Genomic DNA, 469,170 nt, shown 5'->3' on the forward strand with positions numbered 1-469,170 from the left:
GCCGAGACTGGTAACAGGAGGCCTCAGGCAGGGAAAGCGTTTTCCCACCATCTGCTAGCTACCTGATCCTTCTAACCAGGCTGGGACATTCTGCATGCCAAGCACCTGCTTTGCCACAGAGCCACGACTTGCCCTTCCTTGGAGGGCAACGGGGGGGGGGCGTAGCCCAGTATAAGAACCCAGGGTTTTTAATTGTTTTAAATAGGTTTTTCATAGAATCATCGAATTGTAGTTACCCCAACCCTCTTGAAATGCAGGAAATCTTTTGCCCCATGTGGGGCTTGAACCCACAACCCCGAGATTAAGAGTCTCATGCTCTATCAACTAAGCAGCTATCCCGTACATCTGCTTTGAGTGCAGAAGGCCCCAAGTTCAATCCCCAAGGGCATCTCTAGTTATAGCGGGGGAAAGAACCCTGCCTGAAACTCGGAGAGGTGCTGCCAGTCAGTGCTGGCAATGGTAAGTTAGATGGACCAAGGGTTGGAGTCTGCATAAGGCCGTTTCCCATATTTCTACAAATATGTCCCCACTTTCCCCCTGATGTCTGAGACCTCTTGCCACCAAAGGGGGGGGGGATAATGCCCCGAGTAGACCAAGAAGCCATTCCTTCTCAGCACCCCAACCATCTCTTTGGAGACTTGCGGGGGGGGGGGCGTCTGTCTGTGCAGCCTTGAGGACTAGCAACGTGATGTTTTGCTTAAATGAGCTGGCGTGTGCATTTCAGGATGCCAAATTCTGCAAGTGCCGGGAAGGGATGGGGGAACAAGCATGTCCCTGCCCATAGCAGCAACTGCACACACACACACACTTTTCTCTCTCTCCTTCATCCAGCCAAGCAATATTAAGAGTTCAAGGATCCATTCCCAGATAGGCAAATGCACAAGGTGTTAAACAAGGGCCAGTGAGGAGTGCGGTCTGGGGGGAGTTCCCAGGGCCAGTTGGGACAGATAAAAAACCCAATCTAGCCTCGTTATCTAATTCGGGGCCCTAGTAGCTTTCACCCAAAAGTAAGTACCGACTGAGCGCAATAGAGTTCGCTAAGTGCGCTTACTTGAGAGTAAGCGCCACTGAAATTAAGCTATATATAGGAGCTAGTCCTCATGGAACTGATTCTGGTTAAGTTCCAGTAGCCTGAACTTGCGCAGCCGGGAAAAGGCCCCACTTCATGGCATTTGCTCAGGAGTAAGCATGCATGGGAACGCAGCCGTCCAGAGACGCAAATTTTCCTTGGATCGGAATCAGCTCCATTGAACGCACCCGAGAACTTGTCTAGGAGCCAGCCCTGCCGCTGCAAAACCCCACCCGCATTCACCGCCGCCTACTCGCGAGCAAGCATGCGTGTGCGAGGTGCAGATCTCAGGAAGTCCACGGGGTATGTAATGAGCGTGTGATTCTGTGCGTGGTGCACGTTTACTCGGGAATAAGCCCCGTTTGGACTTCGGGTTGTTATTTTCATTCCGGACTTAAGACGGGCTTGCAACGGGGAGGAGAGCACGTTGCAAGCAGAACACCACGTACTCGCGAATAAACCGGCAGCCTCCCCGGGACTGTCCCACCGCGAGCGAATAACTTGCAAGCAAGTCTTCCCAAACTGCAATCAAGTAGCGCTTCACTCCCCAAAGCGGGGGTCCTTAGGGCGCCAGTGGATCCCCCTCGAGGCTTGCTCACGAGGAAACCCTTTGCCCGGCTCCCAGTGGCCGCCCTGCGCCTTTAAGACCTCTCCCCGTCTTCCCCCCCTCCGTTTTCCCTCCGCCGGGGGTGGCACCGCCTCCCCGCCCCTCATTAGCGCTGACATCAGCCTTAAAAGTCCCAGCTTTGGGCGTGGAGGCGCAACGCAAGACGCGGCTTGATCGACCCGGTGTCTCGCTCGCAACAGCGCCTGCGACGCCCCGGTGGGAAGGTAAGGAGACGCTGCGGCGGAGAGGGGCCGGGGCTCAGCCTTAATAAGCTGCGCTCGCTCCGTCGGGGAGCTGTGGTCCGAGCCGCCGCGCTCTGCACATGTGCTGGTGAACTCTTTTCTCTCTCTCAGCGTGGTCTGTTCCGTGCCTGAGTTTCCAAGAGAGGCCTCGGTCCTGGTTTAAGAGGGCAGAGCCAGAGGACTGGAGGGGGATATATGCTATGCGGTGCAGATAATTGTGGTTCATAAACCGCGACACCCAAATAGTTCCCACCCAGGTTTAAAGCGTGGGACGGGTCAGGGGTGGGTGCTTTGGGAGAACCAAAAAAATAAAAAAGGGGGAATTGGAGCCCCCTTTTCGTGTGGGGAGAAAGAGGGTTGATGTCGAGCTATTTTCCCTAATTATGTGCGGTCTTTTCAAATCGATCGCCACCCTTTCTGCTACGGGGGAGGTCTGGTCTGAAAGTAAAGAGTCTGGGTGCGTTTTCCGAAGTTTTAGAGTAAACGGCGCTCCGGTTTAAGGGGATCCTGTGTAAACGATGTATTTTTTCCCCTCCCCGCCCAGGCGCCCTGTTCTGTTTGGGGAACGTCCAAAGCTCCGTGGCTGAATATTTGCTTTGCTTTCAGAAAGTTCTATTTCCCCGATAAGAGTGGCTCCTGCCTCTAGTCCTAGAGCGCTGCTGCCAGTCAGTGTAGACAATATTGAGCTAGATGGACAGCATCTAAGGCATCTTTCAAGGCCCTTTGATTTGCCTTGCCCCGCATCTAAACGCCGGCCTGTGCGAACATGTGCGTTGCGGGATGATGTCACCTCCGCTTGGCTCCTTTGCTTCATCAACCGGATTATAGGTATTCACTGCCATAACACCGGAAACTAGGTGGCTGTGACCCTTAGTCTACTTGCTTGAAAGTGATGTCATAGAATTGTAGAGTTGGAAGGAACCCCGTGGGTCATCTAGTCCAGCCCCCCTGCAATGCAAATATTTTGCCCAAAGCAGTACTCGAACCCAGAACCCTGAGATTGAGAGCCTCGTGCTCTACCAACTGAACTACTACAGCTGTATGCATCTTTCGCTTACTCCTACACACACGCGTGTGTGTGTGTACACTTGACAAAATTTAATCCAAAGGAAATATGTTTAGGACAAGAGCGTTCATCCAGACTAAGCTACACTTAAATCCTAGGCACACTTAAACTGCAGCCTTAACTCTTCTTTCCTGGGAGCAAGCCCATTTGAGTTCAATGGGACTTAACTTGTGAGTAGGCATGGCTGGGATCGGTGCCCGCACTTGGGAGCCAGCCCCACTGAAAGCAACAGGGCTTGCTACTGACTGTATTAAGGACTGCGTGTACAATTTTATTTTGGAGTTTTAACTTGTTGGATAAAGTTTCTCCTGAGCGTACTTTCACCCCTCTTTGGCGCTTCTTTGCAACTGCTCCCCCCCCCCGCCAGCCCAATTTGCTACATCTCCCTTCCAATTTTGGGTATCTCTCTCTACTGGGTTTTTCAGTGGGGCCTGCCTCACCCCGCGCCAAAATCTGTTATCAATGGGATAGAGCAGGCGGAGGGGGAATGTGGTTTCCTAACGCTGTGCAACTGCTTTTGAGTAATGAGGTCTGAATGAGTAATTGTCTCTATTTATGCAGGGGGAAAAGGAGGAGGGGGGGAGAGAGGAATTTGAACCGCATCACTGAGCAGACCCCTCTCCTGGAAATGAGACAATTTGGCAATGTCTCCTTGCAGACTGTCTTTTGCTTCTTTCAACTGAGGCACGTCCTCGACTGATCTCTGACGGAGGTCGGAATGTAGGGATGACGAAACTGGTGTGGCGGGGGGGGGGGCAGAGAAGTTTTCTTCTGAGCCTGCTTCCAGTCTACGCAAGAAAGGACTGAGTTGCCCTGATGATGACTCCTTAGGGAATGATTTCAGCTGCCCCAGGGCTGTGGTCACAAAACGGAAGAAGTCTAGTTACTTTTCTAGTGGGAGATAACAAGGTGGGCAGAAAGGCATGTGTGGGTTCCGTTGTTACCTTGTGGAACTCCTTGCCACAGGAGGAAGCGGCGGCAGCGGAAGCTGCTCAGTTATGGCATTGGTATAGCACTGTGGCTGAGGATGAGCTTGAGATCAGGGGACCTTGCCTTTTCAAAACTCTCTCTCTCTTTGTCTCATGCTCACTAGGTGGTTTTAGGTGTGCCTCATGTCCACATACGGAGATGATATTTGCCTAGGCCACAAGGCACTTGTAAGGGTTTCAGTTTTATACAGGAGAGTGAAGTATCTTTCGTACGATTTAAGCCCAGCCTTGTCCATGAATATTGTTTTCATAGGTTTTGACCCACGATAGAGCCTCCATAGCAAGGCCCAGTGTATCCTGGATTTCTAGGTACTGGCATAGGCCCTAACTCATGAGCTTCTCATATCATGGGGAGGCTGTGCCCCTCTGGAAGTTGTTTAATTTCAACTCTCATCAGCCCCAGCTAGCAGGACCAATGGTCAGGGCTAAGAGGAACCACAGAGTCCAGTAACGGCTACATGTTGGCTACTGTCATGGATGCTTTAGGTGAGATTCCTGCATAGCAGGGGGTTGGACTAGATGACCCTAGGGGTCCCTCCCAACTCTGATTCTGTGACCCTCCCAAATACAGGGTAAGCAGGATGGGGGTGTAGCCCAAAGGTGGCTCTCCTGTTTAGCATGTGGATGACCCCAGTTTTGAATTCTGACATGTCCTTTTCACAGATCAGCAGCAGATAATAAGGGAGAAGAAGTCGTTTGGCCCTGTGGCCTTGGAGAGTGACTGCTGCGTAGCCAGCAGTGAGTTAGGTGGAACCTTGATCTGATTAACAATATTTCAAAAAGTGTTCAGGGCTTGCCTCTGCCTTAAAAACTTGCAAGGCCCTTGGCACGCTTTCAGATGTTGAAAGGCAAAAGTAATGTGTGGATGCAGCAGACGCGTGTAGAACTCCCCTGATATGTTTTCAGCTCTGTGTCTCACCTGGGAAGCAAACCTGGTTTTATGTCTGTAAAGTGGATACTGCTGACAACCTGATAAGACAGGTCAGAATTGCTTTGGGTGCTGCAAGAGAGTTATAAAACTCCAGATGCATATTGAATGTTCTAGGTGCCCTGACTTTTGTAGTCTTTGATATGCTGACATTGAGGCTGAAGTGGGCTCCTTGTTTTGTGCAGCCCGAATAAGGAACTGGAGTTGGCACACCCCTGCACCCCAAAATAAGCTCTGGGCTAACTTACACCATAAACCTCCATGACCTGGAAGCTGCCTGCTTTCAGCTACACCCCCATTGTCTCCCAAAGCTATGCAAGCAATTGGCACACATATAGAGCTGGTAATTGATCCTGCATTGTTTGAAATGGGTGTGGAACACCCTGATAATAAGGGATAGGACCCGTTTTAATTTTAAGCAAAAGGAAACCGCCTTCTTTCTTGCCTGCCTTCTCTCCTCCAGTACACACACAGCTTCCTTTGTTAGACTTGGGCCAATTCTGCAATGGGAGCCTTGGGCCCAGGAAGTCCTAAACCAGGGGTGGGGAGCCTTGGGCCAAGGGGCCAATGGTGGCCCTTGAAGCCTCTCTATCCAGCCCTTGGCATTCACCCCTGGCCATGCCCCTCACAAGGCCCTGGATATTTTTGCTGGCTGGAATGTGCCTGATAATGCTTCTTTCTTCAAGGCTGGGTTGCGGCTTTCCTTCAGGTGTTTTCCTTCAGGTTCTGGAGCCTGAGCTTCATCTAAAATCACTTGCAGTCATGCAGATCAAGGCTGGCTTTGGGTCTGAAGAGGCCTTTGGCAAAGCGTCTCAGGTAGGCAGAGGGCTCTTTCCTAGGTGGGCTTCCCTGTTATGGGTCTTGGTGGCTGGCAGTGAGCTTGGATACCCACAATGCCCTGCTAGGGAGCAGTGCTATTCCCAGGGCATTGTGGGGAATCTTGAAATGGCAGGTGGCTCTCAAGCCCAGCTGTCCAGTGATCCGTACAGGTGACCATGAGGATGGAAACGGATGATTGACACAGCTGGGTGCGTGTGTGATTTATTAACTCGCCTTTTAACATGGGTGCGTATGTCTGTGTCTTGCACATTGGCCTATGTTGCTGTGGTTAGCAGTTGCCTGGTTGAGGTTTGTGTTTTGGGGGCGGGCGGGTGTTGAACACAGCCTAAATAAGCACAGCCCTTGACAGGGTAAGTTGCTGCTGTTGTTGATGGCATAAATCAAGCGGTAAATCTCAGCCTGGGCTGTAGCACCTGCAGCCGCATTGCAGCCTTCACAGATGGAGGCAGCACTTCCTGTGTGGTGGAGAGGATGTGAGGCTGAACTTTATCTCTGGTGTTAGATTTCTACATAGCAGGCAACTCCCCGTTTACATGGGGGCTGGTTTCCAAGGAAGTGCATGTTTTTAATGAAATCGCATATATTGGGAACGCTATTGGAAAAGCCTGCAGACATCCTCTAAACCTCTGGAAACCCTCAAAAAACAATTTAAAAACAAAAAATCTACCAAACCCCACCACGGTCGCTCCCTCCAAGTCCCCTTGCTCAAACTCCCAACTCTCCACAGGACTCAAAGGTTGGTGCAAAGGCTTCTGGGATTGCAAGGTGCAATTTTTGCCATTTCATGCTATTTTTAAGGCCGTTTTTGCCCCCTTTTGTGCTATTTCTTGGTTTCTCAGTGATATGTGCATGCGCTTGTCTGTACACAGGGACTACTTCTCCCTAACACCATCACCTGCGGAATGATGGGGCAGTGAAGCATTTAATACTGCCGCCATACTGCCTGGTATACCAGAGCCAGCAAATGTGGGGGGGGGGCATGCATGTGGTGGGTGGGCAACAGGTGTGAGCTTTACTTTGCCTGCATTCCAGGTGCATGAAAATTGGAGGCTTGAGGTTTCCTTGCCTCTGCCTTGGAATGTACAACCTGAGCCTCTGCTTATCGCTTCTGGAGAGTGAGGAAGGGAATTAGCTAACTTGATTGCTACTTCCTGGAATTGGTGGAGTGGCTGAGTCCACCTCCAGAAATGGAGACGGGAGGGGTGGCTGAGAGCAGGCCTTGCGAGGCCTTGTTGTGAAATGGCAGAGGCCTGAACTCCGGGATCCCATGTTTATTAGGCACCTCTCCTTATTACCTTCAATGCAAATGGGGAAGCTCCCTTTCCCATGTCACTAGCAGGTCAGCATTTTTTTTTAATTCTACTAAATTAAAATATGACTAGAGCTTGATTAAAATAATTAAAGTTGGCTGCAGCAGAGGAAGCCAGGAGCCGCAAGCTCTGCGTGTGTTATCTGTCCTCTTTCCAGGATCAGCGGTTTGGTTTGGTTTGTTTTGGAAAAAGGTGTGGCTCAGACACAAATCCTGGCTTTCTTTTCTTAAATAAACGTTTAACTGACTTTGCTGCCTTGGAGGGTGTGTAGGTCCTAGACAATCTCAATTCCACCCCCCAACCCTGTCCGCACTCCATTATTGTTGCCAAGGTGGGATTTTAATCTGGTGCCTTTTAGATTTTAACAGCGACCAAACAGGTGGAAATGACCTCTGCAGAGCCCTTACTCCAGGTGTTGGCAAGTGGAACAAATTCCCTGCCTCCTAGGCACACGTGTGTGCAAAGTATGGGCAAAGTAAACTTTTCTAAACCCAGGCAGTGCTCCTGAGCATGTGCAAAGAACTGGGTTGCTTCCAGGTGACCTGTTTGCTGAGCATTCCTTCTGATTTGTTTGCGCAAATTTTGTGGGGAGGTTAGTAAATATCGGCTATATATTGAGCATTCATTATGGTTTGTTCTTGGCGAGCTTTCAGTTGTGTCAATTTGCTCGTTCGTGTCCCATTTTCCAGTGTGTTTCCCTGTCTCCTTTATTGAAAAAAAGCCTGTTGTTTTTAAAAGTTGGGTTAAGCAGTTTTGTTGTGCCAAATCAATTACTTGCCACAACCTGAATTTGCTGGTGTGTGATTTGAACCCCGCCTGAAAATAGAGACAGTCTGGAAGCACCCTGGATCTCTAGTGTGAAGAACATGCTTGCACATCTACCCAGCACATGCTCCGGACGATTTTGTGCATACTGAACTTGGGGGGCTTGCAGCGACTCAAGACAGACCTGCAGATGGCTGTGCTGCTATGGGGTTTGAATTTTGAGTTACTGCTAAGAGGCGTCTGTCACAAAATAGTTGGCGATGGTGGCGGGGAGGGGGAGCATGAAATAGCGCAGATTAAAAGAGAGAGCTGCTTCTGACAGCCTTGTGCTTTTACCACGGGGTGCAAGCTGTGTCCTGCTGGTCCTGACTGTGGAGAACTCACAGTATTGATTTTACAGACATGCATACACAACAGCCAGCATCCTCGTTACCAGGAAAAACATGTACAAGATACCGTATTTTTTGCTCTATAGGACGCACTTTTTCTCCTCCAAAAATTAAGGGGAAATGTGTGTGCGTCCTGTGGAGCAAATGCAGGCTCCTTGGCTTCAGCGATAGCAACGCGAAGCCTCCGAAGTGCAGAGGGAGCGCTCCCTCCGCGCTCTGGAGGCTTCGCGCTGCTTTCACTGAAGCCTGGAGAGCGAGAGGGGTCGGTGCGCACCAGCCCCTCTCACTCTCTAGGCTTCAGGGATAGCCGTCTGAAGCCTTCGGAGCGCAGCATGAGTTCCCACTGCGCTCCGCAGGCTTCGGGTTCCTTTCGCTGAAGCAAGACTCTCCTGGCTTCAGCAGAGAGGGAGAGCTGAGCAGCGCCCCCTCAGCCAAGCAGGAGGAGAAATGAAAGGGGCTCCGTTTCTCCTGCCGCTTTGCTGAAGGGGCGCTGAGCAGAGAGGGGGAGAATTTTTTTTCTTGTTCTCCCCCTCTAAAACTATAGAGCGAAAAATACGGTACTTGTACCACTCTCTCTCATTTCAGAAACCGCTTGGAAAGTACCTGAACATTTTACCCCATGACTTCCTTTCTAGGAGGGTTAAGGACGATTTGTAAAAAAAGAAAACGAAAGCTTGAAAACTACAGCACCAGTGGAAGCCTTCCCTGTGTGGCAGATCCCCGATCAAGGGGATCGCAAGGCTGGATTTGCATGATGATCCCAGGTGGATCAAACTAAGGAGCGTTCTTGGTAGCTGATCTCATCAATAGCTAATCTGTGTCCCCTCTGGATAGATGTTCCTCCACTACAACTCCCATCAACCCATTTAGCAATTAGCTTACCTATCTGAGTTTCTGACACTGCAACCCTGACTGCTGCCCATGATGGCTAGAATTGGCGTTCAACATCTGGGGGGTGGGGGCAGGTTAAGATGCCCCTGATTAGACCTGTCGGCAGCTGAGCCTCTGTATTCAGGAGCAGTCTACCCCTGAATGCCAGGGAGCAGCTGCAGGGGAAGGCCACTGCTTTCTTGCTGCCCTGCTTGTGAACTTCCCACAGACACCTGGCTGGTTGCCTGTGGCCTGGCAGGGGTCGTTGGGGGGGTGGCACGAAGACACTGGCGGAACAGGCCTGTATGAGTCTGGCTGAGCCTGTCTGTGGCCTCTTCCACCCAAATTAGGCCTTATGGGACCAAGAGTGCAAGGAAAAGTTTGTATAAATATGAGGAAAGTGTTTGTTTGTTTTCACACACACACACCCGGGACCCCATAAGCTGCAGCTCCTGCCTTTGGCCATCTTCCACTGCCCTCCCTGCTTTTGCAGAGAGAAAAAATGTGCCTTTTTTGGCAAGGGCTACTGTGGCTTCAGAAAAAAGCTGTACTGGAAGAGGAGGCAAGAGATGGGGTGAGCTGGGGTGTTGGCTGCGGTGCTTAATCACGCTTTTGAGAACTGCCACTTCCCTCGCCTCTTGCACATAAAAGGGAAAAGTAGCTGTTACTTGGAATGCGGGCGAAAAGAGATCTTCTTACTCCTCCGGCATCTGGGGCTAGGCCAGGTTCATGAAGGGGGAAAAGAAAGAGGAGGAAACACAGGCTAATAAAATGTTCAAATACCCCTGACTCCCTAGGCTATCTCCTCTCTTCATCCTTCGGGAAGCTTGCGCTGTTAAGCGGCAATGGAGGAATGAAACACAATCCTGCACCTTAAAAAATAATAATTGCAGAATTTTATTTATCATTCTTATACGTGCTGGAAGCTGCCCAGAGTGGCTGGGGTGTAAAAATAATAATTAATGGATTTACACCATGCCTTTTTCTACAAGGACCTCAAGGTGGCAGACATCATTCTTCCCCTTCCTCAGTGAAATTGGTCCAAGGTCACCCAGTGAGTTTCATGGCAGCTTGGGAATTCGAACCCTAGTCTCCCAGGTCCTAGTCTGGCGCTCTAACCACTACACCACCCTGGCTCTGTGATTCTCCAATGTGCCCTTGCCTGACGATTCCCCATGGGTTTTCTCCACCCTGCATTCCTTAGAATGCCTAGGCGCCATTTATTTTGTTCCAGTGAGATTTGCTATTATTTTAATTCTTCATTTCATTTCTATACTGCTTTATACGTTAAAGAAATAAAATCACAAAAGTGGAGCCTGGTATCCAGAGATCTCTACATGGTCGCAGATTAGACCTGTACCAGTAGCAAAATGCACCTGGCTAATTTCTGACACTGCTTCCGAGGGCCGCATGACAGTCGTGAGCAGGGCCAGAGGCAAAAGCAGGTGGGACGCTGAATGCAGATTTTACATTTCCTCAGTAGGCCTGTTCTGAGCCTTTCACACACGTTTGTGTCTCTTTCCTCAGCTCAAGCCAGCAAGAGGCATTGTCAGAGTTCAGGGACAGATTTCCAACCAGGCCCAAAACTTTGAGGAATGTATTTAGGTGGGGCAGGGAGGGGTCTGTCCTGGGGAAACCACATGTGAGCTGGGGAGAGCCTCGGGGGCCAGATGGAGAGGCATGGAGGGCCACATAGGGCCCTTGGGCCTGAGGCTCCCCACCCCTGCCTTAGCCTCTCAGGTGGCGTAACCAGGGGCAACCATGGCCTCTACATCCTTTTAAGGACCCATGAAATGGGTTTTGTGTCAGCAGCCTTTGCAGGATGTTTGAGAGCCTTTGAGTACGTAATGAGGCGTGGGCGAGGCTGGAAGAAGATGGTCTCTTCTTACCTCGGCGAGAAAAACCCAAACTGGCAGAGCCGGGAACATAAGACAGTGTGCCAGGAGACATTTGTGGATGGAAAAGGAATGCTAGTGTGCAGATTAAAATTAAGGCCGTCATTCTCAGAAACCTGTCTGCTGCGTTGGTGTGATAAATTGTGCTGGCTTTAGGAACATGGGGATCTGCCTGGCACTGAGTCAGGCCAAGGACTGACATTGCCCACACGGACTGGCAGCGTCTCTTCAGGGTCTCCTGCAGGAAGTCTTTCCCAACCCAAAGTGGAGATGCCAAGGATTGAACCCAAGGCCTTCTGCAAGCAAAGGCAGATGTTCCAACACTGGACCCTTCCTCCTGGGTAACCCAGAGGATGGGTAAAATAACTTTTTCCACTCTCTACTCTAAATACATGCCAAGCTTCTTCTGGTTTTATAAGATATTTTAATTCAGAGAAAGTCTCTCCCATCAGATGTTTAACTGTCCTGGCTGGGAAGTATCCATATTGGAAAGGAAAAGTTATTATAGACTTCCATCAAATCCTCTTTTTCTTTCAGAAGCCTGTTATTCAGTGACTTCAGTGTAAAAGTGGGACGTTTGTTTTGAAAGCACATCATGGCAGGATTGGTCGGCATCACCTGCCTTGGTTAGAGTTCCTTTGCGGTGTCTCTGCTCTGTCAGTTAAACTGGCCCCAGTTTTTCACCCATTTTACAGCTGAGAAAACAGAGACTGGCAAATGCCTTGTCAAAGGGTTCACACCTTTTGAGTACAGGCACACTCAGAAGTCAACAGTTGCCTAATATAGGACTCTGTAAGCTGGACCTGACCAGAGCACAACAGGAACTCTCCCCCACCTTGCTGTTCACAGGGCTGTGTTTACCTTAAAAATAAGCTGCTTTTCAGTGTAACTTGAAGCCCTTAGGGTGGCTATATATTAACCAAAGGTGTTTTTTTTTTAACCCCTCGCCAGTTCATTGGTTAAAAACCTGGACTAGTGTCACCACAAAGAATCCTGCCACAGTTGTGAGTCTCAGTCGGGAGCCTTAAAAGACTCTTGCACTTATTTCCCTGTTGCCACAATCTCCCTTACCTGGCACAATCCGCCCCCAAAACCCAGCTCCTTTCCCTTCAGAGCTGGCACTGCCAGATAATAAGGAACAATCTGTGAGACTAGGAGGCCCCTGGCATCATCCAGATTTAGCATGTCCAGGCTTGCTTGGTGTCTGTCGGGCTGACAGGTAAAGGACGGCTTAGTGTGGTCAGCAAATTCCAAACAAGGCTGAAGGCCCGTTGCTTGGTGTTGCTAGCCTGTGCTTGGTGCTCAGAAGGTTCCAGGTTCAAGTCCCAGCATCTTGGAGTGGGCTGAGAAAGACCCCGTCCTTATTATTCAAATGGATGAATGGAATAAACAGCTGGGGCAGAGACTGGCTGTTGGCTTCAAAATCTGAAATGGAGTGGTGATTTGCCAGGGTGTTTACAGTGGGCTCTTTCACCTGGAAGAGGCGCTGCCTGCATGATGCATCCATCCCTGCCTCTCTCATATCAGGGCAGGGAAAGCTGGGGTTGCAATATTATACTGCGGTTGCAGGGGGGGCAGCTTGTGGCTGCTGAAGGACACCCCATCTGGAGCCAGAGCAGGGACAAACCTTTCCTTCCTCAGCTGCTTCTGGGGCCTATATATATATATATATATATATATATATATATATATATATATATATATATTTGCTTTCGTAGATTTTCACGGGTACAGGAATGCAGGTTTTGGTGTCTTCGGGTGTCTTCCCGTGTAAGAGTTGGGGTGTCTAGGCGACGTTTCGACGAGGTCTCACTCGTCATCTTCAGGCTGGTGCTTTCGGCTTCTTGTTACTGGAACAGAGCAGGATCTCAGTGTTTGAGTTCCTATAAATACTGTTGAGGGGGTGTGGTGTATAGCCTCCAACGTTCTGGGCAGAGAGGAAGTTCCCAGGTTAGTGTGCCTTTTCTTCTTTTGTTCCTTAATTACTTGAGGGAGGCTATACACCACACCCCCTCAACAGTATTTATAGGAACTCAAACACTGAGATCCTGCTCTGTTCCAGTAACAAGAAGCCGAAAGCACCAGCCTGAAGATGACGAGTGAGACCTCGTCGAAACGTCGCCTAGACACCCCAACTCTTACACGGGAAGACACCCGAAGACACCAAAACCTGCATATATATATATATATATATATATATATATATATATATATATATATATATATATATATATATAAAATCTTGGACTGTTCCTCTAAAATGGAGCAGGCTTGAACCAAACTGTAGCTTTACTGGCTTGGAACATCTATTTGAAAAGGAAGGAAGGCCTTGCAGCAACCTATTTACGAGCCATAATGACAGGCAGAGATCGGAGGCTGGGAGAGTTTTATAGGCAGCCGCAATTGAGACTGAATGGTGGATCTACATAAGTGTAACTGCCCAATAAAACATCAGCAGCTGCAGCCTTTGTGCTTCATCCAGATGCCCCAAAGGATTTGAGGAGGAGGTTCTCTCTCTCTCTCTCTCTCTCTTTCTCTCTCTCTCTCTCTCTCTCTCTCTCTCTCTCTCTCTCTCTCGTAATAGACTCTTCTTGGCTGACCTACCCTGGATTAGACTTTTCAACATCTAAATCCATGCATTTGAACATGAACCTGGCAGGGGGTTCTGATAGCTTGCTTTTTTCTACTTATATTCCATGTTTCCTCCAAGGAGCGCAAGTTGGTCCAGCACACCGTTCTCCCCTCACAACAACCCTGCGAGGTAGCTTAGGCTGAGAGACCGTGAGGGGCACAAAGTCACCCAGGGAGTTTCCGGGTCGTGTGGGGATTTGAAACCTAGACCTGCCTGGTCCTTGTCTGGCGCTCTAAGCACTAGACTAGCTCTTTCACTATTACCAGCATACAGTTAACCCCCTGTATTTCAGAAAATGAGAGGTGTGTTCCAAATGAGCCAGTGCAGGGCAGTGTGGCCTGGCAGGAGAGTGGCGGGGGGGGGGGGGGGTAAAGAGGCGGGTAGTCTGGAGAAAGTCCCAAGAGATACCTAGGGGCTGCATTTGGCCCCTAGAATCAAGATCACCCGCCCTCTGCTCTAGAGCAAAACTCTTCCCCTTGGCTCACTGTTGTTGGTATCCATCTGTCTCAAGAGACAATGGAGTGTGCCTCTAGGGGTGAAGTCAAACCGCTGGAGAATCACGGCGCCTGCTGTGGCTGCAGAGACTGGTAACTTGTAACGGCTGCCTCCTCCATTGTTTTTGCTGCCTTGGCAGCACCAAAGTGACCTTTCCAGGCGCAAGCTTGGGCAGTGTGTATGGAGGTCGTGGGCTGGCATCTACAGAGGTTGGCTGGCGGGGTGGAAGGCAGGAGGGAGACCAAGGATAGGAGAATCCAGAGCCAATGACACACAGAGGCAGCTCCTGATTGGTTGTAAGATAGAAGGCAGACCAGTTGGTGGGTCAGCACATTGTTTGCCCTTGTGGACCAGCCTCCATGGGGCAGCTGCCTTCATGGCTTGCAGGCTGCCTGCAGAAGCAAACAGTAGCTTTATAGCAGGTTTGTGGATGAGTCTCTGAAAGTACTGGCGCATGCAACTCCTTGTCTACCTAGCACAGCCTGGTTGGTCACTCAAGTGGTCCAGATATCTACAGCGTTTCTCTAGCACCATCATCTCATTAACAAAGAACAGGAATAAATTAAAACCAGTGCTTTTTTTCTTTAAAAAAATGTTTGTTTTGGCTGAAGAAAATCACCACTTTATAGTTCAAATTGAGAAAAATAAATACAGTAAATGGACAAAAGGCCACCATCATGGGTATGCGTACCCCTGAATCCCCTCAGAAAAAAACACTAACTAAAACCTTTAAAGTACTGTACAGTGGTACCTCGGGTTAAGAACTTAATCTGTTCTGGAGGTCTGTTCTTAACCTGAAACTGTTCTTAACCTGAAGCACTACTTTAGCTAATGGGGCCTCCTGCTGCCGCCGCACTGCCAGAGCACGATTTCTGTTCTCATCCTGAAGCAAAGTTCTTAACCTGAAGCACTATTTCTGGGTTAGCGGTGTCTGTAACCTGAAGCGTATGTAACCTGAGGTACCACTGTATGGTGATGTTAAACCAGCAATAGAAAGTGGTAGCAATTTTTTATTTTAAGCCTGGGCAACTAAAACATTTTCACCTTTTGCAAAAGAGCTGGAGCACAGGCCGTGAAATGTGACCTTCCAAGCGCTAGACAGAGTGGCCTGGGGGGCTGCATTGGACCCCCGGCCTGAGGTTCCCCACCTCTGAATTAGGCACCTAGGCTTTTTAAAAAAATAAAAATCTACAATTGCGTGGGGAGCCTCTGGCCCTACACATGTTGCTGAACTACAATTCCCATTGGCCATGCTCACTAGAGCTGATGGGAGTTATAGTACAGCAGCATTTGGGAGCCACAGGTTCTGCACTCCTGAGCTATGGGCAGTATAATGGCTAGAGCAACACAGCCTGCTTGGCATACAGACCTGTCCCCAGGTGACCCCCCCCTTTCCTCCTTTCCCCTTCTTAATGGCTGGGATGGGGAAAGGGTTTCCTGTTTCTTTCCTAAACGTTGTTCTTGCTAGCACACTTGATCTGGCTCCAGAGTGGTCTCTGCTGGAGGTTAACTGCAGGAAAAGCCTTGAGAGTCCCCTCTCCCTCCCCACAAAGCCTTGCCGGTTCTAGGAATTGTCCCTATCTGAAACCTCCTTTGCTTCCTGATTGCTAACTTGGCCCTGTGCCTGCCTCTTCTAGGGTGGCTTCCGCTCTGAAATCCGGTGGGGCCTCTCTGCGCTCTCTAGATGATTGAGTCTGATCTTTGAGCATTCTGGCACTCTTTTTCCTCCGCTGCATGACCCCGCATTGCCCTCTGCTTGGCAAATGGTTGCTGCAAAAGGGCAGGCAAACCTGGCACTTGGTAAAGGTAAAGGGACCCCTGACCATTAGGTCCAGTCGCAGACAACTCTGGGGTTGCAGCACTCATCTCGCTTTATTGGCCGAGGGAGCCGGCGTACAGCTTCCAGGTCATGTGGCCAGCATGACTAAGCCGCTTCTGGCGAACCAGAGCAGCGCACGGAAACGCCGTTTACCTTCCCGCCGGAGCAGTACCTATTTATCTACTTGAACGTTTGTGCTTTCAAACTGCTAGGCTGGTAGGAGCAGGGACCGAGCAATGGGAGCTCACCGTGTTGTGGGGATTCGAACCGCTGACCTTCTGATCGGCAAGCCCTAGGCTCTGTGGTTTAACCCTTTTTTCCTGATCGCTTGGGGTGAAGGGAAATTGCCTGCAGGTGATGATCAGATGGGGAGCTTTCGCGCGCGCGCTCTCTCTCTCTCTCTCTCTTGCACAGCTTTGTTTCCCTTGCCTTCTAGGCTGGGGCTGGGAACTTCTTCAGTGGAAAGCCTCCATGGGCTGCCTTAATAGAAGCACCAAACAGACACACATCACATGCCCTGAACACAGATGCGCACCAAGGACTGAGATGAGCTTTAGACAATGTATGCCAGGGGTAAATTGAGCTGGGCAGCAGCATACATGGAATCTTTCTGTGAAGAGGGCCTTGGACCAGTGTGCATTTCTTAACACCTCTTGCACACTCCAACCATTATGCATCTACTCTTTTTGGCAATGCAGATTGCAGGCGTAGGCTGGGGGGGGGGGCTACAGGGCTGCAGTGGAGGGCAAAGGGTTAAGCCCCCTTCTAATGGGCTCGCAGGGTCCAATTGCCTATTGAAACCCCTTTAAGTAGGCAGCAAGCAGCATTTAACCTAGTGAATTTTGGTTAGAGGGTAGACTTGTTGCAACCATGCACAGAGATGCTGTTGTTTGTGGTAGGATCTGCATTAGTTGGATAGAAAAAAGGTTTCTAGTACTAGTCTGGAGAAGAACAGGGCAGCCATGCTTATTCTCTCATAGTTAAAGATAACCTCTAATTTTGAGGTCCAGGATAGAAGTGGGAGGAGGAGGAGGTTGTAAAAAGAAAAAAGGATGCAACCTGAGCGTATCAGTCTAAACCACGACAGGTCAGCTGAAGTTAAAGATTCGAGGACAGCCTGGGAGTCTTTAACTCTGTCTAACACCATGCAAAGCCCTCTTCTGCAAGCTGAGTTGCACCCCTCTATCCTCTCCATTCCAGGGACTGCATGGTGTGAAGGGTGGGCAACAAATCGAAGAATAATCCAGACTGTCCACAACACCTGTGATTTGCCGCTTTCTCCCTCCCTCTTGACTTCAACATAAAGCCTTATTTGGCTACGGACCACCTCTCTCCATATGTGCCTCTTCACAGGGTGGCAACATGAGAACGGGCCTTTTCTGTGGTGGCTCCCTGTTTGTGGAATGCTCTCCCCAGGGAAGCTTCCCTGGCACCTTCACTACATATCCTTTAGGAGCCAGGCAAAAAGGTTTCTATATAACCTTTGGCTGCTGAACATTCTATGGCGGGGTGCCCAAACTTTTTTCAAAAAGGGCCAGATTTAATGAAGTGAACATGCGTGAGGGCCGACCAAAGTTGTTGAGCTTTTTTACAATTTTACCCTAAAGTCCTTGAGCTTTTTTTAGGGTTTTATTCCAGGACATATACTGCCATGGAGGACAGATTAAATCGTGGGCCGGATTAGGTCCCTGAAACGGACTTTGGACGTGCCTGTTCTGTGGCCTTTAAAATGTTGGAAGGGGGTTTATAGGTTTGTTCTTGTTTTTATTTTATTACGTGTTTTGTGTTCTCATTTTAGAATTTTTATGTTGTGAGCCGCCCTGTTATTTTCGGATGAAGGGCGGTGTGTTGTGACGACACACTTTGCGGGCCCAGTCACCTAATGTGGTGGGCATAATGTTGGGCAAAATGAATTTGAACACCTGAATTCAGATTTGATCTGAACAAAGCAGTGTGTACTTATTTAATTGGTTTGAACAGACTTCAAGGGGTTGTTGATGAGGCCCCAGTGTGCCTGATTGTAGCACTAGTGAAAAGGCTCAAAGAATAAACGGAGAGGTTTTTTCTCTATCCCTGAATCTTTAAGTGCAGTCCACCAACACACACATCTAATATGGGAAGACAAGAATACCGGCCCACCTTGCAAGGGTGTTGTACCTGTCCCACTTTGATCCTAACTCTCAGTGCATCTATCCATGGTGCAAAACCCTGATGGATTATGGGTAAATTCTAGCAGAGTCTTAATTCCAGGAATGGGGAAGCCTCAGCCCGGGGGCCAAAGGTGGCCTGTGTAGCTGGCCCTCAGGACTCCTCCCAAACTTCACACCTCACCAACTCTGCTTTGCACCTCTTTTGAGTGTTTTGCCTGGCTGGAATATGTCTTTGCAAGCTAATAATGCCTCTTCCTTGTTGGAAGAAAGGATGGATAGGGCTGTGTGAATGTGTGCAAAATCTGGCCTGTCATGCAAAGGCAAATTATATATTTTTCTCTGCCCTTTGCTTTTGCCTCTGAGAAAATGAGAGAATCCAGTGATTTAAGATGTTGCACATAACTTTCGTTGTGATACTACTCAACCTCTCCCTGTTTTTCTTTACTTTTTTATATAACTGTTTTTAAAAATAGAAATCAGTTCAGGTCTCAGACTTCCCCAACAAGCATTCAAAAGTGGGGGAGAGTTGTTTTATTTCCTAGAAGACTTTGGGGGGCCATTAGAAGGTGCCAGGAACAGAGATTCACATCAGTATGGAAAGCCTGGCTTCAGTCTTGAGTGGAGGAGGAATCTGTGACCTTTTGGTTTAATCCTGTTTCATAACTCCCCCCCCCCTTTTTCTGAATTGATGGGTCCCTGAACGCTGCCTCCTGGTGGAGTTTGGGGGCTCGAGGCAAATTTGCTTAAAACTTCCTTAATATTATTGTGCTTCTGGAAGCAAGTCTGGCTGAGTGTGTTGAGGCTTCCTCCTACCTAAGTATGCATAGAATTGCAGCCTGCTCTGTGTTTTTTCATCGTGGAACCGCATTGTTGGAAGGGCACCCCCAAAGGTCCTCTAGTCCAACCCCCTGCAGTACAGGAGTCACAACTAAAGAATCCCTGACAGACAGGCACCCGACCTCTATTTAAAACTCTCCACTGTCTCCAACTCCCACCACTTCAGGCTTTCTGTGAAACGGGTTTGGGGGAACCGTATTTTGTTGCAGTATCCCATAGCCATTAGCTTCACCTGGCTTCACCTGCCTGCTGTTCCATGAGAGTCTTACCTCTTTGCAGAGTAGACTAGGACTGTAGACCCAGGCTCCTGTCCACTCTCCATTTACTCCATTCCTAGTGCTGAGGTTTTAATCCTGCCTTCACACAACCGTTATCTGAAATGCCTGTGTACCCTGTGTAAAATGCTACTGTTTAAGATACTGTTTTTCAAACCATCTTCCCTCCAGTTCGAGTCCTTAAGCCATTTCTAGTTCAACTCTATTTTTTTTTAAAATAATTTTTATTGGGGTTTTTTTTAACACATATTTAAGACAAACAATACACAATACAATAACAAACAAACACATAAACATGTAAAATTTCAAAACCTTCTTTTCTTGAACCCTGTTTCTCCGGCTTCCCCATACCTTCCCTTTCTGCATCCCTATTTTCAAATTTCTTCCAGCAAATCCTCACTTTAAAATTTAACTAATTAACCTTTTGCTCCTCCTGTCTTTTACCAACTCAGTACAACTGTAACCTCTTAATTTCCCTAACCTTGGCATTTTAGCATTCATTTATTTTATAATAGTTCTTAAGATAGACTTTAAATTTCTTCCAATCTTCCTCCACCGTCTCTTTTCCTTGGTCTCGGATTCTGCCGGTCATCTCAGCCAGTCCCATGTAGTCAATCACCTTCATCTGCCATTCTTCCAGTGTGGGTAGTTCTTGTGTCTTCCAATACTTTGCTATAAGGACTCTTGCTGCTGTTGTGGCGTACATAAAAAAAGTTCTGTCTTTCTTTGACACCAATTGGTCGACCACGCCCAGGAGGAAAGCCTCTGGTTTCTTAAGAAAGGTATACTTAAATACCTTTTTCATTTCATTATAAATCATCTCCCAGAAGGCCTTAATCCTTGGGCAAGTCCACCAAAGGTGAAAGAATGTACCTTCAGTTTCCTTACATTTCCAACATTTATTATCAGGCAGATGATAGATCTTTGCAAGCTTGACTGGTGTCATGTACCACCCATTTCTAGTTCAACTCTAGCTCAGGTGTGGACACCTCTGCATATAGGGGTAAAGGCGCCCCAGCGCTTGCTGGTGTGGACACGAGCAGAAGCGAATCTGACACTACTGAAGCTATGCTGATCTGAACAGCTTGGGCTGGGGAGGGGGAGCCCTGTGAAACACACTAAGAAAACAGCAGCTTCACAGCACTCTTAAGGCAGTGATGTGAACATGCCCATGGATCCCACCCCACAGAAATCAAGAGGATTCTGCACACACGGAACACATGCTTCTCAATTCTCCAATCTGGCAAGCAAGAGGCCCTATCACAACTCCAAAGACAAAGCACTCAAAGGCTGCATTACTTGGGGGTTGGACTAGATGACCCTTGGTGCCCCATTCCAACCTGACAATACTGAGAGGCCTGGCTTTGGGAGCAGGTCTGTCTGGGTCAGATAGAGAAGCCCTGGAGATCATGTCCCATCCTTGGGCCTGAGGCAGACCGTGCCAAGCAAGATGGCCTGACTTGGTGTTCAGACTGCCTCCAATACAAAAACATGTATGCACTGTAGAGGGTTGGGCTAGATGACCCCGTCCAACTCCACAATTCTGCGTATCTCAGAACCACAGTAGCAAAGTGGTTTGAGTTGGGGGTTGGAGCTTGACCCCTTCCTCACAGGGCTGTTGCAAGGATGAAATGCAACGGGGTGATAGCATGGGATGAGCCATATACAGTGGTACCTCGGGTTACATACGCTTCAGGTTACAGACTCCGCTAACCCAGAAATAGTGCTTCAGGTTAAGAACTTTGCTTCAGGATGAGAACAGAAATCGTGCTCCGGTGGCGCTGCAGCAGCAGGAGGCCCCATTAGCTAAAGTGGCGCTTCAGGTTAAGAACAGTTTCAGGTTAAGTACGGACCTCCAGAACGAATTAAGTACTTAACCAGAGGTACCACTGTGCAGCGGTACCTTGGTTTTCAAATGTCTCAGAAGTTGAACCTTTTGGTTTTCAAACGCCCAAAACCCAGAAGTAAATCCTTCTGTTTTTGAACGCTCCTCAGAAGTTGAACGGCTTCCACTGAGTGTTTCTCAATTTTCTCAATTAAATTTGCAGACTGCCCTTTGCACCTCAGTTTTTGAACGTTTCGGAAGTCAAACGGTCTTCTGGAACGGATTATGTTCGAAAACCGAGTTGCCACTGTATATGCTCTTATTTTGAGGGAGGATGCTTTTTTAAAAATAAAATCAGCACTGAGAGTGACCTTGCCACTCCTTTTTTAAAAATGAGGGTTTGGGGGGGAGGCACACTGCACATGCTCAGAGGCCTGAGGTTCCACGTGTTTAAAAACTTGGCAGCCCCAAAGATGTACTGTCAGCCCAGTGTGGTTTGAGAAGGCCCCAGGCGCTCCTCCTTGGCCAGCTGGCTCCAAATTTCAGGCCTCCTGCGGAGCAGCTGGGGGAAACCTTCTCTTCCTTTCTCTCCTCCCCCACCCCCATTTCCCAGACTGTGGCGGGTGGGGGGCACGGAGGCTCTGGAGAGAGCAAGAGACAATGGCTGGCAGTGTTGTCTGGAGAGGGTCGGACAATGGGCTACGGTGGGTGGTTCTGTCAGCTTTTGAGAATTGCTGGGGGATTTGAGGCAGGGAGGCCTGTGAGAATCTGCTGGAGTGTAAAACTGGCTCCTTGGCAGAACAGCCGTTCCCATTTTCAGGGCGCTGTTCCTGGATGGAGGCTTCTGTTCTGACTACCACCTCCCCAGTCGATCTTAGGTTTTCCTGCAAAATGCAGCTTCTGGCCCAGAGTTCTTTTCAAAGTGTCCTTGCTCTTTCCTGAATCGAGACTTGCAGGCTCAGTTACCGTATACTCAAAAAGGCCTGCACTCGCTCTCTCTTTTTAAAAAAATTGTTGGGATAGCTGACTGCAGAATGAACGGGAATCCGCCGCCTCTCAAGGGAGTCCGTTCCACAGTCAAACAGCTCTTACTGTCAGAAAGTTCTTGCTGATATTTCCCATACAGTGGTACCTCTGAATGCAAACGGGATCCGTTCTGGAGCCCTGTTCGCATCCTGAAACGAATGCGACCCGCATCTGCGGGTTGCAATTTGCCGCTTCCGCGCATGCGCTTGACGTCATTTTGAGCGTCTGCGCATGCGCGAGCGGCGAAACCTGGAAGTAACGCACTCTGTTACTTCTGGGTCGCTGTGGAGTGCAACCCGAAAATGCTTCAACCCGAGGTATGACTGTAATTGGAATCCCCTTTCTTATAACCTGATTCGTTGGTTTGGGTCCTCCCCTCTGGAGCAGCAGAAAACAAGCTTGCTCCCATCTTCTGTGTGGCAGCACTTCAGATCACTTGAATATGGGGAAGAAGATGCTGTAGCTCAGGGACAGAGCATTTGCTTTGCATGCAGAAGGTTCTGGGTTCGATCCCCACTGCTAGTCACTGCAGACCATAATACGCTAGATGGACCAATAGCTTGACTTTCTCTCAGACCGTTTCCCTTGTTCCTAGTTTGGATAGTGCATGTAAAAAAACGGTGAGACATGGGAATTTGTGACCCAATAGGAGGCAGGGGGAGTTGCAGCTTGGGGTTTTGGTGTGTGTTTTCTTTTAACATGTTCTCTCCGATCACTTGAAAGCAACTTCTGATCACCCCAGGCGAGTTGTCTGTTTACAAGCCTGATCTAACCACTCAAGCCTTGCCCTTGCTTTGCATCTTGGCACAGATCCTGCCCTGCAGGCAAAGGCAAACTGGGGTGTGCCTGGCCTCTGAGCAAGCAGAGATTCCCCACCTACTTGTAAAACAGCATCCCTTGAAAGGGAACTCTCCGAAGCCCCAGGAGAAGGGATTTAATCGCCCCCGCCCCCACACAACTGCCATTCTCCCCCTCCTCTTGCAAAACAATATAGCCTTTGGGCTGGGTGCTGTAATGGTTTATAAAGGGTCTGTGTGTGCTCTCCAGGGATTTATTGAGGTATGCAGTAGTTGGCATTGCTAATCCACAATGGTGGGCTCTAGAGTATCTGCCATGCGTACCAAAAATCCCAGGTTCAGCTGGGAGAGACTCATGTCTGAAATCCTGGAGAGGTGCTGCCAGTCAGTGTGGACAATACTGAACTAGATGGACCAATGATCTGGCTTGGCATCAGTGTTCAAAATTTGCCAGGCGCATTTTGCACCAGGCTATCGACCAAGTGAAGATGCCTGGGTGCCAGGGTGGTGCCTGACGTCTCCACCATCTGGAGGTGCATGCCTGAGGATCCTTGGATTGGGACTGTTTTCACACACTAACAGCGCATCCTGTAGAATTCTACCAGTTATACTTCTATCTGCACAATCAGAATGAATGTTGGGAACCAAAATGCTTCGCCTGGGCAGCCTGAGCAGGAGCAGGAGCCATTAAGAAAAAGAGGTCGGATTAGGCCAATTTATATGTGGACTGGTCCTGGATCAATGGACTCTTATTCTTTAAGTTATCTTAACCTAGGCTCATGGCTGTCATCTGAACTAGCCAGATGTTTAACTGAGAAACCCATCATTTGAAAAAGAAGACTTTAGAAAAAGGGCAACTAGACATTCCGCTTTGGCAACCGCAACCTTTGTCCAAGGAGCCTAACACTGCTTGGTTTAAAATAGACTCCTGTGTTCCTATTTAAAGCCGGCCTTTATTTAAAGCCATGAGGACTAGAATCTTTTATTTTTAAGGGAAGGGCCGTAGCTCAGCTGTAGAGTGCCTGCTTTGCATGCATAAGGTTCCATCTCTGGCGTCCACAGGTAGGGCTAAGGACATCCTCTGTCTGAAATCCTGGGAGGCTGCTGCAAATCTCAGTGGGCATTTCTGAGCTCAATAGGCCCAGGGGTATAAGGCAGGCTCCTTTGCCCTTCCTATGGAAACGCTTCTCCGTTCTGCAGTTACTTGGGTCATCCGCTGCCTCCTTCCTTCCTGCCGGTGCCAGTTTGCTTGCTGAGCTTCCTGTTTTGAGCATGATGGCTCTGTGCTCTGCCTGCACAGTCGCAATGCTTCTGAATGCTCGTTGCTGGAAACCGCAAGAGGGGAGAGAGGGCTCTTGGGCTCAGAGGTCCTGCTTTTGGGTCCCGTCCTCCCGTCCCCCCGGGCATCTGGTGGGCCACTGCGAGAACAGGATGCCACATGTCTGATCCAGCAGGCAGCTCTTTATGTCATTATGGTTTTTCCCCCCCAATAAATAAAAGACCGTAGCGGCAAGACCCAATTTCTGCGGAGCTACTCCCTCAAGACTAGAGGGAATCCGCCATTGCCGATGGCGCCGCCTCCGGAAGTCTTTATGTCATTATGTTTTGCGGGTGGTTTTCATGGTCTGGCATACTTAAAAGCTTTTCTGGCTTTTCTAGCAAACCAGCTACCTATGGTTGCCAGGGCTGTTGCAGTCTTCTGCCCCACACCTGCAATCCCTTGTAAAGCCACATTCTTCTTCTTGTTGTTTTTTTAAAAAGCCAACCTACCTGATTTGCCTTACCAGAATGATAAGAGTCAACCAGGGTGGTAGAAGACTTAGCTGGCTTGTGTCAGTGTTAAAAAACTCTGCTGGAACAGGAGCTGCGCTAGGATGCATTTGGGAAGGGCCATCACTCTTTTGTCTCCACCTAACCATATCTTGGCCAAGGAACATGGCCTGAAAATTCCCGTGTAGTTTGCTAAAGGCTCATCGCCGCCTGCTCTGCTTGTTCTGCAGCAGCCCATCCTACTTGCTCCTCAGCTGGTGCAGCGTGTTCCTGGCAAGGGCGATTTCTAAAAACCACCTATAATGGGTAATTAGCACAGGCCGTACACCACAGAGTGTGTCCAGGGTTCATTGCAGGCAAGCATTTACATGCAAGCGTTCTGGAAGTGAAAAGCAGCACACACACACCCCCACTCCTATTTATTGCGTGGGGCTGCAGCTCAGATACAGATATGAGATCATGGTCTTCTCCAACTGAAAGCAGGTCCTTGGCTGAGACACTAGAGGGTTAATGCCAGTTTCATAAGAGAAAGATTCTCCCCTGACTTCTTGTCTGTTGGGTTTATATTATTTCAGAAAAGTCTATTTTTCTGGTTATGATAGGATTATATTGCCTTGACGTTTAATAAAATAGTTTTGATTTTTTTCTTTTTAAAGAAACAATTTTTATTTCAAGCTTTCACTTTTGTCTTTATATTTTTTTTCTAAAAACCTCTTAAAGTCTAGGGGAAAAAATGAGTACTATAAGTTGTACCGTGGTGTTAATCTTACTCAGAGTAAACCCACTGAAATTAATCAACGTGACCAACCTGGGCTCATTAATTTCAGTGGGTCTACTCTTAAGTAGAACTTAGCTGTCTGCCAAAAAAAGCACTTCAAACAAACCGAGTTATTTGTAAGAACCTTCAGCATATGCATTTCTCTGTAACGTTAAAATTCCCACAGAAAAGGAGGTGGCAGCATGGAACCCGTGGTATTTTGGGGAGTTCAAATTTGGCACGTGCTCCTGAGGTTCCCTGGAGAGCCAGGCTGATGCTCCTCCCTCGTGTTCCCTTCCAGCACTACAGATCTGTGATTCTATCATTCTCTTTCTTTAGGTTTGTGTGTCTTTGCTCTATCTAGCCTTCCGAGGTACACAAAACCCCCACACAGCCGCCATGGCAAACAGAGGCCCCGCTTACGGACTCAGCAGGGAGGTTCAGAACAAGATCGACAAGCAGTATGACGACGAACTGGAGCAGATTTTAATCCAGTGGATCGTTGCCCAGTGTGGGCCGGAAGTCGGGCAGCCCCAGCCAGGCAAGAAGAACTTCCAAGAGTGGCTGAAAGATGGGACGGTAAGGAGTTCGGTGTGGCTTCGTTCAGCCTAGAAGGTTTGGGGTCCCTCTGGCGTTACAAAAAGGCAATCTAAGTCGTGCAGTGCCTTTAAGGAGTGGGTACAGGTATTCATTAGTGTGAGCTCCCGTGGGCTAGATCAGGCAAGCTTCAGGTTTGCCTGATTTATTCCATTCCGTACAAAACCACCCAAGGTCTACTAACTGGAGCCTAGTGCTGCCGCTCAGAGCAGTGTTTGAAATTCAGCAGGCGCATTTTGCATCTAACTATTGGCCACTTGCGGCCAAGTGGCGCCAGGATGGCGTCTGGCGGCTCCACCATCTGGAGATGCATGCCTGGGGATTCTTGGATCTTGACTGTTTTCATGACACTCGCAACACGTTCGTTTATATTTTATCTGCACACAATCGGAACGAATTTCAGGAACCAAAAGGTCGTATTGAAAAATACAACTTCCGAGCTTCCTGGCCCCAAAACGACAGCTGAACATTTCGTTTTGGCATCAGTAACCCCGGTTTAAGGAACCATTTGGTGCCTAGCTTATTTATCCGAGTTTCTAACACTGACTCAGAGTGTTAGACCTTTGAAGCCCTAAACAGCCTCGGCCCAGTATACCTGAAGGAGTGTCTCCACCCTCATTGTTCAGCCCGAACACTGAGGTCCAGCTCTGGGGGCCTTCTGGTGGTTCCCTCACTGCGAGAAGTGAGGTTACAGGGAACCAGGCAGAGGGCCTTCTCGGTGGTGGCACCCGCCCTGTGGAACGCCCTCCAATCAGATGTCAAGGAAATAAACTACGATCTGACTTTTAGAAGACATCTGAAGGCAGCCCTGTTTAGGGAAGTTTTAAATGTTTGATGTTTTATCGTGTTCCTAATATTCTGTTGGGAGCTGCCAGATGGGCAGGGTATAAATAAATTATTATTATTATTATTATTATTATTATTACAACAGACTCCATTTTTTTCCCTGGCCCCTGACTAGGTGTTATGCCACCTCATCAACAGCCTTTGCCCCAAGGGACAGAAGCTGGTGGCCAAGATCCAGAGTTCTAGTATGGCTTTCAAGCAGATGGAGCAGATTTCTCAGTTCCTGCGTGCAGCTGAGCAGTATGGCATCCAGGCCACAGACATATTCCAGACGGTGGACCTCTGGGAAGGTACAAAGTATTTGCGGTGGAGGGCGGGGAGAAGGAAGGAGGGCAGAGGGAGAATCTCTGAGGGGTAACCACGTGTGATCTAAGGCAGGTGTGGGGAGCCCATAGGCCCCCTCGCCTGGCTCCCAGCCTCCCCAGGCATTGCCCTGCCCAACTCCTCCCTGACTACAGTTAGGGTTGAAGGCTGTCCCTCAAAGCCTGCCTGCTATGGGGCAGCAGTCTTCCAAAAGAGCACATCAGGGCTCTGCAGTGTTAATGCTCCCTCCCTCAGCTGCAGTCTCCAGAAAAATCTCCCCATTCCCTCTTGGCAATGAGGGATGGAAAGGAAAAGAAACCTAGATTGCTTTTTTCAGCAAGTAAAAGGCAGGCATGAAGTCGCCTCACCACTTTGACTTGGGGGGCTGGCATTCTGCTTGGAAATGACATTTCTGATTTGAGCGGGTATCTGGATCACTGAATTCTCCATTTCTAAAGGGTCGAGGGCAGAAAAACAGGAGTGAGGCCAAGGAAGTGTCTCTTTTGGCACAACTTTTTAAAATAATGCAGATCTCTGCCAAATCGGTCCACTTTACAAAATAAGCTCCTGGCCGTTTGGAGAAGTTAAGATCAGAGCTTCCATTTTTGCCTAACCTGCAGTGTAGGATGAGGGTGGATTCTTAATGGCCTGTATACAGTGGTGCCCCACAAGACGAATGCCTCGCAAGACGAAAAACTCGCTGGATGAAAGGGTTTTGCGGTTTTTGAGCTGCTTCGCAAGACGAATTTCCCTATGGGCTTGCTTCGCAAGATGAAAACGTCTTGCGTTTTTTGCAAGTTTGTTTCCTTTTTCTTAACACCATTAATACAGTTGCGACTTGACTTCGAAGAGCAACTCATAGAACGCGGTGTGGTAGCCTTTTTTGAGGTTTTTGGTGATTTTTGAAGCTTTTCCAAAACTTTTCCGACACCGTGCTTCGCAAGACGAAAAATTCGCTAGACGAAAAAACCCGCGGAACGAATTAATTTCGTCTTGCGAGGCACCACTGTAGTTGTTTGGTAGAGTGCTTTTACTTAGTAAAATGTCTATCTCACCTTTCCGCCAAGGAGCTCAAGGTTGTGTAGATTGTCCCCCCCCCTCCATTTTATCCTCACAATAACCCTGTGAGGTAGGCTGTGAGACTAAGAGGTCTCCCAGTGAACTTCTTTGCTAAGTGGGGATTTGAACCCAGATCTACCTAGTCCAAAACTCTAACCACTACATTACACTGCCTCTTGCTTTACCCAGCATTAATTCCCAGCCATCTCCAATTAAAAGGGTCTTGGGTAGAAAGCAATGTGATAAAACTAGCTTGTAAAGGAGACGGTCCCTTCTCCCTTGCTTTCTACATGCAAGAAATGTGTATTTATTTACACATTGCTGCCAGTCTGTGCTGAGCAGACTGCCCTGGACTCGGTGGTTTCACCCTTTTGGCAAAGCAGCTTTTCGTGTAACTGTTGCTGCTTCCTGGTGATGGTGAGCCGAAACAGGAAAAAAATATGGGGAAACGATGCAAGATCGCCTTGCCTAACTTGTAAAAGGGAGTGGCCTTTTGCAGTCCTTGGCTTCAGCACTTTGGGGTCTCTGACAGACTGTAAAAGAGCACAGTGCTCCTACTTGATCTAGAGAATTGTGTTAAGGTTGGACGTGGTGCATATATTTGATCGACTTCTGAATTCTTCCAACCCACAGCTAAACACATGGCCAGCGTGCAGAGAACCTTGATGAACCTGGGAGGCTTGGCGGTCTCTAAAGGAGACGGCCTCTTCGTTGGGGACCCCAACTGGTTTCCTAAGTAAGTGCTGTGGCAAGAGGGGGTGTGGGTGTGGACTAACTCCATATTGGGCTCAAATTTGTAAGGTATGGAATAAGGGAATAAAATCACTGTTCACTGTAGGGTTCTTCTGTAGCCATTTCAATCCCAGTAGTAGTTGCATTATATTGCTTCCAAAAAGCACTCTGTAACATTCCAGTGGTACCTTGGTTGTCAAAGTTAATCCATTCCGGGAGTCCGTTTGACTCCCGAAATGGTTCGAAAACCAAGGCATGGCCTCCGATTGGCTGCAGGAGCTTCCTGCACTCAATCAGAAGCCGTATCGGACGTTCGGCTTCCGAAAAACGTTCACAAACCGGAACACTCACTTCCAGGTTTGGGAGCCAATTTGTTTGGGAGCCAAGCCGTTCGACAACCAAGGTACCAGTGTATTCCGACATCACTGGGACAACCTTGTTGGGTAAGCCAGTATTATCCCCAATTAGCTACTGTGGTAAGAGGAAGGTTGAGTGACAATGGCAGGAGATGAGAGGCTGCTGCTGCGCATTAAAAACATTTTAAAACTTCCCAATACACAGCTGCATAACATCATTTATCCATTGCACTTCAGCTGGTGGCTCGGAGTCTGCTGCTGCACAGGTGATGAACTTGTGGTCCTCTAGACCACAGCGTATCTGGCCCTGTGCCTTCCAGATTTAACTCCTAGTTTCCAGCCTCTGTAGCAAATGATTAGGTATGATGGGATTTGTAGTCCCCAACATGCAGAGAGCACCACATTGGCCATCCCTGCTCTGGATATTGTTGGACTCAGCCAGCATGGCCAGTGGTAGGGGATGCTGGGAGGTACAGACCAGAAACATCGGGGGGGGGCGGTCTGGCAGGTCAGATTTTCCCCCTCCCCAGGCACACACTTGCAATGCTGGATCACAACCGAACTTGGAAGACGGGGGATTACAGGGGGGTGTTTTAACTATTATCAATTTTCATATGCTATTGAATAACCATAAAACGCCTCTGAATCTGTATCTGAAGAAGTGTGCATGCACACGAAAGCTCATACCAAGAACTAACTTAGTTGGTCTTTAAGGTGCTACTGGAAGGAATTTTTTTATTTTGACTATGGCAGACCAACACGGCTACCTATCTGTAACATAAAACACCTGATAGCCAAGAATGAAATTGCTCCATAATGAAAGTCTCAGGCAAAACCACCATTTTACAAGAAAATTAGGTCCTATGATACAGCCTTTTGTCTTCCTTGAGGACCTAGTGAGGAGAGGAATGTAGATATTACTGTAATGTCACCTTTTCAGTTTCTGTAAGCTTGGCTTACAGAAAAATTACAAATAAACAATTCAGGGTAAAAGCAGCATTAAAAAAAAAAAAGTTGGAATGGACTTTCCAAATGGTCATAAAACTGTGTTAAGTTTCTTCAGCGGAAAGCTTTGGAGAAAACAGTTGCATGTTTTTGAAATCTGCTGCCCAAAAAATTGTTGCTGGAAGAAAGCCCACTGGGGTTCAGTCCTCAGGATCTGCAGGGAGGGAGAGTTGAGAGAGACTCCTGTATCCAACTCCAGAGAGACTAGTGGTCTGATTCAGCGTAAAGAAGGTTCATATGTGATCCGGTGGTGCTTTAGCTATCTAGATCCTCTAAGCCAGTGTTTCCCAAACGTTTTTGGGCAACGGCACACCTGTTTACTGAAAAAAAATCTCGCGGCACACCACCATTAAAGCCCCGCCCCGTGACGTCAGCGCGCAGCGTCACGCCGGGAGGGACGCACAAAAGTGAAAGTTTTTTCCCTCGGCAGCTCCTCTCAGCTGCGCTCAATCTGCCTCGGAGCGCAGGAGCGATGCCTCTCTCTGGCTCTCCCTCCGCGCAGGCTGAGGGAGGGAGGGGCGCGTGTGACCCGTCTCTGCTGGGAGACCAAACCCAGCGAGGCAGAGTCGCGCGGAGGCGCCCAGGCAGCGCTGCCGGCTGCGAGGAGGAGCGCCAGGCAGCAGCAGGAGGCGCGGCCTCTCCTCGCCGCCGCCGCCCCGCCTCTCGCCGCCCGACTCGCCCGCCTCCCTCCAGGCATCTCGCGGCACACCAGCCGATGTCTCACGGCACACTCGTGTGCCGCGGAACACCGGTTGGGAAACACTGCTCTAAGCCACTGTTTCCCAAACTTGGGTTTCCTACTGTTTCTGGACTACAATTCCCATCAATCCATGAACACTTGTCCTGCTAACTAAGAATGACGGGAGTTGTAGTCCCAAAGCGGCTGGAGACCCAAATTTGGGAAACCCTGTTCTAAGCTGAATGAAGACAAGCAATACGAATGGACTGAGTTATAATCTTTTAGAATATCCTTTTTAAAATAAACCTCCTAGGCTGTGTCCTCTGCAATGATGTGTGTGCTTGTTTCTACCCCTCACTTCCTGCCTTCCCCCTTTCCCCCCCCCCCCTGACAGGAAGTCCCAGGAGAACCGCCGTGCCTTCCCGGAGGACAAGCTCAAGGAAGGGCAGAGCGTCATCGGGCTGCAGATGGGCACCAACCGGGGAGCCTCACAAGCGGGGATGACGGGCTACGGCATGCCACGCCAGATCCTTTGAGCCGGGCTGCCCCACCAAGCGATGGCTCCTTGCTTCCCGACACCTCATATCCCCAAGAATCTCTCTCTCTCTGTCTCTCTCCAAATTGTGCTACCACGAGAAGCCTTAAAGGCAGACCAGGAGGAGATGGGCCTTCTGGTGCCCATTTTCCCCCTGTGCCAGCCCTGGTCGGTAACCTCCTCTCTTTTTTACTGCCCCCCTTTTTTTACCCATATTTTTCCTCTTAAGCACACACGACTGGAGTGAGTACACTTTATTTCCTTCTCCCTGCCTCCTCTTGATCTCATTTCTCAAGAGCGCTTTAACCCCCCTCCCCTGGGGGGGGGGGTCCTCCATACAACACCCCCCCCCAAATATAATGCTGGGGCCAACCAACCACTCATCTGAAGAATACAGGGACCAAAAATAAAAAAGGCGTGTGTCTCCTTTTTCTCCCCACCACCCTTCATAATGCCAATGTGGTTTTACTAGTGGCCAAATGCCCCTTCTACTGCAACATTTTATTATTATTATTATTATTAAATTCACTATTCACATTCCAGAATCTGGCCCCTTAAACCCTGCTTTCCTTTTACACTTATCGGGACCAAAACAAAAGTAAATAAATGCCCGTTTCTTTTTTTGGACACTGTTTTTGGCAGTCTTAACTCAGCAACTTGCCAGCAGAGCAGTCCTGGATAATATCTAGAATCTCAGCACTCTGCACTGCAATGTCTTTTTTTTTTTTTTTGCGCGCGTGTGAGGGGAGCAGGGCAGCTAACTCTTCCTGTGGTGTCTACCTGGCAACACTCACACCCACAGGGTAGGAGGATCTCTTTGGCTGACACAACCTCCAGAGATCACAAGGTGATCCTTCCTGGTGCTGGGTTCAGATTCTCTACAACTACATTCCTGGGTAGCTGTTTCATTTGGGGTGCTTTTAAGGGGGCAAAGGGGGGATTTTTAACTTTTCAGCCAGTCTCTCCCCACCCTGGAAATCCTCTGATTTTTGTCTTGCAGTGGTAAACCTCATTCTCTGCTGCTAATTCCTACCCATTTGGGTGTTCCTGCTTGCCTGCCAGGCTTTCTTTCTTTCTTTTTTTACTTCGGGTTGGGGGGGGGGCTGGTCAGAGCTGTCTTGCCATTCCAAATTTGCCTCTTCTCCAGGGCAAGAAGGCACAGGGCTGAGTCTGAACTCTTAAAACTGTGTGGCATTCTTAACTGTGGAATGTACTCTGCCTCATGATCACTGATAAGGAATAAACATTGCTCAGTCCTTTGTTTATAACCCCTGTGTATTTCTTATCTGGGTTGGGATGGGTGGAAAAGGGCTGGGCGTTTTGTTTTGTTTCTTGAGGGGGTAGAGCTTTTTAGCAAGCACAACTAGATCAGGAAGACCCGGCTGTCACAAAGCCTCTCTACCTGCACTGCAGCCCGACAGCTGTTTGCCGGGGCTTTGAAGCGCCACACACACTTCTCTGCAAGCCCCAATGATCCCATGATGTGCTAGGTCTTGCAAAAGAGCCGCACATGGACCTTTGCAGCTGTCCATTTCCAGGTTCTGCTGATGGGCCACTTGGCAGTGCCTGAAAACTTGTTTTGTAGCCCAGCCGTGTCTCCACCTTCCCCACACCTAAGTTCTTGTACACAGGTGAGCAGGTGGCTGCTTGACCAAAGCAGTTTCAGGGGTCAAAATGGGGATGCCTGACAGGACTGATTAGGCTTGTGGGGCCACAGGCTCCCCACAGCTGCTTTTGTCCATCTCTAGGGCCTTTTGTCCTGTTCCCCACCTGGTTATAAAACGGGAGCAGAACATGAAAAGCGCTGCAGGGGAGATCTTCAGGTTCAAAGACATGATGTGTTTTTGGAGGGGCTGTGGGTACCAGGTTGGACAATGCCATTGATTTTTAAACTAGGCTGTGTAGAAAAGAAGTATTCATAGTCTGCCCCTCCCCACTCCTGCCCACCCCCAGCGGATCTTGAGAAATTCTGCCCGAGTGGACTCAAGCAGCAGCCAGGGCAGGATTCCAGCTTCTGGGCTGTTCCAAGAAACTCTGTCCTCCTCAAGCAGGAACCAGAGGTTAATTTCTGTTAGCATAACTCCGGCCGCTGTTTCCTTGGCAACAGAGATCTTTTGTTGTCAAGTGGGCTCTCCTCTCTGCCAAAAGTCCAAGGAGAAATCGCTGCTTGTTTCATGCCAAACTTTTTGCCCACAGGGCAAACCTTTTCCACCCAAGTGTGTCTTTATCATGGAAACTTGCCTGCCCCACCAAAGAGGGTTCTGGGTAATGTTCTGAGGTGCACACCTCTGGTTCTCGTGAAGCCCAAACTGGGACTGTTTTGCCAGTCATCCAGGGAGTGTACACCGCAAGGGCGCACAGAGGTTTCCTACATTACGTGGGAATCCTGTTTCTTCCCAAGGAAGCTTATCTGCCACTTATTAGCCTTATCGTTGAGAAAGCGACGCCTAGGGTGCCTCGCTAAAGTTAGAAGCAGGACCTGCCGCAGCATTGCGAGGTGTAGCCTTCCTGTTTACTGTCTGAGTCAGCCATGCATTTCTCCATAACAGCCCACGCCGACTCCTTCCTAATTTTCCATTCTCCCCACCCAAAAGCCAGCAAGCATTTTGTTGCCTCCACGGTGCATACTCAGCCCTCGTTAAATGCAGGTAACATTAAGTTCAGGTAACAAGTCAACAGCTTTTGTCCCAGACACAGGAGCCAACTCCTAAACTGAGGTCTATTTGCCACCTGCCCAATAAAATATTTGAGGGCAGCAGGGGATCCCCAAAGTCAATGGCCATTGCTATTCAAATGGTGTGCTTCGAGGGTGGGGCTTACCTGTCCCCCGTCCCCCATATTTTATTCAAGTTGGCACCCCTGGTCCCCGAAGATCAGGTTGAAAATGCCTTTTTTGTGGGAGTTCACACAATGTAAATCTACTTTTGAGTATAACTTGCTTGGATGCAACCAAGAGTGGTTTTAGCAGTCAGTCTCTCTTACCAGGGAATTCTGGGAATTGTAGCTTGGTGCTGAGAATAGGGGGTCTCCTAACATCACTCGGCGCCTTTACAAACCACAGTTCCCAGGCTTCTTTGCGGAGAAGCCATGACTAAGTGACACAATACTGCTTTAAATGCAAGGTGCTTATCGGGCCAAAAATTTGGCTGCCACTATGCCTTCTCTGGGACGCGGGTGGCGCTGTGGGTTAAACCACAGAGCCTAGGACTTGCTGATCAGAAGGTTGGCGGTTCGAATCCCCATGACGGAGTGAGCTCCCACTGCTCAGTCCCTGCTCCTGTCAACCTAGCAGTTTGAAAGCATGTCAAAGTGCAAGTAGATACATAGGTACCACTCCAGCGGGAAGGTAAACGGCATTTCCGTGCACTGCTCTGGTTCGCCAGAAGCAGCTTACTCATGCTGGCCACGTGACCCGGAAGCTGTATGCCGGCTCCCTTGGCCAATAAAGCGAGATGAGCGCCGCAACCCCAGAGTCGGCCACGACTGGACCTAATGGTCAGGGGTCCCTTTACCTTTACCTTTATGCCTTCTCTACATGAAATGGGGGGGGGGGCACCACCTTGTCCTTTGCCAAATTGTTTAGAGACAGTCCTGAAGGGGAGAAAAAGAAAGAACTGTTTCGAGGGGGGTGGAAGCAGCTCCTAGCAATTCCAAGTGGAGCGTTAACGCTTACGCCCGCCTGACACTTGTGCTACTTCCACGTTGTCGTGTGTGTGTGTGTGTGTCTGTCCCCAAAGGGTGTGTCAGTATTTGCTCTTTGTGTATATGTGTGTGTGTCAGCTGGGCTGGGCCTCTGTACTTGCAGCGAGACCCAGGTTCCCTATGTTTAAATGTGGGGCGTACACACTTATTTCTGTCGTCTTCCATGCATTCCAAAGAGACTGTTGCATCCTGGGCCCTAGTCCTCAGCCAAAGTTTCAGCCGTTGAACCAATGGCACAGTCAGGTAATTTTTAGGCTTGGGGACTGGAGGTGGAGGAGAAAATCGAGTCCATCTGTATTTAAAGAGCTTGGCTTCGTGTATAGGGGCGAGCTGTGGTTTTGTGCCCTGTGCCAGCCAGATCTGTGTAGGGAAATCACTCAAGATATCCCTCAAGTAATTAAGGAACAAAAGAAGAAAAGGCACACTAACCTGGGAACTTCCTCTCTGCCCAGAACGTTGGAGGCTATACACCACACCCCCTCAACAGTATTTATAGGAACTCAAACACTGAGATCCTGCTCTGTTCCAGTAACAAGAAGCCGAAAGCACCAGCCTGAAGATGACGAGTGAGACCTCGTCGAAACGTCGCCTAGACACCCCAACTCTTACACGGGAAGACACCCGAAGACACCAAAACCTGCATATATATATATATATATATATATATATATATATATATATATATACCAAGCATGTAAAGCTGAATGTGCACAAGTTTAACGCACATGTAAGTTGTGGGATTGCTGTATATGCATATTAGGATAAATTATTATAATTCCGTTTATTACCCTCTCTTCACCAGCAGGTCCCAGGGCAGGTTATAGCAATTCAAGTATTAAAACCAGATAAAATAAAGTTGCAGTCACAGGAATAGGGTGGGTCCTGAAAATTAACACCGAGGGCCATATTTCCTTCTGGGCCACATTCCAGTGGCAGGCAGGGCCAGAGGCAAAAGTGGGCAAAAGAAAATGAATGTAAATTTTACAAGCGAACTTGAAAGCCTTGTTATTGCCTCATCCGCTTGCTGGAGCAAAGGCGAGGTCTGTCATTTCTCCTGCTGCCCTGGCACATGACGTCATTTTTCCTGCCCTGGGGCAGGGGAGTGCTGTACCCATACTCTTCCGCTGCCCCAAGGTGTTGGGTAGCTGAAGAAAAACCTTTCGCATAATCTGATACTTCTAGCTCATGGTTAGAGAACATCTGGGCCTCTAGATCAGGGTTTCCCAAACTCAGGTCTCCAGCTGTTTTAGGACTACAACTCCCATCATCCCTGGCTAGCAGGACAAGTGGTCAGGGATAATGGGAATTGTAGTCCCCCCCCCAAAAAAAAATATCAACAGCTGGTTTGGGAAACCCTACTCTAGATGTTGCTGGATCAGTGGCGTAGTGTGGGGGGTGCAGGGGGGGGCGGCCGCACCGCACGCAACATCGGGGGGGGGCGCGCTCGCACTCGCAGCTCTCTGCCCCCTGCTAAAATCCACCGGTTAGGGGGCGCAAATTACTTGCCTTGCCCCGGGTGCTGACAACCCACGCTACGCCACTGTGCTGGATTTCTTCTGCCTCCTATCAGCCCCAGCCAGCATGGCAAATGGTCAGTGGGGATGATAGGAGTTGTAGTCCAACAACTATACCTGAAGGGTCACACATCCCTTGTTCCTAACCTAGGAGTACAGGAGTTGTAATGTGCCAGGTGTTTCTATTTTGACTGACTTGAGCTCTCCAGGGTCTCATGCAGAAAAAGGGTCTTTCCCACAACTTGCTTCCTGGTCCTTTTAACTGGAGATGCCAGGAATTGAAGCTGGAACCTTCTGCTTTCCCACTGAGCTGTAGTCTCTGCCCAGCTTCTCATTCCTGCAGCGCTTGGCACCGAAGGCAGTTAAGAGTTTGTGGGTGCTTTGACTCTCCTGAATTCCCGGGTCTGGTGAGTGTTGGAGTTAAATCAGTCCTTGGAGTATTGGAATAGGGCTGCCAAACGCTGGATTTAGCAAAGTGCTGAAATACAGGCCAGACCAGTTCTTCTGTGATCAGGAAATCATCTGGGAGAAGACCATTAAAAGAGGAGAAAAGCCATTAAGAAGGTATAGGCTGTTCCAAACAGCAGGCAGGTGGCGCCCCTCCTTCCACTGAGAGATAGTTAGCAAAGAAAAATCAGTTTTGAGTTTAGGATTGCAATGGGGATGATATGACCTGGGGGAAAGGAGGTTGCAGTTTGTTAAATGCGGCAAGCTGGCGAGGGGGCATCAGAGCACAATGTGGGCTGACAGTTGGAATCAGAGGCTGCAGGAATGGGATAAACGGAACCCTCTTGGAGCGTAATGCTGGGAGCCCATCCATCGTAAGCTGAGGTTGTACATAAGTCTAAAGAAATCATATGTCATAAAGACACCACAGTCTCCGCTGTGCCTCAATGTCCAAAGATAAATACAGGCCCTGGATAAGTGCCTGGAACTTCCTGGAATCTCACAATCTGCTTTTGGGGTGTAAGCTGCCTTACACTGAGTCCGACTGCCATTCTTCCGTCTTGCTCTGTACTGCTTGTACACCAGGTTTGCTCAAACCTGTTGACCCCAATTCAAATTCTTAGGAATGCAAATGAAATATGAATATGTCATCAACATTCGATCCATTATTAGGAAGCATAAAATATATAAAAAAAATAAGGAAGGCTTACAAGTGAAAATAATTATATCATGCAGAGGTTCTGCAGTGGCAAGGGAGGTGCACTCTGTACATGCCCATGATCTTTATTTTTGAGGATCATAGTTCCAAATAAAAAATTTCACACTATACCTCATAAATCTATTTTCCACCCCTAGGCCCTTTTTGACCCCCAGGTTTTTATTCAGCCCCACCCCCAGTCCCACTGACACCAGGGGGTTGATATAAACCACTTCCTCCATTCAGCCGGGGACCATCTAATTCAGTACTGTCTACACAGGCTGGCAGTGGCGCTCCAGGCTGAGGCTTTTTTCCAGCCCTATCTAGGGACGTTGCCAGGGATTGAGCCCGGAACCTTCTGCATATAAAGCAGATGCTTTGTTGTTGAGCCAAAGGAAGGGTGAGAGTACCACTGAGCATGTGGGGTGAGCTTTTTCCTCACCTCACCCCACACTCCTGGCATTCAGTGAGGGCGGGGGGGGGCAGTGTTGTCATCCTGCCGGAGGATGTTGCTTTAGCCTCTGTGTTTTCCCCTCTCTCTGTCAAGTACATCAAAGGAAACGCTCGTTAGCTTAATGGAGAATCCAGCAGCCCGGTGGCTGGAGGCCAAGATGGCTGTCACACACCACCAGAAAAGGAGATTGGCAGGGGAGCCAGTGCAGAGCCTCTAAATGAGTCACTTCCCGCCATTTGTATAGTGGAAAATCACAAGGCGGCGGGGAGGGGGGGATATCATGGGGGGTGGGATGAGAAAGGGGGGCTGCTTTGCTGAGAAAATGCTGCATTGCTGGAAAAGTGTGAGAAATTGGACATGCTGGCTAAATTTCACTTGCTTGTGGCATTCTCAGGGCAAGTGGAAGGAAGGGGGAATATGAGATGGACTTTTTAGAAATTGCCCAGTCAGAACCTCAGAGCATTTTCCTCCCAGTTTCTCACTAGGCTAGAACCCAGTCTGGATTTCTTAGAAGTCTTTATTTAACCCAAGTTTTGTTTTGTTTTTAGAAGAGAGGTTATGAAAAGTTTTGTTGGTTTTTTTTGGGTGGGGAAACCCAAGGGCCACATTCCTTTCTGAGTGATCTTCTGGGAGCCACATGGTAGGCGGGGCCAGAGGCTAAAATGGGCGGAGCAATGGATGCAGATTTTATACTTGTGCATAGACAAATTTCTACAGACACTCAAGCACCCCTCTCTACCATCCAACTTAGCAAGCACAAGACATTAATCAGCATTCAAGTCCACATTCAGGACAGGCAAAAAAAATTAAGGTGCAAAACAGGGCTGAAGGGGCGGTCTGGGGAGAGTTTTGAGGGCCAAAATTGGACTGGAGGTTCCATATTCGGCCCCCAGGCCTGAGGTTCCCTACCTCTGGTTTGTATCTCTTAACTGTACTGCAATCTCATACTTCCTCAAGTGGCAGGAGGTTCCAGTGGCAAGATACGGAGCAGTTTCCTTTGAAAGGAGAGTCTGTCCACTGGTTCCTTGTGATTTGGTTTCTTCATGCAAAACCTGCCTCTTTGTTTTAGGCCTGCTGACCAGTTCAAAGGGTGTGCTTGTTCACACAGCTGATCACCTGCGTTTGGAGCATTTGACTGGCAGCTCCTTCTTATCCCTGTTGACCTGGCAACTTTCCCTTTTCTGTTCCAGTGCCAAAAGAACGCCCTTCAGCCCAGAAAGAAAACAAGAAGCTGAGCTTTCAGCCACCCTCGAAGCAGGCAATTGAGCTGGACTTGGCTTGCTGTCCCAAGCAGCTGTAAAATATCTGGCAAAACTGTGACAAGTTGACATGAAAGTTGTTTTTCCACTTCTTATTTGGGATCTCCATTGCGGATATGAAAGAGCAAATTTAACCCACCCAAGAGTTCAGTTGCTAAAGCAGCCTAAATCCTGGTGCCCTCCGGATGTTCAGGACTAAAACTCCCATCAGCCCCAGCCAGCATGATGGGAGTTGTAGTCTGAAACGGTTAGTGAAGGCTGTGCCAACGAGAAAGAACTGGCACTTCAACCTTTCTAGATAACTCCCTCTGATGCAATGACGTGTCCCTCTTAAGGCTAGCACTGCAAAAGAAGGATTGCAACGACTTGGTGACAAAAAGCACTCTGCACATGTTCTATGATGCTCTTTTGTCTTGTGGGTGCATGCTCCCACAGACTGAGCCTTGGAACTCTGGACAAAGATTCTAGGGTTCAAGTTAATCCACCCCGCCCAACCCCCCCCCAACCCCTGCATGACTTTTATTCTCCCTCATCCCCCACCCCCGAGGGGGAAATGGTTTCCTTGGTGGGGAGGAATTTGCCTCGGATGCCTCCTTCAGCTCCTGGGGAACGGCAGCTGTGAGCCACTGCTGTGAGAACCCAAGAGGAATGTGGCAGGCAGCTGTGCCAGACAAGGCTGCTATGGTTTCATAATCTCTCAACTATCCTTTGCGCTCAATTGTGTTGTTGCCGTAGCTAGAGAGTTGCAACCCCCCCCCTCACTTCTGATTTCTTTTCTAACCGCTCCTTGCAGCTTCACAATGGAGAGGCCTGACCCTAGGAGGGCGGGAAGCAGGGAAGCGGGTGGTGGCATAACTGATTTGTTTGGCAGGGCTCCCAAAAACAGTGTTCAGTAGTAGCAGGCCAGGGGGGCTACCTCTGTCTAGCTTTTGTGGCGGATTCGGCCGGCAGCCTCTCCCTCTCCTGGCTAGCTGGGCACTGTGCCATGTGCATAGCAATGGTCAGGACTGTGGCAAGAACAAGCTGGGCTGTACGTTTTTTTAAAAAAATGATGTAAAAAATAAACTTTCTGTGACCTCATTGAACTCTCAATTGAAGTCGCTTAAGAAACAAATATCCCTGCTTTCTTTTTCAGCTTTCAGGCCTACCCTGCAGTTTTCTAACCAGTTTGGTGTTGCTGTTCTCGTCGTTCCGATTCCATTTCAGCTGCCAGGGTTTGCCAACCCGCCACCCATGGGCGCCAGGGGGCTCTCCAGCTACCCACACTGCCTTCAGAAACTGCTGAACATGTCAGGAAAGGGTCCAGACTGTTGCAGTGGGGATGGAGGAGATTACCATTGCTCCTCACCCCCCAGCAGCTGTTCACCAAACCCTCATCCAGCAGTTTCATGCATTCCAACTTCCTGGCAATGGACACGCTAAGGAAAACTTAGTAAGGCTACCTCGGTGATTTGACAGCGCTGGTCTACATGGTGAGCGGGGGTTGGAATATTTTGACAGGTAGAGGAAGAGTTTGACCAAACTGCGGGAGGCAGTGGAAGACAGAAGTGCCTGGCGTGCTCTGGTCCATGGGGTCACGAAGAGTCGGACACGACTAAACGACTAAACAACAACAGAGGAAGAATAATATCCTTCATACACACACCTTTTCCCCTCCCCAAAAGTTTTCAGTATGTGCTCTTCATTAAAAAGTACTGCACAGTGGTACCTCGGGTTAAGCACTTAATTCGTTCCAGAGGTCCGTTCTTAACCTGAAACTGTTCTTAACCTGAAGCACCACTTTAGCTAATGGGGCCTCCTGCTGCTGCCGTGCCGCCGGAGCACGATTTCTGTTCTCATCCTGAAGCAAAGTGCTTAACCTGAAGCACTATTTCTGGGTTAGCGGAGTCTGTAACCTGAAGCGTATGTAACTTGAGGTACCACTGTACTGCAAAGATATTTGTGTCAGGTTGTGGTGTCCATGTGCCACCTTGTGGCCGCTGCATATGGGAGCAGGAGAATAATAATTGGTATAGCGTTTTTAGAGTTCGAAAGCCCGTCACATGCATTGACTAGTTATCCTGTAAGGTAGGGAAACCTTTTTGGGGCTGGGGGCCATGCTACCCTGGTGGAAAACTGTCAGGGGCCACATTCCATATGTGAATGAGGCCACACGCACAGACTGAAAACACAGAGACTTAGCGTAGCCTGCATACACACCATGCATTTAAAGCACTACCACCCCAGCAAGAATAATGGGAAACGTAATTTACCCCTCAAACAGACTGTATTATTAATGGATTAATGTATTATTATTGCTATTTTAATTTTCTGTTATTTTATTTTATTGAATTTATAAACCACCCTGTACCCGGTATTATTAGCACAATAAGTAAGCATTCGGCATTGTCAGTGTATTTTTATTATTTCATATTTATTTCCTGTATAGGTATAGACAGTGTTTTTTTCTGGGGGGTACACAGGGGTACGCATACCCCTAAACATTTTGTGAATCTAAGTTTGGCCTCATTGAGAGGCCTTATTTCAATGTGAGTAGGAAAATGAGAGTACCCCTAAACATTTTTTTTTAGAAAAGTACTGAGTATAGTTATAGATATCATGCCATCCCAAAGGCTCTGCACAACACACAAGGCCCACTACATATGGCATGGGCATCTCTAACTGGCCTCTAGGCGTCGCTGGACTCCCATCATATCTGGCAAATGGCCTTGCTTGCTTGGGTATGATGGGAATTGGAGTCCCGCAATTCCCTTCCTACTCCACAGCATATTTCTGCTGACTCTTCTTTAGGAAAAGCCGAAGCTCAAGCACACCACCAGCAGGCAGCGTCCGCAAGCGCCACCTCCGCAGTGCCACAGGGCCAGGGCCCGCTTTGCAGGCAGAAGGTCCCGGGTTCAAATCCCCGATGGGGCAGCTCCGGGCAGGACAGGGAATGTGACCCTGCAGAGCAGCTGCCAGTCCGTGCGGACAATGCTGAGCTAAGTGATGGGTCTGATTCAGGGGTAAGTCGTTTTCCTGCGTTCCTCGTGAAGTAGGTACATTGCATTAAGTAAAACGACCCCTGGGAAAAGCCCCCTCCCCCCCCCGCTCAGCCGGGGCTGACTTCTGAGCAGGCGCTCGTGACGTCACTTCCCCGCCCCGGGGAACCCCGCGCTCCTCCCTTGACTACGTTCCCGTTGCCAAGGTGAGACGTGGCGGGCAGGGGAAGGAGGAGGGTTCGGCTGTTTCCATGGCGACGGGTAAACAGGAGGCGGAGCTTCCCGGAGCCGGCAGCGGAGGGCGAGATGGTGAGCGCGGGGCTGAATCTGACCCAAAAAGGGTGCCGGGGCACACGGAAGCCCTTAAGCCCCCTAAGGTTATGTCAGCGTGGCCACTTCATCGGGAGGCGGAGGGGGGAGATGCCTGTTGCTCTAGAGAGACCTCGTTGGAGGGGTTTTAAAATACTTTTATTAAAACTAGTTTAGTCACACAGCAAATAATGCAACAGCAGTGTCCTGGCTGATTAAGCAAGTTTAACTGGGTTTTTAAAAAAATAAAAAACCCCAGTTGAAATGGTTTTTATGAATATAGAAATATATCTCACGTTTAAGCAAACTAATATATTTGTTTAGGTGTCTGCAGAGGGTATATCCTTTTACTGTTTTTCCAAGACATTTGCTTTTATTTTCCATGCTGTTTTTAACTGGTTTGATTGTGTTGTGTACATCACCTTGAGACACATAGGTGGAAGGCAATACAATAATCATCATGATCATCAAGTAATAAATAAATAAATTTAAAAATATAAGTGACTAGCCAGACGGGCTGTGGCTCTGCCCTCCACAGTTGGAGGCAATTATCATCATCATCATTATCATCATCATCATTAGTAGTAGTAGTAGTAGTATACTGCCCTTCATCAAAAGATCAGAGAGCAGTTCACAACATAAAAAATATAACATGAGAAGACAAAATCAAGTACATGATAAAAAAAAAACAAAAAATTCCCCCCTTCCACAACACATTTAAAAGGGCATCGGATGTCCATCAGCCAGAGGCCTGGTTGAAGAGTGCCTAAAAGTATGTTATGAAGATGCCAGGCGAGCCTCCCTGGGGAGAGTATTCCACAATGGGGAGCCACCACAGAAAAGGCCTGTTCTTGTGTTGCCGCCCTCTGGATCTCTTGTGGAAGAGGCGCATGAAAAAGGGCCTCAGATTACGTCTGTGGGCCTGGGTCGATTCATATGGGGAGAGTCGATCCTTGAGGCATTGTGGTCCTGAGCTGTTTAAGGTCAAAACCAGCACTTTGAATTGGGCTCAGAAACTAACTGGCCGCCAATGCAGTCAGGCCAGGCTCAGTGTAATATGCTTGAACCATCTTACCCCCGTGAGCAACCCGGCTGCCGAATTCTGCACCAGCTGAAGTTTCCGAACCATCTACAGAGGCAGCCCTGCGTTTTTGGCCAGCTAAATTCAGTTTAGGATCTCGCAGCTTGTTTCTTAAGAATGATCTTTCTGAATGGGAAAGGCCTGCAAATCATCACACACAAATCCCTTGCATCTTTCCTTTCAGCTCCCCATCACGTATAACTCCAAAATTCTGCCTCTCTTTCCTTCCTGCAGCCGGGCAGTGTATGCTCCTTGGGTGCTACCTCCACCAGCTCCTCGGGCCGGTCCCGCTCACGCTCCCACACCCGCTACAGAACCAAGGCTGCCAGCTCAGAAGTGGATGAGAGCCTCTTTGGGCTTGCCAAGGTGAGGACAGAGGGGAGCAGTGGCTGCTTTGGGCTAAGAGCATCGGCCTGGCATGCAGAAAGTTCCAGACCTTCAATCCCTGACACCTTCATTTAGGGCTGGGAATACCCCAGCCTGAAACACTGGAAAGCTGCTGCCACTATACTGAACTAATGGTCTGACTCAGTAGAAGGCAGATTCCGATGTTCCTCTTTAAATCAGATCTGTGTTTAGAACCAGAAGGACTGAAATAACACTTTATTTTTAGAGGAAAACAATAAAGCACCTGTTTAGCCTGCAGATGCTCTAGGTTTAATCTCCAGAATCTCTGGAGCTGCTTCCAATCTGTGTAGACCAGGTGTTATGTACTGAGTTGAATAGGATCCAAATTGCAGCAGTCTGATTGGTCCTAGGACAATGCAACAGTATGATTGGTCTGCAGGAGGCACCCAATCCAGCTCCAGATAGAAGTGAATCCACAACCTGATTGGCCTACAGGAGAATTCCGGAATTAGCCAATCACGTGCAGCCCATTGTGTAAATAATGTATATAAAGAAGATACTTTGAGGGGACCTCCATTCCTCCTCACCACTATGAGCTGAATAAAGAGCATGAAATCCACTCTCGACTCTGAGTATATTTCACCAGGGATAGCCAATGTGTTGCTCCTCAGAGGTTGCTGGACAACAGCTTCCATCATCCCTCACTACTGGCCATGTTGGCTGGGGCTGGTGGGAATTGTAGGCCAAGACGTACAGAAGGCACCGTGTTGTTTACTGCTGATGTAGATAATTCTGAGCTAGATAGACCAATGGTCTGACTTGTTAAAAGGCAGCTTCTTTTTTCTCTGCAAAATCTCTCCTTTTTAAAATCCCGAATGATGCTCTTCTTGCTCTGAAATCTCCCCTAGCAGCTTAAGCAAAACAACCTTGTATAAAACAGTAGCATTCAGCCATAGAAAAGGGAGCCGTGCCAACACAAAATGGGAACAGTAGCATACAAAACATCACAATGGTTCATATCCAGTGTTGGCACTACTCAGAGTAGCATTGAAATTAATGGGCAACACTAGCTTAGTACCATCAATTTCAGTAGGTCTACTCTGAGTGGAATGAACAGTGAGTTGTATTCAATTGAATCCTACTCAAAGTAGACCCACTGAAATTAATGATATGTCCCTTAACTCCAGCAAGTCTACTCTGAGGAGAACAAACACTTGAATGTACCTGTATCCAATATTTACTGGAGGATTTTGAGAAATATGATCTAGCTATTGGGGTTTTCTGTATTTTCATGTGTGGAATCTGCCTTCTGGTTACCCTGAAGGTGGCTTATAAATATTTTAAATAAAATCAAATAAAGGAAGACTTGATGGTTGGTTTGCTCACGATGGAAGGAACTCAGTGGCTGCTAAAAGGTTCATCCATATCTCGGCTTTTAAGATGGATTACGATTGTCCAAGCGCTGCCAGAAGAGGGAAGCCAAAGCGGGAGGGGGAGGGAGAGGGAGGCTGGTAGCATTCCTGCCAAGCATCCGTGAACATTTCTGATGCCACCTTCCTTCTTGCAGAATGTTAACCTGTCCCGCACTGGCAGCCCCATCGTGGTGCTTCGAGATGTGGACTCGGCCAGGAAGTCCCTGGGCTGGGGCCACAAGCCGGAGACAATCCGTCTCATCACTCGGGACCTCATCCGGGACCTCATGTAAGCTCTCTAGAACAAGGGCTAGGCACTCCCCTCCACAGTTGAAGGCACTGCCCCTCTGAACGGCGGTTGCCAGGAATTCACTAAATATCACATGGGGTGCCATCTCTACTGTCTTTCCAGTACCTGCTGAAGACCTTCCTCTTCCAATAAGCCTTTGATGTTGAGTTCTTCCCCAGCCTGCATCTGTATTGGAATCATTTTAACAATCTTTTTTTGAAAGACGTTTTATCACCTGTTCTTTGCTGCCCTGGGATCCTTTGGGAGGAAGGGTGGGATATACCTCGTATAAACAAATACACTGGAAGGGTGGAAGGCAGGGAGATCAGCAGCGGGTGGAGCCAGAGTTAATAATAGGCAGAGCCGCTCCCTGATTGGTTGTAAGTCAGACAGGTAGGGACCGGCTGAGAGCAGATAGGTTGGTGGGGCAGTGCCCTTTGGCCCTAACGGACCAGCCTTCAGCGGCACAAAGCAGGGCCCGTGAGGGTTGTGTCACAGAGGGTGGCTCTTCTCTGTCCCCCGGGACCTGAGGTTCTTTGTTAGGAAATGTTTGGGTAGGTTTCCAGGCGTACCTGAAGGAGTGTCTCCACCCCCATCGTTCAGCCAGGACACTGAGGTCCAGCTCCGAGGGCCTTCTGGCTTTTCCCTCCCTGCGAGAAGTGAAGTTACAGGGAATCAGGCAGAGGGTCTTCTTGGTGGTGGCACCCTCCTGTGGAACACCCATCAGATGTCAAGGAAATAAAGAATTATATGACCTTCAATAGACATCTGAAGGCACTCCTGTATCAGGAAGTTTTTAACGTCTGGTGTTCTATTGTGTCTTTGTATATTCTGTTGGAATCTGCCTGGAGTGGCTGGGGCAGCCCAGTCAGATATTATTATTATTATTATTAACCAAAGGGTGCTTGGGGTGAGGCTAAGAGCTCCTCCCCCTTTTCCTTTTTTAAAATGAAAGATGAAATTATTCTCCCGGTATCAGATTTGGCAGTTCTGTGGAATCCTGGCCTAGTCCAGCTTGCGATCCCCCTTCCAAATGGAGAGATGAAATCACCATCTTCTTCCTCTCTCTCACATGCCCAGTGTGCCCAAACTCGACCCGTCTGGAGAGTCCCTGATCATAAGCCCCGAGGACTTCCAGCGCATCAAAGACTCGTCCCGTGTCTTCACCAAGGAGGAGCGCGAAGCTCAGAAAGCAGCCCTCAAAGCAGAGCGAGAAGCCACCATCGTACGTAAGGCTGTCCTTGTCATGGCAGAGAATGTTGTTGTTTTTAAATGGCATTTATCTCCTGCCTTTCTTCTAGGGAGCTCAGGACAGGACACGTTAAGCTCCCCGTTTTATTCTCACAACACTGCTTAGAGGTTTCGTTGCAATCAAGCGGTATATAAATTTTGTTAAATAAATAAATTGAAAGTCCTGCGAAGCAGATAAGGCTATGTGTGTTAGAGAGCGACTGACCCAAGTGCACTCTGTAAAGCTTCCCGGCTGAGTTAAGATTTGAACCTGGATCTCCTCAGCGCTCTGAACCATTTTACCACGCTGCTTCTGCCCCCAGAGCAAAGACATCTGCCCCCTTAACGCAGCTGTTCCAGTCCTGGCCTCAGATAATCATCCGACAGTCTTCTGTAACAAATCAGCAGCGACATTCTATGCTCCCTCAAGGTTCTGAACAGTCTCTGGGGGGCAGTCCCACAAAGGTTTGCTGCAGTAGTCTAATTAGGAAGTCACCGGTGCACGGGGGTCACTGGTCAGGTCTCTTGGTTGTCTCCACTGTTGGTCCTACTTAGAGTAGGCCCGCTGAAATTCATCAGCAGGAGTACCTTGGGTCCATCAATATCAATGGATCCACTCTTAAGTGGAATGTAGGTAGATACTGCAGATGTAACTGAGATACCAGCCAAAGTAGATTTGACTTATTTGTTAATTAAAAACATTCATCGCTTTTTACAAAAGGGACTCAGAGCACCTTACAAAGGTTTAAAATACAAAAATGTCATGCATATAAACAGAGGAGGTCTACATCACAGGAAAAGCCTTTTCCCAGCCGGAAATCTCAGGTAGGCACCATTGCCATTATAAGAGAACAAGGGAGGCATTCATGGTGAATTCTGGCACCTCTTTTTCTTGGAAAAACAGCATCGCTAAAAGTCTTCATCCACTGAAAGCATAGCAAAGAAATACACATATCCTTCCCCCACCATACTAAAGGATGGATACCGGGATAGGATAATAAATAAATAAATGAATAAATCTCTATTTGAAAACCAAAAGCCCGGAAGAGCAAAAAAAATGTCTTGGCCCGGTATTGAAGAGCTAAAACGTTGCTGATTCCTCTTTTTATTTGTGGCATAAAACAAAGACATGAGAAATGACTATGTTTGCGATTACTTTGTAAGCCACCCTGGAAAGATTTTATTGACAGGCAGTATATAAATCTTTAAGCCATGCGGGTGGAACCTCCAGGCTGTGGTCCAGTCTTGGCCTTCCAGGGGGTCCAGTTTGGCCCGCAAGGCTGTTTCTCTCAAACCATGCCCATCTGTCGATCACCTGACATCACTGGTGATGTCAGTTGATTGACAGGTGGGCCTGGGGGTTCAGTACTTCCAGGCGCTGTCTTGCTAGCACATTCCCGGTGGAACCATGATGATAGCAGAGGATTGGTGAGTGGGTGGCCCCTCCCACCTGTCAAAGTTGGGTGGGAGGAGATATAGTCCTGGCCCACGCAGCCACCCCCCCCGTGTTAACCTAAGTAAGTAAGTAAATCAATAAAGAGAGAACCATTTACAGTGGTGCCTCGCAAGATGAAATTAATTCGTTCTGCGAGTTTTTTTGTCTAGCGAATTTTTCGTCTTGCGAAGCACGGTGTCGGAAAAGTTTTGGAAAAGCTTCAAAAATCACCAAAAACCTCAAAAAAAACGGTGTTAAGAAAAAGGAAACAAACTTGCAAGACGTTTTGGTCTTGCGAAGCAAGCCCATAGGGAAATTCGTCTTGCGAAGCAGCTCAAAAACGGCAAAACCCTTTCGTCTAGCGAGTTTTTCGTCTTGCGGGGCACCACTGTACAGCCCCAGAGTGGCCTGCCCAACCCTGGTGGCAAGATGCACCCCGTCTGCTTCTCCCTCTCATCTTCCCTTCCCCCAGGTTGCCGTGAACGAGCGGAAGAAATCCATGAAGCTAAAGGAGATCTTGCGGAAGAAGAATGAAAAGCTGAACGACCTGGAAGAGGAGGCCAGGGAGAGGGCCCAGTACCTGCTGCAGCGAGCCGCCAACATGCGCATGGAGCAGGAAGATGAGATCAAATCTCTTGGCGAGGTGAGGGAGCGAGAAGTGGCGGTTCCCCTTGGGGCAGCCTCATATTTATTTTGTTTTATTTTAAAATTTTTATTTATACTTTTCAGGTTTATACATTTCATTAATTTACAATCATTTTAACATTTCAAAGCTTGACTACCTTCCCCCTCTTTCTGCGGTTCCTTAAATTTATTTTCAAATATCTTCTGCATATCCAAATTCATTCAATTTGCTCATTTAATTATCTACTTTAAAAATATACTCTTATCAAACTGCAGGTTGTTACAATAATCCTGCCAATGTTTTTATCCGTTTGCAATTTATCTGTAAATATTCAATAAACCATTTCCATTCTTTTATAAAAAAGTTTGTTATTGCCATTTCTGCATATTCCATAAGTTTTTGTATCCATTTTGGGGGCGAGTAGCATTCTTGCTGCTGCTGCTGCTGTAGTAAGGTAAAGGTAAAAAGGGACCCCTGACCATTAGGTCCAACCGTGGCCGACTCTGGGGTTGTGGCACTCATCTCGCTTTATTGGCCGAGGGAGCCGGCGTACAGCTTCCGGGTCATGTGGCCAGCATGACTAAGCTGCTTCTGGCGAACCAGAGCAGCGCACGGAAACGCTGTTTACCTTCCCGCTGAAGCGGTACCTATTTATCTACTTGCACTTTTGAGGTGCTTTCGAACTGCTAGATTGGCAGGAGCAGGGACCGAGCAACGGGCGCTCACCCCGTCGCGGGGATTCAAACCACTGACCTTCTGATCAGCAAGTCCTAGGCTCTGTGGTTTAACCCACAGCGCCACCCTGTCCCTGCTGCTGTAGTAGCATACATAAATGAATTTCTATACAATTTAGGTAGCTTTGTCCCTATAATTCCCAAAAGAAAAGCAGCCTCCTATTTCACATCTCTCCCTGTTGGCACAGGGGGACAGGAATTCCATGTAGGGGAGTGAAGCAGAGGCATATGGGGCCCCTCTGCCCCTCCTTCATGGAAGAAAGCGCTGCCAGTGTCTAGCAGCCATGATGACTATGTTCTACTTCCCACAGGAAGTAGTGCTTGTCTGCCACTGGGTGCAGTGATGGCCACCAACTAGGATGGCTTCAACTTGGACGGAGGACTGGGCAAATTCATGGAGGCTGTCAATAGCTACTAGCCAGAACAGCTATTCTGCCTCTGCTGCCTGCAGCTGCATATTGGTTGCTGATAACTGTTGCGCTCAGGTTCTCTTCCAAGAGTGGATTTATTTAACCGCTGGCTTCTGCACCTTCCAAGGTGGAACTGCTGGGATCTGGGCAAAAAGAGGGCTGGAGCTCAGCTCCAGATGAAGCCCCGCGTGTTCATTTCGGCCCACGGCAGCAGCTCCCTTCCGCTCTTTGCAGATCATCCTGGAGGCCAAATGCCATGCCATCCGCGATGCCCAGATCCTGGAGAAGAGGCAGATTGAGAAGGAGATGAACGAGGAGGAGATGCGGCTGGCCAAGATGATGGAGGCGGAGAGGCAGAAGGTCGGCATGATGCAGGATGAGCTGGAACGGAAGAGGAAGGAGGAGAAGTACAGGTGAGAGCCTTCTGTGCGGCTTCTGGCCAAGGGGTTTCGTTGTAGCTCAGTGGTGGAGCATCAATGCAGCGTTGCCTTCCCTGCACCGCAGGTACAATATGCAGCAGCGTGAGTTAAAAGGGGCACACCCCTGGAGAATCAGAGCCTCCCTCTCAAACTGTATAAGAGGCCACTGAGCTGTGAGTCAGGAAGTCCCTGGTTTGGGTCTCCCCTCTGCTGTGAAGTTGCTACGTGGCCTTAGGCACAAGCGACGCTGACACAAAACCCCACACATACATTAAGTAAAATAGAAACATTGCCACCTGACCCCCACCCCCAACTCACGATTTCTCCCTCCACTTCTTTCCCCCTTTTTCTTCCTAATGTAAGACTAATGTCTCAACAAATGAAACTGATCCGTAGAAAATGTAACTTGAAAAAAGAGACATTGCACATACTTTTGTAAACCAAGAAATCTTTAACAAAAGTAATAAGTAAATAAATAAAGGAGACCTGCTTCTCTAAAGACACTGGTCTGAAAGTTGTCTGCAGTGTCACCATATATGGAAGAAGGTTCCTTTAAGCCTGCAATCCCTCTAACAATTAGAATCAGAGTCAATTGAGATGTGGGGCAATCTCACTGGCATGAAATGCCCCCTAAGAAGAAATTTAGTGAGGTCTCTCTTATCCTGGCAGAGACAGATTTCAAAGGTTTCTTTGTGCACAAACAGTTCCATTGCAGGTTGATAATGTCATATCCAAGGTCAGAGGGTCTTACCACTCAAAATATTGCCACCCTCAGCTTCTATCCGTGACCTACACAATAAGGAAACAAAATCGAAGGAACAAAATAAGGAAACAATTGAAAGAACTTTAACAAAGGTTCCTTCAGTTGTGGCCAAATTTTTGCATACCTGGGAAATCGTATCTGGCTTCAACAAGAAATACGTCAACAGATTAACGTGATACCACAACTACCTAAGATTGGGAACCTTGGCCACAATTGGTTCCCTGCACAGAGGAATACCATTCCTTAGGCCTCTCTGTGCCGTCAGAACCCATTTGCTCCAAAGGAAAATTCCTCCTTCACCTGATTCTCAGGGGGAAGCGTCTCCTCCTCGAGCAGATACAGAAGAACGAAGAGATGCGTTCCGTGAAGTCCGAGCAGCGAGACCAAGAGGCACAGGAGATGCTGGAGTACCTGGAGAGGCTGCAGTTTGAAGACGAGAGGGTAAGGGGGCAGGGCTGTAGCTGAGGGGCAGAGCACCTGCACCGAATGCAGAAGACCCGCAGTTCGGTCCCCAGCAGCACCTCCAGTTTGCCAAAAGGATCAGTCAGCACAGAAGCGTGAGGTTATTTCTGCCTGAGATCCTGGAAAGCTGCTGCGAGTCTGAGCAGACAAAGTTGAGCTGGTTGGACAAAGAGCTTGGGACGGGGCAGCAGTCCTTCTGGTAAGAATTGGGGAGTTACACATTTGGAGGAGGCCATAGGTCAGTGGTAGAGCACCTGCTTTGCATGCAGAAGGTCCCAGCTCTCCAGGTAGGGATGGGAATGCCCTCTGCCCCAAACCCTGGAGAAGAGAAGTGCCAGCTTCTCCATACGACTGAGGGGGCCCCACATGCACAATGTTTCCCAGTAGGTTTCCTAGCACAATTCAAAGTGTTGGTGCTGACCATTAGAGCCCGAAACGGCCTCAGCCTAGTATACCTGAAGGAGCATCTCAACCCCAATAATTCTGCCCGGACACTGAGGTCCAGCGGCAAGGGCTTTCTGGTGGTTTCATCACTGCGAGATATGAGGCTACAGGGAACCAGGCAGAGGGTCTTCTCGGCAGTGGTGCCGGCCCTGTGGAATGCCCTCCCATCAGATGTCAAGGAAATAAAAACTGACTTTTAGAAGACATCTGAAGGTAGCCCTGTTCAGGGAAGTTGTTAATGGTTGATGTTTTATTATTCTGTTGGGAGCCACCCAGAGTGGGTGGGGAAACCCAGCCAGATGGGTGAGGTATAAATAAATTATTATTATTATTATTATTATTATTATTATTATTATTATTATTATCCTGACATTGTGTGCTGGGCCCTCTGAATATTGAGGGCCTATATTGCCTCAGCCCCCAGGAGCAGGTGCCTTTGCAGAAGAGCAACAGTGTAGACCAGTCTTTCTCTACCTTGGGTCCCCAGATATTCTTGAACTACAACTCCCATCATCCCTGGCCACCCTGGTTAGGAGTGATGGGAGTTGTAGTCCAACGGCATCTCAGAACCCAAGGCTGAGAAAGGCAGACCTCAGAAGCATGGGGAAACCACCAAAAGTGCCTCAGTCAGAAGATCTCTGTGACTGAGGAGACCAGAAGGAACCGGCGGTATTTCAGGCCCACGTTTTGTCCAAGTAGACCCCTCAGGAATCACGGACGTGGCCTGACGTAGCTGGACCCAACCCACGGTTAACAAGGATGCTTAGCGACTCTTCCGGCTCTCCTCCAGGAAATGGAGCGCAGGAGGAGGGAGCAGCTGCGTTTGCAGGCCGAGATCAGGCGCGTCAACGATGAGAACGAGAAGCGCAAACAGGAAATGTTGGAGCAGGAGAAGATGGCCGACCGGCGGGTGCTGGAGTACCAGAGGAAGAAGATGGTATGTGGTGGTGGCAGGGCATGTGGGCAGGGAGAGGGCACCGCTGGGGAAGAAAAAGCGCCTGGGCAAATTTCAGGTACAGCGGAAAACATTCCCAGAGCCAACTCCCTCCTGCCTCGGCCTCCTCTTGGCTAGGGATGGGCTAGTCAGGCTGGGCCAGTTTCGCGTATGTTCATAAGTCTGCTTGCACCAACCTGTGACTTTGTTTAAATATATATTTTTAAAACTTTGTGAAAATTTACATATATATATATTTTGTACCCCGCCAGGAACGGGAGGCCGAGTTTGAGGCTGAGCAGGAGAAAATCCGCCGGGAAAAGGAGATGGAGACTGCCCGGCTAAGGGCGCTGCAGGAGAAAGCCCAGGATCACCAAGCAGAGCAGGTGTGGCTCAGGGGTGCATTCTTAAAGCACGAAACGGGGCCGGGAGTGCAGGTCATAAAATTGTAGCGTTAGAAGGAACCCCCAAGGGTCATCCAATCTAACCCTCTGCGATGCAGAAATCTCAGCTTAAGCATCCGTGACAGATGGCCACCCAACCTCTGCTTAAAAACCTCCAAGGAAGGAGAGTCCACAACCTACCGAGGGAGTCTTTCCCACTGTTGAACAGCTCTTCCTGTCAGAAAGGTTTTCCGTATGTTTAGTCGGAATCTCCTTTGTTGTAACTTGAAGCCACTAGTTCGAGTCCTACCTTCCAGAGTAGGAGAAAACAAACTTGCTCCCTCTTCCACGTGACAGCACTTTAGAGATTTAAAGATGGCTATCGTATCTCCTCTTAGTCTCCTCCTCTCCAGGCTAAACTTCCCTAGCTCTTTCGACCAGTGAATGGATAAAGTGGACAGCCCACAGTTAGACAATGCTGTTCATTTATTCACCTGTTTATTCTGAAGTATCGATACCAGTGGCAGCATGGTGGTTAGAGCAGAGGAGGGAATTCCGTTTGGCTGTTTGACAGCGGACTGCCTTGGAAGGCGGCAAACTCTCCTTCGCTGGAGCTTTTCAAACAGAGGTTGGGTGGCCATCTGTCAGGGATTCTTTAGCTGTGATTCCTGCATTGCAGGGGGTTGGAATGGATGACCCTTGATTCTAACGATAACAATAATAAATAGTAATGTATTACCAGGGAAGCACAGTGCTCCTCTCCCTGTCTCTCTTCTGAAATATGATAAGAGTCTCTCCCAGGCATCGCCACACACAGCACCTCACGGCCCAACCAACTCCCCCTGCTTCCCTTCCTTTTCCCTCCAGGATGCCCTGAGGGCCAAGCGTAACCAGGAGGCCACCGAACGGGAGTGGCGCCGGAAGGAGAAGGACGCGGCGCACAAGAAGGCCCAGACGGAAGCCATGCTGAAACAGAGCCGCTTGGAGCAGGTGGCCCACAAGGAGCACACCTTGGCTGTCCAGGTGCAGCGGGACCGGGCCGAGTTCGAGAGGATCGTCAGGTAGGGAAGCGGGCTGCTTGGCAATGCGTGGAGGGGCTGTGGCGCAGGGGTAGAGGCCCTGCTGTGATAGGATGCGTACAAAACAGACGCCTTTTGGAATAATAATTTTCCAAACCCATGAATACAATTCAAAGCTTTACTAACCAGAACTTCTTCAAAACAGGTGCAAAGACAATCAATGATACACCCAGAAAGTTGTATAAAGCATATGCATATCCAAGCATGGGTTTATTCTTCTTCAAAATAGAACATAATTGCAATCAGAACAAAAACCAAAGCTCTGTTTCCCTCATAGCCTGCATTAGCCTGTATCCAGCTTAAGGCTATTTGGTCCTGGAGAGGCATCATTAGCACATCCTTTGTTCTCTGTGGCTTCCAGAGAATAACTAACAGGCAACAAACACCCATCAAGATGGAGATTTTCAAGTAAATACGTTACTCACATGATCTAAGGTTAAACACTCGCGTGAAAGAGCAGAGAACGCCAGCAGCTAATTATCAACCTGTTAGAGCTCAGAGAGCTTCAATGGAATTTTTCAATATTAAACTCTTGGCAATATACATACAGGTATTTCTCTTTTTCAGTGTGCAATTAAACAATTATACTTTACAGGGTCTTTCTTGCTATAAGGCAGCTTCCTATATTCCTATTTGCAAGATTATCTTGTATATAATCATTGTGGACTGCCACAAGGCAGTGCTTGCATCACAAGCTTCCCCATCCCTGCTCTGGCCTTCTGCAGATGGTTGCACTGCAACACAGCCGGGGTCAGGATAGCAGCTCCCTCTTCCCGCAAGGTGCCTGAATCCTGCTGCCAGAATTCCCAGTTTTAAGACAGAGCTGGGGAATAGGATCCAGCCAGCAGGCAGGATCCTGACTTCCCTGCCCTCCTGAGGATCATTTTGGCAGGTGGATGCAGCCTCCCACCTGCCAGTCACCTGACATCACAACGATGTCAGGTGAGCCAAAACACAACAAAATTTACTGGTGGGCATGGTGGGGTACAAATAATAAAACTATCCCTATTATTATGGCTCACACTGAACCTACAAAGATACATCCTTTGTGCTGCCTCCTTCAATTCAGGCTTAAGATGGCAGGTATTGGACCGTAGCAATATCTGATTTTAAGATAAAATCACACACACTCAACACACATTCTCGAAATTTGCCCACCTCTGGAAATCAATGCAATCTTTGTCTCTCTTTTTTTGATGGGGGTGTTTGCCACATACTAACCCCTGCAATTGGTCGGGTTAAATGCTTCCAGACTTAGTCAAGCACACTCACTAACTCATTTTGTTGCCTCCCCTGCCCCAGAATCCAACAGGAGCAGATTGAGAAGGAGCGGAAAGAGCACGAGAAGCGTGTGGCTCTTCAGCAGACCCACGCGGACGAGATCCGGCGCCAGGTGCGCGAGCACCAGCAGAAGCAGGTCCAGGAGCGCATCGCCATCTTCGAGGAGGGCAAGAGGCTCAAGGAAGAAGCCCGCCGGCGCAGCGAGCGCCTCAACGAGATCAAGCGCAAGAAGCTCGACGAGCTCCGGTGAGGCTGCGCGACGACCCCTGACTCCCCCGTGACCCATTGTCCACGTTTGCCAGGGATCTGAATCCGTTGCACTTTGCAAAGTCTGGTTTCCTCAGCTCACCCTCCCCACCCCTGCTATGATTGCATCATGCACGAGGTGCAATTTCAACTGTACGTGGTTGCAGGCAGGCTGGTTGAAATTGCTCAAGTTAAATCCTAAGCAAAGTTTACTATGAATCAGCAGCTTTTTGCACCTGGTCTGCCTGGGGTTACCTAAATAGCTTTTAAATCATGGGTAGGCAAGCTAAGGGACGCGGGTGGTGCTGTGGGTTAAACCACAGAACCTAGGACTTGCCGATCAGAAGGTCGGCGGTTCGAATCCCCGTGACGGGGTGAGCTCCCGTTGTCCAGTCCCAGCTCCTGCCAACCTAGCAGTTTGAAAGCCCGTCAAAGTGCAAGTAGATAAATAGGTACCACTCTGGCGGAAAGGTAAACGGCGTTTCCATGTGCTGCTCTGATTCACCAGAAGCGGCTTAGTCATGCTGGCTACATGACCCGGAAGCTGCCTGCGGGCAAACGCCGGCTCCCTCAGTCTATAGAGCGAGATGAGCGCGCAACCTCAGAGTCGGTCACGACTGGACCTAACGGTCAGGGGACCCTTTACCTTTACCTAGGCAAACTAAGGCCCGGGGGCCGGATGCGGCCCAATCGCCTTCTCAGTCCAGCCCGCGGACGGTCCAGGAATCAGCATGTTTTTACATGAGTAGAATGTGTCCTGTTATTTAAAATGCATCTCTGGGTTATTTGTGGGGGATAGGAATTTGTTCATTTATTTATTTTTTTCAAAATATAGTCCGGCCTCCCACAAGGTGAGAGGGACAGTGGACCAGCCTCCTGCTGAAAAAGTTTGCTGACCCCTGTTAAACTGTGTGCTTTGCTTGGTGGTCAGCTCCTGGGCTCTGGGAGTACAGGGACATCTCTGTCTCTCTATTTCTCTCCCCCCCCCCCCCCCGCCAAGCACATGAGCGGACCCAAGGGTTTGGGTATACACGATTTTCATGTATACATGGAACACTTGGAACTGAACCTCCACGTAAGATTCAAATGTGCTACACAGGCAGCGACCGATTTACACTCATCTGGTTGGCGTTCTTGCACAGCACTGACGCGAGGATGGACTGCGTGCCCTCTAGTGACCAGCGTTTCCTTCTTCTCTTTCTTCTTTGCAGTGCTGCTGGCCTCCCTGAGAAGTACTGTGCCCAGGTGGAGCGCAAGGCCTATGTCCAGTCAGTGCACTGAGTGGGGGAAGAGCCTCCATCACCCACAACACCTTGTAGACTGTCTACGTGTAGCCTAGATTTTCTATTTTCTTACTTTCCAAGAGCATTTTATGAATAGACCTATTTCTGGATACATCTGTGTGGATTTGTGTTTTGCTTTGTTTTATTTCCTCTCTTCCCTTTCAGGGCATGACCAGAAGTTCACGGAGCCATTGGCCCCTTAATTAGGAAGGGTCAAATCTGTCATTGTCAGTTTCTAATCCCCCCACCCCAACCATGTAAGCGTATTTCTCCACATTTCCACCTCTGTTTGTGATTTATTTATTTTGTAGGGTGTTAGAATCATAGAATCATAGAATCATAGAGTTGGAAGAGACCACAAGGGCCATCGAGTCCAACCCCCTGCCAAGCAGGAAACACCATCAGAGCACTCCTGACATATGGTTGTCAAGCCTCTGCTTAAAGACCTCCAAAGTAGGAGACTCCACCACACTCCTTGGCAGCAAATTCCACTGTCGAACAGCTCTTACTGTCAGGAAGTTCTTCCTAATGTTTAGGTGGAATCTTCTTTCTTGTAGTTTGGAGCCATTGCTCCGTGTCCACTTCTCTGGAGCAGCAGAAAACAACCTTTCTCCCTCCTCTATGTGACATCCTTTTATATATTTGAACATGGCTATCATATCACCCCTTAACCTCCTCTTCGCCAGGCTAAACATGCCCAGCTCCCTTAGCCGTTCCTCATAAGGCATCGTTTCCAGGCCTTTGACCATTTTGGTTGCCCTCCTCTGGACACGTTCCAGTTTGTCAGTGTCCTTCTTGAACTGTGGTGCCCAGAACTGGACACAGTACTCCAGGTGAGGTCTGACCAGAGCAGAATACAGTGGCACTATTACTTCCCTTGATCTAGATGCTATACTCCTATTGAGTTATCCAACTGAACCTAAGTTAGTCATGTTTATTAACTGCAATGGTTCTACTCTTAGTAGGACTAACATTGGATACAGCCCAGGAAGTCCTCGTGAAAATTCATTGGCATTTTAATGCACTTTTCTCTTTTTGCATGCAATTTTGCCAAATACAGTGGTACCTTGGGTTAAGTACTTAATTCGTTCCGGAGGTCCGTTCTTAACCTGAAACTGTTCTTAACCTGAAGCACCACTTTAGCTAATGGGGCCTCCTGCTGCCGTCGGGCCGCCGGAGCACGATTTCTGTTCTCATCCTGAAGCAAAGTTCTTAACCCGAGGCACTATTTCTAGGCTAGCAGAGTCTGTAACCTGAAGTGTATGTAACCCGAGGTACCACTGTAAACACATTTTTTTGCAAAGTGATTTCCCCATATATAATGCATTTCTGCATATTATTTTTGCTAATATATGCACACTTTACCCTGGTATGTACATTTATCTGACATTATTCGGCTGGAGACGTGTGAGAAGTGTGAATTCGGAAAGTATTTCAGTTTCTGTATTGTAAATCTGGTTGGCTTTCCTTTAAATGCAAACTGCATCTGATTTCTCCCTCATTGCCATTCTTTATCCAGAGCTTGAATAAGAAACCCATAAAAGTTTATCACCCCTGCCCCAAAATTCCAGCCGCCTCCTCTACAGCCTGCATAGAAACACTGGCTAAGAGCATTTTAGCAGGTTGTTTAAAAATAGGTTCTACTACCGTAAGTAGGGAGCCTTTGTGGGATGACTTCCCTTCCTCTGTGCCAGGCACAGAAGCCAAGTGTGTTGGCTGAAGCAGAGAATGGATGGAGAGATCCACCCTCCTCACTCACCTCTTTACTTTGGCTTCCAAGCAACCATTGGAATCGGGGTTGGGGGGGGGATTTTCTCACCTGAGAACCACATTTCCTCTTAGGGAACTTTCTAGGGGCCACATTTCTGGAGGGTGGGTCCGGAAGAAAAAATGGGTGGAGCATCATCTGTGACTAGCAGACAGTTGCATTTTTACACAGAAGTAAACCTACTGGCACCCCCCCCCCAACTACAAGTTTTCTGCTTGCATGTGGCTTTGTATATGTGTTGTGCTGGGTAATTAATTCGATTCGTACCCAGAAATGGCAGGAGAGAGCTTGAGAGTTCTTGTGGCTCACAAGGAGACCCTCCCCTGAGCCCAAAAATGACGTCAGGCCAGAGGAAGCCCCCAAAAAACCAGAGGGCTTTGTTTAAGCTGCTCCCCCTCCCCGCCTAACAGCTGGTTTGCGGGGCAGCGCATCCTCCTGCCTCCTGCCAGCCCCAGAGCATCAATTCTAGTTGTGGATATTTTTGGATACAGTATTTTTGGTATGGATCAAGGAGGGCATTTAGAGGGTGCTCCCCACTTTTCACAATTTCAATTAAGTGTGCAGGGCTCCGGATCGTAACCCGGAGTGCCTGTAATGCATCTCTCTATCCTGTCAAGAGGGAGAGCAAAAGACAGCTTTTATAACCTCTAACCTACTTCTCACTGCCGTCATAACAATGGGTATTTTACTAGCTGGGGATAAATGCCGGGAAAAATATTTGCAAATATTTGTCAAATAAGGCAGCTGGTTTTAAGGACTTGAGATGATGGATGGGGTTGTGTTGCTGCTGACTTTTTCCTTCTTCTTGTTGTTGCTTTAATTGTTTTTATATGTGGTAACATGCGCTGAGCCCTTCTAGTGAAGGGCGGGTCAGAAACACAATAAATAATAATTAGACAATAACGATGATCTCGGCTGGTGCCGAAAAGCCTTGGCTACAAACCAGGAAGTCCCCACTTAACATTCCAGCTCAGCCACGAACTCGCTGGTCAACCCAAAAGCCAAACCAGATATTATGCTGCTGATGTCTCCCAAGGCTTCCCCGCGTACAAAAATATGAAAAGCAGCCACAGAGGCCATGAGTTTCAAGGGAGGAATGGCAGAGCCAAGGGGAAATATCAGGCACCTCAATCGTCCTCTCCCTTGTCAGTGGGAAACAGTGGGAAACAGCACAGGAAGTTGCCTTATACAGAATCAGACAATTAGTCCATCTAGCTCAGTATTGTTTACACAGACAGGCAGCGACTTGCCAGGGTTTGAGGCAGCAGTGGGTAGAGAGGGGAGCCTATGGCTATGGATGGTTTTATTTTATTTACCTCTGTATAAGCTGCACTCTTATATGCAGGTGGCGCTGTGGGTTAAACCACAGAGCCTAGGATTTGCCAATCAGGTCGGCAGTTCGAATCCCCATGACGGGGTGAGCTCCCGTTGCTCGGTCCCTGCTCCTGCCAACCTAGCAGTTCAAAAGCACGTCAAAGTGCAAGTAGATAAATAGGTACCGCTCCGATGGGAAGGTAAACGGCGTTTCCGTGTGCTGCTCTGGTTCACCAGAAGAGGCTTAGTCATGCTGGCCACATGACCCAGAAGCTGTATGCCGGCTCCCTCAGCCAGTAAAACGAGATGAGCGGCCGCAACCCCAGAGTCGGTCACAACTGGACCTACTGGTCAGGGGTCTCTTTACCTTTACTTAAGCTGCACTCTCACCGGAAATATAACAAGGAATGTAGCTGGGGGAAATATGCAATATTGAAAACTTCAGTAATGCACCAGTAAAAACCGGCAGGCAAAGCAAAATTCATATGCCAAAGGACTGCCTGAAAAATAGTTTTAAAAGATGTCTGAAAGAAGCCAGACACAGCAGCTGCCAGGTTCTGGTAGCAAGGAGTTCCACAGGGCTGGGCCTGCTACACTCTGATAAAGGCCTGCCAGATCTCGGGGGATGGAGGGAGCAGCATCCGACAATCTGGATAGTGAGGAATTAGGCAACCCATAAAGTCCCCTGGTCCCAAGTTGTTTTGGGCTTTGTGAATTAGCACCCGAATTTTGTTGTTGTATCTGGTGCTAGTCCTACTCAGATGAGACCTGTTGAAGTTTACACACACGATTTATGCAGGGGGTAGAGAAACTGGATAGAGAGAAATGCTTTCCCCTATTTAGTAATATTAGTCCTTAGTGCTGCCCGCTGGAATTGATGGACAGTCAGTTCAGGATAGAAAAGAGAGAGGGCTTCACATGATGCACAGTTAATGTATGGAACTCACTGCCACAGGATGCCTTTGAACCAATGGATTCACATTACCCGGAAGGAGATTCTGACTAAAAACTAGGAGGAGTTTTCAGATGGTAAGAGGTGTTCAGCCGTGGGATGGACTGCCTCAGAAGGCGGTGAACTCTCCTTCGTTGGAAGTTTCTAAATGGAGCTTGGATGGCTGGGATTCCTGCATTACAGGGGGGTGGACTAGATGTCCCTTGATGTCCCTTCCAGCCCTATGATTCTATGAAATCCGTAGTTTATATAGATGCATGGAAGTAGGGTTGTGAAGGAATGGGTTTCCCAAACCCAAAAACTGACTGTGCAGTCAGTCTGAAACGGGCCCCCCAAATCCCCATTTTTCCTCCTCCAAGGGAGCATTTCTAAAATGCATTAACTTGAGCTTTTCAAGCTCAGGAAGCTTGAGCTTGAGTCAATGTATAAACAGAAAGCCAGCTGTATAAACAAGTGCTCAAAGCCCTATCCTTTATCAGTCCGTGACGGCAATGGATGGTCTTGTCCATTCCAAAAAAAAGAGCAGGGATGGCACGCCTGGGTCTTATCTTACGTTCTGACCACACTGACGTACAGACCTTGTCAGCCACCCAGAAACGGCGCCAGGAGAGCTCTTAGAGTTGGTGACCTCTTGCTCCAAGATAAGAGTAGGAATAGGAACAGGAACAACCTTTTATGGTCAAGAGTGTCGGAACAGGAACAACTGTTTATGGTCATGGATGTCAACTTACGTGTATAAGCTGACATGATTAGATTCCGGGGGAAGGGGGGAGAGGGTGCCTGGAGGATATATATACTGCATGAAATTTCTCTTTTCTTTGGACTTGCTGTGGACTGACCACGCAAGTGCCTTCTGCTATCCGGAGAGCAGAATAAACTCTTTCTCTGAACCAAACCTCGGTGTCATTTGACTTTCTTTCTCCCTCCTGGGAGCAACGCAGACCCCACCAGTCGGTATAGTCTAATAAGGCTACAGTTGACATATTTACAAAAAGTAAAAACCAGGTTGTTGAGTTGTTGTTGTTGTTGTTGTTTTTTGGAAGAACCCAAAATTGTTGAGAAATTGTTGAAAAATAATGGATAAATTTGTTGCCTTTAGGTTGCATATAGTGGGTAGTCCTTCTCAGAGTAATAATAATAATATTTTTTAATTTATACCCTGCCCTTTCCAGTTCAGAAAACTGGGCTCAGGGTGGCTAACAACAAATTTTAAACACAATTGTAAAAGCAGCATAAAATACAGTATAAAAACATGAATAACAATAAAATTCAAAATAAAAAAATTCCTTCCAGTAGCACCTTAAAGACCAACTAAGTTAGTTCTTGGTATGAGCTTTCGTGTGCATGCACACTTCTTATCTGAAGAAGTGTGCTTGCACACGAAAGCTCATACCAAGAACTAACTTAGTTGGTCTTTAAGGTGCTATTGGAAGGAATTTTTTCATTTTGACTATGGCAGACCAACACGGCTACCTATCTGTAAATAAAATTCAAAGTTCAGAAATCAATTTAGGGGAAATCCATCTAATAAGCATTAGATAATCACCAGGGCTAGCTGGCTGAATTAGTCCTACTTGGGCCAGCGAGAAGGCCAGGGGAGAATTAGCTGTGGGGTCTCAGAGTGGGTAATCTTCATAAAAGGGGAGGTGGAGGGAAAAGAAGGGAAATAGACTATCAGGCTGAATTCAAATTAAAGCCAGGTGGAATAGCTCTGTCTTACAGGCCCAACGGAAGGAGGTTAAATCCTAAAGGGCCCTAGTCTCATGGGACAGAGCATTCCACCAGGTCAGAGCCATCACTGAAAAGGCCCTGGCTCTGGTGGAGGATAGTCTGACTTCCTTAGGGCCCAGGACCTCTAGACCAGTGTTTCCCAACCTTTTTTGGGCAAAGGCACACTTGTTTCATGAAAAAAATCTCGAGGCACACCACCATTACAGCCCCGTGACGTCAGCGCGCAGCGTCACGCCGGGAGGGACGCATGAAAGTGTAAGTTTCAATTTTTTCCCTCCCCCTTGCCTTCCTTCTGTGCCAACCGCCAAAAAGCCAAGAATCGCGGGACCACCGGCGGAGGGGGGGAGGGCGAGCGGAGGCAGCGGCGAGCCCCGTTCCTCCCCATCCGCCCCATTCTGTGCAAGGAGCGCGAACAGGTGTGAGAAGGGGGTCAAACCTGCGGGTCGGCGCCGGGAAACCTCCAAGCTTTGGGGTGGGGGGGGAGGAGGCAGCAAAGCGAGGCAGGAAGGAGAGCGCGGCTTGGTTGGGTGAGCTTTGGCAGGGGCAGGGAATGAGAGCCGCGAGGCGGGCGCTGCGGACGGAGGCGCTGCCCGCCGAGCTCGCAGGCAGCCAGGCAGGCAGACGGCGAGAGCCCCGCGCTGGGCGGCCTCTCCTCGCCGCCGCCGCCCCGCCTCTCGCCGCCCGACTCGCCCGCCTCCCTCCAGGCAACATCTCGCGGCACACCAGGCAACATCTCGCGGCACACTAGTGTGCCGCGGAACAGTGGTTGAAAAACACTGCTCTAGACTATGGTTATTTGTGGACCTTAAGGTCCTCTGCGGGGCATACCAGGAGAGGCAGTCCCGTAAATACGAGTAGACCCATTGAAATAAACAGGTTCATTACCGGTACTTTCATTGGGTTTACTCTAAGTAGGACGTAGTTGGCTACAGCCGTTGGAATGTGATCTAAGCACAAGTCAGCCTCCAGTGCAGCTCTCCCTCTCACCCAGCTGGAAGTGATTCATATGGACTCACCTGGCAAAGGTATCAATCACTCTGCTGCATGGGAATCTCTTCAAAGCTTGCCGAAAGGACTACTATTATAAGTTACCAAAATCAGCATGATGCCACAGAGGGCAAGGCATGTTTTTCTATTAAAAGAGCTGGGAGTAGCTGGACAGAGAGGAAGAGGAATACGAGGCACACGTGCAGCAGTTTGTGGTTTCTAGTTAAGACATCAGGTGAATGTTTTGAAGCGTCAAGAGTGGTATCCAGCTAGGTTCTACACAGAGTAGACACTTTGAAATCACTGAATCCACATTAGTCATGTCTACTTTGAGAAGGACTAAAACTGTATGCAACCCTCGGTTTGGGGAGCTTGGCAAATCTTAAATATCAGGAGATACAAACACTGAAACTGGATGCGTGTACATGAGAGGGGTCAGGTTGTGACAAGACAAGGGATCTGGTGTGCGGAGGTGCTTTGGTGATAACAGAATGCTTGGCATTAACAGACATAGCAGGGGTGGGCAACTTCTAGCCCACGGGCCAAGATTGGACAGTAGGCCCATTTTCTTCAAACCATCAGTGATGTCAGTCGATGGCTGGCATGGCAGGGTTCAACCCTGCATTGGCTGCTTGCCTTCTTCCCAGCAGGGTACGTGATTGTGCAGCCGGGGCAGCAGGGTGTAATCCCCACTCTTCGGCTGCTGAGTGGGGGTTAAAGCGCTTTGCAAAAGCACTCTCGGAAGCAGCTCTACATGTCTTCTTTAAAGGGGTAAGGTTGTGGGCAGCTCACTTAAAAAAGTTCTGGGCTGCTTCAAATATCACTTTTGCAAAGGGCTTTAAGGCAGCCCCCATGCTCCTGTCTGAGCCTCCAAAGCCTCAAATGGGAGTGCAGAGGGTGTTTTGAAGCCCTTTGCAAAAGCGCTCTTTGATGCAGTTGTCCCCTTTCTCTTTAAACACCACAGAGAGCAGGCAGTAGGCAGTGGGGGAGAGGTGAGATGAGCATCATCTTCCCCTTTCCGCCTTTGGCTTTGGCCACAGAAAGGAGAAGCATAGGGAAGCCCATGCAAAGGATTTTGAAATGGGCGTGACAACCCACCTATCTACCTCTGGTGCCATAATAATGCTGTGTGATTGACAAGCGCCTGCCCATTTATCAAAGTTATCCCACAGGTTGGGGCCTGATATAGATCCGGTTCCTGGAGCCATAAAAATTCCCCACATGATGCATGAATGATAGCTTTGGGGTCTGAAAGTGACTAAAAGGAGGAATCTGAGCTTCTCTCTCCAATCATTGCTGACTGGGAACAGGCACTTTGACGTGACACTCAGCTGAAATCACATTCTTTGTTTATACTGTTATTCTTGAATTGCAGCAGGATTACTTTTCAGCTTTCATAATGTATTGTTACAAAAGTCATGTGCCAACCCCACTCTCTGCTGAGCAGTGGCAAGAGCCCATGGGGTTCCAAGCACTCACCCAGGGTCTGTGTTCCTTGGGAGAATTGAGATACGACGGAGACTGTCGTAGCTTTAAGAAATATGGTTTGTTCACCTATTTGCACCTTCAGTCTGCATGGAGGGAGTCCAGATCTTAAAGCTTGGTCATTTCCAGAGAGGCTTGTCCCCCACAGCAGGGCAGCCCTGGAGTCCAAGGCATCTCTCCCAGCCAGCCTTCGGCCATCCTGCCCAAGATGGATCCCAGTCTTTCTTCTCTCCCCTTCTTCTTCCCAGCACACCTTGCTAAAACCTCTCCTTTCCTGTCACCTCACTTCCAGTTACTCTAGCAACCTTCCAAGCCCCCAGTCTCTGTTCACAACCTCAGCGCAAGCGGTGGGGAGGATAGGGTTGCCATATTTTGAAGAGCAAAAAAAGAGGACGCTGTGACGACTCTCATTTTAAATACCTCTACTACATGTAGGCTATAGAAGCTGTGATATATTGCTGAGGGGGGCAGGAGAAGAGGAAGGCAAGTCTTCAACCATCAGTTATGTCTATGTCTCATCCAGAAAGTATAGCCAGAGACATTTTGGCAAATATTAAAAATCCACACGGAGAGAAAATTTACTCCTGAAAAAAAGGACACGTCCTGGAAAACAGACACATGGCAACCCTGGGGAGGACAGTTCTCTTGTATTGCCAAAGGATCTCTATAGCCCTGTATTGTTTCTCAGTGGTCCTAGCTTAGCCAGGTCATTTGGCATAAGCTAGCCCAGGAATTCCACTGCAGCTTGTATTCTCCCTTCATATCCCAAATAAAATCCTACCATTTATTAATTTCTAGGGTTTAGGCGGTGTGTGCCCCCCCCCCATCTATATCCCCACAAACCTTGTTGGCACTATTCATACTGGAATGGTCAATTCCATCTCCCTACCTATCTAGACTAAATGCTTGGTGGGTCGAGGGAACCACCATTGTAGGATCAATCTGACCCAATCAGCCACACTGAGTAAAAATGACAGGAGGCCCTGAATTATTTTCTTCCTAAAGAGAGTAACATATGGCCAGCAACTTGCTCTTATGAGCACCGTGGCTGCTGTGTTCTGCACCAGCTGAAGTTCCCGGACCACCGACAAGGGCAGCCCCACACAACACAATTTTCCTGTAGGCTAGAAGTCCCAGCTTCAATCTTAGGGATGGGAAAGATGCCTTTGTGAAAACCCTGCTGCTGCCAATCAGTGTAGACAATACTGAGCTGGGTGGTCCCTTTCGCTCCAAGGCACTTGCTTTGGAGAGGCCCATTTTGGCTGGGAAAACAGATGAGAATAGGTTAGGCCTTCTCCTCCTCCACATAGTGCCTTAACAGCAGGCTGTCAACAGATTCCTCTCATTAAAAACAAGATGGCGAAACTCTCTGCTGTGATGATTGCAAAATGCCAAGATCAGCCCTGAGGACACCACTATCTAGCCACTTGCCGTATTGGAATAAGGCTGCCATGACATCCCTACAATTTATCAATTTGTCAAAAGGATTAGCTGGGATTAGTTGGGATTACGTCCAAAAGGCTTTGAGTGTTTAAGGCAAGGATGGGGAACCTTAGGCAAAGGGGCAAATGTGGCCCTCCAAACTGCTATAAGTGGCCCCTGGGGCTCTCTGGATGCCCCCTGCCCCCCCACTGGCCCTTCTTTGCACCCTCTTTGAGGCTCCATTTCTCCCGGCTGGAGTGCCTCCTGAAGCTCTGAGAACAATGCTTCTTTCTTGTCTGGGTGGGAAAATGGAGAAAGGTAACATTTGCATCTGTTGCTCTACCCGCTTTTACCTCTGGCCTACCCTGTGGCCCCTGGAAGGTTGACTAGAAGGGAATGTGGCCCTCAGGAAGAAAAAGCTTCCCCATCTCTGAACTGAGGAATCATACCCTCCAACATTTCTCCGATGAAAATAGGGACGTCCCATTCCCTAATGATAATTTTACTATGTATATCACACACATCTTATTGGGCTACCCCCACCACTCTGAGTGGCTTCCAACATATATAAAAACATAATACAGTCGTACCTTAGTTTTCAAATTTAATCTGTTCCAGGAGTCTGTTCAACTCCCAGAACAGTTTGAAAACCAAGGAACGGCTTCTGATTGGCTGCAAGAGCATCTGATTGGCTGCAGGAGTGCTGGACGTTCGGCTTCCGAAAATCATTCAAAAACCGGAACAATCACTTCCAGTTTTCGATTGTTCGGAAGCCGAAACATTCGAGTTCAAAAGTGTTCAGCTTCCAAGGTTCCACTGTAAAACATTAAACGTTTTTTAAACAATACATTATTATTATTATTTTTTAAATCCCTATACAGAATTGCCTTCTGGAGAGCCAGTGTGGTGTAGTGGTTAAGAGCGGTGGACTCGTAATATGGTGAACTGGGTTCGCTTCCCCGCTCCTCCACATGCAGCTGCTGGGTGACCTTGGGCCAGTCACACTTCTCTGAAGTCTCTCAGCCTCACTCACCTCACAGAGTGTTTGTTGTGGGGGAGGAAGGGAAAGGAGTATGTTAGCCACTTTGAGACTCCTTCGGGTAGTGGTAAAGCGGGATATCAAATCCAAACTCCTCCTCCTCCTCCTCTTCTTCTTCTTCTTCTTCTTCTTCTTCTTCTTCTTCAGATGGCTCAGGGGTCGGATAACTCCATACCTTCCAACATTTCTCCATTGGAAATAAAGGTAAAGGTACCCCTGCCCGTACGGGCCAGTCTTGACAGACTCTAGGGTTGTGCGCTTATCTCACTCTAGAGGCCAGGAGCCAGTGCTGTCAGCAGACACTTCCGGGTTACGTGGCCAACGTGACAAGCTGCATCTGGCAAGCCAGCGCAGCACACAGAACGCTGTTTACCTTCCTGCTGGTAAGCGGTCCCTATTTATCTACTTGCACCCAAGGGGTGCTTTTGAACTGCTAGGTTGGCAGGCGCTGGGACCGAACGACGGGAGCGCACCCCGCCGCGGGGATTCGAACCGCCGACCATGCGATCGGCAAGTCCTAGGTGCTGAGGTTTTACCCACAGCGCCACCCGCGTCCCGCCATTGGAAATAGGGACATCCTAAAGAAAAGTGGGACATTCCGGAATCAAATCAGAAACCGGGACAGCTTCTGTAAATGAGGGATGTCCCTGGAAAATAGGGGCACTTGGAGGATGTGAGGGATGTGTACAGAAGATTCTGGAAGCCCAGAATGTCCCTATTGAGTCTGAATGTTGATGACATTGAAATGAAATGCTGGGGTTCTAGCAATAAGGTAAAATTTAAGATTAAACCAACAACAGATGAATTAATGGGCTATGAATTTGCTCTACCAACTTTTAAAAGGGATACAAGAACGGGGGACGCGAGGAAGTCAGGAAAAGATGTGAATTTAAGATATAAAACTAAGAAAGAGGGAATTTTTGTGTTTTTCTTATATGTGCTTTTTCTTTTCATTATTAGTTTTTAATGTATGTATTTTTGTGCTTAATGTTTGTATTGTTGTATTTTGTAGTATGTATTTGGTGTTTATATATTTTTCTTGTCTTTGTCCCTGTATTTTTTCTTGCACACCTTGCATTTGTTAAAACTTAATAAAAAACTTTTATTAAAAAAAAAGAATGTCCCTATTGAAATCCTGGTGTTTGTCTGAGCAGCTAAGGAAAGGGGAACTGCCCAGTGACCAAAGTTGTGTGGAAAGGAGGAAGGAAAAGGGAAGTGTTGAGACTCACGGGCGATTAAGAGAGCTGTCACGGAGAGGAAGGGCCACGCCTTGAGCATGAGGCACAGACTTCCATGACTGAGGAGAAGGGTGTGAGTGATGAGGAGAGTAGGAGGGAAAGGAAGAAGCTGGAAGTGCTTGTGGATGAGGCAGAATTGATCAAATGGTATAACTTGAAAAATCGGTTGAGCAGAGAATGTGGAGCCACTTTGAGGAGAGGCCTGGTTTGCTGTTTCTGTTTGCTTGCACAAAGCTTAGAGACAGAGGCAGGGATGGGAGGACCTGTCAATTTCAATCCTCTCCGTTTCTTTTTTTAATTTGATTTGCTTTGTTTTTCTTTAAGTACAAAAAGTAAACAAAGAATTAAAACTGTCAGCCGTGAAGCGTCACAGCCTAGTAGGAGAAAAGTACAAAGACACGGTGCAGAGGGATAATAATATGTTAACTCATATAAAGATTCGCTTTACAGCTAATAAAAAAGATGTGTAAAAAGAAAAGCATTCTCTACCTGCGAGTTCCATCTTTATTGAGAATAAGGGTTCTGGGGAGTCTTAGATGAGCTGGACATTTGCACAGACCGTGTGCCAATATTTGTATTAGAAATAAAATCAAGCCATATAACCACCAAGGAGGGATGCGGGTGGCGCTGTGGGTTAAATCACAGAGCCTAGGACTTGCCGATCAGAAGGTGAGCTCCCGTTGCTCGGTCCCTGCTCCTGCTAACCTAGCAGTTCAAAAGCACGTCAAAGTGCAAGTAGATAAATAGGTACCGCTCCGGCGGGAAGGTAAACGGCGTTTCCGTGCGCTGCTCTGGTTTCCCTGAAGCGGCTTAGTCATGCTGGCCACGTGACCCGGAAGCTGTACGCTGGCTCCCTCGGCCAATAAAGCGAGATGAGCGCCGCAACCCCAGAGTTGGCCACGACTGGACCTAATGGTCAGGGGTCCCTTTATCTTTATATAACCACCAAATATTGTCATTTGTACCCTTGAGGTACAGTACTTTTAGTTTATGAGAGATCTTTACAAGAAGGGCAATTTGCCAAACCCTGGAGTATCAGCAATCAGGTGCTGAAGGTTTTCAAGGATTTGGCAACATTGCCCCAAGCTGCTGATAAGAGGTGAGAGATAAGCTCTTTGCTTTTCAAGTCCTGTTCTGCTTCCATTTACAGGAAGAATTGCATCAGTCAATTCAGGAAGGTGCGTAATTCAAACAGTGGCTCTGTTTTGGTTCTCACATTGTTTTGGAATGTGCAGATTTAATCAATCCGTTTTTCAATGCAAACTGAATCGAATTCCTCCCTCATTCTTATGCGGAGGCAAATCTGGTCTATTTTATATATATATAATGATCACTCATCGTGCATTGATGCTGATTTGCTCTCAGGCTATACATCTTCCAGTAAATCATTGGTTCACCTCCACAGTTTTCCAGCGCATTTCCCCATCACCTTTCTGAGACTTGTTGAGCTATGGTGCTTTTATCCACTCTAATCGCCCGAAGCTACATTTTGCCAGGGGCAGAGAAGGGGTGTGTGGTGGGTGCAGTCCGCCCTGGGTGTCACCACTGGGGGGTGACAAAATGCCAGGCGGTACTCACCACGGGGCCTGCAGCGTGCTCAAGCCACGCGTCTCTCCTAGGAGAGACATGGTGGCTTGGATGCGCATAGGTTCTGCGTTCCCCAAATGGTCCGCCTGCTGCCTCCCCTGAACTGTAGGGCGGCTGAGTGGGAGGAGGCAGGCAGACAGTCTGTAGGCTTCCTGAATCGTGATATCGCCAGTGACATTTTGGTTGTCTCATCGTGGAGACCCAGGTCCTGGAGCCTGAGTTTCCACAGCCGCCACCTGCTATGAACCACTATGGGCAGGATTGGCAGATACGTTCTACACTCAAGATAATGTTTTGTTCTCTTGTTAATTATGCTCTTTTAAATGTCCATTTTATATCTGAATTCCTTTAGTGATGCTTTCTTTTGAAATGTTTAAGATACCTTTTTTGGTTAACTTTGCTGCGTTAAATATGCATTCTGAAGTTGACCTCCTTTTTAAGGCTTTAGTTTGAAATCTTTTAAGGTAACATTTTAGTTTCCTGTTAACCATGTTGCACTGAATGCATACTTCATATCTGACTTTATTCAGTGATGCTTCATTCTGAATTGTTTTATCTGATATTTTAATGTAGGTCATAAACAGCTTTGAGGTGTTTTCTCTGAAATATAAAGCAGTATAGAAATGAAAATCGTCATCATCAGTGCTTTTTTTATTTATTTAGAAAAAAAGGTGCTGGTACTCGCCATGAATTGTTACATTAAGTGCCGCATTTTTAACATTTGGGGGCGAAGATGCTGGTACTCTGTACCCTTGAATACCTTAAGGGAAAAAACCACTTGTATAACAACAACAACAACAACAACAACAACAACACCGTGACAGATTCTGACTGTTGCTCGTTTCAGAAATGATATTGTAGATTTGGGTGTCCAGAATGCTCAAGCGACTGCTTGACTCCTTGGCAAGAAACAATTGCAACATGTGGAGTTTTTAATTTAAGGGGGAAAGCATGACTGCAGGAGAGGTTTGTGAAATGGTGCATGCTGTGAGCATCGCGTGGACACCCGGACATTGCTCACCTGACTCTCAGAACTCCAAGTCATCCCAATTAATTGATATGGCATTAGGTTCAGGAATGATGAAAGGAAGTGCCTTACTGATGCAATGCATCACTAATACGCTGGGAATTATCTTACCCAAGGTGGATTACAGTCAATTGGCTTAGATCAGGGATGGGGAACCTTTTTTTCCTATTGAGGGCCACATTCCCTGTGGGGCAACCTTTTGGGGACCACATGTCAGCACCAGGCAAGGCTGAAAGCCAAAGTAGGCGGAGCAGCAAATGTACATATTCTTCTTCTTCTCCTCCTCCAGCAGGCCAGTTTCTGCGCACACCCATTTCCGTCCTCCAGCCAGTGAAGCAAGAGGCATTGCTATAGAGTCATAGAGTCGCTGAGCTGGAAGAGACCCCAAAGGCCATCTAGCTCAACCCTCCACAATGCAGGAATCACAGCTACGAGTTCAAGGGCAAATGCCAGCCAGGCAGAAACCCTCAGGGTACGCTGCAGGGCCAGTGAGGGGTGTAGCCTGTGGAGGGAGCGCATTGCTGGGGCAGGGGGGAGTCCCACATGCCATTGAGGTCTGGAGGGGCACGTTTGACTCTTGGGTTCAAGTCTCTCCACCCCTGTTCTCAGGGAAACTGGGAGCCAGGATGCCCCAGTTCAAGCTCTTGATTTCTCAGTAAAGGCTCCAGGTCCAGGGTCAGTCAACTTCCGCATTGTGGCCAACTTCTGCTGTTGTGCTTGCAGGAGGCATGCATGCACGCGCCTGGCAGGCTGCTGTTTGCAATGCTGTACATCAATGAAACTTGGCCGGATCCAGCAAGGCCTTAATTAAGTTCTTATGACCTCAGTGTACCAAGCGGAGTTACCAATTCCTGCCACCCATTTGTGGATGCCACTCCCAGGGAAATACAAAACCCACAAGATGAGGCATGTTGATTTTCTTGGAGAGTTTTTTTTTATATTTTAAAAAACCCTGCTGAGTTGTTTTGACTTGTGATTAATGCACTCTTAGGCTCCTGGGCTAATGTTAAATGTCTCTCTCTCTCTCTCTCTCTCTCTCTCTCTCTCTCTCTCTCTCTCTCTCTCTCTCCTTCCTTTCCAAGATTGACAACACAGAACCCTCTTTCCACAAATAGCGTCTCCCTGTTGCTTCACTGCCAAAATGCTGGATTCTTTCCTGGGAAGTGAGATCAGTTAGCAACTTGACTAGCTTTCCGACCGGCTTGCTTCCAGTCCCTAATTAGAGCTAGAGTTAATTAAAAGTAACCAAAGTGCATTACAACCAGCGCCACAATTGGCCGGGGCCAGCCCCACCCAGAGACACTGGAATGTTGACTTCCAGGAATGCCGAGCAGTTCAGTTGCACCAGATTATCTGCTGGAGTTTTAACGTCTTGCGTCCAACAGCCCCGGAATTGGGCAATTCCAATTCCTCCATCCAAAATTAAGAGCTGTGCTTGCCAGAGGGTGAGGGAAGTACATAGCAGAGGATGCTGTGTTGATGCCAGCAGCGGCTCAAGCAGCAGCTCAGAATGTCTTGTTTTGATCCTTAAGATGGAGAACCAAGGTGGTTAATAGATCAGAATCATACAGTTGTAGAGTTGGAAGGGTCCAACCCCCTGCAATTTAGGAATCAAAGCTAACATAAAAGTCAACTTTATGGGGATGAGGGCAACTGAGTCTGCCCCCCCCCCCCAAGTATGCGGGGATGGGGCTGAGCCCCCCAATCTTGAGTGTCCAAGCCTCGCTGGGCCTGCCTGTGGTGGTGGAGGGCCTCACCGGGCCTTGCAGACAGAAAGGGGTGTGATGTCATGCACATGTGACGAGCCCCCCTAATGTCAGGTGGAACTTTAGTACCTCTAACAGCCAAATGCCTATATAATTAGTGGCAATCACATATAAAAATGCATTATTGTGGGGAAAATTCATTGCAAAAATGTGCATCTTTGGCAAAATTGAACACACGAAAATGTGTCTAGCAGAAGAAATGCATATCAAAATTCTGAAAAATTTCCATGAGGACTTTTTGTTTTAAAATTATTATTACTATTATGTACAATAAAAATGTTTCAGATTGACTGCAATTGACCTATATGAAAGACTCTACAATTTGAAAATAGAGACACTGAATGTACTTTTGTTACTTATGGAAAATATTAATTAAAAACATATTTTTAAAACTATTGTATTGTTATTATTATTTATTAGTCATTTTATTCAACAAGTTATGAACACAATAGCAATACAGTGGTACCTTGGTTCCCAAACGGCTTAGTTGACGAACAAATTGGCTCACGAACCCTGCAAACCTGGAAGTAAGTGTTCTGGTTTGTGAACGTTTTTCGGAAGCCGAATGTCCGTTTCAGCTGTCGGTATTGTTTCCAGGGCCAATCAGCCAATCAGAAGCCGTGCCTTGGTTTTTGAACATTTCGGAAGTCGAACAGACTTCCAGAATGGATTGAGTTAGAGAACCACGGTACTACTGTACTAAATTTAATTACAATAAACACAAATCAAAGAACAGAGAAACACACCTGCACAAATAAAAGACAGGCCTAGCAGGTCCTCACCTCAGGAGGCCACAAATATTTAAGAACCCTTCAGATTAAGGGACAAAAACCCAGATAAAAAGGAAAGATTTTGCTACTAGTCAAGATTTTGCTAAAACTAGACAGAGACAAAACCACAAACTGGTGAGGAAATGTAGCAAACTGAATTTAAGACTGAGAAACTGAGAAAATTAAGAGAAAACAAAATGGACAGGTGAACATTCCCCACTGTGTGAGCTCAAGGGCACCAGCTGGATTCCGCTCATAATAAACCGTGGTTAAATCCAGAAAGGAATTTCCTCCCAAAGCAAATTATTTGCTTGTTCATTGCTTGATTCCGTTTATGAATAACTTCCCATAAAATAGAATCAATCAACAATCAGTAAGAAAAACAGCAAGAGAAACAATTAAAAACAATTCCGTAGAAGAAACAATGAAAAACAATTATATATGTAAAGACAAATCCAGCCGTGGGTTCATACTGACTGTTAGCACCCAGAGGGGAATTCCTTGCAAGGCCAATACTGACATCAAAGAAGGATTTTTCGCTCCACCTCACCAACTGATGCAATTTGCGTTTAGAAACCTGCGTGTTTATGGCGGTGACACATCTAGTTTGGCCCTGAGTAAAAGGGAGTTGAATAAATCCATGTTCATCAACAGCTATTAGCCACAATAGTTACAGAGAACTTCCATGGACAGAGGCAGTATACCTTTACATACCAAACGTTATTGCCTTCTAGCTCTGCTTGTGGGTTTCCCATCAGGGCCACCTGGGCTGGTACCTGATGAAAACAGGATGTTGGGCTTAGATGGGCCTCTGGCCTGATCCAGCACAGCTCACATGCTCTTACATTTCCATCCACGCTCTAGAGACACTTGACTATCAACTTTGAGAAGCGTTGTCACAGCTCCACATAGCAGAAAAATCGGCATGAATTTATTTTAATGCTCAAATTTCTAGTCCTTTTAAAGGAACATTTTTTCCTCCCTCTCTCATAGCCCAGGGTCGTCCAACGAAGCTGAATGTTGGAAGATTCAGGGCAGACAAAATGAAGTATTTTTTCCATGCAGTTAAACTATGGAATTTGATCCCATGTGATGGAGTAATGGTTGCCAACTTGGACAACTTTAAATGGGGGTTAGACAAATTCAAGGAGGGTGAAATAAATCTATCGATGGCTACTAGTCAAGATAGTCATGAAGGAGAATCTGCCACCGAGAGGATAGCTTACTGGACTAGACAAGCCTCTGATCTGAACCAGTGGGACTCTTACTGTGCTCAGAGACTATAAGTCTGACCAGTGCTTGGGGGGCAGGATGTGGTTCATCTTATATTGATAAAAGTGCTGTGGGTGACAGCACAAAATGGCTGCCATGGGCATCAAAAAAGCAAGCCCTGGGCATCAAATTTCAGAGGGGCAACTATGTGAGCCTGTTGCCACAAGAGCAATATCCTGCCACCTTAGAGATCAACAGATGTATTGTGGCATCATCAGCCTTCGTAGACTAGAGTAGAGCTTTCCAAACTGTGTGTTGCGGCACACTAGTGTGTCGGCTGCAGTGTGCAGTTGTGCCACACACCTCCCAGGGCTGGAAAAGGGGTTAGTTTAACCTCCGGTTCGCTAGGAAAACTGAATGACTATGTCACGAAATGATACACGTCTAAAAAGTGTGTCACCAATTTGAAAAGTATGGAAAGCTGGACTCTCTCATAACCTGCAAGTGTCCTGGAAAAAAATGGGACATCCTGTTTGCTTGCTTGAGAGCATGGCGGCCATTTTGGATGCCATGATCTCGCGTGATTTGAACACCCCTCTAAAAAAACATTATTATTTTTTAACCATGATTTCACACAGCTCTCCAAAACACGCATTTGAAGGTGCTGTGCAAGCACGGCTCCAAAAAAAGCGCATATTTTGGGCTCTGTAATCTCATGTGGGTTGGAGGGTGTGCCTCTGATTAAGTGGATTCTGCATAATGTCTCAGGCCCCAAATAACAGAAAGACCACCTCTTCCCCTACAAAACCATTTCGGATGTTGAGATCAGCACCTGGATAGTTCCTCTATCCTCAGAGGCTCAAAGGGTTGGCAGCTCAGGAGAGGGCCTTCTCTAGTGATGGCCCCAAAGCTGTGAAAGCCCCTCCCCACAAAGGTGCTTCTGGCCCCTTAATTAAGCGGTTTCTGGAAAATGTGGAAGACACATACTTTTACCCTGGTTTTTGACACTTGAGCTGCATATTTTTAGGACCCACCTTATTTTTATACTTGCAAGTTGTTTTAAACTGCTTTTAATATTGCGTTTTAGTGTTGCAAACAAACAAAGAGCCAAATAAAGATATATATGTCTAATGATACCACCAGCACTCTCAACTCCTCTGACCTGTGGAAATGGCACTGTTGCAGGTCATTCTGCAGTTGTAAGAAATCAGGAACTGCCCCTTGGAACTCCCTGCCTATTGACATGAGGAAGGCGCCTTTGCTATACCCTTTTCAGAGTCTGATTAAAAACATGCCTGTTTAGCCAAGAGTGTGCAAGCCTATAGAAGTTACATGTGTTTTATTTCTTTTCAGCTACTGATGGTTTTAAACATCTTCTGAATATTTTTAAAGAGCAGTTTTAACTGTTTTTCTTGATAATTCTAATGTTTTATGTTATATTTTTATAAATCACGTAGAGGTGGTTTTCTTGGTGTCTGCTTAGAACAGTTTTGTTCCGGTAAGCCTTTCTAGACACGTAGATGCTACTGTGTTTTAATCTTTTTTTTTTGCAATTGATTTTAATCAACAGGTTGTTTTTTTTGATGATTTTTTAAATTTCTTGTAACGTGCTTAGAAGTTTTACTACAATCAAGCAGTGTATCTTGGGACTCATTCAGGTGTCCTACATGCCAGGCAGTGGTGTAGCGTGGGTTGTCAGCACCCGGGGCAAGGCAAGTAATTTGCGCCCCCTAACCCGTGGATTTGCGCCCCCTAACCCTAACCCCCAGATGTTGCGCCCGGTGCGGCCGGCCCCCCCTGCACCCCCCGCGCTACGCCACTGATACCAGGAAAGGGAATTCCTGCTGATCTGTTGTCCAAAGTTGTTGACAGCGAACAACTTCAGGCGCATGTACAGCGGTTGCAGTTAGGCTGAAATACTGCAGCAGCGGGTTACATGAAATGGGGGAGGATGTTGAGAATTCCATTCCTCCTGAGCTGCAGTTGTGTGGGATTGTCACATGTCTATTTACATTCCAGCCCTGATTGTTGGAGTCTAGTGAGGGGAAATGGAGATACGCTGTTCCGTTTTTGCTTTTGCTGCTCTCTCTCTGAGGAAGAAAGACAGAGAGAGAAGCCATGTTTTCTTTGTTCTGTTACGTTTGATTTAATTTGCAATAAATTAGGCTTAGATGTTACTCCTCAAGGCTGAGCTTCTGTTTTGAACTCTTCTAATCGTGTGCTCATGTCCCTTGATACGGGCCACATCAGCGTGCTGGGAGATTGGAGTGATGAATCCCGGGCGACGCTGCTTTGGAGGGCAGGCACCAGGCCTTGGCATTATCACCCAACAATATACACACATTGTAAATTAATTAATTAACTGTAAAAAGCCCAGGGGGGTTGTGCAAACTCCACATGCAATCTGCTCTGGCCTATCTTTCTGAGCTGTTGTGGGGAGCACTGAGACCAAAGACCTTATGATGACATACGCCGAAGCGCAATATACATGTGAATAGTGATTAGTACGAGTCCTTTCCCCACGAAAACTTTTGAAACCAAGGGAGGCACCTGAACCTCGTAAACTTTATAGACACATTCGCCACACGCTCGCCAGATCTGGTTTTGCCGTTTGGTGAAAATGAGGGATGTCCCACAAAATGCCTAGTGGCTTAGCAAGGCACCCTGCCCTGCGATGAATCCAAACATTTGTTTCCTTTGCTTGCTCTCATAAATTACATCTGAGTTTAGTTTGGAGGACGAGTCACCGCCAATTAGCTCCGGGCTGTCAAACTCTAATTGAAAGGTGCAGGGCGTTGTCTGTGCCCAGGCTGCCTTCCTTCCCTTCCTGATGCAGGATGATAGAAAGCGGAGAGGCTGGGCCCGGATGCACGGTCGAAGAGGCGTGGAGCAAGGTACCGTTTGGGAGGGAGCCTGATCTGGCCTGGGCTGGGCTGGCATGTGGGCGCTAGAGACCTTCCAGGTATCTTGGAAATCTGACTCCCATCAGCCCCAACCAGCACTGCCCAATAGTGAGGGAGGATGGGAGTCAGCAACATCTGCAGCTGTGGTTCTCAAAGTGGTTGGTACCGCTCCTTATTCTGGGATGCGGGTGGCTCTGTGGTCTAAACCACTGAGCCTTTGGGTTTGTCAATCAGAAGGTCGGTGGTTCGAATCCCCGCGATGGGGTGAGCTCCCGTTGCTCAGTCCCAGCTCCTGCCAACCTAGCAGTTCGAAAGCACGTCAAAGTGCAAGTAGATAAATAGGTACCACTCCGGCGGGAAGGAAAACAATGTTTTCATGCGCTGCTCTGGTGTCAGTGTTCTGTTGCGCCAGAAGCAGCTTAGTCATGCTGGCCACATGACCTGGACAAACTGTCTGAGGAGCAGACAAACGCTGGCTTCCTCGGCCTGTAAAGCGAGATGAGCCTACAACCCCAGAGTCGTTTGCAACTGGACTTAACTGTCGGGGTCCCTTTACCTTTACCACCCCTTGTAGGGGGACTGAGAGTACCTAGAGGGGCAGTAAGAAGCAAGGAGATGGCAGTGGGGTGCTGGAGTTGGGCCCCTCCCAGAATGTTTATTCCTTGTTTACGATGGACCAGGCTAGAGCCTAGAGCAGTGTTTCCCAAACCTGGGTCTGCAGCTGTTGTTGGACTGCAGCTCCCATCATCCCTGACCACAGGTCCTGCTAGCTAGGGATGATGGGAGTTGTAGTCCAGCCGGAGACCCAAGTTTAGGAAGCCCTGGCCCAGAGAGAAACACCTTCCTCACCTCTTATTTAAGGCTTTATTGCTCTTAACGCTTTCAAAGCTATTTCCTTTGGTCACGTTTGTATGTATTTACAACTCTGAGTTGTCACTAATCACAATTATCGGGAATAGCTATTGGTTTTCTTAGTAGTTACCGCACGTCTGTAGTAGGTGAAGGGCTGTGCATGTTTGGGAAGCCACTCATGTATAAAGATTACATGCTGTCAATTTCCTTCACCCTCGCATCTTAATTCGTGGGAGTGCTGAATTTTACTGTGTTGTTATCTTCTTTAGCTGGCCATGCAAACCACTGTTCTGCACAATGCCTTTTATAGGGCAGAGTAGTGGGCACTGTGGGTGGAATCAAGGGGGCAGAGGTTCGAAAACATTTGGAAACCACTGACCTGGAGGCTGACAGGCTCCCCAGCCTTGTGCAAGCAGATGGATACTAAGAGTCTGGGACAACCTGTATTGCAGCTTCAGATTGCAGATTGCTCTTTCATTCCACCACCAAATAATTCACTGGACATCGTACCTTCAGTAACACACTTTATTGCACAGCCTTCTGCCTTTTGTTAGCTCTCCACAAGCAAGGATTTTGGCCCCATCCTGTTCTACACATTTAAAGCAGTATCATGCCACATTCAACAGCCATGGCTCCCCACAAAGAATCCTGGGAGTTGTAGTTTGTTAAGGATGCTGGGAGTTGTTGAGAGAGCCCTATTCCCCTCATAGAGCTACAACTGGTTGTTAAACCACTCTGAGAAATTGTAGCTCTGTGAGGGGAATGGGGAGAGGTCTTCCAATGACTCTCATCACCCTGAATGAACTGTAATTCCCAGAAGACTTTGGGGAAAGCCATGACTGTTTATGGGGAAAGCCATACTGCTTTAAATGTATAGTTCAAATGGAACCTCCCCCAACAAAGGAATATTTTGGTTACCCCATTTATTGGGGAGTAGGGATTAAGCAGAAATTTGATTCAGTTCACATTTGAAGGCAAGCTTGCCTAATTTGCAATTTCCAAAGCAAATGTGCCAGGCAAAATACAGCCATCCTTCAAAATCTGCACTTCTCTGAATTTTGCAATGCAGTTCTCCAGGCAGATAATGTGTTCAAAAAGGCATATATTTGGGTAATGGTTGCATGTAACAGTATACGTTCATAAAATTAACACACAAACTTTCTGTACATCCCCTGCACAGACAACACTGCGACACACATCCAGTGGAGCTGTGTGCACACTTAGCAGAGTTCTGCAAGTAGCTAAAACGCTGGTGAATTTCATGAATGTACCACCTCAGTGAGTTCCTATGTCTAGCTCTAAACAGTTTCGGGTGGTGATACTTTGGTTTTCCTAATAACAGGCAGTGGTGGGTGGTTTAGATTTAAGGCAGCCTGATCCTATCTCTTTGCCGCCTCAGAAGTTTGTCCCAACTGGGTTGTAGCTTTCCTCGCTTAATTATTCTGTGGTCTGATCTTATTCAATGATACAAGGTGTTAAGGGCGTGACAGTTTTCTTCTTGCATCTATATCGGTTTCAGTGTGTTGCTGTCACAACGAACCAAAAACATTAAAAAGGTGGCCAGCCATATCATAGAATCATCGTTGGAAGGGACCCTGAGGGTCATCTAGTCCAACCCCCTGAAATGCAGGGATCCTACCCACAACTGTCCCTGGGTGGGCTCAAACCATCAACCTTCTGGTTAACAAGCCAGTGGACTGACCCACTGACTGGGCCTTCTTACTTCTCCAGTACTAAAAAAATTGCTGATGAACTCATCAGTTTAAAAAATAGGGTTGATTAATATTTGGGTGATTAATCACTTAGCTTAATTTACTCAAGCCAGGCCCCACCTGCCTTACACTGGACGCCATATATGACATTGTGTGTGGGGTAGGCAAAGACTTGCCTGGGCCATGGCAGGGGACTGCAGAGTCCTCTGCCCAGTGCTCTTGTAAGCATCAACCATCAACTGGATCCCTGAGGCTTGCAATAGAGCTGTGCATGGCAGCCCCAATGACCAGCACAATGCCATGCAATGAAATAAACAGCCTTATTCCTGCACTGCCGGGGGTTCGACTAGATGAGCCTTGGTGGTCCCTTCCAACTCTACAATTCTATGATACCCACCTGTCAAGCTGGACCTGTGGGGGGTGGAGGTTTAATTGTTGTTGTTTAAATGTGCGCTGCCCCTTTGGTGAAAGTGTCAGCGAAACTGTTTGGGGTAGCTGCCACCTAGCAGCCACCGTTCTGGCCTGCTCTCCTTCCCTACAAGGATGTCCCACCGTGACACCAGGGCATTACGGAAGTGTTACTTGGATGGTTTTACAAAAGGATTTGACAAATTAATGGAAGACCTGTGGGTGTGGAGGACTCCCTGGTCCTGAATGGGATAACTGTGCCCCTGAAGGACCAGGTGCGCAGCCTGGGAGTCATTTTGGACCAGAGATGCTTGAATGGACATTTTGTAAGCAAACTGACTTTATTTTCACTTCCTGGACTACTTCACAGGTCAAAATACAATCCTCTTCTCCGAAGGTTGCCGTTTATGCAGCTCAAAAACATACTAAAATGTGTCTTTTAGATTAAAAAGTGCTCATCTCTTAGGTAAAAATGTGTGAAGAAAAATTTGGAATTCCGTGCTTAAAAAATAATAATCAAACAAATTGCAGAATGGAGGGGAAATGTTCTACAAGCGTGCTTGGATCACAGGGCAGCAAGCTCATTGTATATTAATTGCACAATACATCAAAATAAAGGAAAAGCTCCCTTCCTCAAGTGCTCTATGCCACATCCTGGATCCAAAGCCCAGCAGCAAATAGCTCTGTGGTTTTCTTTGCAACGTATTATTTTAGGATAATTTCAAAAATAAATAAATAAAAGACCTGAGGAAACTGAACGGACTTGCCCTAAAGTTTAGGCGTGTGGATCCCAGCAAGGGACCTGACTTGCACACATCTTTGGTTGTGTGTGTGTGTGTGTGTGTTTGGCAACCTCTCAGATGAAAGTGTGACCTAATTGTTAAGTGTGCATTGCAATTACTTCAAAGGAAACTGGGATGGGTCACTGGCTCCTTTTACAGAGTTTGGAGGCCCTCAGTCACCTGCTGCAAGTCAACCCAAAGGAATCCTGACAGCGCAGACTAAGTGAGCCCAGGAGAAGATTTGACACCCGTCTCCAGATCATCAGTTGACAGACTCTGCTTGCCTTGGAGCCTGCAACAAGCCTCTTCAGCACCCGCTCTTCACAGAAGTCCAGCTTCATTTTTTTTGCAATGCCAGGGAACAAGGATTTTCGATCCCTCGTCTTCTGCGTGATGCTAGGTAAGGCTACATTTCTTTCTTTCTTTCTTTCTTTCTTTCTTTCTTTCTTTCTTTCTTTCTTTCTGCATGCATGCATGCATTTAATTTCTGTGTTGTAAAAGCGACAAAGAAGAGGTGAGCACAAACTAAAGGGCAATAGCCCATGAGAGAACCCAATATTTTATATTGTTTTACGATGAAGAAAAAGAGTGTTGCCTTTGATGAGAGGCAGTGTGGTGTAGTGGCTGGGGTGTCAGTGGCTAGAGGATCCAAATCCCCATTCTGGTGGCCCAGCCTAACCTACCTCACAGGGTTGTTGTGAGGATAAATGTACACTACCAGGAGAATCTTTAAGCTGAGCGGGGAGGGAATATTTTTTAAAAAGCACAATTTAGTATACACGCATGCTGTCATTAATTTTTTTACAATGCCATCATTTTTAATTGAAAGGATTGTATTCAATTTATTCTGTTTTATCATCATAATAAAAATGCAGGCAAGCAGATTTAAATAAATTTAAATAAATAAATAAATAAATGCAGAGAAAAGCAGCAATACTAATCATTAAAAGCCTTGGAGAAGAAAAAGCGCCAAAGGACATCTGTAATGTGGTCATCTAGAGCAGTGTTTCCCAACCTTGGGTCTCCAGCTGTTTTTGGACTACAGTTCCCATCATTCTTGCCCGCTGGTCTTGCTAGCTAGGGAGGATGGGAGTTGTAGTCCAAAATCAGCTGGCAACCCAAGGTTGGGAAACACTGATCTAGAGTAGCCTGGTAACCACATCCTGGGACAGCGGTGCCGCCACTGAAAATAATTTTTTTTAATGAAAATGCCTGCTCCAAAGGTCTTATCTTACTACACTAGGGATTATATAGCTATATCTGAAATTTCATGCATATCAGTTAATATCTTGACCCTGCTCCACTTAATTGAAATTTCAGCCTTCACAACATAGGAAAAGTTGTACCTAAATTCTACTCAGAGTAGACCTGTTGAAAGTAATGAACCTGTTAGTTGTGCTTATTAACTTCAGTGGGTTTACTCTGGGTAGGACCAGCATTGGCGACAACCTAATAGCAATGTTACATTATTTTTATTATTATTATTATTTAGTAGTTGTTGTTATGTTCCTCCGGTTGTATGGCTAGTGGGTGGGAAAAAATCCCAACCAGCTGTCTGAAAACAAACTGGTAGACTTCTATATTGTTTGTGTGTGCTATGGTCAGAAGGGACTTTGTTTTCCAGAACAGCAGCTGTGTTGTAATAAACTATTATTATTATTATTACTACTACTATTATTATTAACTTTATATTCTACCCTTCCCAACAAAGGAGCCCTGGTGGGTAGGTGGTATCCATGATATCCCTGTTTGAAAGCAAACCCAATGAGACTTCCTGCAGAGCAGCTCTGCATAAGATTGGGAACTCCCCTTCTGAGATTGTCTTCCTTCATTTTTCATCATGGCATTCCAGATTAGTTAAACAAGAACATCTGTCCCTGGCTCTGCCCATTATTGGCTTTGCTCTTGCCATCCTCAGTTTCCCTGCAAAATGCCCCGCACCCCAATTTGCCTCCTCTTCTAAGCAAATGGAATTGTATATCCTCTAATGTTTCTTGCAGCTGGGTACTAAGCAGTAAGTGGTTTAAGTCATGGGGAAAATGTGAGTTTCTTGAGGAAGGAAAGCAGGAGAAAGAGGTGTTTGGGGAAGATTGGCAAGGATGCTGCCTGCTTGAGATTGACCCCAATTTCGCACCCCTTAATTTGGTCAAACAAGTGGAGGATGTCCACGACTTGCTGCTAATTATAATAGTGTTGCAGGCCACCCCAATCTCAAAGTGGCATGAGATTCCAGGGCTTCCAGGCACTTACCAAGGGTTCATGTCTCCTTTTGGAATGACGCACAGCGGAGACTGTGGTGTCTTTATGATATATGGTTTATTTACACATATAGACAACCTGAGCCTACAATGGAGGGCTTCATAGCATTAACATCTCAAAAGGGTCTTGTTTCTCCCATAGCCGCAACCTTGGATTCAAACAAGCCCCCCCCCCCATTTGCTATCTCACACCGAGCCCCTTAATCCCTCTTAATGGCTCTTCACCAGGAGGCTAGTTTATCTAGTCCAAGATTTAGAAGCCTTGATTAAGTTCTAACACTTTCTGGATCCAGGGATTAGAGGAATCAGTTTAATGCTCCTAACTCATAACACTACCCCCTCCCCAAGAACATCTGTTCCTAGATGTACAAACAAACAGCAAAGTACAGCTTCCCTGAGGAAAAATAACAGGCAAGTTAGCAACACACATCATCAAGAACTAATAATATAACACAATTACACTATTAATCCAACACCAGGAGAGTAACAGTTTATTTCTTTCATGCAAGTTCCAGTCCATCAGGATCTCTTAAGGCCTCCCTCTTTCTCCTTGGCGCACACTCCCAGTCAATTCTGCATCCCAAAGCAGCTTACCCAGTCTCCCACATTTGGCAGCCCCAAAATAATGGGTTTCCAACATGTTTAAGACAGAATGCAAGCCTTAGTACTAGAGCTTCGTTACCCTTGCTCATCCTTATCCTGGTGCTACTACAATTCCTAAAAACCATTAAACAGTTTCCAGCATGCAAAAATAACAGCATTTAAAAAATAATAATAATAAATGCTAAAATTTGCAGGAAGAATCCATGCAGCGAATAAGCAGTCCCAATACACACCATGCAGTTGCCTACATTACTCTTTTCCTTGGGATTTCACAAAGGTCCCAGTAGATCAACAGCTACTTTGAGGCTCAAATCACAGCACCAGACTTCAGTTTCACTTCGGCTCACCTCAGGTTGTGGATCAGGGGCTCCAGACTCACACTTGAGTCCCAAAACAGTTTCTGTAGCTGCAAGCAGGGCTGCAAGACCCAACTCTAGGAGCACATCTGCTTCCTCACAGGCACACTGGGAGTCTCCTTCTCTTTCTTCCTCTGGCTGCCCCTGGGCCCATCCACTTCAACCCCTGCCCCAAAGTGCAAATCCAAAGTCCTGGCACAAGTCCTTATACTCAAGATCAGGTGGCTCAGTCCACCCAAAATGGCAGCCAGGAATCCCACCACCTCTGCTTACTTAAATGCTTCACGGGCCCAAACAAAGGAAAATAACCCTCACAGTGACTCTTGCCCCCAAAACTCATGGGACCCTGGATGACCCTGGCTGCCCAGACTACTTAAGGGCTGCACCCAATATAGGGACTGGTTCCCACCCCACAATGCCATATTGGGGCACCCAAGGGCCAAAATCATTGAGGGGTTTATCTCTCCCAATTCAGCAGGAGCCAGCTGCATGCACATAGGTCTCGAGCTTTTCCTCCACCAAAGAAAACACCATCATTTCCTCAGGTACTGGCTGCTCCTCCTGCACGTTCACACTCACCTCCAATTCCTCCTGCACCCCGTTCCCCACAGCGTGCTCTCAAGGAACGGAGAAATCAAGCAGCAGCAGCTCCTCAGCTCTAGCCTGCTCACCTTTCTCTGAGGCACCATCTTCCCTCTTGCCTTCAGCTACTGACTGCATCTGTTTGCTGCCCAAGCCCTTCAGCTGCCCACCCACACTCTGGAAACTCCACTTCTGACACCACAGTGTTGCACACCACCCCAAACTCTGAGTGGCGTGAGATTCCAGGGGTTCCAGGCACTTAGCCAGGGTTCATGTTTTCCACAGAGGAGACTGTGGTGTCTTTGGGATATACGGTTTATTTGTGCATATGTGCAACCTGAGCATACGGTGGAGGGGTTCTCAGCATTAATACCCCAAAAGGGGTCTTGTTTCTCCCATAGCTACAGCTTTGGATTCAAACAGAGATCAAACACTAGTCTCAATTGTTGCTTTGACTCTCTCTCCAGCTTGCTGCTTTACCTCTAGGTCACATCACTGCTACCTCTGCTCCAAACTCTGGCCTTTTCCATTGAGGGAGGGGCCCCCACCCATTTGCCGTCTCACACTGAACCCCTGAATTCCCCTTAATGGCTCATCACCCAGGCGATCGCCTCAGCAGGCGGCTAGCCTGGCTATTCCAAGCCTTAGAAATCTGTATTAAATTCTAACACTTGCTAGATTAGGGGGGTCTGACACCCATCTTAAAACCCAAACTCTTAACAATAGTTAGAAGCAAAGGCTCCTGGTGCAGAACGGAGTCTGAGTCATAAGGGGCAGAGAAAGCGCAGAGCCATTTCCCCCTCGTCCTTGCAGAGATCTCACTGATCTCTACCAGCAAAGGAGTTTCAAAATGGCTGCAATATTACCCACTGGCGGGATGTGCTGTAGCCACTGACGCCACCAGCTCAGTGACCTTTGCTGTTGCTTCCTCATACTTCAGTAGGAACGGAGGAAGCTACATCCTACTGAGTCAGTCCACGCTAGGCCACATACTCCAGTATTCTCCACACTGATGGGCAGAGGCCTGTCCAGGATTTCTCTCCCCGGCCCAACCTGCCACGGATTCACCTTCTGCATTCAAAGTAGATGCTCTGCCACAGAGCTATGTCAGTGCAAGCACAGGGAGATGGGTGGGGATAGTGGACAAGCCGGAGGGTGACTGAGCCAAACCGTGGCTGAGCAGGTGGTCTGGTTGAGGGATACCAGTCTGCTGCTCTTTGTGAACTGCCGCCTGAGGCAAGAGATTCAACCCGTCTAATGGGAGGGCCGGCCCAGCCCACAAGGCTAGCCCTCTGCATGGATTTCACTCCCACCAGCTGTATGTGAGGGCCACGAACATGAAGAGGTATAAAAGAGGATTGGACAAATTCATAGGAGATTGGGCTATCAGACCCCACAATGCCTGCGTTCTGCCTTCACTGTCGGAGGCGATATACCCTCTGAATACTAGAAGTTGGGAGCTGCATGTGGGGAGAGGGCTGTTGCAGTTATTATGGCCCACTTGTGGGCTTCTCAGAGACATCTCATTGACCACTGTGGCCAACAGGATGCTAGATTAGATTGGCCTTTTGGCCTGATCTAGCAGGGCTGATCTTGAGTACTTGAACCTCCCTCCCATCAATGGTTTATCATTATAATGAACATTTTAGGTGTTGACAATGCTTTTGAGTGGAGCTCCTCATGCAGAGCTCCGATTCCTAAACTGGATTCCCATTTGGGGAAACGCACAAGCTTACGCCCTTTTCTTTACTCAATTCCTCAATCTACGGGAACCGTGATTTCCTGGAGACAAGGGCGAGAAAATCAGGGTTGTTCCAAGTAAACAAGGACTGTTGGAGGGTATCCCATAATTTTAATTAGATAGAGTTGGGGAACAGGTTTCTGAATGTTTCTAAACTATTATCATACCCGTTTATTATCTTAATCCTAGACAACGATCTCAGTTTTCACAGCAGGTATGACTAAGCACAACAAGCACCAGAGACTCGCTGTGTTTTCAACGAAAGGGTAGGAAATAATCCTAATATCAGGTTAGGGCCATACTGGACTGACAAGGACTGTTCCACAGCCGTTGAAATTGCCTGTTTTGTTTCAGCTATGTTTTGAGCGGTGATTATGATTATGATTATTGTTTTGTATGTGGGGAAGAGAATCAGAGCAGCCACTGCTTTGTTTCCCTTCAGAATGCCCTCTTCTGAGGTGCTTGTTGAACTCTGGATAATTCAAAATGGCTGCCACTTACTGGGTGCTACAATGGGCAGCAGATGATATATAAACGGGCACCCACACTTTTTTTCCTGAGGAGGAATATTGTTACTGCAGCAGCTGTGTTGACTGCCTCTCTAAAGAAAGGGCAGCAACTGAAGGAAGCTTGCTAATAAATTAAATCCCAGCGCACCATTCTATGCAACCTCATTTTTAAACCTGAGTGAGGAGAAAGATTATGACTCCCAGTTTGGATAGCGTTCTCAGTATGGGTCAGTATGGCTCGAAAAGGACCCAAGAAGAGCAAAGGGGCTTACTGTGCCGTGCGAACTAGGGCAAGGTGGCTTAGGGAAATCGAAAAACACAATAAAAGCAGCCATGCATTAAAAGGAAGAAACAGCATTAAAAGCCAGCAGTAAAACAGTTTAAAAGCAGCTGCATTGAGAAGCATAATAAAACATCATAATAATCAGTGTGGAAAAGCAAAGTAAAAAATAATTATGGTAGGCAAGTAATAAAAATCCAGTCTCTAAAACAGGGGGTGGGAAACTTGTTGTTGGACTAAAGCGCCCATCATCCCTGACCCCAGTAAATGTGTTTTAGACCAGCTGAGGTTTCTGAGGGCTGCCCTTGACGTTCCAAGGGTAGCCCCACAAATTGTTGTTTGTACTTTGTGGTATTTTAATTGTATGGTGCTTTGGTGAGGTTTCTCTCCCCCCCCCCCCGGCTGCCCCACTTTAAAGGTGGCACAAGCATATTTTTAAATTTTATTTATAATTTAATTTAATATATTATTAATTGCAGCCCCCTGTAAGTCGCCTTGAGGATCATTCAGTTGAAAAGCAGAATATAGATCAAATATAAATGAATATAGCAGAAGGCAGGTCCATCAGATATCCTGATGCTAAATCGTGCATGGCTTGGAATATCCTAAGGAGTACTTTGAACTGGATTGAGGAAACAAAGAGGGAGTCGGTGGTGCAGTTCAGAACATAAGGAACTTTGCTGCTGTTGTGGTGGGGGTGGTTCCTAAATTTATTACCCACCGTTCACCAGCAGATTCCCAAGGAAAGTTAAAACTCTTTAAAACCATATGTTGAAAACTTGTCGGCATCCATCTCTGGAGACAATGGAAGGCTGTGCCTTCGGGGGCAATGTCAAAGCGTTGGTGAGTTACACCTTTATGGACTGATACGGGAGAAACATGTTTTATTGCAGGTGGGGCAGATGAAAGTTAAAACCAATTACAGTCACGGGACATTATTATTATTATTAGAAGAGCGCTGCTGGATCAGGCCAAAGACCCACTCAAGTCCAGCATTCTGTTCTCACGGTGGCCAGCCAGTTGCTTCTGGGGGGAAAACCCCAAGCATGACATGAGCAATACAGCTCTCTTCCATCTTATGGTTTCCAGCAACTGGTTCTCAGATGTATATAGGCGTCCATTCCCCCCCACTTAGGCGGGGGTTAAGTTCCAGGCCCCCGCACTCATAAGCGAAAATCGCGTAAGTGGAGCACACCCTCTAAAAAGCCTCTAAATGCCCGTTTTCCCCTGCTCTCCAGCTCTTTTTTCTGCTTGCTCTCCACACAACTCTCTCTTCAACTAGAGCTGAAGCTCTGGGGTTGGCTGGAGGCCGGATGATGCGTAGAAAAGCCGCTGTGGCAGTGGCTGCGCTACCAAGGACCTCAGCTGCTAGGCAAGGAGGCTGAGCGGTGTAAACAAAGCCCCACTTCACCTCCAGTCTCTTTGGGGCTTCCTTCGCCCTCAACGGCATCCTCTTTGGGCTGCAGGGAGGGTCTCCTGGTGAGCCATGGGGGCTCTCCAGCTCTCTCCCACCATTTCCTGGTTTGAATCTCTTTATTTATATCCCGGAGCCGTGCATATACACAGACGTGCGTAAGTTTATCGCACATAAGTGTGGGAATGTCTGTATTGCCTCGGAAGGAGGGCAGTAGCCTTATTCTCTGTGATCCGTCTAATGGAGCAGGTGGTTGCTGAACAACTCCAGGCAAGCCTGGAGGATGCGGACCATTTGGATCCCTTCCCATTGGGATTCAGACCTCATCATAGGACTGAAACTGCCTTGGTTGCACTGGTTGATGATCTCCGGTGTGCTAGGGACAAAAGTGAGAGCTGTTTCCTGGTTCTGCTGGATCTCTCAGTGGCCTTTGACACCATCAACCATAACAACCTTCTGGACTGTCTAGAGGAGCTGGGAGCTGGGGGCACTGTTATACAGTGGTTCCGCTCCTTCCTCCTAGGCCATGTCCAGAAAGTGGTGGTGGGGGATGAGTGTTCACACCCCTGGGCCCTCACTTGTGGGGAGCCTCAGGGTTCTGTCCTCTCCCCCATGCTTTTTAACATATGCGTGAAGCCACTGAGAGAGATCATCAGGGGGTTTGGGCTGGGTGTCCATCAATATGCGGATGATACCCAGCTCTACCTCTCTTTTAAATCGGAACCAGTAAAGGCAGTGAAGGTCCTGTGTGAGTGCCTGGAGGCGGTTGGAGGATGGATGGTGGCTAATGGATTGAGGCTGAATCCTGACAAGACAGAAGTACTGTTCTTGGGGGACAGGGGGTGGGCTGCTGTGCAGCGCTCCCTGGTCCTGAATGGGGTAACTGTGCCCCTGAAGGACCAGGTGTGCAGCCTGGGAGTCATTTTGGACTCACAGCTGTCCATGGAGGCACAGGTAAGTTCTGTATCCAGGGCAGCTGTCTACCAGCTCCATCTGGTACGCCAGCTGAGACCCTACCTGCCTGCGGACTGTCTTGCCAGAGTGGTGCATGCTCTAGTAATCTCCCGCTTGGACTACTGCAATGCGCTCTACGTGGTGCTACTTTTGAAGGTGACTTGAAACTACAACTAATCCAGAATGCGGCAGATAGACTGGTGACTGGGAGCAGCCGCTGAGACCACATAAAACCAGTCCTGAAAGACCTACATTGGCTCCCAGTATGTTTCCAAGCACAATTCAAAGTGTTGGTGCTGACCTTTAAAGCCCTAAACGGCCTCGGTCCAGTATACCTGAAGGAGCGTCTCTACCCCCATCATTCTGCCCGGACGCTGAGGTCCAACGCCGAAGGCCTTCTGGCAGTTTTTTCACTGTGAGAAGCAGAGCTACAGGGAACCAAGCAGAGGGCCTTCTTGGTAGTGGCGCCTGCCTTGTGGAACGCCCTCCCATCAGATGTCAAAGAGATAAACAACTACCTGACATTTAGAAGACATCTGAAGGCAGCCCTGTTTAGGGAAGATTTTAATGTGTGACATTTTAATGTATTTTTAATCTTTGTTGGAAGCCGCCCAGAGTGGCTGGGGAAACCCAGCCAGATGGGCGGGGTAATATATATATATATATATATATATATATATATATATATATATATAATTATTATTATTATTATCCTCTTGCAAAGTTGTTCAAGCTAGTGGCCATCATCAGCACCTCTTTTCAGTGTTTCACTGGCATACACTTTGTTAAAAAGCTGCAACCATATGTGCAGCTGCCTTGATCCAGCAGGGCTCTTGTGTTCTTAATAGCCATCTTCAAATGTCTTTTGCATAGATAATGCAGCATTCTGCTGCTTCAGAGAGGTTGCACACTAGTGGGTTCAAATTGCAAGGAAGTGGATTTTGACAAACGTTGGGACGAACTTCCCGACAATACCTTCAGCAGTGGAACAGAGTCTTGCTCAGAGGTTGGTGGGTCTTCATTACAGGTTCTTTAGCACAGACTGGATGGCCTGTCAGGAATTCTGTGGTAGTGGACTTCTGCCGCATTCTTATGAAAGGCACCACACTTTGCAAAACCTTTTCTGGTAGAAAAAAACCTGGTTTTAGTCTGGGAGAATATTATCTGGGATACAGCAAGGTCTCACTAGACACAGGAGGGCAATTAAGAGCCTAATGAATAGAGACACCTTCCAAGAAACGGGACCCCTTCTTTGACTATGTTAATGACCAAAAATTAAAATCTTCTGACACCAGCTGCTCAATATTCTCAGCAGAGAGCGTATGTTAAGTAATATGTTTGAATGTTGAATGAGCAAGTGTTATGTCTAGAAACAATGGATAAAACAAACACTATTAGTTGTACTGTACTGCTGGATAAGTGTTTAATGGTTATTGTATTTGCTTAAAAACCAATAAAAAATTGTTTGTTTGTTTGTTTAATTTAAAAAAGACCTGGTTTAATTGCTATGTGGCTCTTTGTTTTTAGTTTCCTGTTTTGCTGTGAGGATCAAGGAAAAGGGGCAGGATGTCATCTACCTTCCCAAAGGGGAGTCGGTCAAGCTGGGGTGCCCATTTGCATCAGACCCGGAAGACGACACTCCGGACAATGGCTGGGACATTGAATGGAAGCAAGTGAGGCCAGGTCCACATCCCCAGGATTACCCGGTGAGTTTGTGGTTTTCAAACCCTGTGTCCCCGTCTCCCTGGCAGAGATGGGCATCTAGTGATTGCTGAGACTGCTGGTAGGGTGATCGTGGGTTCTGCTTCAGGGAGGACAGCCCTCTTATTGGAAGGTATCTGCTACTTCAGGGGTCACCAATTTTTTTGGGGGGGTGGGGGCCTGTCGGCACACTTAGAATCCCCATCCAGAGTGTCTGGGGCAACTCGGTCAGATGGGTGGAGTATAATAATTATTATTATTATAGTTATTATTTTGAGGAAGTGTTGTGGGCGTCAGTCACAAAATGGCTGACTGAGCAGGAAGAGCACTGTGGATTTTTGAGGGGATATTTATTCAGCCTTTCTGTGGGTGCCATGTTGGAGTCTCCTGCTCTTCTTGAAGAGTTGCCTGGTCCAAGCCCAGTATAAACATAAAAAAGGGAGAACAGGGGCACTGAAGATGCTTATTGACAGTGAGCATCTGGGCGGCAGACTGAGCAGGCAAACCATTCACCTGGTCACAGTCTTCCCCGCTGGTGTGAGATGGATTGTGTTTCTGTTTACAGTTTAGTAATTTAGTTGCATCTGTAAGTCGCTGGGTTTAGTCTCCCAGCTCGAGAAAGAGAGGAACGCCTTAGCGTTGAGATCCCTGCATTGCTAGGAGAGTGTTGCAGGCCAAGCCAACATGGCAAGTCAGAAGTAAACCCCACAGAGTTCCATGAGTCCTGCACCCAAGAAATGTGCACACAAGTAGAACCTGAGACTGGTTTGGTTGTCTCCAAAGAGCTGTTTTCTGCGATTCATGGAGTAGAAGAGAGCCTCTGCCCCCAGTTAAATAACAATAATACTAAATAATTAAGCAAAATCCTGTGTCCCTAAGGAATTGTTCTCTCCCACCTGCACAAAATATGCAAATGATGGACATTTGCATGACTTACTTTAGTTTGCCATTTTTACTAGTTTGAATAAAAGATTCTGGTTGAGCTAGGCTAGGTCAGCTGCTAAAACTATTACTCAGCACATTCCTCTGGCTTCAGAGATTTCTGTGGGCACTGCTGATGTCAAAACATAACTTTTCCGTCATAAGGACTAGCATCATAAAATGCACAAAGCTCCACTCTCCTCTGTCCAATGTGTTTTCCATCAACCTCTCCTTGTCTGATTCCTCACAAGCTCCTGAGTTACCATGATAACCGTGTCATCTACCCTGGACCTCCTGATCTCCAGCAGAGGGTGGGTTTCATCTCTCCAGATCCCAGCCTGTATGATGCCTCCATGCAACTACGTGATGTGCAGATCACTGACTCAGCCACATACGAATGCACGGTGAAGAAGACCACAGAAGCCAGCCACAAAGTGACCATCACTGTACAAGGTGGACCTCATCTCTTGTGCCATTCTTGGGGTGATGGTGGTGTTGCCTAACAGGAGGGGTTAAGACTGTAGCCTTAAGCATGTTTCAGAGGGCAGATCCTCATCTTTTAATGCAGGGGTGGGAAAAGGCCTGAGGGTGACATTCCTTCCAGGACAGCCTTCCAAGGGCCACTACCAGGGGTGTGGGGGGCCAGAGGCAATAGTGGGTGGAGCAATGCATGCAATTTTTATCTAGCTTCCAAACACACACCTCTCTCTCCTCAGCCCAGGCAGGCATTGGCTTGTATCCAATGCTAGTCTTGCTCAGAAAAGACCCACTGAAATCAATGGACCCAAGTTGAATGCCTGCATAGTTCAGTTGGTTGCAGCATGGTGCTGATAACGTCAAGGTTTCAGGTTCGATCCCCGTACGTGACAGCTTCGTGTTGGGTCCCTTCCAACTCTACAATTCTATTATTCTAAATGGGTCATGTTTATTGATTTCAGTGGGTCTACTCTGAGTAGGACTAGCACGGGACGCAACCCTAAATCAGAGTTCAAGAACACATTCCTGCTCTGCAAAAGCCCTTGGTGTGCAAAGTAGGGCCAGGGAGGGAGAAAGCTGAGAGTGAGCTAGCAAAGCCTGAGAGGGCACAGTTGGCCCCTGGACTTGAGGTTCCCCTTCTTTGAATGAATAGGTAGCATCCAACCAGGTGTGGAGTGCAAATTATATTGCAGGAGGGATGGGGGGAGAGAAGTGACTAGAAAGGGTGGTACCCACAGCACTCATAAAAAAATCCATATATGCCCACTGTTACAGAAAAATTGGGGGGGTTGATTTTGCTGCCCAACTCTCCAAGGGACTGATTCCCCAAGTCGGTCAGAGGTGAATGGATGGAGGCAGGATGCAGTGAAAGCAAGGCAAAACTTTATTTTTCTGTTGCAACAGAGTTCCCTCACCTCCTTGTAAGGAGGTAAGAGAGACCAGTGTGCAGGAACCTTTAAAGACCTTTGAAATTGCCCAACCCCTTAGCCAAAGACCATCCTAAAAGCATCTTACATACATCACAGGAGGTGGTCTACAACATAAATCCTGTCTGCCAGGGTCCTGATAATGGTCACTGATGGCATTTCCTGGGGAGCCTGACCATCCCATTGAGATTGTAAATACTTTAGTTCCTGAATCTCTTATTTACAAACTTACACCTATTGACAGTTTGCTCAGTTTAACAGAAACTTGGATTTGCGGCAAGTAGGTAAGCCCCCTAGATTCCAGGCAGTTTTGTTGACGGGATTTGCAAGTGAAAAGACAATTGGAAAGCTTTCCCCCATTTTCTTCCTTCTACTGCAGAGGAATATTTGAGGTCATTTCGGGAGAGTCAAAATGGCTTTTGGGGATTGTTCTGTTTGCCAAAATGTGAGGTTTTTCTCAAGGAATATTTCCTAATATTTTGAAGGGTGAGAGATGGGTTTCCGTGGAGTGTATTTTGTCTACTATATGTGTGCACCCTTAAAAGCTTATGACGCTCGCTGATCTAGAAAGGTTGGTGGCTCCCTGCCGTAGTAGGAAACTGACATCTTCTCTCTGCCAATCTAGAAAGACCCTTACTCCCGCAATGCTCGATAATCGGTGAAATAGCCTATGGGGCTGATGTCACACTGCGCTGCTTCACTTCCACGGGCTCACCGCCCCTCACCTACCAGTGGTCCATGACGCATGGACATCAGTTCAGGGACTGGATGCCCCCCGGAGGATCAATGGGTGAGTGATGACAACAGTGGGGCCAGGGGGAGGAAAACTATAGGGCAGGCATGTTCAAAGTTCGTTTCAGGGGCCTAATCCAGGCCGCTGGTCGGTTTAATCTGGCCCCTGTGGCAGTTTATTTCCTGGGGTAAAATCCTTAAAAAAACCCTCAACAACTTCAATCCTAAAAGAAGCTCAAAAACTTCAATCCTAAAAAAAGGTCAATAACTTTGGTTGGCCCCCACAGCCCTTCACTTCATCAAATCGGGCCCTCTTTGAAAAAAGTTTGGACGCCACTCCGGACCAGGATTGGGAGAGGATCAGGCTCTCTGGACTTTCTCAGAAGCATTCCAATTAACCAGGCCTTCACACTCTTGTTTCTGCAGGCTCTGTCCCTGGAGACCTCCACATCAGGGATTTGTGCGAAGACCATGTGGGTACCTACCAGTGCAGTGTGCGGAATAACGTTGGCGTAGCCTATTGCTCCGTGGACATCTACTTTGGCGGAGGTAAGCGAAGGCGGGGTTTGTCACTAAGGCAACTTACCCAGACAAAACTGGCACAGGTATGTGGGAGAGTGAATGCGGGGGGGGGGGGGGCATTTTTGTTCAGCACTACTTTCCCTGTTTTTTGGGAGGAGTGTCCATTTAAAAACAGGGCTGCACGCGCCCAATCCCACATCCCACCAGCTTCATAGCTGCCCAAACATGTTGTTTTATTACATTTTTATTGCAATTTATTAAAATTTATTACATGTTTTGTTTTTAAAGTTGGGCTTTTGGGGTGTTTGTTTTAATGAACATTTATGTAAACCATTTCGAGGGGTGTTTGTTTGTTTGTTTGTTTGTTTGTTTGTTTGTTTGTTTGTTTAGCAGTATATAAATCCTGCTAAATAAATCATAAACATGAAAGGGGTCCCAGGAGAGGCGGCAGATATTTTATTTACTTTTGTAGAATATTGATTCATGGGAATGTTAGGTGATGATAAGATAGCCTCCCAGAGGAGCTGTCCAAAATCTCACAATATCTCTTTTGAGATCTCAGAGGGCCTCACAATATGTTGTAGGAGCCCCACAGAGTTCTTTGCGCAACCTTCCCAGAGTGGGTAAGCAAGGCGGATGGCTTACAGCCTCTTTCTGCAGCAACAAAACCTGGGAAGGTCATGCAAGATCTCGTAGGGTCTTCGTGAGATCTCGGACAACACCTTTCAACTGTTTCCTCTCCCCTTTGCTCTTCATTCATTCATTCCCCCCCCACCACCACCACACAAAACTGTAATCACGCAAGAAAATCAGGCTTAAATAGCGCATCTACTGTAATACAGTGGTACTGTAATACAGTGGTTCTCGAACTTAATCCATTCCAGAAGCCCGTTCGACTCCCGAAACTGTTCAAAAACCAAGGTGCTCCTTCCGATTGGCTGCAGGGGCTTCCTGCACTCAAGCAGAAGTCGCGTCGGACGTTTGGCTTCCGAAAAACTTTTGCAGACTGGAACACTCGCTTCTGGGTTTGCAGCGTTCGGGAGTCAATCTGTTCGGCAACTAAGCTGTCCGAGAATCAAGGTCCCACTGTACTAGGGAGCGAGAGAAAGAGTAACTGAAGAGCCCTTTCATTGCAGGTTACCAAAGAGGTTTGATCATTGCGGGATCCATCATCATCCCCCTCCTGGCCCTGGCCCTGATCATTGGGGGGATCATCTGGTGCTGTTCATGCTGCTGCGGGAAAAACTGGTGTAGCGGTTGCCCAGGTTGCTACTGCGGGAAGGATTATTGCTGGGACTGCTGCTGTTCCGGCTGCACTCAGGAGCCGAACCAGGAGACCAAAGCCAGCGAGATCTGGTGAGCATTGTAGCCCAAGGCAGGGGCAAGACTAGGCTTTATTTCACCTGGGTCAAAGACCCCATTTGGCAACCCCCCCATGCACATTTGCATACATACGCACAGGCTGAGAGCCTCAAGGGCACCTCCCAGAGGCTTCTCCCGGGGCAAAAAACCTGGCTAGCTCCCCCCACCCGCCCCCGTAGTTAGGGCTCTGCAAACTCCAGAGAATTGCAGACATCACAGGATGGCTGTGATTTGGTTCATGAATTGTTTTGGGAAGTGCAAAGTGGGCCAGTTCACTCTTTAAAGGCAAACAGAATCAAATTTCATCTCCATTCTCACATCTCAAAAGGAAGGGTTGGAATAAGTGGGGGCGTCGGAGAAGAATTACACACTATAATTTCTAAAAGCAAGCCAGGGCAGTAGAAGAAAAGGGGGAGGGACTTCCGAGGTTAATCAGAGCAAAAGAATGAATAAGAAACACCCCCCCAAAAAACCCAAGCAGGGAATTCAGGAGTAAACAAATGAATTTTATGAGTAATTGTTAATGGACTGCTCTGAGCATGGGAAGAGCAGGCTATGAGTTCCTAAATCAACTGTAATGGTTTTGTGCTCCTCCCTTCTCCAAGCAGTTAGAGGAAATAATTAAGAGGCTCAATTTCCTTGTGCAGAGAAAGAAATGGGCACTTGTAATGGCTTCATAATGCACGGATATTACAGATTATTCACAAATATACAGGTCCGGTAGGCAGGTCCCTTCCCAGGACAGGCAGTGCTGGTATTCAAAGCAACACCAGCCCCTAGGACTCATATTCAGGGTAACAAAACAATAACCTAGTTAACTTATGGAACTCCCTGCCACAAGATGTGGTTTGCAGAAGTGTGTGTTAGAGGCAAGGAGCGGAGCCTCAATGGCAGAGCATCTGCTCTGCATACAGAAGGTGCCTGCTCAATCCCCAGCATCTATAGGTAAGGCTGGGAATGTCCCCTGCCTGAAACCCCAGACAGCTACTGCCAGTCAGTGTAGACAATATTGCACTAGATGGGCCAATGGTCTCGTTCAGTATATATTTATTAATACAATATTTATTACTATTGATTTCACAACATTGTATATACTGCTTGATTGTAAGAAGCACATTACAAAAAGAGCAAAATATTCAAATTACTGCAAAGAAACAGGCATTTAAATAAATTTTATTAAATTTCCACAAATTTCACATAAACCTTTCTTTTTTTTAAAAAAAAATATTTATTAATTTTCCAACAAGTTCAACACAACACTACAAAAAACCATAAAGAAAAAAAAACATACAATACAAAATAAAAGAAACAAAGCAAAACAAAACAAAACAAAAACCATTTAAAACACAATCCAATTTCAGCATCTTGTCTTTCTTTCCCTTATTTCCTCGACCTCCTCACGCCTCCCTTTTTGTATTCCACTTCCATTAATTGTTTCAGCAATTCCTTCCCATCTTTCTCTGTTTTCTATCCTATAATTGTCTTAACACATTCTAACCATATTCTTCCCTTTAAAGCTCTATTAATCTATTTATAAAATTTCACATAAACCTTTCAATGCATAAAAATTTTCCTTTTGTTTTATCGGGTTCCCATCCCATTTTCTGTGGTGTTTTTTATTCCACCCCTTTGCTGCACTCTGTTGTTGCTCTTGTATACCAGAACCTTAATTACAATAACCTCCAGTTCTTTCTGTTGCTCATGGTTCAAATCCTGCTCGCGAACTCATCATGTTACAGTATTTCTTTAAGTAATCCGAAAAAGGCTTCCATTTTTCCATAAGACAGCCGTCGTTAAGTTCTCTTATTTTTAGCTGTTAAATTTGCTGATTCAGCATAGTCCATCGCTTTACTGTGAGGCAAGCGCTTAAAACATTCAGAAGGAAGAACTGAGATAAACAATAAGCTAAAACAGGGGTAGGCAACCTAAGACCCGGGGGCTGGATGCAGCCCAATTGCCTTCTCAATCCTTCCCGCAGACGGTCCGGGAATCAGCGTGTTTTTACAAGAGTAGAATGTGTGCTTTTATTTAAAATGCATCTCTGGGGCAGGGACGCGGACTTATAAAAAATATTGGGGGGGCCCGGGAAAGCTCATGAATAATAAATAAGCTCATGAATATGCAAATAAAGTGGCGCCGCCTCCTCGTGAGCGAATAGGGGAGAGCGTGCTGCGCCTATTAATCAGCTCCGGAACAGCTGATATGCGGGAAACGTGGGGCTAGCCGGAGAAGAGAGGGCGAGCCCCCTCCGCTCCGGCCCTAAATAGGCTGGCTGGCTGGCTGGGAGGTGTGGCCGGTTGGGATTCCCCTGTTCTCGCGGGGGCTGAAACCGCCAGGAGGAAGGAAATTCCCCCCGGCAGTGCCTTGGCAGTGGCGGTGGTGCTGCGAAGCAGCAAGGCAGGAGCCCCTGCCCCTGGGGATTCCCTAATCTCGCGGGGGATGGCCGGGGCTCTCCGACTAGGGCGCACGGCTGGCTGGCTGGCTGGCGAGGGAGCAGATGGGGAGGAGGCGGGGGACGGCGGCGGCGCTCTGCTGGAAGGGCGCCCGAGATTATTGGGGGGGCTGAGCCCCCCCAAAAAATTTTTGAGGCGGCTCGAGCCCCCTCAGGCCCCATGGAGTCGGCGCCTATGCTCTGGGGTATTTGTGGGGCATAGGAATTTGTTAATTCCCCCCCCAAAAAAATATATATAGTCCAGCCCACCACATGGTCTGAGGGATGGTGGACTGACCCACAGCTGAAAAAGGTTGCTGACCCCTGAGGTAAAACCAGATTCTTTAAAGCAACTTCCTTTGTGCCCACGCTCATGAAATGAAACATTGCTGGCTGATTGGAACGCTTGTCAGGATGAAAGCCTCTGTGCTGCAACATTTTGTTGCAGGAGACACACGTTTCACCTAACCCTGAGCTGATTTGTGGTTTCCCCCTGCCTTTCCCGCCCCCTGCCCTGTTTCTTGCAGTGTGGATGCCGATGCTCCTCCAAGCAGACCGTGCAGCCAGGCGTTCAGTCGCGCAAGCAGCCTCCATTCCCTGCTTGGCGGCTACCAGACACGGACTGGCCAGTACACGCAGTGCCGCAAGTACGCCTCCCCCATCGTTCAGGTGAAGATGACGTCTCCCCCCGACAGCGACGTGAGCGTCGTCCTGGCCCCCGAAATCCCGTCTCCCCCCAGCTCGGAGCAAGGAGATGTTTCTGAGCACTACTACCCTGCTAAAGGGAAGGATGCTTATCCCGCAGCAATCGACTCCGTTCCTGGATACGTCAAGGGGGAGAACTACAAAGGCTCCAGTCCGAGGCATCAGATCTACTCCGAGCCGCAGAAGTTCTCCACGCCCGCCTCGGATCCCGGCTGCATCCGCTGGCAGGATGGAAACACCAGGCCCTACAAGGGCACCGTAGTCATGATGCGATCTGCAAGCAAAGAAGGGCTTTTGATATGAGGCGAATGCCGGGCGGAGGGGAGGGGGGTGGGACAGGGAATGTTGATGCACCACGGGTGCTGGGGATAGATGTTGCCGACTTCTCATTCAGAGGTGGAGATCAAACTCATCAGCCGGCCTCCCATCTTCATGTATGTCTACAAGTACCAGCCGCTGTTGGGATCTGTCTGTGTGCCGCCGTCCCGTGTGGTGAATCACAGAACTGCAGGTCGTGGGGTTCACCATCAAGAACCTTCTGGTACTGCTCTGACTCTGCCCACCCAGGCTAGCTATTGGATCCTTCAGGGCAGGAAGCAGTGCAAAGATGCTTCCTGTCCCAGCTAAGCCTTGAACAATGAGGGCCTCCTGAGCATCCTTGGCTATTCTTTGGTCTTGACGTCTGACTTCCTCCTCCATTCCCTGATTTGACCTTTGGCCCTGACCTCTGGCTTTCTCCTTGACCCCCATCTCCTGATTCGACCTTTGGTCCTCACCTCTGGCCTTCTCCTTGACCTCTTCTCCTGATATGACCTTTGGCCCTGAAGTTTGGCTTGCTCCTTGACCCCCGTCTCCTGATTTGACCTTTGGCCTTGACCTTTGGCTTGCTCCTTGTCCCCGTTTCCTCATTTCCCGTTCTTTGGTCTTGACTACTGGCTTGTCCTATGACTTCTGGTTCCTGGTTCACCTTAAACACTTGCCTACAACACAGCCCTGACAATGTATGGACCTCCACTCTGGCTGAATAGGAATGGGAAGGAGTAGTGGCTCCCCATGAGAATAAACCTTCTCTCACTGAGAGGGAGGGAGAGGGAGGCCAATGCACTTTTTTTTAAAGCCTTCAAAGTTTGCCCCTCTGCCTCAGCCCCATTATTGGCACCATTGGAATTACCCTAATATATTGGCCTCCTTTCCATAGGAAGGTATGCATCCTGAAGTTCAACCCAAAAAGGGTTTTGCCTCCACCATTGTCACCTTCCCCTCCCTTAGACACAACCCCAAACCAAATTTGGGAGCAGGGAAGGCCGTGGCAGAGGGTTCCCCACAGTGCCACCAGAGCGTTTTCTCTTGGAGGGTTTTTTTCTTGTTGGAAACGATGCAAATTGCCCCATTTTCTTGCTGGGGGTGATGGGCATGTGAATGGCAGAGGTGGGGAATCTCTGACCCACAAGGCCATTTCCTCCCCCCACAAACTACACCCACGGACCCACTCCCGACATCACTTTGAAATCTGTCTGCAAGCATTTTGTATTGAAGTCCCCTGTGAAGGGATTTCAAAGCGATGTCTCTTGGTGCCCATCAGCTGATAAGCACTGAAAGGTCTCACTTTCTGAAGTCCAGTTCCAAGCTGTTTTTATCCAGTGCAAATGGACTCCAAAGGTGAGCCTTTTTCAAATTGTCAGCCGGCATCATCATTATTTCAGGTGATTGGCAGGTCGCCAGCCCTTCCTAACTGTCAAAGTTGGCCCGCAAGGGTAGGGGAAGGGAAGATCTGGCCTGCGGGCCACATCTGGTACTCTTTCCCTGTTCTGGTACTGATACTAGTCTCCTTACCCCAAACTAAGTCTCTGGACCTCTGGGGCAAGGGCAGGTTGGAGGCAACCCTGCTTGCCTGAGTTCCAGTAGCGAGTCTTCAAATGAGGGCGCTCGCTTTTGCAAGCACCCCCAATTTAAGTGCTCAAAACATTATTACAGTGGATGCACGGGTTGCAAACGTGATCCGTACGGGATGCACCTTCACAACCTGCAACGTTCACAACCTATGTCTGCGCATTTGTGCACGCGCGGGTTGCGATTTGGCGCTTCCGTGCATGCGCAACCGCCTAAACCTGGAAGTAACCCGTTCCGGTACTTCCAGGTTTCGGCGGTCCAAATCCTGAAAAAACGCAACCTGAAGCGTCTGTAACCCGAGGTATGACTGTAGTTGTAAGTATTATGACAAGACAATGTGTGAGGAATGCTTTCATCCTGCAAAAGCGCCATACAAATGCTGAGTATTATTAGAGTTAGGCTTGTTATTTTAGCAGCTTTTTTTGTTTTTGTTTTTATGAATGAATGCTTCTCAGAAAACAAGAGCACAATATGAAACGATAACAGTATTAGTTAAACGACAGAATGGCATTTGTAACAGTCCTGTTTTCCTAAGCACACTTTCTACAGCAGTGGAATACAAACGCTTCGAATAGCCTGATCCTTTTGCAAATTTACTCAAAAGCAAGTCCCACTCAATTCAGCGGAGCTCGCTTTTGGGTAAATGTTCATAGAACAGTATCCCAGCTGTGCATATGCCATTCTAAATCAGGGGCAAGGAATCAATTTTTCAGTCTAAGGGCCGCATTTCCTCCCAGACAACCTTCCAAGGGCCATGTGACCATGGTGGGTGGAGCCAGAGGCAACTGTGGGGGTTTGGGAGAGGGTAGGGACAAATGTAAAGCAGTAGGCTACTTTTTACACACACTAAGCTCACTCACTTCTCCCTCCATGCAAGTAAGAGGTATTATCAGGGTTCAAAGTCACATTCCGCCCTGGCAAAATCACTCAGGGAATGGTGTGACCTGGGGAGAGTTTTGAGGGCTAGGCAGAGAGGCCTTGAGGGCCACATCTGACCTCTGGGTCTGTGGTTTCCCATCCCTTCTTTTCCAAAGAATGGAGGTGGTTTCGCACGCAGAAATAGAGAGGGTCAATTACAGCGGCAGGTGAAAAATAATAAATAGCTCCACGGTTAAATGTTGCTCTTAAATTTACTGCTGCAGCTGTCTTTTTTTGTCTTTGGAGTTCCATTCACCAGGAACGGGTGACCTTCATCCATAGGTCCACTTGCAGTCCTCAGTCTAATTTTATGTGACCATCAGTCTAATTTGAAAAGTCCTATGCAAGGAATAGCTTGAGACTTCTGGTAAGGAACAATGTGCTCATCCCCTGATGGCCTGGGGAGGGGGTAGGAGAGAGAGAGAGAGAGAGGGAGGGAGAGAGGGAGAGAGAGAGAGAAGGGGATGTCAAAGGGAGAGAAAAAATGGAGAAGGGAGAGAGGAGTTGATCCTGCCCACTGTTGGCTTTGGCTGCACCCACAGGAAAAAAACAGCCCCATTAAATTACTCGCAAGGGAATGTGGTTCTTGACAAAAAAGTGTTGTCCTCTCTTGCCATACAAGGATTCCAAAGAGATCACACCCTCTCCTTCGCAAGACAGAGCACATGAACAAATGTTTCTGTTTGTAAATTGTCATGTTTGGAAACCATTTCGCCATTTTAAAATGCTTTTGAGAATGAATGTTCTTTTTTATTTTAAGAAGCCCTTTTCAGTTCAAGATGCAGGATTTTTGTAACTGTATACTTGAGTATCATCATAATCCTTCTGTGTGTATGTGTGTGCGTGTTTTTAAAAATGTGTATATGGTTAGTTCCCTTCAATTAAATGTAATAAGGATTGTTAATTGCTTCTGAGATATTTCCCTGAAGGAGGGCTGTATAGCCTAAAAAATGCACTAGGCTCTTGAATATTTTTGTGGTTCAATAAATCATCTGCCTTTAATTATCACTTCAATAGTAGCCATGTTGTTGTGTTGCGCCGAAACCAAGGTTTCATTCATACACAAGTTTGCTGTGGATTTGCTGTTACCTAAGCATGCAAGTGTCACTTCATCAAAATCACAGAACTGTAGAGTTGGAAAGGACCCCCAAAAGTAATCTAGTCCAACCCCTTGCAATGAAGAAAAACTCCAACCTATGCATTCCCGCTCCATTTAATCCACATTTCCCCATTCTTTGGATAATCAGATATGAAAAGTAAATCAAGTTTCAATGTGTGTGTTGTGGGGTGGGGTTATACAAAGTGTTCTATTCAATTTAAGTGCTACTCAGAGGAGCCCCAGTGACATTAAATGAACATGACTAGCATATGATAGGTCTTCTCTGAGTAGAGCTTAAGTAGATACAACTCAAAGTACATATTGTTCGTTGCAACCCAGTCTCTGAGCAGTAAGAGCTGTCAGGGATGTTTGCCCCTCTCTAGAGTTTGGTTTCCTTGGGATAAAGATCAATGGCTGTGGCGCCTTCAGGAATTACACAAATATACTACCTAAGCAGGGACGTGGGTGGCGCTGTGGGTTAAACTACAGAGCCTAGGACTTGCCGATCAGAAGGTTGGTGGTTCGAATCCCTGCGATGGGATGAGCTCCCTTTGCTTGGTCCCTGCTCCTGCCAACCTAGCAGTTCGAAAGCATGTCAAAGTGCAAGTAGATAAATAGGTACCACTCCAGCGGGAAGGTAAACGGCGCTTCCGTGCGCTGCTCTGGCTTGCTGGCCACATGACCCGGAAGCTGTACGCCGGCACCCTCAGCCAATAAAGCGAGATGAGCGCCGCAACCCCAGAGCCACGACTGAACCTAATGGTCAGGGGTCCCTTTACCTTTTTACTACCTAAGCAAAGGATGGAGGGTCTCACAGAATTAATACGCCAACAGATATTACCTTCCCATTAGGTTCCCAGGGAGATCCTTAAGCCAAAGCTTTGGGTGCGGCCCAGAACATGACCAGCCTTTGTGTATCCAGCTTCCAGCACAGCCCCTTTGCCTATTGTTCTCTGTCCCTACAAAGTGATGCTGCTTACAGCTAGGTGGGGAGGGGGAGGATTAATCTCATTTGTCTCTTTGGCAACAGAGCAACCTTTTTGGACATGTAAATGGTGATACTTAGCTAGGAAGCTACGGCCATTCTCTTATAAAAAAACTGGCCTGGCCAGTTCAGTAGCCTCTTCTACTAGATTCTAAGCCTCCTTGGTAGAGAATCAGAGGCCTGGAAAGGACCCACAGATATAATCGAGACCAAGACATACACTGCAAACCTATAACACTGTTAGGGAAAAGTGTGTACAATGTAAACACAATTTTTGCATGCACTTTGTGGGGGGCGGGGCCGATCCACAGACAAGAAGAGGATGGAGTGGGCTTCTGACCGACAAAACTGATTGTGAAACTGAAAACACACATTCACCTGTGACCTGTGCTGCAACAGGCAAATAATAATACTGCCCTCTCAACAAGCGGATTGGTGGTGCTTTTTTCTTCACACACCTAACGCTATGCTTCAAAACCTAAGGTGGCAATTGCCAGGTCATTTCTGAAAGAAAAAGAATGTCAGATGAAGCATACGTTGAGTCTGACCTTTTAAATGACTGCCTTAGTGTTTGAAACATAGTATTAAAACAACACTAACAGTTTGTTTTAAGCAAGTAAAGTCACGTCCTGCTAACCTGTTTGTGGGACACAAATGCTGATTTGTTTGCACAGCATTTGCAAGGAGGCCCAGCGATCTCAGCTCTTTATCGAGCATTCATTCATTCTGGTTTTGTTGGCCTGGAGAGAATCCTACACAGGCCAGTGTAACTCCTAATCATTTTGCAGATTGCAAGGAAGTCCAGTTTGTGGGGGCGTGGATTTAGAATGCAAGGCCTCCAAATCAAGATTGATTATGCCACCTGAATTTGCCAATATGCGATTGAACTGAACCGCACCCCACAGTGGCGGCAGTCTGGAAGCGCCCCAAGAGTCTGGTGACACTTGATAGATTATCAGATCTGAAGATGCAAAGGATATGCAAAGGATATCCACTTGCTGGAGCTCAGTGGATCTGAATCAGGTCACAACTAGGGATGGGACTGTTTGGGTTTCTCTCAGTTTCTCATTTTTCTCTAGGGTTTCAGACAGGGAATCTTTCCCAGCCCCACCGAGAGATGCTGGAAACTGAACCTGGGACTTCTTGTATGCAAGGAAGGAGCTCTACCACTGAGCTACACTCCTTCCCTAATATTATAGCCCTGCATTGCCATTCCTGCAGTCAGAATAAATGACCTCCAGGAGCATTCCTGCTCTAAAATTCTATGTTTCCAAGAAATGATTTAGTTATACTAGATCTAGGTTTCAAATGGAAGTGATTGAAGGGAAAGTGAAACTACTGAAAGCCGCATACAGCATACTATTAGAATGGGAGACGAAAGATGAAGAGGTAAAATCAGTTATGATTAAATGGGCACAAGATGTAGGTCCAGTGGCGTAGCGTGGGGGGTGCAGGGGGGGCCGGCCGCACCGGGCGCAACATCTGGGGGTTAGGGTTAGGGGGCGCAAATCCACGGGTTAGGGGGCGCAAATTACTTGCCCCGGGTGCTGACAACCCACGCTACGCCACTGTGTAGGTCACAACATTATGATGGAAGATTGGGTTAAATTATGGAAAACTGACTTAAAATTTACAGATTGTTCCCTATTGAAGGAGAATTACATGAAGATGATGTACAGATAGTACACAACACCAGTGCAGTTAGGGAAACATTCACAAACTTTTTATTGATAATAATCAGCTAAATAGTTTGAGGATCTATACAACTTTGTAACATGCAGAAAACAGCATTCTTAGAGAAACCAAAGACTGGAACTGAGGGAAGTCAGGGGGTGGGGTGGGGGTGGTTGGGTTTTGTCGGGGGGAGGGAGGAAAAATGGGGGGGACAAGGATGATATGTTTTTGGATAATATGTCTTGTTATAATTTTGAATAAATTTTTTAAAAAAAAAATATTCTATGTTTCTATTGCATCCCTGAGCAACAGGGAAGCATCTCACCTTAATCTTAGACCGATCCTCAAGCAAGATTTAAAGGGGCTCCTGTGACTGTTATTCAGTTTTAAACACATACGCACATGCCCATATGGAGTGCATGTAGAAGATAAATGCACCCCACACCAAGCTCATAATGCTCTCACAGCCAGAAAACTATACAGAGCAAAAAACGAGGCCACATTTAGCCCTTAGCTGACCTCAGCAACCCCTCTTGTCACATTACAGGAAATTCTGTGGAACTGGTTTAACAAGTGTCAGTAAATATCCAAGCAGACGCCGAAATGGTATCTTATGTACGTGAATGGGGACAGGTCTGTGTCAATGGATTCTGGAGTCAAGGTATTCATCATTTCAAAAGGAAGTCTCAGACAGGAAGGGCAATTAATATCAAGTATTTGACAGGCGTCTTGATGGATGGACTTGCAAATGTGTTGGAGAAACATGACAGTCTGAGCATGATCTAATTCACATGCACAAGCACAACCCATTTTGTGATGTATCTGAGACATTTTTGGGGTGGTCCTTCTGTCAAGGGGCAGGTGGATAATTTCTGAGGTTTAAAAAGATGTCACACACCTTTGTTCGCGGCACCTCATTGCAAGGGAGCAAGGAGATTTTGTTGCAACAGACCAATAAAGATCAACAGCTTGCCTTGCTAAGGTAGACTCCATTTGTATCTCTGACTTGATGGGGACTTGGGCTGTAAAAACCAACCGTGTGTGTGTGTGTGTGTGTGTGTGTGTGTGTGTGCAGAACTGTGACCACAGCTGTTGCCTCAGACATGGCATAAGTGAGCAGCAGAAGTGAGAGTCCCCACAGGCCATAGTTGCCATCCCTTGGCCTAGCTCCCCACATACACATGTGGTAAGTGGGTCAGGATGTCTGTGCATTTAGGCTTACACAAACATCCACCCACATGTGCAAACAAATGAGGATCTTGCAGAAAAGGAAGAGTAGCCACTGTTTGCTTTGCAAAAGAGTAAGCTGGTAATAATATATGGGCCAATCCCAGAGGGTGGCAACACTCTGGTTTGGAAGGAGCAACATATGAATCAGGCAAATAATAAACAAAGGTTGCTTGCCAAGATCTGGCGGGGTTTCACCGTTGACAGAGATTCTGATGTTAAACTAAGAGGCATAAACTGACTCACTGCCAGCCCTAAGAATAGACATGATATATATTTTTAATGTTTGATGATTTATTGTGTTTTTAATATTCTGTTGGGAGCCACCCAGAGCGGCTGGGGAAACCCAGTCAGATGGGCAACATATACCAAAATATTGGGGGGGGGGGGACTGACTTTGCCTTCTCGGTAGTGGCGCCCACCCTGTGGAACACCCTGCCTTCAGATGTGAAGGAAATAAGCAGCTATCCTATCTTTAAAAGACATCTGAAGGCAGCCCTGTTCAGGGAAGTTTTTAATATTTAATGTTGTACTGTTTTTAACATTTGATTGGGAGCCACTCAGAGTGGCTGGGGAAACTCAGCCAGATGGGCGGGGTATAAATAAATTATTATTATTATTATTATTATTATTATTATTATTATTATTATTATACATTTGCCAATTGCTTCCTCAAGGCTGCCAAAAAAAAAAGAGAGGTTATGATTTGGTGAATATATTGGCAGTAAAACCATTCAACATTAAACCAGATCCACACACCTTTGATAGAAGGAGTCTGCCTTGATATGAGGCAGACCATTGGTAGAAGAAGAAGAAGAAGAAGAAGAGGAGTTTGGATTTGATATCCCGCTTTATCACTACCCAAAGGAGTCTCAAAGCAGCTAACATTCTCCTTTCCCTTCCTCCCCCATAACAAACACTCTGTGAGGTGAGTGGGGCTGAGAGTGTGTGACTAGCCCAAGTTACAGATAGGTAGCTGTGTTGGTCTGCCATAGTCAAAATAAAAAAATTCCTTCCAGATACCTGAAGAAGTGTGCATGCACACGAAAGCTCATACCAAGAACTAACTTAGTTGGTCTTTAAGGTGCTACTGGAAGGATTTTTTTTATTTTGACTAGCCCAAGGTCACCCAGCAGCTGCATGTGCAGGAGCGGAGACGCGAACCCGGTGCCCCAGATTACGAATCTACCGCTCTTAACCACTACACCACACTGGCTCTCATTGGTTCAGCATAAATGCTGTTTCCGGCCACGCCAATCTTTGGATGGCAAGAAACTTCAAGGCTTCCAGTGCTTGCACAGGCCTCAGTTTCCTTGGAATGAAGATTAACGGAGACTGTGGCATCTTTAGGAGATATGGTTTTATTTACACATAAATATAACCAGAGCGTAGGATGGAGGGGCTCAGAGAATTAACACCTCCAAAGAGCTTGATTCTTCTGCAGCCTCTTGACCCAGCTTCAGCCTCAGAGTCTGAACTGCTCCCTGTCACAGGCTCTTCCTGCTCACTAAACCCTGTTGCCCCTTCAGCATCCCTCCTCCCTATATCCTTCCTCTGGCCTCTCCTCTGTGTCCCACCATGAATCCCTGGCTCTGAGTCTTCCTCCTCTGGGGTTTCCCTGGCTGTTGCCTCCCACTACCACACCTCATCCAGCCGGTCCCTGACACATGGAAACATTAAGCAATTCTGTCGATGCATTAATGCATTGGTTTGCTGCTTGCTGCTTCTCACCGTTCTCACCTGTCGATTGGAAAAGAAGCTCTTCGGTCATTTCTTTTAATCATTTATTTGTTAAATTAAGGGAAGCCCTCGTTTCTTCCAAACGTGGGCTGCAGCAAATAATTACATTCAGTCACATTTAAATACATAAAAGCATACAATGTACAATCAGTCCAAATAATCTGGAGCAGAAACAACGTCAAAGGTTGCAACCAGCCTGTCGCAAATGTATGGTAGAATGAAAAGGTCTTTCGTGATTTTTCAAAAATTCAGAGAGGGTTTTAACTTGATGAACTTCTGTGAGCATCGAACCACTTGGAGGGCTTGTCTGGCCCAGGTCTTTGAGGACAGCAATGGGGAATGGCAGAAGTAGGGCAGAAGTTATAACTTCCTTCCCAAAAGGGCAGGAGGGAGGAACCCTTCTGAGCCCGAGGTCTGCTTTCCTTTTGTAGACCTTTCTAGGGCCGTACGCCAGTGGGGGCTGAGGCCAGAGGCAAACGTGGACCGAGCAACTAGTGTAAATTTCACCTTGGTACAGTAGGCTAGTTTCTACACACAACCACAAACAACCCACCCTCCATCTTGGAAAGAGTTCAAGGAGACATTCCGAATAGGCAAAGACACTCAGAGTGCTAAGCAGAGTCAGAATGGAGAGGATTTGGAGGGCTAGAGAGGCCTCATGGCCCCCAGGCCTAAAGCTCCCCATCCCAGCATGAAAAGACCTGACCACTTCGAGGTTTTATTACAATCTAGCGGTACAGGGATTTTGTGAAATAAATAAAATCATTGTGTCATTTGCCTCTGGTGGCTGCGCTTGAAATCCATTCACGGCGCACAAATGCGTCCAGCACACAATTCAGGAATGTTCTGTTGAACCATCAGGTGCGGCAGTCTATACTAAGAGGCCATCTCTGCTCTTGGCTGGCACCATCACAGCAATGCCTCCATATTGCGCAGGATGGCCTTTCCTGCCCTTCTCGGACGTGGTAGAGCAGCTTCCTCCATTATCTGAGCCAGCAGCTGATGGTGAAGACGTCGCCTGGGGCGAGGAAGGCACAGAAGGAGCGTAGTGAACCCTGGCCTTTGTCGTGACGGTGGTCGAGCAGCCGCCACGGTGGGGCTCGCTTTTCACGCCGCTGCAATCCACGGGCTGCGCCTCTTGGGCCGGGGAGATCATCTCGGTGCCTTCCTGCTCCTTGGGAGGGCCGTACTTGCGGCGCTGCATGAAGCTGATATTGTGGGGCACGAAGTCCAGGACGGATCGTATGCTGCTGTTTCGGCTTCCGCCTCTGGCCCGTGGGGGCGCCGTGTCAACCCTGCGAAGGGAAAGAGTTCTCTGTTTCACTATTTAATTTCTTTATATAGTTATCATTTCTAACAACAACAACAATTGCAGCTCAGGCCAGCTTACAAAGGAAACAAATGATTTTTTAAATAAGATGAAACATAATACAGTCATGCCTTTGTTTTCAAACAGCTTAGTTCTTGAACGTTTTGGCTCCTGAACGCCGCAAACCTGGAAGTGACTGTTCTGGTTTGCAAACTATTTCTGAAATCTGAACATCTGATGGGGCTTCTGCAGCTTCTGATTGGCTGCAGGAGCTTCCTGCAGCCAATCAGAAGCCGTGCTTTGGTTTCCAAACGTTTTGGAAGTTGAACGGACTTCCGGAATGGATGCAGTTTGACTTCCAAGGTACGACTGTACAATAAACTGTGATGTGAGCATTAAAGCATTACAAGTCAGCATGGATGGACTCCAGGAAAATACAGTACAGTATAGCACTTTCTAATGGTCCATTTCCCTGGCTAATTTTGGATGCCTGTTCTAATGGGAAGGGCCACCTGCAGCTTCTGAGTGCCCTTTTCGGTTGGAAAATCTGCCTTCCAACCCTCCCCATTTTGCAGAGCGGGGGGTGGAATCTAAAAAATGATGAGTGAAATACTGTTTAAAGCACTTTCCCTACCCTCATGTGTTTCTCTGGCCCATCATGCTAACAACAGTACAGCCCGGGCAATCGACTAGTCCTGCGCACAGTGCACAGTATCTATTGTTAACTGTGGGGGCTGCATTTGGAAATCAACTGTGCGCGAGTGAGCACAATATTAGGATTCTGTCTAGAGTTGCGGTTCCCAGTCAGTGGTCCGTGGACCCCAGGGGTTCTGCATAACCCACCCAGGGGGGGTCCGTGGCACCATTCACATAACAAAAACTACCATGGAGATACTAAAAATCTCCAAAGGTGGCTTGGCTTTTGAAAAACTGGGAGTCAGCAGCACTTAGCTAATCAGGAATCACGAGTCCGGAGCAACTGTCCTGCATGCTTAGATGAAGTCACCAGAGTCCCAAAGATCTGAGATTGAACCCCCAAACTCAAGTCCCAGAGCCAAAGGTTGAGAGTAGTGGGTAGTGTCTACATGCACACCCTGCTCTCTCCTTCATCTAGGCAAACCAGAAGAATTATCAGAATTTAAGGACACCTTCCAACTAGGCAAAAGCACTCAAAGAGGATGCCAAGCAGGGCTGTTGAAACAGGATGTGGCTGGGTAAGGGAGCTTGGCCTTGGGAGAGTCTTGAGGGCCAGAAAGAGAACCCTGGAGGGCCACATTTGGCCCCTGGACCTAAGGTTTCCTCCATGGAATGAGGACCCCCCCCCCTTCAATGTTCTGCAGCAGGAAGCGGCTTAATGACAGGAGGCTTACGACGCAGACCTCCCACCCCCACAAACCCCTTCCTCTCATATATTCCTCCTGCTTCTAGTCACCTGATCTGGTTGGCCTCTTCCTTGTAACGCCTCTTCCTGCAGCAGCAGATCAGCCCCACGATGAGACACACCAGGAGGGTCAGAAAGAGCAGAGAGCCAAGGACTACTCCCACGACGATGCTCACTCGGTTGGACTCTGCAAGGGAGGAGAAGACCATGGAGACACTGAGCTGAGACGGAATGGCTAGGAGGTGCTAAGCTTGATGGCTTTTGATTGACTGGCAGCTACTAGGTGTCATCTACCCAGATTACATTCCCCAAATTTGTCTGAGATTTCAAAAATTTAAAATAAAGGCAGGGGGATATGGAGAATGAGTCCAGAAGCCAAGATGGAGGATAGTTCCTTATGCTAAGATTTAATTCCCCTGGAGTTCTCTGCAAGACCCTGAAGATGATTATTTCTGAAGACCAGTTTCTGGAAACTGCAGGGGAAGAGAATTACTGGTCCTGCTTGTGGGCTTTCTGTGCATACAACTTGCTTTTTGGACTCTGCCAGACAAGCATGAGATTTTGTATTTGGACAAAATGAAAAATGCTACTCTCTTACCCTTTGAGAAGGAGATCTCCACAGCACACCTGGCTGATCCGACTTTGTTGGCCACACTGCACTGGTAAACACCAGCGTGGTCATTGGATAGGTTCTGAATGATCAGGTCACCGGGATTTGGGCCTTGAGAGAGAGAAAATCCAGGAAAAAAACAGTTACTATAAGGTCACATTGATCTGGGTTACGCTCCTCCACAATGACCTCAAGATGAGCCAGGCAAGCTTTGCACAAGACCAAATACAGTCGTACCTCGGTTTTCGAACAGCTTAGTTCCTGAACGTTTTGGCTCCCGAACGCTGCAAACCCAGAAGTGACTGTTCTGGTTTGTGAACTATTTTTGGAAGCCAAATGTCCGACAGGGCTTCCGCAGCTTCCGATTGGCTGCAGGAGCTTCCTGCAGCCAATCAGAAGCTGCAATTTGGTGTTCAAACATTTTGGAAGTTGAATGGACTTCTGGAACGGATTCCGTTCAACTTCCAACCTATGGCTATATGACTTTACCTTTTGTTGATTATGGCACATGTGTTTGTGGAGTGGAGTCCACTGTACCAGATGCATGAAATGTAATCTGAAGTGTGTGTACACATGTATCTATCTACTGGTAACTAAATTGGGGGAGGGGAGAGAGGTGTAGGACATATGGAAATAGGATTGGCCAAAAAGTTAAGCCTGTGACCAACTCACCCCTGTAATGAAATATGTAGCTGTTGCATTTGTTCAGGCCCAAATGCGTGACAAGTTCAGCAGTTTTAGTTTGCAGTCTTTATCCCTAATTTGCTTTCATTGCTTCCCTTAACCCAAGGATTTTGTAAATTGATTTTTCACCTTGCAATTTCTCCTCTGCTTCCTTTCCTGTACAAGCATCTTTCCTCTCCTCCAGAGGTGGGGGACCATTTCCACCTGGAAGGCTGCATTCCTTCCAGAGGTGGGTGGGTGGGAGGAGCCAGAAGCAAAAGTGGGCGGAGCAATGGATGCAAATTCACCTAGGCTAGTTTCTACACACACTCATGCGCCCGTCTCTTTTTTCCATCCACACAAGCGAAAGACAAGAAGCCCAAGGGCCAGGTAGACAGGCCTGGAGGGCCGCAGTCAGTACCCAGGGCTTGAGGTTCCTCGTTCACAGTGCTGACCTGCCACTCCAGAGCAGCAAGCAAAATGCTGGGCATCCCAGCATCTCTCTCCATTAGTTCCTGGTTCTTACCTTTAGTGGTGGTAGCGGAGAGCCAGTTCGCAAAAGGGCGATCTGTGACTTTGGCCCACTGGTACATGAGTGGGGAAGTGCCAGAGTTTGAGGAGCAGCTCAGGGTGACTTTCTGGCCCAAGGCTACCTTGCCTACGACTGAGCATTGTGGGTTGGATGGTCTCGCTGATGGAAGAGAGAGAAAACGTGCCCAGTTAGTAAGTCTGAAGAAAAGGAGGTGGGGGGAAGGAATGAAGAGTGTGGGATGGCTCCCGGAGACTCTGGCACTGCCAGTATGTGAGCCATAGGAGCCAAGGCCCACCAACATGTGGGATGTAACACAAGCAGTCAAGTACAACTCTTCCTGTTTGCCCAGAGTAGACACACAGGGGGATGTTAATCCAGACAGGAGGACTTCCTGTCACACCTGGCTTGGAGCATCCTCCCTCTGCGTGTGACCAGGTAGATGGGCGTGACCCTGTGAGACCCTGTAAAAGGGCCAGTCACACAGCCATCTTTCTCTTTTGACTCTCTTGATCTCTTGATGTATTTTGCTGTCTGCTGGCTCTCAGCCAGCAGCATATGAGCTCAATCCCCACAGGGGATGAACTCAAACTCTCTTCTGTAACTCCAAGCTAAAGGCTGCCTTCAGGGAACCTGCTGTGAACTGAATGTAAGTAAACTCATCTCGCTTTATTGGCTCACCTCGCTTTATTGGCCAAGGGAGCTGGCGTACAGCTTCCAAGTCATGTGGCCAGCATGACTAAGCCGCTTCTGGCGAACCAGAGCAGCGCATGGAAACGCCGTTTACCTTCCTGCTGGAGCCGGAACCTATTTATCTACTTGTACTTTGACGTGCTTTCGAACTGCTAGGTGGGCAGGAGCAGGGACCGAGCAACGGGAGCTCACCCCGTCACGGGGATTTGAACCGCCGATCAGCAAGTCCTAGGCTCTGTGGTTTAACCCACAGCGCCACCGCTACCTGCTATATACTCACTAGCGTGAGTGGGGAAGGATAATATTTAATCAATACATGCTCCCCTACTATCCACAACATTTCCACAAAACATACAAAGAGGCGGGGCATCTATTCCAGCATCCTACAGTCCCAGCCATATGACTCTACTAAGCAAGGCAAGTCCCTCAAAACCAGAGCAGTCCTGGCCCTCCTGCTCTGCCATTGGGCCACAGTCCCTTTTTCTGCATCAGTAGGACTCACCTAGCACCATGACGGTCACCTTGCGGGTAGCCACTGTGGTTTTCTTCACCTTGCATTCGTAAGTTGCCGAGTCGGAAATCTGAACATCCTGCAGGTTGATGGAGGCATCGTACTGGCTGGGGTCTTGGATTGCAAAGGTCACCCGCTGCTGCAGGCCAGAGCAGCAGTTGTGGCCAGAGCCCCCCATCACCATGTTCTGCTGCAGGCCAGAGTTGCCAAAATGTCGTGAGTCGTGGGCTGCGGAACCCCCTCTCGACTGCAGGAAATGGTAGCCGGGGTGGATTACCTGGTGGTTGTTGTAGCTCAGGATCTGGTGGGCAGGAACCAGAGAACAACACCACTAAATCAACAGAATAAGATTTCCAAATTGCTTATGTGGTCACAGATCTTGCACCAGATCATTCGCAGGCAAAACAACACCCTCCTCCTCCTTCACAAAACTATATTTGCTTCTCCCCTGGCATTCCACAGATTATTTTGCCTGAGGAGGTGGGAAAGTGATGGATCCTCTCGTGTCAGGCTGTAACAGTTTTGCCAACTGTATAGACTTAAACTCAGTGGGGTTACAGATGGGCAAACCTATCAATTTCATTTTCTCTCCATTTCTCATTTTGATCTGTTGTTTACTTCATAAAATTTATACACCTCTTGATTGCAAAAAAAACAGTTTACAAAGAGGAAAAAACAATAAGATGATCAGAAATTCCAATCTTAAATTCAGTTCTCCATGTTTCTGTATTGATTTGCATTTTTTTTTTTAAAAAAAGTCTTCATGGAAATTCGTTAGCTCTTTCATGAAGATTTCTCAATATTTACACAGGGTGGTTTTTTTTTGCAATTTCTATTCATACAATGCATTTTTTGGCATGTTATTCCCATCATTGTATACATTTTCAGGCACGCTTCACCTGAGTATACGTGTATGTTTGTACACGTGTGTCTGGGCTGGAGAACAGCACTGCAAAATTCAGAGAAGTGTGAATTTCAAAGGAAGGCTGTGCTTCGGTTCACGTATGGCTCCAGAAAGTGTCACCTTTAAACGTGAACTGAATCAAATTTCTCTCCCTTCTCTGGTGCTGTGGTTAGGTAATTTTAGATTCTATGGGGACTGCCCCTCTAATGAAGTAATAAACATTGCCATCTATTCAAATAATGTCATAAGATAACTTATTTAGATAGCTTTTGGTTTCGCTTCTCTTTCTTCAAAATATGGCAAGCTGCCAGCCCCACTGCTCATTCTGCTGTGCTGAGTGGAGCCCAGGACATCTGCCCCAAAGTCCTATCCTGATGGCACCCCTACTATTTTAAATACACTAGCTCAGGAAGCTCAGATCTGGGAGCTTAACGTCATGGCCTCTGTTTAGCCCTCATAATTCTCCCCAGACACACACACACCCATTCCCTGGTACTGCTCCCCACCCTCTTCAAGTGTTTTTTACTAGCTTGAATGTGTCCTTGACCTCCGATCAAACTAGTCTATTGTGCAAAAGAAAAATGTGCATTTGTTGCCCCATCCACCTTGGACTCTGGCCCCATGGCCCTCAGAAATTTACCCAGGATGCAAAGCAGCCCCTCGGGCTGAAAAATGTTCCCCAGCCCCTTTTCTAGTGGTCTCTTGAGTTTCCTGTTTGATAGGGAACAAAGAGGCCGGGGTCCACTACAGTTGTGACAGGTTCCTGTCCTGAACAGGCTATAGTTGGGTTCATCCTGGTTCAGTTCACTTCCGGAGCACACAAGAGGCCAGATGTTTTGAAACCAACAGCTGAGCTTGACCCACGTACTCACCACATTGTCCAAGTTTGTGGGGTCAGAGTTCATCTGTGTCCATTCAATGTCCAGGTCATTTGAGCCATGATCTTGCGGTTCCAACTCGTAGGGGCAGCCGAGCTTGGCCGACTCGCCTTCTGCCAGGTAGACCACCTCCCGGCCCTTGGCATTGATCTTCACGGCAGGTAAAAGAGCTGGTGGACAAAAGAAAAGAGGTATATACAGCAGCCTGAGTGTCTGGAAATGGCTAAGCTCACCCCACAAAGGAAGCCTTTATATATGGCACCCAAGTGTGGAGAACGATTCAGGCAAAGCCTGTGGCTCAGCTCTTTAATCCCTGTAGCCCAATGGAGAAGTTCTGACATACAGGTAACCCATTGGTAGTCCACACATTCCATGGAAAAGTCATAAATATGCACACACTTAGAATCATGGAATTGTAGAATTGGAAGGGATCCCTGGGGTCATCTAGTCCAACCCCTTGCAATGCACGAATGATTATGAATAGTCATAATTACTGCTACTAAATATGTTTTTATTTGGCCCTTTCTCCTGAATGAGCCCAAAGTGGCAAATACATAAATAATAAACCTTTTTAAAAAAAGAATTCTAAAAGCAATTAAAAGAATTCTTTCTACCAGTGATCTCAGGGTTGCCAGGAACAGTGTCTTTCAGCCATCAAATGCCTAAGTGAACAGGAATGCTCTTAAAGTCTACCAAAAAGTGAGAGAGACAGACATGCCTGACCAGGAAGGACATTCCATAAATAGGGAGCTGCCACTGAAAAGGCCCTGTCATGGGTGAATGGAACTGGGCACCACCAACAAGGCATCACCTGCTAATTGTAAGGTTCAGGGTCACTGATGGTGCTAACAACAACAACAACAACAACAACAACATACTGTAAAAACCACCAAGCACTGATAGAAGATTTAAGGACTGTATATAATCCAGACAAATTCAAAGCACATACAGTGAGATTTTGAAGGAAGGTGACAGCTGAAGCTCTACATTTTATATTAGAATCATAGAATTGTAGAGTTGGAAAGGGACCACAAGAGTAATCTAGTCTTTTACGCAACAGGGGGTTGAGATCAAGAATCTCATGTTCTATATTTTTCGTTTGCTTGTTTTAAAAGAATTCTTTGCACAACGAAAACCTGTAGATATAAGGGAGAAGGATCCCGGTCTAACTTTCTCCCTGACATGCTACAATCCTAAATTCTGGGGTTCCCATCCCCATGAACAAGCTTCAAAACTCTTGACCCTCCACCTGCCTCCCACAGTCTCACTTCGATTTTACTGCATTTCCACTTCTGTCCATGTCCCCCCGGAAGACACCTGAAACTGGGAATGGGGGTGGGGGGGGGGCTGTATGGAAGAAACAAGTTTTCACAAAACGATCCTCTCCCTATTTTCTTTTTAGCTCAATACTAATCCCATTGCACTCATTGCTTCTTATATTTCACTATACGCGCCTGTCACTCACACACATGTTTGCAGCAAAAAGGACTAGAAACTTGGTATGTGTTTTTTAAAGCTATGCTTTGTGGCAGAACCGGGACAGTTTACACCATTACTCCAGCCAGCCTCAGAAAATAAAACTATGAGGACTGTCACTTTCTTGCAGGAGAGATTCAATCCCATAGCAGCAAATTCAGGCTGTTCAATGAAAGTTGCTTTGGTGCCCTCAGGCAACGAAAAACCAGCTTCCCCCACAAAAAAAGCAGACTTTTTCCAATATGGAAAGCAAGGGAGAGATGCACTGGAAAGTGCTGGATAACCATTGCTTGGAGGCAAGTCTAACCTCTCTGCAAACAAATCAGAAGGAATGCTCAACAAATGCTCAAATGTCGTCTGATCTCGCAAATAAACGGGTTGCCTGGAAGTAAGCTGTGTGTGCCTGAATGCTAGCATCCATGCTGTCAAACCACACATAGCACTCTTTAAAAAGAAGAAGAAGAAGAAGAAGCCTCCATCATTATCCTCTGGCGCTACCCAAAGGCTCTTACCTGGCGTTAGACACAAAAGGAAGATCCGCAGGCCCCATGCCCCAGCCATGATTCTGCAATGTATTCCGGATCAGCAAATGTTTCTCGAGAGCTGGGCAGGTCTCAGGCAAGGTGAGCTTTGAGTAGAAATCCTGGGGAGCCGAGGGTTTTTGATCTCCATGGCCTGGCCCCTCCCCTCCAGGTGCAAATGCCTTTGGGGTGAATTGAAGGCACAACGTGCAACTCCCAAAAGATGAGTGCTGCCTCTCCCCACCCGGTTTCCCTTCCAGAGATGCTCTTACTCAGTCGTTAAATGACAGCTGTGCATCCTTTCGCCTGAAGTGCCAGCACAGCCTTATTCATACCAGTGAAATCATGTCTCTGGGGCTGTTTGGCTGGGCATTTGGAAGGACAGCAATGGAGGGTGACGTCCAGATAAGGGATTTGGGGGGAAGACCTCCAGAAGACCCATTTTTTGAGCAGGCATCCAGATTTCCTTGCACAAAGTTTACATAATGGCTATACAATGGCTGGACTTCATGCCACATTTGTTCCAATTTATTATATTTTGTTTCATTTGCACCCTGCTGCCCTTCCTCCCAGAAGAGCCCAAGGAGAAAAACATCAGAATCTTAAAACAACAGTGTTTTAAATGAAATAAAAAAGTATTTAAAACAGCATTTTCAAAACATTTGGAACATCTAGAAACATATAAAAGCAATCACACGCCTTCACAGTTACTAATTTCAAAGTTGCCAGGGCCAGTAAAAAGTAAAGGACCCCTGGACAGTTAAGTCCAGTCAAAGGTGACTATGGGGTTACAGCGCTTATCTCGCTTTCAGGCCGAGGGGGCCGGTGTTTGTCCTCAGACAACTTTCTGGGTCATGTGGCTAGCATGACTAAACCTCTTCTGGCGCAGCAGAACACCGTGACGGAAAGCAGGGCACATGGAAACGCCGTTTACCTTCCCACCACAGCGGTGCCTATTTATCTACTTGCACTGGTGTGCTCTCGAACTGCTAGGTTGGGAGGAGCTGGGACAGAGCAATGGGAGCTCATCCCGTCACCATCAAATGCCTGGGTAAAGAAGAAATGCATTTATGTTTCTGCTGAAAGTCAATAATGAGGGAGACAGGCACAGCCCATCAGGGAGCACTTTCCACAAATGGGGAGCCACCACCAAGAAGGTCTCCTCCTTGGTCAACACCAACTGGACCACAGCCAGACGCAGCAGCACCAAAGGGGGTCTTCTTTGCTGATTGTAGGGCCCATGAGGGTTGATTAGGGGTGAGTCACTAATTCGTCTGCAGAGTGGCTCTACAACCATAACTATTCATCCTGATTTGCTTCTGGGGTGTTTATCCGACTTCTCACTCATCATTCATTCACCCCACGCTTTCCAGTGCGTTTCCCTGTCACTTTCCTAATCAAGCAAGTCATGGGTCATCTAGTTCGACTCTGATGTTTACATTGGGGATGGGGAAGCCCAGACCTGGGGGCGAATGTGGCCCTCCAGTCCTTGCCATCAGGCCCTGGAAACTCCCCCCAGGCCTGCTCTTGTACTCTCCTGGAGTGTTTGTGCCTGGCTGGAATATGCCCTTGAATGCTTCTTGCTTGTCTACATAGAACACAGAGCAGAGAGTGTGTAGAAGTGTCTGGCTGGCCACCATGAGAGGAAGAGGTTTGGCTAGGTGGGTCACTGGCTCTGAATAGCAGTTGCTGTAAAGGGTGGGGAGCGCTGTGGCAGTCCGCTTCTATTAACAGGCTTCCCAAAGGCATCTGGTTGTCAGAAGATAAATTAATAGAGAGCAAGGCTGCCCACTGCTGCAAGCCACAATGACAATGTTTTCTCTATCAGCAGCAATAAGCCTCTGATAATAATAATAATAATAATAATAATAATAATAATAATAATAATAATAATAATAATAATAATAGTAAATTTATTTCCCCAGCCACTCTGGGCAGCTCACAACAGAATATTAAAAACAATAAAATATCAAAGATTAAAAGCTTCCCTAAAGAGGGCTGCCTTCAGATGTCTTCTAAAAGTCAGGTAGATGTTGACATCTGGTTGAAGGGAATTCCACCGGGCAGGTGCCACTACCAAGAAGGCCCTCTGCCTGGTTCCCTGTAACCTCACTTCTCGCAGTGAGGGAACCACCAGAAGGCCCTTGGAGCTGGACCTCAGTGTCTGGGATGAGCGATGTGGGTGGGAGATGCTACTTCAGGTATGCTTGCTGGGAGTCACAAGTGGGGAGAGCTGCTTTTGCACCCAGGCCCTGTTTGTGGGCTTTCAGAGGTCATTGTGGTTGTCCACTGTTTGAACAGGATGGACTAGATGGGCCTCTGGCCTCCCCTAGTTGGGCTTTCCTGATGTCCTTACCTTTTGCCTGCCAGAGAGGATGTGACTCTCTCTTCTCAAGAAAAAGGCAGGAAGTGAATACAAGAGTCAGCGGTATACCTGGCTGTTACTCATCCGTATAAGGCAACTCCCTCAGAGTGTGATTTGGGTTGAGACGTGAGGGGAAAGGGTGGAATGTTCCACGTGCTGCTCCAAATCCAGCCATTTCCTTTCTTTGCATGTGGATGATAGTTCCTGGGTACAATGCTACAGACATAAAACAGGTTCGTTTTGTCATTGAAGTTCCTTTGTCACCGTTTTGTCACTGAAAATGAAAGCTCCTGGGGAACTCTGAGAACTGTAGTTTTTCAAGACAGGATGGTTAAATTTGTCAGTAAGCAACGACAGCTAAAAACAAAGCAAACTTTGATCTAAGAATGCCAACTCTGTAGCAGCACTGATATATATTTTTTTCTCTTTACGAACTTACTGAATTTTTCAAAAATACATTTACCAAAGTGTCTTCTTCCTAGACAAATACATATACAGATGTTGAGTCTTGCATGCAGTCAACCGCACGGCATCAAAACAAACTTGGAAAATATTTTACATTACGAATTCAGCTCACATCCATGGGGTGCATATCAATCTGAAGTGTTAAGATATTTTCTCCATGGTGGCTGCTGCAGCTGAGATGGAAGGGAATTATTGTACTATTGTTAATAAATGATACAAATCGAGACCATATGGAGTCAAACTCACTTTTCGGTTTTGTTGAATGCAAGGGGTGAGAGACTCTGTCTTGGACACCCAGGAGTGTAGGGCTGCCTCCTGTCCTGTATTAATACATTATAGTCCCGTATTTCAATGTAAAATGCTACGTCCTGTATTGATACAGTTTTGTCCTGTATTTCAAGTCCCAGTGGCGTAGCGTGGGTTGTCAGCACCCGGGGCAAGGCAAGTAATTTGCGCCCCCTAACCCATGGATTTTAGCACTCGGGCAGAGAGCTGCGAGTGCAAGCACGCCCCCCCCCCCAGATGTTGCGCCCGGTGCGGCCGGCCCCCCCTGCACCCCCCACGCTATGCCACTGTCAAGTCCTCTCTCCCTCCCTCTCTCCCAAGTTAGGGCCATCTTATTAGGCTGCAATAGATTGCAACAGATTGCTTTGAAGTCACTTCAGCACCAGATGAAAAACAAAATTGTCCCCAAACCGCCCGCTCTGCCGTCTCCTGTATTTTGCCAGAACAAAGGTGGCAGCCCTACAAGGGGGGCTTTTTTCTATCTGCCATGCCCCTTACTGCCTTGGGAGCCTCCAGAAGTGTGCTGCTTGCCAGAACAGCAGTCTCTTAATTGGATATTTTGACTTGGATCTATTAGCAAGCTGTGTGTTTAGTGAAATGTTTATATACATCAAATGGATTGCTAATTGTTGGCTTTTTTTGTATTATTCTGCAACAATAATACATGGCTAATTATGTATTGGTATTGTATTATTGTATTTAGGACTTGATTTTTTGTGAACTTCTTTTTGAGCATATTTACCTGTGAAAAATGCAGTGTGTAAATAAAATGACAATGAAAACATCTTTTGCCCATCTACCTGTCAGGCTTCGAGGAACGCTGTCCCTTCCCCGGTGTCAGCAAGAAGCAGAGAAAACAATGAAGATTCTTACTAATGAGTTTATTCCATCACCACAGCAAGAGACAAATGAATGTAGTCTGCAGTCTGTATTGAGAACTGCACACTCTCGATACAGTGGTACCTCGGTTTAAGAACAGTCCTGTTTACGAACGATTCGTTTAACAAACTCCGCAAAACCGGAGGTAGTGTCCCATTTTGAGAACTTTACCTTGGTCTAAGAACAGAATCCGAATGGTGGAAGGGCACCGGCGGCAGAAGGCCTCATTAGGGAAAGCGCACCTCAGTTTAGGAACGGTTTCGGTTTAATAGCGGACTTCCGGAACACATTAAGTTCGTAAACCAAGGTACCACTGTAATGGCATTGCTCCAGCTGAGCTCCACCTCCCTCCCTTCCTAGCCACAGCACTTCCCCTTACGGCGGCTGCCAGGAGCTAATTGTCTCTGAGTCCTTTGCTCTCCCACTTTCAATGCATGCTGGATTCTGGGAGAAGGGGGGGTCAGAAATGCTCTCCAGTGATGTGTCAGCTGGCTGCTCTGTCTGTCTCCCCCTTCTCTTCTCCCAACACCTCCTAACCATAGCTGTCAACTTTCAGATTTGGAAATAAGGGATCAGCAGCCTCACCTGTCCCGGGGACAGTCTACGGGATATCTAACAATCCGAAATAGCAGTGGGAAGCAGCAGGAAACGGCGCTGGAATAAGGGAATTTCCCTCAAAAAAAGGAAAGGCTGACAGCTATGCTCCCAACTCTTCTGTTCACCTGTCTCTGAGCTGTGAGCTTCCTCAAACCACTGCTGTAATTCAATATTGCCTTCCTCTTCTCGGGAAGCTTCAGGAGAAGGGAGGGGGGTGACACCCGGGGCAGCCTGCATCCATCACATACCCCTTCCTCCACCCCTGATCTCCACCATTCCTCCTCCTCAATCTCATCCCCTTCAGTTTACTACCCAGCTCTCTCTAGCTGAAGACCATTCTGAAATTTATTATATGATCCCCTGAAGCCATGTTGCTGTCCTGGCCTCCCTATCTGTCCTTCTGGCCTCTTCCCCAGGAGACACCTCTCTCACTTGTCCTGCTTTGCACCTTCCTTGAGAGTTTCCCGCTGCTTGTAATGTGGTCTTGAACTCTGATAATGCCCCTTGCCTGTTTGCAAGGAGTTTGTGTTGGGCGTGAGTGTGTAAAAACAAGCCTTGTGTACAAAGGCAAATTTTTACGTTGTTTAGTCCACTTTTGCCTCTGCACTGCCATGTGACCCCCCCAGCCCCCCAGTCCCAAAAGCTGTCCAGAAGGAAATGTTGCCCTTGAGCTTAAGGAAGTTCCCCGCTGCTGCTCTTGCCGTCTCTCCTGGATTTATGGCTGGGGTGACACCGGCAGTTAAGCCATATTCACAGGAAGGATGACTGTAAAGTATACATTTCCAGAGGTGTGACTACTATGATGTGCAACTCTGCACCAGGCAGCATCTTCTACATCATAGGGTGAAAGACAGAATTTGAGAGTCTGGAAGTGTCCTGCGGTGGAAAGGTTTAAATCAGGAAATTGCGTGAGTGTCGAAGGCTTGGCATTCAAATAGTAGCTGCTTTCTGACTTTTCTTTAGACATGACTGAGTCACAAAGCAGGCCTTGAAAAGCCTGCCACTTATTGCTGTTGTTAACAAGCTCTGTTATTAAAAATGTTACCCAGTGTCATTTTTTGGGGCAACAATGAAGATCAGCTTAAATGAAAACGATTTCTTTCCACTAAGGAATATTGCTGTGGCTGTAGAAACCAATACAGGAGCTGGAGCAGATGATGGCAAAGGAATAATTAGGCATGTTTTCAAGACAGAACATGAAGACATCCAGGCACTAGCTTTCTCCAAAAGCTTAGTAAGGGCAGCGTATCAAGTAGAGTAGGGCTATTGTATCTTTTCCTTTTCTTGAGTGGGTGGATCCTGACCAAATGTAAGGTTATAAACAGTAAACAAAATCGGAAAGTAACCTGAGAGAAGAAGAGCACATTAAAACTGTAGATAATCAGGTAAAATCTTTCACTTTTCATTTAGATCACGGCAAAATATACTTATATTCCTTAGAAGCATGAATTTCAGTGAGCAGTTACCCAGGTTTAAACAAGTGTTTGAGGAATAAGGAAAACAATTTTTTAGCAAACTGAAATTTAAGCAAGCAACCACTAGGGGGAGGTCTTATTTGAAGGTGGTGCCCTGATTGAGAAATGTCCATCCCAGGGAGGCCACCTTGCAATATTTACTGCCAGGTCTTTTCCTTCTAGTTAATTTTTTTTGTGCATTTTGGATCAGAGCCCTTGTTCTCCTTCACTAGCCTCTAAGGTGCTTTTATACAATTCTGTTTTCTGCTGGGGTTCTGAATTTTTTTCTAAAGCCAGCACTCTGATCCTATGCTTTATTGAATTGTAAGTGTTTTATGGTTTTTTGCAAGCTTCCCAGAGCTCAATGGGCAGTACTGAAATTTAAGTAGTACTGAATATGACAGGAACAAGGAATCTCCTAAACCAGCCTTCCCCAATGTGGTGCTCTCCAAATGTTGGGCCTTTTGGGTTGTTGAATGCAAGGCTGGGGAAGGCAGCCCTAAAACCTTTCACCCTCTTTTCCTACTGGTGCTTTTCAATGGCCCTTTTTTTCCACATTTCCAACTCCCCCAGCCCTCTTTAATATTCCTCCTCCTCCTAAATCCAAATACAGTGGTACCTCCAGCTGTGAACGAGATCCGTTCCGGAGGTCCATCCCAAGGAATTTGCAACCAGAGGTGCCAGTTCTGCACAAGCACACGGCATGTAGAGCGCTTCTGCACATGCGGCAAAACCCGGAAAAATACTTCCAGTTTGCCGTGTTCGCATCCTGAAAGATATGCAACCAGAGGTGTGCGTATCTAGAGGTACCACTGTACAGATTATTACAGTCTAACAGCACATGACAAAATAGAACCAAAACACCATAAAACAAACTATTTTCAAAGCCCAATGTGTGTGTGGGGGGGGGGGTTAAAGGCTTTGCTCCATTGTCAGACAGCTCATCCCCTCAGGGTTACCTGAAATCCCCATACTAGTAATCAGGGCCAGATTTTGGTTTGATGAGGCCCTAAGCTACTGAAGGTAATGGGCCCTTTATATGTCCAGCTGTCCTTTGTCAACAACAAATCGTCACTGTTTTTGTTGTTGAATATATGCTATATGGTAATTTATGGACCTAATAGGTATCTGAAGCCATTTGCACATTAAAAAATACGTATTTTATCAAAGTAATTGTTGAACTGAAATACAAGTAAGAAGTACCATATATGGGAGGGGGCAAGAGAGTGGGACCCTAAGCTATAGCTTGCTTAGCTTATATATAAATCTGGCTCTGCTCGTAATTCAAACCCTCTGGTGCAACAGAAAACAAATTTGCAGCAGCATCTGTGTGGCGGCTTTTCAAATATTTCATTCTAGGTATCGCATCACCTCTCAGTCTCGTCCTGCAACCTTTTCCCTTGTTGGACCTGGGTCTCCCTAAGGCCCTTCGCCGTCTTTGCTACCCTTCTTGGGGAAATTTCACTTGGTCCATCTCGCTCTGCCACTTTGACTGGGGACTTTCAGAGAACGCAAGTCATTGCAGGAGCTTTAAATGCGGATCTTGGAGCTTCTGGCTTGGGTCATGAGTCAATGGCGGTCGCCCTTTGCTGCCCTCCGTGGGCATCGGGGAGGTTCAGGCAGGGCAAAAATCCTGGCAATGTTCCCCAGTGGGGTCTGGGGAGTTCAATGCACTCTGCTGTTCTGCTCAAGCCCATGTCTGCCAACTTGAAAGGCAGAATGGGTGCGACCTGGAAGTGTGTCCCTGCCATGGACGAGCCTCCATCTCTTGCATGATTTGTGGTCAGTTCCTTCTTAATCTGGAATATTGGCATTAATCAAGAGATGCTACTGGATCCCAATGGGCTGCGATCAATCAGCTGCCAAAAGTACTGAGCTTGGTTCTTTGAAGGTATCTGAATGGTGTTTTTTTGTGTGTTTTTTTAAGCTGGAGAATCCTTACAACAGATGGGAAAGGAAGGGGGAGGACAAGGTGCTTTGTGCTTTCATATGGTTTTCAAATGGCCTTATTTTGTCCTCCCCTGCAAAATGAAAGAGACATATGTAGCCATTGTTGTGTTATTTTGTTTGTTACTGCAGAAAAGAGGGGGGAGGCTTTTGATTTATGCCCAACAAGGAATTCAACATGGTTTTATTATGCCCTCCCCCACTTGCTTGAGGTTGAATGGATTTTATTTATAATTATTTTTGGATCGGACCAGGAGTCTGATGGAGCAACGCAGAGCAAGAAGAATGAGCAAGAGTAATAATTTGGAAAATTTGTTAAGTTGTGGGTGAACATATCAGACAACATAGCAATTCTTCAAACAGCTCTTGTTTATTCACAGGCCAGAACAGAACTGAACTGAAGGGTTCAGCCAGCCTGCTAATATACAGCTCCACTACACCGCAACTGTAACAACTTTCTGTAACTATCCAATCACTGAACGTCACTTTCAATCCCTTATTTGCATATGTGGACCTGAGTGAAAACTATCTACAGTACCCCCTTGCTGGCCCAGGGTGAGAACTTTAGTACATAACAAAATTAATAAAGAATAATTGGGAAAAAGGAGTTTTAAATGTGGATCTTGAAGCCTTCTCTGAAACCATCCAGCTTTTTCAGATCTTTTTCCATCGCTGGACTGATATCACTTAAGTTTAACCTAGAAAAAACACAACAAATGTAGCTATGACTATTATCACTCAGGTAGACTGCCAATAATTGCAGTTTTCAGGAAAGGAAAAAAGTAAGTAGAACATGGCAAAGGGGAACGTTAGGTTTGCACATTTAAAGAGGACTGAAGAACTCTGTTGCTCTAGAAAAACATACATGCTCTTTTTAATGACTGCAGGTTGGAAATTGATGGGGAAATGCACTCAAAGTGCCGCATGAATGAATAAAGGGAAGACATGTAAATATATGATGAAACCTCATAGTCATATAAAAAAGGTAAAGAGACCCCTGACCATTAGGTCCAGTCGTGACCGACTCTGGGGTTGTGGCGCTCATCTCGCTTTACTGGCCTAGGGAGCCGGCATACAGCTTCTGGGTCATGTAGCCAGCATGACGAAGCCGCTTCTGGCGAACCAGAGCAGCACACGTAAACTCCGTTTACCTTCCCGCCAGAGCGGTACCTATTTATCTACTTGCACTTTGATGTGCTTTCGAACTGCTAGGTTGGCAGGAGCAGGGACCGAGCAACGGGAGCTCACCCCGTCGCGGGGATTCGAACCGCTGACCTTCTGATCGGCAGGCCCTAGGCTCTGTGGTTTAACCCACAGCGCCACCTGCATCATATAACCACCCCCAAACAAATCAGTACATATGCTCAATAAAGGCAAGAGAAAGGGCACTTTCCTGACAACCTGCTTTTTGAGGATTCATCACAATTCATTTTGCAGGGAGGTTGCATGATGTTGCCTCAAATCACACATCACAGTGATTTTTCCTATCATTTCCCCTATCGCAAAATGCCCAATCTTTTTGGGAAGGCAGGCAGTCGTTTTTATCGTTATCACCATTATTATTTGACTGTTTGTTACCCGCCCTTCAGCCTAAGGTCCCAGGGCAGGTCACAACAATTTAAAACAAATTACAGCCACAAGAATATGGCGGGTTATCAAAATATGTATCTGTAGTGTTGGAGGTCAAGTTATACAGCTGCATCTTCAGAAAACAACAAACAATGCACAAATGAAAGGGACCACCACCACAGAAAGGCCCTCCCTCAGGCTGGCCACCCCTCCAAACTTCCAAGGTGTAGAAGTTTAAATTCCCTTAGGAGTGAATACACTTAGGAAGAGTGAGGCCTGATGGTACCTGATTTCTGTAAGAGCAGGACAGGTCAAAATGAGAGTGTGCACATCTTCAGCACACATATCCGTGAAAGGGTTGCCGCTCACGTCCAGATACCTGAGGCTAGTGTTGTCGGCTAGAGCAGAGCAAAGTGCCTCAAAGGACATATCCGACAAGGCGTTTTCCTGGATTCTGCAGCAGAGGAAGCAAAGACGTCAAAAGGTGCTCCAACCTCTTCAGAGCCTCGCACTCAGGTATAACATGACCCCTATTTTGGGGGACTCAAAATAAAGAAAATGGGGGGAGATTACCCAGAGTTGTTGAGCTTTTTTGGGGGGGGGGATTGCCACGAGTAGCTGAGCTTTCTGTTTGGGGGAGGGGAGGGGGTTGCCAAAAATTGCTCACCCGCCTGACCAACGCTGAAAATCTCGCACGGCGCTGAAGCCACCAATTGTATGCAGGCTCACCGCCAGCAACCACCAATCACCACCCAATTGCTGCAGCAGCTGCCAATCAGCCGCAGCCACCAATCCCCCGCCCAATCGCCGCTGACAACTCTTGCTTGCAAAAGCAACCAATTGCCAGTCCCCCCGTATGCACTATCTGTGTATAATGATGACCCCCAATTTAAAAACTTGAAAAAATGGGGGGGGGAATACATGGTCTGATCTATGCTGACTCTTACACACTCATCAACATGTTATCAACTTGGATTTGTATTTTGTTTTGTATTTTCCAGTTGCTAGCTACTCTGATTGACTGTTTTTTAAAATCCTGTACAGTATTCTCTATTTTAAAATGTATTTTCATTTTAAAAATCAACTTGAGACTCAGCTACACAGCTGCAAATAAAACGTTTTAAATGTGTAGTAAAGTGCAATGTACAATTGTGACACTAGATGGCGAAAGTGAGCTGTGCAAAATTCAATGTATATATTTTTTTTAATTTAAAGCATTTCCACAGTGTTTTTTTATATGTGTGCAGATTCCAGCTTGGTAATTCAGTGGGGCTTTTTATTGTTTGGCTTAGGAGTTAGGAACATCACCTTCAGTACCTGACAGAAAGGCTGCTCATATATTTTCTTAATAAACATCTTAGAAAAGTTGAACCAAAGCCTCTGGAAATGTACACGTGACCTGCAAATCTTTTACAATACTCTGCATACCTTGAGGTGGCTGCTTTGACACTTACATTAGTTTCTGTATCCTGCTCTGCGGACTTCTGAACACCTTCAGTAAGTCAGAGAGGCCCTGATCCTGCAGCTTGTTCTTGGACAGGTCAAGATTTAAAAGGGTCCGATTCTCCAAGAGCGCCAAACTCAGGTCTTGACAGCACTGTCCAGTAAGCGCATTCTTTGCCAAGCTGGGAAGAGCAAAGGGAGGAAAGGAAGAAGAGAAGATGGAAAATATGTACACACATGGAGTTTGTGTCTCTGAACTGCTCAATTCTTCTTCTGTTTTAAAGGCTGGACTCCTAAACTCATTTACTAGGGACCAAATACCTCTGGATTCTGCAAGGCTGGATCCTGAACTCCCCCACCCCACCCCACCCTGGTGGGCAGTTCAGACAGCTAGGTAGAAGTGACCTATTCCCCCCCCCCCATACAGCTGTATCTATACCTGCCCCTTATGTTATCAGGTGTGGGGCAGGAGGTTGTGGCTTGTGGGAAAGAGTTCAGTGCCTGCCCAACGTTGCTGTTGCTTCTTTCTGCTTGCCTCCTATCACTGTGCCATTGAGAGCGTGCTCACTTATGGCTTATGTGTGTGGTACGGAAGCTGTACTGCCCAGGACAGGATGGGGTTGTGCAGGGTTGTTAAGGCAGCAGAGAGCATTGTTGGCTGCCCACTCTCCACCTTAGAGCAGATTTATGCCACAAGGTGCCATAGGAAGGCACTGGACATAGTAAAAGATCCATCGCATCCTGGTCACTGTCTCTTCGAGCTCCTGCCGTCGGGACGGAGATACAGGACGATGAAGACAAGAATGAGCCGTCTTAAGAACAGCTTTTTCTCCAGAGCGATCTCGGCCCTGAATGGGAAGCCCGGACTTTGAAAGTCATCTAATCTCCCTTGCTGTATTATACTGTATTGTTTAATTAGTGTTTTTATGGAGCAGTCAAGTAATTTCGTGGTCCCCGAAGGGGGCATTGACAATAAAGATATTCTTATTCTCTCTCTTATTCTTTCTCTCTTTCATGCCTCCAGAAGTACCTGATCGCCTATACTTTTCTGTTTCATGAAAATGTATTATTAAATAAGTAGTGAAGCGTTGAGTGCCAAGTGGCAAGTCTTGATAACAAATAAATAAATGTGGAATACTGCTGGGCTTTGACAAAGGTCGTTGTAATGACGACTGCCAATCTGAACTTTTTCTATGGTTTATTCTTGTAGATCGTGACATCGATCCAGTTGGCATAACTTGCTATAAAGAACTTTCTATAAAATCAAGTCTTACTGACTAGTGATTTAAATCGTGATTTAAATCAATTTGATTTAAATAAAATCCACCCTGTGAGAAACTAAGAGAAACCGAAGCTTACACATTCACCCACCTCTGTTATCTAACAAAACCGCCCACAACTCACAACAGAACAGATTGTGAAAGGAATCAGAATTCAAAGGGCATGAGAGCAAAATGTTTCCAATTTAGTTTTGAGTGAGGAACATTTGCTAAAGGATAAAGGTAAAGGGACCCCTGACCATTAGGTTCAGTCGTGGCTCTGGGGTTGCGGCGCTCATCTCGTTTTATTGGCCGAGGGAGCAGGCGTACAGCTTCTGGGTCATGTGGCCAGCATGACTAAGCCGCTTCTGGCGAACCAGAGCAGCGCACGGAAACACCGTTTACCTTCCCGCCAGAGCGGTACCTATTTATCTACTTGCACTTTGATGTGCTTTTGAACTGCTAGGTTGGCAAGAGCAGGGATTCGAACCGCCGACCTTCTGATCGGCAAGTCCTAGGCTCTGTGGTTTAACCCACAGCGCCACCCACGTTGCTAAAGGATGCCTTTCCCCAAATACCTTCTGGCTCTTCCAGTGCAGACCCAGTGAGGATTTGGTAAGGAATAGCCCATTAGCTGCAACAAACATACCTCAGGATTTCCAGTCGACTCTCTTTATGTTTCAAGATAGAAACAAGCTCCTTTGTGGATGGATTGCTCAGATCATTATTGCAAAGCCTGTGAAAGGAGAAAGAATTTGTAGGAATGCAAAAAGCATTTAGTAGTCACTCTAGACCTTGCCCCCCTCCTTGTGTCACATCATTTATATTGTGGGACTGAAGGAAGGGACTGTCCTCTCACTGATAATTTGGAAGCTGCTTTGGGAGGCTTTTTCATCAAAATTGGGACCTGCTGTAGTTGGATGGTTTCCACCCCCGCTCCTTCCCCTGCCCCCAAGCTAACAGACATCATCTGCCTCGATGGGGAAAGGACAGAGAGGGAGGTAGGCAAGGGCCACATCCACACCATACATTTGCATAACTATTAGTCCACTTTAAGAGTCATAGCTTCCCCTAACCACCTTCAACCTTCGCAACTGGCAGACTGTATGAAGCTTCTGAACTGGCAAGGCCTAATATGTGAGCCAGTGTGGTGTAGTGGTTAAGAGCGGTAGTCTCGTAATCTGGGGAACCGGGTTCGCGTCTCCGCTCCTCCACATGCAGCTGCTGGGTGACCTTGGGCCAGTCACACTTCTCTGAAGTCTCTCAGCCCCACTCACCTCACAGAGTGTTTGTTGTGGGGGAAGAAGGGGAAGGAGAATGTTAGCCGCTTTGAGAGGGGAAGGGGAGTGAAAGGCGGGATATCAAATCCAAACTCTTCTTCTTCTTCTAATATGAACACTTGGAGCCTGCCTGTCTCTGCATCTGCTGCCTCGTAGAAAAGGCAGAAACTTTTGCCGATTTTGATCCCAACACAGCCATACCTTGGGTTACAGCCGCTTCAGGTTGTGTTTTTTCGGGTTGCGGACTGCCAAAACCTGGAAGTACCGGCATGGGTTACTTCCAGGTTTTGGCAGTTGCTCATGCGCAGAAGCGCTATATCGCGCTTTGAGCATGAGCAGAAGCGCCAAATCGCAACCCGTGCATGCGCAGGCGCGGGTTGCGAATGCTGCAGGTTGCGAACATGCATTCCGCACGGATCACATTGGCAACCTGAGCACCCGCTGTACTGGCTTCAGTCTCCCACTCCTGTGCCAGCCCTCGGCTCTAGTCACTGACCGCAGGGACCTTTGGACAGGAAGACTCTTTGTCAGGTCTCAAGTACATTCAGATGCCCAAGGCCTAGCCTGGCTCTGTGGCAGATGCCTGAATACTAAATAACACTCGCCGTGAAGTCTGCAACATACCCATTTAAAGTAGTTGGAACCATGGGCCCCAATCCTTCTGCAGGTGCTGTTTCAGTTCGTGGGGGGGGGGGTGTTGGGCTGGGCAGATTTAGAAAGGTCCAAAGAATAAATTCAATATGAACGCTGCTCCATCAATTGTTTGGAATGTTTTATTAAACCTTGAAGGTACAGTCATACCTCGGAATTCGAACAGAATCCGTTCCGGAAGTCCGTTTGACTTCCGAAATGTTCGACTTCCAAAATGCAGCTTCTGATTGGTTGCAGGAAGCTCCTGCAGCCAATCAAAAGCCGCAGAAGCCCCGTCGGATGTTCGGCTTCCAAAAGAATGTTCAAAAACTGAGTTACAGATAGGTAGCCGTGTTGGTCTGCCATAGTCAAAATAAAAAAATTCCTTCCAGTAGCACCTTAAAGACCAACTAAGTTAGTTCTTGGTATGAGAAGTGTGCATGCACACGAAAGCTCATACCAAGAACTAACTTAGTTGGTCTTTAAGGTGCTACTGGAAGGATTTTTTTTATTCAAAAACTGAAACACTCACTTCCAGTTTTTGATTGTTTAGGAGCTGAAACGTTCATCTCCCAAGGTGTTTGGGATCTGAGGCACAACTGTACTTGTAATCTGACATCAGCTGTGAATTGCCTTTCAGCTGCTTACCTCAGTTCTCTGATTCTGTGAAGCTCCAGGCTGAGCCTCTGCAGTCCCTCGTTCTGAATGAAGCACGTATCAAGATTCAGGAGGTCAATCTTCTCGCAGCAACTCAGCACATAAGCAAGGATGACACAGTCGACAGGCATCAGATACAGTTCCGAAAAGTCCATGGAGGCATCACCATCACCCCCCAATGCCTGAGACACAAGGAGCTTGTTGTGTGCCTCGAAAAGCAAATTGAAGAAATTCAAGGTCCTCTTTTTCCCATCAAGATGCCTTTCCATTTGGAGGAACTCACTGCAGTCCGTCTTCAGGATCCAGTCAATGACTTGCCTAGTGGTCACTGGTGAGAACGTCCCCAGAAGAGACTCCAACGGTGCCCTGGTTGCAAACTGAGACAAGCCAGAGAGGAAGCGAAGAAAAATTTCGTACTCACCACCTTGGGCTTCTTGGACTGCTGCCATTCTGTATCTAAACTTGTCCTCCTTGAAGTCTAAATAGTGGACGAGGGCAGCAAAAAACTCTTGGACAGTGAGGTGGGCAAAAGAATAGGTGAAGACAGGAGGTGAAGTGGCACTTTGCATGTTTTCCACCAGGAAAGTTTTGACGAGGGGAGATGAATCCACATTAAACGCTTCCAGCTGCGCCTGATCAAACAGAAGAGTGCGATGCCGGAGGCCATACTCAGCCAGCCAGCCAAGTTGTATCATCATCTTCCGGGCCCTTTCACGCTCAGGGAGCTCCTTGGTGTGATTGACCATCATATGCCTGATGTAGCTCACGAAGAGCTGAGTTACCGTTTTGGGAAGGGGGTGTGGCTGTCCGGCCTCAGAGGTGAAGCAAGGCTGCAAGGCTGTGCAAGTAATCCAGCAGTAAGAAGGATTGTAACAGAGGGTGTAGAGAACCTGGCTCTCCCTGACATGGGCCAAAGCCTCCTTGGCCACCGCAGCTTCTCCAAAGAAGTCGTGGAAGTACTTTTCTCTTTCCTGGGAGAGGAAGCCTACAATACTGGCCACTCTGTGGAGGACCCCTCTCTCCAAACGGGCAAGATTGCTTGGGCGGCTGGTCAGGAGGACGGAACAGCCCTTCAGAATCTTCTCTTTCAGCAGGCTGGCCACAATCACCCCCACCGGTTTCACATCTCCTGGTTGGGCACAAAATTCTGCGTTCCTGCCCAAGTCAAGGTTACTATTGCTCTCGTCCAAACCGTCAAATATGAACAGCAACTTTTGGGGTTCTTGTAGAATTGTGTCAAGTTTAGTGTGTAAATAGGGGTACTCCCGTTGGATCAGGCTTTCTAGGCTGGTCTTTTCCCCCACCACGTTGAGGTCTCGGAATTTGAAGAAGAAAACAAAAGTGAATTTCTGGTAGTGTCTTCCGGTGGCCCAGTCAAAGACAAACTTCTGCGCTAGGGTACTCTTGCCAACGCCAGCTACACCGCTCACCATCACAAAGTGGGGCGTGCGGCCTGATCGATAGCACCAACGGAAAAGCCGGCCCGGGGTGATTCGCTCCAGCTCCACCTGCATCTTGTGGCGGAGGCGATATTCGTTCAGCTCTCCAGCAGCAGCCAGTGCCTCATGTTCTTGAAACGTTTGTCTCCTGAAGTAGACATCCGCGACTATTTTTATATCCACATAGCGGTTGAGGATGGGGAAACTTTGCCCCTCGGACCGTGTTCTTTGGCCGGTTTCGTTCAGCAAATTGGTCTGTTCACGCAGAATACGTCTGTGTTCATCCTGACAAGCTGGACAGAAGAAAAAGATTGCAGGGTTCACTGAATTAGGCCCAGCCTTGCAGAACAGGAGATCAAATAGGCAAAGACTTCCTGGATTGTAGCATCTCCAGCTATTGGTAGATGATCCTTACAAGAAACGCTGAGAGCAAGTGAGCTGGTTTGAAAATCGCCATAACCCTTCGTTCTGCTCCCTCAGCTTGCTCTTTCGCCACATCCAAGAAACTGTGGTTAATCTTAACTATGGTTTGAAAAGCATGGGTTGTTATGGAACTGGGCTATTTGCCACAAACACTAGTAACGATTAAACACAGCTCAGGGTACAGACAAAATGTTAATCAAAAACATAAGCAAAACTGAGATCCTTGGAAAGAGGGGAAGGGGGAAAGAGGCATGTAAACGCATGGCTTTCGGTAGGTCACTCCTGTTACAATAAGCCATTGTTCATCATTATGTCCAAATTGGCCCAGTAAAGCAGAACCAACAGAACCTTGCATTTAGACCAGGGAGAGCCAGGTTCAAATCCCTACTTATCCATGTAGCTTCCTTCCATATGAATACAGATCAATTAAATGACTATTAAGAGGTAAATAACCTCCCCTTCTATGTGTGGACAGGTTTAACTGCCAGTTACCATCTCACACAGAGAAAGAAAAAAGCCAAGAGTTGCACATCCCATTACAATGTTCCCTTATACAGTCGTACCTTCGTTTTTGAACAGCTTACTTCACGAACAACGCGGAACTTGAACGTCGCAGACCCGGAAGTAGGTGTTCCGGTTTGCAAACTTTGCCTCGGAAGCTGAATGTCTGGCATGGATTCCGATTGGCTGCAGGACACTCCTGCAGCCAATCGGAAGCCGCGCCTTGGTTTCCAAGTATTTCGGAAGTCGAACGGACTTCCAGAATGCATTCTGTCTGAAAACCTGTCTGTATAAAGTAGGACCACAATGCAGAAAGGAATAATTGCTCCACCCTCAGATCTCCATGGTGCTTTGCGGTGCTGGCTCCAAGGTAAGCAAGGCCCACCACTCTGCCCAGAACACCCAAGATCAGATGCAGCTTAAGAAAACACTGAGTTGGCATGTCCTACTTCTTTCAGGCTGCAGGGGGAGCTGCTCACTGAGTGCCCCATGCCTGACCAAAATCTGATTCCCTTGCATTGGTTCAATGGAAAACAGGAAGTGTGGGTGAACTATTTTTATTTGCTATCAGGTACCTTTCATTTCCGGGGCAAGGTTGTGTCCGGTTTCATTTAGGAGAATCTCCTTGAGTAGTGCTTGATCTTCAAAAAAAGGAGAAAAAGCAAAACAGTTGGAAATGGAATTTGGCATCGTCTAAGCCACCTGGCATATACAACGCTGACTGGACTGACAGCTGAATAATAATTGACACTGGTGATGGGACAGCAAGCTGACTTTGGGGACACTGGTCAGGCCTCAGGGCGCAAGCACAGCTCTGTCCTCCAGAACCTCACTAGTAAGCATTTGTTTAGCCCAATTAAAGTGCATTCAAAAACTCTGGCACAACAAATCCGCTTTTGTATTGATAATAGTAATAAACTGTTTGCAATTACTTATTTTTATATTTAATAAAATTTAGACGCTGCTTGATTGTAAAAAACAACAACATCTCAAAGTTGTTTACAAAAAACAACAGTGAAATGCAAGGGGGTGGGAAAGACAACGCTACTTTAAAAATGCCAAAGTTAAAATACTAAAACAGATTAAAATTACCTCAACTTTCTAAGCAACTAGGTAGGCTTGTCTCGACATTCATGTTTTCGGCAGATGCTGAAAAGAATACAGTGAAGGATCTCCTTGGTCTCAATAGGCAGGGAGTTCCCAAGTGCAGGTGCTGCCACACTCTTACAAATGCAAAACATGCATTTGCACTGTGACCATATTCCGTTCCGGAGGTCCGTCCGGAGGTCGAAATGGGTCACTGGGAGAGGTGCCGTTGTGTGCAGGCAGCAATTGCCTACTCCTGCGCAAACGGCGGCGAACCCGTCATTTACTTCTGGGTTTGCCGTGGACATTGGGCAAAACGGACACAAGTGGAGGCAGATGTGAGAAGAGGTTTGACTGTAAACAGCAGCTGTTAACGCTGCCAATTCCACTGACTGAAGCAGCTGAGTGAGCGTATGTGGGGAAAGGCGAGCTCAGGCAAACTGGCCCCGAGTTGTTAAACACTTTATATATCAATAGTAAAGGTAAAGGGACCCCTGACCATTAGGTCCAGTCGTGGCCGACTCTGGGGTTGCGGCGCTCATCTCGCTTTATTGGCCAAGGGAGGTGGCGTACAGCTTCCAAGTCATGTGGCCAGCATGACTAAGCTGCTTTTGGCAAACCAGAGCAGCCCACGGAAACGCCCTTTACCTTCCTGCCGGAGCGGAACCTATTAATCTACTTGCACTTTGACGTGCTTTCAAACTGCTAGGTTGGCAGGAGCAGGGACCGAGCAACGGGAACTCACCCCATCGCGGGGATTCGAACCGCCAACCTTCTGATCAGCAAGTCCTAGGCTCTGTGGTTTAACCCACAACGCCACCCGTGTCCCATTACAGTAACACCTTAATAACACCTTAAAAACAAAACGAAAATTCTCACTACTCAGGGAGCAGGGGACAATATATTACCTTTACGGGTGATTTCCCCCACCATCACCTCAAGGTTGGGATGAGACCAGTGGCGCCTCAGAGCGCAGAGACTCTTCCAAAGCCCTATTGCCAAAGCCATGTTACTGGCAAGGTCAGCAACTAGCTTCTCTGCTGCTGTGGTTGAATCCTGGTGCTTCTCTATTTTTTCATAGATCTAAACAAAACACAGAAGACAGGAGTTTAGCTAGCTAGCAGGGGGGGAAATACAGCAATCTTCTCACTCAGATCAAGGGCCCAGCTACGCCGGCGTCCTGTTCACCTTAGGGCCAAGCCAAATGCTTCAGGTAAGCCTGCAGTTAGTTTATGAAGCTGGCAGCCCTTCTCCTCTGCTGTTTGTTCCTATCAACTGATATTCAGGTATACTGCCATTGAAATGGAAGTTCTATTAAGCTTCCATGGCCAATGGCTGCCGACAGTTCTCCATCTCCATGAATTTGTCTGAACTTTAAAAGAAAAAAATGGAATGCAACACTAACCCCAGCCTCCAGCCTCCCTAGCCGTTTGCAGAATGTGTCTTTCTCAATACGATGGTCTTCTATGGCCGACTGCCATTTAAAGGCTTCTGGGTAAGTGTGGCTGTTCTGCCCCACAGCTCTCTCCTTAGGCCAGAGCAGGATGGGGGTTGCATTGGCCAAAATCACCCCCCCCCCCAACACTCCTTGCATTTGGGATTTTGTCCTTGAGGGTCCACCGTTCCCTTAGAAATGCAGCCACCGCCATACCATACATTTTTTTAAGGACCTGCAAAGCATTGTTACCTGGGCTTGCTCAGGTGTAATGACCTTGCTGCTCCTCAGTTCCTGAACCACCAGGGCGATGTCATTCTCGATGACGTAGATCAAGTCCGGGTGGAAATACTCTGTGACTCTCCTTAGCTGGCCTTCTGCAAAAGCCTCTAAGTGTTTGACGAAGCGTTGCAGATCCCCTGAGAAGAGACAGCACAGCAGCCATGAACGCAGCCAGGATTCAGAAGTTGCTTTCGTGGGGTTGGAATCCTCAGAGAAACACTCCTGGAAGCCTAGAAATGTGGTGGTTTAGCCACATAGATACCAGTACATTTTATATACAGTGGTACCTCGGTTCTCAAACGTAATAAGTTCCGGAAGACCGTTCAACTTCCGAAACGTTTGAAAACCGAGGCGCAAAGGGCTGGCTTGCAGGTTCAACTGGAAAAACTGAAAAACACGCAGTGGAAGCCGTTTGACTTCTGAGGAGCGTTCAAAAACAGAAGCAATTACTTCTAGGTTTTTGGCGTTCAAAAACTGAAACGTTCCGAGACGCTCAAAAAAGGAGGTACCACTGTGTACACACACACACACACACACACACACACACGGTTTTCCCCTCCTCCATATCCTAAAATATCAAGGCAGTGAACAACAAGCAAACTTTTCTGCAACTTTTCAAGGGCTTTTTCACTCAAGTGCCCTTTCTTGAACAGATTAATCAGAACTATCTAGTCTCAAATAGTGGAACTGGTACTAGATTTCTACATAATTAAAATAATGCCTTTTTCAACTCATACGTTAGGTTGCTGAACCATGTATATAATATCAGGGGGAAAGCCACAGCTCAACAGTACAGCATCTGCTTTGCATGCAAAAGGTCTCAGGTCTCTCTGGCAATCTCCAGGTTAGGGCTAGGACTGTCCCCTATCTGCCAGCCAGTGTACTGAGCTACATGGACCGGCTGTGGGCAGGATCGCTGCGTTGCAGGGGGCTGAGCTAGATGACCCTCGTGGTCCCTTCCAGCTCTACGGTGCTACGGTCTGACGGTGTGATTCCTTAATCCCAATTGCCAGTCTGCTGCTGATGACAGCAGTCCACCTGTCACTCACTCACAGACACAAGCTTACCTTCGGTTATTACAACACCTCTGCAGTTTGCAGCCATTTTGGATTCCACCTTGCTATGATGCCACTGGCTAAAGACTGAAAGGGAGACAATGAAAAGGGGGGGGGAATCAATGTTGGAATACAGTGATACCTCGGGTTACATACACTTCAGGTTACAGACTCCGCTAACCCAGAAATAGTACCTCGGGTTAAGAACTTTGCTTCAGGATGAGAACAGAAATTGTGCTCTGTGGGCGCGGCAGCAGCAGTAGGCCCCATTAGCTAAAGTGGTGCTTCAGGTTAAGAACAGTTTCAGGTTAAGAACGGACCTCCAGAACGAATTAAGTACTTAACCTGAGGTACCACTGTAGTACTAATTGGGGCTCCTTCTTCCTTTTCACGTTGCAAGCACATGGCGCTCAGCTTTTCACAGGTGAAAATGTGGGTCTTGTTTGTTAACACTCCCGGTTTTTAAAACCAAGAATGACTGGCCAAGCATCTCACTGCATAACATAGGAGCCAATTCCTAGGTCCCTTTGCCTCCACCACCCCCATAAAATATTTGAGGGGTCTGGGCTGTCCAAAGTGAATGGGCATTGCCATTCAAATGGTGGGACTGTGCACTGGCCTTATCTGGCCCCCCCCCCTATATTTTATTCACGTTGGCATGACTGCTGCCAAGGCACTGTACTAGTGATTCTCACAGGGTGTGGGACGGCGCACTGGTGTGGCAAGAGAGAACGGCAAGTGCGGAGGGAATTGAGGATAATGGGGAAAACATTTCATTCTTTCCCACAGCACTTTCTTTGCAGCAAGGAGTTTAACAACTCAGCTTTCCTTCAGCTAATTACATACCGGTACATCTACTGTGGGAAATATAACTTCCTCAAGTCGCTGATCTTAGAGGCTCTAAATGCGTGTGTTATTTCTTTTATATTTTCCACTCCCCCCCCATGTGCCTCTCAAATTATTTATACTCGTCCCCAGTGTTGTTGTTTTTTCTTCAGGGGGTACTCAAGGGCACATAGTACCAGCACATCTTTTTGTTGTTAAAAAGTGTGGCACTTGTTGTAGCAACTTCATGGTGAGTGCCGGGACCTATTTTTCTAGAAAAAAACCACTGCTCATCGTCTGTAATTTCTTCTCCCATTCTCCTTTCATACACAACTTGAACTTTATACCCCAGCCCCCCAAAACCAATTTCTTTCATCCTGCCTGCATGGTTCTTTTACACTCACTTCTTCCTCCTATATGAATATTTTCCTCTCTAATCCTTTTTAATTCCACTTTATGCAGCAGCAGTAATTATTATAGCAATAAATATTAATCTTTTAGCTCACAGTTTCCTTAATACCTCCCCAGGCCCTTCCCCCTCAAAGGAGGGAGACCTTCCTCCCCCGAAATCTTTCTGTGTCCCTGCCATCTGTGGGGAGGATGTGAGGAGCTTCTGGAGCCATGGGGCAACTGCCCCCCATATCAAGTAAATAAATAAAAATACTTAATACTTAATCTGTGATTGCTCAGTTCTGCCCCACCCCAAAATAAATCCTGGCTACACCCGTGTCTGGAACTGTACTGGACCAACCAAAAGGCTATGGCACAGCAAGGGGGCAAGGCAGGCATGCAAGAAAGATCTGGGTGCAGCCTGTGGCGCTCAGACCCACCTGGAAGTGAGTTGCACCCCACTGTTTGAAATGCTGAAATGGCGAAAATGACCGGGAAGATCAGAGATCAAGAAGATAAAGAATGGGGGAAATCTGTAAGTTACTTAAAAGAACACTGTAAACAATTAAAAACTTTGGCAGGATTCTAAGAAACACTTGCAATGTAGCGAGAACTATGGTGAGAACCAAGTATTAAGAAAATATGGAGAACATTACAAGATGCAGTTGGAAAAAAATAACAATGGAAACCAATGGAGGGGTGGAGGGAAGCCCGGGGATTCAGAGAATCCTATCTGTATAGGAGTATGTTTTATTTGTGATGATAATTGTTAAAGATAAAAATATTTAAAAAGAAAGAAAAAAACACTGCTCTAAGCTGTAACAAAAGCAAGAAAACAGCGTCATGATAACAGTAAAAAACGCTTTATAAAAAGAGAGAAAAACAGAGAAATGGGGTCTGATCTGATGGGTCAGGTGGGAAAGCCGGATCAAAAACATGACTTCTGAAGCAACAGGTGGAGGTTGCTTTTTTTCACATGTGGCATGTTCCACAGAGCATCGGGACCCAGCACTGTGATATTCTGTAGGGTCCAGTCCCATGAGCAAAATATACCCCTAGATGATCTAAGCCAGGTATGGGTCACCTTTGGCCTGCCAGATACTGCAGAACTACAACTCCCATCAGCCCCAGCAAGCATAGCCAGCAGTCAGAATTGATGCGAATTGCAGTTCAGTAACACTATGCGGGGACAGGCAAGGGCATAGGGGGGGGGAGCTCCAACCGCCCCCCTTAAATCAAGCAAAACATTATAAATACTTGACTAATGGTCCAATCACGTGGGTTCTGCTCCCTCTAACAAAAGTCCTCCAACCCCCCACAATCAAAATCCTGGCTACACCATTGGGGACAGGCTGTCTCTCAAAGCACCTGGTCCAGGCTGCTGATACTGTACATTTTTGTGGGGCGGAAGAGAAGATTGAAGAAGGGACTAACGACGACGACAACAACAACAACCCTAGACAATAAACGCTCTGTGTTGGAGGGAGAATGCACTCTGTGTATGCTCGGTGACCCTCATCTTTTAATTGCCGGCCAGATTCCAAATGTCAGGAAGTCCCCCAGAGTCCTCAGCTGGGACCATGAACTTCAGCTCACCGGGCGGAGAGAACTCACCTGCCCGATTACAGTGATGTTCAGCCTTGCTGGTCTTCTGGAAGCTGACTTTGATGGAGGGCCAGAGAGAGCCGAGGCAAGTGGGGATCTGTGCATGCTCAGATCACCGCGGCCTGGGTCGCTGCTGCTGCTCCGTCTTCATTGCTGGCAGGAAAAAACAGGCGCCATTTCACGCGAGAAACTTCTCGTTCTGGTTTCACTTTCAGTAGAAAGTTCACCTCCTCAATTTCAGCTGGGAGGTGGCTTTCAGACAGCAAACACAGACAGCTGTCGAGTAGTTCCTGGCTTCACGTTTCCTCTTATTTCAGGCTGCAAATAGCAGTCCTAGATTTCAGGGGGAGGGGGGTTTAGGGCTGCAAACCTGTGCAAAAGTGAAGTGGATAATTGCTTCCAAGTAATCGTCGCGCGGTAAGTCAGTGGGGTGGATTCCTCAGGCCCTGGCGGCATAATGAGACCCGCCCCCCCCTCCAAAGCCTCTTTATCTTGCCCTTGCAAAGTTACCCAGGGCGCACCCTCTCACTGAACCCACTGCAATATGCACTTCATCATCATCATAAACTTTATTGCACTAGCCAAAGGCCATGGCATCATTCACAAAGGGAACAAAATGAGCAGCAGCAATAACCATAAAAACATCAGGCACTGCAAATACAATAAACCACGGTCACGTCTCCGAGAAGTTATTTGTTGCAGAGGGTTCTCAGGTAGGGTGGGAGAGTCTTTAGAAGCAAGCTTCCTGTACAAGAATAAACAAATCTACTTTTGGCCCACCCGTGATATGTGGCCCTTGGGTGTTTGCCCAGATGGGAATGTGGCCCTCAGACTTAAAATCATGGTTCTACACCCACAAGTGTTTTGGGCAACTGCCCATTTAAATTACTGACTTAAGTAGAAGTAACATAAAAAATAACCATGGTTTTTTTTAAAAAAAAAAAAGCTGCCAGAGGTGCTTTGATTGCAACCTTTTATGAGGTTGTTGTTTTAACTATTTGTGCTTATTTTGTATTTTTTATCTTGTGAACCATCCCAAGATCTTTTGATGAAGGGTGGCGTATAAATCAAATAAAGAAAATAAAAATAAACCTGGATCAGGCGAAAGGCAGACTGGTTGGTTCTCACCATCAGACTGCAGGGAGGTCTTCTCCTACCTGGGTAGTTATCTTTCCACAAGGGCCGACATTGATGCCGAAATCCAGCATCGCCTAAGCTATGCGAGTGCAGCTTTCTCCCAATTGAAGTGCAGTGTGTTTGACATTCGCAGTAAATACTTGTTTACAAAGCTATTGTACTACCAAGCTTACTGTATGCTTGTGAAACGTTGACCACTTATAAACACCATCTCCAACTCCTCAAAAGATTCCATCAACGGCGTCTCTGAAAAAAGTTACACATCACTTGGGAAGACAGGCGAACTAATGCCTGTGTACTGGAAGAAGCAAAGATCACCACTTTGAAGCAATGATTCTTCAACATCAGCTTTGTTGGACTGGTCATGTGTGGATGACTGATTATCGTCTTCCAAAGCAACTACTCTATTCCAAACTTAAAAATGGAAAGTGTAATGCTGGTGGTCAACAAAAGATGTTCAAAGACTCTCTCAAGGGAAATCTTTAAAAATGCAGTATAAACACCGATAATTGGGAAACACTGGCTACGAGTGATCGCCAAGGAAAAAAAAGCCTGTCCACAGGGAACCTTATCCTTCATGAATTTGCCTAATGCTGTTTCAAAACCATGCAAGCCATGGGTTGATTTCCTTTTGTCTATCCCAAGTCTTCCAACCTTCAGCTCTTAGTATCGGGAGGTAGAGAAAAACCCTTTCTCTGCACAACAGAATTACAGATAGCACACCATTTTTAATGCAAGTTTTTATTTGACGTATATACACGGTTCAAGCTATTAAAAATTATACAATATTTACAAAAAAATTAAATAATTATCCAAACCTCCTTCACCTCCATGTTAACACACAGCGTTCATATCAACTCCTAAAGGAGCCAAGTTTGACAAAAATAGTAATTATTATTTGCGGCATTCAAAAGGACCCTGAGCCAACTGAACACCACTGATGTTAAAAATAAGAAATGAGAACAGAGGTATAGATTCTTCCCAAAGCAATTCCCTTCTCCCAGGTGACACAATTTGAAAACAGATTTTTCTTCTTCTTAAATGACGTATTACAGGTTTAATCCAGGTCATACTCGGGCTGATCCATTCAGAGCCATGATGGGCATTGGATAAAACCCAATGAATATGACAGGTAAACAACAACAAAATGGCAATCGTTTTTACAAAATACCATTTCCCGCTCCCCCTCCCACTATTTATGTAAAGGGGGAATCCAGCAGCTGTAGGATTTCTGCTATCACTTTGACTAGCCATCTCATTTGGTTAAGACCCGGAATGCAGAAGTCAAACCTGGGAGGCTGCTTTGTCAAAATGCATGTAATTATCTGTTCCAAAACCCATGAAATGTTGCAGGAGAGGCTGTGAGGAAGGTAACACAATCTGGCCACTTTCAAATGTGTTTTTGGAGGTGTGGAAAAAAAGGCCACTCGGCTCTCGAGAGAGAAAGTGTACACAAAATCAAAAGCTCTTTTTTAAAAAGGGAGGGGAGGGAATCATATGGGTAATAATATGCTGAGCAGCTGCAAACAGGCCACAAAAACTCAAAGCCTCCTTGTAAGTCAGGGATAGGGGAGCCTGCGGTCCTCTGGGTGTTGCTGGGCTCCACCTCCCATTGATCAGAGAGATGGGGAGTTGGAGTCCAGCGACATCACAGGTTCTGCATGCCTGTTGGTCTTCAGGGGGTCACTTGTGTGGAAACAAATCCTCCATTTCAAATCACAGCCTCCATGACGGGCTGTGTGCAGTGCCTGGAGCAAGGAAAGTCCACTGGCAAGACACAGCAATCGCAAGCACACCTCTCTCCTCTACTTCTGCCCTTTTTGCCAACTTTCCTTCTGTTTACAGCAGGTGTTGGAGAATTTTGGCCTTCCAGATGTTGCTGAGTAAGAGTTTCCATCCTCTCAGTCACCACCTGCTTGCAGGGACTGATGGGACATCAGCAACATCTAGATCGGCGTTTTCCAAACTTGGGTTCTCCAGCTGTTTTTGAACTAGTGTTCCCATCATCCCTGACCACTGGTCTTTGCAAGCTAGGGATGATGGGTGTTGCAGTCCAAAAACAGCTGGAGACCCAAGTTTGGGAAACACTGATCTTGAGAGCGAAAGGTTCCCCACACCTGAATGACAGGTGCTGTCACTCGTGTGTGTGTCTTGGTTTTTTGCTCCTCTAAATTTTCCCTTTCCTGCTGCAGAAGGGAACACATCCATTGCACACCTGAGCGATGGCATTCACTCACTGAAAAAGCAGGTGGCCGAGCTTGCTTCAAAGTGCTATACAAGGGCATTATTTGATCTCAGGTTCATTCCTAGGCCTAGGCAAAACCCGCATAGCAAATGGAAGTGAGAGCCACCAACTGCACCCCCTGGCAGAATCCAAACTGATGGGGTCAGACCATCAATCCTGCCTGCCACCTTAAGAAAAGAGGCTCTAGTAATTATACCCCAGCGAGGAACCGGCAATCCTCCAAAAGTTGCTGTATTACAACTCACATCATCCCTGACTGCCGGCTTTGGCTGATGGGAGTTGGAAGTCCAACAAGACATGGAAAGTTGGCAGGTTCCCCATCTCTGGGCTTACATGTAACACACCTCCAAAGCATTGTAATATGGGTTCCTTCAAAAGTAAAAGTATCAGGAAGGGTACTGGCAGAAAGGCCACAGCACAATGTGGGAAATTGGGGGGGGGGGTATGAATAACAGAGCCCTGGGTTAGTGGGACACAGCATAGAAAGGGCAGGAAGGAATTTGAAGGGTGAGATTTCAACCCGGCTGCCTTGTGCTACCCACAGCAAGCTCTCCCACCCAAAAAAAACCTCTCGCCAGCATTAAGACAAGGTCACTGAACATTTTCCAAGATGGTGATATGTACTTGATTCAGGATTATTATTATTATTTGCACATGTAGAGCTTCCTGAAACAGAAAGGCTGTTCGAGGGTCCATGTGCAAAACTGCTCTACTACAGATAGTCTTTCAATGCTATAATTAGAGCATAACATTCTACCTCCTGGGGGATGTATGCCAACTTTCTTAACATTAGCCACATACTGCCAATGCACATTCCAAAAGGAGACGGGAGCCATGTTCTCCTCCCAATGTTACAAAATTGGATTCGCAGGGGAGGTGTGGACAGGAGAAAGTCACTTGTCAGTCATTGCTTCTTGCCTTCCTCAAAGGGGCAGGTGGTTTGCAGAGATGTGCCCACTGTGTCAGATTTAGGACACCTTATTACAAAGCGTGGCACGTGCTAACTTTCTCCTATCTGCCAATTCTGTAAATCCACCTTAGTTTTACTGAGCAGAGAGGACAAAGGGAGAACCACCCTCAGAAGCCTTTTCCAAAATTTGGAAAGATGAAGCTAACAGGAGCCGTGATCAAAGTCTTTTATTGAAATCAATACTTTAAGCCACCCTTCCCATGTGCCTCTTCCCACAACCGCCACCTCAAATCTAAACTGACTGGTTTCTTCCTCTTCTGCCGAGTAACAAACGTGAATACTGCATGTCACAATGCCCTAACCCGTCTCAAAGCGGGACAACTTAGACCCCAAAACAACTTGGAAGTTACAGGGAGATGGCCCAGTTTCTCTGAAAAAAGAAATACAAGGCGCTCTAGCATCAAATATAGATGGTCCTACAGGTGGTGTCCCAGGAATGAAAACAGAATAAAGCAGGCATCTTGCCGGGGGTGGGATTTCATATTCCATGAGCAGAACAATTCAGCATTTTGTGGGAGCATGGGGTGTTTCAGTGAGAAGGGGCAGAGAGACCCTTGGCACCATCTCAGGGACAGGGCAGTGTTTTCCACTCTGCAGGGGAGCAGGGACCCCAGAGGGAGCCCGACAACTTCAGACTGTTTACAGCTTGGGGGTCCCAAGTGCAGGGAACAAGCACACACTGCTGGATCCACCGGCTGGGGAATGTGTCCCTGTTAGTTTCTGAAAACTGCCTGTTTTTTTAAAGCAAGGGAGAAAACATCACACTCAAGAGTCTTGTCCCCATCAACCCCACTGCAAAGCTGGAGATGAGTGCACTGAGATGAGATGCAAAATCCCCCTAACCCCACTCTCAGAATAGCTGCTCAGGTAACATGGGGGCCCTGCCTTTGGGAAGGGAAGCCCCATCACAGGCTCCGCTCCTCTCCCTGCTGCCTTTCAGACAGCTTGATTAGGCGTAGCTGGGATCTACAAGCTGATGGACATTATTGTGAAGACGCCAGAAAGGAGGCGTTGTTATTCCCAGAAATGAAGCCAGACAGACACAGGCATGAACGTCTCAAAAGGCCTGTTCCCCAATGCCGGCAGCTTCAGGAGCTGAGGAAGGGGAGGGCCTGTTGCCTGTGGCGACTCTCAAATAAGCATTTGCTGGGTCTGAGCATTTGGAAAAGAGAGAGTGAACAGGGGCTACAAAGAAGAGCAGGCAAACCTGGAATTAATGGAAGCAGAGGAAGAGGGTGCCAGAACTGGAAACACAAACCACCACTGGGAGGACTCGGTGGCTGACGTTCTATTTAACCAACGTGCTTTCAGATGCTCTCAGATGTCCTGTGGCGCTTACATTTGAACTAACTTTCTCAGGATTACACCCACAGCCTGCCACATATTGTGCGTGCTCAGAACTTGGGACTCTGGATTAGGCATTGCAAGGCCCACACAGGCTGCAGCCGAAAGTCAACTAACACCTGGTTCTAGCCCTTTGAAGCAGCAGAGGGGCAAGGTAGACGGGTGGCCACCTCGGAGGGCACATCCCATCTTCCCCTGTAACCCTCTCACAGCAGGACCCCAGGACCTCCTCTCCATCTACTGCTGCTTGGAGGAATCCTTGTTTAAAAGTCAGGTAAGGGAGTACGAAATAGTTTTAAAATCGCAAGCCGTATGCCCACAGAGAGAGGGGAGAGCAATCGCTACAGACTCACACTCTCTGCTGCCAAGAATATGCCTCCTCTCAACCTGAGCTCAGAGAGAGCCAGCAAAAGTAAGCATTGAGGTGACCTGCCGTTTCCCCAGGGTGTGTGTGTGTGTGTGTTTGTTTGGGAGGGTAAAAAAGACCTTGTGGTGGGAAGCTGTGGCCTTAAAACAGCTACTGTGAAAAAGCATCTACAAAAATGTCAAGCATATGTTCCATTCAGTTGGCCTCCACGCTCCCACCCCAAAATTGAAAAGGCTGCTTTGCTCAGAAATATCCAGCGAAGAACCCACCTAAAAATCCCGCCGCAGAGTCAGAAAGGGAGAACTAAACAAACAAAAACAAACTGCCCGCAGGAGAAGCCACCCTCCAAAACTGTTGATGGGGAAACCCTTTCAGCCAGGTGTGCAAAAGGTGTGCAAAAGGGAAGGAGGGCCTTCCTCAGGCTGCTCCCGTGGTGTAAAAGTCCGTCTGGCTGAGACGAGACAGACTTGGGAACTAGAGGCATTGCTGTCCTTCTGTGAGGGGGTCAGAATAAGACTAGTCTATGTTGCAAGATGGACAGTTGCTTTCTTTTAAGAGTTAGAAATCAAGGCAGAGTCAAGTTTTGGAGGCGCTTCCCCTCCCACCCTCTCTGGTCCTGCAGAAAAGTGTGGACCCCTCCCCAGAGGCGGCCGTGTATCGCATCAGCACTCAGTAGCGCAAGTAAAAGGCATCCAGGTCTCCTTTCTCTCACCGCATGTTGCTTTTCTTCGTCTTTTTTCTTTTTTTTTTGGAAAAGGGAAAGAAATAGCACAGGCTGGGAGGGGGCAGCAGGGACATCAATGGGAGGAAGAAGAAGGAAATTCCAGTTTTTGAAGTCGGCGCCTGCGCAGCTCTGCAGTGTCTGGTTCCTCTGGGGAAGATTGAGCTCCATCCTGCTCCTGGCCAGATGGCTCTGTGTAGCCCTTGGCACCGGCTGCTGCTGGGGACAGATCTGGGGAGGGAGAAACACCACAATTTTGGGGGTCTGTGCCAAAACTGGCACAAACACACAAGGAGGTAGCGTTCCTCAACATCAAGTTTCTAGTCCTTTTAGTTCAAAGTGTGTTGTGTGTGTGTCTTACAAAATTTATATACTGCTTGAATGCAAAAAACAAACCCTCAAAGCCGTTTACACAAAAAATTAAGTAACTCAAATACTTGTCGTTTCAACTCAGCTGGAAATTGTTTCAGTAAAATTTGTTTTAGGGGTTGTCTATTTCCATTCTCCTCCTAACTTCGTTGCTGTTTTTGTTGTCTTATTTTATAGTCTTATTCTTATTTATGGCAGGGCTGTAACATTTATTATTTGTTATGTTCCCTGGACTCTGTTGGAGGAATAGCAGGATACAAATGTTTTAAACAAGCAAATATTATTCCATTTTAAAATAAAAACCATTCATTCTACACCCATACCTGAATCTGAAACAGGCTCCCCTGTCCACTGATCAGGGCAATTCTTTCCATCCTTACCCCCCTGGCCAAATCTTTTCTAAGTCACCCTTGGTGCACTTGAACTCAGTAAACACCGCATTCCCCAAGGCTGACCAAGTCCTGACTGTCAGAATGCAGAATGCGGGGGCTATGTTAATTCTGTGATACCCCACCTAAACATTTCATTAGCATCAGCAGCATGCTAAGGAGACCAGTAGCCAGGAATCCAAAACCCAGCAGCTTCAAAGAAGTAAACTGTGTTAGAATCATAGAATCACAGATTGTAGAGTTGGAAGGGACCTTAGGGTCATCTAGTCCAACCCCCTGCAATGCGGAAATCTTTTGCCCAACGTGGGGCTCGAACACATGATTAAGAGTCTCATGCTCTGCTGATTTTAAGCTAATAAAGCTGGGGATCCTGGCATGCTGCCCGCAACCGTATCCCACTTTCAAAAGCAACATCTCAGCACCAATTGACTCTGGCTACCTGCTTGATCTGCCGCGCCTGTCTCTTCTGCAGGTGAAGAGGTGCTGTCTGCAGACTGGAAAGTGGTAGTGGCGGGTTCATTTGTGCCAGGTACAGGGCTGGGGGTCTCCGAAGGGGGTGCTGAAGCAGCTGGGGCACTTGGTGGCTGGGCAGTTCGGGGCGTCCTGTGAGAGACAGAGAGGTAAGAGATCCAGCAGGCAAAATGCAAGAACTGCGTCAAGATCACACACACACACACAGGCAATCTGTGACTTACTAGCTGGGCTTGGACATGATACCGCTTTCCCATTTCAATTCTCATTTTAGAGATGTAGAAAACCAAATGGTGTACCCTTAACAAAAAATCAACTGAGAACAACAGATTGCCATCAGATGCACACAACAGAGTCTGCACATCAGTGGCTGAAGAAAAGACTAATAGGAAACTAACAGTTTACATACTACCATAACCTGTGGGGAGAGCTAAAAAATGCAAGTTTATGCAACAAGAGAAGTCAAAAGTTGAGGCCTGTATAAATAATCTGGTTCTTCATAATAATACCGGAATACACATTATACTTCTATTACCAGCCATGTTTATACCCTGCCCTCTTAGTCAAAAAGGCTCTCAGATCGGAAAACAGAAATCGTCCCTGCCTTCAGGCTCACCATCTAAAAGACATGCTGCAAGAGGAAAAAGGAACGGAAGGGAGGAGGGAAAAGCAAGCTCAAGCACAAATTATTCAGATCATAGCCAAAGTCAGTGGTGGTTCCACTTCTACTTAAGTTGCACAATCTAGTCTGCTATTGCTACTCATGGAGAAGGGGCAACATCCCCAATCCTTGGCTCTCATTTAGTCAGCCTTCTAGCTTTGTAGGAAGCTGAACTCTTGAAGCTAATCCAACACTCTTAAGACTTTCCCTTTCCTGTGGAATTCAAGCAGTCTCACCCTTGCGGGCAGACTTTAGAAGACATCTGAAGGCAGCCCTGTTTAAGGAAGTTTTTTATATTTGATGTTTTATTCTGTTTTTAATCTGTTGGCAGCCGCCAAGAGTGGCTGGGGAAACCCAGCTGGATGGGAGGGGTGTAAATAAATAAATTATTATTATTATTATTATTATTATTATTAGAGGAAATGAAGTTAGCGTAGTTCAGGGGCAGATGAGTGGAACCTCTGGCCTTCGAGATGTTTCTGAACTACAATCCCCATCACCCCAGTCCATATGCCCATGCTTGTTGGGATGATGGGAATTGTAGTTCAGCAACATCTGCAGGGCCAAGCTAGGCTTGTTCTAGTTTGTGACCACCAAAAGCCACCCACGCACCAGGACACACAACCAGCCTGTTGACCTCTAAATACAGTAACTGCTCCAATTCAATGCAACGCCCGCCTACTTTAAGGAAACGAAGGCTTGTCTCAAGGCAGTTCAGTTGCAGAATCAAGACCTGCTGCAGCAAAACGTTGTTGGGGAGCAGGGAGAGAACCAGGGAGATTACCCGATCGTTGCCAACACAGTGAGATACTGGTTGATCTGCAGCATGGCAGCGTCAAGGAGTGTGTGGATGTTCTGCAGGCACTGGAGACGGGCTTCCAAATGCTGCCGCTCATGGCCTTCCATGGCCCGCAGCTCTTCCTCTGTCAGCCCAGCAAACCCAGATGGTGGTACCGGCATCGGAGGGAAACCTTTAGGAGAAGAAAGAACACTGTGCGTATGAGACAAGACGCAGAGGGAGGGAAAGAGAGAGAGATTGGCAGGACAAGGAGTTAGACCCTAGAGCACACGGACTGCTAATACCATTCAGATCATCTGTGAAAATGATGGTCAGTGTCCAATATTTTGCCCATTCATTTCAATTGGTCTTCTCTGAGTGGGACTAATGTTGGATACAACCAGGACTTTTCTATTTTTCCAGCCGGAACTCAATTCCGGCACCATTCCCATTGTAAGAGAAAAGGGAGGTGTTTGTGTTGAGTTCCAGCACCTCTTTTTCTAGAAAAATAGCATAGGACTCAACCCTTATTCATGGCACCACACCGTACACAGGATCACAGGTTAATGACCAGAAAACAGACATTTTTTGCCATTGGCCCAGCACCACGGAATGCACTTCCCTCTGCCACAATGGAATCAGAATCAGGACAGACCAAACGAGGTATTTCTTCCTGTGAAAAACCCTTCCCTCTGCCATACATGAAGCGGCTGCCTCCATCAAGTGCTTCAGACACCTTATGGAGACATTTATTTTTGCGCAGACTTTCCCTGACCCAAAAGATAGATAGATTAGATAGATATAGATATCACATAGGTTTTTATTCATTTTCATCTTTAAACTGTTTAACATGGTGGTACTAAGACACAGTGTATCTTTGTTTCCATTAGAGCATACAACGTGCAACAACTACATAAATATATATAAATAAAAACAAAACTACAAACAGATAAACGTTTCTGAATATAGTAACAAAATTGTGTCAAAATGTATATACCAAAATTATTACAATTAGTTACAGCTCGGATCCTGTTATTACTAGATTTTCTGTCCTCATGCTTTTCTACTGGTTTTTATTCTGCATTTCTGTACAGCACGTAACAAGCGTTTTAAATTAAATTCAAATTTAACAATTACCCAAAATCCCACTGATATAAGCAAAAAGTGAGGCTAATGTTGTGGTGCACAGAAGCAGCCACTGGTATGGCTTGCCTTCTCTGCCCAGCCAGGCTGCCATCCACAGAGATGCACACACACGAGGAGGGTCTGTGTTTAGGTTTCTGAGACTCACCAAAGAGAGGTGGGAACGGCATCCCCATCCAAGGCGGAGGGAAGGCAAAACCAGGCACCGTCCCTGCAGGGGCCGCAGTGTCCGATCCGGATGCTGAATCGCCACTGGGCCTCGGGGCGCCTGCTGGGGAAGACAGCAACGTAAACCTCATGGTTGCCCCACAACCTTAAAGCAAGTTCACACAAGTCTGTTCCTCTTCCTGGGCTGCACTCAGTGGGAGCCAACATACTTGACTCAGGGAGCCCAAGGAGCACAGTTCAAGGGATGCTCCCTATAGCAGGGACAAGGAATTTGTGGTCTTTCAGGGGACGCCTCACCTGACGTTTGTGTTCCTGAGGTGGAAGGAGTGGCTGCTGAAGCGCTGTCTGCATTGTTGGGGGGCTGGACGCCAGGCACTGGAGGGAAGGGGCCCATGGGCGGCCACAGAGGGAACATCCCTGGAGGGAAAGGGGGCAGGATGCCTTGGGGAACTGCAGGAAATAATAATAAGAGAGAGATAAACTCAGAAAGATTAGCAGCCACCATGCAAAAGGAACACGAAGGGTCTTTCACAACCCCGGTTGTGGGAGCTACAGTGCTGAGCTCCCCACATTACAGCGGCGCCTGTGGGAACCCCAGAGCACCACCTGTTCTCTGGTGTTCCTCAGGGGTCACTTGGTGCCAGGAGTATACTGGGGTTAATTCCTGGGAACCAGCTTGAGATGATTCGCTCAGCAGCTCAGACTTACAGTTTGGCGGCTGAGGGATCAGTGGAGTCTGATGCTGCTGCGGCGGCTGCTGCCCTCCCTCCTGTTGCTCAGGGGGCGTCTGTGACTGAGTGGGGAGGGAGGCTCGGAGGACGTCCATCCGGCACGTGGGACAGGTCTGCTGGCGCTGGAACCAGGACCGCAGGCAGCTGTGGAAAGGGAGAGGCAAGCTGGTTGGAGCGAGCGGCTGGGCCACAACTACTGGCTTAGCACTCTACCTGCTGAAAGCTCTCCTTTGGGCAGGCCCAAGCTGCACCCTCCAATCAAGAGGCAGCAGGGGAGGGGGAAAGCATCAAATAACACAAAGAGTCTAACAGTGCAATTTTTAAAGAGAGGTCCCAGCTACAAGGACCACAAGCTGCTTTCTGTGCCCCTGATCAGGGGTGGAGGGTTCATTCACCAGGCCTGGTCGCTCCATTACCCTAAGATACAGCACACAATGAATGGAGCAGGCAGACATCAGCCACTGACTTATTCAGGGTTTGCAAATGTACTCCCCAGAATACCATTGGCAAGCATTCCCCCATCCTCCTCCAGCAGAACGGCAAGGGTTCCCCCGCTGATGCTATCCTGTGCCCTCAAGGCTCAGCACCAACAAGGTCAGGCCCTCCTCGCTTGTCTACCTTCTGTGCTCGGGACCCTGGACAGTGACCACCAGTCCTAGGCTTAACAGTACTGGCTTAACTGTCTCAGCTGCATAAAACCCATCTCATACATTCAAGCTTCTTAAGTACAGTATCAGCCAGGCTCCTACCTGGTGTGGAATATGTGGTTGCAAGGCAGGCGTTTTGCACCCATTACCATCTCCTCCCGGCAGATAATGCACACATTGTCCATGGCCTGCAGTTCTTCTGGAGTGGCATCGGGGTACCTGGGGAGGAGGAAAAGGATTGCAGAAGATCATGGACCTTCTTCCCTGCCTTTCGCAAGGTCCAGTTTATGGAGTTTTATTTAAGGCTCCGGCAAACCATGAAAGCTCTGCCCTCCCCCCTCACCTCAGCAACCCAAACTTGGAAAGGAGAACCACTTTCTACAGCCCTCACCCCCTTCCCAGTGAATACTCACAGGGTGTTCATGTTGCGAATAGCTCGGCGGGACATGATTGCATCTGTCACAGCTTTCTTGAACTGCCTGGATGGACATACACGAGAATCAAGTCTACCGCTGATTTGAAAAGTCTTACCAAAACATCTTAAGAGAATACTGGGCAGTACACCCTTGGGTTAACATCTTGCCTAGTTACTGAAAACCTGTGTGTCTGACTCCTAATTCTGTCCAAGACAGCTGCTCTGAATGTTATGGCTCTAAATCCTTTCCCCTGGGCTTCCCTTCTCCTGCTTCATTTGCTGATGCTGCTCCCTCATCCCCCTAGTCCCTATTATTTAATGTAATTAAGCCAAAACACATGCAGACTGAAATCACTGCGTGTTCTTTCCCTACCTGCCTCCATCTCCCCCCCCCTTAACTGTTTCCCTGTATCAGTTTCAGCCACATGGGGCACAGGTCTGTCAAACCTGCTCAATATAAAATGCCACGTACATAGACTGCACTATAAAAATCATAACCTAGCAGTAATAAACTACAGGTGGTTTGGGAACACACCAGCAAACAAGTGCTTTTGTTTTAATAAAATGCAGCCTTGCTTTAGCTGTTCCAGGCGCATACGATGCTGTACTCAAGAGAAACAAGCATTTTCCCCGGCTGATGAGAAAGGTGAGTTTCTTGATGTTGGTTTATTCTCTAAATATTTTTTTAAAAAATTGTAAAATGGTGCTTTCATAAGCCAGTGTGGTGTAGTTAGAGTGTGGGACTAGGACCTGGGAAATCAGGGCTCAAACCATCTTCTTGGTTATGAAGCTCGCTGAGTGACCTTGGGCCAGTCGTTGCCTCCGAGGTCTAACCCCATGTGAAATGGGGAGTGGGGGGGATTGATGTCTGCTACCTTGAGCTCCTTGGAGAAAAGGTGGGTTATGAAAGAGGCAAAAAGCACTAGCAGGAGATCTAAGGGCACCATCCTCATTGCTTCCACAGATGCGACAGATAGTAAGCATGAACGTTAGGTAAAGTAAAAGTAAAGGTACCCCTGCCTGTACGGACCAGTCTTGACAGACTCTAGGGTTGCGCGCTCATCTCACTCTAGAGGCCGGGAGCCAGCGCTGTCCGCAGACACTTCCGGGTCACGTGGCCAGCGTGACGAAGCTGCTCTGGCGAGCCAGAGCCACACACGGAAACGCCGTTTACCTTCCCGCTAGAAAGCGGTCCCTATTTATCTACTTGCACCCGGGGGTGCTTTCGAACTGCTAGGTTGGCAGGCACTGGGACCGAGCAACGGGAGCGCACCCCGCCGCGGGGATTCAAATGCGATCGGCAAGTCCTAGGCGCTGAGGTTTTACCCACAGCGCCACCCACTGACAGATAGTAAGCATGAACATTATCTCTCTTCAAATGGCATTGGCCCAAAGTGCCTCCCCTCTCCCAAGACTCTGGCTATTTTCAAGCCAGAGGACTTATTTCCTACACATGTGGGTCCCTACAAGCAGACGGATGCATGCATTCGCAAGCCCGCACATACGACGATGCCAACCACATCTCACCTCATAGCCAGGTACATGGGTCGGATGGCAAACAGCGGGAAGGTGTGCACTTTGATCATGATGGTCATGAAGGCCATGTACAAGAGGACCTTGATGAATCCTGCAGAAGAAGAGGCGGAGGAAGAAAGCGGGGGTCAAGCCAGCACGTAAACCTTCACGTTGCCAAGAGGCAAATCCTTCCCGGCAACCAAACCACAGATGCTCCATGTTCTCTTCTCACCAGGGAATTGGCTCAGCTGTCACAAATCAAACCGCCCCCCCCCCCAAAAAAAATATTGCCTTGATTTCTCCATGAGGAGTTGCCACTAGGCCCAGGAGAAGGCAGATCTTTAAAGCCCTACATGGCCTCGGCCCTAAAGGAGCGTCTCCACTCAGCATTGCTCAGCCAGGACACTGAGGTCCAGTTCTGAGGGCCTTCTGGAAGTTCCTTCACTGCGAGAAGTGAAGCTACAGGGAACAAGAAGAGGGCCTTCTTGGTAGTGGCGCCCACCCTGTGGAACACCCTCCCATGAGATGTCAAACAGATAACGAATTATATGACCTTCTGTAGACATCGGAAGGCAGGCCTGAAAGCAGTTTTTAATGTTTGATATTTGATTGTGTTTTTATATTTTACTGGAAGCCAACCAGAGTGGCTACAGCATACAAATAAGAGAATTATTACTACTACTTTTATGGCTGGCATATGTGCAGGGAGGCTGCTTTGTGCCCACCCGGCCAAGCCCCACCAAGGATCGCCACAGGGCAGAAAAGTAACTCTAAGGCAGGAGCCCATTGTCTGCTTTCTTTGGCCAGGATGCCCGTTCTCTAGGAAGCCGCTTTATATTTGATCGTTCATTCATTCATTTATCATTTTATTTGTATGTCACCTTTCCATAGTTAAAACAGTGCTCAAGGCGGCTTACAACATGACAAGATTTACATAATCAGACCCTGGGATCATCTAGCTCAGTATTACAACAATTGGCAGAGGCTCTCCGGGGTCTCAGGCAGGGGCCATTCCCATCCCTGTCTGGGGCCTCCTACATGAAAAGCAGGTGTTCTGCCACAGACCCACAGGCCTTCCCCCATCACCTGTGAAGAGCTCTGTATACAGCATGTAGACGGCCTTGTTGTCCCAAGGGTTCTCGCTCTGGAGGTCGATGGAGTGCAGGATGTATTTGATGAAGATGGTGAGCACCATCGTCATGAGGATAGCATACTGTGGGAAAGGAGCAGCAAGAGAGAGAGGACCAAGTCAACTGACAGAACCAGGCATTGGTTGGCAAACATCTCCCTAATCCTGCCGTCGCTTCCCAGAGAAAACCAAAGCAGCTCGTGGATCAGGAGTCCTCTTTCCTGCTCCCACCAGACATCAATGCTTCAAGGTTCAATCCGCCCTGAGGGCAACATGGGGGCAGCCATGTCAAGCCAGGCACACCATATCCAAAGCTGGCAGTGCCAAGGAACTCACATCAAGCCATTAAGTTAAACCAACAAGCAATGCAATTCCAATTTACGACACATACCTCACCCTTCCTGCAGTTCTTTGTTTCTGGCTATGGGGATTAACTGGGATGCATTCATGAAGCAACAGCCTTCCATGAGACTTCGGTGAAGCAATAAAATTGCTAGCACATTTGCAAACCTAAGCAGGGTCCAGTGTGGTTTCAAATTGGATGGGGGACCACGTGTTGAGTTTCCTGCATTGCAAGGGGTTGGACTAGATGGCCCTCGGGGTCCCTTCCAACTCTATAGTTCTATGATTGTATGATTCTCTCTGAAAGGATGGGCAGCGTCAGGGGTGGCAAATACCTTCCTATGCTTTCAGCATAATAAAAGACGCTCAACACAGCAGGCAACAGCCGAAGTATCAGCATGAAGAGGATCTACAATGCATCCCCTCCAGTAGTGGCTGATGTCCCTTGGGACTGGCAGGGAGCCCAAGAGGAGCTGGAGTCAGAGTTGCTGACAGGTTGGGGCAACTCATTCTACCTTTCTCCCAATCCTCCTCATCCCCACCTGAGTTCTGCAAGGGCAACCCTGGGACTAAGGAGGAGGAATCCAACAGGCAGGGCCACACCCTGGACTGGCTGTAAGCAGGAAAGCAAGCAGGTGGGTGGTGGCTTAGGTTCGTAGGACACTGCCCTATGGGAACTAATGGACCAGCCTCCACAGATCCCCCTCAAACTCTGACAGTTCTATGTGGAACCCAGCAAAGTTCCTTGCTTTGAATTTTAAATCCCTACTGCTTTAGAAATTACCTCCTTAAAAGCAATCTAAATCACTGTCCGTTTTCTTGTTTTTAATCTAAATTAAGTCTGTCTTTACTCCAACTCTAAAAACACTCCTTAGCTCAGAATGTATACGGTGGCAGCTGGTGTATGGCAAGTGTGTCCCACCCATGAACATACACATCTCCATGACTGTAGATTCTTTCGTCTTCTTAAACTCACAGAACTGAGTTGGAAGGGACCACGAGGGTCATCTAGTCCAACGCCCTGCAATGCAATAATCTTTTGTGCAAGGTGGGGCTCAAACCCACAACTCTGAGATTAAAAGTCTCATGCTCTACTAACTGAGCTATCCCAGCTTAGTTCTTCACACTAGGCTATTGAACAAGAGCTGCTCTATTGACTTGCATTGAGAAAAGGAGTTTCTGAATTGCTGAAACCTATGGCTACATCTCCCCACCACACCCAGTGCTCTGCTTCCCAGGGTCATTCACAGCTGCTGGTCTGCTCTCCTCTTTGCAATCTGTGGTCTGTGTCATCAAAGGCTGTCAGAAACCTCTGCTAGCTACTGTGAGCAATGACTTCCACGCAAAGCGCAACGCATACTCCATTCACCTCAAAGCCAAAGACCAGCTGGACGGAGGCTCCCCGTGTGAGGATGCTGTGGTAGGCATGGCTGACAAACAGGAAATCCAGAATGCCCAGGAGCAGCATCAGAGCTAAAAAGAGGAAGAGAGAGAAAGAGTGATTTGCCATTTCTAGAAGGCTAGCCAGATTAGCCTGTTGCATCAAAAACCCCACACAGTCTTGTGACACCTAAAGGAAAGGACTAGCAAATGTACTACGGCATAAGCTTTCTGAAATGGTGATATTCAGAAGCCAGTAGGAGAACATTCAACCTGCTAGAACACGCTGATATTGACCTCATGGTGGCCCACCCTTGAAAACAAACTTTGAAGAGAAAATCTGGTGTCAAGCAGCTGAAATGTAGTTTACCAAAAAGTTTGGTTCATCAGATGCTGAATAGAGAAATGGTTTGCTGACCCACTGTGGGTGTTGATTTACTCAGCTGTGCTAAGCCCCTGCTCGTTTCAGCACCAATTACTGTGCTTGCAAATGGTCACTGTCTTTTATTTTATTTTATTTTATTTTATTTTTTGGCAGGCACCTCAGCTTTAATTGAAGCACCACAGACTGTACTTCTTGTACTTTGCTGCCATTTATCTCCAACATTTACAAAAGCCTGCCAAAGGGGGATTACACTTCACAGCATCCTAAGAGAAAACCCTAAGGCATTCCCAACAGAAGAGCAGTTACAGCAGAAGTCAGCCCAGAACTCCAGGAATCCCACCACAGCAATAACCAGCTGTGCACCAACGACTCCAGCACAGGCATGGGGACACGTGTGACCTTCTAGACAGTGTTGGACTACAATTTCCATCATCCCTGGTCCCTGACCATGCTGGCTGTGGCTGAAGGGAGATGGCAGGCCCTCAACATCTGGAAGGCTTCAGGTTCCCCAAGCCCTTCTCCAAGCAGCTCAAGCGTTCTTCCTTGGCTCCCTTGTTCTTCACTTATTTGCTTAAGGCATTTATATATACCGCTTAATCATTTGCATTTCAGCTTGAGCAGGTTGAGACAATGGGAAGTCCCACAGATAGTGGCCACGTAGGGCTTTGTGTCAGAGCACCCAAGTGAGCTATATGCAAATGCCAGTATGAAATAACATTTCCTGCAGTCCCTGCATGCAAATGTCATCTGGAGTTGTCCTCCTTACCCAACTACTTCCTTTGCAGAGCCCCCCAAAGGAAGTGCTTAAAGCTGTGCCGAATGCCAATCCGCCCTCACCCTCCACACCCCAAAGCGTCTGACGGGGAAGCTCCTTTTACTCAGGCTCCCCTTCCGCCATCCTCCCTACTAATTATTCCACCCTTGCGCAAAGCCACAAAAGCCTTACAAGCTGACCAGCTGCTGCTCTGCCAGCAGAAGTGGTGTGAAGCATTTTCAGCAAAGCCTTCACCAGGGCTAAGTTTTAGCTGAGGCTCAGCTGTGGAAGAGGGCCCATGCCAGCAGCTCAACCCTATTCTCATCAGGCCTAAGGGTCTAACAGTTGGAAAATGCTCATTCCGCCAAACTCTTGGCAGTGCACATGAATGAGGAGTTTTCTTAGGCAAGAACTCCTGTTTCAGCTCAGCAAATCAGCTATCAAACCTCCACATCCTGCTGCCGCCTTAAGGTACTTCGCCTTAAGAATTTAGATTCTTTCTTCTTAAACATACCTATTTGACTGCCTGGACCTGTCTAATTTGCATGTTAACTGTTTTGGGTGTTTTTAGTGCAAACTGCCCTGTTTATTGAACATTTTAAAAGCATCTAAAAAGAAAACCAAATAGATGAATAAAACACCAGGGATGACTTCCCATTTCTGAATGCAAGCCCTGAACTACGCTGTCTGGTTTGTACAAATTTGCCTGTTTGGAAGTCCTGGAGATATCCGCAGCTGGTCAGCCTTAAATCCCTATGCCTGCTTCCCACCGATTCCCAGATCCAGCACAAACTTTTTGCCCTTCTCTCCCAGAGCTCGTTATGGCCTCACTCCTCGCCAGTTATTTCCCTCCTCTTCTATTCCAATATATTGCCGCCAACTTCCCCCTCCAAAGGCCTGTTGCTCCCTGAAACAACGCTGCCCTCTCTTGTTGCCCCTCCTGCCTGGCATGGCCTCCCAAAACACCTCAGGGCAATATGCTCCCCTCTTTAATGGAAGAAACCCACATCTTTTCCCAGGGCGCTTTTGGAATGCACCCCACCCCACCCCAAAACAAATTGGAACTAAGCCAAATCACACGCAATGGAAATAATTGCCATATTCTTCCTGTGAAGTAATTGCATATTCATTCCTCTCTCTCTGCCTCAGGAAGCTGGATCGTTAACCAATCCTACACTTGCACTCAGCACAGGTGGGTGGGCAACAACCTTTGTCGTAAGCGAGAAAATGGGCTAGATTTGGGGCAACTGCAGGTATGTCCGTCTTTCATTGAGAAAGGACTGGAAGCAGCCGGGCAGTGGAAGAGGAAAGCCTTGAAAGGAAGGCAGGTACTTACAGACAATGCGAAAATGGAAGAGCCAGGAAATGTTTGGGCTCCTCTCCATCTAGAGAGACAGGGGAGAAAGGAGCAAGATTAAGTGGTCTTATCACCCAAGATAAGCAGCAACTTTTATTGACTGGCCAAACTCATGTAGGCCTCGATTTCGAACATGTGCTCTGCCGACACATCTTGGCACTCAGGTTGGAGCATGGCTGTTCTGCATTCTGGGCAAATGTCCAGAATTCACAAGGATCCCTGTAGAAAAGAAATGTCTGAAGGTGGAAGCACTTAAAGTAGAAATGGGGAACTTGTGGCCCTCCAGATCTTGTTGGGACTGCACCTGTCATCAACCGCACCTCACATAGCCAACAGTCAGGGATGTTGAGACTAACAGCATCTGGAGGGCCAAAGGTTCCCCATCCCTGACTTAAAACTAGTGTTGGAATCTTACAAATCCCCCCCTCCAATCCCTGCTCCAGACTGGCTGTTAACAAGAGATTCTAGTGCCAAGAATCCAATGCATTGGAATAACCCTGCTATTAACATAGCTTGGCCTGGGTTGGTGTGTGAGGCTGATGGGAAGAGCCACCATTTTGCCCAACTTCAGAAACCTCTGTGCAGAGTTACTTTGATAGGCGTCACACATTTGCAACATCCGCTCTTCCTTTCACCCTTACTGTGTCACATGCCATGCTAAGCCATGATTCACAAGCTTTGCCAACCTGGTGACCTCCAGAAGTTTTGGACTACAACTCCCATCAACCCAGCCGGCATACATCCAAATCACCTGGAAAGCACCAGGTGGACTTAGGCTGACTTAGTGTGAGGCATGCACCAGCAGGAACAAGGTACAGCAAGCCTTGGGTTGACATCCTCCTCTCTTCCCTTCTCCTCCTCGGATGCAGAGATAATGCAAGCCTTTTGGCCTCCACCATTGCCTTGCATGAACTGAGAAGTGGTTCACCAACCCTCTGGTGCCATTGGAAGAAAACTAGTGGTAGGTAAGCTGAGAAGCTTCTCAGAAATCCTAGTCCAGAGGGTGGGGACAAGAGACTGGGGCCTTCTTCGCAGTAGCCCCATTTTTAAAGGAATGCTCTCCCCAAGGAGGCCCCCCTGGCACCCAATTTTGTCACTGTTTTGGCACCAGGCAAATAGGTGATCCGCCCCCACTCCTAGGCATTTTGAGCAGCTCCAATGATATGATTGTACTATTAAATTTGTTTTGAAATAATGTTTATGTGATTTTATTATTGTATTTTTACTTTGATCGAAAAATGCTTTAAGATATACAAGCGTAATATACCTAAAACCTGAAAGCCCCAGGTGTTCCTAGGAATGCACATCAGCCTTGCTTTTGAGCCACCATACAAGAACCGCCAAACTGGGCTGCTGCTTGAACTGTTCAGGAAACCCTTTTATTTCTCCCACTGCCACCGTGCGTCTCAGTGGCAAGAACCGTTTCAGCCCACCCTACCCCTTCCTCCAGGTGGTGCACCTTGGGGCCACCATACTCACAAAGTCCACACGGTCCTCAGCCAGCCAGTGGAAGCACTTGAGGAAGAGGAGGAGAGTGAAGAGGGCCACAAAACGGGGGCTGAAGTCATCCCTGAAGACTGTGAAGGCAAGGCAGGTCTCGGTCACTGCATACCATGACCGCTCAAGCAGATGCTGTGTGAGAGAGATTGATTTAAGGAGCTCTCTCTAATCCTGGGCCCATCTGTCCCCCACAAATGCAGTCGTCTCCAGAAGAGGCACCCTCCTTGCTATGCTTCCAAAGTAAGGGTGGGAACCCTCAGGCCCAGAAACATCCCTCTGGGGCCTCTCTTCCAACTGTCCACAGATCACACCCTTCAGCAGCCTGCTCTATGCCCTCCTCAAGTGTTTTTGCCTCACTGAAAATTGCTCTTGAATTGTGATAACATATCTTGCTAGACTGGATTCCTAGCCAACACTGCTGCCATTTGGGGGTGCATGTGTTAGAAATCCCATCACTGCTGCAACTGTGGAATTGAGATTGTCTCTCTCTGACCATTTATTTTATCTGCTTTTACAAATTGGTTTTTATTTTAGTGTAGTAATAATAATATAATAATTTATTATTTGTACCCCGCCCATCTGGCTGGGTTTCCCCAGCCACTCTGGGCGGCTTCCACAGAAACCAAAATACAGTAAAATCACACATTAAAAACTTCCCTGGGATTGCATGATGATGGGTGGGCTAAAAATTCCCTTATAAAAAGGGCTTTTTACCTTTGGTCCTTCCTTCTACTAGTATGTGGCCCCCAGAAGGCTGCTAATGAGGGGAGGCAGCCCTTGGGCTGCGAAAGGTTCCCCAGCTAGGCTTACTGACAGTGTTGATACCTGTGGGTCCGTAGTTAAACAACACAGGTAGAAATCTAGCCAGCTGGCAGGGAAGCCAGGGGCCTGGGCACAGATGTGAAATTCTCCAGTTCCATGTGAACAAAATTGTGTTTCTAGGCCTTCCGGCTACCAAAATGTACAAAGGCTCAGGAATTAAAGATCTATCATTCAGAACGTTTGATTGCAATGTAACTGAACATCTCGTCTCTCTCCTCATTGTACTCAAAAATCCTCTCTGCTGTGCCACTACAGCCAAAACTTAAAGAACTCAGGACACATTAGCTGTTAAAGAAATGCAAGTTATTTACAACTTAACTCTAGGAAATGATGCCAAAATCCTTCCCCGCAAGCTTGCAGCACCCTTTAGAGATGATTGATACAGATCCCCCATTGTAAGCCAAACCTATTTTCTCCTCTGTGATCACAGGATGATGCCGATTGAGCAAAGGGGTCTGCGGAGTTTCTGGCTCTTAGTTTAAGCATTTCATGTGTGCCTTCCCACAAGGCCCACAACAACCATGCACCCAACAAGGCTCACCTCCATTTCCGCTGCTCGGAGCTGTCCAAAAAACACTTTGCCCATGAATTTGCCTAACAGGAACACCAGGACGAAAGCTTGAATGTACAGCACCTGACATAGCAAGGAGGAGAGAAAAAATGGCAGAGTGGGAAATCATTTTTAGGAACATCCCTGTGCAGGCCAGACAAAACTTAAAGGTGTCATTCATTGCTGCCCACAATCCTCCCCTCAGAAGCTAACAGGATAGACTGTGTTGCTGAGCTCTGTGGTGGGGGAATATCTTTTGATTTCTTTCTGGTTCCTCAGCATCTCCTCCTAATCTCCCAAACCAAATTATTCTTTTATGCATGTATGTAACAGGAAACCCCAATGAAGAAACCTACAAGGGCAGATGGAAGCATTCCAGGCTCCTGGTTGGCAAAGGACACATGAATTTGATCTGGGGCACAAGCCCGGGATTCAAAACTGCTTAATTTTACTATGTGATGCAGAAATATTTTGTGAGCTCTATATTTCAGATGCCCTACGCCTGGATCTCAGAAAACCTCTATTATATGCAGATTGTTTGGGTTCTTCTATTCCTTACACATGTAGGTCTAAATAAGGCTTTACATTGAAGGCTTCCCTTGAAATGCAGACGGCAGCTTTGATGAGACCATTTTTGAGGGGACCCTGGCAGGAGAAGAAGAACACCTGGAATCAACGTGTCACTTTGGTGCAAACTTAACAGTAAAAGGGTTTGAACTGCCATTGTTACTTTCACACCACAGTTCCATTGCCACAAGCTTAGTCTGCAGATTTTACTCTGCCAAACTCCACCGAGGGCTGGGATGGGGCCAACAGTGCAGTAATTGCATTTAGAAAACTTTGTTGTGAACTCAGTCACCACAGAATACCACCACAGAAAGAGAAAGCAGCCTTCTCATTCCCAGTTCCTGTACTGGGTGTTGCTTTAGCCTGGGTCATATAACCTGAGTCAGTCTTGGCCAGGGGGGCAGAACCTCTAGCCCGGGGTCCCATTTTCCCTGCCAGGCCTCTCCATTTGGTTCCCTGGGCCATTCGCCCAAACCACACTCATCTGCTCCATACCCAGTGTCATATGTGACATCGGAAAGCAGGAACAAACTCCCAACATGTCAGCTGATGAGCAAGGAGTTCAATCCTGCTCAGTATCTCTCCAATCCCAACCCCCCAAACACACCTGTGAGCAAACTTTTGACAGGTGGGTGGGAGCAACCACCTGACTATATTATGACATCAAATGACTGACAGGTGGGTGGGACAAAGCTGGGTCACAGGGGGCAGGGCAGAGGGTAAGAAAGATCTGGTCTACTGAACCAAATGGGTTCCCTGCACCTGACCTAAGCAGCCAAGGTAGACAGTCCTGGACAGCAGGAGTTCCAGAGTCTCAGGCAGAAGGCTACAGAGCCCTGAAGTTGAGGAAGGAACTCTTGTGAGGTCATCTGGATCAACACTTTGCTTGATGCCAGAAGTTCAAAAACCTACTACATCCTCAATTGTCCTAAGTGCCATCTAGCCTCTGCTTGAATACGTCCAGCAAAGGAGAAGCCCTTGACGTAACTTATTTATTCAGAGAATCTGCTTCTTGCTCTTCTGCCGAAGAGATTCCAAGAGCTGCTTGCATACAATCAAATCAAGACAGTCCCTACCCACAAGCTTACAATCTAAATAAAAATAAAAACTGCACACAATGGAAAAGGGACAAACTGCATATCAAACTGCTCTCCTCACCACAAAGTTTCTCCTAATGTTCAACCGTAATCTACCCCTTTATAGCTTAAGCCCCTTTGAGCTAGTCCTGCATTTATTGAGCAGCAGAGAACAAGGCAGCATTCACATGGCGCAATAACCTTGGGCTGTTGTGCACTGCCTCAACTGCTGGCACAAAGAAAGAAAAACAAACAGAGGCCACTCCTAAGCTTGGCTTCCCGTGCCACGCAAACTCAGGACTGTTGCTTGTGGCTCCTTAAAGATCCAGGATTGCTAGCTAGACTTGAACTATGGTTCATGTTATTTAGGTATTTTTGAAATTATTTTCTGGGTTCTGGTGCACTGCACAGAGGGAGCAAGTTCACATATTATATGAACCAAAGTTTGGTTTCAGAAAGCCACGATGATCAGGGTTTGAAGAGATGCTGGCTAAGCATCCTTGAATGCACTGATTATTCCTCCCACTGTACAAACTTCAAAGATTAAACTCAGCAATGGTATCTGGAGTGTGCTTTTATGTCTTCTCTGCCTTTTCTCCAGTTCATTCCACTTTTGCTCAAAGGACCTTTCATTTTTTAAAATGGAGACCCTTTAAAGCCACAGCCATGTGATCAAACCTGATATTATGCCCACCTCCCTGCAGCAATTGGGGTAGGCAGACTCACCGCCATGCTGGGACTGGACTTCGTCAGGTACACCACCGTCGGGTAGAACTGGTGCTTAAGATAATAGGCGTGCGCCACCACTGCAGAGGTCAAGGCCAGGCTGGCAGCCATCATGATGGCTGTTCGGAACATCTCCCCAGCCCAGCGCCCAGCAGCCTGTGTAAGAGGAGGAAAAAAGTGGTTGAAGGCAAAAGACTGGGCCATTGCTTGCCTCGGCTTGTGAATAAGGCAAAACAGGACAAGCCACCCAATTTGCATAGTAACGGCCTTGCGCATCCATGTTGCTATTTTCAGAAGCCTTATGAGAAATGCTGTTACTGTGCCCAAACCCTCTGCTGACACGTACTACACTATGGCATTGCAAGTAGCCAATCACCTAGGGCTTGCAAGAGCTGCCTCATGACAACTGGACAGAAACACTTTTTTATACAGCCACACCTCGGGTTCCAGCCACTTCAGGTTGCATTTTTTCGGGTTGTGGACCGCCAAAACCTAGAAGTACCGGAACGGGCTACTTCCAGGTTTGGGCAGTTGCGGTACGCCGAATCACAACCCGTGCGTGCACAGACGCGGGTTGCAAACGCTAAGGGTTGCAAACGCTGCAGGTTGCAAACATGCATCCCGCACAGATCACGTTCGCAACCCGAGCGTCCACCGTATATGAAAGAGTCACCAATTAGCAACATGGGCATGGGGTTGGCTAGCTGGCTTATAAAATGCTTTCCATACTTGGAACACATGCGGATGAATGTGCAAGGCTGGAATTAAACTCTCAACTTTGACAGAAGGAAAACCCCACCCTGAAGGTAGCAGGGTTAAGCAAAGGGACGCAAGTTGTGGATTTTGCTTCTATTACTGATTCAAACCTACTGATACGCAGAGCACAGGAACATCTATCTCCTCTCCCCAAAACCAAGTCCTGCAACCCACTGTCTATGACTATGTGCTTCTATGACTTTAGCAAACACTACCCAGATGCTTCCTATCTTGGAAGCTATGAGGGTTGGAAACCTGGTTTTGCTACAGAAAAATAACAATAGATCAGGAATGAGGAAACCCAACAAGCATGGGCCAATGGTCAGAGGCAGTGGGAGCTGCAGTCCAACACCACCTGGAGGACAAGCAGGAGAATCCCTGCTTTACATGCTGAATTCTGTGTCACATTATAGTCTCCACTTGTGTGAGGCCTGCATTGAGTTATGCTAACCAGGAAATGTGGCAGTTGTGAAGTGGGGCTGAAACAAATTTTGCAGGATCAAAACTGACATGGCATACACTTTAATGTAGCAGCTTAGTTATAAGGGCTTTGGTGTACCTGCAGAGAAGATTATTTGCTGATTAAACGGTTACTTGCCAAAGAGTCCAACTGATACTTCCAGCAGTAGAGCCTGGAATATAACCGGGCAACCAAACTTGATCCAGAAATATTTACAGCAAGCCACGAAGGCAGACACCATGGAATTTCACTTTGGAAGTCTGCAAGTTATTTTTAATGTGTATAAACCAGGCTGCCCACTGAAGGAAAAGCAGAGGTTTGATCCAACGTGGTTTTGTGCTCAAAGCTGAAAATGCAGAGCACAACCCGCCAGGACTTTACCTACTCACTGCACAAGAGTCCAGCAGTTCATTTGAATTGCACAGGGCTCCTGTGAAACAAACTCCCTTCCCTCAAAAGATCAGACTATTTAAATTAAGGAAAGTGATAAGAGGATGCACTGGAAAGTGTAGGATTAACACTTGTCATCTAATTTCTCTGTAAACAAATCAGGTTGAATGCTCACTATAAAGGTTGTCTGGCGGTTACACATCTCTAACTGTGGCTGTCCTGATAGCTCCAAGCACCAAAAGCTGCTGGAGTTAAAATCAAAAATATGGGAAAGAATAACCCTAAAGGAGCAGATTGGTTTAGCGCATTCTAGAACATGAGCCTTTTGGAAACAACACTTTTTCCGTATCAGAATGTACTGCTTTCTTAGATTTTCAGCACACGCACACCCCACTCCCCAATCTCACAGCAACCCCAAAGGTCAAGCTAAGATGTGGTTGCTGACTCAGTGAGCTGAGTGAGCTGCATGGCTGTGTGAGAATTTGAACCCCTGTCTCCCTGCTCCAGCTATTACACCACTCTGGCTATCTTCTGCCATAAATCTAGAGAACTCCCCCTCACACCCTTTCACAAACTAATGAAAACCTGTTGTGTTCTTCATTCTTTCCCCTGTCATCTGGCCTGACCAGTTGGAAAACATTCGGCTGAAGAGAGGGAAGGCAAGAGCTATCAGTATATAGAGTCTTATTAGGATAGTCTGTCATTATCTTAGGAGATACCAATACCTCCCTCTCATTTCACACACCTGGTAACTGTGTTGAAGACAAAGTTTTGTCACCCTCCAACAGACTGGGGAGTAGCAATGGGATAATTTGCCCTATGGGTCATTGCAAGAGGCAAAGGTAGCTGAGCTACGGTAACCTGTGTTTACATCACAGAAGCAAGGGGAAGCTTAAAGGTTGGCACCTTCAGATGCAGAGGCAAAAGAGGATACTGTGCTGCAATTTGAAATGAAGATCAAGTCTGGAAGCAGAATTCATAATCTATGTAAGATAGTTCTTGGAAGAAGGAAACTCAACCCATACATATCAACCCCCACCCACTTCAGATTAGTTATATATTTAAAGCAGGGCTGGAGGAACCTGTGGCCCTCCAGGTGCTAGACTCATACCCAATTTAACAGATATCAGTAACTGATTGGTGACTCCTTCTGTGAAGTTGTGCTTTTTCAAAGGGAACTGTCACAGAAAGTTCAATGTATGCAAGTAGACACAAACAAACAATAAGCTCAGACAGTGATCTTTGCTGAGAGAATAGGATGTTCGATAGGAGTACACAGGCATGTATCAAGAACATGAGGGGCCCTATTGCATCCAGTCAAGGGTTCACCTGGTGCAATGCCCTGGTTTCAAGGTGGTTTCGCCAGATGCCTCCAGCCAACAAGCAGGGCATGAAGGCAACAGGCCTCCCATGTCTGTCCCCAGCATACAGAACTCAAAGGTATCCTCATTCACTCAGGTAACATCAAGTCATCAAAGTCATGGACAGACACTGCCTGCTCCCTTTCAAGAATTTGCCTAATCACTTTAAAAAGACAACACTGCCTATTGTGGCAACAAGTACCACAAACTGATTATATGTGCAGAGTATGAGGTCTTAACTTTCCACCTGGTCTGGATCTTTTGTCAATCCACTTTGCTGTATAATCCTCAACAAATTCTAACATAATGAGAGGGACAAAAATGTCTACCCATTTTCTCCACACCTTTCATGATTTTTTGTCTACTCAGAAATAAACTCCATCAAGTTTAGTGGGGCTTATTCACAAATAGGATTCCTGCATAGGATTGCAGCCAAAAGCATGAATTAGGAAGACCTTAGCATAAATCTCACTCCTGTCACAGAACACCTAGACCAAGATTATTGTCTCAGCTGATCACCCTGTTCCAGAGTGCAGGTTGTGTGTGTGTTTATTTTAAAAAACTGAATTACCATACAGAGTTCTTGTAAGGAGTACAGAAAGATAATATACATGAAATGTTTTGAGCACCCTTAAACACTATATAATGATCACCCCAATATGTACTCATCCTGCTGAATCAGACCAGCACTCAGATCACTGCCATACAGGAAGCTATTCTATTTTGGAATCCTAACACTGAAATCCTCCTTTGATCAATTTTCCTTTTCCAGCTGTGCTGTGAGGGAGATAAGCTGCAGAGAGGAACTGCCACACTGGACATTCGAGTTTCAAAGAACGTTAGCAAACTGGAACACTCATTTCCGGGTTTGAGGTGTTTGGAAGCCAAAACATTCGAGTCGCAAGGCATTCAACAATCAAGGTACAACTATACTTTATCAGCTGAGAGACCAAGCTACAAATCAAAATGTTCTCAGTTCAAATTTCACATCTGCCATGAGCTCCTCATTGGTTCTTGCAAAAACACTTTATCTCAGCCACAATGTGTACCCATACTAATACTGGCTTACTTTATAAAGTTGGTGTAAAGCTTACAGCTAGAAAATCCTATATAAATATTAAGTATTACCACATGCTGTATATCACCCTGAGTGTATAAAAAAAGTTTAAATCAAAACACTATTTTCGGTTTATACCTGCATTTATATACACACAAGGTTTTAAACATTACATAAGTAAATGACAGCAAGGTAAAGTAACACCAATTACTTCTGAAGCAAACTAAGCTGGTGTGAGCCAGATTAGAGTTTTTGCAGAAACCAAAGGGAAGTTGTCAGCATGCTCAGAAAAACTCCAAGATTTTATTCTGTATTTCAGCAAAACAAAAAACTTCATTGGAAAGAAACCAAAACAGCTAAATGTCTGTTTGGGTAGGAGGCAGTATCTTGGAAGAGGGCACACCCAGTGGGGAGGGTGGCAGAAAGAATAAACCACAGAACTTTGTTGTTTTACAATGGAAACCTGTAAGAAACAGTAGCAGGCAAATTCAATCCACCATGTCTTACTTCTCCCCAACACGTGGCAGTACACGTGTACAATACATACTTGGCTATGTAGTTAACAAGCCACATCCACAATAAGTTTAAACTGTCTACTATGTGTGTTCCTTAACTTGCCCACCTCCTTGAAGCATCCAGGAAGCTGCCTGTTTATCAGGCCCTTCTGTCTATCTAGCTCAGTAATGTCTGGATTTTGCAGCAGCTTTCCAAGGTTTCAGGCAGAGGAGTGAATCATGGGGCCTTCCACATGCTGGAAACAGTGTTTGAAACTCATGTTTGTTCTTGGTGAATTTTGTGACAGGGAATTTCATTAGCGCAAGCAATTTCCGAGCTCTGGGTGCAGTACTGCGCCCATGATTTCAGATTAAAACTGCAGAGTGGAAGGAAAGGAGGAACTTTTTCTGCCTCCCACTTTGTGCTATTCTCTGAAGACTGGAGAAGAGACTCTCTTAAGAATATTAGGGGTGGGTGGGCAGGGGAAGGACCAGAGCACGTGAAAAATGAACATAATATTTTAGGTGCAGTTCGCTCATTTCCAGCTTTGTATTTTTGCGATAAAAAAAGAGTTCACCTAGACATTCGGTTGTTGCACCCATAACCTAGGTTTAAGGTGCCATTCAGCTCCTAGCTTTCATATCTCAGTTTCTAACACTGGCTGCGAATACGCTTAGCAGCAGAGACTGGGGAAGAGGGGGCTGTGGCCTTTCAGACCCTGCTGGGCTGCAACCCCCAACAGCCCCAGCTAGCAGGACCAATGGCCAGAGATGGTGGCAGCTGCAGGAGTCCAGCCACGTCAGCAGGGTCAGATCTCCCCGTTCCTGGTTTAGGCTGCTGAACTGCAACCCTTCCACGTAGCTTCACCTGGAGGCTGGTGCCAGGGCTGGAGGGGAGGGGGAAGGCCTCGCCTGCGTCCGAGAACCATGACAGCTGCCTCCCAGCCCTGCCTGGGCCTAGGCCCACCTCCCTCCACTCTCTATTGACAGCCACCCGCGACCTTCTCCCGCTACCCTAACGACTCACCTAATCCCGGCAGCCCCGGAAGCCTCTGCGCCCACCTCAACCAGCACCAACTCCTCTCTTCTCTGCCTAACCGGAAGCCCCGACGCTCAGCTGATACCTCACTTCCGCTCGGGACCTACCAAACGCTTTCCTCAGCCATCTACTTTCTCCCCGGCCCCGCTCTGTTTCACAGCCTCCCGACCGGAGAGTCCTAGATTTATTCTCGTCGTGTGATTAAAACTTGTATTTCGAGAGAGGTTCATATCGAAGAGGGTAGTCCTTTAATTCCTCGCAGTCTCCCCCCCCTCCTTCCAGTCTTCACATGGTACAATCCAAACAGATCCGCTCGGTGTTGTCCTCCAGCGCCGGACAGGCGAAAGAGAGTCCCGTGGCTCCCGGTGATTGGTCCAAAGTCTGGAGTCTCCTCCAATCAAATAAATGTTCCCAGAGGGCCAATTGGGATGGAACAGCCGTTGCCAAGCGGGAAGGCGGTCTAAGAAAAAGTGGGGGGGGGGGGAGTAGTTAGAACTTAAGTCATGGGTTCAAATTATACCTTAGCCACGTCGCTTTAATTCTTCTGCCTCAGGCTGTTCCTACATAAGATTGTGTGAACATTAGAGATAATGAATGATTTTGAGGGGGTTGGTAATCAAGTTAAATCTCCGCCACAAATGTAACACCTGGATTTCATTGATTTTGATCCTCCATTTTTAGGAGGTTGCAACTAGTGATTTCATTACACATATATCCCTCCTCTTCCAAAGAGCTCAAGGCAATATATATGTCATACTTCCACCCTGTTTGACCCTCACAACAGTCCTGTGAGGTAGGTTAGGCTGAGAGTGGCTGCTTCCAGACCAGCAGTTATCTGATATGCACAGGAGACTATGTCCAATATCTGATATGTTCAAGGCTGTACAATTTTGCCAGCTAGTGGTTGCTATCCTGCGCTTTCCAGTGCAATTGTCTGTCACTTTTTAATCGGGCTACTTTTTGTGATTAGTACAATGATCCCATCAATCAATGTTATAACATGATTATGCAGAATAATCTAAATAAAAAAATTCCTTCCAGTAGCACCTTAAAGACCAACTAAGTTAGTTCTTGGTATGAGAACTCATACCAAGAACTAACTTAGTTGGTCTTTAAGGTGCTAAAAACTCATACCAAGAACTAACTTAGTTGGTCTTTAAGGTGCTAAAAACTCATACCAAGAACTAACTTAGTTGGTCTTTAAGGTGCTACTGGAAGGAATTTTTTTATTTTGACTATGGCAGACCAACACGGCTACCTATCTGTAACCAGAATAATCTAGTGAGTTAGGCCATTGTCCCATCTGGCACAGTACTGTTTACACTGACAGGCAGTGGCTCCCCATAGTTTGAGGCAGGGATCTCTCCAAGACCTACCTGTAATTGAAAATAGCCTGCCTCAACCCTTTGTGTATTTCAGAAGGTGGTCTGTCTGTGAATATTGTTGCAAACCTCTGAGCAGTGCGAGATTCTGGGGGTTCCTGGCGCTTACCCAAAGGGAATGAGGTTTGCTGTGAGGAGAATGTGGGTATGCCTGGGATAGCTCAGTTGCTGGTGGTCCCTTCTGATCTCTGAAATTCTATGACATGCAAGGAGGGCAGCTGATCTCTGCTTGGTCTACTTTACACATTTTTTCAGAGAAGAAAATTGAGGGGGCCCTTGAGCCAGTCACGGTCTTCCTACCTACGGTATCTCCACAGGGTTGCTTTATAAAATGGGCGGAGGGGGCTTGAGTCAGCCACGCTCTGCCCAGCCTACCCCACAGTTTTGTTGTGTTGGCACAACATTGGAAACCATGGCTGGATCTCTAGACCCAGATGAAGAAGCGTTTCAGGAAAAAGGCGTTGTAAACTTTACACGAGAAAACCGCATTGGCAAAAACGGAACTCCACAGCGCCATCTTGGTGTCGCCGTGTGTTACAATGCACAAACATATATAAAATGCTCTTTCTTTACCAATCTACAGCTGAGTAGGCAACACGTCAAAGAAGCGATTCAGTTAAACGCGTTGCAGGGGCATCCCGTTGGCTAAAGACGGGACTCCACATCGCCATCTGGTGTCACAGTGTTATAACGCAGATAAAACGCTTTATCTTTACCAATGTAGCTGAGTTACAGATAGGTAGCCGGGTTGGTCTGCCATAGTCAAAATAAAAGAATTCCTTCCAGTAGCACCTTAAAGACCAACTAAGTTAGTTCTTGGTATGAGCTTTTTGGTATCTGAAGAAGTGTGCATGCACACGAAAGCTCATACCAAGGACTAACTTAGTTGGTCTTTAAGGTGCTACTGGAAGGATTTTTTTTATTTTGTCAATGTAGCTGAGTTAGTGCATGTTTACTGCACTGAGCAATATAAATGTGTGTGTGTTTTGATTAACAAAATTAAAATAAACAAATATACCTTTTTAAAAAAACATTTGAACACACACTACAAAATGCACATTTTCCAAAAAAAAATAAAGGTATATATGTTTATTTTAATTTTGTTATTTAAAAAACCAACCCCATTATTAGCCGCAACCCCCACTGATTGCTAGGAAGGGTTCGCCGCCACCTGTGCTACTAGAAAAGCCCCCAAATTAACCCCCGTTACGCAGCGCAGTCCTGCAGGGCGATGTAGAAGCATGCGGCAGCCGTTTGATCTCAGCGGAGCCTAATGCCCAGGCAAGCGGGCGCAAGAGCGCAGCCTTATTTATGCCCGTTTACTCAGAAGTAAACCCTGCCGCGTTCCATCCGCCTCGCAAAACACACACACACACCCCGCCGCCGCCAATAAGCGCGCCCCCGCGCGCGCACAGAACCCTCGCAAAGTGATTTACTGCCCGTCAAGGAGGCTCGAACCTTTGACGGACAGCTTCGCGAAAGGGCACGCGGGGACTGGATGTTCAATAGCCTTTGTTCCTCCCTCCCTCCGTCCCGCGAGCGGCGATTGGGTTAGCAGGATACCCGGCGGAGCCTATAAAAAAAGCCGCGCGCGGGCGGTGGGGTGAGGTGAAACGGCGTTTAGCGTGGTGCTCCGCCCACCTGTGGCTTTTTGCGAGCTGGGTGGTTTGCTCTGTTCAGGTGCAAGGGTGGGGGAAGGGAGGCGAGGCAGAGAAAAAGGCGGGAAAATGTGTTTTGAGGGAAGGGGCCTTTTGGAGAGAAGGGGGGGGTGTCTCCACTTTCTTTTTCTTGGGTGTGTTTCCCTCAAAGTCAACTCGCCCTTGAGTTCCCCAGAAGAGAAGCTGATCGTTCCTTCTCTTTTTGGCATTTTAGTTCCCCCAGAGGGCACAGGCCGCATACCCCCTCAAGCGAGCTTCCTTACAGGGTTGTTTGTAAAATAAGCCGCGAAATTAAACCATGGAAGCTCATGTTGGTTTAATTAGAGTGGGAAGGAAATCCACTACAAAGGCCATATATGTCTGGTTTTGGTTTGTTTTCAATTGGGGGCAAACTTAAAAGGTCCACAAACTGAGACCAAAAGCCTTAATTTCTTGGCATTTTGTCTTTGGGCAGGAGGTTGAGCTAAAGGAAGGATTTGGGTGGGGAGAGGAAAATGGAGGTAGTGAAGGAGCTGCTCCCCCTCATCCCAATCTGCCGTTCAAAATGTGTAATATAATTGTGTGTAGCAGGATGATGTATTCCCATAGGAAGCCGTGTTAGTCTCTTGCTGCAAAAACAGTAGATAGGCTTGTGGTATCTTGGAAGGCCTAACCATTTTTAATGGTTTGCGGACTAGAGTCTGCTTGAATTTTTTAACATTTGAAAATGCTAGATACTGTATGTGTTTGTGTACAGTGTGTGTATTGCTCTGAACTATTTACTATTCCTTTGATTCCCCCGGTTTTTAATCACAATATATTTATATTTTAATGAGTTCAGCAAAATCCTTGCTTCCCTGCTAATAGACTTTGCCACCCATTTAATTTTGGGTGGTGCACCTTTTTAAATTTTAAGCCCATTACTTAAATTTGTGGCTGATTCAGAGTTTACAAGAATGAAGTGCTTCTTCACTGTGTTTCAAATCAGTAGGTTACATGTACCAATACTTGACCCATCAGAAATTGGGGCTCTTTCTTCAGCACCAATGTATGCTACCTGTTTTTTATCGATAGGTCTTGTTTGCTCCTCTTAAAGTACTTGGGAAACTCCAATCACCTGTGTGACAGACTTCAGTGAAAGAACATAACAATGGTAATCTGGAAGGATTTTGATTTTTGTTTTGCAATATTGCCTTTCTTTTTCTTTCTCTCCACTTACCCCATCTTCAAATAGAAAGAAAATGTGGTGAAAGTGGTTGAAATCTGGGTTTCCCCGCCAATAATAGTCCCAATGGAGTTCAATAATTTGTTGGTCACACATTTTTAAGAAGCGGTGCTATTTTTTTCTCTCCCTGCTATTTGCAATATGGCTTGTTTATCACTCCCACAAAGTGGGGGGTAATCAGTAGATAAGAAGTAATTCTAGCAGGATAGCCATGCCAGTGTTACAGCTAAAGAAAGCCTTCAAGCCCCTTAAAAACATAATAAACAGTGTGTGTCATGCAGGAAGTCTGGTAACATGGATGCTGCAGCACCTACAGATGTTACTAAAAGGTTTGGTGCAGTCAGAGATTAGATCCTGAGCTTCTTCTCTTCCTAATTACTTGTAAATCTGGAGTGCCCTTCCATAAACATTTGGTGGTAGTAGCAACAGGAGTACCTCTGAGTATGTATGAAATACACTTTAGGCAACTAGGTAACTGTGGTTATCCTCCGGATCTAGAACCTGTGCACTAAGTTGGACACAGTGGCTTCTATGTATGCCTGTGGCCCAGCAGTACTACTGCTGCCAACTTCTAAATATTGCCTTGTCCAGTGCAGTGAGGTATGTTAGGTCATGGCTAGGTACATCATTGGATTTTGCTTCCTCCATTTTGACGGAGCTGAACCAGATAGGGTTGATTTACTAATCACTACTCCCAATATCGAAGTGGTGCTGAGTCCTTGAGTCCCTGTATTCATAATAAATTCCAGAATTGAGTGCATATGTTGGCCCACTAGCTGGGGCTCAGGTTAAACCTCTGGGAATGTGGGTGATATAAGCAGGAGCGTTACTTTAGACAGAATAGAGTGTGGCTGGCAGCAGTTGCTTCTGCCCTGTGCTGCAGACCATGGCTGAGCAGAAAGCACATGGCTTCTTCCAAAGAACCCTGGAACTGTAGTTTACCCCTTACAGAGCTACAACTCCTAGTGCCCATGTCACATGTGTGGTCTAAACTCCAGGAGTGATAAAAACAGGGCTCAAAGCTTGCACTGGAAAAAGTTGCACAGGGTACTTCTAATGTATGAAATACTGTAAATTGTTTTGGGATGCAATTTTGGGAAATGATTTACTGTACATTGAAATAAATAAAAAACCCCAGCCTTTTCTGTGATACAACCTGCTAGTATCTCGGGGAATTAGCAACTGTGTTTTAATGACTTAAGTCTTCCTAGTTCTTGCTTGTATGTGTATTCTCAGCCCAAAGCATTGGGGAGACAGCCAAAATGGGAACACATGTCTTCTTCAGCCTCTGGTTTTTCCAGTTCTCTTGAACTATTTGCAAGCTTTTAACAGGAATTTACGACTTGTATAACATTTATACAGAAGAGGGTGTGTGCCATCCCATCTGGGAAGATTTTCAGTCCTCGTACCTATTATAAGAATTCTAAGGTCTCAAATATAGAATAAATGTTCATAAATCTACAAGGCAAACACATACATAAGTATAAATAGTACAGGAGAGCAATCCTGAAGCCATCCTCTCCCAAACTGACCTTACATATATCCCCTGCAGTACGGAAGGCAAGTGGGGGAAAGCCTTCCCATTATCTTTTTGCTTACAAATCCTGTCTTAAGGACGTATTTATGTATGAATAGGGTGAGCCTGTGACCTGGATTCAGGAACTAAAGTATTTACCATCACAAAAGAATGGCCAGGCTGCCCAGGTAATGCAATCAGTGACCATTATCAGATATCTTGGCAGACAGCCTCCTTCTGTGATGTATGTATGATGTTTTGTGGGGTTGGTCTTGGGCTACAGGGTGGGCAATTTCAAAAGTCTATATAAGGGCTTGCACACCATTGTTCTGGGTTCTCCTTCCTGCATATGGTGAGTGGGGACCCTGTTGCAACGGTTTTTTTCTTTGCTATAAAGATCAGGCTTTGCTTCTCAATATACCCTGGTTGGCCTCTGTTATTTTCTCCTACCGAGAGGGAACCCACTTAAGGACTCTATACGGGTTCCAGAATACCCCATAAGGGAAAGGAAGCAGGGTTTTTTTTCTTTTAACATGTCCTATAATGCAAAATTGTCCCAGATTCTTTGTGGAGGGAAGATAGCATTTTATGTTCATTGGTAACTTGGAATCTAAACTATTTCCTCCACAGAAAGGTTCTTTTTGAGCCTCTGTTGTTCCAACTTGAGACGAAAAATGCGGGACAACCAGAGCACTTGTGTCCCTCCTGAGGTCACCACAGGGGTGAAGCCAGGGAGCACAAGACGGCGACAGCGTGTCACACATGGTGTTGGGGTACTCAGCGGTGATGCACAGGGGCCTGAGAGAGAGAATACCACAGCAGCCTTGAAAACTTCACAGCAACCACCTTTGCTTCTACACAGAGAAGAACAAGAGGCCTTCTTCAATCTCCTGGGTGAGATACCTGACCCCACAGTCCTGTCCAGAGATTGGTACCATGCAGACTTTCTCATCCCTAGCAGCTCTGCCAAATTTTAAATGGGTATAGTAAAAATGTTGCCCAGTTCTTAGTCAATAGCCTGATTTGCAGATAATGCTAAGTCATTACTTGTTTAGGCAAAATGGTGTGCGTTTGACTGTCTCAACAGGCTAACCATGGACTCTTCCAGGTGAGCTGCTGCTTGGACATGCATACCAATTTATTTGCACAAAGCTTTTACAATGAGGTTAAATTCTTTCTACTCTTTACTGAACATTCATCCTGATTTGCTTGTGTTTATACATCTTGTTAATCATTTGCTTGCCTCAATACATTTCTCTCTCACTTTCCTAACTGCAGCAAAAATAATTCTTTTTTTAAAATGGATTTGTTGTACTAGGGTGATGGAGTTCTTTAGTCCACTTTAATTGTGTAAACCTAACATTTCTGGGCATTCCCTTGAAAATCCCTTACACAAAATACTGGTAGTCTGGAGGCACCCCATAGTTTGTCTTCTGGTGTTACACTGTGCTGAGAAATCCTGGTTGTTTTAACTTTGGTTTGGTGTTATGTCTGAAATCAGATGTTATGGCTCAGCCACCCCACCCCAAGCTACAAAGATGAAAGGCCAGGGCAGATGGAAAACAAAAAAAGCATTAGAGAATCAGTTTGCAGCGTGCTTGTCTGTGCAAGACAGCTCACGGTTTGTTCAACAAACCATAGCTTTCTGTTAATGTGCAAATGCAGCCAGTAGGGAAAATACCATCAGCTTTCCCCCAAAACTTTCCCACGACTCCTACAAATTGTACTGTTCATGAGCTTCATTAGATACTTCTCGCCCTTTGGTGCAGTTCTCAGCAAGATGAAAACTGTCTACTTTTAGTCTATAATGTAGTTAAGCTTGGAAAGTTGATTGCTCAGAATGGCTGCTTGACTGAATGTAACAATAAACAGTGCTTCTCAGGTACCATAAATATACATTGAAGCTGCATGAGGCAGTTGGTTATAAAAGCTTTAGATAGCCCACAAATAATGATATGGATTAAAACATGTTTTGCTTTCTTTTCTCATCAGAGGATAGTTTAATACAAGAATTCCTTTCAATGGATACATGCTACAGGATCTCAGATAAGGTAGGTGTCTCTCCCCCCCCCCCCCCCCAGTCCTACACTTTCAGTATTACAGCATGGCATTCCAATTTTTAATTATATGAATGCCAAAGCAAAGAGGGAAATTTCACGACAACGTTTCTGGTTTGCTTCTTTCAGTGAGAGTGCTGGAGGGGAGGAATCAATGCAGTTACTAGAAGAACACTGTTAATAGCATTTTTGTAGTAATTGCTTTATTTACATATATTCAAGCAGGAGTGTAGTGGAAGTAAATGAGCGGCCATACAGCAGGCAGCAGATCTACTCGCCTCTGAAACAAATATTCAAGCAATCCGCTCCACATGGCTTGCATCCCAGTTTCCACCAAAAGCAACTCTCATATCTCATACTTTTAAACATGCATATTAAGCCACTGGGAACAGTGATTTAGGGGGCAAAGCATCATCTGTATGCTGGTGCCCAGCTCTGTCTGTCTTTGTGCTGTCTGAATTTGGAGAAGCTGTACAGGTACTTAATCAGTGTCTTGAGACAGTGACAGGCTGGATGAAGACCAATAAACTGAAGCTGAATTCCCAAAATTTTTGAGGTGATTGGTGCTTCCCAGGTCCAGAAAATAGGTGAGCAGGCTACTCTGAACGGGCTTGCAATTCCCCCAGATACATTGGGTGCATAGTCTGCAGGTACTCCTTGACGCTACAATTTCTAGAGACTCAAGTGGCTTTGGTGGTGGGTTGCTACAGCTGTTCCTGGATAGAGAGAACCTAGCCACAGGTGTCCATGCCCCAATAACCTCCCATTTAGTTCTGTACATGGGGATGCCTGTAAAAACAATTTAGAGATTGCACCTAGTGAGAATTACAGACCCCAAGGTATTGACTAGTGCAGCTGTGCAATACTGGTCCTTAAAAATCTGCACTGGCTGTCCATTGACTACTGAACAAAGATTTAAATGGCTTTGGGCCCAGCTGTTTGAAGGAGCACACCTGCTTACTATTTAAGGCCCACCACAGATTTTATTGTGCTTGTACCATTGCCAAACATAATTTGGGGTTTCAGAATAGAGCCTTCGTTAGGGTAGTGCTATGGGTGCAGAACAGCCTCCCCCAACCCCAAAGTCATGCAGGAATCGTCACTATTTAGTTTTTGCTGCCAGCAGAAGACCCTTCTTTTCCGTATGACTTACACATTAGTAGTAGTAGTAACCATTTTAATGGTGTGACAGATGGAACAATTTACATGTTTAATTGTAGACTGTAATGGTAGTTTTTTAATCTGATTAGTTTATCTGTGTTTTAGTATGTAATCTGCCCTGATATTGTTTTGATGCTAAAGGGTGGGATATAGGAATTCAATAAATAAATATAATCCATTTTCAAAACTGCCTGCTTCACTATCTGTAGCCTCCCCGCCCCCCCGCCCCCCAAAAAACCTGGTGCCTCCAGGTGTTTTCAACTGCAATTCCTATTGGCACCAACCAATCATGGCAGGCTGGGGCTGATGGAAGTTGTGGTCAAGAGCATCTAGTGGATACCAGGTTGTGGGAGGCTGTATAAAGAACTGCTTTTCAATTCAGGAGTTAAATTTCATTCAGACAGTATCACAGTGATAGGCCCATTTGCAATCAAGATTGGTAAAGGGAAAAAACAAGAAACACAAACCTCTGACTGAACTCTGGATAAAACCTTCCTGTGTAGTAATCAACCAGCAAAGCAGGGCATAATGTTGATTCTTTGCTTCTTGTTGGAAGAATGTCTTGTAGCTGACTTTTCTACCCTCTTAATGCTTTTGCCTTCCTTTCACATCTCTTAAATTATTATTGTGCTCTGCTATAGACTTTATTAAAGCTAAGCTGTCTTATTCAGTATCTTATAGCTATGACTATGATGTACTTTAAACGTGCTGGCCTGCATACGGAGGAATACACACGGACTAATCTCTTCATAGCTCTGTAAGTTTATTTTGGTGCTCTTCTATTGATTTGGTCGTGTGGGGAGGTGACCTGTAATATTGATAAGACTAGGAGTTTAGTCCATGTCACCAAATACTAGCTATTCATCATATTTATTAGTGCAGCAGAACACCTCTTACAAAGTGGGGTGAAAGGTTACTATATTAGTTCACTGTAAGTTAACAACATGTGAAACTAATTGTGTTTCTCCCAGTCACAATTTAGTTACAGGTGCAGAGGACCCCTGTTTCTAACTGGAAACTGTAACAATGGGGAGAAGGGAGCTAAACTTTCCTTCTCACCCAAATTCCATCAGTACAATTGCAGCAAAAATCACCTGTCCCCAAAGTGCAAATAGGTTTAGAGAAAACTCCTGTTGTAAGCAAGTAGACCTTTTGTTTTTCCTAAAGGTGATGATGGCAGGTGATCTTTTTTCTTTCTTTTTTCTTTGCAAATGAGGTTGTTGAAGAACATGATCAAGGGCAGCCCAATTAGTGTCATGTGCATCTAGGCCCCAAGACTGCAATCTTAACCTGTTATACAGGTGCTAATTGTTGAGGGGCAACTTCAAGGTTCCTCCTACTCTCTTTTCTTGGGCTTTTTTGTGAGTTGAACCAGACAACACTTCAAATAGAGGGCTGTTATTTGTAGAACACGTGGCCACTCTTGATGGTGGAGAGGAACGATATGGGCTATGGTGAGCAACTTTTGACCCCTTAGTTTTTGAAACTTTATTATAAGCTGGAACATAACTTCTCTGGTGAACTCCTTCTGCTGCTTGAAGACCATCCATTGCTTTATGAAGGAATTCTGGGGGCCTTCCACTGTCCTCCACACCACTTTGTCCTGATTACAGGTACCTAGCAAATGACATGGAAGAAGACACAGAGGACTACAAATATGAGATCTTCCCTTGGGCACTTGGTGAAAACTGGAGGAAGCTTTTCCCACAGTTCCTGAAAATGCGGGATGGCTTTTGGGCCAAAATGAAGTACAGAGCATTTGTTAGCAGACGCTGCTGTGACGAGGTTAGCTGCAGATCACTTGACTTGCCGTGTTCTTGGTGTTGGTGTGTTAAGATGAATGAAGTTGGGTGCACTAGTGGTGGCAGGGAGAGCAGAATAATCCTCTCATCCTGCTGGGGGATCTACTGGAATTTGTTTCCTTGGGATGGGGGGTAGAAACAATATGGCTGAAGGAAATTCAAAAGTCACAAGGTTCCGTCCTTGGCATCTCAGGTACGATTGGGAAAGTCTCTTGTATTTTTATTTAATTTAGCAAACTTCTGTACCGCCTTTCAAGAACAAAATTCTCCCCAAGGCAGTTCCCATGAAATACAACAACAAGATCTTAAAACAACTCAGTAAAAGAATCCCATATAATTAAAAGTAACAATCAAACATCAAAATTGCAGCATAATGTATTTACCATGACCGGGTGACACAGGCTGTTTATACACACTACCTTTAAAGCACATTCAAAGAATGAACTTTCTCCTCACATAATTTTGGGCACTCTAGTTTGCTGAGAATTGTAGCTCCGTGGGGGTAAACTACAATGCCCAGACTTTTTTTTAAAAAGTGCTTTAAAGTTGTAATGGGTATGCAGCTACAATCAGATCCCTAGCTGCAATTCGGCTCTACAGTCAAGACAAAAAAAAAAAATGTTAATAAAGTCTGTATAAAACTATCCAGGCATAAGCCATGCCTAACATTGTATGGAACATTATTCCACAATTGCTGGATGACCACCAAAAAAGCAGCAGGCTAATGTCCTTTTCTGGTGATCATGTTAATAGGTCTTCAGAAATGAAGGTATGGGCAGTGGCGTGTGCATGTAGACAATACTTCTAATCAGTGTTATATTTTTAGAAAAAAGTGGTGCCAGAACGCACCATGAACACCTCCCTCTTTCTCTTAGAATGGCAATGGTACCCACCTGAGGTGCCGGAACTGAGTTCTGGCGAGTTTCCCCTGGAAAAAAAGCCCTGCTTGTAAGAATAAAACCCTGGAGAACTGTTAACAATCAGCGATGACCTCAGGTTTGAGGACTGAATTTGACCCTCCAGGCCACATCCTCTCACTGGCCATACTGAGTTAAATGGACCAGAGATTTGCCTCTATGCTATATGGCAGGTTACATGGCACAAAATGTTTGGTTCTCTTTCCCCAAAGTTTTCCGAACATAGTTTTCTTTTGGGATGATTTAGGCTTCCTTTTTTCTAGATAATGTTAAAGGAGCCCACACACTGGGTCTGGTCCCGTGAACGAGCCATTCACCACAGTGGGGCGCTGAGGAGTTACCTGAAAAATGAAGAAGACTTATTCCCTAGAGGCCCTGGCATTACGCCCCCAGTCTGCCTTCTCTGTGTGTTTGATCTGGAAAAAGAAGATGCTGGAATAATGACACCTCTTGCTAGCAGTATTCCTGCCAGTGACTTGCTGCCCTCCACAGCACCGAAGCAGAGTTTGAGTGGCTTCCCTTTGCTGATGACTGACTACAGCATGCAGAGTAAGTACTAACGGTGCCCAACTTTCAGCTTTTTGGAGTCTCTTAATATACGGCATTCATTCCTGCTTGGGAAAGTGTTGGCAAATTGTTCCCCTCTCCCCTTGTGGTTGTGGGGTGCAGGCTGAGATTTGAATCTGAAAAAGCAAATATTAAATTCATAGAAAGCCATGAGTCTGATAAGATTACAGAAAGATGGTGCAACTTCCTATGTTTACAATGTGGGTTTGATACCTTCCAACTGTCCCAGTCCCAGAGGACATGCATAGTAGAGCCTTAAAGCAGCCTTCACCAACACCCAGCAGTTGTAATCCAAAACACCCATGCTGGGGGAAGGCTGCTTTAAGACACGTTTACCACTGAAAATGTACTGGAACGGCTTTTGAGCTGCAGATGCTCCTGAGCTGGTTTTTCTCATCGGGTGCTAAAGAAAGTTTAACCACACTCCTGTTTTCCCAGACATCTGGGTGCAGGTGTGGCAAAATTCTCCCAACATGTGGTGAGCTGATCACTAGTACCTTCAGTTAAGAGTGAATGCATACCCCACTGAGGCAAGTTACTGCTTGGTAAATGAGCACCCCTGTTGTGTCCTGTTGGCAAATCTCTCTCCCCTGCCTCCTCCTATTAAAGAATGAGTGTGTTAAACAGTGAAAATATGCACACTTACAGACTTGGTAGATTATTATTATTGTCTACTTCCGTTCAGGCCCAACTACCAACTGGGAGTAAGGAAAGAATGTTTCTCTTAGGGGTTATCTTGCAACATTCTCACACAGAAGTAATCTGGAATTGCTGATATGCTCAGCACTCTGCTTGGTGTACATGCACTCTGTATGGCACCAGAATTTAGTGTGGATTGGTTGACGTAGTGTTGTTGGAAAGATGGCTATCCCTTCAAATGGGGATTTAATAACTTTGTGAACCCTTTTAAAGCACTTGATTTATAGCTTGCCTTATTCTATGGGCTCTGCAGTCTGCCCCTACTCCTGACAGAAGGCTTCTGTCCTTAAGGGATTCATAACTTTCTAATCAATATTTCTAAAATATAACTGCTAAACTCCCAAAGGCATAGTTTCAGTCTGAATCTTTTTTTGGGCAGGCCTACAGGAACCTGTGATGGAGGCAGAAGGAACACCCAAAGACTGCCAATATCTGATAGCGTCCGAAGGCTGAAGACAACCCTCTGCAATATTTTTCTCCTTGGAGTGGCATTATTTGGATGTTCTTATTCTACATCTGCGGTGATCTATTTATTAAGCACTTTATCTTCACGTTCATAAATACACAGCAATGCCTGCTTGTGTATTAAAAAAAGCTATTCAGTATAACTTGTGTTGTTATTATTATTATTATTATTATTATTATTATTATTATTATTATTATTAATTTAGATTTATATACCACCCTTCATCTGAAGACCACAGGGCAGTTTACAATACAAAATAAGGACACCAAATTCATAACATAATAAAAACCAGTAAAGCCCCTTCCCAAAAACACATTTAAAAGGCCATAAATTGTTTAATCAGCCAAACATCTGGTTATTGAGGAACATTTTCACCTGGCACCTAAAAATATGTCATGAAGTGTCAGGTGAGCTTCCCTGGGGAGAGGACACAAGAAGAATCTCAGATGATGATCGCATTGTCCAGGTCAGTTCATGTGAGGAGATGTGGTCCTTGAGGTTTTGGGGTCGTGAGCCATTTAAGGCTTTATATGTCAAAACCAGCACTGTGGATTGGGCCCAGAGTACTTGGGCCAGGACTGGTGTTACGAGCTCAGACCATCTTGCCCTGGTAAGCAACCTTGCCACTGAATTCTGCACTAGCGGAAGTTTCTAAATTGCGTTCAAAGGCAGCCCCACGTATAATGCATTCCAGTAGTTTTAACCTAGAGGTTACCACCGCCAGCTGAGCAGACTCTTCATAAAGATGTCTGGGAGAAAAGGCCGCAATTTAATTTCTGGAACATTTAATGGCAAGTTTACCAATTGTGAGCCATTAGAAATGACTTTTTGAAGGTTTACACCCTTGCCTTTTGCTAGCAAGGAATGGAGTGGTCAAGGGTGACCTACTTTGTTTATTCTTCTCTTTGTACCCCTGCCCCCTTTCCTGGCTTGACTTATTAAGGTACCAGTTCTGCTGAAATATTTTTTATTATACATATTTGGTTCCCACCCATTTTTTTAAAAAAGGTACTGTGTAATTTAGATAGATAGCATGCTACCCTAATATATTGAGTGGTGTGAGATTGCAGGGGGTTCCAGACACCTTACACAGGGTTTGGTTTCCTTGGAACAGGCTTCCTCAAACTCCCTCCAGATGTTTTGGGACTACAGTTCCCATCATCCCTGACCACTGGTCCTGCTAGCTAGGGATCATGGGAGTTGTAGGCCAAAAACATCTGGAGGGTCGAGTGAAGAAGCCTGCCTTGGCATGAGGAACAGCAGAGACTCTGGTGGTTTTATGATATGATTTATTTACACCTATATACAACCTGAGCCTTCAACACCCCCAGAAGGTCTGCTCCCATAGCCACAGCCTTGGATCCTAGCAGAAGCCAGGCATTCACCCTCACAGGCTTTCTGCCTGCCACTAGCTGCTAGTTTGCACACACAACTCTGGCCTTTTCCCTTCTAACCACCAGCCAGTTGAGGGAGGGGGAGCACCTATTTGCTCTCTGGCACAGAGCCACTTCCTTTGTTACCTTAGGGACCCATACTTAGGCCATTGCCTCACCAACAAGCTGCCCTGACTATTCCAGCAATTGAATCTTTGCCAGATCCAGGAATTGGAAAGGAACTCATGGAATACAGCCTAACCACCCCCAACTCACAACACATTCTACTCTTAGGCTGGTCTGTACCTTTGAAAAAGAGCAGCCCATTAACCTTCCCTAGTTGATAAGATCTAATACTGAACCATTTTTACAGTCCATTGCCCTCACTTGTCTAGTACGAACTGTATCCCCCCTGTTGTGCTGTGTTCGCCTTTTAAACTTCTGCCAACCTTAGAAAACCTGACTTAAAATAAAAGATCCAGTAATAACCCAAACACCACAATTTTTGATCATAATTGCCACAGATTTCTGACTTTAAGAGATGGAGTGAGCCTTTCTCTAGCTATCTACATACACATCAGCACATGCTCTGCTATTAGGAACAGCCTTCTGTCCATCTGTGTCTGCCCATCTAGTTCAGTGTTGTCTACACTGACTGGCAGTGGCTCCAGAGCCCTCCCGCAGGTGTGGGGAACCGTTGCCCCCCCCAGATGTTGCTGAGCTGCAACTCCCACCATCCCTTGCCATTGGCCAAGCCCGTTGGCTTTCTCGGTTTTTTGGTCCTGAGACATCTTGAGGACCAAAGGGTCGCCACACCTGTCGTAACGGGAGATGCTGCAGGGAGTGCACCTGGGACCTTTTGCACGGAACGCACGCGATCTCCCACTGGTCCGAAACGCCTTCCCCCCAATGGCCAGTGCCTTTCAGCACCCTGTCCGCCTGGTTGTTCCTCCAGGTGTTCTGGAACTACGCTCCCTAGTCAAACGGGCTATGCTAGCTGGGGGCTGATGGGAGATGGATTCCCCAAACACCCGGGAGGGCCACCTGGTGGGGTACCCTGAATCTCAGCTGCAGAGAGGAGACGCTCCGGAGTCACCCTAAGAGGGGCGATGCGTGAGCGCGTCTCTGTGCGCTCCCTTCGGCCCCGCCGTTGCAATGCAGAGAAGGATGCAGCGAGCGAGCCGAGAAAGCTGCCGCCGCCCTGTTTTGCTGGAAGCCAAGCGGCTGTAAGAGAGAATAGGAGCAGGCCGGCCCGCTCAAAACTTCCTTCCCAAGCTGGCATGGCCCCTCTTTCCCCGAATCGGGCCTCCTCCTTCCCCCCATCTCTCCTGCCCGCCTCCAGGCTTCCCTTTGCTGGCGTGTGTGTTTGTGCGTCTTGCTTCACGCTCCTGGCCCTGGGCAAACGCCCATTTTTATGGAAGGAGGAGTTTGGCAGGGAGGAGTCGCTGCTCTGCGAATTGGCAGCGATAGCGGGACTCTGGGCGGGTTGCAGAGGGCGGGGAGGGGGGGTGAAGCTACGCTCGCCTGCCTGCCTGCCTGCCTGGGCTTCCCCCTCCCACCCCCCGGTTCCTGTCTGCGCTTCTTCGGCTTGCAAAAGGTTGCCTTGACGCGGAGCCAGGCCGAGGCAACGATCTAGGCACAGGTAAAATGAAATGAACAGCTTTGGGGAGCTGCAGTGGGCTTGGGAGGGGGCTATTTTAAGTGCGGGCGCTGGAGGTTTGGAAGCAGCTGAGAGCGCGGGTCGGGTGGGGGCGAAGGGGAAGGAGTTGCATTTCTGCTATTATTTAATAAAGCGCCTCCGCCTCTTGCACAACTCCAGCCCTCCTGCGGGACGGAGTTTCCGCCGCCCTGCGGATCAGGTCCTTTTCTGTACCGCTTCCAATTGACTCGAATTGTTGCAGTGAGGGGTGATAAGGAATACAGAGCCCTAGTTTCGATCCCCCGAAAGGAGGGAGGTGCGTAAGTTTAGCAACCTCTTTTCGCCGCCACCCCAAAAAAGGGCTTAATCGCGGCCAAGATTCTCTGCCAAGGAAACTCTTTTCGGCGAGATCCAGTGTGACGTTAAGAGTGGGGAATACGTCACCTCTGACCATGTGCAGAGAGATTTCTTTTCCTCATCTCTTAGGAAAGAGAGCCAGACCCTGCAACACATGCAGAATTCCAAAGGAGAAATCAGATTCTTAAAAATTATAGACATTTCCAACGTGGGTAGAAAATATATATGCAGCTTAACTTAACACATTCAGAAGGGTGGCAGGACTAGTCTGTCTCTGCAGGAACAAGAGTTTTGCAGGCACAAATCTCTTGGTTGTGGCTGAGCTAGGAAATGCTAACCTTGAAAAGGGGGTTAATGGCTATGTTCCAAGCTCCTTTGTCTAAAATGTTTTGGAAATAATTACTGCTATTAAAACCAATAAAACCTGGTGCTGCCTTCAAAAACGGTCTTCCACTGCTGTATGTGCTCTTAAGTTACAAAGCTGAGCTTGGTTCTGCATGCAGGGGGGGGGGGCCCAGGCTCCCCAGAAAGGGAGCTGCTGCCAGTCAGTGCGGACAGGATGGATCTAGATAGATAACTGGCCTGACTCAGTACGAAGCTAGTTTCCTTTTTTGCTTACGTCCAACTCGGTTAGGAAGGTCTGTATTAATTCCCATTGTAGATGGAGCTGAGAGCAGTACAGCAAAGAACAGATAAAGAGATATTACATTTGGGGCGGGGAGGGGGGTACTTGAAGAAGGTGACACTCTCATAGCCTAGCAACAATTGGAGAAGCACTGCAGTCAGGAGTGTGGCGAAATTAAGTACTTTCCACACAACATGGATTACCTTGGAGAATTTACCGGCAGAAGGATGTAACAGTGGCTGCCAGTTGTTTAAAAAAGGTATTACGTAATTCCAGTGGAACTCCCAGTTCCAGAGGCAGTGTTTCTGAACACCAGTCGCTGGGGAGAGTTGCTGTAGCGATCAGGTCTTGCTTTCAGGCTTTCCTTGGGCATCTAACTTCCTGCATTGCAGGCAGTTGGACTAGATGAGCTTTGGGTCCCTTCCAACTCTACAATTCTGTTCTATGATCTGGTTGGCTCCTCTAAGAACAAGATGCTGGACCCTGAAGGGCCATTGGACTCATCTGGCAGCCAGGCTTTTCTGGTGTTCTTAGCTGGTGGGTGTTGCCATCATGCTTGGCTTGTGGGCTTCTGAGAACCCTCTGGCCACTGTTGGGAACAGGATCTTGGCTTGGGTGGATCTTTGGTGGGGCTCTTCTGCCAATGGAAGAGAGGATTAACAGGGAGTATGGGTTCCTCACTAGTGTTCGAAATTAGCCAGGTGCCAGGCGCATTTTGCACCTGGCTTTCAACCACTTGCGACCAAGAGAGGATGCTGGACACCAGGAGGGTATCTGACATCTCCACCAACTGGGGATCAATGAATCTGGATTGCTTTCACACACTAATACCCTGTTCTGAAGTATTTGATCAGTTACATTTTGTCTCCGCAATTGGAATTAATTTCAGGAACCCAAATGCTTTTTCTGTGCAGCCGGAGCAGGAGCAGAAGCCATTAAGAAACAAAGGTCAATAGATGGGCCAACACACTGACTCAGTACAGTGGTACCTCGGGTTACATACGCTTCAGGTTACAGACTCCACTAACCCAGAAATAGTACCTCGGGTTAAGAACTTTGCTTCAGGATGAGAACAGAAATCATGCTCCGGCGGCGCAGCAGCAGCAGCGGGAGGCCCCATTAGCTAAAGTGGTGCTTCAGGTTAAGAACAGTTTCAGGTTAAGAACGGACCTCCGGAATGAATTAAGTACTTAACCCGAGGTTAAGTACCTGTATAAGGAAGCTTCCCTGCCTTCTTCACCAGCAGCCTTCCAGGGAAAGAACTTTCAATTTAAGATCTCCTTTTTAACCCTCACCAGGCAGCAACCCTATAGATAAGCCTGTGATTAGTATTGGGTCTGTTTGTTTGTTTGTTTGTTTGTTTGTTTTGCTGGCCTGGTTTCCATGCTAGCTGTGTAGGAAGGGAAGTGCCTTGACTTTTACAGCCAGCAGGGAAAGCATTCCCAAGTAAGCTGTTGAAGGAGGGATGGTTGGCTCCCACCAGCCAGGCCAAAGGCAAGAGAGCCCCTTTCTCTGCAGCACAATATAGAAACACGGTGGGTTGGCTTCACTTTCTTGTTGTTACTTTTGGAAGGGGCCGTAGTTAAGTGGAAGAGCACCTGCTTTGCATGCAGAAGGTGCCAGGTTCGATCCTCAGCAGCGGCATCTCTCCTGCCTGCAGCCCCAGAGATCTGCTGCCAATCAATGTGTAGACCAGGAGTCAGCAAACTTTTTCAGCCGGGGGCAGTCCACTGCCTCTCAGACCTTGTGGGGGGCCAGACTATATTTGGGGTGGGGGGGGATGAACGAATTCCTATGCACACCAGGAAGGTCTCACAAATAACCCACCAATGCATTTTAAAAGGACACATTCCATTAGGCCAGACAGTATTGTAGATGATAAAAATTAAAATTAATTTTTTTTCTAACATCCACTGATGATAGCCATTGTTTGGATGGGGAGGCCCTCGCCTGGGTTTGGTTCTGTGTTGCGGCCTGCTAGGCCTCCTGCTGCCAGCACCTCTTCCGCACTTCGGGGGTGGGATGGGGGCCCTCCCGCCGGTAGCGGAAGCCCGATCGCTGCCGCGCCAGCAGCGGAGTAAGCTCTGGACTGAGGGAAGGCTCCGGAGGCTTTCCACCGGTAGCGGAGGCCCAATGATTGGGCAGCCGCTGGTCATGCGCAGCCGCCACCTGCCCATTGGCCAGGGCCTCAAACAGCTTTGCAGGCGATTGGCCGTGACTGGTGCCCGCCTTTGCTCGCAGGAGGGAGGGAGGAGGCACCGCCGCAATGTGTGAGAGGGAGATGGGGGAGAAATGGCGGCGCAGGGGGGGAAATGGCGGCCGAAAAAACAAACAAACAAAAACCTACGCCGTTTGCGGGCTGGATCTTGAGGGCAACTGGGCCGGATCCAGCCCACAGCCCGTAGTTTGCCGACCCCTAGTGTAGACAGTATTGAGCGGTTGTTGTTTAGTTGTTTAGACTCTTCGTGAGCTATTGAGCTAGACAGACCCAATGGATCTCACTTGGCATAAGGCAGTGTTTGAATGCTGCAAAGCATGATACTCTGGGTCGTGGGTTCGAGCACCACATTGGGCAAAAGATTCCTGCATTGCAGGGGGTTGGACTAGATGACCCTCGTGGTCCCATTTAACTCTAAAATTCTACAACTCTATGATAATAAGAGGAAATGCAGTAGATTGTTGTAGCAGGTGGGAAAAGTAGACCGGGATCTTGCACCTTGCGTAGTGGTGTAGAAGATGGAACTTCTGCTGACAGAGCCTTTTTTAGGACATAGTGGAATGTGCAGTTGATATGGGCAGGCCGAATGAGGATTTCAACCCTGATCTTCTTTCTCCTGGTCACATGAGGTTTTGACCACTGGCTTTCTTCACTCCATCTTACTAGCAAGTCTTAGTGGCCCTCTTGTAGCCAGGAGACTCAGCCATGGAACTTACAAAGCAGGCAAATGGGAAGGAAGGGCCATAGGTGGCTCAGTTGGTGGGGCATGAGACTCTTAATCTCCAGGTCGTGGGTTTGAGCCCCACCTTGGGCAAAAGATTCCTGCATTGCAGGGGGTTGGGCTGGATGACCCCGGGGTCCCTTCCAACTCTACAATTCTGTGATTCTAAGAACTCAGTGGCAAAGCATCCAGGAGGCCCCTTGTTCAGTCCCCAGGCATGACTAGTGGTGCCCTCTGTCTGAAACCCTGGAGAGCTGCTGCTGCTGCCAGTCTGTGTAGACAACACTCGACTAGATGCACCAAGGCAACTTTCTGAATATGAAAGAATGACTCTTCTGTGTCCTCATAAAGGCAGTATTTTGCCTCCAGCATAGCAAAACTAGAAAGAGCATGAAATTTCCCCGCTTGTAGCAGGAGAGTCTCCCCCTTCGTTTGAGTCTCATTCTGTTGTCAGGTTTTTGATGGTGAGAGAGAGAAAGTGAGAACTGTATCAACTCTCAAAGAAGGAGGAAACTTAGTAGGCTCTAAACAACTGAGTTATATTATCAAGCTCCTTTCCTCTGTCGCTTACCACCACAGAGTACATTGAACTTGTTCCCCTGCGAAAAAGCAACAGAATGCGTGTTGTGGTCATTTTATTATGTCACTGTTTGAAAAAAAAACATGTTTGCCTCTTTTCCTGAGTATCCACAGCGGTTTTTCTTTCTGCTCACAGACTGGCGACGGTGGGGGGAATTAGCAAGGACTTGGGTAGACGCAGAAACTTTTTGTAGACTTACTCGCAACGCTTACTCTTCTTGAACTCTTGACATTTCTTGCAATGACTTACAAAAAGCGAAGAATCTTTGTTTCTGTTCAGCTTTGGTACAGCTTTGTTTCCATCTCTCTCTCTCTCTCTCTCTCTCTCTCTCTCTCTCTCTCTCTCTTTCTCCCTCACCCCACTTTGATGATTCTTAATTTCGTTCAGATAGTTTCATACTATAGAGCTCTACCTCCAGGTGTCAGAAGCACTGTGCCTCTGAAGAACAGCTGGTGGGCACTGCAGGTGAGGGAGCTGCAGTTGTGTAGAGGTTCTGTTTGCAGGATTTCTGTGGGCACCTGGGCCTTAGGCTTGACCCGACGGAGCTCTTTTGATGTTCACCCACACAGCTGAAGGCCCACCTGAACAGCGGCCTTGTCAAGTGTCTGAAGCAAGCAGTCAAAACAAGATTGATCTCCTGGTGGACCACCACGAAGGCCTGCGCTTAGGCTGATGCCTTGCAAGTTGGGCAGGCCTCTGCTGTGCTGTGGTTAAGAGTTGTTTGGAAACCAGGAAGAGAAGTTTGCATTAATTATAGTTAAGCATTATATCCGCATCAAGGAAACAGTAGCGTGGTGTTCTGCTTTTCTCAGACCTCGCCAGGAATACGATGCGCTGTTCTGGGCACGGCAGTTTAAGGAGGGTACAGTGGTACCTCGGGTTAAGAACTTAATTCAGTCTGGAGGTCCGTTCTTAACCTGAAACTGTTCTTAACCTAAGGTAGCTTTAGCTAATGGGGCCTCTCGCTGCTGCCACGCCACTGCCGCATGATTTCTGTTCGTATCCTGAAGCAAAGTTCTTAACCCGAGATACTATTTCTGGGAGTCTGTAACCTGAAGCATCTGTAACCCGAGGTACCACTGTATTGTCAAACTGGAATGTGTCCAGACTGTCACTGACCTTCCATATGTCTTTGATCACAACTCTCATCAGACCCAATTAGCGTGGCTATAGTCCCATCCGCTCTGGCATCATGCAGGTGTGCTGTCTGGGGCTGGTGAGAGCTGTAATCCCAAACATTGGCTTGGCAAAGGCTGGTCCGGAAGAAGGTGGGAAAGATGGTGTGAGGAGGCCAGAGATCAGGTCTGGCATTGAAGGGTTGACAGAGTTGGGTATGCTTTGGCCTGGAGAAGGCACCCTGTAGAGGCAGCACATCACCTTCGCCTGTTGCCCTGGCTCAACAAATCCACTTCAGAAACAAAACCGGGACTTTCTGAACTTAGAAAAGTTCAGTGCTTTTTTCCCCCCTGGGGGGACACAGAGGTATGCATACCCCTAAACATTTTGTGAATCTAAGTTTGGCCTCATTGAGGGGCAGTATTTCAAAACGAGTAGGAAAATGAGAGTACCCCTAAACATATTTTTTTAAAAGAAAAGAAGCACTGGAAAAGTTTATGAGGAACTGAATGGGAAAATGTGGGATTTGTTGGTACCTGTCTTTTCGAGAGACAATAGAGTGCACCTCCAGGGGTGAAGTTAAACCACTGCGTTAGCAGCAATGAAGCAGCCTTCCTTGGCCACTTGCAACACATCCTGTAGAATTCTATCTGATCTGCACAATCTGAATGAATTTATGAATTTCAGGAATTCATAGTCTTTCAGTTTTTGGTGTCTGCTGGAAAAATGGGCAGTGACAGAGCAGCTGGATCTCTCTAGGCTAAGAGAATATTCTGTCATCCGTTGTGTCAGAGTGAGGGTGTCAGAGTCCCTTGTTGCCACCAATCCTTTGCCCGAGGGGGAAAACGACGCAAAGGGCCTTCAGAGGTGAGCAACCTTCTTGAGTCACTGAAACACAGCCTCAGGCTAACCTTGGATGTCATCAAGGCACAATAAACCCAGTGAACCACTGTTATATCTACCCCAGGCCAGGCTTAAGAAGGAGGTTTCCACTTTAGTAGGGGGGAAATTAACAAGCTTTTTTCTTCCCGGTAATCTGTTGGTGGTAATGTATATAAAGCCATGCATAATCTTATTTGTGGGGAAATGGAGAGGATCTCTTTCCATATGTCTCTAGGCTTAAAGCAAATGAGGGCAGGTTTGCGTTTTGTCTTGATGGTGGTTAGAAACAAGGCCTTGATATGAGTAGTTGAACAGTGGTGCTACAGATGTAGTGCTTTACAGTCCTTTAGTGATATCTGTTTATAATATAAAAATATAAAAATACATACCATTAAAAAGCACACACACCTCTCCCATTGGTGGCAATATGAGCTCCCCCCAGAAGCTGCAGGGAGGGTGGGGTGTAATATTGTCAGTGTCACAACTCAGGAAGCGCGAAGCCCGCAGTCCTCTTGCTGTGCTGTGATTTAATTTACTCATTTTATTTCATTTAACACTATGTACATACTGCTTGGTTGTAAGTAAAACCTCTAAGTACTTTGCAAACAGAAAGAAAAACATCGGAATCGTCAATAAAAGAAAAAGTTAAGAACAGATTTTTAAAAAAAGTTAAAAAAATGTAATTAATATCAACAGTTCAGTTAAGAGCAGCTTAAACCACATGCTGGCTTCTATGCATCGGGGTAGGTTTCTCTGAACAAAAGTACCGTATTTTTCGCCCTATAGGACGCACTTTTTCCCCTCCAAAAATGAAGGGGAAATCTGGGTGCGTCCTATGGGGCGAATGCAGGCTTTCGCTGAAGCCTAGAGAGCGAGAGGGGTCGGTGCACACCGACCCCTCTCGCTCTCCAGGCTTCAGGAAGCTCTGCGCAACCCTCGGGAGACCGGCTCCGAGGGTTGCGCAGAGCTGCCTGCAGTCCCCGGCTCAGCGCAGCTCTGCGTGGCCACCGGGAGCAGGGAGCGAAGTCCCACCCCGCTCCGGATGGCGGCGCAGAGCTGCCTGCAGTCCTGGGATCAGTGCAGCTCTGCGCGGCCACCGGGAGCGGGGCGCTAAGTCCCGCCCCGCTCCGGATGGCGGCGCAGAGCTGCCTGCAGTCCCGGGATCAGCGCACTTCTCCCCATCGCCAGCCCCACAAGCTCGGGGGACAGCGGGGAGGCAGAGCGTGCCTTCCCACTGTTCCCCGACCTGGTTCTTCCAGCCCCGCACCTGGGGGGGAAATAAAATTTTGTTTCTTTATTTCCCCCCCCCAAAAAAAAACTAGGTGCGTCCTATGGGCCGGAGCGTCCTATGGGGCGCAAAATACGGTATTTTACCAGGTGCCCAAAAGATTGCAGCGAAGGCACCTTGCTTGATTGCTGATAGGGAATTCCAAAGAAAGAGTGCTGCCATGCTAAAAGATCAATTTCTTCCAAGTGTAAAAGCAAAACTACTATATCTGGTTTTGCCCTAAGAAGCAAAAAGTGGTTGCCTCTATATCTTCTGTGCATGCAGAGTTTCTGCAGGGTTTCAAGAAGGAAGTCTCTCCCAGCCCCACTTGGAGATGGCAGAGATAGAGACTGGGATCTTTCACATACAAGGCAGGCGCTCTACAGCCCTCGCCCTCCCTAGACGTGTGACATACTCATGGTTGGTCCCCAGTCTGGGATGGTTGCCAGTTCACAGCCAGCCTTCACTTTCCAAATTATTAATTTCACTTGCAAATTGGCACTATTTACTCAGCTGTGGGTTGTTGTTTTTTTGGATCTGCTCCCTGGCTCGAGGTGTCTGTGGGACTTCATGTTCCCGGTTTTGGCACTTATCCCTTGACTTGCAAGACAGGAGGATCCCAGAGCAGGATGTGCTCTGTTTTCGGAGACTACAAAGCCCATCATCCCTTACTAGCAGGACCAGTGGTCAGGGATGATGGGAATTGTAGTCCAAAAGCAGCTGGAGACCTAGGTTTGAGAAACCCTGCTTTGCAACATGGATGTAGGACCCATGGCCCTCCAGTTGTTGCTAGACTACAACTCCCATCATCCCTGACCAACAGCCATGGTTGGCTGGGGCTGATGGGACCTGAGAGTCCAATAGTGTCTTGGAGGACACCAGATCCCCCAGCCCTTGTTGCAGCTGCCCCTTCTCATTCTTTTGTACTTGAGATCCTTCTAAGTCTGGAGTCCTGTATGCCTTTGTTTGGAAGCAAGTCCCATTGAACCAAAGACTTTCTTCTGAGTAAACAGGCATATAAGTTTTAACATTTTACCCCCTGAGAACCTAGGGGCGGATTTACTAAAGTTCCCTTCAGGGATAGGTGCTGCCCATGCAATTATTTAGAGGAGGGGTGATATATCTTTGACTCTCGAGGTGTTGCTGAACAATAACTTCCATCTGCCCCAGCAAGCATGACCGACATCTCCAGCAACACCCAATTTATTAATTAAATAGGTCTGTTGTTCTGTTCTGTGTCTGACCTGAGATCCGTTGCTATACAGCTTCAAATCCTCAGATCGGCACTTTTGATAAACAGATAACATGCCCCCCCCCCCCCGGAGAAGGGGAGATGCCAAACTGGGGAGCTGGTGTGTTTTTTCTGGAGCAACCAGCGGTTTTACAATATTGACAAAATCAGCGATGGCTGTTCCCCATTGCGGACTGGCGAGGTGAAATGCAAGGAGCCCAGTAGAAGCCAGAGCCTATGGACAAACCTTTGAACTATACAGAGCTCTTTGTCTGCCAAACCAAAGGATTATATCTGGTGCTAATCTTACTCAGATTAATTGAAATGAATGGCTCTACATTAGTCATTTCCGTTATTTTCAGTGGGTCTACTTTGAGCAGGACTAGCACTGAATGCAACTGGAAGCATATCCACTGCCCATCACAACTTCAGTAGTTGTGATCTTTGAAGCCAAAGTCTTCAAACACTGCCCCAGGGTTTTCTACTGTTTTTGGTGGGGGGGAGGAAAAACAAAAGCTCTCAAATTCTGAGCAAACGGGTCTTGTTGATTCTTGTGTTTTGCTCACCTTTTCTCCCCCTGATAATACCTTTCGCAAGTCTAAACACATTAATTTCTTGCTCGGGTGTGGCTTTTGAGCACAGTGCGCCAGGCGCAAAAGTACGTACAAAGGAGAGGGTTGCGGCAAGGGTGACTCACTTGGAGCCGGGTTATCTCTGTGCCTGGCTTTACCTGAAAGACCTGTCATGATATTAATGCAAATAGAAGGGGGAAGGTATTAACGGCTGACAGGTTTATAAGATTCCCTTTCTCTGCAATCTCTTCCACCTAACCCATTGTTGCCTTGGTCCTCTGGCTTGAAAAATACAGTGGTGCCCCGCAAGACGAATGCCTCGCAAGACGGAAAACTCGCTAGACGAAAGAGTTTTCCGTTTTGGAGGTGCTTCGCAAAACGAATTTCCTATGGGCTTGCTTCGCAAGACGACAATGTCTTGTGAGTTCCTGCTGGTTTTTTTCCCCTCCCCCCCTTTTTCTAAGCCGCTAAGCCGCTTATCAGCTGATCCGATCAGCAGATAAGCCGCTAAAAGCCGCTAATAGCGCTAATAGCGCTAATCCGCTAATCCGTCAATGGGCTTGCTTCGCAAGACGAAAAAACCGCTAGACGAAGAGAATCACAGAACGGATTCTTTTCGTCGTGCGAGGCACCACTGTAATGGCAGCCCTATTAGTATTTTGCGGGTACTGCCCTTTGGGACTGGGGTGGGTGGGCAGGAGGAGGGGAGCCCCACAGGAGGAGGAGCCAGAGGCAGAGCCAAAGCCAACAAGAGGCAGCGGCAATTAATTCTAGTTTTGTCTCCATTTTCCTCCCTGTCTGCAAAACGGAGACAGAAGAGAAGAAAGGTGACAGGCCTGCCTATAAGTATGAAGGCCAGGCTTGTGAGGCAGGCTTCCTCAACCTTGGCCCTTCAGATGTTTTTGGCCTACAACTCCCATGATCCCTAGCTAGCAGGACCAGTGGTCAGGGATGGTGGGAATTGTAGACTCAAAACATCTGGAGGGCCGAGGTTGAGGAAGCCTGTTGAGGTAAGGTGAAGGTCTAGAGTAACTATAATATGCAGCATAAATTGAAATTTTGAGGGAACCATGGAGGGAAGGGAAGTCATAGGTGGAATGGTTGCTAAATTTGAAATGTTGTCGGATTGTTTATTTGTTGAAAACTTATAGAAAGAAAATTATAAAGAATAGAAAGGGGGCGGAGACCATCTCTCTGTTCTGGGATTCCTTTCTCAAGAGTGGACAGCCTCATGGCTCCTGGAAGCTCATGAGATGTGACCCTTGCTGTTTATTCCAAGCCTCTGGTATTCGGCAGTGCACTTGCCTCTGAACTTGGAGGCTCCATTTGTCCAGTCTTCTTCTAAAGCCAAGTAAGTTGGTGGCCCCATTGCCTCCTGTGGAAGTGAGTTCCATAGTTTCAGCTATGTGCTGTGTGAAGAAGGACTTTCCTTTTGTCTGTCCTCCTGAACCGGCTTCCATGGATGTCCTGGAGTTTCAGCATTATGAGAAACCTTTTCTCTGTCCACTTTCTGCACGCCTCGGGTCATAAACGTGGCTGGAGGGTATGGTGCTCCCAGGCTCACCTTGCCAAGGGTGGGGTGGGTGGATGTCTTTATGTGCATGCCAAATGTCTCATCTAATTGACTCGTGTTGGGTTAATCTTCTGCACATGCACAAACTCTGTAAACCTCCCCAGACCTAGCGAAAGCCAGCCCTCCACAGTTTTACCCAACTCACACACACCCTGCATTCAAGATTGCAACAAATAAAATATTTTTAAAATCCCATATCTATGAATTAGGAATTACAGTCGTACTTCGGCTCCCAAACACTTTGGGAGTTGAACGTTCCAGCTCCCAGAAGATTGAAAACCGGAAGTGAGTGTTCCTGTTTTCGAACGTTCGTTTGGAAGCCGAACATCCAACAGGGCTTCTGATGAGAAGCCGTGCTTTGGAAGTCGAACGTTTTGGAAATCAAATGGACTTCCGGAATGGATTCTGTTCGACTTCTGAAGTACAACTGTACCAGCAAAGCAGAGGAAGAAGGATATTTTGCTAGACTCCAGAGTAGGGATTGGGGGGGGGGGGGGATTGGATCTTGTTTCCATTTTAAGAAGAAACAACCTAATTCACACTTGTTGAACCAATGCATGAACCCAGAGATTGTTATCCTTCAAAATGTGCATTTCTCTGAAATTTGCAGTGCAGTTCTCCCACCAACCAGTGTTTACAAAAATGCGCTTATTAGAGGAAAGTATGCATAATGCATATATTAGTGAAACTGAGAAAATTGCTAGCAAAAAAAAAAAAAAAAAGTGGGTTGTATCCCACAAAGAATAGATACAGTGAAATAAAATTTCACTGTATCTACTCTTTGCTGGATACAACCCATTTTTTTTCAGTCAGTCTAGATACAGCCATCAGTTTATTAGGAGAAATTGGCACTGGAACCCTGACAAATTTCCATAAGAATTTTAAAAAGCACAACCAAATTGCTAGAGAAATATGGAGAATTTGAGATTTGAAAAATGAGAAACAAGAAATGAGAGATTCATTTATCCCTAGTCCGAAGAGACGATTTTGCTGGCTTAAAGTACTAGTAAGTCAGTGAAGAAAATGGATTTATTTGGAGGGGCCTTTCCTGAGGAACCGCATTTACCAAATATCTGTTCTTTTTGCAATAGATCTATCATCACATTTGCTTTAAACTTTGTTTTCATCCCTCACCCTACACACCTTTTCCTGCAAATGTGTGCTAAACCTTCCCCAAAGCTGGGCTGAACTCCAGAACCTGTCTTCCAGGCACAGCCGAAAATATTTACATTCCTGAGGTAGAAATTCCTAAATGACATCTGCCCTCTACAGCATTGTTGTTGTTGTTTTATTTTTTTAAAAAATAGCAGCAGCAGTAATAATAATAATAGAATAATAGTTTGGGATACTTCATCCTTGTCTGCCTGTCTGTCTGTCTACTTACTGTATTAACAGTAAGGACTAAATACGTTTTTTAAAGGCCTAAGTTTGTCACGTCCACTAATTTCAATGGATCTCCTTTGAGTGGAATTAACTTTGAATACGATCCGAGGCTTCCAGGTCTGAGAGTCCCCATTCCAGGCAAGGATATGTACATAAACCCTGACATTCCTCTCTACAAATGAACAGCCAGCAGAACTGGCGCAAGGGAAGGTGATCTGTCTTGCTATTCAGCAGATGTAGCTGTGCAGAGAGAAAGAGACACACACAGAAAGAGAGGCTCTGATACAGTTGCTGATACCATTTTGGGCTTCTGACTGCTTGGAGCTGGAATGCCATGGGTAGGACAGATGGCATTTTGCAAGCGTTGGCAGTCTGTAGGGGTGAGTGGATCCCTCAGTTTCGGTTTCTCATTTTTTACAGCCTTACAGTTCTCCACATTTCTATATCGGTTTGCAATTATTATTCGAAAGACCCTCATGGAAATTCATCAGCATTTTAAAGCACTCTTCCCTAACACACACCTTTTTTTTTTGCAGAGGAGTTTTTTCAAATATTAATGCGTTCTTTATGTTATCTTTGTTGATATGTGCATTTCAATACACAAAATGCATGTTAGTAACACACTTTTGCGTTGCAAAATTCAGATAAATGCAAAATTCACAGGACAGCTTGAGTTTGTTTTTTTGAAACCTGTGAATTGAGTCACTTGGCCTTGAAATGCAACCTGGACCAATTTTCTCCTCTTTCCTTATCTGCACCCCATGTTTGTTTATATTTTTTTAAAAGCACACCTCTATGTCTACCTAACCCAAATTCTGCTCCTAGAGAAGCTGGATGCCACAACCCGCATAGATTATGCAAATGCAACAGATCAGTATAATTGCAGTTCCTTTGCATGATTTCAAAGCCTCCTTCCCTAACCCCTGGCTTCCGAGATGACACGAGGCTTTGCCAGCATGCCTCTTTCAAGGAAAGTGTGCAGCATTTGGGACTTCTTAGCATAGAGAAGAGGCAAGCGACCATTTACTGTATGTATTTTTCCTGATTCGAACTATAAAATGGTGATTTTCTTGAGTAAAAATGAGAGTACCTCTAAACAATTTTTTTTTAGAAAAAAAGCACTGGGTAGGGGATTTTGTCTCTCGCTCACTTATAATGCTAGAACTCATGGGTGAATCTGAGCATTGAAAGAATCAGAACAGGCAAAAAAAAAGGGGGGGAGACAGTTCAACACAGTTGAAATTTGCTCCCCCAGGAGGCAGCGATGGCCACCAACTTGGATGGCTTTAAAAGAGGATTGGTGGTGCAGCAATAGATTGGCTTGCACATTTGCAAAGCTAAGCAGGGTCTGGTATGGTTTCAAATTGGATGGGAGACCATGTGTTGAGATGCCTACATTGCAGGGTTTGGACTTAGATGGCCCTTAGGGTCCCTTCCAACTTCAAATCATGAAAGATAAGGCTATCAGTGTCTATTATCCCTGTTAGTGATGCCCTGCTTCCATAGCTGGAGGCAGTATGCTTCTGAAAGCTAGTTGCTGGAAACTGCGAAGAGTGTTCTTCTGCTTGGGGCGTCATGCTTGGGGGCTTCCTGCAGGCATCTCTTGGGCCGCTGTGACAGCAGGATGCAGGATTAGCTTGGCTTGGGCCTGATCCAGCAAAGCTCTTATGTTCAAGCTTGTCTTCACAGCCATAAGAGCTAGGAAGCTGAAACTTGCTTTTCTTTAAAAGCAAGCAAGATGGGAGTCTTGGGGAAATTGGTCTCCAGACTGCTGCCTTCTGCATTACCCCTGCCTCTTGCATTCCTTCTGCAACCGCTGTGCGCCAGACGAGTGCAACTTGGGAGTAAGGCCTGTGACTCAGCGGCAAAGCTTGTAACTTTTTGCATAAAAAGGCTCCATCTGCAGGCAAGGGCGTCCGACTGGCAACAGCCCTCCAAGGTTCGGACAAGGGTCTTCCCAGCTATGCTAGGGATTTGACCTGTGCTCCTTCTACCACTAAGCTACAACCCTTCCTCTAAAAAAGGAAGTCCGGTGACATCCACACCTGATACACCTGAAGCACTCTTATACCAGGTGAGCAGTCATGGACACACCTAGAAATAGTAGTTGGAAGTTTGAGCCCTGTGAACAAACTACAGTTCCCAGAACTCTTTGGGGAAGACGCTGATGATGTGGATGAGAGAATAATAATAATAATAACCTGCCCTGTGGAATAATAATAATAATAATAACCTGCCCTGTGGAACGCCCTCCTATCAGATGTCAAGGAGATAAACAACTATCTAACTTTTAGAAGACATCTGAAGGCAGCCCTGTTCAGGGAAGTTTTTAATGTTTGATGTTTTGGTCAGGGTATTATTATCATTATTATCATCATTATTATGTCATGATGCTTAAAGTAGCATAAGAGTGCATTAAATGTGTGGTGTGAGATTCTAACCCTCATGGTTTTCTTGGGACATAGGAAGCTGCCTTAGATAAGATCAGACTATTTGTCTACCTAACCCAACATTGTCTGCACTAACTGGCAGGAGCTCTTCAGGGTCTTCGGGGGTTTGGTTTGCTCAGCTGAGCAGAAAATGGTCTTCCTCAACACCTGCTCCCTGATCCTTTTTTAAACTGGAGATGCCAAGAATTGAACTCGGGACCTTCTGCAGGCAAAGCAGGTGCTTTGCCACTGAGTTGCAGTCCTTCTGTGGGGCTTGAAGAAGTAAAAAGAACAAATTTTAGCCGATTTTGGACCATTTTCTTCAAAGGGAAAGATATTTTCGCAGGCAGCGCTACAATCCAAAGGATTCCGGAAGGATGTCCCCTTCCATCCAAATAACATAATCATATTGTGCAGTGTCTTGTTTTCTTAATTTGGCTTTTAATGTACTTTGTGTGTATATAAAGTAATTAACAAATATGGTAAATAGTGATAATGATACTAAAGCTTCCCTTTTCTAGGGTTGCCGTATTTCAAAAAGTAAAAACCAGGGCACCCCCCCAAAATTGTCACGCTTTCTAAAGGAAAACCCGAAAGTTGTTGCGCTTTCTTTTTTACATAAACACCAAAACACACACACTATTTCTCGTTTACTTGCTGAAGATCCAGGACAAACCACTGCCTTCCAGAAATCCCCACCCCACCCCCGGACGTCACTTCCACCTTTGAAATCCCGGTAATGTCTGGAAAATCCCGGATGTATGACATTCCTACCCTTTCCCTTCTCAGTAATTGTGAGGACTAGAGACTTAGCATTCTTAAAGAGCCAGGATGGGCAGGAGGAAATCTGAAAGGTTGGGGGGCTATACTGATGGTACTCCCTTTTTGTTTTGCCTGGCCTGTTCCATTGGCAATTTTCCATACTGCTCTGAGAAATATCCACGTTTCTGTCTAGGAACCTAGGAATATGCTTTACACTGATTCAGACCTTTGGTCTATCTAGCTTGGCACTGTCTGAACGAAATGGCAGCGACTGTCCAGAGTTTCTGGAGATGCTGAGGATTGAGCCTTCTACATGCCAATCAGATGCTCTACCACTGAACCAAAGCTCTGTGTGTTTAATGCCATCTTTATCTGTTTCAGGAGGGCTTCACCCAATTGCCCGAGATGTCGGAAGAGGTCATTGTGCCTATCTATTGCACGGGGGTCTCCGCTCAGGTCCAGAAGCAGCGGGCCAAAGACCTGGGCTTGGGTAAAAACGAGAATGCAATCAAGTACCTGAACCAGGATTACGAGAGGCTTCGCAACGAGTGCTTGCAGAGTGGAGCCCTTTTCAGGGATGACACCTTCCCCGCCACAGCCTCTTCCCTGGGTTTCAAGGAGCTTGGGCCGAATTCCTCCAAGACGTATGGAGTCAAGTGGAAACGGCCTACGGTGAGACTCAAGAAATGGCGCAGGTTGCAACCCAGAATATCTTTGACCTTGAGTTATGTCTTGCTATTGGCATCAGTTTAGCCCAGGCATAGGCAAACTCAGCCCTCCAGATGTTGTGAGACTACAATTCCCATAATCCCTGACCACTGGTCCTGTAAGCTAGGGATCATGGGAGTTGTAGTCCCAAAACATCTGGAGGGCCGAGTTTGCCTATGCCTGGCTTAGCCCATCTAGAAAATGGGCGTAGTAGTTCTGTGTAGGTAAGCATCAGTTATTTGGGAACACAGGAAAGCCGCAGAGTTGTGTTACCGGTCTGAAAATTCAGCTTCCCAGTAACCTCCTTTTTACACTCAAGTTTCTAGCCCTTATGGGTTAGGGAGATTACACGTTAGAGTGTGTGGATTCAATAGTGGAGCAGCTGGCTGGCTGGCTCTTCTGCAGAGCTGCTGCCTTTACTCCAGGTAAAGCAAGGAAAGACTCCCACCTGAACATCTGGAGAGCTACTGCCGGTCAGTGCAGACAACACTGAGCTTGATTAGGCTGACTCAGTACCTGTGTTCGCATAGTAATGTCTGCTGATCTCCCCGAAGCCAAATAGGACTCCCAGTAGTCAAGGCTTCATGCCAGAATGAATTAAGCAAAGTGGTAAAAGCAAAACAGTGGAATTAATTATGGAGAACGTAAGAGAATATGCATATAGGTTTAACCTGCATTTTTAAGGCAGGCTACAGAGCTGAGCTTTCCTCGGGGAAAAGAGTTTCACTTTTTACTTAATGTGCGGAGTACACACGGCCCTGATGATCAAAAGCCCTCCCTGCCTGATAGTTGTCTAAAAGGTAAACAAGATAAAGGGCTGGTGCAACTTTGGTATTAGGCAGCCAGCCGGCTGGCCCCTCACCCTGCAGATCCTTTTCCCCTTTCCCAGGTAGAGGCAAATCATAATGCAATGCTTCTGAATACCAGTTGCTGGAAACTGCAGGAGAATAAGGTGCTCTTTGAGCTCAGGTCCCGCTTGCGGGTTTCCCAGAGGCATCTGGGTGGCCACTGCGAGAACAAGATGCTGGACTAAATTTGGGGCCCCCTTTTGGCTTGATGGGACGCAGGTGGCACTGTGGCCTAGGACTTGCCGATCAGAAGGTCGGCGGTTCGAATCCCTGCGACGGGGTGAGCTCTCGTTGCTCGGTCCCTGCTCCTGCCAACCTAGCAGTTTGAAAGCACGTCAAAGTGCAAGTAGATAAATAGGTACCACTCTGGCGGGAAGGTAAATGGCGTTTCCGTGCGCTGCTCTGGTTCGCCAGAAGCAGCTTAGTCAAGCTGGCCACATGACCCGGAAGCTGTACACCAATACAGCGGCCAATAAAGCGAGATGAGCGCCGCAACCCCAGAGTCGGGCACGACTGGACCTAATGGTCAGGGGCCCCTTTACCTTTGGCCTGATACAGCAGGCTCTTCCTCTTAGGCATTTAAGAGCAACAGCAACAGCAGCAACAACAACAAACCAGCCCGCCTCCCTCTTGTGTATTTCAGGAACTGTGCCGCAACCCTCTCTTCATTGTGGATGGGGCGACCCGCACAGACGTCTGCCAAGGAGCTCTGGGTAAGGAGGGTTCACCTGAGGCTGCGAGGTTGTCTGCCAGAGATGGGCGCTAAGCACCCCAAAAAGCAGGGAGAGGTTGGGGGTCACTGCAGTCAGGTCGCCTCTCTCACGCACCCTTGGTTCTTTCCCACCTCCTCCCCTCTTTCTTGTAGAGGAGATCCTAGGAAGAGCTTGGCTGCTGGATCAGGCCAAAGGGTGCCCTTCCAGTTTTTGCAGCCAGGTGTCCATGGGAAGCCCTTAGCCATGTCTGTTGATTTCAGTGGGTGTATTCTAGGGTGGGAGTTAGTTGGACACCACCCATGGGCGTAGCCGGGGGAGCAGGTGGGGCAGCTGCCCCCACCCATAAGCAAGTAAATAAATAAAATAAAAATAAAATAAAATAAAATAAATAAATACGCTTAACTAAAAGTAGAAATTTATAGAAAGATTATGACAGATTTTTATGACCACTTGGGATCAAAAGAAAGTAATTTAAAATGACGGTTTTTGACATTTCATTCCAAATCTGCTAGACAGAGTCAGACAGAGGATGATGACAGGTGTGTGTCCTCCCCCCCCCCCCAGAAATCTTGACTACGCCCAATATACCACCCATCTCAAATAAAAAAAAGTTGCTCAAATTTATATGTTGGAAATGGGGGGACGGACAGCCAGCTTTTCTGTTTTCTTCAGGTAGACAAAACCTACTGATAACTTGGAAGGCAAAGATTTTGATGCAATTTCTGGTTGTTGATTTCCTGCTGGCCCTTTGTTTATTTTTCTGTGTTTTATCGGCATGGCTTGTTTTCTGTTATGACGAGAAGTACAATTTTGAAAGGACGCTGGAGCCTTTCCGGGTGTGCCCTGATTGTGCAACAGCAGCCGCAGAGCCCCCTGAGCATATGACGTGACTCCCTCACTCTCTCTGGCCTTCGTACCATTCCTGCCTGGCTGTTTTCTTTTTGACTTGGCTGTTTTGAAACTGTCAGGTCACGGTCATCGAGGGAAACTTCCCGACAGCTGCAGGAAACACACCCTCCTCAGTGTTTCTTCTCCTCCCTCCCTCCCTCTCTCTCTCACACCACACACCATTTATCTGATCAGAGCCCTGCAGGCAGGCGTGGTCTCTTCTGCGCGGCCTGCACCCCTCCCCGGGGCAGAGCGCCAGCTTCAGGGCTCAAAGACAGCAGACTGGTGTCTGCGCTTACTCCAAAACAAGTTTGCATTTCAGAGTAACAACTCTGCAGTCGCCAAAGCGGAATGTTTTGTTGCCATTTTCGGGCAAGACAGCTCTAAAGTCTTATTTTCAAATGATGGGCTGACTGTGATGGATTCCTAGTTAAACGTCTAGTTCAGATGACAACCTTGAGCCTAGGTTAAGAGCTCTGAGAACTTAAAGAAGAAATGTCCTTTGATCCAGGGAGAGTCCACATATATACCGTATCCTTCCATGTATAACACGCCACCGTGTATAACACCCCCCCTATTTTGGGGGACCCAAAATTAAGAAAATGGGGGGAGATTGCCCCCGTGTATAAGACTACCCCCCCTTAACATTATTTTTAGTAAAAAAACCTAGCCTTATACACAGAAAAGTACAGTATATTGGCCAATTCCAACCTCTTTTTCTTAATGACGACTGCTCCTGCTCTGGCTGCACAGACAAAGCAACTTGGTTCCTGAAATCCATTCCGATTATGCCGATTAAATATAGCTGATAGAATTCTACAGGATGAGGTTTTTGTGTGTGAAAGCCGTCCAGATCCAGTGATCCCAAGACATCAGGTGCCATCTTGACGCCCAGGCATCCACTTGGTCGCAAGTGGTTGGAAGCTAGTTGCAAAATGCGCCTGGCACCTGACTAATTTCGAACACTGGAGAAAGCACCCCACCCACCCAGAGATCAGGAACCGGGCAGGCAGCTGGTAGTCCACTTGGGCTAAGGCGGTGTTTCTCAAACTAGTTTCAGGTGGCCCTAGCTGTGCCATAGCACCCGAAGCTCCTGGTCCGCTGAGTGAAGATGGCTGGCAGACCGGAAAGTTCCGGGGAGGGTGAGGGAAGGGAGGCCTCCCTCCCCTGAGGGGAAAGGGCCAGAGGAGGTGCTGAGGGGAATTAGGAGGTGAAATAATGAAAGGTGAATATTTGTTCAAATAAATAGAATGGGAAAAGAAAGGAAGGGAATAAGACAGGAGAACTGTTACAGGTCCGGAGAGGAGGGATGAAAGGAACTGGCGCAGTTTTGAGGAGGGTGCGGGGGGGGGGGGATGCATGTATTGGTCGTGAAAGGAGAATACAAAAGAAAAAGCTCTCTCCACTTGGAGCTTCTGGGGCAGCAGATTCTCCCTGAAATGAGGGGGCTCTCAGGATGCCTCCAAAACAAAATCTCCTTGCAACTTTCAGCATCCTTTATGAAACTACATTTCCCAGGATGCTTTGGGGGAAGCCACATCTGCTCAGAGTGGCATGATGCATAGTGCAGATGGGGCCTTAGTCATGTCCACCTAATGCTAACAGGCGTACTCTGAGTATCCCTAAGGTTGGATGCAACAGCCTCGCCAAATAATTACACACAAACACACACACACACAATGGTACCTCAGGTTACATACGCTTCCGGTTACAAACTACGCTAACCCAGAATAGTACCTCAGGTTAAGAACTTTGCTTCAGGATGAGAACAGAAATCACACGGCCGCGGTGTGGCAGCAGCAGGAGGCCCCATTAGCTAAAGTGGTGCTTCAGGTTAAGAACAGTTTCAGGTTAAGAACGGACCTCCAGAACGAATTAAGTACATAACCAGAGGTACCACTATATATAAATAACAGTTGTTTTTGTTTTAACTGGCTGGCTTTCCCTTTGCCTCTCCATCCAGGTGACTGCTGGCTCCTGGCGGCCATTGCCTCCCTCACCCTGAATGACCCTCTTCTCCACCGCGTTGTCCCCCATGGGCAGAGCTTCCAGAATGGGTACGCTGGCATCTTCCACTTCCAGGTGAGCACCTGCCTTGCTGCGAACCTTGTTACTCAAAGCACTGCGTCTCTCTCTCTCTCTGTGTTTTTAAATTGGATGTATTTTGTAGGGACATAGACTAGGCCTGCCTGCGAAGCAACAGAGAAATTCTTTGTGTCCTCCAGATCTCTCTGGTGTTTATTTTAGCATTCTTCCCTGATTTGCTAGCAGAAAGCTTATACCGAGGTTAGATCGTATCCAGTCTTTCTGAGCATTCATTCTGATTTATTTATTTTGCAAGTTGTTTATACGACAATAGGCATTTGTGCTCCGATCACTCTGATTTTCCTTGTGGGGTGTTTACACCTTTCCAGTTAATCACTCGTTCATCCCACTCTTTTCTGTGCATTTTCCTGTCACTTTCCATAGTGCAAAATGGTGTGTGTGTGTGTAAAATTGATTTAACAAAAAAAAAATTAAAAAAAATGCAAGCATAACAAAAAGGGGGAAGGGAAGCCCACTGAATCAAAAATGTAAACCATAGCCTGGAAGGACAAAGATAAAGTATAGCTCCAAAGGGATAATAAGGTATTAACTCATACAGAAATTCCCTTTCCAAATGCAGTGGTACCTAGGGTTAAGTATTTAATTCGTTCCGGAGGTCCGTTCTTAACCTGAAACTGTTCTTAACCTGAAGCACCACTTTAGCTAATGGGGCCTCCTGCTGCCACTGCGCCGCTGGAGCACGATTTCTGTTCTCATCCTGAAGCAAAGTTCTTAACCTGAAGCACTATTTCTGGGTTAGCGGAGTGTGTAACCTGAAGCGTATGTAACCTGAAGCATATGTAACCCGAGGTACCACTGTAATAATAATCCCTGGCTTTCTGCTAACTGAGGGAGCCTGGCGATCAGTTTAAAAATGGACTTTTTATTCTAGGAGAGTGAGAATAAAAAGTCTGTTTTTACAGTTATCTGCAGGCTCCCTCACTTAGCCCAAAGCCAGCTCCTTAAACGCACAAACGCCATTCAAGGCAATCTGCCCAGCTCCACCCCATCCAACGCCTGGCTTGGTCTGTTGCCAGCTGAGGTGTCTTTGCTGCTTATTTTAAGTCTTCCACACCTGAGGACTCCACCCTGATGTGGAATCCGACCTCGCAGGTGATGATTCGCCTTGGTATTTCAAGGTTCTTTGTTTGTGGGGGGTGGCAAGGGTGTGGTGCATAGCGGGGAAGAAAGCTGCCCGGTGCCTCCCATTCAGAGCACAGCCTGGTGTTTGCTCAGCCTGCGGATCTGTGCCTGCAGGTAGACAGCTGCAGCTTTCCTGATGAATCGCACTTGCAGAATCTCTCCCCCTTCCTGCCCTTTAGTGGAACTGGGTTTGTTAGGCCGCAGAAAGAAAGCTGGACTAGGTAGGCCTGCAAGGAATGATGTAATTTGAGCAAGGTGTCAGGCTCAGAGCTCGTGCAGAACGCTGGATCTTGACCTTGGAACATGTGGACTAATGATGGCTTTCTCTGAGCATGTGCAGAGCACAACCGCTAAGAAAAAAAAACCCCCAGATCTGTCAGTTTCAGTTTCTTGTTTTTCCAGTTTTAAATTCAGTTCTCCTGTCTGTAGCCTGGATTTTTTTTTTTTAAAGTATTGTGAAAATTCATCAGCATTTCAATGTAAATTTCTTCTGAAATACACATTTTTGTATGCCATTTTGACTGTTTTGCAAGCAATTCCCCCCTTATAGAATACTTGTTTTTTTGTATGCTGTTTTCACTAGAGTATGTGTTTTTCTAAACACTCTCCCCCTAACATATGTATTTTTGTAAATGAGTTGTTCAGTTGCAGAACTACCGTTGTAAAATTCAGAGAAACGTAAATCTCATTGTGTTTGGGCTCACATAATGGTTTGATGAGAAGTACAGATTAAGTACGTTCTCATCTAAAACGCAAACAGCATCCATCTTCTCTCCTCCCTGCCTCCATTCTTACCCACCGCTGAGTCATCAAGGGCACATGCAGCAGGGACCAGGTTCAATTCCTGGCATCTCCAGATTGAAAAATTTTCACCTTTGTCTTGCCTGTTTTGCGCTTGGTTCAGATCTGGCAATTTGGCGAGTGGGTCGACGTGGTGGTGGATGACCTCCTCCCAACCAAAGATGGCAAGCTTGTGTTTGTCCACTCCGCAGAAGGCAACGAATTCTGGAGTGCCCTGCTCGAGAAAGCTTATGCCAAGTAAGCATCTAAATCTCTTGGTTTGGGGTTGACGGGGGGAGGGAGGCTAAAGATTTGGTACAAAAGACTTGTGTTTGTCCCACCGCTGCCAAGGGCAAACACTGTGACCTGGGGGTGAATCAGCCTCAGTTTTCCCAGTTGTGAAATGGGAACAAACAGGATACCCCCCTCCTTATTTTAGATTTCTTACTAACCCTTTACCAGAAAGTTCCAGGTCAGGTTACAACAGTGAAACAGACAACTATAAAAGAACTAAATCATTTGAACTGTAAAAGAAGAAAAGTGCTAGAACAGTTTAGAACAGTTCCACATATATAACAATTAAAACAGGTCCAAGTGCAAACTAAAGGGTGGCAAATTTTACCACATGTGGTGGACATGCGAAAAGATGAAAAAGTTTTGGGATTTGATATATAATGAGTTGAAAAAAACTTTTCAAATACACATTCCCAAAGAAACCAGAGGCTTTTTTATTGGAGATGACGTGAGAAAAGAAGATCGTAAACTATTTCAGTATGCCACGACTGCCGCTAGGATTCTCAGGAGTGGAAATCCCAGGAGATCCCAATTTTATTGGAGTGGTAGACCAGTGTTTCCCAACCTTTTTTGGGCAAAGGCACACTTGTTTCATGAAAAAAATCTCGAGGCACACCACCATTACAGCCCCGTGACGTCAGCGCGCAGCGTCACGCCGGGAGGGACATGAATTGCTAGCAAATTACATAATCACCTCCTTGAGGGCTGGCTCATCTTCTCCGAAGGCAGAACCCCATTAATTAACAGCACAGACTCACACCATAGCCAAGACGAGGAGGGAAAACCTCAGTCATGCACAGTCATGCACATGTGGGGGCTAAATGAGGACGAAGACCGGGCAGAGAGCAGGGTTCAAATCACCCCACCTGGCCAGGACAATCCCTGGGTGCTCCCTTGGGCCACTCGCCTGACCCACCTCGCAGGGCTGTTGTTGCGAGGATAACACGGGGAGAACCACGCGCGCCCCCAGGAGCTCCTTGGAGGAGAAAGTGGGCGATGAATGCAATGCACGAAATATATGAGAGGCGACCAGGTTTTGCAGGTGAGGGGCCCCCGCCAGCCTCCGCTTCCAACACCCGGCGCAACAACGCCGAAGTTTCCCCCCGGGCTCGGCTCGGGGAGCAGCGCTGCTCCCCCCCAGCTCCCCTTCGCCCTCCCGGCTCTCTCTGCCGCCCACTGGGGACCCCCCTCACCTGCCAAGTCCGGAGCGCCGGTGGAAGTTGCATGCATGCATGCAGGGCGCCGCGTTGCCATTGCATTGCACTGCACTCCATGCAACGCCTGCACGCATGCATTGCCTTGCACGCCCGCCAAGGGGTCTCCCCGCGGTCCGATGCGTCCCCTCCGGCGCGGATGCAGCATTGCAAAAATAAAACCCCCCGACGCAGCCCTACCTGGGGGGCAGCCTCCGCCGCCGCCGCTCCGCCTCCGCGGGGATCCCCGGGCTCCATCCTGCTGCCCGATCTCCGCGGGGGCGCAGGCAGGCTGCGCGGGGTCTGCACGGAAGAGCCCCTGCCCGCCCGGCCGCCGCCGCTGCTCTCATTCCATGGCCGGGAGAAGAGCGCTTCAAACAAAACGCCCGGCCCGTCAGGCCACGCTGGGAAACGTAGTTTGCGCACCCCGCGCGGGCGCGGAGCCCAAGGGCGAGGGGACTACGGATCCCGGCAGCCCCCGCGCCGGGGACGGAGGGGGAGAGACTGGGTGCAGGGATGGAGGGACGGGTGGGCGAGCGAGTGAGTGAGTGGCAGCCGCCAAGCCTTGGCCGAGAGCCAGGAAGGGCCTCCCCGGAGGAGGAGGAGGAGGAGGGAGGCGCAGAGCGGGAGGGAGGGAGGGAACCCCAGGGGTCATCTAGTGACGGCGCCCCAATCGAAAATTTGACTTTAAAAAAAAAATCTTTCAAATTTTTTAATTTTTCCCGCGGCACACCAGGCAACATCTCGCGGCACACTAGTGTGCCGCGGAACAGTGGTTGGGAAACACTGTGGTAGACAAAATTATTTGAGTATGCAGAATTGGCAAAAATGACCTATAAAATTCGAGACCGTAAAATGACAAAGCTTGAAGAGGAATGGAGTAAATTTGTTAGGTACATACGAATTAATTGCAGAAGTTTAAAAACTGTAGCAGGATTAATATAAATCCTGTGATGTGAATAGAGGGTAAATAATAATCTGTAAGAGAAGATGTAAATTCGGAAAACCGAAGCAGGGTAGGAGGGAAGTCCGGGCGCAAAATTGCGCAGGGTAAATAAGATGACACAAAATGTTGAATGTAAAAGTTTTAAGTTTTATTTATGTTTGTGAAAATCATTAAAAAGCATTTGAGGCGGGGAAAACAGGTCCACGTATAAGTTGGCCTTACCCAGCTTAGGTTCAGAGATTCGGGTGGCTCAGTGGTAGATCGGGTACCTTGCTTTCAGATGGTCCTGGGTTTAGTCTGAGTGGGGTGGACTAGATGAGTCCTGGGGGTCCTTTGCAGCTCTGTGATCCTATGATTCCCAGCAACTCCAGGTAGGGTTGGGAGAGACTCACTGCCTGGGACCCTGGAGAGCTACTGCCAGTCAGTGCAGACAATACTGAGCTAGATTGATGCAGCAATGTTCTGATTCACTACGAAGCGCCTCCTTGATGCCCTGCTGCTTCCACCGTAGGGTGAACGGCTGCTACGAGGCTCTTTCGGGAGGGAGCACCTCAGAAGGGTTCGAAGACTTCACGGGAGGCGTCACTGAGTGGTACGACCTACATAAGCCGCCCAGCGACCTCTTCCAGATCATCTTAAAGGCCCTGGAGAGGGGGTCTCTCATGGGTTGCTCCATTGATGTGAGTACCTTGGGGCTGCATCCACCACTATAGTCCACTAGTGCAAGGGCTGTTGCACTAGTGGGCAGGTGAGCTTTCCTGTTGTGCAACAGAAGACTCCAATGCAACAGCCGTGCTAGCGGAAACTCGCCATGCAACAGATTGCACAATTACTAGCAGCCTGCTTCTGCATTTTGTTTACACAGCAGTTTACCGGTGGCATGAAACATTTTGCCAGAGGAACAGGTATACTGCTAAGTGGCTGGTGAACTACAATCACAATTTTTTTGTGATGTATACAAGTTTTATTTGGGGGGGGGAGTTGGTTCTGGGTTTTTTTCTACATGGATGCTATTTTTCTCTATATATACCTTATCTTACTCTGTGCACTTGCAATTAAGTACTTTTTATCTTTCAACAAAGGATATATATATTTATATAATCTTCCATAATATCCGATACAGTGCTGTGTGTTGGCTGCTCCATCCCCTTCCAGCAAAGTCTTACGTCCTTGGAGGCCCTTTGAAGGTTGTCACTTAGATTCTTACTCTTCTTCGACCCCCGTTTTTTCAGATCACAAGTGCTTTTGACATGGAGGCTGTCACTTTTAAGAAGCTGGTGAAAGGCCACGCCTATTCCGTCACTGGAGCTGAGCAGGTGATTGTTGCGTTTCTACTATTTGGCGCTTGTTTGTTTTCCTTTTTATTTACAGTATTTATGTCCAGACCCCTTTTAGCAAAACAACAACAACAACAACAAAAACTCTCAGGGCACCTTAAACCAATCAATTCTAAGGTGGTCCCTGCCCTCAGCCTCACAATCTTAAGAAGTCAAGAGAGAAGGCCTAAAGCGAGGGCAGGGACCCTTCTTCATTCTGAGGGCCGCATTGCCTTCTTGGCAACTTTCTGAGGGCCACATGCCTGAGGCAAAAGTGGGTGGAGCAACAATGGCAGATTTTACCTTTGTACAGGTAGGCTGGTTTCTACACAGGCCCTAACACACCCCCTTTGACCCTCTTGCAGGGAAGCAAGAGGCATTCTCAGAGTCCAAGGGCCTGTACCCACCTGGGTGTGAAACAAGGCCAGATAGAGAGGCCCTAGGCCTGAAATTCCCCATTTCTGACATAAAGAGGAACTCTATTCCTGCAGAGGGGAAACAGATAAAAGAACAGAGGATCATCTATGTAGGAAAGTTTAATAACAGAGAGGTTGCCAGAAAAGAATCCTCCCAACAACAAGAAAAAGTCAATCAATCAATCAATCAATCAATCAGATCTTTATTACAGTCATAGACCAGCATAAGTAAGGTGGGGAACAATTATTTAAAATCTGTAAAATGTTTTGGAAAGCTAAAATTATTAAAACAGAAGGTATATGTAAAAGATACAAGAATCTAAAAGAGGCTAAAAGAAGGGTTAGGACTGGAGCATTAAACAAATGTGGAAGAGCATAAAAGGTTAGTACAGTAGTGCCCCGCAAGACGAACGCCTCGCAAGACAAAAAACTCGCTAGACGAAAGGTTTTTTCGTCCGCGATTTGCCTCGCAAGACGAATTCCCCTATGGGCTTGCTTCGCAAAACGAAGCTTGCCCCGGGGACAGCGGGTCTTCTCTTTTGAAGCAAGGGGCTGCGGGGAGATAGCGATCTCCCTGCAGCCCCTTGCTGCAAAAGACGTCCGGGGGAAGCGGGGAAGCGAAGCGCTTCGCTTCCCCGCTTCCCCCGGACCTCTTCTGAAGCAAGGGGATGGGGGGAGATAGCGATCTCCCTGCAGCCCCTTGCTGCAAAAGACGTCGGGGGAAGCGGGGAAACGAAGCGCTTCGCTTCCCCGCTTCCCCCGGACCTCTTCTGAAGCAAGGGGCTGGGGGGAGATAGCGATCTCCCTGCAGCCCCTTGCTGCAAAAGACGTTGGGGGAAGCGGGGAAGCGAAGCGCTTCGCTTCCCCGCTTCCCCCGGACCTCTTCTGAAGCAAGGGGATGGGGGGAGATAGCGATCTCCCTGCAGCCCCTTGCTGCAAAAGACGTGCGGGGGAAGCGGGGAAGCGAAGCGCTTCGCTTCCCCGCTTCCCCCGGACCTCTTCTGTAGCAAGGGGATGGGGGGAGATAGCGATCTCCCTGCAGCCCCTTGCTGCAAAAGACGTCCGGGGGAAGCGGGGAAGCGAAGCGCTTCGCTTCCCCGCTTCCCCCGGACCTCTTCTGAAGCAAGGGGATGGGGGGAGATAGCGATCTCCCTGCAGCCCCTTGCTGCAAAAGACGTCCGGGGGAAGCGGGGAAGCGAAGCGCTTCGCTTCCCCGCTTCCCCCGGACCTCTTCTGAAGCAAGGGGATGGGGGGAGATAGCGATCTCCCTGCAGCCCCTTGCTGCAAAAGACGTCGGGGGAAGCGAAGCGCTTCGCTTCCCCGCTTCCCCCGGACCTCTTCTGAAGCAAGGGGATGGGGGGAGATAGCGATCTCCCTGCAGCCCCTTGCTGCAAAAGACGTCGGGGGAAGCGAAGCGCTTCGCTTCCCCGCTTCCCCCGGACCTCTTCTGAAGCAAGGGGATGGGGGGAGATAGCGATCTCCCTGCAGCCCCTTGCTGCAAAAGACGTCGGGGGAAGCGGGGAAGCGAAGCGCTTCGCTTCCCGCTTCCCCCGGACCTCTTCTGAAGCAAGGGGCTGGGGGGAGATAGCGATCTCCCCCCAGCCCCTTGCTTCAGAAGAGGTCCGGGGGAAGCGGGAAGCGAAGCGCTTCGCTTCCCCGCTTCCCCCTGACGTCTTTTGCAGCTGTTCCGAAGTGGGGCGGGGGGGCGGGGTCACCTGCCCCAGCCGCCCCACTTCGGAAAGCTGTTCCAGGAACAGCTCCATAGGAACCTCCATAGGCGCCCGTCACCTCTCCAGGCAGGAGAGCGCGCGCGGGGCTAAACCAGCCCCCCGCGACCCTCTCCCAGCTGGAGAAGTGACGCGCGCCTATGGCAGGAGCCTCCATAGGCGCCCGTCACCTCTCCAGCCGGGAGAGCGCGCGCGGGGCTAAACCAGCCCCCCGCGACCCTCTCCCAGCTGGAGAAGTGACGCGCGCCTATGGCAGGAGCCTCCATAGGCGCCCGTCACCTCTCCAGCCAGGAGAGCGCGCGCGGGGCTAAACCAGCCCCCCGCGACCCTCTCCCAGCTGGAGTTGTGACGCGCGCATATGGCAGGAACCTCCATAGGCGCCCGTCACCTCTCCAGCCGGGAGAGCGCGCGCGGGGCTAAAGAAACCATAGCCCCGCGACCCTCTCCCAGCTGGAGAAGTGACGCGTGACTATGGCAGCAGCCTCTGAAGGATGCACCGAAGCCTGGCGTGGGGGGGGGGCGGAGAGACCTTCTCCCCGCGCCAGCCTTCGGATGGCTGTCCTGAAGACTTGGGGTGGGAGAAGGGTTTTCCTTCCCACCGCCAACATTCAGAATGCTGTTCTGAATGTTGGCGGTGGGGAGGAAAAACCCTCCTCCCACGCAAGCCCCGGGAACAGAGGGAAAGCGCTGCGCGCCTTCCCCTCTGTTCCCGTACCTGTGCTGAAGGCTTGCGGTGGGGAGAAAAGCCCTTCTCCGCACCGCCAGCCTGGCAAGCGGTTTCCCTAGGAACGCATTAATTGATTTTCAATGCATTCCTATGGGAAACCGTGCTTCGCAAGACGAAAAATTCGCTAGACGACAAAAATTGCGGAACGAATTAATTTCGTCTTGCGGGGCACCACTGTATATAAAAGGCTATGGCTATCCATTTACAGAGCGCTCTGCTATGGGTGTTCATTAAATCTAGTTTGTGGCACAGGTCATCATCCGACGAATTTTGGACGCTGCTATGCAGAACCTGGCAACGTCGTATGTTGTAGCAGGGTTGGTATCTTGAAAGCAGCAGGGAGGTATAGAATTTTTCTGGGCGCCCTGGGTACTTATGGAGTAGTGGGGAGATGAGGCTAATATGAATGTCTGTATAATATAGGCACTGGAGAAGCACATGCTCTATTGTTTCTATATGTCCAGAGTCACAGGGGCATTGTCATTTTCCCACAGAAGCCATCTGGAACTTATTGCCACTGGGAAGCTATTCGGACTGTTTGAAAACAGGGCAGGGTCAATAATGTGGTCAAGTCAAGTGCAGCCTTGTTCTTTCCTTCCTCTGTGACAATCTCTTAACGGCCATCTCTCATTATCTCTCTGCTCCCACAGATCAACTACCGAGGGCAGAGAGTTAACCTGATACGGATGCGAAACCCGTGGGGGGAGGTGGAGTGGACTGGAGCTTGGAGTGACAAGTAAGAAGGAAACCAGAAAGGGCTGGTGAAAGGGGGAGAAAGTCACCAGGGCGGCCATAACAAGTTCCCTCCTTCTGTCGACGAGCTTCCTTTGTTTTCATGGGCATGAGAATATCTGGGTTCCACTTCCCCTCCTCCTGGGCCATAGAGCTGTGGGGACAGAAGGCCTGTCTTCTCTATATACCGTTTTAATCCCACTGCAAAGAGCTCAGAGTGGCACGCACGATCTTCCCGGCGTCACATCAGGACAACTCTGCAAAGTAAGGTTAGGTTGAGAGACAGGAACCAGCCCAGGGTCATCTAGTAAGCTTTGTAGCTGGAGCAGGATTTGAATCCAGGACTCTCCAGTCCAGCATTCTAACCATCACAGACAGAAATGAAAGAGGCACAAGGTTTAGGCGCTTGAAAAAGAAGAGCCCCTGTGCCCGAAAGTTGGTGTGTGCAGGAAGCGAGTTTGCCAAGCAAAGTGGCAAAGAGAACCAGAGTGTGTGTTGTGTTTGGAATCCAGAGTGAATATTTTGGTGACAAATCTATGAGAGTTACTAGGGCTACAGCAGGTGTGAAGAAAATTTGCCCTCCAGATGTTGCTGAACTGCCATCATCCTTGGCTGTTGGCCGTTCCTGCTAGGGTTGATCAGAGCAATGTCTGGAGAAGGCTTCCTCAACCTCGGCCCTCCAGATGTTTTTGGCCTACAACTCCCATGATCCCTAGCTAGCAGGAGCAGTGGTCAGGGATGATGGGACTTGTAGTCTCAAAACATTTGTTTGATTGCCCCCCATTCATTTCAATTCACTGGGTTTCCTCCCACTGAATTCAGTAGGAGATCCAGCTTCTCTTCTACAGCCTGTAACTCTTGTGTTTTTCATCCACAAGGCAAGGTGAACATTTTAGACGATCTGTTACCCTTGCAAATAACTGGCTGTCTTAGATTTCAGAAAACCTGGAAAAGGGAGTCCCCATTTTACAGGCAACCCATTAAAGCACATGTTGTTTAAACTTTCCATTTCAATAAGAGACCCAGCCAGTCTTCTGCTGCCTGAAACTTTCATTATTATTATTTTTTTCTGTCCAGATAGCAAGACATTTTTAGACCTTCTATTGAAACTGAGTCATGGGAGATTCAGGACAGAAATAAAGAAGCCGTTGACACAGGATTAGGCAAATTTTTGGAGGATAGGCTGTCACTGGGTATAATTGTGAGGGCCATCAGAGGAAGTATTCCTCTGGAAATCAGTTGCTGGAGAGTGAAAGTGAGCTGTGGCTTTCAAGTCTTCTTTGTGGGCTTCCAGTAGTCCTCTGGCTTCCCGCTTGATTAGGCAGGCCTTCCAAAAGACCCAGCAGTGCTCTTATGGGCTGGTTGAGAAGACTCTGCATTTTCTTCAGAGATGCAATGAGACTGAGGGTATGTTCTATCATGTGTTGTGGACCTGTAAAAGGGTAAAAGAGTATTGGGAAATAATTCATAATGAATTGGAAAAAGAATGTTTAAAAGTACTTTCCCCCAAAAAAACAATATTCCTTTTCTGTTGGGTATAATTCAGATGGAAATTCCCAGGTGTCAAAAAAGGTTATTTATGTACAGTATACAACAACTGCAGCCTGTGTTTTGTTAGCCCCCAAATGGAAAACGAGTGAAGTCCCAACTAAAGAAGAATGGCAACTTAAACTGATGGAATATGCACAGCTTGTGAACCTAAAAGAAGAGCATACGTTTAAAGAAGATTGGGAAATGTTTATTGAATATATGGGGGGAAATTGTGTATATTTGAAAACATGGGCAGCATTGAGATAAATTCAACAGTGTAAATAAGTTTTGATGGCTGTAATAATGGAATGGTTTAGTTTATATAAAATATGCAGGGATTTATGTTATGCAAAATGAACCATGGAAAGGGAAGAAGGGAAGTCACTGATATTTTAAGGTTGTTTAAATGAATACTCTAAAATATAAAACAAAATTTAATAAAAATTATAAAAGGGGGGAAAGAGAATAATCTGCATTTTCTACTTCTTTTGGAATCTCTCTCTGTAACAGGCAGCACATTTTCTTCTCTTTTTCTTTACAGCTCTGGGGAATGGAACGCCGTGGATCCATCTATAGGGCAGCAGCTGAGAATTAAAATGGAAGATGGAGAATTCTGGTAGGCGCCCTTTTCATTTGTCTTAGGAATCGCATTTCTAAAGACGCACACACGTCACCAACGAGCGTGCACGTGATCTGAATTCGCGACCTGTCTCCTTCTCCTAGGATGTCCTTCCAAGACTTCCTCCGGGAATTCACCCGCCTTGAGATTTGCAACCTCACGCCAGACGCGCTGAAGTCACGCAAGTTCCGGAAGTGGAACACGACGCTCTACGACGGAACCTGGCGGCGGGGGAGCACAGCTGGCGGCTGCAGGAACTACCCAGGTAACTCACATAACACGTGACGTGAGTCGTGTGGGATGGGTTTTAGTAGGTAGGAGAGGCTATCTTAATTACAATTTGCCCCTCCGGTCTCCTGGGGGGGTTAAAAAGAGTTTTAAAATCCCATCCTTTGCAGAAGCTTTGGAAATTAGTCTGCAAAGCCTTCTCTTTTAAGCAATTCCAGCTTATTAAATAAGCTGGCTTCCCCTTTGTTAGCCCGCATAACAGAGAATCAGGCAACAACTTGTAAAGTAAGCTTAAAAATAGTGTTTACTTACTCAATAGTCTTGGACTGGTTCACGGCAAAGGCAGTAGAACTATGCAGTGGAAGAAGTAAGGATTGGTTACAGTATCATCAAATATATGGTATGTTTAAATTAGATTTTAAAAATGGGTTTCCAGATCGAAGCTCACAGTTTGAAAGAGAGTTATTGTGGAACAAGTATAAATTATTGTCAAAAATGTATAACTTATTATTAGAATGGGAAATGAAAGACGAGTTAGTGAAAAATTCATTGACACACTGGGCAATGGATATAGGGCAAAACATAGACCTAAACCTCTGGGAGAAACTCCAGAATAATAATTAGAAATTTACCGCATGTTATACTTTGAAAGAGAATTACCATACTTTTCTTTGTATAAGACACAGTTGAGCGATTGTCAGCAATCCCTCCCCCCAAAAAAACTCAACAAATCTGTGCAATCCCCCCCAAAGAAAGCTCAATAACTCTGGGCAATTTCTCCCCATTTCCTTAATTTGGAGTCCCAAAAAATAGGGGTCATCTTATACACGGGGGCGTGTTATACACAGAAAAATACAGTATATAAAAAATGATGCATAGATAGTATTTAACCCCAAGTAGATTGGTCAAGATGTACAAAGTTGGATCAGATCTGTGTTGGAAATGCAGAGAAATAGAAGGAACATTTTTTCACATGTGGTGGACACGTAAAAAGGTTAAAGGCTATTGGGAAATGATCTGCAATGAGTAAAAGAAAAAATGTTTAAAACAACATTCCCCAAAAAAACTCAGGCCTTTTAGTTAGGAATACTTTAGTCTGAAGTTCCCAGTTGTCAGAAAAAAATATATATGTATGCAACCATGTCGGCTTGAATTTTGCAAGCCCATAGATGGAAAGTGAGCAAGATCCTTAGCAAGGAAGATTGGCAACTTAAAATGATAGAGTTTGCAGATGCAGCAGGTTTAACTTCTAGAATAAGAGAGCAAGAAGAATCTTTATTCAAAGAGGAGTGGAATCTTTTTGCTGAATATTTAGAAAATAATTGTTTACAATTGAAAATGCTGGCAGCATTTAGATAAATTCAACAGTATGGTAAATATTTAAAGGATGTAAAATGGAGAAATGATTACCGTATTTTTCGCCCTATAGGACGCACTTTTCCCCCTCCAAAAATGAAGGGAAAATGTGTGTGCGTCCTATGGGGCGAATGCAGGCTTTCGCTGAAGCCTGGAGAGCAAGAGGGGTTGGTGAGCACTGACCCCTCTCGCTCTCCAGGCTTCAGGAAACTCTTTGCAAGCCGCGGGAGCCCTCCCCCGGCTTGCGCAGAGCTGCCTTTATCCCAAAGCCCCGGCGCACTGAGCAGTCGCGCCGGGGCTTCAGGTAGCTCTGCACAAGCCGCGGGAGCCCTCCCCCGCCTTGCGCAGAGCCGCCTCTTATCCCGAAGGCCCGGTGCGCTCAGCAGTCGTGCCGGGGCTTCGGGTAGCTCCACGCAAGCCGTGGGAGGGTTCCCCCGGCTTGCGCAGAGCTGCCTCTTATCCCAAAGCCCCGGCGCGCTCAGCAGCGGGGGAGGTCTCCCGCGGCTTACACGGAGCTACCACTTATCCCGAAGCCCCGGCATGCTGGGCAGTCGCGCCAGGGCTTCGGGTAGCTCCCGCAACTTGCGCAGAGCCGCCTCTTATCCCGAAGCCCCGGCGCGCTGGGCAGTCGCGTGGGGCTTCGGGTAGCTCTGCGCAAGCCACGGGAGGGCTCCCACGGCTTCTGCAGAGCAGCCTGTTCTGGGGGCTGGGGTCGGGGGAAGCTCGGCCTTCCCCCGACCCAGCCCCGCGCCTGGGGGGGGGGAAATAAACATTTTTTCTTTATTTCCCCCCCAAAAAAACTAGGTGCGCCTTATGGGCCGGTGCGTCCTATGGGGCGCAAAATACGGTAGATTGACTATAATAAAATATGCAGGAATGATAGATAAGTAAAATGAACCACGAAAAGGGAAGGACGGAAGTCAATTGTTACATGGTATTATGTAAAGCGTTTATTTTGAGATGTATAAACTGAAAAATTAATAAGAATTGTTATTAAAAAACCCTATGCAGATAAAATAGTTATCTTTTACAGCCCAACCAGCTTCAGGTGTGAGCGTGAGCTGGAGCAGGAACAGTCATATGTGCATTCATTGTAGGCTGGAGAAAGAAAGAGAGAGTGACAGGAAGGAGATGGGCTTATATTTCTTTGTTTCTTCCTGCTACTGGAAACCGGAAATGACATCACACAGAACTCTCTCTACCATTTACATTTACAGATAGGTAGCCGTGTTGGTCTGCCATAGTCAAAATAAAAAAAATCCTTCCATTAGCACCTTAAAGACCAACTAAGTTAGTTCTTGGTATGAGCTTTCGTGTGCATGCACGAATCTGTGTATCTAAAGAAGTGTGCATGCACACGAAAGCTCATACCAAGAACTAACTTAGTTGGTCTTTAAGGTGCTACTGGAAGGAATTTTTTTATTTTACCATTTACATTGTTATGCTCTGAGTCTGCCTATCTAGCAATACAGCTCTGTGTCCGTTTGCCCCTAAACTGACTAACTCGCGAGAATATGCATTTGTTGAATTCGACTGCCATCTCCCCAAAACCCTTGCACCCCACAGTCTCCTCTTTCTTTCTTTCTCCTTCAGCAACCTTCTGGATTAACCCCCAGTTCAAAATCCGCTTGGAAGAGGTGGACCACGATGACGACGAGGACAGGAGGGAGCCGGGCTGCAGTTTCCTCCTGTCTCTGATGCAGAAGCACCGGCGCCGGGAGAGGCGATTTGGCAAGGACATGGAGACCATCGGCTTTGCCGTCTACGAGGTACTGCCCAAGGGCTTGGGAGAGCTGCCCCTCGGGGTGTGGAACCCTTCCTCTGCCTTCTTTTGGAATTCACTGCCCCTCTTCCTTTTGTCTCCTGCAGGTGCCTCCTGAGGTATGTATGCCAAAGAGCAACTCCTGTAAGTATGGGAAGCCCCTGCAAGAGCATCTCCTGTCCTGTAAGAACATAGGACCAGAAGCCAGGCCACGGGGGTCTGTATTGTCTGCCAGTGGCTTTCCAGAGTTCCAGTCTTCCCACTGCTGCCTGTAGTTGCCAGGGATTGAACCTCAGGCCTTCTGCATGCAAAGCTTGCACTCCACTGCTTTGCTGCAGACCTTCTGCTAAAAGAGGGGGGACACCTAAGATTCTAGTCCTCAACATAAGGAACAAAATATGTAGGGGTGTAGAAAAATTGCTTTATCCCAGGTCAGGCCAACTGAGTCCATCTAGCTCAATGTTTCCTACACTGACCGGCAGCGGCTGTCCAGGGTTTCAGGCCAGGAGTCTTTCCCACCCTGTCAGAATAGACTGGAAAGAGAAGCTGCTGAATTGCAACTCATTACCAAACTTAAAACCATGGAGAGACCTGGTCTGAACAGAGACATTGGATTCTTATCTCATTATACATGACTAAGCCATTTCTCACCTTCTCACCCCTTGCCTTTTCCTGTAAGACCTATTACAGTCGTTAAGAGTCATCAACAGGCTCATCTCAGCTATCTGCCAATCTCCCATTCCCACCACCCTTCTGAGTAATACCCCTCCCCACCTTCTCACTATATAGAAGGATCTGGCAACTTCTGTTTCAGTGTATCTGAAGAAGTGTGCATGCACACGAAAGCTCATACCAAGAACTAACTTAATTGGTCTTTAAGGTGCTACTGGAAGGAATTCTTTTATTTTGACTATGGCAGACCAACACGGCTACCTATCTGTAACTGCCACCCTGTCTGGAAATGGCAGGGAATGAAGCAGGCGCCCTTTGCAGTCAAGGCAAGTGCTTGGAAGAAAGATTCCAGTCCTCATTACTTCTGAATAAAGGCATAATTTAAGTGGGTATGGAGGACTTCTAGTATGTTAGATCGCTGATCCCTCTAGCTAAGCATTGTCTGCACTGATTGGCAGCTGCTCTCTGGGTTTTCAGACCAGCTTATCAGGAGCTGCTGGGACCTTCAGTATGAGAAGCAGGTGCTACGGCTGCTGAGCTGCAGTCCTTCCTCTAAAAAGAAAGTAAGATTCCAGTCCTCTTTATTTAAAGAAGGGGCCAATTTAAACAAGGATGTAGAAAGCTGCCGTCTACCAGAGCTGCCATGGTTTGAACCTGGGACCTTCATGCCTGCAAGGCAGGAGCTATTCCACTGAGCTATCCAGTGCTGGATTTACGTATGAGCTAAGCAAGCTATAGCTTAGGGCCCCACTCTCTTGGGGGCCCCAAAAAAATTAAAGGAAAAAAACCTGCATGTACATTTCCAAAATAGAAGAAATAAAACACATAAAATAACACAGCAACAGTGTTTTGTGTTGTATAGGCTCCTGTGATGTAAGAAATGGGCCCCACCTGCTAGCCTGCTCCCTGAAATATCACTGGTTTCTAACAGCGACAATATCACTCATTTCTAACAGCGACAATTTGTTGTTGACAAAGGACAGCTGGACATATAAAGGGCCCCATTACCTTCAGTAGCTTAGGGCCTCATCAAACCTAAATCTGGCCCTGGCCACGGCCGTTCCCTATTCCAAAAGGAGGGTTCGACAGGTGAAGCGCTTGCTCAACTCGTGCCTTCTCCTCTCTGGCAGTTCAGGGGGCAGACCTCCGTACACCTGAAGCGTGACTTCTTCCTCTCGAACTCCTCGCGGGCGCGATCCGAGCAGTTCATCAACCTGCGCGAGGTCAGCACCCGCTTCAAGCTGCCGCCAGGGGAGTATATCGTGGTGCCTTCCACCTTTGAGCCCAACAAGGAAGGGGACTTCGTGCTCCGGTTCTTCGCAGAGAACAAAGCCGGGACAGTGTATGTGTTGCTGGTGATCTTTGTCATTCGTTTGCCAGAGGGTGGGCAATCGTTCAACTGATTGAAACGGGTTTCAGAGTGCTGTACAGTGTCCTCTTGCAGCACTGTCTAACTACTCAGACCCACTGAAATCGGCATTTAAGTTTGAATGATGATGATGATGATTTATTTCATTTCTATACCACTTTATAGTTATAAGAAAAATCTCAAAGCGGTTTACGGAATATTGAAACATCAATAAAACAATCTGAAGAAAGTCAAATGTAGAGTATACAGTCAAAGCTACATAATTAACAGAAAACTAAAATATTATCTTAAAGACTTCAAAATAAAACATTACAAAGGAGGTCAGCTACAGAATACATATTTAACACAAAGTTAACAAAAAGCTTAAACATTTTTAAAGAACACCACATTGCTAAGTGAAGTCAAATATAAATTGCACATTTAAAACAGCATAATTAACAAGAGAATAAAATATTATCATAAGCCTAACACAGCTGTTTGGCAGGCACAAAAAGATGGGGCAAAAGAATCCAATAGTTAGGGTTTGGTGTCAGGCATAAAAGATGGTGAGAACGCTCTGGTTTCCCTGGCACAACAAATCCAGTTCTTCTTCTTTTTAAGCGGATTTATTGTAGTTGGGAAAGTGACAGGCAACTCCACATTTACGTGCATTTGAGCCATGTGTGATCAGTGCCGGATTTACGTATAAGCTAAACAAGCTATAGCTTAGGGCCCCACTCTCTTGGGGCCCCTCAAAAAATTAATTGTATTTCAGTTCAACAAGTACTTTGATAAAATACATATTTTGTTATGTGCAATGGCTTTAGATACCCATTAGGTCCATAAATTACCATATAGCATATATTTAACACAAAAAACAGTGACAATTTGTTAACAAAGGACAGCTGGATGTAAAAAGGGCTCCATTACCTTCAGTAGCTTAGGGCCTCATCAAACCTAAATCCAGCCCTGCGTGTGATTGCGCGCATTGCCACAAACGCTGAAGTAGCACAAAAAAGGGCAAAAGCATGCCTAAAAGAGCATAAAAACATGTGAAAACAGTATCTGGCAATCCCAGGAGCCTTAGCACCATGCTTTGAGGCCTGTGGAGAGTTGGAGTTTGTGCAAGGAGGTTTGGAAGGAGCAACTGTGGTGAGGTTTGGTGGGGGTTTTTTTGTTTTTAAAAATGGTTTTTTGATGCTTTCCAGAGGTTTGAAGGGTGTTTGCAGGCTTTTCCAATGGTGTTCCCAATTTACGCAATTTCACTTAAACATGCTGCGCCTCAGAATGTAACCCCCACGTAAATAGGGAGTTGCCTGAACTGAATGGGATGAAAGAAAAACTAACGGGAAGACCTGGAAGCACCTCTCATGCAGATCAGGATTGAATGCTTGTTGTCATAGAACACCCCTTCAAACAAGAATGGTCTTCTCTGGCTTTCCAGGGTCTCAGGTCCACCCCCCACCCAATTTGCCTGCCACCTAATCCCTTCTTAATCAGACAGGTGTGGGGAGCTGGACTTAGGAGCTTCTGATCTTTTGCCTCTTTCCAACTGGGATTGGCGCTGCCTGTTGGGATACAGGTGCTGACCTCATCTTAGCTCAGACCTTGCCCAGGGTTGAGAGAGTGGATCATTGAGGCTGTTTCAGCAACAGCCAGCCTTAGGCTGAGCCTTAGGTAGGAGCTGTAAGCTTTGCCTTTTACCAAAAAGCACCACTTCTCTTAAAGGGGCCCACCCCCTCTCAGCAGCTTTTTTACTCTCATAGAGCAGGGGAGACTCTAGATGGACTGGAGCTCCTGAGACGGAGTCCTCCAAGTCAGAGGTAGGGATGTAGAATGCATTGCTTTCCATTCCGCCCTGTGTTTGACACACACGGCGATATTGCTGTTCTGCAGCAGTTCATCTTGTGCCAAAAATTATGACATCGTCATTCTTTATTGTCCGTTGTGGCGAGATTATGTAGCTTACATAACTTGCGTTGTCATTACTTTATTCCATCCCATTCATTTCAGTGCAAAGGAATCACAGTGCAGATGGTGGTGGTTTGCGGCGGGGAACATTAGTTCGTTATCATTTGTAGACTGAAAGCAATAGCAGCAGCAAACATCAAGTCGTTTTCAACTGGGTTGATTTCCATTATGGGCAAATAAGTTAACATTGGCAACTTCCAGTTTTGTTGGAATTCTGCTGCTGTCGCAACACACGAGCCAGACTTTGGAAACAAAAGCAGATGTAAACCCTTGACTTTAACTCTCTACTGCCTCTCCCTTGACTTCAGAGTGCTTCTCACCACCCCGGTTTCATAATGCTTGTTCTGCTATGCTTACTAGTGTCTGGATAATTGCCTTGAGCTTCTTTATGTTTCCCCTGAGTTCTCATTTTTATTTTTATTGCTTTTCTGCAGGGAAATGGACGATGAAATCCAGGCGAACCTCCCAGATGAGGTAGGAATCATCCAGCGACAAATATGGACCCCTTTCAAAGGGCGACTTAGAGGAAATTCCTGCTTGTATTCCAGAGCAGAACTTCCCAAGCTGGCCTTTGGACCTCTGACGGTCTACCAGCTTCGTTCAAGTGATCCGCAGCATGTCTGCAAAAATTCAGTTAAAACCATGCAGCACCTAGCACCATTGCTCCAAGAGGTAGAAGAATAGCTAAGTGGTCCTCCCAGATCCTCAGCAATTTTCAAGCAGTCCTTGGAGAAAACAAAAAGTTGGGGAACCACTGGTGTAGAGGAATTATGTAACAACTGCCACCAGTTTTTTTACATTCAAGAAGGATCCCCTCTTCTGTCATGGGCACATCTTTCTCTCTGAATTCAGTATGCGCTCATTGGTGGAAGTCACAAGTGGGGAGAGTTGTGGTTGCACTCAGAGCTTCCCATGGACATCTATTTGGCCACTGTGAGAAGTGGATGCTGGACCAGATTGTCCCCTTTTGGCCAGAGCCAGCAAGGCTCATCTTATGTTCTCAGCTAGTGCTGGGGAGCAGTAATTTGTCCAGCAGTTTTCCATTTTTTTACGAGGTGGTGGTGGAAATCTCCCCACAGATACTGGCCAATGCATGCAGCCCTTAGAATAGACTCATCACATATGGCCTTCAGCTACAGATTTCAGAGGGGTAACCAAGATAATTCTTGAAGTGACGGTGAAGCTTTTTGTGAGTGGTTTTTTTTTTAAATAAAAAGAGCAGCCTGTCACTTTTCCATGCTTCCGATCCCAAAGAACTTTGCATATTTAGACTTTCTAACCCTAACCTGCCTGTCTGACCGTTCCTCTGTCTCTCCCCCAGAAAGTGCTTTCAGAAAGCGAGATTGATGATAGCTTCAAGCAACTCTTTAGGCAGCTGGCGGGGGCGGTAAGTGTGTCAAATGTGAGGGGGGAGGGTTAAATTAGATCCATACCCCATTTAAAGGGGAACTTTCCCAACATGCACCATCCAAAACAAAACGTGGACCGAAATTCAGGCAGCCTTTGAAATCAGCCCTTCTCAGAATTTTGCAGTGCAGTTTTCCAGCCTGGTAAAGTGTTTCCTTACTATTTTAACCAAGCTGTGCAGGTGTGGAGCAGGTGAAAGGTGACTTCTTGCCAAATGGAGGATTGGCAGGCCCTGCTGATCAGCTGATGCTTGGTGCTCACCTCACCCACCTGTGAAAGTTGGCCAGTGGTAGGTGGAGGAGGTGTTAAGGAACATTAAGTTCCCCACCTTTGTCCTAGCTGAGCAGCAGAGCACTTAGCTTGCATATGCAAAGGTGCCTGGAGCTGTGATGGGGAAACAGGTTCCAGGTCTGAGCAGGTTCTGAGCAAAGGGCTTGACTTCAGGCCTCTCCAGGAATCGCCTCTTTCAAGAGTGGCTCAGAGGTGGGCTTAAAATAACATTGAATCTTTTTTTCCTCCTCTTTTCCACCCTTCCTTGCAGGATATGGAAATCAGCGTTCGTGAACTGCAGACTATCCTCAACAGAATCATAGGGAAACGTAAGCACCGATACTAACTCATAACCTCTTCATCTTTTTTTAAAAAAAAGAAATTAAAATAGCAAAACATTTGTCGTGCAGAAAGTCAGGGAATGTGTGCATGTGCGTACAACAAATGCTGAGTATTGTATTCAACAGAGAATAAAACTAATTTGGCAAAGCTTTGTGTTGCCAGGGCCCTTTGGCAACAAAAGTGTTGCCAGATTTCACCATTTAAAATGTTTGAACACCAGCAACACGCCATCTTCCTGCACATGGATTTGTAACAAATCTGCCATATAGTTCCAGGGTTTGTGGCTTCCTTGTGCTACTGTTGAGTGTCCCTTTGAACGATTTCCATCATCTTTTTGCTGCGTGCGTTCGTGGGGTGTAAAAGGAAAAGCTCTAATTGTCCCTTCTTTGCTTTTCACTGCAGATAAAGACCTTCGGACGAAAGGGTTCAGTTTGGAGTCCTGTCGGAGTATGGTGAACCTCATGGATGTATCCTTCCTTTTTGGTTTCGGGGTCTGTGTATTTTAAGGCGGCTCCAGGTTCTCAGTATTTTGCAGGAGAGGAGCATGTGCCATCAATTTAGGTTTGCACTTAATTAAAGTAGATTATAATGCTCTTTTGCCCTAATGCAATAAATCCACTTTTATAAAAACAAAACAGACTTTAAAAATTATTTAAAGATGTTTATATAACACTTACTGCGCAAAATTTATATACAGCTTGTTTGTAGAAGAAAAAAACTTCAAAGTGATTTACAAAAAAGATCAAACAATAACAAAAGTGTGCAACAAAAGTTACAACCATAATTTAAAACAAACAGAAAATTAAAACCACAATAAAATAGACTAAAACGAATTAAAAACACATAAACTTTCTAAACATATGGTGAGGCTTGTCTAAATACAAATGTCTGTTCAAGGCACAGTGAGGGGGCCTGCCTGTTATCAATTGGCAGGGAGTTCCAAAGTGTCAGCACTGCCACACTAAATGATCGAGTTTTTCCAGAGTGGGTATTATGGGGCACCTGCAAAAGTCGCAATTCCATCAGTCGAAGAGGTCAAGTGGGCACATAATCATTAGTGTTTCTAAGTGGTGCACATAAAAATGAACCTAACAGAGAATAAAGCGATAAAAATTCACCATAAAACCAAATGCTGCCTTAAAATGCCTACTGGGATAAGTTTTTGTCATGCACTGGAAATTCAGCAAAGAGGGGGCCCATCTAATCTCAATCAGGAAGGACTTATGCAGGCTTGAACCCACAACACTCCATGCATGGCTTCTAACAGTTGCGAGCCATTCATCTGAGTCCTCGTGTGGGGGACCAGCAGCAGAGACTCCCCCAAAGATCTCAGTGATCAGACAAGGATATAACAGGTCAGGAAACCCTTAAACTATCCTGGACCCAAGTTACTCAGGGCCTTGTAAATTAATGCAAAAACCTTGAATGTGGCCCAGTAGCGTATTGGCAGCCACTGGAGCTCCGGATTGAAAAGCATGGCATGAATGAACGATTTGTGGGAAGACAGACACAGTGCCTCGCAAGTGAATCGGGACACATGTTGATTGTCTTATAACCTTCCCCCAAATGAATCAAAATGAATGCTATGTGAAGGCTGGACGTAGTTTAACCTCTGCCTAAGCTATATGCCTGCAAGCGTTCAACAAACTAATTTTTTGGGAGTATGGTATTGGAGGGGAAGGGGAGGTGATGGTGGAAGGAGGCGACGGTGGCATTTTGACAGCAGTGTCTCCTTAACATCCACTTCCTTGATCAGAGAGATGGAAATGGGAAACTTGGATTGGTGGAGTTCAACATCCTTTGGACCAAAATCAGGAGCTATTTGGTAAGCTCACAGTGTCATCAAAGCCATTTATGGGTAAAAAAAACCCCCACACAAACGTAGCTACAGTGGGGTGGGTAAATGGTGGGGACCTCTGCCCACCCAGATATTGTGGAGTCCAGCTCCCATCAGTCTCAGACTGCATAGACAGTAGTCAGGAATGATGGGAGCTATAATCCAACAACAGCTAGAGGTCCACAGATTCCCCATGGTTTAAAATTTGGTGCACAAGACTCTCCAGTCCAAATATTTCACAAATATTCTCTTGGTTACATGATTCCCCACCCCCTGCAAACCAGGATAGCTAAATGGAATTAAAATTATTTTTGTTATTTGCAGGGAAAAGCTGGGGAATTCTGCTTAATTGTTTTCTGATATGCAAACAATATTTTGCAGATATTGACTGTTCAAAAAATTGGAATATATCTATGGAGTAGGCTGAAAATGAGAGAGCCCAAACAATCAAACTTTGTAATTTGACATCCATTTGATTCTGAAATGTGAATGTTGATGTCCAGTATCATAATTTGAGCATGTTAAGGAATTTTGAATCTGGTTCTGAAATCTCTTTTCTCTCTAGATGGGACTTAAGTCTGGAGAGTTTGCAGTTTAGTGATCCTTTCTGGATCTCCCTCTAGTGGTTAGACTATGAATTCATGGGTTCCTACTGGAGCCTTGGAACTCATAATTTATTTTTTCCTCTGGACACCTTAGATTCTTGGGTCTCAGCCGCTGGGTTCACTGTTGACACCTTTGGGGGGGCATCTTATCTCCTTTTCTCTTTGTTATCTTTTAAGGCAGTCTTTAGGAAGTTCGATTTGGACAAGTCGGGGAGCATGAGTGCCTACGAGATGCGGATGGCTCTGGAGGCTGCAGGTGATCTGCCCCTTTTTAATTGCATTCAGTTTTCTAGGCAGCCTCTCAACTGAACTAGTCCTCAAGGTGGAATTAAAACCAAGTCATCAATCAGAATCAAGAAGCCCAGCTAACAGCCGGGGATCCTGAGTGGTTGGCCACTGTGGGAACAGAATGTTGGAGTAAGATGAGCCTTTGGCCTGATCTAACAGGACCCTTCTTGTCTTGAGCCAGTGTGGTGTAGTGGTTAAGAGCGGTAGTCTCGTAATCTGGGGAACCGGGTTCGCATCTCCGCTCCTCCACATGCAGCTGCTGGGTGACCTTGGGCCAGTCACACTTCTTTGAAGTCTCTCAGCCCCACTCACCTCACAGAGTGTTTGTTGTGGGGGAGGAAGGGAAAGGAGAATGTTAGCCACTTTGAGACTCCTGAAGGGGAGTGAAAGGCGGGATATCAAATCCAAACTCTTCTTCTTCTTCTTTAACGTATCCAGTTCCTTTGCCCTTTCCTCATTAATTGTAACTGGAAGCTGTTCATGAATGATGTAGACAAATGGGCAATTCGGGTCCTGTGAGAAAGACCCTTGTGACTCTTGTCTTTCCTGCTCAGCATCCAGCCAGGTGGGATAGTGGAGATATAGCTGCTATATAAGTTTTGTATTACAGGTGTTCTTCAACTCTCAACTCCCATCAGCCCCAGCTGGTATGGCCATAGTTTAGTGGTGATGGGAGTTGGAATCCTGCAAAGTCTGGAGGGCCACAGATTCCCCACCAAGGTCTAATCTAAACTGCTGGATTTCAAAGCACACGACTGTCTGAATTGCTCACAGTCCCTCAGCTTGCCTCAAAAGCGGGAGACACTGTTGTGTTTTTAAGAAAGCCGCCCAGCTTCTGAATGAAATGTGTTTGCTCTTTCTTTCTCTCGCCCAGGCTTCAAGCTGAACAAGAAACTGTACGAGCTAATCATCACCCGCTACGCTGAACCTGATCTGGCCATCGATTTTGACAATTTTGTCTGCTGCTTAGTGCGACTTGAAACCATGTTCCGTGAGTGCCCTTTTCATAGCGTGGTCGTTTTGTATTTTGATGTGTGACCAGGTTGTTTTAGTCTGCCTATGGAAGGCATGGGCAAAGCCCCCTTGCCCAACCCCCAGGACGCCATAGCTATTGAGGACTGATGGAGGCTGTATTGTCTGCACCACTTCTTCCCTCTTTGGGGTTCTCCTAGAAGTCAAAGGAGGCAAAGGAGTAGCAGGGGACTGCAGTGTTGGCCTTGCGAGTTTAGAAAGGTGTTGGCTTTGCATGCCCCAGTGCTCTAACTCCAGGGCTAGAGGTTTTCTTTAGGTGTGCCTAAAGGCTTTGCAAACCACCAGCAACATTTTAAATTTCCATGCAGTTGCAATATGTTCCCCATGCTGCTCTTAAATTCTTTCCAAAGCAGCTTGAAATGGGTAAGGAGGAAGCAGGCCAGCAGCCTGGTGCATCTTTGGGCATGCCACCCTGCTGGCGCAGTTCTTTGGAGCCTGTCCCTGAAGTCAACAGGGTTGATCTGGGTTTGTTTCCCACCCAGAGAAGTCCTGCAGTGAAATATCTTGATTTAATTCCCACCCTCAACTCTGCCACTCACCCCACAATCTCTCTCTTCAGGGTTTTTCCAAGCACTGGACTCAGACAAGGATGGAATCGTCACCTTTGACTTGGTTAAGGTAATGCCTCTCTGATCGTTGAAAATAAATTGCCAGTGTCATAATGCTGTGATACAAATGTCTGGTGAGATCACACTCGGGATACCGTGTGCCGTTCTGGTCCTGGAACTTCAAAAAGGATATTGTAAATCTGGAAAAGGTGCGGTGAATGGCAACAAAAATTATTGAGGGGGTGGAACGCGTTTTCCTATGAGGAACGATTATGACATTTGGAGTTTCTGAATTACTATGTTTTTATTTTTTTTATAAATTTTTTATTGATTTTACAAAGTTTTAATAAACATAAACAGACAAATAGACACACAAACAAACATGTATAATTTCATACCCCTTTTTTCTTTAAACCTTACTTCATCGACTTCCCCATACCTCCCTTTTCTGCATCCCAATTTCCAAAATTATTTCAGCAAATCCTAACAGCAAATCCTGTTTTTAATCCTCCGAAAACCCACCAGCATTTTTGCAATAATTTATCCTTAACTTACATTAACTTACATGCAGTGTTCCCCAATGTGATTGTGCATTGTGTTGCAGCCTATGTATGCATTTTTGTATGCATTACTTGCAAAATTTGGAGAGGAGCAGATTTTGAAGGATGGGTCTATGCTTCAGTTTATGCATTGTTTCAGAAAGTGTGAATTAGGTAGATTTGCTTTTGACGGTGACCTGAACTGAATTTCTCCTCTATTCCTCTTTTTATCTCTCTCTCCTGCACTGCAGTGGATACAACTAACCATGTTTGCCTGAAGAAGAAACAGCACCATCCCTGCACGGCTGTCTGGCCCTTCTCCTCGGACATCTTTTGTGCTTTCGTTCTTCTTACCTGCAAGTGCCTTGCATCACAATGTGGTCGCTTCTTGCTTTTTCGCTGCTTCCACCTCAAATAAAGGAACAGACACGTGCTTAAACACACACACACACACACACACACAGCACTTCACATTTGCCTCACGTGCCAAGGTGGACTCTCTTGGCTCCCTGCCGCCGTGCCTGGTCATCACCTGTGACCTCGGAAGCTGTTCAGATCCTGCGCTGCCTCCAAAGCTGCTTCTTGCTTTGAATAACAATCCATAGTGAGACTCTTGCCGCACAGCTTGGCACAAAAGAGGCCTTTCTGACTTGACCTCAGGCTCCTTGTCTTTAAAATGGGGGCTTATTACAGCACCAACATGAGCAGCAACGGTGGCTCTGTGGAAAAGCCCTGAGTGGGCAGTGCATTCTGGGAAAACTCTTGCCTCTTGATGGCCAGTTTTTCAGTGGCTGTTGGCTTTGGTTAGTTTTTAGGGCTTTGTCCTGATGTTGGCCTCCTCTTAAGTGTTTGGTTTTTTTTGTCTTAAGATGTATGTGCAGGATAAGGGGGGCAGCCAAAGAGCTGGCCCCACAGAAGCATTGTTTTGAAATAGTGGACAAAAATCCTAAGGCACACGGCAGCGGGGGGGGGGGAGCCCTGATGCCTTAATTTTTAAAAAGGGATGTCATGCCTTCTTTGTCCCTATTGCTGGATGTCTGCTCAATCCTCCCAGTTTGCTTCTATAGCCGTCTGGTGGATGCCCACTCTGCAACATAGCACTGCTTGCTGGGAAATCTCAGCCCTCTGTTGGCCACACTTCCTTCGACTCATTTGCCATATTTCTTACACTCAGGCCGTATTTGCACTATACGTTTAAAGCACTCTTGAAACACATTGAACAGCCATGGCTTCCCCCAAAGAATACTGGGAGCTGTAGTTTGTCAAGGGTGCTGTTATGAGATCCCTCTCCCCCTCACAGAGCTACCATTCCCAGAGTAGTTTTAAAATCAGTCCCTCTTCCCAGGGAACTCTGGGAACTGTAGTACTCTCCGCACTCTCGACAAACTGCAGTTCCCAGGATAATGGGGTGGGGGGAGTTTTATAAAGAGTGCTTTAAATGTGCAGTGTGCATTTGGCCTCAGATTTGCCCACTGGTATTTCACTATTTGCCAGTGAGATGCCTTCTATGTTTTTGAAACATATTTGCATCAGTGCCAAAGAAATATTCCCACTTCTGTAACTGTTTTGGCCTCTGTTTTTTTTTATTTGGCAAATACAAAGTTTGGCAAGTATGGACTGAGACCTGACAGGGGACTTTGCAGGGCTCCTTCTTCAGATGGGCAAAGGCCTGTGTCTACATGGGGGAAGCCTGAGCTTTCAATCCCTGGCATCTCCAGGTAGACAGAGGAGAGAACACAGTCTGGAATCCAGGAGAGCAGCTGCCAGTCAGTGTAGACAATACAGAGCTAGCTAACCCAAATGTCTAGTTTGGTGTAAAGCCGCTTCTGATCTCCCTGCTTATATCAGCCTTTTATTCAGAAGCAATTGGACTGAAATCTTATTTTTAAGGGGAAGACTGCCTTTCAGTGGCATGTTCTGCTGATCACTCCTCAACATCTCCAGGTAGAGAGAGGAAAGAGAACTACATGGTTCAATGGCCTGGCTCCGCCATAGGGTGGCTTCCTATCTTCTAATCTGTATCTGGCTGCAAGGACGTCATCCCTTTTCTCCAGCCCCATATTTTCCACTTGCCCGAGGGACCCCTTTTCCTCACTGGTGCCTGCCTTTTGGCACCCACAGCTTCACATCACTGACATCTCGAGAAGTTGCCTGTGCCAGCCTTGCTCCTCTCTGACTGTTGTCCTGCCTAGAGGGTGCCTTTCTTGAATGGGAAACTGATAACCCTGCAACGCCTGGAGGGCTATGGGTCCGCCATCCCCAGGATGATGATAATGATAAATTTTATTTATACCCCGCTCTCCCCAGCCAAGACCGGGCTCAGGGCGGCTAACAACCAATAATAAAAACAAGTTGATTAAAATACAAGATTAAAATGCATTAAAACATTAGGATGCAGCCTCTACACAGGAGGAGAAAGGAAAAAGAAAGAGGGGGAGGGAATCAAACTGGTTCTAAGCCAAAGACCAGGTGGAAGAACTCTGGCTTACAGGCCCTGTGGAAAGAAATCAGATCCTGCAGGGCCCTGGTCTCATGAGACAGAGCGTTCCACCAGGCCGGAGCCAGTGTTGAAAAGGCCCTGGCTCTGGTTGAGGCTAATCTAACTTCCTTAGGACCCGGGACCACTAGGGTTTTGCTATTTATGGACCTTAAGGTCCTCCATGGGGCATACCGGGAGAGGCGGTCCCGTAGGTACGATCTGGATAAGGAACTGACTCATGGAAATCAAACAGGGTCAGGCACAAAATGATTGGCAATCCTGTTTGGCCAACAGTTGGGCAGGCTGCTTCCTGTCTCTGGAAGCTTCTATGAGCATTCCAATGCCTGACCTCAAGGCCTGAGGGGCAGAATTCTCCTCCCCCAGAGACTGGTTTGGGGTGAATTGGGGCCTCCAGGCTGCGGCAGCTGAATGCCCTTTACTTGTCTCCCCCACCCACTTCACACTTGCTGCCTGAGGTGCTGCAGAAGCCCCCTCACTCCCCTCTGAGGCTGTTTCACGTCTCCCTTGAGGTGCCCAAATGGGAGACTTCTGAGGTGATGTTTGCTTCTGTAACTGTGCCAGAAGATTCCGTTATCAGGGATTATTTTACACTCCTATGATGCAACTGGGTACTACTGTTTAATCTTTTTGTTTTGTATTGTAGAAACAGACTTGTTTTATTGCCAAAGGGAAAAAAGAAGTGCTATTATTAAAGCAAGATGCTTGAGTCCCTATTGGTTTGGGCTGTTTTTTGTTAAGTTTCATTCCTTCACCACACGGTTCGAGGGAAGGTTACAACAATATAAAAATGCAACCTTGAAATAAGTTAGAATAATTTACAGTCGGAAGAATAGGGTGGGCCTTAAACCTTAAACCACAACCTTTGCCTGGCTGTGAGGCGTAAAGGCCGCTCCCTGCAAGGCCCTTTCCACCTGGCCTAGGGGGCAGGGCCCAGACTCGCCAGCCCTAGAAAGTGGCTCCTCATGAGGCCAGAGGAGCATCAACGGGCTATTGTTTTATTGTTTTATTTATTTAATATGCTGTAAAACGCTTAGAGATTTTTATTAATATCAGCAAGACAATGGAGATGGTGTTGGGCTTTTGAAGGTAGAGAAGAGAACTAGCCCCACTGTACATTGGGGAGGGCTGTGTGGAGAGAATCTCTTCCTTTAAATTCCTAGGAATTTATCTCAGTGAAGACCTTACGTACTTGGAAAATCAATACAACCCAGGTGGTTAAGAAAGCCCAACAGAGACTCCATCTCCTCAGAGTATTGCAAAAGAACAATGTCAATCAAAATCTGATGATCTCCTTCTACTGGTCCACAATAGAAAGTGTCCTTTCATACTGCATCTCGGTGTGGTACGCTGGTTTGACATCAACTGATAGGAAGTGCCTACAGAGGGTGGCGAATACAGCGCAAGATATTATGGGCTGTTCCGTGAATCCGCTGGATGAAATAACGGAAGAATGTTACCTCAGGAGAGTGAGGAAAATTCTCAGGGATGATTCACACCCTGGCCGGCACTTTCTTGATCTCCTGCCCTCGGGCAGAAGATAGGTAAAGGTAAAGGTACCCCTGCCCGAACGGGCCAGTCTTGACAGACTCTGGGGTTTGTGCGCCCATCTCACATCTATAGGCCGGGGGCCAGCGCTGTCCGGAGACACTTCCGGGTCACGTGGCCAGCGTGACAAAGCTGCATCTGGCGAGCCAGCGCAGCACACGGAACGCCGTTTACCTTCCCGCTGGTAAGCGGTACCTATTTATCTACTTGCACCCGGGGGTGCTTTCGAACTGCTAGGTTGGCAGGCGCTGGGACCGAGCAGCGGGAGCGCACCCCGCCGCGGGGATTCGAACCGCCGACCTTTCGATCGGCAAGCCCTAGGCGCTGAGGCTTTTACCCACAGCGCCACCCGCGTCGGGCAGAAGATATAGAAGCATAATTAGTCGCACCAACAGGGTAAAGAACAGCTTCTATCTGTGGGCTGTTAGGCTGCTGAATGAAAAGATAACAACGGGGCAACTGACTTTTAGGTTTGGTGGGTGTGCCTCAATAAACGAGGGGAATTAAGACTAAGAGAGCTGAGTGGGGGGTGCTCATGTAATCTCACTGTATACAAGTTGTACAAGTGACAATAAAGTATTTCAATTATTCAATTTCAATTATTAAAACTATAAAGCGGTATAGAAAATTAAAAAAATTAAAATACAATAAAATAAAATATGTAGCATCTGGTTCCCCCAGCCTCTCAGGAGAGGGACATTCACCCGCAGAGAGGGAATCGGTGGAGTTGGAGAAAGCAAACTGATCAGATACTGAGTCTATGCAGCTAATTCAAGATGGATCCAAAACTCTTGCCCAATTCATCATCTCCAATGGACCAGGTGAGTGTGACTGTGGAAAAATGGCCTTGTGGGCCAAAGTTAAACAGACCGCTGGCAGAGTTTACTTTGACCCTCAAACCGGAGGATCCCTGTTTGGTTGCCTGGGATTTGCAGTCATTTGTGTCACAATGCCTGGGTTCCAGTTTCCCTGGAGATGCCAGAGAATTCCAAAGCAGTTAAACAGAAGCAGGTTGAGGCTGAGGCGGAGAACTAGGCCGATGGTATGCATCCTAATAATATAATTAATACTAATAATTTATTTTTTATACCCCACCCATCTGGCTGGCTACATCACCCCATAATTAGCATTTGAGGAAGGGCTAGCCCATCTCTCCCTGCCTTTATCTCTCTCTGCTGATCCTTCTCCTCAGGTCCCTTCTGATCCTTTACCTCCATGAGCTCACAAACCTGGTAGCACATAGCATGCTTAGGCAGCTACTAGGGTCCCCACTGCTGTGAGCATTAGCCATCATTTTAACTTTCCACACTCACTCTGGGGCGTGCTGAGAAACTGGTGCCGCCAGCAGGGCTAGCAAGCCCATGGTCCTTTTTGTCATTAACATCCCAGCAAGGGAGTTTAAGAGAGGGCATCAGTGGGAGCTGCAAAAGCATTTCCTACTCCTCACATTCTAGATGTTGACTTCAGTGTTTCCCAGTCACCGTCCCACATTTGCATCCGGGCGAGGGACAGGTATCATACCAGTTCAGCTCAGCTTTTGAGAAGATAACAATTATCTCCCACTTAAGTCCACCACCACCCTTCTGAGCCCACCCCAAAAGCTGCCTTCTTCCTCCTTGACTCCGCCCTGGGATATGTCCCCCTCTCCCTCGAACCAGAATATATCCTCCCCCCTGCTGGTCTCTCCCGAAAACATCCCCCTCCCCCCTGAGTCCCCCTAAGAAATTGCTCCACTCCTCTGCTCCCTCTCCATTCAGCCTGCCCGGGAATATGCCTCATTTAACTCTCCCATAATATACCTCCTTGCTCCCTAAAACTTCCCCAGAATATGCCCCCTTCTCTCTAACTGGAGGATCCCCATTTGGTTGCCTGGGATTTGAAGCCATTTGTGTCACAATGCCTGAGTTCCGGTGTCCCTCGAGTTGCCAGAGAATTCCAAAGCAGTTAAACAGAAGCAGGTTCAGGCAGAGAACAAGGACGATGGTATGTATCATAATAATTTAATTTTACTAATACGTTATTATTTATACCCCGCCCATCTGGCTGGCTACATCACCCCAGAATTAGCATTTGAGGAAGGGCTAGCCCATCTCTCCCTGCCTTTATCTCTCTCTGCTGATCCTTCATCTCCATGAGCTCACAAACCTGGTAGCACATAGCATCCTTAGGCAGCTACTAGGGTCCCCACTTGCGACAAGGCCCCTCTGCTGTGCCATTATCTTGCCCCTCAGTCCAGGAGTGTTGGGGAGTTTGGAGCCATCGTTTTAACTTTCCACACTCCCTCTGGGGCGTGCTGAGAAAGTGGTGCCGCCAGCATGGCTAGGAGGCCCATGGTCCTTTTTGTCACTAACATCCCAGCAGGTATATAATCTTAGGGTTGCCATACCAAGAAGTAAAAATCAGAACACAAAGTTGTTGAGCTTTACTGGGGAAAGATTCAAAAAACCCAGACATTTTACTGATTTCCCAAAATTCCCCATGGATGCTAATACCGTCACTGGGATCCTGGACATGTCTTGGGGAAATCCGGAACGTATCAATCAATGTATGGCAATGTCTGACGTATGGCAACCCCATTATACATCACAGGCTGCCTTGTACAGTGGTACCTCGGGTTACATACGCTTCAGGTTACAGACTCCGCTAACCCAGAAATTGTGCTTCAGGTTAAGAACTTTGCTTCAGGATGAGAACAGAAATCATGCTCCAGCGGCGTGGCAGCAGCAGGAGGCCCCATTAGCTAAAGTGGTGCTTCAGGTTAAGAACAGTTTCAGGTTAAGAACGGACCTCCGGAATGAATTAAGTACTTAACCTGAGGTACCACTGTACTCCCATTAATAATCTTCTTGGAACTACTAGTTTACGGAGTGCCAGTTATAGCCAAGGGAGTTTAGCAGAATATGGAATGGGCAGAGAGAGACAGGTTCCTGCCCCACAAGAGCATACAGTATTGATTTCAACATTGGGGAGATATGAAAAGAAAAGAGAGCTTAAAGAATAATAATGGCTGAATGTGCGTTTCTCCTCCAAGGAGGTTCCAGGGACTGACCCTGTCTCTCCCCCCCCCCAATTGTTAAGAAAGGACTTTGTTCTTTTATAGAATCCTTTGGCTCTAGATCCTGCCTTCCTTGGCAAGTTTATCACTTCTTTTACTCCTTTTTCTCCTGCTGCCTCCACCTTCCCTCTTTGTAGTCCTTTGCAGGTGTCAGTGTTTCACCAGTGGGCAAAGAAGAAAACACCGCCCCCTGTCACTCCTCTGGTGAGAGAATAGCCGTGTCGCACTTTTATTATTAGCTTCTTTTTATTTATGTATTAAAAATGGTTTTAGACTGCTCTCTTATACAAAATACCAAGGTTCTGTACAACAAAATATACAGTAAATCATAATACAATACAAAAAACATTAACAAGTTGAAACAACTGGACACAGCTGCTGCAGATCCCCAATTGTCCCTATTTTCCAAGGACATCCTTAATTTAGAGAAGCCGTCCCGGTTTCTTATTTGATATCTGAATGTCCCACTTTTCCTTAGGATGTCCCTATTTTCACTGGAGGAGGGTAGGAGGGTATGTAGGAGGGTATGGTACCATGTCCCTATTTTCACTGGAGAATTTTTTGTAAAAAAACAATTGTTTATTAGTTTTCATTTGCAGTCCAATAATAGCCTCATTATAACAATACCACTATATAATACAATTATTCATACCAATCATTCAAATACCCAATTATATAATTTAGATAAAGTTGGGCCCCATGTGCTAGATTAGATGGTTTGATGATTTTCTTTATTTCGGCATTCCAAAATCTGATTCATTTCAATTATATTCTAGTCATAATAATGATCCCTTATACAACAAATGCAATAATAATAACTTGTATTTGTGTTGACACATTAAATGATTTATAAAACTGCAAGTGAGGAACTAAAACTATGTCTTTGTTCTTCCTGGGTGCAGCAATTATTCTGTCTGTTGTGTTTCTTCCTGTCCTTGTAAGATGTTATGTCTTTCTCCATTGGTTAGATAGGTCACCTATCACTTTCTGCTGCTCCCCTTTCCACACCCACCACCGCTTCCTTTTCTTTTCCAGTCATGCTTGTTACTAGTTCAGTGCTCCTAAATGGAGCATAGGCATATATCTATTATTATTTTCTTTTGAGTCCTTGAATTTGCACAAAACCAGAAAACTATACAAGCAAATCACTTAAAAAAAACCCCTTTTCCTTTCTTTTCCAGCTGTTCTCCTAACTATTTCTGGTGCTCAGAGAAGTAGTCTTACTTTTTTTTCTTCCTTCAGATTTGCACAAATTCCCAAAAGCTTCCCAACCAGAGAGTATTAAAACTGTGCGCTGAAAATATACATTTGTCACTGTGCTTTAGTGCACTTCCTGGGTGAGGAAAATAAATGAAATAAATTTGAAAACTACTGACTCTGACCAGCTCTTGGGCTGCCCATTCCTCCTTGGCCACTATTGTGCCTCCAAGCCACCAGCTCTGACAGACACAGATTATTTTGGCCAAGTGACATCTCTCCTTTTGTCTTCTCCCAGTTTGAGACCATCCAGGGGGGAGCCTCCAAGAAGAGGAGTCGCCTTGTGGGGAGGCCTTGGGCTGCAGGTGAGCTGATCCTGAGTGGTACAGGGAGGGGAAAGAGGTTACTGGTTTCCATAGAAACACATCACCTGTCCTTTCCCTAGAAAAAAAGATGTTCCTAAGAGATAGGACAACAAACCGGGTGCTTGGGGTTTATTGACACCCAAGGCTCTCACTGGCCCCTTTTGATATATATAGGCATCCGTCTGTCTCGGGAGACAATGGAGGAGTAAGGTCCTTTTGGGGTGAGGTCAAACTGCTGGAAGGTGGCCTGCTATGGCCATAGAGGCTGATAGGGGAGAGACATGTTTTGTTGCATCTGGGGCAGAGGAAGGAATCCAGTTGTACTGCTGCATATGCACCAGGGCATTTCTTCTCTCTACACTCCTCCTAGTGGTCATTCCTCCTCCAGTCACTGCTATGGATACATAACTGTTAGGCTTTCATGCACTGCAACCCAGATCATCTCAGGGCTCTCCATAGCCAATTGGTGAGTGACACAGAGTCACATAGCCTTAATCGGATTAGGAAAGGGCTGAGACGTTCCCCTGTCCATTGTAAGAGAGGGAGCTGCAAAAGCATTTTCTACTCTTCACATTCTAGATGTTGACTTCGGTGTTTCCCGGTCATCGTCCCACATTTGCATCCGGGTGAGGAACTGGTAGCACACCAGTTCAACTCAGCTTTTGAGAAGATAACAATTATGGGGGTTGTTATAAGTAGCCATTATTTCTCCTTTAGGACCATAGTTTGGCAGGCTAGCCAGCTGGCTGGCTGTCCTAGCAAAGGTAGCCATTTGTGGGTGTCAGTGGGTAAGAGAGCAATCCCAAGGTCTCTTGGGGGGCATCACTGGGGCTGGTGGGTGCTCTGGAGCTCCGCCTCCATGGAACGAGAGGGAGATGCACCTGCAGGCCACAGAGAGGGATGTCTGAAGAAGTAGGGATCCTCTCTTGACAGGCAGCAGGAGGTTCTGCTGCTCTTGCTGCCCCACCAGCAGCCAAGGCATAAAGGAGGCTGGGGAAACCCAGCCAGATGGGCAGGGTATAGATAATAAAAATAAAATTCCAGGAGATTGTCAGGAGCAGATTTGGGAAGCCGGATGCAAACAGAGGCAAAGTTAGGATCCACGCATGCTTCTAGCTCCAGAGATTTTAGCTGCAGAAATACTCAAAAGGTGTGGGGTTTTTTTCTTTGTTCCTTCTGCTATACACAGGAAATCGCGCCAAGGAGTGAAGTGCATTGCAAGATCCTATGAGCACCCTCTTTCTCCTTGCTCTGCTCATAGCCACCCCAAAAGCAGCTGTCTTCCTCCTTAGCTCTGCCCTGGGATAAGTCCCCCTCATCCTCGAACCAGACTATGTCCTCCTCCCTGCTGGTCTCCCCTGAAGATATCCCCATCCCCCCTGAGTCCCCCTAAGAAATTGCTCCACTCCTCTGCTTCCTCTCCATTCAGCCCACCCAGGAATATGCCTTCTTACCCCTGAAACTTTCCCAGAATATCCCCTCTTCCCCACTGAAACTTTCCCAGAATATGCCCCCTTCCCCACTGAAACTCTCCCAGAATATGCCCCATTCCCCCTGAAATTTGGCCAGACTATGCTTCCTGAAAGTTGGCCAGAACATGCCCCCTTGTCCTCTGAAACTTTCCCAGAATATGCCCCCTTGCCCCCGGAAACTCCCCCAGAATATGCCCCCTTGCCCCCTGAAACTGGGCCAGAATATGCCACCTTGCCCCCTGAAACTCTCCCAGAATATGCCCCCTTGCCCCCTGAAACTCTCCCACAATATGCCCTCTTGCCCCCTGAAACTTTCCCAGAATATGTCCCCTTGCCCCCTGAAACTCTCCTAGAATATGGCCCCTTGCCTCCTGAAACTTTCCCAGAATATGCCCTCTTGCCCCCTGAAACTTTCCCAGAATATGCCCCCTTGCCCCCTGAAACTCTCCTAGAACGTTTCGGGGGGGGAGGGGCATATTCTGGGAGAGTTTCAGGGGGGAAGGGGGCATATTCTGGGACCTTTTCAGGGGGCAAGGGGGCATATTCTGGGAACATTTCAGGGGGGAAGGGGGCATATTGTGGGAGAATTTCAGAGAGCAAGGAGGCATATTGTGGGAGAGTTTCAGGGAGCAAAGGGGCATATTCTGGCAGAGTTTCAGCGAGAAGGGGGCATTTTCTTGGAAAATTCCTAGAAAATATGCCCCCTTGGCCCCTGAAAGTCTCCCAGGATATAGAGCGCAGTTGCAACAGGGGTTACTATTCCCAAACGTCCAATGTGGTACGAAGGAAGGCAAACCCTAACAAAAGAAGGCATGGAGTTTTATACTTTTCTTACAGCACAGAGGAATATGTCAGAGGAGGGGTGATTCCAGAGATTACAGGTGATCAGTTGTGAGAAATATTTGGTAAAGTACAGTTGTTATGACAGTTATTAACACTTCAATGTTTACATGCAAAGTTCTTAAGTGGTGTTGACAAAGAGAGGAAGGTTTGCAGATGACTGTTATGGATATTTCTCAGCCCATCCAGTCCATCCTACTGATATCTATCTACTGTATTGTGATTTTATGATTACAGGGAGAATCTTGATGGTTCTGCCTGGAGCTTTTCCTCCAGGGAAGAATGACTATGGGCTTTGGGCAATTCTGGAGCTTATGTTGATGTTCCCTGACGCCTTACGAATGAAGTGTTATATGTTACTTTGTTGTTATGTTACGGTTGTTAATGACTTATTAAAATAAACAGTTGTATTTGTGAATTTGTGTCAAATCACTGTAGACCTTGTAGGTGGAGCTGTGGTGCTGTTTTAGTGTTTGAATGTATTCCAAATATGGCACTCAGTAAGGGACGCGGGTGGCGCTGTGGGTTAAACCACAAAGCCTAGGACTTGCTGATCAGAATGTCGGCGGTTCGAATCCCCACGACGGGGTGAGCTCCCGTTGCTCAGTCCCTGCTCCTGCCAACCTAGCAGTTCGACAGCATGTCAAAGTGCAAGTAGATAAATAGGTACTGCTCCAGTGGGAAGGTAAATGGCGTTTCCGTGCGCTGCTCTGGTTCGCCGGAAGCGGCTTAGTCATGCTGGCCACATGACCTGGAAGCTGTACGCCGGCTCCCTCAGCCAATAAAGTGAGATGAGCGCCGCAACCCCAGAGTCAGCCACGACTGGACCTAATGGTCAGGGGTCCCTTTACCTATAGTCACTGGAAGGACAGATCCTGAAGCTGAGGCTCCAATACTTTGGCCACCTCATGAGAAAAGAAGACTCCCTGGAAAATACCCTGATGTTGAGAAAGATTGAGGGCACAAGGAGAAGGGGATGGCAGAGAATGAGATGGTTGGACTGTGTTCTCGAAGCTACCAACATGAGTTTGACCAAACTGCAGGAGGCAGTGGAAGACAGGAGTGCCTGGCGTGCTCTGGTCCATGGGGTCACGAAGAGTTGGACATGACTAAACAACAACAACAACAACAACAACAATAGTCTGTACCAGTGCCCTCAAAGGGCTGAAGATGTAGCTTAAAACCAAATTTGGTGTCTTTAAGGACAGAAATGGGCCATGAAAGGCAGGTTAATGCATAAAGAAAGCAACCATGTAACTTAAGCTACTCCTAAAATACTTCCTTTCCCCATACATCAATTTCTTAGAGGACATGAGAACATGCATTACGAGTAACATCAATGTTCAAATATTTAAAAAACTTCCCTGTATAGAGAAAATTAATTAAGAACGGAAAAGCCATTTATGTAGTGCAATTATAGATAAAGTGAAATACATTAAAACAAATTTGGGACGGATAGGAAAGAGATACTTTTACTATACAAGAGCAGTGGTGCAGAAATGAGTGCCTTATTTTCTAATTTTTTTAAAATCAGCTGTCTGCTTTAACCAACACTTCTCAAGACTGTCTTAATGCAGGCCACTCAACCAGTGGCCTAGCGTGGGGGGGGGGTGCAGGGGGGGCCGGGCGCAACACCTGGGGGTTAGGGTTAGGGGGCGCAAATCCACGGGTTGGGGGGCGCAAATTACTTGCCTTGCCCCGGGTGCTGACAACCCACGCTACGCCACTGCACTCAACCACTGCTCAGAGGAGGAGGGGAGCTACGAAGGAAAGCCAAATCAGTCGATCGTTTCCATTACCTGGTTGCCGCCATATATTATACAGGCACACGCGCAAGAGGGAAAATCGGATAGAAAAGCCCCCTTTATCTCCGTCGGCCTCGTCCGCCTCATTTACATCTCCCTGGATGGCATCCTGGCCTTTAGCAGGATCCAGTCCCAAACCTTCTTCAAGCTTCGCTTTCCCCCCCCCCCTTGCTTTTCCTCTCTCCTTGACGCTGCTGCTGCTGCCCCGTGAACGGAAATCAAGAGCAAAGCTGGTCGCGCTGAAAGCAATGGGGAGAGAAAGGAAAAGGAGAGGGGGGGGGGGGAGGCGAGTGAAATCGCTCTTAAAAGAAAAATCCCAGTGAATTGTATAGCCAGCACCCTTTCGTCCATGCACCTCTCTCTGTGTGTGACTGCGGATTGCGATGTCCTGACACGGACTCTCCACTAGCTCTGAACTGAAGCCGCCTCCACCTCTTCCTCCAAATTTCTACCCACCCCTGGGCTCAGCTTATCATATAAACGTGTATAGAAGCGGCCAAAATATATAGTGGGGGAGGAACACACATATATTCTTCACCACCCGGCTTCTTCTGTCTTCTCGCCGCCCCCGCCACCACCTGCCCAAGCTGGTGGGAGGGGAGGGGGGCTTCTGGCAAATAAAAGCAGATTAGAGACGGTAATCTAAAGGCTCGATCTGCCACCACTGGCCATTTTCCACTCCATTTGAGCTGCTTGCGGCTGCACGGCTTTGGGGAAGAGAGGAGGAGTGATGGGGGCGAGAGAAAGAGAAAGGAGCAGTGCGGGGGTGGGTGTGTTCGTGCAAAAGCTCTGAGTTTGATCTGGCAGAGGCAGGAAGCGCTGGATCACTTCAGCCGGCGGCGGCTGGGAGCTTTGGGGCAGCCCCGCAGCGAAAGCAGGAGAATCGGCTGTATCTCGGAGTCCCCACTGGGTGCCGTCCGCCCACTGGAGGACTTACTCGCCAGCTCAGTTTCAAAAACCTTGATCTGTGGTATTGACTTTTTTTCTTTCTTTTTTTAAAATAACTTTTTTCTTTCTTTTTTTTAAAAAAACTTTTTTTCTTTCTTTTTTTAAAAAAATAATTTATTTTTTTAAGTGTCCCCGGATTTATTGAAAAAAATCTGGTAACCTTAGGGTAGAGGCCCTTAGATGTATGGTGTGTAGCAGCTTAAGTTGCTAGTGTTTTGACTCAGTGGGGCTTCTGAGCAGACTTGCTAAATATTTATTAAACAGGCGACTATATTCACATTGCAGCGTAAGTCAATCAAGCGCCCCACTGACAGGAATCGCTGTGAGGTAAACACAGCGCGAGGGCCGCCTCACGTGGCGGATGGATTGGCTAGGCGGCTCGCCAATCACACTCCTAAAGGCGGTCCCCAGAGCCCGCTCGCTCTTTGGATTGGCGGCGAAGACTTCCTTCGGCGTCGCGCATGCGCCGCTATGGCCGGCAGCGGTTGGGAGCGGAGGGTGCTGCCCGTGTGCGTGGGGGCGGCGCTGGTGGGCGCGCTCGCCCTGGAGGTGGTCGCGGTGCTGCTGCTTCGGCAACGCGGAGGCGGCGGCGAGCGCGAGAGCGAGGCCCCTAGGACGGAAGCATTCCCATTTGTGTCGCTGGCATCGCTGCTTTTCCTGCTGGGGAACGTGCTCGAGAACGCGCGCCGTTTCGTCACCGCCTCGCCCAGCACGCGCGGCGTTATGCTGGCGGGGGCGGGGCAAGGATGGGAGTGAGTTGGGGGGGGCTTCGGCGGACGGCAGCCAATCAGAGAAGGGCGTGGGAGTGCGGAGGCGGGGCTTGAGGAAGTGGCGGGAAAAGGACCGGGAAGGCGTTTTTTATTAGGTTAGGGCAGGCTTCCTCAACCTTGGCCTTCCAGATGTTTTGAGACTACAGTTCCCAGCATCTCTGACTACTGGTCCTGCTAGCTAGGGATCATGGGAGTTGTAGGCCAAAAACATCTGGATGGTCGAGTTTGAGGAAGCCTGGGCTAGGGAAAGCGCCTTGGCCTGACATGCTCAGAGTCACTCTTCTCATTGGATTTTATTTTTTCAAAGCTCTTTTTTGTCAAGAGGAGGAAAAGCCCTGAGGAGAGCAACAGCACCCGTGAGGCCTAGCTAAAAGCTTGGGGTACCTTAAAGGGAAAGGAATTGAGGAGAAATCACAGCTGTCAGGCAGGAGGTCCCATCTCTGGGGCCATTACTTAAAAAGGGAACCAGGTAGCAGATAATGGGAAAGGCCCCTGAGAATTTCAGGGTAGACAACTCTGTGTTAGATGCTCTGCCAGAGTAAACAGTACTGAACCAGATGTTTTACCTGGCAGGCTTGCAGCACAGGTTTTTTGTTTTTGTAAGCAAGACCCTGCTTCGTTAAGATGATGGAGGCAAGTGTTAGAGAGAGAGAAATACCAAGGGGAATTTAGAGAAATGGATTTAATATGTAAAATTAAAAAATGAATGAGTATGCTGTACAAACGAAAGAGGAATATTGTAAATGAATTCCTCAGTGGCCACAAGGAAATGGTATTTACTGCAGCAGCACTTACATTGTGCAGTTCATTGCATTTGTATGCTAGGGAGGTTTCTGTGCCTGATTTTAGATGCCAGGTTAAAGCATATTATTTACAAGAGCTTAACCTGTCATGTGACCTATTTTTATGTTCTTCTGATATTTGCCTCTTTGTTTATCTTTGAATTTCGTCTCTTAGGTTGATTTTATTAAGTATGCTGCCTTGAGAAGGTTTTGTTCTTAATAGGTCAATGCAGAAATTAACATATAAACAAATAAAAGCATATCAGGTAGAAATAAATGGGAATACTGTAATCCCATTGAATTTAGTAGAACTTAATTTATGGTTAGGGGGAAAGGCATACTGCCTTTAAAAAAAAATAGTTACTCCCTTCAATGTATTTATTTGTTTTATCAGTTTTATGCTCCACCTTTCAATCAGTTGCTCAGGGTGACTTATAACTGGTTGAAAGAATACTCCCTCACATATCTGTGCCCACAACCTAGCAGCCTTTAATCCTCTGGCTGCTCAACAGTCCCAGGGAAGCCTGCATTTGGAGCAGAGTGTTCTTTCCTCCAGTGGAGGAGAGAAGCACCGTCCCCACAGTTGCTCCCTCTGTGGCCAGTGGTTGGAGCTGGGTCCATCTCCCACTTGCTGTGTGATCTTTTCCCCGAGGGACTGAACTGCCAAAAGGCACTTAACCAGAGTTTCTAAGATTAAAAAAGCAACATTGGAAGCCGCCTTATGCCAAGTCAAACCACTAGATTAACCCAGTTTTAAGCAAACTGTTGGGCAATGGTTCATCTGGGATTTAAGCAAGTTCCCCCCCCCCCCAGATGCCAGAGATTGAACATGGGTCCATTTGCCTGCAAATCATGTCCTCTGCCGCTGGGCTGAGTGAGTGGAGTAAGAAGAGCCCAGTAGAAACCTCACCATCGCTCCTCACTCTCTCTTTCAGTTACTGCTACTCCTGCCAATCTCACGTGCCTCCCCGCTGCAGCCACTGTTTCTCCTGCAACGTTTGCATCCTGCGGCGTGACCACCATTGCACTTTGCTTGGCCAGTGCTTGGGATACCAGAACTACCGCTACTTCCTTTGCCTGCTGCTACATGGCTCTGTCGCCTTGCTGTACGGCTGCGTGATCAATGCTGATGTGGTCCTATCACTGCTCCAGGAGGGCACCTCTGTCCAGGCGATGCTGCTGCTACTACTTCCCTGGCTTATGTTACTGATGGGTAAGATTCATTGGCGCAGTACAGACTCCATCACAGCCCTACAGTTGCATGCTGGAAACCGACGAAATAGGCCTCTGCACCACTCTTAATAGTACCAGCCCTGCTTTTGATAGTACAGGCGACTCCCCTCTTACGCGGGGGTGACGTTCCAGTGCCCCGCACGCATACAGGAAAATCGTGTAAGTGGGGAGTGCCCCCTAAACACCCTTGAAATGCCCTTGGTGCCTCTCTCTCTCCAATCCAGATCAAAAATACTGTACCAAAAATATCCGCAACTGGAATTGAAGTTCTGGGGCTTGCAGAAGGCTGGAGGATGCGTGGAAAGGTTGCTGCTGTGCTACCACATGCACCAGCTGTTAGGCAGAGAGGCTGAGCAGCCTAAACTGTGCCTCTGGTCTCTTTGGGGCTTCCGCTGCCTTTACCTGTCCTCTTCAAGCTCTGGGTAGGGTCTCCTCTAGCTCTCTAGCTCTTTTCTTCCATTTCCTGGTATGAATTAAATTACTTAATTATTTCCCAGTGCCACTATACGTGGTTGTAGGTGCACAAGTGGGGGGATGCCTGTATCTGTGGAGAGGGTTTAATTCAAGCCCAGGCTTACCTCAATTGATAGAGGATGAGATACTCAATATCAGGGTCATGGGTTCGAGCCCCACATTGGGCAAAAGATTCCTGCATTGCAGAGGGTTGGACTAGATGGCTCTTGTGGTCCCTTCCAACTCCACAATTCTATGATTCTACCTGTCCTGGGACCTTCTGCATTCAAAACAGATACTTTACCACTCAGCAAGGTCCCTTCCTCTAAAGATAAGGCATCCCTGCCGTCAGGCTTACGATATACAAGCCATGGCACAAAAGGAAAGGGCATTGGGAAGTGGGGAGCAAACAGAGGCATTTCTTAGAGAAGGTGAAATGGAAAGATTTTGATGAGAGGCAGAGCCAAAAGTTGCTGGTTTTCCAGCAAAGCAGATGGAGGGGTCCTGGGATCCCATCTTCCTCTCTCTCCTTTTGGTAACTAACGTAGCACTTGGATCTCTCTTGTAGGGCAGGTGAACATCACAATCTTCATCTTTGCTTTTGTGACTGACGTCTGCATTGTTGGCTTCCTCTTCTGCACGGGCTTCCTGCTCTTCCACAGCCTGCTGGCCCTGCGTGGGCAGACGACCAACGAATGGTTCGAAGGAGATCGTCAGTACGACTTGGGCTGGAAAGACAACCTTCGGGAAGTGCTGGGGGATCAGGGACACCTGGTGTGGTTCATGCCTTTTATTGCTTCCCCTTTGCCGGGGGACGGGATCACCTTCCGAACTAAGTGCCCCCGATCTGAGCCACTCCCCAAATCCCGTGACCTCTAAAGGTGGGTTCCAGGGTGCAGGTTGGGGCTATGTATAACATGCACTTCTTATGCAAGGATGACCAGAAAAAAGCAATCAGTGGGCAAAATAATTTCTTTTAACAATAATAATGCTTGTTGTTGTTGTTTAGTCGTGCCCGACTCTTCATGACCCCATAGACCAGAGGTTTGTCCAGCGCTTTCGCATGTTCAAACCACTGCACATAACTTACTTGGTTGTAATCCTTACAGGGTTATTGTAAGGCAGGTTTGGGGGGAAATTTGTAAGCCAGTGGACCCTGGTTTATTTGCTAATGGTGGGGTGTGTTAAAATTTTAGGAAATGGCAGCAGTTCCAAGGCACAATCGCTGCAAGGCCTGTGAGTCTTGGAAGCTCATAACACGCAAGGCTACTTTTCTCAAATCTTCTTTCTCCAGTATTTGATGTAGCCACACACTTGCTCTCTCCCCCACCTTGACTCCAAAAAGAGCTCTTCTTGTGTAATTTACAGGAGCAGCAGAGATACAGTAAAACATTATCTGCAGAAAAATGGTCACTTATGATTACTTTGAAGGAATGCTAATAATGACCCACACACTACTCATCCATTCTGGTTACTTTTTGTTAATCTGAAGAATTTTAACCTTCTCTTCAGCTGAGAAAGGCTCCCAGAGTGGATTGAAAAGATTAATAATAAGATAGCCCTTGTCTTCAAGCTTAAGGCAGTCTTGACATAAAAGAAAAAAGCGGGGGGGGGGGAGAGGAGGAAAAAAGAAAACCCAGACACTATTTCTTAGTTGTTGTTAGTTATTTCACTTACAAGGTTCTCAAAATGACCATCTGGAATGGAAAGAGTCTAAGGAGGGGAAGAGCCAGGGATTACCGCATTTCCCAACAGAACTGATGGTAGCCCTGTTTCTCTTTCTTTCTACTGCAGCCTGATAGCAGTCCATGACAATCTCTCTCTCTCTCTCTCTTTCTCTCCTTCCAGGTTTCCATTCTGTGTTTTGCAAGGGGAGTCGAGCCCCTGTGAGGGGAGAGCGATTAGCTACACCTCTGCTCTGCTCAAAAGCAGATGAACTGAGAGATGAATTCTCACACGTTTTGCTCCCCTGTCATCAATAGCTTTTTCCTTTTGGGGTTCTGGTGACATATACTTCCATCTGATTTGGTGGCTTTTGGCACACTGGGGATGCTTTTGAGGGGCCCCAAACGGCTCACTTAAGTGGTCTGGAAGGAAGTCTCCATGGGAGCTTAGCCATCCTTCTGGGCTAAGTTCCATCTGGCGGCTGAGGTTGCTGGGACCAAATTTATTCACTGCCTTTCAGATCTGCGTGGTGCTTTTCCACCAGCTTATTTCACTCCACAGCTGTGAAATGTCACACCCCCTTCCTTACTCTCTCAGGCTGGAAGGCACAGGGAGAAGCTAAGAAAAACTAGGCACGAATTGCGGTGGGAACACAACACAAAAGTTTGTAGTAGGTGCGAAGGCTTTACCTGTCACTCTCTTCTTGGCACTTGTGAGTTTGGTATCTCATTGACATAGGGAACTTGCTTCTGCCAAAAGCGAGCAAGAGAGGAGTGAAGGAATTCTGGCGATATTTATCCCTTTCCTTTAGAATTCTGCCAGCCGCCTTGCAATGCTTAGGATCCTTCCACATCTATGCTCTGCTTTTGTGCTTTGGCTGTATTACCCACTGAATCCTTACAAAATGTTGCCTGCCTGGAGGTCTGCACTGCTGTAAGCCCACAAGATGGGGTTGGAGGATCAAAGAGACAGGATTCCTGGCCTGTTTTCCAATAATGTTTCCAGTAATGTAGGGTGTATTAAACGGCCTTATTTGGAGTCGGAGAGTTGGTTCACCTAGCCTAGTAGTGATGGCTCTGACGGATAGTGGCACTTTCCAGACCAGCTACATAGATGCTTCAGCTGCAGCTGCTGAGGATTGAACCTGGGACCTTATGCATGCAAAACAGGGCTCTACCATTGAGCTTCTGGATGATGGAGGCACTCCCAGTGCCCTGAGAGGTGGAGTGTCAGGGCATTCTTTGCAGGAGATGGTGGTTTGGAGGCTTAAGGCATCTCATTTGATGCTGAGCAGGCATTGTAGGTTGGCAGCATTAGACAGAAACAGTACTGTTCCTTCTTATGGATCTATTCTGCTTCCCTGAATCGCAACAGTTTTGAGAGGACAGCGGAAAGGCAATGGTGGAAATTTGAGCTGCATTCCAGAAAAGTTGTCAGTCCACACTGCTTGTAGGTGGTTTTAATTTCTAGGTACTTTCAATAGTAAACCAGCCACCAGTGCAAACAGCCCCCCAGAGAGGAGGGCAAGAATGCCGGGCTCTTGAGATGCCCACCTTTCCTTGTGCCATGAGTAATGGAGATGTGGGTTTTAATCCTGTTTTAGCTGTGAGTTCCTTGGCTTAGTTTGGGGAAAGCTGCTATTCTCTTCTGTTTCAGCTTTTCATCTGACATTGGGCCTACCTTTAGATGTAAATGCACCTTTTTACATTAAAATGCTATTTAAAATGACAACACAATTATCTTGTGACTACAGTTATTTATATATATATATATATCAATACATAAACACACACTCTCAAATGGCATTGCCTTGATTGAAAGGTTCATCTAAGCTCAGAGATGGGAACCTGTTGTCTTTCAGATGTTGGATTCTATAACTCCCATCAGCTCCAGCCAGCATGGCTAATGTCAGGAATGATGGGAGTTGTAGTACAGCAGCATGGGGGGGGGGCTCGGGTTCTCCACCCCCGATCTAACTCCACACACTGTTTCCAGAAGTGGCCAGCTACATTACAGTGATTGAGAACAGTGCTTCTCAGACGGTGTGGAAGCCAAGAACCCCGGTATATTACTTCTGCCACATCTAGTCGCTCGAAGGCTGTTGCAAACAGGCTCTGGGGTGGAAAGGCAAGCTTTAAATGAAAGCCCAACATGGGTTGCCATAGACCGGGAAAGCTTTGCCATAATAATTCATGTGTTGGTTACTTCAAGACTGGATTACCGCAATGCGCTCCATGTGGGAGCTTCCCTTGCGCTTGATCTGGAAGCTGCAGGTCGTGCAGAATGCCGCAGCACGGGTGCAGCCAGGAGTGAGGCCTTGTCAGCCTAGAACGCCTGTGCTCAAGAGATCTGCGCTACTTGCCGATTTGCTACTAAGCCAAGTTCAATGTGTTATTATCACTATATAAAGCCTTTAACAACTTGGGACCAGTTTACCTGCGAGATTGCCTTACCTCACATATGCCCAGTTGACCGCTTTGATTGGTGGATTGGCCTACTACAAGTGCCACATAATACCTCGGATCATTTAGTGTCACAGCACCCATTGGAACTCCCTGCTGATTGAGATCAAGCAGGCACCTTCACTTTACTCTTTCTGCTAAAATCATTCCTGTTTAGACAAACCTACCCAGATGCTTAGAAAGTTATCTGTTTTAGTATTTTAATTTCTGTATGTTATAGAGTAGCATACCCTCCAACATTTCTCCGATGAAAATAAAGGTAAAGGTACCCCTGCCCGTACGGGCCAGTCTTGACAGACTCTAGGGTTGTGCGCTCATCTCACTCTAGAGGCTGGGAGCCAGCGCTGTCCGCAGACACTTCTGGGTCACGTGGCCAGCGTGACGAAGCTGCTCTGGCGAGCCAGAGCCACACACGGAAACGCCGTTTACCTTCCGCTAGTAAGCGGTCCCTATTTATCTACTTGCACCTGGGGGTGCTTTCGAACTGCTAGGTTGGCAGGCACTGGGACCGAGCAACGGGAGCGCACCCCGCCGCGGGGATTCGAACCGCTGACCATGCGATCGGCAAGTCCTAGGCGCTGAGGTTTTACCCACAGTGCCACCCGCGCCCCGATGAAAATAGGGACATCCTATTCCTTATTTATTTATTATTTTTATTTATTATTATTTATACCCTGCCCATCAGACTGGGTTGCTCCAGCATTAAATATTAAAAAAAGACCTTATAAAGGGCTGCCTTCAGATGTCTTCTAAAGGTTGTATAGGTACTTATCTTCTTGACTCAGAGGTCACAAAACTCCATACCCTCTGATGAGAATAGGGATGTCCTACCATACCCTTCAACATTTTGCTGATGAAAGGACATCTTAAAGAAAACCAGGACATTCTGGGATCAAATTAGAAACTTGGACAGCTTCTGTAAGTCTGGAACTGTCCCTGGAAAATAGGGACAATAGGAGGGTCTGGAGTAGGGTTGTGCATTTTTCCTGAATTTCCTGTTTTATCTTTTGTAACCCCCTCTGAAGTGGTTTTTGTTTTTGTTTTGTGTTTTTTTACAATCAAGCGGTGTATAACTTTTATGAAATAAATAAAAATGAAAACCCCTGGCTGGGGAGAGCCATACATTGTTCCGGAAGCTTGCCACTCAGGCTGTTCTGGAAGTAGGCCGGTTGCTGTGGTAACTGGAAAGCTGATGCGTCCCCTTCCATGTTGTCGTGGGCACCATGTTGAACCCTCATCGCCACTCGGTGCTGACCAATGCCTGTGTCAAGCCCTCAGTGGACCCCATTAACCGGATCCCCGGCGCCATCTATGAGCCAAAGGGGCGGGTGCGGCTTTTGGGCCTGATCTCGGAGAGCTCCCCTCCACAGCAGGTAGCTTGGAGAGGGCAACGGGGGTTTCTTGCTCCCATACGTGGAGGCCATACTTCTCGCACCCAAGACAACAAGATTCAGGGGCGCCGACTTATAAAAAATATTGGGGGAGCCCGCGAAAGCTCATGAATAACAAATAAGCTCATGAATATGCAGATAAAGTGGTGCCACCTCCTCGTGAGCGAATAGGGGAGAGCGTGCTGCGCCTATTAATCAGCTCCGAAGGAAATTGGGTGGAGCTTTTGCTCGGGAGGGAGGGCAGGAGGCATGCAGCCCGCCCCTGTGCATTTTGGGCTGGGGGAGGGGCGGCGGTGGCGCTCTGCTGGAGGGGCGCCCGAGATTATTGGGGGGGCAGAGCCCCCCAAACAAATTTTTGAGGGGGCTCGGGCCCCCTCAGGCCCCATGGAGTCAGCGCCTATGACAAGATTAGCACTGTTTTAATATGCTCCTTCCTTAGGCACTGGACAAAGAAAGAGGTGAAGTCACGGTTTCTCCATCCAGTGATATTTGGTGTGAGGCAAATTTGGCCTTCGTGGTTAAACTACAACGCCCATCAGCCCTAGCAAGCATGGCCAATGGCCTGGGATTATAGATGTCTTAGTTCAGCAATATCAGCATGGCCAAAATGCTTCTGTGCACCTCATATACTTTCCAAGCGTGTTTCCCTTGCTACTGGGGGGGGGGGGTCTGCCTCACAGGGACGTGTAAGCCTTTGAAAACAAGAGAGAGGTAATGTGAATGTGTGCACCAAGGCCGCAACAACTGCCACGTGCGGCCATGCCACTGGCATGTAGCTCCCAGACACCCACCCATTGCTGCTTGTGGCCCTTGGAAGCCAGAGGATTGCCTGGTCCTAGCCAGAGAGTGATGGGGCCCAGGTGAATGATGGGAAATTCTCAGTCAGTCTGCACGGGAATCATTGTTCCCCTTGGACTTGATCTCGTAACTTGTATCAGAAGTTGTATGGTGGGGAGGGAAAGGGTGCAGAATGCAAGTGAACACACATGCCTAAATATCTCTGTTTTTAAGCCTCAGTTTCACAGTGTGCCAGGCAGTAAATCGCAAAGTTCAAAGCAAAAGCACGATGCACATTGCTTAATTTACTTTGAAATATGGTAATGCAGTCCCTGCTGCAATTAGTGCATGCTGAATTTGTCAGCTTACCAATTCCCAAAAGGAGAGGCGCTAAAAAGTTGTAACATGGCTTGGGAATTCAAAATATATTGCTTGGTTATATTGATTTAATTTAGTTTTGGTAAAATGGTATGTAAAATGTGTGTGAAATTGCATAGAAATCATGACAAATGATTGCCAAGTACTTGCAGTTGTATATTATATATTAATATTGTTTTCATTTATTATTATTATTTAGCATGACTGACATTTTCAAAAGGTAAAATTAAAATTCATTGGTTTTCCTAAAGCAATTTATTCTATGCTTCTTCATAAAATGTAGACTTACCAAGCTAAATGTTGTCCAATTACAAAAATAATAGCAGATTTGAATTCCTCACACCCAAAAAGGTATTTTTAAAGCTCCTCACTGAAGAAGTTAACAAGAAATAAGTTCCACCCTGTAAAATGATATATCCTACTGCTGTATTTAGGAGGCCTCATTCTGCTGAGTGGGGTCCTGGGCATCTGCCCCAAAGTCCTGCCCGGATGGTACCACTGGAATCACTGCAGTCATTCTAGTGATAAAGCAGTGGTAAAACCGCCACTGGAAAAACCACTGCATTTTACCAGTGTTTCCTGGCTCCTAGGATTTCGGGTGTGCCCTCAGGCATGACATTCTTGGCTCCTCACCCCAACCTGGAAGAGCAAACTGAGGGATCTCTTATGTTCCAACCGATCTTCTCTGTGCAAAGTGGAAAGTGTGGTTTGGTTTAGACGGTGGGCCCTCTGCTGGGCTCAGGGTCCTGGTGCCCAAATGCACATCTCTGGAGCCAGCCTTGGTGCTATAAAATGTCTCTGTGTGACTCAGGAGGACTACCTGGATGCTGGTGATGGGATGCTGATCTGCATGAAGCGGGCAAAGAAGAGAGGCCCTCACCCCGCAAGGAAGCCCTGCTGGGAGCCTGAGGAAACAGTCCCAAATGCCAACAGCATCTCAGACATAGACCCAGAGCAAGAACTGAGCAGGCAAGTTGTTGCCGTGGGCTTTAGGGGGGTCCCATCCACAGCACACATTTAAAGTAATAATAATAATAATAATAATAATAATTTTTATTTATATCCCGCCCTCCCCAGCCAAAGCCGGGCTCAGGGCGGCTAACAACAATCAAATAAACAATCAAATAATAACACATTCTAAAAATATTTCATTATAAAAATTAGTTAAAATCAAATTGATGGCAACCGATTAAACATTGCTTCCCACCCTTTGGGAGGAAAGGTGGGATATAAATTTATAATTAAAAAATTGGATGACCATTGTATTTTCCAAACTTTTAAAGGTGATCCTTCTTTTCTAAATATACTTGCCCTTCTCAGCAAAACTGCACCAACTATCACCATATCAGATGATCATATGGAGATTATCATGCATAATGACAGGCATCCTACTGCTACATGTGAGAATCTGTGGGTCAGGGTGAATGGATATAAAACTGATTGTGTAATCAGCCCTTCCTATACTGCTATAAGGGATGATCTAAACCACTGGGCCTCTATGGGCTTGTCGATCAGAAGGTCGGCGTTTCGAATCCCCACGACGGGGTGAGCTCCCATTGCTCAGTCCCAGCTCCTGCCAACCTAGCAGTTTGAAAGCATGCCAAAAAAGTGCAAGTAGATAAATAGGTACCACTCCAGCAGGAAGGTAAACGCCATTTCCGTGCGCTGCTCTGGTGTCGGTGTTTCGTTGCACCAGAAGTGGCTTAGTCATGCTGGCCACACAACCCGGAAAAACTGTCTGCGGACAATGCCGGCTCCCTTGGCCTGTAAAGCGACATGAGTGCCGCAACCCCAGAGTTGTCTGAGACTGGACTTAACTGTCAGGGGTCTCTTTACCTTTGCCTTTTTATACTAATATAACAATTGTGGCTTCCCCCAAAGAATCTCGCAACAGTAGTTTGTGAAGGGTGATGTGAGGGGTCTTCTAACAACTCTCAACGCCTTGAATAAGCTACAGTTCCCAGGATTCTTTGGAGGAATCCTAAATAGGGAATGCACCTCATTCGGAGCAGGATCTGTTTGTGCTTATAATTTTAAAATAAACAACCTGCCCAGTCTGAGGTCTTACAGAGTGGTCAAGTTTTGAAAGGAGCATTTTTACAATTTACACAGTTCAAAGATGGAGTTAACTCTTTATTAGCAAAAACATGATCCCCCAAGACTTGGGGTTGGGTGTCAGGCCTAATAGTCAGAGCAGCACATTGCCAGTGGTCTTCCTCCATGAAAACCAGTTGCTGAGACTATGCCTCCTCACAGCCTTCCCTTCCACTGCAGGGCTTTTTCCAAGCAATCTGAGACTGCGGCTGCAGGCAGCCAACCTACCTCTCCTCCGCCCTTTTCATGCCTCTCTGGGTTCTGGGAAACAAGTGGGGAAGGGAGATTGTCACACCAGGAGGGGGAGACACCTGTGATCCTTCTTCAGCAGGACTCATCTCTGTCTCATCACCTCCCTCCTCCCTGGCTTCTGTTTCTGTTTCTGCCTCTGATTCTGGTCTTCTCTCTGCCACAGACTCTCCCTGCTCACTAAGCCCTGTTACCTCTCCAGCTTCCGGCAGCTCCTCTTCCCAGTCCTCTCCCTCCAACCACTCAGCATCGTCCCATCATCACTCCACAGGCTGTGAGGCTTCTTCTATGAGTGGTTCCCCTGCTGGTTTTCCCACCATTCCTCTGCACCCAACCTGTCCATGACATAGAATAATAAAATTGTAGAGTTGGAAGGGACCCTGTGGATCATCTAGTCCAACCCCCTGCAACGCAGGAATATGCAGCTGTCCCATACAGGGATCGAACTTGCAACCTTGGCATTATCAGCACCATGCTCCAACCAACTGAGCTATCCAGGTTCACGAGTGAAATGTGCATCAGATGCTGCAATTGTACTGCAGTTCTTTTAAACTCTCTTTGCCACTGAGCCAAAGTCCTTCAATAGGACCTGCTTCCGTGGTTGTGTGACACCCACTAGTGTGATTGGAAAGTAGCAGGATGTGCCCCCCAAAAGAGAATGCCAGTGAAAAATCAGTTGCGATTCTGTGTGCCGTTTTACACTGGAGGAGCAATAAATGGATAGCGCTAAAACAGGGGTCAGCAAACTTTTTCAGCAGGGGGCCGGTCCACTGTCTCTCAGACCTTGTGCGGGGCCGGACTATATTTTTTTTGGGGGGGGAAATGAACAAATTCCTATGCCCCCAAAATAATCCGGAGATGCATTTTAAGTAAAAGCACACATTTTACTCATGTAAAAACACCAGGCAGGCCTCACAAATAACCCAGCAATGCATTTTAAATAAAAGGATACATTCTACTCATGTAAAAACATGCTTATTCCCAGACCGTTGGTGGGCTGGATTTAGAAGGTGATTGGGCCGGATCCTGTCCCCGGGCCTTAGTTTGCCTACCCATGCACTAAAAGACTGCTGGCCTGGAAGTGTTTTGATTATCCAAATCAAAGTTGGGAAGCAGGGTTCCAAAACTGGGAGGTGGGGAGACCAGGTTTGTGTCCAACCTGTGTGTTGCTGCTTCCCCCCTAGGCAGCACCCAGTACCTCCCACTCCAGATGTCAGCAATGCCTCACCAAGCCCTACACCAGTTCCCGCATCTGCCAAGCAATCTCGACCGGGTTCCTTTCCCTTCCACTGGATGTGGGAGAGCATCTCTGTCAACGGCCAGGCCATGTACCAAGACCGGCTCCTGGAGAAACCCAAGAAGAAGAGGTCCCCTCAGACTTCTGTCACCACCTTCCGTGAGCCTCCCTGCACGCCGGAGCCGGGGAACACGAGAGCCGGCAGCCCTAAAGGCGGCCATTGCTCGAAAGACCCCAAGCCCTCGAATGGCGTCCCTGAGGATCCCTGGCCCACGTGCCAGAAGTGTCACCGCCAGGTGGGCCTGGCTCCCGGGAGCTCCCTCTTGCCTCTCTACTGGAAGATGGACTCCCGGCAGGAGGCTCGGAAACGGCAGATGCGCCAGGAGCGCCGCCGCTGGCTGCAGCTCACCCAGGAGCTGCTGAGCCTGGAGGATCAGGGCCCCAGGAGCAACAAGCGCTTCTCGCCCAAGCGGCTGGAAGAGAAACTCCGAGCGGAGCTCCTCTGCCTGGCCACAGAGCCCGAGGAGCCTGCACCCCAGAGGGAGGCGAGGAGAGCCAAGGGCCGGGCCCAGACCGACAGGGAAGAGCAGCTGACCTTCCAGCCCACCATCAACCGCAGGATCCCCAATTTCAAGAGTCTCCAGAGGCGCTTCCAAGAGCAACTGGAGCAGAGGAAGGATCAAGGTGGGGAGCAGTCATTCATTGATAATGGGCAAGGTGGGAGGGGGGCGGCATAAGGTCAACATTAAGGATGGTATCCAACTAAGTCCGACTCAGTTGGTCAAGTGAGTTGTTGTTGTTGTTATTATTATAAGGGGGGGAAACCTGTTCCTTTTCCCTTATGGGGTATTCCAGAGCTCATATAGAGTCCTTAAGTGGGTTCCCTATTGGTAGGAGAAATAGCAACCAACTAGAGTAAATTGAAAAGCAAAGCGGCTAGCAAGCCTGATCTTTATTCAGGGAACTGTTGCAACAGGGTCCCCACTCACCACACGCAGGAGGGAGGAGAACTCTGAACAATGGTGCGCAAGCCCATATATAGACTTTTGAAATTGCTGCAAGGAATATTTGACGTAACTGAGAGATTCAAAATGGCTTCAAGATTGATCTCCTATACCATTTCAGACACATGGTTCATGTAATTAGATATGTGTGCATTTATGAACATTTAGTCTATATTTGAGACCTTAAAATTCTTATAACAGTATTATTACTATTATTACATTTATAACCTGCCTTTCCTCCTAATGTGTGCTGGCCTCTCTTTCTTTTCTCTCTTCTCCACTCTTTCCTTTCTTTGCTTTTTCTCCTTTTTTCTACAGACTGGATTATTAGAGCAATCATTGTCATTTAAAGTTTACTCGTAATCCGATGTATCCTTGTAAATGGTTCAGTTCCTGTTTGGATGTTTGTTTCCATTTCTCTTGTCGTAGTTTTAATAAAAAATATTTTAAATTAATCAATTAATATGCTGCTGTAGCACCCTGCTTGTGGTTAACGCTTAGCTGGAATGAAATATTCAACGCAGCAATAGAGAAATTAAAATAATAATTTATTTGTCAGACAGATAAATGAGAGACACAGTGGTATATGGATACCAAAGCTCTGCCCACTCCAGCCCTGATGGCCAGCACTTATATTTCCTCAGCCCAGCCCCCTTGCTCCTCCTTTGGCTGCCTCTGTCCAATCAGCCTGGTTGAAATTCCTATTGGCTGTTTGCTAGAACCAATCATAAAAGATACACCCATTTCCTATTACCTTTTATGGGAGACAAAGAGCTATATTTCCTTCTATCCATAAATGGCAGACAAGTAGCCATATATCTTACATTTGCCTCGACAAGGCACCTTAATTATCAGATCATCTTTGCCCTATTGCCCTATTCACTCCAAAACAGATGGCTAAAACAGATGGCTCATGGTTTTAAATTTTTATCTTAAACAGAGATCTTGGGTTCACCTTCTCACACACCATCAATGAAATAAGAATCTAACATAAGAATCTAACATTTCTTACTTTCTAAATCCTTTGCATAATTACATTAAGCCAATATATTTCATACATAGCATATATAGATTTTTAGAAGAAAAGGCCTTTTCAAAGTAAAAAGGAATTTGTAAAAACAGCTTCAAAACAGCTTCAGAGAGAAGCCTCTTCGGTTTACAACCCCCTTTCAATCCAGCTGCTGTTCCCATTAGCTCTTGCCCTTTAACTTTAGGAAGATGTGGCTCGAGTCTGATGGGAGGCACATGGTATTTTCTGTTAAACAATAAATTTCACTATTTACCAACTCTTAATTAGTGTTTTTGCAGCTTGATTGTATTCTGTAATTTGTATGGTCAATATGACCTCTGCTCCCAGCCTGTAATTTCCTTTTACAACCCTGAGGTACTGCTATAGATCAGGGGGGCCCTTGATCAAGAAGATAAACAACTGCCAGAGTACTCAGCCAGCTGCTTTATGTCTGGCATGAAACATACAAACATTTGCAAATATATTTTTTAAGCTCATTTTAAAATACAAGTCTTGATCAGATGCCTCACTGCGAAGTGATGATATGTGGGCAGGCGGGTTGGGACAGGTCACGTTAATGCCTCTTTGCTCTCCTCCACCCAGCAAAGCTGACCATCTGTAAGCCTTTCCGACTTCACTCCACGGGCAGCTCCCAGCAATTCTCTGGAGAAGAGGACAAGCAGGACCCAGAAGACCCGTATTACGAGGTCCGGCGGTTGTATGGGGTTCACTGGAGGGCCCATTCTTGCCCGGACTTTGGTCCCCCCATGGTTGCTCCAGTGATGCACACCAAGACCTCTGGCAAGCGGCAAGAGGCTAACAGGTAAGCAGGGCACCTGGGGAGAGGGGTGGCGGTTCCAAAATATTTGTGCTATTATTTCCCGCAGTCCAGTGAGAAAGGCCAGGGGGTTGCTTGGGGGTAGGCTGCAAAATTTTCAGCTAAACATTAAAACAAAGAACCCCAAATGCTGACTGTTGCTAAGTGAAAGCTGGGGATGGAGGAGAAATTAAATTCATTTTGTGTTTAAAGAGGAACCTAATTCACCATTTCTGAAACAGGAAACAACACTCCCTGCCCCCCCCCCATCTTTGAAATACTCACTTCCCTAAATTTTGCAATTCACTTCTGCAGCCAAGTAATGTGTACAGAAATGCACACACTAACATACAGTGTACATAAAAATGTCCATCTTGGTGAAAGTAAGACAAAATTGTGATTTATTGGGGAGAATTGCTTTGCAAAAATGTGTATATTAAGCAAAACTGCAAGAAGGTACAGTTGTACCTCGGAAGTCAAACGCCTTGCGAGTCGAATGTTTTGGCTCCCAAATGCCGCAAACCCGGAAGTGAGTATTCTGGATGGTGGACGTTCTTTGGAACCCAAACGTCCAACGCAGGTTCCAATTGGCTGCAGGAGATTCCTGAAGCCTTGGTTTCTAAACATTTTGGAAGTCGAACAGACTTCTGGAACGGATTCCGTTCAACTTCCGAGGTACGACTGTATGTCTATATTAAGGGGGGAAATCATACTAAAACGCTGGTGAATCTTCACAAGGACCCTTTTTTTAAAACAAAAATCACAAACTGTTGTGGAAAAATGGAGAACGGAACTTCAGGTAGGAAAAATGAGAGACTGCAATAGGCAGAATTGCTCATCCTGTGTTTACTGAGTGTTCATTCATCCAGTCTTTACTGATAGGATTATACCACAGTCAGCATTCATCCAGTACGGCACTCATCCCAGTTTGCTTGCAGAACGTTTACACATCTTCATTATTTGTTGCCCTCACCCTTTGCAATCCATTTCCCCATCGCTTTCCTCCCACCGCTAAAATGTCGGCCTCCTTTCTAAAAGTGGCTTTGCTGCACTCGGGCGACAGAGCCCTTCAATCCCCTTTAGCCAACCTACATTCCTGACCTGCACTGGAACACAACGCCAGCCTGCCTGGCGGACCCCTTCACCCTCACTTCCAGAGGTTTTCCCATGCCTGAGGTTGACCTCTTTTTGTTAGGATGCTCTTGCTGGAGTGGGAGAGGCAGGAACGGAAGGAGAAGCGGCAAGCCGAGCTGCGCAGGGCGAAGGAGCAGCAAGTGCAGCGGGAAGTGGCCAAGTGCTTGGCGACATACCAGACCATGGACCACCCCTCCGTGTCATTGCAGAGGAAACGGGAGATGCTCAGGTAACATGCCGTGAGGTTTCTGCAAAGTCCCTCTGGGCTGTGGGGCAGAACAGGGGCTGCATACGCACCATACCTTGAAAGTGTGGGACTCTTAAGGATAGTAGGAAAGGATATATTGATTAAATATTATCCTTCCACGCTAGTGAGTCATGTAGCAGAGCAGATTCCCCCAATATAGCAGTAAGCTAGTTTGCAGATTCGTTTGAATCTCTTTAGTTAAGCAATCTAGTCTCGCTTGCCCAGATTGGATTTTTCCTGGCAAGTCCCCTTTGATCTCTCTTAAAAGAATCAAGACACAAGAGTCTTAAAAGTAACAATAAGTTTACTCACATTCAGTTCACAGTATAATCCCTGAAGGCAGGCTTTATCTTGAAATTACAGAACAAAGTGTGAGTCCATTGCATATGGAAACTGAGCCCATGTACTGCTGGCTGAGAGCCAGCAGACAGCAAAATACATTAAGAGAAGAAAATGGCATCAAGAGAAAGATGGCTGTGTGACTCCACTTTTATGGAGTCAGCCAGGGTCACGCCCATCTGTCTGGTCACATGCAGGGGGAGGACACTCCAGACCAGTGGAACAGGAAGTTATACTGGCTGGCGTAACATCCCCCTGCCTGTGTCCACTCTAGGGAAACAAGGAATGTTGTATTTGACTACTCCAATGGATTACATCCCACAAAAAGCACATTTGGAGCACATTCGCCGTCCCCAAAGAACCCTGGGAACTGTAGTTTACCCCTCATAGAGCTACAGTGGCCAGGATTCTTGAGGCGGGTGGATGTGCTTTAAAGGTGTACACAGCCTGTTTTCTGGCTTGTGCTCGGCTGCCAACTAGGGTTGTATCGAGGACTGCCAAAATTATTACCCAGCAATCTTCATAAGGCTGGAAGGAGCAATTCTGCTCTTGAGCATGACAGAGGTTTTTGGGAATATTATGGGTTGTTCAAGGGCACATTCCTGCTGGAGGAAAGTACTTAAGGAGGGCAACAGAGGAGAGCTGCTGAGGGGTGTGGCTTGGGTGAGGGGTGTGGCTTCAGGAGGATCCCAAGGGCCAGGCAGAAAAGCCTGGAGGGCCACATTCCTAGAATATTCTTCCAGGCAACAGCTTCCTCCTCCTTTCTGCCGCTACCTGACTTTTAAAAATCTAGAGATGCCATTGGGGAGGATCGAACCTGGGTTGCCCAGACAGCTCAGTTGGTAGAGCATCAGATTTATAATCTGAGGGTCATGGGTTCAAGCCCAAAAGATTCATGCATTGCAGGGGGCTGGCCTAGATGACTCTCATGGTCCATTCCAGCTCTATGATTCACACAAAGCAGGTGTTCTACTTACTTACAGGGGAAGCAGGCCTGGTTATTTACAGGCTGGGGTAGAGGGATCAGAAGAGGAACAATACAGCAAAGGCCTACCAACCTCTCACTTTGGTGTGCAGGAGGCAGGAGAAGCAGCGCATGGAAGAGTACACATTGCAGCTGCAGGAGATGCAAGACCGCGTGGAGAGCAGACCTTTCTTGTTTGAGAGAGTCATGCAGGTGAAACGGGGGCCAGGGGGCTGGAGGGGAGGGGAGGGGAGGGGAAGCAATGGGTTATATAGCATAGCAGCTTGAATATCCAGTTCAGTGCAAGGAGACACAAGTTTGAGTTGTCCACTCGGCCTTGGTTTATCAATGTGGAAAACCTCAAAGCAAAATAGTAATTCTAAAAATATTATTTCAAGCACTGATCTCAGGGTTCCCGGGAACAGTATCTTTCAGCCCTACGTAAGCAGGAATGTTCTTAGACTGGCACACCTCGCCACGGAGGGCATTTCGCAAACAGGAGCTGCCACCGAAAAGGCCCTGTCACAGATCAGTGCCAATAAGGCCTCGCCTGCTTTGCTGTGTTTGCTGCCATGGGCACCTTTGGGAGGAAGAGCTGGCTATAAACAGGGACTTCCAGAGGGTAGGTGCTGGCCAAACTGAAAGATCAGTTCCTTGCAAGGCGGTCCAAGTTGCCTCCTGACCTTCAAACTGTAAAGGAAAAGACTTGCTGCCTTTGTTCTGGCAGAGCCAGCAAAATGGCAGCAGAGAGAGCGAGAGAGCACAGCGTGTGGCAGTAGGGGCAGTTGTACGGGTGTTTTTTTAAAACTACGTTGCCTTTGGCCTGCCTGCGTCTCCACTCAAGCCTCTCTCCCTGCCAGGCCAACGCCCGCCAGGCTGTGGAGCGCCGTTTCTCCCAGGTCCTGGCTGCGCTGGGGATCGACGAAGAAATGCTGTGGAAGCATGCACTGCGGCAGTCTGCTCGCAAGTCCTCAGGCAAAGCCATGTAAGGAAGGTTGAGAGGAAGAGGGTGGCTGGCCGGAGGCCTTCTCCTTCGTCCCGAGTGAAAACAGATATTTCCCCCTTGTTCATTTGGAAATCATTATGGACACGGGGTCTTTTCTGCATGCCAAGCAAGGGCTCTAGCCCTGTGTTAGAATCATAGAATTGTAGAGTTGGCAGGGATCTCGAGGGTCATCTAGGGCAACCCCCTGCAATGCAGGCTTTCCCTAAAGAAGAGGAGCTTATGCACCCAGGATGGCCTGCTGGGACTCCCTAGCGCAGCCGCTCCCAGGCGGACTCACTGTCAGTGCACTCCGCTTGCAAAGAAAGAATTGGGAGCTCCATTTAATCTCCAGGTTGTTTATTGGGCACCAAGAAAGAGCAGAACTCGAAGCAATGGCTTCAAGTTACAAGAAATGAAATTCCGACTAAACCTGTGGAAGAGCTTTCTGATAGGAAGAGCTATTTGACAGTGGAATGGACTCCCCTGGAAGGCGGTGGGCTCTCCTCCATTGGAGGTTTTTAAACGGAGGCTTGATTGTCAGGGATTCTTTAGCTGCCACTCCTGCATTTCAGGGGGCTGGACTAGAAGATCCTTGGGGTCCCATCCAACTCTACAGTTCTATGGTTCTATGAAATGCTGGTGTGCCCACTGGGGCCAATGTCAATTGCCAGCTATTGATTTACATATTTTACATGGGCCTGTGCCCTGTAAAGGCCCAGAGGATTGTGGAGAGAAGACAGTGGGGTGGCTGCCGCCTCAGCTTTTGCTTTGCAGCACGCATGCCATGGGGTAAGGCAAAGGGATCCTTGCCTGCTGCCACCTGCAAAGCTTATTTGGGTGGCCTGGGTACAGTGGCGTAGCGAGGGTTGCCAGTGCCTGGGGGCCGCACAGAGTGGGGTTGGGAGGGAGGGAAACAGATAGAGTACTACACATGCACATTCAACTGCCTAACGGCATCTGCATCACCCAGGAGATTGCAGCTGCAGAGATAAGAAGAGTCACTCTGTTGTCTGGAGAGATTACTTCCTGGTTCACATGGAGTAGACATTTTCAATGGAGCTGGGCGTCAGAAGTGTGCAGCTATATTGAGGCAGCACCGGGTGTTGACATTTGGCACCCCTAACAATTTTGCGCCCAGGGCAACTACCACTGTGTCGCCACCCCCACCCCGCACTACGCCACTGCCTAGGTGGGACGCGAGGGGTGTGCAGGCATGGAGGTCCCTGGAAAGCCCTTCTTTCAGGAGGCCATGTGTCCTGCTTTGCAGAGGACAGCCCTCTCTCCCTTCTGTTGGAAAAGTTGCACGGTTGATGTCTGGATTAAAAACAGTCCATGCTTTAAGCCAAGGTTGGTTGAAAAAGCTGGGGCCTTGAAAGGTTGCCCATCAAACGTTAGTACCTGGAGAGCAGTTCTGGCCTATGTATATACAGTAAACCCTCGGGCTACATTACTCTTGAGTAACATAAACTTTGGGTTGCAAAAGCAGCAAACCCGGAAGTATATTTCTGGGTTTCGCTGCTCGCGCATGCGCAGAAGCACTCTGCGCACCATGTGTGCACGCAAAAGCAGCGCCTCTGGATATAGATTTTTCAGGGTGTCACAGACCCCCGGAATGAATTAACTTCGTATCCAGAGGGTCCACTGTAGTCAGCATCTGGTTGGACATTGCAAGAACAGAGTGTTGGGTTAGAAGGGCCATTGGCCTGATCCAGCAGCTGGCCCTTTTTGTTCTCATGAGCAGGCACACAGTTCACCTGCTCACTGTCCTATTCCCCACTATGGCGAGGTGTATTGTGTTTCTGTTCACACTACAGAAATTATTTCTGCATGCGAGTTGTTACCTACAAAATTAGCAGGTGCAACTTTTATGTGCATCAGCACCCTCTTTCATCTTGGGTTTTTTTATTTTTTGGCAATGCACACCTGATGCCTTGCCAAGGACCTTCTCAGACCTGTGGTGTGTTTCAGGCGTAGGAGGACAGAATCTCCAGAAGATCTCCCAGAATCGACCTGAAAGCAAAGCCTGGCAGGCAGAGAAGAAAGAGAAAGAGAGAGGGAACCTTGCAGCAAGATCTGCACCTTCTGGACCTGTAGTCACGAGGCACCTAGAAATAAAACTAGCTTTGGAGACGAGAAAGACTCAGCCTGCTCTATGAGGGGGTTGACCTGGGCAGTTGAAAATGGTGCTTGGTGGTGATGAAAGGTGGGGAATCCTTTTCTAGGTAACATTCCAGGGGCCACATGCCTGTGGTAAGTAGGGCCAGGGGCAAAAGTGGACGGAGCACTCATGCCAGAGTGCCAGAATGAAAGCCGCTTGTGTTTTGTCTTGCGAGATCACAAAACGAGCATCATTTAGTTTCGTGCTCGCACGCAGGCACAAGAGCTTGGGACCAAAAATGGAGCATCCCAATTTTGGTCTCCATGATGTTGGAGGGTATGAGTACAGGACTGTGTTGCCAACCAGTTTTTGAAACTTTCCCCACCTTCTTGTAGAGTTTGGATTTGATGTCCCGCTTTATCACTACCCGAAGGAGTCTCAAAGCGGCTAACATTCTCCTTTCCCTTCCTCCCCCACAACAAACACTCTGTGAGGTGAGTGGGGCTGAGAGACTTCAGAGAAGTGTGACTAGCCCAAGATCACCCAGCAGCTGCCTGTGGAGGAGTGGGGAAGTCAACCCGGTTCACCAGATTACGAGTCCACCGCTCTTAACCACTACACCACACTGGCATTGGTTTGCTTTTCTGTTATTGGTTATGATTCCCTACATGGTCAGTTTGGGGGAAAAAAGGTAAAATTAAAATGTGGAGAGGGGCAGGGGATCTGTGGCCTGGGCCTTAGGCTCCATAGACTGTCTGCTAACACCACCGCCTCTGACTGCCTTGGCATCCTTTGCCTTGCCTCATGATGGCATCACAAAGAGCTGCCAAGGCTCCCCATTCGGAAGCCTGGGGCCTTCCGTGTTCCAGGTTCGCCACAGCCCAGACTGGAGAAGCCGACTGGGAGGACATTTCTAGGCCGGCGCGTCTGAGCCACGAGGGCTCCTTCAATTCGCCACCATGAATTACCTCACCGTGCCTGCCATTTCCTCTGTGCCTCAGATGGAGAAAATGCTGCAAGTCCCGACCCAGGAGCAGGGGCAAGCCCAGGGTGCAGGCGCCGGAATGCCTGGGACTTCCGGCCTTGGGTCCTCACCCCGCCCAGAGCCTTCCACGGTCCTGGCCGTCACCTCCATGTCGCCCTTCATGAAAGGGCCCAGGAGATTCAGCAGGGGCAGCAGGAGCAGCAGGAGGTCAATGCAAGGATCCAAAACCATACACACAGGATCGAGAGTCAAAAGTGAGGGGGCAATTCCAGGGGTGCATTTAGACTTAATGTTAGTGTGGCGGGCCTCCCCACCTGACCCATTTTTTGACAGCCAAGTGTATTATTACTTAACTTCCTTCAAAATGGGGGGGAGCCAGCATTGCTGCTTTTTCTAGGATCTGCTTTATACTGAATTGGACCACTGGACAGGGAGCCCAGGGCTGTCTGCATCAGGAGTGGGGAGCCTTTTCTAGTCAGGGCCCCAAATCCTTAGCTCCCCCAACCCTGGCAGGCCAGCTGGAGGAGCCACCTGTCAGTCTCCTGGCATCCCTATGATGTCAGGGAATGCCACGCTTTGAAGCAGTGGTGCCAACTTGAATAACATATTGGGGGCAGATAAACCCTGCGCCCAATCTTAGCAATAGAGGTACCTAGTGCTGATGAAGGGTTATTCCCCCACCCATCACCCCACTTTTTATCCCCAAAACAGCTCTGTGAGGTTGACTGGTCTCAGAAACTGCGACTGGTCCAGGGCTACTCTGAATTCTTAAAGCTAAAAAGGGACTTGAACCCAACTCTCCCCAAGCCCAAGTTTGTAGGCATCTTGGGTGCCTTCCTGCTCACACCAAAGCAACAGCGGCTGGCTGCAAAATTATGCATTTGCCTGCTTGAGCATATTTTTAGGACCTGCCTTATTTCTGTGACATCGGCATCATCATCATCATCATTATTATTATTATTTATATACCACCCTATACCTGGAGGTCTCAGGGCAGTTCACAGGAGAGATCAACCTAAGCTGCTTTAAATTGCTTTTCAATACAGTATTGTGTTTTAATTATAACCTGCCTTGGTACCTTGTGGTAAAGGGTGGATTAACAACAACAACCACCATTTCTTTTTTTCTGAGGGTACTCAAGAGTACACAGTATTGGCACCTTCCCCCCCCACCCCAAAATGTTAAAAGTGTTGTACTTACTTTAACAACTTTATTGTGTGTACCGACAGCTTTCCTTCCCTAAAAAAAATCAAACACTGACAACGACAACAACAACAATAATTATAGGTGGGGAGCTTTACCCTCCAAGTGATCTGAATTAAGCACTCCTGGTTTAATTCTAAAATATGATAAGTAGCCAGGAGCCGCTTCCTCTCTTGTCCTAGCAGAGCTCTAGGACTTACTCCAGTCTCAAGGGCTGTAAGAAACAACGTTGAAGGTTTGTGCCCAATCCCAGCTCTCTTGCCCTCCAGCAACCCTGCTACAAATTCCTTGCAAAATGAAGTCCAAACGTGGCTTTTATTAGGTGGGTGGGGGGCACAAAGGGACCTGCGTCCCTAGGAGTTGCCGGCGCCTCTGCTTTGAAGCTCCCGTTTTCACAAAACAAAAAAACAAGCGTCTTTTGGTCTTGTGTTCACACGCACGTGTGAGAATTCGGGACCAAAAAAAAGGAGCGTCCCGATCTGGGACTCCAGCATGTTGGAGGATTATGAGTACAGTACTGTGTTGCCAACCAGTTTCTAGAAGAAAATCAAACACTTTTTGCAGAGGGATTGGTTTGCTTTTCTGTTATTGGTTCTGGTTTCTTACATGGTATCTGTCCGGACGTAGAAAAGGTCAGTTGGAAAAAAAACCTAAAAATAAAATGTGGAGAGGGGCAGGAGATCTGCGGCCTGGGCCTTAGGCTCCATAGACTGTCTGCTAACACCACCGCCTCTGACTGCCTTGGCATCCTTTGCCTTGCCTCATGATGGCATCACAAAGAGCTGCCAAGGCTCCCCATTCGGAAGCCTGGGGCCTTCCGTGTTCCAGGTTCGCCACAGCCCAGACTGGAGAAGCCGACTGGGAGGACATTTCTAGGCAGGCGCGTCTGAGCCACGAGGGCTCCTTCAATTCGCCACCATGGATTACCGGTACCTCACCGTGCCTGCCATGTCCTCTGTGCCTCAGATGGAGAAAATGCTGCAGGTCCCGACCCAGGAGCAGGGCCAAGCCCAGGGTGCAGGCACAGGAATGCCTGGGACTTCCAGCCTTGCGCCTGGGTATTCACCCTCAGCCCACCCCGAGCCTTCCATGGTCCTGGCCGTCACCTCCATCTCACCCTCCTTGAGAGGGTCTAGACATTCCCGGAGAAGATTCAGCAATCAGAGCAGCAGGTCGAGGAGAAGTTCCAAGAATGCACCTGGAGGGATAAGAGTCAAAAGTGAGGGGGCGATTCCAGGGGTACAATTTGACTTTACATAGGTGCAGCAGAACTTCCCACCCCCCCCGGACCATTTTTAGATGGCCATGTGCTTTATACTGATGGCCATCGAGCTCAGGGCTGTCTCTGTCAGGAGCAGGGAGCCTTTTCTAGTCAGAGCTCCAGATCCTTAGCTCCCAAAAACCCTGGCAGGATGGTTGGAGGGGAAGTTTACATGGAGATTGGTCTGTTGGCAGAGTAGCTAAATTGCCGCTCGGAAGCCAAATCATGTGCAAGACTGACTCTTTTATTGAAATTAAAACAAGGTTTAAAATATTCAAAGCTTTCACTTGCAGAACACGTAGCTAACGAAGAATATATTTACGTTCACATACTTATCCAAGCATGGGACTTGTTTTGTCCCCTTACCATATTTATTCGAGTCTAACGCGCCTTCAAATCTAATGTGCACCTCAGTTTTCAGAACCTTGAAACCAAATGTGGATGGATGGATGGATGGATGGTTATATCTGTCTGTCTGTCTATCTATCTATCTATCTATCTATCTATCTATCTATCTATCTATCTATTGGTGAATGTAAATGTGCCATTGAATCTAACGCGCACCTTAGTATTCGCAACATAATTTGGCCAAAAAAGTGAACATAAATTCGAGTAAATACGGTAGTTGAAGATTCTTCCGTAAACATTCAGACTAACTCTGTCTTTCTGTCTTTCCAATCCTTGCACTCAGCCTTCTGTACATTACCCAGCTAACCCATCCAGCTCCTTCCAAGAGGTTTCCACTTTCTCTTTCCAGCCGACTTCTCCTTACTGCTTCTTTGGGAGAACATCAGATTCTGTACTTCTTTTTGACACATACATTCAGAGAGAAACATTAGCACTCTTCTCCTCTATTGCATATCAGACCCTCCAAGTGTCCCTATTTTCCAGGGACAGCCCTGGATTTACAGAAACCATCCCGGTTTCAAATTAGATCCTGGAATGTCCTCATTTCCTTGGGACGTCCCTATTTTCACTGGAGAAATGTTGGAGGGTATGGAGTTATACAACCTCCCAAGCCAAGGAGGTAAATAACTACGCAACCTTTAGAAGACTTCTGAAGGCAGCCCTGCATAGGGAAGTTTTTAAATGTTCAATGTTTTATTATGTTTTAATATATGTTGGAAGCCGCCTAGAGTGGTAGGGGCAACCCAGGCAGGCGGGTGGGGTATAATAATAATAGGATGTCCCGATTTTCATCAGAGAAATGTTGGAGGGTGTGTTGCATTTAGAGAGTTCTCTCTTTTCTTCAGTGTTCACGCAGATGCAGCCATTACAGTCAAGTCAGTCACACACACAAAACAAAATGGAGAATGTAATAAGATGTCTCTCATGTGAACAGAATTAACCAATCACATGAGAGTTACTGGGAAACATTCCAGAATTAAACACACATTCATACATTTAAGCATTCCCAATTTCAGTAAATTAAATCACTGTACTTAACATGGTTTCCTCTGGAGGAGGAGGAGCTCAGCCTAATTCCAGGAATGAGTACTGTACTTGGAACTGTGGGACTTAGTCCCCAACATGGGTGCTGTAGGGAGGTATGTAAGAAGGGATTTATTTCTTTCCCACCCACAATTTGTTACATTCAGCGGGAAAGCTCAGTTGGTATAATAATAACAATAATTTATTATTTATACCCCGCCCATCTGGCTGGGTTTCCTCAGCCACTCTGGGCGGCTTCCAACAAAATATTAAAATACAATAGTCTTTCAGATATTAAAAGCTTCCCTAAACAGGGCTGCCTTCAGATGTCTTCTAAAAGTCTGGTAGTTGTTTTTCTCTTTGACATCTGGTGGGAGGGCATTTGAAAGGGCGGGCGCCACTACCGAGAAGGCCCTCTGCCTGGTTCCCTGTAACTTGGCTTCTCGCAGGGAGGGAACCGCCAGAAGGCCCTCGGTGCTGGACCTCAGTGTCCGGGCAGAACGATGGGAGTGGAGACGCTCCTTGAGGTATACCGGACCAAGGCCATCGTGCTGGAACAGCATGAAACTCTTGATCAGGGGTTGGCAAGGTTTACCTCACCTGGGCCGGTTCACTCCAGTGCAAATCCCTCCGTAGGCCAGATTGTGTGTGCGCGTGATTTCTGGCGTCTGCGCAGACGTGATTTCTGGCGCTGCAGAAGCGAGTTCCTGTGCTGCGCTGGTTTAGCAGGCGACTCATGGGCTGCTTGTGGCCCATGGGCCTTAGATTGCCTACCCCTGCTCTTGATCTCAGGGTTGTGGGTTCAACCCCCATGTTGGGCAGAGAGATTCCTGCATTGCAGGGGGGTTGGACTAGATGACCCTTGTGGTCCCTTCCAACTACACTTCTATGATTCTGTTACACTGCAGTTTGGCTCCTGACAAAAACTGAATTATCCGCATTGCTGCTTGCTATGGTGAACATTTACATCATTTATGTCCATTAAACTTTAATTAGTTTAATGTTAAGTAAACGTCCAGTGCGCTTCCAACGCCATAAATCTTATCTCAGCAGAGAATTTCGTGCAGCGGTTGAAGAAGGCAGGAGAGTCAGTACCTTTCAATGAAGAATCCTGGAGCAAGCACTTTGGAACTCAGGAAAAAACTTTATTTACAAAAGAAAAAACCCTGGCGATAAAGCACACATGCTTTTATCTCCGGCATAAAGAAAACTTTGCTCTAAACTTAACTCATATTAGCAAACGGGGGGGGGGGGGGGAGAGAACACACGGGTGAACTGACTATTTATACAAACTAACTCACATTCCTGGATGCTTAATGACTTCCAGCTGCTCAGTGATTAGAGCGACTGGTTACCTCTTAACCCTTTAGTACCAACAATTTAATTACAGAATCACTCTCATTATCATTACATTAGTCCATTACCAATAATACTGACTGGATAATTTCTGTTCTGGGCAAGGGATGAATAAGCAAACATAGCAAATCTCACATCCATTCCCTTTCTCTTCTGGATTCTCCAACGTCCCTTGGAATCATAGAATCCTAGAAGTGTAGAGCTGGAAGGGACCCTGAGGATCATCTAGTCCAACCCTCTGCAGTGCAGGAATGTGCCGCTGTTGCATACAAGGATTGAACCTGCAACCTTGGCATTGTCAGCACCACGCTCTATCCAACTGAGCTATCCAAGCCCTTGTTGCAGAGGACAACCTCATGTGTTCTGAGAAACTGGGGGAGGGGAATGGCTGCCTCCTCTGCCCTCGCCCTCAAACGATTCTTCCTCCCTCTCTAACTCTAGCAAAGCCGGCCCGCCAGCGTCGCAAGAGGAAGCACAGGCGAATGACGATGACAGAGATGGTGGTTCATGCCTGGCAGAAGATCTACCCGCACCTCGTCTTGCTGAGGCAGATCATCTACGACTTGACTCAGTCTTTCATCTTTGACTTCATAATCTGCTCGGTGGTTGCCATCAACACCGTATTGCTGGTGGCTCAAACGTTTGCGGTGGTTGAAATTCGGGGAGGTCAGCCCACAGGAGAGGTGTTTCTTGCCTCATAAATAATCCTGCTCTGTAGACTTCTTCTGAATGCTGGATAGTAACCAGAGCATGCTCGGCTTTCAATAAGGCCAGGGGCTTCAGTCCTGCCCCAAGGAGAACTTCTGCTCCCAGATTGACGGCTGTCCCTCAGGAGAGATCCCCACAGCTGGAAGCCATATTGACCCAAGGGCCTTATATCTGCAGAATAAGGCACTGACCCTTTCAGGAAGCAACACTAGTCAGTGACTACCTATCACCAATAGAAACCAGCCAGTTGCTTCAGAACCTTGCTGAGACCACTTCAGAGTTTGGCCTTGCCTTTAGGGCACCCTTTCTCAACTTGTGGGTCCCCAGATGTTGTTGAACTACAACTCCCATCACCCCTAGCTAACAAGGCCAGAGCTCAGGGATGATGGGAGTTGTAGTCCAACAACTTCTGGGGACCTACAGGTTGAGAACCACTGCTTTAGGGGCATTATCTGTGGTCCTGTACCCACACCTTTATCTCCTGTGTAGATTCAGCCAGGGACTACTGCCCCCACTCCCCACTTAGGCAATTCACCTTCTTCAGTGGTGGGCATCTCCACAGATCACAACAGCTTTCATCATGGAGGAGAGTGGCTTTCCCACAATAAATGCTTCTCTCTTTCTCTCCTCTCTTGCAACAGAATGGTTCTTTTCTGCCATGGATCCTGCCTTCCTTTCTGTCTACGTGTTAGAGGCCGTCCTCAAGCTCATTGCGTTGGGCTGCGAATATTTCCGTGACCCATGGAATGACATTGGTGGGTCTTTCTGCAGTGTGGTCGAGGGGATATGAACAGGTGCTGACGCCAGTTCTATGTTTCTAGAAAAAGAGGTGCCGGAACCCACCATGGACGCCTCCCTTGTTCTCTTATCATGGCAATGGCACTCAATGGAGAGGTTCTGGAACTGAGTTTCGGCAAGTTCAAGCTGAGAGAAAAAGCCCTGGCTGATACCAAGGGATTCCAGGGCAAATTATTTAATTAGCAGACTGCCTGAGAATAGCAACATGTGCAGAACTAACAGCGGACCCTTCTCAGAAGGTTGGTACAGTGGTACCTCAGGTTAAGTACTTAATTCGTTCCGGAGGTCCGTTCTTATCCTGAAACAGTTCTTAACCTGAAGTACCACTTAAGCTAATGGGGCCTCCCGCTGCTGCCACGCCACCGGAGCACAATTTCTGTTCTCATCCTGAAGCAAAGTTCTTAACCCAAGGTACTATTTCTGGGTTAGCGGAGTCTGTAACCTGAAGCGTATGTAACCCGAGATACCACTGTACTAAGCAAAGTACTGTACTAAACTAAGTGTTGTTGTTTTCTCTGGAATGCCCATAATGTTACACTAGTTGTATAAGCTTAATGTTGCTCAGCTGACAGTCTGAAGCACCATTTCATGTGGGTCTGCCTTAATTTCTATGTTTCCTCTTCTTCCCTTTGCCAGATTTCTTCATTATGTGCATGACGGTGCTGGATTTTCTGCTCCCCTTGCTCATCTCCTCCAGACAAGGCAACCGCGGCAACAAACTCACGCTCTTCCGGGTCCTCAAAATCTGCAAGGCTGTCCGCGCTATCCGCGCCATCCGCTTCCTGCTCACCCTCCGGTTAGCGCCAAAATTTCTAGCTGGGGGAGGGAAGGGGAATGGAAGAGCTCCTAACGCCTCCAGATAGTCAATATTTTGCAAGGGGGCTTCCAGCAAATACCAGGACCCTCCCGCCCTGTACCTTGAAAGCATTCTTCTCTCACTGTGCACAAAGAATATTTGGAACTGTAATTTGCTCAATAAATGGGTCATCTGGAGGAATCCATAGCAGCTTCCTAGGTTTTAGAAGGTGGGGTGCGGGACAGTAGGGTTGACAGCGACTGACCTTACAACCCTACCTAACTCTCTGTTTCTTTATTTGCTTTTCCACGTAGAGTGATGCAGAACCTCAAGGAAGTCACAAGCACCTTTTTGCTTTCCTGCGAGTCCATCGGAGCCATTATTCTCCTCATGTTCTCTTTCCTCTGTATCCTCCCAGGAAAGAGCAGCAGGGAGAGGGAAGAATCCAGGAGCACCTGGTGCCCATTGGGACTGGTAGGGCAGAAGGCAGGGAGGCCAGCAGTAGGTGGCGCCAGAGCCAATGATAGACAGAGGCCATTAATTCTAGTTTTGTCCCCATCCTCCTCCTCCTCCTCCTCCCTGCTGAGCTCTAACAAGGGCAACACTGAGACCTGCCTTCTTCCGCTCCCCAAAATTTTACTGTCACTGATTTCTGTCATGTCATCCTATGACGAGTGAATTCCACAGGTTAATTACAAATCCTTGGAAGAGGCAAGGGGATGGCGTTCTCCCGCGATCCTGCATTTCCAAGGCTCCTTGTTTCGTTCCTTAGCCCCGCCTTCCACCCGTCAGTCATGTCTTCCGTGGTGCTGCGTGACATGTTCCATGAAGCTGACGAAAAACACTTCGGAGACCTCTTCAACAGCATCTTCACACTTTTCCAGCTCTTCACTTTGGATGACTGGTCCCTCATCTACCTTACCTGTCAAGAAGCAGGTGAGGGAAGAGGATGCTTGTCAGGGGGGTACATAGAACATAGCACAATCGGTTAAAAAAAACCCAACCCACCCAACCTCGTGTCAAGAGTGAAGAGCAAGACAATAATTGGGGGGGGGATCCATGCTAATATGTTAAATGTGGAGATTTCCTGAAAAGCCCACCCCTAGGCAGCATTATCACTCACAGGCCCCATGTGTGTTTCTTTCCAGGTGCCTGGTACATCATCATCTTCCTGATCGTCTACATCCTTGTGGAGTACTTCTTGCTTCTCAAGTAAGTATAGGCTCCTCAGGCTTTTGACTTACTGGAGAGGACCTTGGATGGGAGGTCAAGGGACGGTTTGTTGATTTATTACATTTATTATATTATGCTTTTCCCTCAAGGTAGTATACATTGTTCACTGTCCGCCCACACCACCACCACCCTGGAATTTTATCCTCACAATATCCCCGTTAGGCATATATACATATATGGAAGGACCGGCCTGAGGTTCTTTCTGGCACAGAGATGTCAGCTTGCGAGAGGGCAATTCTGTGTATGTGAGCCACTGTAGCCTCACCACTCTCTGCTCTGTGCTTCGCCTCTTCAATTCTTGGACACTGGGGGAGGCCTGTCCCCCCCAAATATTGGGGGGAGCACCAAAAGAACACGCCCCCAGGACCTGGTGCCCCTGCTGTGGTATATTTAGTTCTTCCTGTGACAGTGGAGGAGGATCTGCTTGGATACGACCTTGCGTCTGGTTTCGGGGGGATGGGATTTGGGTGCCTGAGCTGTCCTCCTGACACCTGCTTTGAGACCATTGGGTTGATAAGTTTACCAAACTGGGCGGGGAAATCTGCCATACTCCTGGTGAGCTTCACAACTGAGCACATTTGAACTTGGGATTCTTTGGTCTTAGCCAGACACTCTTAATGGGATTAACTGTTTACTAAATACATTGAACTCTGGCTGATTACACCAGAACGGATGTGGGGTGGATTCCAAAAAGCACAGCAAGGTAAAAGCTTAAACCGAAGGTAAGAAGTTTTAGATAAACTAAATGCAGCGATAAGTGCTCTTAAAGAGAGCCAGTGGGGTGTAGTGGTTAAGAGCGGTGGACTCGTAATATGGTGAACCGGGTTCGCGTCTCTGCTCCTCCACATGCAGCTGCTGGGTGACCTTAGGCTAGTCACACTTCTCTGAAGTCTCTCAGCCCCACTCACCTCACAGAGTGTTTGTTGTGGGGGAGGAAGGGAAAGGAGATTGTTAGCCGCTTTGAGACTCCTGAAGGGGAGTGATAAAGCGGGATATCAAATCCAAACTCTTCTTTTTTTATAATGATTTTTATTGGTTTTTTAACACATATTTAACACAAACAATACACAATACAATAACAAACAAACACATAAACATGTAAAATTTCAAAACCTTCTTTTCTTGAACCCTGTTTCTCCGACTTCCCCATACCTTCCCTTTCTGCATCCCTATTTTCAAATTTCTTCCAGCAAATCCTCACTTCAGAATTTAACTAATTAACCTTTTACTCCTCCTGTCTTTTACCAAATCAATACAGCTGTAACCTCTTAATTTCCCTAACCTTGGCATTTTAGCACTCATTTATTTTATAATAGTTCTTAAGATAGACTTTAAATTTCTTCCAATCTTCCTCCACCGTCTCTTTTCCTTGGTCTCGGATTCTGCCAGTCATCTCAGCCAGTCCCATGTAGTCAATCACCTTCATCTGCCATTCTTCCAGTGTGGGTAGTTCTTGTGTCTTCCAATACTTTGCTACAAATCCAAACTCTTCTTCTTCTTCTTAAAACCCCGAGACAACCAAGAAAAGACTAAATAACTACAGGGCCAGCCCAGGACATTTTTGCTGCTTGAGGCACAGCAGAAAATGTTGCTACCCTCCCACTGCCTCCTCTACCGCCTGAGGCGACTGGAAGCAGCCCGCCCAGGGAAGTCCTGGTGCCCTGAAGGCAGTGGAGGAGTAAAAGGAGGCCAGAGAGGAGCAGGTGGCAGTAGAGGAAGAGGGAGAGGAGGCAGTGGCGGTGGCAGCACGAGGACTGCAGAAGAGGAGGAGGCAAGCGGTGCACTGGATCTGCTCCATGTCCCAACTGCCGCCTGAGGCAACTGCCTCACCCAGTCTCATGGGTGGGCCGGCTCTGAATAGCAACGATTGCTGTTAAAGCCTTGAGACGCAGTTGGGCTCTGTATTGGATTTGAAATCGTTCCTATATATGCAATGTATTTTTAAATGATTTTGTATATGGGATTGTTTTAACTTTTATGAAAGCGGTGGTTTTATGTACATTTCCATTTCTCTTTGAGGAAGCAATTAGTAAATTGTGGAATATAGAACAGTCACAGCCCCGTTGCTGCCCTCCCTCCCTTTCTCTTGCAGCCTGGTGATTGCGGTCCTGGTCGACAACTTTCAGATGGCTTTGGTGAAGCGTCAAGAGCTCAAGAGGCAAAAGGTCAGCACAGCTCCCATTGGTGTACCCAGGATTCATGATGGGTGGGGCTGGACACCCACCTGTCATCATCCTCTGTCTGGTACTGTCTAGTAGATTCGGAATGAAATGTCTCAACAGTTTTAAACTTTCTTTTGGTCTCAAGTGCTCAGAAAAAATTGTCAAAATCTTTCTACAATATATAAAAGGTACCCTGACCATTAGGTCCTGTCGTGACCGACTCTGGGGTTGCGTGCTCATCTCGCTCTATAGGCCAAGGGAGCCGGCGTTTGTCTGCAGACAGCTTCTGGATCATGTGGCCAGCATGCCTAAGTCGCTTCTGGCAAACCAGAGCAGCACATGGAAACGCCATTTACCTTCCTGCCGGGGCGGTACCTATTTATCTACTTGCACATGACATGCTTTCGAACTGCTAGGTTGGCAGGAGCAGGGACCGAGCAACAGGAGCTCACCCCGTTGCGGGGATTCGAACCGCCGGCCTTCTGATCGTCAAGTCCTAGGCTCTGTGGTTTAACCCACAGCGCCACCCGCGTCCCTTCTACAATATATACTTTTAGTAAAATATTTATTTACTTGATTTGGGAGGGGGCAGCTGCCGCCCCCCCCCGGCTATGCCCATGCAGACTGGGGGTTGACAGGGAATAGCTGGGGCTGGGGCTGCCAGGATGAGCGTTCCAGTCACTGAGTTGTATTTCTTTCTCCAATTGACAGAAGTGGGTCGAACTGAAGGAGAGCAGTATCGCAGATGATGTTTTTGGCAAAGCAGCAGGTGACAAGAGTGTTTGGGGAGATGGGCAGCAGGCTTTGAGACTGGGCTCAGGCTTAGAACCTTTAAGGAGGAACCTCAGGCCCGAATGTTGCCCTCCAAATATTTCTATCAGCCCCTCGGACTTTCCCTGCAGGCCACACCTGCTCCCAGTGGCGTAGCGTGGGGGGTGCAGGGGGGGCCGGCCGCACCGGGCGCAACATCTGGGGGTTAGGGTTAGGGGGCGCAAATCCACGGGTTAGGGGGCGCAAATTACTTGCCTTGCCCCGGGTGCTGACAACCCACGCTACGCCACTGCCTGCTCCTTGAGTGTGGTCCAGTTTGACCCACAAGGCCATTCCCCACCCACAAACCATGCCTGTTTGCCAATCAGCTGACATCACATTAGCTGCCTTTGCTGTGCTGGTGAACCGGGGTGGGGTTTGGCTCAGTTTGGCTGAGTGAGCAGGCATGCATAACCAAAGCAAGCAGCTGGTCTTTTTTTTTTTTTTTTTAAAGGCATAATCTGCAAAAGGGACTTCTCCTTCAAGCAGCCAATGCTTGCAAAATGCAGGCTTCTTTGTGTGCCGCACTCATCAACTGAACCCAAAATGAATGAGCCTAAGTTAGTTATGTCCATTCAATTCAATGGATATACTCTGAGTAGGATGAACACTGATTACCACCTCAAGTTCAGAGGGAGGGAGGTGATTCTTAACATTGAAGCCAAGCTATGCATGCTGGCAAGTCTTTTTATGCCCTACAGCAGATAAGCCCCAAGCAAAAGAGGAAAAGGAGGAGGAATTATTCAGACAGACAGTCATGGGAAAATATGGCAGCCTCGAGTTGATGGACAGGTGAGGAGGCGCAGCAGCCAATAGATGAAAATGTATCTACTTGCAACATTTTTTTAGCTTGCTCTTCAGCGGAAGAGAAGAAAGCGGAGTTCCACAGAGGCTTACAAATATCAGTACAGTGGTACCTTCAGTTACAAACCCCTCAAGTTACAAACGCTTCAGGTTACAAACTCCGCTAACCTGGAAGAGTTACCTCGAGTTGAGAACTTTGCCCCAGGATGAGAAGGTAAATTGTGTGCTGGTGGCGCAGCGGCAGCGAGAGGCCCCCATTAGCTAAAGCACGTCTCTAGTTAAGAACAGTTTCAGGTTAAGAATGGGCCTCCGGAATGAATTAAGTTTGTAACTAGAGGTACCACTGTAGTAATAAGGAAGACCTTCCCCTCAGATAACCAAAAGCGGCGGGAAAAAATAATTTAGCAGTAGAATAAACATTAGAATAAAAATGTTAAGAATATCTAAACAACATTTAAAAACAGTTCTAGCTAATAATTACAATGTTGCCAGGAACGGTATCTTTCAGTTATGAAATGCCTGGGTGAAATGTAACAGTTTAACATCCCTCCTAAATGTTAATTATGAGGGAGACAGGTGCATCTCACCAGGAAGAGCATTCCACAAATAGGGAATCACCTCTGAGAAGACGCTGCCGCAAGTGAGCTCCAGCCAGGCAGCGCTTGCTCCAACAGGGCCTCCTCCACTGATTATAGGGCTTGAAATAGTTAATACTGTACAGGGGGAGATGCTCTTATCAGTACTTATGTCCCAAGCTGTTTGGTACCCCCAATGATTTTTCCTTCTTTGTCTAGAGAGTGGGAATATCTCTACTTCTACTTTCGACTAATGACAGCAATTGAGACAAACCAGCAGCAGTTCCAGTCTCAGGCATCCACCACTGACAAGATCTTAGACACTTTCTTTGAGGTAGGAACAGTGCTTTTTTCCCCCTAGAAAAAAAAGGTGCCGGTATTCAGCATGCAATAGAGGGCTCTTGGGCCCTGCCAGAGTATTGTCCCTCCCTCCCTAAGCCGGGCAGCAGCTTTCCAGGCTTCAGGAAGGAGGTGTGTGGCTCTGATTTGAAAAAACGAAGAAGGTGACAGTACTGGATACCAGCACATGCTGCCAGGACAAAAAGCACTGGGTAGGAGGTCCACTGAATTTAATCTCTTTTTCTCAGGCTTGCCTCCAATGAAGAGATGCTCTTTCTTTCCTCAAAGGAGCTCAATGAAATCAAACTTAACCTCTTTGTACTCTTCAGTGGAGCTGGAGAGAATGAAATATATCCATTTCCTAAGGCAGGGACGGGAGATATGTGTGGGCCCTCCAGATGTTACAGGACTCCAGCTCCCATCAGCCCCAGCCAGCATGGCCAATGAACTGGGAATGATGGGAGTTAGTCTAACAACATCTGAAGGGCAACAACTTCCCACCTTTGCACTGAGAGCATAGACCAAAAGTTGCCAAACTTTTTTGCACCAGTGGGCACATTATGAATTTTGAGCAAGAGCCTTGAGTGAGGATTTTAATCCTGGTTTCTCAAACCTTAGTCCTACACCCTAACCATCATACCATGCTGGAATGAGTGGGATAAAGTGTAATAAATAATCATAGGATCTGACTCCTTTTTTTAACCTCCATTTACAGACAGCTGAACATGATTACCTTTCCAAATGAAGATGTTTTCATGGTGTTCCCAAACTAGACTTCACCTGCTCCTGGAGGCTTCGGTTAAAGGGTCAACATAGCTTGACGTTTTATTGATTTCTCACTTGTTTTATACATTGTGTTATGTTTATTAAATGACTTTTCATCTCTCTGTTGAGCACAACTATATTTGCTGGGTTTGACATAAATAAGTTGCAGAATCTGTTTTGAATGCTTGACTTTGCCCCTCAGAGGAGTGTAGGAAGCTCCTCAAGCTCTGGGACTCCTTAGCCAGGAAGGCATATTTTAAGGTTAGACTCACACCATATATTTAAATCATATTTTGTACCACTTTAACAGTTGTGCCTTTTCCCCATAAAAGGGAGGGTAATGGGAAGTGAAGTTTACCTCTCACAGAATTATAGTTCTCAGCACCCTTAACATATTACAGTTCACAGGATTATTGGAGGGCTGTGGATGTTCTAAATGTATGGTGTGGGTGTGAAATGATGAATTTTCACCAATGGACAAAAACATTTTTATTCAGACAGGTCTTTAGCTTCACAAGCTGGCTGTTAAGTCCATTGTGCATGCTGCAGTTTGGCCACCACTTTGTGCTTATTGATTTGCTTAACCTGCTTGTTTTTGTTATTTTGCATTTTACTTGATTTCACTGTCAGCTTCCTTGAGCACCACTTGACGGAAAAGGTGGGACACAAATTTAACAACAAATCGACAAACAGACCAACCGACAAATGTTCATCAGTGACTGCACCCCTGCAGCTAACTTTCATTGTGATCTCTTGGTGTTCCAAAGAGACATTTCCTCCTATTATTATTTTTACATGTTGATTGTTCCCTGTGAAGATGAAGCTTGTATTTAACTTGTGCTTCCCACAAATGCATGCAGAGTGTGCAAACTCGCTTTCATTTGGATACTGTCATGCGTTCAAAACAGTGTGTTGTGTTGAGACCGTTGGACAAAAGGCAGAAATCTCGGTGTGATACTTAATAAATATGGCCAGTGAGCAAGCAGAGGGTACTAAACGTTCAAATTATCAAAGGCTGTGCTTTGAGTGCGCCAGAAACATACACACATAAAAAAGGCCGCAACTAGAGACATCGAAGCTCAGCTAAACTACATAGCCCATAACCCAACGCGACTTAACCCTCCCGCTCCTGAATAGAACGCGGCATCCCCGTCCTGTGATTGGCCGCTTCTCTATACTCGCCGCGGCTTGCGCCCTCGCAAAGCTTCCTCATTGGGCCCGCGCCGTTCTGTCGTAGCTGCCGCTGATTGGGCGGGAGGCGCCGCCGCCGTAGCGCGTATGGTGGCCGCGCGGTCTCAGCTGGGAGCTCTGCGTTGTGTGCGCTCGGCGGAGTTCGCGTGAGCGCGGCGGGGAAAAGGCAAGATGGCGTCCGAGGTGCATTCGGAGCCCCCCAAGGCAGGGGAGATGCCGTTGCCAGGATACGCGGCCTGGTCCCCCAACGAGCTGCAGGCCAAGCTGGCCGAGATCGGGGCTCCCACGCAGGGTGAGCAGGCCCTGCTTGTGGCGGGGCGGGGGGCGCTTACAGCCTGCCGGGGGGGGGGGAGACAGGATCCTGCAGGCCTTTGCCGTGATCTGGAAGGACCCTCGTAGTGTGGAAGCAGCAGGAGGAGAGCGGGGAAGGTGCAGTGGACGGGCGAACGGGGCAGTTGCCTTATATTTATTTCAGCTTTGTCACATTTATTTATACCCCATCTCCCCCCCCCCGCCAAGGAGCTCAAGGCGGCGTACATCGTCCCCCCCCCCCCATTTCATCCTTATAACATCCCTGTTATAAGGTTAGGCTGTGGTTCACGCAGTTGGCCCAGTATTGAACTGCTCTGACCATTTGCCACCGGGGATTTGAACCTGGAGTCTTGTGCATGCGAAGTGCTGAGTTACACTCTAGGAAGAAGGGAGTAATGGGAGGAGGATGCGAAAGGGCTCTTAGGAGCTTTGGCGACAGTGGGGAAGTAGAGCTGAGTGTCAGATTTTTGCATTTAAAGCATGGGCTCTGCTATGGAGTTGTGGTTCATTTTTGTATGTCCCTCTGAGTAAGAATTCATGGGCTGCACTTTTAAAGGGGGGACGGACGCTTTTTATGGGTTCAGTAATGTAGGTGAGACCTGAGTTGTTATTTCCAAATTAAATTGGTGTGGTGATGGTTACCTGTTCTGAAAATTCCTTTAATGTATCCATAGTGGGATTAGAGACTTTAGAGCTGGTTAGTATGGCTTCCAAGATCAGTGAATTATTATTGCAGGGGAGCAGAAATGTATCGGAACAGGAAGAGAGGGGGAATGTTGGAGAGAGGGAGAAAAATAAGGGATTTTAGTGGATGAGGTTGGAGAAATTGGGAGGGGCTGGCAGTGAATCCTTGGGGCCAGAGAACAGCAGGAAGTTGGGTGTCTTTGGAGGGTGAATGGTGAATTGAAGCTTGGTTTCCCAGACCCTAGTCCTACACTTGAAGCACTACACTATATGTACTTCACTCCAGGCAATTGAGACATTCAATAACATAGTTTAACCAGGCAGAATAACTGGAGGAAGGGTTTGAGCAGGGCCAAGGAGAGTGGTAGTGACCTAGGGAGAATCACAAGGGCCAGATAGAGAGGCCTAGAGGGTCACATTTGGCCCATGGTTCTGAGTTCCTCAACCCTGTTTTGTGGGGTAGTTAGAGGAGGGAGGTTCAGGTTGTAGTTTTTACATTTGTGGCATATGTGAAATAGTGTTGACTTGGGCCCTCCACACCAAAATCCAGCTTTCCAGGGGCTGCAGGTGAAGAGAACAGTGTATTTGCCAAGTACCAGCAAAGAGGTTGTATTCAGGCTTCATCTCTGTGTGCAGTTGTACCTTGGTTTTTGAACAGCTTAGTTCTCGAACATTTTGGCTCCTGAATGCCGCAAACTCATAAGTGAATGTTCCGGTTTGCGAACTATTTTTGGAAGCGGAATGTCCAATGGGTCTTCCGTGGCTTCCAATTGGCTGCAGGAGCTTCCTATATAATGGTTTATGGTCCATGTAGCCCAGTGTTGTCTATTGAAATGGATGCCTGGGATGCTTTTTTAGGGATTGAACTAGCAACCTTTTTCATGCAAAGCAAATACTCTAAACTGAGCTATGTGTTTGTTCTCTCAAACTCACTAGGTGTCTCTAGGTAAACTACTACCACAGCTGTCATATCATGTTGATGCTGGCTGAACTTATAGAATCACATAATTGTAGAGTTGGAAGGGACCTCAAGGGTCATCTGGTCCAACCCCCTGCAATGAACTTGCCGGTCTTTATGTAATAATTACAGGTGGCATCCAGTTGATGTGCGACCACCAACGTGTGGGTCTTTTGGGTTCTAGAAGGTGGCAGGATGGGCTTATGCGCACAGGGGCCAGGAATGAAACTTCCATGCAAAATGGCTGCTGCCTGTATTGACATAATATATTTGGCCTTGAGCAGTTAACTTAACAAACACTATACAGTGGTGCCTCGCAAGACGAAAGAGTTCCGTTTTTTGAGTCGTTCCGCAAGACAAATTTCCCTATGGGCTTGCTTCGCAAGACGAAATGTCTTGCGAGTTTGTTTCCTTTTTCTTAAAGCTGCTAAGCCGTTAATAGCCGCTAAGCCGCTAATAGCTGTGCTTCGCAAGACGAAAAAACCGCAAGACGAAGAGACTCGCGGAACGGATTAATTTCGTCTTGCGAGGCACCACTGTAATTAATAATGTCAACTCCCTGCTCTTGACCTGCAGAAAGAAGGGTACGTGTGAGAGTCTGGGGATTTTTCCCTATTGAAGGTGAATGGGAGATGATGAGGGAGTTGTTTTGTTGGTACAATATGGTCAGGATGTTGGGAATGGTTGGGGGGTGGGTGTGTCAGAAATGAGCTTGAGGAGAGTTGGTGCAGGACTGTTGGCCCTAAACTCCAATCCTGTCATCTTACCCTATGTGACATAGAGTAACCCCAGAATGACCTCAACGTCTCTCTGTCCTTCCAGGTGGCCGCGAGGAGCTGGTAGAACGCTTGCAGACTTACACACTTCAGGTGAGACTGTATTTCTTGTGGCTACAAATGTGACCACCCAGAACACTTGAGGATAAGAATGCATTAAGCTGCCCGAAGGACTGGCTTGTACCCTCTCTCCAACATCCCCCAAACATTTAAAGTTGGCCAGGGGATGGGGTGGGCTTGTCAGACTGAAGAAGGCCCTGCTGTTGTCTATGCCTTCTTCCCATGTCCTCTTCTTTCTCTCACAAAGCAGATGGGTGTCCTTTGTAACCTGCCTTGGGACCTTGTGGTGAGGGGCAGACAATAAATTTTATGATGGTGTTGATGGTTGCCTCTACTACTGTTCCATCTCCTTCTTTACAGACTGGGATAGTGCTCAACAGGCCAGTTCTGCGAGGAGATGATGGAGATAAGCCGGGTTTGCCCCCCATGCCAGGCCAGGTGAGTGCTATATCCAGGAAACCTCTTTGGCCACTGTTATGAGACTTCAGTGGCTTCAAGAGAGGCCATAAGCTCAGAGGCAGCCCATGTCCTTTGAATGAAACAGGTCTTGGGTTCACTCTCAGGTTCATCTCCGGTATGTTTGTTTAAAAAATGTCAGGTAGCAGGGCTGTGAAAGACCCAAGTTTAATAAGGCAACTGAATACTGGTTGTAGTCAAACTGAAACATATGATCAGAAATTATACATCAAAATTAAAACTTGACATACCAATTATTATTATTATCATTATCATCATCATCAGATTTGTATACTACCCTTCATCTGAAGATCACAGGGTGATTCACAACCTAAAAATACAAAATGAGAACACAAAGTGCATAATAAAACAAAAACAAAGCAATAATCCTCCTCCCACAAAACATTATATCCCAGATGCCCCCCTTCAGATCACCCTCTTCTGATTACACTCCAGTTTGTTAGATTGCCTCTTAAAATGTTGCATCCAAAACTATGGACATCTATAGGACTCTCTAGTCTAGATCATACATGTGGAGCCCTTTTTCTGCCAGATGTTGTTGAACTACAACTCCCATCAGCCCCACCAATGGTCAGGGATGATAAGAGTTGTAGTTTAGGAACATCTGGAGGGCCAGAGGGTTCCCCCCACCTGCTCTTGATGCAGCCTGACCAATGCAGAAGAGCGTGGAACCTGCCACAATGCTATGCTTGAGTTCATGTAGCCGTAAAATGTATTTGCTTTTTCAGCAGATGCATCACCTTCCTGGCTCACGTCCAGCTTGAGAGCCACAAAGACTTTTAGAACTTTTCATACGTACTGCTTCCAGACGAGGTCTCACCCATCCCATATGTCTGGATCTTTAACTCCTCTTGTCATTCTGTTCATGGGTGGTTGTGTCACACAGGAATCCTTAAAAACCTGAGCCAAGCGTGCTTCCAACGTCTCCCACAGCTGCCTTCTTCTCTCTTGTCTTGCAGCATCCCGGGATGCCTCTGCCGCCCCCTCCCATGGGGATGCCGCCAATGCAGCCACCGCCACCTCCTCCGCCCCCTGGCATGGGCCTCAACTTCCCCATGGCGGTGGGGCCGCCTCCTCCACCCCCTGGCCTGGGCCCACCTCTCCGTATGCAGGCAGTGGATCCCTCTGTGTTACCTGAGGAAGAACGGCTGAAGCTGGCTCAGCAGCAAGCAGCCATGTTGATCCAGCAGGAGGAGAGGGTCAAGCAGGTAATGGCTTGCTCTGTGTTTGTATCTCGTAATGGAACAGCTCCCAGCAACATGAACTCTGCTGTGCTGCAGAACATGTTTGTAGCCTGTGCGTTTGTTTGTGTGTGAGAGAGAGAGACCAGAGATGGGGAGCCTGTGGTCCTCCACATGTTGGACTCCAGCTTCCATCAGCACCCACCCTTGGGGTCAGTGGTCATGGATGTTGGGATCTGTAGTCCTACAACAGCTGGAGGGTCCCATCCCTGTTTTATATTGTGAACTGAATGTTCCTGCTCACCTCTCCCTTTAGATCAGTGTGGCAGGAGAGGATGGCAAGCGCAGTGGGAAGATTCAAGGACAATCAAAGAAACGTTTAAGTGTAGTATAGTATAATATCAAAATATTTTTAGTTATTTGCAGAATATGGATAGATATATTTTCAAAAGGAGAGCATATTAGGTCTAATTTGTTGTGAACAGGGATTTTTCAACTCCAACAGATTTTGAAAATCGGAAAAGAGAAAGGCCTTTTTGTGTTGGTGAAGAGATGAGAGTTTGCTTTTCTCAAATTAGACCTAATATAAATGAGGTAACATGGCAGAAGCAAACTCACAGCTCTTGTTGAGTTTGTATACATACTTATGGTAGATATGCAAGAGGCTAATTTATAACTATATTCTGTTTGAAATCATGGAGACATCAGTCGATCTAGACATGCCTGAGCATGATGAATCAATTGTGTGATTTGTTATAAAAAGCTTTCTATGTTAGAGTCTGTGTGGTTTCTCTTCCCGTCTCAGGCTGCTGTCCTTATGGAACAGGAGCGCCAGCAAGAGATGTCTAAGCTGGCCCCCTCTGTACCTCGGGCTGCTCCAGACTTGGGGCCAAGACCTCAGGGGCTCCCAAGAGGTAAGTCCCTTTGCATCAGAGAAGGAACTCTGGCCCGTTTATGCAAAGAGGGCAAGCAGCGTCAGGCAGTCTTGCCAGAATCATTCAGGGAGGAAGAGTGTCAGACCTCACTTACTCTGTGTCATTCACATACTCTTTGGCTAGGAATTCATTCCCACTTATTCTTATTTCAAGGAACAGCATATTACATGGTGTCGTGGGAGGGGAGCACAGAATCCTATTTATTTATTTTTTAAAGAAGATAAGTATTTATGCCCACTTTAAAAAGAGGTGTATTGGCAAGGGTTATCCCTCTGAGTCTGTACCCCTCTCAGTGAAAAGCAGGCCCCAAATTGCATTGCGCAGTAACTTGTTGAACTGAAGGAATGGCAAATCTTTGAAGTTGTTTGCTAAAAATGCCAGGCATGGAATCTTGAGAGAATCAAAATGAAACCCTCCCCACAACCGCTCAAAATGTTAACTCTGGGGTTCTGTGCCAAGGGATGTTACACCCCCATCCCAGTTTTAGTGAAGAGCTGGATAAATTTATGGAAGGTGGGACTGTTGGCTTGGTTGTATGTGCAGAACTAAAATTGCACTTAGGAAAGCTGAGTTTGGGGGCTTGTATTAAAATTGAGCAAATATATCTGCATATTTTGGTACTTATTGTCATGGAATTCTACTCAATATTGACCCAGAGTAAATTTCAACACATAGTTAGCAGAGTAAAAACTTAAACACCTTGCAGGATTCCCAAAAAATATTCCAGAGGCAATTGATATTTCATCCAGCAGAGCTTTACTGCTACTGAAGGCAAATGAGCATAATGGTCACAAATCCAATACATTCAGGCTCGGCCCTGTCCATAAGAAATCCAGTTGCAGCAGACTTAACTTAAACTTACAATAACTTATAATAAGCCTAAACCTTAACACTATATACAGAACACCACACCAGAAGGAAGAGAGATAGAAAGTGAAACCTAGGCTCCTTCTGGCCTTCCTTTTATAGTCAGAATGACCTTGACAGAAGAGATAAGAGCACCAGTTTAAACCACCTGTTCCTCTGAAGGAATAACCCAAACATCATGAACCTTCTGCTTGTTTCTTTCACACAGAAGCTTCCAGAAGCCTCTTGAATTAATTAGAATAGGAGAGCTCTCTACACATCAGACCAATACTTTCTGCACCAAGAAATGCAAACTGGCACTTATAGAGTGGAGTTAAGAGCTAAAGAGGTTGCTCAGACACTACTCAGTGTTGTTCTCCCTCTTTGAAGCTCTTGAGAACCAAAGGGGCTAGAAACTTGCTTAAATCAGAGATTTAAGCCCCACAGGGCCTTCCTGTGGCCTTCCGGATATTGTTGGACTACAACTCTTACCATCCATGATGTTGGTAATGCTGACGGGGCTGATGGGAGTTGGAGTCCAACAGCACCTGCGGGGCTACAGATCCCCCACCCCCTGTCTTGGAATGGGTGTGAAAGCTTTTCAAGTGATGTCAAAGTATGCAGGTTCTTCTGGCAAGTTGGGAGGTGGCACATTGACGGTGGCTGTTGCTGCGTTGCTTTCCTGTTGGGAGTTCATTTGCCAATCTTTTCTTAGGGAACCCCCCTGTGGGCTCGCCCATTGGACCACCTGGTCCGAGACCCCGTGGCCCCCCACCTCCTCCTGGAGAGGACAGCCGTGAGGTAAGACTGCTTGTTACAGATGTGGGGGGTGGTAGGCTTGGCAGGGTGGCAGGGAAACTGCTTTGGGGAGCGGGAGAAATTGAGCGAGTTAAGATGAGCCTGCTTGATCAGGGCAGTGGCATTCTGACCTCCCAGCAGCCAGCCCATGGGAAACCAGCAAGCGGGATCCAAGCACAAGAACCCTCTCCTCTCCTGTGGTTTCCAGCAACTGGTATTCAGAAGCATTGCTGCCTCCAGATATGGAAGACAGAGCATAGCTTTTGTGACCAGTAGCCTTTGATAGCCCTCTTCTCCCTGAATTTGCCTAATCCTCTTTTAAAGCCATCCAGATGACACAACCTTGATGGCAGAAAGTGAGGAGGAATTAAAGAACCTTTTAATGAGGGTGAAAGCTCAACATCAAAAAAACCCTAAGATCATGGCCACTGGTCGCATCACCTCCTGGCAAATAGAAGGGGAAGAAATGGAGGCAGTGAGAGATTTCACTTTCTTGGGCTCCATGATCACTGCAGATGGTGACAGCAGCCACGAAACTAAAAGACGCCTGCTTCTTGGGAGGAAAGCAATGACAAACCTAGACAGCATCTTAAAAAGCAGAGACATCACCTTGCCGACAAAGGTCTGTATAGTTAAAGCTATGATTTTCCCAGTAGTGATGTATGGAAGTGAGAGCTGGACCATAAAGAAGGCTGATCACCGAAGAATTGATGCTTTTGAATTATGGTGCTGGAGGAGACTCTTGAGAGTCCCATGGACTGCAAGAAGATCAAACCTATCCATTCTGAAGGAAATTAGCCCTGAGTGCTCCCTGGAAGGACAGATCCTGAAGCTGAGGCTCCAATACTTTGGCCACCTCATGAGAAGAGAAGACTCCCTGGAAAAGACCCTGATGTTGGGAAAGATGGAGGGCACAAAGAGAAGGGGATGGCAGAGGACAAGATGGTTGGACAGTGTTCTCGAAGCTACTAAAATGAGTTTGACCAAACTGTGGGAGGCAATGGAAGACAGGAGTGCCTGGCATGCTCTGGTCCATGGGGTCACAAAGAGTCGGACACTACTAAACAACAACAAAGTTGGTGGCTATCTTGTGGGAGGTTGTGAGTTAGGGAATAGGCATTCTTGCCCTAGGTTGGCTTCAGATGGGAGGGAGGTTCCAGCAGTCAGATATGGGTGGTGCTGGGAGTGTGCTGCCTGGTGCAGCCTGTGTTCTTGACAGACGCAGCTTGAATGAAAACAAACTCAGGATTAGACAAAAGCTGAAGGATCTGCATTTGGAAACAGAATGAGGCCACTTTTGTCTAAGAAACTTTGTTTCGCCTTCCAGGTTGATGAGTCCGGCGTGGGTCCCAAAATCCCTCAAGCCCTGGAGAAGATCCTCCAGCTGAAGGAGATTCGCCAGGAGGAGCTCACAGCTGTGCCAAGCACCACAGGTACTGGGTCACCTGAGGCAAAGGTTAAAGTTGAAATTGAGACACACAGTCAGGGCTGTGGAACCTTTTTCAGCCCAAGGGTTGTATTCTCTCCTGGGTAACCTTCTGGGGCGGAGGCACGTGCCAGTGGTGGGCAGGGCCAGAGGCAAGAAGGGGCAGAACAACTAATGTGAATTTTAACTTCCCGCAGTAGACTGGTTTCTGCAAGCACTCACAAATCCCACTCTATGATCCTTCATTTAGGCAAATGTGAAGCATTGTCAGAGTTCAAGGACACATTCCAGCCAGGCAGAAACACTGAACTTGTGACTCACACGCTCTGGGCCCTCTCTAGCTGGGTTCTGAGACCCACATCACATTCTGTGCCTTCTTTCTGCCCTTTGCGGAATGGCAGTAAAGGCAGCCGAAGAGCAGATTGTGGCAGATCATGGCTGGCTGAGGGGTGGACTTGCCAGCATGCATGCTTTCTGCAAGAGATTATTAGGCCTGGCTTCCTGTATCTTCTTTGCTACTCATTCACTCACACTTGTGCTTTTCCATAGATGATGACATGGAGACTGACCTGAGGGTGTTGGCTGGTATCTCTGCTTCAGATGCTGAAGAGGATGCTTTGGCTCTGTCGAAGAAAGAGGTGAGGAGGCAGGGGTCTTAAAACTCTGGGGGCCTGTGAATGGGGCACACACATGCACAATCCCCCCCAAATGCAATATGTCATATGCAAACTTGTGTGTGTGTGTTCATGTGCATTTTCTGTGGGGTGGGGGAGATCCATAGCTTTCATCAGATTCTCAAAGGAGTCTCAAAAGGCTAAAGAACCACTAATGTAGAGAGCCACAGATTCGCCACCTCTGAACTACTCCCGCCAGCTCTGGCTAACACGACCAGTGGTCAGGGCAAGTTGGCCACCCCTGAACCGCAGCCAGTGGCAGCCTCCGTTTTCTGTAAGCCTTTGGCTCCTCTGCAAAGCTGAGCTGTCCTGGCCTATTAAGGCGAGCAGAAGCTTACCGATGGGTGGTGTGTTCTGGCAGCTGTATAAAAAGGGGGGTGGGGAAAGGGTCAGTCAAGTGAGACTTTAGAGCAGCCTTTCTCAACCTGTGGATCCCCAGATGTTGTTGAACTACAACTCCCATCACCCCTAGCTAGCAAGGCCAGAGCTCAGGGATAATGGGAGTTGCAGTCCAACAACATCTGGGGACCCACAGGTTGAGAACCGCTGCTTTAGAGCATGAGCAGAGGATGTTTCCCCCCAGGTGGTAGAAAGAGCCGGTTCCTAAGAACTGGGCTGCCTTGGAGGCAGTGATGTTGCCCTATCAGAGGAAATGGGTCCTGTGTTGGCCCCGTATCTTTGGGATGTCTGCCCCAAGGGAAATGCATTTGACACCCTCCTTGTTGGCCTTTAGGAGAGCCTCACAAGACCTTTTTGATTCCATTATGGTGCTGTTTTATCTGCTGCTGCTTTAATGCTTTCTTGACTATTAATAATTTGTGATTTTACTTTTGTTTGACTTCTTCTAAATGGTCTCAGGAGGCTAATTGATCCTGAAAGTTAAAAAACAAAACATTAAAGTTGCTGCAGTATGCCAATATAGTGTGGCAACACTTACTGTCTGGAACTCCCTGCTTATTGATATTAGTGTTGTACCATTATTCACACCTGCTAAAATCATTTTTGTTTAGACAAGCCTACCCAGACGTACAATTTTATTATGTATATTTGGGTTGTTTTGAGTCTTAATTATTTTATTTGTGGATTCTTACTAGTATCTTATTTTAAGCAGCTTAGTAGTATGTAAATCTTGTTAAATCTAAGTAATCTTAGGCATTTGGTCTGCTTGACAGAAAAACCGCAAGCGGCGAAACCGGAAGAAGAAGAAGAAACAGCAGCAGCAGCAGCAGCAGCAGGGCACGTCCCCGAAAGAGAGCCCACCTTCCCAGGATGCCAAGGGGCGTGGGGAGGAGTCTGGGGGCGATGGCCCAGTGGAAATTGAGTATGTTACTGAGGAGCCAGAGATCTATGACCCCAACTTCATTTTCTTCAAGAGGATCTTTGAGGCATTCAAGGTATGAGGAGGGCCTGGGATTTCCTGATCTTGTCCCCTGCATTTACAGTGGTACCTCCGCTTATGTATCCCTCTGGCTACGAAAACTTTGGAATGCGTAAGCGGCAAACCCGGAAGTATTTTTCGGGGTTTTGCCGCATGCGCAGAAGCGCTCTACCGCCACGTGTGTGTGTGCGCAGAAGTGGTCTTGCGAAAACCTCGGGATCCGGCCGGACCTCCGGAACGGATCCCATCCACAACCGGAGGTACCACTGTATATGGGATATGAATGTAACAAATTGAAATTGCTTTTTTATGGGGAAGAACCTCAGATCGTTAGAAATGGCTGTCAAACAAGTGCATGTGAACTTTTGCTGAAAACGTATTAAATGTATTAAAGTCCCACCATCCCTAACCATTAATGGTGGGACTGATGGGAGTCAGGAGTGAGCATTATTGCCCCTCTAAAGGGCTTGATAAACATGGCAAGTTCTCCTTACCTTTCTATGGAAGGTGTTGGACCTAGTTTACATTATAAAAAGAGAGAGACTCCACTGCTTCCCTGTGTGTGTGCTTAGTTCTAAGAAGGAGGAACGGGGAGTCCCTGCCTCACCTTTTGCTCTTCCCTTGCCACAGCTGACCGATGATGTTAAAAAGGACAAGGAGAAGGAACCGGAGAAAGCAGACAAGGTGGCCAGTTCAGCTCTCCCCAAGAAGAAGGGCTTTGAGGAGGAGAGGAAAGACAGTGACGACAGCTCAGATGATGAACAGGTGAGTGCATCTCAGGGGTGGGGAGAAATGCTCTCACTCCACCTGCCCGGGACCCTCGGTTCCTAAGAACTGCTTGCCACACCCCATGATGCAAATGGACAGGTGTCCCCTAACTCCTGGAGAGTGAAACCTCCAAGTTCAGAGGCAGTCTGCCTCCGACTGTCAGGTTCCCGGGGTGGAATCCTTTCTTCACGCAACTCCTCCTTTCTTTTGAGCTTTTGGGAGTCTGCAAGGCAGACGGTGGGGGTTGGGGGGGAGTGCTGTGGAAGTCACAGTACTTGAAATAAAGTGCAAGTAAACAATAAGAGGAAATGACAGCTTGCCCCTCCCTACTGTGTGCAGGAGAAGAAGCCAGAGGCTCCCAAACTGTCCAAGAAGAAGCTTCGGCGGATGAATCGCTTTACGGTGGCTGAGCTCAAACAGGTATGATTGTTGGTGTGTGGTGTGCACGTGCATGTCTGTTTGGAGGGTAACAGGGGGAGGGACACTGGTCCAGTTGATTCCCTCTTTAAAAGGATTTGGAAGTCTGCCTTTCCATCCCAGGAGGCTGTCTCCTCATTGGTTCTTCCACCTTCCTCCTGCCCGCCCCCCAATTTCTGCCTATTGCTGATGCATTTGAGAGCTGGCCCAAAACAGAGATGTAACTCTTCCGGGAGCTATGGTGTGTGACACGTGAAGGGTGTCCTAACTGGTGATGTGAGGTGAGAACATTCTCCAGAGTGTATTCTCGAGAAAATTCTCTGCTAGAAAATTCTCGGGAGAATATTCTCCAGAAATTTTAAATTCTAATGTAAGAACCAGTTTTACAACCCTCATTTAAAGAACGCACTCATGTAGTGGACCTGAGTTTTTTTTTAATACTCCTTTTACTTTAAAAGCTATGTTTCATACATACACGACATAATTAGAATTCAAAGTTGATGGTAAATATATGGTTAGTTGCAGGCTTAGTGCTTAACGCGAGTCATTCACGTTGAATTTTCAGTTTCAAGTTTGGTGCAAAAAATCAAAGAATGTGAACTCACTGCATTGCCCCATTGAATAAAAGTATCTGTACAGTTTTGGGTTGCCATCTGAACAAGTTTACCCATGAATAAACATGTATATTGACTTATTATATCATTTTCAATGCATTAAATGAATATTCTCCTATTTTAAATGAAAATTCTCTAATATTCTCGAGAATATTCTGCAAAAGATTATTCTCGAGAATTTAACATCACTACTCCTAACTGGCTGTGATTTGTGGATCTAGAGAGGCTGCTGCGGCTCAAGGTGCAGCCTTGCCTCTGCTGCGGGATTAACACCATGTGCTCATGTGGAGTTGGGAGTGAGAAGCGCAACTTGCATGGCGAGATAGGAAGGGTTCGCTCTGACCCAAAGGGCAGGAAGAGTTGGCCCCATTTCAGCCCTGTCCTCCCCGCAGCTCGTGGCCCGTCCTGATGTGGTGGAGATGCACGACGTGACAGCCCAGGACCCCAAGCTGCTCGTCCACCTGAAGGCCACGCGCAACTCTGTCCCTGTCCCCCGGCACTGGTGCTTCAAACGCAAATATCTGCAAGGCAAGAGGGGCATCGAGAAGCCGCCCTTTGAGCTCCCCGAGTTCATCAAGCGCACGGGCATCCAGGAGATGAGAGAGGCTCTGCAGGAAAAGGTCAGTCTGTGTCCCCCTCCCCTCCAAAAACACAGGCAGGGCCCTGAAATTCACAGGAGTGTCAAGTGCTTGCTGGGGGGGGGGGCAGGAGTTGCTTAGACTGCCCTTCGCTTTTGCACCATCTGCGTGTGCACAAGACCAGCCCAACTGTTAGGCAGAGGGGGTAGCTGCCTCGGGCAAGGAGTTGCAGAACAGAGCTCTCTGGGCTACACATGAGCCACTCTCCTGACCTAGCCAGCTGCCATCGGAACAGCTTGGATTAAGAACGCTGCAAACCTGGAAGTAGGTGTTTTGGTTTGTCAACTTTGCCTTGGAATAATGTTTCGCTTCCTGTTGAGTGTGTCCCATTTGTAAATTGAGTCCCCCGCTGCTATGGGAAAGCAGCACGCCTTGTTTTAAGATCGGACTTCTAGAACGGATTAAGTTTGTAAACCAAGGTACCACTGTACTCTAACAGTGGGGAACTAGATCTGGCCAGTGAACTGGATCCTTGTCTGCCCCTTTTAGATGCCTCTGCCATTGGGCAGCAGCTGAGGGTTGTATCCAATGAAATTTTACTTAAAGCAGAGCCACTGAGATTAATCAACCTCCGTTGGTCGTGTTGGTTGCTTTCAGTGAGTCTGCTTTGAGTACAACAAACATTGGCTACCACCGTGAGATCCTCAGGAGGCTGAAGCCTACACCTCCCTGGAATTGTGGCCTGCACACTTTGAACTTGGTGCTAACCAGATTTCCCAGCAGTTTCAGGGAGATGGTTAAACCTGGCACTACCCTGTAGCCTTTGGGTGACCTGTGACCCTTGGCCAAATTTCATACATCCTGGCAAAGACAGGTACATGTAGGCCTTCGTTTTGTAACCGCCTTCTTTCGTGTTCCACCCCCTCCTAGGAGGAGCAGAAGACCATGAAGTCCAAGATGAGGGAGAAAGTTCGTCCCAAGATGGGCAAAATCGATATCGATTACCAGAAGCTGCACGACGCCTTCTTCAAGTGGCAGACCAAACCCAAGCTGACCATCCATGGCGACCTGTATTACGAGGTAGCAGAGGAGCCCTCGGTGGAGGCTGACCCATGAGGGCGAATGGGACACTGCCGCTCCGACCTCTGCCAGCCCCCACCTGCCTGTCTGCTTAGTTAGAGCCAGCTCAGCGGGTGGTACCAGCTGTCAGCCTTGCCCTGCTCCGGCATCGCAGTGCTGCCCTGGTGGAACTCTGCAGGGATGGAGGATAAGGACAAGGCTTGAGTTGGTTTGCTCTATCTGTCATTGGCTCTGACACCACCCCCTTCCGGCTTCCCTGTTTTCCACCTCTCCAGCCCCGACAAACACCAGTCCCCCGGCACGCCATGTTGTCTGGACAAGTCTTCCCTCTGGAAAGGGTTGGGTGGGTAGGAGGGAGGGAGGGAAGCCATTTGGAGGACCCAACTCCTTTCTGATTTCATCTCCTCTTCTCTGCCAGGGTAAGGAGTTTGAGACGCGGCTGAAGGAGAAGAAGCCTGGGGACCTGTCCGACGAGTTGCGCATTGCGCTGGGCATGCCCGTCGGGCCGGTGAGTGGCAGAAGGCTAAGCCCAGTGGCCCTCCCAGCCACCAGGGCTGACAGGAGGATAGGCTCTCATGGAAGGCAGAATTGGAGGAAAGGTGGGGAGAATGCGGGCTGCTGGCTCACCAGGTTTCCGAGGAACCTACATCCTCCAGATCCCCATTTTAGCAAATTCAGGAGTGAAGCTATTTTCAGGAAGTGTAAATTAAGCTGGTTGCACCCAACTTTAGGGTTTTAAACGGCCTTGGCCCAGTATACCTTGAAGGAGCATCTCCACCCCCATCACTTAGCCCAGACACTGAGTTCCAGCTCCGAGGGTCTTTTGTTGGTTCCCTCACTGCAAGAAGGGAAGTTACAGGGAACCAGGAAGAGGGCCTTCTCGGTAGTGGCACCTGCCCTGTGGAACATCCTCCCTTCAGATGTTAAGGAGATAAAGAACTATACAACTTTATGAAGGCAGCCCTGTATAGGGAAGTTTTTAATGTTTGATGCTTTGTTATGTTTTATATATTCTGTAAGCCACCCAGAGTGGCTGGGGAAACCCAGCCAGATGGGCAGGGTAATATGATAATGATGATGATGATGATGATGATGATAATAATAGTGCTAGACCTACTAGCATTAATAGACCCAGTGTTACTCATGCACATTAATTTCAGTGGGCCTCCTCTGAGTAGAACTATGAGAACTGAGTGTGTTATTTACTTCCTAACTATTCAGACATCCCACCCCCTCAGGATCTTAGCATCTCCTGGTTTCGTTTTGTTGGCAGGTAATAAAATTTGGGGCTGTGTATTTGGGTAGGAGATTGTGGATTGTTTCCTTCCCAGAATAGGCCGATTGAAATTGATGAAGCCGGGGTCTTCTCTGAGTAGGACTAGCATTGAATGCAACCCCGCGGGAGGAGAGGGAGGGCTATGAGAATGGAAAGCAGAGTGTGGCGCGTACAGCATGAGATAGCGGGGAAAGGGAGCTGGGGGGTTGGGGTAATGCAAGTGGAGAGGCTTCTGTGACTGATGAATGTCTTTTTTCTTCCCCGCCGCCAACAAGAACGCACACAAAGTCCCTCCTCCCTGGCTGATTGCCATGCAGCGCTACGGTCCGCCCCCCTCCTATCCCAACCTGAAGATTCCGGGCTTGAATTCCCCGATCCCAGAGGTGAGCAGAGTCATTCCCTTCGTTGCCACCTTGGCTTTTTCTCACTTGCTAGAAAACGTGGCCAGTTGGCGACCTGTATTATTATTAGTGGCTCCAAATGGGGCACTGCCCCACCAACCTCCGCCTGCCCTCAGCCAGCCCCTGCCTCCCTGCCTTCTTACAATCATTCCAAGGGGTGGCAGCTCAGTCTCGGTGTTGCCTTTGTAGAACTCAGCAGGCAAGAGGAGAATGGGGGGTGAAACTGGAATGAATTGGCTCCTCCATCCTCCACCCCAACAGTCCCAGTGGGGACTACCCATCAGGGATTGGTGGGCAGGACCTGTAGCAGGGGGAGCTGTGTCTCGTGCATGCTGGAAGCCCCAAGCTCAATCCCTATTGGCATCTCCAGGCAGGGCTGGGAGAAATCCCCTTTGAAATCACAGAGAGCTGCTGGTATGTGACTGTAGACAGTACTGAGCGAGACGGACCAAAGCTCTGATATGGTGCATGCCGGCTTCCCAAACAAGAGCTGGAATCTGGCCTGCACAGATCTCCAGTGATTCGCTTGCTCCCCACCCCCGCAATGGAGTCTGCTAGGAAAGGCTTTGCTTTGCTGAAAGCCCTACCGAGGCCCCTTAGCTGTGGTCCACACACTTCTGGGTCCCTCTCTAAAGTCTTGAGGGCTAGAAAGTTGGGCTCCTCAGCTGAGAGTCTCAAGGGGCTGCATTTCCCCCCTCGTACCAATTTCAGTACATCCGGCACCAAATGGTGCGCGACTATTGAAGAGGGATCACAGAATCATAGTTGGAAGGGGTCCTGAGGATCACCTTGTCTGGGGTTTCCCAAACTTGGGTTTCCAGCTGTTTTTAGACTACAGTTCCCATCATCCCTGACCACTGGTCCTGCTAGCTAAGGATGATGGGAGTTGTAGTCCAAAAACAGCTAGAAACCCTGGCCTAGTCCAACCCCCTCCAATGCAGCAATATGCAGCTCTCCCTTACGGGGATCAAACCTGCAACCTTGGCGTTAGCAGCACCATGCTCTAACCAACTGAGCTATCCAGGCTGGGGCTTGGAAGTCCCTCACACCACAAAGTAACACCGCATGAGCTTTGGGATGGGGGGGGCGGAGCCCACAGAACGCTTCCCAGCTCCTCCTTTCCACTGCTGAATGACTTGACTCCCCTTCTCCTCCTTTTTCTCCAGGGATGCTCATTCGGGTACCACGCTGGGGGCTGGGGCAAGCCCCCAGTGGATGAGACTGGGAAGCCCCTCTACGGAGATGTCTTTGGGACCAACGCGGCTGAATTCCAGGTAGGCATCGGGAGCCTCACTTGCTTGGTGGCCAGGGTCGCTGCCTCGGTTTGACCGCTTGTCCAGAGCCCTTGCTCTGTGTTGCATTTGAAATTGCTGGCCTGGGAGGTGACGGGGTCACTTTTTCTCTCCCCTGCCATTAGACCAAGACAGAGGAGGAAGAGATTGACAGGACACCGTGGGGAGAACTGGAGCCCTCCGATGAAGAATCCTCTGAGGAGGAAGAAGAAGACGAGAGTGATGAAGAGAAACCGGACGAGACGGGTTTCATCACTCCAGCAGACAGGCAAGTAGCTGTGATTCTGGGTCCCTTCCGGCTCTACAGTTCTCTGATTTTAAGTACCTGACGCTCCCTCTCGCCATGCCTTGGCTGAGCAAGTATCAGTGTCTGCCATTGCTGGGCACCTGCCTGGCACCCACGACCCTGCAGAGAGGGTCCACTGCTCCCCAAAAAAGCCCAGCGCCTCCTGGTTCTGTCGCTGGTGATGAGGAAGTGGCTCCACATTCCCCCACTTTGCTTGCATTTTTCTCTAAGCCACGCTGGTTGGGGTTATTGGGAGCTGTAGTCCAAAGCTTATGGAGGCCACCAGGATTATTTATGGAAGGCTTACTTGGGTAGAGGCCAAGGGCAAGCAATGGGCATTAGTAGAGGAGGAGCTGGGCCCGTCTTGCCCAGAACACACAGACACCCCTGCAGAGTGGATCCCTGGGACTAGAGTTGTTTTGAGACCATCGCTTGGCCTTTGACCACCCCTTCTGATCTTTCTCCAGTGGTCTGATCACGCCTGGGGGCTTCTCCTCGGTCCCCGCTGGCATGGAGACGCCTGAACTCATTGAACTGCGTAAGAAGAAGATTGAGGAGGCCATGGATGGGTAAGTGTTGGCTTCTTCTTTCCTCAGCCGCCTCCTGGGGGTTGTTGGGTGCTTTGGGAGCAGGTGGGCATGGCTTGCTCAAATCATGGGTCAAACAGGGGAGCCTGGAAGGCCACGATTGGCCCACAAGCCAAAGGTTCCCCTCCCTTGTGGAAGAACCTTTTAGCACTGGCCCAGAGCTTTGTCTCCACTCCGTGTGGCAAAATTCTTCCTGGCTAATCTGTGCCCATCCACCCTCTCTCTGCCCTTTCCCATGATGCTGAGTGTTTCTTCTCTCCCTCATGCTCTCCTCAATAGCAGCGAGACGCCCCAGCTCTTCACCGTTCTGCCAGAGAAGAGGACTGCGACAGTCGGCGGGGCCATGATGGGCTCCACTCACATCTATGACATGGCGACGGTAAGAAGAGGCTGGCTTTAGTTTTGCCTTCTGCTGAAGGATGCTTGGGGCCCAAATAGCTGAAGGAGCACCTCCCATATCAACCTCATGTGTTTTAAGGATGTAGGAAGGGCCTGGCAGCAGGATCTGGCTCATCTAGTCCTCCGTCCTGTTCTTGCAGTAGCCAGCAAGATGCCTCCTGCAAGCCTAAACACAGGACCTGAATGCAGCAACAGTCTCCCTCCATTGTGATTCCCAGTATCTGGAGGCACACTACCTCAAACATCAGAGCCTTCTGTGCATTCTCCCTGTAGGAGAGGAACCCTCTGAATGTTCGAGTGCCTACTCTGTGGTGGCCCCTCAACCCTGCAATTCTCTCTTAGTTGAGGGACACCTGGAGCCAGCACTGTAGACTTCGTGGCACCAGGTTAAAAACTTTGTAAAAATTTGCCCAGGCATCTTGGGCTGCTGCATCCCCCCCCTTATTTTTTTATTTTTGTTCCATTGATTTATGCTTTCAAATGCTGCCTTGTGGGTTTTCATTTTGTACATACGCTGCCCTGAAACCCATTTTTGGAACAAGGTGTGCACTGTATGTGTTCTTAAAGCAAGCAAATTCAGTTTTAGGCATAGGTGAGCAGAGCAGGCTTGGAGGGGCAGCCACCTGGCTTCTGCTTCAGATATACTAGACTGGGGACGGAGAGAAGGAAAGTTAACAACTGTCCTGGAGCAAAGTTCGACCACTGCGTCACTCTGCAGGGGCAAGAGAACAAAAATAATAATTAAAATTACTGCCCTGTAGGTCCTTACAGACATGTGTCACTTTGAGCTTAAAGAACCCTTGCTTCAAATGTTTTAATTCCTGTTCCCTGTTGCTTGAAAAGAGAGTTAAATCAAAGGAAGTGGGAGATCAGACCACCTCCTCAAGAATTGTTCGCAGGGACAACGTTGCATTGGTGGAGCCTGGTTCTGTGCACGTAAGATGCACACACTTACTTTCAGAGTAGACCCATTGACATGGATGGCAACTTAGGCCCATTAATTTCAGCGGGTCTCCTGTGAAGCAGAAATTACTTGGATACCAGAGTCGCAGGTGGAAAAGTGGGACTTCAGTGAGAGAGAGAGACATATGGATGCACACACACAACATGGTGTGTGTGCGAAGAGAGACAAACGAGTGCTTGTCCATAAAGCATGTGTGAACAGGAGTTGGGCAGTTGCTCCTGAGTGATACCCTCAGTTGGGGAGTCCCCCGTGTTGGCTTGCCCGCCTTCCTGCAGATGGACTTACTCCAAAGCAAGGCTTTTGCAGGCAACTCTCTGCTGCCGCAGCTGAGAGGTGGGCTGCCTGCAACACCCCTCTGTGTTTGCATGTGGTTTGGGAGGCAAGAGATCGTGACCCACCCACCCGCAAACACCTTACACCAGTATCCGCTGTTGGCTGCCTCCTCCCTCCTCCCTCCCTCCCCTGCGTTCGCTTGCAGGTGATGAGCCGCAAAGGTCCCGGGCCAGAGATCCAGGGCGTGGAGGTGGCCTTGGCCCCCGAGGAGCTGGAGCTGGACCCCATGGCCATGACGCAGAAGTACGAGGAGCACGTGCGGGAGCAGCAAGCCCAGGTGGAAAAGGAGGACTTCAGCGACATGGTGGCTGAGCATGCTGCCAAGCAGAAGGTGAGGGGAATGGAGGGGACTGGCCAGCCTGGACAGTTGGCCAAGCCATGGAGAGCTCCCACAGGGCAGGCTCTTTGCCTGCCTCTCTCCACACTGTGTACTCTGGAAGTGGCTCTGCGGGAGAGAAGGGGCTTTTCCGGCACCCGCTATCTGATCTTAAGCTGGAGATGCTGGGGTTTGACCCCAGGCCCTTCTGCATGCCAAGCAGGTTCTCCATTATCCCTCTCATGGGATGTCCTAGAACAGGGTTTCCCAAACTTGGGTCTCTAGCTGTTTTTGGACTACAGGTCCCATCACCCATGACCACTGGTGATGATGGGAGTTGTATTCCTGAAACAGCAGAAAACCCAAGTTTGGGAAACCCTGTCCTAGAATGACAAAATGCAGCTGCTGTGAGGGAGGTGAAAGGGCTGTGGGTGGCTTTGGGGAGAGGAATTCAAGCGGGGTTCAGGGATGGGACAGAGGCTGGGTTGCTGGCAGGGAGGTGGGGGCCAAGAGAGCCAGTCTACATGTCAGGTGTTGTGGATGGAAGGGGGACAGCGAAAGCAGCAGGCCCCGTCAGAAACTTGTAGCAAGAAGCCGAGGAAAGGTAGAGGAGGGGGAAAGAGATTACAGGGCCCTAAGGGAAGAAAGGGGGGGCGGGTGGAGTTCACACAGCAGTTTGGGAGAGGTGATGCAGTTGCATAGCGGGTGGGGAGGGGTGTGTGCAGGCATGCATATGTGCCTTTTCACATTGGGGTTTTTTTTGTGGGGGGTGGGGTGGAATCAAATTCTCCGGCATTATCAGCATGTTGTGACTGCCCTCTCTGCTCCTCCAGCAAAAGAAGCGGAAAGCACAGCCCCAGGACACCAGGGCAGGAGCCAAGAAGTACAAAGAATTCAAGTTCTAGCCCAGCTCTGAAATGTCTCAGCGGTTCCTGTTTGTCGTTCATTTTTATTCCCCTCCCTCCCTCCCGCTTCCATTTCTCCTTTGCACCCACTGGCTCTCGTGTTGTTCTCGTGTCTTCCGTCTGGATAAAGATGTGGAATATTTTGTAAATAAAGTCAGAGTTGCTCTCTGGAGGTCTTTGTTTACTTAGGTGGAGGAGGGTGGAATGATTTCTACTCAGCATTCAGGTGAGCCACACTGAGTCATTATCTCTCCGCCACTTTATTCCTTGCACTCGGTTACCCTGCCAGCTTTAAGCTGTCTTTTTCCAGGGTTGCCACCAACCTCCCCCTGCCCCTCCACTCAGTTAAAGCATGGAAGGTAAAATGCTTGAGTATGGGTGAGCTCTTGTACTGCTTCTCTTATTCTAATGCTTTGTCGAGCTGCTTCCATAACTGGATTTGTGCATTCCTGCTCACAGTAGTCCCTTCTCCTGCTCTGTGTGTGTGTATGTGCGCACTCGCACAACCCAATTCTCTGCCTGGCTGCTTGTGAGCTTCTGCTTGATTTCAGGGGATCTCATTTGGTAATCTTAAAACTGCCTTGGACACAAAATACCCACCTCACTGCTGATACTCGGAGACCTCCCCCAAAAACAACAAAGAAAACTGAATGAAAAATCTGGCAGCCTCCCCACTGCCACAAAAAACCAAGCAACCCCATAGCCCCCCAAAGTAGAAATGAGAAACAAGAATTTTAAACAGGTGTTTTTTTGTAAACCACTTGAGTTTTTTTAAGAAAATACCAAGCTGTGTATTTTATGAAATAAAATAAAAGGGGTGGGGGCCTTGGCATGTGCCAAGAGTTGGGGGTGTCAGTTGCTGGGGTGCTCACAGGCACCGCGTTGGGGAACCCTGGTTTAATACCTTTTCTCAAGACCCTTTGCATGTCTGCCGTTGCTGTCATTTCCTCCTTTTCCCATCTCAGACACATTCACATCCCACATGAGGGGAGTCTCTTAAATGTTTGGGTGCATGTTAGGGGATCTGAGATAATGCTCAGTGCCAGGAACGCTCCTTTCTTTTTATGATTGTAGGAGGGGGAAGATGAGTTTAACTCAGAGCTGTTTGAAAACAAGAAAGCGGAATTTTATTTCTTTTAATCGTACATTTATACCCCAGCTTTCCCCCAAGGAGTTCAAGGTGGCCTGTGTGATTCTTCCTCGCTCCATTTTATCCTCACAACAGCCCTGGGAGGTAGGTCATGACAACGATATTGACCTTTCTCTACTGGTCTGTTGTCCAAGCTTTGCAATGCTCTCAGTCTTGTGCAGCAAATAGGCGCTCTGGTCTCTGCCTCAAGTTCCACCTTTGCCATAGCCCCAGGCAGCTGCCACTCCTCATGACAAACACCTTCAGGTTTGTTGTGAATGCAAACATGCTGCTAAAGCGTTTTGAAATGTAAAGTGTGTGAATAGAAACCATGAATTGACCAGCTAGCAGATACTGGTACCTGCGGTTGTCAGAAGTCCTGGATCTCTCAGTGAAGGGAGTTTGGACTGTGACCACCAGGGGCCAGCAAATTCACATTGCTCACCAGAAGCTTTTGCCACAGGAAATCTCTTGGGGGGGGGGGGCGAAGCTGGGTCAGGCAGCTTCACCCTTTAATGGAGCTGAAGAGGTCCACCATAAGTGGGTGCCTGGGGGTGGTGGTTTGGAAATACATAGGAAACCGGTTTATGCCAACTCAAGACAACTGGTCCATATTGATCCAGCATTGGCTGCACCGAATTGTAAAATCTCTCCTGCGTTTCATACAAGACTCTCCAGGCCGTGTCTGGAAACTGGCAGCTTTGGCTGCAAAACAAGTGCTCTGCCACTGCTGTGGCCCTCAATACCTGCACCCCATTTCCTGGCTTATAGAATTGTAGAGTTGGAAGGGACCCAGAGATTCATCTAGACCAACCCCCTGCAATGCAAGGAATCTCATCTAAAGCATCTATGACAGATGGCCATCCAACTTCTGGCCAGCCCTCTGGCTGGGGGCGGGGAAAGGCTCACCAGCCCTGCATTGAGCGGTCTTGTGTCCAAATGCTTTTATTCTCTCAGCCACCGACATGGAAGGGGACTGGTCAACCTTCTGAGATTGTTGTAAGGCTTATGGAGAGGTACCAATGCTTTTGAACACTCTCAAAACAGGTTAAGAAAGAGGACAGGTGCCGTACTTACAGCAGCTGTGTAGAAGAGAAATAACGTATGGAAAGGGGGTGACTAGAATCATAATCGTAGAAGAGACCCCGAGAGTCATCTAGTCCAGCCCCCTGCAATGCCCTTCATCCCTGACCATTGGGCATACTGGCTGGAACCTGCTTTTCGAAAACAAAATTGACACACTAAGCTGGAAGCAAAAATATGTGTGTGCTGGCCGGGCTGAGACAGGGCCAGCATCCCAGCTGTGGTTGCACCTCTTTCTCCTGTCTGATTTCATGACACTGTTCGCCAGCTGTGTGGGTGTTTTCCGCCAGCAGCAGACTTGTCCCAGGCTGCTTTTAAGGCCAGCATCCGCCTGCCTTCTCTGCTCTCGCTCTCATGGGACGCAGCCACAATCGCTGCTTTGTGGCTCAAGCTTCTGCCCTTCGCCCTGGGAGGGGAGGGGGAGATGGGAGGAAGGGCTGGGGCGTGGGGGTGGGAGGCAGGGAGGAACAAAGGGGACCTCTCAAGTTCCAGCATGCATGCTATTGTCCCCTCGTAGACAGGTCAGCCCCCTGCCCCTCACCCCAGCGCACAATGGGTGTCCGGCTGCTTGGACAAAGGAGAGGCTGGCAGAGATGGGGAGGGGAGGGGAAGTGGCATTTTCTGCTCCAATTCTCCAAGACTTTCCCCATCTTGGGGGAGAGAAGGGCCTTATTGAGAGAAGGGGTGTCTGATTCCCAGGAGGGAGGGAGAGAAATTGCAGGCTGTACATCTGGATGAAGGCAAGCCTATCCACTTTGGGATGTAGCCAGCTAAGTCCAACTCAAAGTAGACCCATTGAAATGAAGGGATGTAGGTTTATTCTTAAAGGAACATTTCTATATCGCTTAAATTAAAAAAATTGTCCAGTAGCACCTTAGAGACCAACTAAGTTTGTTCTGGGTATAAGCTTTTAAGTGCATGAATTTTTTAATTTTTTATTTTGATTGTGTCAGACCAACACGGCTACCTACCTGGATCTATATCATTTAATACAGAAAAAGTGTGATAAAGCATGGTAAAAAGGTAAAAGGACCCCTAACCATTAGGTCCCTTTACCTTTACTTACGACTCTGGGGTTGCGGTGCTCATCTCGCTTTATTGGCCGAGGGAGCCGGTGTACAGCTTCCGAGTCATGTGGCCAGCATGACTAAGCTGCTTCTGGTGAACCAGAGCAGCACACAGAAATGCCGTTTACCTTCCCGCCGGAGTGGTACCTATTTATCTACTTGCACTTTTAATGTGCTTTCGAACTGCTAGGTTGGTAGGAGCAGGGACTGAGCAACAGGAGCTCACCCTGTTGCGGGGATTCGAACCGCTGTCCTTCTGATCGGCAAGTCCTAGGCTCTGTGGTTTAACCCACAGCGCCACTTGCATCCCTTTGATAAAGCATGGTACAAAGGACTAATAAAAACACATGTATCAATGCCCTAATTGGTAACCTCTTCTTTTTATGACACTTCTGCATCTCATCCAGGACTCTCCCGAGTATCCCAAGAAGCTCACAGACTCACCCCATAACTGGCAGGGTTGATCTGTGGCAATTGGTTTCATTGGGTCCACTCTGAGCAGGGCTTAGTTCAATATAACCCTTTGTGTCCCCTCCACCTCCTCTCTGTCAGGGAATAACCTTCTTTTAACAACGAAAAAGTATTTGGTGAAAGAGGAAGATGGAAGGAACAACAGCAGGGTTGTCTGCAAACAGAACACCTGCTGTAAGGAATTATGTTTACAAATTTCAGGCAGAAGAGATGGGGACAAAGTCCAACTGCCCTGGGGCCATAGGATCCCCACCCATCTTATGTGGCCAGCTATAACTATTTTATGTGAATGCACAAATGCCAGCAGAAGGGAGGAGGAGAAAGAAAACAGAACCAGCTGCCAAATTGTCTACCACCTACAGTAGGTCAGGGGAGGGAAACCTTAGGCTTGAAGGCCAGTGGCATAGCGTGGGTTGAAAGCGCCCAGGACAAGTCAAGTATTGCACCCCCTAAAAAGTGGTGGTAGTGGCAGCTTCAGTCACCATTCAGCCCCGAAGGCGGCTCCTGGGTTTGCCATGCACCTCCATCTAGGGACCTGCCAAGACCCCTTGGCAGAGAGCTCCTGAGAAGGTCACCCCCCTGAGTGGAACAGGCAAGAGCAGCCCACCCACCAACCACTCCCACTGGGTCTCCTCTCCTTCCTGCCTCCTTGCCTTTAGCCACCTGGAGCACAATCACCTCCAGCCCCTTGAAGGCACAGAGTGGCAAGGCAGGAATGGGCATGGCATTATTCTCTCTGCATGCCAGCCACTCTAAGATGCCCCCTCTAGCTTTGAGAACAGAAGCTCCTCTCCTCTTCCTCCCCCTTCCCCGCCCTGCTGCCCACTGGATCTGGGACTAGGAGTGTCCTCCTGCCTGGCCTTGCCCAGCACAGCCTGGGGAGGGGGCATCCTGTTGGGTCTTTATTGGCTCTGGCCACCAGTGAGCCAGTTCAATCCTAGCCAAGTCTGATTGGGTGCTACAGCCTTAAAGGCAGGGCCATCAATTGGCCACCCAGGTAGGAGGAGCCAGCACAGAACTGTTAGCAAAGTTTCACAGGCAGGAGAGAGTGGGGTGGGATGTGAAGGAAATATTTGCACCCCTTTACATTCTGCACCTGGGGCAACCGCCCCTGTGCCCCAGCCCATGCTAAGCCACTGCTGGAGGCTGAATGTGGCCCTCCAAGTCTTTCCACCTGGCCCTCAGAACTCTTCCCAGACCCTCATCAGTCCTGATTTGCACTTCAGGTGTTTCTCTGATCGTGCCTGTTGCTTGTCTGGATGGAGGGTGGAGAGGGGACCATGAGTGGATGAAGAAACCAGCCCACAGGAGATAGGTGAAATTTATATCCATTGTCCCACTGCCCATGGCTCAGAGGAGAAGCTGTCCCCAGCCTCTGCTCTGGAACATAGGAAGAGCCTGATGGTTTGTATTACAGTGGTACCTCGGGTTACAGACGCTTCATGTTACAGACGCTTCAAGTTACAGACTCCGCTAATCCAGAAATAGTACCTTGGGTTAATAACGTTGCTTCAGGATGAGAACAGAAATTGTGTGGCAGCGGCATGGCATCAGCGGGAGGCCACATTAGCTAAAGTGGTACCTCAGGTTAAGAACAGTTTCAGGTTAAGAACGGACCACCAGAACAAATTAAGTTCTTAACCCGAGGTACCATTGTACTTTGCCTTTTGGCAGCTGTGTTCTTCACTGTGCATTTACGGCTTGGCCTTTCGGTAACAAATTCCTAAAAAATATCAAATTCCAACCATTTCAAGAAGCATTTCCACTTAGCCACTCTGGGAAGAGAAAGGGAAGGGGGCTTGGAGGGAAATGTGAGATTTGAGGAGCAGAGCAGCTGCAGTCAGGTTTAAGCTGAAAGGAGATGGCAGGAAGGGCAGCTGGACTGCTGGGGGCAGGAAAGCCCACCCTCCTCCCTATCGTGTAGGAGCACAATCTTGCGGTGGCAAGAGCTGCAACACTGTAGGAAACTTATCTGCTTGCTTCCCATCCAAGAATTAAGAAAAATAATAATAATGGCAGTAAACAGTAGAAAACCAGCCGTCAAATTACATTCATAAATGAAGTACAAGACCCATAAAAAGATATCCAGATCAAATATGTGAATAGGCAGTGTGTCAGTTTGAACTTTGGTTTATTACTGTAGATCACGGCATGAGTACAAAGTTTGACATAACTTCGTATGACAGGAGACCCTCCATTATTAACTGTCTTGACCCCCGGTCTAATCTCAAGAACAGGTCCTGCAAGGCATTCAGGAGACATCCTTGTTTGTATAAGGATCAGCGCATGTTAACCTAGCTACCATTAAAATTGACTTAACACTTGAATGGAGGCCGTCAAGATAATGGTGGGATAACTTTGAGGCAGGAGGCAGACAAGGCGGCCAGTTTAGTCATCGCTCACTGTGAATTATGGGGAAAGTGGAGATAAGGCAGGAAACTCTGGGATAAATTCAACAGAACCACAGGGCTATTGGAATTATAGGAACTGGTCATCTCAAAGCCCCACTCCCTTCTCTATTTGAACACATTGGCAAAAATGGTACAAAAGCCCTAGATTTTCAAAGGTTAGATGGCTCTCAAAACTCCGAGGAGAATTCTGCTTGGTGGCATCAAGGAATCCATACCTGCTTCTCCTTCAGGACAGGTATACACTTCCTCCCCCCGCCCCACCTCCATTTCTTGAGTTCTGCAGCAAAATTTTCATTCTCTGTAGGATTTTGAGAATAATCAGGGATCAAAGTGTGCCTGTATTGAAGGATCCGTTGCTTGCTCAAATTGTAATTTTGCTGCATGAAGCACCATTTATACAGGCAACTCATGAATGTGTGACCATGCATGGATCCAGAACAGGACATGAGACGGGGGCACAACAGCGCAGGCTTATACGCACTCTGCCAATGTGAGCGATAACCTGGAACTGCGCCTGGCTGAGATCTACTTTTCAATCATGATATATCACCAGCTAAACATTGTGATATATGAATATCTCACCATGTATGAAACAAGGATGGAGCTATGCAGAGGCACTGGCTGGCGTCACGGTTTCCTCCCACACTGCAATTTTTGCACACATCATCATTCACCATCTATTGCCAGGTCAGAAACTATGAAACCGACATTGCAATATGGACTTCAAACTGGTTTTGGACAATATGTTGACATATCACCCAGCCTTACCTGGAACATAACCCTTTTACCTTCATTACATGTAATAAACCAAGCTTCCTTTATTCCTCTGGTGTAAGAACTTTTGTGGGCAGAAGGTTAAGTGTGAGAGTAAACACATATCCTAATGGACAAACTTCATCACTCTAGTAAAATATATTTGCGGTGTGTGTATGAATACACACGAATGCTGGGCACACCTGTGCTTTCAGACACATACTTATAACAAATACATCAACACAGCTAGATCATTCTTCTGGGAAAGCCTGCGGCGAGATCAGGTGAGTTTTCCGCAGGCTGTTAAATGCCAAGACCAGGAGCGGCTGGTGCCCATTGGCCGGGACTAGCAGGGGCAAAATTCAGGAAGACCAACAGTAGATGGAGCCAGAGTTAATAGCAGGACAGAGCCACCTTAACTGGTTGTAAGTAAGAAGGTAGGCAAGTGGGGGGGGTGGAAATCTGGCAGAGGGCAGGCTGAGGTTGGTGGGGCAAGCCCCCACTTGCCCCAATGGTTGAAGGTGCATCCTGATGTGTGTTGGGGGTGCATTCCAAAGGGCAGGTACCAGCACACTAAAGGCCCTGGTTTAGTTGTAAGATGAACCTTAGGGACGCGGGTGGTGCTGTGGGTTAAACCACAAAGCCTAGGACTTGCCAATCAGAAGGTCAGCGGTTCGAATCCCCGCAACGGGATGAGCTCCCGTTGCTCGGTCCCAGCTCCTGCCAACCTAGCAGTTCAAAAGCACATCAAAGTGCAAGTAGATAAATAGGTACCGCTCCGGCGGGAAGGTAAACGGCGTTTCTGTGTGCTCCTCTGGTTTGCCAGAAGCGGCTTAGTCATGCTGGCCACATGACCTAGAAGCTGTACGCCAGCTCCCTCGGCCAATAAAGCAAGATGAGCGCCGCAACCCCAGAGTCGGCCACGACTGGACCTAATAGTCAGGGGTCCCTTTACCTTTACCTTAAGATGAACCTTGGGAGCATCTGGCTAAGAGTGTCTCTCCTGAAGATGCTCATGCCATGTGGAAAGTGCACCAGAGTTCTGGTAAATGATGCTGTTTAGCTTTCAGGTTGTATGCATAGGCTTGTAAGCTGAACTTTGCTTCTCAGTAAGGGGGTAAAACAAGTCCTGCTTCATCAAACCAAGGTGGGACTGGTAGCCCCCTGCCCCAGCCCTATACCCAGCATGTCCCAGGCAGAGAAAGGCCTTTCCCCATTGCCTGCCTTCTGGATCCTTTTCAGTGGGGATGCCAGAGATGTTGTAGCCCACAAGCTGGACACGAGTCAACAGTGTGATGCAGCAGCAAAAAAAGCTAATGCTATTTTAGGATGCATCAACAGAAGTAGAGCGTCCGAGTGAAGCCCTCTTGCCTTGCCTTGCCTTCTCCCATTTCGGCACTGGAACCAGTCGCCGGGCGAAATGGAAAGGAGGAGACCTAACTGGGCACCGGTGAGCCGAGCTCTTCCTCTGAAGACGGGGAATCATGCACGCCCTCACGTGTCCACACAAAGAGGAAAAGGCGCAGAAGCGCGCGCGCGCTGAACATAACGCCCAGCAAAGGCCAAGAGACTGCCGGGCCGGGGGTGGTGGCATTCACACGTAAGACGTAACCCTGGGTTGTAGCCCACGTTAGCCAAACTCCCGAGTGGGCACTGCTACAGCACCCATCGACTCACCTCGGTCCAGCCATCCCAACGGCTCTGCCGAGAGCACAACTCGGTTGGATACAACCCGCGGCGCAGCAGCAGGCACGTCCACGCGTGCCAAGCGCAACACGCGCCTTCGCGGAGCGCGCGCACGTGCAGGATCTTCGCCTAGGGAAACCGACCCCCCTCCCCCCATCCACACACTCCACCCGGCGACACGTGCCAGGGTGTGTGTATGTGTGTGTGTATACTGTATAGAGCCGCACGCGCCCTCTGGCTGGTCTGCTGCCGCCGCCGCTGCGTCCTCCTCTCCCCGCGCCTCCGCCGCCGTCGGGGGAGCGAGCGCCCGTCCTCCGCCTCCCCAAGACGCATCATGGCGCTGCGCCGGGACGCCGCCGGCTCGTAGGCTGCGCGCAACGCGCCCTCGGCCCGGCTCCCAGGAAGGGCTGCTGCTGCTGCTGCTGGCTTGGCCGCTGCTCCGGGCCGGGCGATGCGGCGCTGGGGGACGAGCCCCCCCGAGGCATTCCCCAAGGCGGAGCGCCGGAGCGGGAGCCGCCGCGACGCGGGCGCCGGGAGGGGGACAGGTGCGTCGGGAACGGGGGGTGTCCTCCAGTCGGGGGGCGGGTGGAGAAGCTGGCTTTTCCGTGGGGAGGGGGGCACCATATCCGGCCCCCGCCGTACTGGAACCCTTTCCCTTCTTCCAGCCAGCCATTGCATAGGGTCTTTTCTTGATGCAAGGATTTTCCTTTTTCCCTTCTCCTTACCCCTCCTCCTTTTTGGCGTTGTTCCTATTGGGGGGGGGGTCCGAGGGCATGGCGCTCTTCTCCTTTCTTTCTGCACGCATCCCAATGCGTTTCCATTGGCGTGGCTCAACGTGAGAACAGGGTGACCCGGGCAGAAAGCCAAGGTGGTGTGAGAATCTTTCCCTCCGAGGGGAAAGCTCCAGGGAGTGGGGGGGGGGGGGGGAGAGAAGGGGACCGAAAGGAGGACCTCTCCTTCCTTTCTAGAAAAAATAGCCAAATACTTCAAATGCCATCTAGCTCTTTGGAGAGGAAGGTGACTTGCTCTCGAGTAAGCATGCTTGAGATGGGCGCTGTGGATTTCATTTGCTTGATTTGGTTTTTACATTTTTTATAAAAAACTATTTTAGCCTGATTGCTTCCTAGCTGTAAAGCTGTTCGGAAGGGCAACCACGGTTGCAAAATAAGTTAGGAGCGAGAGATTTGTGAATCGAATTCCCTGGGATTGAGAGGCGGTTCGGGGGAGGCGACACATTTTTAGGATTCTGTTTCTCAACGCACAAACCTGCGCAGAGGCTTCCCTGTCGCCCCGAGAGGCAGAGGTGAGTTGGTGGATTTGGGGTGGACCATGAAGGATGGCGGAGGGGGAGACGCGGGGAAGGGGGGGGGAGAGAACCTGCTCTGTAGGGCCCGATCCACCGGGGAACGTGCCTCATTCAACTGGACAGGAGCTGCAGTGAGGCTGGTCGGGGGGGGGGCGGATTCGGATGCATGGGCCCAAGTGAATTGGTGGTTTTTGTGTGTGCAAATGGTAACATCACTACCCTTAGCGTGGTGGGTGGAAAAGAACCCAAAACTGTGAACCCAGATAAGTCACTGCTGACTCCTGGGGAGGGAGGGAGGGAGTGTTAGCTGACTACCCCAATTCCCAGTCTGTGCACCGGATACATCCTCTTAAATTTGCTGTAGGAGTCAGGACACTGAATGCCATTGCATTTACTTTTTTATTTAAAAGGGTGGGCGTTTCAGAGTTGGAGTTAATAACTCTTTGGCACAGAATGATCTGAGACATAAATTGCTTGTAGCTGCCAGAATGGAGGTGGCTGTACCACACTGGAGAAATCTGAGAAACCTCTGTGTCAAATCATGAGTATGCAGAGGCTTCTCAAGAGAAATCCAGCCTAGCAATGGGGGGGGGGTGTTGCGTGTGTGTGGGAAATCTAGGGGAGAAATTCAGCCTTAGAGATTCCCAGGCCTTTGGTTTCAGTGTGTTACTCTTGTTAATACAAGGGATAAAGCCCTCTGTCCACCTGCTGCCCAGTTTTGAAGTGGCTCTCTGGTCTCAGCTGCATTTCCTGATGGATGAGAGATTTCCTCTTGCTGCGCTAGCTCTGACTTACTTCTTTCCTTTCGTATACTTGTCTATAAGTAACACTACTATTGTTCCATTTGTTAATTGCTGGTGGTCATTTAAATATATATATATATATATCTATGAAAGGCACTAGCGGCCCTCCAGATTTAGCTGGACTCCCAGCCCCCATCACCCCTAACCACTCTATAGGAAACACAAATCCTGTGAAAAGGTGGATTCAAGTGAAACATTAAGAAATGCTTTCTAAATTTTGTCTCTGTGTGCGTGTGCGCGCGCTCTGGGGCACTATGTCACTGAATACCAAGGTGTGTTCATACAGTCGCTGTTCTGGACATTCTGCCCAGTTCAGGTTGTGCAGTTGAAGTGGATTTGGCGCTGTTAGTCCACCTCCCATAGGACTTTTTGCAGTAAGGAAGGTGATGGGAAAACACAGTGGCCTGGCTCAGTATATGGCAGCCTCTTAGGTTCCTAGTTAAATTAGCCCTTTGTGAAGAACAATGAGAACTGGAATCTTCAGCTTGCTTTTAGGAAAAGGAGTGTGCATGATTTGCACGTTGGAGGCCCCAATTCAATCCCTAGCATCTTTGAGTTGGGCTGGGAGAGACTCCTGCCTGGAGACCTACTTCCAGTTGGTGTAGAGACAGTACTGATCTAGATGGACCAAGCATCTGACGATCTAGGGCATCTTCCTGTGCCCCTATCATTATATCAGAATAAGGCAGGAACTTCCTGTACCTTCACATTCACAAGCTTTATCCTTTATCCCCACCCCAATTGTACCACATAATCCCACAGGCAAAAGGGACTTCATTTGGGTCAGTTGCTCCTCTTTGCCAGAGGCAGATTAATATTCCCCGCAGCCGGATTAATATTTCTAGTGGCTGGATTATTATTTCAGGCTGACTGGGAAGTGCTTCCTTGTTGTGTGTGATGATGCCAAGTCTTTCGATGCTCAGGTGGTGCCCCTGCCACCTGAATTCTTCCAGGTTTCCCCAACTGGCTTGTGTAGCTACTGATTCCCCTTGGGTGGCTGGATTCTAACTTTACCATGTTGTGGGCAGGTTTGTCCGATGTGGCTTGGACTTGCCTGATACTGGGACATAGGAAGCTGCCTTCTGCTGAGTCAGACCAACCATCTATCTCAGTCTTGTCTACTGGTAGCAGCTCTCCAAAGTTTCAAGCAGCAGGGCCTCTTGAATCTGGGACCTTTCGCTTGCAGAGCCAGTGCTCTTTCATTGAGCTGCAAACTATCCCCTGCAGGCCACACCTGCACTTAGCCCATTCTTTACTGGAATTTTAGGGTTTTTAACACCCTTCCCGCCTCCTCCATCTGCCTTGGGGAGTATAAATTGACATTGCAGGTGAGCAGCCTGCCCAAGGCTTAATCTGATGCATGCCTTAGACACAGCACCTTTTTCCAAACGTGGGGATGTCTGGAGGAAGGGATCCTGGAAAGAGATTGGGTTGTGGTCAACTTAAGCCCTACTCAGAGAGCAGACTCTTTGAAACCAGTGAACTGCAGTCAGTTGTGGCCATTCAGTGCAATGGTTGGGGCTGATGGGAGCTGTGATGCAAAACATCCAGTTGGCAAAGCCTGTCCTGTTGTGTCAAGCCCAGATGCAGCCTGTGGTAGGTTCTGGAATGGCCAGACGAATGGTAGGATTTATGTCCTTTGGGGGACTGGGCATGGAGACAGAATTTAATGCCTTCAACAAGGCTTATCTGGCTAGTAATCCAATTAGCAACACTGGCCTTCAGATCACCCTGTTCGCTGTTGAAACCATGCCTTCACAGCATTCTTAGTTTTTGATTTGTGTTTCAACCTAGGAAGGTACAAAGCATCTTCTATGCTCTGTGTGCGTCCATGATCTGCCAGCTTTGTCTTCTCTGACCAGGGATTATACTTTTCTTTAGGACAGGCAGTGGTACAGACTTGAAACCATACAGGACAGGTGTCTCTTGTTTTTGCTGTGGCCCTGTATCCTTTAACAACTGCAGAGCAGGCAATAATTCAATGGGTGCTGCCACATCTTGTTGGCATGGGCATAAAACAGATGAAAGCTATACCTATGAGTTTCTGCCTGTCACACAGATGTGAAATTCATGGGGGTCTTGACAGGAAGAAACAGTTGGCAACCCTACTTTCTTGTGGGTTTTACTGGTATGCTTCAGCTGAGAGACTCAAGTTTGGATTTGTAGGAACATAGGAGAGAAGTTGTCTGCTCCCAGCGGCTCTTTGGGATCTCAGACAGAGAAAGGTCCTTCCCATCATCTGCTACCTGATCCCCTTAACTGGAGATGTTGCAGATTGAACCTAGTGCCTTCTTGGTACAGCACACATCCTCTAGTGTGAAAGAGCTCTTGCGCTGAATTCAGCTTAGTTGTACTCAGAGCAGCCCTATTGAAAATAATGGACCTAATTTAATAATGCTCATTGATTTCAATGTGTCTACTCTGAGCAGGATTAACATTGGATACAACCTGCGGTTTTTTTCATGCAAGACTCTCAGGGCTCCTCCAGACTCTGTATTTTGCAGGGGGGATCAGGTGTGTAGTAGAAATTTAGGTTTGCCCCAGTTTAACAAATCCAAGAAAAAATGAGCAGACTTTTTGCAGTTAGGAAAAGCGCAGGATGAACAATAGCTTAATAGGAAGACATATAAATACCCCACAAGCAATTTAGAATTCATTCAGGATGGATGTTTATTGTCATTTAACCTCTCTGCAAAGAAATTGGTGCAAATGCTCTAAAAAGGTTTAACACTGGGCACTCCCAAGTGATGTATTTGTTGAGCATTCGTCCTGATTTGTTTGCAAAGAGGTTAGATGACATTGCATCAAAGCAAATATTAATCCACACTTTTTGGTGTGTGTGTTCTGTCACTTTCCTTATCACGAAAAGCCTGATTTGGAGGGGGGGGAGTGGGTTTGTTGTGCAGGACCGCCTAGGTAGCTATAATTATGCAACCTGAATTTTCTGGTATGTGGTTGAATCTGAACATGGCAATAGTCTATCATATCTCCTCTCAGTCTCCTGTTTGCCTGGATAAACATACCCAATTCCTTCAACTGTTCCTTATAAGGCTTAGTTTCCAGACCCTTGATCATCTTGGTCGCCCTTCTCTGCACGCATCCAGCTTGTCAACATCCTTCTTAAATTGTGGTGCCCAGAAGTGGACACAGTCTTCCAGCTGTGGTTTGACCAAGGCAGAACAGAGCAAGACTATTACCCCCCTTGACTGAGACACTATATTTCTTTTGATGCAGCCTAGGATAGCATTAGCTGTTTTTGCTGCTGCATCACACTGTTGACTCATGTTAATCATGTGACCTACTAAGACCCCCAGATCATTTCCACATGTACTACTGGCAATCCAGGTGTCCCCATCTTATGTTTGTGCATCTGGTTATTCCTGCCTAAGTGTAAAACCTTACATTTGTCCCTATTGAAATGTTTTGGCCCAGTTCTCCAATCTGTTAAGGTCATCTTGAATCCCAATTCTGTCTTCAGTGGCATTGGCTACCCCTCTCCGTTTGGTGTCTTTTGCAAATTTGATTAGCGTTCCTTCAATACCTTCCTCAAAGGTCATTTACAAAGATGTGGAACAAAAACAGGCTCAGGACATAATCCTTTGGCACTCTAGTTGTCCCTTTTTTCCAGGATAGCGAGGAACTGTTAGTCAGCATTTTTGGGGCTTGGTCAGTCAACCAGCTACAAATCCACCTAACAGTTACCTCATGCAACCCACATTTTACTAGCTTCTCTGCAAGAATATATTGGGGGACTTTGTCAAAAGCCTTACTGAAATCAAGATACACTATGTCCACAACATTCCCCTGATCTACCTTTAACTTGTTTATTAGCGATATGAAGCTCTTTCTGAATGAGTCTCAAGCCAACATTCATGCCCCCCGCCTAGCTGATTTCCGCTGCCCTCTGCTCCTATATGCCGACGATGCAGCGATCCTTTCCTACTCTAGAGTCGGTTTATGCAGAGCTCTAAAGACTTTTGCGGCTTATTGCAAACTCAACCATCTGACAATTAATCATGAGAAATCTAAAGTCCTGGTCTTTACCAGGTCTCGGAAAACTTACAGCTGGAAGTTGGATGGAGTCCAATTAGAACAGGTTTTCAAATTTAAATACCTGGGAGTCTTTTTTCACTACAACCTAAGCTGGAAGCCACAGATACAGTATTTACTAAACAAAGGGAGAACAATACTTTATACTCTACTCCAAGCTTGTAACTCTGTCAAAAGAAGAAATGAGATTTGTCTGGCATAACTTGTTTTTGAGAAACCCAGGCTGGGCCTTAGTAATCACAGCATCCTTTTCTAAGTGCTCACAGACCGACTGTTGAATTATCTGTTCTAGGACCTTCCCTGGTATCGATGTCAAGCTCACCAGTTGGTAGTTACCTAGGTCTTCTTCTCCCCCCTTTTTGAAGATGGGAAGAACATTTGCCCGCCTACAGTCTGCAGGGACCTCACCTGTTCTCCAAGAATTCTCAAAGATTAGAGACAGAGGCTCTGAGATTACATCCTCAAGCTCCTTTAGTACCCTGGGGTGCAGCTCATCAGGCCCTGGAGATTTGAATGCATTTAAAGTTCCCTTGCCACTTATTTTCCCATCTTGTGTTGCAGTTTCCTCTTTGCATTATTTATTCTATTATCTCCAGGCTGGGGATTGCTTTCCTTTTGGGTGAAGACAGAGGCATAGTAGGTGTTGAGCAGTTCCGCATTCTCTCTGTCACCCAATAGCATTTCTCCATGCAAGGGACTTGCTTGTTCTTCTAGCCGAAGAAACCTTTATTATCATTTTTAACCTCTCTGGCAAGCCAGAGCTTATTCTGAGTTTTGGCCCGCCTGACCTTCTTCCTGCAACGGTTGGCTACTCGTGTATACTCTTCCTTCGTGATTTTTCCTTCCTTTCATTCCATTCCATGGCTGAGATATAAATAACACCCTCAGCAGTAGAGTCAGGCATTAGTGTGTTTGAGGTGGGTGTACATGGCATTGTTAGTTAAACGATTAAGGCACCAACCTCAAGAAGGCCCCGTGCTGTGCCCCAGCCTGATTACTTTCCTGCGGGTGTCTTTTAAGAGTTGAGCACTTTTAATTTTTTGCAGTTTACAGTGGTACCTCGGGTTAAGTACTTAAGTCCTTCCAGAGGTCTGTTCTTAACCTGAAACTATTCTTAACCTGAAGCACCGCTTTAGCTAATGGGGCCTCCTGCTGCTGCCGCGCCGCCAGAGCCCAATTTCTGTTCTTATCCCGAAGCAAAGTTCTTAACCTGAAGCACTATTTCTGGGTCAACAGAGTCTGTAACCTGAAGCGTATGTAACCCGAGGTACCACTGTATTTTCATCCCTGCTATCAAACTTTTTTTTTTTAAAGACAACCGATTCCTTCAGCTTAATGGATGTTCTGCAGGAGTCCAGCACCTTTAATTAGCACTTCAAAATGCCAGAAACACAATGACAGGTATATTTAAAGGCCTAGTCAGGAAGTCATCTTCAGATTCTGGGTTGAGCTGGAGCCAACAGCAGTGCCGCTCACTCCTTTGCATGCAAAATACCTCTTCGGCCCCCTCCCCTCTTCCCAGCCTGAGAATTTTGGCAGAGTTCTCCCTGGCTATGCACCTGCTCAGTTGTTCAGCCCTTCTCTCTTTTGCGTCTCTGACTGTGCTTGGAGGTGGGGAGGAGAGCCATCAAGCATTATTATTTTCTTTTAGAAATAATAATTGTTGTCTTTTGGGGAGAAGGGCAAAACAAAGGAAGCCACAGCAGAACCAACAGAAGCAAAACATAAAGAGAACAAAGGACCAAACTGTGGCAGGTTGTGGTGTTGCACTTTCCAAAGAACGTAGACAAATTGGAGCAGGTTCAGAGGAGGACAGTGAATGCGGAGATGGGCATGGAAAGGCCGTCCCTTGAGGGAGGTGTGAAGGAGCCGGGTGTGTTCAGCATGCTGAAAGGAAGGCAGAGAGGGGGACAGGATAGCCCTCATCAGATACCTAAAGGGCTGCCCCATCAATGATGACAAAGGCATGTTCCTTGATGTTGGTCCAAAGGGTAGGTCTGCATCTTGTGTTCCAGGAGAAATGTCCATTGCCAGTGGAGCCGATGGCCTAGAGAGCTAGGAGGGCAGGTGGGCTCCTCTCCTCCGGAGGTCTTCAAACCATTCTAGCTTTGGGTCACCTGCCATTAGCAGGGGAACGCGATGGATATGGGGCAGTGTTCGAAATTAGCCAGGCGCATTTTGCACCTGGCTTTCAGCCACTCGGAACCAAGTGATGATGCCTGGGCACCAGGATGGCACCTGACGTCTCTGCCACCTGGGGGTTATTGGATCTAGACTGTTTTCACACACTAGTACCCAATCCTGTAGAATTCTATCAGTTATATTTTATCTGCACAATCGGAATGAATTTCGGGAACCCAAATGCTTTTTCTGTGCAGCCAGAACAGGAGCAGTCACCATTAAGAAAAAGAGGTCGGAAGAGGCCGATATATATGTGGACTCTCCTTGGATCAAGGGACTTTTCTTCTTTAAGTTCTCAAAGTTCTTAACTGAGGCTCAAGGCTGTCCTCTGAACTAGCCAGATGTTTAAATGAGAATCAATCACAGTCAGTCCATCATTTGACAAATTAGACTTTAGAGCCTCCTTGCCCCAAAATGGCAACTAGACATGCCGTTTTTGAGTTCAAGTTCAAGTTCAAGTAGTTTATTACAGTCATAGACCAGCATATGCAAAACATCTAAATTAATAGTATAACAGTATTAATTAAATAGGAGCAAGAACCAAACGTAGATTTAAACATATACATAGAATACTTAATTAAGCATAGATAATGGGTGAGTAAAAATTTAGAAGAAAAATTAAAAGATCAGTTAACACAGCTATATGGGGTGGGCTTCAGAAGTGCGGATCTAACAATACGGGCCTTCAGTTTAGGATTGAATTGCAGCATAGACCATTCTTTGTCGAGTATCTATCATGGCAGCGCAAAATATAGCGACTGAATATGTGACTTCTGGGCTCTCGTCCTATAGTAATAGGGAGTTGTGTTGTTCTGAACACCCAGGAAACTTATATAAGATGGGCTGGATAAACCTAGTTGGTTTTTGTGATTGCAACCTGGGTTTAAGGAGTCATTTGGCAACTATCTTAGATATCGGAGTTTTGAACACTGATCAGGGGTCTGTTTCTGTTTGAGCGGCCCATTACACTGAGCGGCCATCGCCACCCTGTTGCCCCTCCAGAGTTTTAGTCCAAAGCAGCTGGAGGGCACCAAGTTGGCATTGCCTTGAGTGTAATAATGTCTTGGGGGCCGCATGCTGGTGGTGGGAAGGGCCAGATCCAAAAGTGAACAGGGAGACCTGTTCCTTCGCTCTCTGGTTTCTTTATATCGGTTGCTGGGCATCGCAAGTGGGGAGGAAAGGTCTCTTGCATTTGGGACCTGCCTTGAGGCATCTTGTTGGCCACCGTGAGAAGACTGTGATGGGCCATTGGCCTGATCCAGCAGCTGCGCTCTGCTTAATCTTCTTATCTTCTCTCCATGGCCTTCTTTGGACAGTTCTCTCCCGCTTGCCATTCCTACGTCAGCCTGGCCAATGCTCAGGTGTTAAGTTGTGGGTGAACATATCAGACGACACAGCGATTCTTCAAACAGCTCTTGTTTATTCACAGGCCAGAACAGAACTGAACTGAAGGGTTCAGCCAGCCTGCTTATATAGAGCTCCACTAGAACGCAACAGTAACCACTTTCTGTAACTATCCAATCACTGAACGTCACTTTCAATTCCTTATTTGCATATGTGGACCTGAGTGAAAACTATCTACAGTATCCCCCTGCTGGCCCAGGGTGAGAACTTCAGTACATAACACCAGGGATGATGGGAGTTGTACTGTGGCAACATCTGGGTGGCCACAGGTTTCCCCTATCATAATATGGCAAAGTTGCAATGGGTGGGGTGGGGTGGGGCTTTCTGAAAGCCAGTTCTCTCCTCCCCTCAGGACAAGGATGGACCTCAATGAGCCCTAAGGTGGCATTTGAGGTGGAGGGGAGCCCAACTCAGCTAGGCCGGAGGTTTCCTTGCCACCGATGGAAAACATAGCAAGATTTCACATCTTCCGCTGGGTATTGCCCCAGCTGGCCTGACATTTGCTATGGGAGAACAGATTGAGAGGGGTAGAGTGAGAACGAAGGACAAACATGCAGGGGTGCAGGACGGCACATGTGTTGTGTGTGGGGGGGGGGGAGCTGTACCTGACTGCAGCCCTCTGGGATCCTACTTTTTATGGTGTTCCCTGAAGCAGACACAACAGCCATACAAAGCCTGGATGAGCCTAAAGAGATAGTATTATTATGTGCCCCAGAGAGTGGCTCTGGAATCTGTCTCTCCCCCCCCCCCCCAGTGCTTCAGTCTAAGTTCTGGTTAAAGGAGTGCCCCTGACCATGCCAAGAGTGCTTTTCCGCCTTCTTGCTGGAGAAAAGGCTCCCAAGTCACCCTGAGCTCTGAAACCTTTCCTTTCCCCACTATGAGAAGGTCAGGTCTTCATTGCCGCCCTCTTAATTGTGGCTTGCAGGGATCCATGCATGTTCTTTGAATGAAGTAAGCAAAAAACAGTCGCTATAGAATGAAGAATGCCTCCCTGTGGCCAGCAGTTGGGCATGATGTCTCACCCATGCTGGAAACAATAAGAATGTTGCATCATTCATATATATATATATATATATATATATATATATATATATATATATGCAGGTTTTGGTGTCTTCGGGTGTCTTCCCGTGTAAGAGTTGGGGTGTCTAGGCGACGTTTCGACGAGGTCTCACTCGTCATCTTCAGGCTGGTGCTTTCGGCTTCTCAAGAAGCCGAAAGCACCAGCCTGAAGATGACGAGTGAGACCTCGTCGAAACGTCGCCTAGACACCCCAACTCTTACACGGGAAGACACCCGAAGACACCAAAACCTGCATTCCTGTACCCGTGAAAATCTACGAAAGCATATATATATATATATATATATATATATATATATATATATATATATATATATTCATTTCCTGTGAGAAGCGGTTCAAGGGGGCAAAGCGGGTTCTAAAGATAGATAATTCATTCTTGTTCCCAAGAGCTGGGAGCATGCAGAAGAAGGAAAGGGTAAAGCAAAATCTCAGTGCTTTGTTGATGTCCCAAATCCTTTTTGTTCCCAGGGGTTTGGAGGGGGGGATTGTCTTCGTTTTGGAAAATTGCAATGCTACAGACTCACAATCACGTAGGATAGGTCCTGTTTCCTTGGCAGGGGTCAGCATTGTTTCAACAGCAACTGGATGGGTTGCAGCATTTTGCTGGCAGGAAGAAGATCTGACAGGCAAAGCTGTACCTGTGGGATTTCTGCCTGCCCTACATTTTATATTTTTAAGGGGGAGGGAGAGCTCAAAGCAATTTACAGCCGACATTGAAACATCAAATGAAACAATCCAGAATGAAACATGACTGAAGAAAGTCAAATATGAGGTCAACATTCAAAGCAACATAATTAACAGGAAGCTAGAATATTGTCTTAAAGGTTTCAAAAGAAAGCGTTGTAATGGAGGTCAGCTACAGAATGCACATTTATCGCAGCAAAGTTAACCGGGGGGGGGGGGGGAGCCTTTAAACCTTTGAAGAGAAAACAAATATAACATGCACATTTAAAACAGCATAATTAGCAAGAGAATAAAACATTATCGTAAGCATAGAACATATCTGCTGCTGCTGTTGCCAGTCCTGCCAATGGTAGTTCATGGTAGCTGGTGGCTGTTGAAGCCCAGGCTCAGTGACCTGGGTCTCTGACCTCTTCAGCAGCCTCTGTTTCTGTAGCTCCGTCACGGCAGGGAGCAAGTCCTCCAGGACTCACCGCCAAGTGAAAGAAGTATTGAATATTGAACAGCTCTTACTCAGAATCTCCTTTCTTGTAACTTGAAGCCATTGGTTCAAGCCCTACACTCCGGAGCAGGAGGAAACAAGCTTGCTCCCTCTTCCATGTGACAGCCCTTGAGATATTTGAAGAAGGCTATCATATCAAACCACAGAGCCTAGGACTTGCCGATCAGAAGGTTGGTGGTTCGAATCCCTGCGACGGGGTGAGCTCCTGTTGCTCGGTCCCTGCTCCTGCCAACCTAGCAGTTCGAAAGCACATCAAGTGCAAGTAGATAAATAGGTACTGCTCCAGCAGGAAGGTAAACGGCGTTTCCGTGCACTGCTCTGGTTCGCCAGAAGCGGCTTAGTCATGCTGTCCACATGACCCGGAAGCTGTACACCGGCTCCCTCAGCCAATAAAGCGAGATGAGCGCCGCAACCCCAGAGTCAGTCATGACTGGACCTAATGGTCAGGGGTCCCTATAATATCTCCTCTTGGTCTCCTCCCTTCCAGGCGTACAGCAAACCTTGGTTGCAGCTCATGGTTTGTCTGGAGCAGAAAACAAAACCACCACCCCATGAGCCTAGGTTAGGGAAACCTGCTTAGCAAAATCATCGAACCGGTCATAGTTGGGCTTAGGGTGCAAACCCTACTGTATTTTGATGCTGTGTTTTGGGGCCCTCCAGATTGGGGTTTGTCATCTTTGGAGGGTGTCGTCCGCAACGTGTCACTGATGAAGTAATAGTGCATGGGTAGGCAAACTAAGGCCTGGGGGCCGGATCCAGCCCAATCACCTTCTAAATCCGGCCTGCACATGGTCCGGGAATCTGCGTGTTGTTACATGAGTAGAATGTGTCCTTTTTAAAATGCATCTCCAGGTTATTTGTGGGGCATAGGAATTCATTCATTCCCCCCCCCCAAAAAAAATATAGTCCGGCCCCCACAAGGTCTGAGGGACAGTGGACCGGCCTCCTGCTGAAAAAGTCTGCTGACCCCTGGAATAGTGCATCATTGGTGGATTTCTAACTGGACCACCCACCCACAATTCCACCGCGTTAGTGGTTCTGTGATGCTTAAAAAAGTAAAGGACCCCTGACAGTTAAGTCCAGTCGCGAACGACTTTGGGGTTGCGGCGCTCATCTCGCTTTACTGGCCGAGGGAGTCGACGTTTGTCCACAGACAGTTTTTCTGGGTCATGTGGCTAGCATGACTGAGCCGCTTCTGGTGAATCCAGAGCAGCACACGGAAACGCCATTTACCTTCCCGCCGGAGCGGTACCTATTTATCTACTTGCACTTTGACGTGCTTTCGAACTGCTAGGTTGGCAGGAGCAGGGACTGAGCAATGGGAGCTCACCCCGTCGCAGGGATTCAAACCGCCGACCTTCTGATTGGCAAGCCCAAGAAGCTCAGTGCTTTAGACCACAGCGCCACCCGCGTCCCTCTGTGATACTTACTCAAGGCTATTACACCATTGCCTCCTGGAGGGGCCCCCCTTGCCCTATAGCACAAAAAGAGGGACAAAGAAATAAACAGGAACATGTATACAGTGGTACCTCAGGTTAAGAACTTAATTCGTTCTGGAGGTCCGTTCTTAACCTGAAACTGTTCTTAACCTGAGGTACCATTTTAGCTAATGGAGCCTCCCACTGCCACCGTGGCGCGATTTCTGTTCTCATCCCGAAGCAAAGTTCTTAACCCGAGGTACTATTTCTGGGTTAGCGGAGTCTGTAACCTGAAGCGTCTGTAACCCGAAGTATCACTGTAATATAAAATGTTACAGGATTTCAGCAGAAGGCACTTGGACATGCATGCACCAACTGGAAATCAAGCAAGTCTGTTTACCCCAAACTTTGGCATGTGCAAAACCGCACTGAAAGTGCCCTGATACCATCATGAGCACAAATGCTCATAAATGCACAATTAAAAGGACGTCTTTTAAGGGTGTATTTTGTTGCTTGGTCATGTCACTTAAAATGCGGAATTATTATTATTAAATTTGCAGTAGTATTCTTCGGTTTTGAATGAGTAATGTGCATAGCAGTTGTCATAACGATTCCCTTTCTGTTAGGATATATGCAAACTGGTTAGAGATTTCCCTGTAGGCAAATGTCTGATCCCTACAGGGGAAGATGGTGGGAGCTTTCATGTAGCTCTTCTAAGTCAGATATCTGGGTTCCACAAGGCCTTGGGAGGAGAATGAGGGTCTGGTATGTTTTTGGCAAGGCTGTGGGCCTGGGGGACAGGACACCTGGGTCTTTTTGAGGCCGTGGGAGAAAAATGAGTTCTGACAAGTTTCTTAAAGCAGTGGGGTGGGATATGTGTCTCGTTTTGCAATCCACCTCCGGCAGGTGGTGACGGACTCCACTATCTGGAAGGGAGGAATGGAATAATAGCTATTAACTGAGGTTCAGAAGCATTCCTGTAGTTCAGGGGCGGGGGAACCTGTAGCTCTACAAACGTGGCTGGACTCCATCTCCCATCAGCCCATCAGCAAAGCCGATAATCAGGGTTCCTCACTCCTGCTGTAGCCTTTATGTTCCAGTGTATAAGGGGAGTGGTATGCAGTGGTTAGAGGCGATCTGTGGGCATTGGGCCCTCCCGATTTGCTGTCACCTTCCCCCAGCCTCTCTGAGAGGCCCGGGGCGGCGACTGTGAACGGGCTCTTGCAGCGCATTCTAAAACCAGGTCACCTTTGCTGGAACCTTGTCCTGTGTAATCATTGGCAGTAATCTGAGCCCAGGTAACCTGGCACGGAGGAGCCGGTGGACGGCAGGTAATGGATACTTCTTGGGACTAGGCAGGTAGCCAGTCCTCCTTGTTTTCACCTGAATGGGCAAGTCCAGCTGCCGCCTAAAAGGCAGACTAGCTGGATGGTTGCAGTGGTGGCTATTAATAATACTAGCAATAATGATTTTTTTCAAACTTGCTAGCTGCTTTTTAAAAGCCCTTGCTTTATTTGGGACTCACAAGGACACCGCCTCCCCATTTTCCAGGAGTTGAGGCTGAGAGAGGGTGGGTGACTTGCACAAAGCCCCTGACAGAGTCAGGATTTGAACCCGGGCCTCGCAGGTCTTTCGGACCCACTGTGGATAATAAGTGGTCTCAAAGAAACGAGCCTGGCTGAGGTTGATGGAGAATGAACTCCCAGGTAGCTGTGCCTGGGGACTGCATCCAAAGATTTGAAAAACAAAAATTCTAAGCTCCTTCTGCCTGGGTGCTCTGAAATGTGGCAACCGGCATTCAGGAATTTGAAAGATTTCTTTCTCCAGTCCAGTCTCTCTTCTCTCCCCCTCCCCACAAGGCCTTTCCTGCCTCTTAATTCTGACGTGCAAATTAATCGGCTTTCATCTTTGCTGCTGCCTCCCTGCCATCCTGCCTTTTTTCCTTGAGGATTGTGTTTGAATTTCTAGGTTTCTCTCCTGGAAATTCAGGATAGCAAATTGGCAGAACTCTAAGCCCCCTCCAGACAACCCTTTATTATTGGGCATACCCAACTGTTTGTGCTGAGGGTGGTATCGGGATGGTTATAAGCAATCCCCCCCCCCCTTTCGATACTGTTTGCATCTGTGCAAAAGGTTCAGGGTGGCTTCGTTTGCGATTGGTGCATATCTCATTATCTCCTGCTGAAAAATTTGCAGCTTTTTGTACCACAAATATTCTGGAGCATTGACTTTTTGGTTCTGCTTTGCACTGTTGTAGTGCAAGAGAGGCCCTTCAGACAGCAATAATACAGTGACAATAGGCCTACATTGCAAAACGACTCTCAAAGCTGAACGCCGTGTGGACAGTCTGGTCTAAATCCGCCACTGTTATTGTTGTTTAGTCATTTAGTCGTGTCCGACTCTTCGTGACCCCATGGACCAGAGCACGCCAGGCACTCCTGTCTTCCACTGCCTCCCACAGTTTGGTCAAACTCATGCTGGTAGCTTTGAAAACACTGTCCAACCATCTCGTCCTCTGTCGCCCCCTTCTCCTTGTGCCCTCCATCTTTCCCAACATCAGGGTCTTTTCCAGGGAGTCTTCTCTCCTCATGAGGTGGCCAAAGTCTTGGAGCCTCAGCTTCACGATCTGTCCTTCCAGTGAGCACTCAGGGCTGGTTTCCTTAAGAATTGAGAGGTTTGATCTTCTTGCAGTCCATGGGACTCTCAAGAGTCTCCTCCAGCACCATAATTCAAAAGCATCAATTCTTTGGCGATCAGCCTTCTTTATGGTCCAGCTCTCACTTCCATACATCACTACTGGGAAAACCATAGCTTTAACTATACAGACCTTTGTTGGCAAGGTGATGTCTCTGCTTTTTCAGATTCTGTCTAGGTTTCTCATTGCTATTATTCCACCAGCAACACATTGTGGGAAATGCCTGCAAGAAACCCACCAGTCTGGGATGGCCCTTAGAATTGGGACGAGGAGAGGAGGAAAGGTTGGCTCAGAGAGTAAAGGGCTGTGGGTGCATTTTGCAAACTAGCTTTTGCGTGCCCCTGCTCCCCCTCCCTGGCCCTCTGGCGCTCTCTCTAGCTGCGCATGGATTTATCGAGGGACAGGGAGCTGTCAAGTTTCCACCTCACCCCTGAGGCTCATGCTCATCGATCGGGTGAAGTCTGTGGCCTAGATTCCAGTGAAGGGCAGAGAGGTTTAGTGGCTGGTGCACTGGGAGCCAGGTGCTGCAACTCTCGGCTCTGAAAGGGCGAGTGGGTAGTGGGTTCGAGGAGATGGGGCACGTTCCACATTTTTAATTAAGTTTTCCATTCAGTCCTTAGTTCTAGATTTTCAGACGGTGGAAATGGAAGTTGGTTAGGGTGGAAAACAACAGGAGGAGCCTCCTCTCTCTCTCTCTCTCTCTGCTGACAACTTTGATTGAGAAAGGAAGTCAATTCGGTTCACCCACCTTTCGATCAGCCTCTCTCATGGAGGCATTGGTGGCCGTTGAAATAGGCCGTCTGCCCTGCAGGAGTAAGACCTCTCAGAGGAGTCTGCCCTTGTTAGCTATCCTGCTTTCTGGGCTCTGAGTTCAAGGTGATGGATGTGGTCTAAATTTTCCCTTTGCAGCCATGGGTCTGCCCCTGCCAGCCTCTGAGCTCTCAGCAGTTTCATGTGTAGCCTGTTGCAATCTCTGAGACCCATGGAGAAACCATCCCTTTTTATTTATTATAGACAGCCTTGTTTTTGGGGGTACCCTTCCCTAGTAAATCACAGTCCTTCTGGAGCTCTAAACTAGAAAATGCTTTGAAAAAGCAGCACTTTAAAAGCAACCCAGAACGCAGTGCACATGAACTGAAAGCTGCTTGAAATGAAAAGATTGTAGAATCATAGAACTCTAGAGTTGGAAGGGACCCCGGGGGTCATCCAGTCCAACCCTTCTTTGGAGGTCTTTAAGCAGAGGCTTGACAATCATATGTCAGGAGTGCTCTGATGGTGTTTCCTGCTTGGCAGGGGGTTGGACTCGATGGCCCTTGTGGTCTCTTCCAATTCTATGATTCTATGATTCTATGATTCTATGAACCCCTGCAATGCAGAAATCCATCCTCCAAGGACGGAGAGTCCACCACCTCCCAAGGGAGTCATTTCCACTGTCAAACAGTTCTTACTGTCAGAAAGTTCTTCCTGATGTTTAGTCAGAATCTCCCTTCTTGTAACTTGAATCCATTGGTTCAAGGCCTTCCCTCAGAACAAGAGAAATCAAGCTTGCTCCATCTTCCATGTGACGGCCCTTGAGATATTGGAAGATGGCTGTCGTATCTCCTCTCAGTCTCTTTTCCAGCCATAGAGCAAACCTTGGTTGCAGCTCATGGTTTGTCTGAAGCAGAAAATAAAACCACCCCCACCCCCATGAGCCTGGGTTAGGGAAACATGCTAAGCTAAATCATTGAACCCATCATAGTTGGACTTAGGGGAATGTGTGAACCCTGCTGTATTTTGATGCTGTGTTTGTGGGGCAGGAGAAGACAAGTGGGAACTTGCCCACTTTCCCTGCATGGAGGTTCTGAGCAACGAGCTCTTCTTCAGAAATAAACGCAGCAGAGAAGAACTGAGGGTAAAAGCAGGTCCAGCGACAATGGTGGAAGGCCAGAATGAAATGGCCTCGCGTGAGGAGCAACCAGAAGGGAAGAGGTGTGGTTGGAGGAGAGCCTCCAGTGTTGTCAAAACCACACATATTTAAACTTGGGGAGTAAAAGCCCAAAGGAACACCCACACCTAAGATGGGCTATTTTTTTTTGCACTGCTGTTCTGGATCTTTGGGCCTTCCACATTAGCAGAAAAGATGGACAAATGCAAGGCACAGAGCAATGGTTGAGAAAGGACGATGGTGTCATCTGAATGTCCCATTTGGGGTGGCAGGAACACCAGGGCTGGTCCTGCAACGATGCAGCTGCCTCAGGCAGCGGATGCTGAGTACGAGGAGTAGCCAGAGTTGTCAGTGCCCCATGGCCTGCCCTGTACCCTCTTTGCCAGCCTGCTGCCCTCAAGTGCAGGGAAAGATGTTGGAGTAAGATTCCACTGCCATTCCAGTTGGCTCCTGTCTGTGCCCTGGGGGAGGGAGCCATCTTGTCCTTCGCCTCAGGCAGCAAAATGTCTTGAGCTGGCCCTGAGGAACACAGTGTAAGGGACACTATAAAACACTGAAAACACACCCTCACACACCCGCCAACATTTTATGGTTCATTTGTGCTGGTTTGCCATTGACTCCGGCTCCTACGTCTAACTTCAACAGAATAATTTTCTTATGCCTATTTTTATATCCACATTGACTTCTTTTTTTGTCCCTGGTCTGCCCTTGCAACGGATGCCAGAAACAGTGACTTTTGCTGCCTCTCTCCAGTATCTCATTTACTTTTTTCAGACTTTAATTCTCCACAGTTCCTGCTTGTACAAAATGGATTCTCTTTTTTAAACAGTTGTGGCAAACCTTTCCTCATGCTGGGCGTTCTGCCCACCAGTACCTTTTAAATCATCCTCCTCGCGCTCTCTTTGCCAGAAATAGTTTTCCAGCAAGGCCCATTATAAACTTTTCATTGTTAATTGTTGTTGCTTAAGTTTATTGGTTTTGTCATTCTTATTTCATTAATATATGAAGATGATTTGCAAACACACCACAAAAACCATCTACAATGGTTTTAAAAAACAGTACAAAAATGAAACTGGAAATAGGTTTGAGAACACCCTTCCATCCAGCTGGAAATGCTTGTTGAAACTAAAATGTCTTCAGTTGCTTCCAGAAAGGACAGGAGGCAGGCACCTGTCATACCTCGACGGAAATGTTGTTCCACAGAACAGGGGCAGCCACGGTGAAAGCCCTGCTCCAGGCTGCTGGTATTTTAGAGCTTCAACGAGAAACTCTTCTGCAGACTGCAGTGACCTACTAGGCATATAAGGATTAAGGCGGTCTCCCCCGTGACCTGGTCCTGAGCTGTCGAGGGCCTTGCAGGTTAGTGCAGGCTTCCTCAACCTCGCCCCTCCAGATGTTTTTGGCCTACAACTCCCATGATCCCTAGCTAGCAGGACCAGTGGTCAGGGATGATGGGAATTGTAGTCTCAAAACATTTGGAGGGCCGAGTTTGAGGAAGCCTGGATTAGTACCAGAACTTTGAATTTAGCCCAGCAGCCGATTGTCAGCCAGTGCAGATAAGGTACTATATCCTGGCAGTAGTTTCTCCAACAATTAACCCAGCTGTCTCATTCTGCGCTAGCTGCAGTCTCTGGATCAACCTCAAGGGCCGCCTCACACAGAGCACATTGCAGTAGTCCAGCCTTGAGGTTCCCAATGCATGGACAACTCTGGTTAAGCTATCCAGGCCTGGCCATAGCTGTCTTGTTAAAAGCAGCCTGCCAGCCTGTGAGTTGCCCCATGCCTGCCCCCCTCGTGCACTTCTCTCCACAATTTTCATTTGAGCTTGGGGTATCTCATGTGCTCTTGCAGTTCCTTCTCTTGAGTCAGATCTTCCTCCTGCAGTAATTTCTCCTTTGAACTGGATTTCATTTTCATTGTGTCATGAAACCAACACCTTTAGCTAGAGTGGCTGGGTGAGACGCAATTCTAAAAATGGAATGGCCATTATCATTTGGAGTGATTACACAAAGCAGTTCTTTTTGGTAGCTTTTGACCCCGGTAAATTTTTTAGCCATTGTGTCCTTTGGTAATGAATAGCTTCCATTGCCCTTGATCCTGGAAAAGTTGTATATAGCCCTCATGACTAGTAGCCACAGATAGCCTTATTCTCCATGAATGATCCTAATTCTCTTTCCAAGTCATCTGTCTCTCCATCTTATGAGAGCCAATTCTGTAGTTTAACTACATGCTCTGTGAAGGAGGACTTCCTTTTGTCTATCCTGAATTGTCATTCAGCCTCACTGGATGTCAGCGAGTTCATCGTGATTTTAAACAAGCCACACAGCTTGTCGTTGTCGTCGTCTTTTTCTCATTTCTATTCAAATCTCCCTTCCAAAGGAGTCCAGGGCAGCAAACACATAATTAAAAGAGCATCATTAAAAAACATTCTAAAAACAGTTTCAAGCAACCCCCATTATCTCAGCCAGTGACTTCAGAGTTGCCAGGAACAGTACCTTTCAACCATCAAACGCCTGAGTGAACAGGAATGCTTTTAAGTTCCTCCTGAAAGTCAATAAGGACGGACGCAACCACACAGCATTTACAGCAGAAGCTGCCTTATACTTAACCAGACCTATTTCCCCCCTATCTAGCTCAGTACTGCCTACACTGACTGGCAGCAGCTCTCCATGTTTCAAACAGGGGTCTTTCCAAGCCCACACCTGGAGATGCCAGTGGAATAGAATCAGAGAATTGTAGAGTTGGAAGGGGCAACGAGGGTCATCTAGTCCAACCCCCTGCAATGCAGGAATCTTTTGCCCAAGGTGGGGCTTGAACCAACAACCCTGAGATGAAGAGTCTCATGCTGTACTAGCTGAGCTATCCAAGTGACCTTGGGGCCTTCTGCATGCAGGGCAGGTGTTCTTCACCAGGTCCAGCATTACTGCGGAAATGTCCATATTATTTCTCCTGGGCAAACCCTGCTGCAAAAAAATATTTCTAGCCCCTGCAGATAAGTTTGCCACTTGCACCCTTTTCTGCAACCACCCAGCAACAACAAAAAACAGTTTGCACATGCTTAAAGTTACTAATGAAGAATCTCAGCAAAACACCTCCCATTTCTCGTAGGAAATAAGTATAAGTCTAATACATATTTTATTTCTAAATTCTCTGCCTTCTAAATGATGGCAGAGAGAACATTGTAAACTTTCACGAGGGCTAGAAGTATGTCCCCTTCCTTCCTTCCTTCCTTCCTTCCTTCCTTCCTTCCTTCCTTCCTTCCTTCCTTCCTTCTAAAAAGAAGTCTTAAGATTTTGCATATGTCAACAAAACAGACTACAAAATTCAATTCCATGTTGAGCCAGCGAGGGGGGACACTGAGCGCTGTGTGCATTTTGAAAATGAGGCTTGAGCCTCTGTAGAACGACTTGCCACCTGCTGTAGTGGCTCTCCTTCCAAATGTGTGCTGGAGAGGGAGGCTGTTTGTGGCTATTCTGTGCCGAAGGGACCTCACTCTGCGCATGATCGGGAGCACTGGAAGCCCTCAAGATCTGCCTTCATACTGAGCCTCTCTAGGTCCTTTCACGCATTATTTCAGTGGCATAATGTACTGAAGGCTTACGGTTTTAAACGTGTTGTAAGGAGCTCAAAGACCTTTGGGTAACAAGCGACGAACAAATCAGACTCAGAGGATGGAAGGGACCTTCAAAAGTCATCTAGCCTAACCCCCTGCAATGCAGGAATACAGATAAGTCTAATAGATAAGTAAATAAACAATTCCTTCATGCTACAGGCCAGCCTTTGCTAACCTGGAGCCCTACAGCTGTTTTGGACTACATCAGCCATTGTGGTCTGAAATACCTGAAGGACTCTAGCCTTTATTCAGCTGTGAGGTGGCTTCTCTCTGAAAGCCAGAGGGTGGCATGGGAGCTGCTTCTGTTTGCTGTGCTTGGCGATTCCAGGCCCAGGTCCCAGGTCCCAGGAGCAGTTGTGTTGCCCTCTTTCCACAGGACATGGCAAGGAGCTGCTGGAGTCCGTCCAGAAAAGAGCGGCAAGGCGGGTGGGGAGGGGAGAGGAACAATCCCAGTCCTGGGACACTTAATCTCCTGTTGTGCGAAGAAAGGTGAACTTGGTGGCTTTCTCTGGTTTCCTCAGTGCTGGTGGGGGTGAGATTGCTGGATGCTCCTTCATTCAGCTGTGGACAGTATGTGTATGTGTGTATGTGAGAGAGAGGGTAAGGGATAGCTCAGGGGGCCGGGAACCGGGCCCGGGAGCAGGAAATAAAGTGAAATTGAGAGGACAGCTGCTTTGCTTTGGGTGGGAAGGGAAAGGGGTTTGCTTTGTATGAACATCTCTTTTGGAGCTGCTGAACGCAGGTAAGTCGAAGGATCAGCTGGTGGCAAGTTCCTCTCTCTGCCCCCTCCCCTGTTAGGATTGTGCTAGCAGGTTATTTCTCAATAAAGAGGTTTGGGGGCTCAACTCTGCCTGTGTGCCATGTTCTCTGACCTTGAAACCCTTGTCCTCTATTTATGATATTATTGGGGAGGGGGAGAGAAGGGGCACACAGGGCATCTTCAGATAACCATCTCTGAGATTGTTGCTTTGTTTGTTTTTAAGGGTTTGTTCAGGAGCTTAATTCCCCCCCCCCCTTTTAGTGCAGAGGGGACATGTGAAAAGTGGGGAGGAATATAGTTCTGGAGGCTGGGGAAGAAGAATAACTCCGTAAGGGGGAGCACAGTTTGGATTGGGGGAAAATGAGGACGAGAGGCAAAATTAGGCTTTTGAGAAGAGAAGGCAGGACTTGGAGCGGGAAGAGTGTTTCGTGGCATTTTATTTTTTTACTTCATTTGTAGATCTTCAGCTACCGCATAATGTTCAGAATCAAATGTTGTATTTGATGCCAGAGTACATATTTCATACCCTCCAACATTTCTCCAATGAAAACAGGGATGTCCTGTTCCATTATTTGTTTGTTTGTTTGTTGATTATTTTATACCTCACCCATCTGACTTTGTTGCCCCAGCCACTCTGGGTGGCTTCCAACGTATATAAAAACATAATGAAGCATTAAACATTTAAAAAAATTCCCTATGCAGGGCTGCTTTCAGATGTCTTCTAAAGGCTGCATATTTACTTATCTCCTTGGCTCAGGGGGTCACATTTTTCCATACCCTCCAACATTTCTCTGATGAAAATAGGGGCGTCCTAAGGAAAAGTGGGACATTCCAGGATCAAATCAGAAACTGGGACGGCTTCTGTAAATCCAGTGGGACTGTCCCTGGAAAATAGGGAAACTTGGAGCGACTGATATTTACGGGTGGGTGAAGCATTTATTTTATTTACCATGTTTGTTCTCAGTGGGTGAGCCTGGCCCCCACACTCTGTAGACACATGACTCCCAGTGTTTCCCATGAAATTCTGCTCAGAGGAGACCCATTGAAATGAATAAACCTACATTCGTCATCCTTCTGAACTTCAAAGAGATCTGAAGGCAGCTCTGTATAGGGAGGTTTTGAATGTTTGATGTTTTCTGGTGTTTTAAAATTTTGCTGGAAGCCTCCCAGCAGTCATATGTGCATAATAATAATAATAATAATAATAATAATAATAATAATAATAATAATAATATTTTATTGTTGTTATTGCTGTTGCTGTTATTAGTATTAGTATTATCTCTGTAAGTTTTTAATGAACTTTTCAATTTTTACAAATTTTAAACAACCACCAGAACTAATCTCTCATATCAGTTGACTTCCCATCCACCCTTCCATGGTGCTTATTTTTACCTTATATTACTTATATTTTACCCATTATATACATTAGTTATAAATGATTAAACTGCATTTCTCATCTGATGCTATACTTCCAATCCTGCATACGCTTTAACATAACCGTAATACTTTTTCAAATATTCAAATATTACACAAAACATTTCCGTTCTTCAAGAAACTTTTATTCATTCTGTTCTTTAATTCTCAGTTAGTCTAGGCATCTCAGCTTCTTCTTCTTCTTCTTCTTCTTCTTCCCATCAGTGGATCTGCTCTAAAAGGGATTAGCATTGGCTACAATGGCTACAACCTCTTGTCCCTCATATTATAGCAGTTCACCTGTGAAACCTTAGTGCCTCTGTTTGAGCTGGATCTGCCACGACTCCTTTATACACACACAGAGAGAGGACTTGTTGCTGACTGCTGTGCTTCCCCTTGCAGGTATCCCCTTCTGCGCAAGGCCGGAGGCCGCTGCCTGCTACCTGCCCTGAGCCTCCATGCCGGGGTGGACTTGCCCCTGCACTGTGCCTGGATAAGGGCCCCCAGCATAGCCTGTGCCCTTTGCACCGCTGCACTCCAACCTTGAGATGATGTCGCGCAAGAAGGCCATCCTCCTCCTCCTGGCGTTCAGCACAGGCACTTTGCTCCTGCACCAAAGTGCCCACCTCGGCTGGTAGGCGTGGGAGACTTTGAAATGGCGGGGTTGGTGCCAGTTCTAGGTTTGGGGGCAGCCTTTGGGCAACATGCTCTTCCCCCTGTCCTCCCTGGGTATGCCCTAGGCCACTGTTCTTCAGACATTGCTGGGCTACAACTCCCATCATCCCTGTCCATTGGCTAAGCCTGTGCTTCCCAAACTTGGATCTCTAGCTGTTTTTGGACTACAGTTCCCATCATCCCTGACCACTGGTCTTGCTAGCTATGGATGATGGGAGTTGTAGTCCAGCAGCATCTGGGATTCTGAGTGCACCACCTCCTTGCTGCTGCTGCTGCTGCTGCTGCCGCCACCACCACTGCCCAATGGCATACCTCTCCCTCTGGGTCCAATCCAGACCTCCTCCCAGAGAATGAGGGCAAAGTATGGAGAGTTTTCTTCTCCTCTCCTCTTACCTCTCACTCGCACCAACAGCAAGGAGGAAGAGGCCCAAGAGATTGGGAGTGGGGCCCCTATTAGGGCATGGGCATTTGCAGGTGCCCAGTGATGCTGACCCCTGGCACCATTCCAGACTAATACTAACGAGAAAGAAAAGAAGGGGGTGGTGGGTGGGTGTGGGAATGGGCAGTGGGCACTTTTAAGATGGCCTATGATGTCTTACCGGTTGAGGCAAATGAGAAAATTTGGAGGCAGCTCGGGGAGGTTGGGGTGGCAGTCTAGGAGATGGGCAAACAAGCACAGGAGGTGGAAAATGGCAGGCTCCTCAGGATGAGAATCCGCCACTCCACCCAGCTGTCCCCAACCTGTCACCTGAAGCACCTGCTTCACCACGCCTCATAATTGGGCCGGCCCTGCGGATGAGATTTGGGTTGGGTAATGGACAGGAGAAAGGAGCAGAGCTTTAAAAAAGTGGTGGAGCGGAATTAAAATGAAGGGAGGGCTCAAAATAAGTGGGGGAAGAGGGTGGAGGGTCCGTGAGGGCTCGGGGGTGAGACTAGGAAGCATCTCTGGGCTTCTTGTCATTTCTCTCGACCCCCCTGCCGCTAACCGGACCCCCTTGCTTCTGCCCCCCGCCGCCCAGGTTCCCAAAGTCGGCGCCCTTCAGCTGCGTGCCCCCGTCGCCCCCCCGCCCCAAGCACACTGCCGTGGCCTTCCTGAAGACCCACAAGACGGCCAGCACCACCGTGCAGAACCTGCTCTTCCGCTTTGCCGAGCGCCACAACCTAACGGTGGCGCTGCCTCACCACACCTGCGACCACCAGTTCTGCTACCCGCGCAACTTCTCGGCCCGCTTCGTGCACCCTTACACCCTGCCGCCGCGGCTCATCGCCAGCCACCTGCGCTTCAACCGCGAGGAGCTGCATCGCCTCATGCCCAACGACACCATCTACGTCACCATCCTGCGCGAGCCGGTGGCCATGTTCGAGTCTCTCTTCAGCTACTACAACCAGTACTGCCCAGCCTACAAGAGGGTGCCCAACGGCTCCATGGAGGCCTTCCTTGACGACCCTCGCCGCTACTACCGCCCCCACGAGAAATACGCCATGTACGCGCACAACACGCTGGTGTACGACCTGGGAGGAGACCCCGAGCACAGCCCTGAAGACCCCACCTACTTGCCGGAGTTCATCCGCCAAGTGGAGGGCATCTTCTCGCTGGTGATGCTGGCCGAGTACTTTGACGAGTCCCTGGTCCTCCTGCGCCGCCTTCTGGCCTGGGACCTGGAGGACATCCTCTACGTCAAGCTGAACATGCGCAGCCCTGAGTCCAAGCTGAACATCACCTCGGCCCGCGTGGCAGCCCAGGTCCACGCCTGGAACGCCCTCGACGCCCGCCTCTACGACCACTTCAACGCCACCTTCTGGCGGAAGCTGAGGCGCGTGGGCCAGGACTGCGTCCAGAAGGAGGTGCGCGCCCTCCGCCGGGCCTGCGAACACCTGGCGCGCCGCTGCTTCGGGGGCCAGCCCCAGCTGCGCCCGGCCATGCAGATCAAGAACAAGGAGCTGCGGCCCTGGCAGCCCAGCGCCAAGGTGGGCATCGTGGGCTACGACCTGCCGGGCTCAGGCGCCCCCTTGGACGAACAGTGCCTCAAGCTGGCCATGCCCGAGGTGCAGTACTCCCGCTACCTGCTGAGGAAGCAGAGCCTGAGGAACAGGAGGAGGGCGGCACTCCATCGGCCGCTGCCGCCTCGGGGGCTCCTGCGGCCACCCCGGCACCCTGTCCCCAAGGCGGCATGAGCTCCCCACCACCACAGCAGCTGGAAAGGCCCAGGAGGCGGAGGCCCAGTTGGCAAGAGCCCCGGAGAGAAGCTTCCCACCGTCGCCCTGACAACACCTCAGTGTCCTGTGAAGGGCCCTTGCAATACTAGATTAGGCCTAGGCCTCAGCCTTCTTCAGAGCCAGGGTGGAGGGGGGCTGGTGATGGCTAGTCCGATTTGGCAATGACTCCCCCTCAGTTTCTCTTTTCTGGGACTTAGGGCTGTGCTTAGTCCTATTAAAACTCAGGGCCTTGGGATCTGGGTGAGCGGGACTTTCCTCCAGGTGCCATGAGGCCGTGTGTGCGAGCCAAGTGGATTCCCATCACTCGGCAACCAGCCCGATTTTTGTTTCTTAAACCCAACTGGGTGTTCCGTTCTGGCCTTGTTTCTCCCTTGCTCCAGAGGAAATGCTACAACTGGACCTCCGGGGAGGCTGAGCACATCTGGGCCCCATCCCTTGCTGTTAGAAAGCAGTGAGGGTGGTCTCCCTCCCCGCTTCTGACAACCATTTTCTTCGTCCTCCCCACTATGTACATCTGAGTGCTGAATTCGACCACTTCCGGTTCTGCTCCCCCAAATCCATACTGCATGCCTGCACCCCACTTTCACATCCATCCATGTGGAGCTCCAACCTGACATCTTCTCCCTCCCCTGCCCAAAATTAATTTTATACCTTTATCAGTCTCTCTCTACGCCCCACCCCCTTCATGGGACTTGCCAGGATTCATCTCCAGAAACTTGTTTTTTTATTTTATTTTATTTTTAATGTCCTAGACCTTGTGACATTGTAATACAGAAGATCTCGCTGCGTTTTTCTTGAAGGAGGAGCTGGAGGCCAATAAAACAAACAAACAAACAAAACCTGTTTTTGCTGTTAGAATTAAGTGTGTGTGTTTAGAGATACTGTATTTTTTTAATAGAGTGGGTGGGTTCCTCATGTAGGGGATATCAGAGAATTCCCAGGGATAGAGGAGTTGAAATTAATAATGCCTGCTTCATCGTTCCCAAGTCTGGAATGGAAATCAATGCAATGAATATGATTGGTATTGGTTGTTGTTGCTTTCAGTTTACAAATGATATGTGACCAATACCTTCCCCCTGCCCCAAAATTGCATTGCATTTCCTTTGCATTGAAATGAATGGGGTGAAATAACATCATAATTATGTAAAATTCTGCCACAGAGGACAGCAAGGTAAATAACTGGGTTTTTTTAAAAAAATGTGTTTCATTAATTTTCACACAGCAAGTACAACAGATAACATGGTTTTCGTCAGGAGGTGAACAGTAGAACGGAAACAAGCTGCATGTGATGAGCATATATCAAAATGGAAATTGATGCCTCCTTAGGATGCTGGATAGCTCAGTTGGTAGAGCACGGGACTCTTCATCTCAGGGTCGTGGGTTCAAGCCCCATGTTGGGCAAAAGATTCCTGCATTGCAGGGGGTTGGATATGATGGGCCTCTACAATTCTACCTCCCTCTGTGTGGATTTCACACAGGAGGTGTTGGCAGCTGTGTCAGCAGGCATCCCCATAGATTTATTTATCTCATTCATGACTCACTTCCTATGAAGCATCTCTGAGCAATTTTGCGGTAAAAACATGCACAATAAACTCTGCATGAAATGATTTCACAGCCAACATGGATGTTGATTAGGATAAAAAAAATCCACGTTAGAAGGCTTGTTGAAATAGGAAGTTCTTTAACAGGCACCAGAATGTCAGTAGAGAGGGTGCCTGCCTGCCTATTCATGGGAGGGAGCCACCACCTTAAAGGCCCGACTCCAACACCATGTGCAATGGAGCTCTTGATGAGATGGTATTTGCAGGAGGCCCTTTCTCTGCAGAGAGCTGTCGGAAGGAGGTGTGTGTGTGTGTGTGTGTGTGTACTTCTTCAGTGTGTGTGTATTCTTCTTCAGAACTACCGCTCTGAAGTTCTCAGATTAAAAAGTACAAGATAACCTCCATACAGCTTGCAGGAAGAGCAAAAGGGGTCTTCACTAACCCAGATGGAGTTGGTTGAACAACTGCTCTCCTGGATGGATATTCCTGTGCAGTACTTTTTAAAGAAAGTGTCTGTCGGATTGGTCACAAAGTCCTTCCAGCTTCCACTCTCCCATTTCCCTACAGCAGCTTGAGACCAAGAGCACTTCTAAATCATCTCTATTGTCAGGTCAGATTCAGTCACGTTGCAGCACATTCGGGTGGTGCAGTTAAAGGTAGATTTGGGGCTCTTTGCAATAAGGAAAGAAATGGGGGGAAATGCTCTGGAAAGAGTGAGCTAACTTAACACTTGCTTGGCACCATGTTGTATAAGCTCCCCAAGAATCAAATCAGAATGAATGCTCAACGAACAGGTCATCTTGAAGTGACCTTGATTTCCCTGGGATAGCTTGAGAACACATTTGAGGGCCATCTCATCAACATGATTTGGTAGCTTCTGTTTCCCCCCTAGACTGTCAGTATTTTCTGCAATTAAAGTGTTATTAAGGGACTCTGTTGCTGTGGCACAATAAACCCACTTTTTAAAAACAGGCATTTTTGCGTTTAGGAAAGTAATGAGGAAATGGACTGAGAAGTGTGGGCGGAGCAAATTATTTTAACAGGAAGGCGTATAAACTCCTCACTAGCAAATCAAGATAACCACCTTGCAAACAAACCAGAATAAATGCTCAATAAAGATCAGACATAAGGTGTTCTTTTTTGGGTGGGATCCAATTGCATACATGTAAATTCAGGCTGTACAATTATAGATGATTGGGAGGTCTTCTGCAACAAACCTGCTTCCCGGAGAGGTCAAACTTCTTGCAACAAGGAAAGAGACTGGAAAGTGTGGGAGAAGACTTGTTTTGATGCAACATCCCACTAGCACATCAGAACGAATGCACATTAAATAGGGAATGTTGTCTAATATATCTGCAAACAAATCAGGATGAGTGTTCAATAGACAGGTAGCCTGGAAGCTTCCATATTTTAATCTCCACGCAGACTATGTGCAAGAACACAAACAGGTCTCTCTCTTTCTGGCTTTTAGCTGGTCCTTGCCAGGGGTGAGAGAAAGAGAGAAACTCAGCGGTGACTTGGCTGGTGAGAGGCTGCAGCTTCTTAACAAGAAGATTTATTTGCTAATCCTCCAGAGATCATCCTTGCAGATTGGCCGAGTTAGAAACCTTGTGTGGGGAAGTGAGATGGGTGAAGAAGCACAGGGGAGGAGAGCACATTATTATCAGTTTAACAATCTGCAAAAGATTCCCCCATCAGGATGAGAAACTGGTCACAAGAAATTTGTGGGCCTGAGACTCTCAATGCCAAACTGGATCGTACCCCACAAACCGAGAGCGAGAGGAAAAGGTAGGATCTGCCCTTCAAATAGCCTGCAGAGGTCAGTTGAGTCCCTCCCCTTCTCTCTGCCCTGTTTCAACCAAGCCATGATCAATTTGCTTCCCATCCCCAATAAATGGCTGATGGCACATGACTTTGTCTGGCCCAGGATGAGCTACTAGTGCAAGCTATTTTTTTTAACCAGCACCCAACTGCATACCACTTCCATTGTGCCTTTTCTTAGTTTGCGAAGAGCTGTAGGCTAATTTGCAAAGAGCATAGTTAGCAGTCTACAGAATGGAGATTTGATGCAGAAAGCCCTTCTAAACAGAGACTAGGCTGAAGTGACCTTTATTGCTACAATCTAGAGAAGCTTGTTTCTACAGCTTGCAGTGTTGGGGATGGAGCACTTAAAGCATCTTTCAGCTTTTTTATTTGTGTTAAGAAACAACTGTGATCCAGCAGGGCGGGAGCTCAGTTGGCAGAGCCTCTGTTTTGCATGCCAAAGGTCGCAGGTTCAATCCCCAGGGTCTCCAGGTAGGACTTCTTGTCTGACTGTATAAGGCAGCTTCCTTTGTTCCTATTTTTGTTCTTTCAGTTTTCAGTTCTCTCTGCTTGCCAGACTGTGTGCTAAAGCTACATTATTAACCTATTTTCTTTATGAACCTCTTCCCTTGAAGCAACCCAAAAGGATTCCCCATACTATAAAAACATACACAGAACAATTGCATATGCAGAAAGCAGCTTAAGCATTTGTGTGTTATACAATTAAGAACACATAAAATTTAAAACACCACTCCAAATGTATTGTTACAAGTTGGGGGGGGGGGGTAAGATGTATCCGAGGTCCTTCTAAACCCTGGATCCAGCAAGTGTTAAAATATAAGCCAGGCTAGTTTCCTGTATTAAGGTGATCACTTGAGAGATGGACCATTAAGAGAACAAAGGAAAGTGGGCTCTGTGCCAGACAACAAATGAGAGATAGTTAGAAGGGCAAATCCTGAGTTGAAAGTTGAGAGTTTGCCGTGATGTGTGACCTAGGAGCAAGCTGGAGAGAAAGTTGGAGAGCAATGTCTGATGTCTGTTTTAATCCAAGGCTGAAGCTCTGGGAGAAACAAGACCCTTTGGGGGTGTTTGTACTGTGAGCCCCTCCATCGTAGGCTCAGGTTGTATATACATGTAAATAAATCACATATCATAAAGACTCCACAGTCTGCTGCGCCTCATTTCCAAAAGGAAACGCGAAGCCTGGGGAAGTGCCTGGAACTCCTGGAATCCGATACTGCTCAGAAAGTGGTGTGGCGTGAATACATACCGTATTTATACATACCGTATAAAACTAGGCTTTCCCCCTAAAAATAATGTCAAAGATTAGGGGGCGTCTTATACTCTGGGCCATCTCTCCCCATTTTCTTAAATCTGAGTCCCCCCAAAATAGGGGGCATTTTATACATGGGGGCGTCTTATAGACGGAAAAATACGGTGTGTGTGTATATATATGTGTGTGTGTATATATATATATATATATATATATATATATATATATATATATACCGTATTTTTCGCACCATAGGACGCACTTTTTCCCTCCTAAAAAGCAAGGGAAAATGTGTGTGCGTCCTATGGAGCGAATGCAGGGGGGGAGGCAGGCGGGAAAAGCCCCCAAGAGCCGCACACAAGCTCAGTGCGCTCTTGCGGGCTTTTCCACAGGAGGGAGAAGGGACTGACTGGCCACATCAGTCCCTTCTCCCACCTCCCAGAAAAGCCAGGAGAAGCCGCGCAGCCCCTTTAAAGAGCTCACGGCTTCTGCGGGCTTTTGTGAGAGGTGAGGGAATCCCCCCACCTCCCAGGAAAGCCAGGAGAAGCCGTGCAGCCCTTTTAAAGTGCGCGCGGCTTCTGCCGGTTTTGCGGGAGGTGGGGGAATTCCCCCACCTCCCAGAAAAGCCAGGAAAGCCCTGCGCAGCGTCTCCCGGCAAGGAGAGGCTGCGCGGGGCTAAAGGGGAAGGCAAAACAGCGAGCGGGATCCATCCCGCTCGCTGCATTGCCTTCTTCCATAGCTGCGCACAACCCCTACGCAAGGAGAGGCTGCGCGGGGCTAAAGGGGAAGGCAAAACAGCGAGCGGGATCCATCCCGCTCGCTGCCTTGCCTTCTTCCATAGCTGCGCGCAACCCCTCCGCAAGGAGAGGCTGCACGGGGCTATGGCTTCTTTAGCCCTGCGCAGCGTCTCCCGGCAAGGAGAGGCTGCATGGGGCTAAAGGGGAAGCCAAAACTTGGCTTGCTCCATAGCTGCGCGCAACCCCTCCGGCAGTGAGAGGTTGTGCGCACCCTGTACGCTGCTCTTTGGGGCTGGTGGGGGGGAAGATTTTTTTCTTGATTTCCCCCCCTAAAAACTGGGTGCGCCCTATGGTCCGGTGCGCCCTATGGTGCGAAAAATACGGTATATATCCAGTAGAGATGCCAACTGGAGGAAAGACATTCATTGTTGAAAGAGGAAGGTCTCCAAGAAGCACTGAAATAGAAGGCTGACAAAGGACAGGTGCCTCCACATTAAGGGCTCAGTTCTGGCATAGAGCAGAGTGGACTTCCTAGTTGGATGGTAACTGCAGGATGTCCTCTCCAGCCATCCGTTGGCGTTGGTTATATTTGCCCTACTTCTCCAAGTGGCAACACATTCCAGGAATGGAGTGCTTACTCAAGTTGGGTTGCCATGTTGCCATATTTGCATTTTTATTTTATGTTACAAATATCCGGGCTGAGAAGATGTGGAGGCACAGCTGGAAACCTCCAACAGACACCTGGAGTCCACTGCTCCCACATCAGGGCTCCAGAGACATTCCCCTGGCATCCTCTGATACTGTTAACTTGCAGAGCTCATGACAGTACATCTCTTATTGCTGTCCCAACATTTTGCTTCACATGCACACACTTAGATCGTATTCTCTTTAACTGGCGTGGAGGGAGAGTTATGCATTAGGGCTGAGCGATGCCTGGTTTTCAACATTGTGATACATCCTGATGTCTGAAATAAGGGTGTAACTATGTAGACGTGAATGGAGTAGTGTCCTGGGAATGGCTACTACTTAGGTGTCTAAAACTGATCCATTTTTTACTTACATTTAACATATTGTTAAAGGGACGCGGGTGGCACTGTGGGTTAAACCACAGAGCCTAGGGCTTGCCGATCAGAAGGTTGGCGGTTCGAATCCCCGCGACGGGGTGAGCTCCCGTTGCTCGGTCCCTGCTCCTGCCAACCTAGCAGTTTGAAAGCACGCAGTGCAAGTAGATAAATAGGTACCACTCCGGCAGGAAGGTAAACGGCATTTCCATGTGCTGCCCTGGTTCACCAGAAGCGGCTTAGTCATGCTGGCCACATGACCTGGAAGCTGTACGCCAGCTCCCTCGGCCAGTAAAGCGAGATGAGCGTCGCAACCCCAGAGTCGTCCGCGACTGGATCTAATGGTCGGGGTCCCTTTACCTCTAACATATTGTTACAACTGTTATATTATAGTACAGAGCAACAGGGGAAGCAGGAATCATGAGATAAGTGATGACCAGTGTCAGAGCTGCTCCCAGATCCTAGCTCACACAGGATCACGCTAGCCAGCGTTCACTTTATAAAAGTCTTTATTGAGTTACAGTTTCCATTCTCAAGCTGCCGCGTGCAGCTCTACGTCTTATAAGCTAGACCGGCGAAGCTCCGTCTGAGTCTCCGCCCCCTGTACACCAACTTAATACCCTAGCCTTACTCCACCTTTTCCGCCTGACCGTTCTTCTCTGGGTCCCTCTGCCCCCCGTGGTCTCTTCCTTCCTGGACTCTTCTGACGCGTCAGGCTTTAGGACCTGGCTCCCTTTCCGGCTGCTTACTGCGCCGCCTTCCTGTGCATTTGAACTTGGCGCGCGCGCCCAACCTTCCACTTTCCGCTTGACCGTTTCTTCGCTCCCCGATGGAGGTGTGGCCACTCCTGACTCATGCCCTCCCCCCTGCTGCGAGCTGCCAGAGCTCGATACCTGGCGCCCTTCCTCTCCACTGCGCTCTGTTGGGGACGCTGGCCCCGATTTCCAACTGCTGCCCTCTGAACCCCCTCTGGACCCTTCTTCCTGGGGTGTCCCCCTAGGCTCCCCCCTTGCTCTGGCCACTGGCGCTCCTTTCTGTGAATCTTCTGATTCACTGGAAAGACTCGGAGATCTCGGGTCGTCGTCATCACTCATCTTTTCTTCGGACTCCTCCCCCTCGCTCTCTGTTTCCTCCCTTGCCCTCGCCTCTGCTCCTGAACCCCTGACATCCATCCCCCCCTCGAAGCCCCCCCTTCCCCCCTCCCCTCCTTCCGGTGCGGGAGCTGGGTGCTGCAGTGTCATGGGGACGAATGCCGGATACAGTTCGCTTCCCGTGGCGGGCCTCCAACTGAAGACTTCCGGTTCTTCCTCCCTGCGCTCGTCGACAACGGTCACCTCCGCTTCCATCTCTGTGCCTCCGTGCTCGAACCCAAAATCCTCCCCGTACATGTCCACGTCCGTCTCCGCCTCAGTCGTTCCCGGGTCCGTCGCTCGACCTGGAACCTCTAGCCACTTCCTGCGCCACTGTTCCTCTGGTCTATCGTCCCACCAATATGAGGGTTCTGAGGCAGATCCCGAGGGTGACCCCTCCGGGGAACGTGTGTCCAGTGTCAGTTCCTCGTCCGAGTCGAACCCCTGGAACGTGCTGGCTGAAAGCGTCGGTGTGAAAAGCCAATCGTCGAAAAAGTCTGCTGGCATGGGCCTGTGTGGGAAGAGGGCATGAAACTCGTCTTTGAGCAGAGGTTCCTCCAAAGCGTAGACCGGCACCCAGCTGTTGGCACTGGCCGGGGTGCCCTCCTTGGCGAGAAGGTATTCTACTCCCTCTTCTCCCCATCTAGAGTCCAAAATCTCTGTGACCTCGTTGATGGGCTCCTCCTGTGGCACTCCTCCTTGCTCGGTTCCCTCTCGGAGCGGACTCGGTGCCGTTCCTGGTTCCTGAAATCTGTGAGGTGTCTTGTAAGGAGTGAGCACCGATCTGTGGAACACCGGATGCATCCTGGAGCCCTCCGGAAGCGTCAGCCTGAAGGCCACCGGGTTGACCTGCTCTTCGACTTGGTAGGGCCCCAGTTGTTTATGCCCTAGTTTCTTCTTCGCTAACGACCTCGCCGGCACTGCGTGGGCTGCCAACCAGACCCAGTCTCCCACATGGATCTCTTCGCCAACCCTCCTGTGTTTGTCCGCTTGTACCTTGTATGCGTGTTTAGCCAGCTCCAGGTGGCGCCTCAGCTGATCGTGGACTTCCTGCAGCTCCGACGCGAACGCATCTGCTGTCTGCGGCTCCCCCTCCCCCATTCTTTCCAGTCCCGGGAAGGTTCTGGGGTGCCTTCCGTTGTTGGCGAAGAACGGCGTCACCCCCGTGGACACGTGCTTCGTGTTGTTGTAGGCGAACTCGGCGAGAGGCAGGTAATCCACCCACGTCGCAGGCTGTTGATTCGCATAACATCTCAGGTACTGCTGCATGATGGCATTGACCCGCTCCGCTTGCCCGTTGGTCTGCGGGTGTCTAGCCGAAGCCAGGTTGATCTTGACGTTCAGGAAGCCCATCAGCTTCTGCCAGAAGTTCGAGATGAACTGCCACCCCCGGTCGGACAGTATAGACCGCAGCAGACCGTGAACCTTGAACACGTGATCTATGAACAGTTTGGCGGTTTGTTCCGCCGTGGCCACCTTCGCACACGGAATGAAATGTGCCATCTTGGAGAACAAGTCCACCACCACTAGCACTGCCGTCTTGCCCCTCGAGCTGGGCAGATCCGTGACAAAGTCCAGGGCCACTCTCTCCCATGGTTCGAACGGGGTTTGCAGCGGTTCCAGCAGTCCCGCCGGCGGTCTGTGTACTGGTTTGGCCCTCTGGCAGGTGTCGCACCTCGCCATGTAGTCCGCGACTTCCCCTCTCATTCTGGGCCACCAGAAGTCTCTGGCGACTAATTCTATCGTCTTCTCTGTGCCAAAGTGCCCGGCAGTGGGCGCATCGTGCAACTGCTGAAGTACCTTGGCGCGAAGATCGTCCCCCGGCACGTAGATGGCCCCTTTACGGAGGAGTAATCCATCGCAAACCTGGAACTCGCCGGTCGCCGCCGTGCCCCCGTGCGCCTCTGCCATTTTCGCTTGCGCGAAGGAGTCGTCCTGCAACGCACGTCGTACCGCCTCCAGGTCAACAGTCGCCGAAGCGCACGCCCACGCTGTTGGTGCGAAGATGTGCATGGCCGCCGCTGGCGTCACCTCCTCGAGGTATTGCGGTTTACGGGAGAGGGCGTCCGCTATGATGTTGGTGTCTCCCAGGACATACTCTATACGGAAGTCGAAGTCCGCAAAGAACTCTGCCCAACGTATCTGCCTCTGGTTCAGGAACTGCGCCGTGCGCCAGTGCTCCAGATTCTTGTGGTCCGTGCGGACCTGCACTGTGTGCTTGGCTCCGATCAGGAAGTGCCTCCACGCCTTGAAGGCTGCATGAATGGCCAACAACTCCCTGTCCCAGATGGTGTAGTTCTGTTCTGACTTGGTGAGCTTCCTGGAGTAGAACGCTCCTGGTCTCCAAGCCCCCTGCGGGTCTTGCTGCAACAGAACTGCTCCCACGGCTCTGTCCGAAGCGTCCGTCTCCACCCTCATCGGTCTGCTGGGGTTGACGTGTAGTAGCTGCTCCTCCGACGCGAAGAGACGCTTGAGTGCCTGAAAGGACTGCTCCGCCTGCTCTGTCCAGATGAACTTCTTCTTCTTGGAGCTGAGCGTGTCTGTGATGGCCGCCGTCTGCATCGCAAACCCCTTGATAAACTTGCGATAGAAGTTCGCAAAGCCGACAAACCGCTGGACCTCCTTCCGGTTGCACGGACTTTTCCAATCCAAAACCGCGCGAACCTTGGCGCTGTCCATGGCGAGCCCCTTGTCGGACAACCTGTAGCCCAGGAAGTCCACCTCCGACACGTCGAACTGGCATTTTTCCAGCTTGGCGTAGAGCCTATGCTGCTGCAGTCTGCTCAGCACTTCCTTGACGTCTCTGTCGTGATCCTGCTGCGATTCAGAAAAGATGAGTATGTCATCCAGGAAACAGACACACTTCTTGTAGAGGAGCCCCGCCAGCACGTGATGCATGAAAGCTTGAAAACAGTGGGAGCCATTTTGCAATCCAAAAGGCATAACTCTGTATTCGTAGGTGCCCAGGGGCGTGAACATGGCTGTCTTCCACTCATCGCCTTCCCGCATGCGAATGAGGTTGTACGCCCCTCGCAGGTCCAACTTGGTGAAGACGCGTCCTTTGCGCACCGTCGCGAGGAGGTCGTCGATCCTGGGCATGGGGAAGTCCGATGGCTTGGTCACCGCGTTCAAGGTCCGATAGTCCACTACGAGCCTTTTTTGGGGCGTGTCTTTCTTCTTGACAAAGAATACAGGACTACCCCCCACTGCCTTGGACTCTCGGATGAAACCGCGCTCCAAATTGTGATCTATGAACTCTTTGAGTTCCTGTAGTTCGTCCTCAGACATGGAATACAGCTTCCCTTTTGGCAACGCCGCCCCTGGCAGGAGGTCAATCTTGCAGTCATATGGTCTGTGGGGGGGTAGCTTGTCCGCCTCCTTCTCGCAGAAAACCTCCAAAAATTCTGCGTACTTGTGGGGAACTGCTTGCAGTGTCCCTAGCTGCAGCTGTGACTCCTCTTCCTCTCCTTCCTGCCGGGGCAGGATGCAGTGTTCAGCACAATAGGAAGAGCCGAAGGTCAGCTGCCTCTGGTACCAAGCCAGCGTCGGGCTGTGCTTGTCCAGCCAACTCATGCCCAATACAATAGGCGTGTCCGATAGTTGAGTGACATTGAAGCTGATGACTTCCCTGTGATTCCCAAGTCGCATCACCATTGGTGGCGTTTGCTTCACCACTTGCCCCCCGAGCAACTCCCTGCCATCCACCGTGACGACCTGCAGGGGCAGTGTGGCAGGCAGCAACTGTATAGCGTGCCGGTCGACAAAGTCTTGCCCTATAAAGTCTGCATTGCTTCCTGAGTCAATGGTGATTGGCACGTCCATGGTGAGTCCATTGGGTAGCTGGAGCGATGCGCTGAGCCGCACTACTGGTTTGGGCGGGAGGGGGTCCGTGGGCTGCAAAATCTCTGGGGACTGCTTCACTGACACGTCTGGCTGGGCCCCAGTGCCTCTGTCTCCAGCCAGACTCCGTCGTTTCCCTGCTGTGGTGCTCCTTGCTGAGTCGCTGCAGTTACCATTGCTGAGGCTGCAGTGTGCTTGTGGAGCCTCTGGGGACACTCTTTCGCCATGTGCTGGGGATTGTCGCAGATGTAGCACTTCCGGTTCCCTCTAGGAGGCTTCGCTTTCACTGCTCCCGGTGCTATGGCTCTGGTTGCTGACTGAGCCCTTGCACCTCCAACCTCCATAGGTTCCGCTCCTCCTCCTGGCGGAGGCGTGGATTGCGCACGCACTGCTTCTCTGGGAACGAAGGAGTAGCCTCTGGCTGGTTCGCGCCCTCCACGCCCTTCGTCCCTGCTCCATGGACGTTCTTCCAGACGCACCCCAACCGCCAGCGCCCTCTGAACGATCTCCTGCGTGCTCCGGGGTCTCTCCCCCCTCACAATTTCGACTTTAACCGCGCCGCTCAATCCTTCCCAAAACAGGTCTCTGACTGGAGCCGAATCTCTGTCCCATTCCAGGGCACTGACCAATGCAAAAAAGCGGGCATGATACTGCCTTACACTGGCCCTTCCCTGCTTCAGTCCATGTACCTCCTTCCGGGCAAGATCCACGTCTATGCTTGATAAAAAGCACCCATCCATCGCTTTAATAAAGGCATCCGCATTTTGTTTTTTTTTTTTTTTGTTTTTTTAAATTCTTTTTATTGAATTCCTTTTATACACACAACAAGAAAAAACAAATACATTCATACTAAAAAGAAAAAAGAAAAAAAAGAAGTGAGAAAAGAAAAAAAAATCAAATAAGGTAAAAAAGAGGGGAGACAACAAACTACAACAAAGAACGTAAAAACAACGACTTCCTTCCCTACTGATTTCGGGTATTTACTTTCAATAGTTTCATTTTTACCGCTGGTATATTATTTTTAGTTTGCACATCGGAAGTTTTAAAACAGACCTGCTGTATTTGGTAAGTTTTTAAAATTACCTTCAAAATAAACCATAAATTTGTTCCAATCCTCTTTTAGCTTTGTATTTTTGTGATTTCTAATTCTTTGTGTCAATCTTGCCAATTCAATAAAGTCGTATAGTTTTAATTGCCAATCCCTCACCGTTGGAAGATTTGTGCTTTTCCAATTTTGAGCGATTAGCATCCTGGCCGCTGCTGTTGAATATTGAAATAGAGTTTTATCTTTCTCCTGAATTTCTTTCCCGACCATCCCTAGTAAAAAGGCCTCTGGGTTTTTGGGGAATGTGTATCTAAATATCTTTTTTAACTCATTATATATCTGGTCCCAAATTTTTTTGATTTCCTCACATGCCCACCACATATGTATAAAGTTGCCTTCTTTTGTTTTACATTTCCAGCAGGCCTTGTCTGCAGTTTTGTAAGGCATCCGCATTTTGGAGCGCCGGATCCTTATCTCTCCACAAATTGCGCAGCCATGCTTTAGCATCTCCATGCAAATGGGACATGATAAACCCCACCTTCTCTTGCTCATCTCTAAAGTCCTTGTCCAGCAGTTGCAGTGCACACTTTACATCTGCTCTAAAGTTGGGGTACTGTTGTAAATTCCCATCGAAGTGAGAGACTAGACCGCCTGCTCGTCTCCCCAACCCAATCCCCTCCGGTCTGGGTGTCAGTTGCCCTTGCTTCATAAGCATTTCCAACCTGACCTGGAGATCCCTGTAGGTGGCAGCTGCGTCTTCCTCTCTCTTCCTGGATGCAAGTATCTCGGCATTCAGTTGTGTCACCGCTTCTCTGAGATCCGCCATCTGCTGTTCGGCCGTCATCTTGTCTGCCGTTCGTGAGCTCGCTAGTAGGCACCAGCCTTCCCTCCTCTCCGCGAGGCTTTAGATGCCCACAATTTTTGGGGACGGAGCTTACTGTCAGAGCTGCTCCCAGATCCTAGCTCACACAGGATCACGCTAGCCAGCGTTCACTTTATAAAAGTCTTTATTGAGTTACAGTTTCCATTCTCAAGCTGCCGCGTGCAGCTCTACGTCTTATAAGCTAGACCGGCGAAGCTCCGTCTGAGTCTCTGCCCCCTGTACACCAACTTAATACCCTAGCCTTACTCCACCTTTTCCGCCTGACCGTTCTTCTCTGGGTCCCTCTGCCCCCCGTGGTCTCTTCCTTCCTGGACTCTTCTGACGCTGACCCCCCGGACCCTTCTGTCTCCTTGCGTCGGGCTTTAGGACCTGGCTCCCTTTCCGGGCTGCTTACTGCGCCGCCTTCCTGTGCATTTGAACTTGGCGTGCGCGCCCAACCTTCAACCTTCCACTTTCCGCTTGACCGTTTCTTCGCTCCCCGATGGAGGTGTGGCCACTCCTGACTCATGCCCTCCCCCCTGCTGCGAGCTGCCAGAGCTCGATACCTGGCGCCCTTCCTCTCCACTGCGCTCTGTTGGGGACGCTGGCCCCGATTTCCAACTGCTGCCCTCTGAACCCCCTCTGGACCCTTCTTCCTGGGGTGTCCCCCTAGGCTCCCCCCTTGCTCTGGCCACTGGCGCTCCTTTCTGTGAATCTTCTGATTCACTGGAAAGACTCGGAGATCTCGGGTCGTCGTCATCACTCATCTTTTCTTCGGACTCCTCCCCCTCGCTCTCTGTTTCCTCCCTTGCCCTCGCCTCTGCTCCTGAACCCCTGACAACCAGCTTCACGGTTTTTCCCATATCACGTTTTTTACCTAGCACACACATTGTAATTTGTGATATATCGCCATGTCAAATACAGTGGTGCCCCGCAAGACGAAATTAATTCGTTCCGCAATTTTTGCTGTCTAGCGAATTTTTCTTCTTGCGAAGCACGGTTTAAACAAGTCTCAAGACGTTTTCGTCTTGCGAAGCAAGCCCATAGGGGAATTCGTCTTGCGAGGCAAATCGCGAATGAAAAAACCTTTCGTCTAGCGAGTTTTTTGTCTTGCGAGGCATTCGTCTTGCGGGGCACCACTGTATTATGAAACCGTTATCACAATGTGGACTTCAAAGCGATTTTGAATGGTGTAGCAATACATCATCCAGCCCTAGTATCCATCTTTCTAGGGAAGCTATGAGGAGGACCATTAAATGAAAGTTTTAGCAGAGTTTTACTTAGTAGCACCTCCATACCTTGTACAACACATTCCACACATATGTCAGGATGAACTTCTATGTTACTAAAACACACTAAAGACATCACAGTTTCTTGCCCAGTTTCTCTCTCTGAGCCCAGAGAAGGTTTCTGCTTTTCAGTTTCCTGCTTCCTTAAAGTTCACAGCAAGCATGCAGTCCAGTTGCCAGATTCCTGCAACTTTACAGTTCTTCGGTTCTTTTATTCAGTCTCTCCTCCTGCGTCTCCACATCTCTCTCTCCTTTTCTCCCTCATTCATAGACAACACTACGTGCTGAGCAGCACAGCAATGAGATAAGGAGGATCACGAGCAATTGCAGCTGCATCTTAATAAAAAAACATGACTGCCCAGCTTATGCAGAACAACACTTTCCTCAATGTAGCTCACCAGTAATGCAAAGCCTAGTCATCAGCAGGGTGCTTTTGAGGGCTTCCCATGAAGCCTTAAGCCTGGGAGATACATGGCACTCTTTATCATCAGATGGCAAGATGCTTACCTTCCCCCACCCTGACCAACCTCTTATAATATTTCCTCCCTCCAAGTTATTTTTGCTACCCTGCTCCACTTTATACAGTACCAGAGTCATTTTCTTTTTCTCCCCTAGCCCAAAGACGCAAGTGGCTGCACTATGCAGGTTATGGACTGAGCTATGCATGCATGAGAACCAAGCACGGATCCGGAACAAACAGCTGTTGCAGGACTTTGCTGAAGTGGAGGCCCAGTTGGCGGATCTGTCGGCCAAGATAGATGCATTGAGGAAGAGGAGGAGGAGGAGGAAGAGAAGTGATTTAGCCAAGGTAGCCAAGAAAAACGGACAAGGGGGTTGTTTGAAATCAGGTTCACAGGAGAAGAATCCCCATCAATTGCTAGTGGTGGGTTTCCTCTGTGTAGTGTTGCTATATTGCAAGGGCAGGATTAGCAATTCTCATGCATTCAACATCTTGAGAGGCAGACGTTTAATAGGCCCAATTTCCCCCCAGCATGCAGATGCAGTGACGGGTAGAGATCTGCCTGTTGAATTCTTAGGTTTTGGAATTATAGGGTGCAACATATAACTAAGAGGTGATATTCATAAGTTGGTAGGGATGGCTGCTAATCTAAGGTAGCTTTTAAAAAGAAACTGGATCAAGGTGCAGTATGTCAACGGCCAAAATTAAACCTCCATGCAGTGCAGGAAGGAGTAACCTGTTGCCCTGCAGATGTTGCTGACTATTTGCCATTGGCTTGGGCTGTTACTCCTCATCCTCCCTGCATGGGGATAGTAAGCTGTCGCTGTTGGATCCTAGACAAAGAGGACTTTTGCCATCATAAGAACATGAGAAGAGCCTGCCTGCTGGATCAGGCCAAAGGCCCATCTAATCCCAGTGTGGTGTAGTGGTTAAGAGCGGTAGTCTCGTAATCTGGGGAACCGGGTTCGCGTCTCCGCTCCTCCACATGCAGCTGCTGGGTGACCTTGGGCCAGTCACACTTCTCTGAAGTCTCTCAGCCTCACTCACCTCACAGAGTGTTTGTTGTGGGGGAGGAAGGGAAAGGAGAATGTTAGCCGCTTTGAGACTCCTTAAAGGGAGTGAAAGGCGGGATATCAAATCCAAACTCTTCTTCTTCTTAATCCAGCATCTTGTTCTTACAGTGGCCAGCCAGATGCCTATCACAGGAAACCCGCAAGCCCGACCTGAGCGAAACAGGTGGCCCAGAAACATCCTTTTGAAGGACCCACCTGGGTCACTGTTAACCTTCCGAGCTAGATTCATGCTCCCATGATGGAGAAAACAAATGGTTGATCCGAAGTTCTAATCTCTCCTCACCTGCCAAGAGTTAAACTAAGGGGTGCTGGTGGATAAAATTGGGGATGGAGAAATCGGCACCCCCAGATGATCCAAAGCTACTTTTTATTTCAGAGCGACTATGAAGAATCCCTTCCGCATCTGAGCAGAGGCCTTCAGAAGCCACAGGGGTCTGATGTGAGACAGGTAAATTAACTCAGGTGGCTGCTGTGAACTATATAATCCGCTGTGCCAAAAACCAATGAATAATATTATTTTGAAGTGAAATTTCATATGCATTTAGGAATGGGCAAATTGTGCCCCAGCACTGCCCCCCCCAAATAAGTTTCAGGCCTATTTCCTTGCATCTGAAGAGGGTCCCATTCAAATCTGAAATTTTGCTGACTTTTTACATTTCTGAAATAATTTCTGCAATAAAAGTCGAAAAAGAATATTTATTTATGTTTCATTTTTGTTCACCATTGGGGAATTCTCTAAAGGTAGAGCAGTTTATAAATTCAGGAATAAATATTTGTCATCCAGATTCTAGTTCTGAAGTTTGAGGTATAGCATCCACCTTCTGATGCTGACGGTTGTCTATTAGCTTTTCACTGTGGGCTCTTTAAAATACATTTAGAAACAACCAAACCTCGTTTTATTTCAAACTACCAGCAAACATAAGGAAATAACCATTTGAAGAGTGAATATTTGAAATATTTCCCATTCTGGCTCCCACAAGCCTTTCTTTTGCTCTTTGCCTCCCAGGAACTGCTGGCAAGACCCCACTCTGCTAACTGGAATGGGAAGCTCCCTTTTGAAATCGGGCGCCAGAGAGAACAGCTGCCATTTCACCCCTTTGAAACGGTGCGATCCTGGGCCCCAGAAACTTATGGGAGACTCTGGTCAGGTTTCAGGGAGCACAGGAAGAGCTGGGGCCATTCCGTGGCCCATCCTTTCCCCTCCTTTCCCCTCCTTAACAGCTCCCAAACTTCCAGAGAACATCGCAGTCAGGCCTGGTCTTCCTCGCGGTCTCCATGGCAACCCCAGAAGGATGAGGAAGTCTTGATATCTCCTGACCAAGGTGGATCCTTTTCTCTGTCCTCCCAACCTTGGACAATCCCTAGAGAGGCCACCAGATTGAGGAGAGACCTTTCCCAGGAATGGCAGAGGACTAGCATAGTCCAGGGGCCAGAGGACCACCCTACCGAAAGTCCTGCTGCCAGCACCACCATCACAAGGGAGGTCCCGAGGGAAGAAAGCAGCAGCAGTGGATGCTCCAGGGAGGAGCTGAACAACATATCGGTGAGGTGGAACGGTCGCAGCCTGGCCTACAGCCCACAAGGAAGGTCACAGGCTGCGGTGCTTTTTAGAGACACAACAGGTAAGGATGCTGGCGTCAGGTTTATTCTATCTCTTAACAACACCCAGGAAATTCTGGGGAACAGAACCTTCTGCCCATCAGGGAAGGTACTTTGCACATGCTCAGAAGTCCGCCCAGCTTTCATTTCTCGCCTTTGTGCTCAAAGTCTCAAGACTGAGCCCAATTTCAAATTAAAGTCCTGCCACCAGGTCAGCTGTAAAACTTAAACCTATTTTCCCAGTGTGGTGTAGTGGTTAAGAGCGGTAGTCACGTAATCTGGGAAACCGGGTTCGTGTCTCCACTCCTCCACATGCAGCTGCTGGGTAACCTTGGGCCAGTCACACTTCTGTGAAGTCTCTCAGCCCCACTCACCTCACAGAGTGTTTGTTGTGGGGGAGGAAGGGAAAGGAGAATGTTAGCCGCTTTGAGACTCCTGAAGGGGAGTGAAAGGCGGGATATCAAATCCAAACTCTTCTTCTTCTTCTTCTTTCTCTCGCCAGCTTCTTGGGGTCTGTGTGGACCACTGGGGATGAGCTCGGGTGGCTGTGGCCTGGACACAGCTGAGGCAGATATGGAGCACTGGGTGGCTGAAAGTGCCTCCAAGGCATTGCTGAGGCAGCAAGGGAGGCAGCTGAAACAGTGCCAGGATGCTCCCACAACGGTTTTAAGTGAAGATTTGTCACAGGTGCCCCCAAGCAGGTATTCTTACCACCACCCTGGAATCTCAGCCACCCTTGGTTCTCCACCAGGAGAGTTGTCAGGAGTGGGGAGAAGCTCAATAACTTGCTATCCTTGGCATTTCTTGGAAGGAGCCTATGAACCTGAGCCCGTTGGCCTTGACCTCACAACCTCCCACCCCCTTCTGTTTCCAGATTTCCAGGATTGCGGCAAGAGGATGAGACAGCGATAATCCATGAGCCCAGCAAGTTTTTGGGACAAGAGGAAATATTGGGCCGGGATGGGCAGGAGGATAGAAACCTTGGGGAAAAGGAGGAACGGGAAAAGGGAAGAGGCAGTGGCAGTGAGGTGGGCGAAGCTGCAGGAAGTCTGGATTTGGGGTGGGATAAAATGTCTGGGGACAATGGGTCTCCAGGGGAAACAGCAGCTCAGAATGAAGAAGAGCCCCTGGAAAGTAGTAGAGCTGAAGTACTGGAGCCTGGGCAGGGAGAACAGGAGGGTAGGATTCATGTGGCGGGTGAGAGCAGGACAGGGGAAGGAAATAACGCACCAGGATCTTTGGGGGGAACTCAAAATGTGCAAGAAAACAGGGAGGCAACTGCAGGGCTGGAAGCTCAGGTGGCAGCAGTGAAGTTGGATATGGGAGATGGAAATGGCCAGGGAAGAAGCTGGATCGAGGATAAGGAGGAAGGAGGAACCAGCAGAAATTATGGCGAGCCAGACAGGGCTGGAGGAAGCAGTGAAGAGCAGGGAGGCCCACAAAGCCAGGAGGGAGCCAGGAGCCCAGAAGAGGACGTAGCCAGCATCAATACTGGTCCAGAGCAGTTCTCTTTGGAACCCAGGATCTGCGGCACATCGGAGCAGTAAGTTCTCAGTGTTCCAGTGGGCTGGAAGGTGGGCAGAACCCTCCTCCCCTATCTTGCGTGGGGAGATGGACCCCCCCCCTTCCCCATCACTGTTCTTCTTTCTTCTCTTTGAGGGATGACAGCGGCAGCTGCCAGACCTCCAGTCTGCAGAATGGGCAACCCCTGGGGGTCAAGCTCATGGAGGAAGGTAAGCACAGCGCTGGCTGCACGTATGGTGACATTTCCGCTGCCCTTTTTCTGAGTGTCTTCTGCGACGTGTCATTAATGTATTAGCACATCAGTGGTGGATTTATCCTGGACTGTCCGCACGTCATTCTGCTTTATTAGTTGTTCCATGATGCCTTCTCAATCTTCTTGTCATCAGAAGGGGCACTCTTGTGTTATAACACAAAAAAGTGCGACACAAAAAAATCCACCCCAGGACATTTATGCTGTGAAAAGCTGCAGAATTTCAGCAAGAAGCTATGGGACATGCACTGATTGGAAACAAAGCAGTATGTCCATTGGTCCATCTAGCTCGGCATTGTCTGCTCTGACCGGCAGAGGCTCTCTAGAGTTTCAGTCGTTCCTGGAGCTACTTGTTGGAGATGGAACCTGTGAAGGACTGAACCTGTGGTTTTCTGCATGAAAGAAAGCATGTGCTCTGACCAAGGTGTGATGGCCCTCCCTCTAAAAATAATGTAAGATTCCAGTCATCATTGTAGGGTTGATTCAAACAGAAAAGCAGGAAGCTTTCTTATGTCGAGCCAGACCCATGCTCCATCTAGCCTAGTATTCTATACACTGACTGGCAGTGACTCTCCAGGGTTTTGATCAAAGGTCTTTCCCAGCCTTCCTTGGAGATCCTAGGATTAAACCTGGGAGCTTCTCTGTGCATAGCATGTGCTCTAGCGCTGTGATCTACAGCCCCCCCCCAAAAAATTAGAATTGCACCCAAGGACATTATAAAAAGCAGAGATTAATTGATAATAAGAAATCAGCCACCAGGTCTCAAAACTCCATGAACTTCATTAACAAGGAGAGTTCCACTGAGGGGGCACCACAGTTGGAAAAGGCCATGGTAGCCATTCATCTCTCATCCGACACAACGGGATTTGGATTGGGGACACTGAACTGAATAAATGGAATCTCATTTGGGAGGAAGTGTTCATTGAGGTGTCTTGGTGCCAGATCATTTAAGGTTCTAGGCAGTGTTTCCCAAACTTGGGTCTCCGGCCTTTTTTGGACTACAACTCCTATCATCCCTAGCTAGCAAGACCAGTGGTCAGGGATGGTGGGAATTGTAGTCCGGATACAGCCAGAGACCCATGTTTGGGAAACACTGTTCTAGAGGTCCAATGCAACAGTTTAAACCAGTCTTCCCTAACCTGTTGCTCTCCACATGCATAGGACTACAACTCCCATCAGCCCCATGAGATGTCCAAGACACTGGAGAGCCCTGGGTTGGGGAAGGCTGGTTTAAATTCTGCCCAGGAAGTCCTTTTAACAAAGAGACAACTGAGAATCTGGCAACTGAGATGGAGTACTTTCCCATCTCAGGTTCCCTCACCATCTTCCCCTTTGTTCCTGTCAAATTTCTCCTAGTTCACACGTATTTATCGAATGCAGGAACAGAATCCATTTGTGAAGGAGAAGAGGAGGAGGAGGAAGTGGAAGAGAGTGAAGCTGATACAGACATTGAAGCTGCCTTGGCTCCCTTCTCCAAAAAGCCAAAATCAAGGTGGGGCCTCATATTCTCCTCCTTTATCTACACCCATCCTATCTTAAGGAACATGAACACTGGAAGCTGTCTTAGACAGAATCAGACCATTGGTTCATCTAGCTCAGTAATGTCTAGATTAAACTTGGGTCTCCAGATTGCTTTGGGACTAGAAGTCCCATCATCCCTGATGTCCTACTAACTAGGGGTGATGGGAGTTGTAGTCCAAAGATAGTCGGAGACCCAAGTTTGGGGAAAACCTCGTCTAGATTGACTGTCAGTGGCTTGCCAGGGTTTCAGGGAAGGAACTGTCCCAGTCCTGCCTGGAGACATCAGGGATTGAACCTGGGACCTTCTGCACACAAAGTGGGTGCTGTGCCACTGAGCTACAGTCCTTCTCCATGGAGCAATCATAGATTGCCACAGGCAACTTCCCATTTATGCACATGTGAGGCACAAGCACATCCCTGCAAACCCGGAAGTGGCATGGAAAGGGGCAAAAATGGCCCTAAAGGAATGTGAAAATGGCATCTAGGAATCCCATGAGCCTTTGCACCAACCTTTGAGGTCTGTGGAGTTTTGGAGTTTGAACAAGGAGGTTTGGAGGGAGTGATTGTGATGGAGTTTGGTGGAGTTTGGGGTTTTTTAAAGAGTTTTTCAAGGTTTTCCAGAGGTTTAGAGTGCGTTTACAGGCTTTTTCAATGGGGTTCCCAATATACACGATTTCCCTTCAATGTATGGTGCCTTGGAACGTAACCCCTGTGCAAATGAGGAGTTGCCTGTACTTCATTTTATACGCATCATGTGTCTGCCTCCTATCAATTTAATTGGATGCCTGAGTAGCCAATACTGGCCTATGTGGACAATAGTCTGACCCTGGGATTAGGCAGCTCCTCAGGTTCCTAAATAGCACCTGGATGTCCTGCCTCTCCAAGGAAGTCCATCTAAACATCTTTGCAAGAGAACTGGACTTATTAACTCTACCCACATCCCTCACCATGACCTTAGAAGACGCTTGTCTCCTCTTTCGGCTTTTCCTAAGCCGAAAACCACCAGCTATTTGTGCCTTTCTTGATAAGGAAGATGATTCATCCTCCTGATGAATTTTCATCTTTCATCCCTCGCTTTGTCATCAGATCCTCCATCGCCTCGAATACCAATTATCCCATGATAACAAGGCGCCATCTAGCGGCTCCCAGACAATGCTCTTATGAGAGTCACTTGCTTGTGAGGAAGACCCACTGAACCTAGTGGACCTTGGAGTTAGGCGGTTCCAATATCCATGCAGTCTCTCTCACAATGCTAGAAACCAAGGCCAGGTGAATGTTGGAAGATGCAGGGCAGGCAAAAGGACAGCTGGACATATAAGGGCCCCATTACCTTCAGGAGCTTAGGGCCTCATCAAACCTAAATCCAGCCCTGCCTCCAGCATTACTCCAATGAAAATAGGGACGTACTAAGGAAAAGAGGGATATTCCAGGATCAAATCAGAAACCAGGACGACTGGAAAACAGGGACACTTGGAGGGTCTGCAAACACAACCCACTGAAAGAAACAAAACAGGAGTAGGTCATTCCCTCTGACTGCAGTAACAGAGGGGTTGTGAGCTACATGGAACCTGGAATCCTAGCCCAGTCAGCTTGGAAGTGCAAAGAGGGGCAAGGGTGGGGTGGGGTGGAGGAGAAGCACAGTGTGGGACACAACTCTGGTATTGCAGTGAAGCCCTGTTTGGAGAATTTCTGCATTTGGATCCCCAGTTTTCAGGATCTGGTTTTCTTTCTCCACAGGGATCAGCAGAGTGAGGCAGATCTTCAAAGGATCCCAGGTGAGAGGAAATTTCTTGGGCACAGAGAAATGGCAGCCAAAACTGAATCTCTCAGGATAATAACCATGCCACTCCAGACAACCTGTCTATTGACAGTTCATCCCGATACGTTTTGCACACATTTAGTATGGAGGTTATACAACATCCACTGTTTATTGAATGTTCATTCTGATTTATTTATTGGGAGGTTATATATGACATTGTGCCAAACAATTGTTGTCCCATACTTTCCAGTTCATTTTCCTTCCACTTTACTCATCACAAAAAGTCTGGGAGGTGGTTTTTTGTGTTTTTCTTCCAAGCAGATTTGTTGCTCAAGGGCACCAAATCCACTTTAATTGCACAACCTGAGGATGCCTCCAGGCTGTTGCTATTTTGCGGGAATGATTCGAGCACATACTGGAAATGTCGTCTTCCCCGATCAGAGTGGATTGAAGTGTTTTGTCACCATAGTGCAACAACACTTTTTTTCAAAAAAAGAAGAAAAAAAGAATAGATTTTTGTAGTTAGGAAAGCATTGGGGGAATGCAATGGAAAGTAGGGAATGTACAAATGATTAAAAGGAAGATGTGTAAACACTCCGCAAATGAATCAGGATGAATGTTCAATAAAGACCGGGTGTAGGCGGCATGCTCACTAACCTGTTTGTAGCACAAAAATGTAGTTTTTCTCAATCTGGATTAATTCATGCTTGTCCTCAACTTGCTCATTTCAATCTAGATTTTAGATGTCCACAAGGGTGGGTTCAGTTTCCTGAGCAATGTATTATAATCTCCGCCCTCCCCACACCCCAATTATGTTATCCATGCCTTTTCCTTGCTGCACATGCCTAGGTAAATGAAGAAGAAAGAGGAGGTTACGATCTTGATATACACCCACCCTCAATGTATTTGGGCAAGTGTAGATACACACTGCCCCTATCCATTGCCTACATTTGTTTTCATCTATTTTCAAATGGACACCCTGTGGGATAATGCAGAATCAATCTGTAACGAGCTTTCATTGCCGGAGTGGAACCAGTTTCTCAAGAAGCACTTTTAAGGAGCAAAAAAACATGCAGTAGATCTAGATTATGTGTAGGGTATGTCGGTGGGTGGGGGAACAACTCAGTGTATGCCGTGTGTATGCAGCCATAGTTCTAATTGCTTGCACAAGCTTTGGAGTGAATATTGTATTCAGTGGAGGAACACTGAATTTGCCAGTATGCAATAGAAGCCCACCCTTCCAAATACATAGTGATAGTCTGGAATTGGCCCCGAGATACAAACAGGGAAGGACTAAAAGTCAGTGGTAGAATCTAGGCTCTGCATAAAGAAGGTCCAGGTTCAATCGCTGGCATCTCAAGCTAAAAGAGTCCAACCAGACTGCGGAAAAAATAGTGATCTCTGTGTTGCTAGGAGACTGCATATTTCTACAGAGCAGGGGTGAGGAACTTCTGGCCTTCCAGATGTTGCTGGTCTCCTGTGCCCTTCAGCCTCAGCTAGAATAGTCAGGGATTATAGGAGCAGTAGTCCAGCAACATATGGAGGGCTGCAGGTTCCCCAATGCCCTGCAAAAGTAGGGAATATACTGAAATACACTGTAGGAGACGCTTCAATCCATGGCCATACCCTTTTCTCTCCACAGATGTCTGGGCTGACGCAGAGGAAGCAAGCAAAGATGACAGCTTGCATGATAAAGACGACTTTTATGACTGAAGTGAGGAGGGCAGGACAAACAAGATAGAAAAATAATAGTAATAGCCCAAGAGTTCAGCTCCCTGCACCGTAAGAACGGATGAACTGTCCTGTTGGATGGGGCCAAGGGCTCATCTAGTCCATTTCCCAGGGAAATGATATATAATGAATTGAAAAAGATGTTCAAAATAACTTTCATTTTAAAAAAACTCCAGAAGCTTTTCTTTTGGGAATTATAGGGACAGAACTACCTAAATTGTATAGAAATTTATTTATGTATGTTACTACAGCAGCAAGAATGTTACTTGCCCCAAAATGGAAAGAAGCAGAAGTCCCAGTAAAGGAAGAATGGATTCAAAAACTTATGGAATATGCAGAAATGGCTAAACTTACCAGAAGAATAAGAAATCAAGATAACAAACTTTTTATAAAAGAATGGAAATGGTTTATTGAATATTTACAGATAAACTGTAAACAGATTGAAACATTAGCAGGATTATTGTAATAACCTGCAGTTTTATAAGACTATATATTTACTTTAGATAATTAAATGAGTAAATTAAATGAATTTTGATATGCAGAAGGTATGAAAAAAATTAATTTAAGGAACTGCAGAAAGAGGGGGAAGGAAGTCAAAATTTGAAATGTTAAATGGATTGGAAAAATAATGAAATGTATATATTTGAAAAGTATAAATAAAAAACTAAAAAAAGGACTCATTTAGTCCAGCCTCCTGTTTTCACAGTTTTTGATTTTATTTAATACTTATTGACAAAAAACAATGCAAATATATATATATAACTGGTCAGTATCAAAAACTTTTGTTCTAGGTACAATGCTTAAGTTTTCTTCATTAGAGGACCCTGGAAACATCTGTAAAAAGTTGCATGTCTCTGTACCCCTCAAGAGGCAAACAATATTCCCGTCACCACATATAAAAAACAAAGTCAGAAGCGGAGAAGATGAATCCAGATGTTTCAGTCTTTCCCCCAAATCTGCATGTAAACTGTGGGTGGATGTCTCTGAAAATTAGTCATATCTATATAAGTAATAAAGCTAATTCCCAAATGGCACAAAAAGTCTGGTGACCTTTTATTATGCTGATTTGGCCAGTGGTTTTCTCCATTATCGCTGTGCTCCACAAATAATTCCAGCATAACTCAGAAGCAGGAATCTCAAGCCCCGTGGGCTGAATGTGACCCATTTAGCCTCTCCCTCAAGCCTCTCAGAACTCTCCACACACCAAACCCTGCACCGGTTCTGCTTTGCACACCCAAGTACTTTTGTTTGGCCGAAATGTGTCCTCTTGCTTTTTCTGGATCAGGGATAGAGAGGGGTGTGTGAGTAGGGGTAAAAACTAGCCTTCTGGTACAAAAGAAAAAATTATATTCACTGTTCTGCCAACTTTTCCCTTCCACCATTGGAATGCGGCCCCCAGAGGGTTACTCAGAAAAGAGTGTGGCCCTCAAAATGAAAATATGGTCCCTGTGCCACCTGTTAAGTAGGCAAAACTAATGGTTATGTAGGCAATAGGGCACTTTCTGTGCACAAGAGGGGGCTTGGGGAAGCTGCAGGATTTACAAGAGTACAAAAACATTAGAAAAAACCCTTAAGGGGACAAAAATCCCCCAAACAACCCAATGAGGACTGAGCATAGTCAGTGGCCGTGGAAGGCTGGCTGGCTGGCTGTAGAAAGAGAATAAAAAGAGACCCCTGAAGAGAGTTGGCGGGAATGGAATGGAAAAGGGCATGGCTGGCTAGAACCCTGAATAGGAGTGGCCCGTGCTGCAACATTTTGTTGTATATCCCATAGTTTGAACCTAGAAGCCATTGCCCTCCTTTGTGGAAGTGGGAGTTTCCTACAGAAATCAATGGAGAAATTCAAGATTTTGATGTAGCTTTGTGACTTAGCATGTCCACCCTCAAACAAATGGCAGCCGCAAAGAATGCATTTCATGCTTTTTCTAACTCTGGCCTTTTTCTTTTGTGTAGAGAAAAAATGATAATTTAGAAAAAACCTTTTCATCATTTTAATAATAGCCTTACCAATGCAAATTCAATATGCTGTCCCTTTGTTTCAGGATGGAAGGCTGAGGTTGACAGGTGCATTATACTTCTAGCGGAGGTTGTGGGTCAGGCTGAGGCTGAGAGGGTCGTTTCCAATAACCTTATGTTGTCATCTGGTGCTGTTAGACCCATTCTCCACATTGTAGTTGTGGAATTCTCTCCTGCCAAGCACAATTTTTTTTTTTTTGGGGGGGGGTGTCATGTGCTGAAGACTTTACCCTGGCCTTTGACACCTGATATTTTAGGACCTGCCTTGTTCTGTTGATTGTAGTGTGGTTTAGCTGTTTTTTTATGCTGCATTTTTAAAGTTGTGAAGGGTGGCTGAGAAAACTAATACATAAGAAATAATAATAATAATTGATGGGCTGAGACAGCAGCGTACAGCAACTCCACTGTCACCCCACTCCTCTTACAGGGTTTTGGGGAGGCAGTGATAAGAGAGATAGTAGTTTAGGAAAGCCCTGCAGTGTGGTCCACAGCAGATCAGAAGAAGCGCCGAGGCTCATTGGTTGGATTGCCAGCCAAAAAAAATCCCTCATATGAAAACCCCTTGAGAAGATTGCAAAAAACCCCCAACAACAATCCATATATTCCGCTCTTGGAACTTCTCCAGGGTAAACCCAGTACAGTACTCAATTGCATGTAGAAGTTGCATGTTCTGTCATTGACTTGCATGCAGCTGAACTGAGATTTAGATCTCTCTTCTTAACTAACTAACTAACTAACTAACTATATTTAGTGGAGCTTACTTCTGAGTAAAATTATATCTTCTGCTCCCTTTTTGGCGGGACAAGGGGGACGCATTTGCTGCCATGACTAATCGCAGATGCGTTAAAATCTCAACTGATTTCCACGAGTAACTATTTTCTGCTCTAATAAAAAATTCCTTCCAGTAGCACCTTAAAGACCAACTAAGTTAGTTCTTTGTATGAGCTTTCGTGTGCATGCACACTTCTTCAGATACACTGATATTTTCTGCTCTGACACTTGCAAGTCGAGTTGTGCGCCTCTCTAATTTCTTAGCTCTGTGCTGAGGACTGCGGTTGCTATGGGGACGGACGCCATTTTGGGCAGCTTGGTGGCGAGGGAAGGGGGGGAAAGGAGAAGCGTTCCCAGAATTCAGCGCGCCTTTGACCTCCGTGACCCAAGATGGCTGCGCCCAGGGCCGCGGAGGAGACGCTTTGAGTGAGTGGAAGGTAAGAGGGGTCAGTGGCTAAAAAGATGCGGGGAGGTTGAACTTGGGGTGACCAACGGGGAGAGTGAGCCTGGAAGTTGCCTTAGACCGTTCGCCCATGTAGTCTAGCGTTGTCTGCACTGACTGGCAGCGGCTCTGCAGGGATTGGAGCTTCTGCACGCAGAGACTGTGCTTTGCCACTGAGCTATGGCGCTCCCCCCCAAGAGCAAATTTAGGGGTTTAAATAGACATGCAGCTGAAGCTGCCTCATACAAAGGCCACACCAGACTTTTAAAGCACTGTGACAGCCCTTTAAGAGTCATTGGAACTGGAGTCTTGTAAGGGTGCTGAGAGTTGTTGGAAGGCCTCTGTTCCCCTTGTAGGGCTACAATTGTCAGAGTTCCCTGGGAATAAGAATTGATGGTTAAATACTATATAGAAGGAGTGCATCCCCAGCTGCACTTTAGCCCATGTTTGTGAAGCAGAAGCTGGTTGTTGCTCTGGGTTAATAGCACCTTAATGCAAAGAGGCTACTTTTCTAAATGTGGTATCACTAGAATGATTTCTCACCCCTGACCTTCAGCCTTTCCCTTCCTGAAACTGAGCCAAGACCCCCACGTCCCATAATTCCTCCTAAAAAGTACCCTATTCCTTCAGCTATATTTTCAGAAAATATATCTAGCAGATTCTCAAAGCCCAGCTGCAGCTCTTGTCTCTCCTGATGTCCTCTTTGGGCTCCAGGAAGGGTCTCCTCGTGAGCCATGAGGACTCATGAGCCATCTCCTGCAATTTTCAGGTTAGAATGTCACAGGCTAGCCAGTTGCACATAAGTGGGGGGGGGGGACACACTCGTAGTCAGTGTTAGAAACTCAGGTGTATAAGCTGGGTGCCAAATGGCACCTTAAACCTAGGTTACGGTTGCCACAACAGAATGTCTGTTCGCCAGGGTGTTGGACTAGATGACTGCTGGGGTCCCTTCTAACACTGCGATTCCATGATCTCAATTCAATTGCTGTACTGTGGCTTGCTCTTGCAACAATTCACTTGTCCCAATATGCAAGAAGGAGAAACACACACAATGGAAATGGAAATAGAAATTAACTATGGATTAAGGCAGAGGTTTACAAACTGTGGTTGCCAACCTGGCACCCAGAAATCTCCGTGGAGTCGTAATTGGACCTGCACCAGTAGCAAAATGTGCCTGGCGCCTGGGGAATTTTGATCAATGCCCGTGGTTGGATTTCCAATGTAACAATAGGCTCCAATAGGCTCTGGCTCCACCTCCTGTCGGCCTGCTTTCTGCTTTCAGTCACAAGGGACACCAGCTACCCCAACTTGTCATTGCATTTCTTCCAGTTTGGGTTAAAGATTACTGATGCTTTAGAGCTGTGGTTCCCAACCCTTTTTTTGGTCATGCCCCACCTAAGCATCTCTAAAATCCTGATGCCCTCCCCACTGTGACATATAATTCTTGTTATTCAAAAAGTGAACTCCTGTTCACGTGTAGGAAGCTTAAAAGGCCATTCACTGTTAATAACTCATTCTTGATTTGCCCCCCTTAAAAATCAAATTGCCCCCCTGTGGTCCGTGTGCCCCACGTTGGGAACCACGGCTTTAGAGTATTGATTCTTATGTGCTGGTTTTTAGATACTTTGATTATTTCGTCTTTCCCCAGCTTGGAGTCTTCCAGATTCCTGTGGGTATAGGACGGTATACAAATTTAATAAATAATAAAAATAAATAATAACAATTCCCATCATTCCTGACCTTGGGTCATTCCTACTGGGGCTAATGGAAGTTGTAGTCCAAAACATTTGGAGGGCACCAGGTTGGGGAAGATTATCTTATCCTGAGTTGTATATAGTTTTAAGCCATTGTTACTTCTCCTTAGTTGTGATATTGATGTGCTTTTGGTTTTATATGTGGTTTTTTTGTAATCTGTCCAGAGATGACATTGTCTAGAAATCTTTTTAATAATATTAAATTTGACTTTTTCTAATTCAGATCTAGCCAGAACTTGAATTACGATGTCGAAGATATCCCGTGCTGCTTCTAAAGCAGTACAAAAGGTGGAGCCTGGAAATTTGATCCGGTCGATCATCCGAGCTGGGCAGGCTGTTCCTGGACCACCCTTAGGACCTATCCTTGGGCAGGTATGCATGGGAGAGGGTTAGGAGGAAGGGAGGTCTAGCAGAATTGAAGTGTGAGGCTAGATCACTAAGGGAGTTTCATTTGCAAGCGGGCCACAATTTGGGACATAAATTGGCTCCTTTTAAAAAACAATCGTTTTTGCTGTTTTCTTCTCTGCCTTTGATTAAAATCACTGGTATTGATCATAATGAAAATAATGAAGGTGTAGCTAACTGGCTGGAAGGTGGCAATTGAGTGCTTGGGCTTGGATCAACTGAGCAGTTATACTGTTTGGCTTGGAAACCCACTCCCTAGTCCTTCGATTGCATGAACTTGTTTGGATTCTTCTGAACCTTGTCCCCCCCCACCTCCCCCCCCCCCATCTGTACCATGGCAGTGAGGTATATATGTATATGCGCACAAAATTAGCAGCTAAGTCTTGAAACGCTGGGCAATGTGTTCTGGAGGCCCTGCTGTTAAACCCCAGATGTGTGTAGAAGTTGATTGCCCTTGTTCACTGGTAAGAGTGGGCAGGGGGGAAGAACACTCTTGACATGCTTAGAGGCACTCTCTTCTTTATTGCTTCACGTTCTGGAGCTGAACCCCCAGCTCAGATACAATCCTTATCCAATCGTAAGCAAAATAGAGTGAATCACAGCCATGTAGTTTGGTTAGTCATTTTGCTAAGCTGCTTTTCTTAGGATAAGGGACATGGAAGTGGTGATTTCCTTTAAGAAACTGTTTTGGCAATTTTGAGAATAGAAGATAGAAATGAAGCTGGCTGCAAGAGCGAAAAAACTTTCCCACTCCCTCGGCAGCAGGATTGTGTCTCCCAGACCTCCTTTGTAGTACGAAGAAGCACACGTTGTGAGATTTGATTTCTAAGGACACATGTGACAAAACTTAACTCTGCTGTTTCTGAGCTTATGGGGTGCAGATCAATTACTGTAACAAAATTAGGAACCCAAGACATAAGAGCAGGTCCTGGTTCTTCTGTGCCCATTATGCTCAGGTGACTGAAGGTGCCTCCAGATGTGGATGATTTAGCAGCAGCTGATCATTGCCATTCTGCTTTAACCCAGAACCTGAACAGTATCTAATTCCAGACTTCTGGAATCCAAACAAAATACTGTAGTCCGAGTGAGCAGTCCTTGTATCCCAGTCCCATATATTATGGAGGAGGCCATGGGGCCATGGTGTGTGTATTGGGTCGGGTGGAGGTTAAGTATTCCCACCCCACCATTAGCTGCACTCTCCTGCTGCAAAGGAGGGGAGTGGGGACTGATACAAAGGCAACAATATTTGGAGAGGGAGGAGCTAAAGTGACGGCAGTGATTCTTAGACAGGAGAGGCAGACCATAGAGAAGGACATTTCTCGAGCACAATCTGTACAGGGCATTATTGACCTGTCTAGGCTGCAACAGCTGGGTTATCTACACCTGAGAAAATAGTGTGTAGCATCCATTTTTATGTTTAAATGGGATTTTCTGAGCTGGGGTGGAGGGGAGGAAGTTGAATAGGGAAAACATGAGATGAGGGTGTTTTGGTTGTGTAGATGCCCTGCAAAAAGTGTGTCAATGAAGTGTGGCTTTCTCACAGCAAATGACCAGTGTAGAGGCAGCCTCCCCCTATGAAGGTTCTGTTGTTACACTCTTGCTGATACACCCAGTGCCCTTTTGGCCCTCTGTTCCCAGTGAGGGCACCCAAGAGAAAAGTGAGGCTGTTTCCCAGACAGCATCACAGAAAAGGTATCTCACAGTCCGCCCCAGACAGACTTGAGCTGTATGTGCTGACCTGTTCTGAGTCCTCTGGAAGTGGAGGGACCAGTGGCGGCTGGTGGCGCTCTTGGGGAAAGTTGAGTAGTGTGCCTGCAGTGCTCTGACTCTTGGCTTTTAAGGTGGCAGTGTCTGTGGAGCTGGTGACTGGTGGTTTGGACGCAGCAGTGGAACTGTTCTTCTGTAGCCTGCGGCTGTCTGTAGGAGACTTCAGCCATCGCTTGCTGTGGTTCACCTGGGCTGTGTCCGTAGGGCATGCCAGCCGTGGCCTGAGCACACTTGCAAATCCTGCCAGGTGTCAGGTGCCCATGGTGTGTTTCATCTGTGTTTCTACGGAGCTGCTCATCCATTGGCTGAGTATGTCCAAGGCCCCGGCTGCCTCGGATGTGGCTGTGGCCTGTTTCCCTTCTGCCCCGAGTGCTTCTGTGGTGCTGGAGGGCAGCGCAACACTTTAGCGCAATGGCCAAGAAGTTCTTCCCCATGAAGATGGAGGAGATGCGCTGGTCATGGCAGAGGAGCAACAGCCCTCCGCGGATGAAGATGGTGGCCACGTTGACGCTGGCCAGACTCAGGAGTGGGTAGAGGGCGCCAGGGCGAGGGCCCTGCACCCCCAGCTCATTTAGCGAGACGCAAGGGAGAATCAGCAGGAGGCCATAGCAGTAGAAGAAGGTCAGGCCCTCAGCCCACAGGGGGAGCACCCGCCGCTGCGGCTCCCACAGGCTGGCCTGAATCTCCAGCACATCCAGCAGGTCCAACACCACCCAAAAGAGGCGCCCGCGCAGTTCGTCTTTCTTCCGGAAGCTGGCGGAGGCCTGGGCCACCAGCTCAGTGGCTCCAAGGACCGTGTAAAGGGCAGGGATGCAGATGGAGAGCAGGAGGGTCAGGGTGCGCCGGGCCAGCGGGTCAGGTGCCCGCCCCTCGGTTGCGTAGTGCTGGTAGACGAAGTAGAGCTTGATCTCCAGCGCAAAGGCAAAAAGAAACCACAGCACCATGGCGTAGCCTCGCTGGGCCGGCCTCACCTCGCTGCCTACCCACATGGTCGCGTAGCGCAGCACAAGCAAAAAGAAGAGGTCCCCAGCCAGGGCAAGGGCGCCGACTCCCAGGCGCCGGGCCCCTGTGCTCTGCTCCACCAGGTAGACGTCCATCGCCCCCATGGTGCAGACGATGACCACAGCTGCCACGCAGGTGTGTGGGATGTTGGGGGCCTGCTGCTCCATGGTGCCTTTTTTGGGGGGGAGGGGAGAAAGAGGAGAGCATACAATGAAGGAAATTAAGAAGGAAGGTTGGGGAGGGGGGCATTTTCTGAGGATCTTGCTTTTCCATCTGAAAGGAGTGAGAAAGAGAGAGCTCTGGAACATTGGAAACTGTCTTGTAATGAGTCAGACCCTGTGATCCCATCTAGCTGGTACTGCGTGCACTGACTGGCAGTGGCATTCCAGCATTTCAGACAGGATTCTCTCCCAGCCCTGCTGGAGAAGCTGGGGATCAATCCTGGGACCTTTTGCATGCAAAGCAAACTGAGCTTCAACGCTTCCAAAACTATGCATTTGATCAAATAAATGGGGGGACGGGACTTGGTTGTGGCCTATTTTTAATTAATTAATTAAATTTCTATTTTATTTTTAATTTGCCCATCAGTAAATATTTCCTTGGTGGCATATAAGCAAAACAATGCTCAAAAAAAGGAAAAAGGAAAATAACACAGTTAAAAATGAACAGCAGTTTTGTTAACGATAGAGATAGCGTAAAAAAGCTCAAACTGAAAACACTATTAAAAAGCCTCTAGGTGAATAAAAAAAAGGTATTTGCAACCACTGAAAAGGCTATAGAGAAGAGGCAAATCTTCTAGGGATGTGTAGGGCAGCGCAACACTTTAGCGCAATGGCCAAGAAGTTCTTCCCCATGAAGATGGAGGAGATGCGCTGGTCATGGCAGAGGAGCAACAGCCCTCCGCGGATGAAGATGGTGGCCACATTGACGCTGGCCAGACTCAGGAGTGGGTAGAGCGCGCCAGGGTCATCAGGGCTTGCTGGGGCCTTCTGGCTTCAGTGTCGCGGTCAGGCTGGGGCTGTGGGTGGTTGCTGAAGCCTATTCACATGAGCTGCAAAGAACAGCAATGGGGGTAGGGGGCATATAAATAAAATTGCTTTGCTCCACTTACTTTGTGACTTGTGCCAGCCTGTAGAAAAGGTCACACTTGCTTCTGCACAGTTGAACTGCCTAGTTGGGGGTGCCTTCTTCATGCCCTGTCAGTATCCGTTATCGGAAGGCTGAAGCAACCGCCTTTGTCTTAAAACGCCAGATTGCTGATCCCATCTGATCACTGGAAACGCCATGACTGTGGACTTTGAAGCCGGGTTTGGGGGGGGGGGGACCTGCAAAGACCCATTGGTTTAAAACCAGACCTGAGACATTTGGGCTTTGAACCAGGAAGCCCCTCCTTCAAAACACGTCTGGACCATGAACTTCCTAGGCGGCCTTAGCGAAGCCCCTCTCAGTCTCCCCACTACCACCAGTCTGCAATATGAGGATAAGAATGCAGGCCTACTTTTCAGGGTTGTTGCAAGGATTGAATGCATACAGGCAATGTATGTAACACCCTTTGGGTATTCTTTAAAAAGCTATATAATATGTGCTGCCAACATTAATAGAGTCTGAGCTCGTGTCACTTGAGAGGGGGCCTTTTCGATTATGCCTCCCCCTGCTCCTCTGGAGGTCTCCCTGCAATCATTAACATCCTTACGCCATCAGGTAAAAACTTAACCTTTTCTCCTAGACATTTGATGGGTTTTGAAGATTTTGCTGTCTATTTATGGTATGCATTTTGCTGCTGTTTTATTGGTCTGTTTTATAGATTGTTGTAATTGCACTGTAATGCATTGTTCTTTTTTATTTTATGGTTAATGTATGTTATGCTCTTCAAGTTTTTGCAAGTGGCTTGGATAGTCTTTCTGTGGCAAGCGGCTGGTACGAATTCAGAAACAACAATAGAGTATTGTGGCATGTTAAACACTAACAAATTTATGATTGCACTAACTTTCATGGACTGTAGTTTGTGAAAACCTTTGCTGTAATAAATTTGTTGGGTCTCTTAAGGTGCCACAATACTTGTTGGTTTTGCTGCAACAGGCTGACACAGTCTCTTTGACTAGCATTAGGTACAACCTGTTAATTCTGCATTTGGGTAAAGGTGTGTTTTTCTTTAGTCCTGAATCTACTGCTAATCAATTTTACTGGATCATCCCAGGTTTTAATGTGAAACAGGCAAATTCCGCTCCACCAACTTTCTACTGCACATGAGTCACAGTTTTTAAAAAACCTCAGCTCACCTTTCTCTTAACCATCTCTTTTTTCAAACTAAAAAGCCTCAAATGTTGTAACATTTCCTCCTAGTGCAGTTGCTGTCCAGCTCCCTGATAATTTTTGTTGCCCTTGTTTTCTGCACCTTTCCCAGCTCTGCATTATCCCTTTTTGTTCCCCGTGTGGCTGCACCATGGATTTCTGTAAAGGCATTGCAGTGCAATCAATCTTACTTCCAGCCCTTTCCCTAATACAGTAATCACAGCCGTGGGACTTGCCTCTTTCAGTACTGGCATGAAGCATTATTTATGAATTAATATTGATAATGAACCCTTCCTTAACTTTATTGTCACTTGGATGCCCGCATGGAGATTTTGTGCTGAGCACATCCAACGGGCTTAGATTTGAACCAGCAGTCAATCTGGCTGAAGTTGCAATTAAGGAGAGGCTGCCCCTGCCCATGTGCAGAGTATGCATTTAGACATCTAGGACGAGAGTGGGGGAGCATTTCCAGGTCAGAGTGCATAGCATCCAGACAGCTTGAGCACCCTGCCCCCAACACCTGGCCCACAAATCTTCCCCACAGGGTTACAGCCACCACATAGATCATCACAGCACAGCAATGACTCAGTATGGACAGTTTTATGCTAACTCTGGACCAGCGCAGAAGTGGAGCAACAGAAGTAGATGCACAAAACTAAACCTCTCTGCAGTCAGACAAACATATCCACTACAACCCCAAGATCTTATTCTGGGTCAGTTCAGACACAGTTCCCTGTCCATTCCCCCCAACCCCCAGTAATCCCCACAAAACTGAGACATTCCTCCCTCCCACCCCTGAATTACCATACGAATCCTCAGCCTTCTTGGAAGGACAAGGTGCTGGGATTTGGGACCCCCTCTGCCTGCTCAACTTGCTCAGACCAAGGTTTTCAGGAGCAAGAAGGCTGTAGGAAGAGGCTTCAGAACAAGCAGGAGTGCAGAAGCCAAGGCCTGCGTGGAGGCACCATTTGCCCAGAGAGGAGAGAGAGAGAGAGAGCTGCTCTGTACATCCTCAGAGGCACTCTTTCTGCTGCTCATATATCCTCAGGTGCATACCAGACAGGACTGGGAGGGAATGGGGTCTTCCCCAGTTGTGAGTGAAATTCCCCCACCCAAGGAGTTGGGAACCACTTTGTGTACAGAGATAATAGGGAGGTATCCTGATTCTTGGATTTATTTGCTTTTTATTAGATGGGGGAGCCTTGTAGAAAGTGTGCATGTGCGTCTGTTTCTGTGTGTCTGTTTGTGCATTATGCCGGAGGGATCTCCGTCCTCTAGATTGGGGGTGTCGAGGGGAGGGACCTACGTATTTGCCGGACAAGTGCATGGGAGCTGTGTGTGTGTCTGCTTGACTCTGTCCCTGTTCAGCCATCCTGTTTTTGCCGCTGGGAGGGAGGGTGGGCTGTTGAGTCCTTGCCGTTCACATCCTCCCCCTCCCCCTCCTCAGCTCTACAGTTGCTCCTTGTGCCAAAGGAAACGCACACAGGATATCCTGGTTCGGCCCCCTCCCCACTGCTCGCGGGCGGGGGTGGGGGATCTCTGGCGCATCCTCCCCTCCTCCCTTCTTCCAATACCTGCAGGGATCCAGCAGCGTGTGCTTCTACCTACCTCTCCTGATGTGCTCAGAGCAAGGCAGAGACAGGGTGAGGCGGTCTGTTCTCCCTCAAGGAGGAGGAGGAGGAGGAGGATCCCTGTGTGTGCGTCTCCCCACCCCCAGCCTGCTCTTGGACGGAGGATTTAAACACACACGTACACACAAAACTCCCTCGTTTCGCCATCGCCGTCATTCAGTTTCTCTTGCCCATTCAAAGGGCCATGGCTGTGGGACTGTTTCCAAGTGGCTTTCATTTGAGCCTTCATTCAAGCCTGGCACAATTGAAGTAACCGTCGAGGGGCGGGGAGTTCCTCTGAGCATATGCTGAGTGCCTCTTCGGTCCCAGGGGCAGGTGATTCACTCAGCCGCAGGTCTGGGTGTGCTCAGCACCCGGGCAGGAGGAAACCACTTGAGAAAAAGCCCCCTCGCCCCTCCAACTTTGCCACCTTGAGTGGGATAGATGTGTAAGAAATGACTCTGTCCATCCAGGATTAAAGGAGGCAGCTGGTTCCAAACCAGAAGGGTTAATTAACATCCAAGCAGCTTGAGACTCAGCACCACTCTTTAGAAATAGACTGCTGTGCTGCACCTCTTTTCTGGAGCAGCAACTAGCCTGCTGTAGAGTGGTGAAATTTGCATTCCCTCCCCCTCCACTCTCTTTTCCCTCTGAGCCTGCCCACTATTGGCCACATGGTCCCTTGGGCTGAACAAGGGATTCCTCCACCATCATCACCCCCACTGTTACCTCCCCCGCCAAGCTTAGACAGGGCAGCTATAGGAGAGTTTGCCCCTTCTGGGGAAAGGCTTGGGAGCTGAGTCCTGAAATCCTTCTAGCACCCAGAAAAGGGAAGATTGGGTAGAGACACAATAGCAGGCTTCAAATAGCTGAAGGGCTGTCACTCACAAGATGGGACAGACTTGATTCTGGCCCAGACAGCAGGATTAGAAGCAATGGAGGGGCGGGAATGCCAGGGAGCAGATTTCAGCTGCTTGTGATACATGCTGTTCAGTAGTGGAACAGGCCACCTGGGGTTGTGGTGGGCACTTACTTTCCAGGAGGCAATTCAGCTGACAGCGGATCGCCTTCTCCCAGGAATGCTGTGGTTGCATCCTGAATTCTTCCAGATCCTGCAAAGTGTTGGACTAGCTACCCTCTGAATTTCCTTCTAAATCTCACTTTGTGTGATTGCTGTCTCTTATCCCCCTCCAGAGAGGCATCTCCATTGGGCAATTCTGCAAGGATTTCAATGAACGCACAAAGGACATCAAGGAAGGGATCCCTCTGCCCACACGCATCATTGTACGGGTGAGAAGAACATAATTTACCTATTTATTTAGAGGCAGGGCTGGAAACATCTTGCAGGCAGATGTCTGTCTTGAACCTTGAGTGCCCTGGCCCTAGAGTTCAGATACGTCTGTGTGCAGCTTGCTCTGGAGGATCCCAGGTCGTGTGCCAACCACTTTTGACGTCTTACACGGAGCCAGATCCTTGGCCCATGTTGTATACAGTGACTGGTGGTAGCTCTCCTGAGACATGTGCTGTACCACTGAGTTACTGATAATAATGGATGTGGTAGTCTAGAACATCTGGAGGGCCCCACGCCTGGTTTGCACCTCATTTTTGTGTTTGCGCCTTTGCCAGAGATCTCTGAGGCATGGCTGACTTAACTCTCTTCGCTTTTCCCTGTACTCCTTTTTGCAGCCTGACCGATCGTATGAGCTTCAGATAAACAAGCCAACAGCCACGTATTTTCTGCTGTCAGCAGCTGGCATAGAAAAGGGAGCAACAAATCCTGGTGAGAGACACAACCAGGGAGGGAAGCTGCTGGGTAGGGTGAGGGTCCAGAGGCAAAGCGCTGGGAGAGAATGGCAGAAAGGAGCCACCTGGGCACCAGAGCTGGGGGGGGGGGGGCGGGGACACGGGACCAGCAGCCCTGCGTCCCGGCACTGTTGTCACCAGTGGCTTCTGGGTTGGGATTGGTTTTCCCACCTGTTTGTCAAGGCTCAAATCACTTAAGTACAGTGGAACCTTGCTTCCCGAATGGCTTAGTTGCCAAACAAATCGGCTCTCTTAACGCCGCAAACCCAGAAGTGAGTGTTCCGGTTTGCAGGTGTTTTTCGGACACTCCTTCAGCCAATTGGAAGCCATGCCTTGGTTTTCGAACGGTTTTGGGAGTCTTCTAGTGCTCTGCAGGATGTTTTTTCCATTTGTTGTTTTTGCTGTGACAGTCTAGCACAGCCTCTGGAGTTACCACTAAGTACATGCCCCACATTAGAACAGGTTCAAAATTGTGTTGGGGGAGGCATAAGCCTTGGAGTTTGAATATTTTGAGTTCAAATGAATTTTCCCCCCTCATGTGCATGATAACGCACATGGCTAAAAATGTTGGGAGTTTTGAGGTGTGCTGGGATTTCCTCCTCTTGGGCTTTGGTAGCAAACCTCCAATTGGCTCTTCCTGGCTTTAAGACCCTCTCTATGCTGTGCTGCAGGGCATGAGGTGGCAGGAATGGTGACCTTGAAGCACTTGTATGAAATCGCCCTGGTGAAGTCTCAGGACCCGAACTTCGTGCTCCGCGACACGCCACTCGAGAAGGTCGTCCTGTCACTCATGGGGACTGCCCGGTCGCTGGGCATTAAGGTGGTGAAAGAGTAAGTGACTGGTGCCCATGGGAATCAGTGGCTGAAGAGCACAAACCTTGGGAAGAATCCACGAGGCAGCGGACAAGCAGACTCTGGTTGCAGTTTGCATACAACGATAAACCAGGCTTCTCAGTTTATTGAATGAGCAGGGGGCTGGTCCATGTTATCTTCCCAGTTTTCTCCACCCTTGGGGCAGGCAGGAGTGGGAAACTGGGAAGCCTCAGCTTCCTGTTCTGCCCAAAAGAGGGGCCATAGTTTCTTGCTTCCTTAACAGCTTGGGATCAGTTTACTTAAGGGATCTCCCCACCACCCCAGTTGGATCACTTTGATCTGCAGAACTTGCAATTTGACTAAAGCCACACCATCCCAGTCCACATTTGCAGGGATTTGACCCTTTCGTGTGGCAGCACATTTGCTGTGGAACTCTGTGCCTATTGACATTAGGCGGTTGCACTCACTATATTGTTTTGTCGTTGCTCTGTTTATAATTCACCTTTTCTCCAAGGACGTGGTACTCATACTCCCAGTTTTATCCCCACAACAACCCTGTGAGGTAGGACGGCTGCTGCAAACGTCTTCCAGCAAGCCCACCCAGGCATTTTGCTTAGCTACCTCTATTTGTTTCAAAAGGTTTTATTGATTTCATCTGTGTTTTGGTGACAATGGTTTTGTGCCTATTTATTTTTCGATTCGTTTGTGGATTTCGGCCCCTTTTGAGCTACAGTGGGAGAGCTCTCTGATCGATTGGTTGACCAATCTTCTAAACAAATAGCAAGCCAACAACAAATGGTGGCTTCAGATGGGCTGGTGCGTATTCAGAAAGTATGGATCACGGTCATGTGTTAATGTAGCCTCTGCTTCCTGGCCTGGTTTTTTTTGGGGGGGGGTTAGGTGGTGGTGGGAAGAGAGAATATTGGGGGGAGGGGGACAATAACTGAAATTTGGTGACCTGAGGAGGTGACCCTCGATGCCATCGTAAGGAGAGGCTGTTGGTGGGAACCAGGATACAACAGACAGCCAAAGTAACTTGCCAGGTTGGAAGGAGTTTCCTGGCAGGTGAGTCACTGTTGCTTGCCCAGGAGGGACAAGGCAGCAGAGAGGTGGACATTGCACTGACCTCCCTGCTGCTTCACCCTTCTTCCTCCCTGTAAGCAACAGTGACCTTCTTCCCAGAAATCTGGTCGAGCAGCCCTGCCCCACCTGGTGAGCTCCACCTGAGCAGCAAACCCTGTGAAGCAGCAGAGAAAGGTGTGGGGCAGAACTGGAAATGGGGCAGATAGGCTTGGCGTGAAGCAAGGAGGTGCAATTCTCTTTCCTCTTCCCTCTCCTCCAGACTCGATGCAGAGGAATACGCTGCTTTCCTGAAAGAGCGCGAAGAGTTATTGGCAGCTCAGGCCGAAGCAAAAGAAGCTGAACTGGCAGCCGCAAAGAAGAAATGAGCACCAGCTCCCTCCATTTGGGCACACTGAGATTCAGATCCCCAGAGTGCTTGGAGTGCGAATGGCGCCGGCTTCACTTGTCCCGTCTGCTGTGAGCTGGGAGCTAAGTCTGCCCAGTGACTGGTCTGGTGATGCCTTGCTGAAGAAGACAGGGAGGAAGGCGAGAGGTCCATGGCTTCTGGTCAGGGCTGGCCTGACACTGGAACTCCCACTGTAATTATTGCCAGTCCCTTTTCAATAAATGATTTCTTTTTAAAAAAATAATCTCACAATTTTCCTCTGTATCTTCGAATGTCTGTGCTGTGTTATCTTTCCGATCTCTGAATCTTTTAAAAAGTTATTTAACAAGACCTATTTCCTGCTTAATCACCAAAAACATACACACTCATTAAAAATAATGAGTAAATACACACTCATTAAAAATAATGAATCTAGGTTCATTTGAAAAACACAAATAAACTTGGAAGATGGAAGGAAACAAGTTGACCTAAAATTTATCAAGAAATGAATCGGAGCAAAAGTCTAAAACAAATATACATAATAAAATAAAATCACATGCTAAAGTTAAAAATCTCGGCGGGCTTGCCTACACAAAATAGTTTTTAGCAGGTGTTGAAAACAATATAGCAAAGGTGCCTTCCTAATATCAGTTGGCAGGGAGTTCCAGAGAGCAGGTGCTGTCATAGTGAGGAGCTGATTCCTTGCAGATGGGGAACAAACATTACATGGCACTTGCAGAAGCACCAGTTCCACAGGTTGAGATGGTTACGTGGACACATATAACTTGTCATTCAAAGAAGGAGTAATACATCAAACATTAAAAAACTTCCCTGAACAGGGCTGCTTTCAGGTGTCTTCTAAAAGTCATATAGTTGTTTATTTCCTTGACATCTGATGGGAGGGCATTCCACAGGGTGGGCGCCACTACCGAGAAAGCCCTCTTCCTGGTTCCTTATAACCTCACTTTTCGCAATGAGGGAACCGCCAGAAGCCCCTCGGAGCTGAACCATCACCCCCCAGCTGAACAATAGAGATGGAGACGCTTCTTCATGTGTACTGGGCCATTTAGGGCTTTAAAGGTCAGCACCAACATTTTGAATTGTGCTTGGAAACTTTAAGGCTTCTTCCCAAACAAAAGTTATCCTCTCCCCATGGCTGCTCCCCATGGTTTTAAAGGGATTCTCCTAACACTGTTATAATGAAATTGCTATATAGAGTATCCAGCAGGTGTCAGGGCTGAGCCGTACCTCATCTATTTAGAGCCCTTTCAATTCACCCATGCCAGCATCCCTCTCACTTCATTCAGGCCTCTGTGGTGCTTTGTGGAAACTACCGCAAATCTCAGCACCTCTCCTATTAAAAATAATAATAATGAACAGTGCATTTTTTTATAGGCTTCTGCCCCAGCCTCCCCCAATAGGGTGCCATCCTGCAACAGCCACACACATTCCTGTTGTTTTGCATCCAGGAATGATGGGCTGCATCTCCCTTGCTGGTACCCAGAATTTCCATAGCAACGAGTGATACTGCTCAGGGCACCACCTTTGTGCTACTAGGGCTGCTTGGGTGGCAGAGGATTGCATCAGAGGGGAAGGAGGGTGTCCGGAAAGAGAGGTGTAGGCATCATTGCTTGGGGCAGCGGATCAAATTGGGGGCTTTCTTGGGGAAATGCGGAGAGGGTGCCATTCACAGGACCCCAACCTCCTGAAATGGAAGACGCTTTGAGCAAAAAGCCTGCCGTCTTGCAGAGATCCCCTCTTTCAACTCCCCCTGCATGTTAGCCAATGCACTACAAATGATTTCCCCAACAGATGATGGCAATATACCACCAAGCTCAGCCACATGGGGGATATACAAGTTGACCACTGACTCTCAGAATCACACACCCCATCTTCAAAGGCTTTTTGGTTTCTTGTGCACTTTGCCCCATTCCAGTCACGGAAACCAACCATCTAGAGTACTAGTCACACCACCACCCCTTTATTCTAAGAAGGTACATCCTTCATAAGCTAAAGTTGGGCTCTCCATTTCCCCACCCCCTCACTCCTGGCTAAACTTTTATACCTTCAGCAACTGTGAGATAGGCAGAAGTTTGGTAGGTACTACAGTGGCGACCAGTTTCACCTGTTGCCTGTCCTGCCATTAAAAAGGCACAAGAAAGGAGATTCCAGAAAGGGAGAACTTTCTGACAGTAGGAGCTGTTTGACACTGGAATGGACTTCCTCCGGAGGTGGTGGACTCTCCTTCATTGGAGGTTTTTAAGCAAAGGTTGGATGGCCATCTGTCATGGATGCTCTAGCTGAGAGTCCTGTAGCCTTAGGCTCCAAGAATTTGTCTAATCTTTTACATTCTCCAAGTTAGTGGCCAATGATACAGCCTGTGGAAGGGAATTTCACAATTTAGCTGTTTGCCGTGGTTTTGACACATGCCAGTGCAGTCAAAATGACAACCAGTAATACTTCAGAGGTGCTGAAGGGGGAAAAAGAGGGTGGGAAGATCATGGCAGTTCTTGGAAGAGCTTTCTCACTCTAAGAGCTGTTTGGCAGTGGAATGGACTTTCTTGGAAGGTGGTGGACTCGCCTTCGTTGAAGGTTTTTAAGCAGAGGTTGGATAGCCATCTGTCGGGGATTTTGTTGTTACAATTTCTGCATTGCAGGGGGTTGGACTAGATGACATTTGCGGGTCCCTTCTAGCTCTGTTATTCTACACTTGTTTTTAACTATATCCTGTTCTTCTACCAATAAGCATCCAGAGTGGCTTGCAAAATAGAAGTGGGGACCACCAATAATGAAGGATAAGCATTTTATGAACAGCAGAATGAAAACAAACAAACCCACCAGGAATTAAAATAATGGAAAACAGTAGCAGAGCCTCTCTCTTCCTGGGACACTTAAGTAACTGATACTCAGTGGCTACTGGCTCCCACAGTGGGGGGCAGAACAGAGCCGTTGCAGCTGGAAGAGTCAGATTGGCAATAGTTGAGATTCCGAAAAAGGAATCTCAAATGTCTATCTTCTTTGATCTTATGGAGTTTGGGGGCTGGCGACGGGTTCAAACAGCAGGCTTCCAGCGGAGCCTTTCCACTCGCCTCTCTCAGCTCCATTGCAAAGTGAGCAGGACGGGATGCTATTCAAACTTGGGAACCCTCCTCCCATCCCTGAGCTGCCACTCAAAAGCTTTCCAGCCCTGGATGCTGGTTGTGTGCTGTTGCTGTGGCAACGCGAGGCAGGCTGCAAGGGGGGGGGGCGGTGGAGAGGGAGAGGGAAAGAGCAGAGGCAGTGACGCCAGAGCTTCGGTTGCCTTGTGGTGCTTATTTTCCTTTTCAAGATTTTCAGCCCTTTTCCCTATTTTGGCAGCGAAAGGCAGAATGCAGCTGCGTCAGCTCCTCTCCCCCTCCCGGCACGCAAGCTCTCCTCCAGATTTAAAGGCGCAGAGCCCAGCAGCCAGCGACCTTCTGATCCAGGGCCCAGGACTGGACACACACACACACACACACACACACACACACACACACACACACACACACACAGGCTTCTCTTTCAAAGGCCTCTCAACCCACCTGGCTGCCCAGCCATCAGACATTAATACAACACATCATTTCTCTCTGGGGTGCTCTCTGAAAGTGGTCCTCTCTCCATGTGCCTGGCCCATCATCTGATGACTGCAGCATCAAGTGATGAATGGGCACGTTGTTCTATGTATGGATGAGGCACCCACTGATCCAGGCGACGACGTCAAATATAACATTTCTCTGTGGAGTCAGACAGTGGTCCACACACTCAAGAGCCAGTCATCAAGGGTTGACTAACAGAATGGTCAACTTGGGATCCTAACAGGAGAGAGGGAGAGTTGCATACAGAAAGAAGCTTTTGTGTTTGAGTTGATGGGGAGGTGGGCAAATATTTTGTGTGTGTGTGCATGATGCACGCTGGGTGAGACAGAGGTACAGATTTCTGGGAGAGGGGCCACATTTCAACTGCTTCGGATGCAGACAGTCTTGGATTCAGCCCATGCCGCCTCCAGTTATGACGGATCAGGCAGCAGATCAAGGGTGCCAACTTGAATTAAATATGGGAAGGGAGGGAGGGCAGGTAAGACCCACCCTGCATAATTGATTAACAAAAAGCTGACATGCAGGGGCACCCCCTGGGCCGGATGTACGTGCGAAGGCAGGCAGGGACTGTTGGTGGTGGCCCCATTCACCCCAATGAATTGTACTCCACTGGCTAAAGCAGAATGTTGATCTCACCCATACGGGGTTAGAGGGCCAAATTTGGCTTGGTGGAGACACATGGTGTTCAGGCTTTGCTGAATTTTTCATTTTGTCTTTTTGTGTCTTTTATCACCTTCCCTTTTATTGCGTAATCCACCTCCTCTTCCCTTTTGATTCCCATCCATCTTTTGCTTGCCTCTCCTATACCATAGGATGAGGGCATGAAATGGGCAGTAGGGATCTTGGAATATAGTACTAGACATTTGTTTTATTTTTATTTTTAAATGATATTTTTGTTTTAGTTGGCCATTCGCAGAATTGATATAAAACAATGTCACATTTCTTTGCAGAACAAAACCATTAACCACGTCTTCGAGGAGAGAGAGAAAAAGCTATTGGCTCTCTCAGAGGCTTAGTAAGGGCAGCAGGCCAGGTGGAATGGGTTTGTTGCAGCTTCTTATCAGTCCTTGCTTGCAGTCTTTCACAGTAAAGCTCCAACCAGCCAATTAGGGATGCTGGGAAAGAGAAAATCGAAGAGGTGGCATTGGACAGCAGGCAGCAAGTCTTTTGCACAGCACCTTCTGAACAGGAGCAGTCTATCTGAGCAGTGAGAACTTGGAACCATTCAAAGAGGTCAGAAACTGCTCTAAATTTGTTCCGGTGCTGTTGGATAGCTGCGGTTTTAGGAACCTTCCTCTGATGTGGAAGCAACAATTATTGTTGGTTTTGCCGTGGTGTAAGCCACTCCACTCCCAGCCCCAGAACTCAGAACAGAGCTATACTCACTTTGCAATGGAACCAGATTGGAGCAGTCTGTAGTGCAGGGTTGCAGAACCCTTTTAGGACCTAAGCGCTACATACCCTTCTTGGCAACCTTCTGGGGGTTGGCTGTGGGCCAATGGTGAGGTCAGATGCAGAAGTAGGAGGAGTAATGGGTGTGAATTTTATCTTTGTGCAGTAAGCTACTTTCACTCACATACCTGTCTCTATCCTCCATCCAGGCAGCTAAGAGGTATAATTATTGCATGGCATAATTATTGCATTTTATGTAAGCCAAGTAAAAGTACTAACGATTAAGTAGTACAGTGGTGCCTCGCAAGACGAAATTAATTCGTTCTGCGAGTTTTTTCGTCTTGCGAATGTTTCGTCTTGCGAAGTCGCAACTGCACCTCTTCAAGCAATGCACCCTGGGTATTAACGGTTTTAAGAAAAAGGAAACAAACTTGCAAGATGTTTTCGTCTTTCGAAGCAAGCCCATAGGGAAATTCGTCTTGCGAAGCAACTCAAAAAACAAAAAACTCTTTCGTCTTGCGAGTTTTTCGTCTTGCGAGGCATTCGTCTTGCGAGGTACCACTGTATACAAATTGTGTAAAATAAATAAAAATAAAACGATTGGAGTTCAAGGACACATTCCAACCAGGCAAAAATACTTGGTGTGCAAAGCAGGGGCATTGAGTGTGAGATAGCATAAAGCAGTATATCCGTTCTGAGATTTTAAATTTAAAAAAGAAGACTCCAAGGGAATAATCTTTTTGACCACCTGCTCTACATAACAGCTGTGTTATGTCTTCCCTGCTAGTGGAAGACTTGCACAGTGAGGAGAAGACTGAGCTGAAAGCTGAGCTTTATTTCCAAAATGCTAGATTTTAAATATCTGAAATTGTTGTTGTTGTTGTTGTTGTTGTTGTTGTTGTTGTTGTTGTTGTTATTACTGTTGTTGTTGTTAATGTTGAGATCCATTTATTTATTTTATCTTAACAGGTTCATTCTGAATGGACTCATTCTGCTGAATACATAGACTTAATGATTTAATAGTTTATCTTTGTATTTGTTTTTGACCTAAGACTGTGAACATGCTGTACCGTAAAGCACATTTCTGCCCACAAATAATTCTGGGTACTGTAGTTTGTGAGGGGTTGTTTGTGACGGGTAAACTACAGTACCCAGAATTCTTTGAGGGAAATAATGTGCTTCGAATGTGTTTTAAAGGGGTTAGCCTAAATCCAGCTGCTTTAGATATCGTTTACAAAGGAGAAGAAAAGGCAGGATATAAGTCTCTTGAATAACATTTATTCAGGTTTCAAGTCCAAACTCAAACTTCAGTGAAGGCTATTAATATATTCAGCTGCTAATTGAGTAGTCAAAGCTACAGAGCAACAAACTACCCTGGAAGATGGAGAACTCTCCTTCATAGGAGTGCTCTATAAGTAAGGTAATATATATGTCGGAACCAGCCTAACTAAAGAATTGTGGTGGTACTGAAAAAATGGCACCCACTTAATGACAACCATCTCTACTGTTAGAGGCGAGAAGTGTGATCTGCAACAAAACATTGCAGTGCGGTGTGCCAGTCATCCCCTTTCCCAAGATACTCCATTGCATATCCTTTCTTCTTGCTGGTTTTACATTTTCCTCTCTCCTAGAAGTCAGTTAGTTGAACATGCTCAGCTGTTTAGGTTCGCCTTCCCTTTTAGATGAGAAAAAAACCTAAAGTCCACAGGCTATAGGACATGTCACAAGACAGTTCTGGGCTGTGGCCACCTTCCCTCCAACTTCTGTGGGTGGCAGAGCTCCCAAGAAGGGGGCCTGGTTTATCTCAGCACCCAACACGGTCTGTAGGGAAGGAGGCTGTCTTTCTGATATTTGGACCCGAAGTCGTTTAGGCCTTCAAACACTAGCACAAGCACCTTACGTAAGTCAAACCTGCCAGCAAACTGCCAACCCATCCGAACAGTGATGTGACAGGTAACAGCCGCAACATGCGACGTTCCCCCTGAGTTGGAAGATGCAGCACCTGTTGGATTTCTGCCTGTCCCATGCTGATGTTGAAAGCTACCACAGCCCAGCCGGGGGGGGGGGGGGGAGTCGGCCTCTGTGCAAAATTCTACATCAGTTGAGAGGAGCCGTGTATTTTCAGCACCGGTGGGCACAGATTTATCCTCCCTCACAGGGAACATACACAGGCCTTGTTGACAGGAACGCTGTGAACCCTAAACTCTTTCTGGAGGGGGGGGCTTGCTTCCCCCACCCCATCAGATACACACACTTCTTTCTATAAAAAGCTGCTTCTCCCTCCCTCCCTCTCTTGTGAAGCTCCTTGTCCTTTTTGGTGAAGCCGTGGGTGGGTCACCATGGCAACGGCTGAGATATTTTCGATGAAGACGGGGGATCAAGCTCCAATACGCTCCTCACACTCTTTCTGGCCCCCACCTTGCAAAAGGAGATTGGGGGGGGGAGAGAAGGCAATGAAGTGGGTAGGTGGGATGAAACATAAATAGATTTCAGAACCGCAGCAAAGTACAAGGGGGCATGGCAGGGGGGTCTACACAAAACGGGAACATTTTTGGGCCTTTTCCTGTGGACCATAGGGTTGGTGGGTTATTCCTGTATTTCATCTGACTCAGCTCGTAAATGCATTTTGATGGTAGTCCGGACTGTGATGATCAGATCTGCATCTGGGGAAACCCAGCCAGATTATTATTATTATTATCTTTCATGTGCGAAAGCTCGGCATTGGATCATGGGAAAGAACAGGATTGAACTAAGCATGTGCAGAGTGCCATGCCACCCCCGCCGGTCTCTTCTGAGCAACACTGCCTGGTTTCTACATAGCTGGTATTAGGGAAACACCAACAACACCTTGCAGGGATTTGAGCCCAAATCATATTGGAAATTAGGCAGTTACGAGGCGGGAGCTAACAGGAGAACTGTCCTGATTTCCGGAAGAGGGTTGGATTGGATAGCCTTACAGTTTCTCCCAATCTCAGACACAAATTTCATATGTGGGTCACCAGGCCAGCGGTAGTGAGGGGCAAAGACAGTTCGGCAAAAGGACCCCATGACGATAGCCATTTTCACATCCGGACATACGAGTGATCCAAATATAGGCCCAGATAATTGGTTTCTCTCTCCTCCTCTGCTTCTCTCTCCAAATGCCTCTGTTGTATGCAATCTCCCTGTTGAAAACATGATTGAAAAACACATATTTTTTTCTAGATGGCTTCCATCCCTCCACTTTACATTATATTTTTTTTGTCCTGGCTAGGTGGAAGAATATAAATAGCTTGTTCTCCTGGGTTATTAAAAGCAACAGATTCAAGGCTGTACCAGTGAGGGGGCTATTTTATGTAACAAGGTGTCAACCCCTGGAATGTTCCTCTTCCTCCTCTATTCCTCTTTGCCCATCACTGAATTTATTATTTCCTTTTCTCCCTGCCCCGCAGCCCGTTTCCTAGATTAAATTAATACACATTGCAGCAGCCAATTCCCTCAGTGCTGGCACAGCGGCGATGATGCTTTGCCAGAATGGATCAGAAGGGCTGTTGCCTCTTCGGTAATAATAATGAAATTAAAATAGGCAGTGAGGAGCACCGTCAAACACATTGGTCCAACAACAGTGAACAATTCAGCAACTGGGATATACGATATAGGATGGAAGCCATGCCTCTTGCTCCCCCCCCCCCACTTCCCCCTGTGCTCCTCCCCAAACAAAGAGGAAATATATCTCAACAAACAAATAAACTGAGAGGACACTTTGCTCAGGTGTCTCCCAAACCTTGAAGCAGCTGTGTAAAATTCGAGATGTGGCAGGATCTGTGCCCCCCATAGGCGCCGACTCCATGGGGCTTGAGGGGGCCCGAGCCCCCTCAAAAATTCGTTTGGGGGGGCTCAGCCCCCCCAATAATCTCGGGCGGCGGTGGGCGCGTCCGCGGCTTTTATAGCGCGCCAACACCGCCGACGCTGTGGCTGCCCGAGCCCGAGCCTGAGCCCGAGCCCGACCCCGAGCCTGAGCCCGACCCCGAGCCTGAGCCCGACCCGGAGCCCGAGCCTGAGCCTGAGCCCGACCCGGAGCCCGAGCCCGACCCCGACCCGGAGCCCGAGCCTGAGCCCGACCCGGAGCCCGAGCCTGAGCCCGAGCCCGTCAGTCAGTCAGGAAGGAAGGAAGGAGAAATGGGGAGGGAGACGAGGGAGGAAAATTGCGCGCAGGGTGAAGAAAGGAGAAGGGCGAACGAGACGAGCTTCCAACCCAAAAAAGGGCTGGAAGACTGGGAGGATGAAGGATCGGGAAAGAAAGTGACGCCTTCCCCGCCGGCGACGTCGCCCGCTTGTCATTGGCAGCGCAGTGGGCGCCCAGAGGGGCTGGGCACCTGCGCAGGGCCGCTCCGCAGCCGCGGAGGACAGCTGCGCGGCTAGCAAGGCGCGCCGCGTAGAGCGCGGCCCTTGTGTGGCCCGGTGGCCAGGCAAGCTCGGGCAGGGACCCCCATGCAAATCTAAGACGGGAGAAGAGGGCAGAGCAAAGGGGGTCCCTTCCCCAACCTCCGGCTCTGAGACTTCCCTGAGCCCCAGAAAAGCGAAAGGATTTTCTCTTCTTCTTTTTTTATAAATATTTTATTAAGTTTTCAAATACAAAGTTAGAAACATACACTGAAGAAAAAAGTAAAAGAACAAGAAAAAGAAAAAAAGAAAAAGAAGAAAAGAAAACCAACCATTCAACACATTTTTTATATAACTAACTGGACTTCCTCGCATCTCCCTTACCCTGCATTCTTTATAATAAAGATATCAGCAAATTATTACCTTGTTTCGTACCTTATTTTGTACTTTTCAAATACTATACCTCTAAATTTAACATACTTTTCATCAGTTACTTATATCTTAAATTAAACATAGTATTACCTTAGATTTTGACCTTTTCTTACTTAAAATATAATTTCCTGTTTCCCAAATCTAATTGCTGAAGCTATAGTTTCCGAATCGTGTAAATTTTTAACATTCATACAACTTATATTGTTTTTGTAAATAGTCCTTAAATTTTTTCCAGTCCTCTTCCGTTGTTTCTTCTCCCAAATCTCGGATTCTGCCAGTCATTTCAGCCAGTTCCATGTAGTCCATCAATTGCGTCTGCCACTCTTCCAGTGTGGGCAAATCTTGTGTCTTCCAATATTTTGCGATAAGTATTCTTGCTGCTGTAGTTGCATACATAAAGAAAGTTCTATCCTTCTTTAACACTTTCTGGCCAACAATGCCCAAGAGGAAGGCCTCTGGTTTCTTGGGAAAGGTATACTTAAATACCTTTTTTAACTCATTATAGATCATTTCCCAGAAGGCCTTCACTTTTGGACAAGTCCACCAGAGGTGAAAGAATGTCCCTTCAGCCTCCTTACATTTCCAACATTTATTATCAGACAGGTGATATATTTTTGCAAGCTTGACTGCGGTCATGTACCACCTATAAATCATTTTCATAATATTTTCCTTCAAGGCATTACATGCCGTGAATTTCATTCCGGTGGTCCATAACCTTTCCCAGTCCTCAAACATGATGTTATACCCAATATCCTGAGCCCATTTTATCATGGCTGATTTGACTGTCTCATCCTGAGTGATTTTCTCTTCAACCTGCCCTCCATCCTCTTGCAGAAAACTCTTTGCCTGCCCTGCCCGTATCTCGTTTTTGCTTTTTAATTCCACACACACACCCTTCGGACTTCGTGGCAATCGGGCGCGCGGGTGCGTTTCCTAAGAGAGTGAGGACCCCCGCCTCCTCCCCACCTGCTCCCTCGCCAGCCAGCCAGCCGCGCGCCCTAGCCGGAGAGCCCCGGCCGTCCCCGTCGCGCAATCGGCTGGATCTCCCTTCAGCAGGCTGTGCTCACAACTCGGCCCAGGGACTCCCCAGCAGCGGATCTCCGGCCCAGCTGAAGAATCCGGCAACAAGCCCCCTCCTCCCCAATCGCTCCGCCGAAATACGCTCCAAAACCCCCCAGATAGGCCGCCGGCCGCCAAGTCTAGTGGCGCCCTGAGCGAGGGTCTCTCCCCAACACCGCCACCTCGAACTGCGTTCTCCCGGCTACCCGAGCGAACCAGCGGCAGGACCCCGGTATGGGCCCCCCCAATATTTTTTATAAGTCGGCGCCCCTGGTGCCCCCCCCCCGCTTCCAATCACTGCGCAGCAAGGAGGCTGATAACTTGGACACAGAGATATTTTCAGTGTCGGGTTCCCATTGCTAAGGGCTGGTCGAGGGTAAATGATCAGCGTGATGTGCTCAGTCTTGCGTGGGGACTCCTCCCTAGCAGCAGGGAAAGGGGAACCCGGGTCTTTGTATCTGGTCCTGGGGACTTTTGCTAGGCCACACCGCTCACTGGCCCTATGTTGCACCCCAAATGTTTGTGCCTGGCTGGCCGGGATGTTCTGAGAACGCCTCTTGCTTGTGGGGATGGAGAACAGGGAGGGGCATGTGAGTGGTGTAGAGAAGCCTGCTTTTATAAAAAGGTAATATTAGCATTCCTGGCTCTGCCCGCCACTGGCATGTAGGCTTCATAAAGTTGCCCAGTCTGGAAAAAGTTCCCTACTCCTGTGCAAAAATCTTCTCCAGTGTTGGACACAGCAGAATGACCACAGTGTAAACGTGGTGGCATGGTGCCAGTTCCATCTTTTTCAGGGCCCTGGAATGAGATGCTTGCCTCTTCTACCTCCTCTCTGCTGTTGCTGCCTGTTCACTGTCCCATTTCTCTGGGGCCCAATCCACCCCACTTCCCAGGGAGAGAGGGGGTGGGATGGACAGGGGGTGCAGGGGTTACTCCTCCTTAGTTTGCTAACTTGAGAGGGCCAAGTACCAGGGCAAAGGGCCCACTATTGGGATATGGGCGCTAGCAGACGCCCGGTGTTGTCAACCCTTGGTGCCAGCCTTGCCGATGCTACCCTCGCTCTCTCCAGACTCCTACAGACAGGCTGCCAGAAAAAAGCTCAATAACTTTGTCCAGATTTTTCACTTTGGGGGATACGGCAACCCTAGCTTATTCATCCTGGTTTCTTTTTCACAGAGGTTAGACGATGCCTGCTCTTTAGTGAGCATTTGTCCTGATTTATTGACGGGGCAGTTATGCAACAGTGAGCAACCACCCTGCATTTGCTTGCATGGTGGTTACACATCTTCCTCTTAACTTTTTATCCATCCACATTTTGCAGTGCATTTCTCTGCAAAAAGTCTGAGTTGTTGTTGTTTAAAGTAAATTTATTAGGGAGAGAAACAGAGTGCATTAAAGGTAAAGGGACCCCTGACTGTTAGGTCCAGTCGTGGCCGACTCTGGGGTTGCGGCGCTCATCTCACATTATTGGCCGAGGGAGCCAGCGTACAGCTTCCGGGTCATGTGGCCAGCATGACTAAGCCGTTTCTGGCGAACCAGAGCACTGCACGGAAATACCGTTTACCTTCCCGCTGGAGTGGTACCTATTTATCTACTAGCACTTTGACGTGCTTTCAAACTGCTAGGTGGGCAGGGACCGAGCAACAGGAGCTCACTCCGTTGCAGGGATTCGAACCGCCGACCTTCTGATTGGCAAGCCCTAGGCTCTGTGGTTTAGAGAAACAGAGTGCATAAATCCACTTTAAATTTACAGTGTGCACTTGATTCCTGCAAAATGTCGACAGTCTGGAGGCAACCCCCCCCCAAAGGTATTGTCTTATTCAAGTTAACATGCCTGCAGGATTTACACACACACACCTTGAATTTTGTATATATTCAAGCCAGCAAAACCACTCAAGGAGGGTGCAAAGTAAGGGGTGTTGAGGGGTGCAGCCTGGGGAGGGAACATGTGGCTGAGCAGATTTAGCCTGTGCAAAGTTTTGAGAGAGAGGTCTAGAGGGCTGCATTTGGCCCTCAGGCTTCGGGGGGGGGGGCACCAAATTTTAACACCAAATTCACACTCATGATATGTATTCACTCAATCTCTTTTCTTTATCAAAATTCCCCGGGACTGTTATTTTTTCTTTCAATGTGGTCCTTCTCACCACACATGCAGGAAGTGATTCCACCCTGCTCCCACCCTGCGGTGATGGGTGGATGTAGGTCTGTTGCTGCAAAGGCCCATGTTGCACTCAAACACCTTCACACTGTGCCTAACCTTTTGGGGGCTCAAGGGTTGCACGGACCTAGAGGCAGCCCCCTAGCGGCTGCGTGTCGAAATGGGTGTGGCCAAAGAGGGGGGAAATGAAAAAGTATCCCTTTTCTGTACTATACTCAGTTGTATTATTAACCCTTTTAATGATTCACCAAGAAACTTGATTATTAATTCCTCACTTTGTAACTGGTGTAATTCACTAAGCAGCAATAAGAACACATTTGCACAACCCTTTCCTGCATAACTAAGTTCAATTCCCTTCCATGCTTATAAATCAATTTCTATCCCCCATTTCCCCTCATAATTAATTTCACTGCCTTCCCACTTTTTCCTCTTCCCATCCCCTTTCTGTTAATTAATATTGCCTTCCATTCCCACACATAAGGAAGGCACACAACACACACACTCAGCAGAGAGATTTCTTTTCTTATTCCCCACTGCACTACGGTAGGAGGCAATTCATTTGCTGTTACTATTAAAGAAGCCCTGGTGCTCTCCAGTAATTTGTCAGTGAAATATTCAGCTGCTGCTTTTGGGCGCAAGGATGCACGGTTCGAACTCTTGGCCTGGGAATCTCTCCTCCTCCTGCCTCCTTTCACAATGTTTGCTTTTGAATTTATTTTAAGTTTTGAACACTCTCCTTGGCTATGCAAGGAGGGGAGCGCCGCCACATGTTTTTTTTAAAAAAAAACCCCGTTAAGTAACAGCTAAGGAGACTGCATGGCTCTGTCTATCTACAGCCTTGATTTTACATAGAATCATAGAATTGTACAGACCCCCTGGTCCAACCCCCTGCAATGCAGAAATTGCAGCAAAACAATCCCTGATAGGTGGTCATTCATCCTCATCTTAAAAACTTCCACTGGAGGATCTGGCAGAGGATTAGATAATATGACCCTATGGGCCTCCTCTGTCACCGCCTGTGCAATGACTAGCACCAGAATGTGGCGTATCAACAATGGCTCAGTCGCCACCACTGGAGAAAGGAAAGGCCTCTTCTCCTGGCCTCCTAGCAGACTCACTCTGCCCCTCTCCCCGGGAGAGGAGAACCCCCATGGATTACCTCTCGGACCATTCCAATGGGAGCAGGGCACAAACATTGGCAGGGAAATTATGAGTGGAAACTGCAGTCTTTAGTTCATTGCTGAAGCACCTGCTTTCAATGCAGACGGTCTTCATCTCCTGTTTTTAAAAATGGTCAGGGAATGGTTGGTGGGGAAGACTTTCTCTTCCCAAGAACCTAGACAGCCGCTGCCAGTCAGAGTAGAAAATAACAAACTGGATCAGACCTTCATCCAGGACGTTGAGGACTAGAAACTTACTTCTTCTTCTTCTTTTGCTTAGGGCAAAGACCATAGCACAGCACACACACAGAGGGGCCCAGGATCAAACCCTGGCATTTCCAGGTAGTGTTGGGAGCGCCTGCTGCCCGAATCCCCCAAGTCCACTGCCAGCCAGTGTTGGCAATACTATGCTAGATAGACCAATAGCAAGACTTGGCATAAGGCAACACTTTGGGGTTGCATTACAATCCTATGCACGTGGTGGTGGGGGGCAGTGTCCAGTGCTGGTACAGCATCCCTGGCACTCCTACAGCCAACAGCTTGCACAACTGGGACAACTGCACAACCGACAATGGGAAACACTGGCTTGCGAGCGCTCCAGTTGGAGAACAGCCTTTACCAAAGGTGTCATGGGCTTTGAAGACACTCGAACTCAGGATGCAAGAGAGAAACGTGCTAAGACAAAGGCATGCTTGGCAAATCCACACTGTGATCAACTCCTGCCTGGAAACCTATGTCCCCACTGTAGAAGGATGTGTGGATCCAGAATTGGCCTCCACAGTCACTTACGGACTGACTGTTAAAACCATGTTTATGGAAGTCAATCTTACTTGGCTACAAGTGATCACAGAAGAAAGAAGAAGAAAAGGATATATGAGCAGCCTGTCAAAGCATGATTTGGCCCTATAGCTCAGTTGGTTAGAGCATGGTGCAGATAACGCCAAGGTTGCAGGTGCAATCCCCTATGGGGCAGCTTAACATTCCCGCATCGCAAAGGGGTTGGAGTAGATGATCCTCAGTGTCCCTTCTGACTCTATGATTCTATGATGTGCAGGCTGCCTTTTACATACATGCTCAGCACCTCTCTCCCCCCCCCGCCCCCGCCCCCTGCTTTATAGGTGGCAGGGTATCTGAATGCATCTGTGCCATTTCTGTTACAAACAGCTCTCTGAGCCAAAAGATATTTATATCATCCCTTATTGGGGTAAAAGTACAGCTTGGATGCCTCCGCCCCCGCTTTTGCTCTCTCTCTCTCCTTCCTCCCTCTCCCCCCACTGCAGTCTTCGCAATGATGAGCGACGCTGTTGGCCGCCCCCACACGCTGCAGCAGAGGGACTGTGCATTACAGGCTCTGAATTGCAAAGCAAAGGAGCGCCAGCGTGTGTGCGCACTCCAGGCTGGCTATATTTAGCCGCTGGGTTGCTGTTTTTAGCTTCTTGATTCAGAACTCAAATTAGCAGCAAAGAGGTGAAGGGTGGGAGGGGCGAGGTCCAGGAAGGTTCTTAAGAGACCTGAGCAGGGGTGCTCGGGAGGTATGTGGGGTGGGGGGAAAGAATGAGGAGGGGAGGCTTTGGCAAGCAATGGGGTGGTGAGTGGCTCTGCAGTCATCGGCAAGACCGCCCCCCCACCTCAAATCCTCACCATAACCCCTCTCCCCTTTCCCTCTCCAACCCCACAGAGTGGATGCTAGCAGGGCAGTGAGTCACTGTCACAATGCTATGTGATTCACTTAGATTTAGGCTAAGCTGTTAGCAAATCGGACTGCTTGTCTGCCACCCTTTTAGGCAGACTCTCCTCCGCCTTGCTGGGACTTCCCCCTTTTCTTTCCCCCTCCCCCGCCGCGCGCGCACACCTCCACCCGGAACTGGGTTTAGGGACGAAGAAAAACAGCCCTGCCACCGGGCATAACTTCACCCAGCATTTGTGCTCAAGCCGAGTCCTGGTTATATATGAGCACCATCCCCCCCCCAAAAAAAACGTGTTTGGGGCTTTGTAGCATAAAAACATAGCAAGTGGCCTAATATAAAGTCGGAGCTAGTGGTGGGTGGAGCCCAATAGGACTGGTTGGGAGGAAGGGAGCCCGTCAGTAGGTGGCGCTAGAGCCAATGAGAGGCTTTGTCCCTATCCTCCTCCCTGCTGATTTCCAAATAGGGGAAATTGAGACCCAGGAGGAGGAAGCTGGCAGGCAGGCAGGACCATTTCCTGGGCTGGCTGCAAGTAAGAAGGCAAGCCAGGGTGGGAGTGGGCAGCTGTCTGGGTTGCTGGAGCATTTGCCACCAGGCAGCAGACCCTTGGGTCTATCTAACTCAGTATTCTCTACTTGTAGAATCATAGAACTGTAGGACTGGAAGGGACCCTGCAGGCCATCTAATCCAACCTTCTGCAGTGCAGGAATCTCAGCCAAAGCATCCATGACAAATGGCCTCCAACCTCTGCTTAAAAACCGCCAATGAAGGAGAGTCCGCCAGCTTCCAAGGGAGTCTGTTCCCACTGTCAAACATCTCTTACCATCACAATGTTATTCCTAAGGTTCCAGGCATGGCCAAACTTGGCCCCCCAGATGTTTTGGGAGTACAACTCCCATCATCCCTAGCGAACAGGACCAGTGGTCAGGGATGATGGGAATTGTAATCCCAAAACATCTGGAGGGCCAAGTTTGGCCATGCCTTTAGGCAGAATTTCCTTTCTTGGGATTTGGATCCGTTGCTTCATGTCCTTCCCTCCAGAGCAGCGGAAAAGAAGATGGGCAGCATCTCCCAAGAGTTTCAGGCCAAGTCTTTGTTTCCCAGTCCTACCTGGAGATAGGAGGGGTTGAACCCAGGACCTTTTGCATGCAGTGAGGGAGCTCCTCCTCGCCTGACCCAGTTCGTATGTGCAGCCCAGAGTAGGGCTTCTGGGTCAAAGGCTTGGAGAGGCTTGAGCCACAGCACCCAAGTTTAGCCCCTGGCATCTCCCTGCAGGTCTTTGAAAGGATCCTGCTTGACAGCCGCTGCCAGTCAGTGCAGTCAATACTGGACACTCACTGGAGAAAGTCAGGAAAAAAAGATGAAAGAAGTGGCAGGGAGACAGAAATGGGATGATGCCGTCCTGTGGAAAGTGAGTGAACAAATAATAACCATTCTGCCTTAAATGTCTAGAGTGAACTCCTCCTAAGTGTGATGTACCGTGCAGCAAAGACCCCCAACTTCTCTGATGGGGTTTGAATTGGTGGTAACTAGCCAGGAAAGAGATTTTGGAGTCATGGTGGGCTGGACATATTGAACATTGACCCAGCGTGCACAGATTTGATAGGAATAGGATAAAATATACACCTGCCAGTATTGCAATGGCATTATAGAAATATGTGGTATGATCCTATTTAGGACAGATTGGAGGCAAATAAAAATAAAAAGTATTTGTGGGGCTCATTCTTGGAAGTCTCAAGGTGCAAGTTAAATCTCAGGGCCATCAGCTACTGTGGTACACCTGCTAAGTCAGTGGTTCCGTCTGAGCGCATAAGTGTGTTAGCTGAGATCACCTGATAGGTGATTATTGCACCTATAACTTGCACCTACAGCCCAGTTACATAAAAAAACTATGCAGGTAACTATCGCAAATATAACTTGCACATGCAGCTTAAGCAGATATATAGGTACAGAAATGACTTTTGCACCATGTGAAAGATGAAAGATCACGAGCTGTCTGAATGCAGCCAGAATATGCACCATACATCCGTTCAAAGCACATCCCTCACCTCCCTGAATCCTGAGGAGTATCATTTATCCCCCACAGAGCTACAATTCTCAGCACTCTTATCAAAGTACAGTTCTCATAATTATTTTGTGGGGAATGTGCTTTAAATGTGTGCAGGCACAGCCTTAGATTCCTCGTGGGTTAAGCACCCAGGAGGCTCAGTTGTTCCTGCAGGAGTAGATGCCTTTCCATCGCAGGCAGCCGCTACTTCCTCTCATCCAGGGCTCTGACACCCTTGCCTGCATCCACAGACTCTATTTGCTCTCCCAAGTCCTTCCCACTCAAGCTCAGGGCTGCGTCAGGAGGGGATCCCAGCCGTAGAGCTGTGGAAAGGACCCATCTTGAGGAAACAGGATGCTGGCAGGAAAACCCCCACAGTGAAAAGCCGGGGACTCCCAGGGCCTATTTATAACACTGTGCATCTAAAAGAACGTTGAAAGAACACAGTGGATTCATATCCTATATCCTTTCCTCCTTTCCATTTTTTAAAAGCTTTCCCTCTCCCTTGTTTCCCCCCTCCTCTTTCTCTCCTTTCTCTCTTTCTCTTTCATTCTTGACTTTCCCCCTTTGAATCCAGGGCTGCGGCGATGGAAGAAACAAGACCCTTTGGGGTGTTAATGCTGTGAGCCCCTCAATCAGGTTGTATATATGTGTAAAGAAAACCATATATCATAAAGACACCACAGTCTCCACTATCCCTCATTCCAAAGTAAACACAAACCCTGGGTAAGCATCTGCAACCCCTGGGATTTTGCACCCCTTGGGGATTGGGGTGGCACGCAACAATACTAATGGCAAACTCCTTCTCCGGGTGTGGGTCTCAAGCAGGCTTGGGAGAACACCAAAGTTTGCAGAAGGACAACCCCGTCTCCTTGAGATGGGGAACCCCCTTCTAAGGGGACGACTCAAAAGCCCAGTGAGAGGGCTGAGTCCTCTTACTGGGCACAGAATGGTGGTTGAGGGAGCGGGTTGAGGATGGGGAATTGAAGGAAGGGATGGAATGGAGTAACCTGGAGGAGGCATGGCTGGCTGAAACCCCAAACAATAGCACTTCACGTGGCCACATTTTGTTGCTGGTCCCCATTGTTGTACCTGCTTAGACATTTGTCCACCTGACATTGCCCTATTGGTTTGGAAGCAAAATGAGGCCAACCCCAAAACAAGGCAGCTGTTTACTTTCTGGGTATATACATTAGGAAATTAAAGGAAGAATGAAGAGCCCCCCCCCCACCAACAGCCTAGTAAAGCCTAAGTGTGCTTCCTATTCATGATCCTCACGGGATATACTTTACTGGGCTTCTGCCCTAAAGCCACTGGTTATCACCCCACTTGTTGATACTTAGCCCTTAAGGCTCTTGGAGAGATCCAGGCTGCCATGGAGATGAAGTCACCTCATACAGCAGGGGAGGGGAACCTTAGGCCCAGAGGTGGGGGTGCTGAATGTGACCCTCCAGTCCTCTCTGTCTGGCCATCAGGGTTTTCCCTGGGTCACAGTCCTTCCCCAGGTCACATGACTCACTGATCAAGCTCCACACACCCTTTGTGAGTTTTGGCCTGGCTGTAATGTGTTCTTAAATTTGCACTGATTCCTCTTGCCTGCCTGGATGGATGGATGGATGGAGGGTCAAATGGAGCATGTGTGTGCGTGTGTGTTTGTGTAGAGAGAAGGTAGTCTACTGTACCCTGGTAGAGTTCATGTTTGCTGCTCTGCCATATTTTGCCTCTGGTGCTTCCCATTGGCATATGGCCACACAAAAGGAATTGGGCTGGAAAAGGTTCCCCAGCCCTGCCATACAGATTTCAAGGGATCCAGCATTTTTCCACCCAGGGCTGCTAACCCGAGCCAACAGCTGTTTTGCAGCCAAAAAATGTCAAGCGAGTGGAGTTTCCTAAGTTATCCACAAGTCACCGTGGTTCTCTAAGGAACCCTGCCCTCCAGACAGCTCTGCACTTGAGAAGTAATGCCCCTTGTCACTCCTGGGAAATGATCTACTGGTAAGTGATCACTACTGTGATCACTTATCCTGGGAAGGGAAGGAGCCAATGGGTCTTTGATCTTGCTGATATTTATGAAATTTCTTTCAAGTCATTTCAGCCTCTGATTAAACATGCACCCTCCACCTCCACCCTTCCAGACACACTATACACTGAACATGTAAAAATCCAACAGAGTTTGAAAGAACTTTTCAGGAGTTGTTGTCTCTGGTTAACTGGATTGCATAAACAGGCTGTCTGCATTGCAGAAAGCTATCATTGCATAACAGTGAAAATCCTGTTTCCTGGAGCCACCATGACTGAGCCTGTTTCAGTTGTGCTTTCCTCTCTCTTTTTTAAACAAAAAGCACGGAATCGAAGAAGATTTAAACAAAACACACAAACACAGGGACCCCTTGAGACACGGCCCCAATGGGTTTTCTTCCTGAAGCAGAGGATCCAGCCCCAAGGAAGGACAGCTTGCAAGCGCTATCCCTGAGCAGAACAGGTGAAAAAGCATCCAGGCTAGAAAGAGTTACTCTCCGCCCACCATATCAGCTTCTTTTCCTTATATGGAGTGAGAGATTATGCAAAAGAAAGGTACCTAATTTAGGTTACCTCTTGGGGTGGGGGAAGAAAAGAAAGAAAGAAAAAGAACCACCCCAAAATGGGAGACAGAGAGCTGTCACTTTTCAGTCCGTTGCTCAGGCAACCATGAAGCAAAAAAAGGCACCACTCTCTTTTCTTTCTCGAAGTCTATTTTTGGCCTTCATATAAGAAGGTGTTATTTAAGACCTGACTTACCGGTATTTATTTGTTGAGGAAGTTTTTTTATAACAAAAAAAGAAAAGGAAAAGAAACTCACCCACTAGTGATTGCTGTATGGGAGAGAAGCCAGAATTCCTGGAGAGAAATCCTATATAAAGGTGTGCTTAGCACAAGTTTCTTTACTAAAAAGAAAATGGGAAAGAAAACCAAAACGAAACAGTGAGAATTATGTTAGGCAAAGAAAAAAAAAGTCAGGGGGAACAAGAAAAGAAAAGAAAAACAAAACACCTTGAAATGATTCCCCCACAGATCAATGTTTGTATTATTATTGTCATTATAATTAGTAAAAGACCACATAAGGTACACTTTCTTAAAGACACTAAAACGAAATGTACACTCAGAGAAATAAGCGCGCACACACACACGCACACACACACACACACACACACACAGAGAGATGAAAGACAATCAGGCTGAGAGCCCAACCCAAACACACCTTTTTGAACTTGCTTTTCATGCAATTCAGGTCTAAGCCCACGATTTTGACCTGACTTTTTCTCCCTGGTTTTCTGTTTTAGATCAGCAGTGAAGAGATTGGAAAGGTACATTGAGGGTTTTTTTGTGCATGTGTGAAAAGGGAAAGGTGGAAGAAAGGATGAACAAATCAATGAATGAGTGAGTGAGTGGGGAAAGAATACATAGCAAATGGTTTTGAGAAAGGAAACCCAGAAAGAAACACAAAGGGAAGGAGAAAATATGGAAGGGAAGTTTCGAAAGCCAGAATAAAATGAAAGCCTGTGAAAGAGTTGAGACAGCAAGTCCTTTTCGTGAGAAGGGAAGAAAGAAAAGCGAGACTCCAGCGCCAGAGTGAATATCTAAGTCTGAGCTGGAGGAATGGGAGGAACAGAGGAGAGAAGGCGTTGGGCTCAGACGCTGCCGAGGTGTGATTCCAACAGAAACGTCTCTGCTTCATCTCCTAATTCGGTGCAGCGTTTCTTTGGCTGCCTCCCCCACTCCCCCCCCTTCCTCACCGCGTCATTCAGGACCCAGTGACGTAGGGTTCCCCCAAGCCCAAGAAAGGGAGGGGGGAGGACTCTGCAGCCGTGTCCCTCCATTGATCTGAACAAATCTTCCCGCCCCACTTTCCTTAGCATGCCAGTGCCCACACTCCCGACAGCCTATAAAAGATGAGAGGCAGGCAGTGGTTCTCAAACAGATCCACAGGCAGACACCGGAGAGACAGAGAGAGAGAGAGACCAGAGAAGAGGAGGAGAGGAGACGGAGGAGCGCTAGCCGCACGGATCTTCGGCAGCCGAGATGTATCGGTCCACGAAGGGAGCCTCCAAGGCGCGGCGGGACCAGATCAATGCGGAGATCAGGAACCTGAAAGACCTGTTGCCCATCGCGGAAGGGGATAAGCTGCGGCTATCGTACCTCCACATCATGTCCTTGGCGTGCATCTACACGCGGAAATCCATATTCTTCTCCAAAGGTAACTAACTGCCTGACAGATTCAGAAAGATCCCGAGGTTTGGGGGGAATCCAGGAAGTGCAAGGATGCGGGGTGGGTGCGGGGACACCTGAAGTTGGGTCTTGTGTCCAGCGTCTTTCCTTCGTCTCCCTTCGGGATGGTAGGACTCAACAGGTCTCTCTCTCCGTGGTGCTGAAGCACCAATGTCTCTTATGAGAAGAGATACGGGGAGCTGCTGTCCGTGGTCCTGAAACAGCCAGGGCGAGCTTTGCGAAGGCAGGGCAGCAACAGTTGCTGTCCCCGGTGCTGAAATCCTAGCCTCAGCCGCAGCTAAAAATCTGATGCAAAGAGCTAAAAGGGTTGTCGCTGTTGTTTAAATAAAAATTATGTTTGTGCTTACCAAAATAACCGATTTTCCCTTCTCTTCTTCCTCAACAGGAACAACTCTAGAAGGGTTGGAGAGCTTGCTTTCTTCCCAGGACTTGGAAGATTTTATGCAGACGCTTCCAGGCTTCCTTCTGGCATTCACTGGAGAAGGCAAACTCATCTATGTGTCGGAGAATGTTGCTGAACATCTGGGGCACTCTATGGTATGTATCTGATCAGCTTGTGGGTGGAAAGGGAAATGCCTTTGCTGTAAAATGGGGAGATTGAATAATCCTTGGAATAGGTACTTAGTTAAGCAACAATCTTTTAGTTACATAAATTCCTTTTAATTCCTTTAGGCCTTGGTAGCCCTAAAATTAATCTTATGCCCCTTATAGTATAAACAGATAATTTCTAGCCTTCATAATTATTCCCTGATGTGATGGTATCACTTATTTATCTGACCATGAATATCTGTTGGACACTGGGAACTTTGTGGTGCTAGCAGCATTTTATAGTGCTTAATATGAAACCGGATATCTAAACCTCATCTGATTCTCTATCCTGCAGGTGGATTTGGTTGCCCAAGGAGACAGCATCTATGACATCATTGATCCAGCAGATCACTTTGTGATGAGGAACCAGCTGGCATTGACCTCTCCAATAGATACAAGTAGGTATCCCTTTGTGAAACTGTGCTCAGTGACATGTGAGGAGGAGGAGGAAATGTAGCTGTGCAATGACTCTAAAGTAGAGAGACGGCAGATTAAAAGTTGGCCTGCAAGTCCTAGAATAGATGATGCCCAGCAGGACTTAATTCAAGCAAGAAACCTTCTTTTCATAATATTCACTTAGCCCTAGAGCATGTGAAAGAATAGCAGAAGTGAGAGTGCCTTTGAGCATATAGTAGCTGAGCAAGCACCTGCACTTTGGGTCTTAGAGGAGGGATAGGGAACCTGTAAGCCCCACCCCCCAAATGCTGCTGGACTCAAACTCCCATAAGCCTCAAGAAGCATGCCCAATGGTGAGAATGATGAGAGTTGTAGTTCATCAAGAACTGGAGGGCTGCAAGTTGCCCATCCCTGGCTCAGGGCTTGATCCAGAAATGTTCAAACCCCATTGCTTCCCCCCAAAAAGTTCAACACTGAAGCCTAGAAATGCAATGCCATGTAGAAATGACAATAACTTGCCTGGACCTCAGAGCCAATGAGAGTAGAACTGTCTCATGTTTTATGATTGAGATTGGCTTAACAGTGTGACTGTGCCAACTGGGTGATATTTCTGTGGCTCCTCTAACTCATCAATGCTCTTTTATTTACTTTTTACAAAAACTCCAGGCCGACTTTTCCGCTGCCATTTCAACACATCCAAGACAATCCGTCGGCAAAGTTCCGGGAACAAGCTGGTCCTTATCCGAGGGAGGTTCCACCAGCCCCCACCTGGCTCTTACTGGTCCACTAATCCTGTATTCACTGCTTTCTGCACTCCTCTGGACCCCAAGCCCAGAATCAGCCAGAATTCTTTCTTCTTGACTTATTTTGAGAGTCGCCACACAAAAGACTTGGCCATTGTGGACATCTCTGAAAGGTGAGCACGTGTTCTGGGAATAGGGAATCTTGGGACCTTGGAGGGGATTGGAAAAGTTTGAGGAAGGGCCTTGAATTGACTAGTGAGAGCCACAATGTTGACAATGGGAGCTGCCTGTCTAGCAAGGGGTGGTGGGTGGTGAACTGTTTTAGTTGAGCAATATAAACCATTACAATCCAAAGTGCTCATCTGTCTCTTCCCAACTCTGCTGTTTTCTAGTGTGATCTTCCATTTGGGCTTTGAGAAAAGTGAGCTGTTTTGCAAGTCATGGTATAGCCTGATTCATCCAGAAGATCTCAGCCATGCGTCAACCCAGCATTACAGGCTGTGTAAGTATCTTGTCCCTTCTATTACCCAAGTTTCCCACCACATTTGCTGATTTGTAGAGCTGTTTCCTTGGATGGGACCATTGATCTAATCTTTTCTGATGTGCTCCTTTTCCCCAGTGGGTGACACAAGTGAAACTCAAGCTGAAATGGTCGTTCGGCTCCAAACCAAAGATGGCAAGGATTGGATATGGACCTATTCACTGCTCCATATGGAGAATGCTGATGTTCCTATCACTTCCCACAACTATATAATCAGGTAAATACCAAGAGACTTGTCTCCGGCTGTAGGTGGGTGGCTCTGAGACCTACCTTGCTTCTTAATCAATTTAGTAGTGGGTAGAAATGTAGAGATTTCCCTTCCATCACTTCTTGCCCTCTGTAGGCCACAAGCAGGAGTGTTCATGTGCCATCTAAGGGGCAACTTTTGGTCCTCGAGGAAGCACAGGCGGGGAGGGGATGTGCCTAGGATTGTTAAAAGACTTTACTAAGCCCAGTAAGTTGGGAATAAGAAAGGCCACAACAGTGCAAGGTGTATTCAGCACCGCCACTTCTTCTCTGATGGACGGTGCCTCATGGTCGATCTGTTTGTGTCCCTTAATGGCACCCAATGAATTTGCCTTTATATATATTTTTAAAGGCCATCTATTTAAATGACTGGCCCTACATTACTCACCACCATTAATTTTAATAGGTAGGCTCTGAGTATGGTGAACATTGGGTACAAGCCATGGAAGTTGCTTCTGGGTGAATAGTAACAAAAATAAGCCTCAGGAGTAGAATAAATAAAATGTGCTCAGGATCAAGCAGCGATACAGGATCAGAAGGAATTGGTGGCTGGGAATAAGGCCTTTGCTTTTAAAAGGTTATTGTCACTAGTCACTTGTACATTAGGAATTCATTGGGTTTCAGAAGCAAAAAAGCAAGAAAGAAAAGAGAGACAGGGATGAATGTGTCAAGTGCAGTTATTTGCAGTTATCTTCTTTGTTGAAGCTGGGGTCCCCTTGGGTGCTCATCTCACTTCCCCTTCCTTTGCTTTTCACAGTGATTCTGAAGCCTGGTCTCTCAAGCAGCAGCTCTCAGCAGAAGAAACCCAGGTGGCCTATGTCCTCGGAAGTGCACCAGCTTTCCTGGAAGGCCTCCTCTCTCCGGGGCAACTTTCCAGCCCTGACCAAGTCTTCACACCTGTAGCTGGCACCCCGACCAGCACCATTATTGCGCCGTCATTTGACTTTGGCACCACTGGTGGAGCAGAATGCCCCTCTGCCTTCACAGAGACCAGCGCATCCAGTCTGCCCCAGGAGGTGGCGGAGCCTAGAAATATATCCTCCGTGGAGGAGCCCACCCCAGGCTCCAGCCTCAGCCTACTCGACAAAGGACCAGCATTCAGCTACGTGGTCTTCCCGGCAGACTATGAACAGACCTTAAGACGAGACAACCTTAGCAGCTCCTCCTCCAAAGACTTTGTCTGCACCCCTCCATATACCCCACACCAGGGCTGTGCCTTTCTCTTTGGAGCCCAGGAGACTTACGCTCCAAGTGCCATCCCTACTGCCTTGCCTCCTGTGACCACTACCCCACCCGCTGCCGCCGCTGCCGCCCCTGCCACCACTGTTCCTACCACCACCACCTCTGAGCTGTTCTACACCCAGGACCAATGCAGTGCTCTCTATGAGAAGCTACCACCTACCCCGGACAGCCCTGGTAATGGGGACTGTACCGTCATGACCTTGCCTGAGATCAGGGGTCCCCTCTATATCGATGTGCCCATGGTGCCCGAGGGGATCCTGACTCCAGAGGCCTCGCCCATCAAACAGACATTCTTCAGATATTCTGAAAAAGAGAAGGGTGAGATTGAATTGCTAGCAAAGCAGATCAGCAGCCTGGCTGAGGCTTTCAGCTCTGTTGCTCCCAGAGAGCTCGTCAAGAGCAGCCATGTCACCCTCGGCGATTCTGCACTGGGCACCGGCCCCGAACTGTGCCTGGACTTCCAGCCTTCCAAGAACTGGAGGAGCATTGACTTCTCCTTGTTGGCCTGCCCAGAGGAAGACCTCTTAGAAGAGGATGCTCTCGAGACCCTTCTCCAAGACCTGTCCACCTCTCTGTTTGAGAAAGGTGGGGCGGGTGTGAGGTGCCCTCACCACCAGTTCTGCGGTGGGAATGTCAGTAGTCCAATCGGCTTGGACACCGAAGATAGTAACCAAGGGGCCTTGGCTGCCTCTCCCAGCATGGACCTACCTCCAGAAGAGCGATGCTTTTTGGAAGAACTGGCCTCCTATGAAACAGCCTTTGAGACACGTGCCTCAAACTCTCCCTGTGATGGGTTAGATGAGTTGTATCAACTCCAGAGCCACATGCAAGAAGGCTTCCATGAAGGTAAGACTGGGGATCAGGCTTGGGAGGGGGCAACTGTGTAGCTTAGGGAAAGGCTGCAGTTCATTGGCAGAACACCTTCTTTGCATGCAAAAGGGGTCGCTTGTGGTAGAGTTTGGAAAGACTCCTGTCTGAAACCCTGGAGACCTGCTGCTATTCAGTTTCCAGGGTTTCTCAAACTTGGGTCTCCAGATGTTTCTGGACTACAAGCCCCACCATCCCTAGCTAGCAGCACCAGTGGTCAGAGATGATGGAGGCCGTAGTCCAAAAATAGCTGGAGATCAAAGTTTGGGGAAACCTGGTTTAGATGATAGGCTTGACTATGTCAAAGGCCTCTTCCTGTACTCCTAAGATTGTGGCAAAAGTCAAATAAAGTAAAGCCACAACTGAGCAATAATTGCCAGGTAGGGAGTCAGCACTGTCGATACTCTGGTTCTTCTGTGACCACATTACACAATTTTATTTTGCTGCAAAATCCCATCCCCTGAGAATATTTTGAAAACGGGTTTCTAGCCCCTGGGCTTTTCAAATATGATTCTGAAAGTATGTCAGCATAGTCTTGAGGGAGGTCTTCCTGTCCACTAACCAACCACGTCTTTCCTTTGTTCCCTTTTCCCACAGATGGAAGCGAAAGTGACCCTTCGTTTTGAAATAAGTCTGTGACTTACTTCTCCGAGTATGGCATATTGTCATATCCCAAGGACCTTCTTCTGACGAAACCCGTAATGATGAAGCAAGAGGATGTATTCAACCCAGCATCCCGGGATGGGGTTTTTGGAAGAAAGACTTTGTTGTTTTTGTTGTTTTTTTGACAAAAAAAAATTAACAAAAGCAAATATACATATATACATATATATATTGATTCTGAGACATCGAAGCTAAGATAACCGATATCAGAGCTAAGGGAAGGACCATTGTAAGTGGACTTACATACGTTACCGTATTCACTCGTAGTGAGTAATCTTGTATGTAATTTACTAAGAAATCCTAGGCGGGGCCTAGCGCCAGGCTGCTCCCAATCGCCATTCAACGCAGAGTTGGAACGAAGCACTTGCGGAGCCAGTTTGCGCGTGATATGGGGATTCCTCCTCTTCTAATCTGCCCCCACCCCAGAGAACAGAACGTGTAGGTGGTACTTGAACCTACTATAGTAAGGGCCAATGGCTGGTGATGTGACATTTTACTTCCTTGTTTGTTTCTTCGTTTGTTCTTCGCTCCTGTTGTCTTACAAATCACATTTCTGTTCACAGAGGAGTCTTAAAATTCAGATTCAACTAGCCCAGTTCTAAAGGGGCTGTTGTTGTTCTTGCTGCTGCTCTGACTGTTGATATTATTAGGTTTCTAAGTTTCTCGCAACTGCCCAGGGAGAACTAGCCATTTTTAGTTCCACCTCTACCAGTTAAGCACCCATCTCATCCATTTCCCGGGTTGGGCTGAGTGTCAGCCTGACAGAGATTTCCTGAATTGCACCTATTTGCAAAGATTGAGTAGCATTTGATAATAATAATAATAATAATAATAATAATAAATTATAACAATAATGAAAACAACTCTGATGCCCTCCAGATGTTTTGGATCACAACTCCCATCATCCCTGAGTATACCAGCTGGGGATGATGGGAGCCTTGCCAAGAAGGAAATATGGCCTGTTCTCCTGAATTATTATCTGTGTACTACGATCTGTTATTTGCTCTCAGCTAGAGCAATGGGGCAAATTAAAAATTTGCAGCCTGGTAGTACAGGCTTGTTGATCCAGAGGTGATCTTGTGGATGGCAGCAGATGTTTGTAGCTGAATTCATTTTAAACCATTTTATTTGAAATCTGGGTATCACGGTCTCTGTCCTCTCTAAATGTTTCTTTCTGGCTTTCAGCAAAATCCTCTTTCTTTCTTTCTTTCTTTCTTTCTTTCTTTCTTTCTTTGGTTGTTGTTCCAGTTTAAAAGCAACAACCCCCCATATAACATGATCCCATCCGTTCTCGTAGGACCAACGCATTTCCTGTCACAGCAGGATCTGCCATAATATACATGATCACAGTGTGAGCTATTTGGAATAATTTTTTTTAGAATCCCAAACTTTCCTTTGACCACCCTCAAGTGAGGAGGGGCTGTAGCTCCGTGGTAGAGCATCTGCTTTGCATGCAGGAAGCCCCAGGTTCAAATCCTGGTATCTCCAGGTAGGGATTAGAAAGAATCCCTGCCCGAAACCCTGGGGGTCTGCTGCCAGTCAGTGTAGACAATACTAAGCTAGATGGACTTGGTATAAGGCAGTGTCCTATATTTCAACAGCGTCTGTGTTGTGGTAGAGGAGACATAGTGGTCTAGACGATGGTACAGAACATAAATGTTTATAGCTATAAATACTGATCACTATCTAGCTGTTTTTTCCTTTAAAAAGCCAATGATTTTGTAAGGGAGGTTGCTCATTTCTCCATGATCCTGTCCCAGACTTTGTTCTGAACAAGGATGAGTTGGTCAGGCCACGGAGATCTGTGCTTCCGCCTCCTCTTTCTTGTGCTTCTTTCTTCTTCAAATTAAAAATGTGCCACTTCCCCATCGTTTGATAGGAGGTGGGGCTGTCACTCCACGTAGAATTGTCTACGACTAAGTATCAGGATTGAATCCTCTGAACCTTTTTATGAATTCGCACATTGTTGAAATGTGGGATGTTGTAAAAACCCAAAACCAATGATGTACATTTGTATCATATATCTATATATATATATATACAGAATTATATGTGACTGGGTTTGCTTTTTCATTTTAAAAGACAAACGCAAATATGTCTATATGTGTACATTGGTGGAACTCTGTCCTGTACATAGACTCTTTTCTGTTTTGTTAATTCCTGACCCTATGTTGGGTCTTGATGTGATGAGCACTTTGGAATAAAAGTAAAATATAAAATCAAGGAGACTCAAAGATTCAAGTGTTATTCTTTTAAAAAATGGCTGATTTGAGTTTCCTTTCAGTGAGAAAGTCCTGGAGGTTTGATGAGGAGCTGTACATCAGTGGTACAGCATGAGCTTTAACCACAGAAGGTCTGAGATTCACTCCCCAAGCAATGGGTGAAATCACAGGGGCAGTTGCCCTGGGTGCAAAATTCATAGGGGCACAAAATTTCAAAAGAAAAAAAAAAGAGAAAGCAAAAATAATACATAAAAAATAGTGTACCCTCCCCACCACACGGAAAATCCCCCCATGTTCGTGTGGGCTTTAGAAAGATACCTGCTCCTGACAAATCCCCCATCCCTCTTTCCACCATGCCTGCCGCTCACAGGGCGCCACAGCTGCCACTTGGGTAGGTCGTCGAGCTATTGCCCTTTGTTCCAGCCTATCAGTGGACAGTGCTGATGATACTTGCCTTGCCCCGTGCACTGGCAACCCACGTTATGCCACTGTCCCCAACGGCATCTCCAGGTAGGCTAAGGGGGAGCCTTTGCTCTGAAATCCAAGAGAGTTGCTGCCAGTCTGTGGGAACAACCCGGAGCTAGATGGACCGACCCAAGGATCTGCCTCAGCGTAAGGCATGTGCCTGCCTACATTTGACAACATTTGCTTTATTTACAAGTATGCAACTAAAGGGAGGACACGGTGGAGGGTCACAAGAATTATATGTGCCGGGTGGGTGGAAGTTTTTCTCCCTTTCCCATAATTCCAGAACTGGGGGGGGGGGGCACCTTGTGAAAATGAATGGCAGAAAGTTCAGGGCAGAGAAAAGGAAGTCTTTCTTCACACCACACAGTTTGCTGATGGAACTCACTGCCACAAGATGGGCCTTTAGCTGAAGACGGCTTATAAAAGGTTTTAAGTAAATGCATGGAGACACGGGCTATCGGTGGCTACTGGTCACGATGGCTGCAGGCTGTCCTCAGGATCAGAGGCAGTTACTGTGCATCAGCAGCAGTAGCTAATGCTGCTGCTCTCACGCCGTGCTTGTGGACCTCCATGGGCATTTAGCTAGCTGCTGCATTGAAGCAGAATGCTGGACTAGGCGGACCACGCATCTAATTGAGCAGGGCCCCTCTTGTATCCTCAGGACGTAAAGTCCAGTACGTTATTGAGAAACATGCTGGAAATCACCTACAGTTCCTCTGCAGGAGGAATGGTTTACCAGTGTGTGGAACACGCCTTTAGCTGAATGCCTGCAGTCTAGGGTCATGCCCAGTGATACAGTTTTGATGCAAACCGGTCTCCATTTCTTATTACATAAATAGGGAGAGTCGTATAAGTGCTCCTCCTACAACTCACTCCTCGTTATGCTTGGGCATCTTAAAAACTTGGCTATACGTAACTGCAGCTATGTAATTTCTTTTTTATACTGGAGATGCTCCATGTATGGTGGTTACATCTTATCTTGTACAAGTGTTTATGATCAATCAATAACAAATTTAAAATAAAAAGAACAACCTGAGCTGAAAGCTGTCCCACCCCCCCTTCTTCTGCTCCTGCCCTTCTCCTTTGCATAATAAGGCCTCTTAGTGCCCTCTGCTGGGTTAGAGAAGGACTTTGCAAGGAGTCACAGCCTCCCAGTCATCGCCTCTTGGCGGGAACTTAAACGGAAACCTCGAGAAGAACAGAAGAACTTCCCTTTCTCACTCACAGCAGCTGTGGCTGTGGCATGCAGAGCGCCATTACCAAGGAATCATAGTGAATGGTGAGATACATTGCTTTGTTTAGCCCTACCTTCCAGAGGAGACTGAAAAGTAAGTATGTAAACAACCTCATTTCAGCTTGTTTTAAATTGTGCAACTTGTTTCATAATTGCATAGTTCTGTTCTCCTGCAGTAGCGAAATCTGGAGCTAAGCCTGGCTACCTGCAACTGAAACAACCGCAGACTCTTTCCATGCTTAACCCTGCTCCTTCCTCTGTTCCTTCCTCTGCGCCAGACTTCTGATTGTAAGATCCTCAGGGCAGAGGCCACCTGCCTCCTTGTACTCTGCACTGGCTGCACTGATGGCATGCCCAGAGGGGACCAGGATGGCGTGAGTGGTTCTGGGAACCAAGTCCTATAAGGATTGGTTAAAAGAGCAGGGCATGTTTAGCCTGAGGGAGAATAAGTGAATAACCCCAGAAGAGGCTATTGCCTCTGACGGCCGGATCTAGTCCAGCATCCTGTTCTCAGGGTGGCCAACCAGACACCCTAGTGGGGAAACCTGAAAGGAGGACATCAGCAGCACAACAGCAATTCTCCGCCTCTGTGAGTCCCAGCAACTGGCATTTCCTCAAAGAATCCTGGGAACTGTAGCGCACCCCTCACTTTCCAGCACCTTTAGCAAACTATGGTTCCCAGGATTCTTGGAGCAGGGTAGGTTTAAATGCATAGTGTGTTCACAGTCATAGAGTGCCTCCCCCCGGAACTGTGGAAATGGTAAGTACCGTATTTTTTGCTCTATAAGACTCACTTTTCCCCCTCCTAAAAAGTAAGGGGAAATGTGTGTGCGTCTTATGGGGTGAATGCAGGCTGCACAGCTATTACAGAAGCCAGAACAGCAAGAGGGATTGCTGTTTTCACTGCGCAGCGATCCCTCTTACTATTCTGGCTTCTGAAATTCAGAATATTTTTTTTCTTGTTTTCCTCCTCCAAAAGCTAGGTGCGTCTTGTGGTCTGGTGCGTCTTATAGAACAAAAAATACGGTAGCACCCAAGAGCTCAGCAGCGGAAAGGCCAGGGCAGGGGTCAGTGCAATGAGGGGCTCAGATGCAAAGACTCCTATGAACATATTAATATTACATTGTGGTGTAAAAGACTCGCCAAGGGGTGAGGAGTGGGGAAGGATGGCGAGTTCCAGCCTGTTCTCCATAAAAAAGTAGGCTTGCAGTATCCAGGGCCGGCCCACCCATGAGGCAAGGTGAGGTGATTGCCTCAGGCGGCAGGATTCAGAAGGGCAGCAGATCCTGATGTAGCTCTTTCTCTCCCCCACCCCTTTGTTCCTGGTGTAGAACTTCCTTCACCCCTTCTTCCTCGGCAGGGAGGGTGCGTGTGCCATTTTGGGCTCCGCCTCAGGTGCCAAAATGTATTGAGCTGGCCCTGGTAGGATCAGCTCTAAAAGCCCACAAAGCTCCCACATCCAGTTTCCCTTGGATGCCACTGAAAAGCCCAGAAACAGGGTGCGAAGGCAACAGCGCTCTGTCCATCATCTGTCTCCACAGGCCTTTAAGGGAAGAGTGCGGCTGGACAGGGAAGTTCCATTTAGATTTGCTACGGGAATCCATGCTCTAGTAACATTGGGCTTAGATTGCTGTAATGCACTCCACGGAGGGCTGCCCTTGAGGGCTCCCCAGAACCTCCAGTTATTTTGGAACACAGGCACCAGAGTGCTGACATTTGCGTGGACTTGTATGACACCAATTCTCAACGACAAAAGACCATGGTTTGGCACGCAAATCATTCTGATTCAACTTGTGAATTGCAATGTCAACATTTATGTTTCTTAAAAGTTTCAATTTCGGGCCCATCCAGATTTTCCTTTGCCATTTTTAAATTAGCTTTTATTAAAGCTTTTCTCGTGTTGCAAAACAACCAAATAAACAAGGAAAAGGACATATGGCATCTCCATTTTCGATTCATAGCCTTCTTTTTTTACAGTTTGCCACCCATTACAGTTTGCCACCCATTCTGTCAGGTAAAGTGCTGATTCTCTGAGCTTTGAGAAACGGCATTGAAGATCTGTAATAAAAGTAAAATATTGCCTGGAACAGATAAGATGCAACAAAAGCGAATCTGTGTAAAAACTGCGCCCCTCAAAATTCAGCGCTGCGACCTAGATAGGGAGCTGCCAGGTTGGCCTAATGCTAGCGCCGGCCCTGCTGGCGACAACTGGAAAGGCCCATTTCCCCCCGAGATCCCCTTTGCTCCGTCGGCCACCTCATCCCCCCATTTCCCCCCCCCCTTGGTCTCTCCCTGCCGGTTGGCTCCGCTGGCCATTCCCAGGGTGCCGGCGGACAGGCAGACCGAGAGAGGGGTGGGGAGAGGCGGCCTCTTTCCCAGGCGCGCTCCTGTACGCAGACTCCGAGGCCGGCTCCTCCCTGACCCTCCAAGGGCGACGGCGGCAGAGAGGCTCTCCTGTCTCGCCGGCATCTCCAGCCTCATGGAGGCGAGGCCGGGCAGCGGCGGCAGCGGCAGCAAGCAGCGCCGCCCTCGGGGGCTGGAGCTCCGCAGAGGCAGGTGAGCCTCGGCGCCCCTTGGAGCGCCCAGCCCGCAGCGGCCCCGAGCGCCGCGAAGAGGTCCGGGGGTGCAGGAACGGGAGGAAGGATGTCCGAGCATGCTCCCATGATCCGAAGCGAAGTGACTCTGGATTGCATAGGAATATGACCCTTCCGAACTCAAGGTAGGGCCTCTGGAAGAGGATTGCTTAAGAAGAGGATTTCGAGGGCCTGGGGGTGGGGGAGACGAAAACAGGTGCAGGGGCTCAAGCCTAGCTTCTTTTTAAAAAATGCCTTTTCTAGAGATCAGTCAGAGACAGGGTGATGGAGATATTTTCAACATCAGGGTGCAGTTTTAGAGCAAATAAGCACACAGGACTTTATCGTGGTCCGTGTAGCTCTGTACTGTTTACACTGACTGGCAGCAGCTGTCCAAGGTTTCAGGTGGGGGGACATTCCTAGCCCAGCCTGGAGATGCTGGGGATTGGACCTGGGGGGGCGGGGGGCAATCTGCTTGCAAGGCAGATGCTCTACCACTGAGTGACTAGCAAGGAGCAGCTGTGCCCCTGAACTTGTGCAGAGCGTCTTCCCTAGCACAGCCTGTATCTTTCCTACGCCTAGGATGGGAGGGGGAAGATTGCCAGGCGTTGAACCTGTTTTTCAAAACTGACCCTTCCAAACTTTCTCTCTGGGCCACCAGAGGTGATTCGGTGGAATCATCCCAGGCACTGGAAACCACAGGAGGGGAGAGTGCTTTTGTGTTCAAATCCTGCTTGTAGGTTTCCCGTAAGTACCTGGCTGAACCCTGTGAATCATAGAATCATAGAGTTGGAAGAGACCACAAGGGCCATCGAGTCCAACCCCCTGCCAAGCAGGAAACACCATCAGAGCACTCCTCACATATGGTTGTCAAGCCTCTGCTTAAAGACCTCCAAAGAAGGAGACTCCTGTGAGAACAGGATGCTGCACTAGATGGGCCCGAAGGCTCTTCTCATGTTATTATGGTCTTTTGACCCCTGAACTGTGAGCCGGTTCATAAGAAGAGCCTGGCTGCTGCATTAGTCCACACCTCCAACAATGGACATTCAGAGGGACACTGCACAGTCTTGGTAGAACATAGCCATTGTGGATCATGCCCATTGATAGCTCTGTCCCCCAAGAATTTGGGGAATACTCTTAAAGCTACCCCAGATGTAGGAGGGCAGCATTCTCATCTAAGCAACCATCTCATCTCAGCTGAAAACTACAGGGAGACTCCTGACCTAGATCAAGCCTGGCTGATTCTTTGCATCTCCCCCTTGGTTAGACAGAACTAGGATCTTTCCTTTCAAGAACCGACTTCCTGCAATAAACGTAGCTTTCTTATTGCCCCAAATTCAGAGTCCTGGTGGGATTACGTGCAAGGTAAAGAGTGATGCCTCAGTTGGGCTCCTGTATTCTGTTCGACTTCCTAGTGCTTTAACTACCCAATGCCGACAGATGCTAAACCAGAACAGGAGAATAACTTGTAGAAAACAAAGGCAAAAAGGCAGACCAAAAAAATGGCTTGATTTTATTTCATATGCTATAACAAAAAAGCACAAATTTAGACCTCCTGTGACCTTTGGACAATTAATGACAGAGACATTTATTTGGTGCTAGATATGTGGTGGAATTATTTCGTTACTTTCATGCTGGACACATTTCTGAGACTGTTCCAGGGGGAGGGGGAAATATTATTTGTTTCCTTTGTTCCTTGCCTTGTATTACCTGTGAAAGGTAAGCGAACACTTAATTAAAAAAAAAAAAAAACTGCAGAGGGGGTGGAATTTGAGAGGAGGAGGGTAACCAGAGGCCATTGTCAACAGAAGCATTTGCAAAGGTGAAAACCTCCCATGGCCTTTGACCAGGCCTTTGCAAATTCCTGATTGGGCAATCCCAAATGTTGTTCGAAGTGTATAATGTGGTGACTAACAGACCTTACCTGAGCAGTCGGCTGAAGTTTTTGGAGGTGCTGATAGCAATGTGAGTAGGCTCTGTGTGTGTCTGTGTGTAAAAACAACAATTCCCTTGATACCTTTTCCCAGGGTGAATTCCAGTCTGTGCTTCTGGATTTAAGAGATTATGCTTATTCCGTTTACTTCCTTATTTTTCTTGTTGCAAAATAACCAGGAATTTACATTAACTCTTTGACGCCTATTTGGGGCTTGAAGATTTGGAAGGAAGAACCAGATTATTCTGTTTCATACTGGATTGCTTGTTGTTGCTTTAAAAAAAAAAAAGCAAATTAAAATGTATACATAGGTTTTTGGCCAAAATGACCCCACGAGTACTGTAGAAATATGTCTATAATGTATCTATTTAAGTTGTTTTAAAATCAGGAGAAAACCAGGTAAAACTAGCATGCAAATGACAATTATTATTATTTATTAAATTACAATCACAAGTGTCCGGCATTAGATATAATAATAACCCAGCTTTCCCTAACCTGGGTGCCTTCCAGATGTTTTGGACTACAGCTCCCATCAGCCCCAGCGATCACACTTTTGCTGGCTGGGTCTGATGGGTGTTGTAGTCCATTAGGTCTGGAAAACACCACCTTGGCAAATGCTGTAATGGCAAATTCCCTTCTATTTTACTCACTTCCACACTAGTGCTTCAATTCTTTGCCCTGCAAGCCCAGGCACTGAGGAGGGGCAGGGTCTACCTCTGCACATTCTCAGAGACACTCTCGCCTTTGTCATTGCTACACATTTTTCAGGGCTTATCCTGGTATTCAGAACAGACCTGAGGCCTTGGAACATTAAGACGAGCCCTGAAGTTGGGTCGGGCCAAAGGCCTATGCAGTTTTCCAGGATGCCTGTTTGGGCTTGAACTAGGACCGATTCAGTGCTGTGGGTCAGTTGTCTTTCCTCCTTTGTCGATCTTTGAATGGTTTGTGTCCATCCCTGTAGAGTGTGAAGCAGTAACAAAGAGGAGAGTGTTTCTGAGCATGTGCAAGAGTAAGACCCTTCCTCTCCCTTCTGTTTTGTGACTTGAGGACACTCTTGGCCTCCATTTGAGTTGTTGAAGGCGTGGGCAGGATAACGGTTGTAGGGCTTCATCTGACTCAGCCTTAGAGCCATAGCTCAGTGGGTTAGAGAGTAGTGCTGATAAGGCTAAGGTTGCAGGTTCGATCCTTAATGTGGGACAGCTGCGTATTCCTGCATCGCAGGGGCTGGTCTAGGACACCTTCCAGCTCAACAGTTATATGATCAAGACAGAGTAGAGTAAGTAGTAACAGAAAAAGAGTGCCTCTGGGGGCATGCAGAGTGCATTTCTTTCATTAGTGGGAAATCTCAGGCCCAAGGGCCAAATGTGACCCTGCAGCCTTCCCTATTGGGTCTTTCAAACTCATGTCCCTCACTGGCCTCGACTGTGTTTGCTTGTCTTCAAAATGTCCTTGAATTCTGAGAATGCCTCTCCTGTGCCTGGATGGAGGACAGAGAGGGGTGTGTGCGGAAGGGTAAAATTCACATTTGTTGCTTTGCACACTTTTGCCTCTGGCCCTGCCAACTGTTGGCATGTCGCCATTGGGCTGGAAAAGACTCCCTGCCTTTGCAGCAGTGAGCGGTTGCATCTGATCCACACATGTCACAAGAGCAGGGAAGCGGGCATCTCAGCCGTTCCTTGGGACCACTGGTCTGGGAGTCTTTCTCTTACAGGGTGAGGCAGGGTCCTGTCAACCCTTGGGGTGCTTTATTGTGCTTTTTTGCACAGATCTGGAGTGTGCAGTTCCTCCTGCCTTTCATTGCTTTTTCAAATCCCCTCTTTGAAAGCTGGAGTTCTCAGAACCTCCTGAACACTTGAGATGGGCATAATCCAAGTTTATTAGCTTTTTTCGCCCTTCGTGGATGGAGGCAGAGTTTTCCCTTCTGTTACTACTTTTTTTCAATTCCCTTTCAGGTGCAGCTGTGCTTTGACAGGAGCCAGACTCCTGACACTGTTCCTGCCTCCCGCTTAGGGGGTGTAACTGGTTCCCGATGGCTTCTCAGGTGACCCCCAAGGACTCGTAAGTATCAAAGCCCCGTGAGATCTGACTTGGGGAGAATATACTTTGAAAAGAGCCGGGATAATAAGCAACTTAACCCTCAGAACCACTTGCTGAGACTGAAACGTGAGAATAATACCTGGGATGCCTTTGAGCACATTGCTTCCTGAGCCTTTTGGGTAGGGATTTTGTAACATACACAAGAGTCCCGAACGTGACACCCCTTCATAGATGAGTTACTGTTTTTCATGTTAGAGGGTGGTTTATTTATTTGTTGTTGAGTTAAACAGAATCCCTTCTCAAGCAGAGGTTGCTTGAGGTCCATAAATTAGGTCCATAAATTACCATATAGCATATATTCAACACAAAAGACAGTGACAATTTGTTGTTGACAAAGGACAGCTGGACATATAAAGGGCCCCATTACCTTCAGTAGCTTAGGGCCTCATCAAACCTAAATCCGGCCCTGCATATGAATAATAAAAATCATTATGAGTTAGTTAGTTGGATGCAGCCCGTTATTTCTGCTCTGCACCCAACACATTTTTTTCGTCAACTCCAAATTGGACCAGTTGTATAAGCCTCACCTCCCCAGTTGTTTTCAGTTACAAAATGCATCTGCCTAGGTGTGCCTTCTTGGGTTTCCTTCTCTGCATACTCAGGTATGTGTTTGGGGAGGGAGTGGAATGTTTCACACCTGGATTAGTCAAGTTGCATGAGTTACTTACAGTATGAGGATTTGAAGTGTTGAGTTCCCAGTTTTCTGGGCAGGTGCACAGATTTCCTTTAGGTACCCTGTTTCCCTCCCCGGTGCTGCCACAAGTGCACTGGTGACTTAAATCTTCCGCTTCCCTTCTTTTAAAAAACAAAACAAAACAGCAAACAAAGGAATCGGTTCCTCAAAACCTGATTTTCCTGTCCAGAAATGAGCACGGGGTTGGGAACGCTTTCTTCTTGGCGCTGTGCACCGTTTGTGTGCCTGGTGGGGGAGGGATAAGAAGATGGGGTGGTAATTAGATTGGCGGGGAGGAGGGCGGAAACCGCTACCAGGCAAGGCCTTGTCATGTAGACATGCCTTCGGCTTATTCGATTAAATCTGTCGCTCTCTTTCTCTCTCTGCTTCAGATCCAGCCTTTGGTAGCCTGGGGCGCTCAAGACACTTTGGACTACAGCTTCAGTCAGCCCCAGTGATGGGAGTTGTGGTCCAAAATTTTGGGAGGCAGGGGTGGGAGAAACCGTCAGTTTCCTTTCCTCATTTTGCCAATCTGGAGTTGAGCTCTCCAAATTTCCGCCTCAGTCGTCATGTTGGTGGTGGGAAGCCCTCGTGAAAATTCATGAGCGTATTTCTGTAGGCAGTTTTGCCTAACAAGAGAGATTTTTGCAAAGCCGTTTCCCCTAACCGAATGCATTTGGGCATTATATTTAGATATGCACTTTAATGCGCATTTGTATGCGCGTTTCTTCACACACGGCTGGGGAACTGCGCTGCAAAATTGGGAAGATTGCAGATTTCAAAGGAAAGCTGTGTTTTGGATCTTGTGTTGTTCTAGAAACCCCAAAAGCCGGTCCTAGCTACCTTTTCGCCTTCCCCTGATCTCCCTCACCTAGTGTCACTTTGAGACGTTGTAGGATACTCAAAGGGTGGTTAGGCCCAGCCGCCCAGCCCTACTCTGAGCACTGTGACCACAGTTACACAGTGTTCTTGTGGAGGGGAAGCATTGCAGGATGTTACCGGTGGGCTTGGATTGTGGTAATTATGACCCACCTGCCTGGCCTGAATTGTTTTTGACTCCTTTTTGAGAGGGAGGGAACGTAGAATGCTTGCTCTGCTTACAGAAAGTCTCAGATTCAATTCCCAGCATCTCCTGTTAAAAGGGATCAAAAGACAGGTGGCGGCTGCCTGAGACCATGGAGAGCTGTTGCCAGTCAGAGCAGGCAGTACTGAGCTTGATCTAGCCCTGATTTTTCAGAATCTTGAGGGCTAGAATCTTTTTTTAAGCAGAAGGACTGTAGCTCAACGTTAAGACTGCTCGCTGTGCAATCGTGGGCACCTTCATCTAGGAAGGATCAAGGTCAACAGGTAGTTGGCAAGGGGGGAAGACCCCCTTGCTGGCTGAGACACTGGAGAGCCGCTGCCAGCCAGAGCAGGCAATACTGCGCTAGATGGACGAGTGTCCTGATTTGCTCACAGCTGCATCTGTTTAATGGCTGCTTCTCCTCTCCAAACCCCCAGGTTCCATTGTGTGGGGATCATCTTCTTCCTCCTTGGCCTGGGAACTCTCCTGCCCTGGAACTTCTTCATCACGGCCATACCGGTGGGTCCTTTGCTTTAGGAACCTTCTTCTCTGGGCATCCGGGGGGGACGGGACACATTTCCAGGGCTGAGCCCCAGGACAGGGTTGGGATATGAATACTGCAGATGCTCAGAGAGGATATCTTTATTAGATATTATCCTTCCTCCTTTATGTTTGTGAGTTCAGCAGAATGCATCCTTTTGCAGATTAACAGGGAAGCTTGGATAGGCTAGTTTTAGCCTTTTGAGTTTAAGTACAGTGGTACCTCAGGTTACATACGCTTCAGGTTACAGACTCCGCTAACCCAGAAATAGTAGTAGGTTAAGAACTTTGCTTCAGGATGAGAACAGAAATCGTGCTCTGGCGGCTTGGCGGCAGCAGGAGGCCCTATTAGCTAAAATGGTGCTTCAGTTTAAGAACAGTTTCAGGTTTCAGGAACGAATTACAGTGGTGCCCCGCAAGACGAAATTAATTCATTCCGCAAGTTTTGCCGTCTAGCGAATTTTTCGTCTTGCGAATCACGAAATCCCATAGGAATGCATTGAAAATCAATTAATGTGTTCCTATGGTCAAAAAAAGTCCAAACAAAGCCAAATTTGGTACAACAACAGTTTATTAACTGCTCTTTAAAGTCACACATACTGTAAAGAGCAGTTCAAAAATTGAAGGGAAAATAAGTTAACTTTATAAACAAAACATGTCTTTGTTTTTAGACAAAGGAAACAAAGCCGCGAGACGTTTTCGTCTTGCGAAGCAAGCCCATAGGGAAATTCGTCTTGCGAGGCAAATCGAAAATGGAAAAACCTTTCGTCTAGCGAGATTTTTGTCTTGCGAGGTACCACTGTAAGTACCGGTACTTAACCCAAGGTACCACTGTAATCCAAGATGCTTTAAGGCAGACTACCTTCTCCCTTGTATTTCCTCCTTTTCTATCCCTTAAAATAACATCCACACAAACAGTCTTGTAAAAGGTAAAAAAAGAAAACATTTACTCACTCAGAATACTTGTTGAAGAGTTAACAGATACAGCAGCTTTGTCCGGGCAGGCTTAACATGGTAATTCTGTAAAAAAAGACATACTTACGTCTAGCTTAGCAGACGTTCTTATGTTGCTGGCATGGTGGAAAGAAATAGGAAGAGTAAGAGAGGGTGCCCAGGCAGAGTGGGAGCATCTCTCACAGAAACCTCTCTAGGAAACTTGCAGGAAAACTCTGTGAGCTTCATCTCCTGCCGTGTGCCTATCTAGCAAAACATGAATCGTTGGTTTGACTGCACGTGGTTAAATATCCCACGTGCAGCTCACGCCAGGAATCATCGCCCTTGTTGCACACTCACTTCTTTGCATTTCTTGCTCTTCAAAATAAGAGGAAACTCTGAATCCAGCTCCGCTCTAAGGCCGTTTGCCCAGGATGAATCAGGCTGCATCCCTGGATCCCACTTAACCTGGGAGCAGGAACGGAAAGGATAGTCTCCGTTTCACACGGATGAGTTCATTCGCAAGGCCTTTCCATCCCTTTCCGGCATCAGTCCATAAATTCTTTGTTAAAAAAAACACCTGCACAAATACATGGATTGCTCTTTGCCTATCCAACCCTGCAGTTCCATCTTTGGGGTGCTCAGGAGGAGGAGGAGGAGGAAGAGAGGAAATGGAAGCCCCATTGTGCCGGTGGCACGCAGTCATGGAGGTGGTTTGCGATGGCAGCGTGGCTTCCTGTTGTTTGGTGCTTTGAGGAAACGGGTCGAGTTTTGGGCTTAGCTCACCATAGCCAGCCCTGGAACTTCCATTGATTGCATAGCATGGCAGGGATGAGCAAGGTGCAGTGGAGCATGTGCAAAGTGTCCTTGCACAATGCCTCAATTAGCCTGCACGCATGTGGGTTAAGAAGGGAAGAGCTTTAATGGTCCAACAATGTGTGTTGTATTTTTATCCTGTGAACCACCCTGCGATCTTGCGATGAAAGGGGGTATATAAATATCTAATAAATAACCCTGGTGTAGGGCAAGTCTGAGTCCCAGCCCCTCTCTTCCTGGGGAATTGAACACACAGACAGCGCTCACACAGAGTATAACCTTCTTTTCAGTATTTTCAGTCTCGGCTCATTGTGGGGAACTGCTCAGCTGGCAAGGAGGAGGATGGGAACTGGACAGGCCTGGGACTTGAACCCTCATCCCACTGCAGTGATGACTTTAACTTCAGCAACTGGCTGGCTCTTCTTTCCCAGCTGCCTCTGCTCCTCTTCACCCTTCTCAACTCCCTCCTCTACCAATGGTGAGCTAGCTTGCTTCTTGCTCCTCCATCTTGGCCCTGATCCCATGCCCAAGATGGTTGTTGCCCACCTCTGTCTCCACACTCTCCCAGGTTCCCTTTCCGGGCGTGGGTGAAGCGTAATCTGCAGATTCTCAGCTTTCATTTAAAAGAAGGAAAAGCAAGTGTCTGTAGAACCTGAGACGTGAGGCGAAATGTACAGGCCTGCTTCCCCCTTCCACTGTTTGACTTCGCCCCCACCTATGTGTCCAAAGTGTCCTCTGTAAACTGTGCTATAAGGGGTTAGTCACAACAAAGCCTTGATTGTGCTTGCAGCAGCCCTGTGAGGTAGGACCACTGTTGGTTCCATAGTACATATGGAGAGTTGAGGCAGAGACAGTGGCGTAGCGTGGGTTGTCAGCACCCGGGGCAAGGCAAGTAATTTGCGCCCCCTAACCCGTGGATTTGCACCCCCTAACCCGTGGATTTGCGCCCCCTAACCCGTGGATTTGCGCCCCCTAACCCGTGGATTTGCACCCCCTAACCCGTGGATTTGCGCCCCCTAACCCGTGGATTTGCGCCCCTAACCCCCAGATGTTGCGCCCGGTGCGGCCGGGCCCCCCTCCACCCCCCACGCTACGCCACTGGGCAGAGAGACCAGAAACTTGCTTTGTTTTGAGGGCCGCCGCTCACTGGTAGAACATCTGCTTTGCATGCAGCAGGTTCTGGGTTCAATGCCCAGCATCCCCAGGTAAGGCTGGGAGTGTCCTCCACTGAAACCCCGAAGAGCCACTGCCAGTCTGTTTAGACAATACTGAGCTAGGACCAACAGCCTGACTCTGTATAAGAGCTTCCTACTTAAATCAGCCCTTTATTCAGGACCACGTGGACCAGAAACCTAAATCCTTCTGAGACGAAGGGTCATAGATCCATGGTGGAGCCTCTGCTTTGCTTGCAGGAGGTTCCCAGTTCAATTCCCGGCATCAGTGTTGAATCCCAGAATTGTATTGTTGGAAGGGACCTCAAGGGTCCTCTAGTCCAGGAATCTCAGCTAAAGCATCCATGACAGGCGGCCAGCCTATGCTTAAAGAACTCCAGAGAAGGAGAGTCCACAACCTCCAGAGGCAGTCTGTTCCACTGCCAATGGCTCTTACAGTCAGGCAATTCTTCCTGATGTATAGTTGGAATCTAATTTGAAGCCGTGGGTTCAGTTCCCTTCCTTCCCCGCATCTCCCAGCTGCTCAGCCCCCTCCGACTCTTATCTAGGCAGCGCAACCTTTAAGCTTTCATCTTTCTCCTTTCCACCCCTGCAAAGCATTCCGGACAAAGTGCGAATCCTGAGCAGCCTGATCGGGATCCTGCTCCTCTTTGTGCTGACGGCCGTCTTGGTCAGGGTGGAGATGCCGGCCCAGAGTTTCTTCTCCATCACCATGGCAAGCGTCTGGTTCATTAACTGTGAGTTCTCTGGGGCCTGGCTGTCCCTCTCAGAGCAATAACGCCATTGCCGTCTGCTCCCAAGCCCTGCGGCAGATCTGTAACCTCCAGGGTTTGAGTTTGGAGAAGAGAATGACCGAGAGCCAGTCTGGTGTAGTGGTTAGAGAGTCAGTCTAGGGCCAGGGAGACCCAGGTTCAAATCCATGCTTGGCCCCAAACCTTTTGGCCAGCTGCTGTCTCTCGGTCTGAACAGCCTCACAGGGTTGTTGTGAGGGTAAAACAGGGGTGAGGAGAACCATGGATCTGTGGCTCTGAATTTCTGGGATGAAAGGTGGAGCCAGAAGTGTAACTTTGATGTAATTTTAAAAGGCTGAGGGAAAGGCCTGTCATGCCGAAGAGGGGAAAAGACTTGCTGGCTCAGACTGGATCTGATGTGCGTAAATTACAGGAAGGCAGATTGAGGATTAGGATGGTAAGAACAGTTTTATAATCATAATTACAATAATAATTTATTACCTACTTATACTCCACCCATCCGACTGAGATGCCCCAGCCACTCTGGGCGGCTTCTAACAGAATATAAAAGAACACAACGAAACATCAGACATTAAAAAGCTTCCCGATACAGGGCTGCCTTCAGATGTCTACAGAAAGTCGTATAATTGTTTATCTCTCTGGCACCTGATGGGAGGGAATTCCACAGGGCGGGTGCCACTACCGAGAAGGCCCTCTGCCAGGTTCCCTGTAACTTCACTTTTTGCAGTGAGGGAACTGCCAGAAGGCCCTCGGAGCTGGACCCCAGTCTGGGCTGAATTATGAGGGTGGAGATACTGTATACCCTATACAGAGCCAAGGAGCTTCAATTTTATCCAGGCTAGTTTTCTACACACACTCCTCTTTATCCTCCATCCAGACAAGCAAGAGATCAAGGCCAGGCAAAAACACTTGAGGTGTGAATCAGGGCCAGTGAGGGGGTGTGGCTTGGGGAGAGTTCTGAGGGCCAGATAGAGAGACCTGGAGGGCCGCATTTGAAACCCCTTCCCCCGAGACCTCAGGTTCTCCACCCCTGGACTAAATGGCCTACAAGACTCCTTCTAACTCTGTCATTCTAGGACTGCAATCTAAGAAAAGGTATCCGTTGTTGCTGCTGCTGATATTCACCCGCCCTGTACCATACAGTCCTAGGACAGGTGACAGCAATTTAAAAATGCCAGTGTCGAAGGCCTGTGTCAGAAACTGTCTCCTGAAGATGCTGGACAAGAGAGGGAGAGAGGAAGTTGCACGACTTCCTCTGGCTGTGAGGAATGATCTCCCTTGAGGGATTGTGGTTCTTAGTGCTTGGGGGAAAGGGGAAGGTTGCCCGCCCCCAACCATGGTCTTAGTCCCAGTCCTGGGTGTGTGAGCTTATAAGGAAGTAAAATGCCACTAAGCATGTTGGCTGCTGACATTCTCGCCCCAAAAGTCCACCTTCCTTCTCTCCTCTCCTCTCGCCAGCCTTCTGTGCCGTCTTGCAAGGCAGCCTCTTTGGGCAACTGGGATCCTTCCCGCAAAGCTACAGCACTCTCTTCCTGAGCGGCCAAGGAATGGCTGGGACCTTCGCAGCCACCGCCATGTTGCTCTCCATGGCCAGTGAGTATCGTGAGGAGGACAAGGAGTCTGTGGTCTGGAGAGCAAGTCCTCTGAGGACCTGCTGGGAAAGTGCTGGGAAGGGGGGGCAGTTTGCACGGAGAAGAGAAGATTGAGGAGGCCGGGGGGGAAAGGAGAACCACCTTCAAATATCTGAAAGGGGTGTCACGTTGAAAATGGCGGCAACCTGCTCTCCGTTGCTCCAGAGGGTCAGTTTAGAACCAAACAGTAGAAATCGCAGGGAAGCAGATTTCTGCTGAACATTAAGACAGAGGTGAGGAATGTCCAGCCTGTCTGTGGGCCTTAATATGCCCCTACCTGTGGGGCAGGTAAAGACATGGACGGGTCAGGTTTACAGCTGACCACCAGGGCTTCAGATTGCCCTGCAGGGTGTTTGCAAGCGTCAACATTCAGCTGACCATCGGCCCTTTTCAGAGAGCAACATGAGACACTCTGATGGCTCCTTCAGTTCTGTGCAAGCCCTGATGACCAGCTGAACGTTGCTGCTTGCAGTGAGCCCCAGACAGTGCTTTGAAACCCAATAATCAGCTGATTTGTTGGCGCTTCAAAATGTCACACGCTGCACTGGACCAAAAGCAGGTCACCTGATGTCGTTGTGGCATCAGGTGATTGACAGCTGGGCACCCCCACCTCTCCACCTGTCAAACTTGATCTACAGGGGTGGGGGAGAAAACAGTAAGAGGCACCGAGCCGTGCAGCAGGCTGCCTCAGGAAGTGGTGGGCCCCCTTTCAGGAGAGGCATTTTAATAGCAGCAACTTCAGATTGCCTGCCTTTGGCTTATTAATGTGGAGCGCCCAGTTGGTCTGAGGCGGAGCTGCTTTGTTGCCCTCCAAAATACCACTTATATTTTATTTATCATTTATTACATTGTATGTCCCACCTTTTACCTTCCAAGGATCTCAAGGGGGCGTAAATGCTTCTCCTCCTCAGTACGCCTCACCCTTCTGAGCCCACTTCCCTGTTCATTCCTTCCAAAAGCACACATGCATTCCTTAGGCCCAGTGTGAAGTCCCCACTCCGCCCCCAACTGCCCCTTTCTCTGTAGGCTTCTCACTTCTTCATCTCTCTTCCCCACCTCTTTCTTCATTCAGGCCTTTGCCTCTTCCAGGAACAAGAAGAAAGGACCTCTGAGGTGCACCAAGTTATAATTCGTTGGTGTTTTGAATACAACCTGCATCGCGGGGGGGAAACGCAGCAATCCTCTGTGTTTTTCTGTGCGCTCTGCTGCGATGTGGCTGTGGCACCCCTTACCCACCCACCCACTCCCCAGCTCAGTCTCATAGCTTGCCCAGCACTCCTGCCTTTAATTCCTCCTTCCTACTAACCCCTCTCTTGTCCCTCACCCCCTCCTATGTGAGAATTCCTTCTTCCTGCATACTGAGTTATCACTTCTCTTTCCAAAACTGCCCCCCCACCCTTCTCCACGTTCTGTCTTGAGACATCTTCACCCCAAATATTTGTGAGCATTCCATGACATGACAAAAGCTCGATTGGTGACTGGTAGAGGTTCGGAGGTGATAAGACAGTGTTTAACTGTGGGCTTGTTTGTTTGCATTTATGCCAAGATGCATAGCAGGGTTGTGGGGAAGGAATACGAGGCAAGTTCTAGCAACTTACTCCTCACCCCCACGGGCTGTGTCAAAGCCCTGGCCAGAAGGGTAGCCCAGAAAGTGCTCTCCATAGGCTGCCCATCCTCATCTCATCGTTCTCTGGCTTTTCAGGTGGTGTGGATGCTCAGACCTCTGCTTTGAGCTATTTTGTCACCCCCTGTGTTGGGACCCTGATCTCGATCATCTGCTATATCTTGCTGCCCCACAAGGTGAGACAAAGCCCTCTCTCCCATACCCTGGTTTTGCAAAATAAGAAGGAGCTCTTCCACTGGGTTTGAGGAGGGGAGGAAGAGATTTGTAAGCGCTGGCATGGTCTAATCCACTTAGAAAGCCAACTAGGCTAAAGCAATGTGGACAATCATGATCTCTTCCCCCTCCCCCTCCCCCTCCCCCTCCCCCTGCACCATGTACACATCTCCTTATTTTCACCTGTTTTGTACAGCAGATAAACTGCTTTCTGGGCGCTTACAGACTGACGTGATCTTCGAGCGGGATTCATTCACACATTCTGACAAATTCAGGTTGCACTATTAAAGTCAATTTGGCACTCCTGTGCAACAAACTCACCCCCCCCATAAAAATCTGACTTCTTCTTTTTGCATTGCATTGCAATGCTGTCTACCCCCCCCCCCCAACAAATTAGAAATAAATAAATTGCCAGCGTTCTCTAACCTCCCTGCAAACCTTATGCAAACAAATCTGGGTTGCCTGGAAGTGAAGTCTATGAACTCGCTGTAACTTTATTCTGCCCCCCCCCCCATTGGAGGCAGTATAGCAGGCCTCAGAATACAGGTGCAGGGAATCACAAATGGGGAGGCCACTGAGAAAACAGGATACTAGACTAGATGGGTCCCCCTTTGGCCTGATCCAGGAGGCTCATATTGTGTTCTCAGCCTTATCAGCTTCCCTTGCAGAGGTGAGGGAAGGGGCAATGGAGGAATCTGATAACACCCTGCCATTTGCAACCACGGCTCGCTTTTTTCTCTGCAGGATTTTGCTCGCCACCACCTGCACAAGAGAGCCCAGGAAGAACCAGGCTATGAGCTGGAGACCAAGGCGGGGCTTCTTTCCCCTGGTAAGCAGCCTCCCAAGGAGTGGGTCAGCCAGGCTCCCCCCCTTGAGAGTTCATTCCAAATTGTGGAACCAATTCACAAATTTAATAATGGAGCTTGTAGGGCAGGGTGGGGGAACACTTGGCCCTCCAGAGGCTGTTAGACTCCCAACTCCCAGCAGCCCCAGCCAGCAAGACCAGGGATTAGGGATGATGGGAGCTGTAGTCCAGCAACCTCTAGAGCAGGCTTCCTCAACCTCAGCCCTCCAGATGTTTTGAGATTCCAACTCGCATCACCCCTGACCACTGGTCCTTCTAGCCAGGGATCATGGGAGCTGTAGGCCAAAAACATCTGGAGAGCCGAGGTTGAGGAAGCCTGGGTTAGAGAGCTACACGTTGGCCACCCCAAGTGTACAGTTAAGTCTCCCTCTACCTGGCTGGCATCTAGGCAGTTTAACTTTTTTGTAAACCGCTTTCAGGGTTTTGTTTTGTTTTGTTTAATAATCAAGCGGTGTATAAATGTTACGAAGTAAATAAATAAATTGCAAGGGTTTTTTTTTAAAAAAAACCTCAAAGCTCAAATGATATTATTATTATTATTATTATTATTATTATTATTATTATTATTATTATTATTATTACTACAATTATTCATTAAAGGTACATGGCAATCCAACAACGGAATTCCTGATGTAGTCATAAAAAAACACCCCTCACTCAATACTAAACAAACCCCCAAAATGTAATAATATTGTAATTATTATTCGGAAATGGAAGCAATTACTTCTGGGTTTTCAGTGTTCGGGTTCCAAATCGTTAGGCTTCCGAGACACTCGAAAACTGAGTTCTACTCTGTGTGTGTGTGTGTATGGCAGAATAGAAGGCGATTAGAGCCTGTAGGTCACCTGACTCTGCCGCGTGCTGATTGGCTCCTTTTCTGTCCCGCCCCCCAGAGGATGGCCTTGGCCCCGTGCCGGGTGCCACCCAAGGAGGAGAGCCGCTGAGCTTGAGCAATGGGATTGCCATCGCCCTGGAGCAAGAAGACTCAAAATGCCCCCTGGAGATTATGAATGGGAGCAATGGGGCAGGCCTGCCTCCGCCGAAACCGTCAGTCCTCGGTGTGCTCAGGAAGGTAGGGACTGTGGCCGGAGAGGTGAAGTAACGGGAAACGTCAAGACTAGGATGGGTGGGGGAATTGAATGGAATAACTCGCTCACATTGCTCTCTCTTCCTCTTCCTCCCGGTTATAGATTTGGCAGATGGCCCTCTGCATCGTCATGGTCTTCTCCATCACTCTGTCTGTGTTTCCCGCCATCACTGCCAGTGTGGCCAGCACGTCAGAGAACGAAACCTGGAGTGAGTAATGGGGGGATCCATTGGGGGTGGTGGAAGGATGAGGAGGGCCGGTCCCAGCTGGCTAGAGGCGGTTGAGAGCTGGAGCCCCACAGAAAGGCCCACAGCTCAGCAGTAGAGCTGCCTTGCATGTAGAAGGCCCCAGGCTCAGAAGTCCCCAGTAGCACTGCCATGGAGGGCTTGGAGAGACCCTTGTCTGAGGCCCTAGAGAGATACTGCCTTTGCAAAACAGACAGCAAGACTCGGCCTTCTCGGTAGTGGCGCCTGCCCTGTGGAACGCCCGCCCTTCAGATGTCAAGGAAACTAACAACTGCAGTGGTACCTCGGGTTACATACGCTTAAGGTTACATACGCTTCAGGTTACAGACTCTGCTAACCCAGAAATAGTGCTTCAGGTTAAGATCTTTGCTTCAGGATGAGAACAGAAATCGTGCTTCAGCGGCGCGGTGGCAGCAGAAAGCCCCGTTAGCTAACGTGGTGCTTCAGGTTAAGAACAGTTTCAGGTTAAGAACAGACCTCCGGAACGAATTAAGTACTTAACCTGAGGTACCACTGTATCCGACTTTTAGAAGACATCTGAAGGCAGCCCTGTTTAGGGAAGTTTTTAATGTTTGAAGTTTTATTCTGCTTTTAAGGTTTTTTTGAATGCTGCCCAGAGTTGCTCCAGCCAGATGGGCAGGGTAGAAATAATAAATAAATAACTTCTTCTTCTTCTTCTTCTTCTTCTTCTTCTTCTTATTATTATTATTATTATTACTACTACTACTACTACTACTAAGGCAATTGCTTACCATCCTAGAAAGATGGCTGAGGCTCAGGGATGAAGCACTTACTCTGCTTGCAGAAGGGTTCCAACATCTCTAGTTAAAAAAGGATTGTGTCGGAATTTTCTCTGCCTCTGTCCCCAGACAGCCACTGCCAGCCAAGAGTAGACAATATTGGGCTAGGCCAGTGGTTCTCAAAGGGTGTGGCAGGAGAGGCTGGCAAGTGTGGAGGGAAGAATCAAGGACACCTGGGCTTTGTTCACACCCGGCATATGAGAACTTCAGTTTTATTTATATTTAAAGAAGATTTGCGTACCACTTAATTGACAAAAACCCCTCTAAGCGGTTTACTGAAATGGTATAAAACATTTGTAAGGAAAATCCCAATTAAACCAAACCTTTTAAAAGTAGTAGACATAAAACGTAAGTAAAACCAGATTTTTCAAAGCAAATCTAATTACAGGTTAGTGTTGCATTCATCTCCCTCCTATTTCTCTGTCTTTTTCTTATGCCTAGGGAAGTTCTTCACTCCTGTCTGCTGTTTTCTTCTGTTCAATGTCATGGACTGGCTGGGCCGCAGCGCTACCTCCTATTTCCTCTGGGTAAGTGTTGGTTTCTGAAGTGGGATTGGCTTCACGCTGTCCAAAATCAGGGTGACTATTATGACTATCTCTGGATGAACTCCAGAGAGGCAGCAGTGTTAACCTCCCATAACGAAAGCAGATAAGGCATGTGGCACCTACAAGACTTTGATTTCAAGGAAAGCTTTTGTGGGCTTGGGCCACTAAGCTCAGGAAGCCTTATCTCACACTTAGCAGGTGGAGACCACATGTGGCCCACCAGGTCTCTTCTCTGCCTGGTCCTTGGGACTCTCCCAAGGGTTTTTGCTTCGACAGAATGCATCCTTGAACTCTTGCAATGACTCTTCCTAGCCCGGGTGGAGGATGGAGTTGAGCATGTATAGAAACTAGCCTAGTGTACAAAGGTAAAAATTATGTTTGTTGCTCCTCCCTCTTTTGCATTTGGCCCTGCCTGCGACTGGCATGTGGCCCTCAAAAGGTTGCCCAGAAGGGAATATGCTGCCCTTGCCTTGAAAAAAGTTCCTCGCTCATTACATAGGAGTATGCTTGAATCTTAAGATCTTCTACTCTTTTTGAGGCCAGGCAGGTTTTATTTACCGTATTTTGCCGTGTATAAGACCATATTTTTTCCTAATTTTTTAAAGTTTAAAATAAGGGGTTGTCTTATACATGGATAATGCATAGTGCATTTTCTTAATTTTGAGCCCCCCAAAATAGGGGGCGTCTTATTCACGGGGGCACGTTACACAGTGGTACCTCTGGTTGCGAATGGGATCCGTTCCGGAGGCCCGTTCACAACATGAAAAGAGCGCAACCTGCAGCAGCACATCTCTGCACGCGTGGGTTGCGATTTGCCGCTTCTGCACATGCGGGTGGCGTCATTTTGCACTGCTGCACATGCGCAAGCGGTGAAACCCGGAAGTAACCCTTTCCGGTACTTCTGGGTCACCACGGGACGTAACCTGAAAGAATGTAATATGAAGCAGACGTAACATGAGGTATGTCTGTACACGGAAAAATACAGTACTTAGACATCTTTTAATAATAATAATAATAATAATAATAATAATAATAATAATAATAATAATTGTACCCCGCCCATCTGGCTGGGTTTCCCCAGCCACTCTGGGCAGCTTCCACAAACACCAAAAATACACTAAGATGCCACACATTAAAAACTTCCCTGAACAGGGCTGCCTTAAGATGTCTTCTAAATGTCAAGTAGTTGTTTATCTCTTTGACATCTGATGGGAGGGCGTTCCACAGGGCGAGCGCCACTACCGAGAAGGCCCTCTGCCTGGTTCCCTGTAGCTTTGCTTCTCGCAATGAGGGAACCGCCAGAAGGCCCTCGGCGCTGGACCTCAGCGTCCGGGCAGAACGATGGGGGTGGAGATGCTCCTTCAGGTGTACTGGGCCGAGGCCGTTTAGGGCTTTAAAGGTCAACACCAACACTTTGAATTGTGCTCGGAAACGTACTGGGAGCCAAAAAGATCAAGACGTTCTTATGAAGTTAAAATAATGATGCAGAAAGAATTATGAAATAGAATAAATAAAAATAAAAAGAAAGAAAGAAAACTCTAGTAGGTTTGTGAGTATGGAGGTCCACAGCCATCACGTCATAAAACGAGACCTTTGGATGTTTATTAGGAAATAGGGTAATGAAGCTGAGAACGCTGCTTTTTGCTCTCCCCAGCCAGAGAAGCACCTGCGCCTGCTCCCTGCGGTGGTGGGGCTCCGCCTGCTGCTTGTCCCACTCCTGCTTCTGTGCAATGTCCCCCAGCGGGAATACCTGCCCATGCTCTTCCGCCAGGATGCCTGGTTCGTCCTCTTCATGGTCGTCTTCTCCCTCTCCAATGGCTACTTCGTCTCCCTCACCATGTGCCTGGCGCCAAAGTGAGTGTGCTCTGAGCGAAGTCACCCCTCCTGAAACATGTAGAAGCAGCATTATGAACAGGGGGGTGTCTGCAAGAGTGGATCGCTTGTTCTCTTTACAGTGGTACCTCGGGTTACAGATGCTTCAGGTTACAGACGCTTCAGGTTACAGACTCTGCTAACCCAGAAATAGTACCTCAGGTTAAGAACTTTGCTTCAGGATAAGAACAGAAATAGTGCTCCAGCAGTGCAGCAGCAGCAGGAGGCCCCATTAGCTAAAGTGGTGCTTCAGGTTAAGAACAGTTTCAGGTTAAGAACAGACCTCCGGAACGAATTAAGTTCTTAACCCAAGGTACCACTGTATTTATTTCGCACTGGGCCATTGGCACCTTGTTGGCAGCCCCTGGTCTGCACTAACCAGCAGTGGCTCTCCAGGGTTTAAGGCAAGGAATGTCTTGCCAAGCCCTACCTGGCAAAGCCGGGGATGTTGAACCAGGGACTTTCTCCATGCAAGGCTCCCTGAGCCACCACCATTCTCGAAAAACGGGTAAAAATGCCATCTCCCTGAATTCCAGGTGTGAACAGCAGGCCCTCAAATTATTCTGATTTTTGTTGTGCTCCTCTTAGGCCACACCACACACTTAAAGCACTCTCTTATACCACTTTAATAGCCAACGAGTCCTGGGAAATGTAGTTTATACAGGGTGCAAGGGGTTGGACTAGATGACCCTCGGGGGTCCCTTCCAACTCTATGATTCTATGTAGCAGTGACCCCCACATTTTGGCACCCTCTGAACAGCAGAAGCATCCCAGCATGCCCTGTGAGTGTTCTGCGTAGGACATAAAGCTTAAGACACTTTTGCGATCTTCTTTGAGAACAAAGTAATTGAAATTGAGTTTTAAAAAGTTGTATTTAAAGGCCGTTCATAATTGGAGCCCGTAAACTGTAGCTTCCATGTGCATAAATCTAGCCCTGGTTTCCTCTCTGGGTTGGGCAAAGAGGAAGGGCCTTTCCCACGGGTGTAGCCAGGATTTATGTTATAGGGGGACAGGATTTATGTTATAGGGGGACAGGATTTATGTTATAGGGGGACAGAACCAAGTTATCTGAGATGCAGTTGGTCAGTTAGTTATTTTTATTTATTTACTTGATTTGGGGAGCAAATACCCCCCTGCATCCCTTGGCTACGCCCTTGGCCTTTTCTGCCAGATTATAAAGTGTCTTCTTCTCTGTTTCCGCCCCCAGGCAGGTGCAACCACATGAGAGCGAATTGGCGGGAGCCATCATGACGTTTTTCCTGGCGTTGGGTCTTTCTTGTGGAGCTGGGCTGTCCTTCATCCTCAAGGCCTTGCTCTGACGTCCAGGACTTGCTGGACCTCGGCAACAGCAAAGCATCTGCCTTGAAGACTCGAGGAGCGGCTGGTTGCCCTTCTCTCCCTCCCAGGTGTGCCCTCTGTGTAGCAGCTAATATCCTTCTGGGTAGCAAAATGGGCTTCTGGCACCATCTTCCAACAAAGGCAACTGCTCTTTTTGGTTTTTCTTTCCTGTATATGCAGAATTTCACGTACACTCAGCTACCCTTTTAAATCCCCAGGAGCCTGAATGTATTTTTTTTAAAAGACACTTGGACTTTTCTGAAAGATTCCTGGATTTTTACCAAGCCAAGGGAAGGCTGCGGTACGGAGGGGCCATTTGCAAGCCCCCTTCGTACGCCCCTGGAGGTGGAGGAGCCGCTCTGCCTCTCCCACTTGTGCCTGGCTGAGGACGCACAACAAAGGGGGATTTTGCAATATCCTCACACGTACTCTTGCTCTCCCTTTGCTTTCAACTTGAGGAAGTATTGTTGCATAACACACGTTTGCTCTACGGAACATCCTCCTAGAGGGTGACGGTAGGTAAGGAAGGGAGAAGTCTGTATCCAGTCCGTTAATAGAGTTGGGTTTGTTGCTTCCATCTCAAATTAGCCACATAGGGCAAGCTCTCTGCTCTCCCCCCCCCCACTGGCCGGTTTATGGTTTGGTTTTCTCAGCTTGCATTGCTTCAAACTTGTCTGCTAAAACTTGTTCTCGTCCGATAAGAGAGCCAGTGTGGTGTAGTGGTTAAGAGCGGTAGTCACATAATCTGGGTAACCGGGTTCGTGTCTCTGCTCCTCCACATGCAGCTGCTGGGTGACCTTGGGCCAGTCACACTTCTTTGAAGTCTCTCAGCCCCACTCACCTCACAGAGTGTTTGTTGTGGGGGAGGAAGGGAAAGGAGATTGTTAGCCGCTTTGAGACTCCTGAAGGGGAGTGAAAGGCGGGATATCAAATCCAAACTCTTCTTCTTCTTCTTCTTCTTCTTCCGATAAAGAGGTCCACGAGATGTCAGATACTGCTTTCCAGAGGGGTCCATCCTCCAGCCTCCCCAACCAGGTGTTCCCCATATGTTTTGGGACAAACAGCCCCAACCATCACTTCCTGTAGCCCAAACCATCTGGAAGACTGGTGGTGGAGGCTCTGCAAAAAGAGGCATAGGAGTGGTGAGAAATAATATCATGTGTAGCCTCTTTAAACTAGTCAGATTTGGCATTTGACCAAGCTTCTCTTCAGGCCAAAGGAGCCTCATTTAGGCTGGCAGGGCTATTGAAAGCAGGGCTAGGCCTCCGCTGTTAAGCCTGAAGCAGCTGCTTTCATAAGCTAGCCTGTTTCCCTCCGGTATGTAATGGAGGAGACTGCCAGTGTTTCGTTTTGGGTTTTTTCGGGTTTTTTAACAACGTATTTAGTGTTGAGGTAAGATCCAGAGATGCTGGGGACTGAACCTGGGACCTCTCGCGTGTAAGGTAGGTGCTCTTTCACCAAGTGACAAGTGTTGGCCACCGACTTGGACAACTTTAAAAGGGAATTAGACAAATTCATAGAGGAGTATAACTTATAAGGCGATCAATAGCTACTAGTCATGGTCGTGATAGGATACCTCCAGGATTTCGGCCAGCATCTCTTCTGGCTGATCCTCACCTGCTCACACCTGAGCCGCTCTGTTTCCATCTTCCACCATTACAGCGGAACATGTGTTTAGTTTCTTCTTGCAGCTCTTGCTCAGGACTTCTGCACAGTGAACTAGATGGGGCCCTTTGGTCCAAAAATTCATTGAAGACCTTCCAGAAATTTGGACATAAGAAGAGAACTCTATAGCTGGAAGCTGGATCAGGCCAGTGGCCTGTCTAATCCAGGATCTTGGACTCACAGTGGCCAACCAGATGCCCCAATGGGAAGTCAGGCCTCTTTGTACAGAATCTCTTTACAATGTGCCACCCTAATATACAATCCCAACCTTTAACTCACAGAGGCATTTAACGTGTGCCATTTTACAGAACACATACACCGTCCTCAGTTGCAGCATGGATGCAGCTGTGGAAGCCATGTCCTATTTTGCAGCAGACTGGAAGCTTGAATTATTATTTTTTTATGGGGAAGGGCTAGCAGAATTCTCAGGTGTCCTGGTTTTAAAACTGAAAGGGGCAGCTCTCTATGGGAAGAGCTGGACTTCCCCTCGTCATGGAGCATGGTCTAGAAAACTGTGGTTCTGTCCCACAAACCCTGCTCAACCTCCTCGGCTCTCCAGTAGGGCCCCCTCCCAGGCCCCCTTCTTCTGGCCATGTGACGCTTGAGAGAGGCTTGCTTTGTGTATGACATGCTCAGAGTGATGAGATTAAAAAGGAAGTACATCTGGAGAAAAGGAGATAACGATGAACCGTGGCCCATCAGAATTTTGAGGTTTCAAAGTACTGGAATTTGGGTGGGGGGTTTATTTCATTTTTAAAGGGAAAGAAATGCAAGTATAAACCTCCTGCACTTGCTCAGCAGTTGCAAATGCTTCTCTGAAAGGAATAAGGGGACGGGTTGCAGGGAGTAGTAGAGAAGTGAGGAAACCGTGATCTTCCTGATGTAGTTAGACTTGAACCCCCATCAGCCTCAGCAAACGTTAGTCTGGGAGGATGGGATCCAGAAACATCTGGGGGGGGCACAGATTCCCTGCTCCTGGACTAATACGTTAAATTGTCATTTGCCTACTGGTATGGCTGGGAAATGGTGTAATTTGGCCAAAGGGGGGATGAAAATCTGCCAAAGGTTCTACAAACATCTAAGAACAGGGAAGCAGCGGCATGTGGCAGAGGGCCTCCCATCTGAATGTACCTGATCCAGTAGCTCCCATGGAATATCCTCAGCTATTAAACACAGTCTAAGGGCTCTAGGTGTCCTTTTTATTGTGCACATATGATTGGTGCTTATGACGGTATCAGGGCAGTTATGTGCAATCCCGCTTTCAGGGCGCCTGCAAAAGTTTCAGAATGGACATACAGATTCATTTCTCATCAGCACATGCCCCATAGCTTCTTGATGAAATCCTGTAACTTTTCATACTACAGATGTTCCAGGATGTTTTCCACCCCACTTTTGCTGCACTATATAGCACAAGAGTGCCCTTCCCGACATCAGTCAAGGAGTAACATTGTGGAAGCGTAGCAGAACACCCAATAAAGTGAAATGATGGGGGGACAGTCCAGAATACAGTGGTGCCTCGCAAGACGAAATTAATCCGTTCCACGAGTCTCTTCGTCTTGTGGTTTTTTCGTCTTGCAAAGCACGGCTATTAGCGGCTTAGCGGCTATTAACGGCTTAGCGGCTTTAAGAAAAAGGAAACAAACTCGCAAGACGTTTCGTCTTGCGAAGCAAGCCCATAGGGAAATTCGTCTTGCGGAACGACTCAAAAAATGCAAAACCCTTTCGTCTAGCGAGTTTTTCGTTTTGCGGGGCACCACTGTAAATCCACCATGAATGCACAAATATTGCGTCAGTGATATGTTGCTGAATGTATCTGCAAAAAGTACAGTCTTGGGGCTACCCCACGGCTAGGGCCAGATATTGCCTTATAGGATTGTGGAATTGTAGAGCTGGAAGGGACCTAAAATGTCATCTAATCCAACCCCCTGCACTGCAGGAAAAGGCAAGACACAACGATGGTTTATTCACTGTGATCCGATTGCAATATTCATTATGGTACATTTGAATGGTTTCAGTCTTGTTGCCTACTTAAGCAATATATATTTAAGTGTGTTTCATTGTAAACAGAGACTTGCTCTCAATACTTACTGGCATTATAACTAACTTTATTAAGAATCAAAGGGCAATGGGAAAATTGTGTTTATTTTTAACGACTCAATTTATTTTAAAGTTTGTGCGAAGGACATTTTATCAGATCCTGTGTGTGATTGTTTTAAATGAATTCAGAGCTCAAACATTTTTATTTTTTAAAGAATATTTTTGCTGCATGTACAAGGTTGAACTATTGTCATTACCCTGGAGGGATTCTGGTTTGTTTACCATTCCCCAACCCCCAATAAAGCTTTTTTTTAATAAAGAAAAATGATTGCCTGGTATCCTGAACAGCATCCCACTACACTGCAACATTTTGTTCCAGGTCCCACTTATCTTTTGGAAACTATTGTAGTGGTCACCACATCTTCTTGTGGCAATGAGTCCCCCGTGCATTGTGCAAATGACAGAAATAAAAATATAACAATGACACAAATAATTGTCTCCTGGGCAAAAATCCTAGCAGATCCTAGCCTAGAGCATATGAGGGATAACCTGTAGCTGTCCAGATATTGATGGACTACCATTCCCATAATCCCTCACTGATGGGATTTGGGCGTCCAGCAACAATTACTGTATTTTTGAGTAATTTCACAAATAGAAGCAAGTCAAGAAAAAAAATGGGGGGGGGGATGAAACTAATAAAGCATTTTTATGACCACCCCACAAACCAAATCCTTGATATACCGGTACTTGTCTTTCTGAATAATACTTTGGTCATTTTTCTAACTCAGTTACCCTTTTGATTCAATTTACAAGAGAAGATCACAGTTCCTTGTACTCTAAATTAAAGCCTCCTATTGAGAATGGTTATTAAATTGTGTGATGCATTTTGAAGGGCCTTAGTTCTTGTAAAGCACCTGAGAAGGAACTGCCCTTTGCACACATCTTTGACAGAGCTAGGGTGCCAATCCCACTTTTATCTGGGAGTAAGACCCATTGAATTCAGCAGGAATTATTATTTCTGAATAGACAATCTATGAGATTTTCAGTAGGAGTAAAATATTTACCTGGAGGGGTTCACAAACCCGTTTCCAACTCCACGAGGAATCCCCATGAATTCATGAAGTTACTCTTTGTTGGGTGTTCCCACCTGTTAAGTGAAAGTTGCCCTTTATGTGGGTGTCTCTTCCCTAGACTTTTTCAAAGAGAGGAATTTCCGGTTACAGGCCTGGGGGGAAACCACCTTGCAGAGTGTGGGCTTGATATTGATCCACTTTTCCCTTTAAACTCAAAAGGGGAGAGGGTCGATGCCGACGAGGGTGGGATTCGAACCCACGCGTGCAGAGCACAATGGATTAGCAGTCCATCGCCTTAACCACTCGGCCACCTCGTCACACGGAGCAAGTGTGCCTCTTCCCACTAGATCCTTTAGTCCGCTTCCGGACAATCTGTTTGCTCTTTTCCCAACTCTTCCCCGTGGCATTGCACTTTCTCCATGCATTCCCACACATTTCCTTTTAAGCAAAACAATACTAATAATAAATGGCAGGTGATGATGACGACGACGACGACGACGATAATAATAATAATAATAATAATAATAATAATTGAAAAACACGCACGCACGTCTTAGTGCGGTGTGTGCGAGGGAAGGGGCGATGCATCTGCCCTGCTTTGCAAAACAAGGGAGAGAGCAGTGCAAAGGAGGGAGGGGAGTCGCACCTGCCCGGGGCCTGCGCGTGTTTTTGCAATGCATCCTCCAAGGAAGCAGAGGGCGCCGAGGAGAGCTCGCTCCTCCCGCCCCCAGACGTGAAACTGTTTGCAAGAGCCGCCAGGCACCCGCCTGGGAAGCAGCCTGAGCAGCTGCGGGGAAGGATGCAAGGTGTGGGGCCTGGCTTCTCGGTGCGCTCCCTCCGGGCTGGCCTCCGGTGAGGTCGGGCGAGGAGGAGGGGCAGGCGAGCGGGCCCGTCGCTGAGGCTGCCGCCCATGCACTGCTCCTGCTTCCAGGCGCTGGTGGCGGCGCTGGCGCTGGTGGCCGGCTTGCAGCTGCTCTACTTGGCGCTGCTGTCGGGGCTGCACGGCCAGGAGCAGCGCTCCCGCTATGCCGAGCTCTTCCAGGGCCGACGGGCGCCGACGGCCCGCGACGCCCACAAGGAGCGCCTCAAGCAGGTGTTGGCCAGCGGCGGCGCCCTGGACGCCAGCGGCCAGTACCGCGTGTATCGGGACATGGTGCGCGGATCCTGGGAGGGCGAGCGCAGCCCCGACGTGGTGCTGGTCACGCACACCAGCCTGGGCAACCTGCACCACGCGCAGCGCCTGGCCGAGCGCTGGCGGGGGCCCATGTCGGTGGCCCTCTTCGCGCCGGGCGCCGCCGAGGTGCGCTTGGCCACGGCGCTGGTGTACGCGCTGGCCGCCCTGTGCGCGCCCGTCCGCCAGCTGGTGCGCCTCCACCTGGTGTGCCACGCCGACCAAGCGGCCTCTTTCCCGGAGCTGCCGGACCGCGGCGAGTTCGCCCGCCTGCAGGCCTGCGGGGATGTGTTCGCCAAGCTGGCGCGGGTAGCCGCAGGCCGGCGCAATTACGCGCTGGACGCCGCCAACGCCTCGTACCCGAACAACCTGCTGCGCAACGTGGCTCGGGGAGCCGTCGGCGGGCACTGGATGCTGGCGGTGGACATGGACATGGTGCCCAGCGAGGGGCTGCGGGAGGACTTCTTGGCTTTGCCCGGAACTGCTGCCGAGGAAACGCCGGGGGTCTTCGTTGTGCCGGCTTTCGAGATCCGCCACACCCGCCGGATCCCGGGCACCAAGACGGAGCTGCTGCAGCTGTACCAAGTGGGCGAGATCCGGCCGTTCTATGAGGAGCTGTGCCCGCGGTGCCAGGCGCCCACCAACTACTCCCACTGGCTGAATCTCCCCATCGGAGGCCCCCTGCGCGTGGCCTACGAGGTGGAGTGGCGGGACCCCTGGGAGCCCTTCTACATCGGGGCTAGTTCTGTGCCCCCCTACGATGAGCGCTTCAAGCAGTACGGCTTCAACCGAATCAGCCAGGTAGCTGCCCTGGCTGGGGGGGGGGGGCGTGACTTGGGGCAGCATTGAAGGCACGTGGCTTCCCTGCAAATAATATTGGGAACTGCAGCTTACCCCTTAACCATTCTCAGCACCCTTAACAAACCACAGTTCCCAGGATGATTTGGGGGAAGCCATGTGTTTAGTGTTCTTTGGTGGTATAGTGCATATGTAGCCTTTGTTGGTGGAGAGGCCAAACCAAGTAGTGGGAAAGCTGCATTTGAGCCAAGAGGTGGGGAGTCTTATATCAGGGTAGGGAATTTTTTTCAACTCAAGGACCACATTTGCTTCTGGTCAGCCATCTGGGGGCCATATGTCACCAGTGGGTGGAACCAGAGAGAAAAGCAGGTGAAGCAACAGGTGTATATTTTACCTTTGTGTGGTAGGCTAGTTTTTACAGCCACATCCCTCTCTCTCCTCCATCCAGGTGGGCAAGAATCTTGCCTTCAAGAACACATTCCAGCAGAAACACTCAACAAGGAGGGGGTGGAGCAAGGATGGTGTGGGGGGTGTGGCCTGTTGAGAGCAGGGCAGGGGTTGGCCAAGGAGGAGGTAGAGCCTGGGCAGAGGACCAGATAGGGAGGCTTGACTCCCAGACCTGAGATTTCCCGTTCTTGCCTTACATCTTACCTGTGCCCATTGAGCTAAAACACCTACTCAGCATTACCACTGGTCATGCTTGTTGGTGCGTTGTGGGGACAGAGTCTCTATCCTTGGAAAGTGTCCCACACCTAACATCATATATGACCATCAGGTGTAGGTCAGGTGGGCATAGCTTGCCCAGAATGGCTTTAGAAGAAGAAGAAGAGTTTGGATTTGATATCCCGCCTTTCACTCCCCTTCAGGAGTCTCAAAGCGGCTAACATTCTCCTTTCCCTTCCTCCCCCACAACAAACACTCTGTGAGGTGAGTGGGGCTGAGAGACTTCACAGAAGTGTGACTGGCCCAAGGTCACCCAGCAGCTGCATGTGGAGGAGCGGAGACGCGAACCCGGTTTCCCAGATTACGTGACTACCGCTCTTAACCACTACACCACACTGGCTCTCACTGGCTCTTTACAGGTCAAATGAGGGGCTTCTGTCACTATAAATAGCCCAGAGGTATTTTGAGGTGCAGTTATTCTTGCATGTTGTAGGTTTTTGGTGGTGGGCTGCTGTCCTTACACTGTCCTTTTCCGCCAGGCCTGCGAGCTCCACGTGGCTGGGTACCGTTTCTCTGTGCTGAGCAATGCCTTCCTGGTCCACAAGGGCTTCAAGGTGGCAAGCGAGTTCCACGCACAAAAGGATGCCGAGAATCAACGCAACAAGCTGCTCTTCCGGCAGTTCAAGCAGGAACTCAAGACCAGATACCCCAGTTCACCACGACGGTGCTGACCTCACGTCTACCTTTGTGGAAATAGAGCGGAGCCTCTTAGCTGGACGGCGATGGGAGCATAGTGTTGCACACTGTCACAACAGAAATGTCTGACTCAGGATAAGGACCACTCGTGTGCCAACTGGAGGGAGAGAAATGGCTTAGTGACTCGCTGACCTGCTCGCTCCAAATGTGTTTGTTGCTGCTAGAAGTATTTGTGCTTCATTTGGGGGGAATTTGTGTATGCACATACACACACACACTGAGACCCCTTCAGGTAGGAGAATACCCCCATTGAGTGCTCTCTCTGTGTGTAGTTTAAAAATAATAATATGGGGGTTTGCCTCAATCTCACAGACATCTCAAGGGTTGATTCAGAAGGTCAAGCTTGTTGAAGGTGAATTGCCAATCCCAGCCAAAAAACTAGGAAGTCTTATTGGCTCACCTCCCAGTTAGTTCACTTCTGGGGTGAGCAGTAATGGGGAACCTGATAAGGATGGGGAACCCGAGGCTCTCCAGGTGTTATTGGACTCCAGCTGCCTTCAGGGAACATGGCCAGTAGTCCGAGATGGTAGGAGTTGTAGTCCAACCATCGTTGGTGTAAACACTAGCAGGTTACCTTTGATGGGTGTTCATAATTTTACACAGAGAAACACAGTGACCTACGGGATTATCCAAAATAGTAGAGCTAGCCCACTCTGCCATTTTTTAATTCCTGTAGATGGTGGGTTGTTTTCTTAGTAAACAAATTCTGAGATAATAACTTTGGGATAACCATTGAATCTGGATTCTGTGGACAATCCTGCCGTCCTATTCTTTTCACTTGTTCCCAGTGCTTACAGACATGTGATTCTCCCCACCAGTCTATTTCTCACTGACTGGCATTTTCTGTAAAAGACCTGTGGAATCAGGGCTGAGGTTTATTTCTAAGCTATGGGAATTGAGATATGGTGATTTGGAGCAGAGAAACAGAACCGTGAGCCAAGATTATAGGGCCCTGCACCCAATGTTGCTTCTCAGATTGGTGACCCCCATTTCCTTTTCTGTATAATGGGAATAAATATACTGACGTCTGTCCTGGGGACGGGGCAGAGGAGCTTAACTTATTGCTGTCCTGAACAATCACAATCTGTAAATGAATTAAACTGAACCAGTTTGATTTAAAACACTTTAGCTCTATCAACTTTGTGACAAGCATTCCAACAGAATGTATTTCTGGAAATTGATTGGGGAGGATGGAGATGTGGGGAGAAACACATTTTAGTGAAAGATTGTCCTCAAAGGTGGATCAGGGCATTTTGGAGTTTGGAATGAGAAATCCAAAGAGTACTGCCCCCACCTCTCCACTGAAGATCCACAACTCACTGCAAAGTCCTCTCCAGCCTCACTGAAATGAACATTAATTACTGAGCACCCATATCAGAGAGCCTCACTTTTAAGCTTGAAGCCTGGCATCATTTGTTTTATAAATTTAGCACAGGGTATGCATGCACTACACAACCAAATGCTATGACTGGATGTCACTCAAACATCGCAGGTGCTCTGGTACTAGCAAACAACCATCACATGCCTTCCAATATTTGTTAAATAGCACTTTTCTCACTTTTATCTGGAGCAATTAATAGTAATAATTTGTCTAAATTACTATCAAATAACAGAAGGTATTTAAGTTCAAGTGCTTTGGTACCAAGCTGAATCCCACCATAATAAGATTTGGATGATCCATCTCCAATTTGGGCTACATAAATATTTTTTTAAAGCATTGTAAGGAATCGAGGAAGATACCAGTACATTCATTCAAGGCCACATTGTAACACCTCTTTTTTATTTCTTTTCTGACTTGCTTTGCGGTTAGCTACACAAAAAATGGACCTCTTTTCAGTGGAGACAGTGAATAATTAGAAATCTGCATGCCCCCAAATCTTGCTGTGACAGCCCTATAGCCCTGACTGCATTATGGCATATGTACAGAGATGCTTGGTGTCGTCAGTGCTGTCATTATTATGCTTGGTTATAATCTATCTATAATCAGAATGTGTTGCTTGGGTTTACAGCCTACTTTATTGGGTGTACTTTGTTAAGGGGGTTTAATGGCAGTAAGCAACAGGACATGGTGTGATGTCATTGATTTGCTGTGCTGTCATAGTGTTTATAACTTTATTTTTTAAAAAACAAAACCCCCCAAACACCCAATGGTTTTCAGCCAGTAAGTTTGACAAGAAGGTAACAATCCAGTATGGTGTAATGGTTAGAATGTCACACTAGAATTAGGCAAATTGGGTTTGAAAATCTGCTCATCCCCAAAGTTCCCAGGGTGATAGATGAACCTAATCTACTTCACAGGGGTTTTTGTGCAGGATGACAAAAAACCCCCAAACAACCAGATATGCCTTCAGCTCCTTGGTCAAAGCGTGGGGTACAAATTCCAATATTTTCTTCTTCTTTTTAAACATCAGAGGGTGTGGGGGTGGGCAGTAGGAAGATAATGGCAGTCTCCATGGCAACAACAGTACTGGTTGGCATGGCAACCACCACCTTTGTACTAATCTTGTAGTGAGGCTTCAAGCCAGAATTTGCCTCTTGGCTCCCCACCCACCCCAGCTCTTATTTTTCTTACGTCTATATTTCAACTTAGCCACAGTACTAACTATTGTAAATGTGGGCATATATTTAGGATGCACTCAAATAAGTACATATACATGCAAACGAACCCTTCCTGGGAGGACGGTTGGTTTTCTTTTTAATTACATTTTCACTGTATGGTTTTATTTTGCTATGAAAACTTCCACGCCACTTTGTAGGCACACAGAGAGAGCACATTCTCACTCCCCTTCGCTTCTCTAGTTTTTCTTTATTGTCTCGTTACTACGGCAACGCATACCCTTCTTCCGCTTCCGGATTCCCATAGTGCTTCACGGAACCATAGAGCTTGACGGCGACGCAGCACCATAGACGAGTGTAGGGTACTTAGAAAATGCCAGCCGCTGTGATTGGTTAGTGTTGGTGGGCGGGGCCGAATGAGGACGACTTCCGATTGCTGAAGAAAGCCAGAGCGGGGTTTGCGCCTTCATCAGCCCCTCCCCCAGGTAATGAGGGGTCCAGACTTTCCCTATTACCCCCCTTTTGTGGGTAACGATGGTCCCGCCCATTCCAGCATTATGCGTTTCCCCCGCTTTGAGAGAAGGGGGAATACATGGGCCAGCACACTACAACCCGGGGGCGGGGGTGTTCGCATATGACCGATTTCTCCCACTTAAGTTCAGTGTTACATGTGCGACATAGGGGGGAGAAAATGCTTCTATTTGCCCTCTCCTTGGAAGTGCTCGGTAATCCTCCCCTAAATGATATCCATTCGGGCACATGCTTGAGTCCGTTGTAATATGGGGGTAAGGTTTGCTATATTTATGTGCCCCCCCCCCAGGTCCTTCTGTTGGATTGTTCTTACCAAGCAAATGCTATCGGGGTGCGGGAAAGACCATTAGATATGGCGGGGGTGGTGATGTCGGTGCTCGTATGCCAAATGGTGCCTTTCACTGCAAAGGAGGCAGAAGCAGCGCTTGCAGGATCGTCTCGGGATTTCCTAAGAGAACCGTGAGAAAGAGACACACGCACAACCCTTCCAAAACCCACCTTAAAATCACTACCAGTGACCTCTAGCTGGGCGGTGAACTGCACACAAGATGGAGGGATAAAGGGCTCTGGGAGGAGGAATAAGTTGTGACTTGAAAAGCTGCCTGAAGAGGCATACATTCAAGAGGTGCAGCTCCCCTTCCTTCCTTCCTTCCTTCCTTCCTTCCTTCCTTCCTTCCTCTCTTCCTCTCTCTCACTCTTGCCCCACAAACCAGTCATATCCAGTCGTCACTGCTTAGGAAAGAGAGATGTGCTGATTTTCCTGTCCCCTACCATGCAGTGGCTGACATTGATTTCGGCTACAGCCCTATGCATGTTAACTCAGCCCCCAGCCCCACGGAGTTCAGTGGGGTTTACTCCCAGGCACTTGGAGTGCAGCCCTAGTCGCCTCTTTCTTCCCCTTTAAAGCCTGGCTGGGGAATTTGCCCTTCCAACTATACCTGTCATCTCTGACCACTGCCCATTGCTGGTTGGGACTAATGGGAGTTGGCACCTAACAGCATCTGGTCTCCTATTCTTGATTTAAAAGAAGCCCTTGTTTCCTGTCTTACAGGGGCCTTCATAGCACTTATTAAAAAGTGCTGGGAGGGTTCCTGGAGCAAATGGTGGGCTGAGCGGGTGCATTGCATGCAGGTTAAGTCCCAGGTTCAGTCCTCAGCATCTCCAGGGTAGTCAAGGAAGGGGAAAGCGCTTTTCATGGGAACCAGCACCGGTCAAAGGCAACTGGGCTTGGCTAGATGGCCAAAATGTTTGACCTGGGATCAGGCAGCTAGCTTTCTATGTTCCCAGTATAGGGGAAAGAGGTCCCAAGGCAGAGCTGGGGAACTTGTGGCACTTCAGACATTTGCTTGACTCATACTCCCATCACTCCTGACCTTTGGCCATGCTGCCTGAGGCTCATGGGAGTTGGAGTCTGGCAGTGTCCTGAGGGCCAAAAGTTCCCCACCCCTGTCCTAAGGAAGGGAACTCCTGATTGCACATTTCATTTATCAGGAATAGGCAAACTCGGCCCTCCAGATGTCAGTTCCCATCATCCCTGACTACCAGTCCTGTTAGCTAGGGATGATGGGAGTTGTAGTCCCAAAACATCTGGCGTGCTGAGTTTGCCTATGCCTGATTTAACTCCTCTGAAGGAGCCGTGTGTTAGCAAGGTGCTGATGGTTGAGGATTCTGGAGGCTGAGAAAGGAGGAAGTGGATATGGGCAAAGACACAGAAGCCGGAACCCCTGGCTGCCTTCATAGCTGCCCCTAATTTGTCATTCAGCAGCAAAATTAGCCTTTGAATACGAGTTGCTGGGAATCACAGGTAGGGAGAGGGCTGTTGCACTTAGGTCTTACTCTTGCACTTAGGTCTTGCACTTAGGCTTCTTACAATGGACATCTAGTTGTCCTCTGTGAGAACAGAGTACTGGACTAGAATAGCCTTTGGCCTCATCCGACAGAGCTCTTCTTGTGTTCTTATGAGATAAAGAGCTGAGAGAGGAGGGGAGCTAGCCCTCCATCTTTAAGAATATATGAAGAGGTGGCTGGATCAAACCAATGGCCCACCTAGTCCAGCATCCTGTTCCCACAGTGGTCAGCCAGAGGCCCATGGGAAACCTGAAGGCAGGACCCAACCACAACAGCACCCCCTCCCCACTTGTGATTCCCAGCAACGGATATGCAGAGCCATGCTAGCTCCAATAGTGGAGGTAGAACATAGACACCATGGCTCTTTATATTTTCTGGCAAGCCTCCATGCTTCTCAATGGGCAAAGCGTCTGATGAATGTAACCTGCAGCCAGGTTCTTAGGTTCTCCGTGTGCCAGGGAAATACACCTCTCTAGCAGTTCCTTCAGGCTGAAGTGCTTGGTTAAACCTGCATGTGCAAAAAAGAAAAGAAAATCCAAACTCTGTATTAGCAACACTTCTTGAGAAAATGTAAAGGTATCCTTATGTTGGGTAATGTGGAAAAAATTGAGAGGGTCCATCAGTATTGCCTTTCCACTGGCTTCTGAAGACACACCTGGTTAAGCAAGTGTCCCCTAAACTTCTGATCTTGCAAAAAAAACTGTTCTACTTCTCCTGTTTCGATGCTCTGATGGAATTGTTCGTGTGTGTGTGTGTGTGTGTGTGTATGGATGGATGTTATAATTGATTTTATAGTTGCAGTCCACTGAGAAGCCATTTTGGCATGTAATTGGTATATTAATTGGGCAGGCTTTCAGCTCAGAAGCTTGCTTAGTTGCTGGCGACAATTTACCGGTTATTGTACCGGCCATATACCTGCCAGCCCTCCTTTGCAACCTTAAGGACCACAAAGCTGCATTTCCCGCTGATACACTCAAAGTACTCAGTGCCGTACTTGTAACCCATTCCTGTGCTTAGCACGGTCCCCTTTGGAATACGTGTATATTATAATTTGCTATTGTCAGGATGATGGCCTGGTGCCATATTCACCTTTCTGCTGCTTGGTTGTTGCCTAGCCTCCTTTCCTTAGCCTGGGCCCTCTTGTTTCTGCAGAGCACAATGCCTGTGCAGCCATTGCCCAAGGAGATGGAGGCGGAAGGAGACTCGACCACAGAGATGAACGGCGAAGAAGAGAGCGAGGACGAGCGCAGCGGCAGCCAGTCTGAATCAGAAGAGGAGAGTTCAGGTAGCTGGCAGGAGCAAAACACCTCCCAACTCCTTCTTTCAGGGTAGAGCATGCAATTTCCACGCAGGAAGTCCTAGGTGTGGTCCCTGGCATTTGCAGGTAGGAGTGGGAAAGACTCTTCTCTGCCTGAAACCCTTGAGAACTGCTGCAAGTCAGTGCAGACAGGACAGAGCTGTTCAGAACCATGAAGACTATTGTATTACCTTTTTATGGGAACGCCTGTGGTACAGAGGGAGAGCAGATGGTTTGCACACAGAAGATCGCAGGTACCATAGTGGGCATCTCCAGTTAGAGCAGGCGTGGGGAACGTGTGGCCTTCCAGATGTTGTCGAGCTCCCAGTTCTCATAAATCCGGACTGCTGGCCATGCTGTCTTAGGGATGATGGGTTCAACAACAGGGAGCAGGATCTGACTGAGGGGCTGGATTCTGAGCTTCCCTACCTGCCACAGGTCACTTTGACAGGTGGATACAAATCTGAACCCTAGAATAATTTTTGTTTTCCCTTTACTTACCAGCAATTGTAAACAGTAGTAAGGAGGACTACTTTCTGTTTCCCTTTCTGTTGCTCTGACACTTTGTTAAAAAAATAAAATTAAAAAATTATTGATACTTATTCAAAACCACACAAAAGTTCTTGCCCATTGCAAAGCATCTTTATATAACACACCGAAATAAAACAGCTACTAAATCTGAAAAAGAACAAAGGCAGAAGGGGGGAAAGGAAAAGAGAGACCAAGAGAGAGAGAAAGCAAAAGAAGAGGAGAGAGAAGAGATTAAAGAGCTGTTACTCTGACAATCTGACTTAGTCTCTGTGGTCTTTCTAAGGCAGGGGTGGAGAACACCACCCACTCACAGTGGGACGAGTTTGACAGGTAGGTGGGTGGGTGATCAGCTGATCATTGGGGTTTGCAAAGTGCAGTGCTGTCAGCTGATTGTCGGGGCTTGCAAACAGCTGCACGGGACACACTGCAAGCCCTGACAATTGGGTGGTGGTTGCTTGCAAAAGCCAGTGACGATCAGTAGATGGCCAGGCTTGAGAAGCAGCACTGTGCATGGGGCTTTGCAGATCTACACCTTGTTCTGATCCACCTGCCCAAGAGAGGGCTCTTGGGAGTGGTCTGATGCAGGGATACCAAAGAAGGATGTCAAAAACACACAGCCAGTTCTAGTGCTTTATTAAAGAAAGGTGTAAACTTACAATTCAGCATGCAGAGAGCCCTGCTGCCTTGACAGATGCGGGATGAACACCACAGCAGCAAGCAATCATGACTGGTCCACAAAGCCTAATATGTTATACACAAAGCCGAATACAAAGCCAGAACCTCCACCTGGCTCATGAGGGCATAGGTGGGCAACTACCCAGGGCTTACAGACAGCTCCCCTCTCTGGGCCCAGAGCCCAGCATCCCAAGGCCCACAGATAAGAGTTGTATCAAAGCAAGCCAATTAGCATGTATCAAAGCAAGTGAATATACTTAAGCAAGCTCGTTCTTGCAACAACTCCCAATTAGTTTTGGGGTTATCTTGACTACCAAGATGGCATATGCAAGCCTTCCAGAGTGGGCTCACATTTGGTTCAATGCAAACCTGCTCTTCACCTTCCATCGGTATGGTTTCAGGTATAAGGCAGTTGGGCATGGCTTGGCTAGAACGGTTTTAGCTAAGGGGGAGACCTGGTGGGGCCTAATGAGATCCACAGGCCTGAAGTCCCCCCGCCACTGTTCTGCTCGCTTGGTAGGAAAACAAAAGGGGAAAGTTCTGTGCAATTCGAAAAGTTTGCAACCCTTTCTTCCCTGATGCTGTTCTAGATTTAGGAACATAGAAACATACTACTCAGTCAGACCCATTGGTCTGTCTAGCAGCTCTCTAGGGTTTCAAATAGGGCAGGGGGGGCAGGCTCTCCCAGTCCTATCTGGAGTTACTGGAGACTGGAGTGGGAACCTTCTGTGTGCAGGGCAGGTGATCTTCCGCTGACCTACAGTCCTTCCCCACTGATTTAAGCCCATTGAACAGAAAGAGATCCCAGATAGTGAGCATTGTTGAATTTTCTTGCCCTGCAAGACCTGTTCAGAGGAGCCAGGTGACACATGTTGTCTCTTTTACCTGCAGAGATGGACGATGAAGATTATGAACGGAGACGCTCAGAGTGCCTAGATGAGATGTTAGACTTAGAGAAGGAGTTCTCTGAAGTCAAAGAGAAGTGAGTTTTTTCCATCTCTTTCCCCTGTACTTATTTATTACATTTTAAGCCCACCCTTCCTCCAAGGTGCTTCCCCACCCCCAGTTACCCTCTCAACAACCCTGCAAGGTGGGCCTCATCCTCCTTAAGGTTTCTGGCTCACTGTGGTTTCTTGTGCCTGCTGCCCAATAACTCCCTTAAACTTAAAAAAAGAGAGACACTGTCTAAATATCTCAAGAGTCCTTCCAGTAGCCAAAAGCAAATGAACTGAATTTTTTGATTAGGAAAATCAAGTGTCAGTGTGCTTCAAACATTGCATTCCAAATTCAAAGCTTTACTTGGAGATCATTTTTGCTGGGATGGCGTAAGTTATTTTTAATTCGTGATGACTCAATAGCATGCACTTCCCTTTTATCGCTTAGATTTAAAGAAGGAAATTTGAAGGTGTGCTAAATTTAGGATGCTTGGCAAAGAGTCTGTGTAAATGTATGTGCTTCCTACAGATATCCGAAAAGAGTTAAATGCAACTTTGATTTGAGACTAGCGCAAATGAGGCCCTGCTTTTTTGTGCACTAAGGTTTGGAAAAGAAGCATATAAAGATCTGAAGACTAGAGGCAGTGCCCAGATCAGGGGTCTGCAACCTTTAAGACAAAAAGAGCCACTTGGACCCATTTCCGAAGAAAAAAAAATCTGGGAGCCGCAGAACCATTGCGACATTTAAAACAAATATATCTCCAGAGCCGCGATCTGACAGCGGGTGGGAAGGTAACGTCGGGACGGTGTGTGACTAATGCACGCACCGCCCCCATGCGACGTCACAGCCAGTACAGCGCCCGCCACAGTGGGGAGTGTCGGGGCGCACAATGCGCCTCCTCCCCTTGCTAGTATCCGCCCCGGAGCTGCGGCAAAGGTGTAAAAGAGCCACATGCGGCTCCGGAGCCGCGGGTTGCAGACCCCTGGCCCAGATGCTCAACCCCACAATAGGATCGCAGAGCTTCTTTAGAAAAAGTAGCCTGCCGGAAGTAAATCTTTACTCCCTGCTTAAAGGCAAATTAATTTGTGGAACTCACTGCCTCAGGTTTTAAAAGGGGATGAGACAAACGTGCGGAGGAGGAACAGATGCTATTAGTGGTGAGCATCCACTGTCCTCTGAGAGACAATTTGGAGGAGGAGGGAGCAAGCAGACAGGCAGCCGAAAACATCATCAGATGGCTGTTCCTGGACCATCTCAGGGAACTACCCCATCTGCTGTTCTCTTCCCAAATGTTCAGAGGAACTAATTGTTCTCATTGCACTGGGTTTTGCTGTTGTTTGACTTCCTTGCCTCAATATATATTTTTTTGTAATTCCTCTCCTTCCAAAAAAATACATAAATGTGCAAATACAATAAACAAAACAACAGACCAAAAAGCATCGCAAAAATAGGCATGAAGGCAGGGAGAAGAGAAATACAAGGTAAAAAAATAAGGATTAAAAAAGAATGAAATATATTTCATGGTGGGATACAAGGTTCTTTATTGCATATACAAGATATATCAAGTATTCATAAATGTCACCAGATAAAATCTTATTTAGTAGGAATGTGCAAGCCATGAGATTGTTGTCTCATATAAGCCCCCAAACAGATGCTGACTCTGAGGGGCTGGCATCTCCCCTGGGTCAGTTTTTCAGAGATGTTCCTTCCTTCCACAATTCTTTTTTCCTAGGCCCACTTATATTTTCTATTTACACACACACTCAGCCTTTTAGGGCAGGGATGTGGAACCTGGCTCTCCAGATGACTCCATCTCCCATTATCCCCAGCAAGTACAGACAAAGATCAGAGATGATGGGCAATGTAGTCCTGCAGCATCTGCAGGGCCAAAGGCTCTCTGCCCATTTCCTGTTTTAAAGCATAACCCTTACATATTCATTATACATTAATAGGGAACTCGGGTGCTGAGCATGTTGGCTGTGTAGCCAAAACGGGGGTACAGAGAAACAAGAGGGGGATGTTGTCCTGCTCAGCAGAACCCTACGGTTTGCAGAAGTAGAAAATATTTTTTTTCCTTAAGTGGGAGAACACCCCCCCCACCCACAACAAGTTAAGTCATCCAGTCTATATAATTTATGAGTCCATTAGGCAATAGTGTCCCCAATTTGTGGCTCCAATCTGCCTCTCCTTTCTTTCACTGTTCATATAATTCCATTCCTGAAACCTGCATACTGTATGCTCTACACACCCAAGGTTTTTTGCTGTTCTGAAAAATGCTTAACCTTGACATTTTCCAGTTTCAGTACAACTTCTATGCTCGCATATTTTAATTTAGTGTGGTCATACTAACTTACCCTTCCCCGCCACCCCACATACCATTGGGGGGGGGGGATTCCACCACCCACCTTGAGCTCTTGTGGCAACTCTGATTAACCTGTCTGCTGCCGCTTCTGCTGCCGCTCTCGCAGGCTGTTCAAGGAGCGCCTGAGCCAGGTGAAGGCAAAGCTGGAGGACGTGATGGCGGGGAAAGCGTCAGAGTACCTTGACCCGCTCGGGGTCTTGCAGAACCACATGCAGATTCGGATTGAAGTGGCTGGTAAGTGAGGAACCCCCCCCCACACACCCTGGCCACTCTTGCCAGCCAGAGTGTAAGCAATCATAACAGCTTTGGTGGAGAGATGGCTTCCAGGTTGTGGCATTTGGAGTTAGGGCTGGGGTTAATTTCTAAAAAAGGTGCATGGGTTATCTTCCTTGTACAGCGTTCACCATATACTGCAGACGTGCCTCTTTACCTTGTCCTTGGTCCTTAAATATTTAATTTTAAACAAACAAACAAACAAACCACATAGTGAGTGGGCAACCCAGCCAGATGAGCAGGGTATAAATAATAAAATTATTATTAGACGTGTTCTGATTTTAAAAAGTGAAGAAAGAAAGAAAAAGGAGAAAAGAATAGTATATCACTGTAACAATTGTTAACAGTTAGTAGTTACCGTTTTTAACTTACCGTATTTTGTATAAAGCAGTTCCAAACTTCATTATGCTTGTCCACGATGCTTAAGGTATTTTGTATCGTGGGACTCGCCTCTCTGTGGGACTCTCACACTGAGAGCCAGTGTGGTGCAGTGGTTAGGAGCAGTGGACTCGTAATCTGGTGAACCGGGTTCGCTTCCCCGCTCCTCCACATGCAGCTGCTGGGTGACCTTGGGCCAGTCACACTTCTCTGAAGTCTCTCAGCCTCACTCACCTCACAGAGTGTTTGTTGTGGGGGAGGAAGGGAAAGGAGATTTTTAGCCGCTTTGAGACTCCGTAGGGTAGTGAAAAAGCAGGATATCAAATCCAAACTCCAAACTCCTCCTCCTCTTTTGTCTCATTTATACTGTAATGTTCCATTGGGAAAGTTTTCCTTGTTTTGCAATTCGGAAGGTTTTATCTGTTTTTCTAAAGGTATGTTGTGTTGTTGCAACCAGTCTGGAAATATTATGGTAAAAAAACACTACCTTATAAATCAATGAAAACAAATGAGAACTAGACTGCAAGGGGCTTGTGTCTCCCTGGAAGCCATGCCTGCCTCAACGCAGGGATGGGCTGTGCTGCAAAGGAGGCAGATGCACTTTGTAGGTGTTCAGAGGCACTCTCTTCCGTGGCTGGTCTTTTGCATTGAAAGGAAGTGGTGGTGGAGCTGAGCCCCGGTTGAGCTTCTGAGGATGGCGAACAGTAAGAGCCATTAGACCGCATGGCAGACACTCTCAGGAGGCGGTAGATTCCCCTTCCTTGGAGGTTTCAAAACAGAGGTTAAATGTCCACATGTCATGGATTCTTCATCTGTGATTCCTGCATTGCAAGGGGTTGGGCTAGATGACCCTCAGGACCCCTTCCAACTCTACCGTCCTGGTTTTATGAACAGTGCTTCAACGTTTGGCCTTCCTGCAGGGATCTACCGAGGTTTCTGCCTGGAGGTGATCCACCACAAGCACCGTTGCGAGCTGCAGGGAGCACAGCAGCACCTGGAGGTGAGAAGCCCCACTTGGTCCCATCTCCCTCCCTTCATTGCCGCTTTCAAATCCTGGCGGGGGCCGGAAAAGCAGCCTCATCACAAACTTCTCGGGCAAGAAGGCAGAATGCAAAAATCTCATATGCAGGGTGGAGGAGCTGCTGCCAGTCAGTGTAGACAATACTGAGCTACATGAGCCAATGGACTAACTCCATATACGGCAGCTTCCTCTGTTATTACTCTAACAGGCATATGGACAGAGGCTCTAATGGGGCTAATGTGAGAGGCAGTGTGGTGTAGTGGTTAGAGTGCCGCACCAGGGCCTGAGAGACCAGGGTTCGAATCCCCACTCGGCCATGAAGCTCAGTGGGTGACCTTGGGTCAGTCACTGCCTCTCAGCCCCACCCTACCTCGCAGGGTTGTTGTGGGGATTGAATGAGGGCAGGGGGAGAACCACGTACGCCACCTTGAGCTCCTTGGAGGAAAAAGCGGGATATAAATGCAGCAGATAAATAATATCACACCATGCTTTTAATCCTGGGAACTATAGTTTGTTAAGAGATTTGTCGCTCTGAGGGGGCAAACAGCAGTTCTGGGGATTGTTTGGGAGAAGCCATGTGTTCAAAATGTGCCGTGAATGTGACTTCAGTTACCCCAGGGACAGGGAACCAGCGGCCTTCCAGATGTTGATTGACTCCAGCAGTCCTAGCCAGCATGCCCAGTGGTTGGAGACAATGGGGGCTGCAATCCAGCAACATCTGGAGGGCTGCTGCATGGGCTCTATTCACAAACATGACATTGCTGAGTGTGCCCTGTTTCCTACTTCATTGCCTATCCCAGCTTGGAATTCCAGAGTCGGGTTTCAGCTTGCATACGAGAATTGCATGTGGGAGCTTGCAGGACCACGCGGCGCACTCGACAAACAATAATTAGCAACAAACAACCGGGTTCCTCAGCAAGAAGCCTGAGCGGTGCTTTCTGCTGACCAGCAGCTTTACAGAACTGATTGGCGGTTGTCATGGAAAAAAGGTCCCTGCCTTTAATTAGCTGAAGACGAGCAGACGGGGAACTAGTCTAGTTTCCAGTTCTCTTTTTTGCAAACACAGCCCCGATCAGTGTTTTCACAGATATGCCATTGATCCACCACGTGAACTCCTAGGCCAAGGGGTGGGGAACGTTTTGGCCCAGGCCTTCCTGGCATCTCTGTGTGGCCATTAAACTCACTGGGTGACCTTGGGCCGGTCCTTCGTACTCGCCCTAGCCTGCCTCACTGGGCTGTCGTGTGGATGAAATTGATGAAGGGGTACAGTGGTACCTCGCAAGACGAATGCCTCGCAAGACGAAAAACACGCAAGACGAAAGAGTTTTCCGTTTTTTGAGTCGTTCCGCAAGACGAATTTCCCTATGGGCTTACTTCGCAAAACGAAACGTCTTGCGAGTTCTTGCGAGTTTGTTTCCTTTTTCTTTAAGCCGCTAAGCCGTTAATAGCCGCTAAGCCGCTAATAGCCGTGCTTCGCAAGACGAAGAGACTCGCGGAACGGATTAATTTCGTCTTGCAAGGCACCACTGTATTACAGAGACCACCTTGAGGTCTTTGGAGGAAAGGCAGGAGAGAAATATTAATAAATTGAAAGGAGACCACGCTTTTTCTGAGAGCATAAAACCAGGTGCAAATTTGCCTTGGCATTAAACGGAACAGCTGGGTGCCTTGTGAGACAGCGAGCAGAAATTATTGTGATGTGGGGAGAAACCCAGTTGGGCTCATGCCAAGAAAGCTTGAATATTAGTTTTAGATGTTGCGCTGGCTGTAGAATCAATAGCAATCCCCAACTGGATGGGAAGAAAGAAGAAGGGGAAGATGCACTTAATCCATACCAACCTGTGGAACGCCCTCCCATCAGATGTCAAGGAAATAAACATCTGTCTGACTTTTAGAAGGCATCTGAAGGCTGCCCTGTATAGGGAAGTTTTTAATGTTTGAGGGTTTTAATACTTTGTCGGAAGCCACCTAGAGCGGCTGGGACAACCCATCCAGATGGGTGGCATATAAATACAGTCGTACCTTGGAAGTTGAATGGAATCTGTTCCGGAAGTCCACTCGACTTCCAAAACGTTCGGGAACCAAGGCACGGCTTCCGATTGGTTGCAGGAAGCTCCTGCAGCCAATCGGAACCTGCGTTGGACGTTCGGGTTCCAAAGAACGTTTGCAAACCGGAACACTCACTTCCGGGTTTGCGGCGTTCGGGAGCCAAAACGTTCGACCTCCAAGGTACAACTGTAATAAAATCATTCTTATCATACAGAATTGACATGATGCCTTTCGGATGTCCTTGCACTGCAACTTCCGCCACCCCTGGCGATTTACCATGCTGGCTAGGGTTGATGGGAGTTGTAGTCCAAGGACTACTGCAGGGTAGGGGCACCACATTGGCTTATCCTGACCTGACGTTCCCCTTCTACCCAACCAGAGTGAGAAGCTGCTGCTGTTCGACACCCTTCAGGAACGCCTCTTGGAACGGATCCAGTGCTTGGAGGACGACAGGCACAGTGTGGGCCTCACTTCAGGTCAGTCCGGAGGAGCAAGCAGACGCTGTCCCTTCTCTGGGGAGGGGCCCATAGCTCAGTGGCAGACCACCTGCTTTGCTTGCAGAAGGTCCCAGGTTCATTCCCCTGATGGAAAGAATTCGACCGCAGGTGATGACTAAACCCTCAGAGAGAGCTGCTGCCAAGCCCCCCAAAAAGCTGTATTTCAAAATGTATTTCAAAAGTGTCATCCAGCCTGGAGGAGGAAGTTGCCAAGTTCTGCTTTCAGGAGTGTGCTGACTTCCTGGATTGTGAGATGTCGTCATTGCGAGTAACTCGGCAGAATTAACGACGGTGCACAAAGCCTTTTTAAAAAAAACCAAGGCTGCCTTGACCCACAGATGGAGAAACCTGCAGCCCTGAATTTGGCCCCCAACCTCATTTTGGTGAGGGTGGTTTGGTGAGGGTGCTGCAAATCGTCTTCTGATAAATGCCTGTTACTCGCCCACCCCATGCCGACCCAGCATTGAATCCATTTGGGCCGGTGGAGCATCGATGGCCCTCAATGCTGAGGTTCCCCTTTGGGCTTATTTTTTTTTTTTCTCTCTCTCTCTCCGTCCCCTAGAATGGTGGGATGACAAACTTCGACCGAAGCACAGCTCAAAGGAATGGGACCCACTCCGGCCTGGCAAGAGGAAGAAAGCACCACTGGTGTCCGATATCCTTTCTGTGCACCCCACACCCTGATGGCTCTGCCCTAGAGAAGGCTGTGGTGCCCAGCATATGGCAAAGAGAAGCAGCTCAGCAGAGCGGCTTTGGGCAGCTTCTTATGCAGCGTTTGTGATGGGAAGCAGGTTAAGCACTTGCCCAAAATTATTTCAGGAAAAGGGGTGAGTGGGGATGAGTAGCGTTTAATTGGCAGCATTTATTCCCCGCCGTTTACCCAAACAGGCTGTCTCAAGAGCTGCTTTAAAAATATCATTTCTAAGATTCTTTAGCTGTGATTCCTACATTGGACGAGATGACCCTTTGGGCTCCTTCCAATTCTGTGGTCCCTGACCTCAGGCTCACAGTCTAAAAAGACATGGCACACAAGGTTAAAGGAGGGAGGAGGGAGGAGGTAAAAGCCAAGCTCAAGCACAAGTTCTTCAAGTGGTAGCTGATGCCAGGGGCAGTTTTGTCTGCCTTTAAGACCAGTCTTCATTCAGATCCAAGAGCAGAGCTGGTGACAGCATCCAGGGCCAGGCACACAAAGTTCTTCCCTCAGTTAGATGACTTGATGGACAATAGAATCCCAGTTATATTTTTTATCATAGTTGCTGGGGTGCAGGCACCTCTCCCTTAGCTCGTCTTTCCCACGCCCGTACATCGTCTACATGCTGCATGAAATGGATATCATGGAGGACTGGACAGCCATCAAAAAGGTAAGGGTGAGAGAAACGGGCTTCTCCGTGTCACCTTGATCGGAGTGAAGGGAGAGAATGAGGACTCTGAAGTGTCTCTGAGACTGGGAGCAGAAGAGGGGAAGCCTGGAGAACTCGCCCTTGGTTTTCATGGAGAGGCTGGTCATGGGAAATCACACTAATGCAGGGTTTCCCAAACTTGGCCCTCCAGCTGTTTTTGGACTACAGTTCCCATCATCCCTAGCTAGCAGGACCAGTGGTCAGGGATGATCGGAACGGTAGTCCAAAAACAGCTGGACACCCAAGTTTGGGAAACACTGGTGTAGAAAATACAGAGCTAGATGGACCAATTGTTTGACTCAGTATAAAGTAGCTTCCTCCATTCCTGTTTGAACCAGCCGTTTATCCAGAACAATGAGGGACCAGAGTCTTTATTTTGAAGGGAGTGACCATAGCTCAGTGGTAGAGGTGGCGCTGTGGTCTAAACCACTGAGCCTCTTGGGCTTCCCAATCGGAAGGTCAGCAGTTTGAATCCCCGCAACAGGGTGAGCTCCCGTTGCTCTATCCCAGCTCCTGCCAACCTAGCAGTTCAAAAGCATACCAGCGCGAGTAGATAAATGGGTACCGCTGCGACGGGAGGGTAAACGACATTTCCGTGCACTCTGGCACACATCACAGTGTCCTGTTGCACCAGAAGCGGTTTAGTCATGCTGTTTAGTCACGTGATCCAGAAAGCTGTCTGTGGACAAACACTAGCTCCCTTGGCCTGAAAAGCGAGTTGAGTGTTGCAACCCCATAGTCGCCTTTGACTGCACTTAACCATCCAGGGGTCCTTTACCTTTTACCGAGAAGATTTGCATTGCTTATAGAATGTCCCAGGTAGGGCTTGGAAGACCCACGTCTGAGTCCATGGAGAGCCACTGCCAGTCCTTGTAGGCAGGGGATGGGGAACCAAACTCCCATCTTCCCTGACTGTTGCATGCTGGGAGGGGCTGATGGGAATTGGAGTCCCAGCAACATTTGGAGGTTCACGGGTTCCTCAGCTGACATGGATCAAAGACCTGACTTGGTGGAAGAGAGCTTCCTGTGTTTCTGATCAAGGGTGTATAGTCCCTTTGGGACTTCATAGTGCTGCAAAAGAGGAGTTAGGGTATTGGGGGGCCTCCTCGTTCCCTTTTTCTAGCTTGGGATGAGCCTCTCCCTTGGAGGTCTGCAGGCTTTACCCAGCCGACTAGACAAGGGACTTCTTCAGCAAGGGGCCTCTGGGAGTGTGACTTCCTCTTACACTCATCTCCTTCTTTCTTTCCAGGCTAAAGCGGCTGTGTCCTCGCCGAAGAGGAAACTAGAAGGCAAGAGCCCTGTTTTTTCTCTCTCTTCATTGCAAGGAGGAGGGGGTGTGGTCCTGGATCTTTCCCCTGCCTTTCAATAAAGTCCTGATTGTGCCTGAATGTCTGGGAGGATACAGAAGCCCAACTGAGCAGTGGTTCAAAGGCAGGCAGCCTCTGTCTGCTTGGTCCATTGGAGAGGGTTACAGGGCCAGGACCCCCCTCCCCGCCCCCTGTGTTTGTGTGTGTTGGGTGCATGTCTTTTCATGGAATCTGGTGCTCCTTAGAATCTTGGGTTTTGTTTTGTTTTTAAATCAGGTTTCTAGCCCTTATGGCCGCAAAGATTATATTTTTGAAAACAAGTGAGCACTGTCTGGTGACAGCTTAGAAGCCGGGTTTCGATGTAGATGGGATACTGAATTTCGGCCTTGCACAGCTTCCCGCCCCCTACCCCATCTGTTGTCTTCTGCAACCTGACTGCTCTGCTCTTCCAGTCCTTCCCAGCTGCCCTCTCTCTGTTCCTTTCTGCATAAACGCCCAATTATTTGGAAATACGGTTTGGAAGGGGAGAATAAATGATGGAACATGAAGATAGGCTAATTTGCATATTGGATCATGGCTGTCATAACTGAGTGGATGTGTGTATGCACAAAATCTGCAGAATGAGTAGAATGCACAATCAACCCCACCCTTGAGTTTAAACTGCAGATGCTATCTGACTTTTCCTCCCTGTTTCCTCCCCCCCCCAAACCCACTGATTATTTTTCATTATATATTTTATTTAAGGCATTCACACACGTCCTTTCACGATATTTATGCCTGGGCAGTTTACAGTTTTACTTTTTAAAAAGTGACAAATATGTGCCATAAAATTGACTGGAGGAAATTAACAAACAACATAATCAGCCAAGTAAAAATATCCGTCCTTGGTGTTTTTAAAAATATAGCGTCCTTTCAATACTTTTTAAAAACACAAAGCACTTCAATTAGATCTGTCCCTCATATGAATCCCAAGGCAGGTAACCACAGAATTAAAGATGAACAAATCCCAACAATGAAACACAATGAAAGAAATAAACTTCTAACAGAATGATCAACAGCAAGAACAGGTCATCAGCAGTTAGATCCCAATCATAATCATTATATACACATTACCACAGTGAGAAACCATTCATAAATGTCCAACACGTGGATCTTATTCTGGTGCTGGGATGCGATTGAAATTGGTGCCCGATCAGGGCACCTTCACAGAGAAGGCACAATGTCCTCCCTGGTGGTAGGACATCGAGATGGGCTTCCCCACCCCAGACCGAGGGGCACAGGCAGGTTAGTATAGGGAGAGGTGCCCCTTTAGATACAACAACCCATGTGGGGAACCTTCGATCTTCCAGAGGTTGCTGAACTACAAGTCCCATCAGCCCCTGCAGGCACAGACAGCAATGATGGAAGTGGCAATTCAGCAACATCTGGGGGAGTCAAAGGTTCCCCACACCCGAAAAAAAGACATTCATTGGGGGGAAAAACCCCTGAGAGAATAAGAATGTTGCTTAGAACATATTGGCCCTGATTTTTCCACTTCCCCATCCCACCATATCCTTTCCTTCCCCCAGGCCCAGTGAAGGCCGAGAAACTGCCGTCCCCTGCCCTGTTCTCTGCTCACTGTGAAGATGGCCAGCTCCACTACGAAGGCGAGGCCTACGTCAAAGGGCAGAGCATCTCCTTGCAAGTTGGGGACGAGGCACCTGTCCAGTGAGTGATGAAAAAGAGGAGGGGCAGATGGTGTGGTGGGTGCAGCCAGGAGGACGCCCCAGATCCTGGCCTGAGCTTGCAGCTGAGGATAGTTACCTTGTGCATTTATGCAGCCAGTCAGATAAAAGACGAGAAGAGCCCATCTAGCCTAGCACTGTGGTTTCACAGTGTCCAGCCTTGATGCCCATAGGAAGTCTCCCAAACCTGAGATCCCCAGCAGCTTGTATTCAGGGGCAAACTGCCTGATAAAAGAAGGTTTTCTTTATCTGTAATACACACACACAAAAAACATAGAGAGAGCCATCTTTAGCAGCCATTGATAGTCTGATCCTTCATAGATTTGTCCAATCGTTTTTGGAGCCGTACAAGTTGGTGGCTGTTATTACATTTTGGCGGTAGAAGATTCCATAGTTCAACTATGCACTGTGTCAAGAAGTACTCTTTTTTTCTGTCCTGAATATTCCAGCATTCAGCTTCTTCGTTGTCCCTGGGTTCAAATGTTATATGAGAGAGAAAGAAATAAAGAGAGAAACCTCTCTCTGTCCTCTTTCCCTAAATATGCATAATTTTATATGTTTCTTTCTAAGCTAAAAAGCCCCCAGTGTTGTAACCTTTCTTGGAAATTCCTCTAATCTCCTGACCATTTTTGTTGCCCTTTTCTGCAGCTCTGCAATATTGTTTTTTTGAGACAGGGCAGCCAGAAACTGTACATGGTATTCCAAGTTTAAAGATCAGTGACAAGACAGTATATCTGCCCTCAGATATACAATCTTTGGATATTTTTCTCAGGACACAGCAGTAGGGGAGGAAAGGGTTAAATTCCCCTTCCATGCCTGCTCTGACCCCAGGACCAGTCTCCCTTGCCCAAAGCTGCTATTTGCATTTCCTTAAAGCAGCATTGTTAATTGCAAATATGTATTACTAGTGTTATTATAAAGACCTATAATTTTTGCTCAGGCTTTTCTAAGCCCGTAAGACCCTGTCTTCATTTGCCTATATTCTTGTTTTTATATGCCTTTATACAAATGTTTTGCTGTTTTCGTGTTGCGTTTTTTGTGTTTTGATGGTTTTTTAAATGTTTCACACCGCTTAGAATCTTCTTTTTTAAAAAACAGCCACACTTTCTATGAATGCTTTTAAATAAATAAACATCAGTAGCAGTACAGTGGTGCCTCGCAAGACGAAAATAATCCGTTCCGCGAGTCTCTTCGTCTAGCGGTTTTTTCGTCTTGCGAAGCAACCCTATTAGCGGATTAGCGCTATTAGCGGTTTAGCGGCTATTAAAGGCTTAGCGGCTTAGTGGCTAAAAGGCTATTAGCGGCTTAGCGGCTTAGAAAAAGGGGGGG

The 469,170-nt window shown here is 47.8% G+C and overlaps 20 protein-coding genes and 4 long non-coding RNA genes across 71 annotated transcripts; 16 read left to right on the forward strand and 8 right to left on the reverse strand.

The window, feature by feature from the left end:
* Window positions 1-1,752: 1,752 nt before the first annotated feature.
* TAGLN2 (transgelin 2) lies at window positions 1,753-32,733 on the forward strand. Of its 3 annotated transcripts, none has more exons than XM_083477854.1 (5): window positions 1,753-1,900; window positions 25,693-25,932; window positions 26,912-27,086; window positions 28,792-28,894; window positions 31,325-32,733. In XM_083477854.1, the coding sequence occupies exons 2-5, from the start codon at window positions 25,753-25,755 to the stop codon at window positions 31,464-31,466; spliced, it is 600 nt and encodes a 199-aa protein (XP_083333980.1). In that variant the 5' UTR covers window positions 1,753-1,900; window positions 25,693-25,752; the 3' UTR covers window positions 31,467-32,733. The 3 variants fall into 3 exon arrangements, with proteins under 3 accessions (XP_083333980.1, XP_083333981.1, XP_083333982.1); XM_083477855.1 differs by lacking the exon at window positions 1,753-1,900 and adding an exon at window positions 5,820-5,929; XM_083477856.1 differs by lacking the exon at window positions 1,753-1,900 and adding an exon at window positions 6,909-7,080.
* A 9,987-nt stretch (window positions 32,734-42,720) lies between these two features.
* On the forward strand, window positions 42,721-57,795 carry CFAP45 (cilia and flagella associated protein 45). Its single transcript, XM_083477802.1, has 12 exons — window positions 42,721-42,825; window positions 44,141-44,272; window positions 45,822-45,955; window positions 47,036-47,180; window positions 49,093-49,263; window positions 50,624-50,802; window positions 51,883-52,012; window positions 53,268-53,414; window positions 53,684-53,797; window positions 54,662-54,855; window positions 56,176-56,400; window positions 57,612-57,795. Exons 1-12 carry the CDS (start codon window positions 42,823-42,825, stop codon window positions 57,679-57,681), a joined length of 1,644 nt encoding a protein of 547 aa, XP_083333928.1. The 5' UTR covers window positions 42,721-42,822; the 3' UTR covers window positions 57,682-57,795.
* Window positions 57,796-78,795: 21,000 nt separating this feature from the next.
* On the forward strand, window positions 78,796-104,934 carry LOC310694593 (V-set and immunoglobulin domain-containing protein 8-like). 3 transcript variants are annotated; one of them, XM_083477819.1, is made up of 8 exons: window positions 78,796-78,875; window positions 82,798-83,038; window positions 92,863-93,041; window positions 94,209-94,410; window positions 95,986-96,150; window positions 96,519-96,641; window positions 97,751-97,970; window positions 100,935-104,934. In XM_083477819.1, the coding sequence occupies exons 2-8, from the start codon at window positions 82,990-82,992 to the stop codon at window positions 101,413-101,415; spliced, it is 1,419 nt and encodes a 472-aa protein (XP_083333945.1). In that variant the 5' UTR covers window positions 78,796-78,875; window positions 82,798-82,989; the 3' UTR covers window positions 101,416-104,934. The 3 variants fall into 3 exon arrangements, with proteins under 3 accessions (XP_083333945.1, XP_083333944.1, XP_083333946.1); XM_083477818.1 differs by lacking the exons at window positions 78,796-78,875; window positions 82,798-83,038 and adding an exon at window positions 85,066-87,755; XM_083477820.1 differs by lacking the exons at window positions 78,796-78,875; window positions 82,798-83,038 and adding an exon at window positions 88,893-88,914.
* Window positions 104,935-110,719: 5,785 nt separating this feature from the next.
* Window positions 110,720-121,537, reverse strand: LOC310694100 (V-set and immunoglobulin domain-containing protein 8-like). Its single transcript, XM_083476868.1, has 7 exons — window positions 120,112-121,537; window positions 118,118-118,293; window positions 116,333-116,672; window positions 115,135-115,299; window positions 113,934-114,056; window positions 113,387-113,522; window positions 110,720-111,940 (listed from the first exon to the last, which is right to left on the reverse strand). The coding sequence occupies exons 1-7, from the start codon at window positions 120,158-120,160 to the stop codon at window positions 111,517-111,519; spliced, it is 1,413 nt and encodes a 470-aa protein (XP_083332994.1). The 5' UTR covers window positions 120,161-121,537; the 3' UTR covers window positions 110,720-111,516.
* Window positions 121,538-128,463: 6,926 nt separating this feature from the next.
* On the reverse strand, window positions 128,464-144,416 carry LOC310694579 (NACHT, LRR and PYD domains-containing protein 12-like). 3 transcript variants are annotated; one of them, XM_083477764.1, is made up of 10 exons: window positions 144,001-144,416; window positions 141,184-141,251; window positions 140,087-140,253; window positions 139,308-139,482; window positions 137,889-137,954; window positions 134,942-136,682; window positions 133,033-133,119; window positions 131,136-131,306; window positions 129,968-130,135; window positions 128,464-128,810 (listed from the first exon to the last, which is right to left on the reverse strand). In XM_083477764.1, exons 2-10 carry the CDS (start codon window positions 141,218-141,220, stop codon window positions 128,723-128,725), a joined length of 2,700 nt encoding a protein of 899 aa, XP_083333890.1. In that variant the 5' UTR covers window positions 141,221-141,251; window positions 144,001-144,416; the 3' UTR covers window positions 128,464-128,722. The 3 variants fall into 3 exon arrangements, with proteins under 3 accessions (XP_083333890.1, XP_083333891.1, XP_083333892.1); XM_083477765.1 differs by having other exon boundaries at window positions 141,184-141,258; window positions 144,001-144,415; XM_083477766.1 differs by lacking the exon at window positions 141,184-141,251 and having other exon boundaries at window positions 144,001-144,413.
* Window positions 144,417-145,853: 1,437 nt separating this feature from the next.
* Window positions 145,854-175,134, reverse strand: SYVN1 (synoviolin 1). Of its 9 annotated transcripts, none has more exons than XM_083476839.1 (16): window positions 174,315-175,134; window positions 168,651-168,806; window positions 166,273-166,365; window positions 164,889-164,986; window positions 163,389-163,437; window positions 160,903-161,006; window positions 159,149-159,275; window positions 158,075-158,174; window positions 156,546-156,611; window positions 156,235-156,351; window positions 155,463-155,629; window positions 155,052-155,204; window positions 154,735-154,857; window positions 153,450-153,636; window positions 151,973-152,136; window positions 145,854-151,006 (listed from the first exon to the last, which is right to left on the reverse strand). In XM_083476839.1, exons 5-16 carry the CDS (start codon window positions 163,435-163,437, stop codon window positions 150,852-150,854), a joined length of 1,512 nt encoding a protein of 503 aa, XP_083332965.1. In that variant the 5' UTR covers window positions 164,889-164,986; window positions 166,273-166,365; window positions 168,651-168,806; window positions 174,315-175,134; the 3' UTR covers window positions 145,854-150,851. The 9 variants fall into 9 exon arrangements, with proteins under 9 accessions (XP_083332965.1, XP_083332960.1, XP_083332962.1 ...); XM_083476834.1 differs by having other exon boundaries at window positions 164,889-165,041; window positions 174,315-174,619; XM_083476836.1 differs by having other exon boundaries at window positions 154,735-154,854; window positions 164,889-165,041; window positions 174,315-174,597.
* Window positions 175,135-177,174: 2,040 nt separating this feature from the next.
* Window positions 177,175-187,778, forward strand: LOC310694081 (speedy protein 1-A-like). Of its 5 annotated transcripts, none has more exons than XM_083476841.1 (8): window positions 177,175-177,269; window positions 178,301-178,379; window positions 180,598-180,861; window positions 181,960-182,018; window positions 183,857-183,942; window positions 184,799-184,970; window positions 186,168-186,453; window positions 187,550-187,778. In XM_083476841.1, the coding sequence occupies exons 3-8, from the start codon at window positions 180,642-180,644 to the stop codon at window positions 187,621-187,623; spliced, it is 897 nt and encodes a 298-aa protein (XP_083332967.1). In that variant the 5' UTR covers window positions 177,175-177,269; window positions 178,301-178,379; window positions 180,598-180,641; the 3' UTR covers window positions 187,624-187,778. The 5 variants fall into 5 exon arrangements, with proteins under 5 accessions (XP_083332967.1, XP_083332970.1, XP_083332971.1 ...); XM_083476844.1 differs by having other exon boundaries at window positions 180,602-180,861; XM_083476845.1 differs by lacking the exon at window positions 177,175-177,269 and adding an exon at window positions 177,277-177,381 and having other exon boundaries at window positions 180,602-180,861.
* Window positions 187,779-190,488: 2,710 nt separating this feature from the next.
* On the forward strand, window positions 190,489-248,629 carry LOC310694582 (calpain-1 catalytic subunit). 7 transcript variants are annotated; one of them, XR_014519763.1, is made up of 26 exons: window positions 190,489-190,651; window positions 206,746-207,036; window positions 208,564-208,633; window positions 211,485-211,603; window positions 213,654-213,787; window positions 216,474-216,642; window positions 217,195-217,278; window positions 220,799-220,884; window positions 222,952-223,026; window positions 223,134-223,294; window positions 226,207-226,382; window positions 226,483-226,494; window positions 228,178-228,389; window positions 230,801-230,840; window positions 231,688-231,753; window positions 232,315-232,372; window positions 232,788-232,852; window positions 234,142-234,210; window positions 235,005-235,083; window positions 235,990-236,106; window positions 236,707-236,765; window positions 237,486-240,342; window positions 241,961-242,100; window positions 245,830-245,896; window positions 248,206-248,249; window positions 248,446-248,629. XR_014519763.1 is itself a non-coding variant. In XM_083477785.1 (22 exons), exons 2-22 carry the CDS (start codon window positions 206,770-206,772, stop codon window positions 237,510-237,512), a joined length of 2,145 nt encoding a protein of 714 aa, XP_083333911.1. In that variant the 5' UTR covers window positions 190,489-190,651; window positions 206,746-206,769; the 3' UTR covers window positions 237,513-240,447. The 7 variants fall into 7 exon arrangements, 2 of the variants coding, with proteins under 2 accessions (XP_083333911.1, XP_083333912.1); XR_014519764.1 differs by lacking the exon at window positions 248,206-248,249; XR_014519765.1 differs by lacking the exon at window positions 245,830-245,896.
* LOC310694616 lies at window positions 227,322-425,103 on the reverse strand. The gene is made up of 2 exons (XR_014519774.1): window positions 424,431-425,103; window positions 227,322-227,971 (listed from the first exon to the last, which is right to left on the reverse strand). It is a non-coding gene; the product is annotated as an uncharacterized lncRNA (long non-coding RNA).
* LOC310694615 lies at window positions 241,961-246,434 on the reverse strand. The gene is made up of 2 exons (XR_014519773.1): window positions 245,838-246,434; window positions 241,961-242,110 (listed from the first exon to the last, which is right to left on the reverse strand). It is a non-coding gene; the product is annotated as an uncharacterized lncRNA (long non-coding RNA).
* On the forward strand, window positions 251,415-257,600 carry ZDHHC24 (zDHHC palmitoyltransferase 24). Its single transcript, XM_083477847.1, has 4 exons — window positions 251,415-251,713; window positions 253,449-253,726; window positions 254,768-255,080; window positions 256,048-257,600. The coding sequence occupies exons 1-3, from the start codon at window positions 251,433-251,435 to the stop codon at window positions 255,076-255,078; spliced, it is 870 nt and encodes a 289-aa protein (XP_083333973.1). The 5' UTR covers window positions 251,415-251,432; the 3' UTR covers window positions 255,079-255,080; window positions 256,048-257,600.
* TSGA10IP (testis specific 10 interacting protein) lies at window positions 259,486-273,088 on the forward strand. Of its 2 annotated transcripts, XM_083477800.1 has the most exons (8): window positions 259,487-259,699; window positions 261,684-261,845; window positions 264,404-265,136; window positions 267,069-267,288; window positions 268,478-268,645; window positions 270,080-270,179; window positions 270,827-270,951; window positions 272,920-273,088. In XM_083477800.1, exons 1-8 carry the CDS (start codon window positions 259,550-259,552, stop codon window positions 272,963-272,965), a joined length of 1,704 nt encoding a protein of 567 aa, XP_083333926.1. In that variant the 5' UTR covers window positions 259,487-259,549; the 3' UTR covers window positions 272,966-273,088. The 2 variants fall into 2 exon arrangements, with proteins under 2 accessions (XP_083333927.1, XP_083333926.1); XM_083477801.1 differs by lacking the exon at window positions 270,827-270,951 and having other exon boundaries at window positions 259,486-259,699.
* CATSPER1 (cation channel sperm associated 1) lies at window positions 273,783-288,395 on the forward strand. 9 transcript variants are annotated; one of them, XM_083477807.1, is made up of 12 exons: window positions 273,783-274,288; window positions 279,727-279,951; window positions 280,635-280,748; window positions 281,428-281,587; window positions 281,902-281,993; window positions 282,380-282,523; window positions 282,736-282,799; window positions 284,913-284,985; window positions 285,694-285,751; window positions 286,497-286,584; window positions 287,391-287,505; window positions 288,226-288,395. In XM_083477807.1, the coding sequence occupies exons 1-12, from the start codon at window positions 274,009-274,011 to the stop codon at window positions 288,253-288,255; spliced, it is 1,443 nt and encodes a 480-aa protein (XP_083333933.1). In that variant the 5' UTR covers window positions 273,783-274,008; the 3' UTR covers window positions 288,256-288,395. The 9 variants fall into 9 exon arrangements, with proteins under 9 accessions (XP_083333933.1, XP_083333932.1, XP_083333934.1 ...); XM_083477806.1 differs by having other exon boundaries at window positions 273,784-274,288; window positions 286,494-286,584; XM_083477808.1 differs by lacking the exon at window positions 273,783-274,288 and adding an exon at window positions 275,342-275,869 and having other exon boundaries at window positions 286,494-286,584.
* SF3B2 (splicing factor 3b subunit 2) lies at window positions 289,552-310,359 on the forward strand. The gene is made up of 21 exons (XM_083477767.1): window positions 289,552-289,758; window positions 292,243-292,289; window positions 292,617-292,694; window positions 293,693-293,941; window positions 294,720-294,828; window positions 296,411-296,496; window positions 297,821-297,926; window positions 298,469-298,557; window positions 299,766-299,987; window positions 300,602-300,736; window positions 301,079-301,159; window positions 302,163-302,390; window positions 303,279-303,428; window positions 303,847-303,936; window positions 304,980-305,087; window positions 306,272-306,379; window positions 306,523-306,665; window positions 307,151-307,252; window positions 307,550-307,649; window positions 309,112-309,297; window positions 310,116-310,359. The coding sequence occupies exons 1-21, from the start codon at window positions 289,638-289,640 to the stop codon at window positions 310,185-310,187; spliced, it is 2,610 nt and encodes an 869-aa protein (XP_083333893.1). The 5' UTR covers window positions 289,552-289,637; the 3' UTR covers window positions 310,188-310,359.
* GAL3ST3 (galactose-3-O-sulfotransferase 3) lies at window positions 319,031-346,355 on the forward strand. Of its 5 annotated transcripts, none has more exons than XM_083476880.1 (3): window positions 319,031-319,332; window positions 343,027-343,258; window positions 344,319-346,355. In XM_083476880.1, the coding sequence occupies exons 2-3, from the start codon at window positions 343,173-343,175 to the stop codon at window positions 345,472-345,474; spliced, it is 1,242 nt and encodes a 413-aa protein (XP_083333006.1). In that variant the 5' UTR covers window positions 319,031-319,332; window positions 343,027-343,172; the 3' UTR covers window positions 345,475-346,355. The 5 variants fall into 5 exon arrangements, with proteins under 5 accessions (XP_083333006.1, XP_083333003.1, XP_083333004.1 ...); XM_083476877.1 differs by lacking the exon at window positions 319,031-319,332 and adding an exon at window positions 319,430-320,090; XM_083476878.1 differs by lacking the exon at window positions 319,031-319,332 and adding an exon at window positions 336,628-336,857.
* On the reverse strand, window positions 350,367-351,259 carry LOC310694702. Its single transcript, XR_014519798.1, has 2 exons — window positions 350,659-351,259; window positions 350,367-350,568 (listed from the first exon to the last, which is right to left on the reverse strand). It is a non-coding gene; the product is annotated as an uncharacterized lncRNA (long non-coding RNA).
* LOC310693910 (uncharacterized protein) lies at window positions 361,784-370,003 on the forward strand. 2 transcript variants are annotated; one of them, XM_083476296.1, is made up of 8 exons: window positions 361,784-362,078; window positions 362,637-363,252; window positions 363,732-363,930; window positions 364,104-364,772; window positions 364,889-364,962; window positions 366,360-366,495; window positions 368,262-368,299; window positions 369,926-370,003. In XM_083476296.1, exons 1-8 carry the CDS (start codon window positions 361,980-361,982, stop codon window positions 369,994-369,996), a joined length of 1,902 nt encoding a protein of 633 aa, XP_083332422.1. In that variant the 5' UTR covers window positions 361,784-361,979; the 3' UTR covers window positions 369,997-370,003. The 2 variants fall into 2 exon arrangements, with proteins under 2 accessions (XP_083332422.1, XP_083332423.1); XM_083476297.1 differs by having other exon boundaries at window positions 366,384-366,495.
* On the forward strand, window positions 373,080-386,401 carry MRPL11 (mitochondrial ribosomal protein L11). Of its 2 annotated transcripts, none has more exons than XM_083476847.1 (6): window positions 373,080-373,238; window positions 375,221-375,369; window positions 383,268-383,363; window positions 383,760-383,853; window positions 384,548-384,707; window positions 386,032-386,401. In XM_083476847.1, exons 2-6 carry the CDS (start codon window positions 375,244-375,246, stop codon window positions 386,135-386,137), a joined length of 582 nt encoding a protein of 193 aa, XP_083332973.1. In that variant the 5' UTR covers window positions 373,080-373,238; window positions 375,221-375,243; the 3' UTR covers window positions 386,138-386,401. The 2 variants fall into 2 exon arrangements, with proteins under 2 accessions (XP_083332973.1, XP_083332974.1); XM_083476848.1 differs by having other exon boundaries at window positions 373,143-373,227.
* Window positions 375,905-379,516, reverse strand: LOC310694082 (transmembrane protein 121-like). Its single transcript, XM_083476846.1, has 2 exons — window positions 379,283-379,516; window positions 375,905-378,343 (listed from the first exon to the last, which is right to left on the reverse strand). The coding sequence occupies exons 1-2, from the start codon at window positions 379,362-379,364 to the stop codon at window positions 377,100-377,102; spliced, it is 1,326 nt and encodes a 441-aa protein (XP_083332972.1). The 5' UTR covers window positions 379,365-379,516; the 3' UTR covers window positions 375,905-377,099.
* Window positions 390,604-406,964, reverse strand: LOC310694614. Its single transcript, XR_014519772.1, has 2 exons — window positions 406,885-406,964; window positions 390,604-390,865 (listed from the first exon to the last, which is right to left on the reverse strand). It is a non-coding gene; the product is annotated as an uncharacterized lncRNA (long non-coding RNA).
* Window positions 407,961-413,746, forward strand: NPAS4 (neuronal PAS domain protein 4). The gene is made up of 8 exons (XM_083478062.1): window positions 407,961-408,279; window positions 408,697-408,848; window positions 409,195-409,297; window positions 409,962-410,211; window positions 410,431-410,540; window positions 410,658-410,796; window positions 411,583-412,913; window positions 413,532-413,746. The coding sequence occupies exons 1-8, from the start codon at window positions 408,105-408,107 to the stop codon at window positions 413,558-413,560; spliced, it is 2,289 nt and encodes a 762-aa protein (XP_083334188.1). The 5' UTR covers window positions 407,961-408,104; the 3' UTR covers window positions 413,561-413,746.
* SLC29A2 (solute carrier family 29 member 2) lies at window positions 417,504-444,588 on the forward strand. 5 transcript variants are annotated; one of them, XM_083477815.1, is made up of 15 exons: window positions 419,546-420,240; window positions 420,758-420,841; window positions 423,980-424,085; window positions 426,298-426,379; window positions 428,440-428,627; window positions 429,919-430,058; window positions 431,532-431,666; window positions 433,407-433,504; window positions 434,286-434,370; window positions 435,300-435,478; window positions 435,597-435,702; window positions 436,980-437,065; window positions 438,738-438,937; window positions 440,163-441,007; window positions 441,278-444,588. In XM_083477815.1, exons 3-14 carry the CDS (start codon window positions 424,057-424,059, stop codon window positions 440,272-440,274), a joined length of 1,440 nt encoding a protein of 479 aa, XP_083333941.1. In that variant the 5' UTR covers window positions 419,546-420,240; window positions 420,758-420,841; window positions 423,980-424,056; the 3' UTR covers window positions 440,275-441,007; window positions 441,278-444,588. The 5 variants fall into 5 exon arrangements, with proteins under 5 accessions (XP_083333943.1, XP_083333941.1, XP_083333942.1 ...); XM_083477816.1 differs by lacking the exon at window positions 420,758-420,841 and adding an exon at window positions 422,796-422,932; XM_083477817.1 differs by lacking the exons at window positions 419,546-420,240; window positions 420,758-420,841 and adding an exon at window positions 417,504-417,619 and having other exon boundaries at window positions 423,986-424,085.
* Window positions 444,589-445,731: 1,143 nt separating this feature from the next.
* On the forward strand, window positions 445,732-449,577 carry B4GAT1 (beta-1,4-glucuronyltransferase 1). Its single transcript, XM_083477822.1, has 2 exons — window positions 445,732-447,040; window positions 448,240-449,577. Exons 1-2 carry the CDS (start codon window positions 445,979-445,981, stop codon window positions 448,429-448,431), a joined length of 1,254 nt encoding a protein of 417 aa, XP_083333948.1. The 5' UTR covers window positions 445,732-445,978; the 3' UTR covers window positions 448,432-449,577.
* Window positions 449,578-451,338: 1,761 nt separating this feature from the next.
* BRMS1 (BRMS1 transcriptional repressor and anoikis regulator) lies at window positions 451,339-468,930 on the forward strand. Of its 5 annotated transcripts, none has more exons than XM_083477843.1 (10): window positions 451,339-451,497; window positions 454,544-454,676; window positions 456,786-456,876; window positions 459,299-459,426; window positions 460,764-460,843; window positions 463,293-463,389; window positions 463,973-464,065; window positions 464,707-464,771; window positions 466,060-466,099; window positions 467,686-468,927. In XM_083477843.1, exons 2-10 carry the CDS (start codon window positions 454,550-454,552, stop codon window positions 467,826-467,828), a joined length of 864 nt encoding a protein of 287 aa, XP_083333969.1. In that variant the 5' UTR covers window positions 451,339-451,497; window positions 454,544-454,549; the 3' UTR covers window positions 467,829-468,927. The 5 variants fall into 5 exon arrangements, with proteins under 5 accessions (XP_083333969.1, XP_083333970.1, XP_083333968.1 ...); XM_083477844.1 differs by having other exon boundaries at window positions 451,369-451,497; window positions 454,507-454,676; window positions 467,686-468,930; XM_083477842.1 differs by lacking the exon at window positions 451,339-451,497 and adding an exon at window positions 451,510-451,797 and having other exon boundaries at window positions 467,686-468,930.
* Window positions 468,931-469,170: the final 240 nt, after the last annotated feature.

Source organism: Podarcis liolepis (assembly GCF_965112155.1).
Source record: "Podarcis liolepis genome assembly, chromosome: 15".
Lineage (NCBI taxonomy): Eukaryota > Metazoa > Chordata > Lepidosauria > Squamata > Lacertidae > Podarcis > Podarcis liolepis.

Bases quoted from the DNA above. Each gene is read 5' to 3' on its own strand.
- TAGLN2 (XM_083477854.1), top strand. From the start codon at position 25,753: ATGGCAAACAGAGGCCCCGCTTACGGACTCAGCAGGGAGGTTCAGAAC. The intron at 27,087-28,791 runs GTACAAAGTATT...TCCAACCCACAG, and splicing joins GACGGTGGACCTCTGGGAAG to CTAAACACATGGCCAGCGTG. The intron at 28,895-31,324 runs GTAAGTGCTGTG...CCCCCCTGACAG, and splicing joins GACCCCAACTGGTTTCCTAA to GAAGTCCCAGGAGAACCGCC.
- CFAP45 (XM_083477802.1), top strand. The intron at 52,013-53,267 runs GTAAGGGGGCAG...GCTCTCCTCCAG, and splicing joins TGCAGTTTGAAGACGAGAGG to GAAATGGAGCGCAGGAGGAG. The intron at 53,798-54,661 runs GTGTGGCTCAGG...TTTTCCCTCCAG, and splicing joins AGGATCACCAAGCAGAGCAG to GATGCCCTGAGGGCCAAGCG.
- LOC310694593 (XM_083477818.1), top strand. From the start codon at position 87,695: ATGGGAGGGCCGGCCCAGCCCACAAGGCTAGCCCTCTGCATGGATTTC. The intron at 93,042-94,208 runs GTGAGTTTGTGG...ATTCCTCACAAG, and splicing joins CACATCCCCAGGATTACCCG to CTCCTGAGTTACCATGATAA. The intron at 96,151-96,518 runs GTGAGTGATGAC...TTGTTTCTGCAG, and splicing joins GCCCCCCGGAGGATCAATGG to GCTCTGTCCCTGGAGACCTC.
- LOC310694100 (XM_083476868.1), bottom strand. From the start codon at position 120,160: ATGGCTGGGGCATGGGGCCTGCGGATCTTCCTTTTGTGTCTAACGCCA. The intron at 116,673-118,117 runs GTGAGTACGTGG...CTGTTGATTTAG, and splicing joins CCACAAACTTGGACAATGTG to TGGTGTTGTTCTCTGGTTCC. The intron at 113,523-113,933 runs GTAAGAGAGTAG...CCTCCCTTGCAG, and splicing joins GGAGATCTCCTTCTCAAAGG to AGTCCAACCGAGTGAGCATC.
- LOC310694579 (XM_083477764.1), bottom strand. From the start codon at position 141,220: ATGGCTGCAAACTGCAGAGGTGTTGTAATAACCGAAG. The intron at 139,483-140,086 runs GTAACAATGCTT...TGTTTTGTTTAG, and splicing joins TTACACCTGAGCAAGCCCAG to ATCTATGAAAAAATAGAGAA. The intron at 128,811-129,967 runs GTACCATCAGGC...TGTTTTTTCTAG, and splicing joins CCTGCTCTTACAGAAATCAG to GTTAAACTTAAGTGATATCA.
- SYVN1 (XM_083476834.1), bottom strand. From the start codon at position 168,782: ATGTTCCGAACAGCCATCATGATGGCTGCCAGCCTGGCCTTGACCTCT. The intron at 163,438-164,888 runs GTGAGTATGGTG...CTGTCTCTCTAG, and splicing joins CTGAGGACCGTGTGGACTTT to ATGGAGAGGAGCCCAAACAT. The intron at 155,205-155,462 runs GTAAGTCTGAGC...TATTTCCTGCAG, and splicing joins GATCCCTCAGCCGCCAAACT to TTCCCCAAGGCATCCTGCCC.
- LOC310694081 (XM_083476841.1), top strand. From the start codon at position 180,642: ATGCGGGACAACCAGAGCACTTGTGTCCCTCCTGAGGTCACCACAGGG. The intron at 182,019-183,856 runs GTAGGTGTCTCT...TGTCTTATTCAG, and splicing joins GCTACAGGATCTCAGATAAG to TATCTTATAGCTATGACTAT. The intron at 184,971-186,167 runs GTTAGCTGCAGA...CCTTTTTTCTAG, and splicing joins GCAGACGCTGCTGTGACGAG to ATAATGTTAAAGGAGCCCAC.
- LOC310694582 (XM_083477785.1), top strand. From the start codon at position 206,770: ATGTCGGAAGAGGTCATTGTGCCTATCTATTGCACGGGGGTCTCCGCT. The intron at 217,279-220,798 runs GTGATTGTTGCG...CTGCTCCCACAG, and splicing joins CCGTCACTGGAGCTGAGCAG to ATCAACTACCGAGGGCAGAG. The intron at 228,390-230,800 runs GTATGTGTTGCT...GCTTTTCTGCAG, and splicing joins GAGAACAAAGCCGGGACAGT to GGAAATGGACGATGAAATCC.
- ZDHHC24 (XM_083477847.1), top strand. From the start codon at position 251,433: ATGGCCGGCAGCGGTTGGGAGCGGAGGGTGCTGCCCGTGTGCGTGGGG. The intron at 251,714-253,448 runs GTGAGTTGGGGG...TCTCTCTTTCAG, and splicing joins GGGGCGGGGCAAGGATGGGA to TTACTGCTACTCCTGCCAAT. The intron at 253,727-254,767 runs GTAAGATTCATT...TCTCTCTTGTAG, and splicing joins CTGGCTTATGTTACTGATGG to GGCAGGTGAACATCACAATC.
- TSGA10IP (XM_083477800.1), top strand. From the start codon at position 259,550: ATGTTGAACCCTCATCGCCACTCGGTGCTGACCAATGCCTGTGTCAAG. The intron at 259,700-261,683 runs GTAGCTTGGAGA...TGTGTGACTCAG, and splicing joins AGAGCTCCCCTCCACAGCAG to GAGGACTACCTGGATGCTGG. The intron at 270,180-270,826 runs GTGAAACGGGGG...TCTCCCTGCCAG, and splicing joins TGTTTGAGAGAGTCATGCAG to GCCAACGCCCGCCAGGCTGT.
- CATSPER1 (XM_083477804.1), top strand. From the start codon at position 276,156: ATGGATTACCGGTACCTCACCGTGCCTGCCATGTCCTCTGTGCCTCAG. The intron at 276,457-279,726 runs GTGAGGGGGCGA...CTCTAACTCTAG, and splicing joins TGGAGGGATAAGAGTCAAAA to CAAAGCCGGCCCGCCAGCGT. The intron at 282,800-284,912 runs GTAAGTATAGGC...TTTCTCTTGCAG, and splicing joins GAGTACTTCTTGCTTCTCAA to CCTGGTGATTGCGGTCCTGG.
- SF3B2 (XM_083477767.1), top strand. From the start codon at position 289,638: ATGGCGTCCGAGGTGCATTCGGAGCCCCCCAAGGCAGGGGAGATGCCG. The intron at 294,829-296,410 runs GTAAGTCCCTTT...ATCTTTTCTTAG, and splicing joins ACCTCAGGGGCTCCCAAGAG to GGAACCCCCCTGTGGGCTCG. The intron at 306,666-307,150 runs GCAAGTAGCTGT...ATCTTTCTCCAG, and splicing joins TTCATCACTCCAGCAGACAG to TGGTCTGATCACGCCTGGGG.
- GAL3ST3 (XM_083476880.1), top strand. From the start codon at position 343,173: ATGATGTCGCGCAAGAAGGCCATCCTCCTCCTCCTGGCGTTCAGCACA. The intron at 343,259-344,318 runs GTAGGCGTGGGA...CCCGCCGCCCAG, and splicing joins CAAAGTGCCCACCTCGGCTG to GTTCCCAAAGTCGGCGCCCT.
- LOC310693910 (XM_083476296.1), top strand. From the start codon at position 361,980: ATGATCCAAAGCTACTTTTTATTTCAGAGCGACTATGAAGAATCCCTT. The intron at 363,931-364,103 runs GTATTCTTACCA...TTCTGTTTCCAG, and splicing joins TCACAGGTGCCCCCAAGCAG to ATTTCCAGGATTGCGGCAAG. The intron at 366,496-368,261 runs GTGGGGCCTCAT...CTTTCTCCACAG, and splicing joins TCCAAAAAGCCAAAATCAAG to GGATCAGCAGAGTGAGGCAG.
- MRPL11 (XM_083476847.1), top strand. From the start codon at position 375,244: ATGTCGAAGATATCCCGTGCTGCTTCTAAAGCAGTACAAAAGGTGGAG. The intron at 383,364-383,759 runs GTGAGAAGAACA...TCCTTTTTGCAG, and splicing joins CCACACGCATCATTGTACGG to CCTGACCGATCGTATGAGCT. The intron at 383,854-384,547 runs GTGAGAGACACA...GCTGTGCTGCAG, and splicing joins AAAGGGAGCAACAAATCCTG to GGCATGAGGTGGCAGGAATG.
- LOC310694082 (XM_083476846.1), bottom strand. From the start codon at position 379,364: ATGAAGAAGGCACCCCCAACTAGGCAGTTCAACTGTGCAGAAGCAAGT. The intron at 378,344-379,282 runs GTAAGTGGAGCA...CCCCCAAAAAAG, and splicing joins AGGCTGGCACAAGTCACAAA to GCACCATGGAGCAGCAGGCC.
- NPAS4 (XM_083478062.1), top strand. From the start codon at position 408,105: ATGTATCGGTCCACGAAGGGAGCCTCCAAGGCGCGGCGGGACCAGATC. The intron at 410,212-410,430 runs GTGAGCACGTGT...GCTGTTTTCTAG, and splicing joins ATTGTGGACATCTCTGAAAG to TGTGATCTTCCATTTGGGCT. The intron at 410,797-411,582 runs GTAAATACCAAG...TGCTTTTCACAG, and splicing joins TCCCACAACTATATAATCAG to TGATTCTGAAGCCTGGTCTC.
- SLC29A2 (XM_083477817.1), top strand. From the start codon at position 424,057: ATGGCTTCTCAGGTGACCCCCAAGGACTC. The intron at 424,086-426,297 runs GTAAGTATCAAA...CCAAACCCCCAG, and splicing joins CAGGTGACCCCCAAGGACTC to GTTCCATTGTGTGGGGATCA. The intron at 426,380-428,439 runs GTGGGTCCTTTG...CCTTCTTTTCAG, and splicing joins TCTTCATCACGGCCATACCG to TATTTTCAGTCTCGGCTCAT.
- B4GAT1 (XM_083477822.1), top strand. From the start codon at position 445,979: ATGCACTGCTCCTGCTTCCAGGCGCTGGTGGCGGCGCTGGCGCTGGTG. The intron at 447,041-448,239 runs GTAGCTGCCCTG...CTTTTCCGCCAG, and splicing joins GCTTCAACCGAATCAGCCAG to GCCTGCGAGCTCCACGTGGC.
- BRMS1 (XM_083477841.1), top strand. From the start codon at position 451,925: ATGCCAAATGGTGCCTTTCACTGCAAAGGAGGCAGAAGCAGCGCTTGC. The intron at 452,003-454,543 runs GTGAGAAAGAGA...TTGTTTCTGCAG, and splicing joins CGGGATTTCCTAAGAGAACC to AGCACAATGCCTGTGCAGCC. The intron at 464,066-464,706 runs ATATCCTTTCTG...CGTCTTTCCCAC, and splicing joins GAAAGCACCACTGGTGTCCG to GCCCGTACATCGTCTACATG.